The sequence below is a fragment of the Rhinatrema bivittatum genome, chromosome 2 (genome assembly GCF_901001135.1).
Source record: "Rhinatrema bivittatum chromosome 2, aRhiBiv1.1, whole genome shotgun sequence".
NCBI lineage: Eukaryota > Metazoa > Chordata > Amphibia > Gymnophiona > Rhinatrematidae > Rhinatrema > Rhinatrema bivittatum.
In genome coordinates, this window is record NC_042616.1 from 511,465,056 (window position 1) to 511,991,036 (window position 525,981).

Sequence of the window (525,981 nt, forward strand, 5' to 3'; positions counted from 1 at the left end):
GCTCCGTTTTCCCTATTACCCTCTCCAGCCTCAGTCACTACTAGTGACTGAGGCTGGAGTCGGGTCCCCACGAAGCAGCAGATCTGTTATGGAAATTAGCCACGTGCTTCTGGGATTGAGCCTGAAAGGTTAAAGACGGTAATATAATCTTTTCTCCACTCAGTCCGATTAAATTAGGTTTCCAAACTGCATCGAATTTGGGATTTTTTTTTTTTCCAGATTTCCGCTGATGCGCTTGATATATACTAATTTTGTACTCTGAAATGCTGTAGAGTATAGGATCATATTTCCTACTGCAGTGATAATGTAAAAAGTACACACTGTAGTTTTTATTAACATTATATAGTCTAATATAGAATTTTAGCCTATTACGCGTTTGGGTTCTTCTCCCTGTCCTACCCCTGCGGCCGTAGGTGCGGTGGTAGCCTTTAACAAAGGAAGGGTTCAACAAGCTTTTGTTTTGTGTACGCAGTAGTAGAGTAGGTAAAGTCTGCTTACTCAGTCTATTGGTCTCACGTAGGGCCGGTGCTTCCATTAGGCAAACTAGACGCTTGCCTATTATGCCAAAATTTGCCGAGCTGGGGAGAGTCAGTACTACCAAGAAAGGGAATGCTGTTCTGCAGCTGCCATCAGATACACTGAGGACAGGGGATGTAATACAAGGTTTACCTATAGCACCAAACGCTGTTGACTCCACTCATGCTGGTTTCAGATAAGGTGTTCTAGTCCTGGATGCTGCACTGCCACAGCCCTGGGTTGCTTGCTCAGCCCAGACAATAGTGGGTGCTCCATAGCACACTACTAAACTTCTAGTAGTACGCAGGCATGGTCAGATATTAAGATACACCACACCTACCTGGCTATAGCTGCCACTCCTGACAGCCTGTTGCTGAGCGGGGCAGGCAGGCAGGCCTCAGCCCAATTAGGATTCTTTATCCCCCCCCCCCCCCCTGCCCTTCCTCTGTAGTGCAGGAACCTCTCCTCTTCAACTACTTCACTATAAGAACTTCAGGTTCTGCTATCTCTAAGAGTAACAGTTCCTAAATACCTCTTAATACACATTTAACTACAGTAGCTTACTGATAAGTCAGTCCTATGTCTTTCTCTCTTGGCTTTTTAGGTTTGTGTGTCCTTGTGAAATTTTCTCATGTCTGCATCCTTCCAGCAGCTGCCTCCCCTGTCCTATATCAGCATGGAGCTAAAGAGCAGACTTCAGGAGCTAAGTGTCTTGTTCTATACTTGCAGCATGGGAAGCAAAGAGATGTGGGGGAGGGGTGGAACAGCACCTTATGTGCTACTTTGCTAGACAATGGCCCATTTAGTCCAGCATCCTATCTCTATTACCTGTCTAGGTTACATGGAAGAGCCCAGCAGATTATAATAGGAAAGCCCATTCATTACTCATTCCCAGAAGTATGAGGTGGAGATACCCACTTAGATCTAGTTAATCATTTATAGACCTGGCCTCTGCAAATTTGTCCAAACCTTTTTTTAAACTCAGCGATACTACTAACCTTAACTGTATTGTCTGGCAACAACTTCTTTAGCTTAGTTCACTGATTGAAGAAATACTTTTCAGAATTAGATTTGTCTTGTACAAGTTGGTTTCAAGGAATGGCCTCTAGTCTTAGTATTGTTTGATAGAATAAGTAACTTATTAATTTAGGATTTTGTAAACTTTTGTCATTCCTGCTAATCATCTGTTCTCCAAGCTGGACAGCCCTAACTTATTAAGCATTTCCTTGTATATGATTTTATAATTAATCAACAATTCTTGAGACATGATGTAAATTAGATCAGTTATATAAAGAATCCAAAATCTTATAACCAGAACACAAGCAATCAGACAAAAAAATGTATTTAACACCATTTAGTAACTACTTTGTTGGCCTAGATACAATGGTTTGCAAAAGTATTTGATCAGATTCTAAAGTCTGATTTGTTTGGATTACAAATGAGGCAGATTGCTCCAGACAGGATGTTTATTGCAAACCAGTATACTCTTAAAGTTAATTTTCAAAGCCACAATTCCTTATTTCTCTGCAACTTTTGTAAAATAAAAATAAAAATGCTGCTTGCATAAGTGTTCAACTCCTTCAGACTAGTACTTTTATTTACATTTTTATTTTCAGATTTTTGGCACTTCAAAGCAGATTACATTCAGGAATTTCCCTATCCCCACAGGGTTTACAATCTAATTTTGCACCTGAGGTAATGGAGGGTAATGTGACTTGTCCAAGGTCACAAGGAGCAGCAGGAGGATTTTAATTCTGGTTTCTGTGGGCCATAGCCCACTGCTCTAACCACTTTTTGCTGCAATAACAGCTTTAAGTCTGGATTATGTTTCTACCAGCTTTGCACACAGTGATTTTTGCACATTCTTCCTGGCAGATTTTCTCCAGGTTCAGGTTGTTTGAATGATGCTTATGGACTGCAATTTACAAATAGTACCACAGATTCTCAATTGGATTGAGACCTGGACTTTGACTTGGCCATTGTAGAACGTTCACCTTTTTTGTTCACTCCTGTGTTGCTTTGGCCCTGTGCTTGGGATCATTCACCTATTGAAAGGTGAACGTTCTCCCAAGTTTTAGTTCTTTAGCAGGCTGAAGCAGGTTGTCTTGCAGTATCTCCCAGTATATTGCATCATTCATCTGTGTTAAATTTTAAGAAGATGCCCAGTCCCTGCTGAGGAAAAGCATCCCCACAACATGATGCTGCCACCCCCATACTGTACTGTTGGGATGGTGTTTGAGGAATGGGCAGTACTAGGTTTGCGGCACACATGGCGTTCTGAACTTTAGCCAAAAAGTTCAATTTTCTTAGTGTTTAAACTGGTGGATCCAGAACAAGTGGTTATGCACCTCTACCAGCAGATGGAGACTGAGCAAAGCTGATATCTGTGACAGCCTACCAGTATTCTGTCTTCAGCAAATGGTGGATGTGCATCTCCCTACTAGGGATTGCTTATAGTTTTCAGAAGGAGCAAAGAAAATTAATTTGCCTCACTCTTCTGTGGTGATACCATATGGTAAATCCTGAGGTGATTGAGAGGGAGAGAACAGAGGGGGGTTTTTGGTAGGGATTCCTCCTTCCGGTCTCTGTGCTTGATGTTCTACCCAGTGTTCATTCTTGCCTCAGACAGTTTAGGGGATGTAGGTAGCCTGGTGGGTTGAGCAGCCTTCTTGGGCTAGGCTTCACTCCTAGGCTTCTCACTGTTTGCCCTGTGGTAGGCCGCAGCAGCGTTTTCACACGTTTTCCTGCACATTAGGCTGCCCTAGTCAGGATCATCTGTTCATGCACGTGCATGTCCAGCTGTGCACCCAGTTCTTGAACTCTGGTGCCTGCTTGGCTGTCCACTTAGTAGTAGCATCTAATAGAGGTGTTTTGCTTACCTATACGCACAATCTGATCTGCATTGAGGGTGCTCATTGAGGCACAGGGTTGTACGCTTAAATTTTGGATGCCTAAATTTTGGACACATCTATTTTTTTTTGTAGCATGTGGGAGGGAGAGGGGCAGCCTATATTTGAATTTATAAAACAGCAGGATAGGAGTGTCTCCACACCATTTAAAGGTTTTGCAAGGTGAGGATAGCATATCCCAACAGGGCTTTTATAAGATATTTTGGTGGGAAGGGAGGTGATTTGCCTGCTAGCTATTTGTATGTGTTTTATTCTTTGACTGTGCTACTTAGCTGGATATCATCTAAAGATATCCAGTTAAATAGCAGTTATCGCCCCATAAGACTGGATAAATTAAAAAAAAAACCTACCCGGCTATTTTCAAATATAGGGGACAAGTTTTTTCCCCACTGAGTTTTTGCCTCTACAGCCACCACCTTTTCAAATTCTCTCTGAGCCTGTCTGATACCTAGATCTTGTTCTTGGGTGGTAGCTCTTACTTTCTACAATTAATTTTAAATGTGAAGGTTGTTAGTTTCAGGAAGTGTCCCCTACTACTATTTGAAAGGGTAAAAAAGTGTTCCCTATTTACCTATTCAACCCTCACTCATAATTTTAGAAATCTTTTATATCCCTTCTGTTGTCTCTTCTTCAAACGGAAGAGCCCTACCCTATGGAGCCTGTCTTCCTCCAGCAGCTGTTCATTCTCTGTCCCTTTCCTAAGATGGGGCGACCAGCACTGCCCATGATACCCATGCTATTGTCCTGCCCTGCATTAATACACAGGCACTATGCTATTCTCCATTTTGTTCTTTTTCTTTTTCCAAATAATTCCTAATATTCTATTTGCTTTTTGGACCACTGCTGTACACTGAGCTGAGTATTTTAAGAGATTGTCCATAACCATGCTCTGTTTCTGGGAAAGTGCTGGTACTCTCATGTAGGGGCAGTGCCCTCCTTGGAGGAGGAGAGGAGAAGCTCCCCAGGCTACCCTACTCCCTGCAACCAGCTGCAAAGCCAATGAAAAGGCAGCATTTGGCAAATTGCACCAGTTCCCAGAACACCAATACACCTCCTAGTTGGAAAACAGAAAAAGCCAGATTGCTACAGATTCCTGCACAGAAACTATACACTAGCAGATTACCTATTAATAGACCTTCTTCAAATTCAGAAGAAGGGACCACAAATTAGAAATGTGCATAAAAAAATGGAACTGGAAACCCCAATAGTGCATACAGTGTAATAGTTGGACACAAACAGAACTGCTTTTCCTACTATACCTTTTTCAAAATTCAAAGATATCAGAAATGCACATTCAAAGCTACTATATTTGAATCAGTAACTCCAAAATATGTTTTTTTCCCCCTTTTCTTTTGTTGCTTGGACATTTTGGGCTGAAATGTAACACTCACCTCCCACAACACAGAAAGACTTCAGCTTTCTCCAGAACCAATATGGTTTCCTTCCTGAGCTGTACACCAATGATCTAATGAAGAAATTAAGTTTACTGCTTACTAAGTGTGATTTACTGTAAAAGTAAAACCCTCATGTATTGTATGCATTTGAGTTACATTCTATGTTTCATATGCTTCAAAGTGGATTACAGTCTGGTACTGTCGCTATTTCCCTGTCCCCAGAGGACTTTCAATGCAAAGGTGAACTTTAAAAGCCTGGTGTGCACCACAACCAGGAGATGCACGCTCAGGTTGGGCTGGCACACACTGAGCGTATTTTAGAAGCTGCCAGAGTACACTCTGCTATGTGCAGAAATGACAAGTTCCAAAAAGAGGGTGAGGGATGAGCGTTCTTGGATTTCCCATTGAAGTTAGTGCATAAATACTTATGCGCACAGGCACAAAGCAGTGGCATTTTAAAGGTCTGGACTAAAAGGAGGAAAGGGAGGCTATTAAACTAGGGGAGGGTGGAAGTCCTGTTCGTTACCTGGGTGAACTGGGCACGAACTGGTAAAACTGACAATGGCATCTGCACACGTGTCTATTAAAATCCCTCCCCTTACATGGTAGAAGCAGCATTTCTGCGCATCCACTTAAAATTGCATGCATATGTGCACACGGTCAGGCTATTTTATAACGTGTGCGTATATTATAAAATGGCCACATCCTTGGGTGTGGGTTGATGAACATGTACACATTGGGGTAGATTTTCAAAGGGTTACGCCCGTACCCCACGAAAACCTACCCCAAACCCCCCCCCTGCGCGCACGAGCCTATTTTGCATAGGCTCAGCGGCGCGCGCAAGCCCCGGGATGCGCGTAAGTACCGGGGCTTGCAAAAAAGGGGTGGTTGGGGATCAGGGGCATGTCCGGGGGTTTGTGGGCAGTCCGGGGCCATGGCCGAGTGCCCCGACACAGCGGCCTGTGTTGGGACCTGCCGCGCTGGCGCGCGTAAGTTACTACTGTCCAGAGGCAGTAGTAACTTTTCCGATAAAGGTGGGGGGGGGGGGGGGGTCTAGATAGGGCCGGGGGGGTGGGGAAGGGAAGGTGCGGGGGGGGGGGGGGGGGGGGGGGGTAGAAAAAAAGTTCCCTCCGAGGCCGCTCCGATTTTGGAACGGCCTTGGAGGGAACGGGCAGCGCGCGCAGGGCTCGGCGCGAGCAAGTTGCACAAATGTGCACCCCCTTGTGCGCTCCAGCCCCGGATTTTATAAGATAGGCGCAGCTACGTGCCTATCTTATAAAATCCAGCGTACTTTTGTTCGCGCCTGGTGCGCACGAACAAAAGTACGCACGCGCGTATGTTTTTAAAATCTACCTCATTATGTGCCTGTTTAAAAGTTACCGTCTAACGGCCTGATTCATTAATGCTTTTCTCCCATTCTGTGTCTTTGAGAAGTCCTTATTTATTTATTTATTTATTGTTTTTATATACCGATCTTCTTACATTATATGTAAATCAAATCGGTTTACAGAGAACAGTTGAATAAGCTTGCTTGTGGGCAATTACATATAACAAAGAACTTTTTTGAGTAACATATTGTATAACTTTTTTGAATAACATTTAAACATAAGAGCAAAATATACATGGCAAAAACATAAACATAAGAGCAAAATATACATGGCACAACAAAGTCTTATATGTCTAAATCTTAATGTTTTAGATTGAGCTTTTCTAAATAGCATTTAAAGAAGAAATAAATAGCCAAGAAAAAACAATGTCTAAAATATGGTATTATGGAATATTCCTAGTTCCTAATTGTACCGATGTCTTACAGGAAATTTGTTAACAGTAGTCTAAGATAATTTACTTCTGCATTGGTGATTCGAAGCGAACAGGGAGGAATGGGAAGAGTAGGGGTGAGGGGGTCGGGATGGGTGGGCGAATCAGGCCGATGCAATACTGTGTGCTGGCTGCAGCACACAGCTCAACCAGTGATGGGATGTGTGTTGTGGATGCGCATCCATAACCCCTGAGGGAGATGCTAGGAGCATGCAGTTTCCCCTAGTGCCTCCTTTTTACCGGGGCAGCCCTCTTGTATTAGGTGCCCAGGAGAGGTGGATCAGCACGCGTTAAGGAAGCGGGTACTCAATCATGAGTGCCCGTTTAACATGCACTGTAAGTTTGTACCTGAGGCAATGGAGAAGGAAGTGACTTGCCCAAGGTCACAGGTGAATAGTGGCAGGATTTGAACCCTGGTTTCCCTGCTTCACAGCCCATTGCTATAACCACTAGGCGACGCCCCCATTCCTCATCCTGTCCAATGCTTGCTACCTCAGTACCAGTGGTAACTTTAAAGGGTGGAGAGCCAGATGACCGCTCAAGCCTCACACCGTTCACAATTTGGCCAAAGGGTGAAGATTTTGCATGGAAGTGATTCTATTTGCATTTTAGCATTCAACTATTTAGTAATATTCTGGATACAACTTTCATTGCAATTTCAATGGCTAAGGAAAAGAGAAATTTGAAATGTCTAACTTGTTCATAGGTCATCACAATTAAGCTGCTGAGGTACCCCATATGACTCTCCTGCCCAGGGCCTGAGCAACCCTAATGCCACAACTGCCCGCTACTCCTGGTCTGCCAGTTTAACCTGTAATGTAACTTATTTTTCAATAAAATATTTTCAGATCTTTGTATTGTGACTTTATTCTCCTTATTGTTATCCTCTATGGGGCTGATTTCAGTTATCTGTCTAAATGGCTTCTGAATATTGGCCTCTGTTTCTTTTCTGTTCCTTTCTCTTGATTCCACTTCAGTTTCTTTCATGGGTTTTCTTTATTCTTTAATTTATACTTTGCATTATCATTTTATCTTTTCTTTATTCATTTTCCATGTTTCCTCTCCCCTCTGATTTGTTTCTTTTTTTTTTTCTTCTCTTACTCAGTCTACTCTCTTGGGCTGATGCAATAAAATGTGCCTAGTCTAGTGCACAGGTTTACGTGTGGTTGGACGCACTAGACTAGCACCTGTTGTAATAAGGGAGATCAGTGCGTCCAAAATGCACGCTCAAATGCGTAGCTGATAGCATTCATCACATGTAAATTCCATGTAGATGAGGCATCAGCTATTACCCTCCCATGCACGCTTTTTAACTGGCAAATTTAACTCCAGCCCTGGAGGTGACATGTCAATCCACAACTAAAGGGATCAGGAGCAACAAAAACTGTTTTCTGTGGTTCCTCCTACTTAGTATTGTCGCAATACTTATGGTAAATCTATTGCTTGAGGTGTTTAAGAACTAAGGTATAATCTAATAGCTTGTAAAAAAAAACCCAACCCAATTCTGATGCATAATATACACGTTCCAAGCCACTCTCACCCCTTGCTATTGTGCTTATATATTGGGCGAAATCAACCTGAAGTGAGAAGAAACAGACACTCGTCTGCAGCGCCCGTTGCAATTGTGGGCGCCCAATGCACTTGAGTGCAAGGGACACACAATTCTTCCTTAGTGCGTCCTCTTTAATGCAGCACCGCATATAAATATTGCATCGGGCACCCAGGAGACAGGGCTGTGCGAGCGTTAGGAAAATGGGCGCTTAACACGAGGGCCCGTTTTAATACGTCTTACTGCATCGGCCCCTCAGACTTTCTTTTAGACATTTCTCTGGTGCAATGCTGCCCCTTTCTTTTTGTGATCTCGTTCCCAGATTCCATTTCTTTTCTGTTATTTATTTAGTTTCCTTTTTGCATTTTGTTTCTTTTTATCCTCTCTCATGACTCTTCCCTTCTCTGCGTCCCCTCCTCTCACTTGCATCCCTCCTAACACACACTTCACTCCCCTCTGCTCTCGTACTGCTCATCTGCTCCTCCTTTACACATGCACTGCTTTTCCTTCCTTCACCTTTTATTCTTCCCTCCCTCATTGCTATCTTCCAGCCCTTCCTCCTTCAGTTCTTCCTCTTCTCCATTTCGCTCCCCTTTATCATTGCTCTACCAATCCATCTCTCTCCTCCATCTTTTATCTATCTTCCTTCAGTCCTTTCTCCTCCATCCTCTTCTCCTCCAATCTCCCTTTTTCCTCCCCATCCCTTCCTTCCCTCATTCTTTTTCTCTTCCATCTCAACATAGAACAGGGCAACTTCCGTAAAGACCATACGCCCATCCAGTCTTCCATCCGCATCTCCCGCTCAGCTTTATACTCCTCCTCCTCCTTTCTCTCCCTCAGAGTCTCTGAGCTTGTCCCATCTTTTCTTGTTTTCTGATTATGGTCCTCCTCTCTACCACCTCCACAGGGAGGCTGTTCCATGCGTTTACTATCCTTTCTGTAAAGAAATGTTTCCCTGGCATCTACCTCCCTTTCACCCGCCTCCTGTGATCCCTTGCTCCAGAACCTCTTTTCCATTAGAAAGAGATCAATCTTCTGAGCGACAGAACCAAGAACTCCTGCCTAGCACCAAGGTTCTTTGCCTACAGCCAGAGACTGCAGCAAGGTTCTATCACATTGTTTTCTTACCACGCTGATAAGCAGACTTTAACTCCTAATTATGTTAAAGGTTCAGAGAACTGTTCTCTAAGCAGTCAGGCATTAGCCTACACATTAAAAAAAAAAATCTGTGTGCAAAACATGTGCATGTTGGCTTGCTAATGACATACGAGCTTTTGCGGAAGAAAATGGGCAGATATTCAGAGCTATGTGCTTGTGCCAACAGTTTGAAAATCCAGGACAATTTTCACATGCCCGCAGATACTCGTCTAGGCTCTCACTTAGAGGACAATTTTCAATTGTGGTCCCTTGTGACTCCTTCTCACGCACTCAGCAGTTTTAATGACTGCACATTTAAAAAAAACCAAAAAAACCCCCAAAAACCTTTTAGCACGAGTTTTAGTGCAGAGACTCCCCTCTAGATGTTGCTGTTGCAGGATTCCTGGGACTCATATTTTCAAACTTACGGGCCGATACAGTAAAGTCCGCAGGAAAGTGGACGAACGCCCGCTCTCCTGGCACGCACACAGGCTACTCTCCTGTGCGTGCGATTCTCTATTCAAATGAGGCCTGGCGGTAAAAACATGCAAAAGGAGGCGCTAGGGACACTAGCACGTCCCTAGCGCCTCCTTTTGGACTGGAGTGGCGGCTGTCAGTGGGTTTGACAGCTGACGGTCAATTTTGCCGGCGTCGGTTCTTGAGCCCGCTGATAGCCACGGGTTCGGAAACCGGATGCCGGCAAAATTGAGCGTCCGGTTTTCAACCCAACAGCCGCGGGCCAACTTCACATTTTTTTATTTTTTTTACTTTTGGAAACTTTCGGGATCTCCGACTTAATATCGCCATGATATTAAGCCGGAGGGTGCACAGAAAAGCAGTTTTTACTGCTTTTCTGTGCACTTTCCTGGTGCCCGAAGAAATTAGCGCCGACCTTTTGGGTAGGCGCTAATTTCTGAAAGCAAAATGTGCGGCTTGGCTGTACATTTTGTTTTCTGAATCGCGTGGGAATACCTAATAAGGCCATCAACATGCATGTGCATGTTGCGGGCGCTATTAGGTGCGGGAGGGTTGGACGCGTGTTTTTGGCTCCTTACTGAATAAGGGGGAACGCTACCGCATCAAACACGCGTCCGATGGCGGGTTAACAGTGCGCTCTGTTGGAGTGCACTGTACTGTATCGGCCCGATAATTTGGTAATAACGTTCCATTACATCTCCTTACTTCTCCCCCAAATGGAAGCTGTAATATCCATCGGGCAACAAAATTGGTAGCCAGATTTTTCACTTTAGAGGTGGTTGCAGGTGAAGGATTCATTTATGAAGGGTGGTGGGGTTTCTGTCTGTGTGAATGGTTATGTATGTGCGTCTATCCACCAAATCAATATTATGGTAATGTATCTTTCTGTATGTTATCTGTAATGACAGTTATACAAACAGGGCCAAACAGTTATATAAACAGGGTTTGCTGCTCTGTGCAAACAGTACCATACTGCTCCCCTTCTCCTCCTCCCCACCCCCCCTCAACTCAGCCCTTCATAGGCTTCCCTTTTGCTTGCAACAACCCCCCACTCCAACAATAACTTTCTGAGTGTTTGAACACCTTTTATGGTTGCGAGGGGGTTAGAGTAACATGGCCAGTCTTCTGATGGGTGAATCTGGGACACTTGGTTCACGGTAGTACCAGTGGTGATCAAGCCACTTCATCCCAGATTTAACCTTCACTTTTCTTTTACATCCTGTTCCCAGTTTACCCCTAATTCTCTCTCTGCTCTGCGATGTTTCCAGTGCAGCTTGATCTACTCCCAATTCTCTCTGCTCAACAGAAGGAGTGGCGCTTAACTTCCTATGCTGTGTGGGTCCAGTCCTATGGTAGGTGCTGCCTGAGTTTCATAGAGCTTGTGCCTCATACCATGAGACTGGCCCCTCACAGTACCAGATTATGACATCGTATAAAGCACTACTCCTACCAGCTGGAAAAGTGTGCAGTGAGGACTGGAGAGAATAAGCCAGGTTCTGCACTGCTTAGAAGCCATAGGTCGGTTCACCAGTGTGATGTCATCCCCTTAAAGCTGCTACTCTGTGCAAGTGCACAGTTTGTACAGTGGGTCTTGTCATCCCCTCTATACAAAAGATGCCACATGGAAGAAAACTGCATTTGTTGTATAAAGTGAAAGGTTTTAATTTTAGAAGTTAATACAGGTGCAAAAAACATTCATTTTGTCCACCTATGATGGAACAACAGTATGTGAATTTGATGCCAATTACCTTACCGCCCCACTGTTTTCCGTGTTTTAATTGCTGTGTGGTGATCAATAGATGCTTTCTTAGTTCTGCTGTTTGCATGATGACTCACAGAATGTAAGACTCTGTAATGAACTTTCAGGTTTCAACTTGATAAAACTGCAAAAAAATAATAAAACTGCCTTTCCTTGGATGCTCTAAGAATTTTAATTCATTCACTGAACTTATCCACACTGGACTATGCAGATTGCATTCTGGCAGGCCTCCCACAGTCAAGAATACACTCTTTCCAGTTTAAACCACACAAGTGAAAACCTGCAAAAAGTCAGAAGGAACTTTTGGGAAAAGTGCCTGCACTCAGTCTCTGCTTCTGGGACTCAGGGAGGGGATCTCCCAGCTCTCTGCTAACATTTCTCTCTACGTCTGTGGCTAGAGGAGTCTCCCTAGACCCCTTGCTAACGCCTGTCTTTTCTCGACCATGTGGAGAAGATCCCCACCTCATGCTCGCTTTTTCTCCTTCTTGGACTCTGTTTTACAAGACATTGTTTAACAGATCTTTGTATTTCTGGTTCAATTTTAGGCTGTGCCACTTTTTCTTAAAACTACAACTTTTACTCTTTCCAGGGACACCTCAGCCTCTGTGCATATGGCAAGGGAAAGGGCCTTAACAGAGCATCCACACAAACAGGGCACATTCTCTTACAGTGCATAGATTAGCAGGAAAGCATAAGGTTAAGGTTGGTCGTGTGCCCTTCGGCAATGAATGAAATACCAGGTGCTCCGGGATAACAAGAGCAAAGTTATTTTACATCCTTAGCCCAACTTTTCGGTTCCAGCATCGGGACCTCCAGGGACAACGCGCAACGCGATCGACCTTGTGACGGCAATGTTGAATGGCCTGCATTGTTTGCAGTGCACATGGGCACTTTTTAATCCAGTGGATGTTACTGATTTTCAAAAGACAAACCACTTGTGTGGTTTCTCTTGGAAGACCAGCAGCCAGAAAGTACATGTGCTAAACATGCCCGCGTATTGTGCACCTTCTAGTTGTGTGGGCAGAAAAGTGGGGGGAAGGGATGACCATGGGCAAGATAGTGTGTGTAGGTTTTGAAAATTGAACATATGCCCACTGTTTTGCTCCTTTAACCTACATCTACCCACAGGAGAGCCTCTTTACACCCTGCTTAAACATATGGGTACTGTGGAAGCTCATATGTAGACCTAAGCTGGGCAGAGAATGACAATTTTTCAGACAGGCCAGTTTACTGGGGCAAATGGCTTTGGAAATTTGCACCCCAGGGTACCCCACTCCACACAGATAAGCCCGCCACAAGCAATGTCGTCTTTTTTTTTTTTTTTTCCACGTAATGTCCGGTAACTTGGCATCTTTACTAGGAGAATGCATTGTGCAATGCTTTGCTTTTTCAAAACCCATTCCACAACTGTAGGATCATAAGGGAGTTGTATCTTTTGATGACTAGGAGGACAAGGTTGGACTTGGGATTTGAGATTTAACTTTCTTCCCATTGGTAATGTAGACAATTGACATCTGCAGCATTCTTGTTTGGAATTCCTATAGTACTCTGTAAACTGGAACTGCTACTATTTTGTTTTGGAGCTTGAATATATTTTAGAACACCAACTATTATCTTCTCTAGACTCTGCCTCCACCTGTGTATAAATGGAATTGCATGTGCCATTTTTGGACAAAAGCAACATATAATATATTTCTGGGAGGCTTTGGAGAGTGGCCCAGTGGAAGGCCCATGGACTTTTCAGCTTCAGAATGGTATGACAGAGAAGTATATGATAATTGTGGTCCTTTTTGTGCGTCAGATAATATCGTAGGTGTACCTTCTGAGGCTGTTCTACCTTTTGGGCAAAGATGAAGGCTGAGACTTTGGGGCAGATTTTAGAATATACGCCCAATTTTATAACATGCGTGCGCAGCCGCTCGCATGTTATAAAATCAGGGGTCGGCACGCGCAAGGGGGTGTGCACACTAGTGCAACTTGTGCATGCTGAGCCCTCTGGGAGACCAGCTGGCTTTCCCCATTCCCTCCTTGGAAGGAATTTCCTGTGTCCCCGTCCCGTCCCCCCCCGTACCTTTGTTGTAGAGGTTACGCCTGCCAGAGGCAGGGGTAAGTTGTGTGCAGAGGCCTCTGGCCACACCCTCACCCATTTTCTTTCAAGCCCAGGACTTACACACGTCCCGCGGCTTTATGTGCGCCGCCGAGCCTTTTGAAAGTAGGCCTAGCGCGCGTAAATCTTTTAAAATCTGCCCCTTAGGCTGTAACTCAGTGTTCATCATTTTTTGCCTGGTTTGATAGGGTGGAACAAAAGACAGAGTTTCAGTTTTAGGGGCCACGGACTCCAAAATGGGAGGCACTTGTTCTAACTGGTGAAATATCTGCACCAAAGATGATGGTGTCAAAGGCATCTTCCCGTGCACCAATTTGTTGTCAGTGCCAACAGATCCTTCTTGCTTTGGTGCTGAGAAGCACAATTTATTTCCCTTTTTGCTGGAGGGGAATGGCATCTGCACTGATACGTCTCCAAGTCATAGTACCTAGCATGAGGAGAGACTACCTTTTTTGATTTGGGCCAGAGATGTCAAGCTCTCTGGTCCTTGAGGGCCACAAACCAGTCTAGTTTTCAGGATCTCTGCATGAGATGGATTTTCATGTAGTTCAGGAAATGTGTATACAGATGTATCTGATGCATATTCATTAGGAACATCTTGAAAACCTGACTGGAATGTGGCCTGTGGAGAGCAAAAGTTCCCTTAGCTGGTGATGATTTCCACTCTGCTGACCCACAAGCTTGAGAAGAACTTGTTAGTTCAGTTTGTAGCTTCTAGATGATCTGGCTCTGAGAGACATAAGAACATAACACTTGCCATACTTGGTCAGACCAAAGGTCCTTCAAGCCCAGTATCCTGTTTCCAACATTGCCCAATCCAGGTCACAAGTACCTGGCAGGATCTCAAGGTTGGTTGCTGGTTAGAGTAGGCTTGCAAGCTGGTGGGTACAAGAGAGATGTTATGTGTGTGAGAGAGAAATAAAGGCTAGAGAGAGGGTGGGGATGGGAAAAGGAGCAGGATTGCAATAGGAGTAGGGACAATTCTCTCCCTCTTCCCCATCCCAGATTCTCCCTTTTCCCTCTGATCTCCCTCTACTCTTCTCTGCCCTCTCAATTCTCAAACATCTCCCTTTCTTCTCACCTGGTTCTCTTCCCATCCCCAATCCTCTGAAGTGAGTGTGGAGAGGAAGAGAGTCTAGGGGTGGAGAAAGTGTGAAGTTGCTGTACATAGAGGAAAACAGAGGAAGTCTGTTTTCCAGCTTTACACTACATACAGAGTCTGGGCTTCTTGGAGTTTTTAATATGTTAGCTATTCTGTATTTGGTGACGGTCTGACTATTCTGCAAATGTGACTGAACTGTGGTATTCTGCCAGCATGTAGGGATCTGTAGAAGTCTTGTTCATTGTGTTCTTACCAATAGGAGGTGTATTGGTGTTGTAGGGCCTGATGTAATATTTGCAGTGCTGCCTTTTCATAAGTAAGGTTGTTGCTTTTGGAGTCCTGAGTTAGTGCTGCTATAGAATGGCAGATTTGCTACATATGCTGAATGTGGTGTTGGGTTTTTTTAGGTTTTTGTATTTCACAGTATGCCTAGCAGTGGAGTTTGTGGTTCTGTTATTTGAATGACACTAGAATTTTTTTGTATGGTGAAGTGTAGAGGAAAATAGCCTTCTCTGCCTCCTTGATGGAAGTGTGGGGGGGGGGGGGGCAGCAGAATTCTGTGGATACAAAGTATCCATTTAAAGAATTGGAGGCATATTATGGCCTATTGCCTGTACTCATGTTGGCCTGGACTGACTGACAATAGCTGCACAAGAGGCAAGTTTTTATAGATTCTATCAATGCTGCTGTTTTAGTTTGCAGAATTCTCCTTGCTATGCTGATTTGTCTGAGTCCTGCTTGCTGAGATGGACCTGTGAGACTCAGTAAGAGCATCCAATTAGGTAAGTGTACCACAAGACCAGGAGATTGGTCATTAGAGCAGGAAATTGAAGGCTGCAAAAGTGACTTCAAGCCTATGAGGAGGAGTACAAATATCGCAGAAGTCAGGAGCAAATTATTAAATCTTACAGAAGAGGCAATATATAGGGTTGCCTGTGCCTTGAAGTCACCACAAAAAGGTACAGGGCCCAATTGTCAAAGATATACATTTAAATTATCCAGTTATAACTTATCCAGCTAACTTAGGATATTCAGCAGCACTTCTATGCTACTGAATATAACTGGACAAGTACTAGTTAGCCGGATAAGTTACATCCATATAACTTTAGACCTATTGAGCAGTTCTAACTTAACTGGATAATACTGAATATAAGCACTTATCCAGTTATAACTGGACAAGTTGCTTCACCTGAATCCTCCCATTTTCTGCCATCAAGATATCCACCTATCTACTTAGCTGGATGAATACTTATGCGACTAAGTGGTGGCTGCTGAACATAGCCAGATAATCAGTGGCTGCCACTTAGCCAGATAAGTCCCTATTTATCCAGCTAAGTAGCACTAAATATTAGCCACACACTGTCTTGATAATTAGTTACTTCACTTGAGAAAATTAGCAAAACTGAGCATCTCTAAAGCAGCTACATAGTCTCATCAATGCTGAAACAGACCTTAACATGGATGTTCCAGTAACTAAGGGAGATCTAGTGCGCAATCCATCTCCAAGAAAACACACATACTCAACGACCTCCTCTCCTCTCCGAAACTAAACCAGACATCTGTGCTATCACAGAAACCTGGTTAAAAACCACAGACACTGTACTAATAAATCAGCTCCCCACCCAGGCCTACGACCTCCTCTCTATTCCCAGGCTCAAAAAAAGAGGAGGAGGGCTGCTCCTAGCAGCCAAAAACGGGCTAGGCCTGACCCTTCAGGTCACTAATACCTCAGCCAACCTGGAATTTGCTCTCTTCAAATCAAAACACCTACTAATCGGATTAATTTACGCCCCCCCCAGGAATACTTGAGGCAGACCCATCCCCCATCATTGAACTCGCCGCAAAACACCTTAATGCCGGAAAACCAGCCATCCTGATGGGAGACTTCAACCTCCACGTGGACTTTCAACCTCGCTCCACCAACTGTGAAACCCTACTCACCTCACTCAGCCATATGGGTTTCAGACAAATTGTCAACGATCCCACCCACAAAGCAGGTCACACGTTAGACCTTATCTTCATAAATGGAATATTGCCCCATACCAACCCATCATGCCTACCGGTACTGTGGACGGACTACCAAATCATCTCTTCTGTGCTAGAGATCAAGGAGCACCCTCCTCAAGCAACACACTTAACCTCAGTATCCGTCAGGAAACCATGCACTGGAGAACTCCTCAGCTCGCATCTATCCAAGGAACTAGTTCACCTTGACCTTTCGGACGTCAACACTGCCACGACATCGTGGATTAACATTACCAACAAGGTTGCAGATCAAGTGTGCCCCATGACCATGAAAACATTCCATCCAGACAAGGACAACAGGAAACCCTGCTTCACCCCCGAGCTGAAGTCACTCAAACAGGAGCTCAGATGTAAGGAACACAGGTGGCGTAAAAGCCCTTCCACAATAACCCTCTTAGCCTATAAATCTTGCCTAAACTCATACAGAAATGTCATCAACAGAACCAAGAAAGAATTCTTCTCCAAAAAGATTCACCACTTCATCTTTGACTCAAGAGCTCTGTTTTTCTACGTATCAGCCCTCACAAAACCAGCTACGCCCCTCATACCAGACGAACAAGCTACCAACAAAGCCAACGAACTGGTGGACTACTTCGAGAGAAAAATCACCACTCTCGTCGCTCCCCTCAAGGGGCCCTCTCATCATCCTAATTACTCATCCACCTCCGGTTCTCAACTCTCGCACTCAACCCTTCAACATCATAACTCAACCCAAGCTTCTCTTGCCACCTTCGAGCAGACGTCTGCCTTAGAAATAGAAAACATCCTCAAGAAGATGAAACCTTCGTCTCATCCTTTAGACCACATCCCATCCAATCTGCTGTTCTCCATTCCCAACATCATTGCCAAACCTGTAGCCGACATCATAAACTGCTCTGTCGCAAGGCCAAGTCCCTGTCCAATTCAAGCTTGCAATGCTCAAGCCTCTCCTCAAAAAACCCAACCTACCTCCTGCAGACCCAGCCAACTTCAGACCCATAGCTAACTTGCCAATGATCGCCAAAATCATGGAGAAGGTTGTAAACAGACAACTATTCGAATTCTTAGTAGAAAACAACATCCTCACCTCAAACCAATTCGGATTCCGAAAGTCCCTGAACACCGAATCTCTATTAGCCTCGCTCTCAGACACCATCCTCCTTAATCTGGAAAAAGGTCAACCTTTCCTACTCGCACTACTGGATCTCTCCTCAGCGTTTGACACCGTGAACCACACGTGCCTCCTTCAGCGTCTAGCAGACATTGGCATCACAGGATCGGCGTTCGACTGGTTCAAATCTTTCCTTGAAAACAGGTTCTATAAGGTCAAGATCAATAACAAAGAGTCACACCCTATTAGTTCAAAGTTGGGGGTACCCCAAGGATCATTCCTTTCACTCACACTATTCAATATTTATCTCCTCCCACTCTGCCATCTACTAACCAACCTCAAGCTAACACACTTCCTATACGCAGATGACATACAAATCCTCATCCCTATAGCTGAATCTCTCCATAAAACTTGGTCTTATTGGAACAACTGCCTCTCAGCAATCAACAACCTACTCACCAGCCTCAACCTCGTACTAAACACCAACAAAACCGAAATCCTCCTAATAGCCCAGAAAACTGCATCCCGCTCAACCCTCCAATTTCTACCCAACGCTCTTTCATTTCAATCGACCACACATCGCAAGTAAGAGATCTGGGTGTGCTACTAGACAACCAACTCAACCTCAGCAAGTTCATAAACAATACTACTAAAGAATGCTTCTTTAAATTGCAAGTATTAAAAAAAATTAAAACCACTTCTGCACTTCCGAGACTTCCGCCTGGTACTACAATCTATCATCTTCCCGAAACTGGATTACTGCAACTCACTCCTGCTGGGCCTTCCTGCTAGCACCATCAAACCACTTCAGATGGTCCAGAACGCGACGGCCAGAATCCTTATAAACACCAACAAAAGGGAACACATCACCCCCATCCTCCAGAACCTTCACTGGCTGCCTATCAAATTCAGGATTCACTTTAAAGCCCTCATGATGATACACAAGGCCCTACACAACATCTCCCCCCTTAACCTAACCTTTCAACTGCAGCAGCACATCACTAAGAGACTGATCAGAAGTGCGTACAAGAACATGCTACACACCCAGCCGGCAAAAACCTCACTGAGGAAACGCGCCCTTTCCACTGCGGGTCCCCCACTTTGGAATTCGCTCCCCCCAGACCTCCGCCAAGAACCTTGCCTTATGACATTCAAAAAGAAGCTAAAGACTTGGTTATTCGCCCAAGCGTTCCCGGAGAGTTAAGACCTGATGAATTCGATGACCTTATAGGCCCCGATCCATCTATCACACTGTACATATGTTTTTGAGTTGTACTTTACTTCAGCTAATAGTCTATTTGAATGTAGTCCATTTATTTCCCTTTAAGTTCTTTATTCAACTTGTTCCAATGTATTCCGCCCCAAAGGCGACAGTTATAGTTCCTTGTAAACCGGTGCGATATGTATATTTTACAGGAACATTGGTATATAAAAATTAAAAATAAATAAATAGTGGTTTTGATTTGAGAATTCCAACTCCTGTGAACTGAAATCTTTGGGGGCCATTTCAACATTATAGATCAATGTTGGAGTCAAGTGATGTGGTGATCCTGTGAGGACGTGCTTCTTGCAGGCTTTGGGTGTCCTTGCCCCATTCTGAGATATCTTGGCTGACTTCTGGCCTTAAAAGACTTGTTCACACATCACCATTTTGCAGAGCATATGAGCATCGACATGTATATGTCAAAATCTCCTTCAAGTATGGTGGTGAGACCCACAAAATAGGATAAAGAAAAATCGAAGCCTGGGGAATCCAAGATGGCAGTTACTGCCATGATTAATGTGAAGCTGGATGATATATTGGAGCAAATTTCTAAGTTAAAAAAATTCCTTATGAGAATTTGGCCCCAGGATGGATCTGTTGGAAGGTCGTGTATCCTCTGTGGAGGACAATGCTCTGACTAACATGAGACAGCTAGAACAATTAAAGAAATTAGTACTTAAGCGAGGAAATGTTGAGTATGATCTCAAGCTCTCAAATTTGCTTCTAGTGCTCTTCTTAATATCTGCATTATGTCAAACAGCTTTTGAGAAGCTTGTATGGTGTAATATATATAGGCAACATATCTACGTGAGCTTGGATGTTCTTTTTCTGTATCTTTAGGCCACATTTGCTTGGTCTCTGATTACATCTCTTGGTACCTGATGATCATCTCTCTTGATATATAGCACAGAATAGTCACTAATACTTCTATTAGTAATGCTGTGTTTGCCATTTCCTCTTTTACCATTGTCTGGTTTTCTAGAATGCATAATTATACTCTGTGATTTATGTGAATAATGTATGTAAGAGAATGAATAACTGTAAATGTAAAGTAAGAAATTGGAAATGAGAGCTAGGGGGCAGAGCTTGGTTGTATTCTTCCCCACTCAGCCAAAAATGCATTCCACTGCCTGAGTGGTTGTGCTGATCAGATGATCCCTTAGAGCACTATTGCCAAGCGGCCCCACCACCATTACTTCTCTCACCAAATCCTGTGCTCCACTGAGAATTAGATCTAAAATTGCTCCCTCTCTTGTCTGTTCCTGAAACAATTGCTCCATAAAAATGTAATTTATTCCATCCAGGAACTTTATCTCTAGCATGTACCAATGATACATTTACCCAGTCAATATTGGGGTAATTGAAGTCTCCCATTATTACCGCACTACCAATTTGGTTAGCTTCCCTAGTTGCTAAATCATACTAATGTACCAGCCCTTATTGAAAGTTTAATCATCCCCTTGTAGGACACTAGCTGATTATATTTACAAGTGAATTTACCAATTAAAGTACTCTAATTCCAACTCCCTTGGTATCCTAAATTTAGCTAGGAACTCAATAAAATTAAGATGAAGGCAGCAGTCCAACAGCAAGAGGGGGGCTTTCCAGTCTTTTGCATTGAGTATCACATGTATGATTTTTTTACCCGCCGGTGAGAGATTGGATGTGTGCACTCTGTGCAAAGAGCTCCTGGCTCTCAGGGAACAAGTCCGATCTCTGGAGGCTAGAGTAGCAGACTTGGAGTTGCTGAGGGAGACAGAGAGGTACATTGATGAGACCTTCAGGGTCATAGTAACCAAATCCCAAATCCAGTCTGGCAGCCCCAGTGCTGCCTTGGATCAGAAAGGTCTTCCAGTAGAACAGCAGCCTGGTGTAGCAGGAAGTGATCCTGTAGCAAGGACCTGCTCTCCAGGTGATGTATTGTCCTCTCGTACTGAGGACAAGTCTCCCAGGGCTACTGCCCAGGAGGGAAGGGTTAGGCCGGCCATCATAGCTGGTGATTCAATTATTAGAAATATAGATAGCAGGGTGAGGACCGCTTGGTAACTTGCTGCCTGGTGCGAAGGTGACAGACCTCACGCGTCACCTAGATAGCATTATAGACAGTGCTGGGGAGGAGCCGGCTGTTGTGGTACATCTGGGCACCAACGACATAGGAAAATGTGGGAGAGAGGTTTTTTTTTTAAATACAAACACTCAGTTCTGCTTACTAGCTGCCTTACTGACTATTTAAAAATGCAAACAGTCTAACTTCTGTTTATTCTCTGCCTTACTGACTATTAAAAGCACAAACACACTAAATAATATTCCCAAATAGTTAACTTTGCCCCAATACTTTTAAAAAAGACAATGTCCCAAGCAAAAACTTACTGATTCCTTTCAGCCACCAGCAAAGGTGATCTTCTCCTCTTAGTGCTTCCACTGTTTTTATGTATATTCCAAAACTTTAATAAAATAAATAGTATTAAAAAAAATATAATAAACATTTTGTTTTTGGAGACTAGTGAAAAGAAAACAAATATTTTGACAAAGGAAAAAAAAAGATGTGAGAACATATGCCCAAAAACTCTGACATGCGGCTGAAGAGAACAATAACGCCTCCTTTCATACCAGCCAAAGGGAAAAAAAAGACAGACTTGTGGCAGCTGCTGCATGAGGAAACGTGTACATGCTCAGAACCTTCTTGGGTTTTCTGAGTTCTGCTTTTCTTTCTCGGTGCTGTCGGATGATGTCATCCACTTATGTGGTCAATTATTGTCCTGTTTGTCCATGGAGAAAAGGTGCCAATAGATTTGGGTGAAGGCGTGTTTATGGGCATATCTGGAGGCAATGTGGAGGGTGAAAATGGAACATTTATGATGGCTCCTCAACTCTACCCTAAGTATCTACAGTTTTCTGAGGCCATGACATATCTTCTGTGTGTGTGTGTGTGCCAACTGTTTTGTGAACATTCCCTTCTGTGACAGCTATTTGCCAAAACTTAAATAGGTCACACTATTCAGCTTCCAGAGATCAAAAAGGATTTGAATAAATAGTCCTTTTTTTTTTTTAAGTTGTGTTTTTTAAATGGATTGTGATTATGCTAAGTGAGCATAATGATAATACTTTGTAACCGTAACTGGCATTAGCTAACTTCTTAAGCCTTGTTAATGAACATGCTAATTTGATTTTGGCACTGGTTTGGATTTTGGTTTAGTTTGGCAAAAGTGTGTGTGTATTTTAGGAACTTGTTTCTTTAAGAAATGTTTTCATAATGTTCTTGTAGCTTTTTTTTCTGACTGCATGGACAGATGGTCTGGAGATACAGCTAGATGATTTCATCTGTTTTTATCAGTGTCTGATAAACTGTACTATAGACTGCATACAACATAAGACCAGCCATGCTGGGTCAGACCAAGGTCCATCAAGCCCAGTATTCTGTCTCTTGACGTCCCGATCACAAGTACCTGTTACATCCCCAATAGTTGATCTATTTCTTATTTCTTACTCCCAGGGATAAGCACCGACTTTCCTAAGCTCACATATTTGTCAGGTAGCTAAAACTGCTTTTTATATACTAAAGATTTTAAAATCATTGAAATATTTTCCACCAGAAACCATATTTAGGATAGTTCTGCAAACTATCATCCTGGGACATCCTGAGTATGGCAGTAGATGAATTGATATGTTTCCTACAGTTGGTGCAGCATGCAGCCACTTGTTTACTTAGGGGATTAGCATGGAGTGATTATATTATGCATGCTTTACAAGAACTGTTTGCTTCTGTAATGACCCCTCTGGGCGCATTACCATTTAGACCTGGCTGAACCCTTAGTTTAGCTAGAGCAGTTAGGATAAAGCAAGTGGGGAAGTTACCATTCAAATATAGCCCCTCCTTTTGAAGGAGCTGGAATGGCCATCCTCTTTGGAAGGATTTATAAGCAACTCTCTCCTAGAGCAATGGAGGCAGTATTTTAGGCTTTTGGAGAATTGAGGTAGTGAGGAGAATTGATATTCAGGCCCACTTGAAAGAACCTGGGACACTCAGTTGGAGAAATCCAAGCAGGGTCAGGAAGTGGTTCCTACCGGTCCCACTCATGGGCTGGCAGGGGCTTCCTTCTGTGTTATTTTAAGGAGTTTATATTTTTCATGGTAGGAACCTTGTGTGATCCTTGGGTACTTCCTGGATTCAGGGAACCCTCTGATTGGGGCTGCCCCTGCTAGGGAAGACCTGCCCTTTCATACCCTCAATGAAGAAAGAAGTATGGTGGTGACCTATAGCAAGGAACAACTCTGGAGTTATTTCATTTTTGGGAAACAGAATTTGGTTACAAGATCAGGGTGGAAGCGTTTGCTGCCTCTCTTTCTGCCCAGTGGTAGGAACGGTTGAAGCTGCTTGTTCTAGAGATCCCTTCCAAAGAGAGATTAAAGGACCATCTACTAACTGTAAGAGCAAATCTGAGACTATAAAGAAACGGAGTCTTCAATCCCTGGGGAAATAAAGGAAATTCTCTGCAGAAACAGTTTCACCATTTTATCAGTTTGGAAAGAGTTTTATTCTTCCCAGCTAAAGGATACCCTGCCTCCTTGGTAACTCCACTTACCCAAGCCCTGGAAAGTGGATGGTTCCCTTGCCCTGCTATTGAGATTCATGTACAGATTGAGGGAAGAACTGCAAGAGAAAGAAGAGAGACTTGTGGTGCTGAAGATTTTATTATTGCCATTTCACAACCTGATTGCCCACCAATAAAGACCTTTGTTTTAGACACTAAATCTGTGACTCTAGTGTGACAACACCTCCACCTCTCCCAGGGATCAGGATGTACAGGAGTCACCCTCAGCACTCCAGGCCCTGAAAGGGTTTCCTTTCTTCCCATAAAAGGAATCCACGCCTGGGGTGAAATAGGTTATTCAAGTTAGCCTGAGGTCCTAGTCCTAAAGAGACACAAATATCCTTTTTGGCCCCATCTAAGGACAATCCACCTCCTAGGATGAGATTACACTTCCATTTAAATTAAGAGTAAAATTTAAAATGTTAGCATTGAGCAGTTCGTATTATTACTGACTCTCCTTGTCCAAAATAGACTTCAGTGGTACATCCCTGCATCTTCTTTATGCTCAGAAGGCTAATGGTTGCTTTCTGTTCCTTTCAATAGAATCTATAAGAAACAGTACATAGATTTTTATTTATTTAAAATTTTTATATACTGACGTTCATAGACATATCACATTGGTTTACAGGTAACGGGAGTAATACTTTGAACTGAGGGAGAAAATTACAGTTACATGTAACAGGGGTATAGAGGAACTTGGGGAGAGTAAGAAAATATAAGGGTCAAGTGACCTAGGAAAGGTTTTATTAAGAGTGAAAAATAACTATAATACAATTGCTTGTAGATTTTGGGGGGGAGGAATGTGACATGGAGGAAGGATAGAATTCAAGTGTAGGCTTGTTCGAACAGCCAGGTCTTTAGCTGTGCAGTGTTCCTGGTGAAGTTCGGATGGCATAGAGTTCCATAATGTTGGTCCAGCTAAAGAAAGCGCACGTTCTTTGGTGGATATGTGTTGGGTAAGTTTTGTGTGCGGGTGTGGCTAAGGATCCTTTGTAAGCAGATCTGTTGGAGGTGTGGTATTGGAAGGAGTCATTAAGTCAATTAATATTTTGGTTGTGCAAGGTTTTGTGGATAATTAAGACTCTTGTGGAGGATTCTGGATGGGATCGGGAGCCAATGGAGGTCTTTGAGGATTGAAGTGATGTGGTCTGATCTGCGTGAGTTAATTAGAATTTTTGCCGCCACATTTTGAGAGGTTTGATTGAGGCTGCTGGAAGGCCCAAGAGAAGAGAGTTGCAGTAGTCGCTTAGTGAAAAGGGTGGCTTGGAGGACAGTCCGGAAGTCATTGTGATGTAGTAAAGGTCTTAATTTCTTTAGCACCTGCAGTTTGTAAAAACAGTCTTTGATATATTTTTGAAAACTGAGATGGTTATCAAGAGTGATGCCTAAATCTCTGACATGTTGGGAGAAAGAGAAGGGGTGAACTGAGGGAGGTGGTTGAGGGGAGATGAAAAGGAGCTCTGTTTTTGATGTATTTAAGGCTAGCTTGAGGTTAGTGAGGAGAAAGTTGATTGAGGAGAGGCAGTTGTTCCAGGTTTTGAGAGCATTGGACACTGAATCGGTGACAGGGATGAGTATCTATCTGTACATCATCAGTGTAGATAAAATGAGTAAGTCCAAGGTCGGCAAGGAGTTGGCAGAAGGTAAATATTGAAAAGGGTAGGGGAGAGGGATGATCCTTGTGGTACGCCATGCGTTAGATTAATGGGGTTCGATTCATGGTTACCAATTTTAACTTTGTAATGACGATTGTTTAGGAAGGATGCAAACCAACTCAGGGCTATTCCTGAGATACCTATGACAGTAAAGCGATCAATTAAGATGTTATGGCTGAAAGTGTCAAATGCTGAGGAGATGTCTAGCATGGCGAGGATAAATGATTGGCCCTTGTCAAGGACCTTTCAGGAGGGTATCAGTTAGGGATAATAAAAGGGTTTCTGTATTGAAGAATTTCCGGAGCCAAACAGAGATGGGTATAGGAGGTTATGTTTTTCAAGGTAATCTATAAGCTGCAAATTGATTACTCTCTCCAGAAGTTTAGCAAGGAATGGGAGGTTAGATATTGGTCTAAAGTTAGCCGGGTCTGAAGTGTCTAGGTTCGGTTTCTTTAAGATAGGTTTGAGGATGGCTTGTTTCAGAGCAGAGGGGACCAGCCCTAGGGTGAGAGAACAGTTAATAATTTTTGATAAGGGTTTGGTTATGTCAGGAATGGCAAGGAGAGATTTTGAAGAGATAGAGTCCTCGGGTGAGAAGAAGGTTTCATTTTCTTTAGTAGTGTTGATATCTCGGAAATGGAGGTGATTTTGAAGGAGTCTAGAGAGATGCATGAGTTTTTGTGAGTGGTATAGGAAGTGGGGGGGGGGGGGGGGGAACTTTGAGATGAGGTTGCTGATTTTGGTATGGAAAAAGGTTGCTAGTTCATTGCATTTGTTTTTTGCATCGTTGTCTGTGAATGGGGGGGGGGGGACTGACTTTGAGGTGTGAGATGTAGGCGAAGAGGGCTTTTGCATCGTATTGGTATTTGTAGATTTTTTGAGAGTAGTAATCTTTTTTGGTTTGCAGGATTGAGGTTCTGTAGGAGTGGAGAGTGTGTTTGTAGTCTGCTAGAAGGGAAGGGTCCTTGCGCCATTTCCTTTCTTTGGTTCTTAATTGTTGTTTAAGACCTGAGTTCTGCAGTGAACCAAGGTTTTTTTTTGTGTTAAGTGAATTTATTTCTTTGGAGCCAATAGGACAGATTTTGTCCGCAATGTGTTTGGTAATCCTGTTCCAAGAGCGGTGGGCTGTGTTGGTTAGTGAGGTCCAATTTCTCAAGTTCGTTTGTGAAAGAGTGGATTAATTCTTTTTGAGTGAATGATTTCCTGTAGTGGATGATGTTGCTTTGTTTTTTGTTGGGACGGAGAGCTTTATCTATGGTAAACTTGGAAGTTATGAGAGAGTGGTCTGAACTGGGGTGCAGGTGGGGGCTTCCGCAGTGATGAGGTGGGAATTAGTGAATATTAAATCTAAGGTGTGGCCGGCTTTGGGTGTAGGGCTGGATATGATTTGGGTAAAACCCAGGGTTGAGACAGAGGAGGGGAATAGGGGAATGCGGTCAACATGGAGGTTGAAATCTCCAAGGATGATGGCAGGAATGTCCATGTCTATCTTAGCAATAAATTCTATGAGAGGGGAGGCATTGCTGTTGAGAAGACCAGGGGGAGTATAAACAAGGCAAATTTGAAGTTGCGGGGATTTTAAAAATCCAATTTCAAAATTATGGGGGGAGTTAACCGGCTGAGGGATTAGTTTCAATTGTTTCTTTGCAGCCAATAGGAGACCACCCCCTCTTTTTTTGTGTCTGGGGAGGGAGTGAATATCGTAGCGGTCAGTGGGGAGTTGATTCAGTAGTACTATGTTGGTTTGTTTGAGCCATGTTTCTGTAATAGCACAGATGTCTGCCTGAGTGTCTAGTAAAAGGTCATTCAGGATCTGGGTTTTTTAGTTATAGATTGATCAATAATTATGTTGATCTAAGATTATTGGGGGGGGGGGGGGGGGGGGGGGGGGGGGGGGGGGGTTTACGCGCGCAAGACCATTCATAGTAAAGTGGAATATGAAATGTCAAATAAAAAGAGCTAGGGCATTCTCTTACACTTCAATACATGATGGGGCTGAAACAGATTTAAAGGTGCTCACCAAGAAAGTTAAATCCATTGGGCCAGATTTTAAAAGCCTTATGCGCGTAGGGGGGTTATGCGCACCGGGCCTATTTTAAAAACGCCCGGTGACGTAGTAAAGCCCCAGGATGCGTGTAAGTCCTGGGGCTTGCAAAAGGGGCTGTCTGGGGGCAGGGCATGGGTGGTCTGGGGGCAGGGTCGGAGGCCAGCACGCGCAAAAGGTTAGATAAAAATTTTGGGAGCGGGGGAAAGGTTAGGGGAAAGGGAAGTTCCCTTCCAGGCCTCTCTGATTTCGGAGTGACCTGGGGGGGGGGAAGGCAGCGCGGCTCAGCGCACGCAAGGTGCACAATTGTGCACCCCCTTGCGCGCGCCAACCCCTGATTTTATAACTTGCGCGCAAGTTATAAAATCGGACGTACATGTGTGTGTGCCGGGTAGCGCGCGCACATGTACGCCTGCGAGCTGCTTTGAAAATCTACCCCATTATTTTTAAGGAGGCATTTGGATAATGGCTGATGTATTTTAGCTGTTTGGTAGTCTGTATTTTATATGTATTTGATTTTGAGGCTGTTTTAATTCTAATCCACAGAGAATGCTATTATATGGAAGATGCTGAATATAAGATTTTAAAGAAAAATAAATACAATAAATTCTACCTAGACAACTGTTTATGGACTTTCCCTTCAGAAACCTGTCCAAACGTTTTTTGGACCCCACGATGTTGGGTGCTTTGATCATGTCCTCTGGTAACAGATTTCACAGCTTGATTGTGCGCTGAGTGAAAAACATCCTTCCTATGATGTTTTAAATTAGCCTGTTGCTAGTTTCATGGAGCATTGGGAGGGGGTGTGTGTGCAGTGCTTCCCTCCCACAGCAGGGACACTCAGTGGGCTATGTTCCCTCCTGCTGGTGGCCACGTTTCTGCATTGCCACAGTTTAAAAGCTCGCCTCTTACAGAGTACCTTGCCTCAGCTTAGTCAACTCTATTCCTTGTCATGGCCTCCACTAATCTTACTTCTTGTATTCTAGTCCTTACACTGTGTTTGGCCCTAGTATTGTGGCCTCTGTTTAGTTTTTTATTGTGGTGGTGGTGGTTCTTATTTGTGACCCTCTGTTCTAGTCCTGGTCCCTGTTTGTTTGTCCTGTGGACATACATACTTTTGTTTCCCTGTTTTAGTACCAGCTCAGCCCTGTTCTAATGGCTGCCTTTTAGTCCTGCTGCCCATCAGAATCTGATGGTTCAAGCTGCGAGAGAGGGGGTTGGTCCTAGTCCTATTTTAGCCAGCTCTTTCTGGGTCCAGCCCTGCTCCTGTTTCAGGGGTTACCCTTACTGGCAAAGGTGCTGTGACGAGTGTCGCCTAGTTTGTGTTTGAAAGGATGAATGACTGTTCCCTATTTACCCATTCCACCTCACTCATGATGTTGTAAATTTCAGTCTTATTCCCTCTCCGTCATCTCTTTTCCAAACTGAAGAATAATTTGTTTAGCCCTTCTCCATAAGGGGGCTTTTCCACCCCTTTATCATTTTCGTTGCATTTCTCAGCACCTTGTCTAGGTCCGCGATGTCTTTGTTGAGATGGAGGGACCAGAACTACACACACACACACAATATTCAAGGTGCAGTTGCACCCATGGATCTATAAAAGGGCATTATGATATTTTCAGTTTTGTTCTCTATAATATTCTATTTGCCTTTTTGACCACCACTGCACACTGACCCGAAGATTTCAAGGGATCATCCAAAAGGACTCTGTCCTTTTTCTGGGTGATGATTCTTTAAACGGAACACAGCATTGTGTACCTGTAATTGGGATTATTTTCCCCTGCATGCATTACTTTACATTTGTCAACATTAAATTATATCTGCCATTTAGAAGCTGGGAGGGGGATTTTAAATCCCTGGCGTGTGGAAATCCCGGCAGATACGCATGTGGCCGGGTCAAGCATGTTATAATATTGGTACATCTTTTAAAATCTACCCCTTGGTTTCCTAGTCTCGCAAGGCTCTTCTGCACTTCTTCACGTTCCACTGTCATTTTAACAGCTCGAACCAATTTTGTGTAATCTGCAGATTTGGTCACCTAAGATGTAATTCTTTTTCCTAGATCATTTATGAATATGCTAAACAGCACAGGTCCCAGTACAGACTCTTGGGGCACTCCACTAACGACCTTTCTCCTTGTGGGAAAACTGACCATTTAGTCCTACCTGCTGTTTCATGTCTTCTATTCAGTTACCAAGCCACAATGGGACTGTTTAGGGCAAAAAAGATGATTTGTCAGGTTTGAGGCTTGTTCTCTGCTGGTGAAGCCACAGGATGACAACGGGAGGCAACTTCAGACCAGTGTTAGCCTGAAATATAGCCATGCCCCAAAGGATCTGGTTTGTTCCTTGGAAGCTGAAAAAAGGATTGCTGGGAAAAGTCCAATGTTCAGACAACTAAGAGGGCTGCAAGGTAGAGCTGGACTCTTATTGGAAGAAAACGAAGAGACTATCCTGCTAAATCTTCCTATAGCCTTTTCAATAGAGGTGCAAAATTTAAAGAATATAAACTATCCAAATTAATAAAAACATTAACCCCTAAATACTTAATATTTCCTGATCATTTAAGGTGGTAGCATTTAATTAAAATCTCCTTAACCTCTTTCTTAAAGTTGTTCTAAAATTTCAGTTTTTGAAGTAATCTTATAACCTGAAAATTTGCCCTAATAGCCTTTAATAAAAAATGGGGATCACAAACATATAGTAAGATGTCAGCTGCATATAAAGCTATTCTATGTTCATGTCCCAAATTTGTACAACTCCACCTTAAGAATGGCTTATGGACTTTTTTTCCCAGAACTTTTCCAAACCTTTTTTAAATGCAACTACAGTAATAGCTTTCACCACATCCTCTGGCAACTAATGCCAGAGCTAAATTAAAATGCTCTCATATTTTAAATGTATCACCTAGTAACTTCATTGTGTCCCCCTGGTCTTTGTACTGCTTAAATTAGTAAACAGATTGTTTATTTGTTCCACTCTACTCTATTTTATAGACCGTTATCATATTTCCCCTTGACCATCTCTTTTCCAAGCTGAAGAGTCCTAGCCTTTCTCCCCATAGGGGAATCATTCCATCCACTTTATCATTTTGGCACCCCTTCTCTGTATCTTTTCTAATTGTGCTGAATCTTTGTTGAGATGAGGTCGCACCATGGAGCGTTAGAGGCATTATGATATTCTGTTTTATTCTCCATTCCTTTCCTAATAATCCCCAGCATTCTGTTTACGTTCTTGGCTCCTGCTGCACACTAAGCAGATTTCAACATGATTTTGCCTAGATTCTTTTCCTGAATGGAGACTTCTAATATGGAACTTTGCATTGTGTAGCTATAATTTGAGTTACTCTTCCCTAAGTGCATCACTTTGCACTTGTCCATATTAAACTTCATTTCCATGCCCAGTGTACCAGTTCTGGAAGGTCCTCTTGCAATTTCTCACAATCCTCTTGTGATTTAACAACTTTGAATAATTTTGTGTCATTGGCAAATTTTATCACCTCACTTGTTTCCATTTCCAGGTCATTTATAAATATATTAAAAAGCAGTGGTCCCAGAACAGATCCCTGGGGGACTTCGCTATTCACCTTTCTCCATTGGGAAAATTTACCATTCAGCCCTACTCTAGATACTTTCTATCACCAATTCACAATAGGCCACTGCCGCCTATCCCCATGACTTTTTAATTTCCTAAGAAGTTTCTCATGAGGGGCTTTGTCAAATGCTTTCTGGATATCCAAATCCACTTTATTAAGGAGGAGAGTGGCATGAGGTTAGGGAAAGACTACCTGAGCTACAGTAGCAGTAGGATGATGTGGGTGGAAGAAGATCAAGGGGAGAGAAACGGTAGCATAAGATGAGAAGAAATGGGGAAGGGGGCCTTACCATAATGGAGCAGCAGCAATGAGGTGGGTAAAGGGTGGGAAGGACCTGAGAAGCAACAGCATAAGGTGTGGGGGAAAAACTGAGGAATAATGGCTGAAGGTGGTGTTGGGTGGGGTCCCTGAAAATGACTGCAGCAGCTGCAGGTATGGCAGTGGAGGGGCAGCTGCAAGTGGGGGGGGGGGGGACGACAGAGTCAGTGGGGTTTTTTTTTTTGGGGGGGGGGGTTTGTACAACTGGCTGGAGGTCTGGGCTGAGAGGTGAGGGGAAGTGGGCAGAGAAGCCAAGAGAGGAGGCAGACTGCTGTGCAGACAGCACTCTGTCACTGAGAAGGGCAGCTGGGGCTAGGTCCTGGCACCTGCAGAGAGAAGGCAGCACCATGGCTTCAGCAGGGCAATAATGATCTTGAGGGTTAAAGTTAGAAAGTAGGTTTTTCTAAAAACCACCCAACCAAACCAAATTCACCAGAATTCCCATTGTCTGCAATTTCTTCTAAGGTAAAGAGCGCACTATTGTAAAATCTGTGCAGATGGAAGCTTCCCTTTTAAAATCAGGAGCAGCAGACCAGATCGGAATGGTTTTTACCGTTTTGCTATGTTTCCAGGACAAGCTGCAAAGTGTGTGCAGAAAATCACACACTTATAGCCCTGCACTTCTCTGACACAGCCTGGAGGTAATGTTTGCTTTGCTGAACACACAAAAACCACTGCAAGTTGCAATCAACAGACGCTCCTTGCTTCTCCCAGTTCAGGGCTAAGACCTACAGCTCTCTTATTCTGTAATTCTGGCTTTGTGTAGAACTACAACCCAAACCAAATTATGCTCATTGTTTTCTTTTATGTACCATTTACTTTTTCATATTTGTTTTCAAGTTTAAATTAAAATAAAACCTCACGGATGCTTAGATCCCAGCACGTTTATTTCCCTATTACCAATGACTCTTACCCTTGATTATCATCATATCCAGTGTTATAAAACAATGTGTTACTAAGTTACCAGTCATTGTACTTAATTACTTTTTTGAGTTAAAAGCCAAAGTAATTTTACACAACTTATGTTTGGGTAACAGTGTAAACTTTTCTTCTACAATAAAGTGTTATTTGATTAAATTTTATACAATGAAAAACACACTAGAAGGCTGGTGCAGTTTAGCTAAAGAAGGGCATTTAGCCTTTTCAGTGTTCTTTATAGGAAGTGCTAGGAGAATGCCTGTTATGCTGATTTTCTTTCCTGTCCTTTTTTCAAACCATGCAAAAAACTTTCAAAACTACATTTACAAGTTCTGTAGCATCAGGAAACATGCTGTGTATGATGACATCATCGCATAGAGCAAGGTGGTGTCTGTTCCTGCTACCTCGTCCAACCAAGTGTTTATTTTCCCACTGTCGCAGAATTTGCTGGCATAAATTGACAGACAGAAATTTATGCAGAAAGGTTGAAAAAAGACAAAAACACAGACCCACACACAATACAGTTCTCAAACACACACACCCACCCACCCTAAACCATGGCAAATAAGTTCAAACTCTCTCTCTCAAATACACATGCACAAACAGCCACCTCCCTCTCACCACGACTTACAAAGCCTCCCCTCTTAATCAAAGAACCACCCACAACCCTGGCTGGCCTCACTGTCTCATGCACACACACAATTTTCGAAAATGCACTCAGTATCAAGAACACCTTTGGAAATGTCATGTACTCCATGGAGTAAATCTTTTCAATTGTGTTAAAGATTGCACAGCCAGTAAATGGATGTGTTTCATGGTTCTGGTCATTCTTTGTATGAAATAAGTGTACCTTGTTTTGAAGTTGATCAAAATAATTAAAATCTAACTAGTTTGCTTTTTGGAGTAGTTAGTGACTGCACTTAGTTATTCTGAAAAATAACTTACAATCCTGTCCATAATGGGTGATTTACCACCAGGAAAAAAAAACCCCAGCTAAACTTTGTTAATATACCTTAAAAGATTAAATTAGGTGCTGGCTCAGTGGCTGTGCCAAGAGGAAGACCCAGGTTTGGTTCCCAGACCCAGCTTCTGGTCCCCGTGTCAGCTGTTGTTGGGGGAGGGGGCAGCCCTTGCAGCCCCTGGGGTGGGGGAAAGAGACCTCAGCCACTGCAAACCAGCAACCCCTAATGGTCAGATTCAGGGGTCATAGTTACTGCATTCCAGAGGAAGCTGTGCTCTGAGGTCCCTCACTGCAATGGCTCTGCTAAGTTGGGAAAGGATAAAACCCCACTCCCTTGTATTTGCAAATGAAGGCTCCTGGTGCCATTGACAAGTAAAGCCTGGTTCTGATTCAGTAGGAAGCCCAAAAGAGCAGGAGAAAACCGGCTTTTTTTCGGCTTAGAACTAGTCTGGAAGGGAATTTATCAGTATTCTCTCTCTACAGCTTTACCTCTCCTCTTTGGACTTACATTGCAGCTGGAACCTATTCCATCTCTGCACATCATTAGAACCATTGCAAGGGAAGCCTGGAGCTGGGGCACCGTAGATCCACCAGTTATAGTGGGCTGCAGTCCAGGGGGGGGGGGGGGGGGGGCCTTTGGTGGACTTCACCAAGCTCCTTGGATAGACCTTGAGGCTTTGCTGGACCAGCAGCACTTTGGTGCAGGGGCAGAGGCTGTTGCCGCTGTCTCCAGAGCCACACAGGCCGGCCTAATAAACAGCTGATCCCATAACTTAAAACAACGAATGGCACAGGGCATCTCCACATTCTAGATTTGTTCTCTCTTTTCTTTAACCAGATCCATACACGGAGGGAACTTATCACAAAACGCAAACAAGAAGTTCAAGTCGTTTGTCCGAAATAAACAGTTTGTATTCTAAAACACAAATTCTGTACCAATTAAATACAGTATTGCTGAAATGTAATTTATACTCTAGTTCTTTACATCAAATAGGAAAATACTACAAGTCAGCATACTATACTCAAAATCCAAGTGAAAAGAGCAGCTTTTCGGTAAGGTCCCAGGTATCTCACTCAATCCCTGTAGCGAAAAAATAAAATAAAAAAAAGGAGAAACACCACACAGGTACAGCAGGCAGCTTCTGTCTGTCGTTTTAACCATGGATTGCTTCAGAAAAAAATCCAAACCTTTTGCAGAAACATGTATATACATATTGTTCTTACGTATTTGTGAGCACCACACACAAAACTCACCAACACTTCAACCAGAAACAACGCTTTTGGGTTTTCGTTACTGAAAACAGTTTTGCCTCTGTTTTGACCGTGTGCAGCAAACAGTCTCACTTATGCTTAGGTCCCACCTCCCCCCCCCCCCCCCTCCATGGATATATCCAAAACAGTACGCAAAAATGCGTGCGGTAACACTGATTTAGCTTTCGGCTTTGCCTGGCGGGCTCGTGCAAGCACCACCGCAGGAGGCGTGCCCACCCGCTGACACCACGGCAGATCAGCACAGTGGCAGGGCTTCTTGGAAGACGAGGTAAGGATGACGCGGTCAAGAGACGGCGGCTGCAGCATGCTCGCTTTTGCGTGCTGAGAGATAAGGCAGCCCGGTGGCCCAGGTAGCGGTGACCGGAAGAAAGATGGCATCAGAGAGAGAGCTAATATTAGGAACAAGAGTTAGCTTTTACAGCAGATATTTCAGTCCAATGCAGCTTCTTTGGTAATTAAAAAATATATATATATATCAGCAAATGGTAACTTGTTTTCAAAGACAGATTAACATCCTTTTTTTTTTTTTTTTTGGGAATAAAATATTTTCTCTCTCAAATGTAAAATATATCTCCCGAACTGACGTGTAACAAATAGTCCAGTACCTTATGTCTATCTACAAATGAACATTAGTTGTGTTTTAGTGTGTAGCGCCACCGACTGGCAACTTATAGATACACATCATAATATATATATATATAGATATGTACACACATAATATATGATATGCATATATCATATAGATTTGTTTTATATAAAAATTGATTCTGGACATTCAGTGATGACAGGTTAAAACTGTACAGCTGTACACAATTATTTAAAATTAATAATGGTTTCTACACGCCAATGTGCAACAAGTGCAAATACTGAAGCTCAGTTGATCCAGGACTTCCGGTTCTCCTGTTTCCTGGAAAAAGCCGAGGCTGCCTCATCCCCTGATTGATAATGCGCTGCTCCTCCGGCTCTGGAGGAGGAGGAGGTCCCCTGCAGGAGAGCTCTTTTCCTCTTTTCTGTGCTGGGAAGAGCCCGGGGCCTGGCCGCGCTGCCGCCTCTCGGTGCCGATTCTGGTGCTCTTGTAAGGCAGCCGGGACGAATAAAAATGCCGTGCTTCGGCTTGCAGCGGAAGTACTCTCTACCTTCCACCGTCCCGTCGTGTTTCCCTTCAAAGCAAAGAAGAAAGACGTCAGTCTGCATGCATTCTTCATTCCCATCAAGCTGTAAGCGTGTGCCGGGGTTAGGCCAAGAAATCGTACACAAAGTGAGCGAACATTTTTGCCACATGTCCAGCAGTTGCGCATTTGGATTTTAATATTAAGGTCTTGCAACTGATGCCAATTTGAATAAACTGAATAAAATTTCGCCTTTTCAATGGTCAGCTACCCTGTGCCACAATACCCCATGCCCAGCTTGACCTGCATCTCTGTGACCCACTGTGCTTGCTTTTCTGCTACTACAGTTATTACACTTCAACTGAGCAAGAGAAATCAGCCATTAAGGCAAATCTACTTCTTAATTAGGCTTTTTTTTTTTTTTTTTTTAACATAAATAAACTGCACCACAAACCAGGAGAAAGCAACTGAAGTTTCTAGAAAGAATGCTCTCTATACTGCCAGCTGCTTCCTTTCACCCCCTTGCTGGGGTTCTTTGTGCACTCTGCCACACCTGAAGAAAGGATCTGTGTGGTCCTAAAAGCCATGCACAGCATCGTCTCTGGATTCTGCTTATGATGGAACAATGAAAGATGTCATAACCTGCAAAGAATCCCATTGTGGGTGGGGGAGGACTGTTGGCAGGATGGACCAAGCTACTAGAAATCCATTCCTGTAACTACCAAAGGGGCCAATACGTTAAAGTGCGCTCAGGCGGAGCGCACTGTTAGTCTGCGTTTGGCCATGCGTTTTTGACACGCTATTTTTACCCCTTATACAGTAAGGGGTAATAGCGTGTCAAAAAACATGTGGCCAACCCCCCCCCCCCCGTAACTAATAGCGCCCGCAACATGCAAATGCATGTTGATGGGCCTATTAGTCATTCCCGCGCGATACAGAAAACAAAATGTGCAGCGAAGTCGCACATTTTACCGGGAAAGTATACAGAAAAGCAGAAAAAACTGCTTTTCTGTACACCCTCTGGCTTAATATCATAGCGATATTAAGTCGAAGGCCCCCCCCCCAAAAAAAAAAAAAAAAATTAAAAACCTGCCCGCGGGTTGGAAGACGGACGCTCAATTTTGCCGGCATCAGTTTTCCGAACCCGTGGCTGTCAGTGGGTTTGAGAACAGACGCCGGTAAAATTGAGCGTCAGCTGTCAAACCTGCTGACAGCCGCCGCTTCTGTCAAAAAGGAGGCGCTAGGGACGCGCTAGTGTCTGTGCGCGCGTAGGGAGAGCGGGCGCTCACCAGATCTCCCGTGCTTCTTTCTGTATCGGCCCGATTGCTACAAACGTAGCTGTTCCCCATCCTATTAAAATGCAGGTATCAAGAAATCAGGGCACTTAAGATAAAGGAGGTGACCTGAAGGAGCTGGGGTCTTACGAGTTAAAGTTTCCAAGCGAGGAGGCCTGTGCTCTGAAGGATGACTGGTGTTTGCCTGAAGTCTTTTCAGTAAGGTTCCCAAGACTCTGGCATCCTTCAAAGAGTGCACACAAAATCAATTTCTGTAGCATTTTTTTCCCCCTGATTTATACTGCATCCAGAATTCATTAACACAAGTGTACACCAACCACTACCAATACTTTTCACTTGGAAGACTGATCCAGCACTGTTCAGACCCTCTTGCTGTTATTTATTGGACAGGTCTGCTAATCGCAGTGTTTTGTCACTCTCCGATACTCACGGACGGCTAAAACAAACTTGAATTAACGGGGCCTGTCAAAGGCAAACACTTGTGCGGCTGGGGACCACACTGTGGCACTATTGTACAGAAAGGCCTACAAGCTGCACATTATCTGAGACGGTCATTTTTCACTCTGTTTTAGAAACACTTAGAAGTATAATCATGGGATCTTCTGGTAATAACTGTGCTTAGATTCCCCCCCCCCCCCCCAAGATTGGGACAGAGTACTTCATAAAATACCAGCACGTCCGATCGTAATGAGAGCAACGGGAACTGTAAAAATGCATGTTGAATTTTTTTTTTTTTTTTTAAGGTTTTCATCCTAAAAGAGAATTCATTTAATTTAATTCATTTACTTGAAGGGTTAGTATTAATGTGAGTCCTATCACTTTTCATTTGTTCCTTGGCATGTTATTCCTAGGGCGCCAGGTTTGTCTAATATCTGTTTCCTACAATTTTACAGATTTTCTTGGATGAAAAGGCGTGCAGCTCTTAATAGGGGAACTCCCCCCTATATTGGAAATCTCTGCCTGAGCCCGCTCTTCAGCTCTTCCTGCTGTGGGAATGCGCTTCCCTGGGGATTTAGTGGTGTGAAGGCTGCAGCACAACAGCATCTCAGTTTGCTCAGACTCATACTGGTAGGAACTGCTAAAGAGCACCTTTAAACTACTTCTGCTACTGATTATTTATATAGCGCTGCAAGACGTGCACAGCCCTGCACAGACAGTCCCTGCTCCGCGGAGCTTACAAGCTAGTCAAGCCACACAAGAGAAACTCTCTGGTGATTTTGTGTCCCCTGTCATTTCTCAGAATCCAGTTCTCTGCCCTCTCAGAATCTCTATATACGAGAAGCAGCCAGTGGGGTGGGTAGGTAGACCCTATACAAATCAGAGAAAGGAAGGAAGCACAGATTGAAGGCACTGACTAGTTTTGTCAGAGCAGACTATTAGCACTGTAAAGCACTTTTTAAATAATCTTCACATGCTGGCACAACACCCCTCCCGATGAAAGTACTGAAATTCAGAGCAACACAGAAGCTGGCCATAGAGGCAAAAACTCACAATAAAAACTTTTTAAAATATATCTGAAGCAGAAAGCCTGCGAGGGAGTCAGTAGGACCATTAGGCAATCAAGGGACGGGACTTAGGAAGATAAGGCCATTGCGGAAAGATTAAATGATTTCTTTGTTTCAGTGTTTATTGAAGAGGATGTTGGGGAGATACCTGTTCCAGAGGCAGTTTTCAAGGGTGTTGGTTCAAATGAACTGAACCAAATCACAGTGAACTGGAAGATGTGGTAGGCCAGACTGACAAACTGAAGAGTAATAAATCACCTGGACAGGATGGTATACACCCCAGGGTTTTGAAAGAACTAAAAAATGAAATTTCAGACCTATTTCAATTAATTTGTAACCTATCGTTAAAATCATCCATTGTACCTGAAGATTGGAAGATGGCCAATGTAACCCCAATATTTAAAAAGGACTCCAGGGGCGATCTGGGAAACTACAGACTGATGAACCTGACTTCAGTGCCAGGAAAAATCATAGAAACTGTTATAAAGAATAAAATCACAAAACATTTAGATAGACATGGTTTAATGGGACACAGCCAGCATGGATTTACCCAAGGCAAGTCTTGTCTCACAAATCTCCTACATTTTTTTGAAGGGGTGACTAAACATGTGGACAAAGGTGAACTAGTAGATGTGGTATATTTGGATTTTCAGAAGGCATTCAAGAAAGTCCCGCATAAGAGGCTTCTAAGAAAACTAAAAAGTCATGGGATAGGCGGCAATGTCCTTTTGTGGATTGCAAACTGGTTAAAAGACAGGAAACAGAGAGTAGGATTAAATGGTCAGTTTTCACAGTGGGAAAAGGTAAGCAGTGGAGTGCCTCAGGGATCTGTATTTGGACCGGTGCTTTTTAATATATTTATAAATGATCTGGAAAGGGGTACGACAAGTGAGGTGATCAAATTTGCCAATGACACAAAATTATGCAGAATAGTTAAATCTCAAGTGGATTGTGATGAATTGCAGGACCACCTTGCGAGACTGGAAGATTGGGCATCCAAATGGCAGATGAAATATAATGTGGACCAGTGCAAAGTGATGCATATAGGGACAAATAACCTTTGCTGTTACACAACATTAGGTTCTATCTTAGGAGTTACCACCCATGAAAGAGATCTAGGCATCATCATAGATAATCCATTGAAATCGCTGGCTCAGTGTGCTGTGGCGATCAAAAAAGCAAACAGAATGTTAAGAATTATTAGAAAGGGAATGGTGAATAAAACGGAAAATGTCATAATGCCTTTGTCATAATGCTCCATAGTGAGACTGCATCTTGACTACTGTGTGCAAGTCTGGTTGCCACATCTCAAAAAAGGTATAGCTGCACTGGAGAAAGTGCAGAGAAGGGCAACCAAAATGATAAGGGGCATAGAATGGCTGCCCTATGAGGAAAGGCTGAAGAGACTAGGATTGTTCAGTTTGGAGAAGAGACGACTGGGGTGGGGGGTTATGGTAGAAGTCTACAGAATCATGAAAGGACTTGAACAAGTTAATGTAAATCAGTTATTTACTCTCTTAGATAAAGGAAGGACCAGGGGGCACTCCATGAAGTTAGCAAGTAGCTCCTTTAAAACAAATCTAAGAAAATTCTTTCACTCATCACATAATTAAGCTCTGGAATTCATTGCCAGAGGATGCGGTTACAGCAGTTAGTGAAACTGGGTTTAAAACAGGTTTGGATAAGTTCCTAGAGGAGAAGTCCATAAACTTATTTATCAATAAGGAATAATAGCTTGGGATCTATTTAAATTTTGGGTACTTGCCAGGCATTTGTGACCTGGATATGCTACTGTTGGAAACAGGATATTGGGCTTGGTGGACCCTTGGTTTGACCCCTAATGGCATATCTTATGTTCTATTTAGCTACACTTGGATCACCTTTTAACAAGGCAATGTTAACTGATATTCAGAAAAACAGTAATTTACAAGAACTGGAAGTCCAATAACACTGCAATTAAACAATACGAGACAGATACATGTTAGCATTTAAAACAATATGTAGCCTAATATCTCCTTAGAGATGAAATAACGCTTCCCATTTCTGTTCGTCTGGCTGGCAGGAGTTGGTGAAGCTGCCAAGTTAATGCCGACAGCCCCTTCCCCTAATCCTTAGGTTGGGTGGGGTGTAAGCACAATTCAAGCCACAATTCTCAGAAATGAGCCCAGTCCCTCTGAATCCAACGAAGATGGAGGAAGAGCAAAGGATGCAGCCCTCGGGTGGAATTTCAGATCCCCGGCAGCAATGGCAGAATGGAGTTTGATCTGGGCCTGCACTGGCAGTGGCGCAGGCCCTTCCCACCGCTACCAACAGCTCAGATACTTGAGGGCAGCACATCAGAGCAGTGTGGGTGGGGCAGGCCGGTGCAAGGCCACCACTGATTGGCTGGGTTATGCATTGCTGGTGTTACTGCTGCTTGTGCAGGTGGAACCACTTGGGCTGAAGACAGGGGGAGAGGCTGCAGCACAGCCATAAAGGGTTTTTGGCCACAGTGGAGGGCTGTGCGGGCTATGAGGAGGAAGGCACTGGTGGTAATGAGCCATGGGTTCTGCAGGGTTGCCAGGCAAGGATAGTGGTTCCTGGAGCTCCCAACCGTGTCGCCATTTCTTCAGAGCTGTGGGGAGGAGGCAAGGATATCTCCCCCTAAAGATGCAGGATTTGGAGGTGCAAAGTGCAAGAAATCTTCATTATTACAACCCGGATACCAAGATCGTGTGCCTCTCCCTTTTATTAGGGTTTCAGAGGGAGCTGTTTTGCTCATAGCACAACTCTTGTCATGTTTCAAGAGAGAAGTGAGAGGAGGTGAGAAGGGTTGAGAAAGGGGAAGGAAGTAGAGAAGGAGCAAGAGGGCTGGGTTTGGGGCAGTGGCGTAGCCAGAATTGATTTTTTGGGTGGGCACAAGGTTAACATGGGTGGGCTGTAGGCATGCAGGTCTACTAGTTGTTTTTTTACTGATAAATAATGCCAAATTATGCAGCATAGCATTCACATCTACGCCTAAGTATGAGGTTTACTTAATGATACAAACATAATTCACGGTGATTTGTGGTACTTTAGCCTTCTTATTATTACGATTTTATACACGGCTCCTACCTGTCCATAAATTTTGAGAGAGCGGTTGTGTTGCTTATATTTAAATTGCTAACATCTCAAAATATAGATATATATTTTTACCTTTGTTGTCTGATCTTTGTATTTTTCTAATCAGTTGGTCCTGGTCTCTTTTTCCCATTTTTTCCCTTATAGCTCATTTCCTAATTCCTTTTCAGTGTCTTTCTTCTATTACTGTCTTCTTCCCTTCCACACACACACACACACACACACACATACACGCTTTCTCTCACAGACTCCCTCTCACACACTCAAGCTCTCACTCTCATATGCTCTCCCCCCCCCCCCCCAAGCTCACATTCAAGTTCTCACTTTCTCACCCCTCCCCAGGCTTATATTCTTATGCACACACAGATGCACATCCAGGCACCCATTCTCACCCACACACATAAACCCAGACTCCCATTCTCACCCACAAACCCATGCTCCCAGTCTCACCCACACATATTCAAGCTCCCATTCTCATCCATACATATACACATTTAAGGTACTATTCTCACCCACACATACACACATTCAAGCACCCATTCTTATCCACATATTCAAGCTTCCATTCTCACCCACCCACACAAACCCAGGCTCTCATTCTCACCCATATATACACACATTCAAGCTCCCATTCTCACCCACCCACAAACCCAGGCTCCCATTCTCAACCACACATACACACATTCGAGCTCCCATTCACCCACATATTCAAGCTTCCATTCTCACCCACATACACACCCAGGCTCCAGTTTTCACCCACACACACTCCCATTCTCATCCACACATACACATTCAAGCACGTGCACAGCTTCCGCTTTCTCCCCCAGAGCAGGAAGATCAGCTGCCTCTCCTGCTGCCACCGGACTCCTGCTATCTTCGGGCGTCCGAACTTCCTGTCGGGGAGGGGGGGGGGGGGAGCGGAAGCGCAGCGCACAACGTCCGCTTCCTCCCTCCCCCCAAGCAGGAAGATCGGCGGACCATACGGCCCGACGCCCGAAGAAGATAGCAGGAGGCCGGTGGCAGCAGGAGAGGCAGCTGATCTTCCTGCTTTGGGGGAGAAAGCGGAAGCTGTGCGCGGCGCTTCCGCTCCCCCAAACAGGAAGTTCGGCAGGCCGTTTGGTCCGAAGATAGCAAAACGGGTGGCAGCAGGAGGCAGCTGATCTTCCTGCATTGGGGGGAGGAAGCGGAAGCTGCCCGCGGCGCTTCCGCTCCCCACCCCCAAACAGGAAGTTCGGCGGCCCGAAGATAGCAGGAGAACGGGTGGCAGCAGGAGAGGCAGCTGATCTTCCTGCTTTGGGGGGAGGAAGCGGAAGCTGCCCGCGGCGCTTCCGCTCCCCCCCTCAACAGGAAGACCGGTTGGCCATACGGCCGCAGCAGCGCTCCCCCACGTGTGCCGTGATGGCGCGCGAGGCGTGGGTTCTCTTGTTCGCTGTCGCGGGGATGGGATCCCGCGACAGCCTTGCAGTTCCGGTGCCAGTTGGGTGGGCCTGGGTCTAAGTTGGGTGGGCACCTGCCCACCCAGGCCCACCCGTAGCTACGCCACTGGTTTGGGGAGGTGTCTCCATGGAGTCTGGCATGTTTGGTGATTTGAAATGCTGCAGACATTGGGGAAGGCTTTCACAGAGGTATGACAGAGGGTTTCAAGTAAAAATATTTCTAGGAAGTTAGCGACTACCACCTGCCTCTCCCCTTCCTTAACATCTGCCCCTTGGGGACAATGGCATGTTGGTGTTTTGGTGGCACACTCTCTCCCACTCACACACCCCTTACACTCTTGCTCTCTTCTTCATGCCCCTCTCTCACACTCACCTCAATCACATGCCCCTATACACTCTTGCTCTCGGCTTCCCTCCCCCTTTTCAGTGTTTTCTATCACCCCTCCCTCTTTTCTGTACTCTTCCCCCACCTGCCCCATTCACATTTACAATCCTCCCATCTCACTCACACTCCATTCTTTTCACCCCCCTTTCTCACCCATACTGCCTTCCACCCCTCTCATCTGCCCTTCACTCACATTTCCTAGTCATACCTCTTCCCTCGACTCCTTTTCATCACCTCCCAGTAATTCACACGCCTTCCCTCTGTTTCTGGTCCTTCACACTCCTCCTTCTCTGCTCCTTATCACAGCCCTTCTCTCCTCCTCACTCACTTCCCTTCCCCCTCACTCTACCTTATATCTCCCTCTCACCTCACATGGGTCTTCCTCATCTGCTACGGGGGTTGGGGACCCCACCAACAGTCCAGTCGATTGATATGCCAGTCGAGGAGGTTCCGCCCAGGTGACTAACTACACTGATGCACTGCTCGGACTGCAACCATTTCATTCATCGGTGGAAAATTTACGTTTTCATAATGCCCTCATGTGCTTGACTGGGCCACATAAGAGAGATGGTTTGTTTTTTTTAAGCGAAAATAAGTGGACCACAAAAAAGGCCTTGGCAGGCCAAATTCGGCCATAGTTTGGGGACTCCCTGCTCTACGAAATAAATTTAAAAAAAAATTAGAGATGTGTAGTAAAATTTCCTATTTGGGGGGGGGGGGGGGGGGGGGCAGCAGGTCCCAGTCACTGAGAACAGCGCCACCTATGGTTGGGATTCAGGATGCAAGTGTAGGAGATTCCAAAAGAAGCTGACTGTGACCCCATATTGCGGACTGTCTCTGGGATGGTTGGGTTATAGAGGGAGCAGGGGGTTGGTGAGGGAAAGGAGAAGAAGAACTATAAATGGGGGAGCTTCAGGAGGGTGTGGATGTAGCTCTAAATAAAGGCCTGTGCCAACTGGGGTGGAAGCCCAAAGGAGGAAGTAGCCAAGCCAAAAAAGAAATATAAATAAAAAGGGGTGCATAATGATTTTGTTGTTTTAAATTGCCAACTGAACCAACATAAAAAATATAATAATAATAAAAACCCCCCTAACATAAAACTTGTTGTAGGCTTGCTTTAAATGTGGCTGTTCCAGCATTTAGGCTTCTCCCGCATTTACAGCAGTATCCAAATTCATAGGGAGTCAGAACAGCTTCTTGCTAACAGCATCCGTCTTCTACCGATTATCTTTAAGGCTGTATGCCTGCAGGGGCAATCGTTCAGGTTTATAAGGCAATTGTTCAGGTTTATAAGGCAAGGCACCTTTATTTTGAGCAAGGTATTTGTCCCCTGCTGCTGCTGCTGCTGCTGTTACCATAAGCAAAAAAACAAAAATGTCCAGCTGGTATGGCTGCTGTAAATCTCCGGTAACATGTTTATCCAGAGAAGCTAGAGTCACTTAACATAGTAGCAGATGTCATTGCTGTAAAAGGTAGCAAGTCAGCGATATTTTAAATCACATTCTATTATTCCACCATTCTGAAACCAAGATGTGCTTCAGTTACAGCAAAACAGGCCTGAAATATATTAGATTATGAGCCCTTTCCAAGAAGTTATGTTTGAAATTGTTTCTAAAAAGTTGGTTTCTACACATTGCAGTTCAAAAGGTTTCTTGGCTGCTCTGCCATATATTATTCACCTCATATGCTGCAAGTGAGCGGTGTCAAAATGTTTCAGAGCTAATAAGCACAAAGGAATTTCAGCATTGTCTCTCAAAAATTCTCTTTGGTTGGACTCTAAAAATGGTTGTCAACATGAACAGCAAACACCTGCACAGAGGCAAAAAGGTGATGATACAAGACCCAAAATACAGAGATCTTCAAACCAGTAACAAAGCTATACGGACAGCAAGTTAAAAATCCAAATTTTATAAGAATTTCCTTAAAACTTGAGGATCCATTGTTTTATCATTATTTTACTGTTTTTTAGTTTAAGAATATGTGAAGATGTCTTGGTTTGTGTTTTATAATTTAGTCTGTATGTTACGATTTGTACATCACCTGGATTCTTTATGAAAGGAATAACTGATAAACGGAAAAAAAATAAAATAAAACCAGACCATATGCCTGCAAGCTAGGAAAAAAAATCCCGGTTTTAAGGAAATTCTAATGAAGTCTGGACTACTAAAAAAAAAAAAAAAGCAATGAATTTCATGTTTCAGTATTCGCTAGTGAAGCCAGATCATACAAGTGAAATACTGAGGCATTAACATAAGTATATGGAGTTGGTTTGTAAGATGTTCCTTAGTAATTAAAAAGAATATGCTTTAGTTTTTAATGACATACAATGCCTATTTCGTTTCACATTGTTTCTAAACTGACATGCTAAAAAATTCACAAAATCTGAATAAAAAATGTTCCATTTAGTGTACACTACTTCAAGTTAGTGTGCACTATTACAACTGAAATAGTGCGCACTAAATGAAAATTTAAAAAAAAAAGAAAGAAAACCTAACGAAAAGAAAAAAAAAAGGGGGGGGGAGAAAGCAAAACGAAACGAACCAAAACTTTTATCGATGCACACCCCTAATTACAAATGCTATTACCATTCCAACAGTTTTAAAACTTGTGGTGAAAGGTCAAATATCTTTCCATATGTGTACAGGAATGTAGATGGCATAGATTCCCGAATACCACCTCTTTTATTAAAGTTGGAAACAATTTAATGGAAGATTTCAAAACCTTCTGACCTACAAGAAGGCATGCACATGTCCTGGTTTGATATACCTTGTTTATGATAATTGATGCAGTGGTTGTGGAATTGTTGTCTGGAAATGCTTACAGATTAGGCTTGTTATATAAATAAAAGATGCACTAGATCCCAGGTGAGTGTTCCCAGTGACTTCCATAATTAGGTTTCCACAGCAAAACTACCACCATCATTTACCAGAAAAGACCATATTGAGAGTTGTTACAGTATTCAGTGAACCCTCCATAATTAGGTTTCCACAGCAAAACTACCACCATCATTTACCAGAAAAGACCATATTGAGAGTTGTTACAGTATTCAGTGAACCCTAATAGACTTGGTCTGAATATATTTAGATGTTGCTAGACACTAGACCATGTGAGATCCATAATTACCAATAAAATGGGGCTAATAAATGTTTAAGTTACGATATTACTTTGATAATTTGTGTCCAAAATCAGTGAGGGAGGAAGAATAGCCTAGTGGTTAGAGCAATGGGCTATGAACCAGGAGACCAGGGTTCGAGTACTGCTGTCGCTCCTTGTGACCTTGGACAAGTCACTTTACCCTCCATTGCCTCAGGTACAAACTTAGATTGTAAGCTCTCTGGGGATAGGGAAATACCTCCAGTACCTGAATGTAAACCGATGTCAAATCGAATGTCTGTATATAAAAATAAATAAATATCAAGCACGCTAATTCACAGTTTCTTACCTAATTTGCCACATAGTTCAACTCCAGCCCATACGCCGTGTGAAAAGTCCACTGGACCGATGTACTTCACTGTTCCAGTTTTGTTATTTCCAACACAGACTTGATCTCCTACTGCTAGCAAGTCAGATGGGGCCTGGGCATGGAGGCTGTCCTCACATTCTGCGATGTCCAAATGCTGCTTTCCATGCACATCAGGAGAATCGGGGCATGCCTGACAGAAAAACCCAGTACTTTTTGAATTTGACATCTGATGAGCCCGTCCTATGGGCTCGCCCTCTAAGTCCAAAAGACTGCCTTTGAAAGCAACTTGTGTATCTTTCTCTCCGTTAGAAGGACAGACAGAATAAGTTTGCTTTTCAGTAGCATGTTCAAAATCTTTTCCATCCTCTACGCCCATGAATTCCGTAAACGCATGATCTTCAAGAACGTCTAAAATGTGCTCCACCGTTGCTGCACAGGATGAAAAATCTACAGAATGGAGGTTTTTTGTGCCAGATGAAGAGTCCAGTAGAGAAAGGGAGCCAGTTCTATTCAGAATTGTAGATGTATTTTCTGTGGTATGTTGAGAGCCTGCAGTCCTTTTGTCTAAGGCACTTTGTTCTTTAAGTAATGCCAGGTTTATCCTATCTTTTGCCAGCTCTCTCTCTGCTTCTGTAAATTCCTTGCTGAAAGACCTTTTGAAATCACATGCCAGAGAATGACCTGAGTGGTCAAGGAAATCCAAATCCCTCATCTGACTGGCCAGTTGGTCCGTGCTGTCACTGCAGGGAACCATCATATCAGACAAAGTAGCAGTAGAGGCGCTGTGAGAAACATAGCCACTAGTAATACTGCTAGTGGTGGGACTTCGAGACACCTCCTTCTCCAAGACCCGGGAGCTGATGAAGTCCGCTTTCGAGGAAAACCAGTCCCTGCTCTCCAGGCCAGCGTTGTAAACAGTGAAATCTGCAAACTCCTCAGGTACGTAGGGTCGTAAGCTCTGCGTGCCCTGCAAGCTCATCGCTTTCTTGTTGATGGCTTCAAGCTCACTGTCGTCTTCCTCAGAGTCCTGCACAAATCAAGCACAACGGTTGTCAGTGTGGCTTACAAAACTATTTACAATTTCAGCAGAATTTTAAAAACCAAATTGTTTTGTTTTCAGTTTTGAAAAAGAATAATGCCCATTTGCCCCTCAATATCTTATTGTACTCTTGGTCTCTTCCTGATTTTACTCCCTGGGATCCCAAGCAGCAGCCAATTCAGGTCACATACCAGGCTGAGAACAGGACAGGAAATCTCCAAGGTGACGTGCTATTCATGAGATGCCTTGATGTGTTATGGGCACCAGGCTAATATATTTATTCTCTTCAAAATAGAAAAAATTATTGATGCAATTTTAAAGAATCCTCTTTAAAAGTCAGCTAGGTGTGAAGGGATTTTAATATTCAAGGAGACTGATTCTTAGGTTTGGATAGTCCATGCCTACATAGATTTTGATCAGAATATTTAGGCCGCAATGTATAACTGGAGTGCTTAGACATCATTTTTACTCAGTTGCCTTGTTTTCAAATATAATGAGGCTGCATCCAGAGCTTTCCCATTTCTACGGAATTAGGATTCACTCAGAACAAGCCCTCATGATTCTGGGTCCCAGAGTCCAGTACTGGCCCCATACAGGATGGCAAAGTGCATATTGAAGAGAAAAGTTTGTAAGGTAACTGGACCCATGACAGAAACACACAAATTTCATCAGCGCATAGAATTCCTGTTTCAGGTACTACTAAGTTTTAAACTACAAGCATGATTAATGATTCCTATATTGACAGCTGTCAAGTTGTACTGTCTCCCCCTTCCTATGGGGAAGGCACTGAAATCAATCTGATGCAATTGCTATCTCGATAAAACACATACTCACAAATGACAAGTGACTCCCACTGCAACTGAAATGCTGCTTGAGTCTCAACAGAAAGTTCCTGCATTTCAGGTTTTCTAGCACATAATTATCGTGCAGCTCCTCACTGTTCTCAGGTTCTATCACACGTAAACTACAACAGATGTAGTAAAAGGAACAGATACTGTGGCTCACTGCTGTATCCAAAGCAATTTAGATCAGGAGAAAAGAAGAGCACTCACTCAGGAGACTCAAGCAATTCACAACTTTGGGTATGCTTTAAATATAACATTATGCAACCAGCAAAATTTCCATTTCTCATTCTTGCCCTAGAAATCTAAGTATAGGGGCTTCAAATGATTTTAGTCACGGGGCAGTGAGATAACGGCCCGTGCTGATGCATGACCTGCGTCAAATACAAGGGCATCTAACAATAAGGCAAAGGCAATTACCTGCTAATGGCAAACACCAAGGATACTATCACTATTAGAACATGGAGTAAGAAAGTAACTGTAGAAAGTGCTAGAATCATTTTATTTTCAAAACCTCTTTTAATTGCTGCATTAGTGGTAAGACTTTGTGAGCTTTTACTGCCACTTGATCCTGGCTGAAACTGGTGGCCTGCTGCTAAGGTTTCATGCCCCAGCACTGGAGATACCGCTCTGAGCCGATCTATAGGTGCTACATTTTATCGTAAAAGAAAGCACCCAAAAGGCTAAAACGGGGAAGAAAAGGAGGCTGCCATACTACAAGGAACAATTGTGCTGGTAGCACAATCTGAAAAACGAATGACCTCAAAACTGCCCGCACACAATGACAGAGGAACCCATGGAACAGCGCACTGAATGGGCCAGCCTATGCTGACAGGGACTGAAACTGTCACGCCGAGAACACGATGACAGGCATGAACTGGGGAAATGCTGCAATCAAACCTGGTGCGTCTGCAGGAGCTGACAACACAGCCATGGTAACCGTGCAACGGGAGCCACTGTTTGAGAGTGGATGCCACTGGGAAGATGAACATTCACAGCATGAATAAAAGAGATTATTGTATTCTGTATCTTGATGAAGGGACACAGAAGAAATGTCACACAAAATTAACTGGATGGGCCACTGGGTGAATGCCTTTGCTTTGAATTTCTATCTTGATTCCAGGGGAGCACAATAGGTAAGTGTGGAGGCAGAAATGACAAGTCTGCTCTGCTAACCTGAAACCCTGACAATCTGCAACAGCCCAGGGATAACCTGCTTCAAGTAACAACTGCCAATTGCTCTGAAAGGCCGGCTGCAGGAGCCATCCCTTGCTGACGTCATTAATCAGGGCAGACCGGCTCTTTAAGGGGCTGTGTGAGACCAGAGGTCTTCTCCTCATCAGGGTGAGTGAGGCGCTGGTCTGATTTCCATCAAGGCGCCACCTCCTCCCACTGAAAGAAACACTTCCTGGGACTGCACAGGAGGAGAGGCCAGCTGTAGAGGTTGCCTCCTGCTGACATCATCAGCCAGAGTAGTCCGGCTTGTTAAAGGGTCTAGCCCATGAGGGTCAGATGCTAAAGGGCCGCAGCAAAGGATGTGCCCCTTCGTGCGCACTGCTGTGCAGCTGAAAGCTCCCTCAGACCCACGTATCTCTCCTAAGCACCATCACTCATCTGCAAGATGTCACACACCATCTTACACGACTTAACCAATCTTCACTATCACTGGCCAAGGCATCACATTTCTTTTATTATCTTTTGCACTTTCAAACTATGATGGCATTGGTATGTGGTCCTACTGAGATCTGTTGCATGAGGTCCTAAAGGGCTTCCTTATTACTTGATGGTGGTCTGTAGATTAGGAGCAACCCTCATTTGGGTTGGGCATCTGCTTGTAGAAAGATGATTTCTATATCATCTAGTTTTCATGTAGGGGATGGTGAAAGGTTCAAAGATGTCAAGGAGATGATAGCTACCCGCCGTCTCTTTTTGTTTGGCGCAGTGTGTGTGTGTGTGTGAAGGTATAGTCATGAGGGCAGAGTTGGTTAAATAGTGAGGAGTTGGCCTCATGAGCCCATGTTTCAGTGATACATAGAATGTCAGTTTGGTCATCGGTAAGGAGTCATGTAGGTGGCTTGTTTTGCTGTGAATGGTGCAAGTGTTTAGTAGCAGCGTTTTTTTGGGGTTTTTTTTTTGGGGGGGGGGGGGGGGTTGGTGTGCTGGTCTGACTGGGTTGTGCTCAACTTCTGGTTTCTCTTGATGGGTATTGGAGAACCTTGGGTGGGGTGTTTTTTTGTCTGTGCTGGCTGGATTTATAGAATGGTGAGTGTATGCCTTGTCAGTATAAAAAATGCATTCCATTATGATAATTTTTTAGTTCTGTTCTAAAAACATGTATTAGAAGTTCTTTGACAATGTTCTTGAACATTGTCAAAGAACTGATCTGATGTACTTGAGTCACAGCTAGGTCCTAAGAGGTATATTTAAGACTAGTCATCAGCCTTTTCACATTCATTTTCCATTGATGTAACAAGCTCTTTGCTTTCTCTTTAAAGTGCTTCTGTTCAGATAGGTTATTTTGCAAAAATTGAAGGGCTTGGGTTTCATGCATGTTTTACCCCTGACCTGCTCAGTTTTCAAGTCACGTGCATTTTGTTACTCTTTACTGTTCATTAAAATGTATCAGTCAGCTCTGGCTGCATTCTCCCTTCTCATGGCATTGTGATACAGCAGCTAGGCCACAATATAATAGTCTCATCAGAAGGAGAATATAGATTGTGCAAGAGTAAAGAAATGCAACCAGCTAAATTAAAGTAAATCTAATTATTATTTTTGGGCTTTATGTACCATTATTGTGTTCATTTGTAAACTGCCTTGGATCAGGGTACTATATAAAAGACAAAACAAATTACATTTCATACAGTGACGAGTCACCTGGAACTTGTCATAGCTCAGCTTTCAGAGTAAGGGTTGCATATCATATCAGTTAGAAAATAAAGAGAGACAAGGAAATTGATATTCAAAATGCATTTATCCGGTAACTTTTGAGTTATCCAGATAAATGCTGGTATTTGAATATCTGGATAAGCAGGAGACATTTCAGGGACGCTCTAGGGTGGAGCTGAGGGTACTGCAGAGACAGTGGCACTGAGGGTTTGGAGGGTGCTGACTGTGCTGGCACGGTGGGAGCTTGGGGGGGGAGGGGGAAGGCAGTGAGTGGCCCTGGAGGACTTTCACTTTGGAAAAATCTTTGGGATTTGGAGATGGCGGGAGAGAATTGGGTTGTTGGGTCCCACTTTTGTCTCGCTTGGGTGGGGGAAATCGGGCCAGCAGGCTGCTCGGACTTTTTTTTTTTTTTTTTTTTTTTAAAGACAGCCACTAGCTTTCCAACTTTTCCTTATCCTGTGATATATTTGGGGGATTTTAAAAGGACTCTCCAAATGGTCTCAGACTGGGGATGGGCCTAGAATGAAAAAGCATGGCCTGCTCTTTGCCTCACCGGGGCGGGAGGAACTGCAGAGCATGCTCTCCTCACCCACCTCCTTCTATCCTTTCCCTGATCCTCCGATTGCTTCAGTCAGACTGCCCCCTCCTCCCAACTCTGCTCATCTCACTCACAGTTCAGTGCCTCCAAGCCCCATTCTCACATTCTGAAAGACCTTCAATCCCCTCTCGCCTCCAAACAAGCCACAGTACCTCCGATCTCTTCCCTCACTCTTTTTGCCTTCCACATCCCCTCACCTGATAACTCTTGAAAGCTAGTCATAGATGTATTTATTTATTATTTAGAGAGTTTTTCTATACCGAGGTATAGCTATCAGCCTTCACCCCGGTTTACAGTTATAACAACATGCTACATTTACAGAAAACTGTGAGGAAAAACAGAGGTTACATCTGAAGATTAAATAATTGAAATTAACAATATTATAAATTAAATTAAGGAGTCTTACAAGTAACTTCAGGGGAAAAATAATGTTTAACACTAGAAGTGTTTATAAACAAACTATGTAGTACTTAGTTTATGAGCGTTCTGATAAATGATTGTAAATTAGGTATGTTGTGTGAAATTAGCCAATACCATCTTTGAATGCTTGACAGAATAACCAGGTTTTGAGCTCTTTTTTGAAAGACTTGATGTTGGTTTGAGCGGATAAGTGATCGGGTAAAGAGTTCCATAATTTTGGACCAGCTATGGATATGGCTCTTCTCCTTGTGTTGGTTAGTTTGGCTGAATGGAGTGATGGTATATCAAGTTGTAATTTACTTGTTGTTCTGGTTGTCCGATGCGATCTATGTACATGTATGACATTGTCGAGAGCCGTGTTGTCTGCTTTGTGAATTGCGTTGTGCAGAATTGTAAGTATTTTGAAATAGATTCTTTTTTCTACTGGAAGCCAATGTAGGCTATTGAATGTACTGAATTAAGACCCTTACTACATGCATTAAGAGTTAACTCTTGATGCCTGTTGTAAGAAAAGGATAGTTAGTGTATCATAAGAAACTATATTGTACAATATAGTGGTAGTATCCTCCCAGATGAAGACATGAAGAAGAAAGAAAGACTTACATGTTGGACTGAGTGGTTTTCAATACCATAAACACCAACAGCCTGGACAGCAGGGACTGTCCCTATAATAAAGGCTTCCCATGTGAGAGAGGAAGAGAATTCCAACATCCAGGTTAGGAGTTCCACCATCGATCAGGGTGGGGGTGGAGTACTTGAAGGAATATGCAAAACCGTGCAAGAAGGAAGTGCCAGTTCTGATTAATTTGTAGTAGCCTAGAGGAAAAGACCAAAATCCTTGCTGGCTGGACTGGTGTGACTGAACAAAATGTAACAGGCTGTTTTTAAGGGTTAGGTGAGCAGGACTGGCCAATCATAAGGCAGGAATCTCCATCCCCCTTATAATAATTCAATATCAAAGTCACTTTCTTCTTCTGAATAGCAAATACAGCAAAAGTTACAGTACCACTGATATCCAGTGAGCAAGACAAGCTATTTCAAATTTTAAGCAATAACGTCACAAAATCAAGGACTGGAATCTACCTTTATGTTACTCTGTGCTAAAATTTCCCTCCCTCTCACCCTGCATTCAGAGGAACTTAAATTTCCCTGTAGTTCACATCACTGACTGGATTGCTGGGAGAAAAAGCAGGCAGGGTGTGGACATCAGACAGTACCCATCACTTATAAACAGTCCACCACAGAACGCTCTCCTCAAAAAAAACAAAAAAAAAACCCACCCTTGCCCTGCACTCAACTATTGCACCCTGGGGGCCACACAAAGAGGAAGAATTCAGCATATCTTTTTGTGGCAGCAAGGATGATTAGAGCATTTTGATTCTTTAAAGTTAAACAAAACAAAACATTCTTAATGAATGCTACAATTACAAAGTAAATCCTAATTAATAATGGGACAGGTTAAGCAAGAAAACTCTCAAACCAAGTGGCTATGGCAAGCTAAGCGTGGGCTGTTAAAGGTATTTGATTGGCAAACCGCACGAGGATTAGCAATCATGCCTTGTTTGAAAGGGTACCATGTAAATCACAAATTAATGTCTCAGAGCCATGTGTATCGAAGCACACACACATAAGAAGCTTGCTGGGCAAATTGGATGGACCATTTTGGTCCTTTTCTGCTGTCATTATTATGTTGTGATTTATGCAATATAGCTCTTTTTTTATAATATCGTATCCTCTTAAAATCCCATTGAGAGGTACAGTAAACATATTGGATAAACAGATTAGCTGACACACAACAGCAGAAAGTTCACAAGGGCTGCATAGTGTCATTCTACAAAGCTCTATACTCATTTGTAAAGTGGCCCAAGCACACAGATTGTGGTTTCCAACTGAGCTTTGCAAAAAGGCTGTTTTTTGTTATTTTCATGCAAGTGGAAGCAGAAAAGATGCTGTTCAGTATTACAGGATGATAAAGTATAACAGGATGTTAATTATAAGCAAAAATAATAACTTCAGCTGTTCACCTCTCATTGGTTAAGCACGAGCTTCCAAACATAACCCGCAGCTGAATGCAAAGTTACTTACTGCCAGGGGGCTTATCCTTTGCAGCTTCAAGTACAGTCTCAAAATCTGAGCAGCATACATATGTGTGTCAGAACATTATCGAGGCAATTCTGTTTAACTTTAATGCTATCAAACCTTGCTAAACTATCATTCCTTAAATTGATTTTTTTCACAAACTGCATGCATTGAAAAAATAAAGCAACTGAGTGAAAAAATAAACATATGAAATGTGTAATACACATGGGAAAGTAAAATTAAAAGACAAAAAATATTGCAGATTTCTTTTTTTGTTGCCGTTTTGACACCTGCTGCGTGATTGCCCGCATCAGGGCATAAAAACCCACCACCAGGCACTAAGAGAAACAGATGCCAAAACAAAAACTTACAGTCTTTTCATGTATGCTATTGTTTTCTGCTGGCATGCTGCTGGCACTGAATCCTGAGGGCACAACAATGCCAGTGCAATGTGTCTGAGATGAAGGCATGCTCTGTAAAGGTTAAGACACATAACACATCACACAAGGGACACACGGAGGTTACGACTAAAGCATTAAGTTCATGCAAGCTAGAAGTGTCAAATATTTGGCATTAACATGAAACATGCAAGCCAGTCACAGTTCTCTATGTTAACCTCTATAAAAACTTGTGCAAGCTTCTCCAACTTTCTGGAACCCAAGTTAAAGATGGATGGCACTCAGGAATAGGTATATGCATTCGTTCTTCCATTCGTTTCAGCAGTACGCACATATCTAACATGGATAGCGTGCATGCAGAAATGAATGGTATGCACGTATAAACACGCCGAATACATACACACACATCATTTGTTTCCACGCGCACGCTATCCATTGTCAGATATGGGCATACTGTCGAAACGAATCAAACAAACAAAGCAATGAATGCACATGCTTACTCAGGAAGTTCCCCATATTCCCAGAAAAGAATAAAACTTTTCCAAATATTTATAAGATGGATTACAATTAGACAAATGTTTTTTGGGTATTAAGTAAGATTTTTTTTAAGTTAAGAAAGTTTTTGTTTTTATTTTTCATCCCCACACAAAATTAAACAATAGATTCAGTTTACTTACCACAAGGAGTGGGGGAGAAAAAAAAGAAAACATGTGCAATGGGGGATGGTGATAAGACTACAAGGATCACGTAAGGCACTGATGGGAACACATTTTCAACTTCTGTGCCATCAAATAAAAGAGACAAAGAATTAGCAGATTTTGGGGGCAAACGTAAGTGGGACCTGCATCATTAATAGAAATTGGCAGGAATAGACAATATGGGCCCTTGGGCCATAGTTTGTCATCGCTGAGGCTAAGGCATGATAAGATTACACACACACACACACAAAATCACAAAACACCAGCCATGCCAGCTGTGAACAATCTACAGCAGACCACAGCAAAACAGGGCTCACCTCGTGGCTAAGCAGAGGCTGGGTTTCCACAGGCAGCTTTCGTTTGTGCTCCTCCTTTACAGGCATCAAGGGCTTGAAAAACTTTGGTGGCTGAGGAGAAAACACTTTAAATGGACTGGCCAGGGCAGCATGGGCACTCTCCGGCACACATCCTAGAAAAAGTAAGTGCCAAGTGTTAATTCTCTGGAAAAGGCTCTGTTATCTCTCTGGATCGTGTGGTTGCACGAGATCAGAAAGCAAACCATCTGCTTTAAAACATAATGGGGGGTGAGGGATCACCACCATCTAGGGCCATCACTTTTGTAGCTTATTTTGTTTCCAGGGTTCTCCGGCACTAAATTAAGATGAACTCATTTCATCTCTTCCGCCAACCGTTCCTTTGCTCTCAGACATATCTTCTTTAGAGATGACTGATTACTATTGTTAACTGGAAGACAGTCGTCCTTTTGGAAGTGTTGTACTAGGTGCAATTCTTGTGTACTAACTGCACATTCTTCACAGAGTACAGGCTAGGTAGAGAGTACAGGCTACTTTTATTTCAACTTTCAGCACGCCCAATAACACCAAATCTTCACCGGTGTGTATCGTGCTGTACGTACCAGTAACGCTGTATCTTAAACTGCGCCCCCCCCCCTCCCAAGCCGTCCCTACCCCCCACCACTAGTTTAAAATTCCCCCTGTTACACTGATATAAATAGTAAACTGACCCATTCTTCTATGTTGGGTCTCTCTCTCTCATATTGCAAAATGCAATAAAATATATTTTCGTCCAGTACTGCAAATCGCGATTTGATGTAAATACCTATAAATAGGAAATTTACCTAGTCACATACACCCTTTTTTTTTTTTTTTTTTTTAATGCGGGCGCTATGCTTGCTAGAAATATAGCAAAATGATAAATCTAGGTCTAAGGAGGAGAATTTAGGGAGGTGCCATACAGCACAACCTGCATTGGAATTTAGCCATGATGGCTGAAATAATATTCTTACTCTCGTGAAACCGCCATGGGGTCTTTAATGTGCATAGTTTGTCACTTCCTTTGAAACCTGGAATCTGTGGCATTTTGGCGTTGGTGTAGAGAAGCGGTTGGTTTAGCACTTATTTGAGGGAGAGAGGAGTGTTCCCTACTGTGTTACCATCACCTCCTTCTGCAGCACTCGGTGTCAGCCACAAACCTATTCAGCCTTTTGAGATCTTACAGAGCTCGATGCCAATCGGGGCGTAGAGTGCAGGTAATAAAACTGAAGTAGCCAAAACGGGGCTAGACAAGAGTATTTATTGCATGTTCAGGAGACAATTTTCAAAAGTCCATGGGTAGCTTTCCCTGCGTGCTTTACTCCAGTTTTTAAAGGGGACGTTCATGGGTATTTACAGGTTGAAAGCTGCCTAGGGAAAAAGTAGCTGCAGGCATTTGTATTCTGCATGTTAGCTCTGTCCCCTCAGAACGGGTGAAAGTACCACAGGGGCGTTGGCCATTTCTCAAAAATCCCATTTACACACATAAATAGCTTTTGGAAAATTGCCCTCTCAGTGGGGTCCATGCCATAAACATTATAATTATGTTTTTTCCCCAAAAAATACACAGATAATACTGGAGAGTCCTTATTCAAAGAGGTTTGTCCAGCTACCTTGGGATTTAGCCAGATGAACTCAGGGTGTCTGAGTTTCCTGCTGATTTGACCAGCCCTGACTTATCCTTCTAAGTTGTTAGCTGGCTGAAAACTTATCTGGATATGACAGGGGCATGGTGGGGCAGAATAAAGTTATTTTGGTTAACTTAGCCAGCCAACTCTAGGACTGCCTCAGAGCAGGGAGTCTTGTCCCGCTGAACATCAGTGACAAGTTATCTAGCTTACCGTATATGGACTTCGGTAATATTAGTGCACCTTAGCAGACCCACTGCCAGTTTCCTTAGCACAGAGGCAAGCATTTGTCACGATAAAAATTAATGACACAACAAGCCTTCCACCTCCGACGAAGATGCATCCTGGTTGGGAGCAGCTGATGACACAGATCTTCGGAAAGTGTCTTGTGTCTTTTATTCAGTCACTCAGGTTGATGCTGCTCTGCATGGCATAAGGAATTAGTGGATGGGAACATTAGAAACAATCTCACCCCCGCTGTTGTCTTTATTCCTGCGAGGCGAGTCCCTGGGCAAGCTGCCATAACACGACACGTCCTGATAACTGGAGGAATAGTCTGAGGTATCACCCTGGGCCTCCAACCAACCCTAAATAAAAAAAATCATAACAGTAGCAGCGAGAAATCAATGGGCACCATCACACACCTGCCACTCAGAGGGGTGAGCCTGGGCCCTAGCATTAGGGATTTCACTAGAGAAGAAAACAAAGCCATCCTACCAGCTGCACACACACCATTGGCTGGCTCTGTCCTACATGTGGGGGGTGGAAGGCCAAATAATGTCAGGAATTGCTCTGAATAATTTCAGGGGTCTTATTTTTGTCAGAACAGGGCAGGATGCTTTGTATCATGCTGCGTGATTTTTATGCTGCAATTTATTATGTTTGTAAATGAATTATACCTTGTAAGTTGTTGTGCTAAATGTGTTATGTTCTATATTACACTGAATATATTCTCATTTTATCGTTCACTGCTTTGATGAGTCTTGGACTTGATTTAGTGGTTTATAAGCTATTAAATTAAATATGGTGTTCTCAAGCTACTTGAAATGCTCAGTAATCACGAAATGTCAAAAGGCATCAGTTCAATTTTGATAACTTACTGCTGAGAAACCGGAAACTGGTCTCCTCCAAGCCCAAGTCTTAATCAGACATCCCCAACTCAGGTCTGGACAGTTCAGCTCTGATGCTCAATTAGCAGACTCAGGCCAAAGCTTGGCCTTTATCAAGGCATCAAGGAGTTTTCTCCTTTTGCTGCTCTCTACTATACTGTCATAGATCAGGCACTGCAAGTGGTGGGGAAGGATGCAGCCCCCTTCTGATTATACCTTCCACCCGCCCAAAGGTGAGGTGAGCACTGCTGAAGGGACAAAACTGGGGTATGGAAACCCAAGGCAGGAAGCTCTACCACTATTAGGTCATCCATGAAACACGAGTTTACAGAAAAAAACCAGGAAGGAGCCCATTCCTGCACCTTGGATCCTGTCTCTCTATTACAGGGAGAGACAGAGACTTGGCTGGACAAGTCCAAGCTCCTTCCTGTTTTATTAAGCAGCTTCTGCAGCCCACACATTTCTAAAGATCTTCAGTTCTCTGTATCTCACACATATACCCACAGCAGCACACCTTAGCATCATCATCTTCGCAGCCAGAAAGATCCGAACGACTAGAGGATGCCTAGAAAACACCAAAAGATAAACACAGTTCAGTTCCAGGGATTGCTCTCAGGCTCTGGACATATCTAATGCAGAACCCAAACGCCACCTGCACCTACTGAATGGCATTGAAGAAAAGCATGAACATTATATGCAGGGTGCGATCCTTCTTATTAGGCCAACAACAAAATTATACACAAATGCTGCCAAATGAAAAAATAAAAATAACCACGACTTTGGTTCTTCCAGACCTACCTCAGTGTCAAAATGGCCAAGTAACGAACAGTGAGGGCAGCCCTGAAAGCCCATATTTTAACACAATAGATTTTCATTATATTGAAACAAGAAATTATGTTTGCTGTGTCAGCCCACTTGGATACATGGAATTAAGGGTCAACGAACAAGTTATAGGTGATATCTTTTCATTGGATTAACTCTGTACATCTGTGATAAGCTTTTGAGAGTTATCCTCCAGCTGACCTGATGAAAAGAGGATAAGTCTAGAGAGCCTGACATAACCGTATTGAAACGGTGCTTTATGGGGGAATTTTGTAACATCGTGCACAACTTACATCCATTTTCAAAGCGAACTTACGCACATAGGTTCGCATTGAAAATTATCCCACCAGATCTACTCCACATGGTAAAATATATGTAGAAATTGTTCTGGAAAATTTATGTGCAAACTGTTTAAAATCCAAAAGCATGTGATTAAGGGCAAACCTCTACCCAACTCCACTGCCAGGAGCACTTCTGCTCGATCCGGGTACACTTACGCACTAATAGGACATACGTGCGCACGTCTGCCTGTATATCGATTGGGCAATTTTAAAAAAGCCCATTTCTGCGGGTAAACACATGGTTTTACCCATGGAAATGCTTTTGAAAAGTATCCTCCAAATCACTTTAACCCACTTATTCACAGAAAGGCTGCTATTAGGAGAAACAGAAACCTGAAAAATAAAAGGTTAAGGCTGGCCCGGTGGCAGTGCTGTGTACGCAGAAGGGCCTGGGTTCAAGTCCTGGCTCAGGTCTTCCACTGCCCGGGTCGGCCAAGGCTGGGGATACTGTAGAGGCAGCACACATAGCCCCTCCAATAGAGAGGAAATCCCAGTCATGGTGCAAGGGCGACACCCATTGGCTGAATTTAGGGCCTATGAGTGCAGGGTTCCGGAATGATCCCTGGTGGGTACCTCCCCTCTTCCACCCTGGGCCAATAGCTGACACTGTGATGACCAGACTAAGATAGGGAGCAGATATTGAATACGGGGAAAAGTCTCCTGGGTTGCTGCCAATGAAGGCTCACGGTGTCACATCCCAGGCTCTGATTCGGACTGAGCTGGAGGCCCAAAGGAGGAGGAGGAAACCGCCAGGTGATAAAATAGGAATGTAAAATACTGAACAGCTAAATGGTAAGCAAAGTCTTCCCATGTGGTCTTAGAGATGTAGGAGGTAATTTAAAAAGTCATTTCTGTAGGTAAAACAGTACTTTAGCTGCAGAAAAGGGCATTAAGAAAATTAACCTGGCTGAGCAGTTATCATGCACCTTTATCTGCAGTAGGGGGTGGGGGTCTATTTACGCACATAAACCTCTGAAACTTTTAAAGTATGCACTCATTTTTTTCTCAGGAAAACCATCCACACAAATTAGCAGGTGTAAATGTGTATGGGTAGTTTGCCTAGGTGATATATTTTTCAGCTTTTTATTTCAATGTGAAACCAAGTGCATAATTTCACTGAAAATCAGTGCAAAGTCCACGGGTAAAAGATAACCCGTGGACTTTGCACCAATGCATGAAATTACAAAATTATCCCCTAAATATATATCTTCTCCCAGAGCTTCTCTCATTCTTTCCCTTACCCCTCTAGCCCCATGGACCTTTTCTTTAGGATCAGGGGCCAGTCCAAGACGCAGCAGTGAGAGGCCATGGAGGTGCAGGGGCTGCAGACTGAGCCAGCCATCTGCTCTATTCTGAGGCCCTGGTTTTAGACTTTTGTTGGCAACTCTACACTGCATCCTGTTAACATTTTATTGGTTAACTGCAGTAGTTGAAATGGTTAACTTTTTAAACAATGAGTTTGATATTCAAAGATTTGTCCGGCTAACTTTTAGGAGCAGGGAAAAGCCAAGACTTGAATATTTCTCCCTGCTGAGTGTACAAAAGTTACCCACATATAAAGAGGACTTCCCAGGACATGGTTTAACCTTAGCCAGCGATCGCAGATACTGAGATCTGTGCCCGTAAAGTTATTCACCTAAATCCGGTTGTAACAATGCTTCCTTAAAGTTAGGTGAATTATAAAGTTATGCATGAAACTCTATCCCAAGATATTCAGTGACAGACTTAACAACGTAAGTCCCACAGAATGCTGTGTGCATTTATCCACTTGCCGGCTTTCTGAATATATTGGCCTCCCAAAACATATCCTTAGTCAAAAACAAAAAGGTTTGTCTCTTAGCATCAGGTGATGAGTGGAAGCATTGTTACTTACATGGTGGACATTTGGCGTGCTGATGCTCCTCCTCACGTGCCTGGCCTTGGCGGACATTGCTTCTTTGACAGTCACAGCCTGGGCACAACAAGAACAATCACAGTAACACATCTTGAGCCGACCGCAGTGGCTACCTCCACCCGGATGGCTCGAAAATAAAAGGAAAACCATTTAAAATAGAAAAGTGAGGATAAAACAACTATTGTGCGCTGCTCTGTTATCGCCAAAAACTGAAACAAAAAAAAAAAAAACCCCAAAAAACTGGACTAGTTTTGCATTTAAACTGGAGGGGAGGGGGGAGTATAGTGCTAAAATACAGTGCTACACACAAACAAAGCAGGTGAACATCAACAGATAAGAAATGATAGTTGCCCGAGGTCCGAGGCTTCACATGCACCAAGAGAAAGCTGTTTCACAGCCAGCAGGGTGGCACCCTGCAGAGAACACTATCAGAAAACAGGCTGTCCCTGCTGCAGCTACAGGATAGCTTCAGGGTGGAATGGGGGTGGGCGGTTTTAAGATGACAGGTGCCACGTCCCAGGGAGAAAAGCCCCAAACTATGCAGATAATAAAAATCTTACTTAAATAATTTCTCTTTTTGGAAATATATGGCAGAGCAGCTTTTCAAGTTGCTTAGTGCTGTGCAAAGGAAAATTGATTCTTACCTGCTAATTTTCATTCCTGTAGTACCACAGATCAGTCCAGACGCCTGGGTTTTGCCTCCCTTCCAGCAGATGGAGACAGAGAAATTTTCACTGACACTGGCATATAACCTGGTGTGCTACATGCAGTCCCTCAGTATTGACCTGTACCCAAGCCAAGATACCACTGAACCTAAACAAACACATCCCACATAACATGTTCCCTCCGAACAAGAAGTAGGATGTGGAAAACTCCCTAATGGGAACAATCCTTTCCAATGTTAACAATAAGAAATCCAAACGAACCCCGTGCCATTCTTCAGTCTAGTTACAATAATAGATCGAGCGGACTCTCTAATCCTCTTTACCCCAACTGGGAGGGACTCTGGACTGATCTGTGGTACTACAGGAACAAAAATTAGCAGGTAAGAACCAATTTTCCTTTCCTTGTACGTACCCAGATCAGTCCAGACTCCTGGCATGTACCCAAGCTTCCTTAAACAGGGTGGGACTGCGAGTCCTGCTCAAAGCACACTTTTACCAAAGCCCATGGCATCTGAAGTTTGGACATCCAAATGATAATGTCTGGCGAAAGTATGCAATGACTTCCAAGTAGCCGCCCTACAAATCTCTTGCGGTGACACTTGCTGACATTCGAACCAGGATGCTGCTTGCCATCGAGTAGAGTGAGCTCTCAGTCCCCCAGGAACAGTGCGACCCTGACGTGAGTACGCCAAACCTATTGCTTCTTTCAGCCACCGCGCTATGGTGAATTTTGAAGCCTTATGTACCTTTTTTTGTGCCACTCCATAGCATAAAAAGATGATCCGATAACCGAAAAATATTAGTGACCTTAAGATACTGCAGCAAGGCCCGTTTCACATCCAAAAGCCTTATCTCTCTCACATGAGGCGCAGTTGTGTCCAGAGTTGGAAAAGCCGGTAGTTCCACAGACTGATTCACAAGAAAAGACAATACCACCTTTGGAAGAAAAAAAAGGAACTGTATGCAAAAAAGACTCCATCATCCATAATCCTAAGAAAAGGATCCCTGCATGATAGAGCTTATAGCTCTGAAATTCTTCTAACGAAACAAATTGCCACCAAGAAAACAACCTTTAAGGTAAGATCCTTCATAGTTGCCCTTTGGATCAGTTCAAATGGAGGGACTTTCCACCCCATCTGAAGAAGGTGAATGTGGGTCTCAAACTTCCTCTCTTTCGGATGGAGACCCTACATTCAGTGATTGCAGCAGTGAGCAAAGTGAGTTTTTGGCCTCTCTAGATTTGACTGAAGCTTACTTGCACATAGCAATCTGGCTGGATCATCAAAGATTTTGGAGGTTCATGATTCTCGGGACACATTTTGTGGTCCCAAAAAAGGGAGGGATAGTTCCTTCTTTTCTTATGAAGGTGGTATCATCTTTTTGTTTGAATCAGTCGGTGGAACTACTGGCTTTTCCAACTCTGGGCACAAATGCGCCTCATGCGAGAGAGTTAATGCTATTTGGATGTGAAACAGTCCTTGCTGCAATATCTTAAGGTCACTAATAGTTTTCAGCTATTGGATCATCTTTTTGTGCTATGGCGTGGTGCAGTTCACTTTCTTCTGATCCAAGATCCGGTGGAAAGTCCCTCCCTTCTTTGGGACCACAAAATAAATGGAGTACCTTCCCGTTCCCCCACAGGTATAGGGACGATGCTCCCAACATCTGTAAACGGTTGATGGTCTCCCAAACCACCCACCTTTTGTTTGCACATTCGCACGGAGACATCAAGTCCTTTAGTGAGTGAGCAAACTCTAAAGTGTGACCTTGTTTTATCACGCTTAGGACCCATTGGTCCGATGTGAACTTGGCCCACTCCTTGAAGAAAAGAATCGACCAACCTCCTCTGGCCGGCACAGAGGAGTGGACTGGCCTCGATTCATTGGGCAGACTTGGAACCTGATGCTCCCTGGCTGCAACCATCTCCGACTGGCTTTTGGCCTCGAAAGGACTGGTTCCAGAACTGCTGCCTCCCAGTGCATCTCTGGGCTCTTCCCGAAGCCTGACTCTGCTGAAACTGCCGATTCACTCAAAAGTGAGGCTGGGTGGAGAAGGAACCTTTGCTGCCCTTCAGCTTATCCTCCGGTAACCTATGTCCTTTATTCTCACCCAGATTTTTCACGAGCTTCTCTAAGTCCTCTCCAAAAAGCTGTTTCCCCTTAAAGGGTAACGCCCCTAGCTAAGACTTAGACCAAACGTCCACCGATCAGTTCCACAACCAAAGGAGCTGTCTGGCCGAGACCGCAGGACATTCGGATGAGGTCATATAATGCATCTGCCCCATAGGCCACCACGGCTTCTAGTCACTCAGCCTGCTTGGCCTCTGACGCTGACATCACCTTATCAGACTGTAACAACTGAACCCAGTGCAAACCAGCCCAAAGCATATAACTGCTGCATACCGCATCCCAAATTCCCAGGGCAGACATCAAATATCTTATTGAGTTGGACCTCTAATTTCTTGTCCTGCATATCCTTAAGCACAGCCGAACCAGCCACAGGACTAGTTGTCTTCTTCGTAACAGCCGAAACTGAGGCATTCAGCTTTGGCAGCCACAAAAATTCCAACGTGTCCTCCAGCAACTGATATAACTTGTCCTTAGCTCTGCTAACCTTCAGACCGGGGCCTGGAGTCTCCCACTCCTGGAGCACAAACTTCTTTACCGACTTATGGAAAGGGAAACCCTTTGCCAGACCTCTTAAGCCCTCTATGACTGGGTCCACCTCTTCCTGATCAGATTCTTCTTGCAGCTCCTTGATCCTTTGCACCTTAAGGACACATGGAATCAGGGGCCAAACTTCTTCCCTGTGGAAAAAAGTCAAACCACCTTAGGATCACCCCATCCACAGTTGGGTTCTGGCCCTGCCCCTCATCCAGATCACGATGGTCCAGAGAAGAATCTACCTTTGGGGGTTCCTCAGCCAGAGGCTCCCTAACATCAGACTCTCCCGAGTGCTCGCTTGCGTCTTCCGAATGCTTACGCTGACTCAGGACTCATCCGCGCCCTTTTGGGCTGCTTGGAAGGTCGCAGGTCCTGTGGTCCCTCATGCCCGGAAAGATGGCGTCCCGCAGCCTTCCTGGAGAGATATGCCTTGTGGAGCAGTAGCACAAAGTCCGGAGAAAATCCTGCCACATCCTCCCCCAGGGAAGTCCTCATCCTCCTCAGACAGAGGCTCCCGAGCCCCCGGACCTCCATGGGTCTCCGATCAGCTGGGAACAGAGGTGGGGGGAGGGCTCCCTCTCCACCCGCAGTCTCAGCTGCTGCTGCAAATGAAGCCAAAATAGCCACTGTTCCTGCGTGAACCGGGAAGGAGCCGGCAGCTGCATCAGGATCACCCGCAATCCCCATGGGTCTCGATGCCTCCCCGATGCTCTCTGTCCCAGAAAGGCAGCAAGAACAAAGGCCATTTTGAAAGAGGTGCGCGCGTTTCCCTACACGCCGAACACCGGCTGCCATGCAGCATGGCCCCTGCCAAGCTGTTGGTGCACATCTTGATCACCGCTGCGAGGACGCTGAAAAAACTAAGTTGATCACTTGCCAGGCCACCTGCACTTTGCCCCACCAAATGAACCACGCACTATTTTCTTTTTCCTTTTTTTTTTTTTTTTAAGCTTAAATCTTTAACAAAAATACTTCCTTGAAGCTAGGCAGCAGGCTCCGGGCATCCTCCTGGGGGGGAGGGAGCTGGCACTACCAGTTTTCCATCCCCGGTGGCAAAAAGGACTGAACCAAAAAGGGTCCCCAAGCCCCTGCTTGTCCACCACCAAACCAGAAGGGATGGCCCCACCTGCCAACTTTCTGGGAGGAACTCTTCCCTCCTAAAACCTAACTTTTGCTCTCTTTTTTTTTTTTTTTTTTTTTAACTCTCAGACTGCAGGTTTTGCACTGCCACCATCTGCTGGAGACAGAGAAATTCCGAGGGACTGCAGGTGGCACATCCCGTTATATGCCAGTGTCAGCAAAACTTTCTCTGTCTCCATCTTCTGGAAAGGAGGCAAAACCCAGGAGTCTGGACTGATCTGGGTATGTACAGGGAACTATTGCTAGATCACTGATGTTCCTGGGGATGCAGTGAAATCTTCAGACTTTGCCGTTTATAAAATGTGCTCTGCTACTATTGCTGCTTTGTCTGTTTTAAACTTTACATTTTGGAAATACTACTGATGTTCTGTTCATTTTATACCTTGTATTTTTATGAATGTTGCTGTTACACGCCTTGCGGATCTTGAAAAGTGGAAAGTAAAGATGTGTAATAGACAAACTTTAAAAGGAAACTGAACACGTTTTTAGGGAAAAGGAATTTGGTGGGTACGACAATACAGTCAGACTAATGGAAAATGCTGAACCAGGCACTTCAGTTGATCACTGTATTTGAAGTAAAGAATGAATTTTTTTTTGGCAGACCAGACTACAGATGTAGAGTGCTTCGTTTCACCTTCCCAGGGATGATCTGACTGAGGTGATAAGGACTGGATGGCTGAAGGCAATCCTCAGAACATTAAAGCCTATCCCCGGTCAATTGGCTGAAGGCAATCCTCAGAACATTAAAGCCTATCCCTGGTCAAGTAAAAAAACAAAACCCAAAAACATTTAAAAGGTAGTCCCAGTCACGTTTCAGGGCAGAGACGCTCACACCACAGTCCCTGTCAGAACCCAACAACTCTGTGAATTCCAGCTGTCTCTAACCGCGTGTCACTGCAGATCCTTTTTTTTATACTGAATTCTGTCACAGTGTTCGTAATCCCCATCTCCTCTGGCAGGCAATTCCAGGCATCCACTATCCTTCTCAGTAAAAGGAGCACTTCCTCATTTTTCCCCCTAAGCATCACCGCCTCCAACTCTGTATCAAGGCTTCTTGTCCTTGGGCTTCATCTTGTATTGAAAATGTGAAGTATTTGTACATATCTGAATGCTTCTGTCATTTCTATGGCAGCTTGGCCTTTTCTAGACAGCAAAGTGCGAGCTCGCTAAGCCTCTCTGTGCAGGGATTGTGCTGCAGACCTGGCACCGTTTTGTCAGCCCTTTCTCTGAACTGCCTCTATTCTCTCAATAAAGTGCAGCCTCCTGAACATGGAGCTGGAGATGGGGGTCTCAGCTGTGACCTATACAATGGCAAAATACCTCCCTTATCTGCTGCTTTATATTGTACTGACCAGTAACCTTCAGGTAGTGTATGAGAAGATTATTCCCAGACTCCTTTAGTTCAGTTGCTGGCTTTTGTCCTTAAAACTGCTAAGCAAATGATTGGGGGTTTTGTGCTCCAAATTCATAATTTTACACTTCAGTGTACTGAACTCCAGGCTTTATCATTTCTCCTGGCTTTGTAACCGAAAGCCTATTGGAGAAAAGGTTTGACTCATTGGACATCTAAAAGCCTTATGTCAAGCCAACCAAATAAATAACTATGGATACACCTACGGGGGGGGCGGAGCCATTTTAATTTAGCGGGCTTTTGAGCCAACCAAGCTGAAATGCATCTTTGAATAATGTGACTCCTGGGCTGGCTCTGCAGCAGTGGCTCCCACATTGCACACCTTCACCTCCCAGCTAAGGTGGAAGATCTCCTGCTCTGGGGAATAAGTGTGCTACATTCCTGGCAAAAGGAGCGACTACAGAGTGGCAGAGGGCCGCTCCCGGCATGAGTTGTGTCCCTGCCGTAGTAAGGACGGAGGGAAGGGTATCGAGAGGCAGCTGGGTGTTTGGTTTTCTTTAAGACAGCCACACTGGTTCTTGCTTGTAAATTACAGGAAGGACCCCACAATACTATGCTCCGATGGGGAAAATCTGCCCCAAAGCACCACAAGACTCAAGTGTCCAACAGGTCATGGCCTCAAACTACCTCAGTGGTCAGAAGCTAGAAACCAAATTTTTAACTGAAAGACAAAGAAAAAAGCTTTCTGGGTACATCCTTAGCCTCCTTGAAGTCAAAGGATGGAGGGTTGTTCAGCGAGGAGACGCATATTTTAAATTAAATTTACATATAACACACAGCGCTTTGGCATACATCAGCAGTGCCACAGAGAAATAATACAATACATTTCAGGACAACTTGGGACTTAAATCATCTGAGAAAAATAAATCCATCAGTTCTGCCAATTTTTCAGCTTGGCGGAGCTCTGGCTTTTCTCCTCCATGTGCGTATACTTGCCTGCCTCAGTCGCTCCAGGCTCAGGATATTCTCCACCTGCAACACGCCCCGTGTGTACTTCTCAATGTAGGTATCTCCATCAGACGTACCTTCGTACTCACTGCGCGCTGCCATCAGGGCCAGGGTTTCACGGTCTTCAGTCTCCTCTGTAGCCTAAAGATTTGCCAGGGGTGGGAGTTTATAATGAATTACTGATTCTAAAATAGTTTTGTGTTTAATTATGTCAGGTGGGTGTGATGGTACTCTTACGTGCTCAGCAGGGGTCATGCCAGTGTCTGCTGTATATACACACATACACATACAGCATGTCCAGGATGGCAGCAATGGGATCACTGCATTGCATCCTCTCCTGCTGTTGCTATTACCGTATCAGTTCCCTGCTGGGTTCATTTTCAGACATATTCTCGCTCCCCTAAACAGCATGGCGTTTCCAGAGGCGCAGGAAAACGAGCTTTGCTCCATTTCAGTCATGTTTAACATGTGCAGGGAGTGGAACTAATATAATGAAGTTCACAACTAATACTACTTCATGCCATGAGCTTACAGTGTTCCTTTTTCTCTAGAGAAAGGAAGGGAGGGCCTCTGAGGAGAACTTTCAAAGCCCATTAGAAAATCAACCCTTTCCTCTCAAGGGAGGGGGCACCCTTGTGCAGTACCTTTCTAATGGACCATTTTAGTCACCAGAAAACCACAAGATTAAAATAAAATACAAAATTAAAAGCACATTTTATAAATTAAGATGAGAATTTCAAGCAATGCTCTGGCTTCCTTAACCAGATAATTGTGCTTTAATCGAAAGAAGGATATTTTTTGGGGAGCAGGCATAAATGTACTGAGATTTCAGATCTGCAATATTGGAATTAAATCAGGCTTTAGTCTCAGGGAAACGAGCTCAATAACCTCAGTTTATTTTAGTCCCAGTGAACGCTACCATCCATTAAAGTACAGGTGCCATTGGAAGATGTACCACTAAGTGATTAAACATGGAGGAACTTCGTTGTAACATATGCATAAGGCATTTCAATATTTTTTTTACAGGATCACCTGGCTACCATTAAGTTTTTATTTGGTTCTCTTATGTCACCTGCTGTTGTTACTTATGATTAGGAAAAGTAAAAAGTTATGGGATAGGTGGCGATGTCCTTTCGTGGATTGCAAACTGGCTAAAAGACAGGAAACAGAGAGTAGGATTAAATGAACAATTTTCTCAGTGGAAGGGAGTGGTCAGTGGAGTGCCTCAGGGATCTGTATTGGGACCCTTACTTTTTAATATATTTATAAATGATCTGGAAAGAAATACGACGAGTGAGATAATCAAATTTGCAGATGACACAAAATTGTTCAGAGTAGTTAAATCACAAGCAGATTGTGATAAATTGCGGGAAGACCTTGTGAGACTGAAAAATTGGGCATCCAAATGGCAGATGAAATTTAATGTGGATAAGTGCAAGGTGATGCATATAGGGAAAAATAACCCATGCTATAATTACACAATGTTGGGTTCCATATTAGGTGCTACAACCCAAGAAAGAGATCTAGGTGTCATAGTGGATAACACATTGAAATCGTCGGTTCAGTGTGCTGCGGCAGTCAAAAAAGCAAACAGAATGTTGGGAATTATTAGAAAGGGAATGGTGAATAAAACGGAAAATGTCATAATGCCTCTGTATCGCTCCATGTTGAGACCGCAACTTGAATATTGTGTACAATTCTGGTCGCCGCATCTCAAAAAAGATATAATTGCGATGGAGAAGGTACAGAGAAGGGCTACCAAAATGATAAGGGGAATGGAACAGCTCCCCTATGAGGAAAGACTAAAGAGGTTAGGACTTTTCAGCTTGGAGAAGAGACGACTGAGGGGGGATATGATAAGAGGTGTTTAAAATCATGAGAGGTCTAGAACGGGTAGATGTGAATCGGTTATTTACTCTTTCGGATAGTAGAAAGACTAGCGGGCACTCCATGAAGTTAGCATGGGGCACATTTAAAACTAATCGGAGAAAGTTCTTTTTTACTCAACGCACAATTAAACTCTGGAATTTGTTGCCAGAGGATGTGGTTAGTGCAGTTAGTGTAGCTGGGTTTAAAAAAGGATTGGATAAGTTCTTGGAGGAGAAGTCCATTACCTGCTATTAAGTTCACCTAGAGAATAGCCACTGCCATTAGCAACGGTAATATGGAATAGACTTAGTTTTTGGGTACTTGCCAGGTTCTTATGGCCTGGATTGGCCACTGTTGGAAACAGGATGCTGGGCTTGATGGACCCTTGGTCTGACCCAGTATGGCATATTCTTATGTTCTTAAATTGCTGATTTTGTATTTTTGTGGTTTTAATTTTATGATTAAGTATATCCCTTTGTCCACTGTTATCTGCTGCGAGCGGCAGTAGCCTACAAATAAAAGTTAAAGTAAAGTGAATGCTGATCCTAGCCAGAGTATATGCCAACATCAAGGCCAACAGCTGATGATAAACAGCGTGGCAATTATGCAGCACTTCCGAATAGCACGAGTTTCCTCAACATCTGAACCGAGTTGCAAACCACAAGAAATCAATGGCCACCCAGTATTTAAAAAGGGCTTTAAAGGTGATCTGGGAAACTATAAATTGTGATAAATTGCAGGAGGACCTTGAGAGACTGGAAGATTGGGCGTCCAAATTGCAGATGAAATTTAATGTGGACAAGTGCAAGGTGATGCATATAGGGAAAAATAACCTATGCTGTAGTTACAGCCAGGAAAGAGATCTAGGCGTCATAGTGGATAACACATTGAAATCGTTGGCTCAGTGTGCTGAGGCAATCAAAAAAGCTAACAGAATGTCAGGAATTATTAAGAAGGGAATGGTGGAGCGCACTGTTAGCCCATGTTTGGACGTGCGTTTTCGACGCGCTAGCTTTACCCCTTATACAGTAAGGGGTAATAGCGTGTCCAACCCCCCCCGAAACTAATAGCGCCCGCAACATGCAAATACATGTTGATGGCCCTAATAGTTATTCCCGTGCGATACAGAAAACAAAATGTGCAGCCAAGCCGCACAATTTACTTTCAGAAATTAACCCCTATCCAAAGGCAGGAGTTATTTTCGGCCGGCACCAGGAAAGTGTACAGAAAAGCAGAAAACAATGCTTTTCTGTACACCCTCCGACTTAATATCATAGCAAGTGGCCTACGGGTCGGAAGACGGACGCTCAATTATGCTGGCGTCCGTTTTCCGAACCCGTGGCTGTCAGTGGGCTCAAGAATAGACATCGGCAAAATTGAGCGTCGGCTGTCAAACCTGCTGACAGCCGCCGCTCCTGTCAAAAAAGAGGCGCTAGGGACGCGTTAGTGTCCCTAGCGCCTCTTTTTACCACGGGCCCTCATTTGCATACTAAATCACACACACAGGAGAGTGGCCTGTGCGCGCATCGGGAGAGCGGGCGCTCACCTCGGAGCACTGGCTCTCTCGCGGGTTTTACTGCATCGGCCTGTTAGATTGTAAGCCCTCTGGGGATAGGGAAATACTTACAAGTACCTGAATGTAATTCGCTTTGATGTGCTGAAAAAAGTGCGAAAAGTTGAATATAAAAATCTAAATAAAATAAATATTTCAAAATATATGATTGGGAGCCTATAGGAGCCTTTTTTAAAATGCTCAGTGGCATCACAGTGTACTTAGACCTACCTGAGATTACAAAACTGAACCAATCTGACCTGTTTTCCTCTAAGAAACCAAAATTAAAATAAAAACAAATGGCAATTATAAACGTGTCGGAGGGATCCCATGAAAAGTATTAGCTGGAGTCACTGGGGTGCGGAAGTCTGAATGAAACTGGATGAACAGTACACAATTTAATAGGCTGGGGGACACAGATAGTCACACATAGTTTAACAGGATATTGGGGGACAACCAAGGCCAGGATGATTTTATAAGACTGGATTCCCTGAAGGGAACTGGGTTACGAACCCCTCCCTGTAACAGTGCTTACCTTTGGTATGTTGGATACTATTTCATAGGTCACACCAGAGGAATAGAGTATATTCTTTAAAGAAATTCTTCTCTTCAGACTCTGCGTAAAACTCTGAACAATGAAACAAAAATCAATTAACCTAATAGGGCACCAACGCATTTATTTTTCTTCATAATTTTAATATAAAAAGTAAACAAAGTTTATTAGCGACACCATCTCTGGTTTAAATTTGCTTGCCACCTGGTAATCAGGGATATTCCCTCAGGATGCACATGTACAGCGCGGTTGTAGGACAGCTGGCATTGCTTTTTTTTTTTTTTTAATTCAGTACTAAATGGATGGCCGATGCATAAAGTGTTACTGCGGCTGATCTGGCCTGTTCTCAGGCCCTACATAGAGCTCTCTATCGGGCCGATACAGTACCGGAGCGCACTGTTATCCCATGTTTGGACGTGCGTTTTCGACGCGCTAGCTTTACCCCTTATACAGTAAGGGGTAATAGCGCGTCCAACCCCCCTCTCTCCTCCCCCCCCCCCAAAACTAATAGCGCCCGCAACATGCAAATACATGTTGATGGCCCTATTAGTTATTCCCACGCGACTCAGAAAGTAAAATGTGCAGCCAAGCTTCACATTTTACTTTCAGAAATTAACGCCTGCCCTTTTATAAGGACTCCTGCTCTGACTCTGCATGGGTTGTGCTGCCAGCTGTTCTCCTTCCTTTTGTGACGGTACCTCCCTCTTCACAAGTTAAGGAATGGCCTGGGAAAGCCTCAGAAGAAAAAAAAGTTTCTGCTCTACCTTCTTGGACTTCTGACAGAAAACAGAGATGTTTATCTCAAAATAAGAAAGAAAGAAAGAAAGGGAATGCCCCCCCCCACACATGATGAGATAAAAGGGTGGAGGGTGCCCCTCCCCCTCCTTCCTACAGCTCCTTCTTCTCCTTGGGTTTTCTTCCCCTGCAACGCCTTCCCTGGAAGGGGAGGGGGGGGGGGATAAGGAAGTAAGGGAGGTGGAGTGGGGAAGCAGAATGGGGTAGAGTTTGGGGGTGCATCTAGCGGGGCATAAGAGGCAAGGGTAGACAGGAAGCCCAGCCTTTACTACTTCTGTGCTGTGGGAAAAGATGGAGGATGAAGAGGGGACACCTACATGGAGCCCAGAAGGTTGGAAACCATGGATGCAGCATCTCCCAAAAAAAAAAAAGCTTCAAAAAGAAGGAAGGGGGAGCAGTGGGGCTAAGGGCCAGCAAGGAACTATCTTGATTGGGCAGTACGATATCTTTTAACCTTGCAAGGCTTTTAACTTTAATATTTTGACTGGATGCTTTAAATTGCAACTTTACATACCGTAATTGATTTTGAGGAGGAGAATAGAGTTGTATCGCCTCCTAGCGAAAGTTAAGTTCTTTGTAAACCGGTGTGATCTATATCCTTTATAGGAATATCGATATATAAAAATTCAAAATAAATAAATAAATAAATAACAGTAGAGAATGGCTATCAAACCAAGAAATGCATAGTTTATAAACCTGAGTAAATATATGCATAGCAAATGAAGAGAGGAATATATGGAAGGAATAAATATGTAAGTCAGGGGTCCCCAAACTTTGTAAGCACATTTTAAATCACTGAGGGCCAGGGGCGGGGGGATGGTCCCTTTTGAGTTTTGATAAGCAGTGGGGGGGTTCTCCCTTGGGAGTCCGACTCTTTCACTGATTTGAAATTCTGTGGAAAGGGGAAGGCAGGGTGCCAGTAAAAATATTTCTAGGAAATTTGCAACCCTGTCACACCCTCAGGAACCCTACCACCTGCCTCCCCTTCTTCCTCAGCATCTACTTCTGCTCCCCTGGGGGAGTGGGAGATGGGTGAATATCAGGGGGTGTGTTGTGGCACACTCTCTCCCACTCACATCCCTTCACGCTTGCTATCTACTTCCCTCCCTTCTCACTGCTTTTCTCCTGCTCCCTTTTCCTGTCGCACCCTACCCTCATCATCACTCATTTTCTCTTCCCACATTCACACTCCCTTCCCTTCCCCCCACTCACATTCCTCTACCCTTCCCCCCTCTTCTCTTCACCCATGCTGCCTTCCCCTCTTTTACTCACCCCTTCCCTCCTCTCACTCACTCCTTTGCCTCACTTCCACATCTCTCTCCTCCCCTCCTTTTCAGTTCACCCCCTTCCCCTCACTCACTGACCACCCCCCCATCTTATGCTGGTGGGGGCTTGGCCTCATTGTCAGCGGCTCACTTCAGAGGTCTGGTCCAGCAATCCCACGAATCCTTCTCCCGTTGGCAGAGCCTGGCCTCCCATCAGTGGCCTCCTTCTCTAGCGCAATCCAGCGGTCCTTCTTTTTCAGCAGCTCTTCCCCTCCCACCCTTGCCAGTGGCTTACTTCTTGGGCGCAGAGTCTGGTCTCCCCAGCAGCGGTCATTTTTCTCCTACTGCTGCATATTTAAAAAATAAATAAATATATATATAAAATGTCCTCCATGGATGGAACGCACCAAAGGAAAAGCTTCTGTGGGCTGAGAAAACAAGCTCTGCGGGTTTGGGGCCAGCCTATGGACCGGAGTTTGGGGACCCTGGATATAAGCGAGCAAACAAATAAGTCACAATTGCATTGGTACAGGAATTGTGGGGACAGTTGTAAGTGGTTTAAAAATAGTGTGGGATAATGGTTAGAAGAGGCGGGGGTCCTTAGGCATGGAAAGAGGCCCTCAGGTGGACTTCTGCCAATAATAAACTGCACAATGTACATTTTTTTATGAAAAAGAAATTGGTGTTGGTTTTTCTACTATTGCTAGCAACCTTCCAGTGAATTTCTACTTCAGGTCTGTACTTACAGAGCCCAAGATATGTTCCTGCCAGGAAGGGATATAAGAGCAGTAATCACTATCTGGATCTGGTGTTTAGGTATATGGAGATGTGTAGTTACATATATGGTATGAATATATATTATATTTTTAGACAGGATGTCAAGAAAGTAACACCGAGCAGTAGGCATAGATGCATATATCAATTCATTTTTCATTAAACATGCTTGAAATTTGTATTTTGTCATGAGAGACTAGAAATTCCATAAGAAACACTTCTGCTGGCAATTTCGGTGGTATGTAAGCAAGAGGAATTGTAGTTAATCTAACTGGATGGGCTAGACTTGGAAGGCATGAACAGAGTCAGAGTCAAACAGCAGAACAGTTAGCAGTTTTTGGAGGCGGGCTTGCCCTGCTGAAGCACAATAGAGCCAGGCTAGGGATGAAGATGTGCTGATGGTTGTTGGAAAGGGATAAGGATTAAGACAAGAAAGATAGCTTTAGTCCTGTTTCTCACCCAGTAGGGAAACCAGTCTCTCTGACCATGAAGGGTGGAGCTGCAGGGGAGGTACTCTCGAGAAGTTTAATGCAAATATATCATTGTTAATTCTAAAGCTTTTGGAACAGACATTCTGACTGAGCTAATTCTGAAACACAACAAAGTTAACAACTTAGCTGTCTGTTGTAGGCCTGGAGTAATGAAACAATTAGCAGCTATTTGTGATGCAGAAGTAACAGGTTGGAGCTGTCTTAATCCCATCAGATGAGCAGTCAAGGTATGATAATGATTGATCCATTGGGCATGAAGTTGGTGAAGCAGGAGGGACACTTGTTTCGATATAAACAGGATTTGTAACAGAAGCTAATACGCTTTTCGTCAAATCTTTTGCTCATTTGAATTTCAACCTGAAGAAGAGAGTATTAGCTCTCAAAAGCTAAAGAAATGTATTAAGTTACTCCAATACAAAAGTATCACCTTATATATAATTTATTTTTGTTAAGTTTATTTCTGGGAAAACAAAAAGCTCTGCCAGCTGACCTCTTCCCAGGATGATAAAGACTGGACATTTTCTTAGTGAAGCAAGATGAGGAGTTTTGCTAAAACATTTGCACGTGCATCCTTGGGGGTGCCTTAATGGAATGCATACTGCTAGGTGGCACAAATCGAAAGCAAAGATACAGTGCCTGCTCACAGATTCTTTCATATCTCCAATTTTTTTTTAAATCACAGCTGATGTCCAAGTCACTAAAAGCAGATTAAGAAATTCTGATGTCATCTGTCTTGGGAGTCAGATGTTCTTTTCACCCTCCCAGTCCAAACTTAGTGTGATCAACCTCAAAGATTGCACAAATACAAAACAGCTCGGAATCAGAACATTATGGTCCATTCTGGAGCTCCCCTATTCTACTTTCTCCTGTGCTGAGGGAATTATCTCTGTTTGCCAAATTTATAGAAGATCTCTCTTAAACTTATAGATCTGTAGGCAAACAACTGGTCCAATAATTACAAGTTGTGTCCCCTTTGCTACTGAAAACACTAGAGACATGTCTGAAATAACTTAAGTCTAGGATGACCAAATTCACCTGGAAATCTCTGTGTACAGAACGTGAATATGATGGCAGCTAAGGATTGTAACTTGTTGCAATGCCATAGACCATGGTTGATCTCAAGTTTTACACTTCCAAAATGACTATGAACCTTCTGTGCTTAGCCCATTTCTTTTCTTCAATTCTGCTGCTGTTACTGCCTCCACCACTTCCTCTGGTAGGCTGTTCCATGCACCTACCACCCTCTCTGAGAAATAATATTTTCTGAAGTTCTTCATGCCCAGTCCCTTGGAAACTTCTCTCATGTTCTAGAACATCCTATCCAATGGAAAAGGTTTTTGGTTTTTTTTCTTGTGCAATTTCTTTTTTTTACATCTTTGATGTATTTGAGAGGTGTATATTCAAAAGCCATTTAGACAGATAACAAAATAGTTATCCGTCCAAAAGGCTTACCCGGCTATATTCAGCCCTTAGCCGGTTAAATTCTAGCAGACTAGAAGTTAGGTGGCTAGAATTTATCTGGCTAAGTAGGGGCGGTCCAGGGTCGAAACTGGGAGGAGTTGGGTTAGCCAGCTAAGTTAACCAGCTAATTGTGATATATTTAGGCGGCTAACTAATTAAGATCGAAGGCTACATTCAATAGTGTGGCTGCACTATTGAATATGCCTCCAAGGTTAGCCAGATACATCTATCTGGCTAACTTTGCTATCCGGTCAGTGTCTGAATATAGACCTTTGAATGTCTCTATCATACTCCCCCACCATTCTCCTTTAGGGTATGCATACTTTGATCTTTAAGTTTCATCTCCTAAGGTTTTTGGAGCAGACCCTGCATCGTTTTTTGTAGCTTTCTACTCTGTCTTTCTACACTAGTCAGATGAGGTATAATCACCTCTGTTCTTCTACTAATCATGCCTCTCCCTATGTACCTGGCTGTTCAAAAAAAGCATATCCAGGACTGACTTGACCTTCTACCAGCCGCTCACTTCACTGTAAACCTCCCACCTGTTCCCCCCCTACCCCCCCCACCCTGTCCGGCTCTTACTCCCTAGAAAAGCTTACCACCATATGTTGGCCTATATTCAGATCAAACTTCCGGTACATCGTGTTACATTTAAGTCAATGATACCTATCGGAGTTAAAAAAAAAAAAATGGTTCCAGTTGCTAAGTTGATTGTTAAGCTTGCTGCATGTACTGCTCCGTTTAATATCTTATTGTAAAGCCTGTTGCTGAATTATTGTTTGCTGTAAACCGAGGTGATGTCCTGTACGTGCCGCGGTATGTAAAAATCTCTAAATAAATAAATAAAAATAAAATAAATACCTAGCACCCCTCTGGCTTTGACCAAAGCCTTCTCATTCTGTTTTATACTTTGAAATCATCAGATATGATCACCTCAAGGACTCACTGCTAACTAAGGCCTGGATTCACCATTCTATCGCAGAATGGTGAATCCAGTGAAAACGGGGGGCGGCATTACTAACCTTATCACTGCCAGCGAAGACACCGCCGAGTCCGCCTCCTCACCGCCCGCCTCCTCCCCTCGCCGCCCTCCGCCCCCAGCATGCTATCGCACGCGGAAAGGTCCTTTTCGCATGCGATAGAGGCTTATCGCATGTGATAAGCCTTTGAAAATGACCCCCTAAATTGGAATTTCACCGTCTGTTCAGTGCATCATAAATGCAAAGATCCAATGGTTACCTGTTTGTTATAAACATTGACTGCAATCCTTTTACGTAACACTAACTCCATAGCAGCGGGGTGACTGAGCTGTACTGTAGTCTTTACTATTAAATAGATCCTTTCGTTCTGCGGCGTGACCCTGTTCAGATGCACCGACTCGTGGACAGTGGAATCCCAGGAAGCAATGGCCAAAACCTGAAGACGGGAGACACCGAAAGCATCAAGAACAGCACTTTCTAGCTCTTATTAACCCAAAGCAAACCGATGCAGAAAGAATCACTTGCAAGGTAAAGAACGTACACAGAGGGCAGATTTCAGTGCCATTCGCCAGCCTGGCTGAGAGCTGACCTTCTCTGCTTGCCTGTAAGACACTCAGGCTTCCACAGAGCATGCACTTTTAGCCAGGGGAAAAACAGCTGTTCAAGGGGATGGGAGGGGGTTTAGGTCAGGGAAGTAAAACAGCCCGTGTACAGAGGCTTTCCAACAGTATACACCCAACTTCACTGCCTTAACAAAGAGAAGAGCAAAGCAGTACACAGGGCACTATCAGCATGCATGCTTTATGTTAATTGATCTTCAACGATAAATTATATGGATAGTTTCTCTTTGAAAATGAGCTGCAACGATAACTAGAAAACGAATGCTCCGTCACGTCTTATTGTTCTACTCTATACAATAATTGATCTGAGTAAGATACAGGCCACCTCCAAAACGGGGAGGCAGTTAACAAATAGTTTTAAATACAAGTCCACCCTCTACACAGCTGGGGGAAGTGCAGCAGCTGCATTACCTCGTCATCGCTGTGTTTGATGATGGGGAGGTAGAAGAACTGACTCCCATGCTCCTTTGGTAGGATAGAGTTCGTTCCTGACGCATGGGGGCCCGTAAGCTGCTCATTGGCACTAAGGTCATCGGCTGCAGAAAAGAAGTCAGCCAAAAACATTAATTCCACAGACAGGAGTCAAACAAGTAACTCAGCTGCTCTGCTTTACAATCCCTGAAAAGAAGGGTCAGAGCTTCCTCTCTTCTCTCCTACCACATCCAGTGACAATGATACTGGGGGGGGGGGGGGGGGAGAAGCTGCTGCACCAGGGCCCACACAGTGAAAGGGGGTCCGCCATAATCAAGAAGCACCATGGCAGAGCCAGCTCCTGCAAATTGTTGCTGGCGGCAAACAAAACAGTTGCAGGTACAACCGGCTCCTGCCTGGGGCCACAGGGAAGAAGCACTGCCGAGTATGAGTTGGCTCCTCCCACATCACGCAGCTGATTGGCTCTTGGGAGCAGAGTGAGCCAATCAGTCGCAGGAGGCAGGGAAGCAGCCACAGGTCAGATATGCTTTCTCGTCCAGCTCCCATCAGCACCTGGGAGGTAGGGGGTGGGGGGTGGGGAATCCATCTCTGTCCTCACGGCAACCTCTCTCCTATCCTCTACCTCTGGGTGTTGACGGGAGCTGGACGAGAAAGCATGTCTGACCTGTGGTTGCTTCCCCGCCTCCTGCGACTGATTGGCTCACTCTGCTCCCAAGAGCCAATCAGCTGCGTGAGGTGGGAGGAGCCGCCTCATACATTCAGCAGTGCTTCTTCCCACTCTTGGCTATTACAAGTATGCAGAGAGAGCAAGAGGGAGAACAGGGTGAGTGTTTTGGAGGGAAGGAGGGGGAGGGAGAGGAGAGGAGTAAGAGTACTGAGAGAAGGAGCTGGATGGGTGAAAGCACGGGGGAGAGGGGATAGAGTAAGGGGAAGAAAAGTGGGGGGGAGGGGGAAGAGTTCAGCACAGGATGGGGAGGGATGTTTTAAAATGCTGAGGGGGCGGGAAGGGATGCTTGAGGGAGGAGAGGGGATAAATGTCAGAGGATGAGAGGTTGAGGAAGGGCAGAAGTGAGAGACATACCTGGTATGGTAAGAGGGGCCCTCCCTATTTCAGGACCACAGCAGGCTTCTACTCTTATCAATGATCAATATTGTACAAACACTATACAGGTGTCCTTGTGTATAGGTGCATTTGTATTGGGAATTCTGCAACATTTTAATCAATGTAGTAAACATTACTGTAGCCTAAACCTATTACAAGATAAGTCTAACTCCAGTAGTTAAAAATGTGTGCACATTTGGGGGAAGGGAAGGAATCTCATATGGTCATTGCCCTACCAGTGACCACATCACTTAGGAAAGCCAAAGGATATTAACTATTTCCCTTACTCCTTGTAGTGCAGGCTCTAGCAGCAGGATCCCACATAAACAGAATCCATTCTTTGTAGGTTCTGATACTTTCCCTTGGGCTAACATTAAAAACTACTCCAGTGTTGCTTTCAAGACCACACAAATCACTTCTTCAGCTGTTATTTTATTCCCATTCAATTCAGCTACATTCCTGAATTATTTTTCTAGTTTCTTTTAAGCCACTGACATCTCACAGCTGGGTGCAGACAGTGGAAAATTAGAATGAGCTATGATTAACGCCCAGAATTTAGATTCTAGGGTTTCAAACTGTGGTCCCTCAAGGGTTGCAAACATGTTAACTGACCATAAAGAAGGGCCAGTACATGCAAATAAATGTCAAAAATATTCACCGTGGGTACCTTGAAAACCAAACACATGCGCAGGCTTGGAGAACCTTAGGATGAATAATGTGAATTTTAAACGTCATCCTGAGAAAGGAAAATCTGTTCTTACCTGTTAATTTTCATTCCTGTAATAACACAGATCAGTCCAGACAAGTGGGTTTTGCATCCCTACCCACAGATGGAGGCAGAGAATAAAAACTTTTCAGGCACTGCTACATAACCGAGAGTGCCACTTGCAGTCCCTCAGTATTGACCTGTATCCAAGTCAAGATGTCCAAATCAACAAGCCCCAAAAAACTCTGGGCAAGCAGAGACTCAAAGTTGGAGCCCCCTAAAACTAGGACTCCCCTGTCTCAAACAAGGAATATAGTAACATAACCTATGTACACTCTTAGTAATTCTGCATATGATTACACACTGCCAAGCCACATCCAGAAGTGAGGAAGTCTTTCGAAAGAAGGGGATGGATCTTTGGACTGATCTGTGGTATTACAGGAATGAAAATTAACAGGTAAGAACAAATTTTCCTTTTCTGTGCATAACCCAGATCAGTCCAGACAAGTGGGATGTACTCAAGACCCTCTAACCTGGGCAGGAACTCGAAAGACTCATGTGCAACACACTTTCCTCAAAAGCCTCCTTCTCTGGCACCCGCACATCCAAACAGTAATGTTTGGTAAGTGTGAAGAGACGACCATGTCGCTGCATGACAAATCTCTTGTGGAGAAATCAGTTGACACTCCGCCCATGATGTTGCCTGCGCTCTGGTGGAATGCGCCTGCAACCTTTCTGGCACCGACTGACCCTTACAGATGTAAGCTGTATTTATCGCCTCCTTCAGCCATCTGTACTACCTTCAAGTACTTAATAAGAGCCACCCCTGATTCATCAATTGTTTATACTCTTTGTTTACTGCGTTCTTAGGCCTTTCTTTCCAGCTGTCTATGCTTCCAAGTTTACTATCCTTGTTGAATGTAACTTTGTTCATCCTGTTCAAACTATTGTTTTTGTTACAGTTCCCCAATTCGATGTAAACCGATCTGATATGGTCATTTAACCATGAAGGTCGGTATAGAAAAGTGTTAAATAAATAAATAAATAAATAATCTTCAAGCGTGCCCTTGGAAGCCTTATTTCCTTCTTTGCTCAGCTGAACAAGACAAAAAGATGATCTGATTTCTGAAAGGCATTCATCACCTTAAGATATCGCTAGAGGATTCGCCGCACATCCAATAAGTGAAGCTCCCTCGCCAGAGGAGCATATGGTGACAAATGAGGAAAAGTTGGAAGTTCGACCATCTGGTTAACATGAAATGAGGAAACATCCTTAGGCAAAAAGGAAGGAACCATACGTAATGAGACACCATCTTCCAAAATTCATGGGAAAGGGTTTCTACACGACAATGTTTGCAGTTTTGATATCCTCCTAGCCAAGCAAATGGCCACCAAGAAAATGGACTTCAAGGTTAAATCCTTCAAAGAAGCCCTTCTAATTGGTTCAAAGGGAGGACCACACAGAACTCAAAGGACCAAATTAAGGTTCCAGGCCACACATACCTTCTGGAATGGAGGATGCAGATGTTTGTCCCCTTTAGGAAATGCAGAACATCCGGATGAGCTGTCAATGGTCTTCCCTGCACCTTACCTCGAAGACACCCCAAGGCAGCCACCTGAACTTGGAAGGAATTATAGGCCAATCCCTTGGCCAAGCCATTTTGTAAGAAGGCTAAAATCCTAAGGAACATCCACCTTCAGTGGTTGCAACTTGTTCTGCAAACACCACGACTCAAACACTCTCCAAACCCAGATATAAGCCAAAGACGTGGAGGGCTTCCTTGCCTGAAGCAACATTGTAATCATAGGTTCGAGTATCCCTTCAAGCGGAAACATTGCCTTTCAAAAATCAAGCCGCTAGACAAAAGCGATCTGCCAAGTCTGAAAAGATGGGTCCCTGCTGCAACAACCCAGGCTGATGGGCCAAGCAAATGGGACCGTCTACCATGAGATGAACCAGGTCTGCAAACCATGGCCAGCGCAGCCACTCAGGTGCCACCAGAATCACCCTGCCCGGATGAAGTTCGACACAACGCAACACCCAACCTATGAAAGGCCACGGGGGAAAAACGTACAGTAACAGCTCTGTCGGCCACAGCTGAACAAGGGCATCAATGCCCTTGCAGCAGACTTCTCTCCTGTGACTGAAAAGTTGAACCATCTTCACATTTCTTGAAACCATCATGAGGTCCAACTCCGGCCTGCCCCATTTGGTCTGTATTAGGGCAAAGTCTCCGCCAACAATTCCAATTCCCCTGGATCCAGCCACTGTTTGCTGAGATAGTCTGCCTGCATGTCGGCCACATGCAACACTGCCAGTCCCATTAAATGGCTCTCTGCCCAAACAAACAGTTCCTGCGCTACCAGATGACTTTTTGTTCCACCTTGCCAATTGATGTAAGCAGCCAGCAATATTGTCTGAGAACACTCGTACTGTCCTTCCTTGAATGAGGAGAAAGGCGAGCAAGGCTTTGCAAACTGCTCTGGTCTCCAATTGATTTATTGACCAGGATGCCTCTTCTGGTGACCACTGTGCCTGGGCAGTTTTTCTTTGACAAATCGCCCCCACCGAACCTTTGAGACTGGCATCCATGGTCACCACCGCCCAAGTTGGGCCTTCAGGTCCATTCCTTTCTCCAAATTGGGACGAGACAGCCAATGTGAGAGACTGGACCTGGCATCCCCCTGAAGTGGTAAAGGAAGCTGAAATTCTTCCGATAGTGGATTCCAATGGGATAAAAGGGCCCTCTGAAGGGTTGCATGTGAGGAAAGGCCCATGGAATTAGCTTCAGCGTAGATGCCATAGAACCCAGGACCTGTAAATAGTCCCAGACTCTGGGAACCGAAAGTCGCAGAAGTCGGAGCATCTGATCCTGCAATTTGATCACCCTCTCCGTGGTCAGAAATACCTTCCTGATCCAGGTATCAAATCGAGCTCCCAGATATTCCGACAAGCGATTCTTCGCCAGATTCATCACCCAGCTCAACAAACGCAGGAGCAGCATGACTCGAACTGAAAGACTATACTCCATTTCTGACTTTGCTTTGATGAGCCAATTGTCCAGGTATGGGTGAACCAGGATTCCTTCCCTCCTGAGTGCTGTTGCCACTACCACCATCACCTTTGTGAACATCTGTGGTGCTGTCACCAACCCAAATGGAAGGGCCCGAAATTGGAAATGCTCCCCTAGGACCATGAACTTCAGGAACTTCTGGTGGTTGGCTCTTATGGGAATGTGGAGATAGGCCTCTGTCAAATCCAAAGATGCCAGAAACTCCCCCTTGGTGCCATAATCACCATCTGCAACATTTCTATGTGAAAGCATGGCACCTGGAGGGCCGCATTGACCCTCTGCAAATCGAGGATGGAGCAAAAGGTCACTTCCTTCTTGGGCACCACGAAATACACCGAGTACCTTCCTTGTCCCAGCTCCTAAGAGGGAACTGAAACAATTGCGTGCATGAGCTGTAACTGCTGTACGGTGTCCTGCACCGCCTCCCGCTTGGACAGGGAGATGCAACGGGAGACCACAAAGGCGTCCCTAAGCATACGAAAAAATTCTAAGATGTAACTGTCAGAACCCGTTGTTCTGATGTGATCCTGGTCCACTCCTCGTAAGAGAGGTACAGCCTCCCACAGATGGCGTCTGGAGAGGAGCAGACCAGCTTGACTTCATTGGCCAAGCTTATTTCAGCTGGCCCCCAGGCTGACCTCGTCATGGGAAATCCCATGCTGCACCTAAAAGGACTGTTTCCTGCCCGAGCCCTGCTTCTGCGCTGTAGGCAACTAACTTCTGCTTGATTGAAATCTCCTCGCATCCTGAAAATGAGCACGCGGTAGAGAAGTCTTCTTGGTGGTAATTTATTTTCCTTCGACTCCCCCAATTGCTTCATCAGTTGCTCCAGATCCTCTCTGAATGGCAACTTGCCTTTAAAGGGAGTTACACAGCTAGGCTTTAGACCACGCATCTGCTGCAACCACAGAAGCCTCCACGCTGCGACAGCGGAGACCACGTTCCTGGCAGAAGTCCAAACCATGTTGTACAGGGCAACAGCCACATAGGCCACTCCTATCTCTAAGCAGGCAGGCTGAGCGGCCTCGTTTGTCACCCCAACACCTTCTCTCTTGCCTTCTGAACCTAGCACAAGCAGGATCTCTGCATCAAACTCCCGCACACCACCGCACTAAGGCTTAAAGCCAAAACCTCAAATAGCCTTTTTACTCTTAGAACTCCAGACTGAAGGTTTGCACCTCTACCATTTGCTGGAGACAGAGAAATACTGAGGGACTGCAGGAGGCACTCTCGGTTATGTAGCAGTGCCTGAAAAGTTCTTAGTCTCTGCCTCCATCTGCTGGTAGGGATGTAAAATTCCCAGTCAGGGAATGTTGTAAAATAAGCTACAGAAACAGCATTTTATTCCTCTCTCAATTTTAATAGGTTCCGGATGCAGGTGCTACCTCCCCCACTCCAGGGCTCATGGGAAACTCAGGAGTGGACACCAGTGTCAGCCAGCAGAGCAACCTGCAGCCACTGGAAGCAAAATTTCCAATTTGAAAAGTATAAAATGCAGTCTCTTACCATTCAGATCCAAGAAGAGAACGGGTATATGTGTTTCCATTCCAGCAGGAGGGGTCCTAAAAGTAAGATCAAACAACTATCAGTGCAGCCTGGGTCAGGTGGAACATCGTGAATCTTAGCTGCATCACAAGGTACCCATCTATCACTAGTCAACAGTCAGGATCTACTCCCTAGACAGGAGCATAGAATGAGTAACACTTATTTTGTTTATATACAAAACCATGGAGTCTGCTATGGAGAAAGTTCCATTTCTGAAAATGATCAACCATTATGTCTGATGAAGTTTACAGAAGTCTTAAAACATGACATCTTGTATCATAATAGCACCTTAAATCGGTATGCTAATGGCAATGCTGATTATTAACTTAAAACCATCCCGAGTAAAAACTGAGTTGGAATTTATACTTTAATACATATAAAATTTTTATTTTTTTTGGGCAGGGTTGGTATCTTTTTAGTTATTTCAACAAAATATAAAACAGGCAAAAACTCAGTAGTAGCAAAACTGAAAATATCAGACAAAAGATGTCTACAAAACAAGTGCCTGACTTTCAAACCTAAGAAAAAAATTCACAATGGATAGCCCTCACACGGGCTGAGCTGGGTATACAGCCATCACTACGGATTCAGAGTCCTAAAAAATATCTTACATTTCCCTTATAACGTAATGCAAGGATCCGCATTGATATGCACCTATTTTATAAATGGAAGTGCATATATTTTACACAGGAAACACTTGTAAACTGTGCATGACATTATCCTCAAATTTACAAACGGAGCGAAGTTATTTTATATAGTAAGTGCATATTTTGTGTGTGAGATGCTATTTTGCATACCTAGTTTTAAGCAGCAATTCACCAAGCTCCCTACTATTCACCTGCACCCCCTACCCAAAGTCTGCAAGCAAAAGAAAAGTGAAGTTTGTGCTCCGCGACGCAAACAGCTGGAGTACAAGCGTGTGTGGAAGCAGCACACGCACAGCTTACAAAACATTTACTTGCGCGCGTACTTCTGAACCCTACCATGGAGATGCCTTTGATAGTACTCGCGAACCAATACACACAAAATGGTAAAGCACGTGTGCATATCACCACAGTCGCTTACCATGCGACTTACACGTGTAGATGCTGCTTTCATAGGCACAGACCACACAGAGCTCCTGGAAAATTCACCTTTGTATCTCTCGACATGATAAAAGTTGACTTTTTTCAGATGGCAAATTTTGTATTGGTATATAGTTTAAATGTCACTTGAAATCAATGTAAAAGTTTTTCAATAAAAAAATTGACTTAATTGGATCGGGAGAGATGACTATGCAAAATTATGCACATTTGCCACCTAACTGCAGCAGAATCTTGAAAAGTTTGCCACAGAGGGCTGTGGTTTTAAAACATCTCTAACGTATAGCCAGTTGGATTGCTCAAAGGGATATCTAATTGAAATAAGAGGGGTGCTTTTTGAATGTTGCTTTTGTTTGCTTCTTATTAAAAAAGAAACCCCAGTTTCAATTTATTCATAAATATGTGATCTATTGATATATTCAGCACTGGCTGAGCGGACAAAGTTAACCAGTTAACCTTGTCCAGATATTCGGCCACACTTACAGGGTCATTCATCAAAATGCATTATGGTGTTAACGCACGCGATAAGGCGTTAACGCCATAACGCACGCGATAATTGTGTTACCACACGGTGCAAATGCAAATTTTTAGAAGGGGCGTGATTAATTAAAATGAGGGGCAATATTGCGATAGCATAATGCATGCTATTGCATGGTTTTAATGCCAGAAATAACTACACCTTTTTTTCCTGGCGTTAAGCTTTGCGATATGCCCGAAACAGCATAACGCAATTTGCGATAAATTTTGCAAATTGTATTGCAAGCCTTTCTGGGCTTGGGGAGGGAGAGGGGAGAGAGAGAACACAGAGGTGAGTATTTGACATCATTTGGAGTGAGGAAAGTCTCACAAAGATAAGATTTCTATTATGTTCTCGTGCCCTAGTTTGATGGCCTCTATAACTGGGTACCATCAAGCTAGGGTGAGATAACATAGTAGAAATCTCATCTTTGTGAGACTTTCCTTACTCCAAATGACATCAAATCTTTACCTCAGTGTACTGTGCTGTTTGTATGTCTCACTCCACATCTAAAACTGGCCCCTAAATCACCACCAGCACCTCACCTTGAGCTATTAGCTTGCCTTCTTATAGAGATATAAATAGTTGACTACTGTAAAGGCCTTATAAATAGTCTCTCTCTCTCTTGGCACTATTGCAGGGTATTATGTGGTAATTAAAAAAATACCATAAACACATCCCTTTTTCTTACCGTGGGTGTTATCCATGCGTTATTATAGCATTTTGATCAATTTAAGGGTTAACCAGTTAAGAGTGCAGCTGGATATCCAATTAAATCTAACACAAAAACCTTGTGCAGTGAGAGTTAGGACGAAGATTCGTGTGGAAAGAGATGTTCACACACATATTTATCTGCTTGGTGTTGGATATCATACTAACCAAATAACTGAAAAACCTCACCTTGGGCACAGGCCTGACCTGGCTACTTTATTTATTTGGCTAAATCTGTGCACACAAGATTTTGCTGGACAGTAGTAGGGGGCAGGGGGAGGCGGGAAATATTTAACCAGTTAAAATTTATGTGGGTAAAAACCCATTTTAACCACATTAATCTTCTGAATATAACCCTAGGTGTCAAAGTAAGGTATTAAGACTACTGGAAGGTAGCTTAAACTATGGCAGCTCATTAGTTGCGTCAGAATAGCACAGCTCTAAGCTTACGTCACCCATACTGCATGCGAGATGACACGATTTTAAAAGTAACAATTCCAACGTAAGCATTGTATGGGCACCTGATCTTGCCAGGGATATACAGGGACAAAGAGCAGGGTCTGTAAGTTAATGACCGTGGGGACTCGTTTCTCCCGATTTTCTACGTGCTTTTCTGCATTGCTCACCAGTCTGCAGGGGCACCAGGCATGCCGCTGCCAGGAGCTGGCACCAGCACAGCATTCCTCTCTTCTGTCAATCCCACCCACTGCTCCACCAGTCTTGCTTCTCGTTCCACATCATCTTCTGTTTTCTCTGCAGAGAGGGTCCAGTTAGCAAACTCTTTCCAGCTGCATGTTAGCTATGCTTACATACCCACACAGTTTATCGTATGTCACGCTCAAGCAATTTTTTTTTCATTTAACATACTTATATATATGTACTTATATATTTGAAACTGTAATTTCTCATCCTGTACCTGCCTCAGATCTCTGGTGGCTAAATCAAAGAATTAATAAATAAGAAGGGAGTCTTATGAATGTGAGATTTGTAAATACTTTATAATGACTTAAGATGTTGCTGGGGCTGGCGGCCTCTCGCCACATCCGACAGGCTCGCCTGGCCCCCATGTGAATGCCCAAGACAGCCTCGCGAGGCAAGCGGCCGATGCCACCGCACATCTCGACCTGCATGACACCGGACAAGTCCCGCTGCTGAACTATAATTAACGCTAAAGGTTCTGGTCAGTGCTGCAGCAGTAGCGGCTTTTCCCCAAACCTTGTTTGTTGATGATTTTCTGGATCTGTTCATCTAAGTATTCTCTGCGCTTGATCAGTGCATCCGACCACCGTTCTCTCACACAGTTTAAATCTTCTTCCTGGTGGCAGTGGGGAGGGAGGTAAAAACATATGAACGACAACTTAACTGGGGTGCACTAGAAAAGTTTGTGTTTGCTTCTCTTGCAGGCCTGGGGGATGTATGACATGGGAAATTGCCATTAAACAGTTTTGAGTGAAGTGTCGGTAGCCGGGAGGTAATTGGAGGTAGGCGACTTTGGCGACGCCGGATACCTGGGTCTGGCATCATTTCACCCACCAGGCATTTTCTGGCATCATCTGCATAGGCCAATGGGACATTAGGGCAAGTGATGAGACTACAGTGCTCGAGACCCAAATTCTTGAGCAACTAATTCTTTCTGCAGCCAACATGCAGAATCTGTGATCTAGATTTTGTCAAGGAAGGCAAAACAAAAAGAATGGCAGTCGAAAACTGTTTAATGGCAGATGGGATGAGAGCTAAACATTCTCTAATTCACCAACTATCTGTCCACCCTGTGGTTAAACAGGAGGCAGGCCACCCTCGTGTCTTGAAAGCCCACATCGGCCTGGGACACCTCACGCGCACAAGTCTGGCCCTTAGTCCTGCAGGTAACTCTGTTGTGCAAAACTAGGATCAGCCCCACTGAAAAGAAAACATAGCAAAAAAAAAAATCTCCCATGCAAACAAAACCTCTCATGCAGTCAAGCTTTGCGGCTTGCAGGGTCCAGTCTGTGATTCAAGGAGTCAGGAAGCACGCAGAGAGCCCACAGAGAGTTAGTAAATGAATAAAGATGGCGGAAACTATAAGAAAACTGCATACGGCCCATTGGAGGACAAGAGTCCTTTCTTCTATTCACTGTTCTGCTTCACAAACGAAAGGTTTTATACTTCAACTGGGTCCTTAAAATTTAATTTTTTTTTTTAACAGGTTTGCCTTCTGCCATGAAGCATAGATGTCAGGCTATTTATTATTGTAGCAGTAGCTGGTTTAGCTCTCCAAACTCGAACTACACCAAACCAGTAGAACAGTTAATGGCCACAATCAGTGAGACAGAAGCAGAAAATTATATGGCCGACTGGAAAACAGTGCAGGCAAAACCCCGCGTTTTGCCCCACTCTTGTCGCCTGCAATGTCCTGCCAGAAAGAGCCATGTTAACCCTCGTGAGAAGAGTCACAGTTTTCCAATAAAATGTTCCTTGTGATGTACACTCAACGAAAGCAAAAAATTGTAAGCTGGAAGGATGCCTGTGAAATACAGACGTATCAAAATGATGAACTTTTAGAAAGCAGCTGTTAAGTGATCCTGTATAGCAAGTTATAAAGAAATAAAAAAAAATAAATCTGTGTATTGCTAAATTGAAAAGAAAAAAAAACCAGGCAGAGCAAGTTTATGTCCGCTGTAGCTTTATCAAGCAGGTGAATTATATTTTAAAGCCCCTATTCCTTGCTCCAATAGTCAGTAGTGGCTGGCATTAGCAGAGCTGGCCCCATGCCACAAGACTGACGGCAGCAGCAGTAATACCTGGTAACTATCCATATCACCATCCTCATCCTCCTCCTCTCTCTGCTAGGAGAAAATAAACTTTGTGAACACAAAAGGACATGCTTCTCACTTTAAACAAAAGCAAAATAAATTAAAGAAGAGCGCAGCAAACAGAAAATAGCTTTATCTTCATCAAACAGGCGCCGTTTAATATAAAAATAAGAAAACCAACAAGGACTTTAAAAAAAAAAATAAGTTTTTCCAAACCACAGAGATGACACTCGAAATTAAAACAAAAGACGGGTTTAAAAAGCGCAGTTTAGCTTGGAAGACAGAATCTACTGAAAAGCAACCGTAATTGGTTGCACCATCACCATAAAACTAGCCTCAAGGCATACATCTCACACATGAGAAAAACGGCCCTCTCCATTTCCTGTGGCAGGTCAGAGGCAGTGAATAAAACTTGTGCGATGGCCAGTATATTCCTCTTCAGTACACAGAAGTAAAGGTCAATGCGCAAGCAGAGAGGGTGACACGTTCTTATTGGCATACATACATTTGGTATTTATTTTTGAGAGTTTATGAACCCTCTTTTCATGAGGTCGGTGCAAAATGAGCTAAGGAGGATGCTGTCTCGATATACAAGAAAATAAACCAGGATGCATTAGAGTGGTGGTGTGGGGGTGGACCGTTTCCCAAAGCTACAAGGGATTTACAGCTGCAGAAGGACGGGATCTAGCAATGGATGGCAAAACCAAGGTCTCTATTAAGTCCCTTTGTGTTTGCTTCACAATGTTGGATTTGAATTTCAAATGAGGACAATATTTGGCAAAGCTGCGAGCGGACAAGTTATCAGGCTAAAATTAAACAAATAACTTGCCACAGATATTCAGCGGGACAACTCTGGATAACTTAACCCTTAACTGTCTACATTCAACATATAGCAAATTAAGTTTAAAGAAAACAAAACAACAAAAAAAAAACTCTTGGCACCAGGAGGCCAAATCCTTACCTCAAATAATTAAAAACCAGAACAGGACATAGCGCCTGATCCCACCCCCCCCCTCAAGAATTAAAAGAAGGTGTGGGCCTTAGCAGCCCGAGGCTTCTGCAGCTCCCCCTTCCTACCTCCCAGCCCATAGAAAAAAAATCTTGCGTCGGCTCCAGCACCTGCCCACCCATCCGCAACTCCTATCTTCCCCCCTCTCGGTCCACCCAGAACGCCCCAAAACCCCAAAAAGCCACTGGAAGCGCAGTTGATCTGAACTCTCCTGGCAGCATCCAGCGCGCCTGTTAATAAATGGATGCTGCCAGCAGCGATACGAATCGGCCATGCTCCTGGCAGCCAGGGGGGTTTAGGGGAGATCCACATGGAGAGAGAGGATAGGGATAAGGATTGGGGGGGGGGGGATGGGCAGAATCCAGAGCCTGCCTGAGATTTCTGATAGGGTTGGGGGGAGGGGAGGGCGGAAGCCCTTGCGCCACTGTGACCTGTATTGTATGATCCAATTTGTTATTGTATTCATTTGTTCTTATTGTATTTATATGTATGAATTTGTATTGTATTGTCTGCACTGAGTGCCTTCCAATTTTGTGGTCTACTAATGTGACTAAATAATAACAATAATAATAATACATTTTGCTGTATAAGTAAAACATGGTGATGATACCTATATACGTATGACTTAGGATGATTGATATTTATTGTAGGCTTTGGGGTCAGTTTGATGATGACGGCACAACTGATTTGAATTTTTTTTTTTTTTTAAAGTTTACTTTCAGACATGCTTTTGTCCGCCACACCTCCTCACCCCAAATGGACTTCTTTTGCTCTTATATGAAAATAAAGTCCCATTACCAAAATCCTGATGAAAACAAAGTTGAATTTTCATCGCCATTTGGTTACTAGAATAACTGAAGAGGGACAAATAAAGAGTATGCATAGAACCTGCAGAGTTTGTAGGAGCAAAATTTCTGAGCACCTGTCACCCTGGACTGCCTCCAAAATGTTAAAAATGCACTTCTGATAAGAAAACCAAGTACAGATTAAAGCAGTCTAGTCAAATGAGGTTATCTTTGCCAGCTTAGCGCGAAGTCTGAAACCTTCATTTACAGGCTGAACGCTGGAAAGGTTTTGGACCTGGGGGTGGTAGAAGGTCAAAAGGAACCAACTGGCATTTCCTTGGATGAAATTCTCATCAGTTTTGTCGGCAGAATGGGTATCACCACTTTTCGCCAGAGCACTTTACAATAAATACAGCAAGTAATAAAGGCAGAGTGTAATACAAAGAGTCAGAGCCTAAACAGAAGGACCAACAACCATCAGGGAGGATGAAACTAAAGCCACTGGCGGGAAGATACAAAAGTTTGAAAGTGATGCAGTTGAGCGGCTGATCGGCGACCCAGTTCCTAACAACAGAGGGTGCCACAAGGTGCGGAAAAGAACACATGCAGACTTTTGCAACAGAGTGCCTTTGAGGCAGAAGGTAAGGTGGGAGCTAGGGTGCACCAGGTAACAAATAAACAGAAACAGAGAAAGGAGGGAGTCATGCAGGACAATTTTCAAACATTTTTACCCCGTTAACTGAGCAGTGACTGAACGTTACCTTCTCCTCCTCCGTGGGAAAGGTATCCGCATTGTTTCACAGCAAGGCACCTTCATCCATGCCACAATGGGGCAGGGAAGCAAGCAACATGCGGGAGATTTTGTTTTGAAATCCCCTGCAGCAAAGCCTGCGGGTATAAACATAACCCTTGGTGTTGGCTGGCACCTGAATTTTCAAAGGGAAACTCCCCAAGGAGCTTCCCTTTGAAAATTCCCTTGGGTACAAAGTAACAGCAAGCAATGCTGGGATTTAAAAAACTGCCCCAATAAAGAACAGATTGAATGAAGCAAGGTTTGAAATGAGACAGGAGAGGAACTGATAACTATCAGAGCAAGCAGAGAAGGCAAAGCTGCTTACCTGTAATAGGTATTCTCCATAGACAGAAGGACAAGTTAGCCACATGAATGGGGTGAGGTCATCTGACGGCACAGAGACAGAAAACTCTCTCTGAGCTCAGAAATACCTTCTTGGTTTTTCTGAGCACGCACATGGGTTCCTGCACAGCTGTCGTTGTGCGAGTCTCCTCAGTTTTTATAGCAAGCAAACCTTCTACTCCATGAGGAGGAGGAGGGTGGGATTGTGTGGCTTATTTGTCCTGCTGCCCTCAGGGAATACTTGTTATAGGTAAGCAATTTTGCTTTCTCTGTGGGCAAGCAGGACAGCAAATCAGCCAAACAAGTGAGAGCTCCAAGCTGCGGGTTGCTTGCAAATATTTATGTTTTTATATCAACAGTGGAACATACAACCCATGTTTTGACAGAGGTTAGAGGGAGAGCTAAAAGAGTTAGTAAAATAAACTTCTGAGATGTCTTTGGCCAAAACTGCTATCTTGATGTGAAGCATTTTCTAGGCAGTAATGAACAGTGAAGGTGTGGCTAGAAGGCCAGGTGGCAGCTTTGCAGATTTCTTCTATGGAAGTAGTGCGAAGATCGGATAAAGATGCTGCCTTGGCTCTGCCTTGATGGGATTTTATCTTACTTTTAAGTTGATGTCCAAACTGATTATAGCAATAAGAAAGGCAATCATAAATCCATGTGAAAAGAGTTTGATTTGTAACCAAAAACCTACATTTGACTGAAGGAGATGAATAGTTGTGAGCTTTTTCTGTAAGACTTTGTTCTCTCCAGATAAAAACAACAAAACTTTTCCGTAGCCTAACGCACAAAGAGCCTGTTTGCCTTTACTGACAGGTGGTCTCGGAAAAAATGAGACTGATTTAAGTGAAACCGAGAGACAAATTTTGGTAGAAATTTAGGAAAAGTTTTCAAAATGATTCAGTTGTGGAAAATCTGGTACACGGAGAGAATGAGACTAGTGCTAGTAAATCGCTTTCTCTGTGGGCAGAAGTAACAGCTGTCAAAAGCAAAACCTTCCAAGAAGGAAATTTTAGTTCTGTTGGCTGGAGGCTGAAAGCGTGAGAACTATATTTGGATTCCCCCAGGAATAGGAGGATGTAGATGATTTAAGCATTTCATGAATCTGGTAACTGCAGGTTGCTGAGAAACAGAATTCCTCATTAATTTTGGAGGTATGCTCCTATAGTGCAACGGTGAGAGGTATCGAAACAGGTAGAGGCCAGGCGACTGAAAGGGGTCCTGATTGACCATAACAAGCGCCGGGCTGAAACAGCGGAAACCATGGACCGAGCGCACGTCCGAAGGAGGTCATAAAGGGCATCTGCACTGTAAGCCACCACCGCCTCAAGGCGCCTCGCCTGGCGAGCCTCTTCATCAGATAGACCTTCGTTGGCCTGCAACTGCTGCACCCAGCAAAGCCCGGCTCTCAATGCAAAATTACTACACATGGCCTCTCGGACTCCCAGCGCCGAGACCTCAAATATCTTTTTAAGTTGCAGCTCTAACTTTTGATCCTGCAGATCCTTGAGAGCCATGGACCCTGTAACCAGAACCGTCATCTTCTTCGAGACCGCAGACACTGCCGCATCCACTTTTGGCACCCGAAGAATTTCCAACGCCTCCTCCGGCAGAGGATAAAGCTTGTCCCTTGCCTTTGTAACTTTCAACCCCAAATCAGGGGTGTCCCATTCCCTAAAAAGGAGAGCCGTAGCCGAAAAATGGAAAGGGAAGGATGTAGGCGGACCCTGCAGGCCCAATAAAACTGGATCCATAGACCCCAAACGAGGTTCAACCGGAGGCGCCTCAATCCCTAATTCCCCCAATATGGTGGGAATAAGGGGGCCCAGTTCCTCCTTGCGGAACAGATGGACCACCTTAGGGTCATCTCCCTCGACGGCCTGGGACCCTCGACCAGCACTCTGCTTGTGGTCCCCATCCCCCTCTACCCACCTCGGGGGCTGGGTTGGAATATCCTGACCATCCGGATCTATGTCCTCCGAGAACGTGTCTGAAGTCTCCTGTGGAGGTATAGTCAGGACAGGGCGCTTAGACTTGGTGCCCCCCCCCCCCCCCCCCGTCCCTCGGACCGGGGCCACTTCTGAGGCTGAGAAGGTGGGACAGAAAAACTCTCCCTATCAGCCTCTTGCTTTTTACTGAGCTTCCGGGCCTTAAAGGCCTTGTGCATCAACAAGACAAAGTACGAAGTAAATGACGATGAAGAATCGTCAGAATCTGTATCTGTAGGGTCCCCCTGTGCAGCTGAGACCAGTCGAGCTGGAGATTTTGGCCGCAGAGACAGCTGCTGCGGCGATAATGACGGTGGGAGATTCCCCTCCCCCCCGCTATCTGAGCCACTGAGGAGAATGAAGAAAAGATGGAGCCGTTTCCCGCGCTCAGCGGGAGAGGCAATGGGGACGAGAGAGGCAGGGCTGCAAAGCCCAAAGATACAGTCTGACCCCGTAGGACTACCCTCCTGGGACTACCGGAGGGTCCTTCACCGCTGGGGATGCAGGCTGAACACAGCCCATCCCGTGAAAGCCGGCCGCGAACGGAGCCGCATGCCCGACAGGCCGCCCTGCGCGGCATGAGTCCGTTGCCGGGAAAAAAAAAGTAAAGCTGAAACCGAAGAAAAGGAGACGCGCCAAGCAACCCGCTCCCGAGCTGCTGCCAGCGACAAGTAAAAGAGAGAGAGCTCCAAACAAAACCGGAATGCCTTCCAAATCTTAAAAATATTTGTTTGTTTATTTTTCAAACCTGTCTTGGTGCTTGCCTGTCCTGACGCTGAGGCGGTCCCGTTGGGGTGAGAGATCCGGGCTCCCCAGTATCACCCCAAGCTCTAATGCACTGGTGGTAAGAAAAGGGCCCTCGACCCTAAGCCACTGCCGACGTGCACACTGGGAGGGATGGTCCCCTCAGAACCTGGCCAGCTTCCGGGAGCCTGACAGACGCCGTTTGCGCTGGATCTTGCCTTTTTTTTTTTTTTTAAACAACTTTAACAAAAAAAAAAGCCTAGCCCTAACTTCTCACAACTTTAAATGCTTTTTTTTTTTTTTTTTTAAAAAGAACTAGTACAGACTGTGAGTGTTGCACCCCTACCATCTGCTAGAGACAGAGTAATACTAGCAGACTGTGGGTGTAACATATAGAGAGCGCACAGATCCCTAATTCTTTACCAAACACACATGTCTATAGGGAATCTATATAGTAATTATGAATACTTTAATATATATATATTCATTCCAGCATAGACATTATTATCTTCAATAATATGTACTTACATCATAAATAGTCATATCGGTTATATTTCTTTATTCACAAATACGGTATCAAAAATACACTTATTAATCAATGATATAACATCAGTACAAATATGTGCAAAATAGAATAACCTAAGCAGAAATATTAAATCACCATAGATACCCCAAATACCACAGACAAATTTTATCTACTCAGAATCAATATTAAAACACACCTTCTACACACATATTCATTCATTCATCAAACACTCCCCCACCCAATATAAAATAGTCATATGTCAGCCTTCTGAACAGATCTAAAGACTGTACTCCATAATTATAACTAATCTCACAGTGATTACATACCACCACCCCTTTTCTTTAAAACTTTATCCGGATACCCTATTATAATTGACCACTAAATTCTCTCACTAAATCCACCAGGGTCTTCTCAACCCTATTATCAATTCCACACATTATATTCTGTCACTTGTTTTGTCATCCAGGGTCTTCTCATATATCTACATACACACAGGAGCACTCCAATGCGTCCCATTGTGGTGGCACCTGGGTATATAAGGCAGAGTCTGTCGAAACTTGCTCTGTCTCCATCTGCTGGTGGGGAGGCAAAACCCAGGAGTCTGGACTGATCCGGGTACGTACAGGGAATCATACTTATCCAGATAAGTAAAGTGGATAAGTCAGACCTGCCATACAGCAGGGATATTCAGCAGCATAGCTGTAACTTAGCTGGATAAATCTTATCCAGCTGACTTACATACTCGGCTTTCAATATCTACCTCAAAAGTACTAAATGAAGAAATTAAAATAAAGATGTTAAATACAAATTCTGCAAACAAAAAATTTGATGAGCAGAAGAGGAACAGAAAGCAAAAATGTGTCCTTTCGCACAAACAGACGAAAAAAGATTGAGGAGTCGTCTTGTGCGGGAATCCCCATAACATGCTTAGAAAAACATTCTGTTTTTCTGAACTTTGAGAATGCTTTTCCATTTCGGTGCCATCGGATGAAACTACCCCACTTGCGTGACTTGATTATTGTCCACGGAGAATTGAGACAAACAAAAGCAAGCAGTTGAATTTTTGAGTAAGCAGAATAGACAGGTGTAGGCGTGCGATGACACCTCTGGTGAATTATCTACTGAATTCTGGTCTGATTGCTGAGGCCATGTCAATCAGTGAAGCAGGAGAGGAAGAAAAGAGTGAGAGGAACCGCAGAGTTTGGTCAAACACCAAGGACTGAAACACAGACATGTGGTGGCATTTTTCAGGAATAAGGGGGTTAAGGAGGAGACAAAAGTCTTGAGTGCTGTTGAAATGAAGATGGTATGACAAGTCAAAGTCTGAAATTAAGATACTCAAGAGGCAGCTGCACAGAAATAATAGGACATGAGGGACTAATGCACTTCAGTTCCTCCCACTCAAAACAAAAGTATGTGGATATTTTTTATTGCCTGTAGTTACTTTTCAATAAGAAACTGTATGGATAGTTTCTCTTTAAAAATTAGCTAGTGCAAAGCACATGAGCTAAAAGTGTCCCCATGCTTTGCACCTGCTGTTTGTGTGGGCAGCTAAGGGTGTGTGTGGGTGTGTGTGGAGGGGTACATTTTTGAAAATCCCATGTACGTGTGTGGTTTTACTTTCTCAACCTCAACTCCTCCACCCCAGGGATGCCTCTTTGTAACCGGGCTCAAAGCACTCACGCTGTGGAACCCACGTGTACTTTTAACTGAGCAGAGGAGGCCAATTTACAGACAGGCCAATTTGCCCGGGTCCATGGGTCTGGCAAAGCGCCCGTCTGATGTCGCCAGCTTTGTAACAACTCATTCGCATGGAAGCGGAATCTACCGCCAGGGAACCACCTACAGCAGCAGTCAAGTATGAGCGGTTAACTGCAGTAGAACTCTGCTACCAAGAGCACCCGTACGCCCAGAAAATACCTAATTTAAAGAAAAGTAACAGAATTTTATTTTTACTCTTGTCATTTCAGCAGTGAGTTCCTGCGGGCTTTTATGGTCAGATGATGCCTACTGAATTTGGCTGCCAACCGGGTGGTTAAAACTATGTAAATTATGACACCACATTGAACGTGGTGTGGAGTTACCCAACAACATGGGGGTGGCGGGGGTAGGGACATCACACACGTGAGCACAGAGGAAGCATGGCCAAGCTTGGTGCCGGCTACGTAGCTGCCGAGAGAGGCTTGACTACCAGGAGCTTTGTGGAGGCAGGACCTGGCAACCAGAGAAAGCAAAGCAGGCATGAACCCCCCTTGGGATTACAAGATGGAGAAGTTACAGTGTAAAAACTACACAAGGATGAACACTAGGAGAATAAAAGATGAAGCTGAGCTCCTTTATTCTTGTCTTCTACAGTCTGAGCTGTATTGTGAAGGTTTTGGCCATTACTTCTCAAAGCGGTCAGCAAGGAAACATTCACAGAGCTACAAGGTAACTTACCTGGTAGCTGTCCAAACTCCTCTGTAGTTTGGTTGATCTGGCAGTGATACAGCCTATGGACACAGACAGGATGGCTTCCACCATGAGAGGCAGCGTCCCCGACTGCTGCACGGGTTTCACCGTCACCTGAACTCTACGGGAGTGGCCCTGGCCAAAAAGCAAGAGGCAAACGGAGTAAATACTATTAATGCATTCAAGCAGAGAAAGGAAAAAAAAATATTTGCTTTGAAAAAAGAAAATACCCAGAAATACCTGTCTAAGTTGAAGGATTCCCCCTGTGTTTACATCCTTCGCTTGGTGAACTTCCACCGCCGTGTATTCCCCCAATTCATTTAACTCTTGTACAGAAATCCAAAGTTCTATTCTGCGAGTCACTTCACTCCACCTGAAAAAGCACAGGACAATAATCAACACTGCTATCACAGACAAGAGAGGAGGCCATGTGCTTTCTTATTCTGCAGCACTTAAAGAGAAACTGGGGTTCTCCAAAGTCCTCCATTTATTCACAGAACAGGTATAGTTTGGGCACAAATGTGCCTCCATCTTATTCTAGGCAGACTATTTTAAACGCGAGAGGACTGAGGGTTCCGGCCACCCAGATGCCACAAATATCTGGGCCACTGTCACTTAGGCTAGGCGTAAATTGAGCAGAAATATCCTGTACCTCCATGCCAACCTACCTGTACCTCCATGCCAAGGAGGACCTTGCAAGACTGGAAGATTGGGCATCCAAATGGCAGATGAAATTTATTGTGGACAAGGGTCGCCGCATCTCAAAAAAGATATAGTTGTGATGGAGAAAGTACAGAGAAGGGCAACCAAAATGATAAAGGGGATGGAACAGCTCCCCTATGAGGAAAGGCTGAAGAGATTAGGGCTGTTCAGCTTGGAGAAGAGACGGCTGAGGGGGGATATGATAGAGGTCTTTAAGATCATGAGAGGTCTTGAACGAGTAGATGTGACTCGGTTATTTACACTTTCGAATAACAGAAGGACTAGGGGGCATTCCATGAAGTTAGCAAGTAGCACATTTAAGACTAAATGGAGAAAATTCTTTTTCACTCAACGCACAATAAAGCTCTGGAATTTGTTGCCAGAGGATGTGGTTAGTGCAGTTAGTGTAGCTGGGTTCAAAAAAGGTTTAGATAAGCTCTTGGAGGAGAAGTCCATTAACGGCTACTAATCAAGTTTACTTAGGGAATAGCCACTGCTATTAATTGCATCAGTAGCATGGGTTCTTCTTAGTGTTTGGGTACTTGCCAGGTTCTTATGGCCTGGATTGGCCTCTGTTGGAAACAGGATGCTGGGCTTGATGGACCCTTGGTCTGACCCAGCATGGCAATTTCTTATGTTCTTTTTTTTTTTTTTTTAGTTTTAAATATTTTATTGCTCAATTTTGCATCAATACAAAATATGTAATATGTTGACATAGCATATTGTATGTAAATAACAGCATTTAACACCGATATGTATACAGCAATAAAAACTGATGAAAACATCAAATATCAGTACTGTGTTGTGTATAAGGTCTCCGTATTAAACACCGGAATACTCAGTACCAAACTAGGGACCTAAATCCCTCCCCTCCCCCCCTCCCCCCTACCACTAATAAGATATAGGTGATATTGAACCGCCATCTAATAGATCCTAGGGTGTCCCAGAACAAGGAAAAGGGTACACGTAGCTAAACCTCCCGAGTGATTGGTGAAATTAAAGAAGCAGCAGATATCATAGTCGCTGGACAGTACCCACAACAGCATTTAAACGTTATCAAGACTTCCCAGCCCCTTCTTCCACTCACAGTATTTATGCCAAACACGCCTAAAAACGCCCACTGTGTGGCGGAGATGAGCCGTAAGTTCTGCAAGCCTGTATATTTGTTCCACTTTGCTTTGAATCTCCCCTAGCGTGGGGACCAGCGGGGATTTCCATTTTCTGGCAATTTCTATTCTAGTCGCCGAAAATATATAATGAGCCATAGTATCGGGTTGGTCCTTCCCCAGGGACAAGGGAAACCCCAGCAAGGCTTGTTGAGGCAGGAGGCAAATATGGACCCGATAAATCTTGGTCAACCAAGTTTCCAATTGAGACCACAAGGGGTGCAATGCTGCACAGTCCCACCACATATGGAAAAAACTACCGATGGCCGAACATCCCCTCCAACATTGTGGGGGAAATGAAGGGTACATGCGATGTAACCGCTCTGGAGAGTAATACCATCGCAACACCATCTTCCAAGCATTTTCAACAATATGGGATGCAATTAAACCTTTGCCCGTCTGTAAAAAGAGCGTCTCCCATGCCCCCTGCTCAAAGGTGCGATGTAAGTCGGCTTCCCAGGCTTTAACGTAAGTGGGTTTCTGGAAGGTTTCCCTGCCCAGAAATGCATATATATTCGAAAGTAATTTAGTTGTTTGAGTATTTAAGCACAAACGTTCAAAATCAGATTTCCCTTGCGCCAAATGTCCCTGCAAGTGGTGAGACTGAGCAAAATGACGTAGCTGGAGATATAAATATACATCAGAGGCCGCTAAAATCAAATTTTTGTTGTAACTCCCGGAAGCTTAATAAATTCTGTGTGCCCCAGAGCTGCCCCCAATATTGAATTCCCTTCTTAGCCCATCCCTGAAAGGCCTGACTTTCGAAACCAGGAGTAAATAGGGTATTGGCATACAAATATGTGCTATGATGAAATTCCTGATGTCCTACCAACCCAGATTTTTTATCTTCCCATAGCTGTAAAGGGAGCAGCATGGAGGGTGGTAAAATATCTCGGGGCTGAAGAACCCAAGTCTTTTTAGGCTGCCAGAGCAGACTACACAACGGTACTGAAGCCAGTAATTGTTGACTAAATGTTATCCAGGGCTTCTGTAGGAAGCTCCTATGCCAATCCACCAGCGTCTTAAATCTAGCTGCCGTATAATATCTTTCTAAATTTGGTACACCCAAGCCACCCTGTGATTTATTTCTGTAAAGAACCTTACGGGCCACTCTAGGTCTGCGGCCCCCCCAAATGTAGAATAACAAGCGTTTTTGCCAAATAGTAAGGCTTCGCCTAGGTATGGCTAAGGGAAGCGTTTGAAACAAATATAAAAATTTGGGCAAAATCATCATTTTCACAGCTGCTATCCGCCCAAACCAAGAAATCCTGTATCGATTCCACTCTTCCAAATCTTTAGTGATCTGAGCCCATAATTTATCATAGTTGAGCGTGGTCATATCCTGGGAAGCACTGATATAGACCCCTAAATATTTAAAGCTAGTTGATGCCCATCGAAATCTAAATTTCCCCCTCAAAGACTGCTCCATATCAGCGGGAACATTTACATTAAGAATTTCTGATTTTTCCCAATTAATTCGAAATCCAGAAACCTTGCCAAAAGCCTGAAGAATTTGGGAAACTAGTGGAAGTGAGTGCTCCGGTTCAGTAACCAAAAGCAGAATATCGTCCGCGAAGAGTGATATCTTCGTGGAGAAAGCGCCCACCTGTACCCCAGAAATTCCTGGGTGCTGCCGAATGATATTGGCCAAAGGTTCTAGAAAAATAGCGAATAACAATGGTGACAGAGGGCAACCCTGTCGTGTGCCTCTCTGAACCTGAAAGGTGGGCGAATACCCCCCATTAACCTTTACGCACGCCAAGGGATTCTGGTAAAGTTGATGTAACCACTGCAAAAAGTTTGGCCCAAAATTCAAGCGGCGTAATAAAGTAAATAGATAGGGCCAATGAACTACATCAAAGGCTTTCTCGGCATCAACCGAGAGAGCCACGGCTGGTATCCTACGTTGTTTCACCCACCAGATCATATCCAATATCTTATGCACATTATCACTAGCCTGCCGGCCCGGTATAAAGCCAGCCTGGTCTGGATGAATTATCTGGGACAAAAACCCATTTAGCCGGTTTGCTAATATCTTGGCAAGGATCTTTAAATCAATATTAATGAGAGATATCGGTCGATAAGACCCGCATACCGCGGGATCCCTGCCAGGTTTAGTCAAGATAGTTATACCGGCCGTATTCGCCGATGCTGAGAGTGACAGCCCGTCCTTCAAGGACTTGAAAAATTTAGCTAAGATAGGGGCAAGTTGTGGGGCAAACTGCTTATAGAACCGCCCCGTAAACCCATCCAGGCCAGGTGATTTGCCAGGTTTGAGGTTTTGAATAACCTTTTGAATCTCGAGTTCGGAAATATCCTTTTCCAGGATAGACCGCTGCGCAGGCTCTAAGGTAATCAGGTCTGTATTCTCCAGATATTCGTCTATGGCACTCTGTGGTATCTGACCATCAGCAGAGTACAATTCGGAATAAAATTGCTGAAAGCGCTGCCTGATCTCCATACCAGTGGTTAACATGGTACCCGCTTGACTTTTAATTTTAACAATGGTCGCCTGCTCCTGTCGGCGTTTTAATTTGCGAGCCAGTAGTTTCCCCGCTTTATTGCCGCCTTCAAAATATTTTTGCTGAGTCCGTTCAAGCTGAAACGCAATAGCAGCAGCATCTAGGGACGCTATGTGCGTGCGCACAGCCTCAAGGGACGCAAGAATATCCTTTCTCGTTGGGTCCCTTTTATGAGTATTCTCTACCGCCTGCAATCGTCGCACTAATCTCTCCCGTTCTGCTATTCTTTGCCGTTTAAGATAAGAAGCTCTAGCTATAAATTTCCCTCGTAAAACTGCTTTTAGGCATTCCCAAATTGTTCCAGCACTCATCTCCCCAGTATCATTAAATGCTAAATAATCTTGAATTTCTTGTTCTATGTGTGTAATAAAATCCGGATCGTTGAGAAGAGAATCATTCAATTTCCAATAGTGTACCCCTCGGTCATAATCTTTAAGTTGTAAGGAAAACCAAATGGGGGCATGATCTGACCACACAATGGCCTCTATGTCTGCTTTCGTCACCCGGGGTAAGAGGCTTCTGCTACCCAAGAACATGTCAATCCTTGAATAGCTATTATGTGGGGTTGAGTAAAACGTATAGTTTCTGGATTTTGGAAATCGAGTGCGCCAAATATCCAAAAGGCCCATCTCGGCCATCAGACCCTTAAGGGCCCCACGAGCCAGCTTGGGGTCCGCACTGTGTCCGGTAGAGGTGTCCTTGCCCGGGTCCAGGGTCAGATTAAAGTCCCCACCAATAATGAGAGTTCCTTCTATTTGAGAAGCCAAAGTGTGATTCAGGGATCTAAAAAAATCTGCCTTCTGGGTAGTAGGCCCATATACAGAGACTAAAGAGAAGATTTCTCCCCCCAATGAAAGCTTTACCAAGACCATGCGGCCGGATGGGTCTGTTATAAGATCCTTAAATTCAAAGTGAACATCTTTGTGTAGTAAAATTCCCACCCCCGAATACCTTGAGGAGGGAGTAGCAGCCGCCCAATATTGATGAGGGAATTTAGGATGTTTCATAAGGCCCAGATATCGTTTGCGGAGGTGGGTTTCCTGAATGAAAACCACCTCGGCCTTCATCCGGTCTAATTCCTTAAACAATAATTTACGCTTGCCTGGGCTATTCAGCCCTTTAGTGTTAAGAGAAAAAAAGTTCAGAGTAATCATGAGAGGACAGCCTCCCCCCTACCCTGCCACCTTCCTCCAGGGAACCCCCACCCAGGATCCATTTGCTTATAGAGATCAACCTTATCACCTTCATTATCAGAAGCCGTTACCCCGAACCCCAACCCCCCACCCCCCCCCCTCCATCAAACCCAGAAGCACAAACCCTGTGCTCCAAATGAACATGGAGGAAATCGTCGTCACTCCTCATGGCACCTATACGGGCTGCAAATTGAACTTAAAGTAACCGCCTATTGTCCTACCAAGGAGCAGAACAAAGGTCCAGCATGCATTGCAACCAAACTCAGGCATTCCACAGTGTCTGCCGTAGGACCTCAGGGCCCCTAGACGGGCAGCGAATGAAACTTAAAATAACCGCCTATGTCCCTGCAAACGAGCAGAACAAAGGTCCAGCAGGCATTGCAACCACACTCAGTTAGTCCACAGTGTCCGCCGTAGGATCGGTCAAAGAAGAATTCCTCTGTAGCCGTCTTCGCCCCTTGGACACGCGCTGCCAGCGAGGCTGTGAGTTGATTGTAGTCACAATTTGGGTCAGAGTAGAACCAGCTCCTTTCGCCACGGGTGGTACTGCAATAATGATACCTGCCTCCTTCAGAATCGCGCTGGCCTCCAGAACTGTCTTGACTCTGTGTGTAGTACCCTGAATCATAAAGGACACTCCTCCAGGATAAAGCCAGCGGTACCGGATGTTAGCCTCCTGTAGCTTAGTAGTAACACAGCGAAATTCCTGACGCTTTTTTAAAGTGGCTGAGGACAAATCAGCAAAGATAGCAATATCCTGATCCTCCCAACGCCACATGCGCTTGCTTCGGGAAATAGTAAAAAGCTGCTCTTTTAAAGGAAAGGAGTGGAAACAAACCACTATGTCTCTAGGTCGATTGGCAAGTTTCGGTCCCAGCGCTCGATGCGTCCTATCCAGGAGAATATTAGGCATGGCGGTGTCCTTCAGGGTTTCATCACTTTCCCAGAGAAAAGCTGCTATTCTGTTCACCACATCAAAGCAGTCCCCATACTCCTCCGTTTCCGGGACCCCTCGTATCCGAAGATTATTTCTCCGGCTCCGGTTCTCCATATCTTCCACTTTTTCTGCTAAAGTCTGGCAGATCGCTTGCAAATTCTGGTGGCAGAGTTGCATCTGAGTCCAGCCCTCCCCCTGAGTATCTAGCCGGAGCTCAGCCTCATCCACCCTTCTGCCTAGCTCTGCATGGTCTTCTTTCATGTCAGCAATTAAAGTGGTGATTTCTGCTTTATAATTTTTAATGTCCTGCCTCAGTTCTATAAACCAACCTCTGATTTCATCTCGGAATGGTTCTGTAATTTCCGGAGTCGGCAGTGCAGGTGCCCCCTCTTCACCCTCCGAGAGCGTGTGCTCCGCCGCCATTTTAGAATTTTTGCTGCTGTTTTCGCCGGCTTCCCTGGTGTAGGAGAACTTTTTGAGATCGCTGATTTTGCGTTTGGTCGTCATTCCGTTTAAGGCAGAATCCCTTCGACTGCCAAACGCCCGCGTTGGAGGGAGGAAAAAATCAAAAAAATCGCGCGGTTGCAGCGATTTGGCCCGCAGTGCTCACGGAGCAGCAGAGTTAAGCTGCTCGCATGAGGGGTGACGTCACTTCCTCCAATTTCTTATGTTCTTAAGCCATGTACGCCTTTCACATTTTTTTTTTTAAATGTAAGATTTTATTTGCAGCTTGTTGCGACAGCCTCTCACAAGAGAGGATAATTTTCAAAATCAATTCCATGGGTAAAACAGTGTGGTAATAGGCTTTTTTGAAAGTTTCACCCCCTGTATGCAAGCGCATGTGTAGTGCCATGAAAGAAACTTTTACCTGCAGTAGGGGAAATATGCATGTGCTTTTGAAAACCCTACGGTATGCGTATATTTTTTAGTCAGGAACATTACCTGCACAATACAGCAAGTGTAAATGTGTGCGGGTTGTTTTCCTTTGGCAGTTTTCAAAGTGAAATCATGCTTGTACCTTCACTTTGAAAATCAGTGCAAAGCCCACCCACGGATTAAAAAAAAAAGTACTTATGGACTTGGCAGATATGCAGAGAGTCTGAAAATTACCTCATCATAACTTATGCAACAATCTGACATTATGACACCGTGCACACACACAGTAAGCTAAAGTTCTACGCTATAAGATCCTCTCTTCTGCTTACATTCATAGAAAACTTAGGGGGTCTACATCCCATAAGCAATTTTGTAGCTCATCTATTTTATATCCTCCCTAACACCCCTTCTTCTCACTCCTTCTCATGCTTCTCTCACAATAAAGCCATCAGATGCAGCCTTCAATATTTCCATCTTTTCTTTCTACACAGATTGGGGACACAGACAGCAGGATCCAGCTACCTGCAAGGTTGCTCTCTGGCTGCTCCATCAGTGCTGGAGCCATAACCATCTCCCTCCTCACCAGGGGTTGTGAGGGGATAATTCGGCAACAATTCCTGGCCATCGGTATGGGCAGAAAACGACTCAGGAATTAGTCGTCCAGCTTGGCAGTGCAGTCCATCAACAGTTGGGCCCCAAAGTGACGCCTTGTACAGTGCACAAGCATCCAGCTTTCTCTATGCAGAACTACAAGCTCCCAATTCTGGCAGCTGATGCATACCTGTCTCGTAACGTTCTCGTCTTAGCATGAAGCGAATCAATCTCCCACAAGGATCTGCCATTTCCCGCACATCGGTGACCCCACACTTCAATAGCAAGTGCTCCCTCTGAAATGAACTCCAAAAATTCCTCTGTAACGTTCACCACATAGTCCTAGGTACAGGGAAAATTAAATTAGTGCTATCATCCCGGCCAGGCAGCAATTCAGCTTCTCCTATCAAACCCTAAAATTCAATTCAGGGCATTCTTAACACCCATCAAGGATAATACACATCAGCACAGGGTGCTTGAGATAATTCAATGCTGAAGTGCATTTTGAAATGGAAGGGTAAAGGAAATTTACTTCGAGCCGCCCAAGAATTAACTCTATTGCTCCCTTGGCAGTGCCAGGGCATGAACGTACAAGATGTGCAAACAATGCACCTTCCTAGCTTATAGTAAGGAGGAAGAGATGAGCCAGCGGGACTATGATCGGTTTTTGTAAAGAGGTAACGATTTAGAAAACTGACTTATCCTCATGGTACCCCTTTTAAGGAATACAAACTTCTAAAAATTAAAAACAGGAGTTTTACTTTTCACCCTATTGTAACAGAATATTCACAATGCACATCAACAGCATGCAATGGGATATATGTTTTTTTCTGTCAAATACATTTAGGAAATATCCAAACATATGACAAATGCTTTGCATTAGGAAAAGAACTGACAAACACAGAGATGGAGCAAATCAACAGATTTAAAAATATTGAAGGTTAAATTACAAATTACAGAACAGAACAGGTTATTACAGGGTGCTGGCTAAGCCTGTGTAGACATTAATTAACTCACTGGATATTATACAATAATCGGAAGCCAAAGTGACACTGGAAGCCCACCATGCATTAATCTGGCACTATCACCCAAAACCCAGCAAGACAAAGCACTTTCACATAATTAGTAAGGAAAAGTATAGCGATGAAGCCATTGCTACAGCATTGTGGGAAGGCTATATTTATCCATCCATTGCTGCTCCACATTACTGAAAAAGGCAACTACACTTATGTACCATATTTATTGGACTGTAAGACGTAACAGATCATAAGATGCACCGTGGCTTTGGAAATCTTTTAGTCTGATAAATATGGTATATGAGAAAAAAAAATGCTATCCGCCACCCCGGGCCTTCTCCACAGTCTTTGGCTACTGGCAGAATGGGCTCTGCCAGCTGCCCCAGATTGTCTCCCTTCTTCACAGAAGGCAGAATCCCTGCCAATACTAATTAGGGATAAAATTATTGCTACTGCCTGAAACAAGATCAATTTTGCAGTCTAAGGGGGTACATTTACTAAGCTGCAATAAGCGATTAACGCGCATAAAATGCTGTTTATCACATGATAATCACATATTGCGGCAATATGACATGATATTTGCTATATTGTGTGATATTTTGACCTAAAACCTGTCCCTATTGAAATTAGCTGCTTTGCATGCATTTGCATGCATAAAATTTACTAATGCATGCAAAGCGGGTAATGCATAGCTAATCCTATGCAAATAAAATAACGCAGTTTGCCTCAGAAAAAGCATGCTGCATTATTAGTTGTAGATAACTGATCCTAGGGGCATTAGGATGCTAATGTGCATCTTGATGTCCCCGGGATGCTTCTTATTAGGCCTGAAACAGCCCCCACTGTGCAAAATCCCCCTTCGGGGGTTTTGTGAGATCCCCACCACCCCTTCTCTCTTCTACCACCTCTAGAGGCAAGAAAAAAAAATAAATCACAAATTGCAAGTTTAAAATCATGTGACGAGACCCCAGCCCCAGCCCCTACCCAAACCCCTTGCCTTTCTGAAAAAGAACTTTCCAATCCCACCGGGTTCCAAAACTCTACCCCTCTGCCCAGGTTCTCCTCTTCAGACCCCCCCTCAAAATTAGAAGCAGTCCCTGGTATTTTAGTGGCCCACCCCCCACTGCCTGGCCCTTTAGAAGAAATCTCTGGTGTCTAGTTTGGCCTGGAGCATGATAGCGGCAAAGACCAGCCGGGGCAATTTTGGAAAATGGCGTTGACCAGCCCACGACCTCAGGGGTGCTCTGGGCCCCACTAACCATCAGCTATTTCTTCTAAAGGTATGTGGGGATTTGGGGAAGGGGCCACAAGACTTCAAGGGTTACTTCTAATGTTAGGGGGGGGGGTTGCACATTGGGGTGGGGGGTGGAGTTAGGGCTGATGCTGGCCCTTTTAGAAGATGGCAGCTTCTTGCGAAGGGGGCCGTCTTCGTGCATTTTCAACCTTTCCCCATGATATTTTTCTGTGAGAAAAAATATCACAGATAACCAACTGCGATATTTTCCCGGGAGGGGGCCAAATGTTGCGGGAATGCCTCCACCCTGGCGATATTTAGCCCTTCCTGTGATAAAATATTGCAGCATAATAAATGATCCCCTTAATGAGTAAGTCCATAAAGTTATTGCTGGGAGCTTGTTCCCACAAGCAAAACACGAAAGATTAAGAGGAATTCACTTACAGCTTTTAATCCTGAAAATTCTGTGCCCAGAAGATAGATATTAAGTAATATGTTAAATCAAACAGAAAGAAAGACCACCTGGCAACCACAAATGAATCTATCTACACACATTCACAGACACCAACAGACACACACACACACACCTTTTCAAGAGGAAAAGCAACAATTACCTTCGACTGAGCAAATTTCACTGTGAACTGTGCTTCCTTGCTGCGGAGGGCAGGCAGGTCTGGATTGACCATGGGAGGTGCTACCGTGGGCTCACACTGGTCCCAGAACGTATACTGGCAGAAGACAAAGTTAGAAAGATTCAGGGGAAGCCCGGTGGCTTCTTTGATTTTTACCTAGGAAAGGAATATTGTAAACACAGTAGTGAAACTTCTGCCACAGAAGGTTTTTAGTCGCTGTAGTTTCCATTTATTTTTACAGACATGCCGTAACTCAAATGTCTAAAAGGGGAAACATGCTATCTGGTAAACACCACCCGCATGAAGGCACTGCACTGCCTTAAGAGAGGAGATGTCACCAATCTGTATCGGCGTCCCAAGCTGAAAGGACATCAGTGTCGCAGACAGGAAGTTACAGGTGTGCAAAGCAGGCTGGAGAATTCTGAAGGTTTCCATTGAGGCTATTTCAGTTTCTCTGCAGAATTTCAATGCAATACACCCTACAGCCTAAAGTATATTTTTTGTGTGGGTGTGCCACAATGTGTATACCCCCTGAATAATGCCACTGTTTGCACCACACCCAAAGGGGTCTGAGATACCACATCTCTCCGGCATGCTCGATCAGTTTTCCAAATGTGAAGAAAATTTACACTAGAAATCATAAAGCTGCAGGCAAGTTAAACAAGGCAATAAACTTCTAATCCATGTCTCTCTGCATAAGAAGTTGTGGGTGGAGTCTGAAATAGTAATTTCCTGCTTGCATCATTTCTATCAGTCTGCCATGTGATAAAACTGTTCATCTTACGACTCCAAAGTCATAAACAAAGAGAATTTATAAATACAGAAATCCCTGAAATCACAGGCCCTGAATTTTGGCCACCAGGTGTCATCTTGAGTGATGACTTCCTCTCTCTCCCCTCCCCCCCCCCCCCCCCCCCCCGCGGGTTGTGAACGCTGCCTCTCCAGCATCCCCAGCCCTGGCCAATCTGGAGAGAGAAGACCAGAGATCGAAATGGGGAGCTTCCGCAAAGCAGCGCAAGGCACTGCTCCACCAAAACCAGCCCAGCCATGCTCACAGAAAACATCTGAGAATTTAGAATACTGCTGTGCCCACCCTGCAAGTCAGCCTCTTCGTTCTGTGAATAATTTCCCCATTGCCGTCTGTGACCTCGAGGCTCCCGCTCTCACTGGAATTCTCGGAGGAGTCATCCTCCCCTGCCAGGCGCTCGGGCACAGCGCCGGTGACCCGCATCACCTCCACATGTAGACGCCCAGCAACCTGCAGTGCACGTGGGAGGCGACAAAGCAACAAGGCAGTTATATGAATATCAAAACCTGCTCTAAGGAACAAAAAACTAACACATATTCAAAAAATGAAAGGCTAAACAGAGGCTAGTTAAGCAGACAAGCCAAATATAAAAGCAGTTGTGTGACTATCAGCTGAGTTGGATTTCTCCAAGGCTTCAGGAAACCTTGGCATTAGATAAGTTGATCAGCGCCAGCAGGGATTCTCTGAATTATAGGCTAACACAGCTGCTTTTCTTTTCCTCCGCTGAAGGGGAAACGGATGGGATTTTCTTTTTAAAGCAGGAGATTTAATCCTGCTTTGGCACAGGTCATAATATAATTGTGGCTCCCAATTGGGGTGAGGCGGCAGGGCATTATATGCCAGTCCACCCCCTCACAATACTGTACAGATTCTCAAGCTCAGCCAAAAGGACAAGGCGGGACTGCCTACAGCTCACAGCCCAGACCCTCTGTTATGAACCTAGGTTAAAAAAAACAGAGGCCAAGAGACTGGTACCACGTAATCCGTTTCTCTAAACTCATTAGTTCTAGGCAAAACTCTGTAGAATGTTTTTCCTCCTTCAGGGAGGGGTGACCCAGCTGTGAGCCTGATCAGACACACACATCTAGACAAGGCTGCTTTGGTTGCAAATTTTGGGGCTGGTGCAATGAAGTGTGCCCGGCACAGCGCACAAGTTTACGCGCGTTTTGGAAACGCTAGACTAACACCCGATGCAATGAGGAGATTAGCACGTCCAAAACGCACGCCAAACAAATGCGTAGCTGTTAGAGCCCATCACATGTGAATTCCATGTAGATGATGTTATTAGCTCTTAACCCCCCCCCCCCCCCCCCCCCCCCCGATGCAGAAAATCGCTGGGCACCCAACGCAGACTTTTTAACGTGGCAAATTTAACTCCAGCTCCGGAGGTGGCATTAAGTCAATCCATGAGACAAGGACTCATGAGAAATTTAAAAATACTGTCTTCTGTGGCTCCTCCTACTTAGTATCGTTGTGACACTAAAATTTACAGCTTGCGATGTTGAAAAATAAATGTATATTGGCTTGCCTTAAAAAAAAAAAAAAAAGAAAATTCTTCCGGACACAGAATTTAGACACCCATAGCAAAGGGAGCTTAGCTATGAGCATCTTCAGCAAAATAAGCCAGAAGCGGAGGGATAAAAGCGGACACTTGTATTTGAGCGCCTATAGTAATTATGGGCGCCCGATGCAGTTGAGCGCTAGGGACGCACAATTCTCCCCTAGGTGTCCTATTTTTACGCAGTCCCTCATTTAAATACTGCATTGGGCGCTCAGGGGAGCGTGCATCTTATTGCATCGGCCCCTTTATTTGAGCCACGTTTAAAAATACGAACATAAGATGAGTCATGCTGAATCAGATGAAAGGTCCATCAAGCCTCGCATCCTGTTTTTACCAGTTGACAATCCAGGTCACAAGTACCTGGCAAAACCCAAAGAGCAGATCCGTTCCTTGTGGCTCACTGCCAGGGATAAAGTGATGGTTTTCTAAAATTTACCTGGCTAATAATGGTTTATGGACTTTTCCTACAGGAACTTGTCCAGACCCCTTTTACTATGCTAGATATGCCTTCACCACATCCTCCGGCAACAAATTCCACAGCTTGTTTGTGCACTGAGTGGAAAAAGTCCTCTGTCAGATGTGTTTTAAATCTGCTACCTGTTAAGTTTCATGGAATGTCCCCTAGTCCTTGGATAAATAACCATCCCCTGTTTGAAAGGGTAAATAGTAACCGTCCCCTATTTTTACCTTTTGTTCCACCCTCATGATTTTATAAACCTTTATCATATAGCCACTCAGTCACCACCTCTCCAAGCTGTAGAGCTCTAATCAGTTTAGCCTCTCTTCATAAGGGATCCATTCCATCCCCTTTATCATTTTTGTTGCCCCTCTCTGTACTTTTCTAGTTCCGCTTTATCTTTTTCCAGATGGGGATGACCAGAAATGTGCATAGTTCTCAAGGTGCAGTCACACCATGGTTTAATACACATTATGGTATCGCCTGTTCTTTTTTCCATTCTTTTCCAAATCATTCCTAACATCCTATTTGCTTTTTTTTGGCTGCGATCATGCGATGAGCTGAGGATGTCAATATATTTCCCAGAATGACTCCACGATTCTTTTCCTAGGTGGTGACTCCTATCATGGAACCCAGCATTGGGTACCTATAATTTGGATTTTTTTTCCCTACATGCATCACTTTACATTTGTTCACATTAAATTTCATCTGCCATTTAGATGCCTAGTGCCCCAATCTTGCAAGGTCTTTCTGCAGTTCCTCACAGTCAGCTCATGTTTTAACAACTTTGAATAATTTTGTATCATTTGCAAATTTGACCACCTCACTCACTGCCTCCCCTTTGCCAGATCATTTATGAATATATTAAACAGCATTAGTCCCAGAACAGATCCCTGAGGTCACTCCACTATTTATCTTTCTCCACTGGGAAAGCTGACCATTTCGTCCTACTCTGTTTCCGGTCTTTTAACCAGTTACAAAGACACATTAGGACATCCTTCCTATCCCGGACTTTTACATTTCACAAGCAGTCTCTCATGTGGGACTTTGTCAAATACCTTTTGAAAACTCAGATACATTATATTGACCACTCATCCTTACCCACGTGTTTATTAGCACTTTCAAAAAATCTGGGCAAGAACTCTCTTTGCTTTGGTTCCATCTCAAAAAATCATATCTATCCATATGGACAATAATTTTATTTTTAAGAATAACTTATACCATTTTCCCTGACACCGTCAGACTCACCACGCTAAAGTTTCCCAGATTATCCCTGAAGCCCTTTTTATAAACTGATGTTACATTAGCCACCCTCTAGTCCAGGGCTTCTCAAACCTGTTCTGGGGACCCCATAGCCAGTCGGGTTTTCAGGATATCTACAATTAATATGCATTAGATAATTTTGCATACCATGGAGACTCAGTATATGCAAACTTATGCATATTCATTGTGGATATCCTGAAAATCCAACTGGTTGTGGGGTTCCCAGGATAGGTTTGAGAAGCCCTGTTCTAGTCTTTAGGCACGGTGGCTGTTTTTAAAGATAAAATACAGATTACTAGTAGCAGGTCTGTGATTTCAAATTTGAGTTCTTTCAGAACTCTGGGGTGAATACCATCTGGTCCTGGTGATTTGTTACTCTTTATTTTATCAATTTGTTCTATTTCTTCCATTTTCAGTGATTTGCTTCAGTCTCTGAAACATTGCCAAAAAATGTTTCTGGTGTGGATATCTCCCCCAAATCCTCCTTGGTAAATACCACAACAAAGAACTCATTTAGTTTTCTGCTACTTTTTTTGTTCTCCATGACTATTCCCCTTTTCCTTTCAGTTATCTAGCAGTTCAACTGACTCCCTTATAGGCATTTACTTAAAATGTACTTGGAAAAGGTTTTATTTATTTATTATTATTTATTTATAGATTTTTCTATACCGGGGTACGTAAGTAACATCACCTTGGTTTACATTCAAACAGTAATTCAGCATTGCGCTTTACAATATAACATAGTAACTGAACGAATACAAAACCATGTATAACTTTGTATTAATGGAATATTATATGGTTTTATTATTATGTTTTGCCTCTATGGCTAGCTTCTTTTCAAATTCTGTTCTGACCTGCCTTATTAATGTTTTACATCTAACTTGCCAAGGTTTATGTTCTTTCCTATTTCCTCAGTTGAATCAGTTTTTCATTTTCTGAAAGATGTCCTTTCAGCTTTAACTGCCCCTTTCACCTCATCATTAATTATGATGGCAGATATTTGATCTTCCTTCAATATTTTTTAATGCATGGAATACATTTTATCTGGGCTTCCAGTGTAGTAGTTTTAAACAATGTCCACACCTCATGCAAACCTAACCCTTGCAACTGCTCATTTTAGTTTGTTTTTTTTCTAATGTCCTCATTTTCTCATAGCCTATCTTTTACAAGTTAATTATTTCTGCAGTCTTTAACTTAATGTCTTCCCTACAATGATTATGTCAAGATTGACTGCATTATGATTGCTATTGCTAAGTGGCCCCACTACCATTACTCCTTTGCACTAGGTCCTACATTTCACTAAGGACAAGATCTAAAATAGTTTTTCCTCTCATCTATTACAGGACCAGCTGCTCCATTAAGTAGTCATTAATGGCATCCAGAAACATTATATTCCTAGTATGAACTGAAGTGACATTTACTCAATCAATACTTGGATAACTGAAATCTCTCATTATCAATGTGCTGCCAATTTTATTTGACCTTCTAATTTCTGTCAGCATTTCATGGTCAGACTCTTCATCCTGGCCAGTCAGATAATAGTATATCCCCATTGTTATACTCTTTCCTGCCATGCAAGGAATTTCTATTCATAAAAATTCCACAGTGCATTTTTTTTCCTGCAGATTTTATCTTGCTAGACCATATGCCATCCTTCACATATAGTGCCTCCCCCTCCACCAATTTAATCTGACCTGTCTTGTCGATATAATTTGTACCCTGGAATCACAATACCCCATTGGTTTTCATCTTTCCACCAGGTCTGAGACATCTATTATGTCTATATTCTCATTAAATGCCTCCTTGAAGTAAAACTTCATTTTCCAGGCCAACCTATTTATTTATTTTTATTTGAAAATATTTGTTACCCGCCCTTTCTACATTCAAGGCGGGGTACAAAAACATACCCAATTAAAAGATGAAAACACATATCGAATAAAATAAAAGCCTAGGGTCTGTCCATTAAGCCACTGTGCACATTCTTTAAACTAGCTAGTGTGTGCCTCATATTTATATGTATCTGTATGCAAAGCCATAAGTTCGGATATGGATGCAAACTGGCCCTGATTTTGGATACCATTCAACTCAGCTTTGCCTAGATCAGGGATGGCGAACTCCAGTCCTCGAGGGCCACAAACAATGAGTATGCAAGTGCATGCAGATCTTTCTCATGCATATCTATTGTGGATATCCTGAAAACCTGGCCTGTTTGTGGCCCTCGAGGACTGGAGTTCGCCATCCCTGGCCTAGATTATCAGGAGTGAAGCAGGCAGGAACATTTCTCAAGACATCTCAGCAGTTCTGCAACTCAACCTATGACTTTTGGCAGCAATTTTACAGGACACTGAGTGAAGCATGGGAGAATCAGCCAAATCTGAACCAGCTTTGGTGTGACAAGTTGTATCAAGGCAAAAGTGGTTATGGCTTGGAAAATCCAATCTCCAATAATTCCCATTGTTCAGAAATGGCTTAAATGAAATTAAAATCAGTTTGCCCATAGAGATGATAGAATGACCCAAGTTATGCTCCATTTTCTCTTATAATCTTCTTGGATATGAGCAAATCATGCTCCAAATGTATGGACTCTAAAGGTGGTTATACTTGATAACCTGATATCTTCTACCAACCCAAAGAGCATCATTAATCTGAAATTAATCTTTGCAATTCCAAAGTACCCTGATCCACCTTTTGGAGATATTGCGGTGCCCATAAAACATTACTGTCAGTTCTTAACCCCTGTAGAATGACCGTTGCGAATCTGTACAGTAACCTGCCAAGTCAAAAACAATAAGTCTAAGAGGTCCTTATTCAGTGGCTGGACTGCTAGGAAATTTATCTGGCTAACTTAGCTGGGAAATTCATCAGTGTGGGATCTTTGGCTGTCACAGAGTTATCCAGATACCTTAGCCAACAATGCTGAAAATCGAAGTTATCCGGCTAACTCAGCACTCCGCCCCAGAAACACCTTTGACATATCTAAGTTTTTAGCCAGATAGCAGAATTGTTTACCTGTAACAAAAGTGTTCTCTGGAACGATAAGGATATCAATCCTTTCACTTGGGTCACATCTAATGGAATCCAGCATGGAAATTTGATTTCAAAGTTTCTAAAAACTTTGAGCATGCTATAATTATCACTGATATCGATGGTTTTTGGCCTTCACCCGAAGCACACCACAGAGCTCTGCAATGCTGGAGCAAGAGGCTGAACCCTTTGCTTTCTTTGGGTGGGAGGTAACAGATGGCAGGCCATCCCCAAGATCCTGCCTAGTACTTTATGCCCTTCCAGTGGCGATGTATAGCCAGCAATCGGTGCAACTCCAGATTCTCTCAAGGTCACTGCCTCAGATGCCAATACAGATGGGCCGTTTTTATGAATCACAAAATGCTTTTCCATGAGGGAATACCCTCTAGGGATCATAGTCGCACAGACAAGACATCCTTAGATGTTCTGGTTGGCCCCCAAGCAAAGGGCACATCTATCATAGGAGTCCGTGATAGACAGGAACCTTTTGCATAGAGGGCCCTGGATTTCTCCTTTTACAGGGGGAAAAGGTAATAAAATTGATGCATCAAAATCAAATGACCCAATGTCTGAAACAAAACCGTGACCAGTGCTGCCTCGATGCATAGATACCAATGTGCCATGTAGCCACTGAAAAGGAAAGAAAATTTACAAACAACTGAAAAACCTACTTAGGTGAATTAGAGAAGAAGAAAAAAAAAAGACGGCTTTTAGGGTCGATGCAATACTGTGGGCTCAGGCTAGCGCACAGGTTAACGTGCATTTTGGATGTGCGTCCATAATCTCTGTTGCAGTAAGGGGATCAGCATGTCCAAATCTGCATGTGGCTAATAGCGCTCATCACATGTAAATGCCATGTTGATGAGGCTATTAGCTAGTACCCCAATGTAAAAAAATAACCGTGCGCTTGAGGCACACATTTTAACCCTCCAAAATTAACGCCAGCGCCGGAGGCGTTAAGTCTTGAGGAGCCCCAAATGTTGAAAGAAAAGCAGAAGATACTGCTTTTCTGTGGTTCCACAGAAAGCAGCAACATGAAAAAAAAAATTTAAAAAAAATGTTTTGACGGCAGTGAGGTTAGGAAAACGGATGCTCAATTTACGCAAAGCCACTTCTCCTAGGCGCTTGCTGCCAAGGAGGCACTAGGGACGCAAAACTTTCCCTGGCGCCTCCTTTTAAACGCAGCAGCTCATTAGCCTACTGCACCACGCACCTGGGAAAGGTGGATGGGCACGCATTAGGAAAACAGGCGCTCAATCATGAAGACTCGTTTTTCCTGCGCGGATATTGCATTGGCCTGTTAAGAAGCAGACAGTTCCCTAACAGCAGAAGAGACTAAGGGCCAGATTTTAAAATCTACGCCCGGTTTTATAACATGCGCGCACAGCCGCGCGCATGTTTTATAACATGCGCGCACAGCCGCGGGTTAGCCGAGGGTCAGCGCACGCAAGGGGGTGCACAATTGTGCAACTTGCGCACGCCGAGCCATGCAGCCTTCCTCTGTTCCTTCTGAGGCCACTCCCCCCACCTTCCCCTACCTTACACGTCCCCCCCCCCCAGCCCTACCTAAACCCCCCCTTACCTTTAATTTTTAAGTTGCATAGGTTGCGCACGCCAGCGATGCTGGCCCATGATCCCGGGTACAGCGGCAGATGGCCGCTGTACCTGGAGGCTCTGGCCCCGCCCTGGCCCGCCCATTTTTTCAAGCCCCGGGACATATGCGCGTCCCGGGGCTTGCGCGCGTCGCTGAACCTATGCAAAATAGGCTCGGCGCGTAACCCTTTTAAAATCTGCCCCTAAGATTTGCAACTGGTGGACTCCACGGTAAAGGACATGAAAAGGACATTCAAGGTACAGTCTACTGATGTAAAAATATCACTTACAACATGTATATTACATTTACATGCACTGTTGAGATGCCAGTCTGAACACACTTCCAAGTGCTTTTTTGCTGTTTTTGAACACCTATGGAATTAAGCCTGTTGTAATGTGAATTGGGTGGCCAGTAGGGCATACTCAAAGTTTTTAGAAACTTTGAAATCAAATTTCCTTGCCGGGTTGCATCCGATTTCACCCATGTGTGAGCACTGCTATCCTGCTTGTCATCGGAGAAAACAAGTTACCCGGCTATGTCAGACGCAGCCAGACCAATGGGATTTTTAAATCCTGATGTTTGGCCGGCTTCGAGCTAGCTGCTTAAAATAGGTCATTTTTGTGTTTATACTTTGCAGCATCCCTCTGATTGTCAGACTGTCTCGTTTTATTATGTTTATGTCATTGTTGTTATGTAATAAATTTTATGTATGTTTTGCTGTAACCTACCCCAAACTTTGAAGGTCATGGGAAAATAAATATTTTACATAAAATAAAAATAAAGTGCCAACCTTAGCCAGAAAAATGCACTGAATATGGACCTCTTACAATCTAAAACAAACAGAAAAAGAAACTCAGACCAAAGTAAAGTGAAAAATAAATATACACGCATATCCCCTTTTGCTTTTTTGCTTACGTTTAACAAAAACAGCACTGCCTATCTTGTATCTTCCCTCTCTAACCTCTGTACAATGTAGTTCTGCTTTTCTCTCCATTAAACCTGCCAGTTAGGACTGATTCTGACCCAGGACTTGCTGCTTATCTGGAGAGGGAGTACCTATAATCCTAGCCAGAGACTCTTGACTTCGCATCTGCATTTAGAGCACATCAGGTCAGCGCTACGTTCGAATTCCTGTCAGTTCGGTAATGTGCTGACTCCAACCAGGGAGCGCTTGTTGCTTACCTCACCCTGCTGGCTGATTATGGGCACCGCATACTGCAGTCTGACATCGTAGAAAAGGCACTCCAAAAAGACATTTGCTACGCCGATTAAGTTGTGGTTCTCCTGAGCCTCATAGAAAGGGTCGCCTTTTCTACCAAAGACTCTTTTGTGCTGTCATTAACAAGAGACAAAGCAATATTTGTTAAGGGCAATCAGTTATATCAGAAACAAGTATATCCTCTCCGCTGTAGAAAATGGTGTGCAGGGAAGGTAATTTTTAAAAGTAATTTTTGAGAGTACAATATACCTTTACCTAAGGAACAGTCCTTGAACAGCCTTCGGGCCATGCACCCTGTGGGCATTGCTCAGTTTGCCCCCTTTCACTCTCTCTGTCTACTTTTGAACGTCCCACTTCTCCTGCTAAATTCAGATTGAAATTCACATCAACATGTCAGACCCAGGGAGTCATTTATGTTATTTCATGCCCTTGTTCCAAACTATATGTAGGGGAAAACTTCCCGTCCAATTCGGACTCGAATAATAGAACACCGTTCTAACATTAGAAAGAGTCGAGACACGGCCGCCCCTGGTATCTCACTGGATCACGTTAGGTCATGCTGAAAGCGAGATAAGGGGTTTTTTTTGTCATTGATGTCGTGCCCTCACCATCCCGGGGTGGCAATTTTTCTGAAATTTTGACTCGCCGAGAACAGAAGTGGATTTCTAAATTGGATAGATTGGCTCCCCATGGACTAAATTATGAGACTGAGTGGTGCTTTTTTCTATACATTTTCTATAAATTCTCTTTTTCCTGTATGGAAAAATTTTTTCTTTACATTCTGACACTCCGACGCTTCAACATAAAGTGTTATCTTCTATTTAAATCCCTTCATTAGCTGCATGTAATTGTTTAGGGAATGCATACTAGACTGTGCCTTTTCCACATAATTCTGTGCATTTCTTACAGTTCCTTCGTAATTTTCCTTTCTATTGGTGTGTAATACATAATCCCTTTACATACTATGCTAATTCTAAAAGCGTGATTAACTATGTTGTCACTGCTTTCTCTACTTGATGCATGTAAGCAGTCTAGTGTGAATGTATTAATCTTTGTTTTTACTGTATATCCTGGACCTGCTTTCCTATTGGTTGTATGGTATTTTGATGCATTGTGATTGGCCAATTTTTGGTGCTATTTTTCTGGGATCTTTAAACGCAGAGTCTTGCCGGCACTGCCTGCTCTCCTTGCGAACTAAAATGAATGTAAGTACAGCGTTAAAAAGTATGTGTGCTGTTATTTTCGATGTATGAAGTTTTAATGTATGCTGCTCAATACTGGATCCTATTGTTAAGAGTCCCCCTTAATATCTTGTTAATTTCTTTTCATGTTACAACCTATGAACCCCATTTAAAGTCCCTCCCGATGCAGCCGCGTTTGGCGAAACACGGGTCCGTGTCGGGGGACCCTGCTTAAATTGTGCTTTTCCAAGCAATGGAGTTGCCGCCAATTAAATAAAAAGTGCATATTGAAACTAATTTGATGCTGTGGGGACTCATTGAATACACTGCATTTCCCCTGCTGTTATAAAAAACAAAAGGCACTGCATACCCCTATTCCATTTCAATTCAACAGGACTATATACTTAATGAAAATGAATATCTTGTAGTCATGCATAAAAAGTTTCACATTATTTAACCAACAATTTTGACTTGTAGTGCGCATTTATTATTCAGTCATCTCCCCTTCACTCCCACCCCAATTCTTGGGGAGGCCAATTTTCAGAATCCACATGGAGCATTCAGGCCCATGGGTACTTTTGCAACTCTATCCCAGGGCCTGCAAGCACATTTTCAAAGCAAAACTCAGCAGGGTGATTCCCTTTGAACACGTCTTACCCATTGGGGCTAACAGCTACACGAGTACCTGCAAAGTTTGCAGGTGCAAACTCCCTGCCAGGAAGTACATGCAGAGAGTAAAAATAACCGAAGGGATCCAAACCCCGCCAGATACACCAGATCTGCAAACCATGGACACCGTGGCCACTCGGGTGCTACCAACACCACGGAACCGGAATGGCCTCTATATGCCTCAGAATGTGACCGACCAAAGGCCAAGGATGAAATACGTACAGCAGGATCCCCGATGGTTAAGGACACATTAGAGCATTCAGGCCCACCGAACCAACCACTCTTCTGCGGCTGAGAAATCTCTTTGCCTTTGCGTTGAACCATGTTGTCATGAGGCCCAGCTGGGGAACACCCCACAAGGCACAAATGTGGTTCCAAGCCTCATGGGACAACTCCCATTCCCCCGGGTCCAGTTGCTGCCTGCTGAGGAAATCTGCCTGTACATTTTCCGCCCCTGCAACATGCGAGGCCGTATGCCCTTGAGATGGTGCTCTGCCCACATGAAAAAATGCCATGCCTCCAGAGCTACCACCCAACTATTCATCCCATCTTGACAGTTGATGTACACCATCATTGTCGCATTGTCTGAAAATATGCGAACCTACATCTGTGGTGACCATCACCCAGGCCGGGGGTTTCAGGTCCATTCCCTTCATCAGATTGCACTGTAACAGCCACCAATAGAGTCTAGACCTGGATTCTCACAGCAGGGGCAACGGCAGATGATATTGACCTGACAATAGGTCCCACCTGGACAACAGAGTGTGCTGCAGAGGTCTCATGGGCGCAAACGCCCATGGAATCAAATCTAACATGGATGCCATGGAACCGAGCACTTGAAAGTAATCCCAAGCCGTTGGCAACGTAAGATGAAGCAGGCGTGTCACCTGTGCCTACAACCTCCTCACTCGGTCTTCTGACAAGAACACCCTGCCCTTCCTAGTAGCGAACAGAGCCCCCAGATACTCCAAGGATTGGGTCGGACCTAAATGGCTCTTTGACATATTTATGACCCAATGTAGTGATTGCAAGGAGTTCATTACCCGCTGAAGCTACCTCTCGCACTCCTCCTCTGACTTTGCTTGAATGAGCCAATTGTCCAGGTACAGATGAACCAAAACTCTTTCCTTGCGTAGGGCCGCAGTCACTACCAACAACATCTTGGTGAAGGTTTGTGGAGCTGTTGCCAGTCCGAAAGGAAGGACCCAAAACTTAAAATGTTGACCCAGCACTATGAAACAAAGAAATTTCTGATGGTCCATCCGAAATGGAATATAAAGATATGCCTCCATCAAGTCCAGGGACGCCAGGATCTCTCCTTTGCGGACTGCTGCTACATATGACCCTATATGAAAATGCGGCACCCGAAGGGTCCTGTTCACCTTTTGCAGGTCAAAAATGGGACGGAATGTACCCTCCTTCTTGGGAACCATGAAGTAAATGGAGTACCTATTCTCCCCTTGTACCTCCCGCGGCATGGGCACTATGGCATGCAGATCCAGTAACCTTTGCAGCATCCACTACACAGCCTTCCACTTGCTGTGAGAGACCCTCTAGGGCTTCCACAAAAGGACTGCTGGTGGCTGCCCATTGGCTTCGCAGACATGTTTGGATGTGGTCCTACCAGGTCAAAATCTCCTCAAATCCCTGAACTGGGTTTGAGGCGGGAACACCTTCTTACTAATGCGCTTATCCTCAGGCAGCATGTTCCCCTTAGATTTCCCCCAACATCTTTATCAGCTGATCCAAATTCTCCCCGAAGAGAAGCTTCCCTTTGAAAGGGAAATTACACAGCTGAGCCTTCAACCACACGTCTGCTGACCAATTACGTAGCCTCAAAAGCCTGTGGGCCGCCACCGCGGAGACCATACTCCTGGCTGATGGCGAACCAAATCATAGAATGTATCGGCTACATAAGCCACCCCAGCCTCTAAACGAGCTGACTGTAAGGCACCATCTCCTGTCGAAGCTGGATCCTGTGCTTTCTGCACCCCACACAGACAGGCCCTCTGCATCAAGCTGGCACAAACGGCGGTCAAAAGACTCAGCGCGGGGACCTCAAACATCCGCTTAAGGTGAATCTCTAGCTTGCAGTCCTGCATATCCTTCAAAACGGCAGCCTATGCCACCGGGATGGTCATCTTTTAAGTGACTGCAGACATTGCTTCATCCACCTTCGGTACCCGCAGTATCTCCAAAGTCTCCTCCATCAGGGGGATATAGCTTCCCAACTTCCTGATCTTCTTAGGTAAGGGAAAGGCATTCGGGGGGCTCTCAGCCCATTCAGGAAAGGACTCACCCCCTCGCTATCCGACTCTTCCTGAGTCACTTTAACCCCCAATTCTTCCAAATCCTGTGGAATAAGAGGGCATAGTTCCACCTTCTTAAATAAATGGACAACTTGAGGTTCATCCCCCCTCCGATCTTTCATCCGGCTCCAGGTCATCCTTAGCTACATCTGGGTCCACACCCAGTGCCACAGTCATGTAGCATCTTGAACCAACCCCCAGTGGTCCAAAGGGACATCCTGCAGATCAACCATGGAGTCCCCCCCCCTTCCCTGGGGCCCACTTCTGACTTCGCCCGACACAGTCCCAGACGATGCAGTAGGTCCCCAGACCCACCTGCGGCCCTCTTAAACTTCTTTGGTATGAATAGGAGAGGCCCGACTCTCGCCTGCTTTCCCTTCGCTCCCTTCCTTGCTAGGAAGGCTTTATGCATCAAGAGGATACATTTCAGCAAAAATCCCTCAGGTCTATCCGTCCCCTGCTCCAGGCTGTCATCGGAGTCCCCCCCATTAGCGTCCCCCTGAACCACAGGAGAAAACAGGGGAGGGGAATCTCTGGGTTCTCTAGTTAAAAATGACTCCTGCCCACGGGGCCCCCCCCCGGAACCCTCGGCCGCCGCCATTGACATCCCTCCAGAGGGCAGGAAATCTGCTTCCCCTGATGCGCCCCCCCAGCTGAGGAACTCTCCTCTCTCGAAGTGCAACCAGGACAGAGGGAGTGAGAATTCAAGCATGTAGACTCCAGCCCACACGCACAGCACACTTCTCTGCGCAGTTCGGGTGCCATACTATGTGCTCCCACACCAATGGCTGCCCTGCAGCCTGCAAACACTGCTGGCCACACTGTGCCATTTCCCACAGTACAGAAAAAACAGCCGGGCATCGCTGCAGAAAAAAAAACCACTGCTCTCCAGCCTCAGCATGGTCCAGAGACACATGGGAAAACAAACACGGCCGCACCAACCGCTGCCACACCTCCTCCACTACAGGCCTGGCCGCTAATGCCACTCCCCCTTGGGGCCCCTGGGACACACGCGGACCGGCGCAGTAGTTACTTTCTGTCTGCCGAGGCCTGCAGCCCTCGCTGCCTCATGGGCGTACCTTCCGGCCCCCAGCAACCAGCTGTTTGCCTTTCTGCTCCTTTCTTTCTTTTTCTACTTTAAAATCACAGATACAAAGGCAAAAAACACACATGGGGTACTTCCCTGATTCCGGGGCCTTGCAGACAGAGGCCTCGGAGGCCCTGAGGGAACCAGTCCCCTAGCTTTCAGGGCACAATGTGGGTGAGCACGAGAAAGGGGTTCCCAACCCCCTGGATGCTCGGTTCTACCTGAGGGATGGACCACCACGGAGCCTAACGCCTCAGGAAGCTTCCTCCGAAATTCTCCTACTTCATTTTCTCTCTTTCTTAATCTCAGACTGCAGGGTTGCACCTCTACCATCTACTGGAGTCAGAGAAGTACTGAGGGGAATGCAGGTGGCACTCTCTGTTATGTAGCAGTGCTTCACAATTTAATTTCTCCGACTCTATCTGCTGGTAGGGAGGCAAAACCCACTTCTCTAGACTGATCTGGGTATGTTCAGGAAATTCAGAGTCTCTCCCCAGGGGTTAGGAGTGATGTGGTTCATGCAGGGCCTGATTTAGTCATAAGCAACGCAGAAACGTGCCTAGGACGCCAAATTCTGAAGGCAACTACAAACAGGGATTCTTCTTGCTGCTCTTTGATTTCCAAGGGCAAACCCCTCCTGCCCCTGGTCCTCTGCCTATGGGCACCATACCCTTAAATCTGGCCCTAGGTTAATTCTCATGATAGAGTCAGCAAATATATATAGAGGACATTTAATTGGTTTTGCTTGGAATCCTTGGGTCAATTTGGAGAAGGTTCTGGGAGGGGTAGGGGATGAAGCAGGACTGGACATGGGATGGACTGGGGTGTGTGGAGGAAGAAAAGGAAGACAAATAAAAGTACTATGTTAATATCCTTAATGTTACAGCTTTCACTGGACGGGGAGAAAAATTGAAAATGTATGGACTGTCTCCCTGATGTTGACCCGGTGTGCGTAAGAAACAAACATGCACCAGGTATTTGGTTTGTTAGATTTTATTTCAATACAAATTTTGAAAAAAACAAAAAAACCCAACCCTCCAAAGTGTACTTTGCTGGGATGGCCCTGGTCTCGCCCTTTTCCCCCCTAAACTCTACCCTTGGGGTAGATTTTAAAACATTTCGGGAGCACACATGGACGCGTGATTTATAAGATGCGTGCGCTGGCGCACGCATCTTATAAAATAGCAGGTCAGAGTGCGCAAGGGGGTAGAAACGCGCAAATACACGCGGCGATGCATCGGGGCCTTCCCCAGTTTCCTCCCAGTCTGCTCCAATTAAGGAGCGAACTTCCCAACCCCCTAACCTGACCTCCCTTCCCCTATCCTGCCCTCTCCCTCTCCTAAATCCCCCCCAAATTCATTGTCCCCAGACTTCCCCGCCCCCCCCCAGACTGCCCATTTCGCTTACCCCGGGACGTACACGCATCCCGGGGGTTTACGCGCATGGCTGGGTCCTTTGAAAATTGGCCCGGCTCGCATAAGGTCAGGTTTCATGTGCATGTTCTAAAATCTGGGCCTTATTTTTCAGAAGATGAATTCAAAGTGAAAATTTCACTTCCTCTAGTTAGTAGGACAAGTGGTGCCTGCAGCATGAGTCAACTGGGCACCATCTGCACGGATGACCTCAGCAATTTTGGTCACCATGCAGGGCCGATGCAGCAACTGGGTGACCAGAAAGGAATATCATCAAGAAGAGTAAAGCACAGCCCAGTGTTTTCAAAATTAAGAAAGTTATTTACTGGAGATCTGAAAATCTTGTGGGTTCTCACCATTGTGTTTGCTTCAAATGCAGCTTGTAAGCCAAAATGCTTTTTGCATCTTACATAAATATTTCTGCATTTAAACTTGAAGATGACAATTTTCTTAGTGTTTTACGTGGGTGAATATGTATTCACCTGTGTAAAATAGGCTTTTATAAATTTACACTCCCCCCAATGGACTGAAGTGATGGATGAGCTAACCTGACTTGAATTTATGGTACTGTGTGTTATTGTCTATTACTACTGACTATATTTGCATTCCTACTTATGTTGTGATTTTATGATGTTACAAATATGATTTTTATGCTGTACCGTGCCCTGAGCACTTCCAGGAGGGATGGGGTGTAAGAAAAAGTTTTAATTAAATAAATATCTATAACCTCCGTGGGGAAATGGAAAATTACTTTCTAGCTGTATTCTACCCACTTTTACTCTATCATCTTCTAAGGTTTGGCATAGGATGCCAAACTGCAATCTTTAAGGCCCGTAAACCGGTCTGATTTTCAGGATATGCCTAGTGAATATGCCTGAGAGATTTGCATACAGCAGAGGCAGTGCATGCACATATATCTCATACATATTCATTAGGGAAACCTTGAAAACCAGACTACTTTGTGAGCCCTCCAGGACTGCAGTTTGACAAACCTGAGTAAACAGGCTGCTTTAGTGGAAGCTCACGTGTTCAATGAATAATTAAGGAATTTTTTAAAATCACATGCACTGCACAGTATGTATACATTCATTGCTCATTTGCATATTATCTGGGTTTATCTGACATCAGCACTCAAGGACTGGAGTTGCCATTTCTGCCCCTAAGGTCTGCTCATCTGCCATCTGAAATCAGCACACTGTTTCTTTACCCCCATACAAGCTTTCACTTCATTTGCAGCCTAAAATAAAATCTGACTTTTTTTTTCCTTTCATTATAAATACCTCTGGTATCTTCTCCTTCCATTCTTGGTAGACATCACGCATGTCAATCAGTTTGTTCTCCAACTTGTCAATGGTCCAGACCTGCGTGCCTTTTCCTTTCTTTCTCACCTGAATGGCCGGCTCGCTCACTATCGCTCCCCTCTGAAAGAGAATCATTACATGAAGAACAAAACGACAATACAAAGAAATATCTGCAAACTAACATCTTCTTCCAGATAACAGGCCCTGCTTTCAAAATTATTTCACCATATGCGCCTTTAGCAACAATAACTTTTTCACAAAAAGGACCAATCGTGAATGCAGCCTAAGTTGCTTTTGTGGCTAGCTGAACTCCATGTACACGAATACCGGACTCCTATGGCCCTATCTTATCATGCACAACACAAATGCAGGAGCGAAGAACTGCACTTAACTGCATTTCCCCTGCTGTTGTTATTGAATGCTTGAAGTTCAATGAGTCCCCCAACAGCATGAAATTGGTTTTAATATTGGCAGCAACTCCATTGCTTAGAAAGGCACAATTTAGACAGGGTCCCCTGACACGGACCCGTGTTTCGCCAAACGCGGCTGCATCGGGAGGGACTTTAAACGGGGTTCATAGGCTGTAACATGAAAGAAAATTAACAAAATAAGGGGGACTCTTAACAGAAGGATCGAATTTTGAGCAGCATATATAAAAAACTTCATGCATCAAAAAGCAGCACACACATCTTTTTAACGCTGTGCTTACTTTCATTCTAGTTCGCAAAGAGAGCAGGGCAGTGCCAGCAAAACTCCGCGTTTAAAGAACCCAGAAAAATACGTGTAAGCAGTCTAGTGCATGACTGCTTTCATTTCTACTTTTATATTTTTGTTTTTACTGTATGTCCTGGACCTGCTTTTTCATTGGTTATATGGTAGTTTAATGCATTGTGATTGGCCAATTTTTGGCGCTATTTTTCTGGGTTCTTTAAACGCGGAGTTTTGCTGGCACTGCCCTGCTCTCTTTGCGAACCAGAATGAAAGTAAGCACAGCATTAAAAAGATGTGTGCTCTGTTATTTGATGTATGAAGTTTTTTTATATATGCTGCTCAATATTGGATCCTTCTGTTAAGAGTCCCCCTTATTTTGTTAATTTTCTTTTATGTTACAGCCTATGAACCCCATTTAAAGTCCCTCCCGATGCAGCCGCATTTGGCGAAACACGGGTCCGTGTCGTGGAACCCGGTCTAAATTGTGCCTAAGCAATGGAGTTGCCGCCAATAAAAAGTGCATATTAAAACCAATTTCATGCTGTTGGGGACTCATTGAACTTAACTGCATTTCCCCTACTGTTCCTATCTTGTCATGCACCAGGGCGTTCTGATGTAACAAGGCAGAAAAATGCATTTGCACCAGCCCTTATCTTGTGCCATGTCATAGTTTAATTTTAAAAAAACAAAACAAACAAACAAAAACAGTCCACAGCAGTTCATTTGTTTAGGTTGGCTTTTCAAAGGTTACTTTGAACAAGAGGATTTTCAATTCTTGGATGTGCTCACAAAAGATGGCAGCATGTCAAAATGCTACAATAACCATACAAATGTACATGCACAGTCAAGAAGCACTCTCAATCAACCATGAAGCTCCCTCAGTACCAGTCACTTTGTAACAAAATCCATACCTGTGGACTTTAACATGACCAGTAAAGTATAGAAGATGCCTCTGACAGATCATTTAATATATTTTGTTTAATTGTCTAGAATTAAGAATAGATGAATTTCTAAAGGATCAAAGCATTCAGATTTGTTAAGATTTGGACAGATACCAATCTAAGAATTTAGATTAACAGTCACCTTGGGGTTAAGAATATTTTTTCTCTCTTTTAAACCACAAGCAGCAAAATTAGCTAAGCTTCTGCATGATTTTCTGCCACCCTCTGGATCAATGCTAACAAATAATAGTCAAAACATGGTGAGCCTGCCTGCACTGCAATGCAGTGATAACTGTTTTCAGTGCAAATAAGAGCCTAACAGTTTCATGTCAAAATTTGTGCAGTGCTAAAGTATCCTCATCCATTCTTCAGACAGCTACCCCTTGCTTTCCACGCTTCTGCCTGCCCAGTTACCCCGCCTGTCCCCTGGGCTCCCAAAACTTCTTACCTTCCTGTTGGCGCTGAGGTTGGCTGCAGGGATCTGAAGAGTCACCTGGTAATCTGTCTGCTTGCCCATTTCTTCTGACAAGAAATTAGCCTCTCTCACCAGCGTGTTGGCCTTCACGATCTGTTCTCGCAGCTTAGCCAGGCTCTGCCGGAACCATTCATCTCTTTGATGCAGAAGGCGACATGGAAAATACATGAAATCTCACATCTCACTTCACTTATTGGTAAAGATGGGCGCATGGGAACAACCTGAGGAAGCAGGTTTCCTCTTAAAGATGCACTTCAGCTTTCTAGTTCAGTGGCTGAAATGCTACCCCCTAAGGATGTACAGCTCCCCCCCAAAAGAAGTCAGACTGATGGTTTTACCTGCTATAGTAAGCCAGTTTTGTAGTATTTATGCCCAGATAGCTCCTTGTGTGTAAAACAGAGACGTTTCCTTGAGATTATTTGTGTGTGTGTGCATGCATAAAACTGAATATATGCATATATTTTCACACCCACACACAGATGGATATGAAAGCAGAGAGAGTAAATGATGACTACGGATGAGATAAGGGAGAATAAATCCAATGAAACTTCTTCGCAGGAAAGGGGTTATGATAAAGTACAAGTGGATAAACGATTTATTTCCTAGTCCCAATGTTTCCCTCTAAGGTGTGCGCCCCGCACCGGGAGGACATCGGCACATTCGCCAGAGACTTGTGGGCTCCTAGATTTGCCGCAGCATGACAACTCTTTGGGGCAAGACACATAAATGCCACGAAAACTGCCGCAGCAGCATGCACAGAGACGAAGGAGCTTCTCTTAGCAGAAACAGTGCCCTATTCTTTACTTCCTAGGATCAAGTAAGGATGGGGAAAGTTTCCAGCCTCGTGATTTCACTGCACAATAGATGTAACAAATACAATAATAGCAGTGAAGCTGATTCACATGTGTCAGTGAGTCTAGGAAATGCCAGAAAACTGTGCACCCTTTCTCTGTCTAAATGTCATGGGACACACAATGGCTGTTTTTGCATGCAAGAAACTGATTTTTTTTTTTTTAAGGAAAGGTATCTCTGTATGTCTGTTGGATTCTGCTTTTCTTCAGTAAGCGTCTTGGACTTTATTTTGAATTTGTGCTGAGGCTGAAACCTTTGGGGCTGGTGAGATTGCAGAAGGGTGTTTCTGGCCAGCATACATTTTGGTTTGAGTGCTAGCACCAATGCCTCACCTCTCCTCCGTCCAGAGGCTGACCTTCTGCTGTGTGGTCTGGGAGGTGTACGAGAGCCTGTCGCCGCTGCTGTGCTGGTGCTGCCGCTCAGGTGACAGCTGCTGACGAAGCTGTTCCAGCTCCTGCTCATATATCACGCGCTGCTCCTCCAGAGCATTTCGTTTCTCCTCCAAGTACTGCTTCTCCAGAACCTGGATGACGCTGTGCACGGGGTCTGAAGGAGAAAATACACATCACATGACTCTCCAGCACCAATAAAACTACCTCCCACAGGCCTAGAACAACCACTAGCCTGTTAAGTGCCTCTTTCCCCCGCCCACTGATAACATTATTCCTATAATCATCTGTGTGTTCTCTGCAAAGTTATTGTATTCCTCCTGCATTTTGGAATATTGATTTATAATATTGACCCCTCGCTTTTTTCTTGGGTTTCCAATGTTCATGCTCTGGATGCATTGGGGGCGATGCTAGCTCGGCAGCATGCTGATTTATCTGATTTGCATAAGCAGGAGTAGCTAAGAGGCAGAGGCTCTCAAAAACTCACAAACACTTCAAGAATGGAATAAAAATGAGAAATAAAAAAAGGGTCAAATCTCACAGATGGTGTTCACTTGGCACCCCTACTCATGTAAGAAATATCTTCAGTCATGTCTCTGCTTTAGATAATGTTTAAGCAGAGGCCGAGCAAAACAGACGCCCTGACTGGGTCTGGGTTCACAGACTTACAGGTTCCGCGAAAATATTTAGAGAGCAGTAATCAGTTGTTGGAAAATTTCCTTTCCTTTAAGCAGACTTTCAGCCACACCCTGAGGAGATGTTTCTGGGGAGGGGGGGGGGGGGGTGTCAGATTTAGGTCAGGGGAAGAAAAGTGTTTGAGCAGATGACATTTGTCACACTTGATGCCAAATTCTTCAGCAAAAAATTCTCCCCACAGAAAAAGCAGAGGGGGAGGGGGAAGTGACTGAGGACTCGGTGTGCACGGCCATTTCTAAGAGAAAACAAGTACGCACCTTTGCTTTGGAAGCTGGAACAAAACTCACAGGTAGAAAGCACACGAGGATTTTACCCCAGCGCAGACAGGTTAAAAACTGCCCCCCCTTTATCTGCAGTTACATGAAAGGTCAGTGGAAATAATAATAAAAAATTATTTCACGTTGTCCCTATTATCAGTTCATCTCTTTATCAACTTTCAGCTCCCCACAACTCGATTTCACGACTCCAAAGTTTTTGTGCAAGGATTCAAAGCAACAAGTATGAAATATTTGTCCTGGGTAGAAAGGGATTCCCAGATAGCACAGAAAATGCAGGGCAACAATGCTTCTGAGACATGCGGGGCAAAAACAAAGGATGGAAGTTATCAACCTGTGCACAGAACACGCTGACCAATACAACCTAGCGGCTCAAATTTCAGCAGTGCGGGCAGTGGCACGTTAAATCAGTGGCACTTAACTGGTTATATAGCCTGCTGAATGTAGCTGGCTAACTGATGGACTCCTCTCCGGTTTCAAGCAGACTTACCCAAGCCCCACTCCCAGAATGCCTCTGTTTTTCATCTCAGTTTTAGTCAGGTGAGGATTTACTCAGCTAAAACGTATCCGTTGTGAGGGATGGGCTTTGTCCAGATCCCTAATTTAGTCAGACAAACTCACTGACTATTGACCTGTGCTCTCCCTATCTCACAGGCCGATACAGTAAGGACACGGTAGAAAGAGTGTGGCAGTGCCGGGCGCACCCTCGTTTGCCGTGCGCACAGTTCGGATCACATACTGCTTGATACTGTATGTAAATGGCATGCAAATGCAAGCCGCGTCCAAAGCGCGTCCAAGAAGCATCCATGAAGCGCAATCCATTTTACTGTATAGAGCGCTATACAGCACCTATACAGTATCTTGGGTGCGCTGGTACCTGTCATTTCAAATGACATTTGAAATGACAGGTACCAGGAAGTGGATGGTTCTCCTACGCTCGGGCATTGCCAGTCCTCTCTCCCCCCCTCCCGAAGCAAGGCGCAGGGCGAAAATCGACTCGACATGTTATTAAGAAAATAGAAATTGTAACTAAAGTAAACTTACTGCATGCTTCCAGCAGCCCCAGTCCTCTCTCCCCTCCTCCCGAGGCGCCCACCGTGGCTCCCCTGCCTCCCGGGGGCAGCCGGCGGCGAAAGCGGCTTCCAGCAGACCCGCCGGCGAAGGTGCATGAACGCACGTCCAATTTGGGCACTCAAGGCACCTTCGCTGGCTTGAGCGCCCAAATGGGACGTACAGGCGGTGCGAGCTCATCATGCCAAAAAAATTGCACCGGCAGCCAACTGGAAGATTGCCAGAGCAGCGGAGCCAGAGCCGGGGGGGGGGCGGTGCGCGGGAGGGGGGGGGGTAGCGGCTCCCCTACCTTTCCTGCATGCAGGGCAGCTCCGGCTCGCCTGCCTCCCTCCGTTCCGCCGCTCACTGCCTCCCCAGCACCGTCTTGCAGCTTGTGATGTCACCCTTGACCCTTGAGCGCCCAAACGCCGGCAAAGGTGCATGAACGCACGTCCAATTTGGACGCTCAAGCAGCGAAGGCGCATGAGCGAACGCCGTGACCTCAGAGGTCCATCCGGGCGCTCAGGTCATGTTGTGCGCTCATGCGCCTTCGCAGCTTGAGCGTCCAAATTGGACGTGCGTTCATGCACCTTCGCCGGCATTTGGGCGCTCAAGGGCATGCTGAAAGAGAAAGTGAAGGGACATTTGTGAGTCAATGTCCCTGTCCCTGTCAAGGCGGGCCCGTACGGGAGACCGGCACCCATGGACGTGGCCAGGGCAGGTGAGCGGGGGCTGGGGGAAAGTTTGCCCGTGAAATTTCACAGGCAAACTTTACCGCCTACCCTCTAACGCAGGGGTAAGTGTAGGCGGTAATTTAGCAGGATATAGACGCGGCTAAACTGCAGGTTAAAAAGGCGATAGTTGGGGGCGCACGTTACTGTATGGAAGGGAATAGCTAATCGGAGCGTTTACATCTCATATACATGCCGCGGGCGGAAAGGGTTACCCGTTGATTTAAAGAAGCGGTAAGGATGGGTTAAAAGGGATAGTGAATCGCGGGTTGGACTTACGCGGCCAAATTGTGGGTACAAAGCGGGTTAGAAACAGGGTAATCGCGGCCGTGCTTTACTGTATCGGCCTGTCAGTGTTTATGGCGCTCTCCTGACAGAAACATTGCTCTATCACAACCATCTCTTTTCTTGGCTTGCTGTTATTTGCTAAAGATAAAGGATGATTTTTATTTTTGGTATGTGTTCCTCCCTGCCCTCAAATGTATTTCATGTGCTTATTTAAAAAAATACAAACCCTTCTCCCTGAATCCTATCAGAGTACAATGGAGAAATCCACCCAAAGTGCTCTGCACATATTGGACTGGCGGAGTACAGATTATAACCATGCAAAGCACCTACGCTTCGCTTCATCAAGTATTCAGCATAAAATACAAGAGTGAAATAAAAAAAACAACAGTACCACAGCACCTTCTGTGTACTGTAAAACCAAGCACACTTCCTTTCAAAATTGCTAAATTCCACAGCCACCAGATAAGCACACAGATATATGTAGATACATAAGTCTGACCTGCAACTGTAGGATTGAAAAATCTGGACCACAAAATATTAATGTTAGAGATATTTACGACTTTCACAAAAGATGACAGTATTTGTGTAGAAATGAATGAGGCTTGTGGTTGGGGGAGGGGGCCAGAGGGAAACACACAAAGACAGGCAGTACAATAAAGAGAAAGCAAATATTCCCTAACGTTTCCTGTAGCATAAACTGTCTGATTCGCATCACGTTACCTTGTGGGTGAACCACTTACACGGAGGATGCCAGGCTCAGGCCACTGGGCACCTCTATTGTACCCTGACTGCAAGTAACCCATTTTCACATGTGAGGGGAGACTAAAGTGCATTTTTTTTAAACACACTGTAGTAAATAGGCCTTTAAATATTAAAATATGCCATGCAACAGTGTGTTACTGGCAGTGCATTAAATTTGACCCCTTTTCCCTTTAAGCATTGTCAGAAGCTTCCAAGAATGAGTGCTGGAGCAAGCCAGGGATTGTTTGAGGCACCTTGCTTGATTCTGTGATTCTTTTATCTCGGTGATTCTAGAGGGCTAATCTCATGTCAGGTGAGGTGTTTCTACTTTAGAACCAACATACTGTAATAAGATTTACTAAAGGGTGTTAAGTTCTTAGTGAATCCCATGGCCAGGAACGTGTGTACATTACCAGCAAAGTAATGTCCACATGTTACTGACTGTGGGAACTCAAGTTAGTGGGCACCTAGCTTTTATAGAAACATAGAAACACGATGGCAGCACCTCCTCTTTCACAATATGATGGCAGAAAAAGACCATATGGCCCATTCAATCTGTCCATCCGTCCAATTAATTCGGCATCACTTCCTTACAGATCCCCTGGCTTTATCCCATGCTTTCTTGAATTCAGATATTGTTATCTCCACCACTTCCATGCGTCCACCACCCTCTCTGTAAATAAATCTTTCCTAAGATTACTCCTGAATGATTACTCCCTTTCACCCTCATCTCATGACCCCTCACATTCTAGAGCCTCCTTTCAATTGAAAAAGGCTCACATCCTGGGTACGGAAACCTTTGAGATATTGGAATGTTTCTATCATATTTCCCCTATCTCGCTTTTCATCTAGGGTATACGTTTAGATCTTTGAGTATAGCCCAATTTACTTTAGAACAAAAACCACTCATGCTGTTTCTTCTGGGAACTCCACCTCCCTCAGCCCTGACACCCGCTCACCATCTTTTTTAAACTCTGGGGTTTCCGCAGCATTCCTGGAGGTACTTTCTCAACCTAATAGTGCTCAGATTTCCCCTTCAGAGGTGGGGGAACCTGCTTTGATGGAATCTCTTGAACTTGTAGGAACAATAAAAGAGACTCTGGTGGCCCCAGCCGTAGAAATTGTTTCAGCGGCAACAACTTTCGAGAGACCTACAAGGATCACATTGGAAACACTTTGGACTGCTGTCAAGGGTCTGGAACAATCTCTGGTACTTAGATTTGATAATGTTAGCTCAATTGTTGGTCAAGTTCAAAATCAAGTTGTTGTGCATGTTCAAATGATTAAGAGTAACTCGGATCGAAACTCTTCTATAGAAAAACAGTACGAGTCTTTGGGGAAACGTGATCTGGCTCTGATTAAGGGCCAGGATTATATTCAACGTAGATTAGAGGCGTTGGAAAATAGTTCTAGGAAATTAAACTTGAGGATACTTAATTTTTCTAAGTCTCTAGTAGCTTCTCCAATTGAATTGCTTAGGAAATTTCATGTAGATGTTCTTGAAGTTCCTCAGGCCTCTGTTCCACGCGCTGAGCCTATTTTCAAAAAGGCCCGGCCACGCACATAAAGGCCGGTATGTGCATAGGTGCCGGCCTTCCTGCAAGGGGCAGTCTGGGACAGCACCATTCCTTGCTGTTCCAGCTGCCAGCACGCGCAAGTTACTTCAGGTCAGGCCCTGAAATAACTTGCGAAAGAAAAGGTACAAAAAAAAAAGGGATTTAGAGAGTGGGGAGGAGAGGGGAAGAGGAAGGGGAAGGGAGGTTAGGGTAGAGGGTAGGAAAGTTCCCTCCCAGTCTGCTCCTAAATTGGAACAGACTGGGAGGGAACTGGGGGAGCCCTGATCTCGTCGCTGCACGAATTAGCTTATTTCTACTGCCCCCTTGCGTGCACCACCTGGGATTTTATAACATGCACGCCATCCATGTGCGCGCGCCGGGTACTGCACGCACATGGACACGTGCAGGTATTTTTAAAAAATCTAGTCCTTAATATGGTCCTGCTCCAGTCCCTTCCATAATGAACACTGAACAGAAATATTTGTTAAAACAAGTTCTCTTTTTCTTCATCAGCCTCTACATATTCCTCCTCTTCACCTTTAAGTCTCACAATACCACTTTTGCAGTTCCTTCTATCACTAACATATCTAAGAAAAGCCTTGTCCCCTGTTTTACTGTATTTGCTATTTTTTTCTTCTATTTGAGTTTTGACATTCCTGATTACTTTCTCAGTTATTGGCACGTCTTTCTCTTTCTATGATCTCTTGTAGTTTATGACTGCTAACCTTTTCTCCCTTATCTTTTCTGCTACTTTTTTTTAGAAAACCATTACGGACTCTTTTTCCTCTACCCTTTATTTACAATCCTAATTAAAAGATTAGTTGCCCTTATGATATCTCCTTTTAGTTTTGCCCGCGGCCCTTCTACTTCCTAAATGTTCCTATCCAGCTAATGACTCTTTGAGGTACTCCTCCATTTTGACAAAGTTACTTTTCCTGAAGTCTGGGACCCTCATCTTATAATGAACCTTCATCTCTAGCATCCTAACATTGAATCACTCCATTCGGTGGTCACTGGTTCCCAGATGATCATCCACTACAACATCAGAAATACCGTACCCACCACCAGATCCAGTATCTCCCTTCCATGAGGGTTCCGTTACCAGTTGACAGAACAGTTCTCCTTGCAGACAATTCTGGATCTCCTTGCTTCTAGAAGATACTGCATTTGGGATATCCCAACCAATATCTGGAAGATTAAAATCCTCTAGCAGCAGCACCACCCATTCACAGCAATCCTATGACTATCCTCCAGTAAATCTCTAACCATCTTCTTTGTCTATGATGGATGTCTTTATATTACACCAATGTAAATGTGTTCCATTCCCTCTTTCCTGATTAACCCACAGTGCCGCCTCCTTACCTCATAAGCCCAGCAATGCTGCTGCTTTAATATTGTTCTTTATATATAATGCCATGCGTCCTGCTTTCCTTCCTACCTGGTCCTTCCTGAATAGATTGTAACTGGGTATAACTATATCCCAGTCATGGTTTTCCATGTACCAGGTCTCTGTGACAGCTACTATATCTAAATTAGCTTCTTCCATGACTGTCTCTAGATCTGGGAATTTATTCCCCGTAGTATGAGCATTAATGTACATAGCTTTCCAAATATTGCCTTTTCCCCCCCATATTTCCTATTTGTATATGAGTGTTTAATGTTTTGCTTATCTTAGGGTTTTGTTCACCCATCCCTGATGATTCTAGTTTAGAAACTGGAACCTTTCTTTCGATGAAGAAAGGCGCAGCAAGCATCAAGTGTTCCCTCAGCTCAGAGGTATTCTTACCCCACCCCCAACTTCAAAAAAGATCTTCCCTCCCCAATGCACATGAAAACTCTCCTTTCAGGACCCCTTCCTTTACCTGAGGGCAGCCTCTGTCCCCCCTTGTAGAACCGAGACCCAATCACTTATGCCTAACAAGGGCTGAAATTCAAAATGGTGCCAGCTGACTCGAGACCCTCTATGCCCCTCACAAATGGGGCAAAGGGAAGCCTTGGGTCAGCTGGTACCATTTTAAATTACGGTGCTGGTGGGGCAGGAGTGACTGGTTATTGCTCTTACCTACATGGGAAAGAGAGAATCTTTTTCGGAAGTTGAGTAGAGGGTGAGAATTGCTAATCAGTGTGTGTGGGGGGCTGTTTGTGATTGTGGTACAGAGATGTATCTGGCAGGGTATATAGGTCATTCAGGGCTAGATGCCCCATTGGTGATATCGGCCCAGGGTGGGGCAGGGAATGGCTAAGTGCATTGGCATGTGCATTAAGTGTATTTAACTTTTAGGGGCTTATCATAAATGTCAACATTTATTGTGATGCACGTTAAGCCATTTTAACAGCAGTAAGCTGCTTTGCATACAAAACAGTTAACTTTGCTGTGTGCTGCCCTGAATATTTTCACATTATCAGCAATACAGAATTTCATATTTCCAATAATGCATTAATGCTTTTTCAATGCAGATTGAGCTCCAAATGTGTGAATGCACCTTAGAATATAGACTCCTAATAAGAGGAATAAAACATTTGCTTAAGGATGCTCTGGTACATTCTTTCCCACTAAAACTGGAGACTGCATGTTCTATAATAATACTCAGGCACAGCCAAATCCATATGAAAAGATACTGGAATACATCACAACGAGCCTAGGGGGAAAAAACGATTTCAACCTGGAACGCTTTTCAAATTCTGAACTTTCTGGGCTTGATTCACCCAAATTTGTGACTTAGAATAATTTTTGATTAAAAGAAAAAAATTTGTCCACCTTGCCAAATAAAATAATTGTATATTATGTAAAAAAAAACAAAAAACCCCCCAACAACTGTGCAGCTTAAAGGTCCTACATATCTTGACATCATATAAATCCCCGATCCATGTTGCTTCTTTTTACCAGCTAACATATATAATACATTATCAACTTTATTACAATATGCAAGAGCTCATTATTTTATTTATTTATTTATTTAAAGTTTTTCTATACCGGCATTCGCATCATGCCGGTTTACAATTAACAAGAGGTGCAGGAACACAAAATAATATTTAAATGATACAAATAAACATTAACAGGTGCTGATAAGACGATTGCAGTTACAATAAAACAAGGTAATTACCCAACTTGGAACAAAGAAAAGGGGGCTAAGAATTTAACATAGAGAACAAGTATGCCAATTAACGGTGTGAGATATGGTACGGTTTTTGCAACGTTGAAGAAATTACCCTATTGAGGTAGAGTTACTAATTATCATGTTAAAGAAGGTTCTAAGCGTTAGTTAATGGAGAAATTAAATGTGCAGACGATCTTCTGTTATCACCATATGGAACTGGACTGAGGAATTATAAAGAGTATATTTTAACTCTAATATTAGTTTAAGCTAAAGGCAAGAAGCTAAAAACACTTTCACATACTTTAATCACTATACTGCCTCTTTTAAACTGGGCCAAAAACACTTATTTGCTATAACTGCATAGAAAATAAGAAGGGAAAAAAGGAAATGAGCTCAAGAAATCTTAATATGATTAGAAAAACATTTTTATATTTATAAGTGTGACAGATGTTCTACAAGTGATAGGGAAGGCTCATATATATATGTGAAAAGAAAACAATTCTTATGTCTCCACTGAATACTTGCTTTGCCCTCACCTTCCTTGCGAGTAGCACTGTATATATCAAGGGTAACCACCCCATTCACAAGCACCACATTTGAACATTTCACATCTACGAAGTTTCATTTTTCACTATACCCCTTCTAGGGTAGCATGCACTGATAGCTCTAGAACAGCAGAATGCCGAGCAACCTAGTTCAGGAAGGGCAGGGAAATAATGAAATGCAAGGCCATTCAGGAGTCAGGACCACATGCGCGCACAGGAAAGCCAACCAATTAGGAAAGCCACAATGTCCCATCCCCTGGGCTTCTTAATACTGAGGGCCCTTCCATACAATTAACATCACTCAGCTGTGTGAAGAGGTATGCATTTTGCAAGACTATCCATTGGCTCATTTCCATTACTCTTGAGATTAGCTGCTGGACTATATAAACACAGCCACAATGGTTTTCCCTACACTTTAGCTGATCATTGTACTCATGCCAAAAGCTCTTCCCCATTATCTATTATACTTGTATGAGTCTTGTCAAATCAGTGTTGGTGATAACTTGCTATGTTTATATTGCATTGCTACTCTATAAAAAAAAAAACCCATCAAAATTAAAAAAACAAAAACTCATCACTGATGTTTGCCTGGACAAAGATCTCCACAATGTTTGGCTGCAACTCAAACAGAGACCTTCTGCTCAAACATCTATCCTGGCTATCTTAATTATAGACCTGGGGATTCACCCCAGAGTTCAAATTGTTCTGGCTACAATGGTAAACAAAGTTTTAAGCCTTTTTCTTAGTCTGAATATTTAATTTCTGGTACAATGGTGTCATCTTCATACTAGACCCAGTTTGACATGGAAATAAACATCTGGCTGTATTTTACTGATGATGCGTGCAGCTGGACACATTCATTCCACTTACAGAACATCTGTTTGGGAATGGTTTTTCTTTCTGGTCACAGAACAGCCAGGAGCAGAACAATGACTAAAAGTACAGGTTTTAATTTTCTCCCTGCTTTGGCTACTAGGTTCAGCCTTCAATTTCTTAGAGAGAAGGCGCACAGAGCTATTTGCTAATGCTATATTCACCGACTAGTAAAATCTCACCTAGTTAAAAAGTTATCTATGAATATGAACCTCTGCTTTAGCAAAGCTGAAAACATGCTAGACTACTTTGCATGGTAAACTCTGAGTGCATCTCATAACTTTTCTCATCCAGTATACTTAGAAAACGTTTTCTAACTGCACAACAAATTGACTTTGGAGTTCATTTCAAGACAATTTCAGCAAGGCCAATAAAGAATGGACAGAGAAAAAAATATTAAAATCTTCCAAATCTAGACTTTTTAATTTTTAGAAATAACTCTGGATTTGCTTGTTTACTAATGCAACTGCAATGGTGTAAATCTATTAAAAAAAATAAAAAGACAATCCCTCCCCTCCCCACACAAAGTAAACAAACAAAAAAGTAACTTTTGGGAAGTTTTTCAATAGTCAAAGTCTAGAGCTGCAGAATATTTTAAGAATGTGCTTTCAAGCGAGTCTGATGAATTCAATGCGCACGGTCATGTATCTCTTTTTTTCCAGTTTCTAAACAGATCTTGTTGGTGACATACACAGAAATGATTTTTGACTCACTGAGCTTTTACTGCCACTGACCATCACAGTTTACTCCCATCATTTGTTAGATATTTTACAGGTCGGCTCCTCATGCATCACTCAGCACTGCCTAACACTAAACAAGCAGCCTCATGCAACAGCCACTCCGTTTGGAACCTTTGTTGCAGCTCTGGTGCAAGTACTTGATGACTTGAGGCCACAAGGCTGGGGGTAAAATCTTGATGAAGGTTCCCCATGTTGAGGAGGACCAGGAGGACATATTCACCTGGTGTGCACCACAAGCTCCACCTACCAACACAGGTGAGCCAAAGTTAGCGCAACTGAGGTAAAACCAAAATACGCAGGATTTCTTAATTTGACAAGAAGCACTTAGAGACAAACAGTTACGAGGCACAGAAAGAGAGAAAGCAGAGTTGCTTACCTGTAACAGATGTTCTCTTAGGACAGCAGATTATTAGTCCTCACACATGGATGATATCATCGGATGGAGCCTGACACAGAAAACTTATGTCAAAGCTTCTGGAACTTTGACTTGGCATACTAAGCATGCCCAGCATGCCCTAATCCACATATCCACAGGGTCCCTCTTCAGTCTCATAATATAGAATTACGATAAAAATTTACAAAAACAGAGAAACCCAAATCCGTGGGGTGGTGGGCAGGTTTCATGAGGACTAACATCCTACTGTCCTAGGAGAACACCTGTTACAGGTAAGCAACTCTGCTTTCTCCTAGGACAAGCAGGATTGTAGTCCTCTGTAAGAAGATACTTTTAGGCAGCTTAGCTAGATCCCCGGAAGACTTTGTACTGCGAATAGAGAGCTATGGATTAGAACAGGTTCTAATGATTGATGAGTGTGGATCAATATATTGCATATTAATTTAAGTACAAAGATTGTACAAAGGCATGTTACTATCACATCGTTCCCAGGTCATCCTGGCAATAGGAGAGCTGGGATGGCCCCAGGGAATATCTGGTGTCTCTGGAGAGACCAAAGATTAAGACATTTGGTGTCTTTTAACACCTGGGAAGATCAAATGCTAAAGACTATTATCAATACCATTGAGCTGAAAATGAGTTAAGACATTTGGTGTCTTCTATCAAATGGGAGATCAAAAGACTAGCACTGAAATGTCTTCCTGGATAAAGTGCAAATTGAAACACCTAACTTGCAGAGGGATATATAAGGCATTGCATTTGCTTATTTTAGTTAAATGAGCTAAAAGGAACAGAGAGTGACTCCTTCCTTTTCAGAGTCCCTGGGCCCACGTCTTCCAGGTTTCTATGAACACTGGCTTATATACAAGGAGGACATATAAGGGAAGTGTTTGTTTGTGTTCTTTGTTATCTTTTGATTAATATTCTATCTTTATTTCTGTCTGTTTTCTATTTACCTGTATTGATTTATGTACAGCTTACTGTGATACTGTATTCAATTTTGATATTACTTATCTTTGCTGATTTATTATCTAGATATTTAACTTAAATTCAGTAAACTAAGTTTTGCTTTATTAAATTGTCTGTAGAGTGTTCTATGGCATAATATAAAATATACCCCCATACGGCCACCGCTCACATCCTCACATATGGGAAAATCCCTAGCTACAGGCTGCTCCCCAACACAAAAGGGGATCAACAAGAACCAACCAGGTACCAACGGGTACAATAACCACAGTGCTGTTGGTAACAGAGGGGGAGACAGCCTGAACCAAAACAATGGGCCTTAGGCAGGGAGAGAGAGATTCTATACCTCAAAGAGATTCCGAAGGACAGATTGGCTGAACCTACTGTCATGTTGGCCATCCCTATCCAGACAGTAGTGAGATGTGAATGTGTGGCGAGAGCTCCACGTCACAGCCTTGCAGATCTCCTCAACAGGAACTGCTCACAAGTAGGCCACCGACATTTACATGGCTCAGAGAATGAGCCTTGACATGACCCCCAAGATGCAGTCCGGGCTGGGCATAACAGAAGGAGATGCAGTCTGCTAGCCAATTGGAAAGTGTCCATTTTGCAACAGCAACTCCTTATCTATTCTTATCAAAGGAAATGAAAAGGTGGGTGGACTGTCTATGGATTTCTGTCCTCTCCAGATAGAAGGCTAAGGCTCTCTTGCAATCCAAACTGTGCAGGGCTTGTTCGCCTTGGTGCGAATGGGGCCTGGGAAAGAATGTTGGCAGGACAATTGACTGGTTAAGATGGAAATCCGTCACTATCTTAGGCAGGAACTTAGGTTGCGTGCACAAGACCACAAGACCATGATAAAACTTAGTATAAGGTGGATAAGTCATTAAGGCCTGGAGCTTGCTGATCCTGTGCACTGAAGTGACCACCACCAAAAATATGACCTTCCAGGTCAGGTACTTCAGGTCACAGGAGGGCAGAGGCTCAAAAAGTGGTATTTAGCTGAGCTAAAACCACACTAAGATCTCAAAACGCAGCGGGAGGCCATACAGGAGGCTTCAGTTAAAGCAGGCCCCGCAAAAAGCCTAGTTTGATGTTACCCAGGTAGATAGTCCATCAAGCTAGGTTGAGAGAACATTGCCCAAATCTCATCTTGGAGTGAGTTTCCTCACTCCGAGGGTCGTCAAATGTTCACAAGAGACCACTGTTCTGTTCGTACATCTAACATTGAATGTCAAAGGGGCCCCTAACCCCCTACACTGATACCTAACCCTCACCTCGAGTTACTAGGTGGGCCTGCCATAGGGATACAAATACCTATCTAGGGAGATGACATTATGGCCAGTCTTTCTCTCATATGTAAAATGGTAATATATATAATTATATTTAAAAACCACAAAAATTAATTAAATAATAAAACAGATACAGACCTAAGCAACACTTTAAATATAACTGATTATAAGAAAAAATTGATACAGACATAAGCAGCACATAATAAATAAAATGGTATATATATAAAAATTTATACAGGAGAGAGAAAAAGCAAAAACAACGTATTTAATAAAGACTATGGCACAATTATAAATTGTAAAAATTGATTTAAAAAGTAAATAAAAAAATATATTTTTTATTTGAATGTGTATTTTATGATTTGCATGTTTTTTACCTGTATGTGTGATATACTTTGGGGCAGATTTTCAAAGGAGTACGCTCGTAAGATACACGCATACCCCCCGAAAACCTGCCCCAAGCTCCCCCTGCGCGCGCCGAGCCTTGGGATGCGCGTAAGTCCCAGGGCTTTCCTGGGAGGGCATGTCGGGGGCATGTCATCCGGGGGCGGGGCCGCTGGCATGGTTTTGGCCCAGGGGTGTTTCGGGGCCATGGACAAGGCCTCCAAAACTGCTCCCGGGCCAGGGAATTGCGCACCGGCGGCCAGCCCGGCATACACAATTTACGCCTGCCTTGGGCAGGCGTAACTTTGCCAACAAAGGTAGGGAGGGATTTAGATAAGGCTGGGGGGGTGGAGGGAATGAAGGCAGGCTGTGCGGCTCGGCGCGCGCAGGCTACCGATTTTGTGCAGCCTTGCGCTCGCCGACTCCAGATTTAAAAAGATACGCACGCATCTATTAAAATCTGGTGTACTTTTATTTGTGCCGGTCGCGCGAACAAAAGTAAGCATGGGCGCAGTTTTTTAAAATCTACCCCTTTGTGTCTATTGGTATTCTTGTTCAGAATGAATCGCACGCAAGCCTATTTTGCATAGGCCTGGCGACACGCGCAAGCCCCAGGACACACGTATGTCCTGGGGCTTGAAAAAAGGGGCGGGGCGTGGGCATGGCCAGAGGGTTCCGTAGGGCCACTTGGCTGGTGCGGGCAATCTACGCCTGCCGGGCAGGCGCAACTTTAAAAACAAAGGTTGGGCGGGGGGGGGGGGGTTAGGTGGGGGAAGGGAGGGGAAGGTGGGGGGGGACGGGATGGAAGGAAAGTTCCCTCTGAGGCCGCTCCGATTTCGGAGCGGCCTCGGAGGGAACAGGGAAAGCCACCGGGGCTCCCCTAGGGCTCGGCGTGTGCAGATACGAACCAGGTTGGTGGAACACCGTTCACGATTAAACATTGAAACTTTATCTGCACCTATAGTTCAGCATTGTATAGATACATGGCCCAAGTATGAGGATCTTAGGTGGACTGTTATTGAGCAAGTGATGCAATCAATTAGGGGAGGAGACGATAAACTATCGGGAACAAGAATGGATTTTTAAATTAAACTCAGTAATTCCTAATGGACTTAACGAAGAACTCGATTGGTTATCTTTGTGAAGTGGTTGAGGAAGGGAGCCTGATTGGTTGTTTCTGGAGTACTAGGAGGAGTATATAAAAGGTGGGTGTGTGAGTAAGAGAATATTCCGTTGCAGTGAAAAAGAATGCTTGAAACAAGGTGGTCATGTTACAACTTCCCCTGAAGAAGAAATCTGGATATTTCGAAACAAGGCCTTGTAGGGAGGATTATCAACGGAGTTACAAGACATAATGACAAGTTAAGTAAAGACGGAGAACTTTTAAAATATTTAAGACATTGCATTTTCAACAATGAAATAAATAAAAAAATAAATGGGTAGGATATATTTTTGGTTTTGAATAAAAAAATAGGATGGTGTGGTGGAATGTCAATGATTAAATATACAAAATACAGTCCAACATTAACTCAAAGGATTTGAAGTTGATTGAAATGGTCGTTGAATGAGACTTCCACTTCATCTTTAAAAGTTATTTTTGAAGAAAAAAATAAAAATAGATATTGGTGAATTAAATAAAATATAATCAATAAGTAAATAAAAAACTTGTATCCTGTCGAGATACGATTTAATGACAATTTTGAGGGGGGTTGAATGGGTACATTGTAGTGTAAAGTTGGACAACCCCTTGAGTGGAGATTATTAATAACTTTTTTTTTTTAAATGACACGCTAAGATGCAAAATTCCAGTTCTCAATACACAGTGAAATTTTGTGGTTTACTTTTTAGGTTACATGCTTTACTGCTCAAGAACTACCGTATTTTCCGGCATATAAGACGACTGGGCGTATAAGACGACCCCCCCTTTTTTATACATATTTTTAAGAAAAAAAATAATTTTACACTCAAACAGGAGCAACCCTATCTATGAAAAGGCAACACTACAAATATTAAATCAGGCCCTAAAAACCAATACACCTCTTATTAGGAAGACAGAACTAGCAAGCAGCTATAGATCCCCACACAGAAATAATTGTAAAACTATATTAATAAGCAGAATAAATGTTTCAAAACAGCTATGAACAGAATAACATCCAACAATTAAAAACTCATAAAAACTATTAAACATTCTCCAAACAACAATAAAATATTTCAAAAAAGCAGACACATCACATAATATTAAATAATTAAAATGGCAGTCAATCAAGAAAAATAAACTTAAAAAGCCACCTTTCCTTACCCCCTCCAGCAGCTCTCCTACTCCTCTTCCATGCAGGCCGTAGCACACACCAGAAGCAGCAGTAGTGGCTAAGCTCTATACTCATGGTCCTCTTCCTTAGGGCCCATGTCTCTCACACACACACATCATACCAGTCATGCCCCCATGACCAGTTTCTGTCTCTCACACACCAATCATTTCCCAAACAGTCTTTGACACACACACCAGACACCTTCCTGAACAGTTTCTCTCATGCCATACACACACACAGGCTTCCCACTCCCATGTTCTGCTTACCGTACATATACAGGCTTCTCACTCTCATAATCACTTTCTCTGTCTCACACACACACACCAGTCTCTCTCTCCACTTGCACAGGCTTCTCATTCCCTGAATCTTCTCTCACATTCACACACACCAGTCTCTTTCTCTCACACACACCGTCACCTTATCAACCAGTATTTCTCTCATGCACGCACACACACACAGCCCTCCCACCCCCATGTTCTCTCTCACATAATCAGGCTTCTTACTCCCATGCTTTCTCACATACCCAGATTTCTCACTTCCATGCTTTTTCTCTCTCTCTCACACTCACATACACATCAGTCATCTCTCTGAGCAGTCACTTTCATTGTCTCTCACATATACACACACATGAGCTCTCTGACCAGTTTCTCTCAATCACAGACATGCTCTCAATCAAATACATTCTCTCACTTACACACAGGCTGGCTGGCTGCTTCTCTTTCTCTCACTCACTTCCTCTTCCCTCCCCCGCCCCCCAAGCACAAATAGCTGCAGCAGCCTCCTCCTCCTCCAGCCCCCGCAGGCCAAGAAAGAAGAATCCCATCGGCCGCGGGAGGCTCCTGCTGCTGTCTCCTTTCTCAATTACCGGCTGCTTCAATTGCTCGAGGGCCAATGCTGCAGCGGCCGCTGCTACTTTATCACGCGGCACGGCCTTTCTTCTTCCCGCGCACCATGTATCACTTCCTGTTCCGAGTCCGGGGGGGGAGGGGGGGGGGGAATGCAGGCGTGGGAAGAAGAAAAGGCCAGCCGCGGATGCCACAGCTTGTTTTTGTTTTTTCAGACGGTGAGACCTCATATGTACTACGGCAGGCTATTGAGCAAAAGCCCGTCAATGCCAGTAGTTTAATCGTATGGAGATAAATGCAGTATTGCACCGTCTAAGCATTTATAATCATTGATCTCACAGTCTATTGTATTGTACTGACACGTTGTGTCCGTTACTGATATTGTATAGGCAGTAAGTAGGGTAAACACTTATCGTAGCAGGTTATGCAGTGAGGGTGTATCGCTGGCGAATTGGCCAATTCGCCAGCGATACACCCTCACTGCATAACCCTCACTGCATAACCTGCTACGATAAGTGTTTACCCTACTTACTGCCTATACAATATCAGTAACGGACACAACGTGTCAGTACAATACAATACAATACAATACAATACAAAACTGATATTGTATAGGCAGTAAGTAGGGTAAACACTTATCGTAGCAGGTTATGCAGTGAGGGTGTATCGCTGGCGAATTGGCCAATTCGCCAGCGATACACCCTCACTGCATAACCCTCACTGCATAACCTGCTACGATAAGTGTTTACCCTACTTACTGCCTATACAATATCAGTAACGGACACAACGTGTCAGTACAATACAATAGACTGTGAGATCAATGATTATAAATGCTTAGACGGTGCAATACTGCATTTATCTCCATACGATTAAACTACTGGCATTGACGGGCTTTTGCTCAATAGCCTGCCGTAGTACATATGAGGTCTCACCGTCTGTTAATTACACAGGCTTCGGTAAATTCTGATGGTAGAATATGATGATTGTTTGAATATTGACTTGAAGAATTCATCATAATATCAACAGTTCTAAATTCATACGTGTTTTTGTTTTTTGGCACCGCTGCTGTTCCCGCTGGGCTTGAACGTGCCGATAGCCCAGCGGCAACGGCAGCAGGGAAGGAAGAGCAGCGGGAGAGACCAGGAGCACGCGACACACAGGTGAGAAGAGCTGCCCTATAAGACGATACCCGGCGTATAAGACGACCCCCGACTTTCGAGAAGATTTTCAGGGGTTAAAAAGTAGTCTTATACGCCGGAAAATACGGTATTCAATTTCCGACTGTTTGACACGTATGATTTTCTAAAGTATATAGTAAATTCAATAATTGTTCAGACCAGTTTGCAATATCCCCCTTTAATAAAATAAAAAAAATTTGTCATTGTTTTAACTTTGGATATATTGTCTCGATAGGTTTCCATTCTGAATAAGAATACCAATAGACACAAAGTATATCACGCATACAGGTAAAAAACATGCAAATCATAAAATACACATTCAAATAAAAAAGATATTTTTAATTAACTTTTTAAATCAATTTTTACAATTTTTCAATTCTTAATTTATAATTGTGCTATAGTCTTTATTAAATATGTTTTTTTTGCTTTTTCTGTTGCTTATACAATTTTTTATATATATCATTTTATTTATTATGTGCCACTTATGTCTGTATCAATTTTTTCTTATAATCAGTTATATTTAACATGTGTTGCTTAGGTCTGTATCTGTTTTATTGTTTTATTATTTAATTAATTTTTGTGGTTATTAACTATAATTATATATATATTAGCATTTACATATCTTTTATATTATTTATATGCCTACTATTTATATGTTTTTTATATCTTATCTCAAAAATATGCTTACATTTTGTAGCCACTGAAGCAGCTCCCCCCAAAAAAGGGGGTGAAACTCGGCCAGAGTCGGGCAATTATTGAGTAACTTGTCTCCATTACAATAAAGCAACTTTTTGGATCTATCCTCTTTTTGTTACCCTCACAGCATTGATAGATTGTCCTAGTTGCTGCTTTCTGTGACCTGTATAGGGAGCAGAACTGAGTCACCTTCCTGTTGCAGGGGTCACAAACAAGTCCCCATCCGGGCTTCCCCAGAGGCGGAAGATCCGGTTTGCTACCCCCGATCCAGAGACCACTCGTAGGGTTTGAAGGCACAATTCAGTCTGTCCGCTATCACATTTTCCATTCCAGCCAGATGCATGGCCCTGAGTCCCATCCCTTCGGACAGGGCCCAGGATCAGATCTAGACCGCTTCCTGGCACAGGAGGTACGGACCTGTGCCTCCCTGCTTGTTGACATACAACATAGCAACTTGTTTGTCTGTTTGTATCAGGATAATTTTGCTGGACAGCCAATCTTTGAAAGCCCATAGCATGTACCTGATTGCCTGGAGCTCCAGGAAGCTGATTTGACACCGTGCTTCCTGGGCGGACCATAAGCCCTGGGTGCAGAGCCCCTCCTACATGAGCTCCCCACCCAAAAGAGGATGCATCTGTGGTTAGGACAATTTGGGTAGGGTTTTTTTGGAAAGATATTCCCCGTTTCAAATTTGAGAAAGTCCACCACCAGGACAAAGAGTCCCGGAGAAGTGGAGTGACTCGGATGCGAGCCTGGAGGTTCTGCGTGGCCTGGAACCACTGCAATCTCAGGGTCCATTGGGCTCTGCCCATGTGTAAGCATGCCAAGGGAATAAAATGGACGGTTGTGACCATGTGGCCCAACAGCCATGTGCCGAGCTGAAACCTGCTGGCTCTGTTGAATCACCGCCACTATGGACACCAAGGTGACTGCCCTGGACCTCAGCAGGAGGGCTTTTGCCTAAGCCGTATCTAGCGGAGCTCCTATGAAGTCCAATGAAAGTATCAGGCCGAGGATGGGACTTTGAGTAGTTGATGTCAAACCGTTTGGTCCTTTTCTGCGGCAGAGGCACAAAAGAACCCTGTTGTATGCTGCCTAATATAATATCAGATTTTATTCCTGCCTCTCTCTGTGCAGGGACTGGGAGCCTCAGCTGGTGAAGCGGCAGGTACGCACCCACGGATCAGAGCAGGAGCAGCGGCATTGTTACTATGGATCAGAATATGAGAGGAAGAGGCCGCGTGCTTTAGAAACCACAATCGCAACTAAAGAAGATTAAAAAAAAAAAAAAAAAAAAAGTTGAGAGAGCGCGCGGGCGGGGGGCAAGGAAAACAAGGGGTGAGAAAGGGAAGAACAATGAAGAGCGATGAAAGAGAGGAAAAAAGAAAGGAAGAAACAGGGGAGGGAAAACACAACTCAAGTGAGGAAGGAGTAATCCAGCATTTTCTGGCACACATGATAGTGACAGAAATGACTTAACAGGCGCGGGTGCTTCTTACTTGTATGCAGATGGCAACTGTAAGGTGAGATGAAGCAAGCAGGGCGAGACCTCTAGGGCAGTGCCAGCATGCCTGGCTGAGGGTAGTCCTGATCACCACTGGTGCCACCTAACTGCAGGCGGAGGAGCACGAGTGCTCATGTGACTTATTCTGGCATTATCATGGGCGCCAGAAAATAAGTGAATCCTGCACCCAACCAATCTCAGCATGGGGGAACAGCTCAAAGATTCCAGGTTTGCTGACAAACCCTGGAGAGGGAGCACGCTGCCCATCCCGTCACCACTGCTCTCTGATGAGCCTGGGTAAAATGAAAGGGGTTTGGGAAATTTAGTCAAGATGCCAAAAGATGGAAAAGAAATTTGGGAGACACTGGTTTAAAGTACTTCACAAACATAATATATGACTATTACTACCTACTTATATCTCAATGTTGCTGCAAGTAGTGTGGAAATTTTCTACTGGGGGAAGGAGAGTCTAGGGAATATTTTTATGGAGGGGGGGGTAGGTATAGGCTGTGGTGTTATATTCAGATGTGCGATTGTTCTCTTATATGCTTGCTTGAGCTATGTGATTTTATGGATTCTGAAATTCGTTCTGAGTGCTATGCAGGAGGACGGGCAAGAAAAGTAAAGTAATGAAATGAAATTTCAGGATCATCACCTGAACCACAGAGTTATATGGATGTTGCAGGCGGACACCACAGATCCTGGTCAGCAGAGATCACTCTCCAACCAGCAAGGGCTGTGCAAACCTCTTCACCAGATTAACAATGTGACTTCACACCTGATCAGGGATCACCAGCCATGAGGCACTGTGTGCTGACCCCACCACTACACTACATGCAGATCTCACTAAAGCCCGCCACACACACACACCTGCGGCACCTTCCCACCCGGGGGGGGGGGGGGGGGGGGGGCTAGGGGGAACCATCAGTACGAAATGAGCATAAAGCAGCTTTTTTATTCTCTCAGCTGAACCTTCACCTACCATTGCTGTTCAGGGTTTTCATGATAACTTCCATCTGTGCAAACTCATAATTATAGTCTGGTTCTGAGGAAGCTTCACTAGCTGCATCCAGGTCGTGCTCAGACAAGCTTGCTTCCTTCTCAAATTCTTTCAGCCAATCGCGTCGCTTCCGCTTGGGAAGATTGAGTCTATTGATTAAAGGGCAATAACAACAGCAAAATATACTTTTGTACTATTTTTATACAAAAAGGTAACCCAGGTTTCATTAACCTTCACCAGTCTACAGACTGAACTCAAAACATTACCTAAAATAGTGGTTGTTTCCCCAGAGGATTCTATCTCCATGCCACAGCTGAGTGGCGGAACATACCAACGTGCCATTTACACAAGTCCTGGAAAAGAGAACAGGAAATAGCTCTTAGAAAATCACACACACAATTCTCAATTACCATTCTTTTTTTTTTACACTAATACAAAGGGGATGAAACACGCTGCAACGCTTTCCCCGGTCATTACAATTGCGGGGGACTGGGCATTTCAATGCGGTCATTCACTGTACAGACCCGCGTCATCACTCGTTTCCCTGGTTCCAGAAACTGGGGGGGTCACAGCACGCCAGCTGCGAACAGCCTGAGCACAGAGTCATCATGCGAGCTAGCCAGCCAGACCCCAACCCCCACCCTCGCTAACACACCATTTCCTAGGGCTGCTTTTGACCTGAAAAGGGATTAGGTACAGCAGTTCAAAGAACCCCCCCCCCCCCCCCTCTGGAAGCTACAATAGAGCTGCGGCATTCAGAGCCCTCCATGCAATGAATTCACAAAGGAACCAATTACAGTGGCAAGGCCTGGGAACATTCCGATGTCGGAATGCCTCGTCCTGTGCATGGAAAGATTGCTGTCTGCGTTCTGTAGAGTGCAGAGGCACGAAAATGCCCCCCCCCCCCCCCAAAAAAAAAGATCTATTTATGTTGCTAGTTCAATCTTCAGACAGTCTTCAAAAGCGAACGGTCAGGTTACTGTCTTTGTGAGTTTCTCCCGGTCTGAGAAAGCCATTCCGTGGGCTGGTTTAGCTAAGAATTAACCTCTTTCCCCTTCTTAGTCCCCTCACTCAACTGACAAGAGGTGATCGTCGTAGAGTGGCTAGCAGTTTCTTATAGATGACATGTACTATGGAAAGAGACAAAGACAAATGCAATGCTTTGTTTTTTTTTCACCATCTTACTAATGAAATATTGGAAGAGTTCCCAGATGAAATGGTGCAGAATATTGGGGGGGGGGGGGGGGGGATGTTCTATGCATTCACCTTTCCTTCAAAAGAAATGCTTGAACCGTGGTGATAACATGAGAAAGTGTTATAACACCAATAGGCTTCCAAATTGGCCAGATAAATTTATACCTGGCTAAAACATATCTGGCTAACTCGGAAGTGGGGGTGGGGGCGTTCTGGGCTGGAGTCAGCTATCCAGCTAAATTAGCCAGAGAAAGGCAGGCTCTCAGTGTTATCTGCCTAATATAGCTGGAAGGCTTTAGCACAGCTGACGAGAAGTCTAAAGTTAGCTAGATAAACTCATTTGGCTCACTTTCAGATAAGTTGGGGATATTTAACAGTGTCAACACAGCTGAAAATCCCTGCAAAACTAGCCAGATATGTTTATACAGTTAACTCTGCTTAGCTGGCCAGTGGCTGAATGTGGACCTCACAGAATATGGAAGTATAAGAAAAAAATGCAAAAAAAAAAAAAGTTTTTGCTTCATATTCTGCTTTAAAATGGTTGATCTCACACTTATACCACAAGTATGTTATGACAGGTATACTAAAATTGTCCATTCTTGTGATGTGTCAGTGTCCTCGCCAAATAAAATTGACCCACTGACAAAAAAAATGATCTTACGGCACCAACTTCAGATTTTCCAAAGCATAAAAGACAGAAAGGGAAAAAACATCTTCAGATGTCCTCTCCTCCCCTTTGCCAGACACATTCACTTATTCTTGTCAGCCAAAACGACTGACTTCTAGCTCTGTACATCTATCTTCACCAGATGGAACACCATCTGTCCAAAATTATATGCAGTGCTTTAGTTTATTAGCCAAAAAGCAATGTGAAACTGAAAATCTATTTTACAGAGTCTACAACGAAGGTAGAAAGATAAACAATGCACATCCCTTCCAACCTTATTTACCATCTATAAACAGCAGGTTCAAGCCCAATACAAAGGAACAAGCACCGTTCACTCTACCCTTACGACTGAAATTTGTGTGGAGGCAGGTTTTACTGCCAAGGTGCATCAATATAGCACCGTATGCAGGACCACTGCTAACGTTTTTGCTGCCCTGTGCAAACAAGTACTGTACTCCCACCCACCTTCCAGTCTCTGTCCTGGACCAACCAAAAAAAAAAAGCCCAGCTCCCTCCAGCCAAAGAAACTTTAAAAACTGACACTTCCCCCAACCTCCAGGTATTCATCCCCTGCCTGGGAATCCATGGTCAATGCAAGGGAATTAAATGCCCTAGGCGAGCCTTATAGCCTTGAATAACACACTCTTTCTCCCGACCCGCTCCACACTCACAGTTAAGAGTTATGCATTTATAATAATGTCTTACATGAAAAATATCAAAATATAGTCTTCTGAGGTAAAAATATCACTTACATTATATTACATTTACATGCCCTGCTGTGATGCCAACCAGAAACCCCTGCAGAAAAGACACTAGGAACCCATATGGTATTAGGCCTATTGTGATGTGTGGGCTTAATCCTCCAAAAGCCCTAAACCCCTAAGACATTTCCTATTAGGAAAAACATAAATATACCATCACCAAATACAGAATAGAACATTTATAAAATAGAAATACAAATGTGCCGACAAAACTGAACTGGAAAAACAGAAATATCGCCATTCCATCAAGAAATATAATAAATACATATTTATAATAGTAAAAACATACTAATAAAAATATTTAAAAAACAGCTGATAAATAAAAAATTGAATAATTAGAAACTCATACACAATTTTTAAAAAATGCCCCAAACACTAAAAATATTTCAAAACAGCAGAATCAACAAACACCTGAAAAAATGTATTTTATTTATTTATTTATTATTTTTATATACCGACATTCGATCTCAATTGAGATATCACACCGGTTTACATTCAGGTACTGTGGGTATTTCTCTATCCCCAGAGGGCTTACAATCTAAGTTTTTTGTTCCTGAGGCAATGGAGGGTAAAGTGACTTGCCCAAGGTCACAAGGAGCGACAGCAGGACTCGAACCCTGGTCTCCTGGTTCACAGTCCACTGCTCTAACCACTAGGCTATTTCTAACTAAAAAGGATTTTAAAAATTCACTCTATCCATACCTGGAAACTTTTAATTTCCAGTCATCCTGAGATTGTCATGGATTAGTGGGAGTGGGTGCACAAAATTTCTCCTCTTTTATATATCTCTATATACATATATTTATCTATCTATCTATTTATTTATTTAACACTTTTTTATACCGACCTTCATAGTAATAACCATATCGGATCGGTTTACATAGAACAAGGGTATAACTGAAGCAATAAATAAAGTAATTAACAATAGAAGTGAATAAGGCAAAGTTACATTTAACAAGGAGTAAAAACTTGGAAGCTTAAATAGCTGGAAGAAAGGTAAAGGCAGGAGGTAATTGTAACATAATACAATAAAGAATATGAGTTAAAGCTTAAGGTGCTTTAACCTGGAAGTGCCAGAGTCCATCGTTCGAGAGGATAGAAGACCATACGTCCAGGTGAGAATAATGACGACTAGTGATTGTCTGGAGGATCATCGAAGGCTTGGTGAAAGAGCCACGTCTTGAGTTTTTTCCTGAACGTTATGGGATCCAACACACACACACACACACCCACACCCACCCACAAAACCCAGGTAGGCTCCCATTTTCTCTCTCACAACACACAACCCAAGCAGGCTCCCATTTTCTCTCTCTCTCTCTCTCTCTCTCAAACATAACCCAGACAGGTTCCCATTCACACCCACCCAAATCCTAAGCAGGCTCCCATGTATACATGTGCACATACACATCCTCTCCATCCATCCCAGGCAGGCTCCCATTCACACCCCCCCCCCCCATTCCAGACAGGCTCCCATTCTCACACACACATATACACTCATCCAAGGCAGGCTTCCAGTCATATACACACACATTCCAGGCAGACTCCCATTCACACACACATACTAACCAGTTCCAGGCATGCTACTATTCACACGGACACACACACACACACACCCCCCCCCCCCCCCAGGTAGGCTCCCATTTTCTCTCTCTCTCTCTCTCTCTCAAACATAACCCAGACAGGTTCCCATTCACACCCACCCAAATCCTAAGCAGGCTCCCATGTATACATGTGCACATACACATCCTCTCCATCCATCCCAGGCAGGCTCCCATTCACACCCCCCCCCCCATTCCAGACAGGCTCCCATTCTCACACACACATATACACTCATCCAAGGCAGGCTTCCAGTCATATACACACACATTCCAGGCAGACTCCCATTCACACACACATACTAACCAGTTCCAGGCATGCTACTATTTACACGGACACACACACACACACACACACACATGCAATCTAGGCAGGAAGGGTCTACGGGGACTTTTATTTCTCTTATGCTGCTGCCATCCTGTGCCTCCATCGTTGTGGAGAGAAGTTGCTGTAGAGCTGAGCCTGTTCTATGGCTCCTTCTCTGTGCCGGTCCTGCAGTATTCAACACTCGTGGTGCTAGCAATTCCTGAATGCTCATCTCATGATGCAGGAGATGAGCATACAGGAAGTGCTAGCACCACAAGTGTTAAATACCGCAGGGCCAGACACACAAGGAGGAGCTGTGGGACATGCTTCCTCTTCTCAGTCACGGCATGCAGGCCTCTTGCTACTTCTGCTGCCGGTGGGATTGGGTCCACCGGTAGCCACACAGGCCTTTCCCTGCCAATGCCCTGTGCAATTGCATGGTTTGCATACCCATGGCGCCGGGTCTGACATTATGTACTGTACGTGGAGGCTACTGAAGTTAATCTTGTTAATCTGGTGGGTTCCCAATTTGCAGCACTGTATCTTAATAAACTAGTGGATCCCAACATGAATGCTCACTGGGAATAATCAACCAAAAAACTCAGGAATCAAAAAATGGCCAAACCCCCCCCCCCCCAAAACAAAACCCACAGAGTGTGCTATGGACTTTAAACACCTTGCTCCTCACATTTACACTAGGAAACCTGTGAAAACAATACCACAAAATTTTGCTTTCAGTTTTGAAGACATTAAATTTTGGACCAGGTGCTGTGCTCCAGAAGAAAAAGAACCCTGAATGGAAAAGTTTCCGAGCCACTGGATTGCTCTGTACGTTCTATGATCACCAGATAGAGAGCACAACAAATAAGAATCAGGGAGAACAGTATAAATAAAGCTGTGGGAGATTTAAAAAAAAAAAAAAAAAAGGAACCCCCCCCCTACCCACCCATTGGACAGGGTCTCTGGAGGCGGGGCTCTGAGGAGGAACGACAGAGCTCCATCCAAGGCATAGCTGGATTTGGAAATTCACATGAAGGGAGTAGATAACCAGAAGAGAGACTGGTCGGGAGAAGAAAGTTGACTGGTTCTGCTGCTGACCTCTGGGGAGGAAAGAGGTTTACTGGCTGTAACAGAAAGATGAATATGAATTGTCTACAGAGCTGAAGGTTGGACTGCTGGGCTACCCCTGGCTTGTACTGCATGGCCCGAGAGAGAGATGGAAAAGTGGCCAGGGGATTTCCTCCATCTTAATTTGACTAAAGACAGTGTCTATAGAGGCAAGAGAAAACTGAAACATTGGGGCAAGAAGCCTTTCAAATCCTAAGTGAAGGTGCAAACCTTACTTTCATTCTGACTGAACTGTTGCAGGGACTGTTTAAAGGGCTGGGTGCCGAAATATCAAGCAGTACTTTGCTTGAATAAAGTTTGCCAGGTAGCACTGAGATTCTTTCCCTGTACGGATCTCATTTTTTGCTGTCCAAACACCTGGCAGATAAGTTAGAAGTCCTCCTCTTTGACAGTGCAAGGCCCCTCTCTTTTCTCATTCATCCAACCTCTCATGGGGGCCTTCTCCTCAACCACACCCGTTGCAGACTGACTTCCATTTCTGCTGACAGAGTACAGACACAAGCTCACCCAACACTTCATACAACACAATGCTGAGGAACTACTGGTTTTCCCCTAAACAGTTTCTGTTTACAGATTGGCAAGAATGGCACACCAGGTTCTTTTATTATTATTACTACTACTACTTATACATTCCAATGAAATGCAGTTAGTTTGTCGGAGAAAGAAAATCTGGTTGGTCAGTCTAACATGAGGCAGGCCACAGCTGGTTCACACATGCCTGAAACTTACAAAAGCAAACTGTCATGTCACAGCACAGGCAAGCTTTGCAACGTCCTGTCCTACTTACCGGGCATTTTCTTTGGGTAGAAGAGTAATATCATCACAGGATAAGACGTCGATTACACAGTGCTCAGGCTGAATTCCGATCCCACACAGTTGTATATCCTGAGAGGTGTCTGCACCAATCTTCGTGTGATCCTGAGAAAAGGGGTATTAGGAGCACAATACTGGGAGTCAAAGACTTGGTATTATCCTTCCTTGGCTTTCTTAATCACCTGATAAATGTCAAGTCACAAGCAGTGGAGAAGGCGGTTAAGAACCAGCCTCAAAGGAAACTTAGAAGCCAGCCTCCTATTGTGATACTGCTGTAAGCAATACCCCAGTAGCAGCCCGTATTTCTGGCCCAAGCTTCCAGGCACCGAGGCACTATCTATGTGGGGGAGGGAAGAATGGCTACCGCTAAGTGCGAGACAACCAGACCACTGCCTACTGGCCTGTGGCTGCAGGAAAGGATCCTCTTATTCGTCCCTGAGATTAAACTTTTAATTCCTTGCAGAGATCTCAGGCAGCGTAATAGATATTGGAAGATGTTGACATTTGTCTCCCCCAGTCTGCCCGGGTTCCCCTGCCTGAGAACATGTCAAAGTCTCACTGCCATTTCATGCTCACTGCCCTCACCTCCTCCTCTTCTTCTTGGAAGCTCGATGCAGCCGTACTGGCGTTCTGTGCACACTGGGCTTTGTCCTCTCCCCACTTTTTGGACTTCTGGCCTTTGAACTCAATTCAGAGTTTTTAATTTGGTTTATATTCTGCTTTTCAGGCACTCCAAAGTATTCTAATCTAGGACTTCTGATCCCACCCTCTTCCTTACTGAGGCTGAGATAGGGCAATGATAGAAAGGCAGAGAACCGGAATCCTCAAAGTGTGTTAGAATGCTGGTTAAAAGGCCATGACCAGACACTACCCCAAGCAACCGCACAGGAAATCCAGGTTCAGACTTCTCTTTTGGCAGTGGATTACTAGGGGTTCCAGGAGGCACAGCTGCACCCCAAGAGCATGGCATTCCCCATTCCTGCTTTCTAGAGCTGAGGAGTAATGGATGCAGACTCTATCGCTGCACTTGCCTATTCACGGCTTCCGATAGCTATCTTATTTAAGAGGTTGTCTTCACTGAAGGTTAGCACTGAATATTCTGGTTAAGTTAGCCAGAGAGGTGTATCTGACTAACTTAACTAGCCACTCCCTGGCTGAATATCGGCCCCAAGAAGTCTGTACTCAGCAGCAACGTGAGATGGATAAACGTATCCGGCTAACTTCATAGGGACAGTTAGCAGTGCGGGTGCGCCACTGAATACACTCAGCCATGTTAAAGTAAGCCAGATAAGTTTATCCAGCTATCTTTAGGGTTGTTCTTTGGCAGTCCGAACGCTATCCAACATGTTAGCCAGCCCAGGACATCCCTGTCCCGCCTCTGAGCTAGCCAGCTCATTTTTTAGCTGGATAGTTACCTAGCTATCTCAGGGCTGGTTAGTATGGTGAGATTTTCAAATCCTGCCATTTGTTTGGCAATTCCAAACTTAGCTGTACGTATGGCGCTGAATTTGGATCACTAAATAAACCTTTGCTTTAAGTCTTTCTAAAATTCCTTTTATAAAATACATTTTTAAAACAACAATCCTATTATAAAAACACAACTGTGTACATGAAAATAAGAAAACAAAATATACACTACCCCTCCCCCGAAAGCCCCCATCAGATTCACGTTTCTTATGGAAGAAGGTTGTTAGAAAAATGGAACTTAATGTAAAAAATGTCACGGGTTGGGTCTGCTTGCGACGGATCACTGCCCTCAAATAAGATTTAAATTCTGAAGAAAAGCAGGGAAACAATCATTAAGAAAGAGAAAAGCCCTAAGACGTCATTGTGCTCTAGATGCTCGTTGACACACACTGATAGTTATTTGGGGGGCTACCGATGAGGTTCGAGTCCTGAGGGAGACCCTGAAATTGTTTTAAAAAAAAAAGATTTCCCATGATTTTAAGCAAAGAAAGAAATCTTCATTGCTGTACAAGGCAAGACCTTCCCCCAAAGTGGCAGTAACCTCGGCCATGATGTTTGTATCTGTTAAAACTGCTGTTAACAGTCACTCACTAAAAGCATCTGTGATAGTTCGCCTTACTGTGAAAACCTTTTTTAATTTAAAATCTGATTTATGTTCTGTTTTTTCGTGACTGCTCTGCTCAGACTCGTGTAGAGATCCCAATTTAATGCTTACTGGTATGACAAAAGCAGACAGAAAAAAACATATCCACAGTACAGTGTATCTGTGTGTGTGTTGAGCATAGCAAGCTTTGGGGAAACCCTGTATTTTCACACTGCTATCACCGTATGACAGCCTACGTCTTTTACTTTCCAGCTATTTGAGCACACCGGGGACAACTTCTCCAAAAGCCCTGCTGTGTAGCCTTGTCCTCTCCCTCCCCGTCCTCTTTTCCTCATTCTCACCTTTAAGTAATAAACCAGAAGCTCGTTGAGTGCAGGGTCCGCATTCAGGTTCACCAGGTAACACTTGTCGTCTCGGACCTTGATGCCGGATGACTGGAGGGAAATCCCCATGCTCTCAAGCTGCCTCTGCCTCTCCTACAGAACAGCAAAACAGCCACAATTCACCAAAGGCCGTCATGGGAACATGAAAGAAAACTCCTCTTGAAAGGAGTTGCATAACCCTGGTGCTCCGTGAATTGCATAGGCTTCCTATTTATCAAAGAATACAGTATAAAACACTTACACTGACAGACAAGATCAGTTACAATCCAGAAATGGTGTGGTTGGGTGCCAATCGGCATTCGTACACCCCTCAATGCTCACTTCATTCTTCTAACACAAAACGTTTGGATGTGCCTTCGGTAAACCGAGCTCATTTAGGTTTGGTTCGCGTTAGGGCAATCTTGGTAGCAGGGCCTAGGATGTGGAATACCATGCCTTCCTCACGCCATACCATAACTAATTTTAAAGAGTTTAAAACAGCACTGAAAACCTGGCTGTTCAAAGCTGCGTTTGAAGAACTACTACACTGGAATGTAGAGTTAATAAATATCAGCCTACCTATAAGATGATTTATTATTTATTTAAAAGTTTGTATATACCGTCATCAAGTTATTTACCATCATAACAGTTTACAATAGGGCACATATATCAAGGAGAATATAGACCATACTTTAAATAGGGGGTGCCATTATTATTCGGTAACAATACGACATTAAGTATAGTATGGTTTATGACATGAAATCTAAACTGATGAAATTCTCATGGGGGATTGTATGTTTTTGTTGCTATTCAACCTATCAGTTTGACTACAATTATTTGAGGGCTAAAATAATTTCCAGGCACAACCTGAAAGTTGTGAATTGCGAGATAGAAATACACTTGTGATATTTGCCACTGAAGGTTTAGTGGGGTGACATATGTTGCAATGTGCTTGGTTTTTAATTCTGACATTTTGTATCATATTTGATGTTGCATTGGATTATATATGTTATGCTGTGTGCCACCACGATCTGCGAAGTGTGCAGCTAAGAAATTCTTTTCAATAAATAAATACAAATAAAAGAAAATGCATGCTCGTTCTCCTGAAACGAGAAAAGCTAGAGAAGAAGAACAACCAACTTCTAAGAGGAGGGTGACTGAGGACAGGCCCGGATTTAGCCATAGGTACAGTAGGCAAATGCTTCCAGTGCCAAATTTTCATAGGTACCGGAATGACATCGCTACTGAGCTTCCCTCTGGGCCTGGGCCTCCTAACAGAAAACCCATGCAGGAGAAGGCTGCGGGGCACCGCCGGACCTGTCAGCGCACGAGTGCTCCCAGGTCCCGCTCTGAAACTTAGGTAACTGCTCCTGTGGGCCGGTGACAGGACTGAGATGAGGAAAGGATGCAGGCCCGCACCTCCGATGAGCTGGGAGAAAAGGGGAGGAGAACATCCCCCTGCACCCTAAGAATGGTTCTGAGGGGACCTTTCCCCCATCTCCCCACCCCAACCTTGCCTATGGGCACTGGCTTACTAGATCTGGCTCAAAGTGAGGACAGAGCACAGCCGATGTTGTACATAAAGATGAATGCGTGCAGCACACATCTCACATGCTTCAGAAACATGCGGTACACTATGAAGGCAGCAGCACCACAAGACTCGGGGTGCACATGGACCAGGTTTTGGAGGGGAACCACAGTCTATGGGCCCCTGGTCCAAGGCCACTCATAGCAAATGACCTGATTACACAGGAGGGGGTGCCGGGAGCAGGGTGGCTGGGTTAAACTTCAGGTAACTGTGACTGAAGGGTCATGGCTCCATAGCCCGGCAGAAGCCGATCCTAACTGAGCTGGAAACCTAAAGGAGTCAGAGGTAATTCTTGGGCCAAATTTTAAAAAAAGGAAGAAAAACAAAAGAGAAGTCACTTGCTAAGCCTGCTCCATGCAGAGAAGCCGAGAGCAGGACAGAAGGGCGATTACTTGCAGTGATGTCCTTCCCTACCCTATAATGGTTAATATAAAGGGTGTCTGGTAAAATGTAATTTCAAAGACAAGTTGACATTTAAAATAAATTAAATGCAGAAGAAATCAGGATTGCTAATGTATGCCCAACTGAAAAAGTAAAGAATGATAGCGCTCAAAACCCACCATTAAGATTGAAAGGTAATAAAGGCAAAAGAAAAGTGGTAGGAAGGCCTGCATGGCCATCTCTTGAGCCTCACGCTTTTACAGTGACTCGAGCTCAAGCAAACGTTTTTTTCCTGAGAGATGCAGCGTCACTAAAGCCAGCGGGAGAGGCAGCACCTCAGCTGCGAGGGTTGAATTTGGAATGAGTGTGCCTCTGTGCGGGCAGCAATGGGAGCTCACGATATCTGAAGTCCCTGTTCTTGGGGAATACCTGTGCAATTTCTTCTGTCTTCCTCAGCTTTTCCTCCCAGGTGATTGTTAATTCTCGTATAAGTTTTTCTGATTCTTCTAGTTTTTCCTTGAGCTCTGGTGCCTTCATAGCCTAATTGTCAAAATGAAACAAAGCATTACTCTTGCTGAACGCCACAAATTGCAAAACCTTACTGCCTGCCTAATGCAGAGTCACAGAGCCCAAATGGTGCCATGGGACAATTCAGCATGAACCCACGCTCTAGCGAGTCTGGCAAAGGTTGCCTCGGTATGCTAAGTGGTTAATAACGCTGCGGCACCATTGCTGAGCTAGCGAGAGCGCGCTTCTTATTTTACTGCTCCAAACTTTTATTTTTGCCTCTCAAGTGCAGCACGAGGGAAAAGGCACTCGGGGAACCACGTCTTGTTAGTGTTCTGGCGGCCTGGCACAGATCAATAATAATAATACAACAAAACATTTCTTGGTGGCAGGAAGCTTGCCTGCTGTTTGATCCTGCTGCCACTGAGAACTAATACGGGAAGCGGCGTGCATCAACAACTGAGCGAGGCAGGAAGCTACCACGGCCCCAGAGAGGCAGGATGGAGGGGTTAGACATGGGTTGAAGTTTCTCTGTGTCTGATCATGCAGAAGCCACAAGGTCCTTGTGCTACTTTGGGCCAGTCCTCTCCCACCCCAGGGCTGGGTTGAACATCTGTAGCCCAGCTGTTCTGCCTGCCACATGGGGTCGGAGTGGCCAGTTCCAGAAGCAAAAAACAGACAGGACAAAGGTTTAATTACAACACATCCTTGGAGAGGCTTCTTTGCATCATCCTTCATCATTTTAAGGAAAGCTGCAAACACTGGAAGAGAAATGACTGGCACCCACGTCACAATGCTGCTCTATATGAAAAATGGGTTTCTAAAAATCAGCCCAGTAACATGTATAAGGCCAGATGTACTACGCATTCTTCTCTTTGACATAAAATGGGAAAAAAAACGTTTCTACATCAGGCCCTTAATTCACTTACACTGCAACATTTATTTATAGGTCGACTGGACTGTCTTTAAGTGTACTCTTTCCTTAGACAGAGAATTTTGGACTCCAGAACATAACTAAATCTAAAATAATTGCCTCTGCATCAGTAAGAGCCTGATTCACCACGGCGTTTCTCCCATTCTGTGGTACAGGGAAAAAGCTTAGTAAATGAGGTCCTCAATGTGATGATGCCCTCGAAACTTACAGACGCCCAGAAAAACTCTGGGAAACCTGCATCACAAATTATTTCCTTCATTCACTGCAAGCCAACCCCCTTTTTACATTTCACGTTTTTTTGCCTTGTTCACATATACAAAAAAAAATAAATACCCTTAAAAATTAAAAAAAATGGTAGGTAGTACGGACGGTGTGGGGTTAAGAAGATCAACTTGTAAGTTAAAAAGTATACTGGTTGGGTCATCCTGTCTGCCTTGGCCAGGAAAAGGCCCTTTATCTCCCTAATTATAATTACATAACAACAACAATGAACTTTCTTCCTCTCACTGGGAGATTTCAAGTAGCAGAGCTGCCAGAAAAGAGTGATCACGTCACTCTCACCAAAGGGAGCTGTATCCAGGTTGCTAAACGATCAAATTGCAACTCTCGTTGGGCTACATCCAAATCCTTATCATCTGCTGTTACTGCTTATGCTTCTTAGCACGTTAAATACAAATTGTGGCTACCATGGTGCTGAGTTTTTTTTTTGTTTTTTTTTTAAGAGCTGCCCAAACTTGAGCTGTTTTTCAGGAGGATGAAGCACTGTTAAACAAGCCTTGGACAATTCATATCACAAAGTTTTCTCCCTTTTTTTTTTGGCATTTTTTTAAACCTTCACAAAGTCCCTCAGTCAGACTATCCATCTGGCACAGCAACACACGTTTCTCCTCCTCAGCATGAAGGCCGTGCATGCTGCCTGCCAGGTGGGGAGCGGGCAGTGATGCTGTACCTCTGATCTATTCCCCCCTTCCTCCACCTCCTGCTTCAAAAGAAGCAGGAAAGGTTGAAGTGCTTAGCGGTGGACTTGGGAGGAGGGTGGGTAGGTGGTCCTGCTCAGTAAAATGCCCAACAGGCAAACAAAAATGTTTCCATTTGTACCATCTGCGTACTGGAGCTCACCCGGTGCTCCACGCGCCTTCTCCGGGTCCTTGGGTAAGCGTGCTCTTGGTGTCATGCTACACTCGGCAGTTATCTCGCCCAGGGATGGGGCAAGGAGCTTCCTCAAATTTATTTATTAGCATTGCTTTCCCCACATTAATTGAGCAACAAGGCTCAGCTGAAAATCCTGACTTATGTCCCATCAGTGGAGAGTCTATGGTCTGTTCAGGGTGCTGAAGGCACAGCAGGGACTTTTAGCCTAGAAAAGAGACGGCTGAGGGGAGATATAATAGAGATCCATGAAATAGTGCGTGGAGAAGAACGGGTAAACAATCAGTTCTTTCAAAAAGTACAAAGACTAGGGGACACCCAATGAAATTACTAAGTAATATATTTAAAACTAATAAGAGAACATTTTTTTTTACTTGATGCATAATTAAGCTCTGGAATTTGTTGCCAGAGGATGTGGTTAAAGCTATTAGTGTAGCTGTGTTTAAAAATGGTTTGAACAAGTTCCTGGAGGAAAAGTCCTTAAATCATTATTACGCTGGAGTTGCAGAAATCCACTTCTTATCCCTGGGATAAGCAGCATTGAATCTATCCACCCCTTGGGATCCTGCCAGGAACCTATTACCCGGATTGGCTACTCTTGGAAACAGGAGACTGAGCTTGATGGACCTTTGGTCTGACCCAGTATGACAAATCTTATGTACTGAGGTACTTAGAGGGCACCATAATGACTGAAGGTGGAATTATGGTTTCATTCCAGTGACTTAAGGACACAAGGCACTGAACAGTCAGGATTTGGAAATGTTTCTGGCAGAAAGTTATCTGCTGAACAAAAATAACTACCCCCCCCCCCCCCCTGTGCTAAAACACACTGTCCACATTGCCTGTGTATCTTAGTTAAGTTGTATAAAGCCTGACTGCATGCCCCTTCATCAGGTCCCATCTTGTAAAGCAGTGCTGCTTACCTGTAACAGGTGTTCTCAGAGGACAGCAGGATGTCAGTTCTCACAAAATCCGCCCACCTCCTCTTGGGAGTTTGGGTCTCCAAGTTCTTAGCTTCTGTATGGACCAAAGAGGGGAACCAGTGCGAATGTGGTGATAAGGGCAGGGTTGCATACACTGAAACGAGCATGCTCAACGCTTCTAGAAGCTTTGATGTCAAACGTCTGCACCAGTCTCCATCTGAGGATGTCACCAACATGTGAGAACTGTCAGGTCGATCCAGTAAAGTGTGCTCCGTCGGAGCGCACTGTCACCCTGCTCTGGACGCGTGTTTTCCCTTACCCCTTATTCAGTAAGGGGAGGAAAACACGCGGCCCACCCGCGGCACCTAATAGCGCCCTCAACATGCAAATGCATGTTGATGGCCCTATTAGGTATTCCCGAGTGATCCAGTAAGTAAAATGTGCAGCCAAGCCGCACATTTTACTCTAAGAAATTAGCGCCGCCCAAAGGTCGGCGCTAATTTCTTCCGGCGCCAGGGAAGTGCACAGAAAAGCAGTAAAAACTGCTTTTCTGTGCACCCTCCGACTTAATATCATAGCGATATTAAGTCGGAGGTCCCCAAAAGTAAAAAAAAGTAAAAAAAAAAAAAAAAATTTTGAATTCGGCCCGCAGCTGTCGGGCCGAAAACCGGACGCTCAATTTTGCCGGCGTCCGGTTTCCGAGCCCGTGGCTGTCAGCGGGCTCGAGAACCGACGCCGGCAAAATTGAGCGTCGGCTGTCAAACCCGCTGACAGCCGCCGCTCCAGGCCAAAAGGAGGCGCTAGGGACGCGCTAGTGTCCCTAGCGCCTCCTTTTCCTCGTTTGCACCGCGTTGCCTAATTTAAATACTGGATCGCGCGCACCGGCGAGGGGCCGGTGCGCGCGCTGGGAGAGCGGGCGTTAGTCCGCTCTCCCACGGACTTTACTGGATCGGGCTGATACTGTTTGTCCTCTGAGAATTAAAAAAAAAAACAAACAAAACACAGGGACAATTTTCAATGGTCTGCACGGATGCAAAGAACATGCGCACTTGTAACACATATGTATTGGGGCTAATGTTCAAAACCAGCCTCAAAGCTCAGCCATGAAAAGCACTCGCATACTTTGCATCTGCTATTTCTGTGGGTGGGTGATCAGTGGTAGAACAGCATGCGTATGTTTAAACATTGAACTGCGAGTGCAGTATTCTCTTCCTTCCACCTAAACGCAGCCCCCGCAAATGTCTCCTTTTCAACTCGGCTGGCAATACACTCGCTGTGAAGGTCAGCGCATCCAGTCAGCCAGGCAGAGGGACACGGTCAGGCAAGCCAATTTACCAGGTTACATGGCTTTGAAACTTGCCACCCTTCTCCTATCAGCTTCATTACTAGACACATAAGGGTAGGTATTTAAAAGTTATCCATCTAAATAGCAAATATGGAATATTCAGCCACTTATCTGTCTAAATTATAGCCAGATAAGTAGTTATTTGGGTATAATTTAGCTGGATATAAAAGGGGCATTTCCGGGGTATTCCAGGGAAGGGCTGAGAAATCCAGTTAACCTGGTTGAATATCGGGTATATCCGGCTAGGTTAGCCGAATAACTTTAGACCAGCTCCTGAGCAGGTATGAAGTTATCCAGCCTTGTGTGGCTGGATAACGTGCTATTTAAACGGATATCTTTAAAAGATATCCAGCTACATAGCGCTGTCATTACTTAACAAAATAAAGGTACAGAAAGCCAATCCCCTCCCATAAAGCATGATACGAAGGCCCCGTCAGGCCATACTCCCCCTAACCCCACCTCCCCCCACAAACCTTTTTCAAGATTTAAGAAGTGCCTGGCATTTTTTGCTGGGCCCAGGTCTTTGGTCCTGATTTGTCTCTTAAGCACATGATTGGGCTGCCTCCCCACCTCCTCCCCCAACCATCCACAAAGAAAAATCCTGGCACCGAACCCCCATTCCCCTGACCCTCCCCATCTCACTCAATACCAGTTTTATCCGAGCCGAGAGTGAGGGACATTCTGCCCTGCTCCCAGCGCTGCTCTGACAGAGGCGGTGCTGGAAGCGTAAGCTCATGCTGAAGTAGCACGTTATCCGGCCACACAAGGCTGGATAACTAAAAACCTATCCGGCTATATTCAAACATAGCCGGTAAGATTTTTTGTTATCCGGCTATAGGTATCCGGATAGCTTTAGGCTGGTGTATATCCCGCTGAATATATGGGACAAGTTATCCGGCTAATTTTAGCCGGATAACTTGCCCACTAACCGGTCTATTGAATATGGACCTCATAAATCTTATTACCTCCGTCCCAATACATTGCTCTACTCTCCTAAGTCACCAACACCTGGAAGTGAGCAGTAGAAATGCAACAAGCCTGCTCCTGCAAGGCCGCCACCTAGAACAGAGGGCAAGAAGCCAAATACACATGGCCACGTTTCATTCACAGCATTGCCTCGATTACACATGGTTAAAACCGCCTACGGGGGGTCCAACTTCATAAAATGCAATGAGGAAAATGGATAAAGAAAAGGAAAATATGCAGTTCCATTTGCAAAAATGACTTATAAGGAAGTAACAAGGGATGATGAGCAGAAATAAGTCATGACAAGTGCACGGAGCCCTCATTTCCTTATGGGTAGCACTGATCATCAAGGGAGGCCCACTTCCTTCACAAACTCGTCTCCGCATTCCACAACTCAGAGCCTTTGTTCTTCACTCAAGCCCCCACATCATATCATTCACTGGCTTCTATACAGTGCACATCAAAGGGCCAAGCATTTAAAAGAGAGGGAGAAACATGAGAGGGGTTTAGGAGAAATAGATAAATCATTGGCATGTGCATGGGCACCCCAGGCTAATCTTAAGGCTCACGCCTCATTCAGCAAGTGATCCATCACCTGAAAGCAAAATGATGCATCCCATGACAGCCATACTGGATGCACCCTGCCAGTCACAAAGCAGATGACGTCTGTACACCCAGAAGACACTAACGCTACTTGTGTCTCATCTCACTGCTTCATAGGAGCCAGTAGGAAACTATTTTCATGTCAGCTCTTACCCGTGCACTAAAGCAACAAACAATTATATCTGGCAAATTCAAACACGTGTACAGAAGCAAAGCCACAAGCATACAGTAGATCTACAATTGTGTGCAAAAGTTTAGGAGCTCCTGGTCAAATTGTACATTTTTAATGAATCTCTAAGTGAACAGAAGTTGGCATAACCTCTACGCGGTACAGTTAAACACTATATCTTTTTGAAATTTTTAATGCTCAATTATTATTTGCTGATTCTAACAGACGGAAAATAATGAGACTGAATATAGCATGCCATTGCCGATTTTATTTTTAAAAAGTAGTAATAAAGCCAAAATAGCTGATTGACTCATTAGGCCTTCAATCAGTCAGGGGAAGACAATTCCACTGTTAAACAAATACTCTGACCCTTCTAACCTCTTGGGTTGTGACACTGCTGCTCTGTCTAGTTTCAACAACAATGGGCTCCTCTAAACAGCTGTCTGAGCAGCTGTTTTGCATACCAGGGAAGACTATTAAAAAGAATAGCTAAATGCTTCCAGTTAAAAGAATATCAGAAACATTGTTAAGAAATGGAAATTACATGGAACTGCTAAAGTCAAGGCAAGGTCTGGGAGACCAAAAAAAAAATCTCTGATAGAACTGCCCAAACACTGGTCAGATCTGCAAAACAGAAACCACACATCACTGCAAATGTCCGGCTGAAAAGTTTAGCTGACAGTAGAGTAGCTATCTACAGATCAAAAAATGGAAGTTAAAGTATCTTGTGTGGTTATGGCCAAATAGTTCCATTTTCATTTCATCCGTCCAAAGCATTTTTTTCCAAAATGTTTTGGGCTTATTAAAGTTTTGTTTTGCCTACTTTAGACAATGACCTTTGTGTAAAGCAAGTTTGCTCACCATAAATGATGTTCTCTGTAGACAGCAGGATGAACTAACCATGACATGTAGATGATGTCATCCAACGGCACTTAATGGACCCTTCTCTCTAAATTCATAGAGTTTTTGCTCTACTGAGCAATTGTGGGAATTTCCGCTTGAGCAGTTCCTCGTGAGCCTAGATAAGCAATCAATTCTCCAAGAAGGTGGGTGGGAATTTAGCATGGCTAATTCATCCTGCTGTCTACAGAGATCATTTACTTGTAACCAAACTTGTTTTTTCCATCAACAAGCAGGGTTAAATTAACCATGACATCTGGGGAGTCCCAAGCTGAGGGTTACAATAAAATGTTTATTGAATAAGGAACCCAGACCCCACCCATGGAGAGTAGTCTACTGGGTGAACAGCCTTATGCAAAACTTCTTGTCCAAATTTACAGTCAGCCTTTAAAAGCTTGTCCAAACAGTAATAAGACATAAAGCTCATAGATGAGCCAATGATGCAGCCATGGCTCTAATTTAATGAGCCCTGATCGGGTCTGATTTCCAGGCCCACAAGTGCATATAAATGTGTGATACAGTCTGCTAGCCAGTTGGACAATATACATTGGCAACTGCTATGCCCAATCTGTTAGGATCGTAAGAGATGAATAGTTGCAAGGCCTGATGATGTAGCTGAATTCTTCTTTTATAGTAAGCCAAGTCTCTATTACAGTATAAGGAATGAAGGGTCTTTTCACCTTCATGTGCGTGTGGTCTCGGAAAGAAAGTAGGCAACATAATTGCTTGATTAATATGGAAGCTGATACCACTTTTGGTAGAAACTTTGGGTGGGTGCGGAGCACCACCCCATTGTGGAAGAATTGCATATAAGAAGAATAATGAACCAAAGCCTGAAGCTTGCTGATTCTTTTGGCTAATGTGATTGCTGCAAGGAATATTACTTTTCATGTTAGAAACTTGAGAGAAGCCAATGTTTAAATAGCAGCTTCATCAGTTGTGCCAGGACTAAGTTTAGGTCCCATGGTACAGGTGGCTTTGCAATTGGAGGTTTAGTATGCCATAAGCCTTTCATGAACTTGGATACTAATGGATGAGTAGAAACTAGCTTACCCTTGATCTGAGTATGGTAAACTGCTATAGCACTGAAATATACTCTAGTCTTACGGATAAGGTACTAAAACCTGAGGAAGAAACAAAGAGCAGATACTTAAGTAACACTTTGGGTTGGCATTTGAATGGGTCCAAGGAACTTCTCTGACACCATGTGGAGAACTGTTTCCATTTAAATCCATAAGCTCTCTTAGTTAATGGTTTCCTGGCAGACATGATGATGTCCTCAACCTCCAATCTGGTAATGAAGAAACTGCCCGAAATACGGCCTTTTAAAAGAATAGTAAGCCTGCCTCAAAATAGATTGTTTACCAATTCTAATTCTTGTTTCTCACTTATCAGTGTCTCTCTGCACATGTACTCCATAAATTAAAATACAAATTTAAAATATGTATCTTTTCTAAATATTATTACTAAACCCCATTAAGAAGCTACCTAAGTAAACAAATCTACTCACCATTGTTCACTCCTACTGCAACATTGCCAGCAAAAATCTCAACACGCCGCAATTGCCCACTACACTCATGCTTTTAAATCTCTACTGAACCAATCAACACACTCAAATGCCAAATAATAATCATAGATATGCTGTCCATTCTATTTCTCTGTTTAATTATTTTGATATCTTAGTATCTCACTCAAAAACTACTTGTCATTCTCTCTGTATAAGAATCCTCAAACATTTACAATTTGATTACCCACAAAAAAAACTTAACATCTTCTTCACTATGTGATGCCTCTATCCAATCTTCTAACAATGGAGCTTGGACTTTCTTAGTATGTATACATGATAAATGTTCTCTAATCCGAATACCAACTGATCGTTTTGCTTGTCCAACGTAGATTAGATTTGCAGTCAAAACATCCATGCAATTTAAATTCCTCTCTCAATGAAGGATGATTAAAACTAGTAATAACCAAAATGTGCTTACATGTCTGACATGAGCCACACATAAATTGGCCCTGCAATTGTTCATATCGATGATTTAATTCCCCCAAATATGAAAAAACCAAACAATCCCTAAGGGATTTGTTTTTCCTGAGTCGCAAATATAGGGAAATCCTTAAATAATTAATCAATTGCTAAAATGGACCAATATTTCTATTTAATTGCTTTAATGTGAGACATCAGATTCGAATAAGAAATCACAGATATGTAGCGGGCTAATTTCGGTTTCTCTCCCATGATAAAAAGATTCTTTCTGCTTGCACGTAAGGCTTGTTTAAATGCTCTACATACCACCCGATGGGTGTAACCTTGTTCACAAAACATTCAGACAATCATCTTTATATTCATGTATCGTTGAGCAGAGTCTTCTTAATTGGAGAAACTGCCCCACTGGTATGTTGTCCTTGAAGTGTTACAGGTGAAAACTTGTGTTACTTAGCATAGTGTTTCTATTAGTACTTTTCGACATAACAAAATGACCATCATGTTTACTAATCATAATATCCAAGAATGGGATACTATTAAATTGATACTCAAATTCAAATGTCAAATTATTGCTCAATGTATTAATCCATGCCATAAATTCTTGCAGAAGTTGTAAGAATCCTGAACAAATGAAGAAATCATTATCAATAAAAACATCTCCACATAACCATATGTGCGGCATAAATTGACCCATAGATATATTCAACTTCAAAACGATCTATGTACAAACATGCTACTGACAGGGTTAATGAGGACCCCATAGGAATAACCTTTACTTGATGGAATATTGTGTCTTGAAATTTGAAATATCCCCATGTGAGGTCCACTTCAGCAATCTGTATCCTCAAATGCTGGCACCCCTCCCTCAATGAAGATTGCCTCATAACATCTGACAAAATATTTACCCCTGCTTCTTGAGATATATTAGTATATAATGTGGTGACATCAGCTGTCACCAACCAACATGTGTCACAATTCTCTACTGGTCCACCTTAAATCTAATTCAGCAGGGAATCTTGGTCCTGGGTGGCAGTCTCTGGGAAAAGGAGTATAACTAGCCAGGCTCAGGGGAGAGAAGGAAGCCTAAGGAAAGAGAATACAGCTGAACTGTAAGCTGTGACTGCACGTGTTCTGTTGAGTGTTGTTTTTTTTTTTGTTCTGGTGACAAATAAAGAAGTTTACAAAAGACTTGCCAGAGTCCAGCCTGAAGTCTGTTCTCTAGATACCCCAAAACCATTCACAGCACCACAGGGTGTTGCTGAGACAGTGAGGCAAATTTGAGAAAAGTTTAAGAAACTTTAAGGAAAGTAGTGAAGAAATAAAATACAGAGAGATAGGGTACATATCTGTGCTGACGCTTGGCTGGAAAATGACTGAGGCGGCTCACAAGGCAATACCTGAGCAGGAATTCCCAGCTCTATAAGCTTAAAGAGTCTGTTTGGCGCTATCGAATGATATCACCCACATATCATGGATAATTCAACCCTGCTTGTCGACAGAGAATGAAGTTGTAGAAAAGTTTTCCTACTGACAATTCTCCCATGCAGATCACTGTTGTATAAGCAATGCTGTAGTGAGGACCTGTGAACAACTAATCCAATGGCAACTAAACTTTTCAGCAGGTGGTCTGCAGATCTGGCCAGTTTTCAGGTAGTTGTATCAGATTTTTCTTGGTTTTCCAGTTCTTGCTTTGACTTCAACAGTTCCATATAATGTTTCTGACACTTGAAATTGTTAGCTGGAGGCAGTAAGAGATTTTTTTTTTTTTTTGTGTGTATCCCACTGATTTGTAAGAATGAATTATTTTCATTTTAAACTGCTTAGACAGCTGCTTACAGGAGCCCATAGCTGCTGAAAGGAGACAGAACAACAATCTTACAACCTGACAGGAAGAAAGGTCAGAGTATATGTCAAATCATGGAATGGTCTTCATCTGAGTAACTGAAGGCTTAATAAATCAATCAACATTTTGGGCCTTAACAACTATTTTAAAAAGTAGTAATAACAACTGGAAGCTTGTTCAAACTTTTGTAAATACTATATTCACTATTTTATTATTTCTATCTATAAAATCAGGAAATAAATAATAGTTTTTAAATAAAAATTGCAGAAAGATGTCATGTTTAAGTTTGCAAACAATCACACAACATCTGTTGAAACCACAATATTCAAAACTACTTTTATGGGACCATCAAATTATGATTTACACAAGCCAGAATTCAAGATACTTATCCTAGTCAGTCCACTAATCCTGATGCATTAGGTCTAGAAGAGAATTTTTTTTGATTTGTCAAAGTACATTTTTAAAGACATGATTGTGTAATGATTGCATGGTTGGAATATGATGATTGGTAGAGTATAGAGTTGTTATGGATTTAAAAACAATCTGATTTCTGGCGGACATCTGATAAGAAAATTGAAAAAGAATTTTGCAACGCAAATGGTCAGGTGCAATTTTTTTTGGATGAGTGCCATAGAATATATTGATATCCATGTTCAAAGTTTTACGGATGGATGACATACTTACATGCTTTCATTTGCTTTTAGATTAAATCAGCACTATTGAAGATTAAGTGCTAGCCCCTAATGCAGACGTTTATTGCTTGTGTCTCTGGAAGTGGGGTCTAAGGATTCTTACGAGCTCTTTCCACCGAACAAGGTTATTAATGTTTATAAGACTAAGAGAAGTATTTTTTCAAAGATTTTCAAGAACTTACGTAGAGCTATTTCTTATTGGATGAGGACAACATTACTTACAAGATTAAGATTAGTTCCTTCATCTTCACACAGTGTGCTATTTGTTGTTTGAACTATTTTTAGTATAAGAAAAAAATGTATATAAAAAATAAGCACAGGACTGGTGACCGTTGATTTAAATGGAGGATAAGTGCTTTGAATTATGGCCTGTGTGCCTCATAATATGATGGCTTCATAAAAAGAAGTTTTGAATATTGTGGTTTCAGCAGTTTCATATAATTGTTTTGTATACATTTCTATCAGAGTGGGTTTTTTTTGGGGGGGGGGGATGGGGAGGGGGGGTTGCGTTTAACCTGGTAACATGTAGAGGTGGTATCAGCTTCTATTCACTTAGACATTCATCAAAATGTATAAACTGACCAGGTTCCTAAACCTTTGCACACAACTGCTTTTAAAAAATAAACTTATCCTGAAAGCAGAGCAATTTTCAGCTGGTATCATGTAAGATTGTGCTAATGCATTATTGACTTGAAGCACTAATTACTCCTGGGGGAATTCTGCGCAACAAACTTAAAATTCTGCAAAATTCTGCAAACTATATTGGTCAAAATAACATAATTTATATGACAGTCTTTAAGTAATTACATTTTAAATTAATACAGAAAAAAGTTATTACTTAAAGATGCAGAATTTTAAATATTTTGAGCAGAATTTCCCTAGAAATTCACTGTAAGAGTGTCCTTTCCGCTCTCCCTACTCCCCTGGCCACTTTGCCCTCTCAGGCACCAACTCCTCCACCTGCCAGTACCTCTCCCTTCCACCTCTAGGCTCAACCCCTTCCACTCTATCGCCAGTCCCAGAGTTTGACCCCGTTTCTCAGTACTGCCCCTTACACAGGCTCCCTCTGTCCTTCCCTCTATCGCACACATTCTCCCTCTCTCTAGTACACACACACACACCCTCATACAGGCTCCCTCACTCTCTCGCGCACACACATCCCCTCATACAGGGCCCTCTCTCTTGCATACACATCCACACAAGCTCCCGTACTCTGTCGCACATACATCTTCACACAGGCTACCTATTGTCTCTATCTCCTGCACCCTTCACACAGGCTCTCACACATACACAATCCCTTCACATAGACTAGCACCCTCACATAATCACGATCCCTTTTTCATACACATGAGCTCCCAATCTCTAACACACATACACACTCCTTCACAATCTCCTCATATAGGCTCCCTCTCTCTGGCACCCACACTCAAGCATCCCCCCCCCCCCCGCTCTCTTACCTCCTCCCATGCTCTCTCTTCCACACACACACACACACACACACACACACACACACACACTCTCACCGGGGCCTTTATCTTCGCTGCGAGCAGAGTACACTCTGTTCGCGGCACATGGGGGCCTTCCACATTCGCCGCAAACGGCGCCCCCAGGCCTTCATCTTCGCCGCGAGTGGAACGCATCCCGCAGCACACATGGGCTTTGTCTTTGCGCGCTCCGTTCGCAGCATGCCGGGGTCTCCTCTGCTATTTTCTGCGCAGAATTTGGCAATTCTGAGCAGAAAAATGGCAATTCTGCGTTGGGGGGGGGGGGGGGAGGAATTCTGTGCAAATTCTGCGCTCCGCAGTACTGTAGAATTCCCCCAGGAGTAACTAATGCACGAAACATAATCATCTATCGAGCAGCAAAAATTTACCTTTTGTATAAATAAAATGTTAACTTAAAATCAAAGATTTGGCATATTGCACCCGTATGGGTTAGGACACCTCCAAGGTAATGGGTGACAAATCTTTGAGTTTAACTTTACCACCAAGACTTCAGCACACTGGCAGAAGTTACGACAATGGAAGCAGCCTTCTCTCCACTCCTCCCCCGCCCCCAAAATTTGACCTTGTCACTTGAACAGCATGACTGAGCTTCACCCGACCCTTTGAACAGAAGACCAGAACTGGCACTTCCTGCGCCACAGCTTAGACTTGGACACAGCCCAGCACAAACTACCTTTTAACTACCTTATGTATGTCTGATTTATATACTTGTTAAATGGAACATTTGCATTGGCTGAGAAATTTTGAATTGTTTTATTCAAGTCACTCACAACATTCATATCTGATGGAGTAGTCAGGAAGAAAAAGAGAAAAAAACATACAATATCTGCCTCAAAAAAGTACAAATAAAGGTCAGCCAACAAGCAGTAGATGATACCCTTTTATTGGACTAACAGTACATTTGTGAGTGACCTCTGAGGGCTTTGTTCTCAGCCATATAGACTGTTCTCTTAGGCTTTCAACTGACGAAGGGGCTGTTGCTCTCAGAAGACAGTAAAAAGATGTATCCAGGGGGCAATCTGCAGACTGCCCGCTCTGGGACAAAGTCTTTGAGAACGTTTAACCCGGGAACGTTGCACTAACTTTCAAAATGAAAGAACGCACATATTTTGGCTTTGAAATTTGCTGTGGGTATGAAGAACCTGTGGACATTTGCACCTGCTTTTCGGGAGGGTAGAATTTGGCTGGAAAAATGTGTGCAAAGAGTTGAAAATACTGTCAGGTTAGGTTTCCTCCCTAATCTAAATGCGCACCCCCCACCTGCCCATTTGTTATGGAGCAATGTGCATTCATTTAGATCCATGGAGGGAGACCAACATTCAGACAGCTGATTTTTGTGGAGGAGCTGCCTACTGTTAGAGCGGCAGGCTCAAATCCTGCTTCTTCCAGGGACGGTCCTTGTGACTTGGGCAAGTCCCTTCGTTCTCCACAGGTATAAACTTATGAGTACATTTTCAAAGGGGTTACATGCATAAAATGAACATATGTGCGCAAGCAGTTTGTACTCGTGTACACGTTATTTTATAAACATCGAAGGCATGTTTGTGATTTTGAATGCACATTTACCTGCGCAGTAAAAGGGTAGTCTAGGGGCATTACTGGGCAGGGCCAAGAGATGCATGCACAAATTGTTATTTCATAAGAGATTTATGCAAATACATGAGACTATGTAACCACACAATTCTACACCTGCTGATTAATGCAACTGATATCACGCTTGTCTGCTGTTTGCTATTTTTGGGTGGGAGGTCTGTGTGAACTGAAGGGGGAGTTCAGCGTGAAGTTCTAGGAGGGTCTCAGTGAACTGGAGACAGAATGGATGAACCGGAAGAGGTATCGGCAAACTGGTGATTTCAAGTAAATGTGCATATTTTAAAATATATCGACTTCTGCATACAAATCAAGGTTTTACACAACAAGTTATATTTTTTTCAAGCATAAAAACATGCACACGTATGTTTATAAAATAGGGAGTGAAAGTACGCTCTTTCAACGCACTGAAAACATTCACGTGTGCTGAAACATACGTGCATATGTTGGGGGGATGGACATACGAGTATTTTATAATCTGTGTGGCCCAGACATGCGCAGATTATAAATCATTATAATAGATGTTTGTGTGTCCATATACACGCATATATAGCACGGGGGCCACGCAGAGTTTTTATTTAAAGTGATCCTCTAGGAATGCAAGCCCTCTGAGGACAGGGAAATGTAACTCACCTTCAGCTACCAATGAAAATCAGTCAACTACATCTAAATAAATTAATGTGTGAGCAAATCATTTTTTTTACCTGCATACATGGCTTTAAAATAACGGGGAGAGCAAAGTCAATAGAAAGGTATTGCCTACAGCTTGCTTGTTGATCTTATATTTCTACTGCAAGTAGACTAGCGTGGCAATTGTACAACTTCTTGAGAATCAACTTTGCTCTTGGCTTTCAGCTTTTGCCACCAATCAACTGCCTGTGACCTGATGCCAGAGCCATCATCGCCGATACTCAAACTGCTAGTACAGTCCCGACTTGAATGCACCGGAGTACAAACTTCAGTCGAAGAAGAAAGGTTATGCATCAGAGCGGCAACGTTCAAAGCCAAAATACACTCAAGTAAGCAGCCCTGGATCAGTCTGGGCTTCTACGGCGCATGTGCTTTTCACAGGACCAAGTTGGGGACATTTCTTGGAGAAGGAGAGGGAAATAAGAAGCAGAGATTTGATTTTTACAATCTACTCGCTTTGGGCCAAATTTGAAAAACGTACACACGTAAAACCCTGGTGTTTACGCGCAGCAGGCCAATTTTCAAAGGGCCGAGCCACGCGTGTAAGTCCCGGGGTAAGCGCAAGGGGCGGTCCGGGGGCGGGGCTAGAGGCGCCCGGCACAGCAGCTGTGCTGGCGCGCGAAGCTTGCTCCTGTTCGGAAGCAAGAACAAAAGGTAACACAATAAAATTGGGGGTATTAAGGATAGGGCTAGGGGGAGGGGAGGATAGGGGAAGGGGAAGGGAGGTTAGGCTAGGGGGCGCCATGTTATAAAATCGTGCGTCTATCTGTGTGCGCTGGGTAGCGTGCGCACATGGACATGCGCGCGTAACTTTTGAAAATCTACCCCATTGTTTTCCAGCAAATGTTTGCTCCCAGAAAGGCTGTGGGTGACTTTCCAGCCCTAGGCAACCATGAAAGGCAACATAACCTGTGCGGTTTCCCTTGCTAACAGCCTAAATTAATCTCTGGACGTACGCTTCCTACCTTTCTTCATTAGTCCAGGGTCGCGCTCTGTGAATTTACCTCTGCCTGCGAGAGCTGTTCTCTCAGTTTCTCCACCTCCTCCCGGAGTTCCCGGATCACTCTGGCATTTGGGTCTTCATTTATCACAGCATGATTAACGATCCTTTTGGCTCGGTCGGCATATCTCAGCGTGGAGAGGGTTTCTTCGTAATTATCTGCTGCTGGGCTAATGGTGGCAATCATGGCAGTTTTACTGTTCCCCCCTAAATTGTCCTGCAAAACACATTTATTGCCACTAAATAAGAGGTACAGAATCGTGTGCGCCTGAAGATAAAACCATATGCAAATGCTGGTCAGGATCCACACTGACGATTATTTTACCTCACTTAATTTACACAAGGACAATATTTTGGAGATGTGCCAAAACCCTGTGGTCTTGGTTCATAAAAATGTTTTGATTTTGGTCGTGACTGTGCAAAACCTCAATTGCTTTGGATCTGGATTAAAGAAGAATTAGAAGACACCATGTGTGTACCAAGTATCTTTCCCACAGACACAAAATGGGAGAAAACGTTTAGTACACAGGCCTCTTGGTCTTCACACTGTACAAAATAGCTTCAACTAGGCCCCTTTACCATTATTAGCTGGTAGGTACGCAGAAGAAAATATCACAGCACTTTTTTGTTAAAACACACTACATCTTAGGAGGGTAATTTTATAGCAATCTGCAGATTTTACCCTGAATTTTCAAAAAGAGGACCTCCCGCGCAGAAGGAAATTAGCGGGTACGCACATATCCCTGCAAGGCACACACGCATGCTTTCCCACCTGCACGGGGAGCAGGGGTACGTGCGAGTGCATACATTTACATGCATGATTTCGAAAATCAAAAGTATGTGCGTACATGGCTTCCCTCCCCCAAATCCCCACCTCCCCAGTATGCCTCTTTGAAGTGTGTGCACAATCTGTTCTATGCGGAATTTTATGTGCACAATCCCCGGACAATTTTCAAAAGTCAATTTATCTGCACAAAACTGGGTTTTTAATGCTTTTGAAAATTCAGCCTCTAAATGAATAAACTCATTCAGCCCAGCGCTAGAAATACACTATTCTGTACCACATGTATGTAGTCCAACACACACCGAAGTAGACCTTGCACTCTCAATTATGACCATCAATACAAGTGCAAGAATGAAGTGAGTTCCTGGGAAGGTTTTCAAATAGATTATTTATTTAATATTTTCATTACGGCGACTCCTTGTTTAAGATACAGTCCTATCTTAAACATCTTATCTAAGGACTGTATCTTAAACAAGGAGTTGCCGTAATGAAAATATTAAATAAATAATCTATTTGAAAACCTTCCCAGGAACTCACTTCATTCTTGCACTTGTATTGATGGCCACATGTATGTAGGACACTTAATTTAGAACTCTTAAAAGTCACATAATCCAATACTAAGCCAAAAATAAAAATCTCTCTTCAACCTCTTATTTTCTTACTCCTCGAACTTAGCCTCACTATTCTCTCCCTCTCAGCTCTTCTCATCCCAAGTCCTGCTCGTCACGCCCTCCTGTCCCTGCTTCAGCTCGTTCCTCCAACCTCTCTCTTCTCAGCCCTGTCCCACTCCTTTCTGCTCTTCTCGCCCCCCAGTCCCATCCTCTCATGCAAACAGCGGCTCTGTGGGCATTTTCAAACGTCACGGATCAGCCCACTTCCCACCAACCGTGGCAAGAAAAGTGGCAACTGAGTCGACGCCTGAATTTTGAAAACGATGACCAATCAGCAAAAACAGGACCATGAAGGAGAGGTTTTGGGAGTAGCACGGATGGACTCCTGCCACTCTATGTGTGTTGCTGAGGGGTGTGTATAGGGGACACTGTCATGGGCTCTTACAGCTCAGAAACTGTTGTGGGGCCTGAACCCAAGACAAACCATTTTTATGTTTTGTACTGGATCAGTGCAGATCAGAGCCCCTGCCACGGATTCAATCCAGTGAAATCCAAGTGTCCCCCCCCCCTTTTTAAGGAGACTCAAATTTCACCATCTGGTTTTGTCCTATCTATAATATATTTAGCTCAGATTCTCCTCAGTACAGCACTAATATTTAACGCTTATGCCTTGGCAATAAGTCATTTTACATTTTAAACACATTTCTGGCCTTGATGCAGTTTGTGCCCCTTGTGCCTCCAGTTTCCCCCCATGTTTTCTCTGACGGGATCATTAATCTGACAGGACATAAGCGAAACCACAGTCAACAAAATATCCCAGCAAGAGGAGGCAAAGAAGAGCATTTTCTCCTCTCCATGTTTCCAGATGTCATTAGCTGGGCAGCTCCTCAGACCATGAAACAAGTGCTGATGACTGCAGAAGAAGAACAGGCTATTTGATTTGCTTGTCGTGTAATTTCTGCATTAGAGCACAGTAAGGCCCAAGCGATCAGTACGTTACCTTGAGAAGCCAAGTGAGCACAGAATCTCTGTAAGGCACAAACTTGCTTTTTCCTTTCCCCGCTGCCTGGTCAGCCAGCGAAGATATAACCAAGCCTAGTGTTGTGAGTGACCTAAAAAAAATAAAATAAAAATCACAGGGGGTGGAGGGGCAGGGGTGGAAGCAAAACCATTAATTTAGACTAGCAAATTTTGTTTTTATTGACGTCAAACATAATTTGCACTGCGGCAATGGAGAAGGGAAGAGAAAAGGGTCTGCATGCAAAAAAAAAAAAAATGTTGTCGTCAGTATTTTAAGTAATTCTAGAATTTAGCTGGATGATTCTTTAAATATGCCGGTTTAGCTATTTAGATGGATAATTTTTCAGTTACCCATCTAAATGGCTTTTGAATATTGACTTTCATAAGGCCAGCCAAGTCTCTCTCAATTTCCTTTCCTGTTAGAATATCATTGACCCCCACTTTATCCCTGGCTTTACCATCACTTTTTCACAACTAAGGATCAAAAGGTGTTTCAGTGCAGAAGCCATCGGACATCAGTTTCTGGTTTAAAAAAAAAATAAAGTAATAAAAGTTTTCTATCTTTATAAGACAGAGAAGAATCAGCAACTAAGCAGCAACTGCACAATCCTGGTGATTGTGCCACACCTTCCTACGTCTCTGTCATAACTTAAAAAGATTTATTTTTCTCAAATACAAGACATGATTTATGGAAATGCTTGGCATGCTGCCTCTTTAAACACAAGGCTAATAAAATAGGAAGATGTTATAAATAAAAGAAAAATTACATTTAGCCATTGAATCATGAGCACCTGAATGTTCAAAATTGTGTTATTAACCTTAAATACACATCTTGAACTAACAGTGAAAAGGCTTGCGTTACATCTAAAATATTAATAAAAAGAAATTAGAAAACAAACACTGGTGTGACCAGATGCAATTTCCTCATCTGACAGCAAAAGGTCACTGGAGAATGAAACCAAAACTGTGCTCTGCAAGTGGACACAGACCAACAAAAACAAAGCCATGGAAGGGAGGTGTCCAACTCCTGTCTAATCCCGATAATCCTTGGGCAGCGAGCATTATCTTGACCTAAATAATGTTGCCTACTGCTAAGATACCTCTAGCACTGATCTCATGTTAGTGTCTGTCAAACACAAAACTAAGAGACACAAAACAAGAGCTTTACTTGGCCATTACCAGATGCCCTGAAGGCACTGTGAGACAGAGACAAACACCAGAGCAGCAGTAGAGTCCAGTTAAAGTATGACAGAAAAGATCTTATTTATAAAGGGTTTCCCCCAGAAGCGCGAGTGCTCCTTAACTTCCGCAAGGAGAAAGCAAATGCATATGGGTCGCAGTTTTATCTTAACCAATGTTCTCTCTCTCTCGCATGGATCATATTTGTTATTGGCATTAGGGGTAGGTGGCATTTACTCCTAGATAAATGCCAAATCAGTAACTTCAAAATATGCTGTTCAAAACAAGTGCATATCACATATGCACTGTATAGTGAAATGAAAACATTAGGAGCTGCGGCTGAGTCGGCTTCAGCACATCACGGACAACCAAATCTGGAAAGAAGATTCCATATGAAGACCTGGCCTCCAGTTCCCCAACAGGCGCATGTGTATACAGAGTGCGGCTGGAGGGGATTTATCCAGAAAAAACAAGCCACTACCTTCCAATCAGTTTCTTCTAGCAAGAGAGGAAAAGAACACAAATATCCCTAAGAAACTGGCACTCATCACTGAAGTGTAACACTACTCCAACTATGGGGGCTTCCTCTTGCCCTTTTTATCTTCTCTCTATCACCAAGACCAAGATAAGAGCTGGTACCTCCTCAAGTTCATCACATCAGAAGAACACAGAGGCAACAGACAACAGCAGGATTCTTCTCTTCTGCACAGCCCACAGCTGTGTCAGTCACCTTCTAGAAAGTGTGAGCAGCATCTTCATTAGCATGATTTAACCTTACAACAGGCCAAGCTGACACAAAGCCAGAAGTACATGGCACTTAGAAACCATGTGTGAAGAAAGAGGGACAGAGTTGCTAGCGTAATGGCAGCAGCAGCAGCAGTAACGGTCTACACAGTTAGCTGTTGAGGTAGAAACCCAGTAACAGCTGAAGCCAGAAGCACATGCAAGAGGAGTAGCATAAGGAACCAGGTTCCATAAAATTCAGCATCATCTTCTAAAAGCCAATGAGAGAGACTTTCGGAATCAGTGCAGCATTGAAAAGGGTCCCCCAGGAAACAAAAAACCTAGGTAACTGAAGAACAGTCTCAGAACTCATCAGTCGATGCTGTAGTCCATGTTCCTAAGAAGGGTCAGGGGAGCAAAGCTTATACCAAACCCCCCCCCCCCCCCCCATGAAAACCAAGGACACCCAAGTAATCTGAGGTAAGGAACAGAGCTCCTGAAATCTGGGGATAGTAGATGAGGGACAGAGAAGGGGCTGCAGCTAAAAGCCAAAGATTGAGGATGTGCAGCCCAAAGACAGCCAAGAAGAAATAAAGTCTGCGTCAGAAGTTCAGTCTGAGCTCCAGATCTCGCGATCAGTTACTCCCACAACTTGACCTAGCCAGACTAGGATCTGGAGTGATTACCTGTGGACCAGACCATCCAGATACAAAGAGCTCAGTCTACGTTCTAATGCCATCAGACTTGTTCCAAATATGCTGAACTAAATGGCCAGTCATAAGGAACTCTTCAAACCTTGTTTAAAATTAGTCCTGACTAAAATGTAAGGGTTTACCTCCTGTTGTGAAACTACTCTAACCCCAAACTACGGATTTACTGCCAATATCCATCCTACACTCAAGTTGGAAAACCAACCACATGTTCATTTAAAACACCCAACAAGTGACAACCAGATAACTACCTTGTGAATTAATTCACACACTCACCACAAAGCCTCCATTAGTAATCTGATTCAATAAGGTGTGGGGGTATTTGCTGGGTTTGTATGTGGGAAGGGGGGGGGGTACAGTCAAAAGTTATTAACGTGTTTGCTGCATGCTATCTTATAATTTTTATCCAAGTATTTTTTTTATCCAAAAATATATCTTGCTGTCTGATCACTGCCTCTTCAGAGGTTTACTGCATTCTATCCTTTTCTCCACGACAGCACACTATAAAAGGAGAAGCCTGTGGGGTGGATGCGTCACTTGGTGCCAATCTCAGTCATCAAGAAGCAAACCAAATGTATTCCGCCCAATTCCAGAAGACCTATGAACTGAAGTCACATGGGAGCAGGTATGTCTGACTAGTGTCCATCTTTTCAGGAGTTCCCATATGAGGTTGGTTTCAGAGAGAACAAAAGTGCAATGTGGATGGTGTTGACATACAGGAGAGAAAACACCAATGTACAAACCATCTTCAACAGAACAGACAGCAAAAGAGCAAAGGTAAACCGAATCAAGAGTTGCAGTCATTTATTCCCCCAAGAAAACAGTACAAGAGTTACTATTGTAAGCACATTTGTTGTGTTTTGGAATAATACAGTAACTACTTCAGCAAAATGCCTTCCAACTTGTCCCTACAAGAGCTAAGACAGCCAAAGGGCTTCCCTAAATAATATACATCCTTTCTCTGAGCAGCATTTCTTCAATTAGTGTACATGAAATACACAGAAACGTGCCATCCATGTTTTACCCGGCTATATGTTGTTCACATTTTGAATTATATGCTTCATGGGGTGTGAGATGAAAAGTGACCACTTGTTCTTTGGAAAAGGGAGTCATAAATTGTTAAAGTATATGATTCAAAGTACCAACCATTTTATTCATAAACCAAAGTTATCTTTCACAGAGAGATTCACAATCCACAAACTGAGCAGCACTACAATGTAACAGCTGACCAAGCAGCTCACCAAACTGCGTAAAAATGGCAACACACCAAACAGCACAAAAGGAAATGATAAGATCAACAAGAAAAGAAAACGTCGGTGACCAGTTCACGATGACAGAAATGAAAAACACCATCAAGAATATGAAGACTGGCAAAGTCACAGGCCTTGATGACATCCGCACTGAACAGATTAAAAAATTCACATCAGCAACAAGAGACTGGCATCTAGAACCCTTCGATTCCTGTGCAAGGACAGATGGCATATCCATGATTAGGGAGACTAATGCACATTGTTGGGCTTTTGAAACCAAATAAGGATCGTTTGGATCCCATGAACCTTTGGTTAGCTTCCTTGCTTTACCACATCTACAAACTCCTCATCCTAAATCGGCTCTCATTTTGTAAAAAAAAAAAACAACTTAATTCCTGAACAAGCTAGATCTCACCCTGTACATCAGGATGGCTTTGAAAAATGTCAAATCACTGGCATCACTTTCATCAGCCTCTTAGCAGCATATAACACCTTCAACCATCAAATGGAAGATCTATGACATGACGAAAGGCTATCAGCTAATCCATATGATCCAAATAACTCATTGAACGTCAAGGCTTCTTTTTTGAACCTGGGGGAAAATACAGACCCTGTCGCCTTCAATGGAACAGCTTACCTCAAGGGAGTTTCTCATCTCTACCTTCCTTTTGGAAACTTATATAGCCTGACTTTTCATCCCCTGAAATGGCTATAAGTTTATTTGTACAATATTATACAGAGATGGCTTCAATTTTTCAACTCTCTTGATCATGATCGGAGGGAACAGGGCTTCATGACATCACATACAATCACTGTGCAATTTTGAAACTGTGATCCCTAATCACAAGATCACTGATCTGAAAAAATTATAACATGGGCAGCTTGCACTTCCGTGTCCGTCCCCCTGCCTCCCCCGTCCGTTTTACCGGACCCCAATATATTACACAAACTCCGTTTTGGTGAAAACAAGGCCGCAGCATTTATTAATTTCATTAACACAAATTAACATATTATAATTTCCGGCACCCGAGCCGTCAGTGTTCACCGATCATGTAATCCGGGCTTCCAAACAGGCGTCCGCCGTGTTAAGCCAGTCCGCCACCATCTTTCGGCCCCCCGCCGTGCCATAGCCAGGGGGCCATTCCTCCGGGCTGCCCACGCCCAACACACGCCCCTTTTCTTTCCCGAGGACTTCCGGTCCACCCCGACCTTGTCCTCGAAGTCCCCCTCCACCTTCCGGCTCGGGTACCCCCGCCACCAGCCCGGGACAGTGCCAACTTGTCCCGGGCCCCCCCCATTGCTGCGGCCCACCCAAACTTCCCCTATCTCACACCAAAACCCGCTCTAACGCTTCCTGTATGGCATTGTTAAAGATATCGTAGCCAATGTCAGACAGGTGTATCTGATCTGTCCGATATAAGCCCGCGCATGGCTCGTCTGCCCATTCGTGCCTAATTGGATGTATGCCATTTTGCTGAGCCCATAACCCCACCTGTCTATTAATTTTCTTTCTGCCCCTTCCCCATAGCTTGCTGCCCTGCCATTTTATCCTTGGTATGATGTCCGACCATATGAGAATAGCTCCTGGCGCCATTTCTTTGATCGCTGCTAAATCACCTTTTATCCTGTCGATTAACTGTTTGGCTGTATGGTCCCCCATATCGTTTCCCCCCAGGTGTATGACTATCGCGTCCGGTTGACGCAACAGTCCCAAGTTGCGATGCAGCTCTGTCAACAGCTGGGCCCACTTCATCCCTGACCTCCCCATCCATTTTAGCCTAACCCCTTTCGGGGCCAGGCCCAAATGTATGCCATATGTCCTTTCCTGCGCCCGCTTGGCTGCCCATCTCACGAAGGAGTGTCCCACTATCCATGCTACCTTCAACTGGCTCCATGCATCTGCGGGTGAAATTAACAGAATTAGTTCCCTGATTGCACAGAATCCGGCCTCACGTATCTCTTAACTATTGCGGATTGCCATCGCCCAATTTTCTGAATGGTTTCAGTCGGCAACCCCGCTTGCGCCGCGCTAGTCGCCACCCCGATCCGGAACGAATGAGTTCCATATTCCCTCGGATCCAAACCTATGCGTTCTAATACCAGGCGTAACACCGCTGTAAACTGATACTTGGTCAGCGGCACTCCATCCCTGTGGACCAGAAAGTGGTCCCCCCCCTTAGGCCTGGCGCGCACGTAATTTCTTATGTTCCTTACCGGACAGGTTACCTGCGCCCCCGCCTTCACCAGCTGTATATCCACCCCTCTCGCCTTCTGATCGGTCTTGGATTTGTGTATCCGAAGCCTGACAGACCGTTCGTGCACCTGCACGTTGCTATATAATAGGCCGTTATTACCAGCATCATTCTTGGATGGTGCCACCAGCTCGCTCACCCTTAAGGCGGCGAAGAATGCCGTACAGAAGGCCGCCCTAAACAATGCTGCCTCCAATGGCTCGGTGCACACCTGCTGAACCGCATGCCACATTTTTACCAATACCTCGTGCGTTATGGGTCTCCTTTTATCCCCTTTCCATGACACCTCCCTCGCCCAGCCTGTCAATAACTTTTTCACTATGAAGAAACTTAGCGGGTCCCCTAAGCCCTGTGCCTTCGTAAAGAAGGCGAAGCCCGCCAAGTGGTTTATCGTGGCCCCTCTGGACCAACCCGACTCCTTTGCCCATGCTATGAATTGGACCACTTGTTCCGCCCTCACTATCCCTACCGTACCACCTTGCCCCTGGAGAAACTCCTGCACCCTAGCGTAACCCCTGCAGTACGCTTTCCAGGTCGCCGGGGCCACCGACGCCCTCAGCAATCCCTGCCCGACCTTGCTCCAATCTGCCATAGGTGGTCCGGTATTGGGACTCCCTCCGCCTCTGCCTCCGGCACCTGTTGGCGAAAAAGATCCCACTTAGCCCTTGATAACGCATCTGCCACCTGATTCCGGACACCGGGTACGTGCTTCGCCCTTAATGTTAAATTCAACTGCAAGCTCTGCAACACCACCTCCCTAAGCAAATCTGCCACGCGCGTGCAGTGGGATGCCTGCCTGTTCAGTACCGTCACTACTGCCATGTTATCGCACCAGAAAACTATGCGTTTATTTTGCAATTTGTGCGCCCACACTGTGATTGCTACTAGTATGGGGAAAAGCTCCAGGAACGTTATGTTTTTCACCAAACCCCCATCCCTCCATCCCTGCGGCCATGGGGCCGCGCACCAAGCGCCCTGCCAATACGCCCCGAAGCCCCAACCTCCGGACGCGTCCGTGAATATACCTAAGTCCTGATTTGAAACCGGTTCTTCCTGCCACATTGATACGCCATTAAAATTGTCTAGAAAACGAAGCCACATTGCCATTTCCGCCCTGATGGGTTGTGTTATTCTGATATGGTGGTACGGGCGCCTTACTCCCTTTGTCGCGTCTGCTAACCGTCTCAGGAAAGCCCTCCCCATTGGTATGACTCGGGTCGCAAAATTTAGACTTCCGATTATGGATTGCATGTTGTTCAGGGTGATCTTCCTGGATGCCAATGTCTGTCGAAGCATGTTCCGTAGCTTGCGCACCTTCTCCACTGGTAATCTTGACGTCATGGCCTGGGTGTCTATCTCTATGCCCAAAAATGACAAAGTGGTCGCTGGACCCTCCGTCTTTTCTTGTGCCAACGGGACCCCGAACTCTTGTGCCAAGTCCTGAAATGTGGCTAGCAATTTCGCACAAGTGTTCCTGTTAACCGGGCCTACGAACAAAAAGTCGTCCAAGTAATGTACCACATTGCTGTTCCCTGCCCGCCTTTGTAATACCCAATGTAGAAATGTGCTGAACATTTCGAAATATGCGCAAGATACGGAACACCCCATCGGCATACATTTATCAAAATAATATCTGCCATTAAAATGAAAACCCAGGAGCGGGAAACTATCCGGATGCACGGGCAGCAGCCGAAATGCGGACTTTATGTCCGCCTTGGCCATTATTGCCCCTTGCCCGCATCGCCTTACCAGAGCAATGGCTGCATCGAAAGATGTGTATTGTACCTTACATGCAGCCTCTGGCAGGTGATCGTTAACCGAATCACCTGGAGGGTATGAGAGGTTCTGGATTAGCCGAAATTCACCTTGTTCCTTCTTAGGTACTACAGCCAATGGTGAAAAAATCATCTCCCGGAAGGGCGGGTCCACGAATGGACCTGCCATTCGGCCCATCTCAATTTCTTTCATAACCTTCAGGTGAACAATATCCGCATGTCTCCCTGCCGAGGCGGCATTCCCTAAACTTGCGCTCCTGATGCGCCCTTGAAACGGTATCTTAAAGCCGTCGCGAAAACCCTCCCTAAGCCTGGCAGCCTCCTCCCGCTTGGGGTATGCTGCCAGCCATTCTTCCATCATTGCCAATTTCACCGGCGAGAATGCCTTCCCCACCGCCTCATTGCTTTCCGCCTCCGCCAATACTCCCCGCGGGCCAGTGACCCTTCCTGGTGCATTTGCTCGCCGGGTGTGGTGCGGCGCAGATGGAACATATGTGCTTAAATTTGCAGTCATTAAAGGTACATCCCGCCTTGTTAAACCTCCAACAGACTTTGCTATTGCTACCGTCTCCCCACACCTTGGCATTCCCGCCGTCGCCCCATGAACTACTCCCCGGCGTTGCCGCTCCGATGCCTATCTTTCCCGCTGCGTGGGATCCTCCTATATCGAGTACCTTACTGGTCATCTGCCGTAACCACAGGCCCACGTCCTGTGTTCCCCATGACAAGCCCCTATTACCCTCCATCTTATCCCTAAACTGCTCGTCGTAATTTAGCCAGCACCACCCTTGGTATTCCTTATAGGCCTCGAGTATCGCATCCGCGTAGTTAAGCATGGGCGCATACTGGGACGGGTCCTCCCTTCCTATTACGCTAATCATTCTGAGGTAGGCTCTGGCCCAGTTAATGACATTCTTTGCCACCTTAACTTCCCCGCCATTCTTCTCATTCTTCTTTCCCTTCCTCTTCCTCTCCGATGCCCCTTTCCTGCCCTCTAAAATGGAGAAGATATCGATGTATTCCCTTTTTCTGATTTTGCTACGCAAATCTCTCGGGACACTTTTCCATAGGTCGGCTAACGGGGGTAACGCCGTTGCAACTGACGTGCCCGTGGTTGCCCGCTGACCCATCGCCGCGGACCCTTCCTCCGCTCCACTCCCCTCTGTCTCATCCTCTGACGAGCTAGTGGAGGATTCGCTGTCGGGCCTCCTTCTCTTATTACCCTTTCTCTTTGTTGGTCCTTCCGTGTTCCGTTCTCCACCGCCTGTTCTCACTGTTGTCTCTGGTTGCGTCGCTACTGCTGGTTGTGTTTCTGGCGCTTGGCTCCCGCCCTCCTCGTCTGAGCTTGAGGCGCCTTCGCCAATGTCCATCCCTGCCGACGCTTTCGCTCTGCTCTTGTCCTGCACCGCGATTCGTTTTCCGTGTTGTTGCCCCTTCTTGGTCGTCCTCCCGGGCGTTTGCGCTGACCCGGCCGATTTCTGTGCTCCGGAGTCACTGTCCTGTGGAGCAGCCGCTCCGCCGACTACCGAGCCGTACCATGGCGGTGGTACCTGCCACCATGGGGGGTACATGTGTTGCTGCCATTGCTGTGAGCTGTATGTGTTTCCGCCCTGGCCGCCTTGGGTCAATGGTTCCGGGGATGGGCCCGATGCACCCATCACTGGCATGGCCCCTGCACCCATCGCTGGCATGGCTCCTGCCCCCATCGCTGTCCACATGGGCCATCCCCACTGCGGCACTCCGCCCGTTCCCATTTCCCGCTGCGGCGTGAGACCTCCGGGGTTGACCTGACCCGCCGGGGCTGCGTTATGCTGCTGCCGCCTGCCTCGACTCTTCTCCCCCCGGGCCGTCGCCGTCTGTCCTGCTCCCTTCTTGCTCCTGCTCGGCGGTCTCGGGATCTTCGGGGCTCCCCCTCTGCCCTTCCCTTCGCCAAGGGCAGGGTCCGCCTGGCTTCACGGCCCGCCGCTGCCGTGCTCCCCCCCGTGCTCCTGCTGCTCCTCTGCCCGGCATGCTCGTGATTAATCCACACACGAAACTCCTTTAGCTTTATTATTGTTATTGTTATTTCTGTTGTACTCACTGTTTGCCGTCCGCGGGGGGGGGGGGGGGGGGGGGAGAGGGGGCGCTGGCCGAGTCCTTGTGTCACTGCTGGCTCCGTCCCGGGTCCTTGTACCGGCTGCCGACTGCCCTCTCGCTGCTTTCTCCAAGTATCCTCTCTGCTTCCGTCTCTCCTACTCACGTGGCCACAGCGTCTGGTTCCTGCTGCTTGGTGCTCTGCTCCTGCTGGCCAAAACTCACAGCACTGGAATCGGGGCTCGTGTCCTGCCTCCCCACGTGGTCGGTCCTCTCCGCGTGGTCCCCGGACTCACTCGCTACTGTAGGTCTCCCCCGGGTCTTCCACTGGCCTCCGCAAGCCCACCTTTCGCTCCGTTCGCGGGGTTTCTTTTTTTTTTTTTTTTTTTTATTTCCCCTGTGTAGCGATTGAGCTCCGGGCTCGGGCCCTTGCGCCGCCGATCGCTGTCCGGCCGCGATTCAGGCCCTCTCCTTGCCCTCCGGCCTGCAGATCCCCGATCTGAAGATTGCGAGCGCTGTCCCGGTAAAAAGACCGGGCTCAGCGCTCGCTGCCGCTTAAAGGGGGCCTCAGCCTCGCGATATCCGCGAGGCTGACGTCACCAGCGTGATGACGCGGCGGCCCTGCTGCGCCGCGCGCGTCATCACGCTCCTCCCCCATCCCCAGGCCAGATGATGCGGCGGCCTTGCCGGGCCACGCTTGCCATCGCACCCCTCCTGCGGTCCCGTGCCGCCCTCGCGTCGCCGCGCGGCCTCCCGGTCCCGCAGGTAAGCGCCATCGGGGGGGGGGGGGGAAGGAAAACCAGCGGGGGGGGCCCTCCCCTCGGCAAGCGCCATGTTAACGGGGGGGCCCTCCCCGCATGCCGCGACTCGGCCCCGACGTAACAGCTACTACATACATTGACCAAAGAGAGGACTTCATTTTGTTTTGACACACTGACAAATGGAGGTAATTTTTAAAGGAGTTACGTGCATAAATGTAACATACTATTGTAGCAATTTTTAAAAGCCATTTATTCAAGTTAAAGTGCACTTACGCAAATAAATCCTGCGGACAATTCAATGGCATACTGTAGCAATTTTCAAAAGCCCACTTACTCGCGTAAAGTGCATTTACACATGTAAAACCCAGTTTTACACATGTAAATGCTTTTGAAAATCAGGCCCAATGTCACTAAGCTCTGCCCCCTCCTTTCACTCATCTCTCACCCCAAAATGTGGTAAACATGATCACAAAATCCATTGAATTTTACTGTTGTTATATTGAAATTTTACAGCACACTAGGAAGCCATTTATACATTACTATATGCAAACTCGGAACTGTGGCAGAATGAGTTAAGCCGTGCCACCAGTGCATGGATGATTAGTTTGGCCACGTTCGTTCACCAGCACCCTTACTTGTTGATGTTACTGCCTTCCTTGAGACGCTCTCCAGCAGCTCCTGTTTTGGATACTCGTTCGCTACCTGCCAAGTCCACCAAGCTCACCTTGCTGACCTTCTCTCCTGAGTTCTAACAGAGAGGGATGCGGGAAGGCAAGAGGCATAAAGAGACAGAGACCTCATATTAGCAGAAGGGGAGGTAAATGGAGCAAAACATAAAATAAATCAAGCAACCTTAATGCGTCTTATTTTACAGTGCATTTCACTGTTTAGGAGATAAACCTGTTAAGAATAATTTTCTGTGCATTAAACTGAAATATATTAATATGGGCAGAATGTTAAATGAACAAAAATGGTTAATTACAGCAAGTGTCAATCGTGCAAACTTGCTCATTTCAGTCATATTCAACCCAACAGCAGGAGTAGGAAGACTCTACGAAAACAAAAAAACTCCACTAGAATTCCAGCATAAAGAAACTGGTATTACATAAGCAAATTAGTGCAAAGAACAGGGTAGGTAGGCCCATCTGAACCATGTCATGTTCTGGAAGAAATCCAGAGAATTCACGTTAGATGAATGATACAGAAAATGAAACTTGTTACACAAATACACTTTCAGTAACCAAATGGATAGAACTTGTCTTCTAAAATTCAGTCCTCAAAGGAGCTGGACTGACAGTTGTGTGTATCTACAGAACAGAAGCAGAGAGGGGAGTGGCAGTGCAAGCTCTCACCACTGCCTCTAGAGCAGTAGTTCTCAGTTCGCTCCTTGAAAACTGCCCAGCCAGTCTGGTTTTCAGGATAGCCAGCAGGAATACGCAGAAGATAGATCTGCATTTAATGGAGGCAGTTAAAGCAACTATATCTCGTTGCAGGTGTCTCGAAAACCAGACTGCTGGTTTTATGTTGTATGTGTCCTTAGGACTGGTTTGAGAACCACTGGTCTAGAAGTACCACATGCAGGACTGGTGGTAATAAAGGCTTCATAAATCAGGCCCAGATTTCAGAACGCTCTTGATACTTTGGCAGCATCTTAGCAGTATAATTATAAACTGAAGTCGTAAAAAGGCTTTATGGTAGCAGAAATGATCTTTTCTCTGATATGGACACTGATTCTCCTTAGGCCTTGAAAGATCGTCAGAACATTAAATGAGCACATGCTTCATGGAAAGGGGGTGAAGGGGCTTTGAATATCATCAGACCCTGCCCATTTACAGCCCTTTGGCATAAGTAAGCCCAGACTTAGGTTTTTGTCACAAGTCAATGACAATCATTTACAACTTAATAATAAACAAATGTGCAAAAATCTTCCCAGTAACACAGTCCGTATGAGAAGCATGAAGGTCGTCAGGCGAGGCCAGCAATCTAAGCTACTCGTGGCCGTACAAACAGAACACAAACATGGCTTACCCCAGACTGATGGTCATACAGCGTCTGAGTTACTATGATGCTGAACACAGCGTGCGAACGGCTGCTTTCTTCGTTCATGTTAGTGGCGGCTACCGTTCGAGATTTGTTTCCTTCCGACATCAACGATTCAATATCCTGAGCGAGACGACAGAAGAAGAACCACGTTACAATCTGCTGGCCACAGGCCTTCCGCAGACCCGAAGCCATCCCCCCGTTCCGTCTTTCGACACGTTTGTTCAACGTACACGCATATAGTTATTTATGGACTTCCCCCCCCCCCCCTGTGCCATCACTGACGGGGACCCGGTTTTATTGCGAGCATGAAAAGAAATGACAAAAAACTAAAATCAGGGCTGTCTATTAGGTTGGCGTGAACAGGTCTAAAGGGTGGCCCTGAAGAATCAGCCCCTAAGCCACCCAAACCCTGGAGCTTACCCTTCTCGCCATTCCTCAGTCCTCGCTCCCTAAACCTGTCACAGGGAGACGTGCGTCAGCCTTCCCGGTTGGCTGGGCTCGGGCTTGTGGCCTGAACTATGCCTTGCCCAGTGGTCGTGTGGGAACCCCCTTGCTGGCGCTGTGCAGTACAAACCGCAAAACTGAACCCAATCAGGGAGGAGGAGGGGAGGGAGGGCAGTGCACGCTCTTCCTGCTGCTCAGGGGACGGAAGGGAGAGAGAACTGAGGCTGGGGTTGGGGGTGCATGAAAAAGACTTAAAAAAAAAGAACCTTCTCTTTAAATAAGGAAAAATAAGAAACAAACAAAAAAAAATCAGGTCCCTGGTAATTAATAAGAACATTTATTGTATCAATGCGAGATGATAACCTGAACAAGCAAACTATACCAAACCTCAAAGAACCGCAATACGTATGCCGCCACTGCATGCCATGCTACCTCTGTCTAGGAACTAGACCTACATTTTCCAGCCCAAGAACAAATTAACATAAATGATATATACAGTGTGTGAAAGAAAGCATAAGGGATGACAAGCTTTTCATGTACAACTGAAAACCGTACACGTTAGATGAACAAAAATGTTATACGCGAGGTGCAAAACTCAAAAAACTGCTTGGAGAGACGCCCACACTATCTACAGAGCAAAAAGCTTCCACAGCAGTTTGCAGGACCAACAAACCCCTCCCCCTTCCCTTCTCGGATTTTCATAGCTGCCTGCCGGGTTGACATGATCAAGTTTAAAAACAAACAATTTTTTTTTAAATTTTATTCATGATGTAGGTACCTAATTTTATTTTATACATCTTTAAGACCTATTTGCAAGATAAAGTAATAAAAAAACATAGCTTGGATACAAGCTAAAGCACTTGATTAACTTAGAACTGACTGGAACCTTAGAACCCAACAAAAGACCCAGCAAAGTTCCTTCTGTTGTGGTACAGTAAGCAGCTCAAACCGCTGGGCATGGCAATAACACAAGTTATTTAATTTTATGGACAGATGGTATGGATTAGTTCAAAACGCCACAACATCTTGGCATAGTTTCAATAAATTACAACGGAATGGAAGCACAACTGAAGTGCTATAGATCAAGAAGCCCTCTATGATTCCCCTGCCACACAATATTATCCTTAGAGGGCATTTTTTTGCCTATTGGTCAACAAGCACATATTTTGGGGGCAATTACTGATGCTAAATTGTCCTTCACAGCACAAATCTCTTCTGTAGTTCAGGCTTCGCTTTACCAGCTTTGGATTCTCCAACTCCACCTTTTTTTTTTTTTTTTTAATCACAAACAGATATGGCTATAGTTCTGCATGCTCTCGTAACACCTAGATACAATTATTGTCATGCCCTTTACTTAGGTTTGCCTAGTAAACAGCTACATGGGATAGAGCTGATCCAGAAAACGACTGCAAGGATTCTTTAAAAAAAATGTGCCTTCATGACACAACATAATCCCAGCTCTGGAATTGGGTTCCAATAAGCTTTGGTTGTAAATTTAAGGTATTATCTCTGACTCATAAAGCTGTGAATTACACAATATCTTTGGGATGGGCTGATCTCTTATGTGCCATCCTATTCTCTTTGTTTCTCACGGGAGGTATGACTGTCCATTCTTTTGCTGGCCAGGTGAAATATTCTGAAACACAGGGAAAAAAAAGCAATTTCCTGTGCAGGCCCATCTCTATGGAACGCCGTTCCTCAACAGCTCAGGGCTGTGGGAGATTGGCTTTTAGCAAGCTTATTGAAGCCTGTTTATTTACTTTTGCTTTTTAAATATTTGGGGGCTCTAAGGCTGAGGGTTTTATGTTCATATACATGCAGGAGATTTAAGTAATCCTTAAATTATTATTTTTAATGATATGTAACAGCTGAATTTGTCAGATATGTTGATATTTATTATTGGATGTTTGTTACTGTATTTTATTTTTGTGTCAGTTTTCTGGAGTGTTGGGGGTTTATTGTATTTTATGTCTTAAGTTATATAGACATGCTCTGGGCCTTCAAGGACGGGCAGAATATAAATAAATAAACACATTTATCCTAATACCACGAATAATCAGACCGAGAGAAATCCAGTCAAGCAGATGCACCAAAGGTGTCTTTCCCATGAGCTACACACGGCTGTCTTCCTCATTTAATTGGCTCAAAGGTTTATGTGAGGAACTAGCTACGTTCTTTTATAACAAAATACATTCTATTTTAACGCGATTTATGTCTCTTCCTGCTCCTTTACACACCAACCAAGCTACATCTGCCACTCAAGATAAATTTGAAATAAAGCTATCTAATCTTGAGATTACTACTGGTATTGAAATTGAGTCAATTCTAAAGAAAATGAAACCAGCTTTCCACCCCACAGACATCTTACCTACTAAAATTCTTCTTTCAATACGTTCTACAATAGCAAAACCTATTGCTAAGATTCTTAACAAATCCATCACCACAGGCATAGTTCCTTCTATACTTAAACATGCTATCATTACTCCAATGATAAAAAAATCTAACCTAGATTCATCTGATCCAGCAAACTTTCGACCTGTATCGAACCTACCCTTCCTTTCAAAGATCATGGAAAGAGTCATCAACAAACAACTAACTGATTACTTAGATGATCATCAAATACTCTTCCCATCCCAATATGGGTTCAGAAAGTACCACAGCACGGAAACGCTTTTGATATCACTTTCTGAGGTGCTGCTAAAAGCTTTAGATGCTGGCAAATCATACCTCATCGCCCTTCTTGATATATCAGCTGCTTTCGACACGGTAAACCACAACACCCTTATTACCCATCTTTCTGAAATAGGTATTTCGGGATCAGCTTTACAATGGTTTCAGTCATTCCTGAGCAATAGAACATACAGCGTTAGATGTGGACGAAGTGAATCCAAACCAAGAAATCTCTCTCAAGGAGTCCCCCAGGGATCTTCCCTCTCCTCCACATTGTTCAATGTTTACCTTACACCGCTGTGCCGATTTCTCTCTAAATTGGGTCTTCAACACTTCATCTACGCAGATGATGTTCAAATACTCATACCCATAACCAGCACAATCACAAATGCACTGAGTACCTGGAAGATAGCCTTATTAGAAATTAAAACTATCCTCACAGACAACCAATTGGCTATAAATACCAACAAAACTGAACTTATCATAATTTCACCTCCAAAAAACACAATATTGATTAACTCTGAGATTTCTCAAAACAACTACCCTATTTCACAACAAGTACGCAGCCTTGGTATCATCATTGACAGTAATCTCACGTTTAAAAAATTCATCGCGGATACGGTAAAAAGCGGTTTCTTTAAACTACTCACGCTTAAACGTATTAAATCTCTATTACACCAATATGATTTCCGCACAGTATTACAGGCTACTATTTTATCAAGGATTGACTACTGCAATGCTCTGTTACTGGGTCTACCTAAAACCACCATTCAACCTTTACAAATGCTGCAAAATGCAGCTGCCCGTATTATCACTGACACAAGCCGCCATGATCACATCACTCCAGCTCTTCAGTCTTTGCACTGGCTACCCGTGGCTTACAGGATAATTTATAAATCTATGTCTCTGATACACAAAGCCATTCAAAACAGAGAAATGCTTTGGTTCACAGATCAACTACAATTCAAAATTTCCTCCCGCCCAACGAGATTCCAGAATTTAGCCAAATTAAACATTCCTGCACCCAATCTGACTAAACTCTCTAGTACAAAAGAACGATCTTTCATCATTGCTGGATCAACAATATGGAACACCATGCCCTCTGAATTACGCCAGGAACTCTGTCACAAAAAATTTAAACAAAACCTTAAAACCTGGCTATTTAAAAAAGCCTACTATCAATAATCTGAATCCTCATCTACTCTTCCTAACATCCACAATCTATCATATATTGTTTATATGTTATTAATACAAAGTTATATACGGTATTGTATTCAAGTTACCATGTTATATTGTAAAGCGCAATGCTGAATTACTGTTTGTATGTAAACCGAGGTGATGTTATTTACGTACCCCGGTACAGAAAAATCTATAAATAAATAAATAAATAAATAAATGCCATTTAGAGGAGACACTGGAAATCGAGCTGAACAGCCACAACAGAGGAAGAGGGGAGAGAGGGTGGCAGGGCAGCACGCAAGATAAATTCCTCACCTCTGGCATCCCCCACCAACTCCTACCCAGGAAAGCAACGTAAAAAGCTATTCTATAATTACATGAGGTATTCACGTTGCTATCAAGTACACATTTTGACATTTTTCATAATGGAGGTGATTTTGATGACCTACTGTTTAACTGGAAGCCAGATACAGAAACAAATGCCATCCGGAGGGAGCCTTACAAAGCATGCAGAGGGCATCCTCGTGATTTACCATGGCTCTGATATACACCCTACCTACAACCAACCTTCATTAATCACTCCAAGACCCCGGGAGACGCGCTTACCTCAAAGTTAGTAACAGCCAGTTGAGACAAGCCGTCTACATAGGGTCCCAACACTTTGTGCTCTCGCACTTTAAGGGACTGTCGGCTCCTGTCGGGGAAAACAAATGTGGCGTTTATTATCCAGAAAAGCAAACATCTCCAACGGCTGAAAGATCATTGTCAGGGCTGCAGGGGATATCATACTTTCGCCCACCCGCACTGGCAGGAAATCTGAACACACAAAGCCCCTCATTTTGCACCATAAATTTCTATGCTAAGCTTCTCTTTCCCGTGGCACCTTTCTTTTGTCCATGCACGCATGCACATACATGTACTGCAAAGAGGCGCCAACAGCAGGACAGAAGACAAGTTGCCCTGTGCACTTCTTGCTACAAGTTTATTTGTGACGTGAAAAATGTTTCTCATGGCGCAAGAACCAGTCCTATTCTTTGTATGACAAAATCAAAGGACCAGCCTCAAAATCAAATCATTTCCGATCTTCTTTAACAATTTTTCCCACCGTTTTATGCCAGATGTGCTGGAAAATATAAAGCAGAAGAGCTGACAATTTGCTTTGAAGGAATACAGAAACATCCTCAGGCACCAGGGTCCGACCAATCTGTGCTCTAATTAATACCGAAGGCAGACAAAATCTTTAAGAGGCACAGTATGTCTCCCTTCAGTACAATCCCACTCAGACAGCAGCACTTTACTTTTCATTCCTGCCGTAGCTGTTTGCTTTGAAAAAGCAACCTATACATGTCAGACATTTCAATATGTTTAAACAAAAGCATGCAGTGAGCTTCTATTGAAGTGAGACAATTTATTTAATCGTGGAAGGCAATAGCCTTTTTACTTCTTAGTGATTAAATATAAATATATATACACATCTGCATACACATAGATACACAGCCCCTTCTTAAAAACTGTGAAGCACTGCATGAGAGGTAGCTCGAGACCCTGCCTAAATTAACAGCTTAACAACTACCTGAGGGGTGAGAAAGAGCACTCAAGAGCTACCGTGGATCTTCATGTGAACGCTGCATGATTCTGCTCCATGTGTGCAGACACATGGTCCCATATATTGCATAATTTGGAAAAGGTGATATTAATGTTTTTAATCAATCCAATAGGAGAAATGTGATCACAGAGCAAAGTGCACGCTATATTTATTTAGCCAATTTTTTAACCGCCTTTTCCAGTAACGTCCAGGGCAATGTACAAATTATAAACACCAATGCTAATAAACAACTCATAAAAATAAAAGTAAAAATAATACATTAACCCTAAAACCTTACATAAGCAATAAACCACAAGCAGAGGTACCGTAAAGCAGATTCTACCGCATGCCCTGAAAATGAAGCAGGCGGCCTTACCCCCTGGTAAGAGATGTCTTACTGGACCATCCAGGAGTGGCTTTATTACACTTATGAACTTCAAGTTGTTTTAAAGAGGGGAATGGGGGTGGGAAGACCCTGCAGTAATTTGAGTTTTACTGCACCAGACATGTGCACTGCTTTTTTCCTGGTCCACATTGGGGTAGATTTTATAAATTTGCGCACATGCGTACTTTTGTTCGCTCACCAGGCACGAACAAGAGTACGCGGGATTTCAATAGATACGCGCGTAGCCGCGCGCGTATCCATTAAAATCCGAGGTCCGAACCATGCAGCCTGCCTCCGTTCCCTCAGAAGCCGCTCCGAAATCGGAGCAGCTTCGGAGGGAACTTTCCTTCGGCCTCTCCCCACCTTCCCCTCCCTTCCCCTACCTAACCCACCCTCCCGGCCCTATCTACACCCCCCCCCACCTTTGTTGAACAAGTTATGCCTGCTTGAGGCAGGCGTAATTTTGCGCACGCCGGGCCGGCTGCCTCACGCCATGTTCCGGTCCGGGGGCTGGTCCAGAGGCCGCAGCCATGCCCCTGGAATGCACCCGGATGATGCGCCAGCCGCGTCACGCCCCCGACACGCTCCCCGATGACACGCCGTCGCGACACGCCCCCCTGACACGCTCCCCAGGAAAGCCCTGGACTTACACGCGTCCAGGGGCTTTGCACGCGCCGGAAGCCTATGCAAGATAGGCTCGGCGCGCGCAGGGGGGGTTTGGGGTAGGTTTTCGGGGGTTACGCGCGTAACTCTCTGAAAATCTATCCCAATGTGCCCTTTACCAGTGTCATTATATGAATCGGTTCAGGTAACTACACAGAAGGAAAAGGTACATTTCCTAGCGAATGCAAACTAAATGTTAGATCACAAAGTGAAACTTAGGCTAGGTACACAAGAAACTCTTTCCGACTGCCAAGAAAACTAAATTACTAAACATATCATGCATTATGTTGCCAAATGATCAGTATAAAATTTATTTATAGAAATGCAGCTGGGACCTTGCAAAACCTAAGATGCAGGGCCAGTGGCAGTCACTGGTCAATGTCATGAAAGACTTCACTGAAAGAGCTCTAGTCTGGGGGTCAGGCAACCAGTTTTGAAAACCTGGTTAATTTGCAGATTTTGGTTATCCTGAAAAGCAGCCCTGTTTGCAGTTCTCCAGGACTGGATCCGCCTATCGCTACTCTGCTCCCTATATCGACTGTCACAGGAGCATGCCACTGAGAGAATAGTCGTAAGAAATAACTGGAGCTCACCAGTTTACTAACCCTGAGATTGGTAGAATAAATGTTCACATTTATTTATTTATAAAAAAATGACATTTCTCATCCAATCACCTAGGCACCCTGGGCGAGATACAACAAAAACTTACACCACCACTTAAACATAAAAATCAAATAAAATATCCAATAAAGTAATCTATCCCCATTACTCCTCCCTAACCCATCATGTAATTCAAATCTGCATGAATGAAACAAAAATAGTGCATAAACAAAATGCAAAGACAATACAAAATCAAATTAAAAGAATTCCTTGCCTAATCTCATTATAGTCCCATCCCACCTTAGATACCCAACGCTATAACATTTAAAAACATCCATGCAATCTGGACATACTTTGTATATGACAGGTATAATCCCAGAGAGCTAGTATATGGAAAGGTATGCCTGCCAAGAAAGCCAAGTCTTAAGATTCTTATGAAAAACTATCAATTCTTTAATTGTCTGGCTCTCCTTAACAATTTACATACATGCTTTTATTTTCAAAAATTGGTACTTTTTCTCAGAAAAGCTACTAGCACAAATTAGCAGGTGTATGCACATGCAGATAGCTTTTACTACCGCGTTTACTTTCCCTTTGAAAAATTAGTGTCAAGGCTGCAAGCAAAACTTCCTGCAGCCTTTGCACTAATGCCCACAGTTTTAAAATTGCCTCCAAAATAGGCAATATATAACAAATTCCCCAATTCTCTTTGGTTATCAATGCCAATCTGCAATTTTGAACAAATAATCCCCATCTATGGGGCAAGCATTCCAGTTATGGGCAGGGCTTAGAGTCAGGGTTGCAGATCAGAACCTTTCAACCCATCTCTGTTGTTATTACTCAATCACAGCTAGAGCCCTTATTTGCCAAAGAATGGAAATGCTGAGTCTTGGATCTGGGCCCTGCAGATTTTAAACAGATACTCGGGCTCAACAGCAGAGACTCGAAAACTCTGCAAGATCCAAACATCTGGAATTGGCAGCTGGGCAAGTGCTAATCCCAGGGAGACATTTTCAGTTAGGAGCTGTTCCCTGTTACATGCCAGCAGAACAGGCTGCAAGCACGACCTGGGAAATCCAGACCAGCACATTTCTGTTGGAGCATACCTTGGTGTAGCTACTTTTGCAGAAGTTGGTGAAGCATAAAACTGCCGAAAAAAAAAACAAAAACAAAACTCTCACTCACCCTTTAGGATCCAAGAGATCCCTGACTTTCTCATTATATATTTCCATATAGGATACTTCGACTTTAAAAGTGTGCAATTCATCTTCTTCTTTACAGACCCTCTGAAACAAAGCACAGCAGAGCCGTGGGATCAGGCCTGGCTGATCTGTGTTGCCCATCATAGAGAACGATTTTCCTGAACCTAATAAAAGGAAAGGGAGGGGGGGGGGGAGGAACAAAGTCAGTACCGGGGGCACACACAGGTTTGCTCATTTTTTGTTGTCATTATGAGGAATAAATGATAAATGGTCACATCAGATTTCACTTGACTGCAGATCAAAAGCCAGCCCCTCACCTGTTTGCCCATAGGCGAAAATACAAGCATTATATCCTTGAAAGGCATTTTCAAGAATTCCTTCTCCAAGGCATGTGAACACCACTTCTTGACCTACAAAACAGAATGGATGCATTTCAATTAAATACGAGGAAGCCGGGGCAGCAAATGCACTGTTAAGTGTAGGCCTTTGGCTCATGAAGTACAGATATGTGCCAGAACGCCCCTGTGAGAGAGACCCCACACACACTTTAGTGCAGGCTCGGAACGACGAGTCCGAGGAAAGATTCAGAGAGCTTCAGCAGCGCCGTTACTGTTGCAGAAAAGTAGGCCCTGACGCCTTCTGCAGGCTAGGACCATGGGGAATATTGCACGGTGTTTCAATGGCATTCTTGTTTGAAGAATGGTGAAAGTACCGAACCCTACTTCTATTCAGTTTAATTGATTTTATTCATAAAGCAGCCAGGAGCACAACTGCGTAGTCTACGTTTTTAGAAGACAGTAACAGGATGGAGGCTCTGCCCCGAGGATGGTGTAATTTGTTCTTCTTTGCCACTTGTGGTCTTCTACACCAGCGGCTTGGCCAAAAGTACTGTGAACCCACACAGCCCTTTTGGAACACAAAGACTACATAACCACTTGCATGTACTGGTAACAAAATATATACTTAAGGAAACGTAGCTTTTTATAATCTACAGAAGCCCCCCCCACCCCAGTCTAAGTATATCCTGGGTTCAGAAACAGCACCTTACAAACGATATAAACTCAGAGGTCCATATTCAAAAGCATTTAGCTGGCTAATTACATATTTGAGCACTTATCCAGCTAAATTCTAGTTGGCTAGAATTTAGCTGGTTAATTTAGGGGCGTTCCAGGGGTGTAACTGGGAGAAGTTGAGTTACTTGGCTATATTAACTGGCTAATTCGGATATTCAGAGTTAGCCAGTTAACACAGTTGGCTAGGTTTGGTCGTGGAGCTGTCCTAAAGTTAGCCAGTTAAAAATTAGCCGGCTAACTAAGATAGCGACTGCACTATTGAATATGCCTCTAAAGTCAGCCAAATAAATTTATCGGGCTAAGTTTGCTACCCAGACTATGTTCGAATATGGACCTCAAGAGAAATAAAGGTCCTTCTTAACTAATAAGGTTTTGTGCTTTTGGGAAACGTTATCAGCCCAAGTCAAACAGAGTAACAATAGATGACAGCAGGGGAAAGACCATCCGGCCTATCCCAGTCTGACCAGTTATTTCTTTCCACATTATAACAATATATTCCAACTGTCAGCTGTACAGAATGACTACTTCTAAGATATTTCTCCTTATCCAGGACAGTTGCATACAAGATATTCCTCTTAGTTCACACTCAGAACCTTTCCCCTTTGCATGTCTATCCATAAGTCTTTGTAATAATCTAAATAACTACCAATACCAGCACGGCTGATGCCTGAACCTCCTCCTTCCAGGCAGACCCCAGCTATGTGCGTGCCTGCGTTTCCACAAGAACATCTAATTATTACAGTACTTATAGCATGCCAGACAGACCCAGCTGCCCTGTTGTCTGTGCTTCCACCAGGACTTCTAAGGTTTCATATTTTCCACTTTGCCATTCATTCTGCAACCCCAGAGCTAATTGATGAATCTTTTAAGTGGGGCACTTTAAAAGTTATGTCACCAGGTCATGCTTGTGCAATCTCTTCACTTTTTGACACTATCCTCTGTGTTTATCCCATACCCTCTGTCCGTTGCTGTTTTGGCCTCCACTACCTGCTCTAAGAGGGCATTCTGCTCATCAATTACCCTTTCAATGAAAACATATTTCCTGCTGCTGCTCCTGAGTCTATCGTCTCGGAGCCTTATATCATGACTCCTTGTTTTAGAACATTCTTCCACTGAAAAAGGCTCACCTCTAGTGCATTATTGCTACCTTTCAGGTATATGAATGCATGTCATAGCTCCCTTGGTCTCTAGTGTCCTCTAAAAGTATACATGTTCAGATTCTCAAGTCACATTTCATACGGCTTTAGATGCAGGCCACGCACACCATTTTTGTAGCTTTTCTTTGGACCAACTCCACTCTCTCTCTCCCTTCTTCCAGACGTATGGCCTCCAGAACTGGACATATGAAGTCTCACCAAACCCTACACTTAAGCATCAGCACGTGCAAAGACTTTATGCACTACTAGCCATACGCACAGAACAACCGAACTGGCCAGCTTCCTAAGCTCTTGTGACACACAGAGCCACGGACACAGGTCCTCATAGAATAGATGTCTGTGGCCAGCTGACCTCAGTACACCAAAAATAAAAACACTCCTCAGACATGTATTTCAGCTGAGCTGTGTTAAACGTGTGCCTGATATAGACAGAAACCTCTGGGCATGAGGTGTGTTGTATGCACATACAGACACCAAACTGATCTATGGTCCAAGAATTGTTTCTTAAATCAGGCAGAATCTACTAAACTAATCTTTATACATAAAAATATCAAGGTCTCCTATGTGGTTTTAGATGCATCTTTACCTTTGCTAATGCAACTCAGGGCCACATTTAGGCAATGGGAGGCATAAGCAACCAGACTTTGTTATTGTTAATATTATACTGTTAAGATAATAAGACTTTATTATTGTTGTGATGTAAAGATAATTGGACCCTGTTCTAACTGTTGTCAAATTATCCCTCGAGTTACTAGGTAAACCGATGTGATATTCTTTATCGAATGTCGGTATAGAAAAACAAACAAATAAATAAATCAAATTCTGATGGCTGCCCAAAAACAGAGTTCCCCTGCTGCTTTCTGATTTCCAGGGGCAAAACATTCTGACCCAGTCCTCTGTATATGGGCACCATAATCTTAAATCCGGCCCTGCTGCCACTGGTGGGTTACAATCAAAGAGCAGCATCCAAGCATCACTCATTTTACAGTGAAAAGTTACTTTAAGAGCTCTATGGGATTTTCTTATGCTATTTTTGGCCCTAAAAAAATAGCAATGTGAGTAAATTTCCACTTCTGAAGACTGAACTAAAGAGGCAAAATAAAAGATGCAGCTCTATCTATAACTTAACAGTAAAACAGATAAATACACACACACACAACCCATTATGGTCCAATTTTTTTTTTTAAGAAGCTGTGCTCTGAATAGGCCTCTGGAACATAATGGGTTAAACAAGGGGGCAAGATCGGACACTGCTCCATGCCCGAAGGCAGAGGAGAACACGCCCATCTTGAGAGATCTCTTGAAAAACAAGTCAGTACTCTAGCCCACTATACTAGGAGTTCTCAACTGCAGTCCTCAAAGGCCGCAAATAGCTCTGGTTTTCAGAGTAACCAAAATGTGCAAACTGACCTATCTTTCGAACAAAGCATTGGCAAATATATCCCATATTCATTCATTGGGAACATCATGAAAACCAGGCCTGTTTGTGGCCTTCCAACATTCAAGTGGAAAAAAGCCCTGCACTAGAAGACCATACTGCCCTCCCTGGCTGTCCATTTGCCCTGCCCACCATTTAAAGACCAGGGCCAGTGTTGGGACACTGGATGGTCAGTAAGGAGTGTGCCGGCCGGTGCCAGACAACCTGAAGCTCCGCCTCAGTGACATCATGAAGCTTTGCCAAGGTGGGGCCTCTTGTGGTGATGGGAGCCTGGGCAAATACACTGCTCCCCCTGCACATTTCTGGCATTTCCTATCAAGGAAAGGGGAAGAAAAGTATTTCATAAAACTCTTCTCAATGGATGGTACAAATTAAAACTTTCTAGTCAGAAATGTAGGGGGGGGGGGGAGATTTCCACTGCTAAGCAAACTATTACCTATTATTGCAGTTCTCCCAAATTAATCAGGTTTCGGTTTCAGTTTACTAAAATTTGTGTGTCACACTTTCAACAAATCAAGACATAATTACAACGAGGATTCAGTGAGACGAATCTCATTAAAAACAGGGTCGGATCACTACTGCAAAGTGACAGTTTAAATGACCTTCTTATGGTTAAAACTGAACGGACTACCACTTAAACCACTGATCACTGGCACTTTTAATGTAAAACCCTGTGCCACACAAAGGGCCATAGAATGTAAGACCATGATCAATGTGAAATAACAGCAGCAGAAGAGATCAAGAAATCTCTACAGATATGTGAAAGGGAGAGGAGGGGCAAAACGTATGGTGAGTGCATTTCTTCCTTGGCAAGTGAGTCTTGGATGAATTTTCAAATCCCTGATCCATTCTCTTATTAACATCATTTATCAGTACTTTGTGATCGCTTGACAGTATCACAGTTGATGCTTTTCAAGACTTGAAAACACACTTTGATCTTATCAACTGACAATTTTTCACCTTTCTACAAGTCAAACATTATCTATGTTCAGTTCTAACTACTAACAAATACACTTTTGCACCTAATCACTTAGATCTGATGATTGCATCCTGCCTGCTAAAAGCATGTCACTTTCACAATTCTATAGGCTATCACACATACACACAACCTCTGAAGGCCTGGCTAATCTCGCTGTAAAAAGGCAAACAGAGACAGATGCAGAAATGTCACCCAAAATGCTTAAAAGATAAGATAATGTAGGGAAATTAGAATGCTAAGAACATTAGCCTGAGAGAGATGCAGTTTAAATAAAGTGAGTTTGCTTGCCTTACACATGGGGCTCTCCATAGACAGCAGAATGAATTAGTCATGACAAGTGGGTGTCATCATGCAATGATATTGAATGGACCCATCTCTCTAGCTCAGAAAAAGTTTACTACTGAGCATGCGCAGGAGTTCCCATATGCGCTGCCTCTTAAGCCCCTCAATTGATTGTAGAGCTTACCTTTAGCTAGGTAGTTGACTCTCCATAGAAACGGACAGGTATTCTGCAAAACTAATTCGTCTTGCTGTCTATGGAGAACCCTGCTGATGGTAAGCAAACTCATTTTTCTCCAGCGAAAAGCAGGGATGAATTAGCCATGACACATGGAGAGTCCCAAGCTGAGGGTTGTATAGCAAAGCGCTTACTGAAAAAAACAACCCGGACCCCATTCCCTCCCCTGAACTGATGACCAAGTTGCAGCTTTGCAGATGTCTTTAATGGACACGACTCTTAGGTGAGGCACTGAAAAAGCCCTCTGGGGATAGGGAAATATCTACTGTACCTGAATGTAATCCACTTTGAAGTGCTGAAAAAAAGTGCAAAAAGTGGAAAGTAAAAAAAATCTAAAATCTCTTACCTGATGAGCCTTGACAGAGTCTGGGATCTGGAGGCCTGCCACAGCCTCCCTATGAAACCCCAAATAAAGTCTGTTGTGCAAATTATCATTTGCCAAGCTCTGTATGCTCTACCATCTTGAACCTCTCCTCGATCCAGAGGATTTCTGGACTGTTCTACAATCTCTCATATTCTTCAGATTAGACCACTGTAATGCCCTTTACAGTGGCCTCCAACCAACCACAATACGACCACTACAGATGATTCAAACACCAATTCTTCAATCACTACACTGGTTAATGGTCCAACTTTGGATTTTGTACAAGCTTCCCATCATAATTCACAGTTTGCTTAATGATATGCACAGTCCCTGAATCAATGCAACTTTAAAAATTTACACTCTGGAACGTTCCCTTAGATCATCCAATCAGAACCTCCTTGACATCCCCTCACCTCGGATGGCTCATTTCACTGAGACCTGGGAAAGGGCCTTCTAAGCAACTGGACCCATTTTCTGGAACTCCTTACTGCATGACTTGGGAAAAACCAAAGAGACAATTCTGTTTAAAAAGCACTAAAAACATATCTATTCAAAAAAGCCTTTTAATATTAACACCATCCCTCCTCTACACACCCCCAATAGTTTGTTACTCATCTTATTCTTCTTCAGTCTGAAGATGATTATTTATTTATCATTGCTAACTAAGTCTTTTTTTATTGTAATGCCCTTTTTTACTGTATTTTCCTGTTCACAGCCCCAAACTACTGGAGGGTGCAGTTTATAAATCCTTTAAATAAATAAATATCAATGTGCAATACAGTCCGCTAAGCCAGTTGGACAATGTGCACTTGGCAACAGCTACTTCCAGTCTGTCAGGATCATAGAAGATGAAATGTTGAGAAGTCCAACAATGTTGCTGAGCTCTCTTCAGATAATAGGCCAAGGCCCTTTTACAGTCCAGTAAATGGAGAGCCTTCTCCCCTTTACATGTGCATGAAATCTTAGAAAGAATGTGGGCAAAACAATGGCTTGATTCAAGTGAAATGCTGAAACCATTTTTGGTAGAAACTTAGGGTGAATGTGGAGCACCACCCTGTTGTGGAAAAACTGTATATACAAAGAGTAATGAACTAATGCTGGTAGTGCTCTCTTCTAGCTGAAGTAATAGCAACTAGAAAAACCACTTTCCAGGTAACAAATTTTAAGGTAGTTGACTCCAACAGCTCATAGGGAGGCTTTAGTTGCCCCAATACAGCACAGATCCCAAGGTCCAATGGCTTGGTAACCAGAGGTCTCATATACTAAAACCCTTCATGAGCTTTGATACGAAAGGATGGATACAGACTGGCTTTTCACTCACTAAAGATGATAAGTGGCAATGGCACTGAGATGTACTCTGACAGATGACATACTGAGTCCTGAGGAGGAGAGGGGGAACAAATACCGAAGTAGATATTTTGCAGCATAGGTGAATTGGTTCAGGAGCTTGCATGACATCAAGATGAATTACACTTCCATTGAAAACTATACTCTTTTTAGTTAGATGGCTTCAAGGCTGAAATCACAATGTCCTCAACCTCCTTAGATAGCGACAATGATGAGATTATCGAATGCTCAACATCCATGCCATCAAGTTAAGGAAGGGGAGGTTTGGAGCCATATCAGATTTCAGAGGGATCGATGGCCAGACTGACAACCTGATGAGGTACGAGAACCTTACTTGTCTGGGCCAAGCTGGAGAAATGAGAATAAGATATGCCTGACCTTCTCATCACCAATGGAAGCAGAAAAAAGGCATATAGCAGATCTGCATCTCACTTGAGCAGAAAAGCATCTGAAGTGGATCTGAACTTGCTTTGAAGAATGGAGCAAAATTTGTCATATTACCAGTTATCATCTGACATGAACAGGTTGATTGACGAGTGACCCTCAGAGGTCTGCCATACCAAGGTTCAGGGTCACAAGTGGGGTTGAAAAACCCTGTTTAGGTGATCAGCATGTTGGATAGTCCAGGAAGATAAAATGCTTGAAGGAAAGCTCTGTGATTGCGATCCCAATCTCAAATGTATAGCAATTCTTGGCAGAGGGTCTAGGACCTTGGACCCCCTTGTTTGTTCATCCATAACATTGCCACTTGATTTTAGATTTGGATCATAATTCTCTCCCCTGAAAAAGATGGAAAAATACTCTTAAGGCATGTCAAATAGCTCGTAACTCCAAGAGATTGATATGAAACAGATGTTTCATGGCAAACCATATCCCCTGTGTTCAGAAAGAAACTGTATGGGTACCCTACCCCCTGGAGGACACCTCTGTCACCAGCTGTGATGAGTGGTGTGGGAGTGCACCCTTCATGTTGTGGCGTAGTTGATGCATGCTTCATAGAAGAACCTATGAGGCCTAAGCCAACAGCTGGCAAACATACCCTAAAACAAGACAGACTGTAGCTTCACCTATACCAGCTGCCTTCCCTGCAGGTTCAGCCCTTGGGTTCTGGCAACTGGCAAGATATAGGCGGGTCCCTAGGGCATTGGGGTGAGCAAGAGTCCAGGTATATGCTGGGTCAGGGCAGGCCACAGAGGCCCATAACCTCAGCAAACTGTGATGAGTGGCGTGGAAGTGAGCCCTTAGTGCTGTGGTGTAGTTGACACAGCCTTGTAGGAGAACCTATGAGGCTATGCCAACAGGTTTAAAACATGCCCTAAAGAGGACAGACTGGTGCGTCACCTTCCCTGCAGGTTGAGTCCTTGGGTTCTGGCAGCCGGCAGGACTTAGGCGGGTCCCTAGGGTGGTAAGGTGAGCAAGAGTCCAGGTACATGCTAGAGTCAGGGCATTCTGCAGACTGGAAATACCAGGAACAGACCAATAATCGGGGTAAGCGACAAGCAAGTGCACTCAGGTCCAAAGCAATGATCAGGTCCAGGTGGCAGGCAGCCATGGTCAGGTCCAGAAGATCAGGCCAGGGATGGATGAAGACACAGGACGAGACTAGCAGGGAAAGGCTGGACGAGAATGGCTGGGCAAGGAAAAGATGAGGAGATGCTGAGGCAACACAAACTGAAGGTACAAGGCATGACAGGAGACCCATTGCTGATGCAATGGGTCTCCTGTCATACCCAGCAGCATGATGTCATCAGGAGGCACTAGAAGCTTGGATTCCAGCTGTGGGGCCTTTAAAAGGCAGCACGCCACACACACGTGCACCTAGGGAGGACCCACAAGGAAGAGGGAGTAGCATCATGGTGGTGGAATCCTTTCACAGGATGGAGTGCAGCAGCCTGCAGGCTGCAGCAGAAGCTGTAGGGCATCTTGAGGGTGAGTGATACTGGTCACGGTGAACCCCATAACCAACAAACGTAACACCAGCATTACCTGATGAGCTAGAATTTGAAGAGGAGAACTTAATTCCAGGACCTTTGCATCTAGCCACCGAAGGAAAGACATTTTCATCTCTGAAGTAACCTTCACAGGGCGTGACAAGGGCTGAAGCAGTTAATTCTGCTGAGCATGGTGTCCCCACTGGAGAACTTTCATGTTCAGGCATGACATGAGGAAACATACACCAGTGCTGCCATATATCTAAGGACAATAAGGATTGTTCGAGCTGGGTCTTGATCCCACTGAAGTAAGTTCTGGACCAGTGTTTGAAGACAGGATGCCTGATCTTAGAGGAGGAAATGCTGACTCCTGCAATGAGTCTATCCATACCCTGAGATGAGGTAGATTTTTTGGGTAGGAATAAGGTTCGATTGGGCAAAGTTGATTATGAAACTTAACGATTGAAGGACCTGGTTCATATTCTCCAGGGAGTTGTCCAGGTAAGGAAAGACACAAATCCACTAGTGCCAAAGATGTATCGCTGCTACTGCTAGGTATTTCATGAAGATCCTCAGGGCTGCCAAGAGCCCAATGTGAAGAACCTTGTATTGTTAGTGAGATGAAGCCACCATAAACATGAGGTATTTCAAGTGGAACTGATGAATGGTTTTGTGAGCATATGCATCTTTCAGATCCAGGGTGCACATCCAATCCCCCACCTGGATGAAGGGCAAGAAGGTGTGGAGGGAGTTAATTTTGAACTTCTCCCATAACAGGCACTTGTTTGGTCTTCATAAATCCAGGATGAGTCTCAATCCTCCTGACTTCTTGGACATAAGGAAATAGTGGAGTAGAACCCCTTGCAATGGTCTTTGGGAGGGACAGATTCTATCACCCACTGATACAGAAGCGACTCCACCTCGAGACAAGAGCTGGGTCGAGTGAAATGGATCTGGAATGATATTTCAATATTAGTGCAGTTCTGGGTGGTGGGAGAACTGCAACAGTAACCAGACTTCACATTTCGAGGACCCAAGTCCTTGGTGGTGTTCCACTACTCTTTGAGGAACAGGTGAATCCTCCCCCTATCAGAGGGGTCGAATCTGGGTGGTTGAGACTCATCAAAAACTAGATACAGGCATAAGCTGGGCTTGTTGTGAGATCTTAGACTGACATCACTCACATAGGCACCCATGTGCCAGAAGCTGCTGTTGCAGTAGCGCAGGTTGGGTGCAATACCTTTGATCTTGGTGGAAGTGACATCTCTGGAAGAAGGTGTGCTTGAAAGTGAAGTAAGGATGTCTGAAAGAAGAAGGCTACTCAGCTCCTGCCAACATGGACTGAATGGCCACATGCTACTTCTTGATCTGGGCGACAGTTTCTCTGACCTTACTCGCGAAGAAACTGTCACCCAAACAAGAGTCTTCGGCTAACTTATTATGAATGTCTTTAATCAGGCTGCTGGCTCTCAGCCAGGTCATCCAGTGTGTTCCAATTTCTGCCACAAAAGATCTTGCTATGGTGTCAAGCAATTTATACACTGACCAGATGAGGTGGAGTTGGCACTCTTCTACATCTAGCACGGCTTGAAGACAGTCTTCCTGTTTTTGTTGAGAAACTCTACCAGAGGTTTCAGCTTGCTGATGCAGTTGTATAAGTATTATACCATGTATAATAACTGGGCTGCAATGCAAGTGCTGAGCAATGAGCTATGAAAGACTTTAGCCTGTTTCAATGTCTACTCAACAACCACCAATTAGTGTGGTGGCTGAACCACCCTAAACCCAGGAGATTGTTGAACTCTAAGTCCAGTTTCATGGCTACTGGGAGTCAAAAGGCCAGATTATCCTTCATTCTCATTTGCAGTTCCCACAGGATTGAATGGATTGGGATTGCCGCAGGTTTGGAAGGTGTTTCCAGAATCTGAAATATCCCAAAGACTTCAGCGTGGGGTTCTTTATCTCTACAGATGTGGATGCGGATCATCTTACCCAGCTTGTCTAGGAATCTGGGGTGGGAGAGTTCTTCTGATGAGGATGAATGCTCTGGCAGTTCAAGTAAAGGGTCTGAGGGGATCCTTGTAGACTCTTCTTCAGAATTGAGTGGTGGAGGGAAACTAATCCATGATTCTGATGAAGAAGATGATGAGCAGGTTAGAGAACTTGCTCACCTTAAAGGGGAATACTCCTGGGGCAATCTCCAGTCAGTAGTGCCCCGTGTTTCATCCTAGGATTGCTGGCTAGACTCCTCCTCAGAGAAGGATGGCCTGCCTGACTGAGGTGGGTGAATTTCTATCGCTAGCACTTCTGATGTCAGCTCCCGAGGTGAGGAGGTGAAAGGGACTCCCCCCTTGAGGGAACAAATTTGACATGCTTCAAAGGAGAGGCTGAAGTGTACCCTCTGTAACTGGACATCAACAAGGTAAAAAAAAAGTATTTTCCGGCTGGGGAGTTCCAAGATGGCCGACTGATGCGTGGCTAGAGTGGACGTCCTTTCTTGCTGCTCTAAGTTTCCAGGTTTGCACAGCGATCTGGCAACGATTACATAAAAAGTTTACTTTATGGGACGGAAAAGAAAGCCCAGGTTTGTGTCTTACCCCGCGACCTCTCCGGGCAGCCTCTCTCGGGTCCCATGGACGCCCATGTCTCCTGCAGTACTCCTTTACCGGGAAACCAGCCGCTGGAGAGAGGGGGAGGGGAATTTGAGCTCCCCTCTCTCCCTGGCTATTTGTCACCATTGAGCCCGGTGCGAGGAACACCTCCTGGTAATCCGGCAGATGAGAGAGCCACCTCAATGGCTGGGGAGATGCCGAGGACCCGAGCGGTTCAGCCAGCAGATTCAGCGGGGGACAGCGAGGTGGTGGAGGAATCTGCAAGCCCGACGGCCATCTTTGGAGGCGCAGTCAGGAGGAGTTTGAGAGACGGGGAAGGAGAGAGAAACCTTGGCGCCAACTAGGAGCCCACATGGACTGAATTAACAATTCCAGAACTGCCTCCTGTTCAAAGACCGAGTGAGATATCTTTATTATCGATTTGGGATGCAATTGCTGAGTTTCGTGCTTCTATAACAAAACAGTTGGCACCTATAGTTAAGAGGAGTAATGAAATGGAGCAGAAAATACTATCTTTGGGTAATGCAGCAGTGGACTTGAATCAACAAATCTCCACCATTAGAGTACAAACAACTTCTATTCAGCAGTCTCATTATTCACTGGCTAAGGACAATGCTAATTTAGCACTGAAAGTGGAAATGCTGGAAAATAATGCCAGAAATAAGAATTTGAGGATCATAAATTTTCCCAAAGTTCCTCTTGTTTCCCCACGGGATATGTTCAAGAGATACTTAATAGAAATATTGAAAATTCCTGAAAATGCTATCCCTCCAACATCTAAGGTATTTTATTTACCGACATATAGAAGAGAATTAGGTCAGCAAAAGGGATGGAATGGAAATATTACAGCCTGCGGAGGTTCCACCATTGGATTTGACAGCAATAATTGAAACATCGGACTCAGACATTGCAATACCTGCTACACTTATAGTTTCACTAGTCCTCGAACCAGATTGAGATTGGTTACTGAAATTGTTTTTCAGACATAGATTAGAAACTTTTATGCAATTCAAAGTAAATGTTTTTCCTGATGTTTCTCGTTCCACGCAGAAAAGACGTAAACAGTTTCTATTAATGAGGTCTATGGTACAACAGATTGGGTATCACTTTATTTTAAAGTTTCCTTGCAAATATTTGGTGAAGTACCAAAATGTTTCCTATGGTTTTTTTTACCCTCCTCAGTTGTCACAATTTTTAGTAGGGAAAACTCCTGAGATTAGTTCTAATGTGGATCCTCTACCCGTAAATTCTCAGGATAATGTTCCTCAAATACAATAATATACTGCAACGTATCAGCCATTGTGCCTTCCTATGATTAGTATTGTACTAAATTTTCCTTGGATTGTGTTTTGGTTTCTCCCCATTATTGAGGACTTTGATTGGTAATTGTTATAGGGAGAGTGCTTACTGTGTAAAACTCTTGCTGTTAAGAAATGTTTCTGTCAAACAATACCTGTTTTCCTCCCACAGAATGTGGGGATGGGGACGGAGGGGCAGGTTTATATTTTAGCACTGGCTTATTTTTTATTGAAACCTTTTTTATGTTGGTCTATGACTGACCACACTTTGAGGAAGTGTTTATTCATTTTAAGTTAGCATTTTCAGTACATAATGATGGTACATAGTACTTTGCATTGAAGTATCAATAAAAAAAAGTTAACAGAAAAAAAGGCAACAGCAACTGACCTCTAATTAAATACTTCTGCCTAGTTGGTAAACCTTATCCTCGATTAAGCTGTATTTAAGCTGGTTTCAGATTTTCTTTCAACTCGTTTGCTATGTGTTTTGTTTTCTTTTTAAATAATTTTTGTCTTGCAAGTTCTTGGCTATCACTTAGGAGAGATAAAACAGAAAGGACAAAAAGGCGGTGGCTGTGTACAAATCACTAGCACGACCCCATTGGGAGGGTTTTCAAAAGAGCAGAGATATTCCAAAGCAGGGCTAACAAAATCTGCATCATAAGTCTTATGAGATTAGAATTACAGTGCTAAATATTATTTATCCTAGAAGAGAGAAGAAAGAAAGGAGGAAGCATACGATACCTTAAAAAAACTTAAATGGCATAAGTAATACTACTGAAAAATGCTCGCCTCTTGTGTAAGTTATTTCTAGAATGAAAGGTCATATGAGGCAGAAGAGGTAGATTCAGAAGGAAGCATGGCTTCTCAAAAGAGATGGTGGTTGGATGGAAGTAACAACCCACTAATGGAGATGCAGGGCAAAACTGATATTGCAATTCAAAAGGGCATCAGGCAAGCACAGAGGATCCAATGCTGAGTAAGCGAAGGTAAACCTGGGGATTAAGTACTGTAGGTGATTAATCCAGTAGGGTGGGTGAGGAAAATGGACAAGCTAGATGGGGGCCTAAGGATCTCCCATCAGTTTCTCTGTTTCCACGATTCAGAACTGGGACAAGCAGGTCTAATTTTCAGAGGAAGCAAGCTATGCAAATTAACCTTCTTCTTAGTCCAAATGTCTGCAATTACATCTGATGAATATTCATTGTGGACAGCATGAAAACCAGAACCAAGAACCCCTATTGTAGATGACCAAAAGCCAGAACCATCAAATTGATGACAAAATGAGGAATACTTTGATAAATCTGAACAAAGTCTTTAAAACAGAAAGTTCCATGTTGAACTAATGTATACCTCTACCTGTGAGTATACAGGAATCCCCTCCCTAAAAATACCCCTGTCGAGATTCCCTTGGCCCTCTCCAGGCATTTCTTGACAATTTGGTGTGGATAGGACACAAATGTTATTAGGGGAGGGGAACACAAGGACACAAACACATGGACAAGGAAAGGAGGGTAATGAAGTTCAGACATGCACTGTTATAAATACAACCCACATGAAATGCATGCGTGCAAAATGGGCATAGAAAATGTGTGTGTACCTGTCTTACAACTATACGCCTTCACTAAAGCCTGCGCACGTAACTCTGAAGTGGAACTACGTGGCTCACGCCGCACGGTTTATAAAATACTAGCATTAATTTCCGTGGGCCTGCTTAACGCGTGCAAACGGTGTACCGCTGAGCTATTTATTCTGTCACGCCCCACCAGCTTGGCAGATCTGCAGGAGGTGGATGGAGTAAATCTTAAACACGGCATCTCAAGGGCTGCTGCAACGCACGAAAGAGATTTCAGGTGCAGGGCAATTGGTTTCTTTTTAGATTCTGGATCAGCTCATGCAGGGAAGAATGCCATCCTCTTTTGACGTATTCCTCCTGAACAGCCTCTGGGTGAGTCGGCTGCAGGTTAGCCCAGTAGTAGATCGGAAAGCCTGGTCCTCTTCACTGAAGAGCTTTGCTCTCCAATCAGATGAGCCCTTGCCAAAAGTCTCTTTTCTTTCCTCATCTCCATCTTTGTGATTGTTTTCCCTTTGCTCCTTTATTGTCAGAATAAGAGAAGGCCATTTATCAGAAATCTAAAGCTCATGCTGCAACTTGGCACGTTGTTTTATTTTTCCTGCAGTTCTGTTAGAATAGGCCAGGTCCATCCATAGTGAACAAAGGTTCCAAAAACCCATCCAAGAGGTCAAAAGTCCATACTAGTATGACACCTGTGCTTTGCAAAAAGCAACATTTGGTAGAAGACAAAAAACAGACAACTCCAAGCCTGAACTATATACTGAAGGGAAAACGATAAAGAAATCTGGACTTCCCATAAGTAAAAAAGCATAAAGAACCTCACATTTTCTGCTTAGGTATTTCCCTGGTGCAGCAGCTCAAGCTGTGCCACAGGACAAACTAAAATACTTCCAGAAGGACACAGAGTCAACACAGGTCTCATCAGTCCCTCCCACAAAACACAAGTTTCACAGCTGACTCCCTGGTACTGGACTACTCTTACAGAAATCCTTTAGTAACAAATGACAACTAACTGCCATTTTCATTTCAGATTCCCTTTTCCTATTTAACCGTCTTATGCACAGCAGCCTCTTTTTCTTGTGCAAAAGTTTAATAACTGCCCCCATCACATTTTTCTCCCACTTCCATGACGCAAGTGGAATTCTCTCTTTGAGGCTGGGATGGGTTGAGATGACTTGGAAGGTGCACGCAGAATCACGAATTCGGGGTGAATCTCTCCTTCCCTCACACTCAGACCTAGATTCATCATTCCTGTCTCTATATATAGCGGAATGATGAGCTGCGGTGAAAAAAGCGTGCAGCTGGCCACATTGCGGCACTGCGGTTTCACTGCACACTATCGCCCCCTATAGTGCCACGCTAAAAGGTGGTGCCATTTCCCGTGCTACTGCCAGCGATAATGTCCAAAACATTATCTCCCGCAGCGGTGCTGCCACCTCATTAGCCTTAACCCCACCCAAACTCCTCCCTAACTCCACCCCTTTCTCTACATTAAATTTTACCTCAGTGGCATGCCCATTATCGTGTGCGTTAGGGCGTTATCACGTGCAATAACACCCTAACGCACACAATAATGGCCCATCGCATTTTAAAGTAGGACCCTGTTAGTGAGCCATGCTGATGAATTTTACAAACAACATCCAGATCATGCATCTGTTAGGATAATGAAGTTTATCCAGACTTCTTAGTCTATTTCATTCCTGTATACACAGTACAAACTTGAGACCATTACCCTGACTGGTGTTCAATATGAATCTGATAATCCCTACGTGGACAATGCTGAGTAAGTGATGCATATCACTTAAAAGCCTATATTACTTATTATGTGATGTGCACTTTGTCAATTGCATAATTTAGTTTTCCAAGCAGTGAGAATGGTTGAAGGGAAATACATATAATCTTTTCATATTTTCCTACAGAAATGACAGAAGCAATTAGATGAAGTTCTATGCAATCACTTTACTGTGCTGCAATTTCACTAAGGAAACAGAAGATCTAAAATAACCTTACTAGCCATCTGAACTCCGATCTGTAAAGATACCAAGAACAACATTGGGAACTCAAACAGGATTATCCCACGTGCAAAGCATTACACAAGAGAAAAAAAAGACATGTTCCAAGATTCCAGTAACAAAAATACATTGGAAGAAAAAAACAGTCTTTATCTTTTTTCTTCCATAGGATTTGCAGGGTTTTTATTCAAGCAATGGCTGTATAATCAGAGCACAACTGCGAAAACAGATGACTCAAAAAGGATTAACTTTTCCAGCACGCTGTGACTCTGAACGAGTCAATCAACTCTCCTCCGTACAAGATGGCAAGGGGTAGGGACTTTGGAGCTCCATGACTTGTCCATTACAGAACTTCGATATGCTTGTCCTTTCGCCTAAGTCCCACCAACTTCTGCAAACCTCTCCCCCCCTCCCCCGACCTCTTTCCCACAGGACGGCAACCTTTTGGATAGAAAGGACACCTAACATACACAAATGGATTTCTACTTGGACATTATGTGACAATAATAAGCCTGATAAATCAGAACAGAAACTAAGTTTCTGCCATCTTTTTAAAACCGATTTTTTAAATTTGGGTACAGAAAACAAGGTTAAACATTAAGATGTGTGTAACATATGGCCAAAACAACAATGAAATGTGTCTGAAAGTACAGTCACATGGCAGGCTAAGACACAGGCAGCCCAGCTCTTAAATGCTGAAGGGTGCTTGCCAGTGGAAAGAAATGTGGAGATTACGTACCTGATAATCTCGTTTTCCTTAGTGTAGACAGATGGACTCAGAACAAGTGGGTATAGTGTGCTCGTGCTAGCAGTTGGAGACGGATCTGACGTCAGCACGGGTACATATACCCCCACAGGAAGTGAAGCTCTTCAGTAATCTTCCTTGCAAAAGCTGTTATGGATATATGTGTACTGACGATCAAGAAAAATAGTGAAAACAGGATTCCCCTGACCGATTGATAGTAGCTGGAGACCGCCAGCATTCACAACCGGAAGGTGTTAACACCTGGTATAGTGTACGCTCTTATGTAAACCAACGACATGGCTTACCTTGAATCGGTGAAACCCATGTACACAGGCAGCTGGGCGGGATGCTGAGTCCATCTGTCTACACTAAGGAAAAGGAGATTATCAGGTAGTAATCTCAACATTTCCTGGCGTGTAGCCAGATGGACTCAGAACGAATGGGATGTACAAAAGCTTTACTCCCAGCCTGGGCAGGAGGCTGCCTGAGGACCATGTAGGACCGCCCTCGCAAATGCTGTATCCTCCCTGGCCTGGACATCCAGACGGTAAAACCTGGAGAAGGTATGGAGGGAGGACCATGTCGCCGCTTTACATATTTCTGCAGGCGACAGCATCCTAGATTCTGCCCAAGATGCTGCTTGGGCTCTGGTAGAATGGGCCTTGACTTGTAGAGGCGGTGACTTCCCGGCCTCTACGTAGGCCGCTCTGATAACTTCTTTAATCCAGCGGGCGATGGTGGGCCGAGAGGCCGCTTCTCCTGGTTTCTCCCGCTGTGCAGGACGAACAGATGGTCAGTCTTTCATACTGTTTCTGTCATTTCCAGATATCTGGGCAGCAATCTGCCAATGTCGAGATGGCGTAGCAAACGCCTTTCTTCTGATTTCTTCAGACCTGCCATAGTTGGCAAGGATATGGTCTAGTTGAGGTGAAATTGGAAACACGCTCAGCGAGCGTGCAGGCTCTCCAAACTGCTTTGGAGACGGAAATTACTGAAGAGCTTCACTTCCTGTGGGGGTATATGTACCCGTGCTGACGTCAGATCCGTCTCCAACTGCTAGCACAAGCACACTATACCCACTTGTTCTGAGTCCATCTGGCTACACGACAGGAAATAGGACTTTGGTGAATTGGCAAGAAAAGACGACTGCCTATTCATTAAAGTCATTTCTTCTAGAACGGTGGTCCCAAAACTAACAGCCCTTGGACACATATTACCGGCCCGCCGGGTCCTGCTGAAATCCAACTACCTGTGGCTCCTAACGCACCTCTGATTGCACACCGAAGTCCTTCGGTTCGTGGCAGCATCTGTCCCCCTACAGCTTCTGTCCCAAGTGCATGGTCTTCCCTCCTCCTCCTCCTAGCCAGCTCCTATTGGTCCACACAAGTGACATCATGAAGAAGAGACACCAAAGCTGGTGGGGGGGAGTGGGGGCAAGGAGGAGGAGAGAATATATACTGGTGCTGAGTAGCACGTGCAGCAGGATTTGGGAAGAAGCTGAAAAGAACTCCATGATGCCAAGAGGAGCTGCTGCTGGCATCACAAAAGCACAGAAGAGCTGATACCCCCTGCTGCCAGCACCCCCCCACCCCCCACTGCTGAGAGGAGCTGCTGCAGCCACTAAAGAGGAAGGGAGAGGGGAGAACAGCACATAGCCTGCTGGACATCAGCAAGTGGGAGATGCTGAGGAGGACCTGCTGCCACCATGAGTAGGAGGAATGCAGCAGGAGAGCATGAGGATGGGGTAAAAAGAATGCCGCTGCTGATGGTAGGTCCCCTGGTCTCCCATGAGAGGATGGGGGAGGGGAGGTGGTGAAAAGTTGAGTGCAGGAGTAAGTGAGAGAGAGAGAGGACGGAATAAATGAGAGGAAGGGGGGGAGTGAATGAGGGACATGAGAGGAAGGGAAAGGTGAGAGTCTAGAGAGGGAAGGGGTTGAGAGAGTATGAGAAGAGAGGAGAGGGCTAAAACGGAGAGGGGAAGAGAGGGTAAAGTGTGTGCGCGCACGGGGGGGGAGTGCCACTCATATACACACACGACAAATGCAGGGGAGGGTTCCTGGGATGTGGCTGGTTTGCTATTTTCCAAGAAATCTAGAAATATTATTATACACCCTTGCTCCGGTATCTGCCACACCACCGGGAAGCCTGTCCCCAGCTTTCCTTCCTTCCCAGCATTTGAGATCCACGAAAGGGCCAAACATGCTGCTCCCTCTCCTCTGCTCAGCAAACTCTGAAGGGAACACCCCATTCCCTGCCTCCAGCCCTCTCGGTGATTTGAAAGGTCCTATGCGGCCTTTCCCTTCAGAAGTCTGGGGATCCCTGCTATAAAATATGTTTTAACGTGTCACTCTTTCTATGACTTCGATGACCCTTATAGCATCTACAAAAACAAAATTGATTTAGCTGTACTTGAATATTTAATTACATATAATGCTCTATATTTGTCTCTTAAATACAACTCAATACTTAACTACAAACTTATTTGTCTATAATTAAATTATGAAAGCTTGCTGACCACCTTCTTGCCGGGAGCACCATTCTCCATGTCCCACTTTTTGTCTATCACAGTAGGGAGCCCCCACACTCATCTCAAGCCATCGTTCCACTGCTTTCGTCTCACTTCTCTCATGACATGTTCAGTTTGGACCCACCTCCCTTCCTCCATCTTACCCTATATCTTCCTCTCTTCCAGCTGCTCCACGTCCCTCTTCTCCACCACATCATCCCATCTTCCTTCCATCTTCCACTTTCCTATTTCCAGTTCTGAAACTAGCTCAATCATGCACAAGGCAAAGGCTTCAAACCGTGACCCTCCCACCTTTTTAAATTCTTCATCTTATGGGGGCTGTGGGAAGAGCATATTGCCAGAAGAACATAAGAAATTGCCATACTGGGTCAGACCAAGAGTCCATCAAGCCCAGCATCCTGTTTCCAACAGAGGCCAAACCAGTCTACAAGTAACTGACAAGTACCCAAAAACTAAATATATCCCATGTTACTGCTATTTTCTAAGTCAACTTGATTAATAACAGGAAATGGACTTCTCCTCCAAGAACTTATCCAAACTTTTTTTAAACCCAGCTATACTAAATGCACTAACCACATCCCCTGGCAACAAAGTCCAGAGTTTAATTGTGCATTGAGTGAAAAAGAATTTTCTCCGATTAGTCTTAAATGTGCTACTTGCTAACTTCATGGAGTGCCCCCTAGTCCTTCTATTATCAGAAAGAGTAAATAACCAATTCACATCTACCCTTTCTAGACCTCTCATGATTTTAAACACCTCTATCATATCCCCCCTCAGCCGTCTCTTACCCAATTACCCAAACACTAAGAAGATCCCATGCCGCTGATGCAATTAATAGCAGTGGCTATTCCCTAAGTAAATTTGATTAATAGCCATTAATGGACTTCTCCTCCAAGAACTTATCCAAACCTTTTTTGAACCCAGCTACACTAACTGCACTAACCACATCCTCTGGCAACCAATTCCAGAGCTTTATTGTGCGTTGAGTGAAAAAGAATTTTCTCCGATTAGTCTTAAATGTGCTACTTGCTAACTTCATGGAATGCCCCCTAGTCCTTCTATTATTCAAAAGTGTAAATAACCGATTCACATTTACCCGTTCTAGACCTCTCATGATTTTAAAGACCTCTATCATATCCCACTTCAGCAGTCTCTTCTCCAAGCTGAACAGCCCTAAACTCTTCTGCCTTTCCTCATAGGGGAGCTGCTCCATCCCCTTTATCATTTTGGTCACCCTTCTCTGTACCTTCTCCATCGTAAGTATATCATTCTCGAGATGCGGCAACCAGAATTGCACACAATATTCAAGGTGCGGTCTCACCATGGAGCGATGCAGAGGCATTATGACATTTTCCATTTTATTCACCATTCTCTTCCTAATAATTCCTAACATTCTGTTTGCTTTTTTGACTGCTGCAGCACACTGAGTTAACGATTTCAATGTATTATCCACTATGATACCTAGATCTCTTTCCTGGGCAGTAGCTCCTAATATGGAACCTACATCATGTAACTACAGCATGGGTTATTCTTCCCTAAATACATCACCTTGCACTTATCCACATTAAATTTCATCTGCCATTTGGATGCCCAATTTTCCAGTCTCACAAGGTCCTCCTGCAATTTATCACAGTCTGCTTGTGATTTAACTAATCTGAATAATTTTGTATCATTTGTAAATCTGATTACCTCACTCATCGTATTCCTTTCCAGATCATTTATAAATATATTTAAAAGCAAGGCTCCTGGTACAGATCCTTGAGGCACTCCACTGAGAAAATTGTCCATTTAATCCTATTCTCTGTTTCCTGTCTTTTAGCCAGTTTGTAATCCACGAAAGGACATCGCCACCTATCCCATAACTTTTTACTTTTCTTAGAAGCCTCTCATGAGGAACTGTCAAATGTCTTCTGAAAATCCAAATACACTATAACTACTGGTTCACCTATATCTACATGTTTATTAACGCCATCATAAAAGTGAAGCAGATTTGTGAGGCAAGACTTGCCTTGGGTAAAGCCATGCTGACTTTGTTCCATTAAACCATGTCTTTCTATATGTTCTGTGATTTTTAGAACACTTTCCACTATTTTTCCTGGCACTGAAGTCAGTCTAACCAGTCTGTAGTTTCCCGAATCGCCCCTGGAGCCCTTTTTAAATATTGGGGTTACATTAGCCACCCTCCAGTCTTCAGGTACAATGGATGATTTTAATGATAGGTTACACATTTTAACTAATAGATCTGAAATTTCATTTTTTAATTCTTCAGTTTGTCAATCAGGCCTACCACATCTTCTAGGTTCACCGTGATTTGGTTCAGTTCATCTGAATCATTACCATGAAAACCTTCTCCGGAACGGGTATCTCCCCAACATCCTCTTCAGAAAACATTAAAGCAAAGAAATTGTTTAATCTTTCCGTGATGGCCTTATCTTCTCTAAGTACCCCTTTAACCCCTCAATCATCTAACAGTCCAACAGACTCCCTCGCAGGCTTTCTGCTTCGGATATATTTTAAAAAGTTTTTACTGTGAGTTTTTGCCTCTACGGCCAACTTATTTTCAAATTCTCTCTTAGCCTGTCTTATCAATGTCTTACATTTAACTTGCCAATGTTTATGCTTTATCCTATTTTCTTCTGTTAGATCCTTCTTTAATTTCTTGAATGAAGATCTTTTGGCTAAAATAAGTCTCTTTCCCTTCACTTTTTAACCATGCCGGTAATCATTTTGCCTTCCTTCCATCTTTCTTAATGTGTGGAATACATCTGGACTGTGCTTCTAGGATGGTATTTTTTAACAATGACCACGCCTCTTGCACACGTTTTACCTTTGTAGCTGCTCCTTTCAGTTTTTTTCTATTTTTTCTCATTTTATCAAAATTTCCCTTTTGAAAGTTTAGCGCTAGAGCTGCAGATTTACTTATTGTCCCCCTTCCTGTCATTAATTCAGATTTAATCATTTTATTATCACTATTGCCAAGCGGCCCCACCACCGTTACCTCTCTCACTAAATCTTGTGCTCCACTGAGAATTAGATCTAAAATTGCTCCCTCTCTCATCGGTTCTTGAACCAATTGCTCTATAAAACTGTCATTTATTCCATCTAGGAACTTTATCTCTCTAGCATGTCCCGATGATACATTTACCCAGTCAATATTGGGGTAATTGAAATCTCACACAAAAGATGCCACAAGCCACAAATTTTTTCAATTTTCTGTGCATAGAATTTATCTAGAACTGTGGACCATCATACCACCCTCGGTTGATTAGGCAGTAAGCCAGACTTTCAACCGCAACGGGTCATGTTTAATCATCAGTTCAGTAAAGTCTTTAATTGCTTTAAATTACTACTTTATTATTAAATTAATTTTTCTTTTCTTTTTTCTCTTTTTTTTTCTTTTGTTGTTATTGTAAAAAGATTTTTCTGACGGTATTTAGTTACTGAATACAGGACGGTATTTCCTTACTTGTACGGAGCGCCGCCGCGCTTCCGAATGCAGGACAGTTTTTCCTTACTTGTGCTTTACTGGACTGATGATTAAACATGACCCGTTGCGGTTGAAAGTCTGGCTTACTGCCTAATCAACCGAGGGTGGTATGATGGTCCACAGTTCTAGATAAATTCTATGCACAGAAAATTGAAAAAATTTGTGGCTTGTGGCGTCTTTTGTGTGAGACAAGTGTAGCTCGTTGCACTTTAGCTATTAACTGTTGTTTTATAGTGGTATTTGAAATCTCCCATTATTACTGCACTCCCAATTTGGTTAGCTTCCTTAATTTGCTATTCAAAGTACTGAATAGATAAGGCTATGGGGCCTGTTTGGGTACATCCCAGAATATTGAAGGAGGTAAAGCAAGTATTAACTGTACCCCTAACAGCTCTGGGCAACTTAGCACTTGAAACGGCAGGCGAAGTTCCAAGAGACTGAGGAAGAGCAGATGTATCACTGCTCCACAAGCGTGGAGGAAGGAGAAAACTACAGCTGTTAGTTTTTCAGATTACTTTTCCCACCCCTGAAGTTAAACTAACGAAAGATGGAGTAGTGCAGCTCCCTAAAGTCAGTGAGATACAGCATACCCTGTAACACAGTTTCAAACTGAGAAAAAACTTGAAACTTCAAACTTGAAAAAATAAATAAATTGATTGAATTCTTTGATAGTACAAGATTGGGGGGGGGGGGGGGGGGGAGGAAGGTGAGCTTTTGGTGCAATTTCAGTAAGGTCTTTGACACTGTTTCACACAGAAGATGGGCTAGCTAATCTGGGAGTTGGAAGGAAAATCATAAACTGAATAAGAAGATGGTTATGCAACAGGACTCACAAGTGGTAGTCAATGGGGTCCAGTTTGTTGTGGGAAAAAGTGACCAGCAGGTGCCACAGGGATCAGGGCTAGGCCTAGTCCCCTGCAATGTATTTATCAGTGCTCCCTAGGCAAACCTTTAGTCTTGTGCCCCTTCACAATTAACTTTCAGGACATTAAGCCCCATTTGAGATTTCGTTAGTTAAACTCAACAAGTCATGGTGCCCCATTTACTACAGTAAAAATAGATAAATGAACATGAGGATTTAAATATAAAACTTTGCTGATATACAGATTTTATTTATTTACAAACTTGGGGGGCAATATTCAGTCGTTCAGCAGCTCGGCTAGTTAGCCAGATAAACTTATCCAGCTAAGAAGGGTATATGCAGCAGCACTGAATATACCTGGCTATCTTAAAGTTAGCCGGATATGTTTACCCAGCTACCTTTAAGACAGGTCATTGGAATGACCAGAGTTAGCTGCGTAAGTTAACCAGCTATCTACGGATATTGGAGTTAGCCGGTTAACTTATGCAGCTAACTCTGCTCCTCCCCGGAATGCCCCCAATATATCTGGCTAAATTCTAGAATTTATCCGAAGTCTTTAAATATGCTGGTTTAGTCATTTATAGGGTTCATGTATCAAATCGCCTTATGGCATCTTCGCATGCAAAAAACGCTTTAACGCACACGATAAGCACCATAACACATGGTGAGATGCAAATTTTTTAAAGGGGAGGGATTGGGGAGGAGTTGGGGACAGGATTTTGGAAAAAGTGGGCTGGCTTCGCACTTTGCGAAGCCATAACTCACGATATTGCACAGCTTTAATGCCAAAAATAACTACACCTTTTTCAATTGTGTTAAACTGTGAGATATCATGCGTTATGCCCATAACGCAATTTGTGATTTTTTTTCGCAAATTCTGTTTTGGGCATTTTTAGGCTGGGGATGGGCCTGAGATGAGGGAGGAGAGTGGGGAAGGGCCTGAGAGGAGAGGAAGAGGGGGAGGGGAGGGAGATGGAGAGAGAGCGAGCCTCTGGGGTGGCACCATAGTAAGCAGCTATTTATGCTACTATAGGAGGCCCACCTAGTAACTCGAGTCAAGGTTTAGGTAGTATTGTAGGGGTTAGGGGTCACTTTTACATGCAGAGTGAGATGTACAAACAGAACAGTACACTCTTGTGAAGATTTGATGTCCTTCGGAGTGAGGAAACTCACATAACGATAAGATTTGTACAATGTTCTCTCAATCTAGCTTGATGTTACCCAGGTAGAGAATCCACCAAGCTAGGTTGAGAGAACATTGTACAATATTGTTGTGCCTCCTATAGAGATATAAATAGCTAACTACTACAAGTGCCTTGTAGATAGGGATCTCTCTCTCTCTCCCCCCTCAGTATTACCGCAAAGTGTGAAAAGTTAACACACTTTGCAGTAATACCTATGCGAAGCGCTAACTTAGTGCACATTGCGATAATTAGGAAATTACCATAAAACGCCCCTTTTTCTATCGCATGTAATATTTACAACAAATTGATAAATCTAGCATCAGTGGTTCTCAACTTTTTTCCCATCGTGACACACCTGACAGACCACATTCACATGTGTGACACACTGCTCATTACAATTTACGGCAGAAATAAAAAATAAAGGTCCAGTATTATTTTTATTGTTAAGAATGACACAAGGAAAAGATACATATTGTATCTGAACAGAAATTGCTTGTAAACATCCCACACCAAAACAGCACCAATTTCCAGCACTTAACAGTAACCACCTTACCTAAGAAAAGGCAAGACTGAAAATATTACACCAGGCCTTAAGACACCAATACACCTCCTATTAGGAAAATGGACCAAGCCAGGCTGCTATAGAGCCCTACACAGAAACTACACGCCAGCAGAAAACCTCACCTGAATCACATGTGCTGACCCTCACCTAACAAAGAATAAAGAGACCAAAACGCATAACTAGAAGCATGCAGACAAAAACTGAATTGGAAACTGCAACAAGCCAGAGTCTCTGTATGCAGTGCAACAAAGGGCAAAAAAGAAACATCACCCATCCTTATAAAACAAATCAAATATAAAATCAGTAGCAGTAAAACCATACTAACAAAAAGAACAGATTATTTCAAAACAGCGGATCAATGGAATATCCAATAATTAAAAACTCATTAAAAAAATTTCTAGATTCCAATAAAATATTTCAAAATAGCAGACATAAAGACCCAGTAATGAAAAATAATAAGGATACAAAAAAAATGTTTTGCTCTGCATACCTGGGAACGTTTGATATCCAGGTGCCCTGAGATTGTTTTGAATTAGCAGGAGGAGGGATGGTTTGATTGCAACTTTCTCCTCTCTCTCTCTCACATATACACATGCTTTTTCTCTCTCACTTATATAGGCTCTTAATTACACATTTACACACATGCTATCTTTTCAGGCTTAACACACAGGCTTTCAATCACACACATACATGCTGTCCTTTTCTCTCACACACAAACTCTCATTCACATGCTTACAAACATGCTCTCTCTTTCTCTCACTTTCACACGTGCTCTCAATCACATACTCACATGCTCCCTCACCTAAACCAGCTCTCAGTCACACACAGACACACATGCTCTCTTTCTCTCACTTTCACACATGCTCTCAATCAATCACATACTCCCTCACCTAAACCAGCTCTCAATCACACACAGACACACATGCTCTCTTTCTCTCACTTTCACACATGCTCTCAATCACATACTCACATGCTCCCTCACCTAAACCAGCTCTCAATCACACAAACACTCTCTTTCACATGTACAGGCTCTCAAATCATTCACATACATGCTATCTCACTCACACACACAGACAGGATCTCAAACACACATGCTTGCTCATTCACTCACTTTCCCCTCCTCCCCCGAACTTTTGGCAGCAGCAGCCTCCTCCATTTCTAACCCTAAAGGCAACAGCAATCTACTTCATTTTCAGCCGTTGCGGAGCAAGGAGTCCCATCGGCCGCGGGGGTTGATGACTTTCTTCGTTTTCTCCAAGCCGCGCTGCTCATTCCTTAGGCTGCGCCTTTCTTTTCTTTGGGCCGATGCTGCCTGCACTAGCATGGTCTCTTCTTCCCGCGCATGCACCCGCTGCTCACCACTTCCTCTTCCGGGCCGCGGGGGGGGGGGGCGGGAAGAAGAGTGCATGCCGGTGCCGCTGACTCCTGCCGCGTTCCGCCCGGGCTTTCAGCGTTTTAAGCCCGGGTGTAGGACCTGTCTTGCTCGGGTAGGGGGAGCAGCTGGGTCAGCAGGGGACCGGGAAGTGTGGCGATACACCTGCGTGTGCTTGGCGACACACCGGTTGAGAACCACTGCCTTAGATGGATACGTTTTTTGATATCCATCTAAATGGCTTTTGAATATTAACCTCCTGATGTCCAATTAAATGATTTTACAGGATCATTCTGGAAAGGGGTGGTATTGGCGTGATTATGATTGTTGAGTATATAGATATATTTCAGAAATAATGTCACAGTGTCTGATGAATGTATTAGTGATTTTTGAACATAAGAAAATGCCATACTGGGTCAGACCAAGGGTCCATCAAGCCCAGCATCCTGTTTCCAACAGTGGCCAATCCAGGCCATAAGAACCTGGCAAGTACCCAAAAACTAAGTCTATTCCATGTTACCATTGCTAATGGCAGTGGCTATTCTCTAAGTGAACTTAATAGCAGGTAATGGACTTCTCCTCCAAGAACTTATCCAATCCTTTTTTGGGGGCAGACTGCAAATAAAATCAAGAAATACATACATTGTAAATTAAAGAAATCCATATCACACTGGCTAAAGGTAATCTTTGAAACTGTTGACTGGGCAGAACCAGGATGTCTCCCCTTACTACTCACTCACCATACAAAAAAAAACCACACAAAACTACTGTTCTGCTGTGATTGCAGCTGCTCTGTTGCATCCCCCCAGAAGCTGTCACCCTAGGCAACTGTCTAATTTGCCTAATAGTTAAGCCAAACCTGTATAAGTGATATTGTAAAAACACTAGAAGGGAAAGTGTGGCTATTTGCATCATAGGAATCCCCGTACTCTGTGGAGACATCACAGATCTGCAGAAGGTGAAAACCAATATGAAGAAGGGAAGAGCAGTGTTAGAAACATTAACAACTGGACGCATCGTCATAACCACCACAACAATGAAACTCCCTTCACCTTTAAATGTGAAATGTTTATTTACTCTTTCAAGTAGCACATTTAAAACAAACAGGGGGAAATTATTTTTCATTCAACACACATTAAGCTCTGGAATTCATTGCCAGAGGATGTGGTTAAAGCAGTTAGTGCAGCTGGATTTAAAAAAAGAAGGTTTGAAATCAAGTTCCTGGAGAACAGTCCATAAATTGTTATTGACCAAGTGGACTTGGAGAAAACCACTACTTATTGCTGAGCATTAGCAATAAGGGATCTACCGTATTTATTGTTTGGGTACTTGCCAGGTAGTTGTGACCTGGATTGACCACTGTTGGAGACAGGACCCTGGGCTTAATGAACCCTTGGCCTGACCCAGTATGGCAATTCTTATGTCCTTATGTTCCAAAAAAGTAGACAAGCATACAAAATAAAATATGTTGGGGCCAAAGAAAGGAAAAAGAGCTAGAAATATAAAGAACAGAAAAAGCATGAAAGCCAATAAAGAGGGAAGTCTTTGAACAATAAAAAGCCTCAATTACTATGCATACAGATTTGTACGGCAGGAAATGCATACTTTCGCTACCCACTTTATAAAAATATACCCGCATATTTTTATAAAGCACTACTGTTTTGCTGTGATTGTAGCTGCTCTGTGGCATCCCCCAGCAGTGCTTCATAAAAATATGCGGGTATATGTTTCACACGTTGCATGTCAGATCCCAGAATTAAATGCGGAGGCAGGTATTTTCCAAAACATGCGTATAGGGGTGCTTCTGAAAATACTTGCCTGCGTACTTGGAATCACGAGTTCACTGATACCTCCACCAGTTCACCCTGACCTTCCACCCAAAAAACTTGAAACAAAAGATATGTCCAACTTCAATTGCGTGAGTTAAGAAGCAAGTGTAAAAGTGTTCAGACAAATTTGGTAGAGTATGCTCAAATACCACTTACAAAATAGCAAATTGCTTGTGTATTTCAGAAGCCCGCCCTGAACCCCTCCAGACCCCCCTTTTTTCCCCTTAGCATTTACGTGTGACACTGCAAGTACACCCATATTCCGGAAGTTTCTAAAATAGCACATTTGCACATACATGCTGCTTACACACATATATACGTTTTTGCGGACGATATCCAGATATTGATACCCATAAAAGATTCTTTGGCAGCTACATTGAAACTCTGGGATGTCTATTATCAATCAATAAACCAACTTCTTACGCATATGTCATTAGCGCTAAACAATTCAAAAACCGAAATACTCTTTATCGGTAACAAGGTAACAGAGAAAGTAGAAAAGGACATCCTTAACTGTCTCCCTTTATATAAAATTCAATCTGAGGTAAGAGATTTAGGGTGTATGCTAGACTCTGAGCTTAAAATGAAATCTTCTGTGAAGGCTATCCTAAAAGACGGTTTTCACAAATTAAGAGTGTTAAGGAGATTAAAACCACTATTGCACTCAAATGATTTCCGGATTGTAGTCCAGGCATTAATTCTACCCAAGTTAGATTATTGTAATGCCCTATGGTTGGGTTTGCCCTCATAGACTATCCGTCCGCTGCAATTGTTGCAGAATGCCGCTGCACGGCTAATATCTGACACAAAAAAATTTGATCATGTTTCCCCAGTTCTGATGGGTTTACATTGGTTGCCGGTTCAGTTCTGTATACAATACAAGTGCCTAACTTTAATACATAAAGCAATATATGGCACGAATTCGGAATGGCTGAATGCCTCCTTACGTATCCATGTCCCATCACGAAATTTGAGGTCCCTTGGGCAGGCCTTGTTGACCATTCCATCGCCCAAGCTGGCTCACCTTAGTTCAGTGAGAGAGAGGTCCTTATCTTTAGCAGGGCCAAAAATGTGGAATTCCTTACCCGCTGAGATTCGGACAGAGGAGACATTAACAGCTTTAGGAAGCAGATAAAAACCTGGCTATTCGAACAGGCTTTTAGCCTGAATAGTTGACCCCGTTTTCCATAGTAGTACAGAGACACTAGGAGAGGAGGGAGAGGAGAGTCTAAGAGGGAAGGAGGGGAGATGGGTGGGTGGAGGGGAGGAGGGTAGATGGATGGGTGGAGGGAAGGGGGGTACCTGGGAAGATGTGGCAGAATTGTTGGGATTTGAAAGGGTTTAGTTTAATATATTTTTAGTCAGCTAGCTTTTGGTTTTAATGTATTTTAGTCATGTACCATGTTTTGTTTTTAGTATATATGTGTTTGAAGGTTGCTACTGCAACTTCAATCAATGTAAACCGCCTTGAAATGAACTTGAAAGCCGGTATATAAGATTGAATAAATAAATAAAATAAATAAATAAATAAATAAATAAATAAATAAATGCTAACTTTATGCAAAACCCCTCATGTCGCCCTTTGAAAATTACTTCCTTAAAGACTATTGCTTCATAGAAAGGCTGATAAATTGCATGCAAGAGCTTCCTACTGGAAATGGTGAAGGTAAAAAAGACATTGGAATTTAAGAAAGCCTGGGACAAGCGGAGATGATCCTTGGTGATGAGAAGCAAGGATATACCTGGATTTGTAGGCAGAAGGCAGGGAGAAATGAGCAAACTTGATAGGCTTTGCAGTTTATAATAGCTATCAATTTCTCTTTTTCTATGCAAAAGCATATTTGAGACTTCCTATAATTTCATTTTTATACAAAACAAGTATTTTATCTACTAAGGGCGAACCTTAAGCTATGAGAAGAAAAAATAATTAATTGTAAAGCATGATTAATATATTTAGTTTCAATTTTAATATATTGTTTTGTGTGTGTGTGTTTTATAGTTAATGACTCTAGACTTCTTCTCCTTGGAGTGATTATATTAACCACCCCTAAAATTAGAACCTTTATGAAAGCAGCAATAGATTCTCCTATGCATTCAGTAAAAATTCTACTTACCGAAGGTATTTGCACCATAACATAGTTAACATAGTAGAGGATGACATAAGAACATAAGGAGTGCCATGCTGGGTCAGACCAAAGGTCCATCAAGCCCAGCATTCTGTGTCTGATGATGGCCAATCCCAGAGAGTAGATTTAATTCCTTGTTGCTCGCCCCCAGGAATAAGTGGTGGGTTTCTCAGTCTCCGCATTAAAAACTGTTCATGGACCTTTCCTCTAGTAACTTCAAGCTGCTGTAGGATGCAATCAAGGGAACTAGTATAGCTGACTTTAAAAAGGGTTTGAACCCTCGGTTTTTCCATTACGTAGACAAACACATAAAATATCTCTTTATGCAGACGATGTGCTAATTTATTTAACTCATCCACGAGCTTCGGACCCAGCACTTTTGCGGGTGCTGGCGCAATATGGTTTAGTGTCAGGCTACAAAATAACTATGAGAAATCAGAGGTTTTTCCCTTCACCCATAAACTGCTCATCCCAGAGTGCTTATCTGATTTTAAGTTGGTTTGGGACGGATTTACTTATCTAGGGGGGTGTTCGTTCTAAGTAACTTTAAAGGCCTGTTCTCGAAAAATTACGATGCTCCTTTATCTAAAATTAAGCTGGAATTGCAGGACTGGATGGATCTCCCAATATCTTGGGTGGGCCTGATAAACTTGTTGAAAATGAATATGCTTCCAAGACTATTTTATTTATTCCAACATATGCCATGTAATATAATTCTTAATGTGTTTGATGAGCTGCACTATGCAATGTCTAAATTTATATGGCACTCGAACAATATCTATCCACAAAGCGTGAGGGTAACTCCTATATCAAACTCAACAAAAAACCCACACACAAAGAAATTCTATCTTTGTACCTTAGATGTATATCTTTCTTTTTTATTTTCAATTTTTTTATATTTTTATAACTTCTGTGGGTTGTTTGAGTTTAAATTTATATGGCAGCATAAGCCTGTCATATTCGTCTCAGTCAGCTCTGGCTCCCTAAGAAATAAGGTGGGATGGTCTTTCCTAATTTAAAAATCTACTATTGGGCGGCGCAGCAAATTTGTTTTAAATCTTGGTTTGGGCATCGACGTGCGTCCTGGTTGCAAATGGAACTGTTTCAAGCGGATGTCTTAGATCTGTCACTACTGCCATTTGTTCCTTCGTCGTTGGCAGATAACAAGGAGAAGTCCCATCCTGGCTCACACACTGCGGATATGGAATCAGGTTGTGGATTTCGTAGGGCTAGACAATGAAGCGTTGTTACTCTTGGTCCCTATTTATGGGAATTTGGTCATTTCTGGGCTCATCTTCTTGTCTGTCTTTTGGGAATGGAGGGACTGTGACCTATATTCACTAGCCCAGCTGTGGGAAAGATGGGTCCTTTCAGGATTTTTCCTCCCTCACTGAGGAATTTAATATTCCGGTGAATATTCACACTAACTACAGTTACAGCAGGTGTTATCAGCCATATTTGACCTTTTGGCTCCTAGGCAGAGTCTGAATGATATGGAGCATTTCTTGAGCGACCCGGCTGCATTCGTTAAGGGCATTACTGCCTTATTCTGGGGGTATCTTAACCAGGAAGTTTGGAGCAATGACCCCAGAGCCCCTGATAGATAAGTGGAATGCAGACCTGGGTACAGTACTAGGAACTAATATTTGGGTAAACATTTGGATGACGGCACATCTAGCTCTCTGTGTATGCAACACAAAGAATTAATGGCGAAGTTATTGCACGGAGCGTACTGCACTACACTCCTTTCATTCTAAAACAGAAAACAGCAGATATTTCCTGTTGGAGAGGGTGCGGTGAGAGGGTGGTGGGAGTGCCAGGGAGTGAGGCATTTCTGGTGGGCCCTATCGCAGGAGACTGCCGATATCCTTGACCTCCCAGTTTATATCGTGCCCCTCACAGGCTTGTTGGGAAGGTGGAATGGGTCCCTGGGTTCCTTGTAAACATAGGCCTTTAGTAGGCCAGCTCTTACTTACTGCCCCCACTTCACAGTGGCTCCTTTTTAGAGCAATCCTTGCTTGGACTACTGGTGGTCTCAAGTGCGAGACATCGCCGATATTGAACATCTTCGCTATGCATTGAAAAATGAGCAATTTAAATATAATAATGTTTGGGGGGATATACCGTTGTTATAGTGGACATGATGCAAGTCAGTGCTAAGTTTTAGTTTCTCTATTCTTTTACTCAAAGGTCACACCCTGTATTACATTTGGTATGTTTCTTTTCCTAACTGAGGACATTGAGTTACTTATATTTATTGCCTTTTATTCTTACCAGTCTTTGAGTTGTGCACAGAATGTTCTTTTGTGTGATATTTTTGTGTGCTCTAACTTTTTAATCTGTATGCCAAGAAAAAGGTTTATAAATAAAGAGTTTTAAAAAAAGGGTTTGAACAAGTTTGAAACTTGTTCAAACCCATTTTTAAACTGGCTTATTCTAGTTCCCTTGACTGCATCCTCTGGCAAAAAATCCTGTCTCCAATTTGTTAGTTTCAAGGAAAATCCTGTAGCCTTAGTAGTATTTGAAAAGGTAAATAACTGGCCCCTATATACCTGTTCTACCCTTCTCTCGGTTTTCTAAAATAGTCTCTTTTTCAAGCTAAAGACCCCCCTAAGCTGTTTGGCTTTTCTTCACAAGGGAGCTACTACATCCCCTGAATCATTTGTATCACCTTTCTAATTTTGCTATGTCTGTTTTGAGGTGGGGCAACCAGAACTGCACACAATACCTGAGATGCAGATGCACCATTGATCTGTACAGAGGCATTATGATATTTTCCATGTCCCCGGCATTGTTTGCTTTTTTTGACCACTGCCACACACTGATTTGAGCATTTTGATGGTTTTTCCTTTTCCAGAGTAGTTATACCTGTGCAGGACCCAGCATTAGTATCTAAAGTTAGGGTTATTTTCCCCCAACTCTATTACTTTGCACTTGACCACACTGGGCCCAGATAGATTATCTGGGTACAGTTAGCCAGATAACTTTAATCAGGGATAATCAGTGGAAGAAGTTATCTGGCTAACTGTACCCGGATAACTTTAAACTTAACCAGTCAGATTTTGATCAGTCGGATAACCTGCCACTTAACCGGATATCTTCAAAAGATAAATGGTACGCCTATTGTTTAAAACAATAAACCATGGGCCTTCCATTTCTGCCCCCCATCAATTTCTTAATCCCTGCTGCCAAAGCCATCTTAGCCCTCCAAAAGGAAAAAGATACCAAATAATGCCACCAGCCCTCCCCCATTCCCCTCCCTCCACAGAAAATAAATAAACAAATAAAAAATTAAATAACCCAGATACGGGCTCCTCGCCTCCCCCACCCAAGCCCTCCCACCTACCCATTACCTCTATCACGGCCTGGTTTGCCGGCCCAGGATTGCAGTACGATACAATCCCAGGTGCTTCAAGTGTAGCTCTGCGCAGCCGTATTGGAACTGCAAGCTATCGGCATAACTGTTCAGTAACTAGGCTGGGCAGTCCCGCTGATAGCTTACACGCTGTGAGTCCCCTGGACCGCATCGAACCACGATGCCAGACAGACCAAAGGGGCCGGAATGGGGGGAGGGTCAGCAGCATTAGTAGGGGTCTTTTCCTTTTGAAGCGGGTAGGGGGACTCTAGCAGCAGGGATTTAAAAGATTAATGGTGGTGGAGGGGTTGGAATCTGTTCAGGAGGCCCATGGTTTAACCACAGCAGCACCACCTAACTGGATAATGTTTGAACATATCCGGTAATGGCAGGTTATCTGGCCACATAAGGCCGGATAACTCTAGACCTGCTCTGAAGCAGGTCTAGAGTTATCCGGCTAATTTACTGGTTATAGTTAAAAATTGGCTAAGTTAGCTGGCTAACTTAACTCCTCCCTGAAACGCCCCAGAATGCCTCTTTCATCCAGCTAGATTCTAGCTGGATAATGACCTATCCAGCTAAAACTGATCCTAAGTGACTCGATACTTAAAATCTTAACATGTAGATGCCCAGCTTTCCAATCTTGTGAAGTCCTTCTGCAGAAAATGACCATTTGGCACATCCAGCCTAAAAAGATACATCCGTGCTGTCAGCCATAGAGTATGATGTCAAGATTTCACTTTATCCAGGACAGTCTTTTTGTCTTCCTCCCTAGTGCTCCACTATCTTGGATAGAAGAGCATACAGGAACCCTGCTTAGTTTCCTCCTGTGACTTTACGACCCATCCCTGAAATGGTTGGCAAAACAGAGCTACTCTCTAGGGGCAGTGTACTGAAAATGCCAAGTCCACAAAGCCAGGGTGAAAACTAGATTCTGACCAGTGCAACCTGGCTGAGATGCACCACAAACCAGTTTGATCAGTGAAAACAAAATACAGATTGAAAGCATAAAGAAATAAAACATCAGGTAAAGTTTACAGTAGCCACAATTCCAGTTATGTGACATTCCAAAATCCCACGACCTTACAGTGATGATTTTTCAGGAGGGGAAGGAGTAAAACAGACACATGCACACATGTGCGCACTACCACTGTCCTTTTGAGACATAACACAAAGAAGTGAACTACACTGAGATGACAACTCTGATGTCCATGTGAGAAAGATAAATGGTCGATAAATCATTGGGTCTTCCTTATCTGGGTACTGAATGCGAAAATAATTTGTAATATACTTATAATTGAACAATGAATTTTCTGTACTATTTCTGTGCCAATATATCTGTCTAGGAAAACTGCAAGAAATGACATGAAGGTGTTCTGTTGGAATTATTTCAGAGAGGTGAAATATCCCCAAATTCATCGTCCTACTGACTGTATGGAATGGTTAACAGAGATGCACTTCTAACGAATTCATGGTAGAATTATTGGAGTTAGTTAAGATGAGCTACTTTTGAATGTAGGTTAAAATTAAGAGGGTAATTCGATTAGTAGCTGTTTTAGTGATATGGTTATACTCCAGCACGTTAATCAAGAGCCGAAAATTCAACAGCAAAATAGAAATGGAAAAAAATTGAGACTGGGTACACTGATCATACTTGCTTCTCAGTTAGCCAGAACAAAAAAACACAAATCCCATTCTACATGAAAGTTAACCTTGAGCTATTTAATCCAAAGGGCACAAGCAGCATCTCACAAATACCTGTCATGAACACTACAAATATTGATCGAATTGTCCCCACCCCCCCAACTCAATCCCACTCAAAAAAAAAAAAAAAAAGACATTTCAAATAATTAAATACCCCTCTCTTGGTGCTTTAAATCTACTAAGGCCCATATACTTAAAAAAAAATAAAAAAATCACTAATTTTCCAAAACCCTTTCAGGCACTGCCATATTTGATAGAAATCAATGACTCACCTGCATATTTAGCAGTGTTTGATTCATCCATGGACCAAAAGCAGTAATCAAAGGCAAACACCTGTTCAAGAGAAAATTAAAAACATTAAAATACATTGAGGCTTCCAGAAACAGACTCCCAAGTACATCTGCCTGCTAGAACTCAGGCGCTGCCGCAAACTCAAAGGCATCATTGCAAAGGTCTCAGTTAGCGTAACAGTGCTGCAGATTTGTCTCCAGTTGCATGCGTCAATAGCCGCAAGCCAAAGCAATGGTTGAAGGAACCACACCACAAGAGCTTCAAGAAGGAATCCCAGTTAAGAAGGGCATCAGCAATTGGCGCGCCCTCTTCTCCCTGCAGCATGTCCAAACCTGGGAAGTATCAAACAAGTCCCTAAACCATAGATTATATATTAACCCAGGCTGCTGCACTCTATTCAAGTGAACATGGTTTCACAGGCTTTCTTGCTGTACTGTGAACTACAAGACTAAAACGAAATTACTCTCCACTTCAAAAGAATGCCAATGTCAAGCGCCAGTCCTGAAAAAGAAAGTACTGGAGGTTGTTTCATTTATTTATTTATATTTCTATCTCTCCTTTCCAATTTTAGCTTGCAGGGATTTACAAGCAATAACATAGAAAACACAATAAAAAAATACAATGCAAATAAATAACTAATCTAAAAACCTAAAGGTAAAAACAGTTTTAGACTACATAAATAAGATTTAAAAAACAAACAAACAAAAAACAGAACTCATTTCCAAGTGCCTGAATAAGATATAAAAAAAAAAGGTCTTAAGTAAGCTAAAATGAGACCCTGTCAGGAAAGATCACTATAGACTCATAAAATAATTCTTAAAAAATAACATTCTGTTTGGCAGCTAAAAGCTAAGGTGAGCAAACATGTCTTCACTATTTCTGGCCAGACTTAGCTTCTGCTGGAGCAAATTCTACAGCTAAGGGAGAGAATATGAAGAGGCACATTTTCAGCTGGTCTCAAGCATCTGAGGAGCGCTTGATTCACAGAGCCGAGAAATGCCTAATTAATCTATCCTCTAGATAAAGACAGAGCAGGGAATGCCACAACAGATGTAGTTTTGCCTTTTTTTCAAAACTAAATGTATTATTTTGAAGGCAAAATGATCTTGCAAAAAGAGCAGGAGCAAATGGCTGCAGGCATTTTTTCTTTACAGTTTTCAAAAAGAAAATACGTGGATACTTGCACCATGAGGACTAGTGTAAAACCTGCAGGGTATAAAGTACCCAGGAATTGTTTAAAATTGCCCTCTACAAGTGTGAGGGTCTTAAACTGGGCTTAAGAAATCAATTGTGAGCCAGTGAAGACTTTCCAAAATAGGCCTAATGTATTCCTGGGAATTGGCAGCAGAATTCGGGATTAGTTCCAAGAGACAGTCCAAAAATACTCCAAACTGCAGTAAACTAAATGTGAGGGTATCAGAGAGTAGATCCCAGGAAGATCATTTTTCTTAAAAGAAGGGCGCCGCTAGTGGTGGATGTAATGAAGAGGGGAAAAAAAAGAAAGAGCATGCAAATCCATGGTAAGTGCAGCATCTACGATCATTCTCAAATTTCATACCTGAGAACCAAGAGGTAAAAACCGCCCCATCCAGGACAGCAGAAGACAGTAAAGGAGGAGATGATTTCCTAACCCACAAAATCTCTTGTCTTGGCTGAATTTAGTTCATTTACTCTCATCCAGACAGGGGCAAGCAGAGCACCTTTTTGGTTGAATGAGACAAATAAACCAGTTTCTGCCCCTGCAACCCAGCTGCCCTAGTTGCTGATGCCAAGTGGGGCAAAATGTTGATAGGGCCACGACCCCAGCGGACCTTCCCATTCCACTGCCTATCTGGTATAATAAGTAAGCAGCCGTTGAGGCAATCTACTGCTACCTGATAATATGGAAGGTGTGGGATGAACAACTGTAAGCTATCTGCTTAAAAAAAAATAAAAATAAATTATATATATATATATATATATATATATACATACACATATACACACACACACACACACACATATATACACATACACACACTGTCCAGCAAGGATTAGAAGAAAAAAATGGGCAGATTAAGGAAGCATGAGATATATATATATATATATACATACACACACACAGATATATAGTAGAAATAGATACCAGACAAACTCATTAAAAATATGTAGTGCTATACTAATATAATTATACAAATATCTGAGGGAAAACTGCTGCAAAAATTATTATAAAACAAAACTTTATCTTTATTGAAAAAATATTTAGTAATATACAAATGAGACTAAACACATGCAATCAAAAAAACTCCTTAAATATGTTGAAAACAATTCCAAAAATATACAAAAATTATTTCACAGAATATGCACACATACCACACTCGTACTTTGACAATATTAAAATTAATACATGCCCATTAAACAAATCAACTAACAAAGTATAAAATAAATTGAATTTAATCCCTTAATAAAGGTTATCATCACAAAAACAATGTTGAAATTCAAACTTGAAGAACCCCGACAAGTATCCTCGTTTTACCTACTGGCTTCTTAAGGGGGAATTTGAACATTGACCAACATAAGACAAATCTGTGAGATTGGAGCAAATATCTGTTTTGAGCAACTCTATTTATATGAAGAAATGAATGAAATCCATTTTTTTTTTTTAATAACATGCAATATATGTGCTAATCCTAAAAATATTCTCCTCTGCCAAATGCAGCTTCACTATGCAGGTGTACATATTGTCCGCAAACCAAGAACAAATAAATCTTAATGTTTACGTGAATGCTACTGTGCTAGAACACGGTTAGTTAGCTCAGCTTGTACACATCGTTGTCCCGACGGTTGAGCCAGTACTTCACTCCCTGACAACCGGTTCAGATGGGCCTTGGTTTTAGTTCCCGCTGAACCAGTTGTCAGTTTAAAAAATGTGACCAGAAACACCTTCTTCACTTGTGCCATTAAAGTTAACTCCAAATCCCTCCTTCCTATGCCGTTCTCTAATCCACTGTACTATACTGGTATCGACCCAGTTGATTTCAGGAGATTTGTAGCCTGCTGGTTTCAACCTGGCTAACCTGAGTCTTGTGGGGTTCTATGCCATGCTTCCTTTACCTGCCCCTTGTTTTCTTCTAATCCTTGCTGGACTGTAGATTGATTGTTGGTACCAATCTGGTTACCCTCCTTGGCCTGCGGTTGTCCCTAAGTCATGCTTCCTTTATCCACTTCTCCTTATCTGTCCCCTCAAGTGAGTGAAGTGTGTTTTGTTACAATACTGCAAACTCTCAACTTTGCTCCTATCAATAGCCTCAATATCTATCCCAAGCACATGGTAGATCTTGTATGCTTATTTGTTCAAGATACTAGAATACAAATAAAGAAGTTGACTAAACGCATTGCGCCATATGGTTGGCAGCTGGGATATATCCTTGCAGTGTAGGCAGGAATAACTGGGCAGACTATGTGGGCCAGACGGTCTTTTTCTCTTGTCATGTATTAACATTACTATGATAGGAAAAGTCAAATATTTGATAGGCTTCAATAACTTAGAAAGATGAAATTTTCCACTGAAAAGGAACATCCAAGACAATAGGTATTAATATGAAGTTGGAGAGGAGGAAGCTTCAAAAGGAACATGAGAAATATTACTTTGCTGAGAGAGTAGTAGAAGCCTGAAATAAACTACAAGTAGAGGTGGTGGCAACAAGTATTCTAACAGAATTCTGGCTTAGCTTACAACCAAAACCTCTCCATTCCTATGTCTAACAAAGTTTTGCAGTAATCTAAATATATCAATTCTAGAATGGCTGTTGCCCAAACATTTGTCTTACTTGGTCCTCTGTGTAACCTTCCAGAAAACCCAGGCTATATGAACACCTGCATTTCCATTAGCTGCTAGCTATTTCCATTATTACAGCCTGCTAGGCAAACCCAACTGTGTGGCTAACTGCATTTCCACTAGGATGTCCAACATTTTATATTGCCAAACTTTTCATTCATTCTGGCACCCCTAACACACATTGAATCGTTCAATTACAGCACTTTAAACACATGTTGCTAGGTCGTGCTTTTTCTTTCTTTTCTCTTTTTGCAACTAATGATTCTCTGTGCTTACTCATGCCTTATTAAATTCCATTATTATTTTAGCCACCACCATCTGTTATGGAAGAGCATTCTACGCATCCATCACCTTTCCATGAAAATATATTTCCTGATGTTGCTCCTGAATCTACCACCTTGGAGCCTCACATCACAACTTCTTGTTCTAGAACAGAGTTTGGCAACCTATGGCATATGTGTCATCAATGGCAAATGAAATGACATAAGTTGCCCGGCAGTGGTGGAGCAGCACTGAATGTCAATGTTGGAACAGTGCGAGAGATGAGTGCTACTGCCAATGCCACCCACTGCCATCTTACTGTCTTAGTCCTCGCCCTTTGCCTGTCTCCTGAACCTGGCTCTAAGTGCAGCTTGTGGGAGGGTCAATGAGGCGGCAGCGGCAATGGTAGTGCATAGCCAATGGCAAGGAGAAAATCTGATCACCTCGCTCATTGTTCCCCTTTCCAGATTATTTATAAATATATTATAAAGTACCGGTCCAAGTAGTGATCCCTGAGACACTCCACTGTTTACCTTTCTCCACTGAGAAAACTGACATTAGGCCTATTCTCTGTTTCCTATCCTTTTTTTTTTTTTGTACACCATCTTCAAATTTTCCAATAATTAACCAAAACAACAAGTACACTGCATGTTGAGTACAGCTTACTATCCCTAAATCCACACTCCCTTCCTCTCCCTTGCCCCCGTCAGGCAACCCGCTACAGCAATGATAATGATGATCACCCCATACATCAAGTAACAACATTTACAGCCACAGTATCAGTTCAGAGTACAAGTGCAATAATGGAACAGTGGACTAGTGTGGGAGGGATCGTAATAGATGCTATGTATAATCCCCGTCCCCTGGCATATGGTTACCTTGAGATATAGCTCAAGAGGGCTACTGCTGATTAGAGGGCAAAGACCCGGCTTCATGCATTGGCATTAAGTGAAAGCAAAATGCAGACCATATGTCCATGAACTGCTTATATTTAGCAGGAGTCAATTGCTTGGCTGTGAGGTACTCAAATATAACCGTACGATGCAATTTTATTCGCCAAGCAGTCAATATGAGGGGTACATCCTGCAGCCATACCTCCAGAATCGCCTTTTTTGCCAACCAAAAAGCTATCTGCAGGAACTTCTGTTGGCTACTAGTTACTGAGTTCGGTAGCCCGTCCATCACCTCAAAGAGACAGTTCTCACCTAGCAATAAGAATGTAATCTATCCCGGAGAGTGTCAGGTGGGCTCGGGAGATATGCGTATAATCCGCTTCCTCTGGATGGAGGATTCTCCATATATCAAGGAGTTGCAAGTGTGAACAAAGATTTTATTTATTTATTTAACACTTTTCTATACCGACCTTCATGGTTAGATGACCATATCAGATCGGTTTACATCGAACAGGGGAATTGTAACAAAAACAGCAAAAGATAGTAATTTGAACAGGAAGAACAAAGTTACATTTAACAAGGTTGGTAAACTTGGAGGGATCCCCCTATTTTTCCCCAATGCTGGTATAGCCATCCGTGAAGATCTATCAAGGATGGGATCTGCTATGCAATTAAAGTCTCCTGCTATCATCAAGGGGCCTTGAGCCACCCTGACCAGTTCCTGCATTACAGTAGTGAAGAATACGTGTGAATAGACGTTTGGGGCGTATACACTATATATGGTAATGAGCCAACCACTGATTTTCCCTACTGCGATTAGGTAACGGCCCAAGTTGTCCGCGGTTGTGGAAAGCCATTCCCATGCCACTTGTTTTCCTATGAGAATTGCCACCCCCCCTTTCCTATGAAACACTGGGGCCACATAAGACTTCTCCCACCCAATCCAATTTCAGCTTGCAATGCTCACAGGCAGTTAAATGTGTCTCCTGAATGCAGGCTACTTGCACTTTGTGTTTGCATAAGGATGCCAATAATTTTGTGCGCTTTACCGGGGATCCTATACCCGCCATGTTCCATGAGATTAGTCAGACAATTTCACTTATATTTTATCCAGTGAATTTTTGGAAATATTGTTGGAAAACCTTGTTTTTGGAACTTGGGTTCGACTCCTCCCAGCCTAGAAGCAAACCCACTAATCTTCCCTCCACCTCCTGATGGAGTAGGGTGGGGGAATAACATCCCCGAGGAATAAGTCACCTTGGGGCCATGAATCCCTCCCCTCCCTCCTCCCATTTTCTTTCTGAAACCTTCCCCCTTTGAACAGAGGGCCTCCCCCTAAAGGGAGGCATCGAGACCACATTACAATCCGGACCAGTCCCCCCCCCCCCACCGGACCAACAACCGGTAACTGGTTAATAACAACAAAGGTACTATGGCAACATCCATCTTTGGTCTTAAGCTGCCTGTCAGCTTTGGTGGTTCAGTTTGGATAACCGCAGCTGTATACAAAAAAGATCCCTGCTCCAGGAGTTGCCTCAATTACATTCCAAGGCTAGGTTAGGTTAGGTAGCCTGGGGCTCCACGTGACAGTCAAGGAACTGTTGGGCGCTGCCCGCCGTTTCAAACGAGCTCCAGGAACCGTTGTGTTCAATCCGCAAGTTTGCGGGGTACTGAAGAGAGAATTTTATTCTTTTTTGAAACAAGGCAGTACAGACGGCAGAGAATTCTCTGCATTTGGCAGACACCCCTGCCGAAAAGTCCTGAAAGATCAGAATTCTGGTGCCTTCATGTTCCAAGTGTGTCGTCTTCCTATAAGATTGTAGAATGGACATTTTATGTACATAGTTGAGGAAACGTACAATAAACACTTGAGGCCTGGCGTTTCCCGACTGGCATGCCCCCAATCTGTGCACTCTTTCCACGGAGCACTGACCTCTCAGATTTTGAAGTCCTAGCGCATCAAGGAGCCATCCCTCCCATTAGGGGTGCCAGATCTCAATCCAACATGGATTCCGGGAGGCCCACGAACCTTAAGTTGTTCCGACGGGACCTGTTCTCGAGGTCCTCCACTTTCACCTCCAGCGCCTTTATCTGTTGCACGAGGGTATTCTGTTGCTGTTGCATGGCCTGCGAGTTGGATTCAAGGCCTACAATCCGGGTTTGGGTGTCCTCCACCTGCCTCTTAATTTCGAGTTCTTGAGCTCGACTTTGGGGGACATTACAGCCACTGTCAACCCCTAAGTAACCTTGGAACCACTTGGTCACTGATTTTATCATTGATCTTCCCCTCTCAAGTGGCAACACCACTGCATGGGTGGTAGTGAATCATTTTTCAAAGATGGCCAATTTCATCTCTCTCCCTGGCTTCCCTTCTGCACCTGAACTGGTCAATCTCTTCATCCAGCACCTCTTCCGTCTGCATGGACTCCCTTCTCCACATCCTCTTGGTCCAAGGAATGCAGTTTACACCCCACTTCTGGAAAAGTCTATGCAAGAAGTTTGGGATTACCTTGGATTTTTCTTTGGCCTATCATCCCAGAGAAATGGGCAAACTGAACAAAAAATCAACCTGCAAGGCCTTCCTAGAAGCCTATGTAAACCAAGGTCAGGACAACTGGGCATTGCTACTTCCATGGGCGGACTTCTGCCATAATAATAATGGTCCTCACATTTCTATGTGGTGTTTGCCCACCACCCTCTCATACCTAAACCCGTCCCATTTCCTGTCCCCTGCCCCGCAGTCAACGTAATAGAACATAAACTCCAGGACCTCTGGCAAAAAGATGCACCACTTCCTGGAACAAGCAGTTGAGGAAACAAAAAAAGGGATAAGACCGAATGTCCTTTAAAATATTTAAGAATTTTCCTGATTCAAGGCCTGAGTTTCACCCTTTTATAATAGGGCTGCTTCAGGAGCTTCTTAATAAAATACAGATATACTTTATCCCACCTTCATCTAGTTAAAAATATGAAACATCTGGTGATATGTAGTCATCCATGTTATTATTCTCTTTTGTTCAGTGAACAAACCAACTTATTGAATTTCTTATAATATCAGTGCAGTGTAACCTGGTGCAAGAACAAAAGTACGCGTGTGCGCAGATTTATAAAATCTGCCCCTAAGTAAAATTGATTAATAGCCATTAATGGACTTCTCCTCCAAGAACTTATCCAAACCTTTTTTGAACCCAGCTACACTAACTGCACTAACCACATCCTCTGGCAACAATTCCAGAGCTTAATTGTGCGTTGAGTGAAAAAGAATTTTCTCCAATTAGTCTTAAATTTGTTACTTGCTAACTTCATGGAATGCCCCCTAGTCCTTCTATTATTCGAAAGTGTAAATAACCGAGTCACATCTACTCGTTCAAGATCTCTCAGGATCTCTATCATATCCCCCCTCAGTCTCTTCTCCAAGCTGAACAGCCCTAACCTCTTCAGCCTTTCCTCATAGGGGAGCTGATCCATCTGAAGAAAATAGGATAAAGCATAAGCATTGTCAAGTTAAGTGTAAAACAGTGATAGACAGGCAAAGAGAGAATTTGAATTGAAGTTGGCCATAGAGGCAAAAACTCATTATAAAAACATTTTAAAATATATCCGAAGCAAGAAACCTGTGAGGGAGTCGGTTGGACCATAAGATGACAGAGGGGTAAAAGGGGCTGTTAGGGAAGCTAAGGCCATTGCAGAAAGACTAAATGAATTCTTTGCTTCTGTGTTTACTAATAAGAATGTTGGGGAGATACCAGTTCCGGAGATGGTTTTCAGGGGTGATGAATCAGACGAACTGAACGAAATCACTGTGAACCTGGAAGATGTAGTAGGCCAGATTGACAAACTAAAGAGTAGCAAATCACCTGGACCGGTTGGTATGCATCCTAGGGTACTGAAAGAACTAAAAAATGAAATTTCTGATCTATTAGTTAAAATTTGTAACCTATCATTAAAATCATCCATTGTACCTGAAGACTGGAGGGTGGCCAATGTAACCCCAATATTTAAAAAAGGCTCCTGGGGCGATCCGGGTAATTACAGACCAGTGAGCCTGACTTCAGTGCCAGAAAAAATAGTGGAAACTATTCTCAAGATCAAAATCGTAGAGCATATAGAAAGGCATGTTTTAATGGAACACAGTCAACATGGATTTACCCAAGGGAAGTCTTGCCTAACAAATTTGCTTCATTTTTTTGAAGGGGTTAATAAACATGTGGATAGAGGTGAACCGGTAGATGTAGTGTATTTGGATTTTCAGAAGGCGTTTGACAAAGTCCCTCATGAGAGGCTTCTAAGAAAACTAAAAAAGTCATGGGATAGGAGGCGATATTCTTTCGTGGATTACAAACTGGTTAAAAGACAGGAACCAGAGAGTAGGATTAAATGGTCAGTTTTCTCAGTGGAAAAGGGTAAACAGTGGAGTGCCTCAGGGATCTGTACTTGGACCGGTGCTTTTCAATATATATATATAAATGATCTGGAAAGGAATACGATGAGTGAGGTTATCAAATTTGCGGATGATACAAAATTATTCAGAGTAGTTAAATCACAAGCAGACTGTGATACATTACAGGAGGACGTGGCAAGACTGGAAGATTGGGCATCCAAATGGCAGATGAAATTTAATGTGGACAAGTGCAAGGTCTTGCATATAGGGAAAAATAACCCTTGCTGTAGTTACACGATGTTAGGTTCCATATTAGGAGCTACCACCCAGGAAAAAGATCTAGGCATCATAGTGGATAATACTTTAAAATTGTTGGCTCAGTGTGCTGCAGCAGTCAAAAAAGCAAACAGAATGTTAGGAATTATTAGGAAGAGAATGGTTAATAAAACGGAAAATGTCATAATGCCTCTATATCGCTCCATGGTGAGACTGCACCTGGAATACTGTGTGCAATTCTGGTCGCCGCATCTCAAAAAAGATATAGTTGCAATGGAGAAGGTACAGAGAAGGGCAACCAAAATGATAAAGGGGATGGAACAGCTCCCCTATGAGGAAAGGCTGATGAGGTTAGGGCTGTTCAGCTTGGAGAAGAGACGGCTGAGGGGGGATATGATAGAGGTCTTTAAGATCATGAGAGGTCTTGAACGAGTAGATGTGAATCGGTTATTTACACTTTTGAATAATAGAAGGACTAGGGGGCATTCCATGAAGTTAGCAAGTAGCACATTTAAGACTAATCGGAGAAAATTCTTTTTCACTCAACGCACAATAAAGCTCTGGAATTGGTTGCCAGAGGATGTGGTTAGTGCAGTTAGTGTAGCTGGGTTCAAAAAAGGTTTGGATAAGTTCTTGCAGGAGAAGTCCATTAATGGCTATTAATCAAATTTACTTAGGGAATAGCCACTGCTATTAATTGCATCAGCGGCATGGGATCTTCTTAGTGTTTGGGTAATTGCCTTGTTCTTATGGCCTGGTTTGGCCTCTGTTGGAGACAGGATGCTGGGCTTGATGGACCCTTGGTCTGACCCAGCATGGCAATTTCTTATGTCTGAAAGTTCTCTTAGGGTCAGACGGGAACTCAGACGGAACACAAGAAAGCTGGCACAGAGTTTCATGGTGATCCTTTAACTGCGCCACAGTCTCTCAGATCTTTTCCCTGAAGAGATTATTACCCATACAGGGTAGATCTGCTAACATGTCTTGGACTTCTGGTCTTAAGTCCGATGATTTGAGCCTGGCCCATGTTCTGGCACTAATTCCCGCTGCAGACACTCTAGAGGCCGTGTCGAAGATATCATAAGCAGCGCGGACCTTGCGGTTTCCCACATCTAGACCTTTCTGAGCCAGAGCATGAAGTTGAGTCTGGAGTTGCTCTGGTAAAGAATCAGAGAAGTCCTGGATCCTTTTAAAAAGGTCTCTGTTATACTGTGTCATGTATAACTGGTAAGATGCGATGCGAGATATGAGCATGGAGCCATGGAAATCACGCCTGCCAAAAGCATCCAGGGATTTTTGTTCCTTCCCTGGAGGTATGGAGGAATGAGGTTTTGAACGCCGTGCCTTCTTCTGGGCTGATTCAACAGACACTGAGTGATGATCCAACTGTGATTTTTGGAACCCCGGAGCTGACTGCACCAGATAGGTGGCATCTGTCTCGAGGTTGACCTGTGGGACCGAACATGAATGTTCCCAGTTTCTCTTCAGGAGATCAAGCAGGATTTCATGAATGGGTATGGACATGATTTCCTTAGGGGCATCTAGAAATTGGAGTGCTTCCAGCATCTTATGTCTAGAGTTCTCTTCTGTCTGAAGCTGAAAAGGAATACTTTCAGATATTTCCTTGATGAAATTAATAAAAGACAGATCTTCTGGTTCACTGTCGTCTTTCATCTGGGGGAGAGGGCTCTGATGGTAGATCATCCGAATCCTGGGACGAATCATCGGCCCAAGGATTGTAGGGCTGATCTCCAGCACCTAGTGGGTCTCCAGCAGGGAGAAATGGTGCTAATCCTGATGGACCAGGCCGAGGCACAGACGGCATTGGAGGAGGCACCAAAGGGACCGGTGACATCGATAGATGAGTTGCTGCCTCAAAATTCTGCCACTTGAAGCCACCGCCTCATTACAGAACCACCCCTGGTGGCACCCCTTTGAAGCTGTGCTGGCACATGGCCCTAAAGCAAGCAGAAGCAAGTTCCTCTTCGGCCTGGATATTTGGCACCTTTAAAAGCTGGCACCCTAGGCAGCTGCCTATGCTAAATCTTGGCCTGCTTGGGAATCAGGAAATTCCAGGATTAGAATCCCACTGTCATACTTGCAATGAGAAACAACTCCACAGTCTTCTGCTAAAGATAATTTCTCTTCATAAATAATATTGCATGTCTATGAATAACATCTCTGTAACCAATCACTGTTTATTTGTTGAGTAATAACTATGAATGTCACCTTGTAAACAGTTGTGATCTATACATGGAACAACAGTATATAAAAGTCTAAATAAATAGAAAGAAAGAAAAAGAAAGAAAGGCTACTTCAAGTTGCAGATGAATCAGCTGAGAGGGATCAGAACTGAAGACCGATACCTATTGGAAAGCACAAGAAGAGCAAGTGGTATCCTTACTCCACAATCTTCATTCATTGTGGATATATCCTGAGGACTGCAGTCAGCAGAGTTTTCTCAGTGCTTGGCGTTAAGTTATTATGATTTAATGCTAGCTGGGATAAAGGTAGACTTACTTGTTTTCTTGGTTGCAACTGGCTCTAAAAATCAGCTTTTTGGGGGCTTGGTCCAGTTTTGGACCGGACAGCCAGGTTTTCAGGCATTCTGTACAGTGTCCAGTCAGAACTACCAACCGGACACTACATGTCCGGTTTTGCAGGTGGATCCTCCTTTTTCCCCCACAGCCTGTATCCCTGCCTCCTTTTCCATGCTGTGATTGGACAGAAAGTGGTGCACAGCACAGCCATCAGCTCCCAGTGGTTCTGCAGATACATAAATACACTGTTTAGGAAGTTCACTGGCAGGATCTAAAATTTATGCAAATGAGGGGGTACCATTCCTCCCCCGGTCCTCAAGTGACCAGTCCTGGTCTATGGAAAAGTTGGCAACCCTAGGCTTAGTTTCCATGGTAGTTACAGGAAGCCTGCCTCTATTGTGCAAATTAAGAGCCTGATTTAAAATCCCTCCCACCCCACTTAATGCTTCTCTGTTATAAATTCCTAAGAGGCCTAATTCCTTATTGTTTTACTCAATTAAATCTGCCACTTCCTCAATTAACGGCACCTACGTCCCACCCGGTTCAGTTTTTTTTTTTTCCAATCATGGCCTCACAGTTTTAACTGTAAGTCTTTTATTTGTTTCTGTTTCCCACTGTGTTCCTGGTCTGTCTTTCTGGATTAGATTATAACTTCCAAGAGCAGGGACTATTCACTATGTCTCTCTGTACAGTGCTGTGTACATCCGACACGCAGTATACAAATCAGGATAATAATACTATCCTGAAAATCCGACTCCCGACTGGCTGTAGGGTCACCAGATCGGGTTTGGGAAGCCCAGCTCGGAGGAACACACCGGTTACTTGAGGAGGTAGGTATACTGCTGCTCTCGCGTCGAGTCTTCTTTGAGAAAAGCAGGATATAAATGTGAACTGTAAGGTCATGCTCTGATTGCAGGGGGTTTTTTGTTGTTGTTGTTGTTTTAATTGCAAGCAACACAGCAGCCTTGGACAAACATCTAGTGCCCTTTGCTTTGTAATTACAATCACAGTGTTCAACCACTGGGTGCCAGAACACTAAGTTTAAATTTTTTGGAGGCATTTCACATCTTAATAGGGCATGAAATATAGCAGGGAGGGGAAGGCTTCCATGAACAAAGAGGAGACAAAGCATATCCTGGATAATTTCCAAACAAGTAAAACAGAAACAAAAAAAAATAAGTGAGATTACTTCTCAAAAAAAAAACAAAACGTCAAAGTTAAAAACTATTAGACTGTTAGGGCAACAGCAATCGGAAAAAAAATGCTACATTTATGCTGAGTAAGCAGCCGTCAGAGTCAACAAAAGACTTCAATAAAACAAGACTAAGCAACAATGGCAAAATCTAAAACCTCTTCCATTGTTTATATTTTAGCATTTATATGTCTTACAGCAGCACAGCTCTGGAACTTCTGCAATAAACGGGAAATGAAAGCAAGTCCATTACGCCAAAAAATAGGCTAAATGGTTTGAGACATTACAGTGTTGTCTTTTCCTCAATACAAAAATTACTAAATGGCTTAAGAGCCTGTAATCTCCCCAAATAGTAATTTTAGTGTGCTAAGCTATACATAATGCACGTATAATTCTTTAAAAAGCAAATAATGTGATTTTTTTACCCTATGTTATTACAGTTCTTGCCGGCTCTGTCATCCCTCTCTGCCATTCCAGTTTCTCCCAGAGTGTCAATCTAGTCTCTCTCCTTCCAATTATCATCCCCACAGCCGCTTCAACATCTCTCCCTGCCTCATCGTTCCTCCATTTTTGACCCCAGAAAGCAGGATGTGGAGCCAGCCAAATAACTCATCATTTGTACTGTATGCACTGGTGGGGGGAGGAAGAGCACAGGCTCGTCCTGATTTCAGGCCTGCACCTCCCCCCCCCCCCCCCCCGCCCTTCCAAATGCTGACTCCCTACCTAGCACCTATGAGTAACAAAGAGAGGAAAGAGGAGTTACTTACCTGAAAGAGGGGTTCTCCCAGGATAACTGGAAGTCATTCCTCACCACACATGGAAGACATTATCAGATGGAGCCCGTCATGAAGCTTTGAACATGCAGCCATGAGCATGTACAGCCCTAGCTACGCCGCTGCATCCCATGATAAAGCTAAGACTTAGAGAAACCAACTCCAAGGGGAGGCGGGAGGGTTTTGAGAGGATCGACATCCTGCTGTCCTCAGAGAACCCCTGTTAAAGGTAAGAAACACCACTTTTTCCAAGGACAAGGATGGCGGCAGTTCTCATACACGGGGAATCCCAAGCTACTGACTGCCCCGAATGAAAGGAGATAAAAATCAAAATTCAAAGCTGCCAACAGACATTATTTTTGGCTGACTAGTCACCACTAGCCAGCCTATCATTTTTTTTTTTATGGCAACCTGGAACCAGAATGACAGGCCCTAGGAGGGATGGAGTTGGGTTCTACACCTCAAACACACTCTCTGTAGGAGAAATTTGCCAAAACTGCCATCATGTCAGGAGCTCCTGTTGAAAACAGCAGCGAGATGTGAACATGCGGAGAGAACCCCACACCGCAGCTTTGCGGATCTCCTCCCTCAGGATGGCTACTGACACCACCATGGCTCTAACATTGGGAGCCTCAACATTACCTAATAGATCCCGGCCTGCCTAGTTGTATCAGGAGACTACATAATTTACTGGCTGAATATAACTAAAGCGTGGCTATAGCAATTCCAGGCTCATTGGGTTTGAAACAAAACAAAAAGCTGGATGGACTAGCTGACAGCTTCAGTCCACTTCAGACAGAAGCTGTGTGGAGTCAGACAGAAACATAGGCAAACTTAGGACACATGCATAGAATCGCTGTATTGTGTAAAAGTTTCTATAAGGTAGGTAAGTGACTAGGGCTTGAGAGTTCACTGACTCTGCATGCCAACGTGAGCCCCACCAAAAAAATGACCTTCCAGGTCAGGTACTTCAGCTCATAAGAATCCAGAGGAGCAAAAGGAGATTTCATCAATTGGATGAGCACCATGTTGAGGTTCCATAAAACAGCAAGTGCCTTGTTGGGAGGTTTCAACTTGAAATGAACCCCGCATAAAAACGGACAACTAAAGGCTGGACAGAGATGGATTTAACTTCTGCATAGTCCTGATAAGCACTACCTGCACAAGAGTGAACCCTAACCGAGTTGATTCACAAACTTGATTCACAGAGATGTACAAGGTACTCAAACAGTTATTGTGTGAAACTGGACAAAGGATCTAGGGCCTTTCCCTCACACCACACAGCAAATGTTTTCCACTGTAGACCATAGGTATTCCTGGTGAAATGCTTCTTGGAAACCATAATACAAGACACATTGCCAGACAGATTCAGAGGACAGACAGACCCACCTTTTTGAAGCCACTTTTAAATATTATGCCTGGTTGTCTGCTTTTAGTCTTGTTAACTAACTTTCTTTTCTTTTTAAACATTGTCTTGCTTTGTACCCCAAGTCTCTTGTTCTATATGTTTGTCTTATTAGATTGTAAGCTTTAGTGAGCAGAGACTGTCTTTCTGTATGTTTGTAAGTGCTGAGTAGGTCATGTAGCGCTATAGAAATTTTAAGTAGTAGTAGTAGTTGTAGTACGGTAGTAGGTTTCAGAGTTACCATTTCAGTGCCCAGACTGTGAAAGTCAGATGTTGAGGCAGCAAAGCAGCTCTTGATCCTGAGAGAACAGGACTGGGGAATTTCCTATCCCAAATGAAAGGAGCAAGAACTAAACATGTCTTGGCCAATAAGGAAGCAATAAAGATAATAGTTTCCCCATCTCTTCTGAATTTCTGTAAGGTCTTGCGACTAGAGGAATTGGAGGATATGCTTACAGAAGGCCCCACTTCCAATCCAGGGTGAAGGTATCTGAACCTAGCTGCTGCATGATCCTCTCTCGTTTCAGAAGTTGGGGATCTTTCTGTTCAGAAGAGATTTTAAACAGAGTTACCAACTAATTTTTTTAATTTTTTAAAGATTTTAAACAGAGTTCTGAACTAATTATGTCGTTCTAGACACGTTGTACTCTACTAGTAGCACACTGCTCCAAGTCTCTGATTGTTACTCTCACAAGCGACATTTTTCATCTACTCCCCGGTATCAATATACAGTTTTTACTCCGCACTGATATCTGTTTGTTTAGTTTTATGACCCAATCCTTAATTTACTCTGCACTGATATCTGTTTGTTTAGTTTTATGACCCAATCTTTAATTTAAGCTAGAATAGTTCCCCCTTTCCAAGTTTTTGTATCCAAGTTTTTGTACCGTCTTCGGGCGATCTGTTTCAATGTTTTAATGTAAACCGATGTGATTTGTATTTCATACAGGAACACTGGTATATAAAAATAATAAATAAATAAATAAACCAACCATGGGTGCACTCCATATGTAGAATATCTGGTCTGCGACTCCCTTATCCAGGGACCATTCAAAGTGATCCAGGGCCTGACTCAGTCTATCCACCAGGATAATTACCTCTCCCACCAGATACAAAGCTATGATGATCCTTCTGTGAAAGACAGCCCAGTGCCACAGTGGACCATTTTCCTGCCACAGGAAGTAGAATCCTGTTCTCCTTTGCTTGTTTACATAGAACATAGCTACTTGAATGTCTATTTGGATAAGGACATATTCGTTGACCAATTGAACCCTGAAAACCTTCAGAACATACCTCCTATCCTTAGTTCAAGGAGGTTTATTGGATGAAATTCCTCTTCTGCAGACCAGTTACCCTGAGTGTGGAGTCCCTATACATGAGCCCTCACAACTAAGGTTGCCAACTTGCTCCAGAGTTTTAGGATAGGTTGATTCAGTCCTGGTTTTACTCACCTCATGCAGGTACTTATAGTCTTGCTTTTCTTAGGGAATGCAAAAGAGAAATCAGAATAAGTTCCAGCATGCAAAGGGGTAAAACCAGGACTGGTTCAACCTGTCCTGAAAATCTGGAGCCAGTTGGCAATCCTACCCCCAACCAGGGTTGCACACATCTGTGGTTAGGACAATTTGCACCAATGGAATTTGGAATGAATCAAGCACCACGACAGAAACTCTCTCAAAGGCTGGCTGATGTGGATGCTGTCCTGGAAATGCTGAGTGGTTGGAGTCAATTGAGATCTTAGGGCTCACTGAACTCTTCTCAACTGAAGAAGTGCCATTGGAGCAACACAAATTTGGAGCCATAAGGACCAACAATCTCAACAAAATTCATTCTTATTCTTTCTGCAGGGGGTATCAATGTGTTAATCCTTACTTCTGGGAGAAGGGCTTTCACCTGAGACATATATAGTATAGCAGAATTCTTATAAATCAACTTGAGGAGACAAGCTCAGGTAGAATTTGGGGTAATTGATATACTCTAGCAATTCCAATAGCTGGGTGGTTTTCCTCTGTGACACTTCTTAGAGATGTGCTCTTGACCAACCTATAATCCAGGTAGGGAAAGCATGCACCTCCAATTTGCATAGGTGCATGGGCACCACCGCAAGGCATTCTGTAAACCCATAGAATGCTGATGCGAGTCTAAAAGGCAGCACACAATATTGGAGGTGGTGCTTCCCTTACAAATCTGAGATACTTCCTGAGAGTAGGAAAGATCTCTATGTGGGTGAAAGCATCCCTTAGGTCTAGGCAGCACAGACAGTCCTCCTTGCATTGTGCATCAGCCTGATCTCTCTCACACACAAAGGATCTCAATCATACACATATACTCTTTCACCCAAACAGGTTTTCAATCACAAACTTACACATACAGATTCCCAATCGTAAACTTACATTCATGCTCTCTCTCTCTCAGGCAGGCTCTCAATCACAGACATACTCTCTTTCACATGTACAGGCTCTCAATCATTCACATACATGCTATCTCACTCACACACACACACACATGCTTGCTCATTCACTCTCTCTCCCCCCTCCCCCAGAACTAGCAGTAGCAGCAGCTCCTCCCAACCCTAACCTCCTTCATTTTCAGCCCTCGCGGAGGAAGAGTCCCATCGGCGGCAGGGGTTGACGATCTGCTTCATGTTCCTCCGAGCCGTGCTGCACATTCTTCAGGCCGCACCTCTCTTCAGTTCTTCGGGCCGACGCTGACCACACTAGCATGGTCTCTTCTTCCCGCACACGCACCCGATGCTCACCACTTCCTCTTCCGGGCTGCAGGGGGGGGCACAGGAAAAAGAGACCATGCTGATGCCGCTGACTCCAGCTGGCTTGCCGCATTCCGCCTGGGCTGACAGCATTTTACACTCGGGCGGAGGTGGACCGGGGAGCAGCTGGGGATCAGGAAGTGTGGCGACACACCTGCGTGTTCTTGGTGACACACTGGTGTGTCGTGACACACCGGTTGAGAACCACTGGGTTAGAGGATAGGGTGGAATGGGTGAGGGTCGGAATGGGAGGGGATGTTCGGGAAGGGGAGGAGGGGAAGGTGGGAATTTGGGGGAAGGAGTAACAATGTGTGTCAAACAATGATCTGAATCAGCTGGGCATTAAAGCAAATTGCTAATAATATTAGAAGAGTTGAAGGGACTAATTGGCTTTGGGCTGGGCATGACATCTGTATTCTCATTTTGCGAGAGCTATGCAGGGATGCTTCTCGAGGCATGGAGGGGGATACTGTGGTCAACAGGCCTATTTTGTTGCTAAATTGTGACCTCAAAATTCTAGCTAAAATATTGGCGGATAGGCTCAGCACTGTGTTACCTCATCTTATTTCTGAACATCAAGTTGGGTTCGTAAAAAATAGACCATCCTGTACCCATATTATTAAACTACTATCCGCCATGTCAGCCTCTATGCATATGAAGTCCCCAGTGCTCGCGATAGGCTTTGATTCACAGAAAGCTTTTGATAGGGTTTCTTGGCCTTATCTCTTCTCCATGCTTCAACGATATGGCATCAGAGGCAATTTTTGAACATTTATTTCCATGCTTTATACGAATCCCATTTCACACACAGTGGCTAATGGCTATAAATCAGATGCTATCCATATCAGACTTGGCATCAGGCAGCAATGCCCTCTCTCCCCTCTCTTATATATTTTGGCTATAGACCCGCTGTTACGCAAAATAGCCCAGTCAGATGAGATACAAGGGTTTGGGGAGGGCCCGCAGACATTTAAGATTGCAGCTTTTGCAGACAATGTTTTAATCTATCTCACCAATCCCCAGAAATCATTAGGCCCCCCCCCCCCTCCTTACCATACAATCGGAATATGGCAGATTTGCGGGCCTCCGAATCAACTACGACAAATCTGAGGCATTGGATGTAGGAGGAAGAGTGAAAAGCTCCTGGAAGGGTACCTTCCCATTAAAATGGGTGGCAGCTTCCATGAAATACCTGGGTATACGAATTCCAAATGTAGTCACAACTTCACAATGCTAATATGGGCCCCCTTATCCAGTCTACGGCTCAATTACTGAAAAAGTGGCAGGGGCTACCTCTCTCTATCTCTGGCAGGATTCAATTAATCAAGATGATGATACTGCCTAAATGATTATATGTTTTACAAATGGCTCCAATGTGGCTTACTAACAAAGACTGTGGAACAGTAGGTAAGTTATTCAGGAGATTCATCTGGAATGGCCGGAAGGCTCGTATTGCTCTTAGTATGCTTATACAACCTTTGTGTCAAGGGGGTTTGAATTGTCCCTATTTACGCCTATATAATATGGCTTGCCTGTTGCGACACATGAGAGATATGTTGGGAGGTACATCCTATTATACGCCCTGTAATACCTTGCAAAAATGGTGGGGGGTTCTGTCACTCAACCCTTGGCTACAGATACCAAAGGAGAACTTGTCAGCCTTGATGGGGATTCAGCCACTACTCCAAGGGTGTCGTAAGGCATGGGCTCACTTATGCCAACAGGTGCAGATAGCCTCGAAGCTTTCTGCACTAGTAAGTATCTGTGATCATTCGCTTTTCCCTCCAGGAGGCACGAATTCGGTTTTTCAATTCTGGAAAATCAAGGGGCTGATATGGGTCTACCAATATTTTTCTAAAACTAATGGCCAGCTGATACCTTTCTCGGAACTGCAACAAGCATATCAACTCCCTGCCTCTCCCTCCTTTGCATATTTGCAGTTGAGGAACTTTATTCATAAAAATGTGCAATCGCTCCATGTATCACAACAATTCTGGTCTCTCTACAACATTGTAATGGTAGCTAAATCAAAAAAGCCCACTATTGCTACATACCGTAAATCACTGATTGACAGTATCAAACCAGATACATTGACTATCAAACCAGATACATTGACCTCGGTACTGTCACAATGGCAAACTGAACTGCATTTACACTCACTCAAAAGACTTACCTGCAATGCTTTCGGGATATTGCTGACTGTTCTGAGAGTGTGACCTACCGCGAATTACAGTGGAAATTCTTAAGAAGGTTTTACATGACCCCTGACAAAGCTTGTCTCATGGATTCCCCACTCTGTCCCAAATGCAAGCTTCATGAGGGTTCCTATCATCATAGTTTCTGGGCCTGTACGATCATTAAGTCCCTTTGGTTTCAAATCATACTCTTATGTAGTCAATTGCTGTCAGTTGACTTATCAGAGGACCCTATGCTATGGCTCTTTGGAGTTGTTTCTCATAAACCCATGGGCTTGGACTCCTTTGGGTTAAAATGTATTCAGAAAGCGAGTCTGGTGGGGAAGAAAGTAATACTGGCTAATTGGGTCTCCGATACTGGGCCCTCTTATGAGCACTGGTTTCGGCTATTGATTAAACTATACTCATTAGAATACCGCAGTGCACAAGGCAAATCTGACAAGTTCCAGAGGACAATGAAAAAGATCTAGCAACCTTTGCAGATATATCTAAAGCCCGTAGGATAACAAGATTGCAAGATAACAAGCTTGCAAGTTAACCGGTTAGCAGAACAACAGAATCATATGATTACTGCTGTCTAGGACGAATTTGGCATAGCCACACGGGGTGGGGGAAGGGGCTGAGGTCTGGAGAAAGCGGACGGGGGGGGGGGGGGGGTTTCTAATGTTTTCATGTTTCACATTTGCGGTTCAGTCATGTTATGAAACTCTGACATTAATTGGCATTTCAAGATTGCATATACCGTTCATATTGCATATACTATTCATGTAGCAAATACAGGTCTCTGTGAAAACCGTGATGAGTTTTCTGTATAGATGTGGATGCTCTTTGTTTGTAAGGTGCAGAGTTGGAAAACAAACATTTCACACACACAAAAAAACCCCAAACCTATTTAGAAGACAAGAGGGTGAAAAACAACTCATGAGGCTCTGTAAGAACAGCTCCTGCGGTTCCAAAATCTTTCAGGTGCCACTGAAACAATGGGACTGAGGGGTCTTGCATGGGATGCTGGGGATTGGCCAGGGCTGCACATGCCCAGTGGGGAATGTGCAAAGATTCTAGAAGCTTTGATGTCAATGTTCCATGCCGGGCTCCATCAGATGGAAGTCACCCATATGTGAGGATAGACATCCTACCTGTCCTCAGAGGATACACTTTGTCTCAGGAAGCAGCGAGCTGATAAGATATTTTCATTTCTGCTGCTCTCCCATCCCTGCACGCACCTATACACCTGACTTAAAAAGCAATTCATTCATTTTAATAAATGCTTTTAGGGGGCTGAAACAGAGAAAAAGTGTTGAAGACTTGGTCAAAATGTGAGTTATCTGAACTGCACACGTACAGTTGGTTTTCTTATATCTCACAGATCAGTGTGGCATATAAGATTCTGCAAAGAAGTAGATATGCTTTTTTATTATGTAAGATTCAGATATACTGAAAGGAAAATCAAGTCTACCTTATTATAAAGTAAACAAAATTCGGGCCCTACATTTAATGATAGGTGGTAAAATCACTACCAGTAGGTTTTCATAGTTTTCTCTAAAACTTCCTCCCAGGCCATCACAGGTAAAAAAAAAATAGAAAATTATATATTTTTCCCACAACATTGACTACTGTGCTTAAATGTTTTCAATGTCTTTGAAGTACACGAGGATGTTCTAATTGTTATTCATCCCCCACCTCACAGCATTGGGCCGGCTGAATAGTCCATTTTGTTCTTTACCTGCCGTCATTTACTAAGCTACTACACACAGAAAGGAGGTTCAAGGTTGCACCTATCTTTAGGTTCATACGTGCCTCACTCTTTCCAGAAATGTGTTCCCCCCTGAAAATAAAAAGTGCTACCATTACAGGGGGGATGCAAAGTCATGGCAAAATGATATATTTCATAATTCCATGGGTAAAGGCTGCTGCGACAATTGGCACAACTGCCATCTACTAATTCCCCAAGTTATGATCACAGGGCACGTTCCCCCGCCCCCCGCACACCGAGAAAACTAGAGTTTGGCCCTGGCATCTCACAAATTCATATCAAATCATTGCAACTCTTGCTTAATTCTGGCACGCAGCTTATTTCTGGTGCTAAACGATAAGAACACATCTCTCCCACCTTAGTCGAATTACACTGGCTCTCAATCAATGAACGCAACAAATACAAAATCAGAATGCTTGTACACAAACTTCTTAATGATCAAAAATGTCATTGGGCAAACGCAATTCTTAAATTCTATCAACCAACTTGACTACTTCGTTCTTCGCAAAGCGGCTTGCTGGAAATTCCATCACCAAAATTTGCCAAACTCCACATTACTCGTGAGTGCGCTTTCTCTGTCGCAGCGCCAACCCTATGGAATTCATTTCCAATTGAAATCAGACCATGTGACTCGCTTACTCAATTCAGAAAAGACATTTATTTAATTTAGCCTATGGTTAAGTTTGCTTTTATCATCTACCTCTTGTGTTTATCAATTGTTTTAATTTGATACTTTTTATTTTATGCATCCTTGTAACATATTTTAACTTTTTTCCTTATTATTTTAATTGTTCATTGTTTTATTTCTTGTCTATTGATTTAATTTTTGTATGTTATTTTGTTCACCGCCTAGGCCTTTTAAGTGTTAGGCAGTTTATACATTTTAATAAATGTAAATGTATATATCTTTAAAGCTAACACTCCGCACCGGGACCATGCTGAGCTACAATGCTGGTAAGTACAAGCAAAGCATTCTACAGATATCTACTGCACCTGACTTGTAACTCGCCTTAAGCTCGGATTTAGAAAGGCGAGTAATGAAATCCAAAACCAAAGCAAGTGGAAACCAATGCCCGTGTTCTGCAGGTCCTACCAAAGGACTGACTGATTTCACCCAGCATGCCTCTGCTGGATCTTGCAATGTTGGGGGCAACTTTTCTCCTCAATTATATTTTTATTGGTTTCATTATTCAGTTCACTTCAGGTATGTACTAGGACAGCAATAACCGACGATGCCTCACCATTTCTACCCTCCCTCAGGAGCCTGGAGCCCAGGCTTTCTGGGAGGATCACTAGAAGATTTGCTTTGAAGTAAAGAACAGGAGGAGCAGAAGGGGCAGCAGCCAATGCACACCTAGCCCTAATTAAATTCCTTAGTCAGCCTAGAAGTCACTGCACAGTTCATGTAGTAACCTGCCAGTTCTCACAGCCAGGTGAGAGACAAGCAGGGGGAAAGCAAATCCAAAAGAGGAGGAGGAGAACAAAAGAGCTTTTTCCAAAGTTCACATTTGTGCAAGAATTTCTCTCTCTGTTTTTTCGGCTCTAGCCTCACCCTCCCTTCCCCACCTGCCCTGGCACTCAAAACAGAATCATACCAGTGTCTGGAACAGTGTTTCCCAACCTTTTCACGCCCAAGGCACACGTACGTTAACAAAAATGTTGCGCGGCACAACAACCTCCGTGGAGTAGGCACTGTAAACTTGGAGCCGACTTGTAGACTTGCATCGGCAAAGGAAGAACTAGGGAAGCACTGAAAGCCCCACCAGTCTCTCTTCCAAATTTTAAAACAAAGGGGGCGAGGGTGAATATATGCATAACCGGTGATGATGGGCCAGCTCCCTCTATATAGAAGTGCAGCATTCAGGGTGAATCACGCCCAGTGCTCAGTTTATGCCGTCCCCTTCTCATTCGGCCTGGGGATAAGACAGAGGCTGGAAAGCGACGGCTCAGGAGGAGCCGTGTGCTGTGTTGTTAATTCCCACACGGTGGGGCTCATGCCGAAGCTAGGCAGGGGGGGAAGGCATGCATCACTACAAACTGCATGCTTAAGAGCCACTCTTGGTGTGTCTTGTTGTTGGGAGGTGCTGAGAGCACAGTCCAAGTGGTGACTTTTCTGTGGCACACCTGGTCGGGTCTGATGGCACACTGGTTGGGAAACACTGGTTTAGAGAGGACCAGAAATCCTAGAGGCATGAAAAGAGAGCTCGGTCAGCAAATAATGGCTGAAAACATGCGGAGAAGCCGCCAAAGGTGAGTTAAATATAAAGGCAACAAAAGTCTCAGAGTGCGGTTCAGCAACCCTCCCCATCTTTTCACTACCGTAAACCAGGTCTATGCTAAATGTCAATATTTAAAACATGGCAGGCACTACCATCACAAACACTATCCAAATCAAGAAAACGCAGATTTTCTTGGCGTCAGTGTGACTTGTGCTACAGACACTGTATTTGCATGGTTTGAGTTTAATTAGAAATGCTTCTGGTTGGGGAGGGGGGAAAAAACGGAGTGATTTTCTTTAAGTTTCCACCTCCCCCATCCCTTGCTAGTCCTTCTTCCCCCTCAGAGATCCATTATTAGCTGCCTACAGCATGGACTTGTTTTACTTTTACATCCAAGTGCTGCAGCAAAGACCTGGTGTGATCAGCAAGGCCAGACGCAGTTCTCCACAAAAAATACGTCCTGCAAAGCTCTGCCTGGCCAGTAGACGCCATCATAAGAACAGCTTGGGCTTGCCTCATTTTTATCTCCCAGAGGCTCTGAAAGGTTCTAGCAGCATTCCCAGCCCCCCCCTCCCTACACCCCAACGCTCCCTGCATTAGCCCGGGGAATACAGAGTAAAACTTGCACCTCCAAATAAGCGCAGGGTGATGTTCTGACCATCCTGCCGCCTAGGAATAGATTTCTTTGTTATTCTAAAAACAAATATGTACAAATCGTTTCCTACTATGGCCATTGCAGATGGTTTGGGCTGACCTGAAACTCATGTAACGTTAAGTCAGACGAGACCTGTAAAAAAAAAAAGACAGGCTCTCTTGGCCACAGACTTAGCGCAGGCATTCAAGGGGGGTATCACATATGGAGGGATCACTCGAGCATCACCAATGTCACCGAACACTGTGCGTACAACTTTAAGCATCAAAGAGCCCTTTTACATAACGCCTCCAGGAAGCTGATGAGAGCTTCCTGCATGAGTTACTGGCTGTTCTACCTCAGGAGTTTTATACATCAATCATCACTATACAACAACCTTTGCCTGAGCAACCACTGAAAGCACTGTCGGAAAGCATTCCATACATTCTCAGGACGTTCTAATGCATGTGTCGGAATTCACTATTAGGACTTTGAGCACTGCTGAAGAACTGAACTGTGATGATAGAAAAAAGATGATCGTTGGCCTAACAAATGTGAAGATGGACTCCAAGTCAGCCCTACAGCATTACCAAGGCCTGCTCATATATTTATTTATTTATTTTGAATTTTTATATACCGATATTCCTATAAAGGATATAGATCACACCGGTTTACAAAGAACTTAACTTTCGCTAGGAGGCGATACAATAAACAGTGCATATAAACCATTGAACATTTTAGAAACAATTGGAATTAAGGAACAACAGCAAGCCTAGAGCCACAATAAATAAATTGTGAGTCAATCATAAATAAAATAAATAAATAAGATAATAATAATAATAATAATAATAATAATAAATATAATAAAAAATAATAATATAGTCTGAACAGCCTAAGCTAGTAGTTCACTTGTCATCTTTAGTAAACCTAAATTCTATTCATATAAGGCAGGGGTGGCCAACTCTGGTTCTGGAGAGCCACAAACAGGCCAGGTTTTCAGGATATCCACAATGAATATGCATGAGATGGCTTTCATACAATGGAAGCAATGCATGCAACCTATCTCATGATGGCATTGAATTAAATATAAGGTTTAAGATCACTGGAAATGTAACTGAACCTGGCAGTGTCTTCCAAAGTTAGGCAAGTACTGATCCTACTCATAAACAGGAAAAAAAAAAAAAAAAGAGCAAGTTTACTTACCTTAAACAGGTTTTTCCATAGGCAGCAGGATGAATTAGCCATGATACATGGGTACAGAGCTGGGTACGTCGAGTAACATTATAGAAATATTACTTAATAGGTGACATCTGATGGCACTGAATGGTCCCTTCTCTCCTAGCTTATAGAGCTTTTTGCTCTACTGAACATGTGTGGGAGTTCCTACACGAGTGCTGCCTCGTGAACCCCTCAGTGTATTTTAGAGTTAAGCTTTAGCTAGGTAGTCTCCAGGGAGGCGGGCAGGTATTAGGTATGGCTAATTCATCCTGCTGTCTACTAGGAGAACCCTATTTATCGTAAACAAACTTGCTTTCTCTGTCGACAAGAAGAGCTGAATTAGCCATGGCACATGGGGACTCCCAAGCTGAGGGTTGCAGCAGAGCGATTAGTGAAAAAGCAACCCAGAACCTCCAACTTCCCCCCCCCCCTCCAGTTCTTGGAGAGTAGACTTCTGAGTGAACAGGCTGCACAAAACTGCATGCCCAAAGCTACTGTCGCTTCATAATAGATTGTCCAGACAGTAATGGGACGTGACGATGTGAATGGACAGCCAAGCTGCAGCTTTGCAGATGTATGAACACACACTCTTTTTAGTGACCTCCTTCCCTCTCCGCTCAGGGAGCTGAGCCGAAAGATTAGGTACAATCCATAAAATGACTGAACCCTGAAAGCTATTCTGCCCTTTTACAAAGCTCCGCGCAGTACTTTTGCTAAAGCCCAAGGATTTATATTTGGCAGTGGAATATTTATAACCTAATCACTGTAGTCACATTTGCATAAACAAGGTCCTCACCAGATACCACTATAACAAACTAGCACCGCTACTACTTCAAACAATGTTAAATTTAGAATAAGTCAGAGTTCAGATGCCAAGATAACGCTCTGCCAAACAAACCTCGCAGAACAAGATGACAGCAGGAGCCTGGATCTCTTAACAGTAACCCACAGGTAAGGGAGTTCCACTGGCTAGGAAAAGCAAATAGTCCACTTCACTCGCATATTATCAAGACACGGAGAGACATGGACAGACCAAGCCAACTCAAGTTATAGAGCAGAGTGGGCATGCATTAGCAAGTTTTGTTTTACTTCAAGTGAGATCATGAGAATGGAAAATGGCAGCAAGAGCTGTGCTTCTATTTAATGAAGCCAAAGAAGCAAAAATTTGCTTTTAATATTTTAAGCTCTCATTTCTGGTCACTGGTTAAGGAGAAACAAAGGAAAACTTCCTCCTACCAAGGTATTGCATTTCCAGTTTAATAATTCATGCTGAAAGCGCAGCCCTTAAAAAGCTACAAGAGTTTTAGCTTTGCTTTGAATCATCTGAAGAGCAGCATGTGCTAGCAATGCAATGTGTGTGCAGCGCGCACTGCTACAAGGGTTTCATTCGCAATATGTCAAACATCGTTTGAAAGCTGACGCAACTCGAAGCTGTTTCGTAGCGTCTTTAAGCTCCAGGCTCACACTTCACTAATTTCCGTCTCAAAAACAGTGCCCTTTCAGCTGGGAAATCTTTCACCAATGTGGTCAAAGAGATTGGTAATCCATTAATTTTTTTCTCATTTAATTTGTTTTTAACCCAGAAGTTTCCTCCTGCTCCTCCAGGCCTCCAGAGCTGGGGAACGCTGGTGCTATGAACCTTCAATTCACAACCGCTCAGGGATTATTTTCCCCTTTATGAAACACCTCAACATAGTCTGCTTATTGCATTGACAGCCAAGGGTCGAGGAAGGGTGGGTGCGGGGAGTGGCCAAGCACCAGGGCTCCTGCCGGAACCCTGCAATCATGGGTCCTGAATTCTGCCACTAGGTGTTACCCTTGAACAACTGCCATGACTACCCCCTTCTACCTCCAGGGGCTGTGAATGATGCCTGCGCAGCACACCCAGCTAACCTGAGGAGCGAAGACTCTAACTTGGGGAAGGAGCCAGGGACCATTCATGTAGTGTTGCACAGCCCTGGCACTGAGCCACTGACTAGGCCAATCCAATGGGATGCATTTTTTTTTTTTTTAAAGTTCACATTTTATTCTAATTGTTACATGCCAGACATGCAATGGGTGGAAAAATAGTGCTGAACTCTTACCTTGGGTGGTTTTCTAGTAAGGCCAAATCAGCAATAGCAAACGGAGAAGATTATCGACATATCAGCACATCACCAAAAGACAAGGAAAAGAAAAGGAAAAAAAAGAACAGAAATTTAGAAAAAATAAACCAGATCAACATTTTAGTTAATTTTGTGACTTTATGTATTAAACACTCACAGAAACATAATGCAACAACATAGTTCTTGTCTACGTTAGGATATACTGTATCATATAGTTCTTTCTGGTGTTTAGAAGGTGTGTGTGTGTCATCTACAAACACAGAAAAATTCTGAATAGGAGAATTAACAGCTCACTAAAACCTCAAGAATGTTATCAAGAAGAATGCTTTGCTAATATTGACATCCAAGACCCTTTGCTTCCCTATTATCTCTGCATTTTTATGCATGCATAGCTATTCAATTAATCAATTTTAAAATACCCACTTTATCTTTTATAGCTCATTTGAAAAGTATTCTCATCATATGAATCAGAATAAAGGAATCAACTAGTTGGCCCACTGAAACCATTCAAATAAATGTCATGATTCACAGCTAAATATGCAGTTCTTCAAGTATCCTAATGTGCAGATGGACAGTAAAACAATGAAAAAAGTTAGCTTTTTTAATTACATTTTTCAAGTTACATTATTGCTGCTGGACCAGACACCACTGGCTCCTAAAAGAGGGACCCATGAAGCTACCTTTCCCTAAAAGCCGTTGGCAACTGCAGCAGATAAATGGGCCGATGCAGTAATGCCAACAAAACTGAAATGCTCATTATCTCCCAAGATCCCCTCACCATCTCTTCAAGCGCCTCTCACCCAAACTCAATTAGCAAGTTCTCACCAGACGTCAGGGATCTTGGAGCCTGGCTAGACAACAATCTAAACCTAAAAAAGTTTGTAAACAATACCGCAAAGGACTGCTTTTACAAACTGCAAGTCCTCAGAAAGCTAAAACCCCTCCTTCACTTCTCTGACTTCCGGCTAGTACTTCAATCCATCATACTATCTAAGCTCGATTATTGCAACTCCCTCCTTCTCGGTCTACCCTCAAATACCATCAAACCCTTACAAATGGTTCAAAACGCCGCTGCCAGAATACTTACAAACTCTAATAAAAGAGATCACATCACTCCAATCTTTCGTAACCTACATTGGCTTCCTATTAACCACAGGATCCTCTATAAAGTGCTCACAATTATTCACAAAGCAACATACAATCTTGCTCCGATCATATTAAGCACCCAACTCCAACCTCATACTTCATCCAGACCAATTAGAAGCGCATACAAAGGCACATTGCAAGCCCCTCAGGTAAAATCATCACTGAGCAAAAGAGCACTATCTTCAGGAGGCCCCCACCAATGGAATGCGCTCCCCCCAGATCTAAGACTAGAACCAAGTCATCAGGAGTTCAAAAAAAAGCTAAAAACATGGCTTTTCCGTCAAGCCGTCAAGCTAAAAACATGGCTTTTCCGTCAAAAAAAAGCTAAAAACATGGCTTTTCCGTCAAGCCTTCCCAGATATCTAATGCTACCTAATCAAGTCTTTTAACCCAAATCATGGGTTATCTCACTGTTTTTTCCTATTACAATTTTTTTCAACTGTACCTTAATTTTTTAGCTCTTTCATCTTTGTATTTATACTTTACTCACACTCCATTTACTCTATCTCTTTTATATTTTTTTTCTATATAATATTTATTACTACATTACTATGTTTAATTGGTTATCTATTCTATTTGTTCCATAATTTATTGTTAGTTCTATTGTTACCTGTTTTATTGTTCAACTGTTCTATGTAAAGCCCACTACTCTTTTTGGGCATTTAAAAGTTGTATGTAAACCGGATTGATTTGTAGTTCCTACAAGAACTTCGGTCTATAAAAATTAAAAATAAATAAATAAAATAAATGGAGATTAGCCCCTGTTTGGCCGCGCGTTTTCAACGTGCTATTTTTACCCCTTAAACGCGCGGCCAACCCCTCCAAAACTAATAGGGCCCGCAACATGCAAATGCACGTTGATGAGCCTATTAGTTAGTCCCGCGCAATCCAGAAAGTAAAATGTGCAGCCAAGCCGTACATTTTACTCTCAGAAATTAACGCCTGCCAAAGGCAGGAGTTAATTTTGGTCGGCACAGGGAAAGTGTACAGAAAAGCAGAAAAAACTGCCCTTTTCTGTACACCCTCTGACTTAATATCATAGCGATAAGTCGGAGGTCCCCCCCCCCCCAAAAAAAAATCAGCCCGCAGCTCACGGGTTGGAAGATGGACACTCAATTTTGCCGGCGTCCGTTTTCCGAACCCGTGGCTGTCAGCCGCCGTTTCTGCCAATAAGGAAGCGCTAGGGACGCCTCCTTATTACCGGGGGCCCTCATTTTAATACTAAATCGCTCACCCAGGAGACTGGCCTGGGCGCGCGTCAGGAGACCGGGCGCTCGCCTCGGAGCGCCGGCTCTCCCGCGCATTTTACTGTATCAGCCTGAAAGTGCACTTTCATACCTAAAACAGCAGGAGAATAGCAGCTGTGGAGAGGGAAGGGTTAGAGAGACAGGCTGTGCATGCGCAGTAGGCCTTGTGAATATGAAAAGAAGTTGGGAGCGTACCCTCCCCTACAGTGCCCTTAAGCTCTCCTGATTGTGCAGTTGCAGGAAAAACCATAGAATTACCTTGTTGCCGCATGACTGACACCTGCCACAGAATCAACATTCCTGAAGTTTTCCCGCCTTGTAATTCAATCTTTTGAAGAAAGCTACAGAATGTCTGTCTGCCTTCTGGCTCAGCTCTCTCTCTCTGCTCCAGCCCCTCCCCTTGCAAACAGCCAGTGAGGAACCCTCTCCTTCTGTTGTTCCACCATGCCCTTTCTACTATCCTGAAGTGAACAGGAGGGGAAGGGTAAAGCTGAAGTGGACAGACAGCAGTTAAAATGTTTGATCCCTCAAAGATCTCTTAAATCCTTATCAAACTAAAGATGACTGATGGTATGGTTTTGAAGCAGCTCCAAGAATACTTGGACAAGCATGAAGTTTTGTTCCATTACCAATTTCGGTTTCATCCCGACCATGGTATAGAAATACTATTATTGTCATGCATGGATATTTGGTCGGAGGTTTGTGTTAGCATTTCTGGACATATTATCTGAATGCAATACCCTTAACCATGAGCCTTTTTCGGTGTAATTGGCAAATATAGGGATCTACGATGTGGTTTGGGTTCTATTTCATGGAATGGGGTCAGCAGTTCAAGGCTGAACATGCATCTTCTAAATGGTTTTCTCTAGGCAATGGAGTGCCTCAAGGTTCTGCTTTATCCGCTCTCCTGCTTAATATCTGAGACCACTTTGCAGATTATTGGCTGATTTGGATATTTTGCAGGTGATATTCAATTTTCAGTCCCTGTTACATTGGCAATCCCCGTCATACTGAAAAAAAAGTTGCAGAGCATATTGTAGCCATCAAGCAATAGTTATTTGTGAATAAGCTGATGTTAAATGTCAGTAAGGTCTAGATTTATCAAAATGCTATAACTATAGCAGAAATAGCACCAGTGATAAGAGAGAGATATGGTTAGGTTAATTACCCTCTTCCCACATCACATAGGCAATTTCTGCAAGGCACGATACATTTTTGCACTTGTGCTATTTTTCACTTCGCACTCTGATTAATACATCACGGGAGAGAGAGCACCTCTGTATAGAGTCAGTTTGACTATATATGTACCACTGTAGAGGGGCACTTTGAATCGGGTTGGGATTACAGAAACTTTTTGACATCACTAAAGATTTGTAGTCATTATAATGGATGAAAAGTATAACTAATTGATAAATGACCCAGAAAGATGGATTTGATGGTTCTGTCAAGATTTCTTTGCTGTGATGTTTCTCCACCTCTGCAAATTGGGAAAGGGTGGTCCCAATATTGGCACTGATTATGTATTTAGGTGTAATTATGGACTCCGTGCTAAAGCCCTTTCTTATTCTAGCAGAATGATTTTATAGGCTTTTGTGCTCAATGGCATAGACTAATGCAATGCTATATGTTCTGACACGGAGTTTATGGTTGACCTTGCAGCATCTTTTAATATCACCAAGCATAAAGGAAGTTAATTTACAAGACGTCCATCATCGTGCCATTTTCATAATTGGTCCTAAGTTATGAAACTTTCTTCCTGATGAGATTAAGTCGATAAATGATTTAAAGGTTTTTACAAAAAACATGAAAAGTTATTCCTTCAGGAAGCTTTTTCTGCTATAGTAGAATGATGTAATTGTTTAATTTTAAGATTTTAATGTGTGTTATTATTTTGTTTAATGTATTTTAAATATCTACTTGTAATCCGTTTAGTGTGAGCCATTACAGGTGAAATATAAATATTTTTATATTTAAATCAAACCTAAAGACATGGCTATTTAAGTGTGCATTTGAGAATGAAAATTCAGATAAAAGCATGATGATGTAATAACTGAACAGAAATAGCACGATATTTTTATTTTTATTTTATTATTTTAATTTATTTTACTGTAAAGGCTACCAATATTTTACTGTAATTTTATATGTTATAGTTAATTCCAAGTTGCTTTATGTAGAAGTCTATATTTTGTTTTAACAGCTATTTTGATTTTTATTCTTATTCTATGTAATTTTTAGCTGTTACTCTTTTATGAACTATTGTATTTCCTGTACCTAATTTGTAAACCGGTGAGATGGTTAGTCATCGGTATATAAACAACAATAAACATAAACATAAACATTTTAATTAAATAAGTGGGGCTGCCAGCCTCAGTTTTGAAATTATTGCAGGAAGTGCAGAATGCAGCTGGATACGTGCATGAAGGAACGCACTGCAGGGATCATATTACCCCAATACGTAGCACTTTGCATTGTTTGCCAGTTTATAACCATATCTGATTCAAGATTTTAACTTTAGTTTTTAAATCACTCAGTGCAAAGGCCCCTGTCTTTCTGTGCCCAGCGCTAAGGATGTGTACACTTTCATGGCTGTTAAGATCTCAGAGGAAAAATTATTGGACATCCCTTCCTTAAGAATAGCACACTTGTGTGAGACAAGGGTGCGAGTATTTTCAGTTGCAGGCCCAACAGCCTGGAACAGTCTGCTGGACAAGCTGAGGGTTGAGATTTGTTTGAGCTCTTTCAGGAAGCAGTTAAAATCATTGTTTATTCAAGCTTCTGGAAACCAAAACCAAGTCTGAATGATTATAGGTTTTCATACAGCCACTGCAGCAGGTTACAGGTTGATTGTGGAGGTTGTTTAGAAACATAGAAATGACGGCAGAAGAAGACCAAACGGCCCATTCAGTCTGCCCAGCAAGCTTTGCACATTTTTTTTCTCATACTTATCTGTTACTCTTGGCTCCTAGTAACCTTTTGGTTCTATTTCCCTTCCATCCCCACCATTAATGCAGAGAGCAGTGTTGGAACTGCATCTATGTGAAATATTTAGCTTAATTAGTTAGGGGTAGTAACCGCCGCAATAAGCAAGCTACACCCTTGCTTATTTGTTTTCCCAGACTATGTAATTCAGTCCTTTTCTTCATTCCCCCTGCCGTTGAAGCAGAGAGCCATGCTGGTTATGTGTGAAGCATCTTTCTCCCCTGCCGTTAAAGCAGAGAGCTATGCTGGATATGCGTAAAGTATCAGTCTTTCTCCCCAGCCGTTGAAGCAGAGAGCTATGCTGGATATGCAGTGAAAGTGAAGTATCAGGCTTATTTGGTTTGGGGTAGTAACCGCCATAACAAGCAAGCTACTCCCTGCTTTTTTGTGAATGCAAATCCTTTTTTCCACATTCATTCACGTCCTCTAGACTTTATGGATCCACAGTGTTTATCCCACGCCCCTTTGAAGTCCTTCACAGTTCTGGTCTTCACCACTTCCTCCGGAAGGGAATTCCAAGCATCCACCACCCTCTCCGTGAAGAAATACTTCCTGACATTGGTTCTGAGTCTTCCTCCCTGGAGCTTCAAATCGTGACCCCTGGTTCTGCTGATTTTTTTCCAACGGAAAAGGTTTGTCGTTGTCTTTGGATCACTAAAACCTTTCAAGTATCTGAAAGTCTGTATCATATCACCTCTGCTCCTCCTTTACTCCAGTGTGTACATATTTAGATTCTTCAATCTCTCCTCATAAGTCATTCGATGAAAACCTTCTACCTTTTTGGTCGCCCTTCTCTGGACCGCCTCCTTCTTGTCTCTGTCTTTTCGGAGATACGGTCTCCAGAACTGAACACAGTACTTCAGGTAAGGCCTCACCAAGGACCTGTACAAGGGGATAATCACTTCCCTTTTCCTACTCAATATTCCTCTCTCTATGCAGCCCAGCATTCTTCTGGCTTTAGCTATCGCCTTGTCACATTGTTTTGCCGACTTCAGATCGTTAGACATCACCACCCCAAGGTCTCTCTCCTGCTCCGTGCATATCAGCCTTTCTCCCCCCATTGAATACAGTTCATTTGGATTTCCACTCCCCATATGCATGACTCTGCACTTCTTGGCATTGAATCTCAACTGCCATATCTTCGACCACTCTTCCAGCTTCTTTAAATCCCGTCTCATTCTCTCCACTCCTTCCGGCGTGTCCACTCTGTTGCAGATCTTAGTGTCGTCCGCAAAAAGACAAACCTTACCTTCTATCCCGTCTGCAATGTCGCTCACAAAGATATTGAACAGGACAGGTCCCAATACTGATCCTTGCGGTACCCCACTTAACACCGCTCTCTCTTCAGAGAGAGTTCCATTTACCAACACACATTGTTTTCTGTCCTTCAACCAGTTTGCAATCCAGGCCACCACCTCGACACTCACTCCTAAACTTCTCATTTTATTCACCAGTCTCCTGTGCGGGACCGTATCAAAAGCTTTGCTGAAATCCAAGTAGATGACATCGAGTGCCCTTCCTTGATCCAATTCCTTGGTTACCCAGTCAAAAAAGTCAATCAGATTTGTCTGACAGGATCTTCCCCTGGTGAATCCATGCTGCCTCTGGTCCAGCAATTCTCCTGACTGTAGATAGTTCACTACTCTCTCTTTCAACAGTGACTCCATTACTTTTCCCACCACCAAAGTGAGGCTAACCGGTCTGTAGTTACCAACCTCTTCTCTGTTCCCACTCTTGTGAAGCAGGACCACCACCGCTCTTCTCCAATCACTCGGCACCACTCCCGTTTCTAGGGATCTATTGAACAGGTCACACAGCGGACCCACCAGCACATCTCTGAGCTCTCTCAGTATCCTGGGATGAACTTCAACAGGCCCCATGGCTTTGTCCACTTTCAGTTTCTCCAGCTCTTCCCATACATTTTTTTTTACTACAAATGGAGTAACATCTACTCCACTCCCCTCCAGTTTCTTGTTAACTAGCGATGGTCCTTCTCCAGGGTCCTCTTTAGTGAACACAGAACAATCACAATTGCAGCATTCGAAATCAGTACTCTTGTCATTGAGATGTTTTTACAGTTTACCTGCATAAAAATGTGGTTTGAGACTTGTACCCCCTTGGAGTGGGTAAAAGGATGAATTTGTAATGGAAAATTATGCACACAAAAACTGAAAATTCTGCAAACTTTATATTGGTCAAAATAACAATTTACATGACAGTCTAAGTAATTACATTTTAAATTATTACAGAAAAAAGTTATTAAAGTTTGTATTTGTTTTTATCTGGTTTTTTTTAAATGGGTGTTTTATTGTACCCTGCCTAGTATTTGTAGATAGAGCAGGTAATAAATAATTGTAAATAAATAAATAAATGATTTGATATAATTCCTTGATGAAGTGATGATGTTTTTGAAGAATTTCATCTTTATACAAAGGTTCTTGCACTTCCATATGTGGCCAATCATACACCAGCTACAAAGACCTGGATGTGTTTTTTGGAAATCTGCAACTCTGTTGTCCCCCAGCTGGCAGGGGGGGCATTAATTTCAATTCATAGAAGCCTTGATGACTGGTACTATTGCTAGCAAGTTTCCATGGGTGCTAATTCAACTCTTTTTGTGTCTGTTACCATCTGCCCAATATATGTGCATATATCTTTCTGTTTCACGAAAAACATGAAAAACTACTCATAGAGGCCAAAGCATTTACTTGTGTGTTAAGAGCCTGTGCGCTGAAATTCAATGCATGGTTTTAACGTACAGCTTCATTAAAAAAAATTTTTTTTTAAATTACCAAAGCAGTAAGTTAATGCTATGCTAATGCATCAGTAGTTAAAATGCACATACACAGAGTCAGAATGTGCGGTCAGCGAAGGCTGAATGCACATTTTAACTTGGGAGGGGAGAGACTGAATGGGAGAGAGTGTATAGGAGCAAATCTCTTGCTGTACGCCTAATTTAGAAATATATCTTTCCTTTCTGCTCCTAGAGAGCTATCTGGCCACGGTTAGACTTGAAAAATAAACGCACTTTCGAGCTTCTGCCTCTTGTCTTCCGAGGGGGGGGGGGGGGGAACCTCAGCGGCAGATCCAAGATTAGAAATTTTACTCCACCGCTGACCAGGAGTAAAGTTTCTAGCATTAAGAAAATGTATGCTCAGCCAGCCCCAACCTCTCTGCACTGGGGGGAGGATGCTTAATGCCTTCATTTGCATGGAATTTCCATGTGAGGGCATGGAGCTGAGCACATATTTTTAAAAGCACATTTTGTGCAGGTAAAACTCTTTCCTACATCGGGAGTAATATTTACCTGCACAAAATATGCATTTAAGTGCAAATAAGTCCATGCATTCAGCTGAATGCACTTTATTACATCGGCCTGATACTGAGGGCAATTTCAGCATACATAGGCTCATATACTCTGAAAGACAATTCTCAAGAAAATATAGAAAAGTTGGATGCACTGTTTTTCAACTAAAAGAAAGAGAGACATTTTACAGTTCAAAATTTATAATGCCTTTATTTGATAAAAAGTTGAGTTTTGAACTTGGTAAATTTTGTATTTGTATATAGTTTAAATAATGTTTAAAAACAAAACATGAACAGTTTTCAATAAAAACTGACTTTTTTTTGCATAGTCTTTATGCCAAATTATGCAAATTTGTCACATAACTGCCTCAGAATTTTGAAAAATCTACGACAGGAAACTGGGGCTCTGCCTATATATATATGGGATACAAGCTCAGACGGTAACTTTCATACTGGTGAGCAGGTGCACATTGGCCTGTGTGTACCGGCAAGCACCCAGGGATGCGGCCATTTTGTAACTTACACGTGTATATGCACGCAGGTTATAAAATAGCCCAACCACGCGCACATATGCTCCCAATTTTAAGTGGATACAAGCCTATGCCCGTAAATCCCGTTTCTACTATGTAAGTCGTGGAATTTTAAAAGAGGCGTGCATCCATGCCATTGCCAGTTTCACCAGTTCATCCACCAGCTCACCCAGTTAACAGCTAGGTCCTCCAACCCCACTGGTTTGATAGTCTGCACTCCTCCCAGACCCTTTAAACCTCTGAGAAATGGCTCTCTATTTTTTTTTTTAACTTATGCTTTATCCATAGCAGAAGTAAAGTTATGCAGCAGGGGATTTGGGTGTGTTCCCAGAAGTGTAAGCATTTATGCTCACATCTCTTAGCTACATGCCAAAATACCCATGTCCCACCCAGACCATGACTACGCCCCTTTTTGAAACTTTTTCAGATGTGCGAGCATCTGGGAGGCTTTTTTTTTTCAGTATCTTTATTGGGTTTTGTTTTGTTTTGCACAGCAATGTTAAATAACAGAACTTCCATTTCTATACAGCAATTTTGCAACAGATAACGGATACACTTGTAGTCGTAAGCCTTCCCCCTCCCGCCCTTCCCCAGATACCCCATCCCCCTTACCACCCCCACCTCTCACAGTACCTCTAAGACAAGTACTCACTATCATCAAATATCCAGGTCCCCATTGCCCCTAAAATACCTCTCGTAGACTACCAATAAATGACAGTCCCCCAAAATATGTCATAATTTCTCTCTTATTTCAACCCCAATAATGGCATGGAGCTACAGAGTTTGCCCGGGATCACAGAGAAGAATGGGTGCTATACCCCTGAAAATCAATTTTTGGATTTTTCACTTAAGGGATCTATAGATTTGTATTCTAAAAGCATCAATTCCATCATGTTCGCCTTCCACATTGCTACTGAGGGTCCTTCCCCAGCTACCCAGGTGGACATGATACACTTTGCTATTAAACTAGCCTTAATCAGCAGAATTTTCTGATCCTTGTTAGCTTTAACTAGTCCCCCCCTTTATCCCTAATATACAGAATGCTTCTGACTCCATGACTGTTACACCCAACAAGGAATTTAGAAATTGTAAAACCAAGCTCTAGAATTGTTGAATCAAGACCCATTGCCATAGACAGTGCAAAAATGTTGCCCTTACAACCTTACACTTTGAACATTGGTCTGAACGAATCTGGGCCTTAAAGGCCTTCACAGGCCAGAGATATAATTTATGAAGTATTTTAAATTGCATTTCTTTTAGTGCCATGCTCTCCGTGGCTTTATTAATAGACAGAATTCCTGCCAGAACCTCCTCTCCTGAAATATATTCTCCAATGTCCCTCCCCCACTTAGCTGCTATATCGTCCATATGTAGGTACAGATTGAAAGTATTTGTATGCCAAAGACAAAGTGAATCTCCTCGCCTTCCCCATATGTAGAAACCTCGAAAGCACCAGAGGTATATTCACTAGACCTATTTTTCAAAAGACTGGAAACATAGCTCTGATCTTGAATATACCGGAGAAAGTCCCTGGAGCAAAGCCCCAGGTGTTCACTACAATAAGACATTGTGTGCATCGTCCCCGATTGTAAATCAACAAATGACTGTATAGTATTAAGACCCATAGCCTCTAGCTTTCTAAATATAACATTAGCATCTCCAGCCTAAAAATGTGGATTCCCCGTTAACGGAATGCAAGGTGAGACATCCCAGGAGAGGTGAAGTAATGTCCTAAGGAACTTCCATGTCCTTCTATGTGTTCCAAAATATTAAGACTGGGAAATATAAGCTAGCAGGGAAGCCCCAGGAGAATGGAGTATGTATTTTAAGTGCAACGGAGATAGATAATTGACTTCGATTTCCAACTTACTAGAATTCCCACGATCCCCTCACCACCCAGCTAGACACTATCCATATAACAGGCTATGTTATATTACTTAATAAGAGAAAAGCTCATGCCTCTCTCTATTTTGGGATACCTGAACTTAGCCACAGAAATCTCACCCTTTTAGACCACCAAATAAAGCGAGCACAGAATGAGTTGATCAACTTAATATCCTTATGTCTCATTATGATGGGAACCATTTTAATATATATAATACCTTGGGGATTAGTATCATCTGCAGTAGTGCTACACGTCCCAATGTTGATATTGGGAGATCCATCCAAGCCTCTGTTTTCTGTCTAAACTCTTTAAGCAGAGGCGGGATGTTGCATGCTTAGGGGCGGATTTTAAAACCCCTGCGCGCCGGCTCGCCTATTTTGCATAGGCCGCTGGCGCGCGTAAGTCCCGGGGCTTTCGAAACGGGGAGGGAGGGGGCGTGTCCGGGGGCGTTCCCGAATGACGCAGCGTTTCGGGGGTGTGCCGCAGCGTTTCGGGGGCGGGCCTGGGAGCGTGGCGCCGGCCCGGGGGCGTGGTTGAGGCCTCCGGACCACACCCCTGGGACCGGAGGACGGATCGGGGCTGCCGGCGACGCGCGCAAAGTTACGCCTGCTTTCAGCAGGCGTAACTTTGCCGACAAAGGTAAGGGGGGGTTTAGATATGGCCGGGGGGGTGGGTTAGGTAGGGGAAGGGAGGGGAAGGTGGGGGGAGGGCGAAGAAAAGTTCCCTCCGAGGCCGCTCCGAAATCGGAGCGGCCTCGGAGGGAACAGGCAGGCCGCGCTGGGCTCGGCGCGCGCAGGTTGCACAAATGTGCACCCCCTTGCGCACGCTGACCCTGGATGTTATAAGATACACGCGGCTACGCGCGTATCTTATAAAATCTGGTGTACATTTGTTCGCGCGCCGGTGGCGCGAACAAAAGTACCGGCGCGCGTATTGTTTTAAAATCCGCCCCTTAGGGTCTTGGTGAATCATGACCCCCAGATATTTAATTTTATCTCCTGCCCATCTCAGAGAGAAGCCAGACCAATCTTCCTCCAAGTGACCCAGCAGATCTAACCCTCAGATTTATTTAAATCCAGAAAATTTCCTAAAATCTGTGATCAAATGTAGTGCCTGTGGAAGGGAAGTTTGCGCCTCAGACAGTGTCGTTAATATGTCATCCACAAACAGCATGATTTTAGCTTCTTTAGAACCTAAAGGGATCCCCCTCAAATCATCTCCTCCTGTTTTATTCTCCTTATTAAAGGTTCTAGTATTAAGATAAACAACAAGGGTGACAAGGGACACCGCTGTCTAGTCCCACGAGTTAGAGGAAAAATCTCCGACAGAGCCCCATTCACCTGCCCAATGGGTTTGGGTAGAGAACCTGCATCGCTGCTAAAATATAGACCTGAAAACCAAAGGCCTCCAACACATATTGCAGAAATGACCATGAGATCCTGTCGAAGGCCTTCTCCATGTCAAAACTATCTATCAGCGGATTAGGAAGTTTATAAAACAAACTTGTTTCTATAGATAGGAGCCACCTCCTAATATTAACATTAAGCTGCCAACCACAAAGCCTGACTGTTCTGGAGATATTAAGGAGGGTAAGATATATTTAATCGATTAGCAAGAATTTTGGCATATATTTTTATGTCTAGATTAAGCAGTGAGATGGGGCAATATAAAGCAGGGGACCCTGGATTTTTCCCTGGTTTAAGCAAAACAATCACCACAGCCGCTCGAGATGATTCCAGCATTGTTCCAGAACGTATCATTGAATTGAACAAACAGGCGAGTGGTCCTTGCACTTGTTCCCTTAACACTTTATAAAAAAGAGCATGCAGACCATCCGGACCTGGAGATTTAAAAGATTGAAGCTCCCCAATGACAGATGCTACTTTCCCCTCTGTTACTGGTTGATTTAATTTCTGCAGACTTGCCTCTTCCACTTTTGGCAACACTACCCTGGACATAAATTCTACCTGCAAACCCAAATCTTCCGACTCAGCAGTGTATAACGCATGGTAAAAATCCCTGAAAACTGTCCCAATATGCCACTGTCCCATGTCATCTTGTCACTAAGTTTGCGAGTAGCTTACCAGGGTTATTACCAAATCTACAGAGTTTGTATTTCAATGCAGATAACAAATTTATAGCCCGTTGGTGAAGGGAATCATTCAACATTTTTTGAACAGGTAAAAATTCCACCTGCCATTTTACATGACCAGTAGCATTAAATTGTTGTTTGCATTTACTCAGGTGTTTAGTGAGGTCTATAATACGGCGATTAAGGGCCTTATGTTTAGATGAAATATAATTAATTTCTCCTCTCAAAATGGCTTTCGCCATTTCCCAATACAGAATGGGATCTCCCAGATGTTGCTCATTATTGATTGTATACTCCCGCCATTTTACCTCTATAAATGTGCGGAATGGGATATCATTAAACAACCACATAGGCATCCGCCACAAGAAAACATTGCCACCTTGATTTTCTAGAGTACATTATGTTGTGCAGTGATCCGAGATAACCAACGGACCAATCATGGCCTTCAAAATTTGGGGGAAAAGATCTTCACTTAGTAAGATATAATCTATATGAGACTTAGTGTCGTGTGCCCTCGCATAGTGGGTGAAGTCTTTTCCCCTGGATGCAAGATCCGCCATATATCTAAGAGATTCATAGTGGAACATAATAAATTAACCCCCTTATTTGCATAGGCCACCTATCCACAGTGGGGTCTATTATAAAGTTGAAATCACCACCCACAATAAGAGAAGCTGGACCCATGTCATTCAAGTTAGAAATTAAACTCGTATAAAAATTGTATGAATACACATTATGAGAGTAAACAGACGCTAATATCTCCCGTTCAAATAATTTTCCCCACATCAACACATATCTCCCTTTGGGATTAGCTTTCACCCTATCCATTTGAAAAGACAAAGTTTTGTTGATCAAAATCGCTACCCCCCCCCCCCCCCTTCTCTTAGTGGTGTCTTGAACAGAAAACACTTGAGAAACCCAATGACACCAAAGTTTCTTATGTTCACTATCTAATCTATAGGTTTCTTGCAAAAATACAATACTCCCTTTGAATCTTTTCAAGTGAGCCAGCACTTTTTCACGTTTAACTGGGGAGCCCAAAAATGCTACATTCCAAGATAAACATTCAATAGGGGCCCCCATCCCAGGTCTCAGGAGCCCAATATAATAAGAGAATCCATATAATTCCAGAAAGATTGGGCTGTCCCAGCTCAAGCCCTGATCTTGACATAATATCAGTATAGTAAGCATGCCAAGAGTGATAACTACCAAATGAACATACATTTTGTATACCAAAAATGAGAAGAAAAAAAACAAACCATTTCTTTTTAAATCTTTGGAACCAGGGATAGCTCCCCCCCACCCTCCCTTCCATGTTATCCAATAACCACCCCCATTGGAAACCCTACAGAATAGTAATATTACCACCCCCACCCCCCAAATAATATGCCTTCTCAATAAAGAAGGCCAAGATCACTACTAGTTGTGGTTAGGTGCTACCCCCATCAGTATGGAAACAAACATTTAGAGTAACCAAATACAACATGCATGAACAGCAGCATTTTCTATACATATGTTCTGCAATATATTAATGCAACCACATCTAGGAATAGTAATAAAACTATTAATGTCCCAGAGCTCTGAAGTAACTCAAACTAAATGAAACAGACTTAGAAACCATGTAGCAAGCAGCAGATTATCAGCGGTTTCCCCACTACTGCCAATATCCGTGTTGACAAACTATAAACATGGAGAGAAGTAAGTCTCTTAAATGCAGCCAAGATGAAGCACCCACGGTGGCATTCAGAGTTAGGTCTCTCATGATATATATCTTGGGGAGCTCTATTCCCTCACCGAGGTCCAAGCTTCTTGCCTTTGTATCCGCGACATCTTCTTCAATCTCCCGACACAGGTAAGGACTCCACAAATGTTTTTGCATCTGCCACCGCTTCAAAATTGAGAGTCTTATTTTGATACCAGACACGCAGCTATGCGGGAAAACGTAGTGCGAAACAAATCTACTTTGAGTTCAAAGTCGCACAGAATGGCGCAAACTCTTGCCTGCTAGTAGATACTTTGGATGAATAGTCTTAGAACAGTAATACTCACTGATCACATAACTGCAGCTCTTTACATTGATGATAAAGCTGCAAAATCTCCACTTTTTGTGCAAAGTTAAGTAATTTGAAAATCACCACATGGGGCTAAATTCTTCCTGCTGCCACGCTGATGAGCACTCTCAATTACAATGGGCCCACTGGTCGCTGGAAGGCCTAAATCCTTAGCTAAACACTGTTCCAAAAACGTTTTCAGTTGTCACCCTTCCCCGATTCGGAGATTCCCACTACTTGCAAATTGTTGCAGCGGAAGCGATTCTCCAAATTGTCTATTTTGTCAGATTGCTCCACAATTAGTTTCTCTAGCTTCTGCAATTTCATTGTTATTGCAATAGAGTTGTCTTCAACCACACCGACTCTCCAATTCCGGCACATCCAGGTGCGATCCAAATTCTGCAATCGCACTCTGTACCATAGTAATCTGTACAGAGATACCATTGAACAGACTACTCAGTGCCCATACAACTGCTTCAGTAAGGGTTGTAATAGTAGTATCGGAGACAGGGCAACGTTTTCTTTTGCGGCGGCCATTTTAGATTCAGTCAATCAGGGTTTCTCTTTCTCTTGTTTTGCAAGTCTAGTGGACATTACCTTCGGATATCTAGTTTTAAATCTGTCCATACAGTGCTCAGCCACCAGCCCTTGAGAAATCAACGCAAAAAGGCTGCAATTATACTCTGATTATTAGCGATGGATCAGGGGCAGCACCCAGAGCCCAAATTCAAGCTTCCATCCAGGTTCACTGCTTCACATGATCCCCATCTGGGCAGCTTTTAAAATTTGGTGGGCACGCACAAGCTCAATTTTGGCTGCACCAGGCTTTTAAAATTCACCTCTATGTTTACATAGCAAACTACACACTAGAACAGTAATACTCAAACCAGCCTTAATGCTCCCCTCCCCTTCCCCAACCAGTTGTGTTTTCAGGATACCCCTAATGAATATACATGAGATATATTTCCAAACACTGCAGGCATTGCCTGCAAATATGTCATAATATTCATTAGTTGTATCCTGAAAACCCAACTGATTGGGGAGGATCACTGCATTACAGAACTGTACCGCACTACAGAGCATCACTGCACTACAGAACTGTACCGTAACTAGAAAGCTGGGAGCATAGTTCCTCCTATCACGATACGACAGTCTTAGGGATTTATTGATACATTTTTAATTTTCCCCTTTCATAACAGTTTGCTCCAATCCTGGAGAAAACCCAAATAAATTTCCATTTGCATTAATATGCAAGTTTATTTTGAAACTGTATTAATAGCTTTCTAAACAGAGCACTTGGCTGAATGTGCGAGCCGTGCGTTCATAGCTCTAGTTTACATAATACTTTTCATCTAATCAAGCTTCTGACCCATTTAACAGCAGTGTGGAAGAAAGACCTATGTAACTCCTCATGGGGCAGATGGTCTAACAACTAACTCCTACACGTGGAAATTGTGACGGCTTTTAGAAATGATTATTGGGAGCAAAACAGTTAGGGCACAGAAAGAGATAACTTGAGACCTTCCTTGTGTCTCATACCTCTGAACTCATCCTCACAAGAAGACAAATCACCCTCTACTTACTTTGATGTCATCATAAAAGTAGTGAACCCAACCTTCAGCCACCTGGGAGTTATGCAGCGAGCAACAGAGTTGAGATTAGACCCAAAGAGGCCCAATCTGTTGTTTTATCCCGATAAACTGACTATTCCTTATTAGAGAAACACAGAATATGATGATAGACAAAGACCAGAAAGCCCACCCCCATCTTCCCATTTCCTTTTAAATCTGCATATGACATTTGATCTCTGTCTTAACATTCACTTCCTTACAACTAAGGATCCACTGTGCTTGTTCCAGGCGTTCTTGAATTCTGAATCTGTATTTGTTTTCACCAAATGCAGTGGGATGCCTGCAGCTGATTTCAGACAAGGAGTTACCGGTAAGTCACAAACACTCCCTGCCATATTTTCAGCTGCTGGGAGTTGCTCTTTCCTCTCTGGTGTAATATGTCTGTACCACAAACGCCCCAAACCAGCAGCAGCCTGATGGACGAGAGCAGCTCAAGATCTAACCCTGGAGGAATCAAGAGCACAGGAGTCTCCCGAGTCAGCCGGCAAATTTTGGGCATGTTAATCTGGAACTCTTTGAGTTTCAATGGAAGAAAAAAATGGTCCAACTAAATCAGCCTTATGGTTTTTTTATCTGCGCCATATTCCTATTCTGCATTCATACTGATGCTATTTACAGACATGTCACACACAGGGTATTTCCCTCTTGCACACGATAAGAATGGGTACACAAGTGAAAATACAAGGCAGTATATCTTCCTTTTATTCTCAATTCTTCTGTGGCCAGATATGGAAAAAATCTCTGTCCCATAACAGGGCGAGGAAAGAATTCTGTAGCTTTAATCCCAATTTGTTCTCTAAAGGTTAAGAATTCTAACTTTCCACTGCTAGTAGGGCATGAGAATCAAAAACAGATCAGGCAGAAATAGTGTATGACTCGGTCAAAGAAATCATTACCATAGCTGCACACATCGCACACTGCCCCACACCACCAAGCAAAAAATAAACTGCAGAAAACAGTTCGCTGTCAGCAGAGCTGTTAGCCTTTCAGCTGATGCAGTAAAGTCAATGAACTATCTTTATTCAAAATCCCAAAGACAGAAGAAGCAACCTCTGCAAAACCAATACCTTGACGCTCTACAGGATATACTAAGAGAGGGCTATGTGAACTCAATGAATTATTGCCGTTAATAAAGGCAATTTTGAATAACCATGTACACTGCAGATCTAGTGAGGTTTTATCTCCTTTTTTTCTGTGTGAGAAGAGCAGGGTTCACATACTTTGTTGATGAGTCAATGTAGTGCTGCTAAAGTAAGAATCTTTTCTCTAGAGTTATACATTACTTTGAATTTTTTGGACTCAAGTTTACTAATTAATGTCCTTTTTAAGTTTTACAGATCAATCTGGACCCCACGAAGTAGATGCTCCTGGTCCAAAAGTCAGAGCAGGCATCCTGTATCCTAGATGCCAGGCAGCAGAAATAAAGGGTGCCCTGAAAGCTCTTAGAGGACCATCAGGGGCATAGGGGATCTGGAGAAACAGCTTTGGCTAGTGAAATAGCTCCAGACTGGGAGTATGTCCAAGTACATTTCTATTATTGTCCATCAGTTATGAATTGCCTTGAACTGGGAGCCAAATCACGTGAGGAGCTGGAGCCCTGCCCCCTGAGCCAGTGGATAGTATGGATGAATTCAAGTTTATGTAAGCAAAGAAATCTGGCAGTGAGCCTGATGCAAGGACCTGTGACCAGCCCTTGCGGAACCAGATGGGCTTGAAGAGATACTGCTACAAAAAAAAGTGTTCTTAGCAACTTGAAGGCTGCAGAGTCATTGCTGCAGAATGCAGATGCTGATCTGTGATGCTTGATACTGAAGTTGATTGCATGAGAATTAGATTTGTTGTGAATACTAGAATACTCTGATCAGAACTACGTGCATTCTAATTTGGATTGCTTGTTTGAATACTTGGATTTGAATTGGACTTGTCATTACCAGTACGAGCTACCCAGTAACTCAAAAGGGCCTAGCCCCACACTATAGTAGCTGACCTGCACATTAAATGCTTTGAACTGGTATTACTTGTTTGTTTTATCCATATTGCCAATCCAGCATGCAGTCAGCTCTGTACCTAAAGAATCTGAGAATCATCCTGGTCTATGCCCTGATCTCCAGAGGGAGCATCTATTTGAGTTTAGAATCCTTGTAGTGAAAAACCAGTACATCTGTAATTCTGTGATTTCAAATTTAAATGTGAGCTAGAAACATGGCTATTCAAAAATGCTTATAAATTAACTTAAAATCAGCCACAAAGACAAGAAGGACAAAAGACAATCTAATCATGAAGAATAAATCAAATGAGCGAAAGAATCTCAAAACAACCCACTGACTAAGATGTGAAAACTATCATCTCTTTTTAATTTTCGATACCCTTTGCCTTAAGTACTAGGTCAATTATGAATACGTACTAAAAATTAATTTGATATATATATTAATGCCTGTCAATAATACCACCTTGTAACCAATTATTGTTTGTTTGTTGAGTTATAACTATGAATGTTACTTTGCAAACCATTGCGATTCATACATGGAACAATGGCATATACAATATTTAAAGAAAGAAAGAAAGAAATTGTGTTTGAAACCTGAAAATAAACTACTGATTTAAATAAACCCTATTTGGGAAGACATACCCTCAAGATGCCTCGTCTGTGTGATTGTAAAGGTCTTTTCCTGCAGATTCTGTGTGGGCATGCTGTTGTGGCCCCTGTGTTTTCCTATCTTCTAAGAAATCAACTGGCATCTACGGCATTGTAACATGAAATAAGACAAGGAGACTACTTAGGCTTACAATCATTAACTGCTGTTATATTATACGTTTCTATCTTTACATGTGTCATTTGGTCAACATGATCTCTCCTTCTAGCCCTCACTACTGTGCTTATGTGGACATGCACTGTGGAGCCGTTTCCTTTCTATGCATTGTGCAGTCCTAGTGCTGGTGTAAGGGTATTAGGCACCTTAGGCAAACCTTACAGCCTGGCACCCTCCCTCCCACTAGACTCTCCCATACACAATTAAAAATTATGCTTTTATAACAGATTTTACATGAAAAAGGACGTTCTGAGGTAAAAAAAAAAAAAAAGGCAATTACAACATGTATATTATGTTTACATACACTATTGTGGTGCCAACCAGAAAACCCTGCAAAAAAGATACTTGAAACACATATGGTAATTAGGCCTATTGTAACACGTTGAATGAGGACTTGGCCCTCCCCTACCAAAACAGCATTAACTGCCAGCACTCAAATAATAACAACCCTACATATGAAAAGACTACTGCAAATATTACACCAGGTCCTAACACACCAATACTCTACCTATTAGGAAAAAGAACAAGCCAAGCTGCTATAGATCCCTACAAAGAAACTACACACTAGCAGAATACCTCACTTCAGTCACACATGCACAACACAAATAGGCCCTTACAAAATACAGAATAAAGAGACTATAAAGTATAAATAGAAGCAGGTAGACAAAAACTGAACTGGAAACCACAATAAGCCAGACTCTGCATGCAGTGCATCAATGGAAAAATGGAAATATCACTGTCTCATGAAACATCAAACAATAAAATACAAAAATCTGAAATATGATAATAGTAAAATTATACTAATAAAAAGAATGAATAGAACACTACCAAATAATCAAAAACTCGTACAAATTTTGAAAACTTTCCCCAAACACCAATAAAATATTTCACAACAGCAGACAAATTCAAATAACACCCAATAATTAAAATTAATATGGCATTCCCCTTGATTTCCAGTCACTTAGATGGTCATGGAATAGTGTGGAGTGGTGGAGATACACAAAGTTTCTCCTCTCTCTCATATATATATAGAGACACACACATATATATGTTCATCCTCTCAAACACATACATGCTTTCTCTCATGCACTCACACACTCATACTCTCACACAATAAACACACTTGCTCTCATACGCTCACACATACACACAGTTTCTCTCTTCCTCCCAGAATGTGCAGGCAGCAGCAACACATTGAGGATTCAGCTCCTGCTTCTCTCTTTGGCCAGGAGGGTCCGCTGCTTTTGCTCCTCTTTTCAGCTGTGTAAGCCCAATCACTGCTTCTGTGACTCTCTTTGGCCGAAAGAGCCTACTGATGCTGCCCTACCAGAGTGTCCAAGTCCTTTCTTCTGGACCCGGGAGCCAAACCTACTGCTCCTTCTAACTGCAGCAACTGGGCTTCCTTCTTCCCACTCTTGCAGGCCCTCATCACAACTTCCTATTCCTATTCTAGACCCCACCCCCGCGGGCAGAAGGAGGAGGCCCAATCGCTGCGTTCCGACAGCTGCCACCAGAGTCTGGAATGTTGCTTCCTTGCTTCCATATGTGAGCAGGGCCAGTGGAAGCACTAGGTGGCCACCCCTAAATCTGGGGTGCTCTAGGTGGTTGCCTAGTCTGCCTAGTGCTTCCACCATTCCTGCATAGTCTTCTGCCGCATGCAATTGAAAAGGCACACACTGCTTTGTGTTCCCCAAGTACTATCTGTCATGATGTTTGCCTTTGACTTTATTGGTTACATTGTATTTCTTCTCTTCTGTGCATTCAGCCTTTGCATTCTTTGTTCTTGTGTTTTAATGCTGTAACTGTTACTCCTGTTTACTGGAATTCCCTCTCATTTCCTTCTGTCTCCCCTATTCACAGAATGCAGTAGCCTTTCCAAATGGTCAATGTTCTGCAGTCCAGGTATGACACTTGTGGAAGCATGCATGTATTCCCTGGGGTGTGCTCTGGAGGTAAATGACCCCTATTGAAAGTGTAATTATATGTGTTTCCTTCTTTCCTGCTTTGTACTTGCTACTTTCTATATTGTCTGCAAGGCATCCTAACTGACGAGCCGATACAGTAAAAGGCACGGGAGAGCGGCACGCGCACAGGCCACACTCCTGTGCGCGCAATTCTGTATTTAAATGAGGGCCAGCGGCAAAAAGAGGCCCTTTTTGGACAGGAGCAGCGGCTGTCACCACGTTTGACAGCCGACGTTCAATTTTGTCGGCATCGGTTCTCAAACCCGCTGACAGCCATGGGTTCAGAAACCGGATGCCGGCAAAATTGAGCGTCCGGTTTTCAACCGCGGGCCGATTTCAAATTTTTTTTTTTTTTAATTTTTTAACTTTCGGGACCTCCGACTTAATATCGCCATGATATTAAGTCGGAGGGTGCACAAAAAAGCAGTTTTTACTACTTTTCTGTGCACTTTCCCGGTGCCCGGAGAAATTAACGCCTACCTTTGGGTAGGCGCTAATTTCTGAAAGTAAAAGGTGCGGCTTGGCTGTTGCGGGCACTATTAGGTTCGGGGGGGGGGGGGGGGGGGTTTGAATGCGCGTTTTCGACCCGCTATTACCCCTTACTGAATAAGGGGTAAAGCTAGCACGTCAAAAACGTGGGTTAACAGTGCACTCCACTGGAGCGCACTGTACTATATCGGCCTGTTAGTGTACTTTTTTCTCTTTAACCTGTTTCCTAGAGCATCAGCAAGAGGAGGAAGAGGAGCACACAGGTACTGCAAACTCTACCTCCCTCCATCTACAAAGCAGGAGGAAATAGGGTAGACTGGATGCACCTTATGGTCCTTATCTGCCATCATATTCTACAGATGAGCTCACAAGTTTCACATACCTCTGGCAGAATTTGTAAGATGTATAGCATTTCAAGGAAACATGAGTGATCAAACAAAACACGTCTATTATTTTTAAGGTGTTTCAAATTAAACTATTATGCTTCACAGAATAGCGCAATCATTAAAGAAACCATAGCAATAAGGGAAATAGTAAAATGGTCCTGTTCAAAAATTTGCATACCCTTAGTTCTTAATATCATATTGTCCTCTTTTGCATCAGTGACGGCTTGCAGTCTTTTGTAATAGTCGTGAATGAGGCCCTTTATTTTCTCATGTGGTAAAGCAAAACACCTCCAGATCCTGTAAATTCTTTGGTTGTCTAGCATGTTTGAGTTCTCCTCAAAGTGGCTCAATAATGCTGAGGTGAGGAGACTGATGGCCACGCCGAAACTTCACTTTCTTCTTCTCCAGCTACTGATAGTTCGACTTGGCCTTATGTTTCAGATTACTGTCATGTTGAAAAGTCCAAGTGCACCCGATGTACTTTTTTCTGGCTGATGAATGAAAATTCTGCTCCAATATTTTCTGATAAGATGCTGCATTCATCCTATCATCAATTGTGACTAAATTCCCTGTGCTGCTGTAGCTCACACACCAGCAAAACAGCAGAGATCCACCTCCATGCTTCATGGTAGGGTTGATGTGCTTCTCTTCATAGCATTTATGGTTGTGACCATAAAATTTAATTTTAATCTCATCACTCCAATTTGTTTTGTTCCAGAAGTTTTGAGGCTTCTCTAGTGCTGTTTTGTGGCATTGGTGCAGCAACCATTTTTTCTGGCAACTCTTACCATGCAATCCATTTTTGTTCAAGTGTCTCCTTATTGTGCATGCTGAGACACCCACACCACTTTGCTTCAGAGAAGCCTGCATTTCGGTAGAAGTTGCTTGTGGGTTTTTCTTTACATCCCGACAAATTTTCCTGGCAGTTTCTTTCTCAGTCTACCTGAACATAGCTTGGTATTAATAGAACCCATACTTTTCCACTTCTTGATTAAAGTTTGTACAGTACTGATTGGCATTTTCAAATCTTTGGATATCTTTTTATATATTTTTCCAGATTTATAAAATTGAACTACTTTTGCTTGCAGATCCTTGACAGTTCTTTTGCTTTCCCCATGCTTTAGTAACCAAAGTCAGTGCAACCCTGAATGAAATCTACAAGGGTTTTCTCGTGAGCGAAGAAACACATTAACTATTTATACACAGACACTAATTACAATCAAACAAGGCACAAATGTGGATACCTACCCTTCAGTGTCATCTCAACCTGTATGTGTCAACTTGAGTATATATTGTGAGCTCCAACATTCAAGGGTATGCAAACTTTTGAAAAAGACTTTTGTTATTTCCTTTATTGCAATGGTTTAATGATTGTAGTATTCTGTGATGCACAAGAGTTTAATTTGAAACACAATAACAATAACAGACATGTTTTTTTTCTGATCACTCATGTTTTCTTAATATGCTACACATCTTACAAATTCTGCTGGGGAGGGGGGGAGGGAGGGGCCCATTCAGACTTTCTTCTGCTCTGAGCAGGAATAATTCTATTCAGGATAGAGACTTCAGGGAGGACAATAAAAGTAACATCTTTCTAGATGAGTGAGTAACCCTTTGGAGTTAGCATCAGTGCTAGGGGTAACCCTAGCGGGTGCACGAAGTAACCTCCTAGTGGCGCTGATGAAGATCAAGAGAGTCTATGGCATTGTGCAGGAAATAAATTGGGCAGAGTAGATGGGCTTTAAGATTACAGAACACAGCAGCCAGAATCCTCACAAACTCCAGGAAAATCGACCACATCTCCCCCATCCTCAAAGACCTTCATTGGTTACCGATCCACTTCAGAATTATTTATAAAAACCATCATGATTATCTACAAAAACATCCATCAACACACTCAACTCGACCTACAAATCCCTTTTAAAAAACACACATCAGACAGACCCATCAGGGAACACTACAAAGAATCACTACAGGTTCCACATGCCAAAACCTACCATCATAAATCCTACAGCTCAAGAGCTCTCTCATCAGCAGGTCCAATCCTTTGGAACTCCATCCCACCGGACTTAAGACAAGAACCATGTGCTCCAACTTTTAGGAAAAGACTAAAAACTTGGCTTTTTAAAAAAGCTTTCCCAGATCTGGATTAAATTCCCCACTCATCATCAGCATAAACACAAAAGTTAGGAACTGTAAAAAAAAAAAAAAAAAAAAAAAAAAAATCCCACTAACTTCACACGCAGTCACAGCAACATTTTATTATACTTCACAACAATATCTTATCTAATCATTTTGCTACACATCTACATTTTATAATATTATACATATTTATTAATTGATACAGCTGGTTAAAATGCTTATAGTCGTTCTACAATTCTTCCCCTTTCATATCCAAGTTATTTTTCCATGTTTTTTGTAACTTTCTCACATCCAAAATATTGTTATAATATTTGTTAAGTTTCATACTATATTTGTTCTTGTATTGGGAAATGTTCTTTACTTTGTTACTCTCTGCCTTTACTCACATTGTTAATTGTAAACCGGGTTGATGTGATTCCTATCATGAAACTCGGTATAATAAAAATAACAAATAAAATAAATAAAATTATCTTCTTTCATCGTATTCTGTGTTTTATGTTTCAGGGCTTTCCAAATAAGTTCCTGGGTGTTTCAAAACACACCCAATAGTGGCCAAATATCCTCTTTTATGACAGTAGATATTCCACAGTTGTTCGCCTAATGGGAGATCAAAATCCCAGGGATGAACAGAGTCCTGTATGAATATTTAAATCCAAAATCATGAGATAATGATAGATTTCTGCCTTGATTTTGCACCATTCATAATTTATTCCCTTAGATTTCTTGGCCACTTTCCCAAGAGGATATGGGCATAAAACAGAAAACTCCAGGCCATTAATAAAAACAATTACATAAACAAACAATACAAGCCATAAATAAGTATCCACACATAAATTTAAAGCATCTACAAATTACCAAACCCAGGAAAAATCTAAAAGCAAAAAGGCAGATTGCAATACTAAATGTAAAATTAAAAGATGAACTTTAAAAGCAAAATGGTAAAAATCACTGGAAGGCAAAACAAAACAAAAAAAATCTCTACTAGTTTTCTAAAAACAGGTTGACTGGCAATCTTAAGAGAATCCCAAAAGCTAGCTGCAACATATGAAAATGTCCTTCCACTTGTCCCCACCAGTATGACATCCTCTGGGAACGGAATCTGTAAGAGGCATTCCCTGAATGATCTCAGAATCTCGCCGGTATATACTTTTGCAAGCATTCCCCTAAATATAGCAGGCCGCCAACAACCTAAAGACCAGCGTCAAAATCTTAAATTGGCTATGGAATGCTGCCGGTAATCAAAGTCGAGTTTTCAAAGCTGGAGGAACATAACTCCATGGCTGAAGATTTAATTTGACTGCTATGTTCTGTATTTTCTTTAACGGTTCAACACCAGATTCCGGTAACCCGATCAGGTCTGCTTGCTGTTGAACTGGCCTAGAGTCTCAATTGATACAATTGAATAAAACATGATTTTGCCACAGCTACAACCTATGATTTTCACCGAAAAGCTAGAATCAATAGCAAATCTTAAAATTTGCACTTGATCTCTGGGTACAAAATTCTCCCCCTCCAGAATTGGAACTGGTAAAGTGGCTGAAACAGCAGGCTTCCCTCACCCAGAGAATCTCGTCTTTGACAGGTTCAATTTCTAATGATTGCTGCACATCCAGGCAGAAACTCTTGCTTTAAATCCTACTTTTAAACAAAAAGGCAAGGCAGAATCTATAAGAGCAGATAGGCCTTGCATTAAGTAAGAAAACTGTGTTTTTACAAAAATAAATTTCTGCACGGTTCTCTAGTCCCCATTACATTTTTGAGAGCGCTGACATCAACATTTTCAGGGTTATTAAAAGGGGACTTTTCTCGGGCCGTGCTTCTCAAGTGGAATGCCGTGGGAAAGCTCTCCTGTGCCATAGCATTGGCAGCCAGGGGCAGCACTAGGCACTGGCTCATAGGGTTCCTGTCCCAACTCTATTTGAGAGTGCCCAGAATATCAGACAGCAGAGAACAACCCTTTGCTTCCTGCTCCAGCCCCTCCCCTCTCAGGCAACGTGCAGAGAACAGGAGGGGATGAGCCTGTAGCAGACAGAGCAAAGAAGAGATAACTATACCAGGCCTTCCCAATCCTGTCTTGGGGACCCTACAGCCATTCGGGTTTTCAGGAGATCCACAATGAATATGCATGAGATACATTTGCATACCATGGAGACTCATGTCATGCATATTCCTTGTGGACATCCTGAAAACCCGACTGGCTGTGGGGTCCCCCAGGACAGGGTTGGGAAGCCCTGCACTATGCTCTCTAATTCGGCCCTTCCCCTCCTGTCATTCAGGCATAGGAGAGGAGGAGTGAGGTTTCAGAAGACACTGCAGAGCAAAGAACAGTCTCCAGTCTAGCCTCTCTCCCTTCTGTCCCAGAGGAAAAAAAAAAAATCAGTAGTGAGGGGAGAGGTTGGAGCAGAGACCAGAGGACTACTCTTTGCATTACTGTGTCAGCTCCAGCCCCAGGACGCAACTATAACTAATATGTGTAATTTGTAGGGAGGGAGAGAAGATGAACGCTGAAAGGGGACTGAGGTAGGTGAGGGGAATGACTGCCTGGTGAAAGCTGCTCCTCCCCATCTTACAGAAGTCAACAATTATTTGCCAGCTTCTTCCTCCCTTAGGTCCATGCTGCCCTGTGTTCTGCAGAAGGTGAAAGAGGAATGGGGCAGGAGTAGGGGGGAATAGAGGAGGGGAGAGAGAACCAGGGAAAAGTTGCATAAAAACCAAGTTGTGTGTGGTGTGTGGAGAGTTGTTAGTGAAAGAACGTGTAGCAAAGCTGTGGAAGAGGTGCGGAAGAGCCGACAGAAAGGGGCTAGAAGGATATCAAAGAGCCAGGGGGGTGTGAGGGAGAGCAGGAGGGGGAAGGTTATGTAAAAGAAAGCCAGAGAGAGTGTGGGGGATGGGGCAGAGGTGATAAAGTGTGTTTTCAGGAGAGAGGTGTTGAAATTGGGTAGGGTGACAGTAAGCCAGGGGGGATGAGAGAGAGGTGGTGACTGGAAGGGGGAAATGTTTGAAAGCAAGAGACAGAGAGAGATACCCACATTCAGGGTTGATGAGGATAGGGTGGGTGGGTGACAGCCTGAAGCAGGGATGGGGAAGGTACATGAGAGCGAGGGCTAGAAGGATATTGGGGGCAGGAGGAGAGGAGTAGTGCGTGTTTGTAGGAGTAGGGGTGAAAATGAAATCAGAGAAAGGTCGATTGGTGTAACATGAGAGGGGATAGCTGGGAGTGAGGAAGTTAGACTGGAAGGGATAGAAAGACATGAGAGGGGTGAGTGAAAGGGTTGAGAGGGGATGGTTGGGGGGACACAGCATCAGCGTGAGGATGATTGGGAGTGGTCATGTATCCCTTGTAATCCATTATGAAACCAAGCAGTTCACAAAATAAAAACATTCATAATAAATATCATATATAAAACCATCTACAATAAATAAGATACAAAAAATTAAAACATTTCATAGACTATACAATAAAACCCATCCTAATAGCACATTCTTCAACCTCAACAACTATGCTCAGAAGCAAATCTATCAAAATATCAAAAATATCCAAAGCTATCTCCAGAGCTCCAAACAGTAATAGTCATCAAAAGCCTTACCAAACATCCATGTCTTTACCAATTTCAAATAGTTCAGTTCATGACAAATATCAAGAGGCAAGGAGTTCCATAGCAAGGGAGCTTGATAACAAAATGAAGAGCAGCAAGTCCCCTTCAGACTAATGACGGAATGGTAGAGGCAGATGCAACAAGTCATGTTGAGGGGACAGTAAAATTCTTCCTGGAATTCATAGGCGACCGAAAGGAGGGGACCACGGGGCCCCGCCCCCCCCCTCCCGAGAATTTGGCCAACTTAAATCCCCCCCCCCCCCCGCTTTCAAATTGCTGCAGGAGAGGAATAAAAAAGACTGCATTGGTGGCAGTGGAACAGTGCTTGTTGTATTGTCCCTTGACTGCCTGTCTGCCCCGGATCTCCTCACTTAACTGTTGATTAAATTAAGGAGGAGGCAGGAGCTTTACAGAGACTCAGGTGCCTCTTTCTTCTCCTCCTCTCCTGTCGGGTTCAAGCGTTGTGCTTTGAATGATGTCGGGGCCTAGCAGGGGAGGAGAAGAATGAGGCGCCCAAAGCTTTAAAAAGCTCCATTCTCCTCCATCTCCTGTGTAATTTCATCAGCGGTTTAAGTCAAGGGGGGGGCCCAGTGGACTGCGAACAGAGCCCATCCCACTCACGGCCCACCTACAGGTGACGAGGTGTGTGTGTGTGTTTGCGCGTGGAATGACAGTGCATAGGAGGGTTTGTGGTGTGTGATTTCGAGCCTGAATGGGGCTGCGTGTGACAGAGAGATTTTGTGAGGATGCGTGTTTGTGTGTGTGAGAGATCCCATGTGAAGGTGTCTGTGTGTGTGTGAGAGAAAGAGAGGGAGCCTATGAGCAGGGGTACGTGAGTGTGCAAGAAAAAGAAGAAGCCTGTGTGAAGGTGTGTCTGTGTGTAAGAGAGAGAAGGTGCCTATTTGAGCGTGTTTGTTGGGGCATGAGAGAAAGGGAACCTGTATGAGGGTATTTATGTGCACGAGAGAGAAAGCCTGTTTGAGGATATATATGTGTGTGTGTGTGTGCGCGTGCACGAGAGAGGGAGCCTATGTGAGGATGTGCATGTGTGTGTGAAAGAGGGACAGAGGAAGCCTGTGTGAGGGCGCATGTGTGTGAGAGAGACATATTGAGCCTGTGTGAGGGGGTGTATGTGTAGGACAGGGAGCCTGTGTGAGGGGCTTATGGAGAGGGGTCAAATTCTGGGAGTGGAGGGCTAGGAGGTGGAGATTGTGGAAGGGGTTGAGCCTGTAGGGAGAGGGGAGAAATGATAGCGAGTGGAGGAGTTAAAATCTGATAGGGCAGAGTGAAAGGGGTCTGGCCAGAAGAGTAGGGAGAGAGGTTGGAAGAGATAATCGTACAGTGCACTTCTAGGAGAATTCTGTTAAAAATTTTTAAGATTGTATCTTTGGGTAATAACTTTTCTGTATTACGTTTTAAGTTAATTACTCAAAGATTAATGTATATTGTGTTATTTTGACCAATAAAATTTGCAGAATTTTAAAATTTTGGGCACAGAATTCCCCCTCTGTGATCTCCTCTCTTCCTATATCCAGATCTCTTACCCTCCTTCCTCCCCAGACCCAGCATATATGTAAGAGAATGATAGTTGGGGGAAGGAGTTGGAGGCAATTTGCATGGTCCCTCCAACCAAAAAGGCATTCCACTGCCCCTGCTGGAATGTATGGAATTAACAGCTTTGAAAGATGGGGGAGGAATCCAGAAAAGATGGAATACTGAGATTGGCAACTTTTGGAACAGGGAGAACTAGATTGTGAAGGAAAGAGGAGGAGTGAAGGAAAAGGAGAGGTGAGGTCCAGGTGTGGGGTGAAAAGAGAGTAAAGAGATGATGATGTAAGGAAGAGATTTATAGGCAAGGAGAAATAGAAGAAAATGAGATAAGAGGAAAAGTCTGAGATCAGAGAGAGGGGTAAGGGAGAAAGACAGGTAAAAGAAATGTAAAATGAAAAGAAGACCCTGGAAATGGAATTAAGAGAACATAGACAAGAAGAAAAAGGAGACCAAGACTAATGCAATTAGGAAAAAATCCTCAACCAGACAACAAAAGTAGAAAAAAGTATTTTATTGTCAGTTCAGTCATTCAAATTTGAAAAACAGTGATCTAGTAGCTGAGTGGCTCCTGCAGTAAGCTGGATGCTCTGAAACCCAGTTCAAAATCTCTAACCTGGATGTTATTGCCCTCATAGAATTAATTGAATTTTATTGGCTACTTCAATTTTTTTTCTGGTGCAAAATTCTCTTGTATATAAGCCATACCGACCAGCCCCGAGGCTTCTGTACTGGGCCCAAAAATATTTTGTGCTAACAAAGCCTAAACAATGTGATTTTAGGTATATTTTGAGAGCAGATTACTAAAATTTCTTTCCTCCCCCCCCCCCTTTACCAAAATTAAGGGTTTGCACATTACAAACACTACAGAGAGCAAGGGTCTCCGCAGCACCCACCCGAAATCTGTTACCTTCACCTTCTCTCCTTCCTTCCCACTCCAGAAGGAGAGCAACACTTCTTACCTGTGGTGTGCCTCCTCTGCCAGCATCAATCTGACCTCCAGCTGCATGGGACCCTGTAATCTTTCAGGACTTGTTGGCCCCACACTTTCGGATGTTCGAACAAAGCCAGAAAAATGAGGTACGCACAGGTAAAAAACGCTGTTCTCCTCCTGCCAGTGGGAAGAAGGAGCAAGGATTGTGCAAAATTTGGTTTTCTGTGCTTGGAGGACCGAGCAAACTCGGAAGTGGGCCATGAAATAAAGGCTGAAAAGCACCGTTCCAGGGCACTGAGGTTCCTTGTGCTGCATCCAGTGAGATCTGTCATTTTGATTCCAAGCATTCTATTAAGCTTCTAATGCTTAAGTTTCCAACAATATCAGCTCCAGCATTTCTGCATATGCATTTTCCTACAGTTTCAGTTGCCCATTATAAACCAACCGCATTTAGGATTGTGCACTTACTGGAATGACTTTAGAAATATATGCCTTGCATATTTGGTTGTTTAAATCAATATTAAGTAGGAAGCAGATTATTTTGCCGAATCTGAGATAGGATGTAAGGCTCACCAAGAGAGTCAAAATTGAATTAGTCCTGGGGGGGGATGGAGGGAGGATTTGATTGTAGAAGTATATATTATTGTTTTATTGGATGGGTAGATTTTATGTGCTTTTTTGTATTGTTTCTGACCTTGATGGTTTTACTGAAAGGCGTGCAATCAATTTTGATAAATATTTTATATTTGGATAGTAGAGAATAATGTAAGCTACCTCCTTCTAACATAACATTAGAACTCATGACTAAATAGCTTTCAGATTGTCTTTGAAAGAAAATCAGCTAAATGGAATACAGAAACCAATATGCCTTTCACGGGACCTTATTTTGTTAACACTTCAAAACTGTCCTTTCCAGCGGTCTGCTCTCTGGGTCTTACATTCCTTCGTATCTTTGAGTCTCTCCTAATCCAGCTGGCTGGCTCAGGGACCCAAATCCATGGATCCTGCTAAGCTATACCTGAATACACTGCAATCAGTAGCCAGGAATAGCACACGGTCTCTGTATGCAGAGGCTGTCCTAGTCTATGAAAGTCAATCGCAAAGCTGAAAGAAAGGCAGCAGACACCAGCTCACTTTTTATATATGAACCTATAGGTTCTAAACAAAATATAAAATGGATCCCCTACACTGATCAAATACTTACTTCACAGAAATATACAAAAAATAGTTAGTTCCTTTCTCCCTCCCAAAAAAAAAACAAAAAACCCAAGGGGTGAAATTGCACAGAGAGGAGAAGCCAGAAGTACATGGCTGGCTTAGCACAAGTAATATTTTCCTAAGCCCAATAGAGTTAGAGAGTTAGAAGAGAAATCCAAGCATCCTTTTACTGTCCCTGACTGCACCAGAGGGTGTCTCTGATTCCAACCACCTTCTTGACTCATTCTGTGCCTGGAGTCTGGACACGTACTTCCTTCTGTTAAGTAAAACTTGGAAATGATCTCTATGTGCTTTCTAAACCAGTGCAGCTAGCCTGACATCCTTTAGACCTGGTCTTCCAGCTCTGGGGTGTGGTGCTCCTAAGCCGCACAGGTGTGCAAGCTCTATTTTGCCTTGCAAATGTTGGTCTACTTCATATGTGTGTGCAGAGAGATGGGAAACAATTAAATATGATTTTTCACTGCCTTGCCTTTTTTTTACAAAGAGAAGCACCCTCCACTCCCCACGCCAGCTATCTAACATTTTTGCAATGTTTTGCCCTTTGGATTAGGAACATACCCCTTGGGAGTTTGTTCATCTTCTGCCGACGGTTCTGTCTGACTTTGAAATTAAATTACCCCTCCCTGAGAATCAGACAGAATCCTTCCCTCAGCCCATCCCTTCTCCAAGTGGCTTTGTTGTCTGACATTTACTTATTCCAAGACAGAGTACATTTTCAATTCTTGAAATGATTTTTTAAGATATCACATTCCAATCAGCTGTCAAGCTGGAAATGCATAGCAGGGTGCTTCCTTCTGAGGTGGGAAATTATGTTGCTTACTGTCCCCTTTAGCATATATTGCATTGCAGAGTGTCACTCTTCTAAGTGACAGAAATCCCTGACAACATTTTAAGAAAACATTAATATCTGTGCATACGTAGATGGCATTTGTGAGCTCTTAAGTAGAAGACTTGAGGAGAAAAGGATACACGTCACTCTCCCATTGAAAATGCACTGGTGTTTGGGAATTTTTAGGCAAATGGAGGGATGATGGTAAATCCTTCAGGGATGAGAGTTAATAAGTGTGTGGTCATGCATGCACATGACTATTTTTGTTCATGAAATGACATATGGGCATTTGGGTCCTGTCCGCCCGCCCTCCCATCCAGTGTGCCAGCTGGACATTACCAACAGAACAAGCAGCTGTGCTGGTTTTAACTGAGAGGCTTTGTTTAACACCCATAGCACAGATCTTGTTTGCATCTAAATTTGGACACTCCTTGCAGAGGATGTGTCGATGAAAACATCTTTCAAAGTATGGACAAACTCTTGCACACCACTAGTTTATAAAGTCCCACCTTTCACATAGTACATATACATACATACATAAAGGCAAATATGCATTTGCACACTTGCAAGAAAAACAAGTTCAAATTTTTAAAGGACCCCTTTTATCTTAAAAGGGAAAGCAATTTTTGAAAGATGGAAACCTAAATTTATCAATGACCAGTTTGTCACCTCAGTATCAGTCAAATATTTTAGTGGCTTCATATAATCAAGACACCATGCTACATGTAATGTACAGTAATCCAAATCTTTAGATATACACAATATCATGGCACTAGCTCAATACACTACTAAATTGAGAGGTACCCATGCACAGAAAGATAAAAAAAAACTACTGGAATAAAACGTGAAAAAGGACTGCTGTGTGAATATTTACAAAAAAAAAAAAAAAATTACAACAAAATAACTATACACTGGTGACAGTCAAACATTTACCTACGATAAAAATTGCTTGTAACCGACTGGAAGTTATTTGGACTAAACGTTTCCTGGACAGTCTTATTCAGTTCTCTTTTGGCACTCACTGTAACCTCCAACTCAATCTATGCCCTTCCCTGGCCTGAACATCCAGGCGGTAGAACCTGGAGAAGGTGTGTAGGGAGGATCATGTCGCCGCCCGACAGATCTCGGCTGGCAAAAGCAGTTTGTTTTCAGCCCAGGAGACTGCCTGGGCCCTTGTAGAATGCGCCTTGACCTGTAGAGGTAATGGTTTTCTTGCCTCTATGTAGGCTGCATTAATTACTTCATTGATCCAGCAGGCTATGGTCGCCCGCAATGCCGCTTCCCCTTGTTCCTTCCTGCTGTGAAGAATGAACAGGTGTCAGTTTTGCGCACAGGTCCCAATCTTTTCAGGTCTCTGACTAGGAGTCTGCCGACATTTAGATGGCGAAGGAGGCGGAGTCCTCAGAGTACTTATGCTCATCTGAAGATGGTCTCGAGATGGTTTGGTTCACGTGAAACTGGGAAACCACTTTTGGTAAGACGGAGGAGACTGTGCGCAGTTGTATGGTTCTAGCCATGAACCTAAGGACAGTTCTCGACAGGACAGTGCCTGAAGTTTGGAGATGCAACAAGCTGAACCCCTACTGATGCCGTCTTCAATGTTAAGAGGCATGGTGGCAGACCACGAGTTGGTCTGCAGGAAGTCCCGTCTAGGTAGAGATTCCATAGAGGTACCGGCCACTTTAGGGGTGGTTGGTGTTGTTCAACCCCTTTCCGGGAGCGGGACACATCTGGATGGGTTGCCAGTCTGATGCCGTCCACTTCGGCAGTGAAGCCGGTCAGTGTGGTAAGTTGGACCATGAGGGAGTTGAGTGACAACCCCTTCTTCATACTGTCTTGCAGGAACTCCAGGATCATGGGATTTTGGCTGTCCAAAGGAGAATCCCGCGATTCTTACACCAGGCTTTGGATACTCTCCAGATCCGTATGTAAGACAGGAATGTGGAGACCTTGCGCCCTGGGAGCAGAGTGTCAATCATGGCCTTTGTGTAACTGCGATTTTTCAGGTTGGGTCTCTCAAGGGTCAGACCATAAGAGAGAATCGAGACGGACCTATGTGGAGCATCGGGCCCTGCCGGATAAGATCCCTGTGTGGAGGTAGGCACAGAGGGTTCCCCGCAAGTAGTCTTCGCATGTCCACATACCATGGTCGTCTTGGTCAATCAGGGGTGCCTAGTAAAACTAGTCCCCTGTGGTGCTCTATCTTGCAGATGACTCTGTCCAATAGTGGCCATGGGAAAGCATACAGTAGGGCTTCCTGTGGTCAGGTTTGGACGAGAGGGTCGAGTCCCCAGGATTGTGGTTCTCGTCTGTGACTGAAGATTCTGGGAACTTGGGCACTGAGCTGGGTTGCCAGTAGATCCAAGACTGGGAGGCCCCAGCTATTTACTATCAGTTGGAGGGCTGTGGTCGACAGCGTCCATTCCGCCAGGTCTAGGCTCTCTCTGCTGAGGTAGTCTGCTGAGACATTTTTTCCCGCGAAGTGGGGGGGGCAGAGATCCCTCATAAGTTTATCTCCGGCCATGTCAAGAGAGGGTCTATCTCCATTTATGCCGTATCAAAGCAGTCTTTGCAAGATCGGGCACAAAGAAAATTTTCCTTCCTTCATACGATATTGGCATTTTCACTTGAGCTGAAGCAAGAATTTCAAGAACTTGTGGATATCTCAACACCTTAATTACAACTGGCCTTATGAAGCGATTATGGGGCATGTTCCACCTCAAACGGCATTTCAAAATATAGCAGTAAGACTCAGGGCATCAAACATTTAAAATTTAGTAAATTTATGCCTTCTGCCATCTCAGAGATCCCCAACAGACAAATATTATTGCAATGACTATGGTTTTTGAGATCCTCTAAGGCTGCAAGAAGTGACTCAGTTTCTGCAAAATTTGACACACTTTATCAGGTACCTCGCCTAAGTCAGCTAATTGCACCCCGCACTTTCCTCCCGCCACTTGCAGAGCTGAGAACTGATTTGCCAGTCTTCTAGATCCGATTTGATATCTCGGGTAGTTGAGAAGTGCTGTTTCATTAACTCCTTTAATCCTTGCAATTCTGCCAGTACCGAGTCTCCCACGGCTGGCTGTTCCGCTCTCAACTCTGCTTTCTCGGGAGTGGGTGGACCCTGTTTGAGCCATTTGGCTCCTGAAACAGAACTGTAGTTTGAATCTTTGCGATGGAGAAGGTACAAAGAAGGGCTACCAAAATGATAAGGGGAATGGAACAACTTCCCTACGAGGAAAGACTAAAGAGGTTAGGACTTTTCAGCTTGGAGAAGAGACGGCTGAGGGGGGATATGATAGAGATGTTTAAAATCATGAGAGGTCTAGAACGGGTAGATGTGAATCGGTTATTTACTCTTTCGGATAGTAGAAAGACTAGGGGGCATTCCATGAAGTTAGCATGGGGCACATTTAAAACTAATCAGAGAAAGTTCTTTTTTACTCAACGCACAATTAAACTCTGGAATTTGTTACTAGAGAATGTGGTCAGTGCAGTTAGTATAGCTGTGTTTAAAAAAGGATTGGATAAGTTCCTGGAGGAGAAATCCATTACCTGCTATTAAGTTCACTTAGAGAATAGCCACTGCCATTAGCAATGGTAACATGGAATAGACTTAGTTTTTGGGTACTTGCCAGGTTCTTATGGCCTGGATTGGCCACTGTTGGAAACAGGATGCTGGGCTTGATGGACCCTTGGTCTGACCCAGTATGGCATTTTCTTATGTTCTTATGTTAAACTGCTTTCATACCCTTCCTGGACATAGTAGAAAGCCAAATCGGGAAGTTTTACACTCTGAAAGGTCGTATGGAGACAACTTGAACAGAAAATGTAGAAAGTTATATATGAGAGCAAAGTCAGGTGCCCATCTTGTGTGGGTTCCCATACCCACCCACCCCCACCCCCAATCAAGCCCTCTATTAATATTACAAAACATCCATATACAATGCAGGCCCACCAAACTAGCATGAATTTCCAAAATTACAAATTCTGCAGGGTTTTTTGTTGTTGTTTTTTCCGGTTTTTCTACTGTTTGCTAATATTTTCATTTACACTTCTTGGAATTAGCTTTGTTTTATTGCAATTTCTATTTTATAATCATGGTCCTGAGCACGATATAGAAAGCATCATCTGATTTAGAGGTGGAGATAAAATGGCCATTGGGGGGTGTCAAATAAATCTTTAGACCTATCAAGGGAGGTGAAAGCATTATTCTCAAAATGCCTGAGTAAAGCGGGAAGACATTAGCATGTTTTTTATATCATGAGGCCAAAAAACGTGATCTCTTTCCTACAAGACAAATATTAGTAAAAGGAGAGAGATGGTCACGTCATCCTCTTTTGTATACTGAACCTATTTCAAATCTTTTAAACAACCAGGATGGAAAGGGCTGGACATAATTAAATAATTGGTCTTTTTTATGCTCTGTGTTTGTCTTCAAGTTCCACCTCCACCCAGTAGCAGTGGCCTGGTTTGAGTTTCCAGTATAACACACTTCTTCTGATCTGGGAGGTGGCTTTGTACAAACATGAAAAACATCAGGGAAAGCCAGTGAGCTATAACCACCCAGCAGAGAGAGAGCCTGCTGACAACTCAATTTTAGATCTCATCTAAGTTCACATCCACCTACTAACCAGTAGGGATATGCAGTGCTTTTTTCATTTTGTTTTAATTAGTGCATACTTTTTCAATTTTGTGTGCACTAATTGGAAATTAGTATGTACTAAAAATTAACTAAACAATCCACCCCACTAATCCTAAAAATAAACCAAAACAAACTTTAAAAAATGACACAAAACGATAGAACAAAAACGTTTTGGTTGCATATCCCTACTAACCATATAAACTTATTCAATAAAAAAAACAAAACACTACTGGCACCATCACAGGTAAGATTTGAAGTAGAGGGATCTAGGAACCAGCTCATTTTAAGCAAATTATGTTTTCCTATCCAGCTTTTATTTATTTATTTATTTATTTTATTTTGACCCATCAGTGTCCTCCCGAGCCATTAAATTTCCAGGTCAGCTAGAACAAAGGCTAAGATCTGGCACCATGCACCTTCATTCACAATTACATGGGGATTCTTCACTTATTTTATATCTCCCCTCACCTCATAACATACCTAGTCAGATCTCTACAGTGATGGTCCTGGGCCAGGAGGGGCCATGCAATTCTGGGCCCTGAATCCAGCCAACAAGTGTCACCCTTAAGCAACAAAATGACTCCCCGGCACCAGCAGACCGGAAGACCAGAAGATCTGAATCAGGGCTCAAACTAGAGACCTTCCACATGTTAGTGCAAAGCACTTGCAAACTGAATCTAGGCCTTGTACAATGATTCCAGCTCCTTAGTTCTCCCGTGCTATTCTATTATTTCGGAATTCCTACCTTTTTTTCCTCTTAGAAGCATATCCAATTAGAATACTTTTCAACACAGCATCCACTGCTTCCCATGTATTATTACCTGAAACCGCACCCTGCCCCCAGCCTCCCCACAACCATTTTCACTGGCCTGTAATTAGTCTTCCATTCTAAATACTAAAGGAATATGCAACCTTCAACTTTAAGCAAAGCATTATTAAGCTTACACAACTTAGTGGTTATGCTTTGATGCCTAATCTCAAATACCAATGACACTAGGGCATAGTGAGAGAGGAACATACTGCCTGTTTGCAGTGTTCCTTGCTTTGTAAATATCTAATGCTACTAACCGACCAGTATTCAAATCTGGAATAAGAAAAGTAAATCACCGAGTAAAATGCGCTGTCCCCTTCAGCTGAATGTCCCTCCCGCAAAACATCAACCAAAGTAAGATCTTGAAAACCAGTACACACCACCTTGGCAGCAGGTATTTCATCCTCATACTTGTTCCTAGAGCTGCTATTTATTTATTTATTTAAAAGCTCTTCTATACCGTCGTTAAGTTAGATAACCGTCACAACGGTTTACAGCAAGGCACGATAATGAATAAAGTAAGTGGTATAGATTACAATTTATCACGTGCCATCATAGTGCGGTAACAATTCACTTCAATAAACTATGTGTGTACATTAAGCTTGCCTGTAGGGCGCATATTAGACAGAAAAAATGTAACCTTAATGTGCACTTGTAGGTTACAACATGGTTCTGAAATCACCAGCAAGCAACACGGTTCCTTTCGAACAAAAGTGAATTGCCCAAAATGATTTTCTAAATAGGTTTCATATGTTTCTCATTAGCCAATAAAAACTGCAATTTACCACTATCATTCCCACCCCAGTCCCCCCTCTCCCCCCATATCTCACCTCCTTATTATGAGTCAATCCAAAAGAATGTCTTCTTAGTATGGCCTTCTCTCTCTCTTTCTGATGTACAGGAAGAAAGATGCATTACTACCACCCCTCCTTTAAGCAGTAAAGTGTCAACAGCCACAAACAATGTTCATTTTTGACAACTATTTAATATCTGTCTGTTCCCTCATTTTTTAGGTAATCAATTTCCTCCTCTCTCCTCCTGTCGTGCTTCTGCTGCCTTCTGCAAGGAGCTCTACAATCTGTGAGAAAGACCCAGCGAAGTTATTACTGAAGTCTGGTATTCTGGTACATTTTGCCATTCTGCCTCTTGTTTTCTCGACTGCAGATTCAAAATATTGATCTTTACAGTCAAAGGCTAGAAGGATTCCAAAAGGATTAAGCTGTTGGCCCAATGGATTTCAACAAGATGCGTCGTCATCATCGTCGTTTGTGTATTTCACACTTTTTCAGCAACAGAGTTCCCAATAGAAGTTCACTAGCATGCTCCCTCCCCAGCACACCAATATTCAACGATACTTTGCAGTATGTCTTTGTTTTATCACTTGCTCCTTAAAAATTACAATTCCTTTGTTATTTCATGCAGACAAATGACATTTTCCCTATTTTTGCTAGACAACCTAACTACAGCTAAGTGTATTAGCTTATTTTTTCTCTTGGAATCAAGTCAACATATCTTATTAACCTAGGTTTAACATGCCATACAGCTGCATACACTTTGCAAAGAGAATGACATTTAGATGTTGCACTACAATTACACAGGCTCTCTCTCTCTCAGGCAAACTAAAAGTTTCCAACATATTACGTCAACATAAAGCCTAGCTGGCAAAGGTTTCTTTTTCTTAACTCAAACTCAATTAGTCTAAGAATTTTTATGTGAAATCAATAAACTTTTGTGTTTTAATCTAAAACTCTTTAAAATGTCCTGACTATAAATGCAATTAAAATATATAGCAATAAAAGTACATTCACAGAATACTTTCATAATGACCTGAAATCAGACCGACAGATGTAAAATTTCTATGGATGAGATTGCTAGCTACATCTTCCCTTAGGGTAAATAAGGATATAAGTATCTTGATAATGTGCCAACCTGTAAAAATTGTGTGTGCTTTTTCCAGTCTCTCCAGTAGACTGCCACTGTGAAGATATCAGCTAGTGCATGAACTTATACAGCTGTGCTGGATAAGCCTTGAAAGACTGCAATTAGGATGAGCTTGGGGCTGGCCTGATGGCTCAGTGTCAATTCTATACACTTTCATGGTTTGATTTCTAGGTCCAGTCTTCCGCTGAAGAGGCAGCACTCACAGCCCCTTGTGGGAGAGAAATGCAATCATTGCACAATGGCGACACTTAGAGGCTAGAATTAGGACTCAGAATTGCAGGGTTCTGGAAGGAATCCTGGTGCATGGCTCCCAGCCAAGGTCTGCAGGTGCAATAACCATACTAGATGAGTTGGGAGGGAATATAAAATAGGATATGTGAAGAAACAGGGGGCTTTGTGTGCACAGTGACTACTTGTGTGTCATAGGCCTTGTGTTTTTCCGCCACAGACTGCTTATTTCCTCTGAGCTGGCCTGCAGGTGGTGTTTGACCTCTGCACTGTAGTTCACATAGATGCTCAAGATGCTGAATTAACTCAGAATGAGGCTTGGACGGCATACATATCCCAGCATCCTTGAGGCAGCTGTAAGACTGAAACATCCTGCAATGCCATTGGCCAGAAGGCTATTGAATGCACATTACAGAATGGCAAAAAAAAAAAATAAAAATTGACCAAAAATTGACTATTGTAATGCACTACTACTGGGTCTTCCTAAAAGCACAATTCAACCTTTACAGATGTTGCAGAATGCCGCTGCTCGTTTAATTACAAATACTCGACGGCATGAACATATTACTCCAGCACTCATGTTCCTACATTGGCTACCCGTATCCTTCAGAATTACATTTAAAGTTCTCTCACTCATTCACAAATCAATTCACAACCAAGAGATGCAATGGTTTTCTGATCAGCTCACTTTTCGCACCTCCAACAGACCAATTAGAAATATCCACCAAGCGCAATTAGTGGTACATCCTCTAAAACATATCAAACACGTGTCCACCAGAGAACGCGCATTCTCCATAGCGGGAATTAATATCTGGAACAATATGCCGTTGGACCTGCGTCTTGAATCCTGTCACAAAACTTTCAAACAAAACCTTAAAACATGGTTGTTTGAACAAGCATTCACTCTATGAATCGTGTCTAACCTAAAATTAAGCTACCATATTACTACATACCTTCGCCAGATTCACATACTAGCAATTTGGATTTTCACACTGCTAATCAACACCCCCCTCTGTTATTCTTCTCTGGCTATTGACTTTAATGTGACATTGGGCTTGCCTTAGACAGTTAAGATGATCCTGCGTAATACTTGATTATTAATATGGTTAATAGTTAATGATGTTAATATATTACCCTTAAATCTCAATGTTTCTGTAAAACCTGTTGCTGTTAAATGTTTTACTGTTTAAATTGTTATATGTAAAGCCTGTTGCTAATTTATCGTTTTACTGTAAACCGAGGTGATGTATAACTATACGTACCGCGGTATAAAAGAATCTATAAATAAATAAAATAAAATAAATATTGCTTGTCAGAAAGGCAAAGGTCAGAAAGCGATTGTTAGTACTTTATGCCCTGATTAGCCCTTCAGATAGAGACGTAACCCTGAAATTGCTAGAATTCTCTGGTCTTAACTGAGAGCACAGAGAGAGCAGATCTTTGTGCTGGGACCCTGCTCCAACTCCAGTGGAGCCGGCACTGATAAGTAGTGAAAAGCATTTAGCTAACTTTTATAGTTTAATCCTTGTGGTTTTACCTGTTAGTGGCTGCAAACAATCTTTTTCCATTCAATGGTCCTTCTTTTTTGTTAATAATCTCAATTGTTTGTTAGCTCTGCCTGTCCAGGACTAATTAACACTCACAGTTTTCTGAATTTGGTCTGTAAATGTATTTCTAGGAACTGTGTGACCCTCCTTATCCCCTCCCCCACTTGTTGTGTGGGGTCCCACTGTCCCTAGAAACCACCAGGAGTACCCACTTGCAGGTGGGGTACTTGCCCAGAGGCAAATGGGACCCAGCTAGTGGGATGGGAAGCTGCCAGTGTAGGAGCACATGTGCAGATGCAGGCAGGCCTGGGCAGTGCTGGACAGGATCCTCCAGGCGGCCATGCTGAGACTATGCAAGAAGAAAAAAAATAAAATCCCTGGATAGTTGTGAATGAAGACTCAGAGCATCAGATCCCAGTACGGATTCCAACTGAGCTATAAGCCCAAGAATGCAGGGAGAAACAGCAAGGCCGAAGATTTAAAAAGGACAATCTTATGCTGAAACAAGCAGGTGGAAACGGAAATTACCACCAGTGAAGGGGCATATGAAAACGTTTTGACAATTATTATTCAGGGACTAGCAGGGGTGGTTCTATAATGAGACAGGGTGAGGCGGACACCTCAGGCAGCAGAATTTTAAGGCGGCAAAAAAAATGCCTCACACTGCCCTGCTGCTGCTGCATCTGCCGACTGCCTCACAAACTGCTCCACCATGTTTGCACAAGGTGAGGTGTGCCATGTCACCGTGGCACAGGCGCCACTCACTCTCACCATTTCCTGCTGCTTCTCTCGTGCTCTGGCATCTGGCTGAGCAATGTCCCTGCCGGTTGCATTTCCACTCTTCAGCAGCACTCGCGGCTGACTTGTGCACTTGGTTCCCTCACCATGATGTCTGCCTGCCTGCCTGCCTCCGCGGATCATCCAAAATAAATGTTAAAAAAAAAAAAAAGTGGCAAGCAAGCAAAGCTGAACCTCTGTTCCCGTGTCCCCGCTGCTGCTTTGCCACTCATCTTGGCTGCCCTGCAGGAGGGAGAGGACAGCGAAGGATTCACCCTATAGAAAAAAAAAAAAAGGCCAATTGCAGAGGGTCCGTGATGTCGGCAAGGAAGCCTCAGGCAGGGCCCACAAGGTGGAATGGGGTAGATGCAGCAGAGCTGATTTTGAGGCAGCAGCAGGTCGGCAGCCACACACGCACACTGGAGTATGGGTCAGGGCAGAGTGGTGGATGGGACGGCGAGTAGAGCAGGAGTCCTGTGGAAGGTGTTGAGTAGCAGGCTGCAAGCCCTGTTCTCCAGTAGCAGCACTGCCTGCAGCAACACTCTGCTGCAACCTCCTGAATACGCAGTGGCTCTTACCCGCTTCTAGAGGGAGAGAAACACAGGTCTTGAGGTGGGGGGTGGGGGGGGGGGGGTGGGGGAAGACAGAGACTTTGAGAAATGGATTCATACACTTAGATGGAATTATAATAGCTTCACAGCAATGTTAAGTCTCTGAAATGTACAAACAAGTTAATGAAGATGTGGGGTTTTTATTCTGCTTAAAAATGCTGCTAAAATGTGGACATTGCATTTCTATTTATTTATTTAAAAGCACTTATTACCCGCTCTTCCTACGATCAGAGCGGGGTACATAAATGAACAAAGATATGTTTGGGGCAGGGTACAATTTTTATTTGCAACTTGCATTGAATGAGACTGGTATGGGAGGAAGATAGTGACTGAAAGACAAACAGGTCGATCCAGTATCGTCCGCTCGAGGATTGCCCATCTGTAACGTGCTCGTAGCGCACAATTCGGGCGCGCAAGGCAATTCGGCGATACAGTCTCCAGTTTCACGCGTCCGTATCGCTTCTGAAAACAGACGCATAACCCTTTCCGCACCCGGCATGTAAATGAACGAAAAAGCTGTATAATGAAGGAATTAGCTATTCCCCTGCGATACTGTAACGGGCGCTGATATTATCTCCTCCGTAACCCGCTGTTCTGCCGCGGCCTTAACCTGCTAGTTTACCGCCTCCCCCTAGTAGGAGTTAGTGTAGTGTAGTGTAGGGTAAAAACATTGCTTACCCGCCCTGGTCCCGTCCGGTCTCCTGCAGCCCCGTCCGGACCGGACCGGACAGGGCTGCAGGAGACCGGACGGGACCAGGGCAAAAAAAAACAAACGAAAAAGTAGCAAGGCTCGGGCCTGCTATGGTAAGTTTAAAAAGTGTAAAAAACAAAAAACCTGTGTGTTATATAAAAAAATAAAACAATTTTAAATACCTGTCGGAGGGCCGTGGGTCCCGGTGGGCGGCGGGCAGCCATCAGCGGCATCCGGTAGTCCCTTCTCCCTTCCTCCCTCCCTCCCCTGCCTGGATGAGCGCCAAAATCGCACGGGGGGGGGGGGGGCAGCAGGATCCGGGAGCGGCGGGTAGGCGGCAGCGGGGTCTGGGGGGGCAGCGGCAGCGGGGTCCGGGGGGGGCAGCGAGATCCGGGGAGCCAGCAGCGGCAGCATGTTCGATCGCGCAGGCAGGTAGGTGGCAAAGTAAAGATGGCCGCCTGCACGGGAAAATCGTGCAATTGGCCGCTGAAGACGTGACGTCATGACGTTTGGCGTCACGGGGTGTGACGTCACGTCTTCAGCGGCCAATTGCACGATTTTCCCGTGCAGGCGGCCATCTTTACTTTGCCACCTAGCTGCCTGCCCGATCGAACATGCTGCCGCTGCTGGCTCCCCGGATCTCGCTGCCACCCCCGGACCCCGCTGCCGCTGCCCCCCCGGCCCCCGCTGCCGCCTCCCCGCCGCTCCCGGATCCTGCTGCCGCCCCCCCCCCCCCGCTGCCGACCCGCCCGTGCGATTTTGGCGCTCATCCAGGCAGGGGAGGGAGGGAGGAAGGGAGAAGGGACTACCGGATGCCGCTGATGGCTGCCCGCCGCCCACCGGGACCCACGGCCCTCCGACAGGTATTTAAAATTGTTTTATTTTTTTATATAACACACAGGTTTTTTGTTTTTTACACTTTTTAAACTTTTTTACACTTCCTGGTGCCTGTCATTTCAAATGTCATTTGAAATGACAGGTACCAGCGCACCCAGGTTACTGTATAGGCGCTGTTACAGCGCCTATACAGTAAAATGGGTTGCGCGGGCATAACCCTTCCCTAACGCTTCACAGCCGTGGCATGCATTTGCATGCGATTAGAGGAGAGTATCGGGGAGTTAGTGAAGAGAACTGGGCGTGCGGGGAGGAAGGGTGCGCCTGACACTACCTCACTGTTTTTACCGCGGCCTTACTGGATCGACCTGAAAGAAAGAATGGTTTGGGCTTTCAAAGTGACTGGTGGGAGTGAGACTGCTCTGGGTGGAAAAGGTGACAGTGACTAGTGAGAGAGAGACTGGTCTGGAGGAGGGTGACAGTGCCTGGTGAGTGAGCACTGTCAGCCTTTAGGTAGGACCCGCTGGACAGTCATCCTGGGTACCACCAGCATCACCTATTCTTTTGCGGCATGAAGAGAAGCCTGGTGAGGCTGCAGCAAACCTCATCCCCATGTGGCCCAAAGAAATGCGAAGGCCTGAGAGAGAGAGAGAGAGAAAGCCTGTGTAATTTGTGTTATGTGTGTCAGGGAGAGAGAGGGAATGTGTGAGTATGGGTGTGTGCATGAGAAGAGGGAGTGTGTGAGAGAATGAACATGTTAAGTGTGTCTGAGAGAGGATAAAGTTTGGGCATCCCCGCCTTCCAATCCATGCAAACTCACGGTGACTGGAAATTAAAAGATCCTAGGTATGGAAAAATTGTTTAATCCTTTTTAATTTGAATTATTAGATTTTTTTTATGTTTCTGCAGTTTTGAAATACTTTATTGGTGTTTTGGGAAATGTATAACATTTTTAATTATTAGATGTTCTATTTATCAGAAGTGTTTACATATTTTTTATTTTATTAGTTTGGTTTTACTATTATGATTCATGATTTATATTTCTTGCTTTTTTTGTTTGATGTTTTATGAAGAATTGTAATGTTGCACTGCATACATCTTCTGGCTTGCTATGATTTCCAATTCAGTTTCTGCCTGTACATTTTATGCTTTATGGTCTCTTTATGCTATATTTGTCTCCAACAAATACATATTTTGTGTAATCTATGAGATGATAAATATCATTTGAGCACTCATGTAAGGGGACCTAAGATGGCAGCAGATGAGGACACTGTTTAAGAGTGCTCCCAAAATGGTCTTTTCCTTGCTTTCTTTTCCCATTGCATCATGGTTAAGAGATTTGGTAGGCCCAGGAATCCAAGTCCACTATGCCACAGCACCACAGTTGAGCCATGGGGCTGACTCCAACAATTAAGTTTTAATTACTTACTAAACACTTGCCATCTTCTTTACAAGAGTGTACAGGCTCAGTTATCCTTTCGTACACTGCTGAATGATGTATAGTAACGCCCTGACATTAAGTTTCCAAAGATGCTGCTTATGGCAGCATTTTAAGTTATGCAAGTTATCATCACCACCCATCCCTAAGAAAAAAAAAATATGCCCAACATTCGCTGTTCTGCAACACACCCGAACTGCAGGAAATGACATAGCCAGCTCATGTCATTTCCAGAACAGAATGATCTCTGGCATGATCTCTGGCATGATCTCTGGCATGATCTCTGTTCTGGCATGACAGAACATGTCATGCCAGAACAGAATGATCACCCAACCTGCAAAATCTACCCTGAGGAAACGCGCTCTATCTACAGCGGGCCCGTCTCTCTGGAACTCCCTACCACCGGACCTCCGCCTTGAGCCGTGCCATACTACTTTTAAAGTGAAACTCAAGACTTGGCTCTTCCGTCAAGCTTTTCCAGAGAGCTAAAAGCAAGAAGAACAACAACCATCCTTGCCTTACAGCAATAATCTAATAAACATTGGATTATTGCCTTACAGCAATAATCTAATGTTTATATTGCTTCAGTTATATGTTTCCAAGTTGTGTTCTAAGTTGATCTTAGTTGTTCTAAGTTGATCTTAGTTGTTTTCCCAATAGATTGTACTTTATTATATATTATCCGTTCATTATTTCGATATGTTCCATGTAAACCGCCTCCCCGGCGATAGTTATCTCTGTTAAATGTGAACCGGAGTGATATGTATTGTATACAGGAACTTCCGGTATATAAAAACCAAAAATAAATAAATAAATAAATGTCAATATGATATTCTATTGCTATAATGGTTAAAAAGAAAAATAAAAAAATCACTACACAAATCCATTGAAATTGTGTCACCGAGACTGCCAGGGAGACAGTAACCTGACATGAGGCTGCAGCTTTCTGTACAGCTTCACAGCCTCGCCATTCTCATACTGCAGGCAGCCATTCAAAAGTAGCACTGGCTGAAGACTACATTAAGACCAATGGCTCGCGTTTAGCTTCATTTTAAGCAGACAATTTCAGACAGGACAGTGGAAAAAAGAAACCCTGCAACACTTGGCACAAGAATGGGCCCGCAAAACTTTGCTCCGTTGGGGCCGGAGAAGGGAAACAATATCCCGCAGCCTCGTCTGTCCCGCACTTTCACTTCTGTAACGTTTCGTTAATTCTAAAATGTGCAAGTCGTGCTCTTTCCTTCTAAAACAAATGCGCTGCAAATATATATGTACGCATATAAAACAACAGGTGTAAAAAAAAAAAAAAAAAGTTAGGTAGAAAAGCTAGGGGAACTTTTTAAGGATACGGGCCAAAATAGCCAGGAAGAAACAAAGCACAAAGGGCATAGAAGCACTTCCTCCTATAAAAACAAAAACAGGATACCTGAGAACATTTAATGTTCACTATGTCATTTCTTACACTGCATCTGCACGGAATAGTTTCTGCTCACGGTATCTGCCCTGCTTTACTCTAAGGTGGCAACGTGAAGGTATTACCCATAGTACTGAAACAGCAGTATCAGCAAAATATATATTTAAAAAATAAATAGTTACCTAGTTACCGGTAACATTATTAAGACCTCCCCATTTCTATCTAAAGTGCATTTCAATCCTGGGGATAAGCTCATGCCTAAAGCTCCTCTTGTAAACCTTTTTAACATACACTAATGAATCTTGTCCTAATGTAATTTGGGGCTAGATCTGTCCTCTCTGCATTTATGGTGCACAGGAAACAGGTAGTGAGTGTACATTTACTCTGCATTATGATTACCTAATCCTTCCTGGGAGGGAGTCTTTGTTAATGGATTAGTTAACACTGATTTTTTCTGAAAGCTGGTGTAACAAATTAAGAAACTAAACAGTAAGGTGGCCGATGCAATAAGGGCTGCTGAACCTATCCCGAGCTTTTACTTATTTTATCTATTTATTTATTTATTTATGCATTTTATATACGGTCGTTCCAAATGAAGATCACACGTTTATGATATCAGCAATTCCTCCGGCAGGGCTGTTCCCAACTGGCTCTTTTCACGGACACTCGTCAGTGAAAGGATCAAGGCCCTTTCCGGACAGCCTTCTTTTGAGCGCTTGGGATGCACAGGTTTTACCTAGCGCGTCATTTTTAATGAGACAGCTCATTTAGATGTAGCATCGGGCACGCAGAAAAGGTGGGTGTGCACGCACATTAGAGAAGCGGGCGTTCAATACAAGCGCCCGCTTTACCACACATCTTATTGCATTGGCCCTATACACCTGAGGTTCGTTAATGCTGACGTAGTGCCAGGTGCTGTTTTCCACGCACAGACCTTGCTATTTCTGGATCACTTAACACAGCGTTCATTTCTGGAGCAGTTTCTTTGTGGGTTTGCTCTCTTTTCTTTCCAGATAGTGAAACTATTCCAGCAATGATCAACATTTAATCCTGAAGTAGTTTCCTAGCATGAAAAAAAACAAAACAAAACAGATTAACTCCACCATTATAAATCCAAAACTATTTCCCAGTAGTGAAAGTGCACTTGCTCTAAATTTCACTGCTACCTTAATTCTCCATTAGGAGTCGAAAGAGCTCATCACATTCCACATTTATCCTGCAGTAACTGATCTTGCCCAGAGTTGACTTCTTTCATGGATTAGTGATTTCAAGAGTAATTAATGCTAAATTAATACTGGTTTTTTAAAAAACAGGCCATTCTTTTCTTGGATTGGTTATATCAGTATTGAATTCTGAATTAGATCATCTGGTTTCAATCTTTGCTCTGTTTACACTTGGAAACTACTCTAGGATCAAATGTGAATTCATTTCCGTTTGCATTCAAGCTTAATCCTGGAGCTGAATTAAAGACTCTAGTCACCTAACATTTAAAAACTAGTCCAGGAGTGAAACCAATTTACGGAATGTGCTTTCACTGCTGGACTAGAGGTGTGTGTGAAAACAGCATCCTGGATTAAGAATTTACAAAGTGCCATGCTCGGTCAGCCCCATGGTCCATGGAGCCTAGCACCTTCTCTCAGGCAGTGGCCAATGAGCGTCCGCTGGAAGAAATACCCAGCAGATCCTAATGTGGAGACGCCTTTCCGGCTGCTCATTTCCGGAAGTCAGGGCAGGCGATCCGTAACTTTACCTGTCTGATAATTGTTAATAACAAAGGTCCTCCAGAAATGTGTCCAAAACCTTTTTTTTTTTAAATCACCTATACTAATAATCTTTAACACATCCTCCAGCAACAAATTCCATAGCTTACCTGTGCATGGTCTAAAACAAAACTTTCTGAAATTTGTTTGAAATCTGCTACCAGGTAGTTTCAAGGCGTGTCCCCTAGTTTTAGTACTATTTGAGAGGGTAAATAACCACTCCATTTACCTGCTCCGCCTCACTCATGATTTTATAAATCTCTAGCACATGCCCTCTCCAAGCTAAAGAGCCCTAACCTGTTTAACCTTTCTTCAGAAAGGAGCCATTGCATCCCCTTTATCATTTTTGTTGCCCTTCTCTGTATTTGCATCATGTAAATATGTAAATATGTTACCTTTCGAATTATTGTTACTTCTCTAGTTCAATTTTCAGGCTCCCCCTAGCGCCTCCTGTCCTCGAGTTTCTACTGTTGTCCCTCTCCCACCCCTGTTTATTGTATTTTCCACCTACTGTTGAGATGTAAATGATATGATGTGCATTCTAATGTAGGTATAGAAAAGCTGTTAAATAAATAAATAAATAAATATTTTCTAATTCTGCTATATATTTTTCTTTTTTAAATTGGGGCAACTAGAATTGCACACATTACTCAAGGTGCGGTCACAACACACACCTATAAGAGGCATTGTTGTATTCTCAGTGTTATTCTCCAGTCCTTTCCAAATAATTTCTCACATTCTATCTGCTGCTGCACACTGAGCTAAGGATTGCAGTACACTGTCCTTGACGCCGATGTCCTTTTCTTGGCTGATAACTACAAATATGGAACCCACATTATGTTCATATAGAGGTCAAATTTAAAAGCATTGCTCGCACAAAAATGCCCACATACATGCGTATGTGGACCACGCACAACGCAGATTAAAAAAATAAAAAAGCACAAAATTTGCACGTATGTACCCATGGGGGGGGGGGGGGCAGAAAAGGGGCAGGGCATGGATGGGGCCAACACTTACAGGCAAAACTCTGTATTTTAAAACCGAAAACCCAGCACACGTACGCAAGACATCTGCGTAACTTTACAGCATGCGTAGGCTAGATATCCGCGTAATTTTACTGCTGCTCCGGAGGAGGAGGAGCAAGTCTGAAGATCTCAAGTTTTAGGGCTTACAGGATCTGGTATTGTATCCCTGGATGGGATACAATACCAGATCTCTGGACACCCTAGCCTAGGACCTCCAAGTTGTGTACGGTTTACTGCACTTGGCTCCCTGTTAGGCTTCTCCATGATCCTTATTCGGAAGCAGTAAAACTTTATTCCCAGGGTAATGGCGGGCCAAAGTCCAATACACCTGGTGTAAAGATAAGATACTGTAGGGTCAAACCTAGTTCTCAACTGTACTACTATTAACACATTACAAATATAATTCCCTGCAAAATGGTAACTTAACTTGTAATGTATGCCAGAAACTATAGCAACTCTGTTTATGGAATATACATAGAAAGGTCATTTAAGCTTAGAACATTCAAATGTACTAAGATGACTACGTCACAGTGACCAGAGACATTCAGTGCTGTCCAACCAGTAATAAACTGATACTTTGCTGAAGGCTTTTTGTCTGTCAGCATAATTTATCCTGGCTATTCCAACCTGTTCTTGACTTATTTTTCAATTATAAGTACAATTAATCCTCTGAAACCTCTACAAAGGGATTCCTGCGTATGGAATTGATCAACCTTTGGAATGTGCTACAATCTATCAAGAATTCAGCTGCGTGATTTATCTTTAGCCAAAGTCAATACACCCATATAACCCTACTTCTCAAGTCACTAATGCTGGCTCCCAATCCATTTTTGCAGACAGTTCAAACTCCTCTTACTCGCCTACAAGAGCTACTCCTGGGGGAATTCTGCACAAAAAATTTTAAAATTCTGTGCACAAAAACTTAAAATTCGGCAAACTTTATATTGGACAAAATAACAATTTACATGACAGTCTTTAATAAATTACATTTTAAATTAATACAGAAAAAAGTTATTACTTAGAGATGCAGATTTAAATATTTTGAGCAGAATTTCCTTAGAAATTCATTGTAAGAGTGTCCCTTCCTCTCACTCTCCCTACTCCCCAGGCTCGTTTGCCCTCTCAAGCCCAAACTCCTCCACCTGCCAGTATCTCTCCCCTCCATCTCTAGGCTCAGCCCCTTCCATTCTATTGCCAGTCCCAGAGTTTAACCCCGTTTCTCAGTACTGCCCCCTCACACAGGCTCCCTCTGTCCTTCCCTCTCTCACACACATTCTTCCTCTCTCTAGTACACATACACACACCCTCATACAGGTTCCCTCACTCTCACACACACACATCCCCTCATACAGGGCCCTCTCTCTTGCATACACACCCAGACAAGCTCCCTTTCTCTCTCACACATACATCCTCACACAGCCTACCTATGTCTCTCTCTCATGCACCCCTTCACCCAGGATCTGTCTCACACATACACGATCCCTTCACACAGGCTAGCACCTTCACATACACATGCGCTCCCAGTCTCTCACACAATCCTTCACATTCTCCTCATATAGGCTCCCTCTCTCTGGCACCCACACTCAAGAATCCCCCCCCCCCTCCGCTCTCTCACCTCCCATGCTCTCTCTCACACCCCTGCTCTCTCTCTCACCCTACCCTTCCCTCCCCTCTCCTCTCACACACACATATTCACTCTCACCGGGGCCTTCATCTTCGCCGCGAGCAGAGCATACTCTATTCGCGGCACACAGGAACCTCCATCTTTTCCACGAATGGCGTGCAGGGGCCTTGTCACCACAAGCAGAGCCCGTCCTGCTCTGGCTTTGGCAATTCTGCGCGGGGGGGGGGGGGGGGATTCTGTGCTCAGCAGTAGTGCAGAATTCCCCCAGGACTGAAGAGCCTTCGCTCTATAGCTCCTCCCTACCTCTCCTCTTTCCCTACACCCCTCATAAATTCCACTCATCAGGCAAATCACTCCTAACTATGTCCTTCTCCTCTACAGCCAGCTCCTTATTCTGTGCTTTGCACCTGGATGCACCGTATGCTTTAGTCTTTCCAAGTTGGTGCATCACACGCCCTCTCTTGCCTCATTTAAATCCAGTCTAAAAACCCACCTTTTTAAAGCTGTTTTTAATCCCCAATTATCCACTTACAGCCTTACTGATTTTAACCACTCTTACTTCATGAAATTCCCAGTTTCTTTTGCCCTATATGTTTCTCTTGATTCTACTGAGACTTTTATGTGTTGTTGTACAGCAAGTAGTGCTATGGCCAGTTTGCCCTCTCAAACACATTGTATATAGTATCCAATATGTATATGCTTAAACCAACAGTTATGTTTGCTCCTCATATAATGTTATGCACCTTTCTCTGTTTACCATGTAACCAAATTGTTCAATGTATTTTTTTCTCTATCATTGTTAAATGTTCTGTGTAAACCGATACGATGTGCATATGGTTATCAGTATGTAAAAACACTTAAATAATAAATAAATAAATGATACATAGTACTAATAGGAATAGTAATGTGGCAGTGGTATTAAAGCCCTCATCCATAAAGTAGAATCATGAGAACAACTATATGATAGACTACCAGCTATGTTATCCCATTCACATCATACTCATTCCATAGGCAACACTTCTAACATCCAAATGAAAAACTTACTTTGGCCAGTCTGGCACCAATGTCAACACTGATGTTAACTGTGTTAAACAAAAAGCTGCAGAGGTAACAGAACTTGTTAACCTGGTGTCCCTAGCATGCACATCTGGCACAGATGAATTATGGAATGGAAAAGACTAATGCATAACCTATTTTTTTTTAAGGCTCACAGTCAATCCAAAAAGTCAACAGGATGATGACATAATATAGTCAAGCAACTGATGAACTTCAGGCAGTGAGAGTGCTACCAATACACAATCATCTGCAACAAGGTAATCATGGATCTTGTTTTGGCTTGCAGCTGCCTGAAGTTAAAGATGCCTCCCTAAGTACAAAACTGGATAGAAGTTGCAGTTTTCAAAGGCAATTTCAAACAGAAGAGGGGCCAGAATATACCCCTGTTTGGTTCCACTGCGGGCCCGGATTTAGGCATAGACAATACAAGGATTTGCCTAGGGCACCAAATATTGAAGGTGCCAAATACCCAGGTCAAATAGGAGCGCAACTGTGCTAAGGAGGAGGAGCCTGCTCCAGCAGTCCCGTTCAAAGGGGCACTGCTATGGCACTTTAGAGGCTGGTGGGGAGAATGGGACATCTCCCACTTTCTAATCTCCAGGACCTCCCACTCTCACACCCTGCCTATGGGCACCAAACTCTTAAATCTGGCCCTGTTTCACTGACAAGAAAACTCTTGATTTCTCACATCTAACACAAAAGCCCTTGAATAATCATGAAAGAAGCAAATAATATCTATGAGTTTGCTTGGGTGACTAATTATGCTAAGAACCTCCCAGAGTCCATCTCTATTAACATAATCAAAGGTTTTTGCTAGACCTGCAAATACAACAGAGAGGTCTTGGGGCCGCTTGTGACATATCTCCTTCCACTATCTAGCTGCAAATACATCCATGGTGCTTCTCCCAGCAAGGAAGCCACATCAGCTGCCACATGTTTTGATTTTACCTGGTAGAGACAGAAAAACAATGCCACGATGATTGTCGTAGTATATTTGTCACCTTTATGCTTAAAGACATAATGAGAGCACCTTAATTTTTGAGGCACTCTTTCCTCTTGTCATATATGAAGAAAAAAACTTAAGTTAATCTTCAAGCCAGCTGGAGTCCACCAAATTTAAACACTTCAGATGGCAGACTGTCCACACCTAGTGCTTTTCTAGAAGACAGGTGCTCAATGGCTTTCAACACTTCATCTTGCATCAAGGGAATGCCAGGTTTGTGGCTACAGAACACTGAAGAATTTCATCAAGCATGGTGTGATCAAAGAAGGAAGACTGGTTGAGCACCGCTTGAAAGTGTTGCCCAGTGCCCAGCATAGTCCGTGATAAGCACAGATTATTCATTTCAGCAAACCAGTGCACTACTGGAGTCATGAGGCCTAAAAACTCTTTATGCCATCATAAAATCTCTTTATATCATATCCGTCTGCTGCCTCTTGCAGTTCTGTTGCGTTACTGGCCCACCATCTCTCCTTTATATCCTGAAGTCATGCTTCTGCATGTTGTCTGGTGCTGACATAAGACTGACTGTGCAACCAAGATTGCTTATCACTGAATCAAGCCAGATGAGTGGCATGCACCGCATCCAGTAACCAATGGGATTCAATGTCTTGGTCAACAAAGTCGTCTTTGTGGTGGATGGTACCAAAACTGAGGACTTCTGCACCATTCTGATAAACAGTGGTCTTCATATGTTTCCAGACTTATGAGCATAAAATATGGCTAATAAATTGTCATTGTTGGACTTGCATTGCAGTATTCAGTTTTTCCTTAAGCTGAGCCTGAAGTTCCGGAAGCTTCCATATTGCGATGTTCAGTTTCTTTGCTTGCTTTCCTTGCTGTCTGCATTTAGATGGAATGATGGAAAGGAACAAAGTGCTATGCACAAGACAATGGGCAGGACAGTTGGATATGATATTAGATCAGCGCATATCATATCATATCAGAAAGATCACAGTATCTAGCAATGATATAATCCAGCATGTGCCAGTTTTTGGCGATTGGATGCATTCATGTTCTTAAGCTTATTGAAAGACTGTGCTGGCAATGACCAATTCATACCTCTTCCTTCATAAGCAGTAAACAGTTCAATACCTTGCTACTGCAGACCTACAAATATTTACATCAGGCATTTTGACTTAGGGAATAGCTATTGCCTTTACTGGCATCAGTAGCATGGGATCTATTTGTCAGGTACTTGTAGCCTGGTTTGGCCACTATAGGAAACAGGATGCTGGGCTTGATGGACCCTTGGTCTGACCCAGTATGACATCGTCTTATGTTCTCCTATAGAAATGAAGAGGCTTCACATATCTGGGTCACTTATGGTTGGGCAGCTGCATCTCCCTGAAGCCTTCTGCCCCTGATGTTTGCTTGCTATGGGGACTCTGTCTCCCCATAAGTCAGGTCTTCCCAAACTGTGGATCAGAAGCCCGAATAGGGTCTCAAAACCTTCAGCTGGAGTCTCAAGTCCTTCAGTTTTCAGTGTACTTCAGATGCAAGAAAGAGCAGCATTAGAAGTAGAAAGCAGAATGGAGCCTGTGAGAGAGGACATACTCGTAGGCCCTGAGTGGCCCCACCCTGGCAGGTGCTTCTATGGTAACAGGAAGCCCTGCATGAGGAGGGATCGGGGCTGCTGCAGGGCCTGTGAGCTTGCAGTGGCTCACAAGTCTAGTGCTAAGTATCACAGCTATTGCTGCTGCTGCCGCTTGCAGATCACCGTTGGGCTTGGGGCCAGCCATAATGGGAAGGGAGGTCTGAGAGTGCATTGGCTGGTGGAGATTGACACTGTTCCTCTATTCTCACTCACCATCTAATCTACCAAACAGAAAAAAATACTGCCCCTCTCATCAGCCTGCTCTCCTTTCTCACCAGTTGTCATCCACCTTTGGTCCAATGCCCAAAGGAAAATATTGTCATTAACACTGGCCAAAAGGGTATTTGGAGAAGGGATGAAATGCAGGAGAAATAAGTGGAGTTATGGGGCGAGAGGATCAGCTGGGAAGATGTGAAAGAGGGGTTGGAGGGGAGGATGGGAAGCGAGAAAGAAGAGATGGGGATGAGACAGAGAATGTCAGAAGATTATTTGAAAGAAGGGCTTGGGGTGAAAGAAGGATATGAGAAGGGCTGGCGAGGAGGAGGAGGTGAGAAGGAAGGGAAGAGAGAGGATCAGTTAGGGTTATAAGAAGGTAAGAGGATTAGCTGGAACAATGTAAAAAAAGGACTGAAGGGGGTGAGAGTAAGGGTGTGGACTAGAAAGGTGAAAAGAGCTGGGGGAATGCAAGAGGAGACCACCTGAAGGGGTGGAGGTTGAGAGAGGAGGTCCTCTGGAGGGGATGGAGGTTGAGAGAAACAATTGACTGAAGAGGGTGAAGGTTGAGAAAAGAAATCAGCTATGGTGGTGGGAGGGTAAAAGTAGAGTGATTGTTGGAGAAGGCTTGCACCCCTGCTTATTTGGGGGTCACATGAATTTTCAAGTGCTAAAATAGGGTCACATTGGCTAAAGGTTTGGGAAGCCCTGCCCTAAGTACCCCTTTATTTGGCTCCACTATTACTTCTCCCTGCTGTCAGTTCCTGCCTTCTGACTTGCTCTAGAATATGACTCCCGCTCTCAGAAGCCTTCTGCCTTTCTTAACTTCACTTTCAATACTTAGAGCTAACCTGCCTCTATTTCCACAGCACCCTCTGCAACTCTGGATGATCAACTTCTCCATATCTTGGGGCTGTTTCTATCTGTATGAGGTGCCCACCTCATCTCAAATTCATTTATTTATTTTGTCAAGAGTCAGCATGACTGGTGCATATGCACTGATAGGAGTGGCACATTTCCCATGGGGCAGGTTAAGTTGTAGTGGAGCAAGTGCATGTGATGGAGAATTCATCATATTCACTAGTGATGTCCTGATGGCAATAGAGACTCCTGTTTGTCGTGAGAGATTTTCTGGGTAGCTAACACAGGAGAATGCACAACCAGTAAACTGTGACTGGTCAGACATCTGGGCTACACTGAAAGCTACACCTGGATATCTAGCTGGCATTAGCTAGCCAGCAGGTACTAAATGAAAAAGCATCTTTTATTGATCCTTTTCTCTTCATACTAAGAAAGCAGTGCTATCCCTACATAAGACTGCTCTCATTCTCTGAGCAGGATGCAAACATTGCTGTTACTCAATAACAAGCAACCTTCACACATGCAAGTCTGTAACTAGGTGCTTTCACTGACACCTTACCACAGGATTTTACCAAGAAACCAACACTGCTGAAATACCTTCACGATGAGTCGATTTAACTGAGTGGTGCATGTGTAACAACTCCCACTCTCTATTCTCACACAGATCAATGACCTCAGGCACAAAAAACAAGTTGGAAGGACTAGTAAACATAAGACCAGCAAGCTAACGTCATAGTGTCATTATCAGAACTGCCCTTCTATCTGTAAGATTAAAGCTGCTTGCAAATACTGATGGCATATTGATTTAACCTAATTCTTAACTGCCTTCCCAGCGCCAAAAGACTTTCAAACGCTGTATGAAGAAATATGTAAAACTAGCACTTGTGCTCGTTCAAGGACAGGCCAGTAGCATCAGGTCAAGTGCTTGAGTTGCAGAGCAGGTGTTGGAGGAGGAAGGCGACTGACTACAATGTATGAGTCATCCCATTCCCTCTGTTTTTCCCCGTCTGGCTTATCTCACCCTCTTTTCCTTTTCTCCCTACCTTCTCTCACCTCCACTTTCAAACAGTCTACTTTCACCTTCCTCTACTTCTCTCCCCCTTTTCTGGCAATTCTCTCTTGAGCAGCTGTGGATCTCTCTTCCTTCTGCCGGCGGGAGGATGGGATTCCCATCAGCGCTCTGGCCTCTCCAGAGCAATCGCAGATTTCATTATTCTCTGTCGCCAGCAGGGGGTGGATGCCTCGCAGGCACGCTGGCTTCTCCAGTGCCATTACAGCAGGTTTTTTTTTTTCTCTCCTCCGTCAGCGGACGGGTGGGCGGCCTCTGCTGGCACTCCAGCCTCTCCAGTGCCGCTGCGAGTCTTTTTCTATTCTCCACTGGTGGGGATCCCACTGGCCTCTGGCTTCTCCAGCACCAGCATGGTTCTCTCCTCCGCAGTGCTCTGGCATCTCCTGCACTGGATTACCAGTGCTACTGTTGGGGCTGCTTCTCCTACCTCCTTCTGCCAATCACAATGATGCAGGGGCGGCCCCATTTCAGGGGGCAGAGAGTACAGCGAGAGAGCAGTGGAGGTCATTTGCATATCAGCGCTGCGGGGCAACTATCCTCTTTATATATAGTAGAAATTTAAAACAAAAAATTAACAAACATAATACACATAAAAATCTATAGCACCTCCTACTACATCTGTGACTAGCTTGCAAGCATTATCCTCTCTTCATCAGATCAGTGAAGAAACAGCACAGTTACAGTGGGTTTAGATAGTACAGAAGTCATCTTGCCAGGTTCTTATGGCCTGTTTGGCCACTGTTGAAAACAGGATGCTGGGCTTGATGGACCCTTGGTCTGACCCGTATAGCATGTTCTTATGTTCTTATCTAGATATTAGACTTCCTACATATATCATTACAGGGCAGTTAAGCGAAGTAGGTGTGTTTGTGTGTGTGTGTGTGTGTGGGGGGGGGGGGGTGATGCCACAGGAGGTGAGACAGTAAGAGGTTATCTATATCTGAGAATGGGTGAGAAAGCCAATGTCCTTATGAAGACCTTCTGTGTAAGGTAAATACAGCATCGTTCTGCTCTGAAAGTGCACACGAATAATTCCAAAGCAAGAAAGCACTTTTTCTCTCTTACCTATTTTATAAACATAGGCGCATATATTTAGGTTCAGAAAAGTATTTCATGTATGAGTAATGCCCTGGTTTATACACAGAAGCAGGTATTGAATAAAGGATGCACATAGTTTTGAAAATACTTGCATGTGTACTTGAAATCAACAATTAGCCGATACCTCCGCCAGTTTACTCAGTGCATCTCCAGTTCACCAAGAATCCTAGACCCTCAAGCACTTCATCCTGAACTTTCCCCCACTTCACCCACATCTCCCACCCAAAAACTGCAGACGATTCCAATTTAACTTGCGCTGGTCAATTAGCAGGTGTAAAAGTGTAAAAACTGGTTAATGTATTGTGCACGGTGGGTGTGAGAGGTATATTATGTCAAAACACAGAAACAAATATTGCAGAAACAAAACAGTTGACTAAATGTTGTAAATATATGGATGATAAATCAGCAAAGTAATATCAACATTGAATACAGTATCACAGTAAGCTGTACATAAATCAATATAGATGAATAGGAGACAGACAGAAATAAAGATAGAACAAAAAATAATAAAGAACGAATGAACTAACGAACACCTCCCTTATATGCCCTCCTCATATAGGCCAGTGTTCTTAGGAAATCTGGAGGACTTTACGAGCCCGGAGATTCTGAAAAGAACCAGCTGTATACTCTCTGATCCCTCAGCTCATCTAATTAAAATAAGCAGATGCTATGTCTTATATATCTCTCTCTGCAAGTTAGATGCTTCAATTTGCACTTTTACCCAAGAAGGTATTTCAGTACCAGTCCTTTGATCTCCCATTTGGTAAAGGACATCAGTTGCTTAACTTATTAATAGCTCATTGGTATGGGTACTAGTGTTTAGAATTTGATCTTCCCAGGTGATAAGAAATAGCAAATGTCATGGCCTTTGATATTCCGAGGGACACCAAATGTTCCTTGGGGTCATCCTTGCTCTTTATCAGCACACTAGTGCCAGGAAGTCTCAGGAATGAGGGAACAAATAGTATCATGCCTTTGTACAATCTTTGTACTTAAATTATATGCAATATATTGATTCATACTTATCAATCATTGGACTCTGTTCTAATCCATAGCTGTCTATTCGCATTACAAAGTCTTCTGAGTATCTAACTAGCTTACCTAAAATTTATCCTTACACACGTATACACATAAGTATCTTACAAAATGGCAATTACCACAGGTATCTCTTGCTTCCACCCTGGAATAACCCAGTTTGCCCCATTTTTGTGCCAGTAAAATTTGCGCATGCAACAGAAAATACACATGTACTTTCGATTTTTATAAAACAGCGAATACTGGTTACTTACGTGCAGAACCCCTTGAAAAATCTACTCATTTTTCTATACTCAGGCCAAGTATGAGTATTTTTTAATTGAAATATATTAGACAAAAAGTGGACAAGGCCATGGGGCCGAATGAGATACACCCCAGGATACTGAGGGAGCTCAGATGCGCTGGTGGGTCTGCTGAAGGACCTGTTAATAGATCCCTGGAAATGGGAGTGGTGCTGTGGGATTGGAGAAGAGCGGTGGTGGTGGTCCCACTTCACAAGAGGGGTAGCAGAGAGGAGGCTGGAAACTACAAGCTGGTTAGCCTCACGTTGGTGGTGGGAAAATTAATGGAGACTCTGCTGAAGGAAAGGATAGTAAAATATCTACAATCTGAGGCAACAGATTCACTAGGGGAAGATCCTGTCCAACAAATCTGATTGACTTTTTTGACTGGGTGACCGAGAACTAGATCGAGGAAGAGCACTTGATGTGGTCTACTTGGATTTCAGCAAAGCTTTTGATATGGTCCCAGAGAGGAGGATTCTGAATAAAATAAGAAGCTTGGGAAAGAGCGCCAAGATAGTGGCATGGATTACAAACAGATTGACGGACATAATACAGCGAGTGAACCTACTTTGAAGAGAGAGCAGTGTTAAGAGGAGTGCCACAGGGATCCATTTTGAGACTTGTTCTGTTCAATATCTTTGTGAGTGATAAAAGGTAAAGTTTTCCTGTTTGCTGATGATACTTGAGATCTACAACAGAGTGGACAGGCCTGAAGGAGTAGAGAGAATGAAGAGTGATTTAAGAAAGCTTGAAGAGTGGTCAAAGATTTGGCAGCTGGGATTCAATGCCAAGAAGTGCATAGTCATGCATCTGGGGTGCAGAATTCCAAAAGAGCTGTATGTGATTGGGGGGGGGGGGGGGGGGGGTGAAAGACTGATGTGCACAGATCAAGAGAGGGATCTTGGGGTGATAGTGTCTGGTGATGATAAAACAATGTTACAAAGCAATAGTTAAAGCCAGAAGAAAGCTGGGCTGCACAGAGAGAGGAATAATCAGTAAGAAAAAGGAGGTGATGATGCCCTTATACAGGTCCTTGGTAAGGCCTCACCTGGAGAACTGTGTTCAGTTCTGGAGACCGTATCTCAAGGATAGAGACAGGAGGAAGGCGGGCCAGGTAAAGGAGACCAAAATGGTTTGGTGTCCGTATAGGAAGAGTTATGAGGAGAGGCTGAAGGACCTACATATATTTACCCTGGAAGAGAGAATGTGCAGGGGAGATTGATACAGACCTTTAGATACCTGAAAGGTTTTAATGATGCACAAATTTCAAAACTTTTCAGTTGGAAATAAGACACTAGAACTAGGGGTCATGAAATGAAACTTCAGGGGGGGGGGGGGGGGGGACGACTTAGAACCAATGTCAGGAAATATTTCTTCATGGAAAGGATGGTGGATGCCTGGAATGTCCTTCAAATAATTCAAAAGGGCATGGGATAAACACTGTGGATCTCTAAAGGCTAGAGGATGAAAATGAGACAAGCATGCAGGGCAGGGGTAACTTGCTGGTGCGGTGGTTAGTACCCTTAGCAGAAGGTATGGGATTACTACCCTTAACTAATAAGCCTTGATACTTTTAATGCAACTGCAACATTGCTGCCCACTTAGACGGCCAGACGACAGAAATGGATAGCATGCAGGGGGGTAATTTGCTGGTGTAGCAGTTACTATCCTTAAAAGATGCTCCCTGCTCAGACAGCAGAGGGAAAAAGAGGAATTGGTTTCAGACAACAACTGAAGGCCCCAACATCTATAGTCTGGGACACTGATACACAGTCATAAGGCAAAAAGCATTGGACTGCTTCTACAACCAAGTCCTAAAGGAAATGAAGAAAGCATGCATGGGGGTAATTTGCTGGTGCAGCAGTTACTACCTTAAGCAGAAAGCATGGAGATTACTACTTTTAACTAATAAGCCTTTATGCTTTAAATGCCATTGCTCCCTGCTTCAATGGCAGGGAGAAAAGGGAAATTGGATTCAGACAACAACCAAGAGGGCCCTGACTTCTATCGTCTGGGGTACTGATACGCAGACATAAGGGAAAAAGCACAGGACTGCTTCTGCGGCCAAATCCATAAGCAAGGCACATCAAGTAACTCTATGAATTTTCAAGAAAGTTCATCACCTAGTAAAAAAATGTTGCTAGCTGAAATTTCTCTGGGTATCATAAGATTTGAGATAACTGCTCAGAGCGACAGTTACTACCCTTAAAAGAAATATGGGAGTAACCTGCACAGAGTGGCAGTTACCACCTTAAGCTTGCTGGGCAGACTGGATGGACCATTTGGTCCTTATTCTGCCATCACTACTAAGTTAATACTTTCAATAACAGAAAGCATTGTGCTGAAGTAGGTACTTTTAAGTCAGGAACAACCTAAAGGTGAGGAGTCTAGTCAGCCAGAGACAAACAAGGTGCTGTAAAGAGAACCCTAGAGCTAGAACTAATGTCACTTTAAGAAAGAAAGGAATGGAGAACTGAAGGTTGCCAGGAGTTATAGTCCCAAGAGGAACAGAGTAGGAGGCTGCTGGGAGTTGCAGCTCTGGAGAATCCTAACCTAAAGCCAATCTGGAAGAAGGTATACACGCCAGAGGATTGTGACAGTAATTGGGAATACAGATGAGGCTATTTAAGGACTTACTTAAAAAGAGCAGACTGCTGGGGGCAGCTTCAATGTCAAGGAGGTCGAGGCTAGTTAAAGGAAGCTAATAAGTTACGAGCTCTGCAGGTGGGGGATATCCCAGCAAGGGGACTGCAGAGCATGCTGCTCAGGACTAGCTGCATGACCAGTTGTTGCATAGAGTTTTTATGCCAGCTTGTGTTTCAGTGCTCGCTGTGAATGTCTGGAATACCTCTGGTGTGGAAATGTGCTGCTATCTGTGAAGGTAGAGACGTTAAAAGGGAAAATAAAAGAAGCTGTTTGCTGAAGTGTTTAGCCAGGCTGTTTCGGGTGATGCAGCAGGTGTTCAGAGCAGGTCACTAGCAGTGGCATGTCACAAGTTATTTTTTAATATTTTTATTCAGTTCTAAAATTTTCATCTCAGCTCCTATATGGCATTCAATAATATAAGTTTATTTTACTTCAGGTACTCAGCCCAGCCTCCAGGAGCACATGGATTTGTGGAAATACTTATTCCATAACACAAATGAATGGGGTTGTACGTAGCTCCCTATGATACTGCTATGCGCTTCATCTCAAACCCAGTGTGATTTATTATTAGCCTTTTCACTTGTGGACCCTGGGAGAGAGTGAGCCACAGTTGGCAGTTTACATATTGCCAATATCAGGATACCTTCCCTATTTATCCTCCTCAGTGCTTTGGGTTTTATTGGAAAAATTGGTAGAACTATGTATGAAATCCAAAAAGGCTAATGATCTGAGAATACATCTATCCCATAAGCCCGGGGGGGGGATTTTTCTTTGCTGATGTATTTGTCTGTTTTTCCAATACAAACTTCCCAAATGTCACATGCCACTTAAAGAACTTTCCAAATGCAATGCCCCGCTTCTGAGATAAAGCGTTGATCTGCTTGAATATCCACGTGCACATTTCCTATTCTTGAAATATTTTTATGCCCATGTAAATACTCTTAGTCTCTCAAATAGTTATTCTGCTTTTTCTTCCTCCTTGTCGATTGATATATGCTAATACTGTTGAACCATATGATCTTATTCCTGTTTCCTTTCCAGAAATGTGTTACTAAAACACACAATGCTTCAAGAATCATTCTTATTTGCAGGTGACTGACAGACATCCTGACCTCCTTTAATGACCATCTTCCTTATGCAGATACCAATTTTCTTTTTTTTTTTTTTTTAAGTGGATCCCAGCCTTTTAGACTTGCATCTTTTGCTATCACTGTCCAGTTTGGTGGAATTAAACTTCTTTATTTCCTCTGTTTTGCCACCACTGTAACAAATGTTTTAGGTTGTGTTAACTGTCTGAAAGTTTCGACTCGGATCCGAAGTCTTTACGTTCCACAAATCCAGGAACTCCAACTAATGAGCTCGGCCAACTTTACAAGTCTAACACTGATATCATCAAATCTAGCAGCATTCTACATTGTTTCACTGAGACGGTTCTGCCTTTTGCAGACCTGTCACTTTTTGAAATATTCTGCCTGCCCTTGCAGTCTGACATGATAGCTGGCACTACCGTACTACTGAGCTTTGCTCCAAAAAGCTCCATTTCTCGAGCCAGTCTTCAATTGTCCCTTTTCTAACTTAATTATCCATCCATGATCTTCTGGCTTGTCTCAAACTCTTACTGTAAATGTTCGTCTGTCGTTTCCTCTGACCTGACCAGTCAATCAGGCAGATATGGGATAATACATAATGTTACTATGAGCATTAGGACAACTTTGGTGACGGTTCTTGTAGCTGAATCATGTCCACATAGCAGAACTTTGTACCGAAAGCGTCGATGCCAGACCAAGACTCTCAAAAATCTCCGATGATTTGAAGTTATCAGCAGTGCTATCGTTCTGGGGAAAAAAGGTACCGGTACTCACATGCAGAATTGCACGTTTTGTATATTTTTTTTTTAGGGCCCACAGGGCAAATCAAAGCAGGTGGCAAATACCTCCTGCATAAAAAGCTCTGGTTATCGGTAAATGAAGACATGCATCTTTTAATTCTACCGCTGATAAATCTCCTTACTGAAATCATTACTGACTTCAGGGACTGCACTTGAAGTATTTTATATTCACAAACAGATTCAAGAGCTTCAGTTCTAATACTTCATGCAAATCCTTTGAGGATTTGGCAGCAGAAACGTTGAGTGCATTCCTTGTTCTTCCTCTGACTTTGGAACTGGAACTCTTGACTACGGCACAGTAAGACTTTTTATTATTGCCAAGTTTTTCTCTTTCTTCTTTATTACCAGAGGGGTCACAAGAAATCTGCTCCGACAAGATTTCCTCAAATACTGTATCACGTAACCTCTGGAAACAACTTCCAGAATCCATTTGTCTAATGTCATATGGGTCCAGTCCTCTTAATTGTGCTGGAGGAGGGCGCCCTACTGCCTCATAATTGGGACACTTCTGCCAAAAAAATATTATATTTTGTGCTCCTCCTTTTATGTTACTTTGATATGTGAAATATTTGCCTAATATTTTTCAACAAAACATTTTGCATCTCTTGTAAAATATTCTGAATTTACCAGATACTTGATTCTTCTAGTTATTCTATCTAGCAGAAATCAACCTTTTGTATCTGCTCACTTTTTCAACAAAGATTATAAATCTTTCCCAAATACAATGCATCTAAATGGAACAGGCAGGTCATTGTTACAATGTAAATTAACTAGCCAATTTTTTTTTTAAGCCATAATGTCCTTTTCACAGTTGCTGCAACATTGTGAATAGGGCAGGGATGTAAAATATTAAATGGGTACATGGAAAGTAAAGTATTACTCGCTAGTCCAAAAATTACAGTGTTATACTCACGTACAGAACAAAATTTCAGGATGCCACCTTAGCTTACTTTTGCTAACTTGGAATCAGTAGATTGCTTGTCTGCCACTCTACTGATATTACTGATTACCTCAGAGGCCTCAAGCCTTGGAATAATCATCGATTCTAGGCTATCCTGTATCCCTCAGATAACAGCAACTGTGCGATCTGGCTTTTAAAAACTGCAGTTTGAGGGACCTTACACCGCTTTTCCAGCCTAGTAACATCCAGTCAGTGGTACAGGCTTTTCTGATATCAAAGTTAGATTATTGCAACTTTCTTTACGTAGGCCTTCCAGCCTCAATCAAACCACTACAGTTACTGCAGAATGCTGTGGCACATTTAATTTCTGGCCATAGCAAAAGTGATCATATTTCTCCAGCACTGTCTGACCTTCATTGGCTTCTGGTCCAATGGAGGGTTAAGTAACATTTTAATACACAAATTTACTAGCCATTACTTCGTTGCCCTGGATAAATACAGTGTTTTGGGTACACAACCCTACCAGATCACTCCGCTTCTCTCAGAGAGTGCTACTGGATTTCCCACTGTTTGACAGGCCGGGCTTTGTGAAACAAGAGAGTGTGTGCATTTTCTATCGCAGCACCCATATTCTGGAATACCCTTCCACAAGAACTCAGGATGACTGTGTGCCTGAAGGGATTTAAGAGTGCTTTAAAAACACTGTTGTTCTGGCAGCCTTGTGTAGTATGATTACAGTATTTTTATCTGTCTATGTTCAGTGTTTTTAAATTGGGTTTTTGTTATATTTGTTTTACTGTAAGCTGCTATGGGCTTTGGTAAAGCAGCATGTAAATATAGATAAAAAATAAGCAGCAATTAACTTACCTGGTATATGCTGTATTGCACTTTTAGGCTGAGGGACTTCATACCGGTGTCAATGTTTGAATAGCATGGAGTTTGGGGATGTGAGCACCCACAATATCCAACAAAGTATTTTTAGTAATGTTAAGACAATGTTAAAAAAGATGGATGAGTTCAATAGTTAATACAAATGTCATCATTTAAGGCTTAGCATGCCTCGAGACAAGATATTTTTAAAATACAACTTTGTTCCTGATTATAACATATTGATCTTTTAAGGAATTAAACACAACATTTATTAAACCAGTAGAGGCGTAATTAACAACTATGGTCCAAAGTCAGCCATATCTGTTGTCCGCAGCATCAATTCAGAGCTCAAACACTGTGGATGTCGCTGGATGTTATTCACTTTCTCTCCCCACCTAGCTCAAAGTGCAGAGCAGCTCAATTAAAACAAAACTACAAACCCAAGGGTTGACAAAAAATTAAACTTCTCTTATCATCGAAGTAGATAAGGAGAGCTCCTTTCCTTCTTGAAAATCTCCGAGTAAGCCCAGGATTTAACATAAACGAACCCAAAGAAATATCTGATTACTGTGGTCACTGGCCATGAACGGGGGAGGTCGCACAGACATCTATTCACCTCTGTGGCACTCAGTGCAAGCAGACAGCTTGCATAACACAGGCACACAGAGAGAAGAGGAGCTCTTGTTACTTATTTGGGAAATATAACACAAGCACGAGGCACCAGTGTGCAACCTTCCTCCAGACAGATGGACAAGTCTCCGCAAACTGTGAAAATTAAAGAGAAACAGATGGAGAAATATGCATTCTGCAGCTGAACAGGATGTAAAATCCTTTGCATCAGGGAACAACTTTAGCCAGTGGGCATAAAGGTTCATGTATGCGTTCTACCTTTCTGCTGTCCAACACCTTTTGTGAGCCTCAAAGTGGCACTTAAGAAACAAACATCACGTAATTTAAAAATTTTGTACAACGATGCTCTGTTTTAATTCAGTTTTGTCAATGAGGCTCATCACATTAACAAAAAAATATATATTAAAGTTTAAAGTAATTGTAAAGAAACAACACATGACAGCAAAAGAGTGCTACTGACTCTGGGCACCGGCCTGCCCTTTTTACTGTGCTGATGCATCCTCCAGAGATGAGAACGGGAACAGAGGTCAGCCAGGAACGACAGATTTCTGGCAATGACTTTGCAATTTTCTTTTTTGTAATTCTAGGCTGGGAGTGAAGGAGAAAGGAGTGACCTCCAACAGCCAAACAACAGGCATATGAAGAGCACCAAATACGACTGAAGCTGCTAAAATCTGGTTCCCGAGTTAGCTTGTGGCAAAAGTCACTGGAAATAGATGAAGTAATCTAGGGCACACACGGTCAATTTACAGCAGATTTTAACATCAGCTGTGTGGGTTTTTGTTTTTAATTTTGCTGTGAATTGAGTCACTCACTCTAGAGATCACCACTATAACAGGATGCTGATACTGTACATATAGACATACATTAACACACGCAGAGTTTTACATTTTTTCGCTAAACTGAAGTTGCCTCTAAGTAGACAGTCACTTAAGACAAATCGGAAGCAAGCGTAAAGGCTACTTACCACATGCCTAATATAACTGGCCACCCCTCACACGTCCATATTACCTGCCAAAGCCCTAAAAAGAAAGATGCCTAAGGGAGACAGAGGAGCAGGAACAGCTAGAACCTGAGGACAAATAAGAGACCAGGAACCAGCATCGCCACTGGCCATTGATATTGTCCTTAAATGGAAGCCAACAAGCTTCCTCCTTACAGAAAGAACATATTTAGGAGATGGAGTACATGAACCATTTCACTCTTGGACAAGGAAAACAAGCAGCTCCCCCTCCCCCCCAGGACCAAAACGGCTACTGTAGCTGTGCCCTGCCCGAGTACTGCATGACTGAATGCTAGCCAGTTCGGTATCCTGTACGAAAGACACTACAGAAACAAACCAGCCTGCATGTTGAAGCCCAAAATAATTTGCATTTGTTCCACATCAGCATTAATAACCATCAGCCTTGGTCATCCACACACTATGCGGCAAATGTCTTCCTGAAAAATATCTAGGACTATATGTGTGCAATCCAGGAAATCTGGTCTGTGTAATACCTTATTTTGGTGAAAATACTGATAAACTTACTTTGTAACTTTCAGAACCCCCACATACAAGCTATTCTTGGCTTTGTCAGTGTGGCGCAATAGCAGGTTGCTGCTGTTTGTCGCACTCTGAAGCTCTGATAAGCACAGTGGTAGCTGCTTTCTCCAAAAGATAAGGAAGAAGGAATCCCCATACACATCTTACAATGCATGTTAAATGTACTTAGTAGCTGTCAGCTGATAAGGACCATTTATTTTTATTTAAAACTTTTCTATACCGTTGCTAAGTTAAATACCATCGCAATGGTTTACAAGTAGGCACATATTTAATGTAGGTAAAAGTGTACTATAGTACATTCTAACAGGTGCCGTCAAAGGTTCAGTTACAATATATCATTAAACATAGACATTAGTGAAGTAGTTCCTGACCAATTGTACCAAGGTACTTACACCAGTAGTTTGTCACATCTAGCATTATCGTTATGCTTTATTGTGGTGTGGAGTTCGTAGACTAATCTACTGTATAGTCCTCGGACTATAACATGCCCAGTTGTCCTGTCTACCCTGCCACCCTCACCCACTCTTGTCCTTAACCACTGTGCTCTGTCTATCCCAAGCCTACTTGAATTCTGTCAAGGTCCGGCTGCTACCATACCTCTGCCAGAAGGTAATTCCAGGCATTCAATATCCTCTCAGGAAAGAAGTGGTTTTATTCTCTCTATTTTCCTCTGAGCCTTCCCTCCTTCCCAGTTCCATACCATGACCCTCTCTACCCTTGAGCTATTTTTTCCTAAGGAAATTGCTTCCTTCTCATACTTTTAGAGAAGTTTGTCCCCTGTAGCATTCGGCTGGAAAACAGCAACTGAAACAGCCAGGGAACACAGCAAGACTTGGCTGCTTTGATCTGGAACAAAAGTTTAAGTACATGAGTTCAAAATAAACAGCAGCTCACCTCACTTTAAACATCCAAAGGGTTCATACGTACTCTGTAGGGGCACCCCATGGGGCTTGACACAGCTCCCCAGGACCTCCCTAACCCTTCTAGGGCCCCATGGTTTATACTGTTAGGTAGGGATCCTCCCAGGACCCAGAATCCTTTGCGGCCCTGCGCCTTAAGGCGGACAGGGGCAGATGGCTCTAGCCTGTGTTTTAAGGTAGTTTGAGGGAGTCTTTTGCATACTCCCTCACAGCGCCGCATCTGAATACTTATCATGCTCCCTCTTTCCGTTATTTCATCTGCAGAGTACATTTCAAGTTCCTGAAGTCTCACTGCATACGAATGTCTCTTCTCTAAATACATCTGGATGTATTGCCGTATGTAGCTAGAAATCAGGACTTTATCTTGAAAATGATACAGTAATCTACTAAACTGGAAGATTAAAACCCATGACAAATACTGGATTAAAGCCAGGGAAGGAAAACTATTCAGAAAATATTTAGGCACTAGCCAAAAAACTTTATGAGCCAGGGAATTTTTTTTTTTTTTTTTGCTTTTTCTCTGTTTTCTTCCCCAGGCTATTTTGCTGTTTTTGGTCATTTTTCTTTTTGTTTGCTTCTTTTCCTTTATTTTTTGTTTTGCCTCGCTGTACCTTTCCCCCTCCTTCTTCCCTCTCTAAAGACCATTAAGTCCTTCTAGCAGCACTCTCCTCCCACCCAACCCCATCTCCTCCTCGGCCCAGCAATAGGGCAGGCACTGCACCTTGCTCTTCCCAAGCCTCACTTGAACTCAGCAGCTGCCGCCCCTCGGCATTCACCACAACTCTTCCCTGACCCTGGCCCTATCAACATTCTCTGCTGATGGGCACCAAGCCATGAATTGTAGGTGCCGGGCAACCTGGTGCCCTGGATTTTTTCCAGCCCTGATCAAAACTCATTGGAACATTCAGTTTATAGCATTGCAGTTAAATATTTGCTTTCATATGTTCACAGCAAAATGTCAACATCAAACCTTGACACAGCCAGATCCCACAGAACTTCACAGTATACTACTGTTTTCTTATCCACTCGAGAAGTGATCTGCTTTACCTTATAAAACATAGTAGAAAGATCTGCTGAGACTTTTCTCCCAACATACAAAAACAAGAGGCTTTTTTTTTTTTTACAAAATCAGATAAAAGTTTGAGTCTTGGATAAAAGAAAATAATTTTTTTTTTACAATGAGTCTCTTGAGATGTTTGCTGTGCACACACATTAAACTGTCGCAGCCCTTCATGCAAAAATGGTCTTTTTTTTTGTGGTTATTGTTGTTAAAGTAAGACGGGCACAGAATGGTTCATTTTTTAATGTAACTGCTGTACAAATAAGACATTTTTAAATCAAAGGGTAGTTTCTCCGTTTTGATTCTATGGGAAAACTGCATTAGTACATCTCGCCTTTAGTGCAAAACCCAAAAGATTCAGCATGCTGCTGGGTGCCCCAATTCAACTTCTTTCCACATTCTGAAAATACTTTTAAGAATCAGCATTTCTACAGCTCTACTTCAGACTTCACGGAATACTGCAGTTGCAGCTAAATTACTCAAAAATACCAAAAATGACTACTGCATGAAGTACTAGCTCCTGAGGCACTGCTCATTCCATTATCAGCAATGTATTCTTCCCAATAAGAAGTCCTGCTCCAGAAACAAATTGTGTGTGTGCGTGAATATAGAGAGAGAGAGAATGAATCATTATTACAATAACACTTTTGGAACTCTGGGAAGAAAAACCTGCAGCTCTCCAGAGCCCTGTTCATTGCATTAATCCAGAGAGGACAACTGTAAAACGTGTGCACACCTTATACGCATGCATAGGGCCATGCACGTGTATGCTCATGTATTTTATATTTCGCATGCAAATGTGAGTGCACGATATAAGTTACGTTTAAATCTGCCCTACAACATTCTTGCATATTTAAAAGATAAGTGGAATATATTTTCAACATAGCCAGATAAATCTCAAAAAGAGCTACTTATCTGATTAAATAGGGCTTTTTAAAACTAAGTAAGATATCTGGATAAGTCCTAAACGCTACTTATCCGGCTATCTTAGCTGTTTAGCGTTTGGTTTTTTTTCTTATCCAGATACCCCCTAGAAACATCAAGCCGCAATCGTTTATCGCAGGAGGGCTCCCACTATCGTGGGAGGGGGTGTCGCTGTGATATTGGAGCCCCTCCCCTGAAAAAGCATCGTGGCTGTATGGTGCCTTCTTTTCTCTCATGGCCAAACGCCAAAGAACAAAAGAACACGGCGAGCAGCCCTTTAATGTGATGGCGGCCCCAACTTCATGGGACTTCCATCATCTGAAAGGGCTGCTGGCCCAAAAAAAAACAAAACGTCACAGCAAAATGAAGAAGTTGAATGAGAGTCAGTGCTGACCACTGTCTCAACTTGGTGCCACCAGTCAAGGTAGCCGCAAACCCCCCAAAATGTTTAAATGTAAGCACATGGTGAAAGCCCTCTCCCCCAAGACCATCATGGCACCAGCCCACCACTGAGCATAACACATAAGAAAGAGAGTCCTGGTCCCTTCCGATCCCTACCCTCCACGTCAACAGAGTCCTGGTCCCCAGCCCCCAAGTAAAAAAAAAGAGATATGAGGGTCCCAGCCCCCCCTCCTGCACCCCCCAAACAATTTAAGGTAAGGCTCCCACATTGGGGCAGAGGTGCATTTTCCAAAACGGTGCTGATCTGTCCTTGCCCCAGCTATGTGACTAGGGGTGGGGGCCAGGACCCTATTGTTGACTTGGGGGTGGGGACTGGAAGGGGCTAAGACCCAATTTTTTTATGCTTTAATCTCTGGGGGGGGGGGAGGAGGGGGTTGGCCTTTGCCACATGCCTACATTTTTACAATTTTTACATTTTAGGGGTGTCTGGGCTGCCCAGGTTGCGAGAGGTGTCACCACTGACCCCCGCTCAACTTCCCTTTTGCCATTTCTTTTCCTGCTGCTTTACATGTGCGGCGGAAGCCTCAGAATCCATGTAGGGTCCCAGGACTTCTGCTGCACATTTAACGCATTTCAAATAGGTGTAGCTATTTTATCCAGACTGACTACCTTTGCGGTTGGCCACCTTAAAATATTTGCATAGGATTACCTATGGATAACCTTCTTTGCAATATCAATATAACCTGCTATGTGAGGAAGTTCTTTATAAGATCAAATTGTACCTTCATACGATGCTACTAATGATATAGCTATCGTGTCTGTGAGCCATTATTATTAGGCTTTATAAATCATTAGGTAACTTGATCACTTATGCTTATTACAGTCCGCTTCCAAGAGTGGGAATTTTACTGTACCAACTCTCTTGGGCTGCTTGCTTGAATCTGGATAATATTATGAAATCTTTTTACATTATTACTGTGCCACTTATCTTGTGCTGCTAAATTACTGAATTGAATCTGGCCAATACTGTAATGCCGACATCTAGACATTTCGGAGCAAATCGCACATGAAGGTGGTCATTATAATAGGGGGAGGGTATCTGAGTGGGAAGATGCAAAATATTGCTTATATTGCATGATATAATGTGCATTAGTGTGCATCACCCACTAAGTCAGATAGCTAGATAAGTTAGAGGACTTATCCAGCTAAGTAGCACTTTTTAAGACTTATCCAGCTAAGTAAGATAGCTGGATAAATCCTAAAATGCTACTTTTTTAGTTATCTTAGTTATCTGGCTAAGAAGTAGGTTTTTTCCTTATCCGGCTAAGTCAAGTAGCCAGATAAGCAGTGTTAGAGGACTTATCCGGATAAGTCAGAACTTGTCCAGATAAGTGGCACTTTCAAGATTTAGCTAGACAAATCAGATTTTTATCTGGATAAATAGCACGCAACTTCTATACTCTCATATATTTGTGCCCAACTTTTAAAAAATCCGCTTGGAGACTTTAGCTGTGTAGTTTCCACACTTTACCACCCCCCCTCCCCCAAAGTTGGGTTTTTTGAATGTAAATCAGGAGATTTTCTAACAAATGCACAGCAATGAACTTACCCGTTTTACCAATTAGTCTACCAATTCACCCACTCCATCTGCAGGTTACTGCCATCCTCTTGGTTCTTCAGCTTCCCTCTGTTTACCAGCACCCTTCAACCAGTCAACATTTAGCAATAAGGTCTTATACTCACAACATATAACAGACTTATATATGTCGCTTTAGCAGGTTCTAAAACAGCAATTCCTCGACCATGACTGCCCCGTTTTTGTTTTGTTTTTTTTACATGCGCAACTTTGTTTATGAATGCTGACTTACACACATATATCTGGGATTGGAAATATCACGTCTGCAAGTACATTCTTGTTTACATATATACCGTCTTGAAAATGTCTGTGAGGCGCATGACTAGAGATGAGACTGATCCCACCAGACACCCTGGAATAGTCTTTGCTCTTGTCTTTCTTTCTACTTTGCAATTTTATTTCTATTATATTTTTTTCTTTTTTTTTTTGTAACTTATGTTTATTAAGTTCTCTCATACCACGAAACAGTATAAAACATGAACAAGCAAACAGTGGGTCATACAACAGAGACATTGGCATTTACGGTACAGAATACAGAGAGGGGCAGATTTTCAAAAGGTTACATGCGTAACTTGCGCATGTAACCCCGAAAACCTGCCCCTGCGCGTGCTGAGCCTATTTTGCATGTCCCAGGGCTTTGAAAAAGTGGCGGGAAGGAGGCAGGGTCATGGGCCTCTGGCACAACTGCTGTGCTGGGGGATGGCGCGCCAGCAATTAGGGGGTGGGTTAGATAGGGGAAGGGAGGAAAGTTTGGGGAGAGCAGAAGGAAAGTTCCCTCTCGGAGCAGCCTCGGAGGGAATGGGGAAAGCCATCAGGGCTTGGCGCACCCCGGATTTTATAACATGTGCACGGCAGCGCACGCATGTTATAAAATCGGGTGAACATTGTACGCGCCGGTAGCATGCACAAATGTACCCTGCATGCGCCAATTCGAAAATCTGCCCCAGAGTGCACACATAGACATACAAGCGAACTGTTTGCCCAAAATGGGATAACCCAGTACTGTTGCCATTCTATGCCAGTGTACCCACATGTCTCCCCCCCCCTCGCCCCCCCCGTGTACCAAAACGTCCATGTGCCTGTGTGTGAACATCTAGTGTGTTTTGGGCTTCAAGTGTTCATCAAAGGGTTTCCACACCTTTTTCATTTCCGACTATCATTTCGCCGAGGCCAACCTTGCACTAAGATATTCCAATGTGTGTAACTTGATTAATAAACGGAACCAATGATCATAATGGGGTACCGACTCAGAGATCCAATTGGAAAGAATGACTTTTTTCCCCACTAAACTAACTTTTTTGATGAACTTAAGACCATATACGTCCACCCCCGGTGGGGTGGACTAGGGAGTACTAAAAAGCCAAAGCACAGGGTCTTCTGGGAGTGCAGCTTCTAACATTTGACTGCACCTGACTATGATCTGCTGCCAAACCTTCTTGATCTCAGGACAGGTCCAGAAACTATGTGGAAAAGAGCCAGTGTCCTTCAGACATTTGATGCATATCGGGGATTCAGTCAAATGTGCCCGGAATGCCCTGTCTGGGGTCATATAGAATTGTCTCAGAAATTTATATTGCAATTCCCTAAACAAGGCACTCTCAGACCAGTCATGAATCTCTGAAAAACATTGAGTATAGGTCTGCAACGATAACGAGAAAGCTGGCCATTTCTGCCATTTGCTGAAGGCGTCTAACAGGTCCCCTGATCTATATTTGCCAGCAAGACTTTACGATATGAAGCAATAGACAGTTTTTGCAATTGGGTGGCCATCAGGATGCTATGCAGGGTCCAAAACTGCGGAGAAATGCACAGCGAGCTCTCATGCTTGTGAATAAAGTGTCTAAGTTTCAAGTACGGAAAATAATCCAAAGCTGATAGCAAGAATGCTTGTTGGAACTCTGTGAAAGTAAGTAATTGACCTGTTTTCCTTGAAAAACACTGATATACATACTTTAGCCCCTTTTCCCGCCATTTATGTAATATTTATTTAGAACCTTTTTATACCGACATTCATATGCACATCACATTGGTTTACAGATCAACGGGGATAAACAAAAAATGAGAAATTGATTTACAAAGTTACAATTAACAAGGGATCAAAAGGAACAAGTAGGGAGTATTAGAGGAAGTGGAAGGGTCAAGCGGACCTAGGTAATGAGAGTAGAAGATAGTTTTAACCAAAAACTAGAGGTAGGATTGATGTGGTTGAGGGAGGGAGGGAGGGGCGGGGGGGGGGGGGGGGGGGGAAGGAAGTTTTTAAAGGAAGAGCAACAGGGCAGGGGGAAGGAGGAGGGATGTTATGACAAAGGGATTGAGGTTGAAGTTAGTTATAGGCCAGTTTAAACAGCCAAGTTTTTAGTTTTTGGGGGTTTTTTTACGTTTTGATGCAGTGTTCTTGGCGTAATTCGGGTGGCAGAGTTCCAAATCGTTGGACCTGCTATGGAGAATGCACATTCTTTGGTGGAGATATGCTGAGTGAGTTTATGCGAGGAAATAGACAAGGAGACTTTGTAGGCAGATCTAGTCTGTCTATTGGAGGAGTGATAGTGTAAGGAGTCATTAAGCCAGTGAGAGATCTGATTGTGAAAGGATTTGTGGATAATTGTGAGGGCCCTGTGGAGTATTCTAGAGGGGATGGGGAGCCAATGTAGGTCTCTAAGGATTGGCGTGATGTGGTCTATTCTGCGGGAATTGGTGAGGATTCTAGCTGCTGCATTTGTAGTGGTTTGATAGAAACTGCAGGGAGGCCTAAGAGAAGAGTATTGCAGTAATCAATCTTAGAAAATAGAGTCGCTTGGGGGACAGTCCGGAAATCGTTGTAATGGAGGAGTGGCCTTAGTTTAAAGTCTTTAGTGGTGTTACTGATACATTTTTTTTTTAAGTTCAGATGGCTGTCGAGCGAGACTCCTAAATCTCTTACTTGTTGTGAGTAGGACACGGTCTGAAGGGGGGGGGGGGGATTGTGGTTATCAGGGGAGATGAATAGGAGCTCTGTTTTTGTAGTGTTTAAGGCGAGGTTCAGGTTAGTTAGGAGGCAATTGATAGAAGAGAGGCAATTTTCCCAGGTCTTTAGGACTTTGGGTATGGAATCGGTGATGGGGATGAGAATTTATACATCATCCGCGTAGATACAGTGAGCAAGACCAAGATCAGCTAGGAGTTGGCATAGAGGCAGAAGATAGACATTGAAGAGGGTCAGGGATAGGGAAGAGCCTTGGGGAACTCCGCAGGTTAAGTTAATAGGGTTGGAAATAGGTCATGATCACATATGCTCAATAGGGCCGAAAGCTTCACGGGGAGATTCACCTGTGAACATAAAAATGCCCATGCTTTACGGCAAGCCTGTATTAAGGGTTGGGCAGCCACTGCCGTTGACAAGGCTGACTTGGTGGTCTATAACATATGGTTGAGTGACAAGAAACCCAACCAGTCCCTTAACTGGTGCTGCAGGCTGAAATAGGAGGTTCCGACAATAAAATCGCTCAAGTGTCTCAGCATGCATGCTAGATTATATATACGTAAATTAGGGCAATTCAACCCACCCTTGGCCACCGGTTGCATAAGGACATGTAATGCTATTCATGCTTTCTTTCCATTCCATATGAATTTCTGAAGCAGAGTTCCCATGTCTTTGCAGTCCCATTTCGTAAGCCACAGTGGGGTCATCTGCAAAACATACAGCCACTTAGGTAAAATTTTGATTAGTTGGATCCTAACCATTAAAGATAATGGGAGGCCCTGCCATTTCTTTAAGAGTTGTGCAGTGGTTTGTAGCAGTGGGCCAATATTGGCCTCATAGAGGTCTTTCAGATTACTGGGAATTTTGATGCCTAAATATTTCATGGATGTTTCCACCCATTTTAGAGGAAAGGGTCCCTGCCATGACATCCTTACCCTACTCCCCATATCTAGAGCCTCAGACCTTTCTTGATTTATCCGCAGTCCTGCAGATTTACCATACTCGGCCTGTAAGTGAAGTAAATCCCATGTGTGTTGGGTAAGAGTATAGTGACAGGAGTATACTAATGTCCACCTGGCCAAAATGATGAGACAGGCGATGAAATGCTAAGAGAAATCAGGAAAGCTGACCAATTTGGCAGTGCAGTAATAACAGATTTCAATCACCCCAATATTTACTGGGTAAATGTTACATCAGGACATGCTAGAGACGTAAATGGAATAAATGACTGCTTCATGGAGCAATTGGCTCAGGACCAACGAGAGAGGGAGCTATTTTAGATATAATTCTTCATGGAACGCAGGATTTGGTGAGAGAGGTAATGGTAATGGAGCCACTTGGCAATAATGATCATAACATGATCAGATTTGAAATAATGACTGGAAGGGGGACAATATGTAAATCTACAGCTCTAACACTAAATTTTCTAAAGGGAAACTTTGATAAATTGAGGAAAACAGAAAATAAGTGAAAGGTGCAGCTGCAAAGGTTAAAAGTGTACAACAGGCATGGACATTGTTTAAAAATACCATCTTAGAAGTACAGTCCAGATATATTCCATGCATTATGAAAGGTGGAAGGAAGGCAAAATGATTACCAGCATGGTTAAAAGGCAAGATGAAAAAGGATATTCTTCAAAACATCTGAAAAAAATAGGGAAAAGCATAAGCATTTTCAAGTTAAGTGTAAAACATTGATAAAACAGGCTAAGAAAGATTTTGAAATGAAGTTGGCCATAGAGGAAAACACTCCTCATAATAAAAACTTTAAAAAATATATCCAAAGCAGGAAACCTGCGAGGGAGTCTGCTGGACAGTTAGATGACTGAGGGGGTTAAAGGGGCTTTTAGGGAAGATAAGGCCACTGCAAAAAGATTAAATGAATTCTTTAGTTCTGAGTTAACTAATGAGGACATCGGGGAGATATTGGTTCCAGAGATGGTTTTCAAGGGTGAGGAGTCAGATGAACTGAACCAAATCACTGAACCTGGAAGATGCAGATTGACAAACTAAAGAGTAGCAAATCACCTGGACCTGATGAAAAATAATTTTCTCCGATTAGTTTTTAAATGTGCTACATGCTAACTTCTTGGAGGGCCCCCTAGTCCTTCTATTATCTGACAGATTAAATAACCGATTCACATCTACCTGTTCTAGACCTCTCATGATTTTAAACACCTCCATCATATCCCCCCTCAGCCATCTCTTCTCCAAGCTGAGGTTTTGGCAGTTAGTGTAAAATGGTCACATACGTGCGTAAATGGGCCGCATGGGAGCCATGCGACTATTAAATAGCCGGGGAGGGAGAGGGAGGTGGTTTGGGGTTAGGGTGGGTCTTGTTACAGATACATTCAGAGGTATCCAGGATTCCATTGTAAAATGGACATCATTAAAGAATTTTTGAAATTATAAGTGATGAAAATTCTAAAAAGAGGAGTTGATTTGTACACTGCATTCTCTTCTAGCTGCACTGTACAAATTGACTTCTTTTCATCACTTATTAAGGTCTAAAATTCATTAATGTCAACAGAATGCTGGGCTGGATGGACCCTTGGTCTGACCCAGTATGGCAACTTCTTATGTTCTTATGACATGACCTCTACATTAAGGGCCTGATTTTCAAAAGCATTTAAACACTTAGAACTCTGTTTTACACGTATAATTGCATTTTAGCCATGTAAATGGGCTTTTGAAAATTGCTGATACTATGTCACACTTTTGAAAATTCACCTGTAAGGTACAAACATGACATCTTTCTGCAAATTTTAATACATAATTACTATCTGTAGTTTTGGTTTTTTTTTTTGGGGGGGGGGGGTTGTTTTTTTACAGATTCAGAATGAGAAAACAGTTAATATGGCACATATAAAAGTTTGTGCACTCTTTCAGTCAGTACCTGAATCCGTTTTGAAGTGCCTGAAAGGCGAAATATAAATCAAAATAAATATGATAAATACATATAATAAAATAAATAACAATAAAAATACTTTGTTATTTCTGCCAAAGGAGGTATTATAGTTTCCAAATGTTTCCTGTAACTAGCTTTCTAGTCTTGCTTTAGGATATTCTTTCCCCTTCTTCCTTGCAGAACTCAGAAATAGCTCAGAAATATTCTTACATCTTCTTGCATTCACTACATATATGAAAATTTCTCCCAGATTTAGCTTCCAGGATATGCTGATATTTAGTTGAATCCATTCTTCCTTCCACCTGCACAATATTTCCAATGCCACTGGCTACCACACAACCCCAAAGCAAAACGGATCCACCTCATTCTTCACCCTTTGTTCTCATAATGTATCTTGTGTGGTTGTGGCCAAACAGTTTAATTTTTGTTTCATCAATTCAAAGTACTTTGTTCCAAAAAAGATTCAGGCTTATCACGGTTTTGACCTGCATGCCTTAGACAATGACTTCTGTGATGAGGTCACAGAAAATGTTTCTGAAAACTGTCCCGTGCAGATCTTTGTTGCATGAGCAAGGCTGCACTGTGGACAGCTACTGTACTGTCAGCTAAACTTTCCAGCAGGTTGTTTGCAATGATCTGTGGATTGTGTTTTGTAGATCTAAGCAGTTTTTGGGACATTTCTACCACATTTTCTTGATCTTCTAAATCTTGCTCTGAACTCAACATTCCGTGTAACTTCCATATATAATGGAAGCATTTAGAAAGTTTGTTATAGCCTTCCCCTGCTTTGTAAGAGTGAATTATCTTCATTTTCAAATGCTCAGACAGCTGCTCCTCTTAGAGAAGCCCCGGCTCAATAATATACCTGGACTTGACCAACATTACTCAAATAATTTTATTTATGAAATTGTAACCAAACTTTATTGGCACCTGTTAGAATGTACGATATCCTACATTTACTTACCTTAGTCTATGTGCCTATTTGTAAACCGTTGCGATGGTATATAACTTAGCAACGGTATAGAAAAGTTTTTAAATAAAAAAAATAGACAGAACAGCAATCTCACAACCTGAGAGGTTAGAAGGGTCAGAGTATTTATTCAAACATGGAAGTGTTTTCAGCGAACTGAAGACCTAATGAGTCAATCAACATTTTGGGCCATATTAACAACTTAAAAAAAAGTGGTAATGAATTATCTGGAAGAGTGACCAAACCTTTGCACGTGCTATATTCAATCTGTTAAAATCAGCATACAAGTAGCAATTTTGCATTTAAACACTGCAGAAAGATGTTGTATTAAATTTGGATCATATAGAGGATGTCTCAGCTTCTATTCACTTAGAGATTCATTGAACTAGACAATTTGGCCAAGGGTCCCTAAACTTTTGCACAAAACTGTATGTTTTACTTTAGCAATACATGTACAAACAGTCAAGCCAATAAAATGTCCTAAATCTGAGGCATAAATGAGTCACGTCCCATCAACTATGGTGATGATATATCAGGGCCAAAGGAGCAAATAGGGTGTTACACAAAACTGAGATGGCCTCTCCTCTGGAGGAAGAACAGTATTCAGGAATTCTTAAACAAAAACAAAAAAAATTCAACTTTCCCAAGCAATGGCAACATCTCATGCATGCTGCATAATGAATTTTCCAAAACCTTTTGTTCTGCGCACAAGATCCCTGGTAAGAATGCTGTAATTATTCCCATAAAGCAAGTTCCACCTTCTAAACAAACAATGCAGAAAGGACAATCTGAAACATCCATTATCAAGAGCAAGCAATTGTTTCCTAACTGGCAGAGTCTGACTATTGGCACAAGAACTGACGGGGATTCCTGCTTTAGTTTAGTACAAGCTCCTCTGTAATACAGCACGCGGAAAAGCTTCGCGTTCCCATGAATACTGCCACAGATGGAGGGAGTTCCTTGCTAATACACCTCCGTTGGGTCACGAGAGCCTCACTACGGACAAGGCAGTGAATTCCAGGCTCTGGGATATTTTCATTTCGGGACTACTGCAGGAGCAGTCACACAATTATAAGTACAGTTTTGAATGAAATAATATGCACAGAGTTTTTATAAAGGAAATAGCATATACATTTGGGGGGTAATTTTCAAAAGCCTTTATACATGTAAAATGAGATTTTATGCATAAATGAAGTTTTTCAAAATTACCCCGGGGAGGGGGGGGGGGGGGGAGGGAGAGAGAGGGGTCATATAGGGAAAAGTGTAGGCAGAAGTGATTTTGCAAGTACTTTTTTTGCACACTAAAAAAAAAAAAAGAAAGCATTCCCAGGAGTAGAGTTGAGGAAGGGAATCATTTGCACACATACTTTAGATTTTATAAACCATGCACGGAAATGTTTGCTTCCTAGCAGGTGTGAACGTTCACGTCTATGGTACGCAAAGGTGCGCCTGGTCCTGCTAACTTTCAAAAGACATCTTTGTACATGTGGACTTCAGCCCCAAGCACTGTTAGACAACTGGGCTCCCTGTGTACACTATTTCAGAAACTGTATAATAAGCAGAATATAGCCAATTTAAAACACAAACTGGCTCCGAACTTAACTGACATCGCACTTCTTATCCAAGTAACACAGTGGTAACACAGTAGATGACATACAAAAAAGAACCATCAGCCCATCGGTCTATCCAGTTATTCCTTCTCGCACTGCCAAGGATACATCCCATCTGCCCGTCATAGAACATAGCTGCTTGCAAGATATCATTCTTTATCCAAGACAGTATCTGTCGTCTTCCTTCTCTGTACTCCATCCCCTTAGGTTCTTAGGTAAACACGCAAGATCCCCCTATTCAATCCACCCCCACACCTCTCTCTTCCCATGTCTCACCACAAAGCTTTGTAATAACCTAAAACCGTTACCAATACTGGCATGGCTGATGCCCAAACATCTGGCCTCCTATCATACCTCATGGCCCTGCAGGACAGCGCTCCACCCCCATCAGCCTGCTACCCCAACCCTGTCCTTATGAGGAGCGCACAGACTGCCAGACAGACCCTGCTACAGAAGCTCCTACATCTCCACTAGCAGTTCTAGCTATGGCTGTGCTTGAAAGCCTGCCAGACAGACCTGGCTGCTAGCTCAATTCTATCATCATAGCAAGTCTGCTATCTGGTCAGTTTTCCAATTTTCTCTAGTGCTGACTCCCTTTAATTCTCAGTTTTATAGTTTCTAGCTAGTGCAAACTAAACAAAATCTCACTTTTCTCCAGAACCAAATTGGCTACTTGACCTCTGTCATACTTTTACATTACTTGTGACTACACAATAGTTTGGGACATTCCTTATGAAAGCAGATATATATGTATATATAAAAAATCTGAAACAGCACTACCGTTCCAGGGATGAAAAATAACATACAAAGCCAGGAACAGCTTGTACTCAGTTGTTCAGAAATTTACAGAACAAGTTTATTTCATGCAAAAATGTCACATTCAGTTTATCCTAAATAACCAACACATGCTATTGTATTCTACAGGAGAAGAATTCACTATAGCACACACTGGCACCCAAGTCCCATCCAACGTCTGTGCACACAATTCAGTCTCAGATTCTTAAATTCTGATTTTTGCTAGGCAGGAGTTTGTACCCTATTTTCCTTTCCAATTCGGGGGAAATATTATCAGAGAGCCTAATCACAGCATGGATTTTGCTTGCATATGTACTCTCAACACAGTTATGCCAAAAGCTTTAATACATAAGGTTCTGGTAAAAAAAAATAATGCCTTTTATTCCTTGCTAAGATTGAGGCTACATGTTTGGTGTTTAGACATAAACAGGTCACATTGAACAAATCAGAATTCTTAAGTGCCAGATTCAAAATAAAAAGGTCTGATAAGGGAACATTACTGACTATCATCAGCAAAAGGTGTGAAATATTCTACCAAACCCATACTGCCTGAAATCATTCAATTATACAGTTGAGCAAGAGATTTAAGAACATAAGAAATATCCTGCTAAGTCAAACCGAGGTCCATCGAGCCCAACATCCTTGTTCCTGACAGTGGGCAGTCCGGCCCATAAGTAGCCAGCAGATCCCATAAAGTACATCTATTTCCTGTTACTGACTCCCTGCATTAGCAATAGCTTTCTCTGGTCTATGTGGCTAATGATAATCCTGGAGGAAAAGGCTATAATTGGCATGAAAGTGTTAGTGTGGTAAACTAATAAAAAAAACCTCAAATGCGAGACTCTCTCTTAAATAAACTAGAGCTAATGAAACCTTCGGTGCCAACCTGCCAGGGCAGCTGGGATTTCCTGCCTCGCACGGGGTCAGGTTTGTCCAGCGGCCCACATAGGCCCAAGCACGTTCAGGTTTGCAGGCAGGAAGGGAAGCGGATTCAGGCCCAGCTCCATGTGTGGGAGAGGTCTGTTCCCCTGGACCAGCCCCTGCACACAAGAAGAGAAGCAGCTCCCCAAACTGTGCAACTGTCCATGCTCCCTTGGAACTCGCCAGATGAAAAGCTCCTCACAAATGTGAGCCCAGTCAGGGCCAACTCAAAGCCAGACAGGAAAATCCAAGATTGTGGTGTACAACTATTGTCCCCCGGGGTTTCAACGGATCCTTTGTGAAATGCGGCTGGATCCACCGGTTCCACTGGGCTGGAAACACCGAGACACACAAACACACACCTCCTGCCAGAGGTTGTAGTGCTCAACATGCAGGGATCAAGCCTTTTGCTTGTTTGTCAATGTATGTGATTGCAGCTCTCCACTGTAAAGTGTCGTTTGTTCTATGCTTTGTAACTGCTTTGGGCTTTACGGAGCAAAAGCAAGCTATCGAGTCTCAAACAAACAAAACCATCGCGATTGCAATATGCCACTTGCTGAGTGAGATTTGAAGGCACTGCGGGCATTTTGAATAAGCTTGACCTGCCATGTCCTGCTTTAGGATTTCATTATCGTCACGATTCTCTGGAGTCAAGCTCAGTGCAAGGCTGTGGCGACAACAAGACACGGAGGAAAGGGAAAAAAGTGTATCTGTAGCGCTCTACAGTGCTAATGACACAGATGTGAGCAATAGGAACTGCAACTCTGGCAACGACAAAAGAATTCTTTGCAGTTTGATTTACTTGGCTTTGGATCAACCCCAGACTACACTGACAAAGACCCTACCAAGTAATCAGCAGAAATGATCCCAAACAGTTTCTATTTCGGAGTGGCCCAATGCCATCATTTTTCTGTCCAAATCAACAAAATGTGGGTTGGTAGTTGCCAGCTTTACGCATCTCACAGTAAACAATGGCAAAATAATCCGATAAACTGTATGAAGTTTTCTGGACATGTTGAGCTGGGTTTGTGTATGTGGGGTTTTTTTTTAAGAAATATGCATTCAGTTATTCAACAATGAATCGTGTAACAGCATTCCAAATCAAAATATCTCAGATAAAACACTATTATTTATATAGACTCTTAACAGTATAAATTAGCAGGAACTCCATTAAAAGGTGGATTAAGGATCAAACAGGAAGCATTAAAAACAAGAATGCTCTAAGTTAAGATCAAACCAGGGCCTAACTGCGATAAGGGTTCCTCACAAGCTAAAAGATTACCTGTGCTTGTCTCTCTAGGTCAGGGGTCAAGGGAAGGGTCACATAGGACATTTCAAATCACAGAGAGTGCCAGGGCCTTTGTTCCCCTCAAACTTTGCTGAACTTGGAGGGTGTGGGGGAGATGGTTGGCCCTTTTGATGATCTGAAATGCTTGGAAAGAGGGGAGGCAGGGGGCAGTGTTCCTAGGGGTGTGGCAGATAACTACCAACACAGTTACTACTTTTTCTATATTTCTCACAAGCTAGCAAACGTTTACCTTCCCTTCCCCTGCATCTGTCCCCTGAAGGGTGGGTGTCACGCTCCCTCTCCCCACCCCTCCCATTCCCTTACCCCTCCCTCCCCTCTCTTACCCTCACCTTTTTCCCCCCTACCTTCTCACCTCCACCTCCCCATCCCTTTCCCCTCTCCCTCCCTTTCACCCGCCTCATGTCTTCTTGATCTTCCACTGGAGGGTCATGGCCTTTTCTCCAGAGGCTCTCCCCATCTCCATGAGACCAGGCAGCAACTCTTCCGCTGCCAGGGCCTGGCCTCTCAACTAGCAGCTCTCTGCATTGCTGTGGCTTGTCGGCTCCTCTAATTTTGGCAACGCTTTCCCTCCCCCACCAGCGGCTCTCTCCATTATCATGGGTCTGGCTGGCTCCTCTACTGCTGGCGGGACCTGGGAAATCCCAGCCAGCCTTTTTGTTGCTTGATATGTGCTTCCATTAACACTGGCAGATCCTAGGAAACCCCACTAGCTTTTCGGCTGCTGCTGCCACCTGTGGGGAAAAAACAAACTCCTTCTGAAAGGAAAAGGGAAAGCATAGCAGGGCTGGAAACCCTAGCTTTGTGGGCCCTGTTCTGACCACGTTTCATAATTTGGGGGTCTCTGCTGTATTTATCTCCCTGCCATTAGGGGACCTAGTGACATGATATATCTTTTGTGTGAATGTTTTGAACTTTGCACTGTTGAATGTGGTGTCTATAAAATAAAATGTGCTCATCAGACTGCAGGCTACTGCATATTCAGATTTTTTTTTAATCTTCCTGAGGTCATTTATTTTATTTATTTAAAATTATTAGTAGCCCATACCCTCTAACGTTCGGGGATGGGTAACAGCATTACACACATAAAAAACTGCAGTATAATATTGCAAACAAACAAGTGATAAAGTAACATTTAACAATCATTACATCTCATTAAATCTGCTTATTACATCTCATGTTTGTGGAAGTGGAATGTCAAAAGATACATCAGAGAAATAAAGACCTGAAATGATGATACAGCTTGCTATGACCAGAAATAGTAAAGAGAAGGGTGTACTACGCTACAGAGGGGGGCTGGCTGTCGACTGTTGTAAATGAGAAGGCAACTATAAATAAGTGTGTCTTCAGCACTTTCGTAAACTCTTTGCTCTCAGTTAGGGTACACTGATGTTGCGGAAGAGGGTTCCAGAAGGATGGACCGGCGAGAGAGAAGGCTCGTTCGTGACAGGCTTGCTGTTCAAAGTGACCTTAAACTTCCAAAGGAGAACTTGTTCACCTCCAGTTCACAATAAGCAGTGGATAAAAATGCAGGGAACTGTAACATCTCAGGTTTTTCGCTTTAACATTCAAGCTTACTAACATGAAGGTATCTTGCACCGAAATGGAAATCATTTTATCAGCAGCCTATCCCGCTAAGACTAATCAACAATCTACTCTTCAGATTAGTACGGCAACACGCCTCTGCCTGTCTCAAAATAAAAGAAAATTGGTAAAAGGATTAGGTATTCCCCATGCCACCCACATTTCCTAGGGTCATACTCCCCAAGCAACTAATCTAACATTATCTTGTTTAATTTAGATAACTGCAAAAAAAAAAAAAAAAAGTGTTTTTTAGTAAATTCAAAGCAAGGTGCTAGGCCACACGCATAACATTTCTAGTTCCCACTTGTACACCACTGAGCCAATAGAGCCTTAAGGTAGTGGGTATCAAGCAGGATGTCTGGCACTCCCTAGCAGGCCTGGTTGCCAGCTATCAATGGATGTAAATATATTTCATCTGTATTCATAACGGCTAATGAAACTGGCTAGGCTGTGCACAAGGACAGAGCTGAGATCCACTCCCACCGCACCAATCCCCGGAGGCCAGGAGTCTTACCTCTGAACATTCCCTGCATAATATCATGAACGAGTAGTAGACCCCCTTGCACAGTTTCTTTTATCTTATTGTACTGGGCTCGACTACCAACTGCTTAAGAAACTTTTTTTTATTCGAACGGTTATTTCCCTTCAGAGGGGCGCTGTTTTTGATAATACCTCTGTACAGATCTATGGTGAGACTGCACCTGGAGTATTCTGCACAGTTCCAGTTGCCCATCTCAAGAAAGATATAGGGAGTCTAAAAAAGGTACAGAAAAGGGCAACAAAAATGAGAAAGGGGGTGGAACGGCTCCCCTATGATCAGAGCGAGCCGACACAGGCTAGGGCTCTTCAACCAGTTCCATAAGCAAAGTGACAGGTTTCGATCAGATGTGACAAGTGCTGGCGCCAATCCTGTTAATGTCATGTTTTTACTTTTGTATTTTGTTTTGTAATGATTGCTTTTTTTATGGATGTTTCTGGTGTAACCCACTGCAAAACTTTGGAGCTACTGGATAACAGGATTTTATTATTTATTATGGAGCGTGGAGAAGAGACAATTGAGAGGGGACATGAGAGAGGTTTATGAAGTCATGAATGAGGTGGAACAGGTAAACAGGGAATGGTTATTTGCCCTTTCAAATAATACTAGGACTAGGGGACACCTCTTAAAACTAACAGGTGGTAGATTTAAAGCAAATCAGAAAAAGTATTTTTCTCTCAGCACATATTTAATTTATATTGGAGTTTATTCTTTACATCAATGAAATAAAGCAAAAAAAAAAAACTTGAACCAATGCAGAAAAATAAAACAGGCGTTAAATATCAAAACGAAACAGGCCATTAGCATGCATCAGTCCTCATTATTCTCAGCGCATATTTAAGCCGTAAACGTTTGTTGCCAGAGAACATGGTTAAGGCATCCAGCATAGCCAGTTTAAAAGGAGTTTGGACAAGTTCCTGGGAAAAGTGCATAAACAATTAATAGCCAAGTAGATTTGGGGAAAGCCACCCCCCTTATTCTTGGGAGTAACAAGAAATAGATGATGGACTCAGAACACATCTAGTCTGATCTAGCATGGCACAACTTATGTTCTTAGATAGCCAAAGGACTCGAGAGCAGTAATTCCTCAGTCCATCTGACAGTTATGATGTTCAGGGTATCTACAAGTCTGCAGTTGCCAGTATGCTAACGGCAACTGGAAATTCAAAGCTGGCGAATGACTCAGCAGTGCAAATAGGCCAAGGGGGTCAGATGGGATCCCCTCCTCTCAGCTGCTGTTGCTCATAAGAACATTAGAACATGCCATGCTGGATCAGACCGAGGGTCCATCAAGCCCAGCATCCTGTCTCCAACAGTGGCCAATCCACGTCACAAGAACCTGGCAATTACCCAAACACTAAGAACCCAAGCATTTCAAGCATTTTTTCTCTGTTATTACAAACTGGCCCTTGGTACTGTATACTAAGAATTGTGAATCCGTGTCCCATGTTTTATTCAGTAGTTTTCACTCATAAAAATTAAAAAGACACAACTATGCCCCTTTTAACAGCATTTATGTAGTAGCTTTCCTGTAAATGAGAGAGCAACATACTTTATATTTATTTATTTTTATATACCGATGTTCCTGTAAAGAATACATATCGCACCGGTTTACAAGGAACTGAACAGTCGCCTCCAGGGCAGAAATACATTACAAGACTGCCAAACACTTCATCCAGCCACCTCTAGCAGCTCATTTTGCTAACTGATCTGTATGACAGCTTCCAAAGGAGAGGAAGGTAAATTTAAAAATGAGGTTTTCACAAAAGTTACTTTTAAAATTAACTAGTTGCAGTCAGGGCTTTTTTTTAAATTCAAGGGCTATTTCTGTTACGGAGTACTGGCACTTTTTTCCTCCACTTGTTTGATTTGCCCTGTGGTCCCCCCCCCAAAATATTGTATTCTGCATGTGAGTACCAGCACCTTTCTTCCCCAGAAAGAAAGCACTGGTTACAGTCTTTTTCATAAGTTAGCTTGGACCCCACTTAACAAAGAGGTATCGTCACCTTCGGGTGGGGACAACCTTGAAATACCTGAACAAGACGCATTTAAAAAAGTTAAACACAAACTAATGAAATAATGTTAAAAGTAGTCTGGGAATGATTAAAAACAAGTCTTCAGAAAACAAAAAATATCATTAACAGAAACAAACCTTGAATGTTTGGTACCATTTTCAGAAAGCAGGGTTAGGTTTTATGTACACACACACGCTTCACTGCAAAAGTAGTTAAACATTAGAGGTCTATATTCAGTGGCATTTAGCTGGATAATTTGCGAATTATCCAGCTAAATGCCAGCTTATAAATATTCCCGCCACTTATCCAGTTTAAAGACCAGTTAGATAACTCATTACCTGACTAAGATTTAGCTGGATTACATAGGGCATTCTGGCCACAGTTAAGTTAGCTGGATAAATTATCTGGCTAATTTCAATATTCAGCGTTAACTGGGTAGTTTACCTGGCTTAATCTGATCAGGCAGTAGAGTAGTCCTAAAAGTAAGTCGGAGATCCTGCCAAAGTTAGCCAAGTAAGTATCTCCAGCTAACTTTGCAAGCCACCCATTCTTTGAATATTACTCACTTACTTATCTACTAGACAGTTAAGTGGATTTTTTGTAATTTGGGATATCTTTTATAGGACCAAGATAAGAATAATCCACAGATGTTCTTGCACATGGTGCTTTTGAGACTACAGAAGTCCAGATGTGAGCATCAAAGTATCCAGTCTTCTTCAAGAGCCGTGCAGATCGATAAGCAACTCAAAAGAAATATACTCAGGGCTACTTATTGTTGCATCGCTGTCACTATGGCATTGCTTTTTTTATTTTATTATTATGCAATTAAAGTGGTGTAACCTGAGCCAGGAGAGCAGGCCTTGCCTGCTTACAGAAAGATGGCTCTGTATTCGCTACCAACACACTTCACCTCCTTCCACTCCAGTACAGGGCACGGTAGATGTCCAAAACATGGTAAAAGAAAAAAGAAAAGAAAAACCAGAACCCTGTCTTTATTTAACTGGTCCCTGAAAACACTGCCAGCACAGAGGCTTGCTTCCCTGTTTGAGCTCATAACTGCTGCAGATGCTATAAACCTGAGTGATTTTTGCTAACACCATAAATTTGATTAGAGCAGGCAATTCGAGTTGGGTCCCATGGCATCGGAGCTGTGATTTAGAAACATTTAACTGTTTTAAGCAGTGGTGCACAGCATCCAGTAAATTCCTGGCTGTGTCATTTGATCTTTCCCATATCTTGGAGGGGTTTTTTTTGTCTTCCATACATGAACTCGCGTGTACAGCACGTGATACCATTCTCTCTCCCAGTTACAGCAGACACTGAGAAGAGATGGCACCATTTCAGAAAGTCACAATACAAAAAGCAATTCAATGCTTCCTGCTCTGCAACCAATGGGTACCCAGTTTTTATTCAGCGCGGACAAGGGCAAGTAATGCCCCTAGATGAGAATGCGCACAGGGCCAAGAAGATTCAACACAATCATTTGTCTGACCGGCCACTTGCTTTGCACGACAGTGCTCTTCCTAAATTAAACACTCAGTTATAAGCGCAGCAACCTCTCAGAGACTGATTTATCTAGAAATGAAGCCTCCCGGGGGCGGCCCAGAACGAGAGGCTGAGAACCCAGCGTTATCCTTGGCTGCAGTACAACAATCTGTTTACTCCTAGCAGCCTTGCTAAGAAAGCGGACTAATTCTTTACAGACGCAGCATGGTAGGAAACTGTTCATTCACAAAATCTCTCAAAGAAACTGATTAGAAAAGGGAATCAGTTTTCTATTCAAGCAAGAGAGACAGAATCGATTAGTCTTTAAAAAAAAAAAAAAAAAGGGTCCTCTGGCAAGATTTCTGGTTTGCAGAATGGAAAGCAATGCTGTGTCAGAGAGCAGTAACGACTGCAAAGAGATGCCCATTGTCACTGGATGCTCAGGGCTGGAGTAACCACCCCACCATAGACAGAGAATGGGAGAACAGCCTAGGTGAATCACGCCCTTTGTGCATGTCACCTTGTACTCCAAATCCCAAAAGGATCCCGCTGTGAGAGATATGGACTGCGCTCACTTAGAATGTCCACGGAAACGCCTCGCAGAAAATACTGTCCAATGTACTAATGCAGTGCTGCTCCAGAAGCCCAGCTGTATGCGGGAGTGCCAGCTTCGAAACCTGACAGGAACCTTAAATAAAATAAAAAAACCAAAAAAGGGGTCCAACCCCTGCTTTGTCACTGTATTAAAAGTTTGTTTTAGCACACAAAGGTTACGATTTAAAAACCACCTCCACGTAGGTTCACTCTGCCCCTATGCATGGTCACACTAGACCTTTCCTCAGTGTCTGCAGATCGCTTGAATTTTCATAAGAAAAGAAGTAGTGCCATATCCATAGAGAAATTTACTGTTCAACTCAAAGTCACCTCCGTGTTTGTTTTTCTTAAGAAAGACGGAAAAGTAAAGCTGTAAACATACAGCTCAAAGACGGACAAACAAGAAATGCGCTGCTGATTTATGTTGAGTCAATATTCTGGGTTTATGCGATTTCAGATTTACTTTTAAATGCCTCGGGAGGGGGAGGGGTGCACAAATGAGGACTCCACCACACATCTAACAGTCCTCTTCAAAAGGCAAGCTATCATGGTCAGAAAGATAACTTTTTTTTTGCTTTGTTTCCCTCCCTCCATCTTCATCTATGGGAAGACCAGGAAACCTCACAGGTGTAAGTAAGAAAAGCATCCGTTCTGGGCATTACTACCACTCTTGAGAGCTGTGCTAAAAACTTTGAAAGCTCCAGCGTAGCTTCACCTCATTTTCTTAAGTTAGGATAAATTCTAATAAGAAGCAAAATAAATGCTATTGTATTTTCATTTTAAAAGATAAAAACCATGTTAAAAAATTGATATCAAAATTATGAACAACCAGGATGCAAAAAGAAAAAAGTCTGTGGAAAACTGTATATGAAAAAAAAAAATAAAAATTCTGTAACACCAGACATGTAATAGGACAGAGATAACCCAAACTTAAACGTGGCAGTAATAATGTATGCTTTCCTCCACTCTGTGTGGCCCACAATCAGATCAGATGAAGAAGGATGAGGGCCCTGAACTAACAGAGAGCAAAGCTCCCTATGAAATACAACACTGAAGAGTGGGAGGGAAACCTTCATTTAAAAATATATCCCAAGGACTAAGAAGGATTGTGTCTACCTGTAACTGCTGCTGCTAGTTAGGTCTATATACAGTACCCATGTGCTGAGCAAGCAGTAATGATAGCGGCGCAACATATTGCGGAATTAATGAATCTTTGTCTGGCACGAAGCATTCTCTGGCCAAATCTCCAGCTCACTTGCCTCCAAGACCAGATCTCTGCTCATCTCCCTCAGTCTCACCCTTCACAATCGGATTTCTCTTCTATTTTGATATTTGTAAGGAGCCCTTATCCAAGAGAGTTAGAAAAGGCAATGAGAGAATGGACAGGAACGTTACAAAAACAAGAGTGATGGCTGTGTTTTAGGGAAAAGCAAGATAGAAGACGTGAGCTTTCAGCTTATATGTAAGAGAGAGTAGAAAAAAGGCCTTGCAACCATCCAAGGTAATGGCAATTCCAAAGAACCAGAGCATTAAGGAGAAAGTCCAAAAACAGGAATATGACCGTTCGGTGCAGTTTGGCCTGTGAAAAGAAGGATATGAGAGGAACAGGAATAACAAGCCATAAGGGAGAACACAACTGGTAGTGGAAGACCATGAACGCATTTGAAACTAAACAAAATAATTCTGCTTTTGACAACAATATCTTACAGGAAGCCGGGGGACAGAAAGTGGAAGAGTTGTATGAAGGAATAATGGGAACTCTAGTATAGAAGACAGGCAGAGGAAGTTTGAAGGACCTGGGATATATACACACAGGGCTAGCATGACCCACTATGCGAACTGTGCACTTGCACAGGCAGAAGCTCCAAAAGGGGTGACGACATACCAGCTGAGCCGGCCCATGGAGTCTATGCAGCACAGAACCTGGCTTATCCTCGCCACTTCCTACTGTACCCTGCCTTGGCTTTCAGTGGGTTAAAGCCTCAAGAGGTATGAGGCACAACATCTATGGATGTCACATGGCTCTCATACAACTGGACTGGACCCACTCAACATAGGAAGTTGACATTGTGTTACACCACTCCTTCTGCCAAGCAGGGAGGATCGGGAGGAGGCCAGGCTGCATGCATTGGGGGGGGGTCGCAGGACAGAGAGGACAAAGGAAACTGGAGAGGAGATGTGTGAGAGCTTTTTTTTAGGGGGGAGTGGGGGTTGTGGAATGTGGGAAGAGCTTTTAGGAACAAGAGGAAGAGGAAAATGCAATGAGAGCCTTCTAGGGATAGGATGGGGACATGGTGAGAACCTTCCAAGGTTGAGAGGGGATGTGGGAAGAACTTTATGGGGGTCAAGGAGAGGGAATGATGGAAGAAAATTCTGGGAATTGAAGAGAAGGAAGGCTGAATCTGGAAGAGGAGGGCAGGGAGAGAGGAGGGGACATTAGGATTAAGGAGAGGGAAAAAGGACCTAGGATGGAGGAAAGGAACGTGAGGGAGAAAGGAATGAAGAAGATAGGAGGGAGAGGGAAAAGGATTGGCTATTGAGTGGAGGGAGAAGAAGAGACCCATGATGGGGGGAGGGAACCAGGGATGGACTGATAGAGCAGGGCTTCCCAAACCTGACCTGGGGACCCCACAGCCAGTCGGGTTTTCAGGATGTCCACAATGAATATGCATAGGATAAATTTGCATATACTGAGTCTCCATGGTTTGCAAATGTATACTGGCTGTGGGGTCCCCAGGACAGTTTTGGGAAGCCCTGTGATAGAGGATTCTGGATTTGATGGGTGGGGTGATCCAGGACGATAATGTGGGGAGAGGAATGGTGGAGAGCGCATATGAAAAAAGGAGAGAAAGGAGGAGGGATGGGGGAAAAGGGGAGCAGATAGGATGAATCTGAAGAGGAAACAAGGAGGAAGAGAAGAAAGGAGAGAGCAGAAAGAGAAGGAAGAGAAAGTATTAAAATATCCAATTTGAAGGTAAAAGAAAGAATGGAGAGAACTTAAACAGAAAAGATAAAAGGATGCCAGAAAAAGAGAACAAAAAAAAAAAGGAAACAGAAACAAGAACAGAGAATCAAATCAAAAACTGGAAATGATTTTAGCATCTGATAGAGAATATTAAGATCATCAGAATCCTGGGATACCTTTGAAAGTCTGAGCTGGATCTGGCTCTCGCACAGAATTTACATGCATGCAGAATATATCTACCCAGCCCTATGGCTTTTGTACTGCTTTGAAGTATTTTGTGATGACAAAATTTAAAGGCTGTGGGCTTTCAGACATATTTTGAGTTGATTACTACAGTCTTTCATAGGGACAGTCCACCAGACAACAACTCTCTCACCCCTGTCCCCAAATGAACTGCATGCTCACCACTGGCACTGCCTTGAACAAGTGTCCCAGATACACCCATCAGAACTCTGGCAACCTTGCTCTAACCTCAGTGCAACTACAAACGATGCTCAGACACTCACAGTTATTGTTGGCGGAAAAAACAGAAGCTCATGAATAGCTCTATTAGAATCTGTGGGAGGGGCAGCATGGTAATTGTTTGCTCAGGGCAACAAAAGCAGGTAGTACCAGCCCTGGATACACAGAAAAGAGGCAGGCCAGACAGCAACCTGTCACAATAGTCTAATCCTCACTTAAAGAACACTTGAATTAGACACTGGCAGAAACTTAGGGACAATAAGGGAAATAGTTTGCAAATGTTCTATAATTTATTTACTTACATTTATTAATTGCCTCCTATGAACCATTCAAGGAAATTTACAAAATACTACTGCAATATACACTATGAACATCATGATCCCCATACATCCACTTAAAATTTCAAACAAAAACCTATCCCCAAAAGATGAATAATGTCCCCAAAGACCCTCTCCCAATAAAAATCTAAAAATCTAAAAGCAAGACATTCCCTTAGTCCAACCAAAGCTTTCCATATCTGCCCAATAAATATAAACTTTATCTCATCTGAACCCCTTACTTACACAACCATGTTTATAACTGATATGTAATGAGAAGGTCATGCTTTGGCTATCTTATGAAACTTCAAATCTTGTTGCAGTCAGCATCCCATTGGAAGACTGCTCCACAATCAAGGAGCAATGGCTAAAAATGCTCTGGAGCTAAATTTCTGCAAATGGATTTCCCTAACAGTAGGTATAACTAACATCTTGTCTTGTGAAGAAAGCAAGCAAGCTCCTACTTGGAATTTAAGGCTTTAACTACGTTTGCAAATACTCAGGATTCAATCCATTCAGTGCCTTGTGAGTCAACAACAACTCATTTTGAATCTAATCAGAAACTCAATCAGCAACCAATGTAACCTAATCCAGCGGTTCTCAACTGGTGTGTTATGATACACCAATGTGTCACTACATTTTCCGGTCCCCTGCAGGCCCAGCTGCTCCCCCTGCCCCAGCAAAATAGGAACTCATCCTCCACCTGGGTAGAACGCAGCAGGAGAGCTGGAATCAGCAGCACCAGCACGGTCTCTTCTCCCCCCCCCCGAAGAAGTATGCAACGGCCACGCACGCAGGAAGAAGAGACCATGCTAGAGCGGGCAGCATCGGCCCAAAGAAGAGAAGAGAGGTGCGGCCTAGAGCAAAAAAAGAGGAACAATGTTAGCACCTGCGGCCAATGGGACTCCTTTCTCGAGGCCTGGAAGTGAAGAAGGCTGCTGCCGCTAGTTCAGTGGGGAGAGAGTGAGCAAGCACACATGTTTGAGATCCTCTATGTGTGTGTGTTGAGAGAGAGAGAGAGAGAGAGAGAGAGAGAGAGCATGCATGTATGCGAGTGATTGAGAGCCTGTATGTGTGTGTGATTGAAAACCTGTTTGTGTGAAAGAGTGTGAGTGTATGATTGAGAGTCTGTGTGTGAGAGAGATCATGTGTATGCATGATTAAGAGCCTGTGTGTATAAGTAAGCGAGAGATCATGTGTGTCTGTGTGTGATTGAGAGCCGGTGTAGGTGAGAGAGCATGTATGTGATTGAGAGCCTGTGTGTAAGTGAGAAAAAGAGAGAGAGCATGGGTGTAAGTCTGTGAATGAGAGTGTACATGTGTGAGAGAGAGACAGCATGTATGTAAGTGTGTGATTGAAAGCCTGTGTGTGTGTAAGTGTGAAAAGATAGACAGCATGTGTGTAAATGTGTGATTAAGAGCCTATATAAGTGAGAGAGAAAAAGCATGTGTATATGTGTGTGATTGAGAGCCAGTGTAAGAAAGAGAGCTTGTGTGTGACAGAGAGAGGAGAACATTGCAAGCAAACCATCCCTCCTTCTGCTAATTCAAAACAATCTCAGGACACCTGGATATCAAACGTTTCCAGGTATGCGGAGCAAAGCATTTTTTTATCCTTATTATTTTTCATTATTGGGTCTTTGTGTCTGCTATTTTGAAATATTTTATTGGTATCTAGAACATTTTAAATGAGTTTTTAATTATTGGATATTCCATTCATCAGCTGTTTTGAAATAATCTGTTCTTTTTGTTAGTATGGTTTTACTGCTATTGATTTTATATTTCTTAATTTGTTTTATGAGGACCGGTGATGTTTCTCTTTTTTCCTTTATTACACTGCATACAGTCTCTCTGGCTTGTTGTGGTTTCCAGTTCAATTTTTGTCTGCATGTTTCTGTTTATGCTTTATGGTCTCTTTATTCTTTGTTAGGTGAGGGTCAGCACATGTGACTCAGGTGAGGTTTTCTGCTGGTGTGTAGTTTGTGTAGAGTTCTATAGTAGCCTGGCTTGTTCCATTTTCCTAATAGGAGGAGTATTGTTGTCTTAAGGCCTGGTGTAATATTTCAGTGTTGCCTTTTCTTAGGTAAGGTGGTTACTGTTTGAGTGCTGGAAATTGGTGCTGTTTTGTTATGGGTTGTTTACTATTTAAGCAATTTCTGTTCAGACAGAGTAGTGAGTATTTATCTTTCCCTTGTGTCATTCTTAACAATAAAAATAATACTGGGCTTTTATTTTTTATTTATTAATTTATTTAATTTTTGTGTGTGCTTTTATAAACCGAAGTTTGGAGCAGTCCTTCACTCCGGTTTACAGTTATTTCCGCCTTGAATTGTAATAAGCAGTGTATCACACAAGTGAGCTTGGTCTGTCAGGTGTGTCATGATGGGAAAAAGGTTTAGAACCACTGACCTAATCAATACAGGGGTCATATGCTCTATACTTACAAAACACTATGCACTATACACAAATTAATACATAACAGCAAAAAGCAGAATGGCTGAACACAGCACTTCGTGTACATGTCCCTCATAGAAACCTGAGATCAGCCAACATAGCACTCCTAATTGTACCTTCTGTCAGAACAGCAAAACTAACCCAAGTTAGAGAATGGGCAATATCATTAGCAGGACCTATTCTATGGAACACCATGCCACTAGAGATCAGATTACAAAGAGACATCAAAACTTTTTTTAAAAAGTTCAAAAACATGGCTCTTTAAACAAGCTTATCACAAAGAGAATGGAGAATAGAAAACAGAAAGGAGTAGGAAGCAGGCAGTAGAACATCCACGCACAGCACCTAACCCAATATGTGCGTATTTTTTTATTTTATCTCACTACTAAAAGAAAGATTCAGTTTTTAAAATTATACTTGTTATTAAATATGATACAGGTATAAAAGGACAAGATTTATCACATTCACCAAATAGTGTTTATCACAAAATTATGTAACCAAGCCTTTATGGCACCTGTTTAGATTATATGGTTCTATACACTTATTCAACTTTAATTTATGTGCCTTACTGTAAACCGTTGTGATGGTACTTACGACGGTATGGAAAAGTTTTTAAATAAATACTTTAAACCCTCCAAGATTTTTGCTGCCAAGTTTTGAATCAATTGCCATCTTCTAAGGATCTCTTGAGGTAGCCCTGTCAATACAGCATTAGAATAATCTAAATGCGCGGTCACTAGCACATGGGTAGTCGTTATCAAATTCTGTAGAATCATCTGTAATGTCAAACACTGCCCTGGTATCAGCAATGGAAAGCAAGTTTTGTTCCAGCCACATCCCTAAATTCAGCACTACACGAGTAAAAGATGACTTCTTGTGGACAGCCAAGAGTTAAGAATCATCTGGACAAGCTCCAGAACCTACCCATATCGCTGAGGATTTTGAAAGATTCAATTTTAGATTATAACTCAAGAGCTCAAAGCTAGCTTTCACTTTTCTTCTGCAATGCCAATTTAACTACCCCAGTTTAAAGTAATATTTTAGCCAGTTATTTCACACTTCACAGCACTCATCCCTCAAGAAAATCAAGGTCCTGTCTCAGCATGGAGGGCAGCCAGCTGGACCCCTGGCAAGCAAGCGACAGGTTAACACCACAGTCTCAGGGCAGAAGACTCATAACTTACAGACACCTCTGTAAGCCGTTCAGGCAAGGAACACTGAAAGCTTGGCTTGCCAGGGCTTGGGCAGCGATGATTGGCAAGTTCTCCACAGTTCATGGAACAGGGATAGGCTAAGCTGGATGCCCAGTCTCAAAGCTTAGCTTGAGCTTCATGAAAAGCCTCGGGTGCCAAGTTCACAGGTACGGTTGTTTGCATGAATGGCATCTCTAAGTCCAAAGTCCTTTTATTTCTTCTCTGGACCTCATACATCTGCCTATACATATGATCCAAAGGTTAACTTTTTTTTTTGTTAATAATTCTTTATCATTTTCATGTAACAAACAAAAGAAAGTGTTTGCTCTTTACAGTTGGAAAATATATATCTATAATCAAACATCACTGGTAGCTTTTTACAAAGCAATCAAATAGATCAGGAAAATGTGCAGAGAAAAATTCTGTCATTCATACTTCTAACTCCGTTGAAATATCCTATGTTTACTTTTCACTTTTTTATTTTATCATTTTTTATTTATATATTTTCTTATACATCTTGTTATTTATATATATTTTTTTGCTTTTGCTTTCATTTTTACTTTTTGCTTCCCTTAATTCTTCACGCCTGTCTTGTTGGAATATGCTGCGTTAGAATAATTACTGCTATACAATAATTTTTTGTAAAAGAATTTTTTCCTGCCAAAAGTTAAATTTTACCGAGTTTCATATAGGCACTAGTTCTCAAGCTAGTATTATTTCCAGTTATGTCATAAAGTTGATTTATAGTATATTATTCTTTAAGTTCTGCCCGCACCATTTTCCTTGTTGTCCATTTGTTGTTGTTTGTAACATTATCCTTGTTTTACTTTCTAGAAAAAATAAAATACTGTTTTGTCCCTCCTGTCGCAGCCTCACGGTGAAACACGGGTCCGTGTCGGGGGACCCGTCTTGAATCATACCCTGTCATAACACTGTGGAGTTGCCGTTTCAAAAATTTAATTCCTTCACTCAAAATTGTGTGTGGACATTGAATTTTCTCTGCACATTTTCCTGATCTATTTGATTGTTTTGCATGCAGCAGTGCTCCCCTTTCATTTTTTGGAGCTTTTTACAAAGGAAATTTATACCTAATTTTATCCAATCTGTATATCAAAATAAAGACAATGAAAGAAAAAATAGACAGAGAGGCTATAGAAAACTATACGGGAGAATATTAGGAAATTCAACTTCACATTCCAGGCTTTAACATAGACTTTCCTCCGGTACTATAACATACATTGACCTCCCCTTACTTAAGTTGCCGGGGAGGAAGTGGTTGGCCTACGGGTTTCTATAAATTGACGAAATTGGTCTAATTGGAAAAATATGAAACACTCATCACCCCTCTTAAGAACACATTTGCATGGGTAGCGTAAGGAAAAGGAAAAACCTAATGAAATAACATTTTGCCTTACAGAAAAAAATTCCCTTCTCCTAATTTGTGTTACTTGAGCTAAATCTGGATAAATCCTTACTGCCTGACCATAATACATAACTGGAAATTTCCTAAAGATGTTTCGCATTACATTATTTAAATCTTGAACAGAAATAAACAATACTAATAAGGTATTTCTATCCATTACATCCATATCTGATTTTTCTAGAAAACTAGTTACATTTCTAGGAATACTAATAGCAGCGGCTGCTCCTGTAGAAGAGGTTCTACTTTTCAGGAAACAACAAAAATTAATTGAAGGCATATTTTCTTCAGAGAAGCCAAGAGCATCTCCCAGGAACCGCTTCAATGTTAATCAGGGAATTTCACCAGCAATTTTGGGAAAATTCAAAATTCGTAGGTTTAAATGTCTAATATTATTTTCTAAAATTTCCAAACGTCTAGAGCAGGCCATTTCTTCCTGAATAGTAATCACATTTAAAGCTTGGATGGACTGAATTTTATTTTCAGCCTCAAGATCCTATTGGAAGTCATACTGGCCTGTTCTTGAATCCCAAGGATTTTTTGTTGAAAATTATAGGTGAGAGTCCATTTTATTCTCTAGACATCTCATAGATGACCCATAGCCTGCCAATAAGTCCCACAGTGCCTCAAGGGTCACTGCCTCCGGCTTTGCTGGAACTTGCAGGGACTCACCAGGCACACTGTTCGATGATAAACCTTGGCTGCTAGCCACAGGGACCTCCTCATCTCTCCTCCCTGGAGAATCCAGGGCCAGTCTGCCTCTGAGCCTCCCACACCAGAGATTTGTTCTGCTCCAGCTGAGGGAGAAATCTCTCCTTCCAGCGTGCGACAAGGAAATGCTCCCTCCACCCCAGTCGCTCCTACCACGTCATCGGTATGTGACTGGGGAGCGTCCCTGCCTGGGTCACGCTGCGCCAGAGGTGGACGGAAGTCAGGGCTGAGGGATGCCTCATCTGCCGGAGATCCCCGCTCTCCCCCGCTGAGACTCACATCAGATTCACCGACTCCCTCATCGCAGAATATCCAGCTGCCCAGGAGGAGGTAAGGGTTCTAGGGGGAAAATATTGACCTTCCCCTTTCTCTTTGACAGCATAGTAAGCGGAAACAATTTAAGGAAATCGAGATTCTGGGGCAGCCTGCGTTCAGTAGCCTCTCTATGCCGCATTCTTGCCTCTCTCATCGAGCACATTTTAGAAATGGCCCAGCTAAAGGTAAACTTTGATTGGATATTACCACAATCCATTAGCATGGGATTGGTGGGCTTCTGATATGACTTCATCTTAGCTGCTATATATGCATATTCTCACTAAAATGCTGGAATGAATCAGAAGACATCTGTGAACAATACTAAGCCTCATCACTGGATACAAAGTTTGTGAAGGCCACAGCTTAGCAAACTTGTGTCTGGCTATACCAGCAAAATTGTAAGGTGAAGACAGATGGTTGCTAAGAACAGCAGCAGCTTCTTCTCCTCTGTGTTAATTCCCACAGGCATTAAAACTGCAGGGGCCATCACAAGGTTGGACCTCCATCTTTGTGTTGCTCAGGCCTGCAACCTTTCGCTCAGCTGCATACCCTTTTAGGGTGATTGCTTTATCCCTACATTTTCACCAGACCTTGCATCTCTCTTTCTCTGTTCCTATTACTCTTTTACCTCTCTCAGTTATCCCCATCAACAAGCTTTCCATATCTCTTCTCTTGATCTCTCTCCCCAATTGTCTCTCCAACTCCTAGCCCCCATCTCCATTCTTTGCTTTCCTCACCTTTTCCCACCTCCCTACTCTTGGTCTCTTTCCCTTGGCAACTGGAGAGCAGTAACAGAGCAACCATCACAAGCACAGGAATAGTGGGATTCAGGAGAAGCAGCAGGCCACAAGAATAAAGCAGAGACAGCAGGTACAATGAAAGTATTGCGTTTCCTGTTTCCATGGCTTCTTCCTACCCTGTATAGGCTTCATTTCCAGTCAAAAAACTCATACAACAGGGACATAAAAGGAAGAAGAGAAAGCTATAAAACAGGAAGCACTGCGCTTCTGTGCCCTCTGGTGCCTGCTGTCTGCTTTAGTTCTACAGCTAGTTGCTTCTCCTGCTTCTCTTGTGCTAGTGATGGTTCTTTGAGCGAACCTCTCCTAGGTGACAGAAATAATACCACGTCTCCATTTTTCATCTCAAGGTCAGAACATGGCAGCTGACAGACAGCCCAGGATCTCATCCTTGGGGGTTACTGCTTTGAGTGGCAGAGACAAGTAGTTGCTCTCCACTGTTTGGGCTCCCCTCTCCCATGTGGTGGTGGTCTGGTTGTGTACCCCCGACAAGCTTCCAAGTACTCCTGGTTGAGAACCACTGGTCTAGGGGTTCCTCCTTGCAGCAACAGTAAAGAAACAGTAGAAACAGCAGAAGAAAGGAAGGTGATCTAAATTTGCTGTACTTGGCATAGCAGCCATAAGAACAGTTAAAAGGAAAGATGAAAAGAGCAAAAACAGAGAGGTAAGAAACAGAAGGTGACAGAGAATGAACTCCAGAGATTCCCCAACAGTAAGAGGAGAAGTGAAGTTATGAGTGAGAATTGCGAATGAGTTAGGATGCGAGTCAGTCGAACCTATCCTGACATTCCAAGAGAGAGCGGGTAAACAACAAGACAGAGTGACTGACGATCAATAACAGAGGAAAGATCCAGGGAGACAAGTAGCAAGTAGGTGACTAAAGAAGTAGATAGTTTCTGTAAAATAAAATGCAGACTGGAAAAAAACAAGAACAGAGAAAGTTTAGGTGTAGTTGAGAAGCGAACATGCTAAAGAGAAACTGAATGATAATTGGAGACAATAATGGATCAAGAAAGACTATAGCAGCCTTGACAATTTGAGGGAAGGAACCAAAAATCTGTGAAGTATTAAATATAGTCGGGATAGAAGGAAGGAAAGCATCAATCTTTGCAAGATTGGCAGTATGGATACGATCACATGACACTGTAGTGGGTTGAGAAGCATAGAATAAATAGCTCATTTAAAAAAGGGTAAGTTAAATAATAAGAAGCATAAAAGACAAGGAGAAAAGGGGGAATGAAACAAAAAAAGAGCAGATTAGAGATAATAAAGTAGAAACTTGAAAATGTTTAGAACATTGAGTAAGTGGAATTGGTAGTAAAGGGAGCAAAGAACAGAACTAAAGAGAGTAGGTTCTATAGGGATTGTAAGCAGAGGAAGAAATGAGAGATCTCTAGGGACAATGTAGATGTCCAGTGATAAGCTGGAAGCCCACTATCTTCTGTTGTTGCACTCTCTCTCTGAGGATTCTTTCAATTTCTCTTCCTATATAGGTTCCCATTTTCCAATTGCTTCAAAATGTACTTTTTATTGCCAGTAAATATAATTTAAGTCTGTATTTTCTGTCAGACTGAAGAATGCTGTCATTCTTTTCTACTATATTACAGTGAATTGTCAGGCTACTTCTATCTAACTGGTGCTTAGTGTATTACAACTTGTCTAGAAGTGTATCTCATTGTAGATCCTGACCTGGAAGAACCTCAAGAGAAGCTCAGTTCTACCCTTAAGCTAGTCCTCAAGATCACAAACCAGACTGATTTTCAAGCCAACCAAAATATGTCAATTTAATCTGCATACAAAATTCATGGTTAGTATTTCAAAGCCTGGACCTGTTTACCACCCTTGAGGAGATGGGTGTGATAACCCTGGATGGTAGCACGGCTTTTCAAACTCTTCCATGGCGATCTTCCCCAAAACAAACGGGACGCTCTAAGCCTCTCCTTTTACCAATCCATATCCACTCCCTACCCACCTTGACTCTTGCAGGTAAACGCGCTGAAACTGCACTAATTATTTCAGGGTGATCAAGCTGTTGGGATGGTTTCTGCTCTCCCAGTTTGTTGATTTATCCTTATATTGCTTTTTGGGGGGAGGAGCTCTTTCCCCTTTTTCCTCTGCAGAAAGCAAAAGAGGGTTTTAAATGTGGGTTGAGAACACTGCTGATCCCTGGCATATCTTGCCCTTCTTCAGGGGTACTAGTTTCCAATTTTCAGGAACTCTGTTCTGGTGGATCTTTCCTACGACACTTATTTATAAGCGTTTGATATTCTGTCTTTTTCTAAAGATAGGCCAAAGGCGGATTACATAAAGCAACATAAGTAATGGATACAAACAGATATGATATACAGATATGAGATAGATTCCAAGTAAATAAATACGAAGTAGGGCACCTTAAGCAGGAATAAGGAAAAGGGTGCATTAGGTATAAATTGTATTTTAAAAGCCCTACGCACACCAAAGCCGGCAGATACACGTGTCTCAGGATGGCGCACACCACGTGGATTTTAAGAAGCACCCAAATGTGCGCATATCTCCCGATACACGCACAAATCAAAAAGTTAAAAAGGGTGGGCGGAGCATGGGCATTCCGGAAAGGTCACTTGAAATATTTTATTTTATTTATTTACTTAAATACTTTTGATATACCGATACTCCTATGTGCTTAAGTATTTATGCGCACAAGCATGCGCCGGGATCCCCTAACTTTACTTCTGCTATGGATGTCGTGTAAAAAATCAGGGCTAGTCAGTAGGGTTTGAAGGGTCGGGACTAATAGGGTAAAAGGGAGGAAGCTTAATTGGGGGGGGGGGGATTAAGAAGTTGGAAGCCTTTACCTGGGCAAAATGGAAACAGACCGGGGAAACAGGTAATTGCATCAGAGCGTGTATCTAATAAAATCGCCCCACTTATGCGGTAGAGCTGGCATTTGCGTGCACAAGCGTGCGTCCATACAAAATTGTGTATATAGCCAAATTTAAATCATACGTACATATGTTATAAAATGGCCACGTCTATTCGTGCAAGCCGCCATACGCATATACATGTACACCTGTGCAGCTGTTTAAAAGTTACATCTTATAGGTGACAGATATAGAAGTTAAATTATGCTTACATTTTTTGTTTTTACAAATCTTGAAAAAAAATGTAGCAGAATATTTTTAAAAGCCTTTTGCATTCTTTTGTCTATTTTGACCTTGAAATTTCTTAAAAATTAATTAGATAAGTCATCTTAAATGTTTGTAAATAAGCTTTAAACTAGGAAGTACTGGTACATTAAAAATGCAAACAGAACTCCAGGGATTAATTTTAAGGAGAACAACGCAGGACACAGTATAGGAGAATTTTTAAAAGAGGTATGTACCTCCAATAAATGTTTTTCCTCTTTCTTCAATACCCTGTGTAGCATTCTCTGAAACTTCGCCTATTTTGCAGCCTTACCATTTTCAGTATTCCCTAAAATCATGATTTCCTCCTTTTCAGGAAGAGCCCACTCTACCACGGGCTCACTTGGGGTAAAGTCACTGTGCTTCAGGACTTTGCAGTGCTGCCAGCTATTCGCCTTACTTCCTAATTATAAGGAACTTAACTGTTGTACATCTTCCTGAGCAGTAGCAGATGAATCGATATAAAATAGAAGATATAAACACATAAATGAAACTTGGCTGGAAATGCCGGCAGAGAAATCTACTCCAATATCATGTTTCTCAGGGTTTCTGATCAACTACTTTATTTCCCTTGATTTGATATTCCATCTTCTATGCATAACACAAACCAGATAACAAAAATACAAAGAAAACATTAAACAAAGTAAAAATACAATAAAGCATATTAAATAATATGCCCTCCTCCATTTTCAATCATTCCTACCAATCTCCAATAACTTTCTCTGTGCTAACCTGATAAAGGATACATAGTTCCCCAAAGCTGATCGCAAATGCATTTTAGTCAAATAAAAACATGTCACCTACCACTTGGTTTGTTGACCTTTTATTTTAGTTTCTCAATTAATGCATCAAACAAAAAATAATGTTGACTGTCTTCTCTCTATGTCAGAGTTTCATATCTGCCTCTACCATCTCCCATTGCGATGTCATCATAAGAATATAAGATATACAATACTGGGTCAGACCAAGGGTCCATCAAGCCCAGCATCCTGTCTCCAACAGTGGCCAATCCAAGTCACAAATATTGGTCAAATACCCAAACAGATCTCAAGCTACTATTGCTTATAAACTAATAGCAGTTTATGGATTTTTCCTCTAGAAGCTTATCCAAACCTTTTTTAAACCTAGCTACACTAATGGCTGTAACTATATCCTCTGGCAATGAATTCCAGAGCTTAACTATGCGCTGAGTGAAAAAGAAATTTTCTTTGACTTGTTCTAAACATGCTACTTGCTAACTTCATGGAGTGTCCCCTAGTCCTTCTATTAACGTATGGGCAGATACAGAAAAACCCACGGGAGAGCCGGCGAGCGCCCACTCTGCTGGGCGCGCGATTCAGAAAGAAAAACATACAAATGAGGGCCCGTGGTAAAAGGAGGCACTAGGGACACTAGCGTGTCCCTAGTGTCTCCTTTTTGACTGAAGCGGCGGCTGTCAGCAGGTTTGACAGCCGACGCTCAATTTTACCGGAGTCGGTTCTCGAACCCACTGATAGCCACGAGTTCGGAAAACGGAAGCCGGCAAAATTGAGCATCCATCTTCCAACCCGCAGGACATGGGCAGATTTAACTTTTTTTTTTTTTTTTTTAATTTTTGGGGCCTCCAACTTAATATTGCTATGATATTAAGTCGGAGGGTGTACAGAAAAGCAGTTTTTCTGCTTTTCTGTACACGTTCCCGGTGCCGGCCGAAATTAACTCCTGCCTTTGGCTTGGCTGCACATTTTACTTTCTATATCGTGCGGGAATAACCAATAGGGCCATCAACATGCATTTGCATGTTGCGGGCGCTATTAGTTTCGGGGGGTTGGCCGTGCGTTTTCCACGCGCTATTACCCCTTACTGTACAAGGGGTAAAAATAGCGCATCGAAAACGCGCGTCCAACCGGGGGTTAACAGTGCGCTCGACCTGAGCACACTTTACTGCATCGGCCCGTAAGAGAGTAAATAACCGATTTACATTAACCTGTTCAAGTCCTCTATCATATCCCCCCTCAGTCGTCTCTTCTCCAAACTTAACAGCCCTAACCTCTTTAGCCTTTCCTCATAGGGGAGCCATTCCATACCCCTTATCAATTTGGTCGCCCTTCTCTGCACTATTTCTTTTTTAAAGATGTGGCGACCAGACTTGCAAACAGTATTCAAGGTGCGGTCTCATCATGGAGCGATACAAAGGCTTAACAACATCCACAGTTTTATTTGCCATTCCCTTCCTAATAATTCCTAACATTGTTTGCTTTTTTGACTGCCACAGCACACTGAGCAGACGATTTCAACGTTTAATCCACTATGATCCCTAGACCTCTTTCCTGGGTGGTAACTCCTAAGACAGAACCTAACATTGTGTAACTACAGCAAGGGTTATTTTTCTCTATATGCATCACTTTGCACTTGTCCATGTTAAATTTCATCTGCCATTTGGAAGCCCAATCTTTGAGTCTCACAAGGACTTCCTGCAATATATCACAATCTGCTACTCTGCATAATTTTGTGTCATCCGGAAATCTGACTACTTCACTTGTCTTACCCCTTTCCAGATCATTTATAAATATATTAAAAAGCACGGTCCAAGTACAGATCCCTGAGCATGCCACTGTTTACTTTTTTCCACTATGAAAGCAAACAATTTAATCCTCTCTGTTTCCTGTCTTTTAACCAGTTTGCAATCCACAAAAGAATATCTCCTCCTAGCCCATGACTTTTTAGTTTTCTTAGAAGCCTCTCATGCAGGACTTTGTTGAACACCTTCTGAAAATCCAAATACACCACACATCTACCGGTTCAACTTTGTCCACATGTTTATTAACCCCTTCAAAAAAATGAAGCAGATTTGTGAGGCAAGACTTCCCTTGGATAAACCCATGCTGGCTGTGTCCCATTTAACCATGTCTATCTAAATGTTTTGTGATTTTCTTCTTTATAACAGTTTCCATGATTTTCCTGACACTGTAGTCAGGGTCACCAGTCTATCCTTCCAGTCTAGAGGCCCAACGGATGAGTTTAATGATAGGTTGCAAATTAATTGAAAGAGGTCTGAAATTTCATTTTTTAGTTCTTTCAGAAACCTGAGGTGTATGCCATCTGGTCCAGGTGAATTACTACTCTTCAGTTTGTCAGTCTGGCCTACCACATCTTCCAGGTTCACCGTGATTTGGTTTAGTTCATCTGAATCGTCATCCTTGAACAGTCTCCGGAACGGGAATCTCCCCAACATCCTCTTCAATAAACACTGAAGCAAAGAAATCATTTAATCTTTCCGCGATGGCCTTATCTTCCCTAAGTGCCCCTTTAACACCTCTATCATCTAATGGTCCAACAGACTCCCTTGCAAGCTTTCTGTTTCAGATATATTTTTTAAAAAGTTTATTATGTTTTTGCCTCTACAGCCAACTTCTTTTCAAATTCTCTCTTAGCCTGTCTTATCAATGTCTTACATTTAACCTGTCAATGCTTATGCTTTATCCTATTTTATTCTGATGGATCTTTCTTCCAGTTTTTGAATGAAGATCTTTTGGATAAAATAGTCTCTTTCACCACACTTTTTAGCTATGCCAGCAATCGTTTGACCTTCCTTCCACTTTTCTTAATGAGTGGAATACATCCGGACTGCGCTTCTAGGATGGTATTTTTTAACAATGTCCTCACCAGTTGCACACTCTTAACCTTTGTAGCTGCACCTTTCAGTTTTGTTTTGTTTTTTAAACTATTTTTCTCATTTTCTCAGTTTCCCTTTTGAAAGTTTAGCGTTAGAGCCTTGGATTTACTTACTGTCCCCCTTCCAGTCATTAATTCAAATTTGATCATATTATGATCACTATTGCCAAGTGGCCCCACCACCATTACCTCTCTCACCAAATCCTGCGCTCCACTGAGTATTAGATCTAAAATTACTCCCTCTTTCATTGGTTCCTGAACCAATTGCTCCATAAAATTGTCATTTATTCCATCCAGGAACTTTCTCTCTAGCGTGTCCTGATGTTTCACTTCCCCAGTCAATATTGGGGTAATTGAAATCTCCCATTATTACCGCACTACCAATTTGGTTAGCTTCCCTAATTTCTCTTAGCATTTCACTGTATGTCTCATCATTTTGGCCAGGTGGATGGTTGTATATTCCTATTGCTATACTCTTCCCCAACACACAAGGGATTTCTACCCATAAAGATTCAATTGTGCATTTAGTCTCTTGCAGGATGTTGGACTCTATGCCATCTCGGACATAAAGAGCCATCCCGCCACCAAGTTGCTCCTCTTTATCACTGCGATATAGTTTGTACCTTGGTCTATTGTTTGTCCTCCTTCCACCATGTCTCTAAGATGCCAATTAAGTCTGTCATCATTCACTGCTATAGACTCTTAACTCTCCAATCTTACTTCTTAGATTTCTGGCATTAGCATACAAACATTTCAAAGTGTGTTTTTTGTTTGTATTAACATTGTGTTTTTCAGTTGACAGGGATAAACTGGAATCTTTAGCTCAGGTGAGTCTTTAATTATAGGCACTTGGACTACTTTTCTTATTATTGGAACCTCACTGTTGGGATGCCCTAACTCTAATACTTCATTAGTATCCTTCGAAGATACCCATTTCTGAACCATGTGCTGCTGAGCGACTGTTAGCTTTCCCTTTGATTTAGTTTAAAAGTTGCTCTCTCCCCTTTTTAAAGGTTAGCGCCAGCAGCCTGGTTCCACCCTGGTTAAGGTGGAGCTCACTCCCCCTTCCCCAAAAGGGTCCCTAGTTCCTTACAAAAGTGAATCCCTCTTCCTTGCACCATCGTCTCATTCACGCATTGAGACTCCGGAGTTCTGCCTGCCTCTGGGGACCTGCGTGTGGAATTTCAGAGAATGCTACCCTGGAGGTTCTGTATTTCAGCTTTCTACTTAAGAGCCTAAATTTGGCTTCCAGAACCTCCTGCCCATATTTTTCTATGTCGTTGGTGCCCACATGTTCCACGACAGCCAGCTCCTCCCCAGCACTGTCTAAAATCCTATCTAGGTGATGCGTGAGGTCCGCCACTTCGCACCTGGTAGGCATGTTACCAGGCAGTCCTCATGCTCAGCCACCCAGCGGTCTATATTGCTAATAAACAAATCACCAACTATGATGGCTGATCTAACCCTTCCCTCCTGGACAGTAGCCCTAGGAGACACATCCTCTGTGCAAGAGGATAATGCACCACCTGGAGAACAGATTCTTGCTACAGGACCATTTCCTGCTGCACCAGTTTGATGCCCTTCGATCAAGAGACCGTCCTCCTTTAAGGCAGCACTAGGGCTGCCAGACTGGAATAGGGACTTGGCTACTATGGATTTACCCAAGGGAAGTCTTGCCTCACAAATCTACTTCATTTTTTTGAAGGTGTTAATAAACATGTGGATAAAGGTGAACCGGTAGATGTAGTGTGTTTGGATTTTCAGAAGGCATTTGACAAAGTCCCTCATGAGAGGCTTCTAAGAAAACTAAAAAGTCATGGGATAGGAGGCAATGTCCTTTCGTGGATTACAAACTGATTAAAAGACAGGAAACAGAGTAGGATTAAATGGACAATTTTCTCAGTGGAAAAGGGTAAACAGTGGAGTGCCTTAAGGATCTGTACTTGGACCGGTGCTTTTCAATATATTTATAAATGATCTGGAAAGGAATACGAGTGAGGTTATCAAATTTGCAGATAATACAAAATTATTCAGAGTAATTAAATTACAAGTGGATTGTGATACATTACAGGAGGACCTTGCAAGACTGGAAGATTAAATTTCATCTGCCAATTGAATGCTCAATGTGGACAAGTGCAAGGTAAAAATAACCCATGCAGTACTTAACACGATGTTAGGTTCCATATTAGGAACTACCGCCCAGGAAAAAGATCTAGGCATCAGAGTGGACAATACATTGAAATCATCGGCTCAGTGTGCTGCAGCAGTCAAAAATGCAAACAGAATGTTAGGAATTATTAGAAAGGGAATGGTTAATAAAACAGAAAATGTCATAATGGCTCTGTATAGCTCCATGGTGAGACCACACCTTGAATACTGTGTACAGTTCTGGTCACCGCATCTCAAAAAAGATATAGTTGCACTGGAGAAGGTACAGAGAAGGGCAACCAAAATGATAAAGGGGATGGAACAGCTCCCTTATGAGGAAAAGCTAAAGAGGTTAGAGCTTTTCAGCTTGGAGAAGAGACGGCTGAGGGGGGATATGATAGAGGGCTAGAACGGGTAGATGTGAATCAGATATTTACACTTTTGGATTATAGAAGGACTAGGGGGCACTCCATGAAGTTAGCAAGTAGCACATTTAAAACTAATTGGAGAAAATTATTTTTCACTCAATGCACAATTAAGCTCTGGAATTTGTTGCCAGAGGATGTGGTTAGTGCAGTTAGTGAAGTTGGGTTTAAAAAAGGTTTGGATAAGTTCTTGGAGGAGAAGTCCATTAACTGCTATTAATCAATCTGACTTAGGGAATAGCCTCTGTTATTACTGGCATCAGTAGCATGGGATCTTATTACTGTTTGGGTACTTGCCAGATTCTTGCAGCCTGGTTTGGCCACTGTTGGAGACAGGATGCTGGGCTTCATGGACCCTTGGTCTGGCCCAGTATGGCAATTTCTTATGTTCTTACTAGGTCTCTGAAGGTCTCATCTATATACCTCTCTGACTGCCTCAGCTCCTCCAAGTCTGTCACTCTAGCTTCCAGAGATGGGATTCATTCTCTGAGGAACAGAAACTCCTTGCACAAGGTGCAAACGTACAACTTCTCATCGGTGGGTAAAAATATCATACATGTGACACTCGATGCAAAATACTGGGAGGCCCCCTTCTTGCTGATGGACTGCTGCCCTCATCTCAAATTTGTTCAGTTCCAAGTTGAGTTTAGATTGCTATGGAAGTAGGAATGTGTACAATTAGAGTCCTTTCAATGTATTAGTGTATTCACTATTTATCTGGTAGTGACCTATAAGTGAATGCTTAAACTCCTGATAATGTGTGGGGAATTTCTGAAATTAAGGTAAAAGGCTCTTTTTTTTTTAACTGATAAAATGTCACCTGCCTACAAATTAAAGGATGAGCTGGGGGTGGATGGGAGAGGAGTGGGAGGGAGGGAAAGACAAAAACACAAACTCCTGTTTTTTTCCTGCCCTCTGACTACCTATTTAATGCAAAACACACAAACTCCTGGTTATGCTGCCTGCCTTTTGACTAGCTATTTAATACAGACACACAAACATACTAAAGAATATATCCCAATAGTTTACTTCTTCCCAAAACTTTTCAGTTCTAAAACAGTACTTAACGATTCTTTTCAGCCACCAGCAAGGTGATCCTCTCCTCTCAGTGCTCCCACTGGATTGTCAAAGCGCAATGCGCTACAGGAGCTCAAGATACTAAAATAATTGACTTTCTTTTACCACCTTAATCTTCTTTCAGTGTTTACTTTGTTCTGTAAACTTGCTTGATGCATTATGGGAACAGCGCACTATCAAATCATTAAACTAAACTAGAATCAGAAATTGATTGAAATTTGAGGGACACCTAACAGAGGGTAAAGGTTTTTATTTTTACACAAATATTTATGAAAAATGTTAAAGCAATTAGAATCTAGTTTGAAAGAAAAAAAGTTAAAGAAAAAAAAACCATCAACAAAAACGTTAAGGGAGACCAAAGATTTTGTTGCTGCACTAAACTTTCGCTGAGGTATGCCAAGGGTTACTCACATTCCACGCTGCTCATTATTTCCATCTCACTTCATTGTAGTGCAGTCTTTCACAGGGGTAGGCCAGAACCACCAACAAAGTAAGAACTACTTTATTATTGAAGAGCATGAGTCACACAAATTACAGTCAACAAGCTACGTTATGCAGACAGGGGAAAATTAGTCTTGTGGCGTACAGAGCCTAAGTGAATAAAAAGTTATATTAAAATAAAATGTTTAACAACCAGGTTCTTGCTCAGGGCTATAAATTCAAATAAATTACACACTGTGTATATAACTCTCAAGAAGTAAGTATACTGTATTACGCTGTTACTGGTATAAACCAGTAAATATGTACAAATTACATACCCTGTACTCTGCACTGTGATGATAATACTTTAATATGCTGAATTAATAATTTAGTACACAACTGAAAAGCTCTGTGCATATGCCCTGAGCCATTTCTGCCATGATGATTAGCAATAAGAGAAACCCCACACTACTCAAAGTATGGTCAGGTCTTCCGCACACCTATGCTGCATTGAGAAGTAAGATGTATTGGTGCAAACCAAAAGAAGAGTAAACACATATACACTGCACTCAGCATTATTATAATTATTTACTGTACATTAAAACTACAGTTAATCCAATTATAAAATAACATTTCTGCAGACCATTTTCAGTGACTGAATAATGCTATACAGTACTATGCAGCCTTTTTTTTTTTGGCTGGGGGAAAGAGAGCAAACAAAAAAAACCCCAAATCTTTACAATTAATTACTCTTAAAATCGGTGCACCTTGATTCATCTATCTCCACGCCCGACTGCTTTGGGAGTGTGGCAGGGAGGAGAGAGGGTAAGGAAGTCACTCAGCATCTATTAAAGGTGGAAGAATTTCAGGCCTGGATCTAGTCAGACATAATATGCAGGAAATTCTTTGGAAAAGCATAGAAGGAATAGCCTAGTGGTTAGAACAGTGGGCTACAAACCAGGAGACCCAGGGTTCAAGGCCCGCTGTCACTCCTTATGACCTTGGGCAAGTCACTTTACCCTCCACAGCCTCAAGTACAAACTTAGATTGTAAGCCCTCTGGAGATAGGGAAATATCTATAGTACCTGAATGTAAACCGGTGTGATATCTCAGATCGAATGTCGGTATATAAAAATAAATAAATAAAAAATAAGCTCATTTATCAAGTCAGGTGTAGTCTCCACAGTGAAAGAATAAAAGTGTAACCCACTTGTCTAGAATGTAAACTGCTGATATCTGTACACCTGTCACCAAAATTCTCCAACACTCCTAGCCAGCCTTTATATTCAAGGCTGCCAATTCATGCTTTACTGACAGTGAAATTCACTCTTATGCATCAGAGACTTAGTCCCCCAACTCCTTAGTGCGTCCTCAGAGACTGAGATCAGCCTATTCACATGTGACATTTTCACAGACATGAAATTTGTTTTTATTCTTTTATAATGGCAGTAAATTAACTGACAATTGCAAACTCCATGTACATATCCTATTTACCAAAGGATGGCATACTAGACTGTTTTAGAAAGGCGTTAACAATTAAAAGTTTAGCATCTGAGTATTTTTAGAACTGATTTGCAGTCTCTGAAGGTCAGGCTGACCTCTGGCAGTCGGTAAGCAATACCCCAGATCAATAGCGATGCAGCAGAGTATAAAATAGAGATGATAGAAAGAGTTAGCTTGTATATAATTGCATTATTATAACAAGGTGCAGCCATCTCCATGAACTATGATTTGAAGAATTTTATGCTCAGGAGTTCGATATTCAAAGAGTATGTCCAGGTAATTTCTGAGCTGAGAAAACCCACCGCTGTTCGGTTACATTTTGTCTGGGAAACTCATCACCCACAAAGAATTTAGCCGGATAAAAAGAGGCACTGGAAGGAACAATTTTAGCCAGTGAGAGCAATATTCATCACTACCTGGCTGAAATTAGCCAGATAAGTTCAATCGGGAAAAATACTTACTCTAAAGGTTAGCTGGAGAAATGTATCCGAATATAATCAGAATAAAACTTACGTGGATATTCAGTGGAATTTAACCAGAGAACTCGGCTGCTGAATAAAATTCTACAAATACAGGAACATTTTATTTGAAAAGGATTGTTTTTGTAACTTTTAATCCTGATTATAACCGAACATGGTTTAATGGGACACAGCCAGCATGGATTTACCCAAGAGAAGTCTTGCTTCACAAATCTGCTACATTTTTTAAACATGTGGATAAAAGTGAACCAGTGAATGTGGTGCATTTGGATTTTCAAAAGGAGTTTGATAAAGTCTCACATGAGAGATTCTAAGAAAACTAACACATCATGGGATAGGAGGGGGTCCGTTTAAGGATTGCAAACTGGTTAAGAGACAGGAAACAGAGAGTAAGATTAAATGGTCTGTTTTCTCAGTGGAAAAGGGTAAACAGTGGAGTGCCTCAGGGATCTGTACTTGGACCAATGCTTTTCAATATATTTACAAATGATCTGGAATGGGGTAAGACGAGTGAGGTGATCACATTTGCAGATGACACAAAATTATTCAGAATAGTTAAGTCACAAGCGAATTGTGATAAACTGCAGAAGGATTTTGTGAGAGTGGAAGATTGGATGTCCAAATGGCAGATAAAATTTAACGTGGGCAACTGCAAGGTGATGCATATAAGGAAACATAATCCATGCTGTAGTTACACGATGTTAGGTTCCATATTAGGAATTGCCACCCAGGAAAAAGACCTGGGTGCCATATTTGATATTACATTGAAATCGACACGGCTCTGTGTGCTGTGGTCAAAAACAGCAAACAATGTTAGGAATTATTAGAACGTCATGGCAAATAAACAGAGGATGTCATAAAGCCTCTGTATCGCTCCATAGCGAGACGCACTTCAAATACTGTTGTGCTATTCTGGTCGCTGCATCTCAAAAAAGATATAGTTGCACTGGAGAAAGTACAGAGAAAGATTACCAAAATGATAAAGGACATGGAACAGCTCCCCTATGAGGAAAGGTTAAAGAGGTTAGGGCTGTTCAGCTTGGAGAAGAGATGGCCAAGGGGGCGATATGATAGAGGTATACAAAATCAGGAAAGGACTTGAACGAGTAAATGTGAATCGGATAATTATTCTTTCGAATAATACAAGGACTAGGGAGCACTCCATAAAGTTAGCAAGTAGCTCATTTAAAACAAATCACAGAAAATAATTTTTTTACCCAAAGCACAATTAAGCTCTGGAATTCACTGACAGGGGATGTGGTTAAGGCAGTTAGTATAGCTGGGTTTAAAAAAGGTTTGGATAAGTTCCTGAAGGAGAAATCCATAAACTGCTATTAATCAATAGGGAATAACTCCTTATTTACAGCTTTAGTAACATGGAATTTCAATGTTAGAGCAAAAATGAAATCAGTGGAAAAATGACTTTCCAGCAGATTTTTCTCCTGTGCATTATATCAAAGCCATTTTACCACTGGCTTTTTTTTTTGTTGTTCTAACCTTGAAATTCCCAGGCAACATAAAATAAAAGCTGAAAACGAAGGTCCCTACATATAGTTAGGGACTTTCTTTTTTTTGGGGGGGGGGGGGGATGGGGGATCCTTCCCAGGAAAAAAAATCAATGGAAAAAAATGTGTCCAGCATTTTTCCAGGAAAATATCGGAATTTATTTTGGTAAACAGAAACCTCCCACTGCCCACTCCCTCCCAACCCACCTCTATAACCTCCCCTCAAATGATTCTTCAGGTGATCCTGGATCCCTTCACCCATCTCCAATCTCCTTCTGCTCTGTCTCCCTTCTGTCCAAAAACCTCCTTCCGCACCAAGAAACCCCCCCTCTCCTCCCGAAATCTCCCTCCCCTCAAACATTATTCATTCTTAGTGGCTGTGGTGACTCCAGGCTCCTCCTCCTTCCATTTTCGGCAGCCTGCTCATGATCCCGCTCTCTGTGCTGCAGCCCTGCACTGCACTTCTGAGTCTGCGCTGAGCCAGAAAGGCAGGGATCCAGCCAGAAACGTCTTCTGATGGGGGCTGTTGCTCATCTGTGCTTGGATGGGTGACTGTGAAACCATGATCTGGCCAATATGTTAGTTCCAGCCCTTTCCTGGAGCTAAGCCAGCAGCCCAACCCTTCTCCTGATGGCTGCCATGATCTCCTACAGGAGCAGAGAGGAACATCCAAAGGCTCAGTCTCTGTAAGGGGCATGGGCCATGTAACCAGGGCTGCCCTGTGGGAGCGTAGGCATGGCCAGAGATGAGCTGGGGGGGAGGGGGGGAGAAGGGCAGGGCTAGCAGGTATCCTGGCCTTCGTGGCAGTTTGAACTGGCCAATCCTCTGACGAGCAACAGGAGGCCCTTAAAGACCTAGCAAAAGCCAAGGAGGAGGGGGGCAGGGAGCAGCGCTGTTTGAGCGAGGGATTGGCGGACAATACAGCATGCCCGGGTTAAGTTCTGCTGACCTCATCTTCGTGTGCTGGGAAAGCTTTCACCTAAGCAGTGGTTTCTCAGGTGCATGGAGATGAGGTCATCAGAACTGAGCCCGCAGAGCTCCTCTCGGCTCCTACAGGAGAGCGTGGCTGCTGTCAAGAGGAGGCCTAAGGCATATTTTCATTGCTTGGGGAAGGGAGAAGGAGGAACTTGAATACTGCAGTCTGTTCTGTCTACACTGGCTTTGAGGAGGCTTGAAAACTCTGCCTCTGCAGTTGCTCAAGACACAAAAGGGGCCGATGCAACACACAGAAAACAGCCTGAACCGTGTATCTTGTGTGTGTGTATTAATCATCCAGAAATTTTCTTTTTTCAAAAACCTTCAAATAATCTGCTTTAATTTGATTCCTCCTATTTAGTATCGCTACAATACTATTAGGAGGAATCATAGAAAGCAGAATTTTTCTTTTTTTTCAATGTGGCCTCGAGTGTTGTATACCTTTACACCAGCCCCAGGGCACATTGGCCACGTGGGAAATCTTTTGCATCGCGGGGATTAGCTAACAGCCTCATGTACATGGAATTTACATGTGACGAGCACTATTAGCTACGTGGTGATTTGGATGTGCTAATCCCCGTATTGCATCGGGGGTTCTGAATGTGCATCCAAAATGCGTGTTAAACCATATGCTAGCCACTGCACACAGTATTGCATCGGGCCCCGAGATCAGGGTGAAAATTGGTTTAAACTGAAAATGAAGGTCTTTATACAGTATATAGGGTACTGGTTACTGCTAACTATTCTGATAAGCTGAGGCTAGAGTGGGTGCTAGAGAACAATTTAATTCTAGTGAAGGCTGAGCAGCACAGACAGTGCTATCTGGGAGCACATGATATGCGTTTGGCAGTTCATCCCCGCTAGGCTTTCAAAGATGTCAGTTCTATTTGTATGTTTGTTCATAATATTAAAAAAAAAAACAAAACCCTACTTCTAGAAAAATGTTTCACTGTAACTAATTGACTTTTCCTAACCTGCTTTGAATTTAAATTTAAACAGATGTGAATCATTTCTATACATACAATCGGGAACCTCGTTTTCAGCAAAGGTACTTTTTGTGCACTGGCTCATTCAGATACCAACTTTAAAAAAAAAAAAAAAAAAAAAAAAAGAATTCAATGAAAATGTAAACAAAATAAAAAGAACGGCTACAAAAATGCTCCTAAGCCACGAAGCTATGCATGCAGAATGTTTTAGGATTTCCAAGCAGATGGCAGAAAGATATTTAGGGCTAGAGGCATTCTTGTGTGGGTCAAACCAGGAAATCAGAACCAAATGGCAACACAAATGACACTTTTTGCAAACATCCCATTTCACATTCCGCATGGCAGCAGGCCTCGCTCTCCATTTCCACTGGGAGAACATGAAAGAAAACAATGCCTACTTGTGCCACGGGCCTTGACCTGCCTAAGCAAAAGACGGGGAGGGCAGGCAGAAAGCAGTTTAGGAAGTTTTAACACACAGTAACTGTACTGCACCCAGGCTCTGCCACCTACAGACTGGGGGAGCAGCCAGCGTTAAGTAGATGGGAAAGGAGAGGCATTTGAGTTTGCAAAATAAAGCGTCCCGCATTTTGGGAGCTAGATGGTTCACAGCTGAAAAGAGCCAAAGGAGAACCGCAGTTATTTATGCTTTGTGTTAAACCCTCATCACCCGTGAGAGCAGAAGTCAGTGCCTCGGCTAACTATTTTGTGTTTGCTGTACAGATGATAACTTCTAGCAGAAAGTCCTGTGCTATTAAATTTTGAGGGGCTAAGATTTTAGTTTATTTATAAGCATGGTTTCTCTTTAAAAGTAGAAGGGATTTGTTGTTATAGAAGAGGGATCACCATCATAAGTGCACAAGGCGAGGGCCTTCAGCTGCTATGCTCCCAAAATCAGGAACCAGGTTCCACTATGCTTTTGGCCTACAGCCACCAGGCCTTTCCTCAGACTGTTCATTAGGGAAAAAACAAAGTTTCCCTACTCTTGGACATTATGCTATTATAATAGCATATGTATCTGATAGTGTATTTGCTAGTCCATTAAAACCGATTGTAATCCTGGCAAGAAAAAATAAAAAAGCAGAATATGAAATGTTTGTAAATCAATAACAAAATGAGAGAGAACACACACACACTAGCAAGTGTAACTTGTGTTTGTTCTCATAATTCTCCATTAAAATTCTCAGCGCTGGTACACAGTTTCACAGTGAATCCCTAATTTAAAACAGCATTCAGCTGTCCAAGAAAAATTAAATAAAAACAAGCACTTGTAAAACATTAACTCTCTGTTCCGAGGCTCTCACCAGCTGGCAGAGCCTCAGAAGGGAGCGGAAAGGTCTTTCAGCTGGACCCTGGGTTTTAGAGACTAGAGGGGGAAGAGACAGCAACACCCACATTTCTTTAAAGGAAAAATAAAAGCTACCCGGCAACACTATCTCCGGCTGCAGGGAATTTTCACATAATGAAATCAAATCTATAGCTAAACTGAAGGGCAGCTTAATCTGCTTTGCACCTATGATGGGGGAGAACAGCAGGCACACAGCACAGACAGACAATCTCTCCCCCTGTCTGCTAAATCCAGAGATTTAGAGAGGACAGAGAGGCAGAGAGACCATAAACAGCAGTAAGAGGTTATTTCAACCTCTGCCTCCCACCACCCCCAAAGATTTTACAACTGGAGAGAAGAAAGAAAGGCAGGTGCAGGGCAACAGGTGGGGGGGGGGGGGGGGGAATCAGGGGAGCACGTCAAGGTGAGAGGAATCAATAGAATAAAAGGAGTTTATAGCCAAGCCTGAAGGCACTGAAGAGCGGGAGCCAAATTTTTATGAAGTCACCACAAAACAAGCAGCGAAAACTCTGAAGAGAATTTTTTTTTTTTTAAAGTTTACTGTGCTAGTTGGCATCTATAATTCAGTTCTTGTGTATGTTGTTATCAAGTACCAGTCCGTTTCCAATTACTCATTAATTTTGTAAGAAGCTCGGAGTCGGAGACTGACGGCATCCAAAGGCAATTAGCTTGTTTCTTAGGCTTTTCATTTCTGCCCCAAATGTGAAGACGGGAATAAGCTCTGCACAAACATTTGGGTTGATAACGGTGCTTAACACCAGCAACTCTTGCCATGGCGGCTTCCATTTAAAGGAATCTTATTCCTAGGTTGCCTTTCCTTCACACAAAGATGATTTCGCATTCATATCCATTCAGAAAACAATGTTTCTTAAATGTGGCCATGAACAGATTTTCTTTTTTTGCAATCACAAAACGTCTAAAAAAAAGTCAGGGACTCGCCATCCATACCTGTTCGTCCGCCAGCTCCCTCAATTTACTGCCACTTCCGTAGCTCTGCGAGGTTTCAGTCACGCAGTGCCCATCCACACGTGCTGCTCTTGCAAGTAAGGAAACAGAACAGGAAGACAGGCGAGGCTTGGCTCCAACTCACCGAGGGCCGCAAGGAGCCACAGAACTGGGGGCAGGAAGAGGGGACTGAGCTGGAAGACCCAAGGAGCAGGAAGAAACTGCTGGGCCAAAGAAACCAAATAAATAAATATTCATAAGGGCTTCAGTTTCACTGTGTTGGGGTATTTTAGAAAACCACCGACAAAGCAGCCACCAGCAAATTAGTGACTTACGCTGAGGCCACCAAACAATCTGTTGTGGAGTTAGCCCAGCAGCTCGGAGGCAGCATCTACCATACTGCCATATGGTAGAGTCGGACTCGACTTCAAAGGCTATTCCCCAGCCGAGCCGTGGCTGCAAGGCCACAAAGGCAACGTTCACTGCCCACGGTGAGAGGACGCCATTATCCAAAGGCAGTATCTCCAAAAGACGGGCCGCTGTGTGTGGTCCCTGGGCAAAGAGTACCGCTGCGATGGTTGTGTGAGATGGGAAATCAGATAGGGGTGGAAAAAAACAAAACAAAACATGAGTAACTGTGAATTAAGACTCGTGGCACCATAGCCTAATAAAGGCTGATTCTGAATAAGCTGGAGGCCGAATGGGGCAGGAGGAAACTGCTAGATCATTAAAAAAAAAAAAAAAAAAGCTGTTGTGAGAATGCCTTGTTTAGAATTAAAGGCCTGTTTTGTTTTCACTTTTTATATGCATTAGGATGGCAGTAGCACAGAATTAGAGACTCATCAATACAGAAGTTGATTGTGTTAAGGATAGAAGGGGCACAGCTAAAAGTGCTCTGGGCTGAGTTATAGTTTTTACTGATGTTTTTCAAAATTAAAAACAAAAAAAACCACCTTATTGTAAAGATAAGTACAAATAAGCAAAAAAAAAAAAAGAAAGAAAAATAGAACACATGCTCCATGTGTCACATGTACACTGTTTAAGATATATCTTCTCATAAGTAAAAAGTACAATGAAGAAAATCTCACACATCAATATACCAATCATTCTAATGTTTAACTAGATTCCCCAACTTTCACAATCTTTCTGAAATGTTTCCAAATACTCGTGTACTTATTGTTTTTTTTATATTTTTAATGGCTATAATGAATTTATTGAAATTGTTAAAAGTATTTTATGATATTTTGATGGTGTTAAAAAAAAAAAAAAAAACAACACTTAATAGTAGTACCTTTTATGTTTTGTTTATATTAATTTTTGTGCTCCAACTTGTTGTAATCTGCTTTGATTGGGTTTTCTAACCTTGGAAGTTGGATTAGAAATGCTTAAATTAGGGAATAAAATAGTATCGGTCTGAGTAGATGCTATGGAACAAGCTCTAATCTCTCACTAAAATGTTATTACCTACTGCAAATGCCTAAGAAAAGGAGAGGGAGATCCAAGGTGGAGACTCTGACATCAACTGGACATCTCTATCTGGGCTGCTGTAGCAGGGACACCACAAGTTGGTATGATGACATCTCCTCCAAGCAGTCATCTTTTTTTTTATTTTTTTATCCTGAGGAACAAATCCCACCACTTTTGTCAGCGGGTTTCCTTTGTCTTGGGGAGTCAGCCGCACCACATTCAACCCTAGGTGGTAGTGAGGTCAACACAAACAGAAGACCAATAACCCTGGGTTCAGCTGGGAAACTCAATGAACGGCTCCTTGCTCTCAAGAGAATGCCAGAGATAGCTGAGAGGAGCAGAGCACCAGGAGTAGCAGCTCAAGCGGGAGAGGATTAATTGAAGTTGTGTTAATCACTGCCCTCCCCCTGGGTATCAAAAGATGACAAAACTCTCACAGTTAGATCCATTTCTTTAGAGGATCTTGCTGCAATTTTGGCTCGTTTGGAAGGAATTCTCACTGGATGTGTTACACAACTTTGTAAGTTTTCATCAGATGCTACAGGAAAATTGGAAAGACATTTTTCTCTTTTGAAGGAACATACAATTCAGATAAATGCTTTAAGATCTCAAAATTTCCAACTTACAAGCTTCCAACATTGCTGTGCTCAAAGATAATATGCTTTTGCGGTCTGTGACCGAGCTATTGAAAAATAATTCTAGAGAAATGATTTTTTTTTTTTTTTATTTTCCTAAAGGGAAGTTTATTTTTCCTTGTGAGAGGGATAAAAAATATTTTAAGGATGTTCTGAAGATCTCATCTGGGCAAATGCCCCCTCAGTATAAGATCTCTTATCTACCTGGAATAAAAAAAGTTAACCGCATCTCAAGAGGAGCAGGTGGACTCCCCTCATACCTGTAGATAGTTCAGATGAATCAGGCCTACTGGGATCCATCTCAAGAGGAAGCACAGCATGAGGGATCTGGTGTCTTTCTTCATGGAGATAAAGCGAAGATTTGGTCTTGAAATCTTTTTTTAAAAATCATATATCTCTGGTCTTTGACCAAAAATTACCGTAGCTGCTAGGAGAGCCTTTTTAACTCTCAGAGAGCAAGTATTAGAGATGGTGCTACTATTTTTTTATTTCCATGCAAATATGTTATTTGTTATGATAGGGGTACATGTATCTTTAATGATTTGGCACACCTTGTTTTTTTGTGTAAGAAAACTAGATCCTCGTCTTAGTTGCAATGGATAGGGCATCATAGATTTTGCTATGTTGAATCCATTATAAATAATTAGTATTCTACCTGACCTCGCTGACAACATCTGTTCCCCTACATGTGGAGTTAACACCATTTCATGATTAACTCAAATAACAAATTGGAATAATTCTCATGAATGTGGTAGCTCTTTAAAATACATGTATTAGACATGAACATTTTAGCAATAAAATTAACATTAAAAAAAAATCTTAAATTAAATCCCAATTTACTTAGAAATTGATACTCGGATGGACCTGGCCATCTAACAAAGGAGTTGAGTGGCTAGATCCACCAGGGTGAAAATTTCCAGAGTCAGATCAGGGGAGCCAAGTTAGCCATCTAACCTCGAGTTCCCCGACAGGCTTAAATACAGAAAGATTTAGAGATCCTGACAAATGAGACATGAAAGAGTCCTGTAATCTTTCCCCCAGGATTACAGAGGCAAGCATGCACTCCAAAGCACGAGGGAATGAAAAGCTCGCCGAGCTATGGCTGGTAACAGGCACCTTTCATAGGAGGACATCATTCAGACGTGCCTCTGGCAGCCCAGATCAAGTCATGAACCGAGTTGCTACACGAACGTGGGTAAATTATGAAATGAGAGGAGTAGAAGGCCAGAAATGAAGCTTTGGGACATGGCCCAGGAAAAAAAAAGTGTCTAACTGCAAAAGAACTTGCCGCAGGAAACAAAAACATGGCTAGACAGACCAGTGAAACCCACAATGGAAGGAACCAAAGGAACAGCACGATATTCAAGACGGTCCAGCAGACTTTAATTGCTGGTCCAAAAATAACACGCAGGTTCCAGGATTCACACAAAAGCCTCATCCGGTGGAAAAGGCAGGGTGAAAGCAGTTGTAATCTCCCCCCCCCCCCCACACCCCCCGCCTTGCCCTGACATTGCTGGGCAGAGGGAGACGCTGGGGAGCTGCTAGGACCCAATGCTCCCCACCTCAGTTCCTTGGGTTCCTCCGACAGGGAAGCAGCAGCAGAGCTTGGGACAAATGCAACACTCCCATCCCTCCAAAACCAAATAAAAGCCAAACTTACTATCGTCAGATTTTCACAATCCAAGACAATTTGCAAAAGAAAAACACTTCCTTGTAGTGGCATCCATAAATGCAGTTGAATATTCTTCTATACAGGGAGGATAACTTTCAAAAGAACTCCATGCGGCCCCATATATGCGAACTACTAACAGATTTTTATTACTTATCAGGTAGATGCAAATTATAAAATATGCCTTTGTCTAACCCCCAAAATACATACGAATATATGTTTATGCTCAATCACCTGCAATGCACTGAAACCACGTACTTCAATGCACTGAATGTGCGGACTTTTCCTACCCATTTTAGAAACAGAGGTGTGTATTTTACATGGGAAAAAAAAATACAACGCTTGGGTACAACTGATTTATGGGCATAAGCCGGTATATTTTAAAACATGCGCACGTAATTGAAGTCACCAGTTTTCCCAATTCCTCCACCAGTTTACCCAGTCCTTCCTCCAGGGCATAGAGACCCTCCTAGTTCTTCAGTCTTGACTCCAACCAGTTCACCCAGACCTCCCACCCAATCAATATTTGACAACAGAGGAGTCTGATATCAATTGGTGAGATAATTAGCAGGTGTAAAATGTACTCGTGCAAGTTTCATAAAAATAGCCCCACCTTGGAACATCTGTAGACTACCCCTTTTTAATGCATCTAGATGTGTGTGTGTGAAAACGATAACACACGTGTATGTTTGATGTTTATAAAATAGCGTGTACATGAGCACAAGCTACTTACCTGCACACATGCTAATTTTATGCAAATTCACCTCAATGACTTAGAATCTCCATGGGTTGAATGTTAATCACCAGAGGTCCTTTTGTTTAGGACTGTGCTGGGGAAGGGGGAGGGAGAGAGCGAGGAGATAGGAACCTATCCTCTTAGGTATTCCCTCAAACCTTTACTACTTGAATCTCCATCTATTATCCTCTCCTTTCTCACTGTCTGTACCCTCAATAGATATTCCTTCCAAGCTCCTTTAAGTTTTGATGCCTGGGTAAAGCCAGCTGTGATCCATCTAGCCTTTTTCTTTCCAGACAGAATGGAAACAAACTGCAGACTTCTTGTCCACTGCTTGAGGCTGCAATTCTGAATGAAACTTTGACCAGGGGTTTCTCCCCTTAAAGACAAACCCAAGAGTGTAGAGAGACTTTGGTAGAGACTTTGGGGAACTCATTACTTGAGATGTTTCAAACAGAACAAGTAGTTACAATGCAAAAAAAAAAAAAACAAAACCCCCATCATTTACAACTTTTACAACTAGAGGAATTCAAAGTGTGTTACAGCAGCTCGACAGATTGCCACATGTACCGCCACAAAGGCAACCTGAGCGGCACCGCCTGCAAACCACCGAAGGCAGGGAGACAAGAGGGTGTCCTCTCACGCAAAATCCTTCTTCTACAGTCTCAAAAGTCTCTAGAAACTTCTCTGGAACCACTGCGTAACAGCCAGGACTGAACCATTTAGGCCCCTCCTAAGGGGAAGCGCCTCAGCAAATGGTTTAGCCCACTTACTACTCTTCCAGCTCCATTATGTCCTCTGCTGGGAGAGAGACAAAACCTGGTAAGGATCCAGTGCTCCCTTAACACACTCAAACGTATTATTAGCGAAGAGAGAGAGAGAGACAGAGGAAGACCGAGGAAAGGGAAATTACATTCCAGTTGGCTCATCAACAGATATAGTGGTGTCAGTCTCTCTTTCTTTGCATAGAAGGGGGGGATGCAAAAAACAAGATTGGTTTTACCTATCAATCAATCAACATAAGTAACAGCAGCAGTCACAAATTCAAAAGTCGACTCAAATATCTATGGCAGTTTATACTTTGGGAAGACTATTATTCTAATGCAATCCATTTCCATATAATGCTTCACAAGGGATAGTGAACGTTTACTGTCATCGTTGCCAAATGGAAACAATGAGATCAAGTTTCGGTAAGCCAGGCAGTGCCAGTTACCCAGATAACTTTATCAAAGTACTCAGCAGGGTAAGACTCTCGCTGAATATACTTGGCTAAAGCTACCAGGATTAAAAAAAAGTTATCCAGTTTACTAAAAATTGGTTTATAAAAACACAAATGGCTGAGCAGCCACAGGCACCCCCATCCCCCCCACAAAAATATGAAGTTGGAGCAAGCAAACCCCCTCCTCCCCCCCAAGGCGCAATGTAAACCAGAAACAAGGAGGAGAGGCTTCTGAACAGGGATTGGTCCTTTCGCCGACAGTGAAGGGACCAATCAGAGACCAGCATTTACTACCAAGCCAGTGGGAGGAGGAAAACGCCTGTCTGAGGTGGAGGTGGATCACTTGCTTGCCCCATCATCTTATTATTTCAGGGGGATCGGCACGGAGAGGGGGTGCCGCTGCAGCTGCTTATGTTGCGTGCGGGGGTTGTTTTGTGGTCTTCAGCTAACTTTAGGACTGGTTTTTTTTTTTTTTTTAGCCGTCCCGAGTTAGCTGGAAGAACTTTACCCGGCGAGTGCTGATATTCGGTGGTACTCAGAAATGGAGACTGTATCTCAAATGTCCGGGCGGGTGCCCACCAGAATGCCAGTGACCCCATCAGACGGTACAGTTTGATACAGCAGTCAAGACGGAGAGAGGTCACACAAAGATCAAAATCTTGGATTTCAAAATACTGACTTTACTAAACTGTATTAAAAAAAAAAGTATATCCCATCTTGTTGTCATTCGAGGCAGATTACATTAAAAATGTAAATATCTTAAAATCCAACACAGACATAAACAGCCAAACTAACAATTATAGACAACACAGAATTATAAATAATGAAAAGATTTTGGTAATCATCCCCAAATATATCTCAAAGGCATGAGACACAGGGGGCATTGTTGCCTGCTGTCAGTTGGATTTATAGTCATCATTATCATCATTTATTTATGACCCGCTTGCAGAGAAGCTGGGAGAAGATAGGCGAAGTGGAATAACAGCGAGACAAACTAAAAAGAGCTATTATGACAGCAACAAATCTTTATGTAAGAAAAATAAAGGAAGCCAATGAGGTGACTGGAAAGATAAAGGCAGAAAGATCAGTACAAAAGAACTCAAAAAAAGGAAGGTAGGTAAGAATACTAGGTGAAGCTGAAAGGGATGAGGAAAGAAATTAGGATGCCAAACGCTCACATGGAAGAAAAGATTGCGAGAGAGGTAAAGCAAGCTGACAAAACATTTTTCAGGTGTGTGAGAGAAAAGAGGAAGGCCAGAGGAGGAATTTTTAAGATTGAAAGATGACAAGGAACAACATATGGAGAGGGAAAGCAGAGACAGTAAACGAATACTTTAGTTCTGTGTTCACTAAAGAAGGCTGGAGGAGGACTGCTGCTAGCTCGAAGGGTACAGATGGGAGTTGGGTAGATACAGCCTCATTTATGGACTAAAGAGTGTTTGGTTGGAACTGGCAAAACTGAGAGTGGAGAAGGCCATGGGGCCCGATGAGATACATCTCACTGCAATAAGGGGACCTCAGAGAGGTGTTGGCGGGTATGCTGAAGGGCATGGTCAATAGGTTACTGGAGACAGGCGTGGTGCCGCAAGACTGGAGAAGGGTGCATCTCAAAAACTGTAAGAGAGAGAGGAGGTTGGAAAGTGCAGGGCTGTTACCTTAGCTCCGTGGTGGGAAATTTTAATGGAGACTCTGCTGAAGGAAAGGCTAATGGACTATCTGCAATCTAGTGGATTGCAGGATCTGAAGCAACATGGATTTTATTATGATTAGTAATTAGATTCAGCACGTGCCTTTTCATTGGTAGCGCAAGGCGAGTTACATTCAGGTACTACAGTTATTTCCCTATCCAGGAGGGTTTACAATCTAAGGACTTGATTCACTGAAGGCGAGATTTTAAAAGCCCGGCGCGCGTAAAAATCGCCACTTATGCACATGGCCGGGCCCTGCACGCACGTAAAATGGTGATACGCACACAAGTGCCAGGCACTAAAAAAAAGGGCGGGCCAGGAGCCGGCCGGGATAGCAGCCACACAGAGCTGCACACCCAATGCACATAATTCAGCACCATCAGCAGTCAAAAAAAAACTACGGTGTAAACAAGGTCTCTCAGCCTCACTTTCATCACTGACAAAAAAATACATCTGTCCAACTCATTCATCTGAAACAGCTTTTTCTTCCCCCTTCGCTAGCTATGCAACAGATGCCACTTAATTAACATTGTTCCTTGTAAACTGACTTCCTAACATAACTCGGTAAGGCTGAAACAAATTAGCGCTCGGCTAAGGAGAGCTACAATATAACTGACAGGCTTTTCTCTCCCACCTTGGTGATTCGATGCAGGGGATACATGATCCCAGCACCTGAAAGACAGGCAGCAGTAGGTGTGCCGGCTCTCAGCTTACTCCAGCTCTGCCACACAGCAGAGAGCTCTATTTCAACATGACAAAGCTACACCTGTCGCTCCCAGAGACATTTATCAAATATGCCCTTTGTGGGGTTTTCTGAGGTTTTGGAACCGTTATACTGCATTAAGGGCCTTACTCAGGAAGAGTATTTTTTCCCCCCAATTCTGGGAAACAAAATCTTTCGTTGAATGAAAACCATTCCTTCTGTTCTTCTCTGTGCAGTATTGTCTTATGCCACAGACTGGCAATTGAACCATGTGGTTAAACAAACCCCAAAACTTTTTTTTTTTTGTATTGAAAAATAAGGTGCTCAAGTCATAAATGCGCTGCTTTTTTTTTTTTTTAATAAAACAAGTCCTGTACTACCACCACTGCTTGAACTAAAAATGTGCCAAATCTATTTCTTTATGGTTTTTTCACTAAATCATCAATTCAACTGTCTCGCTTGTCTTCCTGCCTCTTTCAAGGTCCTGCATTAGGCCCTGAAATCCATTTCTGACAACCAGGGCTACAACGTCAGGAACCAGGATTGGACTGCCAACAGCACAAGCAGCCCACATTCTCATGTTGCTTAAATTATGCCCGGACACATTTGGTTAAGGCAGTGCTGCCCTACCGATTTTTTTTCAAAAGTATGTTAATGATCAAAAAAGAATGCAGGAGTGGGAAAACTTCACTGAATACTCCAAGTACATTTTATCACACAGCCCCTTTCTCTTTAAAAAAAAAAAAAAATCCATTACCGTATAAATGTTTGACTACACTTGCCATCCAGCGGCTGTCCTGATTTCCTCAGCATGCCCGTGGCATGTTGTCAGCCCACTGGGGACCTCTGTGTTGCATCCCCTTCATCTCTGCTAATCGTGCCCATCAGGTTGGCTACTCATAAAAAATGAACATAGCTCTAAGTTAAATTTAGTGATTCAAAAGTGCAGAAAGAATCTAGTGAGCTGGAAAAATAGCAGTTGCGGCATAAGCAAACTGCTAAGTAACAAAAATACAACTTCCTCGCCACTGAAGAGAATTCCTTCAGTGCTGTGCAGTCGTGGGGGGGGGGGGGGGGGGGGATCTGTAAGAGCACGAGATTGGCACTGCACAAGTGGGAGGCAGGGTGAAAAGATTCGGTCTTGGAAATCCTTATTTCCAGCCTCAGCCAGCAAGGATGTCTGTGACACCCAGACTCCCATCACAGGGAGGAAACGGGGGGGGGGGGGGGGGGGGGGGGGGGAGAGAGGAAGGACGGACTGAACTAGCACTGTTGCTTCAACAGCTGCAGTGACAGACCTCGCTCTAATGCGAGCTAGGCAGCACTTGTACCTAACCAGACTAAGAGATGCCATCTCACGATGACCCTCATAACTCCATATAGTTGCCAGCATTTGCATCACAGCGGCACGTTACATTAAATCACCACCCTGCTCTCATCTTTCGTGACAAGTTAGGAGTGGCGTGGCTGAAGTGTTCGTCTACTTGAATACACACAAATAAAAAAAAAAATCAACAAAAAGCCAGAAAAGAAATACATCAATAAAAAAGGTAACATCTTACATAAACATAATACATTTCTTGACTTGCTTCTGGGAGCTACATTCCCTTCCTTATTCCAAACCAAAAATGAGCTGCTCATTTTTGGTTTGGACTTGAAGAAATGTGTAGCTCTTGAAAGTCTGACAAGAAATGTATTAAGCCCAATAAGAAAGATATGGTCTTTTCTGATTTTTTGCTGACCTTTATTTCCAGAAAACTGAAGAGTAAATCTTTTGTGCTTTGGGAACAGCCAGTGGCATGCCATTTCTACTCCACAGTAAGTCATGGCAGATTCCGGGCCCAGCCTCTCTCACCCTCACATGCTGACCCCAACTGCTCGGTCAGGGAATGCCGAGCTATATTAAGCTAGTCAAAGAGATCACTGGCACAAAAGCTGCAACACATCAAGGGCAAGGGGATCTTTAAGGGCTTTTTTGCCTCCAAAGTCACAAGTTTGAAGATAACCCTTTACATATAATCAGGCAACAAAACGTCTGTCAAAATAAACTCCCTTTGTCACTGTGAAGCTTGTTAAAGCCACAAGTTTTAATAAATTTAAAAACAAAATTACTTTTTATAAAGACCCTTTATAAAGAGAATGATTACTTTAGCTAGAAAAGAAAGTGAAAATCCTTGCTCGACAAGCCACCAAAAAAAAAGTCTATTCAGAAACGGAAAACCAATGGGCAACAGAAAACGGGATGGGGGGGAGGGGACACCTGGAATAAATGCTGTCCCATCTGTGAATTCCTGCCCTTGCTCTCATCAGACATAAAGGCAGGTGACTGCAGCCAAGCCTGTCTGCCTATTTTTCCTGTAGGCTAACAGGATCTGGCATGGCCCTGTAAAACCAGCCTGCAACAGTCAAGATATTCAACAAAAATTCTTAGAACCACGTCAGGTTTCTCAATTTTTTTACAAATTGATTGAAACGATACAGACACTTGCAATAAAAAAAATAATAATAATAAAAAAAGATATTTCAGCCTTCACTGTTATTTTTTCCCCCCGATTAATCTTCCAGCTTTTATTCATCTGTTGTATGTGGATTTTTTTTTTTTTTTTAATAGCAGCCTCAGCTTCCACAGTCCTCATTTCACACTGTGCTACAGACACGAGAAGAAACCAGTACAATGGTACACGTCTAAAAAGACTGCAGTGCCGGGGCAAACCAAACTGTGAAGAGGCATTTCAATCCTGCTGACTCAAGAAGTCTGCCAGACCGAAATGCTTCTTCAGGGAACATCAAAATAAAATACAGTATTATAGTGTCCTAAACAGTAAAAAAAAACAAACCCCCCCCCCCCCAACAACGATAATATGGAGGCTGTTTCACTACCGAGAAGAGAACAAGCATTCTCTTCAAGCAGGGCCGTCCCTGCATACCATATAACATCCATCTAAAGATATTTTGGGATGCAGAGGGTTTTATTTTACTGTTATCTGCACTCGTGGAACATTTGACCTTAGTCAACTTTCCAAGTTGGCTGGAAGAGCATTTTCACAACTGAAAATGTGTTTTCTAGGTCAGGGGCTCTGGGACAAGGGCTTGGCATAGGGTTGCAGAGTCTTTTCTCCCTTGGTTACCAATTCCCCCCTCCTGCTCAGGTCAGAAGTGACCAAGCCATTTCCATCTGACAGGTATTTGTTGGCCTCTGTGAAAGGAATCGTCTGTCTCGGTGCAGTTCCCATTCACGGATGTCAATATGAAGGGGTGGGGGGGAGATGAAAATCGTAATTTGGCACTAAGAGGTACCATTTTTTTTTTGGCATTCTCAGGAAAGGTCAAAGGTTGCACAGGCATGGAGATCGAATTCCCCCCCTAACCATCAGAAGTGGTCCCTCCTGAGCAGGGTCAGATTGCATTGGCAGGGTAGTGTTGAGAAGGTGCCAGCGCCACCTCCTCACAGCTGTACCTGTGACATGGATAAAGGCAGGACTTTGGTTTGCAGTGCTGTAAGTCTGCCAACTTTCACAAGCATTACATTCATGAGATCTAAAAACAAAAACTACTCTTCCGTGCTGAAAATGCATCTGCTTAACACTCAACATCTGGGCAGCTGGAAACCGAGACACGCTCAGAACAAGTGAAAGAGATTCTGGACCAATAACCAAAGTGTCTCCCACAGAAAGCGAGCAAAAGGTTTGCTCCATATGAAACTAATTATGTTAATACAAAAGTAAACAGCGATGGAGACAGTCACTGTTATATCTACTTTAGAAAGAATAATCTGGGGGCATAATAGTTGCCGGATGTATACAGAGGCACTTTAGTTGAGTCTGTATTATTAAATATCAAAATAATAGTTTTTCCGTCTATGATCCAACTCAGCCACATAATCTTTTAGACAATAGGGCCAGCCTCCAGGAAATAAATAGTGGCCACAATTGATACTGGGCAAAGAAGTAGCTGATTGAGGTTAGGAGCTTATGTTTGATTATGGCTAGTACAGGAACGTAGCTTAGTCTATGTCATCTGAATTTTTTTTCACTTTGTATATTATTGAGATCCATTCTGCTCTATAATTTCTAGAACCTTGGATCCCCATAATAAGATCTATTTTAAACATGTTTTACTAAATTTGTTTGTCCTATCTTCTGTTTTTGTTTATTTTCTCTGTGTAACTGTTGGTAAAACACAACAATGTTTCTTTCCCAAGATTACTAAAGTTTTACAATTCACAGCAAGACTTAGGAAAAAAGTAAAATAATTTTCTTTAAACAAAAACGGAATAATCCTTTGCAAAGAAACATGGAAGCAAGCTAAACAAAGTGAACTAAAAGGCACTGAATGCTCTGATCCCTTCTAACACACACACACACACACACACACAGTTATATTGTGGTGATTCATCTTAAATTCATGTTCCTAGCATTACAAAGCAAGAGAGAACAAGGAGCGATTCCCACTGGCACTAGAAGCTTTCAGAACATTCAGAATGTAAGACTTCAGAGAATGCCCACATCAAACATTGTCAGAATATTAGCAAGTAGCACTATGGAAAGAGGAGAAGGCTGATCAAATGCTATAAAGTAAATGGCGAAAATATACCACGTTAAGAGATACAGAGCTGAGATCAGAGCGGCACCACAACCATCCACTTTGAGAATAGAGGTGGATATGCAGTTACCCAGCTACCTTCACCCAGAGATATTCAACAGAATATACCGGGCTAAGCGTCCCGCTGAATATCTGGTAACTTCAGGACAGCTATTTTTCCAACCAGATTTATCCAGCTAGCTTTAGCCCTGCCCCTCCCTCCTTACCTTTTTTTTGGCGGGTAAATAGTTACTCAAACAAAATTTAGCGGGGGGGGGGGGGAGAGGAGGGGCAGATGGAAAATTTCGACATCCTGTGTTTTGTCTGGGGGACTTCCAAAACGTTACTCAGACAATGCCTTCGAGTATCGACTTCACGTGGCCTGATCAACAAAGGGTTTTGTTCTCCCCCTTCTATGACTATGTAGGAGAGAAAGCTCAGTAAAATGAGGACCTAAGTGCCTTGGCCCACTTAATTTCTTGCAAACCTGGTTACAATTCATCGTTTGCTAATACAGGGTTTAAAAATAACGCCACGCACTGCTATCAAACTGGTTAAATGTTAAGCTGCACAGCCATGTAATGGCCCTATAGTGCCTGGTAGTGTAAGAGAAAACCCAGGCTGCACAACACGACACAGGAGACACCTTAATTTCACAGATGCTCTAGAAGACAAAAAAATAAAAAAGAGGCAGAGATCAAATGTGCCAGCCACCCACACACCTGATAAGCAATACCATACAACCACGTGTAGGATAAGACAGACAGCATAATGCAACTGGGATGCGCATTGCTAACCAAGCAATGCAGCAATTCCCATCTTATCCGCACACCCAAAAGTGGTTTACTGCACATATAAAATGGTTAAAGAAAAAGAAAACCTAACAAGAGCACGTTTCACATTAAAAACATTAACTTTACTACTTATCTATCCACAAGGAAAACCAGTCCAAGAAAATAGTCCACTGCCTTTTGAGAGTCTATTTCAAGTGACAACAGCAACTAATTTACAGAGTTAAACCCTGAATCTAAACGAAGGATTTCTCCAAGTTCACCCATCACAAGCTGGAAGACTACGAGTCTCAGTGTTCCAGAAACATAAAATCAGTTCCTGGAAGACCAAATCGTACAGATGGCTTGGTGGAGAATAAAGAGAGCCCGACACAAAAGTCAAAAGCACCAGAACTTCAGCCACAGCCAGCTACTCTCTCTGTTCCAAACCCTTCAACTAGGCGAAAAACTGAAAACTGTTTAAAATAGTCAGGATGACTACTTAAAGTTCTATGATGAAACTTTGTTCATTTAGGCTGGCAGCTGCTTTGGACTGTTAAGACTGCTTGAAAACATGGCTTTAACAGATGGTGAGGAGTAAAAATCAAGGACTAAATCCAGAAATGAACCAATGGAATTAAGGGTCTACCACAATTTGCAGGTGATATCTTTTTACTGGACTAACTTAATACATCTGTGACCAGCTTTGGAGAATTATCCTCTCTTCATCAGGTGGTCTTCTCTTAAGATCACATGATCATGCAGGTTGCTCCACTTCTCCACAGAATTGTGTTTTATATATATATATATATTCCAACATTTTTGAGTAAAATAGGATTCTACTCGTGTGTGTGTGTGTGTGTGTATGTGCATACATACACACAGAGCAGAAGAATGCCTTCGAGTTTTAACAGTTTATATAAATATATGACCATTAAAACTCAAAATCCTTCATTTTTGTTTTTTTAATTTTTGTGAGGATGTCAATGCCTAGTTTCACAAAGCTCCTCCAACTGTCGGGCCGATACAGTAAGGAGCGGTAGGAAGAGCTGCGTTAGTGCCGGGCGCACCCGCGTTTGCCGCACGCACAGTCCGGCTCACCTACCGCTTGATACTGTATTAAAATCGCATGCAAATTCAAGCCGCGTCCAACACGCGTCCAACGCGCGTCCATGAAGCGCAATCCATTTTACTGTACAGGCGCTTTATACAGCGCCTATACAGTATCCTGGGTGCGCTGGTGCCTGTCATTTCAAATGACATTTGAAATGACAGGCACCAGGAAGTGGATCCCAACTTTAACCAAAGAAAACCTAAAAACCTAAAACCCCCTCCTCCAGAAGCGACTCGACATGTAAAATATGTGAATAAGTGTAACCAACTTACTTTTTGTTTCTTTTTCAGCCCTTTCAGCCTTCTCTGCCGACCTCCGGAGGGGGCAGCTGGTGGCGAAAGCGGCTTCCAGCGGCCCCCGCCGGCGAAGACGGACGAACGCACGCCCGTAGTGCACGGGCATTCAAGCCAGCGAAGCACATGTCGTCATGGCGTACGCTTCGCTGGCTAGAGCACCCAAATTGACGGGCGCTCAAGCCAACGAAAGCACATGGACGGGCGTGCGTGACGTCACGGCGTACGTCACGCACGCAGAGAAGGCTGAAAGGGCTGAAAAAGAAACAAAAAGTAAGTTGGTTACACTTATTCACATATTTTACATGTCGAGTCGCTTCGGGAGGAGGGGATTATAGGTTTTACATATTTTACATGTCCAGTCGCTTCGGGAGGAGGGGATTATAGGTTTTACATATTTTACATGTCCACTCGTTTCGGGAGGAGGGGATTTTAGGTTTTCTTTTGAGGGAAAGTTTGCCGTCTGCCTCTAACACAGGGGTAGGGGGTAAATTAGCAGGTTAAACGCGCAGCTAAACTGCAGGTTAAAAAGGCGATAGTCGGGGCGCGCATGACTGAATGGGGGGGGCGGGAATAGCTAATCCGATCATTTACATCTCATACACATGCTGCAGGCAGAAGGGGTTACTCGTTGATTTAAAGAGGCGGTAAGGATGGGTTAAAAGGGATAGTGAATCGCGGATTGGGCTAACGCAGCCAAATTGTGAGTAGAAAGCGGGTTAGAAGCAGGGTAACCGCGGCCGCACTTTACTGTATTGACCTGTTAGTTACTCCTATCATTACAACTGTAAGTATATGTAAATCACAGAGCTGCTATGCTGCCCCTCACCAGAGTCCCATGGAGGTATCACACTAATATCTATATAAAATGTATGCATCATTCTTCTTTAGAAAATACATTTTACTTGGTCTGATGTCAGAATTGTTTTATAAATGAGGACTGCAGAGGTGTCTGAAGGAGATGAAAAGATGCACCAGAATTTGTTACAGAATAGGTAAGACAGTCCATTTTTTCCAGAATCATATTAGCGTGATGTGTTGTCAATACAACAGGAAATACTGCCCAGTGGGAGGGTAGATTTTACATTAACCTTTCTATCGCAATGAGTTCTTGTCTCTGGAAGCTGAATAAACTGTGTACGTAGTGGGAGGAAGGTGTGAATGGTAACTTTATTATTTTAAAAGCAAAGTTTCTGGGCCTTTGTTAGTCTGGGACCCTTCTGGCCTACACCCATTATGAAATTTTACTGAAAAGCTCATTACCCAGACTATATATATATATATATACATACACACATATGTACAGTAAGAAGACAGCACAAATAGTAAAGTGGACATCGATTTATAAGAGTAGATGTGCAAACATTTTACTTAAATATATATATATATATATATATATATTATATATATAAAATAAAATCAGAGCATAATTAGAAATAAGGCCAAGGAATGAGACATGAGGACATGAACTGGCAATTTCTGCTTAAAAAAAAAAAAAAAGACTCAGCCTGTAGTGATAAAACCACAGGAAGCCGTGGCTATGGGTTGACCACATCATCTGTAAGGCTGGAAGACTCCAAGACCCAACCAAGAAATGAGACAAACGTCAAACCTTGAATAGAAGGAAATCCTACCCAAAATTGGTTCTAGCTACAAATCACAGTTTTTCACTCACCTCTCTGAACAATGCCCAGTCAGAAAGAAAAAGAAAGCAAGCATGATGTTGTCAGATTCATACACAAAATCTGATGTTTCCATATATAAAATACATCTAAGCCATAAGTATACAAAGAGATATTGCCATCTCAAAGAACACTGATAGAACTTAACACCTTTTGAACGTCAGTTTTGTAGTATGGCGTTAAAAACTTAAACCCCACCTTCCAAGTTATATTTCCTTAAAACTTTGTCTATAAACGCTCTAACAGAGTATGATTCAGGAAACATGTAAACCTGAATCTGACAGTGTAAAAAATTACAGTAAAATAGCAGCATAACTGTAAATGTCCAATACTTGAAAATTTCAAATTTCATGCAATGCAGGCACTGGTGCTATTTTTTTTTCAGTTCTTTCTCTCTCCATTTCTGGGCATTAAAGATTGGGTAATCACAGCCCCCGCAGGTGCTTGAAACCTCTGCTTGGCAGAACTGTACAGAGATTTGCCCTTGCCTTTTGCAGTTCAGAGTACTGGGGGAGGGGGGTTCTTCTCTAGTGGACCCCCAACAGGTACTAGCAAAGCCTTCTTACCTTCTGAGATCTAAGAAGTCAGGCTCTCCCAGGATGGAGCTGGCCTCAGTACTTTACCCTAATCTGTTTACACTGAGACAAGGGGACATACAATGCCAAGGCCCTAAAAATCCAACCACCATAAGAAGGGACAAAAATGGTCCCAAACTGCAACAAACACTACAGCTTGGTTATTTATTTATTTATTAAAGGCTTTTATATACCGACTTTCTTGATACAAATCAAATCAACTCGGTTTACATCGAACTAAGCAGAAACTATAAACCAACCAATCAACAAGAGACAATTTAAAAGGGGCATAAAGTTACATTATAACAAGGATGCCTTAACTGGGAGTAGGAAAAAGAGAGGGAGAACAAAGATAAAGTACTATATTCAATAGAGTATGGGAGGGAGGCAAGGAGCCGACCTCATGATAACTTATAAGCCTGATTTAGCATTTGTTTATTTACATAAGTGATGGAACAATTCTAAGTCAGGCTGTTGGGCTAGAGGCGGGGAAGGCTCCACTAACCAACAATAAATCGTCCACTAACCAACAATAAATATTTAGTTTAAAATAACCTTAGCTAAGGAAATCAAAATTCCAAGTTCGGCACTGTAAAAAAAAAAATAAAAATAGTAGTCAGCCACTGAAAAATGCATTGGTATCACGAGCAATCTCCACTTCCTCTCCATGTAGTCAATTCCATCAATCAGTTAAAAAAAAAAAAAAAAGACAGATTCAAATGTAATAAAAATTATGACTATCGCTTCTTGGATCAATCAGCAAGCTGGCAGGCAGGTAAAAATTCCGAGAAGGCCAAAGACCTGTCGCTTCCCCTTCCCCCCAAACAAAACGGAGCGCTTTCCTTGTTCTGATCTATTTTTACAGCCTGCTGCATTGGTATTTTGGCCTCCCGCCAGCAGCCGCTTTCCCGGGAGCTTCTCCCACTTGTCTCGGGCAACAGCGGGAACTTTGCAAAACACAAACGCAACCTTCCCGGGCCCTCGTGCGCGCCCCTCCCCCACCCACCCACCCCGCAATCCGAGTGCCACGGGAGCTCCGGGCACTGCGAATGGTGCAAAGCACCGGAGGGGCCGCTCCGGAGGGCTCGGTTACAGACCGACCGATCGTTTGCCTTCCGCTTCCCAGCGTTATTTCCAGGCCACCGAGGAGGCCGGGAGTAATTTAAGTCAGTCCGGGGGGTGCAGAGCTGTGCCCGCCCGGAGGGGCAACAGAGCCTTCCCTGCACAGTTCAGAGAGAGAGAGAGAGAGAAAAAAAAAAAAGGAGCGGGACGAAGCGAGAATAAAGCAAGGCGAAGCTCCTGAAAGTGAAGTTCAACGGGGCGCAGGCGGGGGTCTCGCCTTTTGTTGTTTTTACCTGTTTTCTCCTTGTTTCGTGTTGGAGGGCGGAGGGTGCAGGACCGTCTGATTCCCTTCCATCTCCACAACGCACTTGGTGTTCAGCTCCAGTTCTAAAAAAGGAACAAGTGGGAGGATAAGGTGGGCTTGTTGGGGTTTTGTCCCGTATCCCTCTCCCCCGTGTTCCCTAAAAACCATAATCTGCTTTCCCCCCCCCCCCCAAAACAATTACGTTCATGGCTTTCTTTCAAAGCAACAAGCCAACTTGCAGCACGGATCGACCTCGGTGACTTCCCCCCCACCCCCCACAGTCCCATCCCAGCGGCTGCAAACGATCCAAGACGAAGCCAGCGAGGCGGCTGCAACACTGCAGTTTGCCTGGAAAATCTCAAATCTGCAAACAAGTCTTCCCCCCACCCCAACCAGATTAAAAGAAAAAAAAAAAAAAAAGAGGGAAAAAAAAATAAGCAAATTACCTCTCCGGTTCATCGGCCGGACTCGGACTGCAACTTTTACCTTGGTATCCGACATGTTTCGCACGCACCGTCTGCCCTGCCTCTGTTACCAGACGCGGGATTTCTCGCTCTCTTTTTTTTTTTTCACCCCCCTCTCGGTGCCACCGGGAAGGATCCGTGCGAGCGGAGCGGCCCGGCGATCGCCTCGGCCAGCAGAGCGAGAGAAGCCGCCGCGGGCGGCGCAAGGTCCATCGCCGGTTCTCCCCCCCCCCCCCCCGAGCCGGGGAGGCGCCCAGGCCCCGCTCCCCCGCCTCCGGCGCGCGCTCGCTCGCGCTCTCTCTCTAGCGCTGTCTGCACGGCGGAGGAGCTGCTGCTGATCCCGCCACCGCCTCCTCCTCCTCCTCCTCCCCCGCTACTCCTGCTGCTGCTCCTCCCGGCCTCACCGCCATCCTCCGCGCCCCGGCCTCGCCATTGCCGCCGAGCCGTGCACCGACGGGCGGCGCAGAGAGTAGCTGCCGAAGCCCGGGCGGAAACGCACGAAGCGGCGGCTCCCACCCCGGGGAGACGGAGCCCCGCCGCTCGCACACAGCCGGGAGGGGGCGGGGTGCGCCGAGGCGCTTCCAGCCCCTGGGAGACAGGAAGCTCGGCTCCTTTCTTTTCTTTTGAAACCGAGAGCCTTACTTGTTGATCGGGCTGTTTGACGAATATATATATAATATATAGTTCACCCCTAAAACGAAGCAAACTACCTTCTGGTCAGAGAGGCTCTGCTAATGTTTCGGGTGCTCGGCATTCTGTTTTCTATTTTGTCATTCTGATTCGCTTTCCTCGAGTAGTTCAAATTTATTATGACAGTTTAAAAAAAATAAAAACAAAGTGGCTTAACTCCATGGCTTTTTGTAGGCTATCGGCTCTCCCCGCTAGTTCAAGCGCTGGCTGCCTGTGTCTGTTTCTCTCTTTTAAGTCCTCTTACTACCATTTTGCCTGGGTTAGAGGATGGCACCCATATGTTGTGTTACTCTAACACCAATCCAAAAAGACAATGCTTTACTTCTTTTCCTGTATGTTTGACTGATGCAAAATTCATTATCTCCTCATACCAAAAGTAAGCCAAAAATTCAGTTTTAAGAACATAGGATTTGCTATTCTGTAACAGACCAATGGACCATCAAGCCCAACATCCTGACTCCAACATAGGCCATCCAGGTGACATATACCCAGCAGGATCTCAAAGAATAGATCTAGTCCTTCTTGCAAGGTGTCTCCTGGCCCCCATCCTTAGAAAAGGAAGAATGTATGACAATACAGCATTTTCTGAACCCTGTAATTTCATTTTACTGTTATTATAAGAACATAAGAAAGTGCCACACTGGGTCAGACCAAGGGTCCATCAAGCTAAGCATTCTGTTTCAAATAGTGGCCAATCTAGGTTACAAGTATCTGGCAAATACCCAAACAGTAAATAAATGCCATGCTACTAATGGCAGTAATATGCAGTGGCTATTCCCTAAGTCAATTTGATTAATAGCAGTTTATGGACTTCTCCAGGAACTTGTCCAGACCTTTTTTAAACCCAGCTACACTAATTCCTTAAACACATCTTCTGGCAATGAATTCCAGATTTTAATTGTGCATTGAGTGAAAAAGAATTTTCCCCAGTTTGTTTTAAATGTGCTACTTGCTAATTGTAGTCCTTGTGAATCAATTATTTACTCTCAGATAATACATTTATTCATTCTAGGACTCTCATGATTTTATACCTCTTATCATATCCTACCTCATCCAACTTTTCTCTAAGCTGAACATTCCTAGCCTCATTAGCCTTTCCTCATAGGGGAGCTGTTCATCCCCTTTATCATTTTGGTCACTCTTCTCTGAACCTTTTCTACTGCAACTATATCTTTTTTGAGATGCAGCAACCAGAATTGCACATAGTACTCAAAGTGTGGTCTCACCATGGAGTAATACAGAGGCATTATGACATTCTCAGTTTTATTCACCATGCCCCTCCTAAAAATTCATAACATTCTATTTGCTTTTTTGACCACCTCAGCACACTGAGTCGATGACTTCAATGTATTGTCCACTATGACAACTACATCTTTTTTCTGGATGGAAATTCTAATATGGAACCTATTATTATATAACTACAATATGGGTTATTTTTTCCCATGTACATCACTTTGCACTTGTCCACATTAAATTGCATCTGCCATTTGGATGCCCAATCTTCCAGTCTCGCAAGGTCTTCCTACAATTTATCACAAGCTGCTTGTGATTTAACAACTCTAAATAATTTTGTGTCATCTGTTATGCATTTTTTTCTTTTTCCTTTTCTTTTAACTATTTGGGTGAATTTTTAAAGTCATCTGTGCACATAAAATATGGGTTTATGTGCGTGAATGCCTTCTTATTAAATTGCCCAGGGTTTGTATGTGCAAAACTATGCAGGTAACACAATTTCACACATACTTTTATTCATACAAAAAAAGGCAGTCCAAGGCGGGGGGGAGGGGGGGGAATTGGTAGGCAGAGTTTGGATTTATGTGCATAATTTTGATTTTTAAAAGTATGCATGTAAATTTGCACACACAGGTTACACATTGCAAAGAGCAGTGTAAGTGTGCGGGTGAGTTTGTGAACGTACTTTTGCAGAATGTTCCAAGCAAGCTTATGCACACAAGTTTGGTTTGAAAATTGGTGTAATTTATAGATTATTTATTTATTTATTTAGAACTTTTCTATACCGACATTCATATAAAATATCACATCGGTTTACATGTAACTCGGGAAGCATAACACGGAAAAGAGGCAAAGTTACAATGAATGGGGGAAAATAGCTTGGAAGTATGAGGAGTCAGAGTAAAAGGAGATGTAACTGCCACAAAGATATACAATAACTTTGGCAAAACATGTACAATTTGTTTTGCTAATAACATTTCATAAATCTGAATTAGTGCTTTGCTATCTGTTTCTTCACTTTGTTTTCTAAAATAATTTAACACCTCAGGCGGTACACATCCAGCAGATCACTGCCTTATACAGGAACCAAGGTCTGCACATTCTACTTCCGTAGAGCCCTTTCCACTGCAGCTGCCCTGCAGGTAAAACAGATCCAGTGACTCAGACAGAAAGCACTGGGCTGCCACCTAGCAATTGGAGCCAACCTCTCCCCATGTTAAGTGGGATATAAAACAGCACTGGATGCAGTTATTCCGCTCCTCCTTTCCTTCTAAAAGGAAACTCTTGTGCCAGCAGCATCAATTTGAATTTATTTATTTATTTTATTTATTTAAAGCTTTTTTATACCGGCATTCATGACAGAATCACATCATGCCGGTTTACAAGTAACAAGTGGAGAGATAACCTAACATTTAACAGGTGGAGAGAAGCAAGAAAGTTACAATAAAACAGGGGAAGCAGGAACTGGGATAAGAAAAGAAGCCTGAGTAGTTTTAGGAGTAAAACAGAAACAACTATTTACATAGTGCTGGAATGTAACTTGATGGTTGTAGCAGACAGTTCATAAGGCCCATTGGAGGAGTCAGTGAGATTCAGGAAAGGCTTGTCTAAATAGCCAAGTCTTAAGTCTTTTTCTAAATGTTAATAAGCATGGTTCCTGTCTGAGGTCCAGGGGAATTGCGTTCCAGATAGAAGGTCCCGCCGTGGAGAAGGCTCGTTCCCTGAAGGTGAGGTGGTGTGTCACTTTGGATTGGGGAACATGTAACGATCCTCTGTAGGCTTCTCTGATGGGTCTGAAAGAGGAGTGTAGTTTGAGTGGGATTTGAAGGCTAAGAAGGGCTTGGGAATGGATGGTTTTATGGATGATGGTAATGGACTTATGGAGGATTCTGAAATGTATTGGTAACCAGTGCAGATTTTTGAGAATGGGAGAGATGTGATCTCTTCTTCTGGTGTTTGTCAGGATTCTAGCTACCGCGTTTTGGGGCATCTGAAGAGGTTTAATGGAGGAGGAAGGGAGACCTAGCAAGATAGAGTTGCAATAATCTATCTTGGAGAAAATCAGCTTGGAGAACCGTTCTGAAGTCCTGGAAGTGGAGGAGTGGTTTGACTCTTTTTAGTACTTGCAGTTTGTAGAAGCCGTCCTTGGTGGTGCGGTTGATGAATGATTTTAAATTCAACCTGTTGTCGATTAGAACTCCTAGGTCTCTTGCTTGGGTGACGAAGATGTTAGATGGTGCGCTTAGTGTGATATTACTGTTTTCCGGGGAGATGAGGAGGAGTTCTGTCTTCGCTGCGTTTAGAATCAAAACTTTGACTTCATCCCCTTTGAGTCGGGTTTCCCTTCACCAAGACAAGGCCACCTTGGAAAAAGCAAGCATTTCAGAAGGCTGTATAAGGGTTTCTGTAGTGCCAATTTTTAAATCCTTCAAAGTAAGAACAATAAAAGTGACACAGTTCATTTTTCTGGATTTATTCTTTTGGCTAACTTTAAACGTTGTTGATACGCTTCAAGAGAGCATTACATCAATAGTAAAGCAAGTCGTATGATAAGAGCACCTAAGTGACACTGCTGTAGCCTAATATGTATTGCAATGCTACCACAACAACTAAATCATGAACAGTGTGCTCAGATTTGATACTCTGTTGGTCCCCTTTGGCATACATTAAAGTCTAAATACTTGGTCTCTATACTGCAAGAACAATCTCCAGATGGTCACATAGTCTGGATATTTGTCTTTGGTTAAAAAAAGTAAACATATCTATGGCAACCAGTTCATGCACATTTTCTGGCATTTTTTAAATGCAATTATAACCCTTGTTTTCACTATGCAAAATTGCAGTCAATTGCAGTGAAAGAATCATCCAGTCAGATATCTTCACAATGTCATGCACAAAGAAGGATTCTTCACATGGCAAGGAAATGACACATCAACGCTAGGGATATGGAGGGGAGTCTGAGATAGGCCCTTTGCACTAAATACAGTTCTGGTCCTAGCAGTATCTTTTTGCATGTAATGTTAGAGAAGCTCTGTGCTAGGAGCACCATTGCATTGAGGCCTTTCCCTTTTGTAAGGGCATTCTGTGTCAGCACTATAATTTTTTATTTAGTATATGCCACAGTTGTACAGAGATGAAAAATTACTAATATACCTAGTCGGCCACCTTCTACATGCTTTGGATTTTCAGCAAAAAGTAATTTGAAGCCATGTACTGGAAACAGAGATAAGATACAATAAAGTCACTTTCAACAACAGAATACACGTTTTTTTTATCATTGTTAGGGAGCCATTATCAAGCTCGTGTCATTTTCATAAAACATGTAAAATTAGGAATCAACCAAAAAGAAAATACCAGGTTAAAAAAAAAAAGGATTGATAAAATATTATTATTGTAACTACTCTGGTCCAAAGAAATGCTGTTTTGGGGGTGATAATGTTTCTCTTTCCCTTTCACTAGGCCACCACTAGTAACATAGTCAATGATGGCAGATAAAGACCAAAGTGGTCCATCTAGTCTACTCAACAAGATGTTCAGGGCTGTAACTGCTGCTCCATGCAGATTACGCTAGGGCTTCACTTCCATCCTCTTGTCATTAGGGATCCTTTGTGTTTATTCCATGCCATTCAGGCAAAGAAACCTAAATGTCATAATCTTGTAGTCAATCATCTGACTAATAAGCCATGTTACGTTACTTTCATGACCAATCACAATTCCCTCTGGACACAAACAAAAATTAATTGTAACTGTGTAATCTAATGAGCTTATTATGCTAAATAAAAAGCATGTACCAAGAATATTAAGTTACTTTCTATAGAAAAGTATACTATCATAGTTAGGCAAGTAAGACAAACAAATGCTTAACTACAACACTGCTATGGTAACAGAGGATCAAATTGGAGCATTTGGTTCTACAAACTTCAGGGAAAGGCCCATGCACAATGAATTGTTTCAGTGTAAGGCTTTGATTCATCAAGCTTTTCCCATTAGACCAGATACCCTTCAAATTCATCTGTGATTTAAGACAAAACTTAGCCTACTGCCTAACCAGCATAATAAATGCTTTGCTAATCCAAGGCTTCCTTCCTCTCTCACTTAAAAAGGCCATAATCAAACCTATCTTGAAGAAACTAGGCCCTGATCCAAAAATAGCATTCACTTGAACGCTGGCCAACATGGCAACTCCTTCCTAGTCCTTCTAGATCTTTCCACCACCTTTGACTCTGTTGATCACCAACTCCCAACATGTTGCCTAAGGGACATCGGTATTGAAGACTCTGTCCTCAAGTGATTTGACTCTTCCCTGTATAACGGAGCACAGCCAATTTCATGGGCCAACAAAGCATCTGTTGCGTAGGGGGTGGATTCTTGGGCTAAGGTGGGGTTGACGCAACCCATAGGCGAGGGCCTATGGGTCCCCACTGTCAGCAGGCAGAGTGGGCTGAAGCTAGAGGCCACTGGAGCTTCACCTATACCAGCCCACGTTCCCCTCAGGTTGAGCCTTTGGGTGCCGGGGCCGGCAGGACGTAGGCGGGCCTCAAGGTTAGGTACTGGTCGTAGATGGTTCAGCCCAGAGACAGCAGCCAGTAGGTGGCGTAGAATTACCCTGGAGAGGTTGCGGATCAGGAATTCAAGCACCAAGGAACAATGAGAGACTAGAGGTGCCTGAGCAAAGGAAGGCTGAAGCCTTAATAGTCCATATCCAGAGGGTAGCAACCAAGACGTCACTGTGAAGCTTGAATGGAGGCTGGAGTCACTTGAAAGGTGTAGCAAGCAACGTGGATCTCTGGACTCTGGAGTCTATAGGGTAGTCGTTTGTAGCAATGGTCAAGGCACGGAGAAGGCAGGTGAGGTCAGACGTAGCAGTGGTCAGGCACGGAGAAGGCAGGCGAGGTCAGACGTAGCAATGGTCAAGGCACGGAGAAGGCAGGTGAGGTCAGGCGTAGCAGAGGTCAGAACCAGGTAGTCAATCCAGTAGACAGACGAGATGAACACAGGAAACAGGAACCAGGAATCACAGGAATGACAAGTGCAAGGCAACTAGAACTCGGAAACCGGAACAGGAGACCAAGGAGACCTGTGGCAAAGGCAGTGCCTGAGCTTTTATATGTTGAAGGAAATGACGTCAACATCCGAGTCAGTGGCCAGGATCCCGCCGTGGACCCTTTAAATGATTCATGGTGGTGCCCGCTTGCGCCTAGGGAGAGGCGCGGCGCTGCTGACGGCATCTCTCCCACTAAACTGATTCGGACATACCAAACACTACACGTTCTTATTCTTGTTAAATTTCTATCGTCTTATTCTTCTTCTTTTCCCAGTTAGAACCATCCTTGTTTTATTGTAACTGATTTTTTCTGCGCACTGTTATAACTTGTTATAATTTGTAAATATATAAAATGTATACTCATGTTATATTTATACACGTTTATAATGTATTGATCACCCCTGTTTTATGTAAACCGACATGATACGAATCTCCGTGAATGCCGGTATAGAAAAACTCAAATAAATAAAATAAATAAATAAAATAAATAAAATCTCTCCGCAGCCCATGCGGAGAGGCCCGGAGGACGGAGGCATCCAGGCTGGAGGTCCTACGATGTGGCGCAGAGCCGGAGGCGCTCACGGAGGTCCGAGGTCGGGGCTGGCAGCCCACCGCTGCAGCAACAGAGAACTGGAGCCTGGAGACTGCGTAGATAGGTGAGAGGGCTGTGCTGCAGGGCTGCTGTGGGCGGCGAGCGTAACAGCGTCCTTACCCAGAGATCTTACCTGTGGAGTACCCCATAGTTCAATGCTTTTCCCAATCCTTTTCAACTTCTACATTTGACCAATCAGCAATCTCATCCAGTCTTTCAACATTGAATGCCATCTTTTTGCCAATAATAAATCCTCTATTGATTTATCTAAACACTTTTCAAAAGGAGAAAATCCCTCAACATTGAGAAACAATCTACAAAATCCAGATTTTCATCCGAAAAATTTTTTTAAGGAAAGAAGAGGAAGGTTTCATACAATTTCATATCATCGCATCCAGCAATGTATGGCAATTTTAATCATAAACTGACCTCCTCCAACCCGTGAATGCTTTTTCTATTTTTTAACGTGATTCAATTTTTTTAAGGTGAATTGTGACTTAAAACTCTTTCTTGAGATTGTATCTACCCACGATCGGGTTTTTTCAAACTTCTTCAAACTTCTTCACAAAGCACCGAACAATTCCCAAAAAGCCGACACACAATTTTCTCATATACAGTCTTTCTGCAGGGGACTTCCCTATCACTTATCTGTACATGTTTTCAGTCTCAAATCCATGTCCGTGTCCCAACAAGGCCTTGTTTCGAATCGTTGATTCTTCATCAGGGGACAGTTGTTCTAGACCGGGATTTGGAAATGTTCGGCGTTTTCACTCTCCTTAAACCGCCATGAAAATGGTTGCCATTTTAATTTAAAAGCCCAGGCCGGCATATGTCTTTTATTCACGCACCGCCACTACAAATTTGACCAATCAATGGGTGCGCTATACAGTGTCATCACGTGGGTTATATATGAATTTACTCTGACAAATTTACTATCTCTAACACCACGCGAATCATTGAAATTTAATGAAAAAATATATAGGGAAACCCAATTTTGTACCATGATCTTAAATTAAGATATTCCATTCTAAATCTTCATTTAATCCCCTCGGGGACTGCTTACCCAGCGTGAAAATCCAAAAAGCTTCCCTCAAATCCAACAAATGCTTGCGATCACCACCACGTGAAGAAATTATTACTTGATCTATAATGGTCCACTTTATTTGTCCTCTGCAGAAAGACTGTATATGAGAAAATTGTGTGTCGGCATATAACACAAAATTGTTGAGCCTTAACTGAGAAATACTGATACCATCAATTTTGCATGAACATCATTCGATATCAGAGCCTGAGTTGAAAAGTACTTAATACCGTGTAACTTCACCATATTTGAAGTGACTGTATACCTAAGTGACTGCAAGTGAGCTAAAAAGCTTTTAATATCGTGTAATTTCACATGGAAGCTGTTGATATCGCATTTGAAATAACTGTACACTTTAGTGACTGCAAGTGATTGAGAAGACCGAGCGCTTTTTGATGTTTTGTTACCACCCATGATGCAGAACTTTCTTTAGGGAAAACTGGTGCTTTAGTGGCCAGGATGTTAGAGATAGGAATTGTTATTATTTTCCAAATGCTATGTCCTGCCATATCTGATAAGTAAAAGTCTATTTCTGAGGATAATACAGTTTGTCTTTTCCCTGACTTAGGATCGCAAGTAAGGTGGGAGGGCAGCTGGCAGTGTCTTGTAACAGACAGGTCCCTGCACCCCTAAACCTGCCTGCAGTGCAGTTGCACCATGAATCTATACAACGGCTTTATGATATTCTCAGTTTTGATCTCTATTTATTTCCAAATAATTCCTAACATTCTATTTGCCTTTTTGACCACCACCGGACATTGAACTGAAAATTTCAAGGTATTGCCCACAAGGACTCCGAGGTCCTTTTCCTGGGTGAACTGAACCAGCATCATGCACCTGTAGTTGGGATTAATTTTCCCTGCGTGCATTACTTTGCACTTGTCCACATTAAATTGCATCTGCCATTTAGAAGCCCAGTCTCCTAGCCTCTCAAGGTCCTTCTGCAGTTCTTCACAATCAGCTACTGTTTTAATAACTCAAAACAATTTTGTGTTATATGCACAATTTTTGTGTCACTTGTTGTTCCTTTCTCCCGATTATTTAGCAATATGCTAAAAAAGCACAGGTGCCAATACAGACCTCTGGGACACTCCACTAACAACCTTTCTCCATTCAGAAAACGGACCATTTTGTCCGTTTCCTGTCTTTTATCCAGTTACAAATCCACAATAGGACACTTGTTCTGATCCCAAGACCTTCCAATTTCCCGAAGAGACTCTCATGAGGGACTTTGTCAATTGCCTTCTGAAAATCAAATATACTATGCCAATCAGCTTACCTTTATCCAAATGCTTATTTACACCCTCAAAAAAATCTCCTTGCGATGTTCATTCTGTTATTTTGTTGTTGCTTCATTCTGTTTTGTTCTTTTCCACTGTTTCCCATAGTGATTGGGGGAGCATTTTGGGACACATTTGAATGAAAGACCTTATATAAAATAAAAATGGAGGAGTTGATACAGCCAAAGGAATAAAGACAATAGGCTCAATTCAGATATTCCAGCCTATTTTTACAAATCTTATTTCCTTGTTCCAACTGCATGTGAGCACTTCATTCCAGATGTTGCAAAGTCAACTAGGTTGAAAAGTTTCTCCTTAGTTGTATAAGACTAAAATATAACACAATGTTCCTTTCTGAGGGATGATTGTTTTGTTTTGTTTTAACAGTAGGTTTGGCCAGAGTCAGTGTTTCTGTGTTCCCAATTGGATTGGGAGGCAGGGAACTATATGTATTGCATTTTAAATGAGGGATTTGTTTTGTAGCTCACTTTGAGAAATGCTTTTCTGAATGATGTGAGATATATCTAAATACAAAAATTAATAATAAATTAGCCGATCCATATTGTATAGGTTCTCTATTTCAGCCAAAAAGACACAGTTCTCAGCTCATTGCTCAGGCCTGACATTTGATTTTAGCCTCTGAGAGAGGAGATAACTTTTTCGCTATATTAAACCATTTCTCTTTAAATTTAGCTTTTAATTCCACGCACCAGGCTGTTCTGTAGCATCACACTGAGTTATGCAAGACGTCCCAAAAGGCTGGCAGGGAGGCTAGAACTAAATAAAGATGGTCTGATTTTTCATGTCAAAGTGAAAGTGACTGCATTCCTTATAGTATTTCCTGGATTAGATTATTGTAACTCATTGCATCCAGGTCTTCCTGCAAACTCTTTAAGGGCTCTCCAGATCATGCAGAATGTGTCTGCCCACATTCTAACAAGTTCAAATATGAGTGATCATATTACCCTCACGTCTCTGCTCTCTTTATTGGCTCCCTGTTCAACAGCAGATTAATTATAAGATGGCTATGGTTATTCATAAACTGTTGTACAATGTCTCCTCGCCTTAGATCAAGTCGATGCTGCAGATTTACACTCCTACTTGAGCTTTGAGATCTGCTCACCAAGGTCTCCTTGAGGTACTGTCTTCACACTCTCTATGTCTCATGGAAACACGGGGATGGGTCTTTTCAACTGCTGGCTCTCTGCTGTGGAATTTCTTCCCTTCATTCTTGTGAAGGATTATGGACACTCAGGTCTTTATGTAAAGAGGTCTTTGAGCAAACTGGCTGACCCTGTGTGTTCTCTGTTGGGCGCCCCATCTGCGCTCGGCCCGCGCATGGGCCTGCTCACCTCGCTACCTCCTCTGCAGGTCATGGGTCGGCCTCCCCAGTGGCAGCCGCGAGCTCCTCCAGGCCTCGGCGTCCCACGGCAGTGATCACCGGGCCTTCCACTGCGCACCAGGCCTCATGCCGGAGTTCGGCGTCCTCAGTGGCGTTGGCCAAGCCCCTATGTGTGTGTGTGGATGCCCGGCCTCTTGTAGGGCCAGGGGTGGGTCCTACTCCATGGCACGTCCTGATTGAATGCTCAATATAAGGAAGTTCCTGCCTGCACTTCCTTGCATTGGCAATCAGGTCAGCTCTGTAAGTGTACTAGTTTGCCTCCGCGTTCACAGTCTTGTTCCAGTCTTGTTCCAGTCTTGTTCCAGCCTTGTTCCAGCGCCCTACTGTTCCAGCCTTGTCCAGCATCCTCCTGTTCCAGCGTCCTTCCTTTCCAGCGTCTGTCTGTCCTGGCTCCCCAGGTAGTACCCTCGGATTGTCTCTCTGGTACTCACCTCGGCCTGCTCCTTGACCATTCTGCTCGCTGCCTGGATCTTGACCGCTGCCTGCCTTGTGACCTCATCTGATCTCTGGAGCCTGACCCCTGCTTTGTTGACTACTCCTCGGACTGATCCTCGGAACCTGACCCCGGCTGCCATTGACCACTTCTCCTGATTCTGACTTTGTCTCTTCCTTGGTTCTCCAGACCTACAGCCTAGTGACCGACCATGCTCCCTTGGTGCTCGTGGGCATGCCTCTCTACTACCTCTCCAGGAGACCCTGCGAGGCCCACCTAAGTCCAAGCAGCCTGGGTCCCTATGGGCTCCACCCGGGGGGACCACGGACTTCCAGTGGTGAAGCTCATCCTAGCCTCTGTCTCCTCCTGTGCTCTGTCCCCTGGGGGCAGGTGCTTCTTGGTCCCTACCAGGGAGCCATTCTACCCTGCTCCAGTACAAGAGTCCACCTCCAAGCGCAATATTCTCTCCAGTTCACAGTACTGAACCTATGATGCTCCTTTACCCTGTCTTTTAAGTTTTTCTCAGCCCTTCAAGTAACACATACCACTCTGTTTTTCAGCATGTTTAGTAAGATATTTTTGCTTACTGTCTGCTCTACTTGTGTTTTAATTTATGTATGTTTTGTTTTGTACTTCGCCCTGAACTTTGGAGGGAGTGGTTACATATATTTTAAATAAAAATAAATAAATTATATGATTTAGATATCATAAAAGTGTTAAGGACCCAAGGAAATGCCATCCGGGGAGGAGAGCCAAAATGGTGGCATGTCAGAACTGTGCTGAACATCCTTGTTTGTATTACGTTCTCCTCTGATTCTTTTTTTTGTTCTTCCATGAGTCATATCAGCTAAGATGAAAGGGAGAGTATGGGCTCCGAGGAGCCATCGGTGCTCTTTATAGGTCAGCAATAATTGGACAGCTTTGTCAGTAGTGCTTCTAGGACTGTAGAGGGCACTAGCCCCATTGTTGATCCGTCCAGAATAGCAGCTGAGCAGTCATGGAATGACATCTCTCTCAGCCTTCCTGACCTCACCCTGCCACCACATTCTGCATGCAGCACGAGCCCGGTGGAGACTTTGGTACCCTCAGATTGTGAGGTTCCACTGCCAGCCTGCAGGTAATTCCGTTTCCAAGAAGATCTTGGTATAGAGCAGTGATGGCGAACTCCAGTCCTCGAGTGCCACAAACAGGCTAGATTTTCAGGATATCTATAATGAATATGCATGAGAAAGATTTGCATGCACTGCCTCCATTGTATTCAAATCTATCTCATGCATATTCATTGTGGATATCCTGAAAACCTGGCCTGATTGTGGCATTCAAGGACTGGAGTTTGCCATCACTGGAATAGACCAAGCTTCTGTCCTCCTGCCAGAAGGTGTCAGTTTGTTTTCCTTGGCTGGTTTGGTCGCTTCTCCTTCTCTATGGTTCCCACTTCCTCTAGGGACCATCTTGTTTATGGGCATTTCCTGTTCTATTCTGTATATATACACTGAGACCTTGCCTGCTTTCTGTAGTTGGTCTGATCTTCCAAGTGTGTGCCTATGTGCTGTCAGATTCTCTGCAGTGATTTTGCTATTTCCTAGATCTCAATTTGTCATGGTATTTCATTCTGGTCTGGTCTTTTAAGTGGACCTTACTTGCAAGTGTGTTCTTCTGGATCTGTCTTCATGGCTACGTTTGTTGTTTCTGGTATCCCAACCCCAGTATCAGTCTTATGCAGCCAAAGGCCTGGTGGCTGTCCGCCCCTCAGGGTTCAACCCAAGGCAAAGGTGGCTGCTACGGGGAAGACCATATCATTTTTCAGGTACCAAAGGTGCTTCATTCTTCATTTTTCCTTACTCTTACTTTGACCCACTCACCATCTTGGGATCCCCTCTATTGATGAGAATCATCACATGGATGTTGCTTGTGCTCGAGGTGCTGTAGGGGAAGTGGGAGCTATGCAGAAGTCTCTTCAGATTACACTGATGCTGGAGGAAGAAGGAGGCTCCCTTGCTGAGAAGATTAGCCAATGGCTAGATGGGTAAGAGCAATGTGTGGAGGGGAGCCTGGACTCTGAAGTGATGAGACCTCAGGATCCCCTGATGGGGATTACAACATAGACAGTCAGTACAACTAAGTCTGCTCTCATCAAGTTACTGGTGGTCACTCGGCACCATTTGGGCAGCTTTAGTGAGGGTAGATTACTCAGTGGCTAATTATTCTTCAGATATTAGTAACTTGGTACAAACTATGACTGTGCTGGTGTCAAGTTGGAAGCCCCTGCTGTAAAAACTACCCTGGGAATGGAGTCTCAGTGCTGATTTATTAATGGGTAAGGCAATAACATAAACATTCCCTGACATATGATGTATTACAGGCATAAACAAACAGGTAACTTAAATCAAGTGTAACCCCCGTTCCTCTCAAGGTGACCTTCCCAGCCTTGGGGAGCATTGGAATCACTCTCCCAAGATGGGGGGGGGGGGGTCAACTCTCTGGGGCCATGAGCTGGGGGCAGGATAAATTGCAGGGCCAGTACTGGGCCAAGGACCCTCCACACAAAGAAACCAATGTCCAGCCAAAAGTTGTGCTCCAAAATAGTTTACATATATTCTTCAGAATAAAACATGTTGAGAAACACCAAATGGTAAAGCTAATCAACCAAAAATTACAGTTCTTAATCCGCTCTCCACTCCTTAAACCAGAGCCATAGCCATGCAATTTGGCACATATGGCCAAATGAAAATCTGTGCCCTCACCCTTTACACACCACATGACGTCACGATTTGGGAGACTCTAGTAAATGTTTGTACAGCAATATCCAAGGCTGGTGCAAGGGTATTTATGCCCTAGGGGAATATTATAGCCTTGTGCCTCACTCCCACCCCCATTATACTCTCCCCACACACAACTAAAAATTATGCATTTATAGTAACAGATTTTACATGAAAAAGATTATTCAAAGTACAGTCTTCTGAGTTAAAAATATCACTTACAAAATGAATGTTATATTTATATGCATTATTGTGGTGCCAACCAGAAAACCCTGCAAAAAAGCAAATGACACTTGGAACTTTAATGCATCTTGAGCATGGGCTTGGCCCTCAGAAAGCCATGAGAAAACAGAGTTATAATACAATAAGAACATAAGACTTGCCTTAATGGGTCAGACCAAATATCCATCAAGCCCAGTATCCTGTTTCCAACAGTGGCCAATCCAAGTCACAAGTACCTGGCAGGATCCCAAGGGGTAGATAGATTCCGTGCTGCTTATCCCAGAAATAACATAAGAACATAAGAACTTGCCATACTGGGTCAGACTAAGGGTCCATCAAGCCCAGCATCCTGTTTCCAACAGAGGCCAAACCAGGCCACAAGAACCTGGCAATTACCCAAACACTAAGAAGATCCCATGCTACTGATGCAATTAATAGCAGTGGCTATTCCCTAAGTAAACTTGATTAATAGCCGTTACTGGACTTCTCCTCCAAGAACTTATCCAAACCTTTTTTGAATCCAGCTACACTAACTGCACTAACCACATCCTCTGGCAACAAATTCCAGAGCTTTATTGTGCGTTGAGTGAAAAAGAATTTTCTCCGATTAGTCTTAAATGTGCTACTTGCTAACTTCATGGAATGCCCCCTAGTCCTTCTATTATTCGAAAGTGTAAATAACCGATTCACATCTACTCCCAAATTCCATCTTACTAATTGTTTATGGACTTTTCCTCCAGGAACTTGTCCAAACCTTTTTTTAAATGCAGATGCAATAATAGCTTTCAGCATATCCTCTGGCAACAAATTTCAGAGCTTAATTATGTATTGAGTAAAAAAATATTTTCTCTCATTACTTTTAAATGTATTACCCAGTAACTTCATTGTTTGTCCCCTGCTCTTTGTACTGTTTGAAAGAGTAAACAACCAATTAATGTTTACTCGTTCCATTCCACTCATGATTTTATTTTATTTATTTATTTATTTATTTATCGCGTTTTATATACCATTGTTCAGTTTCGCCATCACAACGGTTTACAAGTTATCAATGATTAACAGAGTTTCAAAAAGGTTAGTAAGGTTGTTAATTTAGAAAATATCATTTAATAAATATTTTATAAATCTCTATCATATATCCCCTTAGTCGTCTCTTCTCCGAGGTGAAGAGTCCTAATCTCTTTAGCCTTTCCTCATAGGGGAATCATTCCATCCCCTTCATCATTTTGGTTGCCCTTCTCTGTACCTTTTCTAATTCTGCTATACCTTTTTTGAGATGTGGTGACCAAAACTGCACACAATATTCAAGATGAGATCACACCATGGAGCGTTAAGAGGCATTATGATTTTCTCTGTTTTATTCTCCATTCCTTTCCTAATAATCTTTAACATTCTATTTGCTTTCTTGGCTACTGTTGCACACTGAGGAGAAGATTCCATTGTTTTATCAACAATGACGCCTAGATCCTTTTCCTGAATTGTGATTCCTAATGTGGAACCTTGCATTGTGTAGCTATAATTTGAGTTACTCTTTCCTAAGTGCATCACTTTGTACTTGTCCATATTAAATTTCATTTGCTATTTGCATGCCCAGTTTTGCAAGATCCTCTTGCAATTTCTCACAGTCCTTTTGTGATTCAACAACTTTGAATAATTTGGTGTCACAGGCAAATTTGATCACCTCACTCGTCCCCATTTCCAGGTCATTTATAAATTGTTATGCCCATCAGTCACAGATGGCAGCGACCGCTGTTGCTCACCTCTTGCTTGACTGCACTGACTCCTCTGGGTCAACTTGCGGCCTCCGTCAGCTAACACTGGCCTACATGCCCTGGTTCCCGGGCCCCCCTGGACAGTGTGGAGGCTGCCGACCGCCATTTTGTCCTCGGAGTTCCTTAGGCACATGCGCCGTTACCTGGCCAGTCTTATGCATGTCATGGCGGGAACCTCGGGGGTGTCCCCTCTGATGAATTCATTCTTCAAGGACTCTTAAGTGGGCTGGCCCTGCCTACCTACGACTTGGCAACGAGTTCCCTCATTGCTGAATCTGCTTCACTCGCTACAGACTCTTGTTCCAGCTCCTGCTTCCGTGTGTGAGACGTTCCAGGTACCCGCTCCTCAGGGGCCCTTCCTGTCTCTGGTTATCCGCTCCTCAGAGGGCCTTCCACCTAGGACTTCTGCCTGCTCCATTCCCCAGGGCCTTCTCTGGAACTTTCACTCTGCTTCAGTGAGTATCCCGCTCTGCGGACCTTTGCCGTACCATCGCTACTGAGGAACCCTCATCGGTGTATCCCGCTCTGCGGACCCTTGCCGTACCATCGCTACTGAGGAACCCTCATCGGTGTATCCCGCTCTGCGGACCCTTGCCATACCATCGCTACTGAGGACCCTCATCGGTGTACCCCGCTCTGCGGACCCTTGCCGTACCATCGCTACTGAGGACCCTCACCGGTGTACCCCGCTCTGCAGACTATTACCGTATCATCACTACAGAGGACTTCTCCGTGGGTATACCTCACTTCACAGACCCCGGGGCTCCCCAGTGCCTGTGTGTCTTTCTGCCACACTCCCCGCTCCACGGGCAGTGTCACTTTGCTTCTCTAATAAAGTTTCAAGGACTCTCAAGCTAGTACTAACCTCAGCTCCCTGTGCTGATGTTCCGTGACTCCACCACCTAGGGTCACTCTCTATAGCTTCCTCTGCCTCTCATCTTTCTCTCCAGCACCTGTTGCTCTATACACCTCACAGCTGAGACCTCGCCTCCCGATGGTGAGGCTTGCATGGCTCCACCCCATGGGAGATGCCATCTCTCACCTCAGCCCAGGGGCCCACATACCCACAAATCCTAACATAAATATACTAAAAAGCAGTGGTCCCAGAACAGAAATAAACTTTCTATATCAAAACAACACTAACTGCCAGCACTCAAAGAGCAACAACCCTCCCTATGAAAAAGCAACAATCAAGAATTACACAAATACACCCCCTATTAGGAAAACAGAACAAGCTAAGCTGCTGTAGATCCCTGCATAGAAACTACATACTATGGGGTAGATTTTAAAAAGGTACGCACGGGCGCACATGTACACCCGATTCTATAACTTGTGCGCGTAGGCTGCAGACCTGGATGCTGACATCAGATCCTTCAGCGTATAAATGCTCAGGCCTCACACTGAAGCGTGGCCTTTGCAAGAGATCTCCTCGGTTCCCTGTTTGCTTTTGAGTACTCGTTGCCCCCGTGCTTCCTTGATCCGTGTTCTAGTTTGTCTTCAAGTTCCTACTTTCTTGTGTCTTGTCTTCCCGGTGCTGACCTCTGCTATGTCTGACCTTGCCTGCATTCTCCAAGCCTGACCTCTGCTACGTCCAACCTTGCCTACCTTCTCTGTGCCTTGACCATTGCTACACCTGAACATGCCTGACTTCTCTGTGCCTTGACCATTGTTATGCCTGACCACGCTTGGCTTCTCCGTGCCTTGACCATTGCCAAGCCTGACCACACCTGTCTCCTCCGTGCCTTACCCATTGCTACGTCTGATCATGCCTGCCTTCTCCGTGCCCTGACCATTGCTACAGATGACTACGCTATAGACTCCTTTGTGTCCAGAGTTCTTCATTGCTTGCAAGACCATCCAATTGCCGCCAGTTCTCGCTCAAGTTTGACAGTGACGCCTCTGTCCCTGTCCTCTGGACTTGGACTCCTAAGGCTTTGGCCTGTCTTTGCTCAAGCACTTTCAGTCAATCCTCGTTCCTTGGTGCCTGAGTTCCTGTACTGGGACCAGTCTATGATAGAACTACGCCACCTGCTGGCTGCTGTATCTGGGCTGAACTACTTGCCTTTTACGTTCAATCTCGAGGCCCGCCTAAATCCTGCTGGCCCTGGTACCCTAAGGCTCAACCCAAGGGAAACGTGGGCTGGTATAGGTGATGCTCCAGTGGCCTCTAGCTTCAGCCCACTCCACCTGCTGATGGTGGGGACCCATAGGCCCCTGCCTGCGGGTTGCGTCAACCCTACCTCAGTCCAAGAATTCACCTCCAGCGCAACAATAAGATTTAAAAGTGGTTTAAAAAAGGTGGGTTTTTAGATGGGATTTAAACATGGTAAGAGAGGGAGCATGATGCACCAGTTCAGGAAGAATATTCAAGAACACAGTGTTGCCAAGAACATTCAGTGTTGCCAAGAATATTCAAGAACACAGTGTTGCCAGGTGGAAAGCACAGAGTCTGGAATTGGCAGTAGAGGAGAAGGGCAGGATAGGAGTGACATCCAATGAGTGGAGTGCATGAAGAGGGGTGAAGAGAGAGATAAGAGAGGAGAGTTAGTGAGGTGCTGCAGAGTGAAGGCATGTGTAGGTGAGAAAGAGGAGCTTGAACTATATGCAGGAGCCGATAGGGAGTCAATGCACTGACTTCAGAAGATGGGTTATGTGAGCATATTGACTTTGGTGAAAGATAAGTCACAGCTGAATTTAGGACAGATTGCAGTGGAGAGAAATGGCTTGCTGGGAAACCTGTGAGGAGCAGGTTGCAGTAGTCTAAGCGGGAGGAGATGAGATTCTGATAGTGTATTTAGAAAGGAAAAGACAGATTTTGGCAATATTATAAAGAAAGAAATGACATGTTTTAGCTAAGGATGTGCAATTGTTTTTGCCAAATTGGAAAACTTCAAAGAAATAGTCCAATTCGGCATGGGTTGGAGGACCCGAATCCCGAGACGGATTTTCCCCGAACTTCAGGGAAAATTTGTTGTTCAGGTTAGCGCGGGGCGGAGGGGCACATTTATTTAAAATCCACCCCAACCCTTCAAATTTAGTTAATTACAACCCCCCCACCCTCCTGACCCCCCCCCCCCAAACTTGCCTAAAGTCCTTGGTGTTTCAGTGGGGGTCCTGAGAACGATCTCCTGCTCTCGGGCCATCAACTGCCAGTAAACAAAATGGCGTCGGTGGCCCTTTGCCCTTACCATACGACAGGGGCTACCAGTGCCATTGGTCGGCCCCTGTCACATGGTAGGAGCAATGGATGGCCGGCACCAAGAAGGTGCCAAGAAGGCACCAAGAACACACCGGCCATCCACCGGTAGCCCCTGTCACATGGTAAGGGCAAAGGACCACCGGCACCATTTTGTGTACTGGCAGCTGACGGCCCGAGAGCGGGAGATCACTCCCTGGACCCCCGCTGGACCACCAGGGACTTAGGCAAGTTTGGGGGAGGGGGTCGGGAGGTTGGGGGTTTGTAATTAACTAAATTTGAAGGGTTGGCGTGGGTTTTTTTTTTGGCAAAAATTGCCGAGAAAAAAGAAACGACTCGTTGGAAAACTAAGCTTTCCATGGGTCACCTGACCCGTAGCCCGACCCGTTATAAAAAAAACGATTAACATCCCTAGTTTTAGCAGTGTTTTGGATATGTGTAGAGAAGGAGAGAGAGAGAGGAGTCCAAATGCCCTCCAAGGTTACAACTGTGTTATTCACAGAAACCGAGAAAGGAGGAAGAGAGGAGGTAGGCTTGGAGGGAAAGATAAGGAGCTCTGTCTTGGCCATGTTGAATTTAAGGTGGTGGCAGGACATTCAGGCAGTAATGCCCTCTTTTCCTTTTCATTATAAACACAGTTACTCACACAGTCCTGAAGAAATCCCTCTAGTGCAGCAGCAGGATCCTCCGAGCCCCAAGGCAAGTTCCCTCTGGCAGAGTTTATCTTCCTGGTCCAGATAAGTTCTTATCCCATTTAAGCACAGGTTTCTTCAAATTTCCGAACCAGACTTTACAACACTTTAGCTCTTCCTTCCAGACTTCCTGAGATATTGGGAGAAAATCTCTGCCCCACTCCTGCTACTTCCTTTTGTAACTCTGGGACAGGATCACAGCTCCAACCTGCCTCTGTCCTTCCAAATCTGGACCAGCCCCAGACCCAGTAGAGTCAGGGCTTTTATCATTTTTCCTGTTGACCAATCTCATAGGGGCTGTACTCCATCTTTAGTCAAGAAGGCATGTAACACCCTGTGACCAAGAGATGACCTGCAAACACTGGAACATTCTCACTCTAGTTCCACTGCAACCTTTTTCCCTTTGAAATTCCTGTTCACCTTTTACGGCTTTTTCCAGACCTTCATGTTTCCCATAAGGGGAGACTCTACACTTTATCATAAACCTTTTTAGTAGCAGAAAATCCTATACAGTCTGTGGCATAGGGGTGCCACACAAAGTTGCAGGCAGTCACAGTTGAGGCCACTCTTAAATCCAGTCCACTTATCCAGTCCAGGTCAGTTTCCTTAGTAATTCCTCTTCATGGACAAACACAATCAATGCTTGAGACACAACCTCTACTCACAGGCTTGACACAGAGCTTTAATAAGACATTCACGTCACATAACATCAGTAAGGTGAAGCAAATGGAGAAATATGCTAGGTACTTGAACCGTCACTTCTTGAATTTTCCTAGATTGCCAGGTATGGCACCTACAGACTTATTCAGGAAATATTTTAAGTAGGTCCTGAATATTTCTTCTAAGGTTTCTCCACTCTGGACTAAAATCTATTTCTTCACTGATGGGAAATAATGTGGTAACCAAGTCGAAGAGTGTGAGGCAGCACAAATGACATCAAATAATCTTAATTTGACTGGTCTGCTGGAAAGATCTACTCTGGAACAGTTAGATAGGGCCACTTGATTAGTCTTGTTTATTTTGAAACAGGACCTCAATATAATGCATGCATCTCTACTTTTACAATAGTTGTTTATGGAGCAAATGATTTGGAATTATCCAGATACTGCTAAAATTACAAAGGAGAGAACGAAAATGTTTCTTGCAATCCATCAGGAGACTTGTGTTCTTAGCACAGTATTTTTCTTTACTACTCCTGTAATTGCATTATTAAATATGATGGTTTTAACTGATTTCTTTGCTCCTGATTCCAAAAAGATCATTGGAACTAGCCCTGGCGTTGATAATGTGATGAAAAGTTGATGATAGAGTAACCTGCCCAGATGTTATGCTTGGTTTCCTGTTTCTTCTTATGTTTTCTTAATTACCCCTCAATTACTGAGCTTCTCTCCCTCTAATTTTGGGGTTTAATTGATGTGTCAGGTAATATACTTATTCATTTGTTGATTTCCAGATAGCTTGGAATGATATGTAAAAAAATGATTAACTTTCACATCCAGAATCTCTTTTACAAGCCAGGCTCAAAATTTGGTTATCAGGACCATCTTGGGGGATGATTTGGTGATTTTATTTTGGTAAGGTGTATACCCCTAGAAACGGGAGATAGATGATAACAATGGAGTACTTACAACTTTCACAATTTTTTTAAAATCTTACCCCCCATTTGTTCTGTAATGGTTTCATTAGTTGAAATGTTTGTAAAAAAAAAAATTATATATATATAACAACACAATTTTTTGTAAAGCTAGAGAGGTGACATTCTGTGATAAGGTAACCAGATATGTAGAGTTGACTCCACAACAAACACAATGAAAACATGTTAAAATTTAGTAAGGATGAAAGGCAACTTTGAGCCTTTGTGTAAAAGAAAGCTACTTGCAAGATAACATTGACATGCAGACATTTTACACAATATCATGTTTGTTTCCTTACAGTTTAAATTCCCATAGAAGGCAGTTTTCAAAGTGAAAATTAATCTCCTCTCCATGCAGCTAAAAGTGAAAAGACATGCAGACTTTCAGCAGTATTGAGACAAGGCATTCCCAGGGGCGTGTTTAGGTGGTGGGGGGAGGAAAATAACGCACACAGATTGCATGCCCTCCCTTTTGATCTACAAATAGAGGAGAACTATATGATTTCCTAAAAAAGATGAAGGCATTCTATTCTTCACAGGCATTTAATGCAGTCTGAGGAGGAGGCGAGGTTGGGAACAGATTAGTGGTACACTAAGATAGTTAGATTCTGTTTTTATGTATATCAGAGGCCATAGTGTTGATTGTATGTTTTGTCTTATGGCAGATCAGATATGTATTTATATATTTATTTAAAATATTTATATTCTGCCTATATTGACGTTGCCAAGCTAGACAGATCACAGCAAAAAAAACCCCAAACACATAAAACATCAAGATAAGCATAAAACAATTCACAAGCACACATATTTTTGCTAATTGCTAATCATTGCCTGTCAATGATTATTTCTGATCAATGATCTTGTTGACATTTGAACTTTTTTCCAAACTGATTTTTCTTTGCAACCTCTGATCTTCCAAGACAATATCCGGAAATGATACAATGTTGATGATGTGTGTGGGTGTGTTTCTTTCAGTATATTGTTTTTATGCTTTTTGTTATAATCTGTCAAGCGAATTGTAACAGAGTTAAAAAAATATAATAATTTATTTCCTTTGGCCCCTGAAGAATGGTCCTGGGAGAGAAGCAGAGCAGCATTTGCTCCAACTAAGGCCTGGATTTATCAAAATGCACTAAATATCGCATGCGATAGAAAAAGGGGTATATTTTATGGTAATAGGCAGTTTATCGCAATTTGCACTAATACCTATGTGAAGAGCTAAGTTACTGCAAATTGTGATAACTTTTTTGCACTTTGAGATAATGTTTACTATGGAGAGAGAGAGAAGGAGAGAGACTAGCCATAATGTACTCACCCTAGATAGATATTTATATCTCTATGGGAGGCCCACCTAGTAACTCAAGGTGAGGTTTAGGTATTAGTGTAGGGGTTAGGATCCACTTTGACATTCAAAGTGAGATGTACGAACAGAACAGTGCTCTCTTGTGAAGATTTGATGACCCTTGGAGTGAGGAAACTTACTCAAAGATGATATTTGTGCAATGTTCTCTCAACCTAGCTTGATGGATTCTCTACCGAGAGGGACCTCCAGCTAGGCTTAGAGTATGGAGATAGACACACACTAGTTATTTTATTAAACAGGTTTTTGAAACCACCAGACATGGCAGTAGTGAGCTGAAGTGCCCGGCAGGGCTGAAGTCCCTCAGATACTGGAACAGCGATCCCAGGATGGCTGAGCTGTTGAGAAACTGTAGACAGTGAGTAGGCAGGGTATGCAGAGTTTATGAACAGAACTTAGATGACAACACTCACAATAATGGTCTCGGGGGACTTCCGGCGATGACGTCAGCTGGGTGGCAGCGTTGAGCATGAGCTCCGCAGCCCTCCCCCCTTACCGTGGCCAAAAAAACATGTAAACTTGCGGCGAAACTTCACCCCACCTCGTCCGGAGGGTCCGTGAGAACGGGGGCAGCGGGGGGGGGGTGTCAACTCATCGCGAGTGTGCTGCGCCGACCGGACCGTGCTGGAGCAGAAGACTGCCAGGGCCTAAACAGCGCTCTGCCACGAGGTCTTTGTGGTGGTGGATCCGGCGAGCGGGCCGTGCGTGCGGTGGCTGCGGGGGCTCAGCAGCTGGAAAGGGTAGGCCCTCGAGGAGCGAGTACCTGGTTCCAGGGAAAGCTCTGAGAGAGCAATGGCAACTGCCTGGAATCGATAGCTTCCAGGCAGAAGAGAATCAGCAGAGAGTCAGGAACGAGGGCCCTCGAGGAGCGAGTACCGGTTCCTGTCTGTAAACCTGAAAGGCAAAGAGAGAGTGAGGCCCCCGAGGAGCGGGTACCTCTGGTAAGTCCGAGGAGGCAGAGTAGCTAGAACAAATCCTTGCTAACTCAGATTGTCAGCGATAACAGAGACCTTTAAATATCGGAAGCGGATGACATCATCTCAGAGGGATGCCCCTGAGGTTCGCACCCTTGCTGGTATTTCAATCGGAACACGCGCGCGCGCCCTAGATTTCAAGCAACATGGCGGATTTGCAGCGTCGAGCCGGTCCAGGGACGCCAGAGGGCGTCAGCAGGAGAGATGTCGCGGCAGCCAGCCGTCCTTCAACCCTGGAGGGAATTGCCACCGAGGTAAAAGGGCAGAGTGAAGACGTCGGGCAGTGACGGTCACAACACTAACCCCCTATACTAATACCTAAACCTCACCTCGAGTTACTAGGTGGGCCTCCCATAGAGATATAAATACCTTTCTAGAGTGAGGGCATTATGGCAAGTCTCCCTTTCTCTCTCTCTCTCACTCCTGAGAGCATGGATAGCTGTTGGTGTTAAAACATGGTTAACACAGCACACTCCACAATAGGACTTCAGAAAATGGTTAGCCCACTCCTCCTCTTTTTCAGATTTGCATCACACCATACGTTATGGTGCTATCGCATGCATTAAAGGCATTTTCGCATACGTTAAGAGCTTATCGCATGCATTAACGGTGCTTTTTGCATGCAATAAGCCCGTAATGCATGCGAAAACGCCTTATAGCATTTTGATAAATGACCCCCTAAGAGATGCTGTGTTTTTTGTTTGTTTTTTTAATATCATTTTTATTGAAAGTTTTTTGTACACCATAGACAAAGCAGAAAAAATACAAGCGCACGTGGCTCGAAACACAGTTGGGATGTCACAATTAAGTCCATTGATGAAGTCTAACACTGCAAGTAACTCTCAGAAGAATTGACTGACAATAATGATAACATTGTCACATGTAAAGTTTGAAATTACCGATGCCTTGACGATTTACACCCCAGTCACCATATCCCCCAGTTTAATCAACTTAGCCCCCCCTTCCACTCCCGCCATAACCTTCCCCACTGTTACAAATGTACAAAGTTTACTACTCATGAGTACAATTACTTTTACTTTTGATGCTGGTTCGAGGGTTACAGGAATCAGTCAGTATACAAGGGCAATAGGCAGGTATTACAAGGGTAGAGGAATACTCCTAGTTAGAGAGTCAATTGAGAGGCATTCTTATTTGAATTGAAGTGGCAGCCGTTAACAACAAAGGTAGCTTTTATTCGCAAGATCATGTGGATTGAGATGTGTGAGATAGGATACCTTCAGAAAAATATTTTCCTAAGGGACCCATAGATATCACCAACTGCACAGACCAAATACAGTTAAAGAAAAAATAAAAATAAGTTGTGCCTCCTCTCTGTCAGGTCAATGGTAAGATGGAATTTCGGGTCCCCAGCTACTTAAGAAAGTCGACTAGTTAGTGCTACAGAGAGGTGGGGACTATTGGGTTATGACTCTGGTTATATTTGGGGAAGGCTCTTAGCGGAGTCAGTCGGCAGAGACGACGTAGGGCAGCCATATCCGGCATATTTCCTCTCTACCTTTAACAGTGGATATCGTCGCTGTCATGTATTCTATGGTTAATTGCGTTAGCATTTTCTGCTCCCAAACAGCAATAGAAGGTGGATGGGGACCTATCCAGCTTGCCAGAATGGCTTGCTTTGCTGCTAATCTAACCTTGCCGATTAACTTGTACATATCTTTGGCCCCAGCAGGCACGGTTGGCCATACTTTACCCAACAGCCAGTAATGGGGATCCAGGGGGATATTAGTTTGAGTTATGCCAAAAACCCTCTTGCGTACTGCATCCCAAAAGGTTTGTACTTGAGAACAAGCCCAAAAGCCATGGAAATAATCATTAAGAGATGAGGAACACTTTTATTTTATTTATTTATTTATTTTATATGTTTTTTTTTATATTCCGCTTTTCGCACTTTTTTTACAGATTGGGAAGGAGCAAAGATTACCTTAAACGCAAGCTTTTGGGGTATGTAAAGTTGCCAGATAAACTTATATTGCAATTCTCGCAGTATTGTGTTCTCAGAGACCTTTGGAATTTGTGCGAAATAGGCTTGTATGTTGGGTAATGCTGCTGTTAAGGTGAGAGGGCCAGTGGTAGGTAGATGTAGAGGTTAAATCCAACAGCCGCTTAGCAAAAGGAGCACAAGAGGGTTTTTGAGATTTAATGAAATGAAAGAAAGAGGATAAAGCTCCAATATCACCGAAGCTAGGACTTGCTGACAGTATTGCATTAACGTAGTGGCGAACTTGTAAGTAAGCAAAGAAATCAGTACGAGGTATATAATAAGTGGCCTGCAATTCTTCAAAGCTAGCCATTATGTTTGAGTGGGGTGTAAAAAATTGATGTATGTGGGTAAGACCTAGCTTTTGCCAACGCATGAAGACCCCTTGTGAGCATCCTGGAGAGAAGTCAGGATTTGAACAGTAGGGCAGTGCACTTGGATTTGAGATTTAATTTTTTGCACAGAGCTGACCATGCCTTTCGGCAGGAGGCTAGAATGGAGAAGACTGTAGGGAGAGATGAAATGGATTTGTCATTACATTGAAGCAAAGCCGTGAGATCGAACCCTCCAAGCCAAACTCTGATTAGAGCATGCAGAGAAAATTTAGATGATTTATGGATCCAATTGTAAATAATATGCAGCACACTCGCTAAGTTATAATGTCTGAGATCCAGACAATTTAGGCCACCTTTGGACCATGGTGCTTGTAATACATGAAGAGGAAGCCTTGCTTTTTTTCCTTGCCAAATAAAGCGTGAAAATTCCCTTTCAATTTCCCATATATTTTTTTTGGAAAGCCAAATTGGGTCCATTTGCAGAAGATAAAGCCACTTGGTAAGCTCAATCATTTTTAATAGATAAATTCTGCCAAAAAGAGAAAGAGGGAGGTTCATACATCTTTGAGTGTTTTTGCACAGGGCTAAGTATAGTGGTTGGACATTTATTTTATGAAATTGCGAAAGTTGGGTTGGGATGTGAATACCAAGATACTTCATACTGCCTGTGACCCATTTAAGAGGAAAAGAACCGGGCCAAGAGGAGTGAAGTTGGCCGGTAACATCTAGTGCTTCAGACTTATCCTGATTAATTTTCAAACCTGCAAAGCTACCAAATTGCTTTTGGTAGGTCAGCACTTTTGGCAGTGAATAGGTGGGATTCGTTAAGAAGATAAGGACATCGTCCGCAAATGCGGCTACCTTGAATGAAGTGGATTCAAGCTCGAGTCCTCTAATAGAAGAGTCAACTGCTATTTTCCTGAGAAGCGGGTCAATGGAGAGGAGGTAAAGTAAAGGGGAAAGTGGACAACCCTGATGCACCCCACGACCCACTGAAAAAGGCTCAGAACGGTCTCCATTAGCCAAAATATACGATTTATGGGATCTATATAGTAGAGCGATACTACTAACAAAGTCTCCAGAAAACCCAAATCAATCAAGAACGGAAAACATATAAGGCCATGAGACCCTATCAAATGCCATTTCTGAGTCGAAGCTGACCGCTAAGGCCAGGAGCCCCATTTGTACAGAATATTGCATAGCTGTAATAAGTTTGATAATATGTGAACCAGCTGTCCTACCTTTAAGAAAGCCAACTCGATGGGATGAAATGATTGTAGGGAGCACAAGACTTAACCTACTTGCAAGAATTGTAGCAAAAAGCTTTAAGTCACAATTTAGTAAAGAGATTGGCTGGTAGGAGGCAGGGAGAGTAGGGTATTTTCCAGGTTGTGGAAGAACCATAATGTGGGCTTCCGTGAGGGCATCAGGGAACCTACCAATGGAAAGAGCCTCTTGGTAAAAGGCCTGCAGAGGGACTGTAACTTTTTCTTTTAGTTTATAATAGTCAAAGGGGAAGCCATTTGGGCCAGGTGCTTTGCCTAGTTTGCTTTTAGAGATGGTGCTCAGAATCTCATGCATTTGGATGGGACTGTTCAGATATTCTAATTGCTGGGCTGAGATACGAAGAAGGGTCATATTTTGAAAGAAAACGTCCTCATCCTCTTGTGTGCCTATCCTGACATCCCTGTAGAGCTTAGCTTAAAAATCTTTAAAGGAGTTGCAAATATCTTTATTTTATTTATTTATTTATTTAGATATTTTTAGGTTGGGTAACCCAACTATCCTGTTGGGTTCTTATTTTCTCGATGTAAGATTTACCTTTGGCTATTAGAACAGTATTGGCTAATAATTTGCCAGCCTTGTTACCAAAATGAAAAAACCTGTGTTTGTAATGTCGTAAATTGAATTGGGTTCTTTGATGTAAATAAGTATTTAAAGAGGTAAGGACGGTACAATATGTTGTCTTAGTTTCAGGAGTCAATGTGTTTATCATTTTGAGTTTAGCCACCTTCAATTGCGCTTCGAGATCTAGAATAGCTTTGTTAATCTTGGTATTTCGGCCTTTCACAAACACGCTCTAAGCACCGCTTTGCTTGCCTCCCAGAATAGTGACAGCTTGGCAACATGAACCTCATTATGCTGTGCATAGGCATCCCATTTTGCTAATAATTGCTTAAGGGTTTTGTCACTGTATAAGGAGACCGGGAATCTCCATTGTCGAAAAGTTTTCGTACTGTCCCCGAAGATAATGTCTATCCAAATGAGGGAATGCTCTGAGATGGCAGTGGGGCCTATTTCAGCTCTAGTAACATGCTGAAAAAAGCACCTGGAGCCCAAAATGTAATCTATCCTTGACAGCGAATTGTGCGCTCGTGAAGTGTGCGTGTAATCTTTGGAAGTGGGATGCAAGCTTCTTTAATAATCTAGCACCTGTAAATGTTCGCACAGGCATGGGATACCTCTTGAGGAGTCTAAAGGTTTTGTGAGGAGTTGTGTTGGGAGCCTATCAATTGACGGGTCTGCCACACAGTTTAGGTTCCCTGCCAATTTCAGCCAGCGTTGCTGGTAGTTCAAAACAGATTGTGATAAAGATACAAAAAAGTCCTGTTGATAATTATTTGGTCCATAGACATTGCATAGTGTAAATGTGCGACTCTTGACGGAACCAATCAAAATTAAATAATGACCCAATGGGTCTTTAATCTCTTGAGAGACTTTGAACACTAGGGATTTGTGGATAAGACTAGCTACTCCCGCTTTTTTACCTTGTGCATTAGAGCCAACCCAGTCCCTTTTTAGTTTTTTATGTTCCATCTCTGACAGATGGGTTTCCTGAAGACAAGCAATTTGTATTTTGTTTCTTTTCAGGAATTGCAGAATTTTTGCCCTTTTAATAGGTGACCCCAGACCGTTAACATTTAGAGATGCCACCCTTAGCAGATCACCCATTGACACCAGCGAAATTCCATGGACCAATCTGGTAACTGACATGATACCGTCCCTGGGTTTCCCAGCCAGAACTCAGGGGATAATATAAGGAACAACTGAAAATGAAAAAATCGATATACCACAGAATTGACAGAAGAATAAAACAGGATTAATTGAGTGAGATTTCCTCTGAACCATATAACAAGAAAAGAGTAACAGTCGTCTTACCCTCCCCCCGTCTCCCATTTAAGCAACTCCTCTATGAGCTAAAAAGGGCTCATAGATAAGGGAGGTATGTTAACATTGTGTGAGCACCAGCAACTTTAAAATCATAAACAGTGTGCCCAGAACAAATAACCCAAGGTACTTTTTTTTTTTTAATTTTATTCAATGTCTCTCCCCTCCTTTCTACTGCTCCTTTCTTCCTCTTCTCTCCGCCTCATTCCTATACCTCCATCATATATAAGTACAGTGGCTGAGACCGTAGTTCTCTTACTTCCCTTGCCCCAGCTCCTCCATAGGGAAAAAAGAGTCCAAATTGAAAATCGGTCCCTGGTGCTGAATGGAGCCTAAAGTCCACGCTGAGGCGCTGAGCCATTGCTTGTCCATTAAGCCGCAGGCTAACATATTTTGCCGACTGCGATTGGGACCTTGCATGCCACCAGTGTGGAGGTGACTGACCGGGGATTAAAGAATCGAGTCTTGGAGAATCGTGCTAGAGCTTCCTGAGTAGGAGACAATGTGGAGCAAGGAAGCACTCAGTCACATGCTGGGTTGCAGCCCGTTCCCACTTCAGAAAATGGAGTAGCAGGCTACCAGGAAACCAGATATTGCTGGTTAAGAGACCTGCCTTCACAAAGGCACCTGAACCGCTGATTGTACCAGGATCCAAAAGGCTTGGGCGGAGGTCCCGCATGGCCGAAGTGGAAGGGCGAGGGGCAGGACTCCCGGACTTAGCGCCGAGGTGCCGTGATGACATCAGTAGTAATGAGGCGGAGGGAATGTTGGGGGGGGGGGGGGGAGCCCAAGCAAACTTTTTTGAAACAGTCCTTGCTGAACAAGATTACAGTCTTTGCATCCGGATTATATGAACTCCGTTTCTCCACAGTTAACAAATGAATACACATTTTTTCTTTTAAACTTACTGTAAGACTTGCATGCCGCTGGATAGGGGCAATGTAGGCTATGAAACCAGGGGTTTTGGAGGACCTAGCTCTTAAATGGATGAACTGGTGGATGAACTGGTGAAACTGGCAATAGCATGGATATGCACCCATTATAAAATACCCTGACTTATGTGGTAGAAATAGGATTTATGTACCACTGCATGTGCCCACTTTAATTGAACACATGTGCATGAAGCTGGTGTATTTTATAACATGTGCGCATATGTGCACCCATTATAAAATTTCTGCATCCCTGGGCACACACTGATTCACATGCGTCAACATGCACCCGCACACTGCTTAGTTGAACTGTGCAATGCTTCTGCAGGTGGAAAAAGAACAATTTGGAGCTAGACTGCAGATTCGGAGAGGACCAGAAGCAAGGAACAATTTGGAGCCAGATTGCAGAGATAGAAGCAATCCCATATCGCATCAACTAGTGAGAAAGAAAAGTAGTTTTTTGGTCATAAAGCAAAAGAAAGTCCTTTGTTTAGCAAAGGAAAGTCCTTAACCCTGGCAAATGTAGGCTGTATTTTAACCCAGAGGTACAGCTCTATTAGGAAAAGAGAGGGGTAAGGTAAAGGAGAAATCTGTGTGCAGGAAGTTTAGTTTAAAGTTAAAATTTACCAGCAGAGATATGCAGAAATAACAATCTGCTATAGTTAAATGAGTGAAGAGCAACTTGCATGGAATCTGTTTAATAGTGAATATGGACACTAAATCCAAAGATTTGTTTTAGTCAGAGGCTGGTATTAAAACCGGAAGCTGTAACCATTGACTGAAGCACAAGTACCCTGGCAGAGTGAACTGCTGTTTGTATAAGGGCAGTTTTTCTTTGAGGGTTTGATTGGAACTAAATCTCCTAGCTAATAACTGGAGAGAGAAAATTTAAGGAAAATTTCTCTGCTATCTAAAATCTTTCTCTACAAGAGCTGTATGCAAAAAAAAAATAATAATAAAAACAGAGACTTAATTGGAGGTAAATGGTAAAGTGGACTGGTGGTTGCGCTATTAGGCCACAAGTGTCATTGCCTTGCTGATACCTCCAAGTTCTTAACAAGTTGTTCAATGGTGAACCTGAATTTGTAAGGCCCTATCTACACTTTGTCTTTATCTAAAACAGTTTTCTAAAGAGACATAAACAGGCCTCGCATATCAATTGTTGTGAAAAGAATTTGGATATCTTCCAGAACCCGTATTCGCATAAGGTCAGCAACAATAGCAGTCTGCGTTCTTCAGGGACCAGGGCATCAACAATAGGTAAATGACCTGTGGAATCATCTGCAGTCCATCTCATTCTTTGGTGGCAAATGGTGTCATTCCATCTCACTGTCAGTGAACAATGATTGCCTTCTGGGTTCCACTGGGAAACGTACAGCACCTGTCCTGGAGGACTGTCTCAGGGAGTCAGAGCTTCTTGTGTCTGTAATTATAACTTGTGTGGATCTAGGGAAATATAGTGGGGTACCATAGATTATTATTTGAGTGGGAATATCCATCCTGTGGGACGTTATGCAGATCTTTAGGTCTGTGTATTCAGTAGTATCATTGGGATGCATTGGTTTCCAATTTTTTGTACTGGAAGTCTGTCCTGCGACCCACTGACCATTTTCAGCCACACATTCATTCACATGGCTACATAGACATGCCTTCCATATGCAACTCACAAACAGGTCCATAATTCCATTGCACATTCACATGATTGTAAGGGTTGGCTGTATCCACTGTAAAGTTAGATGCAGCTATCCATGGATGTAGGTTTGTGAACCGTGGGTAAACAACTCTAATAGGAAAAGCAGGGATTAAAGGGGTCAAATAAACACTTGGGGAATGAACATCAGTAGTTAACCAGGTCACCAGTAACATTTTTCTGTGTGTGGAATGGTATCACCCTCCTTAGTTTTCATATTCCTTGGGGTTTTGGGTTAAATCATGGTAAACTCATGTCCACATGATCCCTCCATTTGCAACCATTTACACAAGTAAACCAAGTGAGTTTCAATGCAAATGTATGTCAGGGAAATGAAAGCCCTCGTTTTCATTCATCAGAACAAATGACAAAACAAAGACAAATAACACTAAACCCAATAATAGTAATACAGGAAAACAAATAAATGAAAAATGATATAAAAGGAACAGCTGCTTCTTGGAGACACTAGGAAGAATGCAGGCCTTCACCAGCTTTGTCTGGGACACGTGTACAAACTTCATCACTGGATCAGATTTATCTGTTAAAACAAGGCCAATCACATTAGACCCCACTGTATGTGCAAGCAAAAATGGACCTTTCTACTTCTCCTGCAGGTTAAGAGGTTAAGAGCCTATTCTTTTCCACAGAACAAGAGCATCCATTTGATATGGCATGTACTTGGAGTTCTAGGCATTGCTTCTTGCAAGCATAGGGCTGGATTTTAAAAAGGTTACGCATGCCGGGCCTATTTTAAAAAGGCCCGGCAACGCACATAAAGCCCCGGGATGCATGTAAGTCCCTTGGCTTTACTAAGGGGGTGGGGAGGGGCGGGGCGTGAGCGGGGCGGAGCGTTCCAGAGCGAGGTGGGGCGGGGTGCAAGGATCGTGTGCCGGCAGGCTGCCGGCACGCGCAACCTGCGTCTGCCTCGAGGCAGGCACAAAAGGTATGATAAAACTTTTGGGGGGGGTTAGAGTAGGGCTGGGGGGAAAAGGTTAGGGGAAGGGTTGGGAAGGTCAGGCTAGGGGGAAGGGAACGGGGGAAGGCAGCGCAGCTCGTGGCGCGCAAGGTGCACAATTGTGACCCCCTTGCGCGCGCCGACCCCTGATTTTATAACTTGCGCGCGCCTGTGTGTGCAAGTTATAAAATCGGGAGTACATGTGTGCGTGCCGGGTAGCGCGCGCACATGTACGCCTGCGCGCACCCTTTTAAAATCTACCCCATAGTGTGACATGAGCTGTCAAAGTATGTTTATCCTAAGACAGCAACCTGACATGCTGCAAAAAGTCATCCACGGTTAAAGCCTGTTTCTCCTTCTCACATTTTATATGCTCAAAAGAATAAACAGTTGCATGCTCACCTCTTGAGTACTGAAGATAACCTGCAAGAAACAAACAGTGAAAATATTTTGAGAAAAGAATCATATACTTAATTTGCACTTCAAGTTTGTGCTGATTATTTGAACTGAAACGTATCTGATTTTTTTGTTGGTGATTTTTTTGTAGGTGAACCCTTGTCTCTGTAAAATACAAGAAAAAAAAGAAAGTTAATATTTAAAATTATTTGAAAAGAAAGTAACTTATAGTGAAAAGCAAATTGTTAAAGAAATATACTTTCCTGTTGAATATTTTACCGGAGTATTTAAAGAAATTTTAATTGTTACCAAAATAAGTTTTCTTCAATTTGAATTCTTTTAAAAATAAACTTTTTTGAATTTGAGAATTTGAGTCAAGGTATTTATTGCTGTGAATGTATTTCAGGATTATATTACTGGTTATTTTTTTCTCTACAACCAAACCCTTACCTATGGGAAACTAATTGTATTTTTAATAATCACAATAAAGAGAAGAAATGTTCTGTTACGTACGATTGCTGTTGGAGGCAAGGAGAGGGAGAGAGGTTTTTTGCTTTGGTCCCATGGCAGGCTTAATTCAATCCTCAATATTTATAAGCCTTCCAGAGCATTAAGGTCAACCAATAGAGAACTGCTGGAAGTTTCATCCATCAACTTGCACATTTGGTCGATGTTTGAGATTGTGCCTTCTCTATTGGTGGCCCTATAGCATGGAATGCCCTTCCAGAAACATTACATCAGGCTAGCGATAAGCCTCAGTTTAAGATGTTAAAATCTATTTATTTATTTAGGTGTTTTATATACTGTCGTTCCAAAAGAAGATCATAATGGCTTACAAAATTAGCGTTAATATTCATGGTCAGCATTCACATACTGTGTCAACATTCATGTTTTCGGTCAGCATCATAGAAAATACATATTCTGGTTCGTATTCATACATGTTCTCGGTCAAAACAACAGCTTCATTTTCTTATATTTTCTAGATCAACCCAACTGCAAATACAAGTTCCAATTCTACTACCAATCTACTTTACATCATTCATTGCTTATTGTTCGCTTAACTAACAATATCTCTAGTATTGATGCTGACATTATCAGCTTATTGGTGTTTTACGTTAAATCGTATGCATTTATGAGCCATGTTTTCAGTTCACGCTTGAAACTCTTTCTCTGTCATCTGACGTAATAACTCTGGAAGAGAGTTCCACAATTTGGGGCCCACTATGGAGAACATCTCTTCCTCAAAGCATTCAGTTCGATGGTCTGATAGTTTATTCTATGATCTGCCCTCAAGCTACCACTTTAAGAAGCTCAAATCTTTCATTTTGTTTTTCAATATTGGTCTTTGTATTTGTGATTTTATATTTGTGTACATTTTAATTGTAACTCACTTCGGCCTGTATATGCAGATAGCGAGTAACAAATCAATAAACTAAACTAAACAGTTCTGAAGTTCTCCTTTTCCTGTTTCACCCTTGGGAGTTATATTATTTTTTTAGGATCAGTGTAAGATAAATGTTTTAAAATAAATAGAATTTTTAAATCTAAACGTTATTTTCAGTGAAAAACGTATCCTGTACATAAAGCAGGTGCAAATGTTCACAGGTACTTTGGCATGTTAAGGCTTTGAAAATTGGTGCAGAGTGTGTAGCTAAAAGCACCAGTGTCCTTTGTCCCAATGTGAACAGTCTGAAAAATGCCCATATAGTAATTCACAATATAGAATGTTCATTCAAAAGTCTTAGCTGTCAACAGGTAGATTGGGTTGAAGTGGCATTGAACATTCATCTTCACATTATTAATTATAACTATCATCCAACTCTTTCTCAACTGCACCTCCATCATAATTTATTTATTTATTTATTTATTTATTGGTTTTTATATACCGGAAGTTCCTGTATACAATACATATCACTCCGGTTCACATTTAACAGATATAGCTATCGCCGGGTAGGCGGTTTACATGGAACATGTATCTGAACATGATACCTGGTTGTTTTAAAGCCTGCATGTAACAGTGTAAGTGAAGCCTATTTGACAAAGAGAAAAATTATGGCAGTTTTACATCTCCTACAACAATTGCAGATTAGCAGATCCAACATGTGACTTGAGAGTTGGCAGACCCCTCCATCCAATGTACAGCCAGCCACTTTGCCCCTAGTTTTGTTTTCAGCTTCCAGCCTCTGCTTGGTATCCTTGGGTCCTGCTCCAAACATCATCTTGTAGCCTAGAAGTTTGTGTGTTGTACATGATGCATCAAATTATCCCTGCACAGTGGAAAGTACTAATTAGTGACTATCTCACCTTTTCTTTGCATAAAATGAGTGGTGTCTTAGGTCACTGACTTTCACAAGAGAAGCTTTCAGAGCATAAAGAAGGCCTGTGAATGTCTAGTTTGCCCATGAGCTTGAATACTAAGGGGTAGATTTTAAAATGTGCGTGCGGGAGTAGATTTGTTCGCGCAACCCGGCGCAAACAAATCTACTCCAGATTTTATTCCATGCGCGCACTGCCGCGTACATGTTATAAAATACAGGGTCGGCGCGCACAAGGCTGCGCAAAATTGGCAGCCTGCGCGCGCTGAGCCGCGCAGCCATCATCCGTTCCCTTCCGCCCCCCCCCCCCACCTTCCCCTCCCTTCCCCTATCTAACCCACCCCCCAGCTTTAACTAATACCCCCCCAAGGCAGGCGTAAAATAAAGGTAGGGGGGGGAATTAGTTACGCCTGCCCGTAACTGCCCGAGGCAGGCGTAACTTGCGCACGCCGGCCAGCTGCCGGTGCACCATGTTCTGGTTCAGGGGCTGTTCTGGAGGTTGCGGCCACACCCCCGGAACGCCCCTGGGCCGGAGCCAAGCCCGCGGCCCTGCCCCCAGAACGCCCCCCGATGACACACCGGCCATGACACGCTCCCGACACGCCCCCCCCTGGAAAGCCCCAGGACTTACTCGCATCCCGGGGCTTGTGCGCGCCGCTGAGCCTATGCAAGATAGGCTTGGCACATGCAGGGGGTGGAAGGGGCAGCTTTTCGGGGGTTACGCGCATATCTTACACGCATAACCCTTTGAAAATCTGCCCCTAAGTGGGTATCTCCTGCAACTGTGTTTCATGGGTGGGAAAGAGTGTAGCTGAGTTGCCTATCAAGTGTTTGGCTTTGACGGATGAGATTGGTCTGATCTCCTCCCCACCAAAATACTTCTGCTGCATCCTGGACAAATGAGTCCTGTTCTTTCTATGGATCAAGATGTCGCCAGAAGGGTGAGGCTTCGAAAGCCCTACATCCCCAATACCGGAATATTGCATTAGCGTGATACATAATGAGCCTTTATGAGCTGCAACTCAGGCAAGGCCGTGGTTACCCTATAGGGATTTCATAATGTTAAAGGATTTAATTAATGGTTGAACTCAGTATTGTAATTTGATCTATGCTGCAACCATATCCATCCAATAAAGATCTTCATTTTCAAATAATGTTGTGCCAGAGAACTTCATTCACTGCAATTAACTGAAATTAGAGGGGGAGGTAAAGGGGAGGGGGAGAGTGGAGTTCGAGTTTGAGTTCATATGGGATTGAATGAGTAGGTGAGTACACACCTGACATGTGGGAAATGTGCTTTTATGGTTGCTAGTCAAGATTTTCAGAGTACCTGCCTTGCCTTTGCCTGCAAATGCACTGACAGTGTCACAAAGAGCGATTTGCATGTATTCCAGTGAGAGCCAGTACCCATATCAGATTCTTGTCCCATGCAAATTTTGCTTCTTCCATGGTTTCCTGTATGCTAGTAGCTTTGATGGCATTGGCTGTAGGCCAATTGATGTTCAAACTCATGATGTTTAGTGGAAACAGTTCTTTGTTTCTGTTTCTTAATATTTGGGAAAATACCTTTGGAGAGAAATGGTCCATAGATTGTTCACTGTACCACAATTCCTTTCACCCAACAAGGAGTATCATTGCCAGTGAAAGTCTCCTTGTCTGCCTATGTTGTCTCAGGCTAGATCTGTGACCATATTAGGCTGAATGTTGGCTGGAAGAACAGCTTGGTGACTCAATGTAACTTCTAGCTTCTGGAGATTTAGAGCAGTATCATTTTCTTCCAGTGTTTGGATGACTTCAACATTTCCTAGGTCTCCCAGCAGAGGGTAGCAGCAGATGTTTCAGAGGTTTCTGTTGCATGTCACTGCATAAAATTACATTACGTCCTGACTGAATGACTTATTGACATCTTGATCTTTTGTAATGGATTTTTGTGCTCAGGATCTCCAGTAAGTAGGTAAAAATAAACTATTCAAGATGGTCTGGTAGTGTAAAGGTATCTTTATGTACATGAGAGGCCATGGTCTTGTCTTATGTCCTGTCCATGTGATGTCTGATCAATGATCTTGTTAACCTTTGTGATATATTTTTTTCCAAATGGATTTCTCTTTGCAACCTCTTATTTTCCAAACAATATCCTGAAATGATACAATGACTGGAATAGACAGCAACTTCCCTTTGCCATCTTGAACTATATAAATTGGCTCACCTAGCCCTGCCTCCAGTTTGCTACATATGAGCTTCTGTACAAGATATTCCAGGTTTGCTGTCAATGGAGTCATTCTTTATAAGCCGATTGTTGGGAATAATCATTTCTATCATGGGTGGAGGAAGAAAAAGATTCTCATAAGCAAGGCACAGACAATGAACTTTGAAGGCTGATAAGCAAAACTGAGGGTGGCACAGGAACACAAACTGCAATTCACGCAAACTCTGGAAAACAGGGAAATAGGCATGGTAGAGGCATACATTGCAGGTTCCAAAAAGTCCCCTTCTGAAACAGGAATAGCAGAGCTGAGCTTGATTAGCAGAGCTGTTTACAGTGATCACTGGAGACAAGAAACCAATGACCAAGGTCTAAAGCCTGAACAGCTTGCAACAAAAATGTTCTCAACAGGGGAAGGAAAATCTTTCAATCCAGGTGCAGCTGCTAAGTGGGCTGGCTGTATTTATTTATTTATTTATTTATTTATTTATTTATAGTTTTTATATACCGATGTTCCTGTATAATATACATATCACACCGGTTTACAAGGAAATAAAACTGATGCCTCGGTGGGCAGTTTACATCGAAACATGATAACAGATAACATAAATGGGCAGGGGAACTTGGAGGAGGTTACAGTGATTAAACATATCTAGTTACTTAGCCCAGTATGGCATGTTCTTATGTCCCACTCCACAAGATTGGTAGCCGAGAGGAAGCTGGAAACTACAGACCGGTTGGCCTCACCTCGGTGGGATGAAAACTAATGGAGCCTTTCCTGAAGGAAAGGATAGTGAATTATCAACAGTCAGGAGGATTGCTGGACCCAAGGCAGCATGTATTCACCAGGAGAAGATCCTGTCAGACAAATCTAATTAATTTTTTTGATTGGGTGACTAAAGAATTGGATCAAGGAAGAGCGCTCAATGTGATCTACTCGGATTTCAGTAAAGCTTTTGATACGGTCCCACATAGGAAGCTTGTGAAGAAAATAGAAGCTTGGACCTGAGCGCCAAGATGGTGGCCTGGATTACAAACTGGTTGATGGATAGAAGACAGCGTGTAATGGTAAATGGAACCTACTCTGAAGAGAGAACTGTGTTAAGTGGAGTGCCACAAGGATCGGAGTTGGGACCGGTTCTGTTCAATATCTTTGTGAGCAACATTGTGGAATTGATAGAAGGTAAATTTGTCTAATTGCAGATGATTCTAAGATCTGCAACAGAGTGGACATGCTGGAAGGAGTAGAGAGAATGAGATGTGATTTAAGGAACTTTGACTAGTGGTCGAAGATATGGTAGCTGAGATTCATTGCCAAGAAGTGCAAAGTCATGAATCTGGGGTGCAGTAATCCAAAAGAGCTGTATGAGGGAAATGGCTGATTTCTTCATCTGTAGTCTGTGAGCAGTTTCTTCTCTCTGGGCTGGGCCATGATTGTTTGTGGGGCAGAATCCAGGCAGACTCATGAGCTATGTAACAAATTAGATTTTATTCAGAAAGACAAAGAATAATTACAGGTCTTCTACTGTGGTTGTTTCCTAGCATGGCTCAAATATATTAGAATCTGTTTTCTAGGGGTTCCCCAAACTAGGGGGGCACCTGGCTCTACCGTTAAGCAGCTAAATGCAATATTTTCATATATGAATGATTCTTAGGTTTCGTGTGATGTTTAGAAATCTTCCAGAAGGATGGTTTACTCTTTGGGTACAAATTGCCAGCCAGCAAGGGCCAGAAGACAGCAGTTTGAGTTCTTCTTACTTTATTACCAAGTTTCTGAGAATGAGAATTTAAGACTTTTTCTCTCTTCTTCGTATGACTAGGAGCAGCATCAGAGGACAGGTAGGGTAGGGAACATAAGTTGCCATACTGTTTCCAATAGTGGCCAATCCAGGTTACAAGTACCTGGCAAGTACCCAAACATTAAATAGATAACATACTACTAATGCCAGTAATAGCAGTTGCTACTCCTCCAGGAACTTATCCAAAGCTTTTTTAAACCCAGCTACATTAACTTCCCTAACCACATCCTCTGGCAACAAATTCCAGAGCTTGATTGTGCATTGAGTGAAAAATAATGTTCTCTGATTTGTTTTAGATATGCTACTTGCTAATTTCATGGAGTGCCCCCTAATCTTTCTATTATCTGAAATAGTCCTCTCATGATTTGTAGACATTTATTATATACCCTCTCAGCTGTCTCTTCTCCAAGCTGAACAGCCCTAACCTCTTTAGCTGTTCCATCCCCTTTATCATTTTGGTCGCCCTTCTCTGTACCTTCTCCATTGCAATTATATATTTTTTGAGATGCAGCCAGCAGAATTGTACACAGTATGTTATGCCCGTCGGTCGCAGACGGCTGCAACCGCAAATACTTACTTCTTGCACCGCTCTCCTACCCTCCCTGGGTCTGCTCGTGGCTCAGGCCAACCTCCACCGCCACATTCCTCGGGACTCCTCATGACGGCCTGGACACTGCCGCCACCCATGTCGACTTTGGGCCTTCCTGGGCACGCATGCGCGCCACTGGGCCCTCCTATGAAGCCTCTTCGGCGGGAACCTCGGGGGGGTGTCCCTGTTTGATGATGTCAGCGGACCTGTGTATTTAAGCTCCACCTTCGCCCTCAGCTAGCCAACTTGGCAACAAGTTCCGTACGTCTCTCGACTACAGCCTTCATGTTCCTGTGACTATGCTATCGGGCTTGGACGTGGACCCTGTCTGGTACCTGCTCCTCGAGAGCTAGTGTGCGCATTGGGGACTCGCTCTCCTAGCCTACCCCGCTCCTCAGGCTGGCTCCGCGCCTCCTGGGTCCTGCCCTGCAAAGCCTCCTGCTCCTCAGGACCACCTCTGGAACACCTCTACTATCCGTGAGTTCTACAACAGGGCTTCCCTGCTCCTCGGGGTTGTGCTTGCATCCTATGCAAGACTGCCTGAGCCTCCCCACTCCTCGGGGCCACGCCTACGTGTTCTCAAGTGACTGCCAAAGCTTCCCTGCTCCTCAGGGTAGTGCTCTCCTGCTTCTCTATTACTGCCAATGTCTCCCCGCTCCTCGGGGTCGTGTCTACATACTATATCGAGACTGCCAGCATTCCTCCACTTTTCGGGGCTGTGCATACGTCACCAGTAGAGGCTCGGCTTGGGCTTCTCTGTGCTGAGGGTTGGTCTGCAGCATTATATCATCATTCTCTACGCTGGGCAGCTCCTCCCCTCGAATTCACCTCTCTGGAGTACCTCCTGCATGGCCAGTCTCAAGCCTCCTGCTCTGCAGCCTGTCTGGTGCCTCTCCCTTCGGGGTTCTGGTCCAGGTACTACCTCTAGCCTGCCTCTCTACTGAGGCAGGCTAGAGGTAGTACCTCGGGACCTCTCCATAAGCTTCACCCAGAGCTCCCCTCTGTGTCTGACCTCGCCTCCCAACGGTGCGGACCTGTGGGGCCCCTCCCCACAGGTGGTAACAACTCACATCTCGGGCCAAGGGCCCACATACCCACGAATTATAACACAGTACTCAAGGTGCAGTCTCACCAAGCAATGATACAGAGGCATTATGACATTCTCCGTTTTATTGATCATTCCGTTTCTAATAATTCCTAACTTTATGTTTGTTTTAGTGACCACTGCACCACACTGAGGCAACAATTTCAAGGAATTATCCACCATGACACTCAGATCTTTTTCCTGGGTGGTAACTCCTAATATGGAATCTAACATCATATAACTATAGTATGGGTTATTTTTCCCTATATGCATCACCTTGCACTTATCCACATTAAATTTCATCTGCCATTGGATGCCTACTCTTCCAGACTCACAAGGTCTTCCTGCAATTTATCACAATCTGCTTGTGATTTAATTACTCTGAATAATTTTGTATCATCTGCAAATTTGATTACCTCACTCATCGTGTCTCTTTCTAGATCATTTATAAATATTTTGAAACGCACCAGTTCAAGTACAGATCCTTGAGGCACTCCACTGTTTACCTTTTTCTACTGAGAAAACTGACTATTTAATTCTACTCTCTGTTTCCTATCTTTTAATCAGTTTGCAATCCATGAAAGGACATTGCTCCTATCCCATGACTTTTTAATTTTCTTAGAAGCTTCTCATGAGGGACTTTGTCAAATGCTTTCTGAAAATCCAAATACATTACATCTACCGGTTCACCTTTATCCACAAGTTTATTAACTGCTTCAAAAAAATGAAGCAGATTTGTGAGGCAAAACTTCCCATAGGTAAATAAATGTTGGTTGTGTTCCATTAAACCATGTCTTTCTATATATTCTGTGATTTTGTTCTTTAGAATAATTTTCACAATTTTTCCCAGCACTGAAGTCAGGCTCACCGGTCTATAGTTTCCTGGATCTCCCCTGGAGCCCTTGCTAAATATCAGGCTTACACTGACCACCCTCTAGTCTTCAGGTACAATAAACGATTTTAATGATAGGTTATAAATTTTTACTAATAGATCTGAAAATTTCATTTTTTAGTTCTTTCAGAACCCCAGGGTATATACTATTTTGTCAATCTGGCCTACTACATCTTCTAGGTTCACTGTGATTTGGTTCAGTTCATCCAAATTATCACCCTTGAATATTGTCTTCAGAACTAGTAACTCCCCAACATCCTCATTAGTAAACACGGAAGCAAAGAATCCATTTAGTCTTTCCATTTTGGCCTTATCTTCCCTAAGAGCCCTTTTAACCCCTCAATCATCTAATGGTCCATCTGACTCCCTCACAGGTTTCCTGCTTTGGATATATTTTAAAAAGTTTTTATTATGAGTTTTTGCCGCTATGCCCAACTTCATTTCAAATTCTTTCTTAGCCTGTCTTATTAATGTTTTCCATTTATCTTGACAATGCTTATGCTTTTTCTTATTTTCTTTAGATGGATCCTTCTTCCAATTTTTGAAGGAAGCTTTTTTGGCTAAAATACCGGTAGCTCTTTTACCTCGCCCCTTAACCATGCCAATAATTGTTTGGCCTTCCTTTCACCTTTCTTAATGTGTAGAATCATCTGGACTGCATTTCTAAGATGGTATTGTTAAACAATGTCCACGCCTGTTATACACTCTTAACCTTTGCAGCTGCACCTTTCAGTTTTTTCTATTTTCTCATTTTTTCAAAGTTTCTCTTTTGAAAGTTTAATGCTAGAGCCGTCGATTCACTTATTGTCCCCCTTCCAGTCAATTCAAATTTGATCATGTTATGGTCACCATTGCCAAGTGACTCCACCCCCGTTACCTCTCTCACCAAATCCTGCGTTCCACTAAGAGTTTAATCTAAAATAACTCCTTCTTTCATCAGTTCCTGAAGCAATTGATCCATGAAGCAGAAGCAGTCATTTATTTGATCCAGGAACTTTACCTCTAGAATGTCCTGATATTACATTTATCCTTTCAATATTGGGGTAATTGAAATCTCCCATTATTACTGCATTGCCAAATTTTTTAGATTCCCTGATTTCTCTTAGCATTTTAGGAAGAGCAGTTGTATAGTTTTTAGTGAGCATAGTTGCCAACTATTTGACTTATTTTAAGCCCCTATCAAATGTGTGCAAATGAATTACCACAACTGACAAATTTACATATTGTTCAGATTTGCATAAATATTGCAAAGGGAGACAGAGGTAAAGTTTAACCTGGTAAATGAGTGAAAAACAAGAGACAAAGTAAGGTTTGTATAGTGTTTTGAAGTGTATATAATCAAATTACCAGCTTTAATTGTGTTTCTGATTTAAAGCTTTATAACATCCAAAGCACTAACACTGCAGGCACTAACACTGCAGGCTACAATGTGTTTGGATCTTGAATAATATTACCTCCTTGGTTTTGCCCAGCTCTTGGTGTGGATGGTGAACAGAACATCCTTGGGATCTCTCTTCCCTGCCATGCAGTCGCTATTTTCCATATTGAGATTTACCTCCTTTGTTTTGCCAGTAAGTCTTCATTTGTTTATAGCAAGGCCTTGTTTAGGCTGTTGCGACTGCACTGGATCCTGTAGCAGCTGCACATCTCAGGACTAAAGATGGTCCTGTAGTACTAGCCAGCTCTTGGGTTTGTGGCATTGTGGACTCTTGGTCGCTGTGGTGATGACTCCTCCCACGGGGAGGGGCCCCGTGGGGAGCCACAGCGATAGGCTAGACTCAGAGAGCAGACACTGGGAAGGAAAGCTTTTATTGCACTGCTTGAAGAGAGAGATGGTATTTGCACAGGAATGGATGGCACAGAAGTCCAGCGATGTACCGCTAAGCTCAGACAGTCTCAGATGGAGATGGTCTCACCCGGATGTAGCTAGGTTGGTAGTGTTCTGCAGAGCAGGATAAGCCGAACCTGAAGGGTGGACATGGAGAGCTGGAGCAAAGAGGTACTCACTGAAGAGTAGTGCTGGAATCCTCCTGGCAGTAGATGGAAGAAGGGACCCGAGGTCCATGGTGCAGGATACCCTGGCTGGAAAGGCCCTCGAGGAGCGAGTACCTATGAGCGCAGATGGATCCTGAAATAGAGAAGAGAGACCCCCGAGGAGCAGTTGTCTAGTTAGGTAGTTGAAACCCTGAAGGGTAGTTGGAAGCGAGAGACCCCCGAAGAGTGGGTGCCAAAGTTTCTTAGGAGCAAGATACCCTGGAGGGTAGCGAGGCATCCAAGCGTGCAGCTTAGAAGCGGTCAGAATAGCTAAAGTAAAGTCCTTGCTAACTTGTTGGTTAGGAGCAGAGCGGAGGCTTAAATACCCGGAGGTATTGACGCCATGCGGTGGGGACGCTCCCGAGGTTCCCGCCATGACGTGTTGATAAGCGTAGGCAGCGTGCACGCGCAGGCCCTAGGAGGCCAGGGGATGGAGCATGGCGGAAGGGGACGCCCATGCTGAGTTGGAGACGCCGAGAGTTTCGGCACTCGCCACCGGAGGCAGCCATCTTACCCACGCAGGAGGAAAAAGGTAAAAAAAGAGGTGAGGCAGAGCGGTCGCAGCCGTCTGCGACCGAAGGACGCAACACCAGCAATGAACGAAACAGCTGATCCACATGTGCCAGCAGCAGGAGAAGGGAGCTAGAATCATGAAGGACTAATAGCAGGAGGAGGGTCTGATAATATGCAGAACTCCTGGGAGAAGAGCAGGTATATACTGACTAATGGCAGGAAAGAACAGAAGAGCACAGATGTGGGGGTCTAAGGAGAAGAATTGGGGCACCAGTTAAAAAAAAAGGAGGGACCTAGTGGGTTGCAGGGGCCACTGGAAGAAGAGGTGGCAGGAAGCGGGGTCGGAAGCCTGTGAACAGGGAGCCCAGAGAGATGAGCAGCCATGCACCAGCAGAAAGAAGAACTGAAAGCATGCAGGGCCCAGAACAAAAAAATGCCGTCATGTGCCAGCTGGCCACAGGAGGAGGAGATGGGCTGTTGAAAGTGAGGATGTTTCAAGCTAAGGGATAATAAGAGGGAGATGGGAGAGAAAAAAAACCTGGAAAGAGAAAGGGAAGAGGAAGAGATGAGAAAAAGAGAGGGGAAAAGAAAGGATACTAAGGGGTAACACAGAAAAAGAGAAAAGAAAGAGAAAAGCCTGCATTTGGGAGCACACCAGACCCTGATCCAGCCCAAGGATAGTTTTGGTTTATGGAAAGCCTTACTATACTCTTTCAAAAGCACCTTTGATTTCTTACTTATTATGCTGAAGGTAAAGGCTGTTAAAGTCAGCAGAAGACTATCCTCCAGTCAATCTATGTTTAGTGGTTTGTGATTTCTGAAAGTAATTAGCACAGAAACCACATGCATTTAGGGAACTTTGGTTGTTTTTTTTTATCTGAAAAGATTTAAGCTGCCTCCTTTGGATTAAGTACACACAGATGACTTATTTGCGTTTTTATTATTCCCTGCACTGATTAAAAGGAAATATTAATAATTTTTTTATGATTTCATAGATTGCTGTTTTTCACTGTACAGAGGAGACTATTTAAACGATATTTTAAAATAGCGGCAGGGCTATTTTTCTAAAACATGAACATCGGATCTCTGTCTTGCCATCAATGTTCCCTCTAAAGTGCGGGGGCGACTGCCGACACTTGTCTCTGCCAGATGTGCTCCCGCTGACCTGGGGTTTAAGTCGCGAGGGGGACCCATAGTTTGCTAGAGCTACCAGCGCCTTTAAACTGCGGGACAGCTGGATGGCTGGAGCGCACCTGGTGGGGAGAATGGAGCAGGCGGCATCCTGTGCACTTTAAAGGGAACAGTGTTTACTGTCATTACTTTGGCATTAGTCCTAATTCTCCTTTCTCTTTTTTTTTTGTCCTTTTCTACTTCTAAGTGTTTCAGGATTTGAAATCCAATATAGCTCTCCTGGATTTCAAAGCTTGAAACATTTAAAAGTAGAAAAGAAAGATATGAGATAATGTGCTTTTTGTTTATTGTAAGGCACTAAATTTATTTAAAAAAGAAAATTGCAGAACTGCTGTTTAAGATGAAAACATTGCTTTCAGCATAAACCAAATAATAATATCGTGTATAACCACTGGAAAGGTCTTAGCTCCTATCATGGCTCTGGGTTTGCCACATTAATTGGTCTTACAGATCTTAAAGTGAACCTCTAGTACTTTCCTCTCTGCTAGGGCAAATTCTGCTCTCTACTTCATGTTCATGTACTTGTAAGGACTCCCCGGGTTCTTTACTAAGATTAATGTCCTTAGTATCCAGGACTGTAGTGGTATTTTCCAGACCTAAAGCCACTCCTTTGTGCAAGCCTGGAATGGAGGGATCTAAGAAGGGAATAGAGACCCCTGGTCTAGAACACAGCCTTCAGGGAGGAGGTGATAGTTGGAAGGGTTCACTATAGAATCTCCAGAGGTTTTCTGGAATTCCAAAGCAGCAGGTATGAAAAAGGGCTGAAGGAGAAAGAGTGAGACTAGCTTATGCCATGCTTTCTGTGCCACAGCAATAGGAAGTGGAGATGATGAGCGGTGCACGTTAGTGGTGATTAACCATAAGTAGAAATGGTACAGCGCTGAAAAATCACGGATCCCTGTGGTGAGTGAATCAAAAAATGAATATGCAGACTTCAGGCAAATGTTTCCACCTTTTATTCAAGGACAGAGTGAAGTTTCGGTCCCCCAATATGGGCTGTGTTTTGCCACATGGGCTGCGTCGGGAGGGACAGGGGCCCAGAGGACACTGTCAGCAAAATCCAAAAGGAGTAATTACATAAACAAGCCAATGAAGAAGGAGCTGTAAATATAACCAAGGATCCACATGACAGAAAAAGACACCATATAGCAGATAATTCTAATTAGAAACTTAATAAAAACTTAGTAACAATAACAATAACTTAAAAGGACCAAGACATAGCATCTATTGGGAAAAAGATCAGGGAACATCAAAAACAGGGACACGGAGGGGGAGAGAAAGGGGAGGAAGGAAGGGGAGGAAGGAAGATCGGAAACCAGTGAGGGAAAGGGCGAAGGATGGAGTGGGGGGGGGGGAGAAGGGGAGGGGGAAGGAGGGAAAGAAAGGAAGGGGAGAGAAGAAAGGGGAAGAGAGAGGGAGGGTGGTAATAAGAAGGGAGGGGGAGGGGGAGGGGGGGAAGAAAGGAAAAGGAACAGAGAGAAGAGGAAAAGGGAAGAGAAGGGGGAGCTCCACAAGTGCCATATGTTCATAAATGTTGCGATCCCCCCTGCTGCTGCGCTGCAGGAGGTCTCTTACCTTCCTCCAGAGGCCGCTCTGAAGCCAGGGCCTCGCCTGCGCATCATCCAGGACTTGCTCCAGGGCCTGAGAGGCCTAGCTGCTCCTGAGGCATGCCTGTGGCTTGCAAGCCTCAGCGTTTGGACTTCCTGCTTCCAGCCACGCCCGTTTCTCTAGGGGCTGGCCCGCAGCTCTCTACCCTAGTTATAGGACCAGTGGTGGGCGGTCCTGGCAAGCTCCTCCCAGGGAGTTGCCTTCTACCTCCAGTACTTAAGGACTGTCTGTTCACTTGCACCGGGCCTTCGGATTGTGCATTACAGTTGTCTGTAACCTTGCCGGTCCAGGTCCTCCATGTTTCCTGATGTCTGCCTAGACGTGTTTCCTGATGTCTGCCTTGACGTGTGCCTGTTGTCTGCTCCTGTTCCTGCCAGCCGAAAGGGCTTCGGATGTGAGTATCCCAGCATCGGAGTTCCTGTTCGCCTGGGTCTTCCCCGCGCCCTCCTTCTCAGCGTGGTCCGCGACCAGCCTTCCTGGGCTGTGTAGGGCGCGTCTGGGACAGGGTGGTCCACGACTCAGTCCCACGGGTGGGCTGAGTAGGGCGCCCTGATGGACAGTGCAATGTTCCCGTCCAGCCTTGTCTTCAGTGTCTGCTTCAGCCCTTGTCCGGATGTCTACCTGTCTCTGCCTTGACCTGGTTCCTGAGCCTTCTGTCCTGTTGGGCCCTGGAGTGGCCAACAGGAGGGATTCGTCCCACGGGCTCTTGTGCTTCTGCCAGCCGAGGGGGCTTCGGATGTGAGTATCCCAGCATCGGAGTTCCTGCTCGCCTGGACCTTTCCTGTGTCTCGCTTCAGCCCTTGTCCTGATGTCTCCGTCTTGCTTCAGCCTGCTTCTGCCCCGTCTGATGTCTTCAGTTTAAGGACTCTGTCTGCCCTCGCCTCTGTCCGGCCTGCTGCCCATTGCCGTTCCCTGCGGCAGGTCCGAAAGGGCCGGGAACAGTCGGAGGACCGTTCATTAGTCAACTTCCCCGTGTTGGCTACCATGGGCATGCAGGTCCGGCTGAGGGTCGGACTCCCTGCTTCTGTTCCTGCCTGCCTGGCTCACCATGCCTGCTCAGCTCACCTCCCACGGTGTGGCCTTGGGCTCCTCCTGGGGTCCTGCCGTGGCCCAAGGGCTCACCACCTGCCCGAGACGACCACGCCCGCGTGCGCTCGTAACACATAAAAACATTCAAAGACGATCAATGAAAAAATACAGGGTGGAGAAGGGACGTGTGAAACAGCTGAGTGTACGCAAAGGCGGTGTGATGGGAGGGATCAGATGTGCAGCCATCTAGTACAATCGGTGAGAAGTAGGGACGTGCATCAAAGCATTTTTTTTTGTTTCATTTTAAGTTTATTTCAGTTCATTTTGTTTAGCTGAACTGAAATAAAGCAAAACAGAGAGGAAAAACCAAAATAAAGGGGGCCAGGTTCCCCCTCCCACTGCTGCCAAAAACTGAAAGCATCACTAAAATAAAAACAAAATGTACCCATCTCTCCAGGGCCTTCCTATATCCCCCCATCCTCCCCAGATCTTATCCCATCCATACAGGTAAAAACACAAGCAGCATTCAAAATGGGGCAGGAACAATCCCCAGTTGTTCCTTTCCTGCCAGATCTTTTTAACCATTGTTTTACTTTATGAAAGACCCCAAGTCTCTTGTCCTGTACGTCTGTCTGATTAGATTGTAAGCACTATTGAGCAGGGACTGTCTTTCCATATGTTTGTACAGCACTGCGTATGTTGTGTAGTGTTATAGAAATGTTAAGTAGTAGTATGAGTAGGATCCCACTTTCGAAATGGCTCTGGACAGCCTGGATTTTGTTGTATAATCGTATGTTGTATAGCCATATACCAAAATGACCCAGAGGTGACAGGAGTTGCTAGGGAACACTTGAGCATGCAGGCCCATGGATAAGATAAGATTGGGTCCAGGGAGGATTGGGGATACTGGAAGGCAGAGGGAGAAAGATCATTTTTAAATTTCAGCAGGGCCTGTGTTTTTCCGGAAAATGTGGAAAATGAATTTCAGCGCCATTTCTTTGGGTTAATCTTCTAATGAAATGAAACAAGGTTTTCTGATGCAGTTTTTATTTCATTAGAAGATGAACGCACATCCCTAGTGAGGAGAAGAGCCTTATTAGCATTCTGCAATATGAGAACCAGTTCATGAGCCAGAATCCTCAGGTATCAGGGACTGGTGGAAGGAGTCATGCTAGACACTACCCCTATGGAATTGTCCAACTTTGAAACAGATAATGGGGAATAGTGGGAGATGCAGAGATTTCCAGGGATATCCCAGGGACCTTAAAGTTAAACTAAGTAGGTCAAGAAGCCCTAGAAACAGGTTGCATACTTCTTGGAGAGTATTTAAACCAGTGAGTCAGCCTTAGAGGCCCAGTGAACCAATAATGGGATGTCTGGACTTATCTCCCATCAAATGTACTGTATGTAAAATCATTTACCGTAAATTGAAGATGTTTATTTTCTGTAAATGTTTTTTCTTTGGAACATTAACTGTGTGGAGAGTGATGTTTTGGACACTGTTGACCTGGTTTCCTGGTAGAGACAGCAGTAGGACATTCCAGTGGGAGCACTGAGAGGAGAGGATCACCTTGCTGGTGGCTGAAAGGAATCAGTATGTTTTTGCTTGGGACATTGTCTTTTTTAAAAGTATTGGGGCAAAGTCTAAGACCGTAAACTTAAAAGACCGTAAACTTGGAAAAGACATAAAAAGACGTAAAAGACCGTAAACTTGGAAGCCTAGGCAAAGCCTAAGCTTCCAAGTTTACGGTCCTTGTTAAATGTAACTTTTGTTTCTTTTGTCTCTTTGATTATAAAAAAGTTGTTCCTTCCGTTTCAGTTATCTACCCCTGTTCGATGTAAACCGATCTGATATGGTATTTAACCGTGAAGGTCGGTATAGAAAAATGCTAAATAAATAAATAAAATAAAGTTAACTATTTGGGAATATTATTTAGTGTGTTTGTGTGTTTGTCCTTTTAATAGTCAGTAAGGCAGCGAATAAACAAGTTAGACTGTATTTTTAAATAGTCAGTCAGTAAGGTAGCTAGTAAGCAGTAGTTAGTGTGTTTATTTTTAAAAGTCTGTAAGGCAGCTAGTAAGCAGAACTGAGTGTTTGTATTAAAAAAAAAAAAGTAGCCAGAAGCTAGAAATAAGTTAGGAGCAGTGTATATCTAAGTAAAAAGGTTGAAAAGTTCAGTTCAGTTACTCACCTTGGAAAGGTGTTGAGGTAGTGTGATTTGGTTTGATTAGGTACCAACATTTGTTAATCAAGAGAGCAGTGGGTCACTTTGGCTGACTAACTGAAGTTAGACTGTTTGTATTTCCCAACCCTCCCGCCCCTTGCCCACCCGCCCCTAGCTCATCCTTTAATTTATAGGCAGGTGCCACTTTCACAAAAAACAAAACAACAACAACAAAAACTTTATTGAGAGTTTGATCAGTCCTTGTAGGCCACTACCAGACATATAGTGAATTCACTAATACATTTAAAGGACGTTAATTAGATACATTCCTACTCCCCTAGCAACCTAAAACTTAACTAGGAACTAAACAAAACTGAGATGAAGGCAGCAGCCCAGCAGCAAGAGGGGGTTCCCAGTCTTTTGCATCGAGTGTCACATGTATGATTTTTTACCTGCCGGTGAGAAGTTGTACATGTGCATGAGAGAACGAGTCCGATCTCTGGAGGCTAGAGTGGCAGACCTGGAGGAGCTGAAGCGGACAGAAAATGTCCGCTTCAGCTCCTCCAGGTCTGCCACTCTAAATGAGACCTTCAGGGACATAGTAGCCAAGTCCCAACTTCAGACTGGAAGTCCTGGTGCTGCCTTGGAGGAAGAAGGTCTCATGATTGGAGAGCATCAACCTGGTGCAGCAGGAAAGGATCCTATAGCAAGGACCTGCTCTCCAGGTGATGCATTGCCCTTTCACACCGAAGAGAAGATAAAAGGGCACTTAGAGAAGATAAGGCCATCGCGGAAAGATTAAATTATTTCTTTGCTTCGATGCTTACTGAAGAGGATGTTGGGGAGGTACCCGTACTGGAAAAGGTTTTCATGGAAATGATTCAGATGGACTGAATCAAATCACGGTGAACCTAGAAGATGTGATAGATCTGATTGACAAACTGAAGAGTAATAAATCACCTGGACCGGATGGTATACACCCCAGAGATCTGGAGGAACTAAAAAATGAAATTTCAGATCTATTAGTAAAAATTTGTAATCTATCATTAAAATCATCCATTGTACCTGAAGACTGGAGGATAGCTAATGTAACCCCAATATTTAAAAAGGGCTCCAGGGGCGATCCGGGAAACTACAGACCGGTTAGCCTGACTTCAGTGCCGGGAAAAATAATGGAAAGTGTTCTAAACATCAAAATCACAGAACATATAGAAAGACATGGTTTAATGGAACAAAATCAGCATGGCTTTACCCAAGGCAAGTCTTGCCTCACAAATCTGCTTCACTTTTTTGAAGGAGTTAATAAACATATGGATAAAGGTGAACCGGTAGATGTAGTATACTTGGATTTTCAGAAGGCGTTTGACAAAGCTCCTCATGAGTGGCTTCTAGGAAAAGTAAAAAGTCATGGGATAGGTGGCAATGTCCTTTCGTGGATTGCAAACTGGCTAAAAGGCAGGAAACAGAGAGTAGGATTAAATGGACAATTTTCTCAGTGGAAGGGAGTGGTCAGTGGAGTGCCTCAGGGATCTGTTTTGGGATCCTTACTTTTCAATATATTTATAAATAATCTGGAAAGAAATATGACGAGCGAGATAATCAAATTTGCAGGTGATATAAAATTGTTCAGAGTATAGTTAAATCACAAGCAGATTGTGATAAATTGCAGGAAGACCTTGTAAGACTGGAAAATTGGGCATCAAAATGGCAGATGAAATTTAATGTGGATAAGTGCAAGGTGATGCATATAAGGAAAAATAACCCATGCTATAGTTACACAATGTTAGGTTCCATATTAGGTGCTACAACCCAAGAAAGAGATCTAGGTGTCATAGTGGATAACACATTGAAATTGTTGGTTTAGTGTGCTGCGGCAGTCAAAAAAGCAAACAGAATGTTGGGAATTATTAGAAAGGGAATGGTGAATAAAACAGAAAATGTCATAATGCCTCTGTATCGCTCCATGGTGAGACCGCACCTTGAATACTGTGTACAATTCTGGTCATCGCATCTCAAAAAAGATATAATTGCGATGGAGAAGGTACAGAGAAGGGCTACCAAAATGATAAGGGAAATGGAACAGCTCCTCTATGAGGAAAGTGTTATGCTCAGGCTTGCGAACCCTTGGCCAATGGGAGGATGGTATACCTTTCGGAAGATCCGTAGGTTCTCTCGTCGGGTGGCGAGGCAGAGCTGAAGACGGGACCAGCTGACCCTCGGCACTGGAGACTGAGGCGACTGCGGAGGCGGATGAAGAGACGAGAAGAGGAGCTGTTTCTTCACCACTGGAAGTCTGTGGTCCCCCCAGGAGGAGCCCGTAGGGACACAGACTGCTGGGGCTTAGGTGGACCTTTGAGAGGTCAAGGTATCGGTGCAAGGGCAGACTGGAGCTTTGCCCTGGAAGCTCGTGGTCCCCCCGGGAGGAGCCCGTAGGGACCCGGACCGCTGGGTTTTAGGCAGGCCCTTGGAGACGGTAGTCTAGAAGGAGTCCTAGGTCGAGTGCCAGAGGGTCATCGCTCACTAGTCAGAGGCCACACAAAGGTCACACAAAGGTCCACAAGCCTGAGCATAACAGATTGCCAAGTCCATGGACCCGGCAGAGGCATCTGCCCGCCAGGCCATTCCTGGAATGGCTCAGCGCCTGAAGGAGGAACAACAGACCCTCGATGCCCTGGTCTCTGCGGTACAGGGCCTGACCCAGTGCCTCGAGACATTAGGGCCCATGAACCCTACGCTGCCATCTCCGCCTGGGGCTCAAGGAGGCCGTCCTACTCAGCCGCACACCGTCCAAGCCTCCGGGGGTGACCTGGGACAAGGAAGCTCCACTCAACTCCCGGCACCTTCTCGATACGCTGGAGATGCAAAGTTGTGTCAAGGCTTCCTCAGTCCGTGTCAGGTCCGTTTTTCCCTGCTTCCTGCGCAGTTTCCCAGCGACCTAGTTAAGACCAGCTATATTATGTCCCTGCTCGACGGGAGGCCTCTAATCTGGGCCTCTCATCTGTGGGAAAGAAGGGACCCTGTCTTCGAAAACCTGAGTCAGTTTCTGTCTGCTTTCCGGCAGAGTTTTGATGAACCCGTCCGCAAATCCACGGCAGTCTCTGAATTGCTCCGTTTGCGACAAGGTACTCGGACTGTGGCCGAATACACAACGGAGTTCCGTACCTTGGCTGCAGAGCTGAAATGGAGAGATGATTGCCTCCACAGGATCTTTCTGGAAGGACTGGCCTCCCGCCTTCAGAATGAGCTTGCGGCGAAAGAACTTCTGGAAGACCTCGACGGCCTGGTAGAATTGGCCAACCGAGTAGATCGCTGGATGAGGCTTCGCCTTCCAGTAGTCAAGCCGGCGAGGAGGTCCTCACCGTCTCCCAAGAATGCTTCTGAAGTTCCTGGAACGTCCACCAAGGAACCCATGGAGTTGGGTCGCGGAAGAGTCTCCCCACAGGAACGCCGGAGGCGGATAAGGGAAGGACTTTGTTTTTACTGCGGAGCAGTGGACCATCAGATAGCGGTATGCCTGACTCGGCCGGGAAACGCTCGGGCCTAGGACCAAAAGGAGGTCTCATCCTGGGCCGTGCTTCTCCAGTATCTCCACTAACGCTACCAGTTGCATTAACCTTTGCCAGCGGTGAGTTCCACACTTTGGCCTTGGTGGACTCCGGCGCCGGGGGTAACTTCATCATGAAAAGTCTGGCGGAGCATTTGGAGTTACCACAAGCTCGCCTTCCAGCGCCCTTGGTCATCTCAACCACACTATCCAATCCCTGACTGAGACCTACACCCGACATCTCAATCACACTATTAAAAAATGGTTTTAAATAACAAACTTTGTCATTCGCTGCCATCACCTTCACATTGTTATCATTATCATTTACTATACAAATCACAGTTAATCGGACTCAATCTTGTAACCTTGTAAATAAGTTGCTGTAAGTTAAATCCCCCTCTTCTCACCTCCAACTCCCAGTTATTTATTTCCCTGTTTTATTGTAACTGTCACTCTCCTTACAATTCTCTTGTTACAGTTGTTTGAGTTATCTCTTATCTTGCACACTTTGTTAAATGTAAACCGGTTTGATGTGATCCATGTCATGAAAGCCGGTATAGTAAAAATAATAAATAAATAAATCTCCTCCATTCAAGGGAAACCTCTCCCAGAGCGCGTGACACACACCACGGTTCCTGTCCCACCGAGGGTTGGAATCCTCCACCAGGAGCGCATGCCATTGTATGTTCTGGAATACTCCATACACCCGATTGTCCTGGGCCTTCCCTGGCTGCAGGAACACGAACCTCAGTTTAACTGGAAGACTTTGCAGCTATTTCACTGGGGGCCGAAGTGTCACGGCAATTGCCTCCAATCCGTGGTTCCTGTCTCCTGTCCTGTAGCGTCCACCAGCCTTCCAGGCCTGCCAGCCCCCTATGGTGCATTCGCAGATGTGTTCTCGAAACAGAAGGCCGAGATACTTCCACCTCATCGCTCCTTCGATTGCGCTATCAATCTCCTTCCTGGTACTGAGCCTCCTCGGGGCCGCACATACACCCTCTCGCCTGCTGAGACACAGTCCATGAGCGAATACATCAAACCTGGAGAGGGGCTTCATTCGGAAGTCTAAATCCCCTGCCGGGGCTGGTTTCTTCTTTGTCGCGAAGAAGGACGGGAGTCTCTGCCCCTGTATTGACTACCGGAGCTTAAATGCTATTACAGTCAAGGATCGCTACCCCTTGCCCCTCATCTCGGAGCTCTTTGACCGGCTCCAAGGGTTGAGGATCTTTTCCAAATTGGACCTCCGAGGGGCCTACAACCTCATCCAAATCAAGGAAGGTGATGAGTGGAAGACGGCCTTCAGTACCCGAGATGGCCACTATGAGTATCTAGTGATGCCATTCAGGCTCTGTAATGCTCCTGCGGTGTTCCAGAACACCATGAATGAGATCTTCCGTGATCTCCTATACAAATGCGTGGTGGTATACCTGGATGACATTTTAGTATTCTCAGATTCCCTGACCGTGTACCGTCAGCACGTCATCCAGGTATTGCAACGGCTCCGAGAACATCAGTTGTATGCAAAATTAGAAAAGTGCCTCTTTGAGAAGGAGTCCCTTCCCTTCCTGGGATACATCATCTCCAGTGAAGGGTTCCGTATGGATCCTCAAAAGCTGAAAGCCATTTGGGAATGGTCCCAGCCATCCGGATTGAAGGCACTCCAACGATTCCTGGGATTCGCGAATTATTATCGGTCATTCATTCTCCACTATGCGTCCATAGTCGCCCCGATGACGGCCCTAACCCGGAAAGGTGCGGATCCCAAGAAGTGGCCTCCTTGAGCGGAAGCTGCCTTTCATCGCCTCAAGGAGGCGTTCCTGCAGCAACCATGCCTTCGTCATCCAGACCCACAGCACCCGTTCATCGTTGAAGTGGACGCCTCATCAGAAGGCATAGGCGCCGTCTTGAGTCAGACGTCTGATAATCACAAACTTCATCCGTGTGCCTTCCTCTCACACCAGTTCTCCCCGGTGGAGAGAAATTACGCCATAGGAGATAAGGAGCTGCTAGCGATCAAGATCGCCCTCGAAGAATGGCGCCCCTGGCTGGAGGGAGCACAGCACCCGTTCACGATTTACACGGACCACAAGAATCTCGAATACCTGCACCGGGCACAACAGCTAAACCCATGGCAAGCACGGTGGGCCCTGTTTTTCACCTGGTATAATTTCGTGCTCCGCTACAGACCGGCTGAGAAGAATGCCAAGGCCGTTGCCCTATCACGGGTATTCGAATCAACAGAAGGCTCAGAGGAACCGCGATACTTCATCAAGCCGTCTCGCATCCTCTTGTCTCCTACCATGACAATCCCTCCAGGGAATACCTTAGTTCCCCCGGGCTTGCGGAAACAAGTCAGACTCCCGCTGTTCTGGTCACCCAGGGCAATCCCGGACATTACAGACCCTGCGCCGGTACTACTTGTGGCCGAAGATTAACAAAGATGTCCGGGCGTATGTGGAGTCCTGCCAGACGTGTGCCCGCCACAAGAGGATCCCCGGTTCAGCTTTGGGCTTACTTCAACCCTTACCAGCGGCAACACAGTGATTTGGGTGGTCGTCGACTATTTTAGCAAAATGGCGCACTTTGTACCTTTGCCAGTATTGCCGTCCGCTCCACAGTTGGCCCAGCTCTTCGTCCAGCATATCTTCCGGCTACACGGCCTGCCCAAAAGTATCTTGTCAGATCGAGGGCCTCAGTTTACTGCCAAGTTCTGGAGGGCCCTCTGTCAGAAGTTTGACGTCACGTTAGATTATACATCAGCCTATCACTCACAGACCAATGGTCTCACAGGGCGAACCAACCAGACATTGAAGCAGTTCCTCCGCATCTACGTTAATGAGAAGCAAGTTGACTGGGCTAGCTTGCTACCTTGGGCCGAATTCGCTCTTAACTCCCATCTCTCCGCGGCTACTGGATCTTCCCCGTTCCAAATAGTGTATGGGAAACAGCCACGTTCCCTTCTGCCCGTGCCCATCGCAGTGCCATCCCCGGTAGCCCAGTTTTCTGCCGAAGAACTACACCGCCTGTGGGTATCCACACAACATGCCCTAATCAAGGCCAGTCAGGCGGCAAAAAGGTATGCCGACCAACAAAGAAGGCCTTACCCACCTCTCCGGCCAGGCCAAAAGGTTTGGTTAAGCACGCAATTCATCCGCCTGAAGCTGCCATCAGCGCGTCTAGCCCTGCGATTCATCGGGCCGTTTCCCATCATCCGGCAGGTGGGTGCAATCTCATACCAGCTTCGTCTTCCCCCGTCCCTCAAGATATACAACACCTTTCATGTATCCCTCCTGAAGCCTCTAGTACTGTCATGGCCTTCCAGCACGCCTCCGACTCCTCAACCAGTGGCCTCCTAGGATGATCTCACCTACCAGGCCCGGGAGGTTTTAGATGTGAGGAAGCATCGAAAGAAGTGGGAGTATCTGCTAGCCTGGGAAGGCTTCGGCCCCGAGGAGAACTCCTGGGAACCATTGGCCAACATCCTGATTCGGGGATTGCTGGAGCAGTTCCACCGCGATCATCCAGATAAACCCAGGCCTCCGGGAAGACGCCCTAAAGAGGGGGGTACTGTTATGTTCCGCGGCCGTCCGTGGGCACGGCCCCCTACCTCCTCCAACGACCAGGGCAGCGTCGGGGCCGACAGCCCTGCCCTGAGCTCCGCACCCCCGTGCGGCGGCGCGGGCCTTCGGGCTGGCCGCCGGGATCGGAGCCGTCCCTGCTCCTCCCGTGCGGCCGCTGCTGCTCTCCTCCGCGGCCCGGATCCAAGATGGCCGCCACCATCCTTGGACGTGAGGCCACGCCCCTTCACCAGAGTTAAAGGGACCTCGTCCCTTTAATTGCCTGCAGCTGGTTCTTACCTCCAGGGCCAGAGGAAGTATATAAGGAGACTTCCTCTGACCATTCCTCGACTTGGCAACGTCCTCCAATGCTGTCTAGTCTGCTTGCTTCGGTGAGTTCCTTGTGCTCGGACTCTGGTTCCTGTTTCGTCTTGGTGTTTCTGGTTCCTGACTTCGGATTGGCTTACGGTGATTCTCTGGTTCCTGACTTCGGATTGGCAAGCGGTGATTCTCTGGTACACGACTTCGGACTGGTGAGCGTCGACCCTCTGGCACTTGACCTAGGACTCCTTCAAGACCACCGTCTCCATGGGCCCACCTAAGTCCCAGCGGCCCGGGTCCCTACAGGCTCCTCCTGGGGGGACCGCAAGCTTCCAGGGCGAAGCTCCAGTTGGCCTTTGCACCGATACCCTGACCTCTCTAGGTCCACCTAAGTCCCAGCGGTCGGGTCCCTACGGGCTCCTCCCGGGGGGACCGCAGACCACCAGTGGTGAAGACCGCTCATGTGCTCATCTCCTTGTCTGTCTCCACAGTAGCTTCTGTCTTCAGTGCCAAGGGTCAGCTGCTCTCCTCCTCTGTCCTGCCTCGCCACCCGACGAGAGAACCTACGGATCCTCCGCAAGGTGTACATCCCCTCATCGGCCCAAGGGTCCACAAGCCTGAGCATAACAATTAAATCACATGAGGATTGTGAGAAATGCAAGAGGACCTTGCAAGACTGGGAGACTGGGCATTCTAATGGCAGATGACATTTAATGTGGACAAGTACAAAGTGATGCATCTGGGGAAGAGCAATCCAAATTATAATTGCTCAGTGTATGGCAGCAGTAAAGAAAGCAAATAGAATGCTAGGAATTATTAGGAAGGATTGTATAATAAAACAAAGAATTTCATAATGCCTCTATATTGCTCCATGATGCAGCCGCACCTTGAGTATTGTGTGCAATTCTGGTCATCACATCTCAAAAAAGATATAGCTGAATTAGAAAAAGTCAGAGAAGGGTGACGAAAATGATAAAGGAAATAGAATAATTCTCCTATGAGGAAAGGCTAAAGAGGTTAGGGCTCTTCAACTTGGAGAAGAGATGGCTGAGGGGAGATATGAAAGAGGTCTATAAAATGATGATTGGAGTGGAATAAATAAACGCAAATTGGTTGTTTATTCTTTCAAAAAGTACAAAGACTAGGGAACATGCAATGAAGTTACTAGGCAATACATTTAAAACAAATGGGAGAAAATATTTTTTTACTCAATGCATAATTAAAGTCTGGAATTCATTGCTGGAGGATGTGGTAAAAGCTGTTAGTGTAGGTTGGTTTAAAAAAGGTTTGAAAAATTCCTGGAAGAAAAGTCCATAAAGCATTATTAAGGTGATTTGGGGATATCCACTGCTTATCACTGGGATAAGCAGCATAGAACACTTCAACATTTTGGGAATCTGTCAGGTACTTGTCACCTGGATTGGCCATTGTTGGAAACAGGATACTGGGCTGGATGGACCTTTTGGTCTGACCCAGTATGGCAAATTTTATGTTCTTATGTTTATTTTCTGAAATTTATTGATGTGGATCTTAAACCGAGATTAGTGGTTCTTAGTTTGGGGGTCAAACTGAAACCCGACTGAAATTGGAAGCCCAAGTATCATTGATAATATGATCTATGCTTTTCTATTTGAGGAGAGTGAGACAGTCTGTTACAACTGTATTTTTTAATATCTGATTTGTGGCTTGTTATTCAGGCACTTGAGATAAGTAGAATTGATTACTGCAACTCCTTATACCAAGGTCTACCTAAAGGGTTATAAAGCATTTGCAATTTTCACAAAACACTGCAGCTAAAATCCTAATGGGTGCTAATGCACATGATTATGTCACACTGATTTTGAAAGATCTTGCATGGTTGTTGATAATTTATAGAATTATTCTTTTTCTGCTGTCATTTACTATGTCACTATGAATTCAATTTAAAGTAGTAATGATTGTTTTTAAATGTTGTCAAGAGTTGGCTCCAGTCTATTTATCTGAATTGATCTTGCATTATGTACCAACTAGAGATCTTTGCTTAGCAAAGCAACATTTACATGCTACCCCTTCAATTGCTACTGTAAACTATCATAACCAGAAATACTGCTTTTAGCTGCTATGCACTGTCTTTGTGAAATTTATTGCCATTAGATATTCGCAGTGAATTTGGCTAGCTTTCCTTTTGAAAAAAAAATTGAAAACCTGGCTGCTTGCCCAGGCATTCCCTGATTAAGGAGTCATAGCTTTTCCTAATCCAATTTAAAAACTATTACGGCACTAGATGTATCAACTGGGGTTCTTGGACAGGGATAGATTATATCAGAGAAAAATGTAGATGTAATGTTACTAGTTAAGGTCTTTATATATGGATTTAAAAAATGTTATATTTTATATTATGTTTTTTACATTGTACCATTTATTTTACATTATTTGCACTATACTATATGAATTATTTATATTGTATTATGTGATTTAAATTGTATTTTGTTATAAAGCATTTTGCTATGTAATCCACTTTGAGTTTGTGAACAGAAAAACAGAATATTAAATAAAAAAAATAAATATCACACTAATTACATAATGTTATTAAGAGAATACATCTGCTAAACATGCATTTTGTATGAAGAAAACAGAATGGTAAAGCTGAAAGATTCAGGTCTTTCTCACACTGCCTTTGGCAAACATCATACCACTTACATCCCACAATTTCTCTTGAATTGCAGCTCAATAGGTCACACGTGTAGCTCAGTACTCTAACCACTAGACCACAGCTCCACCCCTAGATGGTCTAATTTATTTGAAAGAAGAAGACAAAACAGGTTGTGCATTTCCCATGTTGTAAATTTAAAAACCAAACTATTGGAAGTACATAACCACAGTCCCATAGTTGGCATGGACAAAATTTGTGGCAGATAACATTATTTTTTTTCCTTTAGATAGATAAATATAGAACACAATTCCAGATGCTATGAAAGTAGCCCATGAAGTATGCCTGCAGCCCAAATCATTAATTAAATTCTCTGAGGACTTGTTGTATGCCTTGGATGTGCTCAGAAGAAAATGGGGGAAAAAATCACAATGGACTTCAGCAAAAATTGCTGATGATAAAATGTGGAAACCATGGAATGCTAGTGAACATTTTCTACCTGCTGACCAGTAGCTGATGCAGACGAACTTTCTTTTTCAACAGTTGAAATATATCATGGGTAGTTCAAGATAATTATCTTGGATGAAGGTTCCTGGTTCGCCAGCAGGTTCTGGAAAGCTTTACATACACAGTTTGAAAAGAAGTCTAGTCATCTGTACAGCTCTGCACCCTGAAATAGATATTCAGACTAAATAGTCAAATAAGACTTTAATCACAATGTGGAGCATCTTTATTACTCATAAGCAAAATGACTTGGACTTCTACTGCCATGGGTGACTAGCAGCAGTCATAAAAAGTGTTGCTACCTGGCTCTATGTCATAAGAAACAGGCTTATCAAGTCATGGTTTTTTTTTTTTTTACTATTGCATGTAGTTCTGATTTTCTTAGGTAAATCAATGGGACAATCAGATCTACAAGACCCTACATTGGGGTAAAACAAGGACTGGGACAGCCTATTCCTCATGATATGGAGCCAGATGGCACCTAAGTTAGTTATTAAAGGGTTTATTAGGAGAGGTTCAAGGTTAACAAAAAAGATATTCACTACATTTCAAATAGCGCCTATACAGTATCCTGGGTGCGCTGGTACCTGTCATTTCAAATGTCATTTCAAATGACATTTGAAATGACAGGTACCAGGAAGTGGATGGTCCTCTCTCCCTCCCTCCCGAAGCAAGGCGCAGGGCAAAAGTTAAAACAAAAGTGAAAAAAGAGTAATAAAAGTAAACTTACTGGTGGGCGCGCGTTCATCGAGGGAGGCAGGAACCGGCGGCGAAAGCGGCCTCCAACAGCCCCTGCCGGCGGCGAATGAATGCACGCCTGTATACGCCTGTGCAATTTGGGCGCTCAAGGCGTGACGTCATGCCTTGAGCGCCCAAATTGCACAGGCGTATACAGGCGTGCATTCATTCGCCGCCAGCGGGGGCTGTTGGAGGCTGCTTTTGCCGCCGGCTCCCTCCGGCTCGATGAACGCGCGCCCACCGGCTCCCACCTCCCTCAATGAATGCGCGCCCGCCGGCTCCCGCCAGTAAGTTTACTTTTATTACTCTTTATTCACTTTTGTTTTAACTTTTGCCCTGCGCCTTGCCTCCTTTTTCGCTTTCGTTGCTTCGGGAGGAGGGTAGAGAGGACTGGGCTGCCCCTTTTTCGCTCACCGGCCAGGGCAGGTGAGCGAGGGCTGGGGGAAAGTTTGCTGCCTACCCTTACCCCTGTCTCTAACGGAGGGGTAGGGGTAGGCGGTAAGTTAGCAGGTTAAACGCACGGCTAAACCGCAGGTTAAAAAGGCGATAGTCGGGGCGCGCGTTACTGAATGGGGGGGAATAGCTAATCTGATCATTTACATCTCATATACATGCCGCGGGCGGAAAGGGTTACTCGTTGATTTAAAGGGGCGGTAAGGATGGGTTAAAGGGGATAGTGGATCGCGGGTTGGACTAACGTGGCCAAATTGTGAGTAAAAGGTGGGTTAGAAACAGGGTAACCGCAGCTGAACTTTACTGTATTGATCTGAAAGGAAGCTCATTCCTTGGAGCTGATTTCTGAGCAATAGGTTTGGTTCTGTGTGTCCCTGTGCTCATGCAGTCTTTCTCCTGTGATCTGGTTTGATTTATCACTCTGTCTTGTTTGCTGCCTGTCATGACTGTTGCTTTCCTTTGACTTTGTACAAATTCTGCCTGCCTTGACTTGTTGCCTGTCTCTTGTCTGTGATTGGACTCTGCCTGTCCTAACCTTGGCCTGCCTTTTGACGTTGCACAAACTCTGCCTGCCCTGAGCCTGCCTGTCTGACAATGCTTCTGCCTCCTGATTCTGTTCCAGTGTCTTGGCCCTTACTGTCAGCTGCTGGGAGTCCATTCCTAGTCCATGACACAAACTAGGTTCCCCCAAGGTTTAATTATTCAAAATCCCACCAGCGCCAGGCTCTGGGTTGTCAGCGAAACCAATTCCGTTGACAGCTGAAGAGTAGAAAGAGGCCCCTAGAGCTGCTGGTGGAACCCATCTCACCCACAGCCAGAGAGTATAAGAGGACCATGGAGCCCATCCTGCTAGCAGCCAAAGAAGAGGGGAATTCTGGCATGAGAGCATATGTGAATGAGTATATATGTGTGTGAATGAGGGAGGTAATGTGAGAGAGAGCATATGAATGAGAGCATGAGATAGAGGGAGTATGTTTGAGTGAGAGAGAGGAAGCTTGTGTGTAAGCACGTGTGTATGTTGAGACAGAGGGAGAGTGTGTGTGAGCAAGAGTGTATTTGAAAGACAGGAAGTGTATGAGTGAGAGAATGAACACATAAGTATTCGAAAGTATATGTATATGAAAGAGAGAAGAAAACGTTTGAGCGCTCCCTCCCCTAACTAACAATCTCAGGCTGACTGGAAATCTATTGTTTCTGGCTATGGAGAGTGGGAAATTGTTTTACTCTTATTAGGGTAGCGTGGATTAGAACATGCAAAAATATTTTCCCAGTGGTCATCTCAGATTTTAGCTGAATGCTTTTGCATATCCTGTACCTCCCTAGCTTCTGGGCCATCCTCTTTTTGGGATGGGTCTTGGGGGTATAAATTGCCACTGAACATGTGCAGTAGTGAGAGGGAAGGAGATATTGAGTGGGTTAGGAGACATTGCAGAAGAAAGGTGAGGTCCACTAAGCCTAGAGGGTTGGTGGCAGAATTTATTAAAGAGGAGAGTTGTTTTGAGTAGACCCTCAAGGCCTAGTGATCTGGAGAAGCTTTTTGAGATTAAGAGTTTGAGCATTTTGGAGAAGAGATTTTTTTGCCATTCTGAATCAGCTCCTGACTGAGAGGGAGGACTCCCTGGAAGGAAAGGCTGGTTCCCTGGTTTTACAGCTTGCGCCCAGTAAATAGCAAAGTGGAAGACAGATTGGAAATTTTGAGAAGTACTTTAGTCATTCAATCTATTTTTCAAGCTGGGGAAAGCTTTTCCATCACCTCTGGTGAATGTTGGAACAGGAGAAGAACTTACCTAACCTTATTGGGGAAGGCATATTGGATCAGGACTCAGTTAAGAAAATGAGGGTCATCAAAAGATGCACCATAAACAAAGAAACAAGTATATTTTTGATTTGTATTTTTCTTATCCTGTTTATTATTTTTGAAATCCTAGCGTGGATACTACTTTTTAAGTTAAAGTAAACCTTTTTATGATTTTAACACCAATCTTTGACTCTGAGTTTTCCTTCAAGTGTGCCCTTTTAGATCACCACAACCCGTCACTGTGAATATTGAACCAAAAATAAGAGTGACTGTGCAGTTGGTTACCCCACCACAGCACCTAGGGCCCTAAAGGCTCACTCAGGCCTCCTCTCTGCCAGGGCTGAAGTTTGGTGCTTGAGAGTGATAGAGGTCCGGGAGAGTGAATACAGCACTGGGACTTTGCTGTAGTTCCTACATTGGGGACCCTCTGCCAGAGAGGGGATTACATTAGTTTTAATTATTGGGTGTTATTTGATGTGTCCACTATTAAATATTTTATTGGTGTTTAGGAAATTTTAAAAAAGTTATATGAATTTTTAAACATTGTATGTTCTGTTCATCAGCTGTTTTGAAATATTCTGTGTATTAGTATGGTTTTATTATTATGATTGATGTTTTATATTTCTTGGTATTGTTTGTTTTATGAGGAATGTTGATGTTTCTTTTTTCAACTGTAACACTGTATACAAAGTCTGGCTTGTTGCAGTTTCCAGTTCAGTTGTTTCAGCACATTTTTATATTTTCTAATCTGTTTATTCTGTATTTGGCAAGGCTCTGTGTTTTGCAAATGTGACCGAGGCAAGATATTCTGTTAGAGTATAGTTTCTGTGAACGGATCTATAGCAGCCTGGTTTGTTATGTTTTCCTAACAGGAGGTGTGTTGTGTTCATGTTTTAAGGTATGGTATAATATTTGCAGTGTTGCCTTTTCATAGGAGGATTGTTACTGTTTGGGTGCTGGCAGTTAGTGCTTTTTGATATGGGAGACTTAATATATTGTAATTGTAATTCAGTTTACTTATGGAGTTTTGAGGGCCAAACACACATCCAACACACATTACAAATTCACCTAATACCATATCAGGTGAATTTTCAAAGAAGTTATACATGCAAATGTAACAAACTATCTCCATTTATCTGCATTAAATGCACTTAATGTGATTAAAACCTATTGACAATTCAATGGCATATATTGTAGCAATTTTCAAAAGCCCATGGGGAAAGTGCATTTACACATGTAAAACCCAGTTTTAAGAGTGTAAATGCTCTTGAAAATCAGGTCCTTAGTGTTTCAAGTTATTTTCTGCTTTTTTTTGACATGCTTTCTGGTTGGCACCACAGCAATGCATGTAAATATAATATGCATGTTGTTGTAAGTGATATTTTTACCTCAGCAGTCCGTATCCTTTTTCATGTAAAATCTTTTATTATAAATACATAATTTTTAATTGTGTGTGGAGAGGATCAAGTATGTGTGGTGGTGAGGGGGAAGGGTGAGTGCAAGGCCGTAAGGTTCATCTAAGGCAGGGGTTGGAAAACATTTTTTGTGCAGGAGCCACATTACAAATTATCGAGCACAACGACCACCAGAGGAGGGTGTCCCCCTTGGAGCTCCTCGACACAACAATCAAACCCCCAGCATTCACTACAGGCATTTCAGTACCCAGCAGGCTTAAGCACCATCATTTGTAGTACCCAAAGGAGCCCCTTCAATTATGGCTTCCAGCCTCTACCAAATTCAGTAAAACCTTCAACTCAAGGCTTTTTCCCAGCTAGCAGACTACCACACCTTGGACACAAATGCAGAACTCACAACAAATAAGGATAAAAAGGCAATTAAGTATAAATAGAAAGGTGCAGACAAAAAAACTAAACTGGAAAACACTAAAAGCCAGACTCATGCAGTGCAATAATGCAAAAACAGAAATATCACCATTCCTAAGAACATAAGGACATAAGAAGTTGTCATACCAAGGGTCCATCCAGCCCAGCATCTTGTTTCCAACAGTGGCCAATCCAGGTTACAAGTATCTGGCAAATACCCAAACACTAAGAAGATCCCATGCTACTGATGCCAATAATAGTAGTGTCTATTCCCTATGTCAACTTGATTAATAGCAGTTAATGGACTTCTCCTCCAAGAACTTATCTAAACTTTTTTTAAACCCAGCTATACTAACTGCTCTAACCACAGGGCTGGCAGAAACACTAGGCGAGCTAAGCCTGGGCCTAGAGTGTCGAACATTTAGGGGGCGCTGCTGCCACTCGTGAGGCAGGGTGAGGCAACTGCTTCAGGTGGCAGAGTTTTGAAGTGATAAAAAGCGCTCCTTCAAAATTCTGCCCAGCCTTCGCCTCACCCTGTCTTCCCCTCCAGCGCACCACCCTCCCGACCCCCCCACCCCAAGACTCATGAAAACCCCTGGTGGTCCAGTGGGGAGCCTGGGAGCAATCTGCTGCTCCCAGGCAGTCAGCTGTCACTAACCAAAATGGCGCCGGTGGCCTTTAGCTCCTATCAATGAGCCAATGAGGCAGGGTAAGGCGGCCGGTCATCCATTGTCTACCATGTGACACAGGCTGGCCAATGGCACTTGTAGCCCCTGGCACATGTTAGGGGCTAAAAGCCACCAATGCCATTTGGTTAGTGGCAGCCAATGGCCCGGGAATGGCAGATCGCTTCCTTCCCCCCCCCCACCCCTCGTTGGACCACCAGGGGTTTTTGTGAGTCTTGGGGGTCATGAGGGTGGAGGGGTTACTTTATTTAAATTTGGGGAGGCAGTGCAGGGGGTGGAGGAGCAGCAACATGTGGTCCCTGCCCCTGGAGGTAGGAGTCGGGGCTGTGACCGGGGCGGAGGGTGTTGGGGGGATGGGGAGGTACAAGCCAGAAGGTGCCTAGAGTGCCTAATCCCCTAGCCCTGCCTAACCATATCCTCTCAAACTCTATTAATTACGTGGACCCTTCCCTATATTTCCTGTACTAGTTATTCCTAATTACTAAAAATCACCCAATCATGCTTTACCCTTCAATCACTTCAGTCATACCATACATGTATCCCACACATTCAACATTCATCCTTCATATAAAATATGAAAATACTAAAACTTGCTTTGTACTGGTACAGTCATAATTGTCTAGATACTTATAACACGTTCAGTGCTTTCTTCAGGTATTTTTCAAAGAAAAAAATGTCCTACTCTTAAACAAGACAATTACAATTCAAGCTAGTATCATTAAATCTTAAATCTTTTTCATATCCACCTTCACGTTCCTTTTTATGCCAGCAATCCCCTCCTTCTGTCATTCGTCCTGTCTCGCAGAAACCTTTTTCTCATTAACGGTTTCAACCGTCAACTTCAAGTGTTGCATACACTCATATCTATTGTTCAATGTATTTATTGACTTTTATTAAGTTAATGTTCTGATTCAATCTCTGTCACACTGTTATGAATTTAAATGTAACTGGTTTGTTATAATGTAAACTGGAGTGAAGGCTATGTCAGCTGTACCTCGGTATATAAACAAATGCTAAATAAATTATATTCAATTATCTTCATATGCTCCTATAATTGTATTATACTGTCCATATGTATTCCTGTGATCTTTGTCTAATGACATTGAAATAACACAACATTATACAGTGGACCATTCGTTGTGGACACATGGGCTAGACTCTATAATTGAAGCAACAAATCAAGATGTGAATGGAAATTTAAAAGAGCGACGTCCCTGAAGAAGCCTTAATGATTAGGCTGAAACGAGGCTCTCGTTGGACAAAGATCACAGAAATACATATGGACAGTATAGTACAATTATAGGAGCATATCCAGCTCAGTCTAAAAGGACTTTTCAGTCAAGAAATCTTAAAGAAATTGATCTTGATTTGTTTGCCTCTGAATTGAATTATTTTCCAACAGACTTTGAAAATTTATCTTTAGAAAGTCAAGTGGGTATTTGGAACAACACACTTTATCTAGCTATTAACAAATTTGCTCCATTAAAAATATATTCCATATCACATCGTTTAGATTGTCTTTGATATCATCATGGCCTATGAATTTGAAAAGGCAAGTGCAACACTTAGAACACCTTTAGTGGAAAAGTAAAAAATAAAGGACCCAAAATTGAAAGCTGGCCATTTAAGTAACTTATAGGGTCATTCATCATGCGATAATCATGTTACCGCACAGCGCGAATGCACATTTTTTGAAGGGGCAGGATTGGGGAGGGGTTTGGGTGGGATTAATTAAAATGAGGAGCAATTTCGCACCATACAATAGCATAACGTATGCTATCACATGTTTTTAATGCCGGAAATAACTACACCTTTTTTCCTGGCATTAAGCTGTGCAATATGCCTGAAATGTTGCATTTCAGCTATTTCTGGATTGGGGGGGAGGGGGGGGAGAGAGAGAGCACCTCTGGGGAGGCTTTCACAACTATTCAACTATTTATCTCGCTATAGGAGGGCCAGCTAACAGCTTGAGGTGAGGTGTCCGTGGTGATTTAGGGTTTAGGAGCCAGTTTTACATGCAGAGTGAGATGAACGAACTGCACAGTACACCTCGGTGAAGATTTGACATCATTTGGAGTGAGGAAAGTTCTCTCGCCCTAGATTGATAGTACCCTCTTATAAAGTCCATTAAGCTAGGGCAAGAGAACATTGTAGAAATCTTATCTTTGTGAGACTTTCCTCACTCCAAATGATGTCAAATCTTCACTGAGCTGTACTGTGCTGTTCATATGTCTCACTCTGCATGTAAAACTGGACCCTAAACCACCATCAAAACCTCACCTAAAGCTATTAGCTGGCCCTCCTATAGTGATATAAATAGTTGACTTCTATGCAGGCCTTATAAAGAGTCTTAGTGTTTGGGTAATTGCCAGGTTCTTGTGGCCTGGTTTGGCCTCTGTTGGAGACAGGATGCTGGGCTTGATGGACCCTTGGTCTGACCCAGCATGGCAATTTCTTATGTTCTTTCTCTCTCTCTCATGTTATGTTAGGGCATAGTGTAGCAATTCTAAAATTACCATAAACATGACCCTTTTTCTTACAGCGGGCATTATTATAGCATTTTGATGAATCTAGGGGTATGCCATATATGACTTATCTGGCTAACTTGTTCTTCAGTTCCAGCATTCCACATCTTCAGTTCTTCTCTGCCTCCCGTGTTGCCTGCCTGGTGTTTCCTTACCTTCCTGCCCATCTGTCTCTTTATTCCTTTCAGTATTGACCTCGGCCTGATTCCTGTACAACTTTTGTTAGCCTCCTGCCACAGACCACTGCCTAACTCTTGGATACTCTTGAAAGCCGCCTGCCACTGACCTTTGCCTGCCATAGGACACACCTCACCCATACCAGCTCCGAACCAGCTATTTCGACGTATCTTGCCATCAGCAGCAGAGGCCACTACCTAAGACCTGCCGGCACCAGCAGCCAAACTGAAGAACAAAGACAGGGAGTGTTGAGACTGAAGTCAGGAAATGCTGTGATAACACGCACTACTTGCAAGTAGGAAGACCTGTTGCAGAGGCGAGTTAGTGAAGATCTGGAAGGCCTTTTATAGGCTTAGCTGTATGAGCTCAATGATCTGCGGCGCAGGACTTTTCCCACCCTGGGTCCTTTAGGTTTTACAGCGTCAGCCAAACGTGCGCCTAGGGGAGGTGCAGTGGCAGGATGTTGGCAGTGCCCAGCCATAGGGCAGGCCAGTGGCATGTTGCCACAAAGAGGAGCGGAGCCAGGCATGGGAGAGAGCAGCATCTTGCCTCAGGAGCGTCTCGCTGCAGCCAGGGCCCAGCCAAAGAGGTGAGGGCGGCGGTTTGTGGAGTTAGCCCGTGGACTGCCAAACGTAACATTTCCAGGTACTTGCAACCTGGATCAGTCACTGTTAGAGACAGGATCCTGATCTAAATGGTCCTTAGTCTGACCCAGCATGGCAATTCTTATGTTCCAGTTAAGTTTCCAGTGCTAACAATCATGAGGTAAGCCAGCGCACCTCTCTGTGTTGTGGGGGGTGGAGTGGTAATAGCTAATGTCATTAGCATGGGATTTGAATGAGAGGGCATTAACCTGTAAGCATATTGTTGTGTGAACATTTTTGGTATACAAAACTCTTTACTGCATCAGCAGAGAAGTCTGTACGCATTAACGGGCAAATTTTAAAAGACCTGTGTGCGTAAATTTTGTGGTGTTATGTGCGTGGCCAGGCCCTACGCTCACTGTGCACATTTTCGAAAGGGCCCAGCCATGCACGTAACCCCTTATATGCGCAGAAGTGCCGGGACAGCTAAAAGGGGCAGGCTGGAGCAGGGTCTGGGCAGGGAGGGAGCCGGCTGGGACAGCGGCCATTAGGCCCTATCCCGGGGAAGCACGCGCCAGTAGCCAGCCGGCGCACGAAACTTACTTCTGCTCCAAAGAAGCAGGTAAGTTAAAAAAAACAAATAAACAAAAAAACGCTAGTTAGGATTAGTTTAGGGGTCAGGGAGGAGAGGGGAAAAGGGAGGAAGGGTAGATAGGGGTAAAGAAAAGTTCCTTCCCAGTCCGCTCCAATTAAGGAGGGAGGGAACTGGGCAAAGGCCCGATTGTGTCACCATGCGTAGATTACAAAATCCCCCTCCCCCGCATGGGCAGGTCCCGACCTGCCCGCACATGCGCACGTGGATTTTAAAATTTTGTACGCATGTGCACATGAGAACCTTATTTTATAACATGTGTGTGCCAACTTATGCATGTTATAAAATAGGTGTCGGCTGCACAAGATCGACTATCAGAGCAACCACAAGATAAGTGATGTTAAAGGCCAAATTTTGGCCATTCTATATGAAATCAGTCAGAAGTGGATATTCTATATGAAATCACTCAGAAGTGGATACTCAGACAAGTGGACAATAAGTTATTAAGAGCAGTAATGCACTGAGGTACCTAATGATTTTGAAGCCTAAACCAGGCTCACAGACACGATAGCTGAACCGGTTGTTCGCATCGTATAAAGGTACACTCGGTTTTCATTCAAATATAACAGGTCTTTTGTCAATTGGATTTGGTTACATGTTATATGATATTGGGTCTTTTTGTATTGTTATAAAATTGGAGCATCCATGTGTGCGCGCCAGGAACTTTGTGCACCTTTTAAAATTGACCTCTAAATGTGCACTGCGGGTTAAATTGTGAGCCCTGTCAAGAGCACCTAATTACACCAACCCTTGAATAATCAGTACTGTACATGTGCACAAGATAAGGAAATAAAGTGAAAGTGAGACCTGACTAACCCGTACTGGTGCTATCTAGATGCCTCTGCATTTTATAAGTAACATTGATCAATAAATAGTATTCTAACTTTATATTGGATGTCACACACATGAAACGTTTAAAATCCACATTAAATTCAGTTTAGAAAATATGATTGTATGAACATAGATTACACCTCTGAGTAGGCTGCTGGTAAATTTATGTGTCTGGGAGAAAACTGGATTGGTTGCAATTTGTGAACACTTCTTGAAGAACAGCAGTTCTGGGGGGAGTGATAACAACTGACGGAAGGGATATGGGGAGCACAGATTTCATTGCAGGCTGAGTATTGGCTATTAGGACTCCCTTACTTAGAGCTGGAGGATGAATAACAGCAAATGTTCCAATTCCTCACGACCGCTGCGCGGTTATTGATTGCTGCCCGGTGGAAAGAGGTGGAGGCCCCGGGGGCTGCCTCAGCTCTACCTTAAATTGAGGCAGCTCCATCATATGGAGAAATTAACAGCTATACGGAGGGATACCCTAAAAACGTTTTATAGAACGTGGGCTCCTCTGCTCTGTCATATAGACAGGATGGAACAGGTAAAGCCAGACCTCAGCCCTACATGTTAAGATGGGGGAAGGACGGCTAAGGTAGCTATTGTATGAGTTCATGGGGAAAGGAACATCCCAAGTAGGGGGAGGGGGGGGGAGGGAATTGGGGTGGGGGGATAGCTACAATATAGTAATTGAGTGATGCATTGGTCATTCATGAGAAGTTAAATGTTCCTATGTCAGAAGATGCCACTGATGCATTGATCTCTTTGAAATGGTATGCTTTTGATGTTTAGAGCATCATTAGGTATTATTATCTCTCGTTCTCCTCTTCTGCCCCTTATCTCCCACGTTGAAATGTGCATGCAGCCTGTGCTGACCGCACATATTGACTTGGTGCGGGCACATTTTAACTCCTGACGCATTAGCATAGCATCAGGAGTTGTGAAAAGATGTAAACTGTGCGTTAAAAATTGCGTGCTGATATTCAGCACCCAGACTCTTTTAATGCCCAGGTTATTGCATCTGCCTGGACAATATGCCGTTTTTGCCATTTAGACAGATAACTTTTACGTTATCCGTCTAAATTAGCTTTTGAATATGGACCTCAGTGTGTGTATGTGCGTATGTGGCGGGTGGGGGGAGGGGGGAGGGAGGGCAGAGGGGGCACAATTGTTTTGATTTGGGGACAAGGCTTCCGAAAATCCCCCTAAATGTAGGTGCTTCAAACTTAAGAAAAACACTGATAATGTTTTGAAAATTGACCCCAAATGATTACATTTTATATCTTCTTATTATGCATTCCAATATATGGACTATTGGAAGGTATAGAACAAAATGGATCAATATCCAACTATCCATCTGTCTATAGGCACAAGAACTTTCCAAAATGGGATGGAAATTCACCAAATTTGGCATGCAGGAAGAAAATGTGAATACCTCAGACAAGTTTGAAAACCAGAAACATTGGATTGGTATTTTCAGAGAAGTGAGCCTCCAAAAAAAGTCCCCTCAAATCTCCTTTGCTTTCTATGGGAAACAGAACTACTATTACTAGTACTACTTATTTTTATTTCTGTAGGGCTAATAGATGTATGCAGTGCTGTTTATTTACAAATAAGAACCAGTCCCTTCTATGTTGAGTTTACAATCTATTCAAGATGGACAAATAGGACACTTAAGAGGTTTCATTTATTATGGAAAATTGTAAAACCCAAGAAGATGCAGAATGTTGACCCACACAGCATTTCGAAAGCCCCTCCCCCTATCTTTATAGCACTTCAGCATAGTACTATGCTGAAGTGCTATAAAGGGGAAAATAAATGTAGCAGCTGGCAAAGGATGGCATCAAAATCACTTCAAAGCCATCCCCACACTTCCAAAGTCACATACACACAAACAGACGCTACACATTCTTTATTAGACAGTATACTGAACCACCAGAGATGGCAGTAGTGAGCTGGTAAGCCCGGCTGGGCTGAAGTCCCTCAGATACTGGAAAGTACGAAGCAAGTCTGGGATCAGGGCCCTTGAGGAGCGAGTACCGGTTCCAGACTGTCACCTGAAAAAACACACATACACACTCTCACATACACACACACCTACAGAGACAGGGAAAATGACTGACGGAGCTGGTGATGGATAGTGCCAAAAGGCACATTCCAAACCACACTTCTCAATTCTCACACACACACACACACACACACACACACACACACACACACACACGTACATAACCCAGACACACACAACCACACCCTCACCTACTCACAAACCCCTACACATACAACTCTGCAACACACAAACCTTTACCCATCCAAAGACACGCAAACTCCACACACACCTACACCTCCTCACCTACATCCTCATACCCTCAAACACATCTCCCACACTTGCAGTGCCCTTCCCAAACATCCCACTTGCACACAATTCTCCCAAAGATTCCCCACCCTCACCCTATACCCTTTACAGCCACTCCTCACACTTAAACACACACACACACGCATGTATTTTCCCTTTGAGAACTGCTGCAAAGCCTGCAGGTAAAAGCATCTGTGGACTTCGCATCAAAATGTCTAGTTTTGAAAATTTCCCCTAGAAGGACTTAGCCTGTGCAATCTTTAGTGTCACTGCAGAGAGACTGCTATGAATGGTGTCAACGAGTGGCAACTTGTGAAGGAGGCTTTTTCTGTGACATGGAGCTCTGGCCTCTCAGATCTGAAGTGAGGCCACCACATCATTTCACATAGGCCCGCAAACAGCGTCCAGGTGGCAATGACAAGTTATAAACAGAAAACATTGTTCAAATATTGAATTTCACTGTGAAGGCAACTTGAACTCCTAAGTAATTATATTCTGCCTAAAGGATAATATATGGTGCTGCAGTGACTACAAAACATTCATGAAAAAGGTATTCCAGCCCTTTGTGACATCAATGAGAGCAAATACACCTATCATTAGAACCCACCAATTACACATAAATGTTTGTTAATAGCTATTATATTTCAATAGGGCCCATCTCACATTTAATGTTGCTGGGCTTGCTTTCTAAATCGCTAATTGCTAGTAAAAAGCTGTTTATTTGTGAAACAAGAGGACTAATCTTTTCATCATCAAAAGTTTAACATCACCCCTACCAATACAGCCCTAATTCTTCCTGACTGATTGCAATGGGAGGACTCACTGGTATCCAAAAGTAGCCAACTGTAAACCTTTTGAACAATGTGATAATCTCTGTGTCTACTGCAGTGATTATTATTATATGATGAAAGCAGTGGGAAGCCTGCAGAATGCATTTGCCAAATGTGCTCATAAGGACAATAATAATAATAAAAAAAGAGACCCCAGAACTCTTGAACAAAGCACCCCGGGCAAGAATGATGAACGTTCTAAGGGGCTGCTCTCTAGAATATTGCAGGTGGGACTATCCAGAAATTCCTGCTATTCAAAGCAGATGTGCATACTGGGGGTCAAAATCAAATATGTGCTTCTCTTTTGCCCTAGTAGTTAGGTCAAAGCAGTGTGGAGTAGAGGAATGTGTCCTCTTTGCTACAGCACTCCCACCAGAGGCTGCTGCAGTGGCTTGTTCCTGCTTATAGATATGCAAGTGACCCCTAGAGTCTGAGTGGATAATTACTTTGGATTTTGAGAGAGTAGGAACTATTCCCTTCAATTCTCTTTTGTTTTTAAGGTAAAGGCCCTAAGCCCTGGCTGAGGAGTCTTCCAAAGAAGAGAAACTGATTTCCAGATTACACCCAGTGGTTGGTAACGGATCTCTAGTGATTTTTGCAGTTATATGCTTTGTATGATTTTTGTTGGAGGAAGATATTACTTGCCCTTCCTACCCAGAAAGAAGAGTAAGAAAAGAGGTTTGCTTGGTCATCTTGGTGCCCCTTAATCTAAGGCAGGGGTGGCCAACTCTGGTCCTCAAGAGCCACAAACAGGCCAGGTTTTCAGGATATCTACCATGAATATGCATGAGATAGATTTGCATGTACTGCCATCATTGTATGCAAATCTGTCATGCATATTCATAGTGGATATCCTGAAAACCTGGCCTGTTTGTGGCTCTTGAGGACCGGAGTTGGCCACTCGTGAACTAAGGGATTCCCTTGACAATACGGCATTTGGTAGAGTGAATACTCAGCTGGTATCATATCTAGTAGTAGAGAGAAAAATTTGAGCCACCGCTCTGGATGCTCTCAAACAGCAAAGAGCGAAAGGGGTGCCTTCAGGAGATGGAGAAAGCTGGAGAATTCACGATTAAGCAATGGATCCAAGGTATTATGAAGAGAAACCCAAAAGTAAGAGAAAAGAATGCCATGTTTACAATTTAACCCAGAGAGGTTTCACATTCTGTCCAAGGATAAAGAAAGGACCCTGAGAGAGAGAGAGTATGGGACCACAGATTACTACCTTTGAGTTGCCATAATGGTTTTAACAAAGAGACTTATTTCAAGTGAAATACTAACTATTTTGGAACACCAGCACAGTGCCCTTGCTTGTTTATTTGCTTTTAGAAGATAAGGAGAATAGAATAGGCAGGGCAGGGCTGGTGCAAGCATAGTTGGTCCCTAGGTAAACGTTTGGTCATTCCCCCCTCCCCCCCTTCTCCAGTTTAACTACCAGGGGCAGTGGCTTCAGCACTGCACTCCCTTCTTTGATGGTATTGCCTGTGGTACAGCACCCCTAGACATCATCCTGGCAAGATTTTGCCACCCCAAAAATCTTGGCACTGTATGCGACCACCTAGTTTGCCTAATGGAAGCACCGGCCCTAAACCAGGGTCTTAGAAGCTTATCCTCCCTTCCTCTGGAGAATCCAAAAATTGGGGCAAAGAAAAAAAGTGAAAAAGGAAGTGATGGAAACTTAACCCCATTATTGAATGTGAGCACCTCAACTCTCTGAAATTCACCCAACTTGGGGGTTACACTATAATACAGGTTTTGGTGCTTTTTATATCTTTACTCCAAAATGATGCCACATAATTCCAGATATAACACATACGGATGGCTGAGCCTGGCTACCAGGAACCTTGTCTGGAATAACTTGCAACATGAGACATCTAATTCTCTGACTGACTGTTCTGCACAAATTCTCTAGGCAAATTATACAATACAAAATACTTACTCTTATCCTTCTATGGTTCTACCAGCAGAGTAAAAGACTGGCACGTGGTGCATCTGTGAGGAAGAAAAGAGCTACATTCTTTTCTCTCAAGTAACACAGTCTTTTTGCCACTGTCATCTTTTTGTTCAAGATGACAACCCAGGTGAGTGTGATATGTTGTAAAAAAGTCTTTCTGATAGCTATGGGTTTGCAGTAAAAAAGCAACACAAATGTATAATGTTACCTACATTTGAAAGAACTGACCACAGGAATGTACTACGTATACCCTAGGGCGCTGTAAACTGAGACAGACTATGTGCCTTGCTATGCACTGTGGCATTACTCTTTGTCCTTTTACACATTCCAAAGGCTAGCAACACAAGTTATATTGTGCACTATGATTACTTAAGTGATTTTTCTAAAGAATAGTTAGCATATTATACCAAAATCATGTTTAATTATCTTTTTCATAGCATGGATGCTTTGCAGGTTCTGCTAACTTATCTTGGACCCAGGATGTTGCCTTGCATTAGTTTTCAAGATAAAATGAGATCAGATGTAATACACAAATTTAGGGGCTGACTAACTAAGGCTTTTCTCCCATTCTATATCTATGTGAAAAAAGCTGGGTGAATCTGGCCCTATGATTGTCCTCATTTAAAACTATTCTTAAGTCTTCGATCATGAAGACTAAACATGGACATTTTAGTGGGTGGGAGAAGTGAGTCTGTGTAATTTAAAAAAAATATAGATTCCTTGTGTGAATCAATAGTAGGATCACTTTTCCATTAGAAACTTAGAGATGAAGAATGAAAATGAAAATATTCAGTTTGCTCACCATTGCTAACAAAATATACAACATACCTACCAAAATTTCAGTTAATCATTATTTGGAAGTGTTTTACTTACATAAAATATGTACACATCTTCAAAATTCAGGAGGTGGAAATCCTATTTTCAAAAGTATTCTTTATTTTCTTAAAAATCTGGGGTGGTGTTTTATCTTTCAAATCTGGATACTTGTAATTTTTTTAGATTCAAAACAAAATTTAAGGAATGCCTGTTGACTATCAATTTGTAACATATTGTATCAATTATATACATTTACTGGAAGCATTGTGTTAAACTCCTCCACCAATGGGAAAAGCAATTGTAATGTATATTGGGCCTACTGTCTACAAATGGAATTGATCCATGTAATGACCTTCTGGGTGAAATAGAAATAAATCATTGTGTGGCTCCTTCAGTCCCAAATTCCAATGATGGAGGATATCTATGGGACTGACTCTTCTGACCAGATCCCTATCAGTGTATTAAAAACAACTTCCCTGCACCCAGTGCTCTACAATGAAGGCAGATCTTCTTAATGTCCATTCCACAATGAGATCATTGCTTGGAAGGGATATTTTGAGCTGCATCTTTTAGTCCCAGCGAACTCCAGTTTTTTTGTTTTCTCTTGGTTGACCAGACACATGCAGCATTTATCTGGCAGTCCAAATTGCTGGAAAGGAATGCTGGAAGAGCACAGGCTCATCTCACCAGTTGCACCTGAGGCAAAATAAGCTGTGTTGTTGAAAGCAAACTACGAACTTGAAACCAAAATGGGATTAAAGAGACTGGAAAACAAACAGAGCAGTCATAATGTCTCATTTGTGGGATTTCCTGTTGCGATCCCCCCTGCTGCTGCGCTGCAGGAGGTCTCTTACCTTCCTCCAGAGGCCGCTCTGAAGCCAGGGCCTCGCCTGCGCATCATCCAGGACTTGTTCCAGGGCCTGAGAGGCCTAGCTGCTCCTGAGGCATGCCGGTGGCTTGCAGCCTCAGTGTTTGGACTTCCTGTTGGGCAACGCCCTTCCCTAGGGGCTGGCCCGCAGCTCTCTACCCTAGTTATAGGACCAGCGGTGGGCGGTCCTGGCAAGCTCCTCCCAGGGAGTTGCCTTCTATCTCCAGTATTTAAGGACTTTCTGTTCACTGTGTCTTGGCCTTGGATCTGAGCATTACAGTCGCCTGTAACCTAGCTGATCCAGGTCCTCCATGTTTGATGGCGCCTTGTCCTGTCTCTGCTTGATGTTCCTGATGTCCAGTGTCTCTACCTTGATGCCTGTCTCTGACCCTGCCTAGATGTTTGTTCCTGTGCCTGCCAGCCGTAAGGGCTTCGGATGTGAGTTTCCCAGCATCGGAGTCCTGTTCGCCTGGGTCTTCCCCGCGCCCTCCTTCTCAGCGTGGTCCGCGACAGCCTCCCAGGGCTGTGTAGGGCGCGTCTGGGACAGGGTGGTCCGTGACTCAGTCCCACGGGTGGGCTGAGTAGGGTGCCCTGATGGACAGTGCAATGTTCCCGTCCAGCCTTGTCTACAGTGTCTGCTTCAGCCCGTACCCTGATGTCTTCCTCTGCCAGCTGAGGGGGCTTCGGATGTGAGTATCCCAGCATCGGAGTTCCTACTCGCCTGGATCCTTCTAGTGTCTCGCTTCAGCCCTTGTCCTGATGTCTCCGTCTGCTTCAGCCTGCTTCTGCCCTGTCTGATGTTGTCTGTTTAAGGACTCTGTCTGCCCTCGCCTCTGTCCGGCCTGCTGCCCATTGCCGTTCCCTGCGGCAGGTCCGAAAGGGCCGGGAACAGTCGGAGGACTGTTCATTAGTCAACTTCCCCGTGTTGGCTACCATGGGCATGCAGGTCCGGCTGAGGGCCGGACATCCTGCTTCTGTTCCTGCCTGCCTGGCTCACCATGCCTGCTCAGCTCACCTCCCACGGTGTGGCCTTGGGCTCCTCCTGGGGTCCTGCCGTGGCCCAAGGGCTCACCACCCGCCCGAGACGACCGTGCCCGCGCGCGCTCGTAACATTTCCCACTGATAATCTACCAGAAGACCTTGAGAACCTTATTAAAGCTTGGCTGAAATAATTTTTGGTGATGATTGGAATTCAGCTTTCTCTGTCCTGAATGCCACTGTTAGCATGCATCGTTCCCCAGGAGGGAGCACGACACAGGGTGTCTGCAAGACATTTGTATGTTCTGCATATGTTTAGACTTGGTGGCAACAAGTTTATTTCACCAACATGCAATTGCTGTTCTATTTTGTTTGGTAGTGGAGTGCATAGGCTGCCTTGTTCATTGATGTAATCTGAACTGAACGCATGTTGTGAAATTTGCTTTCTGAATGGCATAGCGTTCATCATGTTTTCTGCAGTCAGAGGAGTGTTTCACCTTATCCAATTAGAAAAACTAGCAAATCTGAAATGCTCCCTGGAGGGGTGTAGTGCTAAAATCTAGTGCTTATATATCCACATAAAGCAACATTGCTTACCTGTGACAGGTGTTCTCTGAAGACAGCAGAGAACTAGTCATACAAGTGGGTCATGTGATCATGTGTGGCACTGAACAGAATGAACTTATGGGACTTTCTACTAACACATTATAAATAATGAACTTTGCTTTCACTGAAAACACATTCACACAAGTGTGACTCTCTAATGAAGGACTGTCTTCAACAAAAAAGGGTAGAACAGGACAACTGTCAATGTCTTTTTAGACATAGAAACATAGAAATGACGGCAGAAGAAGACCAAATGGCCCATCCAGTCTGCCCAGCAAGCTTCCCTCATTTTTTCTCTCATACTTATCTGTTTCTCTTAGCTCTTGGTTCTAATTCCCTTCCACCCCCACCACCATTAATGTAGAGAGCGGTGATGGAGCTGCATCCAAGTGAAATATCTAGCTTGATTAGTTAGAGGTAGTAGGGGTGGCATTCGACTCCCTATCCCACAAGATTCTATTGCAGAGATTGGAGAAGGTTGGGATTGGTGGTGTGATTCATCAGTGGTTCAGGGTTTTTTTTGGAGGACTGGTAGCAACAGGTGCGTATTACTGATTCCAGTTTGGATTGGGATCCAGTGAGGACAGGTGTCCCTCAAGGGTCATCCTTGTTTCTAGTTCTCTTTAATCTCTAAATGCTTCCCCTTTGTTATCTGCTCCAAAGTCTTGGGGTATTTTTTATGAGTTATGCGGATGATTGTGTTCCCTGTAGGGCTGGAGTTAGACATCACTTTGAAACATGTTGAGAATGTTTTGAGAAGGGAGAGGGATTGGATGGGTGGAAATCATTTATTGAATGTGACAAAGACAGAGATTCTCTATATTTGTAGGAGTCCTGTGAAAGACGTCCCGTTGCAGCTGTATTTTGATGATATAATGATTCCAATTTTGTAGTGATGGATAAGGTTTTCTCATTTAGGGAGCAGCTGCTTGCAGTTCCTTGCTGGAGTTTTTAAGCTTTGTAAGTTGTGGCGGTTGAAGATTTTAGAGTGGTGATCCAAACTTTTGTTTTTTTGGCCTTGGATTATTGAAATGCACTATATATATATATCTTTGCCTAAGTGTCAGGCAAGGGCACTGTAATTGGTGTTGAATGCTGCAGCTCGTTTGCTGATGGGGAGACTCCTTTGAGTGACCACACACGATTCCTTTATATTTAAGCAATCTGAAACTTGTGAGGATGGCCTGTACGGTGATGGTTGGCTAGTAGGTAAGACAGACATTTCTTTCTATATTCCATCTCAGGCTATGTGTTTGTGGCAAACAGCACACAAATGGGGGGTGGCTGCGGAGCAAGAAAAGCATCGCTGGCATGACATGTGGCTTGTACAGTATTTATTGTGTGTGTTACAACATTATCACATGCGTTAGGGCCCTAACACGCGTGATAACACCCTAATAAAAAATAATAAATGACCCTTAACTTTGATAACTCCTTTGTCTGCTAATAAGGAAGCCCCCTCGGAACGCAGTGATCGCATTGGAGAATACCAAGATACTTGTGCCTTTAAATAATCCTGCCCCTCCCCATGAATTGCCTGGTGAGTCAGGGATAAAATCTTAAATTTAATTCTTTGACTGACAGGAAGCCAATGCAGGGACCTCAGTACCGAAGTAATATGTTCACTCAAAGGAGTCTCCCCATCAGCTGTCGGGGCTCACAAATGGGTTTCTATGAAGGACATACTGCAGAGCTGGCAGGGACATTCGCAATCACACCATCAGGTACTGTATTTGCAGCTAACATAGGTGTGGCAGCTCTTATGTATTGCTTCAAGGTTGGCAGCCTGTTACAGATCAGTAGCCTTATCTCGGTTGTGAGGGCCTGGCACGCAATTGTTGGAATACCCAGATGCGATGTGGTAGTCCTGAACAGCTGAGCTACTTTTGCCAACTGCTAACCTGCACATATACTCCAACATCAAACCCCTACAAATGTTGCAGAATGCCGCTGCCCGAATCCTCACCAACACACGCAGGACAGATCACATTACATCCATACTGAAAGACCTCCATTGGCTCCCCATACCCTACCGTATCCTCTACAAAAGCCTCTCCCTCATACACAAGACCCTACACAACCAGAACGTTCAATGGCTAAACGACTCCCTCCATTTCCACTCTTCCAGTAGACCCACAAGAGCTGCCTATAAAGGTACCCTGCACATACCATCCCCTAAACTCACACACCTCTCCTCCACAAGAGATCGAGCTCTATCGATAGCCGGTCCCTCAAACTGGAATGCAATGCCTCCCGACCTACGCTTAGAACCATGTACGCAGAAATTAAAAAAAAAAAATTAAAAACATGGCTCTTCAAACAGGCCTTCTCCTAATTCTGTCTATCCCCACCCCCCTTTTCCCTCCTGCTCCTGTTATCCCTCCCTCGCCCACTCCGACTGCCCCCCTTCTTTTCCCTTTCCCCCTAAAAAATGCTTTACCCCCCACCTCTCCCACCCTTTATTTTATTACATCTTTCTCCCTTAAAGGATATCCTATCATCAATCATGTTTTTATTTTCCCTCTCCAGCTAGTAATTATAAACTCCTATTTTTACTCTTACAATCCTCATACTTACTTTATGTTATGCTACAATAAGTTATCTGCAAATATTACCCAATTTTATTTATTTCCTTATGTTACAATATGTTATTTGTAAATGTTACCCGAGATCTTTTATTACGTTATTTCAATATGTTAATTGTAAATGCTACCTGTTCCATGTAAACCGATATGATGTGCAAACGGTTATCGGTATATATAAGCCTTAAATAAATAAATATATTGCCCCACAACTATGTAATATACACTTAGGCTAGGCCAATTGGACTTTAAAGCTCAGGGAAAGGTACAGGCTACCTTATTCAGTCTTCGAGGATGCACTGGTTTGCCAGTCAGATCTGCAAGTGACAATACCACAGGAGATTCTGGGTTCAGTTGCAGGAACTGGCTTCTTACCCTCTGTTGCCATTCCCAACATGCCAGCAGAGACAAGGTACAACGAGACCTTATGTGCTACCTGCTGTGTCATTGAATGCACCTTCGGAGTTCTCAAAAGTTGATTTCGCTGTTTGGACTAGACGAGTGGAGCTTTAATGTATGCCCCACCCAAAGTAGCAGATATAGTGCTGCTCTGCTGTGTCTTTCATAATCTCACTCTACGCCATGGACTATGATTGGATATTGGTCCGGATCTCCCCCCCCGGATCTCCCATGTGTCCCTGCAGGAGCCCAGGACATCACGCTGAGTGGCAGCCAGCTTTGCCAAAATCTTATAGAACAATACTTTACCTGATAGGCCTCACCTACCACATCCCCTTCCAGGAAAGGGAGGCCATTACACTGTTAGCTGCTGCTGTCCTTGTGATCATCTTTCTTTCTCTCACTGCTTCTCTGTGTATGTCATTCTGTCACAGAAAACACATATGCCCACTCAGGATTCGTCTTGACAATGGAGCAGTAGACTGTACGTGAAAAACAGTTGTGAAAGTAAATATGACATCAAATACATATGGCTGGCATATTGTGTTCTGCCTGATAGTGACAGTAAGAGACATGTGTGGCATGAGAGTTTATGGCCCAGCTAGCGGTGTGTGGCTTGCCGGCCCTCCCCAGTGAACCCCATACTAGCGCTCACATGTGGATGCAATAATGCCACTAGTGTGATGCCACCCCAGCTGGTCCTAGAGTATGAAGAGCGACAGCTCTAGAAAGGCTGACAATCTGAAAGAGCTTGGAAGCTTAAATGCACAGCCTAAAGGAACAGGTAGAGAGTTTAAGGTTTCACTGGCAGATTTCCCATTTTACTGCCTCATTGCATTGCTGAGAAACATGTGCATGTGAATTGATACACCTGCACTGGGTATGCTTACTGTCACATGGGCGTGACAAGACACAGCTGACACCACTGCGTCACCAGTTTCAGAGCCACTGCAGACTAGGTTTTCCAACTGGATACAGATTTACAAGACATGTTAATCCAGTTCTGGTTTTACTTGGTTTCACTCGGAAAATCTATAGGGAAATCAGATGAAATCACAACATGTAATGGGTTCCAAACCGGAACAGGATCTACCTGTCCAGAAAATTGGAGCCAGTTGGCTACTGCTCATCAGAGGGCTCATCAGAGTGCTCTAGTAGCACGCCTTCCCTTACAGCCTTGGGTAAAGGGCCTGTGCCAACTGGTGCCATTCCCACAATGCGCACAGGTCCTTCCAAGCTAGCATTCCTCTTGGTGTTTGCCTGCACCCTGACACAGATGCACCGTACTATAACTAGTTGTGCAATTTAGAACTGATAATGTGCAGAAGGTGAGGGCCTTGGCTGTCTGGATGTCATGTAGTTTCCGTTACCTTCTCGGGGAACTTACAGCAGTATACATGTCTGGTTCTGTGAAGGCAGGATAGGTATTCAGATGGTGTCTTGCCTTTACTTGTCTTTTCCAATGACCTGTGACAGTATAGTTTCTAAGCACTCTTTCAGCACCCACATCTCTCCTGAGCAAAGGCTGCTGTCATAGAAGCCAATGGTCAAGGTGTGTTTGAACCTCCTGGCTTCAACTCAGCCGTCACAGGTAGCCTGACTCAGATATGGAGATGTCCGTGTGCTGCAAGGCCCTTGGCCATTTTGGGTCACTGATAGTCATGTGTTGCAGCTGTTTAGACGTTAGTATGTACCTAGACAATATGCAGAGTTTTTAGCTTTTGCCTATAGTTAGTATCTCTTACAGTCCAGGTGCGATCTGTGACTACCATTAAAGCATATAGGCTGAGCACTTGTGCGCCAAACAGCTTGCAGATAGTTACGTTCCCACCGGCACTCCACCCGTTTCCATGCTTTCATGTTTGCTGGCCCTTGCTGATCCACATGCCTGTCAGGACTTGCGGATAATGTGGCAGAGCTGCTATCCTCTAGGTTGTGCCTCATGTGGTGCAAGTCATGTTTACAGTTAGTAGTGAGCAAGGCAGGTGTGCTCCTACACTGTGAATGGGTAAAGAAACTGTTGTCAGCTGATGACTTCATGAGCCTACAAGCTGCCTCCATTGTACACGGGTCACAGGCTGAATGTATAGGCCTACTGCTCCCAGAGGTCTCATGTGGTATCCATGTAGGCTGATGGCCCTTATGTGTTGGACTCTTGTCACACACACATTTACAGGCACCTAAGCCCTTGAGGGGCCTATGTCAATGCTTCAAACAAAGATATATTGTTATTGTTCAATGTTCCATGTAAAAAAAACCCCGGTCTAACCTCCCAGACCAGGGCAACCTTTTCGTTACTTGTAAACCGGATTGATTTGTATTGTATACAGGAATTCCGGTATATAAAAATTAAAAATAAATAAAATAAATATATATGCCTCTGACAGATGTTTTTTATGGTGCCAGGTATAGATAATCTCCGCCGAGGAAGGACTCAGACTACTTCATTAGCTGTTAGGGACAAACAGCCACAGACATCAATGTGGTTGGATGACAAACATTCCAGGAACATGCACATTGCCCATGTGTAGGTGCAGGAAGTGCTGCAGGTAGTCCGTGTGATTGTGCGACTCGGTGAGTGACGTGCTGTTTTAGTGTCTGTCAATCTCTGTGTCTGGGGGTGCTGTTGCACTCAGAGGTCCCTCCCTTGCCTCAGTAATCCATACCCCAGAGCAGGCAGTGAGTGTGCATTCATTTTACACACATACCTTTTGGACAGCAGTCATGGAGTGCTTGAACTCTTGAGAAGGGGGCGCCTCTCACAGTTGAGCATATGGCCTGCAGTATGAATGCCCTCATGCCTTGTATTCAAAAATGTCCCCTACTATGTGCACAGTTTATACCTAGCATTGAGAGAGGGTTGGAGGTGTGAAAGTTGCCAATGTCACACATCAAATATGCAGTCTAACATGCACGTGTTAGCTGACATTTGTCTGTCATGGACACCCTCTCCCCCCCACATGGAAGATGTCCAGGATGTAGGCTGAAGAGGTGTCGTAGAGCAAGCTTGAGTCAGGGCTGGTGGCAATCTGGAGAAGTGGGAAGCAAGACTGAAGTCTGATCACAGAAATAGTCAAACGTAGTCAGGCGAAGCAGAGGTCTGGGAAGGAGAGAGGCAACGGAGTAGTCAGGCAATGCAGAGGTCTGGGAAGGAGAGAGGCAACGGCGTAATCAGACAATGCGGAGGTCTGAGTCTGGAGAGAAGCATCGGCGTAGTCAGGCAAAGCAGAGGTCTGGGCTTGGAGAGAGTCAATGGCATGGTCAGGCAAAGCAGTGTCAAAGTCCGTGTAGGCAATCTGAGGAAGGTTTGAAGAACAGGAACACAGGAATCAGGAACACGAGGAACAGGTAAACAGGAGCGAGACAAATCTCTCAGCAGGGAATGAGTACTCGACCAGCGAGGAGACCTGTTGCAAAGGCAAAACTAGGGAGCAGAGCCTGGGCTTAAGTACCAGTGCTCTGCTGACATCATCATCCGGGGCCACGGCTCGGTTCCCACCTCGGGCCCTACTTAAGGTTCAGCAATGAGCACATGCATGCCTAGGGAGGGGCGGCGCCGAGTAGCAGTGTTTCTCCACAGGCCACGCAGAGAGGCTCGATGTGGGGCAGAAGCAGAGGCAGCTGGACTGGAGACACCAGGGTCTGCAGTTGAGCCGGAGGCACCATGGGTGGCCTGAGGACAGAGCTGGCAGCCCATCACCGCCAGAGACGAGGGACCAGGTGCTGGAGTTACAGAAGAGAGGTGAGGGGGCCATGCCGTGGGTCTGCCATGGACAGCATGTGTAACAGTACCCCCCCTTTACGTCCCCCCCTTGGAGGTCTAGGTTTGCCCGGATGGGCTCGATGAAATTGCAGGAGGAGAGTTTTATCTAAGATGTTTCGAGCTGATTCACATGTAATGTGAAGGTAATACATAACCCTCCCAGGAAAGGAGGTATTCCCACCAACGTCCCCTACGGCAGACATCAAGGACTTCGTGTACCTTATAGGTGGTATCAATTCTAGCCACCAATGGAGATGGTTCAGGAGCTTTTCATGTAGGCCAGGTCAGGACCACTGGTTTTAAAAGAGATACATGGAACATATTGTGGATTCCCAGTGTAGGCGGCAGCCGAAGCTGATATTTATTTTATTTATTTAAAGGTTTTTATATACCGATAGCCGTTTGCACATCGTATCGGTTTACAGAAAACTAAAACTTTTTGACAGTGTCATTAAACAGAATTTTTTGGCACTGCCATTACATAGAACAGTAACTTTGCATACAATAGAAAAACATCAGCAAACAGAAACTGGGTAACTATTTACAGGGAACGATGGATCCTAAATTGGGAGCAGATGAAGGAAAAATTGACAAGCGTACATTGTGAAGGTAATACATGTAATGTGAAGATAATACATGTAAAGCACTGTAAATATATAATGAAATAAACAGGGAGAAGGGAGTTGAGAGAAAAGTCAGCAGAAGCACATTGTAAATGGTGATACAAGGAATGCATTATACACCGCTACGGGGGACATCAGGAGGATGGTTGTTGAGGGAGGGGTAGGCCTGTAAGAATAGCCAGGTTTTTAGCTTTTTTTTGAATTTGGGAGTAGATGTTTCAGTGCGCAAGTCTGGGGGCATAGAGTTCCACAGGGTGGGGCCGGCCAGGGAGAAGGCTCTGTTCATTGTGGAAATAAGTTCAGTGGATTTGATAGAGGGGGTACGGAGTGTCCCTTGGAGGGCAGTACGGGTGGGTCTAGTGGATGTATGGGTAAGCAGGGGGGGGTTGATCCAGTCAGTATTTTCGTTTGTGATGCTTTTATGAATGAGGGAGAGAACTTTGAACAGGATACGGGACTGTATTGGTAGCCAGTGGAGTTCGATGAGGGTAGGCGTAATGTGGTCACGTTTCCTAGAGTTAGTGAGGATACGTGCTGCGGCGTTCTGTAGGAGTTGCAACGGCTTAGTATGTGTAGCAGGGAGACCAAGGAGGAGTGCATTACAGTAGTCTATTTTGGAAAAGATAATAGACTGTAGTACTGTACGGAAGTCAGTGAGGAATAATGATATGATATGTAACTGGTCCAATGATATGTAACTGGTCCAATGCGTTGAGTGATCGAGAAAGGTCCAATATATCTTGGTACAAACCTTTGAGGGTATCTTGAGCTGGATATATCAAGTGATCTAGCAGACTTTCTGGCCAGGAAGGAATTCAGGAGCGGAGCGTCGGCGACTGTCAGCAGATCTCTTGGCCCGGGAAGCGGCTTGGCATAAGCGAAGGTTCGTCTGTTTCCATAATGCCTTGAGGGCATCAGCAGTGGCCTGCACAGCAGGGGATGGTACTGATAATAGTATGGGCAATGGTGGTCGCGGTTGCTTCCCATAGACAATGGAAATGGCAATGTACCTGTAGCAGTGGCAATGTGGGAGTTGTGAGAAAATTCCGCCCAAGGAAGAAGTTCAGAAGTCTTGGCAGTCGTATATGTAGGTGTGGAGAAAAGCCTTTAAGGAGCGATTCATACACTCAGCTTGTCCATTGGCTTGAGGGTGGTAGGCTGTTGCCAGACTGATGTTAATGCCGAATTTCCGACAAAGGGCGCGCCAATATCTGGCAACAAATTGTGGACCTCTATCAGAGACAATGTCCTTGGGTAGGCCATGTAATCGGAAGATGTGACGAAAGAACAGGCGTGCCAATTCAGGAGCAGATGGTAGGCCCGGTAGAAGGACAAAATGGGCCATCTTTGAGAATCGATCTATTGTTATCCATATAACGGTATGGCCCTTAGATGGTGGCAAGTCCACGATGAAGTTCGTAGACAGGTGGGTCCACGGTTCCTCAGAAGCTGGAAATAACTGCAGAAAACCCCAGGGTCGAATGACCGGGGGCTTTTGTTGAGCACAAGTGTTACAGGATTCAACGTACGCTTTAGCGTCAAAGACCATAATAGGCCATCAGAATAACCGCTGGAGCAGTGCCAAGGTTCGTGCTCATCCTGGGAGACCAGCAAACTTCGAATCATGTGCCTACCAGAGGACTCTTTCTCGGAGTTGTCAGGGCACCACGGTCTTCCCAGTAGGGACTGGATGAGTTGCAGACAAACAGATATAGGCTGGATCTATTATGTGACCGGGTTCTTCCGGAGTATTTTCTGGCTCAAAAAAGTGTGATAGGGCATCTGCCTGGAGGTTTTTCTCAGTTGGATGGTAACGAAGTTCAAAGTTGAACCTGGAAAAGAATAATCCCCATCAGGCCTGACAGCCGTTGAGACGTTGAGCATGGCTCAAATATTCCAGATTCTTGTGATCAGTGAACACAACAAGCTTGTGTTGAGCGCCCTCTAACCACTCTTCAAGGGCCAGTTTAATGGCGAGTAATTCGCAATCTCCAATACTATAGCTCTGTTCAGCAGATGAGAACTTGCGAGAGAAGAATGAACACGGGACTACATATCCAGAAGCAGTATGTTGGCTCAGGACCGCCCCAGCCCCAATCGCGGAAGCATCTACCTCCACCAGGAAGGGGCAGTTCGGGTCTGGGTGATGGAGATAGGAACCGGCTAGAAAGGCTTCTTTGAGATGGCGAAAGGCTGAAATAGCTTCTGGGGTCCAATTTCGAGTATCTTGACCCTTGCAGGTCAAGGCAATCAGAGTGACTGCCAAGGTTGAATGATGTGGAATAAAGTGACGATGGTTATTTGAGAATCCTAAGAATTGTTGTAGAGCCTTAAGTCTTCGGCCTGCTCTTGCTTGGGCGCCCCCTGTCTGACTTTTTCCTTTGGTGCCCAAGTCTCCGGGTCACTACCTCGTCCAGTATCAGACTGTACCATCTCTCCACTGCTGTCTCTGGGCTGACCTCGATCCTTCCATCAACGATGACATACAGAGGTCCACCTAAGTTCAGCGCTTATGTTCCGTTCTCACTAGCTTATGAGCTGACCATAATAGAGTTACCTAGTAAGTCTCTTGCTCCAAGTCATAAGCCATTTATTTTGTATAAGCCGGTGGGCATTTACTAAAGGCTCTGTTTTTGCTTTTCACACAGACTCATATTGACAGTATTTTGTTTCCTGAAGCTCCCTGAAGAAGGAGTAACAGACTCCAAAACTCCGCAGTGTCGGAGGATGGAATTCAGGACCGCACATGTCATCATTCTTTCTGTGGACTGAGATAAGTACACGTAATAGTTTTTTAACATACGGTGCCTTCTCTCGTGTTATAGCTCCGAACGGAGAATACCTGGTATAAACGCGACCTATGATTAGAAAAGCCCAGTGCTTCGTGGGCTTCACATATAAGCCAAAAAGCATTTAGTGGCAATATAACCTAATTTAGTGGCTCAAAACCTTTTAGTGGCATTTATATTACCATTTAGTGGCAATATAACCTAATTTAGTGGCTCAAAACCTGGCTGTTCACCCAAGCCTTCTCTTGCTCAGACAAACAGTAGAGTCTTTCTATACCTGCTTGCCACTAGAACAACATATCTAGCTTTCTGTTCTTTATGCAGTTGATCTCTTCCAGTTATCCCCATGTTAATCCCCCATGTTAAACCATGTTACTTGATCCAAGTTTGCTCATCCTTGTTTTAATATAATGCATTCTTTTGCACAGGTTTTTTGTTATAATGTAAACTGAAGTGATTTGTAACTTGTTACAAGAATATCGGTATATAAGAGTCCTAAATAAGTAAATAAATAAATATATGATGGTCACAATATGGGGTAGATTTTCAAACCGCGCGAATTGGCGTACTTTTGCTGGCGCATCAGGCGCAAGCAAAAGTACGCGGGATTTTAGTAGATACACGCGTAGCCGCGCGTATCCACTAAAATCCTGGATCGGCGCGCGCAAGGCTATCGATTCTGTATAGCCGGCACGCGCCGAGCCGCGCAGCCTAACCCCGTTCCCTCCAAGGCCGCTCCGAAATCGGAGCGGCCTCGGAGGGAACTTTCTTTTGCCTTCCCCTCCCTTCCCCTACCTAACCCACCCGCCCGGCCCTGTCTAAACCCCCCCCTTACCTTTGTCGGGGGATTTACGCCTCCCGGAGGGAGACGTAAATCCCCGCGTGCCAGCGGGCCGCTAGCACGCCGGGACGCGACCTGGGGGCGGGTACGGAGGGCGCGGCCATGCCCCCGGACCGCCCCGGGCCGTAACCATGCCCCCGGGCCCGCCCCCAAAACGCTGCCGACACGCCCCCAAAACGCCGCGCCGACCGGGCCCGCCCCCGACACGCCTCCCTCGCCAAACCCCGGGACTTACGCGAGTCCCGGGGTCTGCGCGCGCCGTAGGCCTATTGAACATAGGCGCACCGGCGCGCAGGGCCCTGCTCGCCTAAATCCGCCCAGATTTAGGCGAGCAGGGCTCTGAAAATCCGCCCCTATATCTTTATAATAACTATATGAGCTTCTTTCTATAGCTGAATCTATATTTTAGTGGCTATTTCAATTTTTCAAGCTATGTTTGGGTAATTATTTGTGCTGTAGCTCTGATAGGTTGCATTCTCGTCTCTTTGCCAACCTGTCTGACCCATTCTATGACAGGGCTGTGAGGTCACTTATGTCTCTCAGGAAAGGGCTGGTTTTTGCTAACTCCTATTTCAAAAGGCCGTTAAGAAATCACTGCGAGCCAAAAGAATGAAACTGATATGATATGTTGTATTCGTGGGGGATCGCGATGCGTTTCGCGAACCCATGAATACAATGAGTAGGGACTTATGCGTTGCGGATTGCCAATGTGTTGCAAACGAATGCACACCCCTAGTAAGGGTGAATCTTTTTAGTATCAGAAGTTCACCCTTACTATTTATAGTCAGTTGTCTATGTTTCTGCTAATGCTTTTAGTTTTATTTTGTGCATGATTGTATTGTTAGGTATTTCTTGGGCTTATTGAGCTGATATAATAGAACACACTAAAATTGGAGCTAAATTTTAATGCATGTTTTGGTTTATTTACTCTGTAGAAACCTATGGTATAAATGCCACATGAGTAAAAAAAAAATCACACTAAACAGAAAAAGCATGATTTTTTTTCCCCATGGGCCATTTGCATACAATTAAATTGCCAATTTATAGTATTGTTACCATTTGCTTTCATTCCCACTTCCATTTGTGTAAGTGGGAGCAATCATTAGAAAAAAAGAGTCCGTAATGAATTGCCTCTTTCCAAAGTAGTCACGCAGCTGGTGTGGAGTTGCTTTACCCTCCCAACTGCTCTACAGCAGGGCCATGCTGGCATGGAGTGACAACATCAGGATACATATGGCTTTTTCACAGGACCAGTGCAAAGGTCATCAGGCGTCCTAGGTGGATCGGATGGCTTGGTGCCCACTGCATCACATCTCTCTCTCTCTTTCTCTCTCTGTTTGACCTTCTGCTGCTCCCACAGACCATCCAATCAAAACTGTGCCTCTGGAGCTAACCAGACTGATGAACTATCTAGCTGATGCTCCTCCTACCTTCCAATTCATGGGCCAGCCACCAGTGTGCCCCCTCCTTCCAGCCCTGGCTACAGCTCTTATTCCTCCAGTCCCTTCAGTCCACCCCTGCGGGGCCGAACCAGTCGCAGCTGGTGGGAGCACCAGACCACCACCCTCAAACTTCCTGTGCTCTAGGCAGCTGCCAAGTCTACTTGGTGCTTCTACCAGCCCTGCTTTTTCATGTAATACACAGATGTTCACTGGAGAGTGCAGAGTAGGAAATTCTATCTTGAATGCATGAGAATACTTAATAGCGATTTGAATTCTGAGTTGCTTTTTATTTATTTTAGATTTTTCTTTCATTAATTTCTGAACCACATAATTTTTATATACATTTAAATAAAACAGGGAAAAAAAACTTTTTTCTAGTTTTCTTTTTATTATTTTCGGAGAGGCTGGTACTGAGTTCATACTATAGACAAGTGCGTAGGAAGTTTAACTCCACTTCTGATCCAAGAATTAAAATTTCTTATGGTAAAATAATGTGCGCAAAGCAGTCCTTTCCTTAGCACACTTCTCTGCATTGTAGAATAATAGCTAATAAGTTAATTAACACTGGATTTGCATATAGACATGCTAATCCTAGGGTGGACTTGAACCTGCATTTTGGTGCACTTTTTCCGAGCGAAAAAGCCTTGTTAAATACCAGGGTTAAGTTTGCACGCTAAGATGCGGGTTGACATCGGCCCCATTGGGAAAGGAACTTAGAGACTGGAATAACCTTATTACGAATGAGTTTAAGCTTTGTCGAAGACTTCCCTGACTCTTGCAGAGGGAAACCATAACAAGTCAAGCCTGTGGTTGGAAGAAGATGTGTAATCTGGATAGCAAGAACTCCATATGAAGATACTGGTTATTCTTTATTTTACACACTCTTGAATATAAAAACTCAAAAAAATTAAACAAGTTGAGTGTGATAATTAGAAGGAAAAAAATAAGTTAAAGAACATTGGGGGAGGAGCAATTTTCAAACTTCCCACCTCAGTGCAGAGTTAACAGGTACTTTCTACCCACAGACCTTAAGAACATAAGAACATAAGAAAATGCCATACTGGGTCAGACCAAGGGTCCATCAAGCCCAGCATCCTGTTTCCAACAGTGGCCAATCCAGGCCATAAGAACCTGGCAAGTACCCAAAAACTAAGTCTATTCCATGTTACCATTGCTAATGGCAGTGGCTAGCAGGTAATGGACCTTGCACCTGATTTTCAAAGAGAAACCACACATGCAGACATTTCCTTTGAAAAAATGTCCATGGGTAGAAAGGACCCATGGACGTGGCACCTCATTTTTGCTTTGGTGAAATGGAAAATAATGCGTGTAAATTTGAAAATGAAATCTGTCTGCATTATCATCTTCCCATGACATAAACAGGCCTCTAGTCTCGTCCCCTTGCTGTCTGGCTAAAAGCTATGTGTGCTATGAAAGACTGTGCCAACTTTTAGCTACATTGAGGAAAGGCAATTTTCAGCCAGCCAGTTTACCTGGGCAAATTGCTGTTTACCCACGTACATGGTTTAAACATTACCTTCTTAACAATATGTTTGAAAAAAAAAATTGTGTTTAGCAACGATAATCCTTCGTAGTGTGAGTTATAAGTCTGAAAGCACAACATGAGAAAAATACCAAATGAGTTTCTTTTAAGTATTAGAAAAATGATTCTGTCCTTTTAAATATGTTTTAGAAAAATGAGAAATATGCTATTAATTTGACTTGCCCATCTGACCATCTCTCCGTCGCAGGAGCTGTCCAGGCTTTGGTGCTGAACAGTTGTGACAAGTTCTTTAATAACCCTCTAGGTCAGTGTTTCTTCACCACTGGTCTGTGGACCGGCAGCGATGGCTGGCAGTGTTTTTGTTGGTCCAAAGAGAGGCAGTCATTGCAAGAGGAAGCAGACCCATGCTCGGGCTCACCTCTGCGGCTGACAAGTATCTGCTTCCACAAATGGGACATTCCACACTGCTCTAAACCACCGGGTCAGAATGTCCAGGTAGTGGCTTCACTCTGGCTCCCTTAGCTCTGAACAATGCTGCTACTTCTGGGTGTGGGGACAGATTGCCGGCACTGAACAGCTAATTGAGTCAGCAGGCAAAACATGAACATCAGACTTAGCTGAGACCCAGACTGTTCCAATTCCTGCTCTGTAAAACAACAACAACAAAAAAACTCCAAGGGGGTTGCAGGCTATGCAGCCACAAAGAGTGCTGGAAGCAGCAGTCCCCTTAAAGGGCAGTATCTCTCCCCCCCCCCCCCCCCCAAATGACCAATGTAATTATTTTAATCCTCGGTTATATTATCCTCTGGAATGAGGAAACCTGATTTTTTTTCCCCTTCCCTGCTCTGGGTGCAAAAAGCACAGTTCCTTTGTCAGACTTATTATGATTAAAACATTAGGGGATGGCTGGGTTAAGACTGGGAGAGACTTTTTTATGGGGGTGAGAGTGCATGTACTCCCCCCACTGCATTTTAACCATGGAGGGGACCCCAAGCGTTCATCCATGGTAGGAAACTCCTCCTCTCCCACTCTTCAGAAGTTTCTCCCTAACTCTGCCAGTCAGCCGGCCCATGTCGGTTTTGGAGATCAGCCAACCAATTCCTAGCAGCAAAGAGATTGATAAATAATACTCTAGGTTTTCTAAATTTATATTATACTTATATAGTGCCTCACACAAGCGTTTGACCCAAAATAGTTTACAATGATTGATGAGAATTCTGAAAGTTTCCCCAAGTCTATAAAAGCTGAAAGCATTTAACAATCTAATGGCAGAAAAACTATATCTACGCTCGAAAACCACCCAACTAAGTGAAAGTCTATAATCCAACAAAATAACCACTTAGATAGTGACCCTAGGTAATATTTAAAAAATTAAAGGGAATACTCCTATTAAGCTGCCAATTACATTTTGCAAACGGTGCTCCAATATCATCATTAATGTCCCCAACATGCACAAAAACATTTTATATCTTGTTCATATATGCAGACAAAACTTATCTTCCCAGCAGTGCGTTTGTCCATTAGAATAATCATAAAAATACCCAACAGGGTCTCGTTTCGAACGTGATCTTCTTCAGGGCTATAGTTCAGTTTCAAGCACTGCGATGTGATGTGATCTGTGATCCACTGCAATGCTTGAAACCGAGCTATAACCCTGAAGAAGACGGCATTCAAAGCAAGGCCCTGTTGGGTATTTCTATGATTATTCTAATGGATGAACGCACTGCTAGCAAGATATTTTTTATCTGCATATATGAACAAAATATAAAAAGCTTTTGCTTGTTTTGGGGACATTAATGATGATATTGGAGCGCTGTTTGCAGAATGACATTGGCAGCTTAGTAATAGTCATCAGATGAAGGTCAAATGGTCCATCCTGTCTGCTCAGCAAGCTGCACATGGTAGAAACTGCCACTCCATGCAGATTACCCCCAAGTCTTATGTTAAGAGTAATAATATTTACAATCAAATCCAAGCAACTGTCAAACTCATAACAAGATTCCTGCTAGCAATATTTTTACAGGGTGAGCAGTCTTCTTGATAATTGAAACAATCCTGCTTGAACATGCTTTACTTTTGGACTTGGCCGTAGAAGCGGTCCTGTGCTACATAATACTTTTTCCCAAATGTCTGAGTATGAGTACCACGGACCATAGAAGTCAGGGCCCAGCATTGGCTGTCGTCTGAATCTAATTCCCCCGCCAACAAAACGGAGAGCGATGTTGCAGTTGTGTCTAATGCATCAAGGATAATCGGGCTTAATTTGTGTTCCCTTTAATTTTTTTATTATTACCTGTAGGATATTATAATTATAGGGTCACTATCTAAGTGATTATTTTGTTATAAAAACTATACCTACATTTAGCCAAACCATACAGTTAGCTTGGGAGGTAACTAAAATCATTGAAAGCCAAAATAGTTAAGACAGATATTATAAGACACTAAGGGCCTTATTTAATAAATATTTTTTTTCCTTAGGTACAGAATGCGAAACATTCCTTTTTGAATAAGGGCCCTAAATCTGTTCAACAGCCTGCAAATATCTTGACAGAATGGTCTCCACTGTCCAACACAACGACCGACTCATTCTCCAGACAGTTCAAGCTTGTTGGGTAGCAAAGGCCATGAGTGATGAGAGACCGGACAGAAGGAAACTCTTCAGCTGTCCCCAAACTCAGCACGGCTCCATTCTGCACATCTGTCACCAATATATTCCCCCCTCTGCCAAAGGCCACGCCACTTACATGGATTTCAGAGGGCAGTAGTAGACTGAAGCCAAAACTGTCCATCTGGCCAATTAATTTCATGTTGCTGTTGAACAGTTTCACTCTTGTCTTGTTGCAAGCCTCCCCTCTGGTGTTCAGATGCTCAATGATAGCCAGGGCACCGGTGGCGGGGCAGACTGCAACTCCTCTCGGCTGGCAAAGTCTGGAGTGCACCTGCTGGCTCTTTATCACGCGTCCCTTTTTGAAGTCTGCTTGCAGGAGGTACAATGCTCCCGCCTCTGGATCAGTCACCAAAATTTCATTTTGTGGGTTGATATCCACCCCCCAGGGGAGGCAGAACATCCCCCTGACCACTAATTTGCACCTGCCCTTAAAATCAAACAGTTTAACGGACTGGTCACCAGCATCTGTGACAACTAAATAGCCATCCAATGTGATTGCAACATCCAGAGGGTATCGGACACTGTTACTAGAGTCTCTCTTTTCCCCAAATTGCTGAATACATGCACCAGTCATGCTGAAAAGCTTGATCCTGTTCTTTCCATCTTGGGTCACCGCGATGCATCCTAATTTCTGGCACACTGCCAGGCCAGTAGGATTAACTAGCGTCCCCCAACCTCCAAAGGAAAAGTTAAGGCTGAAGCCTGATGGCAACAGCCTGGCCACTGGACCCTCTGTTCCTCCTGCGGCTTCTGAGCCTCTGCGATCATTAGCCACATGGCTGAGGATGTCTTTGAGGTGCAGCAGGGGCAGGCAGTCACTGGTTTGATATGGAGTGCAGGCCCGGCGACAGAAAGGGCACTCCAGAGCCGGCCGTGCCAGGGAAGAAACACACGCTGAGCACAGGACGTGCCCGCAGGGTAGGTTCCGGGGCCTGTGCAGCTGCTGCTGGCTGTACTTCTCGAAGCAGACCTTGCATTCAAGCAGGTTGATCTCTGCTATGTACAAGAGGTCCTGCATGTCCAGGATTTGTTTGGAGGCTGTGGCAGTCATTTCTAGAGCTGCAAGAGGATTTTGAACTGCTCTGTGCAATAAAAATACAGCCAGGTCACGAGGATCCTTTCACATGATTAGGTAACAGGCCGTCAGCAGAATTTACACAGACATTGTGACGCTGCAGTTCCTGCTGCTTGAGCTATAATCCTTCACTATACTGCCCTCTATGGGATTCATGGTTAAAACTTCAATATCATTAAACTAAAACAGCATCAGTGTGATCCATGTGCATTGACTGACATCTGCAGCTTGTTCCTTTAATTTGAGAAGTTTATTTAATGTTAAGTTCAGTGAGAAGAAACCAAGTGTGGAGGATATGATGTGGCCTTTATACTGAAAAAGAGCCAGTCACTTGCAAAAGTAGTTTGTAGCTGTAAAATGATTGGTTTCCTATGTGAAGGAACTAGAGTTCAATCCAGCTTCCATTAGACAAGCATCCACATTGGAGGATGGCAGGGGAAAGATGTGTGATGGTGTATACCAGGGGTTGACAATCCTTGGCACAATTCACAAAATTAGAGATCCAGCCTGCAAGCTTGAAAAATGCAATGCTGACAACAGAGAAGATATCAAAATATACAATATCCAGCTATTAATAGAACTCAGGTATGATATTTTCTAGCAACCGTCATAAATAGCCTCAACTGCTAATGGCTTATAGGATCAAGCCTGTGAAGCACTGGGCTTGTCTAATCATAGGTTGCTGAAAAATGGACAGGGCAAACACTGTGTAAGTACTACTAATGTTTGCACTTAACTTGTTCCACCAGACAGCAGGTAAATGTTTTCAAATCCTGAAGTGCATGCTCCAACACAGCAGTGTTTCGGAGTATCCAACTCCTTCCTCAGGGAACTTCAGGGAGGTAGTGTGCTGGTAAGAAAATTCTGTGTGGAAAAACAAAAACAGAGTTCTGAACATTGCCAAAGGCTAATGAACCAACAATAGGCTGGGAGCTGGAGTCGGGAGACTTACTGTAAAATAGAGGTTGTGGTCATTCAAAATGCTGAGGAACATTCGCTGTAATTGCTGAAATAGGTAACACAAATTAATTATGTCCACCTCTCTGTGCAGGCAGACATCGCGCTAGAAAGAAGGCTGCAATTGTACAGATAGCTTAAAAGAGTATCTGGGTCTCTTATTGTATGGAAAAATACCTCTGTGCAGAGGTTTGCAGGCGGGCATCGCGCTAAACATTTTTAGTATGGACAACTAAAAGTATCAAAGTCTCTTAATGTGTGAAAAAATGCCACTCCGGTGCAAAAATTAAAGAGAACTTACGTGTACTGCAAATGTACAGCCTTGCCGCGATTTGTGCCGCTGAATGACAAGTAAGCGCGGGAAAAACTGCCGGCTTTAAAGGGGACCCGCCGACCGAGATTGTTGGTAGCAGGAAATGACGTATACAGCTCCAAAAATGGTGATGACCATGTAAGGAAAGTGACGTGTAAGGGAGATCCTTGTCAGATTGTGATCCAAATAAGGGCAATGACGTCATAAGTCGGCCATTTTGAAAACAATATTAAATGATGGCAGTGAAATAATGGTCACGACACAGCAGGGGACACTATATTAACTGGTTATCAGATAAGGGAAAACCATTCCACCTTTTCATTTAGCCCCGAAGGTTCTGTGGAGCGTAGCTGGAAAATCCAACGATTCTCTCGGTGATTTAGCTCTGATGTTCTGTCTCCTCCTCTCCAATGTGGGGGAATATGTTCCAAAATAGTCCATTTATAATCTTCAAATGTGTGTGTTTGTGCCATGCTGTGTTGAACTAAAGGAGCCTTTATTTCCTTATTATTAATTCTGCTGCGATGTTCTGTAAGTCTAATGCGAATTCTACGACGTGTGCGTCCTATATAAATTTTGTTACAAGGACACTGTAATGCGTAAATTACAAAATCAGTATTGCAATTTACAGTATGTTTATGATTCATTTGAAAACCTGTTTGCGGATCAGTCCACTGAGAACCAGTCATAGCAAGACTACAGGAGGAGCATTTCCCACAAGTAGTTAATTGCCCTTGTCTTGAGCCTGATTGAAAACAGGGAGCAGCCCTGACAACTTTTTGTTTAATGTTATGACCACGGATATAGGCAAACATGGGGGGTTCACTAAAAAGTGAATGAGGGCTAAGTACATGCCAATTGTTCATAATGGCTTGTTTGATCTGAGAGGTAAGCTCTGTATATTGTAACACGCAAATGAGATTGGGGGTTTCATCACGACAAGTGTTATCCACTATGACACCTAGATCTCTTTCTTGGGTTGTAGCACCTAATATGGAACCCAACATTGTGTAATTATAGCATGGGTTATTTTTCCCTATATGCATCACCTTGCACTTATCCACATTACATTTCATCTGCCATTTGGATGCCCAATTTTCCAGTCTCACAAGGTCTTCCTGCAATTTATCACAATCTGCTTGTGATTTAACTACTCTGAACAATTTTGTGTCATCTGCAAATTTGATTATCTCACTCATCGTATTTCTTTCCAGATCATTTATAAATATATTGAAAAGTAAGGGTCCCAATACTGATCCCTGAGGCACTCCACTTTCCACTCCCTTCCACTGAGAAAATTGCCCATTTAATCCTACTCTCTGTTTCCTGTCTTTTAGCCAGTTTGCAATCCACGAAAGGACATCGCCACCTATCCCATGACTTTTTACTTTTCCTAGAAGCCTCTCATGAGGAACTTTGTCAAACGCCTTCTGAAAATCCAAGTATACTATATCTACTGGTTCACCTTTATCCACATGTTTATTAACTCCTTCAAAAAAGTGAAGCAGATTTGTGAGGCAAGACTTGCCCTGGGTAAACCCATGCTGACTTTGTTTCTTACTTCTCTCTCCTCAAGCCTTGGTACGTAGGCTGCCACCACGTCTTCATGCAGCTCTCCCCGGCATCCTTGGATCGGCAACGGTGACGGTGTTTGCCATGTTTTTCCTGAGGGCCTCCTAGGGTGTGCGTGCGTGCGCCACCCACGTCTTTATGTACATCATGGCAGGAACCTCTGGGGCGTCCTCTCCGAGTAAAGTCAGCACATCCTGGTATTTAGCCTGCCCTTCATTTGCTAACAAACCAAGTTATCAAGGATTGGAATAGCTCCACTCTAAGCTGCTCTGCCACTTCCTAGCCGCTGCAGGAAGCTCTCTTCGCCCTTTGGGGTAATTCTACTAACTTGGGTACCTGCTCCTCGGGGGCCTTTCTACTTTCTTTCAGGTGCCTATCCTGGGATCCCAGGTACTTGCTCCTCGAGGGCCTACTCTCCCTAACCTGGTGCCTGCCACTCTACAACTTCTGCCTGTCAGGACTCTCAAGATACAAGTTCTGCTTCAGTGAGTACTAACATACCAGTCTATCTCCTCTACAGCTTCAGCGCTCTACATACGGGACTTGTTCCTGTTCTCCACACTGTCTCCACCTACTACAGAGTGAGACGGGTCCTCTCAGCCGAGGATCCCTGGAGCTGCTGGAGCTATCTACCACTGCTGTCCACTTCCCGGGCAGGGCCACCCTGCTATACAATAAAACTATCTTCTCTGTGTTGTGTGCAAAGAGTCTAGCTTGGTACTGCAGTTCCTCACTGGGCTCCTCCCTGTGGGAGTGGCCATCCCTGCAGTACCCAAGAATTCACTCCAATACCTCACAACCATAACAGATTGCTAACTCCATGGATTCAGCTCAGCTTACTGCTTTGCAGGCCATTCTGGGCCTCACCCAGCAAATCTCCAAACAACAGAATTTGTTGGACAACTTGACTGTTGCTTTTAAACAGTTGCACGCACAGATGAATACACCGGCTGCCGTAGGTAAAGAAGTTACACCGCCAGAAGTGATGGTCAAGACTACAGTGCCTCTATCTGCTCCAACATGCTTCACGGGTGAAGTGTGAAAATGTAGAGGATTTGTTAATCAATGTTGCATGCACTTTTCTCTGCAACCTAACCATTTCCCTACAGCGTATGCCAAGACCACCTATTTCCTTTCGTATCTGGACGAAAGAGCTCTGGCTTGGGCCTCACCTCTGTGGGAGCGCAATGACCCTATCCTGGATGACCTTGCCGGGTTTCTTGAACTGTTCAAGTCAGTATTTGATGACCCTGCCCGGTACTCGACAGCAGGATCTGCCTTAGTTAATCTAAAACAAGGTAACAAACCTTTACCAGACTTCGCCATTGAATTCAAGACGTTGGCCTCTGAGTTACATTGGGACCCTAGGTGTTTGAAAACATTATTTTTTGAAGACCTGAACTCCCGCTTGAAAGATGAATTGGTGACTCGTGAGATGCCTGAGACTTTAGCAGAACTTATGAAGTTGGCAGTTAAGATTGACCTCCAAATTCATGACAAAGTTCAAGAGGTCAAGAGTCCCAGAAGACCAGTCCAGGGAGAGATTTGAGCCAAGCCTGCACCCAAGCCTACACTCTCAGGACCTGTTGCTGGCGAAGAAGAACCAATGCAATTGGGCCGCAGTCATCTGACTTCTAAAGAGAGATGATTCCGAAAGAGGTTGGGACTATGCATGTATTGTGGACAAGCTGGCCATGCTGTACAAACATGCCCTATAAGTCCGGAAAACTAGCAGACCTAAGTCCTGTGGGAGGACTCTTCTTAGGTCTAACTGCACCCTCTCCTCCACTCTCTCTTCCAGTATCTCTAATCTGTGGACCTTTGGAATATCAGACCCTTGCCTTAGTGAACTCTGGGGCAGGGGGAAATTTCATTTTGAAACGTCTAGTGGAAAATTTGCGGATCCCTACCACTACCAAGACTTCTCCATTACTACTGTCCTCTACTCATGGAGAGCACTTACCGGGTGAAGTAACCCTTCTTACCGAGCCAGTGAGCTTGCGTACCGGAGCTCTTCATACAGAGACTATTTCCTTCTTTGTACTAGAGAAGGCCATGCACCCTGTGGTACTTGGGTTACCGTGGCTGCAGGAACACATGCCACAATTCAATTGGACCACCTTGGAACTTTCACCTTGGGGTCTAGACTATCATGGCAAATGCTAAATGGAAGTCTCTCCTATACCATGCATGCCAACTACCCCATTGTTGCCTGGGTTGCCACCTCAATATGCATCTTATCAAGATGTATTCTCAAAAGAGGCCGCTGATGTATTACCGCCACACAGATCCTACGACTACGCAATCAACTTGAAGCCCAGTACGGAACCACCCAAAGGAAGGGTCTACCCCCTTTCCGTTGTGGAGAGTAAGGTGATGTCGGATCACATCCAGGAGAATCTCCAGAAAGGCTTCAAAAGACGCTGGTGCATGATTCTTCTTCGTAGGAAAAAAGGACGGGATGTTACGTCCGTGCATTGACTACAGAGATCTGAATGAGATCACCATAAAGTACCGCTACCCTTTAGAACTTATCTCGGAGCTATTTGATAGGTTACAGGGAGCCAAGATATTCTCCAAGCTTAATCTCAAAGGAGCATATAATTTAGTTCACATCTGCTCTGGCGATGAATGGAAGACGGCGTTTAATACCCAGGATGGACACTTTGAATACCTGGTGATGCCCTTCGGCTTGTGTAACGCCCCAGCTGTCTTCCAGAACTTGATGAACATAAGAACGTACATAAGAACATAAGAAATTGCCATGCTGGGTCAGACCAAGGGTCCATTAAGCCCAGCATCCTGTTTCCAACAGAGGCAAAACCAGGCCACAAGAACCTGGAAATTACCCAAACACTAAGAAGATCCCATGCTACTGATGCAATTAATAGCAGTGGCTATTCCCTAAGTAAACTTGATTAATAGCCGTTAATGGACTTCTCCTCCAAGAACTTATCCAAACCTTTTTTGAACCCAGCTATACTAATTTCACTAAACACATCCTCTGGCAACAAATTCCAGAGCTTTATTGTGCATTGAGTGAAAAAGAATTTTCTCCGATTAGTCTTAAATGTGCTACTTGCTAACTTCATGGAATGCCTCCTAGTCCTTCTATTATTCAAAAGTGTAAATAACCGAGTCACATCTACTCATTCAAGACCTCTCATGATCTTAAAGACCTCTATCATATCCCCCCTCAGCCATCTCTTCTCCAAGCTGAACAGCCCTAACCTTTTCAGCCTTTCTTCATAGGGGAGTTGTTCCATCCCCTTTATCATTTTGGTTGCCCTTCTCTGTACCTTCTCCATCGCAACTATATCTTTTTTGAGATGCGGCGACCAGAATTGTACACAGTATTCAAGGTGCAGTCTCACCATGGAGCGATTATAGAGGCATTATGACATTTTCCATTTTATTAACCATTCCCTTCCTAATAATTCCTACCATTCTGTTTGCTTTTTTGACGCTGCAGCACACTGAGCCGACGATTTTAAATTATTATCCATTATGATGCCTAGATCTTTTTCCTGGGTGGTAGCTCCTAATATGGAACCTAACATCATGTAATTACAGCAAGGGTTATTTGTTCCTATATGCAACACCTTGCACTTGTCCACATTAAATTTCATCTGCCATTTGGATGCCCAATCTTCCAGTCTTGCAAGGTCCTCCTGTAATGTATCATAGTCTGCTTGTGATTTAAGTATTCTGAATAATTTTGTATCAGCCGCAAATTTGATAACCTCACTCATTGTATTCCTTTCCAGATCATTTATAAATATATTGAAAAGCACTGGTCCAAGTACAGATCCCTGAGGCACTCCACTGTTTACCTTTTTCCACTGAGAAAATTGACCATTTAATCCTACTCTCTGGTTCCTGTCTTTTAACCAGTTTGTAATCCACAAAAGGACATCACCTCCTATCCCATGAGTTTTTAGTTTTCATAGAAGCCTCTCATGAGGGACTTTGTCAAATGCCTTCTGAAAATCCAGATACACTACATCTGCATGATTTACTCTATCGATGTGTCGTTGTCTACTTGGATGACATCTTGATATTTTTTCAGGACTTGCAAACCCATCAGGAAGATGTCAAAAGAGTTCTGCAGAGACTTCGCGCGAACCACTTGTACGCCAATTTGGCTAAATGTGAATTTCATAAAGAATCTGTGCCTTTCTTAGGGTACATCATCTCAAACAAGGGATTTCAAATGGACCCTCAGAAGCTTGAGAGTATTCAAAATTGGCCACAGCCCATAGGTCTGAAAGCTTTAAGACAATTTTTGGGATATACTAACTACTACCGGACCTTTATTAAAAATTACTCCTCATTGACTGTATCATTAACAGCAATGACTAAGAAGGGAGCCAGCACCGCTAATTGGTCTACTGAAGCTGTGACCGCATTCCAGAAGTTAAAAGACGCCTTTCAAAGCAAGCCATGCCTTCGACATCCTGACCCTACATGACTCTTCATTGTGGAAGTTGATGCCTCTGATGTAGGTGTTGGGGGCCGTGCTAAGCCAGACAGGTGATTCTAAGACCTTGCACCCCTGTTCGTTCTTTTCCTGATGCTCCTCGCCAGCGGAGAAGAACTACGGCATCAGGGATAAAGAACTGTTGGCAATAAAAATGGCATTTGAAGAATGGTGCCCCTGGATTGAAGGTGCACAACATCAGATCACTGTTTACATTGATCACAAAAATCTGGAGTACCTCCGTCATGCTCAACGCCTCAACCATAGACAGGAGAGATGGTCCTTGTTCTTCAAACAGATTTGACTTTTTACTGAAATACTGCCCTGGTGACAAGAATGTCAGAGCAGACGCATTATCTCGGTCCTTCCTTTCAGAGGACGTTCCTGATGAACCTCAGCATATTATTGACCCGAAGCAAGTGGTCCTTTCAGCTGCACATCCGGTACCCCCGGGCTAGACCATTGTACTCCACAACTTAAGGAAGAAACTACTAAGATGGGCTCATGATTTGAAACTGGCTGGATACCCTGGTCAACAGTGAACACTGGCCAAGCTACAAAAGTACTATTGGTGGCCCACCATGAAGCTTATGTAGCCTCCTGTTCTAATTGTGCCAGACAGAAACCTCCGCCTGGACGTCCTTAGGGCCTGCTTTAACCCTTGCCAGCACAGATGAGCCCTGGACCCACATTGCTATAGATTTTGTGGTAGATCTGCCACTCTCTGGAGGTAACAATACCATCTGAGTTACAGTGGATCGATTTTCAAAGATGGCTCACTTCGTGGCTCTTCCTGGCTTGCCATCAGCCATTGAACTTGCTAAGTTATTCATCAGTCACATCTTTTGCCTACATGGCATGCCTAAACATATTGTTTCTGACAGAGGAGCTCAATTTACAGCTAAGTTCTGGAAAGCCTTGTGTAAGAAATTCGACATCACACTTGACTTTTATTTATTTATTTTATTTATTTATCGAGTTTTATATACCATCATTTGGTTTCGCCATCACAATGGTTTACAAAGTTTCAATGTTTAACAGAGTTTCCAAAAGATTCCTGTGATTGTTTACATAGGTAATGTAGGCTTTATAAATGTAGATCGGATGTCAAACTATACAGTTTCAGTTATGTGTTGTATTACATTCTCCCATTAGTTCCACATGTTTGCATAGGGCCAGAAGGAGGGAAGTAATATCTGAGAATCATTGGGTGTTTTGGTAGGCTTTGGTAAACATCCAGGTTTTTAGTTCTTTTTTTGAAGGTTTTTAAATTTTGCTGTGTCCTAAGTTCATTTGGGAGGGTGTTCCAGAGTTTGGGACTTCCTAAGGATATGGCTTTCTTCCGAGTTGAGGTAAGTTGTTTAGAATGAGCAGGTGGAATCTTTAATAGACCTTTGTTAGCTGATCAGAAGTTTCTGTTTGGAGAGTGTAGTTTTATAGATGTACTTAGCCAGTTTGTTTGTTTTTCATATATTATTTTGTGTAACATGTATAGTATTTTGTATTCTATCCTGAATTTTATTGGGAGCCAGTGTAGTGATATAAGTGTAGGAGTAATGTGATCGTGTTTTCAAGTTCCAGTAATTATTCTGGCGGCTGTATTTTGGAGGATTTGAAGTGGTCGGATGGTGGTGAGAGGTAAGTTGAATAGCAGGGAGTTGCAGTAGTCTAGGTTGTAGAAAATGAGCAGTTGAAGGACTGTTCTGAATCGTTGTGGGAAAGGAAAGGTTTCAGATGGTGTAGGGTTAGGAGTTTGTGATATCCGTCTTTGAATTTAGTAGTGAGGTGGTTCTTGAAGGATAGTTCATTGTCAATTATGACTCCTAGGTTGCGGGCATGAGTGATAGGGGACTTCACTTCAGCGTACCATCCTCAGTCAAATGGCCAAATAGAGAGAATGAATAGAACTCTCAAACAATTCCTCCGTGTTTATGTCAGTTCACGACAGAATGACTGGGCTGAACTGTGGGCCCTGGGCTGAATTTGCCATCAATTCTTATCCAGCTTCATCTACTGGATCTACACCTTTTGAAGTGGTCTACTGATGACTACCATTACCACCTTTACCGCTTCCACTTTCTGTGTCGCCCCCGGCAGCTCAATCTACTGTCAAAGATATACAGCAGCTCCGAAGAAAGACTAAAGAGATGCTCCAACAAGCAGGATAAAGAGCAAAAAAAGGCTATGATGCTCATTGCAGCAAGGCTCCTGAATTCTAGCCTGGTGATAAAGTCTGGCTCTCTACCAAACATCTGCGACTTAGGCTTCCATTTGCCCGCTTTGCTCCACGCTTTGTTGGACCCTTTCCTATTCTCCGACGGTCACTCACCTATAGTCTGAAACTTTCTCCAGCTATGAAGATTCATAATGCTTTCCATGTATCGCTGCTGAAACCACTTGTTCTTAGCGAGTTCTCCACCAAAACACCTGAACCATCCTCAGTTGATGCAGAAGAAGACATCATATACAAGGTAGATGCCATCCTTGATGTAAGACAGAGAGGCAGAGTTTGGGAATACTTCCTGTCATGGGAGGGCTATGGACCAGAAGAAAACTCTTGGGAAACATTGGCTAATATCATAGACAGAGATGCTTTGTCAATTTCATTGATCGCATCCTCAAAAACCAAGACCAAGTAGGGGGTCTGGAGGGGGCCCTTTGAAGGGGGGTACTGTTGCGTCCATTGATCTCAGATGGCTTCAACCTTTGTGCCTCACCTTTCTGCCTTCTCTCTCCTCAAGCCTTGGGAAGTTGGCTGCCACTGCGTTTTCATGCCACTCTCCCCGGCTTCCCTGGATCGGCAACGGCAACGGCGTTCGCCATGTTTAGCCTGAGGGCCTCTAGGGGGCGCGCGCGCATGCCACCCACGTCTTTATCTACATCATGGTGGGAACCTCGGGGGTGTCCCCTCCGAGTGATGTCAGCACATCCTGATATTTAGCCTGCCCTTCATTTGCTAACAAACCAAGTTAGCAAGGATTGGAATAGCTCCGGTCTAAGCTCCTCTGCCGTTTCCTAGCCGCCGCAGGAAACTTTCTTCGCCCTTCGGGGTAATTCTACTAAATTGGGTACCCGCTTCTCAGGGGCCCTTCTACTTTCTTTCAGGTGCCTATCCTGGGATCCCAGGTACTTGCTCCTCAAGGGCCTGCTCTCCCTAACATGGTGCCTGCCACTCTACAACTTCTGCCTGTCAGGACTCTCAAGATACAGCTTCTGCTTCAGTGAGTACTATCATACCAGTCTATCTCCTCTACAGCTTCAGAGCTCTACATTTGTTCCTGTTCTCCACGCTGTCTCTACCTACTACAGAATGAGATGGGTCCTCTCAGCGAGGATCACTGGACTAACACTGCTGGAGCTATCTATTTATTTATTTAATTTATTTATTTAAAATCTTTTCTATACCGTCGCTAAGTTATATACCATCGCAACGGTTTACATGTAGGCACATATTTAATGTAAGTAAAAGTGTACTATAGTACATTCTAACAGGTGCAGTCAAAGGTTCGGTTACAATATATCATTAGACAAAATAATTTTTAGAGAAGTGGGTCATGACCGAGTATACTGAACGTATTTTTACGGGTAAATTTATTATACATAGTGTTATCAATATGCTAGTTGTGATGTGGGGTTCATAGACTACTCTACTGTATTGTCATAAGTACTGTGTGTCGGTGTTTATCTGCTTATTCCTGAATAATTTCTATTCTCCCGTCTCCTTGTATTTATTTGTTTATCTACCACTGCTGTCCTCTTCCCGGGCAGTGCCACCCTGCTGTACAATAAAACTATCTTCTCTGTGTTATGTGCAAAGAGTCTAGCCTGGAACTGCAGTTCCTCATGGGGCTTCTCCCCGTGGGAGTGGCCATCACTGCAGTACCCAAGAATCCACTCCAACACCTCACAACCATTAATAGCAGGTCGAGAGGCAGACTGGAGTCAGGAGGCAGGCGGCAGGCAGGCAGGTCGAAAGGCAGACTGGAGTCAAGAGGCAGGCGGCAGGCAGTCAGGTCGAGGAACAGACTAGAGTCAGAAGGCAGGCAGCAGGCAGGCTGGTCAAGGAGCAAGTCGAGGTCAGTACCAGTGAGACAGTCTGGAGGTACTACCTGGGGAGACGGAGAGATGAACAGGAACAGAAGGACGCTGGTGTACTAGGAAGCAGGAACAGAACTGGAACAGAAGGATCCAGGAACAAGACTTGGAACAAGATTCAGACGCAGTGACAATCTAGCAAGACACTAACCTGATTGCCAAGACAAGGAAGTACTAGCAGGGACTTCCTTATATCCGGTAATCAATCAGGGCGTGCTGTGGAGCTAAGACCCGCCCTTGGCCCTACAAGAGGCCGGGCGGTCCGCTCGCGTGCGTGTAGCGGCGTGGCCAACATAGCCAAGGACGCTGAGCTCCGGTGTGAGGCCTGGTGTGCAGTGGAAGGCCCAGCGATCACCGCCGCGGGATGCCGAGGTCTGGACGTGCTTGCAGCTGCCGCTAGGGAGGCCGACCCAGGACCTGCTGTGGAACCATGGAGGTGAGCAGGCCTGTGCGCGGGCCAAGCGCGGATATGGTGCGTAACAGTGTGTGTGTGTGTGTAACTCCGTGGGCTGATCTGTGGATGGTATGGAAGGCATCTATAATGGTTCCTCCTCCTACATGCTTCAAATACCTTTTTGAATATCTCACTTTCCAGCAGTGGCTATTTGGGAAAACCTTAATGACTGGAGATAATTGTCCTTTAGAACTATAAGACACAAGGAGTGAATGAAGCCCTTTCAATAGAAATTGTGAATCTATTAGATCATTGAGCTCTTGCCTACTGATCTCCTTGCTCCTCTATAGCACTGCATGTGTGGATGGCACTCTGCTCATTATAAAGATCCTCTTACATCCAGACAGCTGATGCTTACGAGTCATGTTTCCACATACTGTACCATTGTTTTATGGACATATAAACAGGTCTCCAGTACCTCCTTTATTAAAATGGAAATACTTTATATGCTTACAAGCACATTTTTAAAACAATTTTAATTCAAATGCCTTTCACAAAGAATTGTCACATAGTCAAGTTCCTTTAAAATACAGCAATCCCTAAGATGTAAACCCCTGAGTGTTTCTTGGAGGGTGTTATGTCAATCTTGTTCCTTGGGAGGTTTGGGGTTCCTAATTTTAAAAATTATTTGTCAGCTTAATTAAGGGCAGCAACTGAATGGCAAACTGCATCCCAATAAAAGAATGAGTGTATATTGAGCAGATGGGCAGACAAGATAGATTGTGGGGTTGTTTTCTGGCATCATGTTTCTATGTTTAGTTGCTTTGGCAGAATACCAATAATATATCTTATTAGGCTGCCCCATAAAGGCAGGGATCCTAGTTCCTCCTTTAATCCTCCTCTTTTCCATGCTATTCATTTATGGAACTCGATTAATGGTTATGAAGGTCTTATGATGGAGTTATCCCAGCTACAGTATCTCCCATATACAACAACCTGGTTTTTCCTCCAGGGCTTCAAACTGGGCTTTTTAAAAAGTGGGAGGCAACGTGCATTTGCTTGTTTAGTAAAATATTTTTACAACAGCAGTTTATGCCTTTTGAGGCTCTGGTTGAACATTTTCAGATTCTAATTCAGACCTATTTAGCTGTTTTCAACATGGACATTTTTTAAGTAGGAAATATTCTAAACTCTGTATGCTTAGGCCTAGGACTCCATTTGAGTGGCTGTGTAGAAGTGGGCACTCTGTTAGGAGTCTCATTTCCAACTGTATTAGATTTTGAATGAAAGTATAATAATTAAACAGGACCATAATGAATGAAGAGTGGGTGGCTCGCGGGAATGACGGCTACTGCCTGGAGATAATACCCTTATTCAATAAACATACACACGGTTAATGCGACTCCAACATTGCTCTAAGCTTCAACAGCAAGAGGAAATGTGGAAAAAAGAATTTGCATTCACAAAAAAGCAGGGAGTAGCTTGCTTGTTACAGCGGTTACTACCCCAAACCAAATAAGCCCGATACTTCACTTTCAATGCATATCCAGCATAGCTCTCTGCTTCAACAGCGGGGAGAAAGACTGATACTTCACGCATATCCAGCTTAGCTCTCTGCTTCAACGGCAAGGGAGAAAGACCAATACTTCATGCATATCCAGCATAGCTCTCTGCTTCAACGGCAGGGGGAATGAAGAAAAGTGGATCTATATACAGACAACAACCAACAAGGACTGAATTACATAGTCTGGGTAAACAAATAAGCATGAGTGTAGCTTGCTTATTGCGGCAGTTACTACCCCTAACTAATTAAGCTAGATATTTCACTTAGATGCAGTTCCAACACTGCTCTCTACATTAATGGTGGGGGTAGAAGGGAAATAGAACCAAAAGGTTACTAAGAGCCAAGAGAAACAGATAAGTATGAGAAAAAAAAAAGTGCGAAGCTTGCTGGGCAGACTGGATGGGCCATTTGGTCTTCTTCTGCCATCATTTCTATGTCATTTCATTTCTATAAGACGGCTTGGGGAAAAGACATGGTTTGTGAATTTTCAGAAGAACAATTGAGTAATGTTATTAGAACAGATTACACACAAATTCCATGGTCAGATCACTTCCTCATACAATCCTCTATTAAATATCTGGGAGCAAAATTGAAACAAACTAAAGAACCTACAGAATTTAAATATCATCCACCCTATAATATAGAAACATTAAAAGACAAATTAGAAGAAAAATTAACTGAATTTGACTATGACTGCTGTTCCACAACTACAGTATGGATACAAACAACCAACAAACTAGCAGATGAGATAAACCCCATAAAAGTTATACGCATCAAAGAGCCAAAACAATTGAACCCCTGGCATAATGAAAAGATGAAAGAAGTCAAAAGCAATCTTAGGAAAAAAGAAAAAGATTGGAGAAAAGATAAAACAACTGAAAACCTAACCAAATTTAGAAAACACCTAGTACATTACAAACAAGTAATTCTTGATGCGAAGAAACATTACTTCAGCTCTAAAATAGAAAAATTTACAAATAACCCAAGAACCTTATTTAACATAGTTAAAAATCTCACCAATGACAAATCAGAATCTCCCCAAAACCTACCAAAAATAGGTGTAACGAAATAGCAAAGTTTTTCAGTGACAAAATTGCAAACTTAAAAATCAAAATCACAAGCACAATTAAGCAAGAAATTAAAATGCAAAAAAGAGATGCTACACAATGGTCTTCATTTAATGAGATATCAGACCTGGAAGTTGAATCCATGCGAAAAAAGTTAAATCCAGTCCCACATATAATTGACACATTACCAACTATGAACATAAAAAAAGTAGCCCACACAGTATCTCCAATATTAGCAAAAATCATAAACCTATCCCTAGAGGAGGGAGCAATGCCAGATATACTGAAAGGGGCAATCATCAAACCAATTATAAAGAAAAAAAACAATGACCCACGTATACTAAGCAACTACAGACCAGTGTCAAATCTACCATTAATCGCAAAATTAATAGAAAAGAATGGTACAAAAACAATTGGATGAACATTTAGATAACAATAATATACTGTATCCATTACAGCATGGCTTCCGTAAACATTACAGCACAGAGACACTGCTGCTTTCACTAACAGACAATATTATGAGAGGATTTGATAGTGGAAAACATTACATTCTAGTGATGCTAGATCTGTCGTCAGCCTTTGACACAGTAAACCATGAGATACTACTAAAAAGACTAGAAGAAATAGGACTACACAGCAAAACAATCAACTGGTTCAAATCATATCTAAATAACAGATTTTTTCAAGTACAGATCAAAGATGTAATATCAGAAAAAAATAAACCTTCAAACAGGAGTACCACAGGAATCAGCCTTGCCTCACTCTTTAACATATACCTATTACCATTATGCCACCTACTGGCAGGCCTGGGTATCATACATTATATATATATGCGGATGACATTCAACTAATACTACCCATCGACAACACAATTGAAAAAACACTAAACCTAGCTAACATGTACCTAGATATTATCAAACAGCTACAAAACCAAATGGAGCTAGTTATTAACATTGAAAAAACTGAATTTTTACACTTAGAACAAAAGAATATTGAGGTCATTCAAAACACAATTATGCTTAAAAATAACCAGAAAATAGAATTATCAGAGAAAGTACGGAACCTCGGAGTGATAATAGACACAGAACTCAGCATGAAACAACACATATCTTTAAAAGTAAAGGAAGGCTATACAAAGCTCATGATCCTCAGGAGATTAAAACCACTACTAACACCTACAAACTTCCGAACAGTGCTACAAGCTTTAATATTTACAAGCACTGATTACTGCAACTTATTACTATTAGGATTACTATACACAACACTAAAACCACTCCAAATACTACAAAACACTGCAGCAAGAATTCTGACAGGTAAAAGAAAAAGAGACCACATTACCGGAACTCTAGCAGAATTACACTGGTTACCCATCGAGCAAATAATACAGTACAAAACACTATGCATCATACACAAATTAATACATAATGAAAAAGCAGAATGGCTGAACACAGCACTACGTGTACATGTCCCACATAGAAACCTGAGATCAGCTAACAAAGCACTCCTAACCGTCCCTTCTTTCAGAACAGCAAGACTAACCCAAGTTAGAGAACAGGCATTATTATTAGCAGGACCTATTCTATGGAACACCATGCCACTAGAGATCAGATTACAAAGAGACATCAAATCTTTTTTAAAAAGTTTAAAAACTTGGCTTTTTAAACAAGCTTATCACAAAGAGAATGGGGAAAAGAAAGTAGAAGGGGATAGGCAGTAGAACATCTGCACACAGCACCTAATTTGTGCGCATTTTATTATTTTACCTTACTGCTAACATAAAATATACAACTTATAAAATTATACTTGTAAATAAAATGATACCTGTATAAAAGGACAAGATTTACCACATTCACCAAATAATATTGGTCATAAAACTATGTAACCAAATCTTAATGGCACCTGTCTAGAATGTATGTTCCTATACATTTATCATCATTATTTTATGTGCCTTCCTGTAAACCATTGTGATGGTATTTAACTTAATGATGGCATAGAAAATTTTTTAAATAATTATTAGTAAACCTCCATCTTGCTTAATTTTATCAGAGAACAGCTAAAAGATTCATTTTAGGTGGGATCTCACACCATATATATTCAGATGCTAATGACGTTTATTGATGTCAGTGTGGAAAGGTGGCTACTTTATTACATACTGGTGGGAATGTTCTAAGGTTATAAAATATTGGGAAATGCTTTGTAATTTTATGTAAGACATTTCTGGTATAAGGATACCCAGGGATCCAAAATATTTTTTACTATATGCTTCTACACCTGACGTACAGTTTAAACAGTTTTAAGTTTATATCACAATGCTTGACTTGGCTCAATGTGAGATAGCTGCCAACCGGAGGAAAGAGAACTTACCTATAGGATGGATGCTTCTATTTGACATCTGTGAAATGTATACCTGATGGAGACGTTAACAGCAATCAGAAGAGATAGTCTCCCTATCTTTTATTCTGCCTGGAGGCGATTTGAGGAGTGGCATGAGCTGGCTTAATTATTATTATTTTTTTTTTTTTTGCCTTGAAAACAGGTTTTTTTCCTCTATATTACTCTGGGACTATTTAGAATGAGAGCTATGGATCCTCTCCTTATTTAAAGGTGGATTATTTTATAACAGTACAATTATAAGGCTATGGCTATTCAAGTGCCCCATTGTACTTATTTTGGTCATAAAGGGAGGTAGGAGGGAAGAGTCATTATAAAGTATTAATTGATGGCTGACTTTGATGATGCTTCCACTATGTTAACTCTTGTTTTGTATTAGTAATCTTTGACACAGAATACCATTGAGCCGATGCAGTAAAGTGCGCGGGAGAGCGGGCGCTCCGAGGTGAGCGCCCGCTCTCCCGACGCATTCCCAGGCCACTCTCCTGGGCGTGCGATTCACTATGTAAATGAGGGCCTGCGCTAATAAGGAGGCGCTAGGGACACTAGCTTAATTTTACCGGCGTTGGTTGACGAACCCACTGACAGCCACGGGTTCGGAAAACGGACACCAGCAAAATTGAGCATCCGTTTTCCAACCCACGGGCCGTGGGCAGATTTTTTTTTTTTTTAAGATTTTTTAAAAGATTTTTTTTATTTTTTTTTATTTTTTGGGCCTCCGACTTAATATCACTATGATATTATCACTATGATATTAAGTCAGAGGGTGTACAGAAAAGCAGTTTTTTCTGCTTTTCTGTACACTTTCCTGGTGCTGGCCAAAATGAACTCCTGCCTTTAGGTAGGCATTCATTTCAGAGAGTAAAATATGTGACTTGGCTGTACATTTTACTTTCTGTATCGCGCGGGACTAACTAATAGGCTCATCAACATGCATTTGCATGTTGGGGGCACTATTAGTTTCGTGGGGGGGTTGGCCGCGTGTTTTCCATGTGCTATTACCCCTTACTGTATAAGGGGTAAAAATAGCTCGTCAAAAATGCGCGGCCAAACGAGGCTAACGGTGCACTCAACTGAGCGCACCATACTGCATCGGCCCATGTGTAAATGAAACTATAACACTTGAAAACTCAATACACAGTTGATGCAAAAAAATACAGCAATCATGCTTACAGCAACTCACTTATGTTGTGCCCGTCGGTTGCAGATGGCTGCGACCTCTGTTGCTCACCTCCTTTTTCCCTGCACCAGCGATTCTCAGAAGAATGGCGACCTCTGCTTGCAAATGCCGCCTTCCCCGGCATTCCCGGGACGGCGTGGGCGATCCTATCTGCCATCTTGAATTGGGGATTACCTAGGGCACACCAGGCCCTCTCTTATAAATGTCATGGCAGGAACCTCGGGGGCGTCCCCTCCACATGACGTCACCCACCAGTGTATGCTATCTGGCCTATGCTTCCTACGGGTTAGTAGGGATGTGCAGAGGGACGCCATATGTTGCATTCGGGATTCATATTCATCGGGGGCAGATACATTACATTCAGCAAGGGGGGCCCCCGATACGTTGATATGTTAATTCTTAATCATCCCGGCTAAAATTAAATTAACTACAACCCCCCCCACCCTCTTGACCCCCCAAGACTTACCAAAACTCCCTGGTGGTCCAGCGAGGGGTCCGGGAGCCATCTCCTGCACTCACACCCTGGGCTACCGGTATTCAAAATGGCACCAATAGCCTTTGACCTACTATGTCACAGGGGCTACCGGTGCCATTGGTCAGCCCGTCACATGGTAGGAGCAATGGATGGTCGGCGCCATATTGTGCTCCTACCATGTGACAGGGGCTGACCAATGGCACCGGTAGCCCCTGTGACATAGTAAGGGCAAAGGCTATCGGCGCCATTTTGATTACTGGCAGCTAACGGCCCGAGTGTAGGAGTTCGCTCTGGGATTCCTGCTGGACCACCAGGGACTTTTGGCAAGTCTTGGGGGACCCTCCTGACCCCC

The 525,981-nt window shown here is 43.4% G+C and overlaps 2 protein-coding genes across 8 annotated transcripts; both read right to left on the minus strand.

Annotated features, from left to right (window-relative positions):
- Positions 1 to 34,956: 34,956 nt before the first annotated feature.
- On the minus strand, positions 34,957 to 409,545 carry KIF13A (kinesin family member 13A). Of its 7 annotated transcripts, none has more exons than XM_029590723.1 (41): positions 408,951 to 409,545; positions 408,494 to 408,587; positions 269,278 to 269,290; positions 240,854 to 240,914; positions 204,842 to 204,934; positions 204,508 to 204,688; positions 200,696 to 200,783; positions 195,782 to 195,916; positions 194,389 to 194,501; positions 183,011 to 183,122; positions 180,620 to 180,832; positions 164,242 to 164,352; positions 161,823 to 161,957; positions 159,385 to 159,515; positions 153,212 to 153,298; positions 152,928 to 153,094; positions 142,492 to 142,623; positions 131,731 to 131,944; positions 130,520 to 130,682; positions 128,399 to 128,539; positions 120,424 to 120,573; positions 111,628 to 111,792; positions 110,517 to 110,690; positions 107,843 to 107,994; positions 99,906 to 100,038; positions 99,654 to 99,800; positions 91,016 to 91,060; positions 89,451 to 89,550; positions 88,862 to 88,988; positions 85,887 to 85,942; positions 79,478 to 79,602; positions 78,706 to 78,882; positions 72,663 to 72,755; positions 68,695 to 68,847; positions 61,859 to 61,936; positions 59,337 to 59,387; positions 58,186 to 58,300; positions 56,071 to 56,222; positions 54,664 to 54,708; positions 46,773 to 47,820; positions 34,957 to 35,661 (listed from the first exon to the last, which is right to left on the minus strand). In XM_029590723.1, exons 1-41 carry the CDS (start codon positions 409,003 to 409,005, stop codon positions 35,375 to 35,377), a joined length of 6,012 nt encoding a protein of 2,003 aa, XP_029446583.1. In that variant the 5' UTR covers positions 409,006 to 409,545; the 3' UTR covers positions 34,957 to 35,374. The 7 variants fall into 7 exon arrangements, with proteins under 7 accessions (XP_029446583.1, XP_029446580.1, XP_029446581.1 ...); XM_029590720.1 differs by lacking the exon at positions 54,664 to 54,708 and adding an exon at positions 55,029 to 55,130 and having other exon boundaries at positions 408,951 to 409,544; XM_029590721.1 differs by lacking the exons at positions 54,664 to 54,708; positions 91,016 to 91,060 and adding an exon at positions 55,029 to 55,130 and having other exon boundaries at positions 408,951 to 409,544.
- Positions 409,546 to 504,148: 94,603 nt separating this feature from the next.
- NHLRC1 (NHL repeat containing E3 ubiquitin protein ligase 1) lies at positions 504,149 to 507,163 on the minus strand. Its single transcript, XM_029590728.1, has one exon. It carries the CDS (start codon positions 507,115 to 507,117, stop codon positions 505,924 to 505,926), a length of 1,194 nt encoding a protein of 397 aa, XP_029446588.1. The 5' UTR covers positions 507,118 to 507,163; the 3' UTR covers positions 504,149 to 505,923.
- Positions 507,164 to 525,981: the final 18,818 nt, after the last annotated feature.

What these genes read in the sequence shown, in the direction of transcription:
- NHLRC1 (XM_029590728.1), bottom strand. Translation starts at nt 507,117, where the DNA reads ATGACTGCCACAGCCTCCAAACAAATCCTGGACATGCAGGACCTCTTG.
- KIF13A (XM_029590720.1), bottom strand. Translation starts at nt 409,005, where the DNA reads ATGTCGGATACCAAGGTAAAAGTTGCAGTCCGAGTCCGGCCGATGAAC. An exon ending in TTTCGCCTATGGGCAAACAG is followed by an intron (nt 204,689 to 204,841) that starts GTGAGGGGCTGG and finishes TCCTTTTATTAG; the next exon opens with GTTCAGGAAAATCGTTCTCT. An exon ending in ATAGCATACATGAAAAGACT is followed by an intron (nt 47,821 to 55,028) that starts GTAAGTTTTTGT and finishes TGATTTGTGCAG; the next exon opens with GACTCTGAGGAAGACGACAG.